This window comes from Somniosus microcephalus, chromosome 5, assembly GCF_052327205.1.
Source record: "Somniosus microcephalus isolate GS21.2 chromosome 5, FLI_Smic_1.0, whole genome shotgun sequence".
NCBI lineage: Eukaryota > Metazoa > Chordata > Chondrichthyes > Squaliformes > Somniosidae > Somniosus > Somniosus microcephalus.
In genome coordinates, this window is record NC_140991.1 from 313,461,391 (window position 1) to 314,038,106 (window position 576,716).

The 576,716-nt window shown below is 47.6% G+C and overlaps 3 protein-coding genes across 5 annotated transcripts in view; 2 read left to right on the forward strand and 1 right to left on the reverse strand.

Moving 5' to 3' along the window:
• Positions 1-178,216, forward strand: part of LOC147117873 (cadherin-6-like) — a 280,439-nt gene extending 102,223 nt beyond the window's left edge. For both annotated transcript variants that reach the window (XM_085989254.1, XM_085989255.1), the window contains 10 exons: positions 19,733-20,027; positions 51,867-51,986; positions 76,783-76,950; positions 80,131-80,318; positions 80,428-80,681; positions 119,224-119,360; positions 136,332-136,459; positions 142,917-143,034; positions 152,076-152,327; positions 169,311-178,216. In XM_085989254.1, coding sequence (XP_085845380.1) covers positions 19,733-20,027; positions 51,867-51,986; positions 76,783-76,950; positions 80,131-80,318; positions 80,428-80,681; positions 119,224-119,360; positions 136,332-136,459; positions 142,917-143,034; positions 152,076-152,327; positions 169,311-169,801 — 2,151 coding nt within the window. In that variant the 3' untranslated portion in view covers positions 169,802-178,216. The remainder of the gene's footprint in view (positions 1-19,732; positions 20,028-51,866; positions 51,987-76,782; positions 76,951-80,130; positions 80,319-80,427; positions 80,682-119,223; positions 119,361-136,331; positions 136,460-142,916; positions 143,035-152,075; positions 152,328-169,310) is intronic.
• Positions 178,217-215,175: 36,959 nt separating this feature from the next.
• Positions 215,176-429,137, reverse strand: drosha (drosha ribonuclease III). 2 transcript variants are annotated; one of them, XM_085989256.1, is made up of 32 exons: positions 428,993-429,137; positions 424,657-425,642; positions 420,927-421,007; positions 411,157-411,403; positions 409,106-409,247; positions 403,565-403,728; positions 398,627-398,707; positions 397,587-397,673; positions 397,387-397,473; positions 396,469-396,540; positions 395,482-395,563; positions 391,062-391,136; positions 389,740-389,909; positions 380,785-380,909; positions 364,437-364,536; positions 359,025-359,132; positions 349,143-349,250; positions 336,983-337,121; positions 333,825-333,885; positions 326,744-326,803; positions 325,263-325,362; positions 323,640-323,742; positions 319,100-319,170; positions 315,776-315,859; positions 308,106-308,263; positions 280,779-280,884; positions 274,181-274,322; positions 269,595-269,677; positions 267,252-267,355; positions 259,119-259,211; positions 239,223-239,269; positions 215,176-215,762 (listed from the first exon to the last, which is right to left on the reverse strand). In XM_085989256.1, the coding sequence occupies exons 2-32, from the start codon at positions 425,634-425,636 to the stop codon at positions 215,632-215,634; spliced, it is 4,191 nt and encodes a 1,396-aa protein (XP_085845382.1). In that variant the 5' UTR covers positions 425,637-425,642; positions 428,993-429,137; the 3' UTR covers positions 215,176-215,631. The 2 variants fall into 2 exon arrangements, with proteins under 2 accessions (XP_085845382.1, XP_085845383.1); XM_085989257.1 differs by having other exon boundaries at positions 315,776-315,820; positions 428,993-429,136.
• A 398-nt stretch (positions 429,138-429,535) lies between these two features.
• On the forward strand, positions 429,536-461,620 carry c5h5orf22 (chromosome 5 C5orf22 homolog). The gene is made up of 9 exons (XM_085989258.1): positions 429,536-429,824; positions 434,240-434,385; positions 439,694-439,843; positions 441,621-442,101; positions 444,373-444,438; positions 447,403-447,524; positions 455,373-455,439; positions 457,851-457,990; positions 461,392-461,620. Exons 1-9 carry the CDS (start codon positions 429,741-429,743, stop codon positions 461,501-461,503), a joined length of 1,368 nt encoding a protein of 455 aa, XP_085845384.1. The 5' UTR covers positions 429,536-429,740; the 3' UTR covers positions 461,504-461,620.
• The last annotated feature ends 115,096 nt before the right edge of the window (positions 461,621-576,716 follow it).

The window sequence follows — 576,716 nt, forward strand, 5'->3', positions numbered from 1 at the left end:
ATTCGACTGGAATGTATCAACGCATTTATTAAAAATAGAATGCAATTTGAATCCCCAGTTGTTAATTTAGCGCCCACGCACTGTCAGGCTCTTAGCCAGGTCGCTTGATGATGGTGCCATCACCATTCTCCACTTAAATAAAAATATTAAAACAGTTAACTGGTATAATCGGTGGGGTGGGGGGGAGGGTGCGGAACAAAAGCATGTCAGTTAATGCTATCTTCTTTGTAACTAATTGGCCCAGTAATTCGGGTCCAAATGTGTGAGTACGGTCTGGGTACTCACGCATCTGGCCGGAGGAAATGCCGGCGTTCAGGAAGCACCGCGCATGCGGGGAACGCCGGCATTTCCAGGCCTCTGAACGAAGGGGTTCAGAGGCTGAACGCATGCGCGGCATCGGGCAGCGCGTGCGCCTTGGGATTCCTGTATTTTGAGAGAGATGCGCGTGTGTAAAGGCCTCCGATATTTACACACAGAAAAACCACACGTAAGTACTTAGTTTTTCAGGTAAGTGGTCTATTAATACAATTTAGAATTTTTTTTCCCCACAGGTTTGTTATTTTTAAAGAATTTACAGTAAGGTAAGTTTAGTTTTAGCCCCGGTTTTTTATAAAAAAAATTTTTTCAAATTTTAAAATTATTGTTTAAAATAGTTTTTCATAGTTATTTATGGTTCATTTAAGTAGTGCAATGTTTTTTTAAATTTTCCTTCAGGTTTAAGTAGTGTTTTGGGGCCAGGAGTTTTCATGAGTTTGACAGCTCTCACTGTCAAACTTATGAATGAACTTTTGCAACCTCCCATTGGTTGCCCTGTGCTCACGTGATCCCAGCTGGCTCATCGCACTAAGTACGCCGCTGGGTCACGCACGCACAGTGCGGCAGGACCTCAAGCTGGCCAGTCACAGGAATGGCATTGCGGGCTAGATTTCAGATGTTGGCGCGCCGGGTAAGTTCACCTTGGGGCCTTGCACGCGCGGCAATCACCCGAGCCGAATTACTGCCCCATTGTGTCGGAAGGCACTGTATGTAAGTATGGGAGCTGATTGCTGCAAGGACATGAGACACAATTACTATTACAACAACAATAACTTGCATTGATGTCGCACCTTTAACATGAGAAACGTCCCGGGGTGCTTTCAAACAAAGGCAAGTAAGGGAAGTGGACATGGAGCCAGGAAGGGAGGGATCGGGAGGGGTGCCCTGAACGTTTGGTCAAGTTTTGAACAAGTTGGAGGTTATGGAGGCCAGGAAGGAGACCCAGGCAGTCTGACAGCACGGAGGTTGACAGTCAAGGGGGCCAAGTGGAGAAGTGGGGCCGTACAGAAAGCTGTCATCGCAGAAGCTGAGCCCGCGCCGACGGATAATGTCACTGAGGGGCCGCTCTTAGCTAAGGAATAGGAAAGGGAATCAGGATAAATGCTTGATGGACTCCAGAGGTGAGCGTGCTAGGGAGGGAAGACAAGCCATTGCTGGAGGTGCATTAGTTTCACTGGGACAGGTAGGGGTGGAACCGTGTGAGTACAAACCCACGGAGCTGGAAAGTAGAGGAAAGGCCAAATAAAAACAGAAACACGCAGCAGGTTCAGGCAGCCTCTGTGGAGAGAGAAACAAGAGTTAACGTTTCAGGTCGATGGTCTTTTATCCAGGTCTGACGAAGGGTCACCGACCTGAACCATTGACTCTGTTTCTCTCTCCACAGAGGCTGCCTGAACCTGCTGCGTGTTTCCAGCATTTTCTGTTTTTATTTCAGATTTCCAGCATCCGCAGTATTTGGCTTTGGTAGCAGAGGAAAGGCTTTGAAGGAGGATGGCAATGTCAACTGTGTCAAATGAGGAGGAGAAGGAGCGACAATGCACTATGGCCAGAATGTCGGGGCTTTGGTAAACATTACCGATCGCCATGTTGGTCCAGTGGAATGTTGGAAACCAAGCTGGTTATTGGAGAAATGCACATTGTGCAGGGAGGCGATATGTTTGAGGGTTTTGTCTTTACTACGAGCTTTAGAAGAAAGTCTCCCCTTGGGAATCTTCTTGGTTGTTGCTTTCTATGTACAGGAAACTCTTTTCTATCCGGCACCAACGGGACCGGCGTGGTGCCGGTTGATCACAAAGTCCGGATTACAGAGAGGTATACTTACTAAGGGACGAGAGCCCCGTACATGGCCACAAGATCCAGGCGTCCCTGTTGCATGGCAACCAGTGCAGGAACCCCGGTTACACAGCCACTAATATGAATTAAAACTTACCTGAACCTACTCCTGAATTTTGCCGGTTAAAAGAGATTTCCGGTTATTTAGGTGCCGGTAAATCGAGAGTTTCCTGTATGTCTCTTTCTCTCAGCTGTGTGAGCTGTGGCTCAGTGGGCAGCACCGTCGCCTCTGAGTCAGAACGGTTGTGGGTTGAAGTCCCACTCCAGGGACTTGAGCACATAATGCTAGGCTGACACTCCAGTGCAGTGCTGAGGGAGTGCTGCACCTCCCCTTTACAAAGGGGTCACCTGCTGGTCAGTGTGGATCTGTCGATATCTGCTGGTCAGTGGCCTTGTGAACAAGGGTATTCCACTTGGTCTCAATTAGACCAAGTCAAAATAGCAATTTTTAAAAATTCATGCTTCGTAAAGTTTGTGGGTTCAAGTCCCACTCCAGAGACTTGAGCACATAAAGCTAGGCTGACGCTCCCAGTGCAGTGCTGAGGGAGTGCTGCACTGTCGGAGGGGCCGTCTTTCAGATGAGACGTTAAACCGAGGCCCCGCCTGCTCTCTCAGGTGGACGCAAAAGATCCCATGGCACTATTTCGAAGAAGAGCAGGGGAGTTCTCCCCGGTGTCCTGGGGCCAATATTTATCCCTCAATCAACATAACAAAAACAGATTATCTGGTCATTATCACATTGCTGTTTGTGGGAGCTTGCTGTGCGCAAATTGGCTGCCGCGTTTCCCACGTTACAACAGTGACTACACTTCAAAAAGTACTTCATTGGCTGTAAAGCGCTTTGGGACGTCCGGTGGTCGTGAAAGACGCTATAGAAATGCAAGTCTTTCTTTCTTTCTCTCACTCTCAGCTCCCTCGCTCAATACTGTCCATATCGAGGCAGATTTCTGCTAATATCCATGCAGTTTTGTCACTAAGATTTCATCAAAGAAAAAAGAAAGACTTGCATTTTTTTACAGCACCTTTCACAACCTCAAGACGTCCCAAAGCGCTTTACAGCCAATGAAGTACTTTTTGAAGTGTAGTCGCTGTTTTAATGTGGGATACACGGCAGTGTGGGAGACTACAGTCTCCCGCGTAAAGAAATAGGCAACACAGCGAGCTACAAGAAATAGGTCTTTACTCCAACTCTCACAATACAGTACTGAATTCGTGAAGCCCGCGAACCTGTGATGACTCACGGATTGGTCACCTGCTGGAACCTGATTGGTTTTCCTTCTCTCAGCAGCAGGCAAGTCTGAACATGCCTTATTCCTCTCAGCTTGCAACTGTCTTGCGGGGGGAGGGGAATACAGCAGTTAAAAGGGGATTATACAGGTTTATCTACATACACACAGTGTTTCCCCAATGTGGCAACGCCACAGCAGCCAATTTGCGCACAGCAAGCTCCCACAAACAGCAATGTGATAATGACCAGATAATCTGTTTTAGTGATGTTGATTGAGGGATAAATATTGGCCCCAGGACAACTCCCCCTGCTCTGCTTCGAAATAGTGCCCTGGGATCTTTTACGTCCACCTGAGAGAGCAGACGTGGCCTCGGTTTAACATCTCATCCGAAAGACGGCACCTCCGACAGTGCAGCACTCCCTCAGCACTGTACTGGGAGCATCAGCCTAGATTTTTCTGCTCTGATTCAGAGGCGAGGGTGCTACCCACTGAGCTGCGGCTGGCACTAAGTAGTTAGCGATGTAACCGGTTTTAAGCAAGTGTAGCGGCAGGGAAAGGGGCGGAGGGGAGGAAAGAGCGAAAGGGAAGGTCTGTGATAGGGTGGAAGGCAGGAGAGATTAAATGACAAAGGGATGATGGTGCGAAGCAAAAAGGGGGTTGGTAATGGGACAAGTAAAGAAACAAAAGATGGGTCCAGAGGAGATGTAAATGGCAACAGCAGAACCATTACCAGCGCCTGCTGTCCGGAAAAATAAGAGGAACAGTTAGGATCTGAAGTTATTGAACTCAATGCTGAGTCTGGAAGGTTGTAAATTGCCTAATCGAAAGATGAGGTGCTGTTCCTCTGGAATCTTGCTTTAAGTTGAATTGCAAGAGTAGGACAAGGGGACACACGGACAAACTAGCTAAAGGTAAATTCGGACTAATGTCACAAAGAGTGATTAAATCTTGGAATAGACTTTCAGGTAGAAGAGTGGAAGTGAAAATCCTGCAACTATTCAGGAAACGATTGGTTGCTGTAATGGAGAAGCCTTAGGATATTTCTGGATAGATAAATTAAGATGGGCCAAATGACTTGTTGATATATAACGATCTTGTGATTTGTCGCTCCAGTCTTGGCTTGTCTGACGAGAACCTTTGCAATGGAAGTAACAATCAGGTGCTCACTATAATGGGCAGTTGATCCACAATAGCAGTTTAATGCACTTGCGGCAAATTGGAAATCTACCCACTTTGATTTTTTCATTAACACTGAGGTGATGTTCTGAAGATTACAGCTTTATCATTATGGGCAATTTACAGTGCTTAATTAAAAGTATCTCGCACAAAGCACAATCTTGAGAATACTTGCCCTGCTGTATTGCTATGAGAAATAAGCCTGCCTTGCCTCTCTTTCTAACTCTTTTTAATAAGAACATAAGAATTAGGAACAGTAGTAGGACACATGACCCCTTGAGCCTGCTCCACCATTCAATAAGATCATGGCTTATCTTCGACCTCAACTCCACTTTCCTGCTCGATCTCCATATCCCTTGATTCCCCTAGAGTCCAAAAATCTATCGATCTCAGCCTTGAATATACTCGAAGACTCAGCATCCACAGCCCTCTGGGGCAGAGAATTCCAAAGATTCACAACCCTCTGAGTGAAGAAATTCCTCCTCATCTCAGTGGCTCAGTGTGTAGCACCCTCGCCTATGAGTCAGAAGGCTGTGGGTTCAGAGTCCCACGCCAGGGACTTGAGCACATAAAGTTGGGCTGACCCTCCAGGGCAGTGTGGAGGGAGTGCTGCACTGTCGGAGGTGCCGTCTTTCGGATGAGACGTTAAACCGAGGCCTCGTCTGCTCTCTCGGGTGGATGTAAAAGATCCCATGGCACTATTTTGAAGAAGAGCGGGGAGGAGTTCTCCCCGGTGTCCTGGGCCCAATATTTACCCCTCAACCACCATCACTAAAACAGATTATCCGATCATTATCACATTGCTGTTTGTGGGAGCTTGCTGTGCGCGAATTGACTGCCGCGTTTCCTACATTACAACAGTGACTCCACTTCAAAAAAGTACTTCATTGGCTGTAAAGCGCTTTGAACGTCCGGTGGTCGTGAAAGGCGCTATAGAAATGTAAGTCTTTCTTTTTCTAAATGGCCAACCCTATTTCTTTCCTTCTCTGTTCCTCATTTTCACCCTCAGCTTTCTTCTTTTTTCTCCCCACATTGCCTCAGCTGTGTTCCGCTACACTTTCTTTCCGTTAGCGGATCCTCTCTATAACACTGTTTCTGGATGGCGTGCAATGCATATGCTGTGTTCTTAAGCGGTTTGATGGTATCCATCAGTGGGAGATCTGTAAACACTTTGAAAATGTCAGTGCGTGCTCTCCTTAAGAGATTGTTTTAGATATATACTACAATGAAGTGTCATTACGTTCTTTCAAGTCAGATAATTGTACTTGCTGAAAATTCTTCCTCACTTCTACAAATACTTGATACATAACCCTTGACACAGTTTAAATATATGGGGGATAATAAATGCTAAATTCAATGAGACAGCATTATATTTGGTTGGGGCAGTCTTTTTAGTGATGTATAGATATGTACAATCATTTATTTTTTGCAATAATTTCTAAGTTTTTTTCATTTACCACGCCAGCTCTTCAAAATATGTCCATGCCCTGCTCGCTGGTTTTGAGAGCGGATAAATATAACTTGCGTGTAGATATTCGTGCATCCTGTTCTGCGGCCAGAAGGCAAGTTAGAGCAAGAAGGGATGACTATTCTGATTTCCCTTCCCTCCCACTCCCTTTGGAGAAGGACATGGCCACCCTTACAGTGCCTCCCCCCCCACGCATTGGCTTGCTGGCAGTCTGGCACATCGCATTGATTCAGTATTCAATGTTCAAGTACACTGAACAGGGAGGAGGAGAGTGATAGACTTCAAGAGGACATAGACAGGCTGGTGGAATGGGCGGACACGTGGCAGATGAAATGTAACGCAGAAACGTGCAAAGTGATACATTTTGGTAGGAAGAACAAGGAGAGGCAAAATAAACTAAAGGGTACAATTCTAAAGGCGGTGCATGAACAGAGAGACCTGGGGGTATATGTGCACAAATCGTTGAAGGTGGCAGGGCAGGTTGAGAAAGCGGTTAAAAAAGCATGCGGAATCCTGGGCTTCATGAATAGAGGTATAGAGTACAAGAGCAAGGAAGTTATGATGAACCTTTATAAAACACTGGTTCGGCCTCAACTGGAGTATTGTGTCCAATTCTGGGCACCGCACTTTAGTAAGGATGTGAAGGCCTTAGAGAGGGTGCAGAAAAGATTTAGAAGAATGACTCCAGGGATGAGGGACTTCAGTTACGTGGATGGACTGGAGAATCTGGGGTTGTTCTCCTTGGAGCAGAGAAGGTTGAGAGGAGATTTGATAGAGGTGTTCAAAATCATGAGGGGTCCAGACAGAGTAGGTAGAGAGAAACTGTTCCCATTGGCGGAAGGGTCGAGAACCAGAGGACACAGATTTAAGGTGATTGGCAGAAGAACCAAAGGCGACACGAGGAAAAACTTTTTAATGCAGCGAGTGGTTAGGATCTGGAATGCACTGCCTGAGAGGGTGCTGGAGGCAGACTCAATCACGGCTTTCAAAAGGGAATTGGATAAGTACCTGATGGAAAAACAATTGCAGGGTTACGGAGAAAGGGCGGGGGAGTGGGACTGGCGGAAGTGCTTTTGCAGAGAGCCGGCACGGGCTCGACGGGCTGAATGGCCTCCTTCTGTGCTGTAACCATTCTATGATTCTATGATTCACCAACAAACTAGGGTTTCCTGGATGAATAGTTACTCTTTCATCCTCACTTTAAATCAAATGTGCCACTTTGATGCAGACCCATTATACAATTCATGCTAGGTCTTGCCACTGTTCATATATTTTTGATCTGTTAAGCTTCATCAGTATAATTCCTCTTGTGGTTATTTTCCAGCTTATCACTCAATATGAACTCTCCTTCCTCTGCTTTTAATCTCTACCTTTATATTCCTTTAGTATTTTTTTTCCAGTTGATGTATTTTTACTCTATGCATATGTTTTTTTACACTTTCCTGCTAAGCTGCATGACTCACCCAGCACTTTGTGATGTGCTTGTTTAATTTATTTAGTACTACTCTTATGAAACACTTCTCAGTTATACTAGATTAATAACTGGTGGAAAAAGATACGAAAACAAATCTATCCCTCAAGTAGAGTTTGAGAAATGGTGCCCATACTCTAGGTGTGTGAACATAAGAACATAAGAATTAGGAGCAGGAGCCGGCCGTACGGCCCCTCGAGCCTGCTCCACCATTCAATATGATCGTGGCTGATCTTCGACCTCAACTCCACTTTCCTGCCTGATCCCATGTCCCTTGATTCCCCTAAATTCCAAAAACCTATTGATTTCAGCCTTGAATATACTCAACGATTCAGCATCCACAGCCCTCTGGGGTAGAGAATTGCAAAGATTCACAACCCTCCGAGTGAAGAAATTCCTCCTCATCTCAGTCTAAAATGGCCGACCTCTTATCCTGAGACTGTGCCCCCTGGTTCTAGACTCTGCAGCCAGGGGGAAACAACCTCTCAGCATCGACCCTGTCAATCCTCCTCAGAAACTTTTATGTTTCAATGCGATCACCTCCCATTCTTCTAAACACCAGAGAGTATAGGCCCAATCTACTCAATCTCTCCTCATAGGACAATCCTCTTATCCCAGGACTTGTGCATTGCAGGTTCCTGTGAAATGGGTTCTGCCAATAACTTAAGCAGTGATCAGCAGCAATCTGCTCTGCCCCTGGCTTTTCCTGTACATTACATAATGCAATGGTGCAGTTAGTTTAATGTCCCTGTGTGCATGGTACATCTATCTCGCGTCAGTATTGTTAGTTTCAAGTGGAAATCAAGACAACCTGCATTCTTACAAGCTAATTTCCTATTTATTTACGACAGAATAAGAAAGAAAGACTTGCATTTTATACAGCATCTTCCACAACCACCGGACCTTACAGCCAATGAGATATTTTTGTAGTGTAGACACTGTTGTAATATAGGAAACATTTGTTTTTAGTGATGTTGATTGAGGGATAAATATTGGCCCCAGGACACCGGGGAGAACTCCCCCTGCTCTTCTATCGAAATAGTGCCCTGCAATCTTTTATGTCCACCTGAGAGAGCAGACGGGGCCTCGGTTTAATGTCTCATCCGAAAGACGGCACCTCCGACAGTGTAGCACTCACTTGGTACTACATAGGATTACACAGAATATACGGCACAGAAACAGGCCATTCGGCCCAACCAGTCCATGCCGGCGGCTATGCTCCACTCGAGCTTCCTCCCGTCTTTCCTCATCTAACTCTTATCAGCGTAACCCTCTATTCCCTTCTCCCTCATATGCTTGTCCAGCCTCCCCTTAAATGCATCGATACTATTCGCTTCAACCACTCCCTGTGGCAGCGAGTTCCACATTCTCACCACTCTCTGGGTAAAGAAGTTTCTTCTGAATTCCCTATTGGATTTCTTGGTGACTATCTTATATTGATGGCCTCCAGTTATGCTCTTCCCCACAAGTGGAAACATTCTCTCTGTATCCACTCTATCAAAACCCTTCATAATTTTAAAGACCTCTATTCGGTCACCCCTCAGCCTTCTCTTTTCAAGAGAAAAGAGACCCTTTCTTGATATGTATACCCTCGCATTTCTGGTATCATCCTTGCAAATCCTCTCTGCACCTTCTCCAGTGCCTCTATATCCTTTTTATTTAAGCCCTGAATTTCCGATCGGAGGATTCCTGCTGGGCGGTTGCCTCTGATCGAAAAAAAAATCTACGAACCTACCTGCTGGTTCCGTAGATCCCGAGGCTTGCGATCCTGGGGCTTCTCCGGGTCCGCGCGCGCCGAGGCCCAGGTAGCACAGGGGGTGCAGGTGGCTCGCAAGCGCCCCTGGGATCACGTGGGCCATGGGGAACAAATCAAAGAAGGGAATCCCCCTTCGCACTTTTGACAGGTCTGTACGCACAGAACTGAATGGGGATTGACGTAAGAAAACTTGGTCTAAGTATTAAACAAGGCTTTAATCAACTGGTTTTCAACATGGAGGTCTAGTTGTGTCCTTCACTAGTTCCTGTTAAAGAATGTCCTGAGCAAGCTGGGCCCGTGCCCGAGTATTTATACTCTCCCTGGACAGCGCCACCAGCAGGCCGCCCAGTATCATTTCATAAGTCATTCCACGTGAATGACAAGATTCATGTCAGGGATCACTCAAAAAACACAGCTAAACATTAAATAATTTTTTTTTAAATCACTTATTTAAAATGAGTTAAAATTACATTAAATTAAATATTCTAAACAAAAATGTAATTTTTTGAAAAAAATAATTAAAGTTTTTTACGGGGCTAAAAATAAACTTACCTGTTTAAAAAGTATTTCAAAATTATAAATGAGTGAAAAAATTTTACTTTAAAATTTTTTTTTAAACTTATGCTGGTAAAAGCAGGCCTTACGCAGGCTTTTACCAGGTGTAAGATTTTTAAGGGTTTTCAGCGGGCGGAGGTTGTGCAGAAAGCGGAACTCTCCCCCCGCGGAGGCCCGTCTCCAGGGCAGGCGGAGGATCTGTCAAGACTTGACAGATCGCAAGTGTGTTGGGTTTCAGCGCATGGGCTTTGCGCGCCTGAAACCGGCTCTTGCGAGTCCCCAACGTGTGCGTACGGAAAATACGGCCCAATATGCACTGCACTGGGAGCGTCAGCCTGGTTCTTTGTGCTCAGGTCTCTGGAGTGGGGACTTCAACCCACAACCTTCTGACTAAGAGGCGAGAGTGCCGCCCACTGAGCCACGGCCGACACTAGCTGCAACTAACATAGAAATTATGAATCAGTAAACAAATATTGTTTTTAACAAAGAGCATCTGGTTCATCATTTCTTTTCGAAACTTCAGCTCCCCCGACAGCTGATGGATGTTGAGCAGAGACAAAAACAATTCCAGTTAATTCCACTCTTTAGATGAGGAAAAACTCCAGTCGCATTTTAAAGCCTGATCCATCAAGCATCTGACATTTTAAAGAAGTAGATTTGTCCAGATAAATACATGATTCGTTATTAGATTTAATAAAGATAAATGGATGTAATGAGTCAGACTATTCCTTTTAAGGCGTACTGTTCGCAGAACGATCAGCTTTGAATATTAACTAATACGGTAGGGGACAGATAGAAACACATTAACTTTTGTGCAGCATCTGAAATTTGGGTTTCCAATGGCTTAAGTGCCCATAATGAAGCAGAAATTAGTCAAAAATGGAACCTGTTTTCACATTTTCTGATTTGCTGGCTCTCTGTAATATAATAGCATATCTAATATCACTGACTATTTCTTTACCCTATGAGTTACACAGCTCTTTCCTGAAAGTAATGGACGGTGGTGATTGGCCTGTAAATATTCCCAGCGGCTTCAAGTGTATACACTGTATTTTGTTCAAGAGGAGAGTTTCATGGTTGCTCTTACTGTGCCTGTGTTTTTTTTAATGTATTCACATTGGGGATGAGCATGGACCTTGATTTCACACTGTGATCCGGAGAGGGGATTGGGATCTCTGGCACGGGCATGTTGAATAACAAGAGTGGGGCATCTTTGCAGGAATGAACCTTGGCGTTTGGGACTTTCACTGAGAAGTGAGGTTAGAGATGATGTGAGGATGAGGAGGAATTTCTTCACTCTGAGGGTTGTGAATCTTTGGAGTCCTCTACCCCAAGGGGCTGTGGATGCTGAATCGTTGAGTATATTTAAGGCTGAAATAGCTTGCCATGATCTTACTGAATGGCGGAGTGGACTCGAGGGGCTGAATGCCGTACTCCTGCTCCTAATTCTTATGTTCTTACATGAGCATATATTAGAACTTAAAATTATCATAGGCTGGAACATAGGAACATCGGAACAGGAGGAAGCCATTGAACCCCTCGCGCCTGTTCTACCATTCAATGAGATCATGGCTGATCTGTGACCTAACTCCATGTACAGAGGCAGACAGTTCTTTCACCACTGGTACATAGATTTCAATCCAGCCCAGACTGAGGGGATCCAGTCTTCATTATTTTCTGAAAATACCATACATGAAAATTGGGGCAACTTCAGCCAAGTTCCCAGTCGACACGAATTGAAAGCGCTAAGATGTACACGCGTGACACATGTTGGTGCAACCAACCAGTTTTATAAATAAAGTTTACACTGATGCAGCAGGCGGAGCTGATCTGAGATTGAGGTTTACGCTGAGGTTAAGGGTTACTGTTCAGGCAGAATAAAGGGGGCTTTCCTCATCTTTTGACCCAAGACCTGGGAAGTGCTTTATAGCTGCCAGTGGGTGCCAATGGTGCAGAAGAATGAAAGAAAGACTTGCATTTCTATAGCGCCTTTCACGACCTCAGGACGTCCCAAAGAGCTTTACAGCCAATGAAGTACTTTTTGAAGTGTAGTCACTGTTGTGATGTAGGAAACGTGGCAGCCAATTTGCGCACAGCAAGCTCCCACAAACAGCAATGTGATAATGACCAGATAGATAATACATAGATACATAGAAGATAGGAGCAGGAGTAGGCCATTCGGCCCTTCGTGCCTGCTCCGCCATTCGATGAGATCATGGCTGATCCTTTAATTCAGTATCCGTCCCCGCCTTCTCTCCGTAACCCTTAACCCCTTTTGCCCGTAGAAATATATCTAATTCCCTCTTAAATATATTTAATGAGCTGGCGTACACTGCCCTCTGTGGCAATGAGTTCCACAGGTTCACCACTCTCTGAGTGAAGAAATTCCCCCTCATCTCTGTCCTAAATGGTTTAGCCCTTATCCTTAAATTATGTCCTCTAGTTCTGTTCTCACCCGCCAAGGGAAACATTCCTTCTGCATCCAGTCTGTCTAGACCTGTCAGAATTTTATACACTTCTATGAGGTCCCCTCTCAATCTTCTAAACTCCAGTGTGTACATCCCTAAACTACATAGTCTCTCCTCATAGGTCATTCCCGCCATTCCTGGTATCAGCCTGGTGAATCGCCGCTGCACCCCCTCCATGGCAAGAACATCCTTCCTCAGATGAGGCGACCAAAACTGTACACAGTACTCGAGGTGTGGTCTCACCAGTGCCCTGTACAGCTGCAGCAAGGTATCCCTGTTCCTGTATTCTAACCCTTTTGCTATGAAGGCCAGCATACCGTTTGCCTTCTTGACCGCCTGTTGCACCTGCATGCTCGCCTTCAGTGACTGGTGTACAAGAACACCCAGGTCTCTCTGTACTTCCCCCTCTCCCAATCTATTGCCATTTAAATAATAATTTGCCCTCCCGTTCCTGCACCCAAGGTGGATAACTTCGCACTTGTCCACATTATAGTGCATCTGCCATTTATCCGCCCAATCGCCCAGTCTGTCCAAATCGCTCTGGAGCTTCCTGGTCTCTTCCTCTGAGCCCACCCCCCCTCCTAGTTTAGTGTCGTCTGCAAATTTGGAAATGCTGCATCCGACTCCCTGATCCAGGTCATTAATGTAAATTGTGAACAGCTGGGGGCCCAGGACAGATCCCTGTGGTACCCCACTTGTTACTGCCTGCCATTCAGAAAATGAGCCGTTTATTCCAACTCTCTGTTTTCTATCTGACAGCCAGTTCCCTATCCACGCCAAAACTTTCCCCTTTATCCCATGAGCCTCAATTTTCCATGCTAATCTTTTATGTGGGACCTTATCGAAGGCCTTTTGGAAGTCCAGGTACACCACATCTACTGGCTCTCCCCCATCTATTCTACCAGTTACTCCCTCAAAAAATTCCAATAGATTAGTCAAGCACGATTTACCCTTTGTAAATCCATGTTGACTCTGTCCTATCCTGTCCCCATTTGCTAAGTGCTCCGCTATTTCATCCTTAATGATGGACTCCAGCATTTTGCCCACAACTGATGTAAGGCTTACAGGTCTGTAATTACCTGCTTTTTCTGTTGACTGAGGGGTCAATATTGGCCCCAGGACACCGGGGATCGCTCCCCTGCTCTTCTTTGAAATAGTGGCCGTGGGATCTTTTACCTGAGAGAGCAGACGGGGCCTCGGTTTAACGTCTCATCCAAAAGACGGCACCTCCGACAGTGCAGTGCTCCCTCAGCACCGCACTGCGAGTGTCAGCCTAGATTTTTGTGCTCAAGTCTCTGCAATTCTCCTACACTTGTCGGTCCTTGACATGAATAAGCGCAAAATTTCGTCCATAAACAAGCTGAGGTGAATATTTCCCATCTGTTGGATTGTGAAATGTCAGCGCTTGTTCACTTAACATGTAGCCCACAGCCCTCCCATCAAAGTACAGTCAAGTGAGCTAATTCAGGCCCCACTCTACACAGACCAAGCACTGCATTCTGAAACCCACCCACACACGTTCATTTTAAGTTAGTGCTCACCTGCAGTGCTGACAGACATCATTTTTACCATGACCTCAACCTGATTAGTGCTCTGCTGTAATGTTCTCCTTATTGGGGACACTTAAGTAGGACTATTTCTAGAAAGGTTTAGTCATCCTTTTAAAGATCCAACTTTTCACTGCATGAAGTTGGATCTGAAATGCAAATTACTGTCTGCAATTTGCCTTCCAGCTCGAGTAGAAATGTTCCAACTCGTCAATTGTTTCCTCCATCTCTAAGCAGCATTGATCAGCTCTGTTCGAAAAAAAAAATCCGTGAACTGGTTCCAAGTTGATTGTTTGTTGAGTCTCACTATAGATTACCTGATCCATTTTGTAACTGTAAATTACTCTCCCCTCCCCCCTGTCCCCGGAAGATAGCTCAGCACAACCAGGGCGCTGGCAAATCATACAGGAGGCTGCCCCTGGGATTCAAGTTCTCAACTCTGGAGTTGTGAAACGAGAACTGTTATTGATAAAACACACCAGCGCAGCGTGTGTACACTACAGATCTTTTCGCTGACAACGGGAAAGGGGAAGAAAGAACGTTTCCACCACATTGTGAGGGAAGATTGGTTCTGCATAAGTTATATTCAAATAGGGAAGAATACCCACCGAATGTTGGGGAGCAAGATTTTTAAGTTTACAACTCAGCTGAATAAATTCTTATGTCAATGCAAAACGCGGGGATAATAGTGTCGGCCATGGCTCAGTGGGCAGCACTCTTGCCTGTGAGTCAGAAAGTTGTGGGTTCAAAGTCCCACTCCACAGACTTTGAGCACAGGAAATCTAGGCTGATACTCCAGCGCAGTACTGAGACCACGTGGCAATGAATAAAACAAAAAATTAATCCAAGGGCACTTGAAGCCACTGACTTAACACAGACTCTGGGATCGAACTTGGGAATCTTCCTGGCTTCTACAATTCAGCTACTTATTTGGAGGAAATAACAACACAAAATGCTGGAAAAACTCAGCAGGCCAGGCAACGTCCGTGGAGAGAAAAATAGAGTCAACGTTTCAGGTCGAAACCCTTCGTCAGGACTGAAGAAGGGTTTCGACCTGAAACGTTGACTTTGTTTCTCTCTCCACGGATGTTGCCTGGCCTGCTGAGTTTTTCCAGCATTTTCTGTTGTTATTTCGGATTTCCAGCATCCGCAGTATTTTGCTATCGTACTTATTTGGAGGAGTTTGCTAAGCCATCAGAGGAGCACTTTATTTACAGTTTGGGGTTAGAAGAATTATCAGAACAATAATTCAGATAGCGATGCCGAACAGTCCACCAGCCTTGGCTCAGAGAATCACTGGAGATATGCATTAGATACCTGCAATTGGAAATTTAAACTAGAGGGTTCTTACTTTGGATCATCAGCCGTGGCTCAGTGGGCGGCACCCTCGCCTCTGAGTCAGAAGGTTGTGGGTTCAAGTCCCACTCCAGAGACTTGAGCACAACAATCTAGGCTGACACTCCAGTGCAGTGCTGAGGAAGTGCTGCCCTGTCGGAGGTGCCGTCTTTCGGATGCGATGCTAAACCGAGGCCTTGTCTGCCCTCTCTGGTGGATGTAAAAGATCCTATGGCACTATATCGAAGAAGAACAGGGGAGCTACCTCTGGTGTCCTGGCCAATATTTATCCCTCAATCAACATCTAAAACAGATTATCTGGTCATTATCACATTGCTGTTTGTGGGAGCTTACTGTGCGCAAATTGGCTGCCACGTTTCCCACATTACAACAGTGACTACACTTCAAAAAGCACTTTATTGGCTGTAAAGGGCTTTGGGACGTCCTGAGGTCGTGAAATGTGCGATTTAAATGCAAGTTCTTTTTAAGATTTGTTGTGTATAAGTTATACTCAAACAGTGAAGAATATCATCTAATGTCCAGGAACAAGTTTTAAGTTTAGAACTCAGCCGAAGAAATTGTTACGTTAATGCAAATCACAGAAATAATGCAGAAAAGCCTCAGACCTACAGAACTATTGAAGTCGACACACAGAACCAGACTGATACCTGGGATGGCAGGAATGACGTATGAGGAGAGATTGTGTCGATTAGGCTTATACTCGCTGGGGTTTAGAAGAATGAGGGGATCTCATTGAAACTTATAAAATTCTAACAGGACTAGACAGACTGGATGCAGGAAGGATGTTCCCGATGGCGGGGAGTCCAGAACCAGGGGTCACAGTCTAAAGATAAGGGGTAAGCCATTTAGGACAGAGATGAGGAGGAATTTCTTCACCCAGAGAGTGGTGAACCTGTGGAATTCTCTACCACAGAAGGCAGTTGAAGCCAATTCATTAAATATATTCAAGAAGGAGTTGGATATATTTCTTAAGGCTAAAGGGATCAAGGGATAGGGGGAGAAAGCAGGGACAGGGTACTGAATTTGGATGATCAGCCATGATCTCATTAAATGGCGGAGCAGGCTCGAGGGGCCGAATGGCCTACTCCTGCTCCTATCTTCTATGTTTCTATGAAAGAGGCCATTTCACCCATCGTTCTATGACAAAGTGTCCTGGTGTCTCCCCCAAAATTTGGTAGGATAACTAGTTTGCTTTGGACCAAGACTGTACAAGGTGACTGGCTAGACTATTATTTCTCTACCCCTGGGAACCGGATTCAATTGGAAAACCATCTCACTCTCTCTCTGCTGGATGCAAGGATTGTACATGAGTTTGGACATTCACAAACCAAGTCCTGCTGGGCGGACGTCTTCTAAGAACATAAGAACATAAGACGTAGGAGCAGGAGTCGGCCATTTGGCCCCTCGAGCCTGCTCCGCCATTCAATAAGATCATGGCTGATCTGATCTTGGCCTCAACTCCACTTCCCTGCCCGCTCCCCACAACCCTTGACTCATTTATCATTTAAAAATCTGTCTATCTCCAGCTTAAATATATTCAATGACCCAGCCTCCACAGCTCTCTGAGGAAAATAATTCCAAAGATTCACGACCCTCTGAGACAAGAAATTCCTCCTCATTTCCGATTTAAATGGGTGCCCCCTTATTCTGAAATTATGCCCCCTAGCTCTAGATTCCCCCATGAGTGGAAACATCATCTCTGCATCTACCCTGTCCAGCCCCCTCAGTATCTTATATGTTTCAATAAGATCCCCTCTCATTCTTCTAAACTCCAATGAGTACAGGCCCAACCTGCTCAACCTTTCTTCATAAGACAACCCCTTCATCTCTGGAATCAACCTCGTGAACCTTCTCTGAACTGCCTCCAATGCAAGTATATCTCTCCTTAAATAAGGAGACCAAAACTGTACGCAGTACTCCAGGTGTGGTCTCTCCAACACCCTGTACAGTTGTGACAGGACTTCCCTACTTTTATACTCCATTCCCTTTGCAATAAAGGCCAACATTCCATTTGCCTTACTAATTACTTGCTGTACCTGCATGCTATCTGTCAACGCTGCTCCCAGTTCAACAAAAGCTTAAGCTGTCTGGAGCGCTTAATGTGGAATAATGTAGACCGGTGAAGTGGGCAATTCTGAAGTTGAAATTAAACTACATTTTAGGGATAAGGTTCGAGGGAGCTTTTGCTTTCCATGTGACTCGGCTGCATCTGACCTGAGGTTATTTTGATGCTAACACTGAATAACCCCCAAAATGAAAAGCGTTTCACTTTCCAGCCATGAGATTCTCCATCTTGATGAATAAAAGTTGGAACCCTAAAAAATAATTAAATGTAGATTTGACCATTTTACAAGCCGGTAGTATTATCCTTCACTTTGTTGAGTATCTAATAAATATCTCCAGCTCAGTGAAAGAAATAAAGAGAGCCAAAGGAAAGTTGAGGAGAATGTTTAACACAGTGAGTCGCTGTGCTCTGGAATGCGCTGCCCGAAAGGGTGTTGGAAGCAAATTCAACATCAACCTTCAAAGGGGAATTGGATAGATGTATGAAAAGAAACATTTTGCAGGGCTGTGGGGAACGGGCAGGAGGGGGAGTGGGACTAATTGGATAGCTCTACCAAAGAGCCGGCAGAGACACGATGGGCCGAATGGCCTCCGTCTGTGATATTTGATCCCGTGATTAAGAACATAAGGACGTAAGAAATAGGAGCAGGAGTAGGCCATTAGGCCCTTCGAGCCTGCTCCGCCATTCAATGAGATCATGGCTGATCTTCTGCCTCAACTCCATTCACTGGCCCTATCGCCATATCCCTTGATGCCCTTACTAGTCAGAAATCTATCGACTTCTGTTTTGAATGTACCCAATGGCTGAGCCTCCACAGCTCTCTGGGGTAGAGAATTCCAAAGATTCGCCACCCTCTGTGTGAAGAAATTTCTTCTCATCTCAGTCCTGAATGGCCTACCCTTTATCCTGAGGCTGAGGACCCTGGTTCTAGACTCCCCAGCCAAGGGAAACATTCTCCCGGCATCCACCCTATCAAAGAAATTCCTCCTCATTTCCAATTTTGTATGCTTCAATGAGATCCCCTCTCATTCTTCTGAATTCAAGAGAATACAGGCCTAGTTTACTCAATCTCTTCTCATACGACAGTCCCGCCATCCCAGGAATCAATCTCGTGAACCTTCGTTGCACTCCCTCTATGGCAAGTATATCCTTCCTTAGGTAAGGAGACCAAAATTGTACACAGAATCTGTGAAAGGTTGTTGGAGAATTGTATAGTCACTGCCAGTGTTTCCGTTAAGCTGCGGTCCTGGAGGTCCCACGCGGGCCGCTCAGCAGCTTTTTAATGGAAATACCGCCCATTAAAGGGGCCCTGCGCGGCCAAAAAAATATTGGCCCAGAAATTTGGGCCGGAGGCTTCCCGCGGGTGCAAGCCCCCGACCTGCACTTACCTAGCGCACCGGCCGTTGAGCTGTGGGCCCGCGTGGGATTCCAATCCTGGGCCTGCTCCAACTGCCGGCGGGCAGTGCTTGCGTATCCCAGGGGCGCAGTTAGTTCGAAGCGTCCCCTGGGATCACGTGGGCCATGGGGAGCCAATGGTAGCAGGGAATCTGTATTCATAGATTTGACAGGAAGACCTGTCAAATCCATGAATACAATTCAGCCCCAAAACCTAGCTAAAACTTCAAATAATTTTTTTTTTAAATCACATTTTTAAAATAACTATAAATTACATAAAATAACTATTTTAAATGATAATTTAAATTTTTGAAAAAATTAATTACATTTTCTAACGGGGCTAAAAATAAACTTACCTTTCTTTAAAGTATTTAAAAATAATAAACCTGTGGAAAAAATGTTTTAATTTAACTTAATTCACCACTTACCTTGTTAAAAGCAGGCCTTGCGACTGCTTTTTAGAAGCGCAGCTCCTGGAGACTTACCCTCCTGGAGAAACCTGGAAAAACACCGGAAGTTCCAGGCGTACGCGCTGCCTCTCCGGCGCACGCGTTCGACCTGTGAACCCCTTCCTTCAACGGAACGGAAGTTCCGGTTTCCCGCGCATGCGCAGTGCATGCACGAAACCGGCACTTTCGATGGGCCTACGCATGAGTACCCAGCGCGTACTCACCCGTGGAGACCCGAAGTTCTGGCCCATTAGCGGGAACATTGGTAACTGCTCACAATTTAAATCTGAAATCCTCTTTCATTTGGATATCTCATCAGCAGAACGAAATGTGAATTAGGGCAGCAGCTAACATCGATGCATTTAAGGGGAAGCTCGATAAGCACATGAGGGAGAAAGGAATAGAGGGATATGTTGATGGCGTTAGATGAAGAGGGATGGGAGGTGGCCCGTGTGGAGCATAAACACCGGTGTATAGACCTGTTGGACCGAATGGTCTGTTTCTGTGCTGTCAATACTGTGCAATAAGATCTGTAGAGTTTCACTGTATGATGTCTGTCACCTGCTGAGTTGTACCCACCTACCTGCGGGGCAACCATCCCTTCTGCGTGCAAGGCTTATAAATCCTCTTCTCTCTTTTACTTTCACAGCTTCACTCTGATGTCGACAAGGGAGATGGCACTCTTAAGTACATTTTGTCCGGGGATGGGGCTGGTACAGTTTTCACGATTGACGAGAACACTGGGGACATTCACGCCTTGAAGAAAATGGACCGGGAGGAAAAATCCTTTTACACACTGCGTGCCCAAGCCATTGAACGGCGGACCGGCAGACCTGTGGAACCGGAGTCCGAGTTTATTATCAAGATCCATGATATTAACGACAATGAGCCAAAGTTTTCAAGGGAAACATACCTGGCGAATGTTCCTGAAATGTCTGATGTTGGTAAGTTTAAGGATGGACAATCAACCTACATATGGGATAAATAAACTGAAACCACAGATATTTATAAAGTAATCCTAATCAGCATAGAACTTTGTTGAGTGTGACTTTTTAAGCTTTACCACCGAGCCACTTTTCCCAACAGTTATTTCTTTTCTCCTCGGTGTGAGGGATATCAGTGCTGACAAATGGAGCATGTTCTGAAATCCATGATTAGCATCTAGCATTCCCAGATCAGATATAGCCTGGGTACAGCAAAGCTCCCTATACTCTGCCTTGACGCTTCACACTAACACCAGGGGAGCATCCCGCTGTCTCATTCTGACATTTCGGTTTCCCACAACAGTTAGCTTCTAATTAGTAGCAATTTGTGATCAATATTCCTGGAACTTCCCAACTGCATTTCACTTTAGAAAGAAAAAAAGAAAGACTTGCATTTCTATAGCGCCTTTCATGACCACAGGTTGTCCCAAAGTGCTTTACAGCCAATGAAGTACTTTTTGAAGTGTAGTCACTGTTGTAATGTAGGAATCGCGGCAACCAATGTACAAAACACAGCAGCCAATTTGCGCACAGCAAGCTCCCACAGACAGCAATATGATAATGACCAGATAATCTGTTTTTAGTGATGTTGATTGAGGGATAGATATTGGCCCCAGGACACCGGGGAGAACTCCCCTGCTCTTCTTCGAAATAGTGGCCGCGGGATCTTTTACGTCCACCTGAGAGAGCGGACGGGACCTCGGTTTAATGTCTCACCTGAAAGACGTCACCTCCGACAGTGCTGCGCTCCCTCAGTACCGCACTGGAGTGTCAGCTGAGATTTTTGTGCTCAAGATTCTGGAATGGGACGTGAACCCACAACCTTGTTGACTCAGAGGCAAGAGTGCTGCCCACTGAGCCACGGCTGACACGAGAGAGTGGACTTTCCTCACATCAATCTGAGGTGAATCGAAAACAGTCTCCGGAGATGGGAGGACAGTTTGCTAACTTATTGCATTGCCTCATCCTCCTGGTCAAATATATCTAATCAATAGAATCTAGCTCTTCTTGTTATATCCGTGTATCTTAATGTTGTATCCTTCAATAATTAGACAACAGACTGCAGGGAACGATCAACAGGTGTTTACTGAATGAGGGTTCAAACTGCAACTGACTGTACAGATCACTACTCAGGGTTTATATACAGGTGTGGTCACTGCTGGTACTACAGGATACAGGAGCTGTAAAAAGTAGTTCTCCCCCTTAAAGGTACATACATTACAATTCCGCCCCTTTTAGATTAACAGTACCATAACACTCATTCATTTAACAATTAAATATCAAACTAATTACAATTAACACTTTTAACATGCAACATTAACTGAAAATAGTCTATTTATAAATTCAGTCTTTGGGGAGGCTTCCTGATTCTTTCTGGATAACGCCTTTCCTGAGTGTCTCGCTCTTGGTGCGGAGGCGATTCTAACACCCTGTCGTCAGTTGATTCATCAGCTTCCAATGCTATTGTTTCTGAGGTAGATGCGACCTGTACGTCGGGTTCCTCACCAGGCACGTATGGCCGAGACATGGGGTTGACTTGTTCCTGTGACTCTAGGATCTGGTCAGCATGGCATCTCACAATGTTCTCCCCAACATCCACTGTGTACATTAGTGGCCCCTGCCGTGTGCATATCGTTCCTGGTTGCCATTTCTCTGTTCGGTAGTCGCGGGCCAAGACTGGTTGCCCTACATTGAAGCACCTTGTCGGCCTCTCATTGATGTGCTGCGCCCTGTGCGCTCTGCCCTCTCTCTCTCTCCCCTGTCGACGCTGCTCGGCCTTTTTCTGTGCCGCTTGGTCGGCTCTAGCCGCCGCTGTCCGGGAAGGGTCTGCTCAGTACCTGTTGCCAGCCCGTTTCGCTGGACCACCGTGACTGGAAAGCCAAGCCTGGCTTTCGACAGCCTCCCCTGCGATGCTCAAACCTCCGCTGGATGACTGGGCGGTTGCCCGTGGTCGACGCCCGTGCTTCTGGACTCGACTTCCTCCCACTGTTCTCCAGGAGCGAATCCCTGGGAGGTGATGCAGAGTTGCAGGTAGGTTCGAATCTGCGTCGTCGCCAATGTTATATCCGTGTATCTTAATGTTGTGTCCTTCAATAATTAGACAACAGACTGCAGGGAACGATCAACAGGTGTTCACTGAATGAGGGTTCAAACTGCAACTGACTGTGCAGATCACTACTCAGGGTTTATATACAGGTGTGGTCACTGCCGGTACTACAGGATACAGGAGCTGTAAAAAGTAGTTCTCCCCCTTAAAGGTACATACATTACACTTCTTAACTATATTATATTTAGAAGGAGTTGTTTTCCAACTTTGTGCTCCTGGAAGAGAGTCTCGCCTGCTAGAAGTGCATGTTGGACATCCAGGTACAGCTGTTTTCCAACCATTCATTTCAGTGGCTGGGGAAAATCACAAGCACCACATGGCTAAGTATCCGATCTGTACTGCAGCAGGCGAGACTTCCTGCTAAATGTGCAAAGTCAAAAACATCATCCCTATAAAGAACTTGCAAGAACTCTACAAGCCCGCAGTTTCCCGGACACACTACCCATGAGCACCAGATTATAGGATCATCCCTGAAAAATCAACCAGCCTCCAACAAAGGGCCTGGAGTTACACAGTCTCTGCGGATGTTATCACCAAATGATACCAAAAAAATACACCGGGATGCACGAGTTAAAAATAAATGTGTTCCTCACATCAAACGTGCCCACTGCTCTGGGATAAAGTCATTTCTATTGCATTGAGTAAAATGGGACTGTATTCTCTGGATTTAGAAGAATGAGAGGTGATCTCATAGCAAAGTATAAAATTCTGAGAGAGCTCGACAGGGTAGATGTTGAGAGGTTGTTTCCCCGTGGCTGGAGAATCTAGAACTAAGGGTCATATCATCTCAGGATAAGGGGTCGGCCATTTAGGAGTAAGGTGAGGAGCACTTTCTTCACTCAGAGGGTTGTGAATCTTTGGAATTCTCTACCTCAGAGGGCTGTGGATGCTGAATCGTTGATTATATTCAAGGCTGAGATCGATAGATTTTTGGACACTGAGGGAATCGAGGGATATGGGGATCGGGCGGGAAAGTGGAGTTTCATAGATTTCATAGAGTAATACAGCACGGATAGAGGCCCTTCGGCCCATCGTGTCCGCGCCGGCCATCAAGCCCTGTCTAATCCCATATTCCAGCATTTGGCCCGTAGCCTTGTATGCTATGGCATTTCAAGTGCACATCCAAATGCTTCTTAAATGTTGTGAGGGTTTCTGCCTCCACAACCCTTTCAGGCAGTGAGTTCCAGACTCCAACCACCCTCTGGGTGAAAAAGTTCTTTCTCAAATCCCCTCTAAACTTCCCGCCCTTTACCTTGAATCTATGCCCCCCAGTTATTGACCCCTCTACTAAGGGAAAAAGCTCCTCAGCATCCATCCTATCTATGCCCCTCATAATTTTGTACACCTCAATCATGTCCCCCCTCAGCCTCCTCTGCTCCAAGGAAAACAAACCCAATCTGCCCAGTCTCTCTTCATAGCTGAAGCGCTCCAGCCCTGGTAACATCCTGGTGAACCTCCTCTGCACCCTCTCTAACGCGATCACATCCTTCCTGTAGTGTGGCGACCAGAACTGCACACAGTATTCCAGCTGTGGCCTAACCAGTGTTTTATACAGCTCCATCATAACCTCCTTGCTCTTATATTCAATGCCTCGGCTAATGAAGGCAAGTATCCCATATGCCTTTTTTACCACCTTATCCACCTGTTCCGCCGCCTTCAGGGATCTGTGTACTTGCACACCCAGATCCCTCTGACCCTCCGTCTTGCCTAGGGTCTTTCCATTCATTGTGTATTCCTTTGCCTTGTTAGTCCCCCCAAAGTGCATCACCTCGCACTTTTCCGGGTTAAATTCCATTTGCCACTGTTCCGCTCATCTGACCAACCCATCTATATCGTCCTGCAGACTGAGGCTACCCTCCTCGCTATTTACCACCCTACCAATTTTTGTATCATCTGCGAACTTACTGATCATACCTTTTACATTCATATCCAAGTCATTAATGTAGACCACAAACAGCAAGGGACCCAGCACCGATCCCTGTGGTACCCCACTGGCCACAGGCTTCCAGTCACAAAAACAACCTTCGACCATCACCCTCTGCCTTCTGCCACTAAGCCAGTTTTGTATCCAATGTGCCAAGGCACCCTGGATTCCATGGGCTCTTACCTTCTTGACCAGTCTCCTGTGCGGGACTTTATCGAAGGCCTTACTGAAATCCATGTATACCACATCCACTGCTTTACCCTCATCCACACACCTAGTCACCCCCTCAAAAAATTCAATCAAATTAGTCAGACATGATCTTCCCTTGACAAAGCCATGTTGACTATCCCTGATTAATCCTTGCCTCTCCAAGTGGAGCCAAATTTTGTCCCTCAGGATTTTTTCCAATAATTTTCCTACCACTGATGTTAGGCTCACTGGCCTGTAGTTCCCCGGTTTTTCCCTACTACCCTTCTTGAATAATGGTACTACATTAGCGGTTCTCCAGTCCTCTGGCACATCCCCTGTGGCCAGAGAGGTCCTGAATATATGTGTTAGAGCCCCCGCAATCTCCTCCTTTGCCTCACACAGCAGCCTGGGATACATTTCATCCGGGCCTGGGGATTTATCCATTTTTAGACCAGCTAAAACTGCCAATACCTCCTCCCTCTCGATGTTAATATGTTCGAGCATATCACAGTCCCCCCGCCCTATTTCTATGTCTACATCGTCCTTCTCCATAGTGAAAACAGATGCAAAAAATTCATTTAGAACCCCTCCTACATCTTCCGGCTCCACACACAGATTGCCACTTTTGTCCCTAATGGGCCCTATTTTTTCCCTAGTTATCCTCTTACCCTTAATGTACTTATAAAACATCTTCGGATTTTCCTTTATTTTGCTCGCCAGTGCTATTTCATGGCCCCTCCTTGATCTCCTAATTTCTTTTTTAAGTATCCCCCTGCACCTTTTGTACTCCTCCAGGGCTTCCTCCGTCTTTAGCCTTTTGTATCTACCAAAAGCCCTCCTTTTTTTCCTAATCCATTCTCCTATATCCCCTGACATCCACGGTTCCCTGTGGTTTTTGGAACCACCCTTGACCTTTACGGGAACATGTTGCCATTGTATGATCTCAATCTCCCTTCTGAAAGCCTCCCATTGCGCCGATGCGGATTTTCCTACAAGTAGCTGATCCCAGTCCATTTTGGCCAGATCCTGCCTTATCCTATTAAAATCGGCCTTCCCCCAATTTAGAACCTTTATTTCCGGCCCATCCCTGTCCTTTTCCATGACCACCTTAAATCTTACCATATTATGGTCACTATCACCAAAGTGCTCACTTACTAGCACTTTTTCCACTTGGCTGGCCACATTCCCTAGAATTAGGTCCAGTACCGCCCCCTCTCTTGTAGGACTTTCTACATGCTGGCTCAAAAAGCTCTCCTGGATGCACTTTAAGAATTCTACACCCTCTGAGCCTTTCACACTCTGACTATCCCAGTTAATATTGGGGAAGTTGAAATCCCCCATTATTATTACCCTATTATTTGCACATTTCTCTGAGATTTGCCTACATATCTGTTCCTCTATCTCCCCCTGACTGTTTGGAGGCCTATAGTACACTCCCAGCAAAGTGCTTGCCCCCTTTTTGTTTTTAAGCTCCACCCATATGGCCTTGAGGTAGAAGGTAACGTAAGAAAACTACTAGGCACTTGATCTGAGTATTAAACAAGGCTTTAATCAACTGTTTTTCAACATGGAGATCTAGTTGTGTCCTTCACTAGTTCCTGTTAAAGAATGTCCTGAGCAAGCTGGGCCCACGCCCGAGTATTTATACTCTCCCTGGACAGCGCCACCCGCAGGCCGCCCAGTATCATTTCATAAGTCATTTCCACATGAATGACAAGGTTCATGTCAGAAGGATCAGCCATGATCTTATTGAATGGCGGAGCAGGCTCGAGGGGACCTATGGCCGACTCCTGCTCCTTTTTATTTGCTCTTATTAACTTACGAATCTCATTGAGCAATAGAACATGCAACTTGCACACGTATAGCCCTTCTCATGGAAAAGCAACATCTAAGAGTACCACGAGTTAGAAAGGGGTGGAGCATTTGGGAGGGAGGCAAAGGCACAATCAAAGAAGAGACAAGCAGAGAGACAGTGAGGTGAAGTGGTTTTAAGAGCAAATTCCAAATAGCAGGTGTGTATAAACTGAAGGTCAGCCTACAGTAATGGAGTGGAGAGAGCGGGGGACAAGCAGGAATCCACCATCAGAAGCACAGAGGATGCAGACGAGGAACTTTGGCTGCCGAAGATGGCTCAAGCATGGTGGGGTGAGGCCGTTGAGGGATTATCATGTCAGCCATGGCTCAGTGTGTAGCACTCTCACTTCTGAGTTAGAAGGTTGTGGGTTCAAGTCCCACTCCAGGGACTTGAGCACAACAATCTAGTCTGACACTCAAGTGCAGTAGTAAGGGAGTGCTGCACTATTGGAGGTGCCACCTTTCAGATGAGACGTTAAACTGCTCTCTCAGGTAGACGTAAAAGATCCCATGGCACTATTTCAAAGGGGAGCAGGGAGCTAACATAAAAGGTAATCCAAAAGTCTTATTTAGGCATATAAATAGTAAACTGGTAGTAAGAGGAGGGGTGGGGCTGATTAGGGACCAAATAGGAGACCTACGCATGGAGGCAGAGGGCATGGCTGAGGTACTAAATGAGAACTTTGCATCTCCTTTCACCAAGAAGGAAGATGCTGCCATAGACAAAGTAAAGGAGGAGGTAGAGGAGATACTGGATGGGGTAAAAATTGATAAAGAGGAGGTACTAGAAAGGCTGGCTGTACTTAAAGTTGATAAGTCACCAGGACCGGATGGGATGCATCCTCGGATGCTGAGGGAATTGAGGGAGGAAATCGCAGAGGTACTGGCCATAATATTCCAATCCTCCGCAGATACGGGGGTGGTGCCAGAGGACTGGAGAATTGCAAATGTTACACCCTTGTTCAACAAATGGTGTAAAGATAAACCCAGCAACTACAGGCCAGTCAGTTTAACCTCGATAGTGGGGAAGCTTTTAGAAACAATAATGAAAGACAAAATTAACAGTCACTTGGACAAGTGTGGATTAATTAAGGAAAGTCAGCACAGATTTGTTAAAGGCAAATCGTGTTTAACCAACTTGATCGAGATTTTTGATGAGGTAACAGAAAGCGTTGATGAGGGCAATGCGGTTGACAATGGCGTACATGGGACTAGCTGAGGTGCTCTTGCAGAGAGCTAGCACGGGCTTGACAGGCCGAATGGCCTTCTTCCATGCTGTAACCATTCTATGAGTTATCCCCGGTGTCCTGGGGCCAATATTTATCCCTCAATCAACATCACTAAAACAGATTGGGGGAGAAATTGGGTGAGTAGCGCCACCTGTTAGCGCCTAAAGAGGCAGTCAGTGGCTGTAGCGCCACTGGCTGCGTCTCCCGCGATATTCAGTAGGGGCGCTAATGGTGGCGTTAGGCTTTTGCGCTGTGCCGCCACCGATGATGTCATTGGTGTGTGCAGCGCCCCATTTGTGCCCCGTTCACAATGTTTGGTAGCAAACGCCGCAGTTGCGCCGCTCGCTACCCGCGCCCGGTTCACGGGGCCTTACTGTGCCGGCAGCGGCGCAAGTTAAGGTGGAGGTGCGGGGCGGCCTCTGTCCCCGGCCTCCTAACCACCCCCCCCCGTGGCATTGCCGGCTGCTCCCCGAGAGCCCTGCACTTCTCCTTGGTGCCGGGCTCATTTGCCGGCACTCACGATCGCGGATCGCGCTGTTGCAGGCACCTCCCCCTTAACAATGGGAGGAAGGCCTGCAGTACCGCAGCGTGCCGTGCCGCAGCGTGTGGCGCTGCGGCACGTTGCGCTGCAATAATCAGTTTCAGCGCCCTAAGAGGGACGCTGAGCGCCTCGAGCCTCGCTCCGTGTCCCTCGAGCGGCACTGAAACTGAATTTCTGGCGATCGGTATCACTCCGATCGCTGCGCTAAATCCTGCGCTCAGGCGACTTTTGCGCCACTTTGGCGCCCCAACCCAATTTCTAGGCCATTATCTGGTAATTGCCACATTGCTGTTTGTGGGCGCTTGTTGTGTGCAGATTGGCTGCTGTAGATTCCTACATTACAACAATGACAACACTTCAAAAAAAAAAAAAGCACTTCATTGCCTGTGAAGCGCTTTGGCACGTCCGGAGGTCGTGAAAGGCGCTATATAAATTCAAGTCCTTTTTATTGTCCTGTGATTTCCCAACCAGCTTTAGCAGGCAGTGTCGTTCCTACCTGGAGCACCCAACCATGGAATCCACCATGGAGAGGGAGAGGTAAACAGTGCACAAGGTGACGAGAGGCATTGAGGACTAGGTGGAAGGGCAGGTAATCACAGTTGCCGTTGGACAGATTATTTGGTGACTTTTACCAGAATGGTCTTTGTGCTGTTGGCAGGGCAACAGCCAGATTGCAAAGATTTATACACGGGTATGATAAGAGAAGTGAGCTTGGACAGAAAATGTAAATTGGGGATGGGACTGCAGTGAGGGAAAATAGCGAGATCAAGGGTAGGCTTCTTGAATAGGAGCTTTGAAGGAATAGGGACAATACCAGATGATACAGAGGGGCTGAGGATGTCAGCAAACATAATGCTGTGAAAGGGGTAAGCCATTTAGGACAGAGATGAGGAGGAATTTCTTCACCCAGAGAGTGGTGAACCTGTGGAATTCTCTACCACAGAAGGCAGTTGAGGCCAATTCATTAAATATATTCAAGAAGGAGTTAGATATATTTCTTAAGGCTGAAGGGATCAAGGAATATGGGGAGAAGGCAGGGACAGGGTACTAAATTTGGATGATCAGCCATGATCTCATTGAATGGCGGAGCAGGCTCGAGGGGCCGAATGGCCTACTCCTGCTCCTATCTTCTATGTTTCTATGAAAGAGACATTTTAATTCAGGAAGTTGAGTTGCGAGGAGGTCCAAGGAGCAGGTGATGGATTTCACGAAGAAGATGACTTTGTTGAAAGCAGTGGGCTAGATGGAGAAGTTGCAAAGTACAGGGAGGGATTTTGGACAGTCGGAAGTCCATGAGCATCTTTACATTTAATATCAGATGTGAAACTGGATTGCAACATGACAGTTTCTGCGTACTTAAGTAATTAAAAAAAAAATTAATTCCTGGGATGTGGGCATCATTGGCAAGGCCAGCATTTATTGCCCATCCCCTAATTGCCCACGAGAAGGTGGTGGTGAGCCGCCTTCTTGAACCGCTGTAGTCCGTGTGGTGAAGGTGCTCCCACAGTGCTGTTAGGGAGGGAGTTCCAGGATTTTGACCCAGCGACGATGAAGGAACAGCCGATATATTTCCCAGTCAGGATGGTGTGTGACTTGGAGGGGAACTTGGAGGTGGTGGTGTTCCCACGCGCCTGCTGCCCTTGTCCTTCTAGGTGGAAGAGGTCGCGGGTTTGGGAGGTGCTGCCGAAGAAGCCTTGGCGAGTTGCTGCAGCGAATTCCTTATTGTTACTTTACTGAGGACTTTCCAATACATTTCCACCATTAACCTTTCAGTGGTGATTTATAATTTCTCATTGTACACCATTTCTCAGTCCAGAGGGTGGGTGGTTGACAGTCTGCAGTATCACCTTACTATTGCATGATGACAGGTACATGAGAGTGACGCAGAGTGAAACATCCTCCAACTTCCTTCCCTCCCTCCCGTCTGGGTAAGCACCTTAACTTCCCGCAGCAACCCTTTCCTTGATGACGTAATCGAGATTGGGTGTTTCCATCTGAGAAACCAACTCCCTGTCTGCTTTGATCATAGAATGATGAAGCACAGAAGGAGGCCATTCGGCCCATCATGCCTGTGCCGGATTCAATATTGTCAGTACAGTCCCTACCAGGTAGCGTCAGGCGTGGCTCAGTTGGTAACACTCTTCGCCTCTGAGTCAGAAGGTTGTGGGTTCATAGTCCCCACTCCAGAGACTTAAACACAAAAAAATCTAGGCTGACGCTCCAATGCAGTGCTGAGGGAGTGCTGCACTGTCGGAGGTGCCGTCTCTCAGGTGAAACGTTAAACCGAGGCCCCGTCTGCTCTCTCAGGTGGCTGTAAAAGATCCCAGGGTAGTGTTTCGAAGAAGAGTAGGGGAGTTCTCCTTGGTGTCCTGGTCAATATTTATCCCTCAATCAACATCACTAAAAACAGATTATCTGGCCATTATCACATTGAATGGTGGAGCAGGGCTGAATGGCCTACTCCTGCTCCTATTTCTTATGCTGTTTGTGGGAGCTTGCTGTGCGCAAATTGGCTGCCACGTTTCCTACATTACAACAGTGACTACACTTCAAAAAGTACTTCATTAGCTGTAAAGCACTTTGGAACATCTTGAGGTCGTGAAAGGCGCTATATCAATGCAAGTCTTTCTAAATTAAATTTATCAAATAAAAGCAGAATAAATACCGGAAGCACTCGGCAGGTCAGGCAGCGTCTGTGGAGAAAGAAACAGAGTTAATGTTTCAGGTCGATGACCCTTCGCCATGGGTTAAACCCCATAACACCTTAACCACTCAACTTTCAATCATTTAATGTCAGAAATGAAGTTGTGCGATCAGGAGATGACAGTAAGAAAACTTAAGAGTGGATAAATAGCCACATACACGTATAATCCAATGGCACTAATTGGTACAAAGCTACTCTACCAATCTGCCGGGTAAAAAGACAGACTTGCATTTCTACAGCGCCTTTCACGACCACCGGACGTCCCAAAGCGTTTTACAGCCAATGAAGTACTTTTGAAGTGTAGTCACTGTTGTAATGCAGCAGCCAATTTGCGCACAGCAAGCTCCCACAAACAGCAATGTGATAATGACCAGATAATCTGTTTTTAGTGATATAATACGATAGCAAAATACTGCAGATGCTGGAAATCCGAAATAACAACAGAAAACGCTGGAAAAACTCAGCAGGCCAGGCAACATCCGTGGAGAGAGAAATAGAGTCAACGTTTCAGGTCGAAACCCTTTGTCAAGACTGCAGAAGCACAGGAAATGAAATAGATTAAAAGGCCAGTATGGGGGCTGGGAGAGAACAAAAGAGAAGTGAAGAGACATTAAGAGGTATTCAAAACGAGACGAGATGGTGATAGGACTAGTGGAGACAAAAGACGGCTCTAGATGAGGTGTGAAATGCGCTGGCAGAATGGGAGACAGCTGTGTTAAGTCTGTGTGTTCCAGTTGTATTAAGATTAATTACTGACACAGACTACAAGAATAAAGTTCAACAGGTCTTTACTAGTTGGAGGTCAGGACTATACTAAATACAATATCACTACACAGTACTTATATACCGGTGGTCACCACCGGTATTACGTATACAGCAGCCAGAGAAAGTAGTACATCTCTTAAGGTGGAACAGGCTTAAGTTCTCTTAAGGTGGAACAGGTTACATACACCACAATGCTCCCTTTTTAGCTTAACAGTCATATCCCCATTTAACATAACATAATAACATATATACATATATAACTTCAGGTATAAACAGTTCAAAGGTTCAGTCTCTCAGGAGGCCTTCTGATTCGGTTTGGATAACGCCTTTCAGTGGTCTCTGATTCTTGTTGCTGAGGTGACTCTTCTTGTTGGTTTCCTATGTATTGGACGTCATCATCAGGTACATTCCCTGCCGAGGTAGATGCTTCAGGTTCATTAACGTCTTCCACAGTTGTCTCTGTCGCAACCATGGGTTCGACCCTTGCTCTCGATTCTACCAGTTGATCCGCATGACGCCTTATCACATTGTTACCAATATCTACTGTGTACATCAGAGGTCCTTGTCTGGCCCGAATTGTTCCGGACTGCCATTTTTCGTTTCCATAGCCCCTTGCCAACACTGGTTGTCCTACGTCGAAACTTCGAGTGGACTTGTTATTAATATGCCGGAACTGTTTGTTTTCCACTTCCCTCCGCACATTTGGTTTTAACAAGCCCAACCTGGACCGCAACCTCCTGTTATAAAACATCATGGCAGGACTTTGGTTAGTCACTGCATGAGCGGCGTTTCGATATGCCATTAGGAAATTGTCCACCTTGTGTTGTAACGGAATCTGATCATCGTTCATGGCCTTTATTGCCTTTTTGAATGTTTGGACAAATCTCTCGGCCAACCCGTTTGTCGCCGGATGATATGGGGCAGAGGTATAATGTTTCACCCCATTCTTCTTTAAGAATTTTTGGAATTCTTCCAACACGAACTGTGGTCCGTTGTCCGAACATATCTGTTCTGGCAATCCGTTCCTTGCGAATATTGTTCTTAACACCGCAATTGTCTTTTCTGAAGTAGTGGTATTCATCTTGATCACTTCTGGCCATTTGGAATGTGCGTCCACCGCAATTAGGAACATGGAGTCCATGAATGGACCAACAAAGTCAATATGTACGCGTTGCCATGGGGCTGAAGGCCATTCCCATGGGTGTAGCGGTGCGATCGGAGGTGCATTTTGCACTTTTTGGCACCCAGCGCTGCTTTTTGTCAACTCCTCTATCTGTTGGTCAATGCCCGGCCACCATACATAAGCCCTAGCAAGACTTTTCATCTTAACTCCCCCCAGATGACCTTCATGCAGTTCCTTTAGAACTCTTTCCCGTAACTTGGGAGGAATAATCACTCTTGTCCCGTACATCAAAGTACCATGGCAGACGGACAGCTGGTCTCGCCTTGCCGAGAATGCCGGTAACAGAGGATCACCATGTGTTGGCCATCCCTTCACTGCACCTCGTAAACTCGGGACAGTGTCGGGTCGTTCCTGGTTTCTCTTTCAATACTTGCATTGGTGACTGGTAAACACTCGATGATGGTCGAATGAAATAACTCAACAGGGTCAACTTTCATCGTCTCTTCTGCTTCAGGTAGTGGCAGGCGCGACAGCCCATCAGCATTGCCATGCTGCTTCGTACCTTTGAATTCTATTTGATATTGATGTGCCCCTCGGAAAAGTGACCATCTCTGGAGTCGCTGTGCTGTCATCACCGAAACACCCTTCTTAGGGTTAAAAATGGATACCAACGGCTGATGGTCTGTCAGAAGTGTGAATTTTTGGCCCTGCAGGTAATGATTAAACTTCTTCACTCCCCATACAAGGCTGAGAGCCTCCCTATCGATCTGCGCATAGTTGCGCTCAGCGGAGGTCAATGATCTGGATGCAAACGCGACTGGCCTTTCCGTGCCATTTGGCAACTTGTGTGAGAGTACTGCCCCAATACCATATGGAGAAGCATCACAAGCCAACCGAATAGGCAGTGTCGGGTTGAAGTGAGCCAACACTTCCTCTGAGGTGATCAATTCTTTGCTTTTGCGAAATGCCTTCTTACAGTTTTCGCTCCATTCCCATGGTACCCCCTTCTGTAAAAGAGCGTTCAGCGGGTGCAGTACCGTGGATAGATTCGGTAGAAACTTATGGTAATAGTTAATCAATCCCAGAAACGACCTCAACTGAGAGACATTATCCGGAGCGGGAGCCTTTACAACTGCCTCTATCTTGTCAGGAGACTTATGAAGCCCCTCCCGGTCAATGACATGACCACAGTACGAGATCCGCTTCTGAAAGAACTCACATTTCTGCCGATTAACTCTAAGTCCATACTCTTTCAGTCTGTTGAGCACCAGTTCCAAGTTTGCGAGGTGTTCTTCATCACCATCACCTGTAATCAGAATATCGTCCAGGTAACATTGTGTGCCTGGAATTCCCTGTAATACCTGCTCCATGGCCCTCTGCCAAATTGCCGGAGCCGATGCCACTCCAAAAACCAGCCTATTATACCGGTACAAACCTCTATGCGTGTTGATCGTGAGGTACTGGCGTGACTCTTCTTCAACCTCCATCTGCAAGTACGCCTGCGCCAGGTCTATCTTGGTGAAGTGTTTCCCGCCAGACAACGAAGCAAAAATATCCTCAATCCGCGGAAGCGGATACTGCTTAACGATTTGGAGGAGGGGACCGAGTGTAACACGTCAAAGTTTGCAGATGATACTAAGATGGGAGGGAAAGTAGTGAGTGAGGAGGACATAAAAAACCTGCAAGGGGACATAGACAGGCTAAGTAAGTGGGCAGAGACTTGGCAGATGGAATACAATACTGGAAAGTGTGAGGTTATGCACTTTGGCAGGAAAAATCGTAGAGCAAGTTATTATCTTAATGGCAAGAAACTTGAAAGTACTGAAGTACAAAGGGATCTCGGGGTCCTGGTGCACGAAACTCAAAAGGTTAGTATGCAGGTGCAGCAAGTGATTAAGAAGGCCAATGGAATGTTGGCTTTCATTGCTAGGGGGATAGAATATAAAAATAGGGAGGTATTGCTTCAGTTGTACAAGGTATTGGTGAGACCGCACCTGGAATACTGCATACAGTTTTGGTGTCCATACTTAAGAAAGGACATACTTGCTCTCGAGTCAGTACAAAGAAGGTTCACTCGATTAATCCCGGGGATGAGGGGATGGACATATGAGGAGAGGTTGAGTAGATTGGGACTCTACTCATTGGAGTTCAGAAGAATGAGAGGCGATCTTATTGAAACATATAAGATTATGAAGGGGTTGGATCGGGTGGATGCAGGGAGGATGTTCCAGATGATGGGTGAAACTAGAACTAGGGGGCATAGTCTTAGAATAAGGGGCTGCTCTTTCAAAACTGAGATGAGGAGGAACTACTTCACTCAGAGGGTGGTAGGTCCATGGAATATGCTGCCCCAAAAAGCTGTCGAAGCTACATCATTACATAAATTTAAAACAGAAATAGACAGTTTCCTAGTAGAAAAGGGAATTAAGGGTTACGGGGAGTGGGCAGGAATTTGGACATGAGTCTAGGTTCGGATAGGTCATGGCCCTGTGGGTAGCGGAGCGGGCCCTGGGGCCGTGTAGCCTGATCCTGCTCCTGTTTTCGTGTGTCTAATGCTGTTAGATTCAGGAGATGGTTCTGTGATAGTGGATTGGCGGTTAGGATCAGATCAGCCATGATCTTATTGAATGGCGGAGCAGGCTCGAGGGGCCGATTGGCCTACTCCTGCTCCTATTTCTTATGTTCTTATGTTCTATGCACCGTGTGAAGCACCGGATTAACGGTGATCTTGAAATCTCCACAGATGCGAACCTTCCCTGGTTCTCCTGGCTTGTTGCTCGAAGGACGTTTCATAACGGGAACAATGGGCGTAGCCCACTCACTCCAATCTACCTTAGACAGTACACCTGAACGTTCTAGCGCTTCCAGTTCCGCTTCTACAGTAGGTCGTATTGCATAGGGTACCGGTCTGGCTTTGAAAAATTTTGGTTGTGCATGTTCATCAATCTTGATGTTTGCCGTAATTCCTTTCAGTGTTCCCAGTCCTTGCTGGAACACCTCTTTAGCATCATCCAATATTTTGGACAATCGTTTAGGTTTGACATCTGCTTCCCCGGAATCTACCGTTAGTGCTTTTAAGGAGTGCCAGTCCATATTCATTTTCCTTATCCACTCCCGTCCCAGTAGTGGTGGACCTCCTTCAGGTAGCACATATAAGTCCATTACTTGGCTTTCTTCGCCCTTGTGGACCACTTTTACCTCTATCTTTCCGATGGGGTACACTCTTTGCCCCGTGTATGTTTTCAATATAATCTCCGTATCCCGTAGGGGAATATGTTGGAATAACCTTTTGTAATCTTTCTTATTCATGACCGTCAATGCCGATCCAGTGTCCAATTCCATCTTTACTTGGACTCCTGCTATCTGAAGAGTGACCCAAATTGTCTGGAGATCTGCATCCTTACCAACGTTGTGTACTCTTAAGCTACCCAGTTCATTACTGCTAGTGTCTGAATCTGACTTCTGTTCGTTCGAACTGGTCTTTGTCACCTTGTGCACCTTTATGTATTTTCCTTGCGGTGACTTTTTGTTGCTGGTCTTCTTTCCTGACCGGCATACTTTAGCTATGTGGCCAAGCCTGCCACACGTTCTGCATTCTTGGTTTTTAAACCAACACTGGTTCTGATCGTGTGTTGTCTTTCCACGATGATAACATTTTACAGTACTCAAACCCAATTTATTTGTACTGAGTTCCGGTGACCGTAGCTGCATTACTGCCGTGCCTCTCGCTGCGGCTTCGTGTGCTGCTGCCATAGTGACCGCTTTCTCAAGCGTCAGCTCATTCTCCTCGAGCAGTCGCTTTTGTGTATCTTCTTTTAATAATCCACACACAAATTTATCTCCTAGCGCGTCTGCCAGTCCCGTTCCAAACTGACAGCACCTTGCTAGCTTACGCAATTCCATTAAATATTCAGCATTGCTTTCATCCTTCAGCTGCCTTCTGCTGTAAAATTTAAATCGTTCCGCTAGCATCAGCGGCGTGGGGTTTAGATGATTTTTCAGGACAGTAACAATCTCCTTGAACGTCTTATCCGCCGGTTCATCTGGTGATAAAAGGTGTTTCAATTGCCCGTATGTCTTTGCACCCATTAAGTTTAATAAAGTGAGTGCTTTCTCTGCATCTGGGATTTTATTTGCTTTACAATAATTTTGTATGCGTTCTACATACATGGCCCAATCTTCGATGTCGCTATCAAAGGTATTAATGTTCCCATGTTTAGGCATCGTTGCAATTTATTTTATCCCAAGATGGCGGCTTCCCGCTCTTGTCTTCGTCCTCCGCCTACAAAATGGCGGTTTTCCCGCGCTTGGCGGTCTTCACCCACTGGCTGCAATGGCGTTTGGCGTGCCGCTGCTGCTCCCCTTTCCCAGCGGTTAGTAACTCCCCCGACGCTGTCTCCGCTTCACCGCGGCTCCCTCGGGCATTCGCGCTTCCCCGATGTCGCGCCTCGCAGCCCTTCTTGCAGCCCGGTTATTAGCACCGGCTGCGTTCGCCTTCACCGCGGCTCTCGCGCCTTCAGTCGCCCCAGACGCTGCGCCTTTTTGGCCCGAAAGCGGCCCGGCCCTTATCACCAGCCGCGATCGATGTCCCCGCGCTGCGCCTTTTGGCCCGAATGCGGCCCGGCCCTTATCTCCGGTCGTGATCGATCTCACCGCCCTTATTCCTCCGTCTTCCTCCCCCCGTCTGTACAGCCAACGCGGCCGACTTTCTGCTCGCGTCGCTGACCGGCTTACCCACCACCGAGGTAGAAAGAAGATAGCTGACTGCCGCTGATGGAGGCTTCGAGTTCAGGATGTCTTCTGCACTCCGGGTTCTCGATGCCTGCCGCGCGACGTGTCTTCCAGCAGGGTGATGAGGGTGGATGCCTCTCTTTGACGCCCGTTCTGTGGACGAAGCCGCCGTGGATATAAACTGCCGCAGGGTAAGAATCGGACTCGTCGCCACTGTTAAGTCTGTGTGTTCCAGTTGTATTAAGATTAATTACTGACACAGACTACAAGAATAAAGTTCAACAGGTCTTTACTAGTTGGAGGTCAGGACTATACTAAATACAATATCACTACACAGTACTTATATACCGGTGGTCACCACCGGTATTACGTATACAGCAGCCAGAGAAAGTAGTACATCTCTTAAGGTGGAACAGGCTTAAGTTCTCTTAAGGTGGAACAGGTTACATACACCACAAGCTGCCATGTGGGAGAGAGAAAAAAAGGGGGGGAAAGGGCCCCTCTCTGACCCCGAACGATCCGTCCTCAGCAAAGGCCTGAGCTTCATCCCCTTACGCCCCCACCTCAATGAATTTCGAGCTCGGCACGATGTTGAGCTTTTTTTCCGCTGCCTTCGACTCCGTGCCCACTTCTCTGGCCAGGAGTCTTCCTCCTACACAGCTGACCCTTTCTCCCGTTTTCAGAATTCCCGTTCTACCTGGACCCCTCCCCCTGGCCTCTTACCCTCTCTAGATCTTTTCATCGCTAACTGCCGCCGTGACATCGGCCGTCTCCATTTCTCTGCTCCCCTCACTCACTCCAACCTAACTCCCTCTGAACTTGCAGCACTCCATTCTCTTAGATCCAACCCCGACATTGTCATTAAACCTGCTGACAAGGCTGGTGCTGTTGTTGTTTTGCGCACCGACCTCTACCTAGCGGAAGCTGAACGCCAACACTCCGACACCTCCTCCTACCTCCACCTGGACCATGACCCCACTACCGAACATCAAACCACCATTTCCAAGACTGTCACTGATCTCATCTCCTCCGGAGATCTTCCCCCCGCGGCCACCAACCTCATAGTTCCCCAACCCCACACAGCCCGCTTCTACCTCCTTCCCAAGATCCACAAACAGGACTGCCCTGGCAGACCCATCGTTTCAGCCTGTTCTTGCCCCACGGAACTTATCTCTTCCTATCTCGACTCTATCTTTTCTCCCCTTGTCCAGTCTCTTCCCACCTACATCCGCGACTCTTCGGATGCCCTCCGCCACTTTAACAGTTTCCAGTTTCCTGGCCCCAACCGCTTCCTTTTCACCATGGACGTACAATCCCTCTACACCTCCATCCCCCACCAGGATGGCCTGAGGGCGCTCCGCTTCTTCCTTGAACAGAGGCCCGACCAGTCCCCATCCACCACCACCCTCCTCCGCCTGGCTGAACTTGTTCTCACATTGAACAACTTCTCCTTTAACTCCACTCATTTCCTCCAAATCAAAGGTGTTGCCATGGGTACCCGCATGGGTCCTAGCTATGCCTGCCTTTTTGTGGGATATGTGGAACACTCTTTGTTCCAGTCCTACTTGGGTCCTCTCCCTCACCTCTTTTTCCGATACATTGATGACTGTATCGGTGCCGTTCCTGCTCTCGCCCTGAACTAGACAATTTCATTCACTTTGCCTCCAATTTCCATCCTTCCCTCACCTTCACATGGTCCATCTCTGACTCTTCCCTTCCCTTCCTCGACTTCTCTGTCTCCATCTCTGGGGATAGGTTATTGACCAACATTCACTACAAGCCCACTGACTCCCACAGCTACCTGGACTACACTTCCTCCCACCCCGCCTCCTGTAAGAACTCTATTCCATTCTCCCAGTTTCTCCGTCTCCGCCGCATCTGTTCCGACGATGCCACCTTCCATACCAGTGCTTCCGACATGTCTTCCTTTTTCCTCAACCGAGGATTCCCCTCTACTGTGGTTGACACGACCCTCGACCATGTCCGTTCTATCTCCCGCACTTCTGCCCTCACCCCTGCCCCTCCTCCCTCCCAGAACCACAATAGGGTTCCCCTTGTCCTCACCTTTCACCCCACCAGCCTCCACATTCAACAGATCATCCTCCGCCATTTCCGCCACCCCCAAAGTGATCCCACCACCAAACGCATCTTCCCCTCCCCTCCCCTTTCAGCATTCTGTAGGGACCGCTCCCTCCGAGACACCCTAGTCCACTCCTCTATCACCCCCAGCACCCCTTCCCCTTCGCCTGGCACCTTCCCGTGCAAGCGCAGGAGATGTAACACCTGCCCTTATACCTCCCCCCTTCCCACTGTCCAGGGCCTCAAACACCTCTTCCAGGTGAAACAGCGATTTACTTGAACTTCTTGCAATCTAGTATACTGTATTCGCTGCTCATGATGTGGTCTGCTCTACATTGGGGAGACCAAACGCAGATTGGGTGACCGCTTTGCGGAACACCTCCGTTCAGTCCGTAAGGGGGACCCCGAGCTTCCGGTCGCCTGTCATTTTAATTCACCGCTCCATTCCCACTCGGACCTCACCGTCCTTGGCCTCTTGTATTGTTCCACGGAAGCTCACCGGAAACTCGAGGAACAGCACCTCATCTTCCGATTAGGCACTTTACAGCCTTCCGGACTCAATATCGAGTTCAACAATTTCAGACCATAACCTCAGCCCCTATTACATTTTTACTTATATTTTTTATCCACACCTTTGTTTTGGCCCTTTCTCCCCCCCTTTTTTCTCTCTCCCACATGGCAGCTGTCTCCCATTCTGCCAGCGCATTTCACACCTAATCTAGAGCAGTCTTTTGTCTCCACTAGTCCTATCATTATCTCGTCTCGTTTTGAATACCTCTTAATGTCTCTTCACTTCTCTTTTGTTCTCTCCCAGCCCCCATACTGGCCTTTTAATCAATTTCATTTCCTGTGCTTCTTCAGTCTTGACAAAGGGTTTACCCGAAACGTTGACTCTATTTTCTCTCCACGGATGTTGCCTGGCCTGCTGAGTTTTTCCAGCATTTTCTGTTGTTATTCCTGTTTTTAGTGATGTTGGTTGAGGGAATAAATATTAGCCCCAGGACACCTCCCCTGCTCTTCTTCGAAATAGTGCCATGGGATCTTCTACATCCACCTGAGAGAGCAGACAGGTTTACGGTCTCATCCGAAAGACGGCACCTCAGACAGTGCGGCACTCCCTCAGCACTGCACTGGAGTGTCAGCCTAGATTTTTATGCTCAAGTCTCAGGGAGTGGGACTTGAACCCATGAATCCTCTGTGACTTGAAGAGGCGAGAGTGCTACCCACTGGGCCACAGCTGACACAATAAGAAAGCTGCTGCCATAATAAATAGACTTCATGCCTGTTCCCTTGTTTTTTTTTGTTGACTTGCAGTCCAGTGTCTAGGAACATTAGTGCCAGAATTCAGGCTCCATTTGTTATTGATGTGACTCCGCATCAGCTTCAGCTTAGAGCCTGCTTGGTCTTGCTAGCGGTAGAGAAGATTTGCCATTGATGCTGAGAGAGAGAGCAGCAAATCTCACGCACAACCTACACTGTACTTACACGAAAGATTAACCTCCAGCGTGACAATGGTGCGCAGCAGCCCACCGTCAGTGTACATGTCCTCATTTATCAACATCAGATTGGACAAATCGATGAAGTAAGCAAAAACAGAAGTAAAACCTGCCCTAGCCCTGAACTCACATCTGCGCTCATCTTGTCCATGAGGCCCACTTCCTGCTCCCTCAAACTTATTCCCACTAAACTGCTGACCACCCAACTTCCTTTTCTGGCTCCCATGTTAACTGACATTGTTAACGGTTCTCTCTCCTCAGGTACTGTCCCCTCTCTCTCAAACCTGCTGTCATCACCCCTCTCCTCAAAAAAAACAACCCTTGACCCCTCCGCCCTTGCAAACTACCGCCCCATCTCCAACCTCCCTTTCCTCTCCAAAGTCCTTGAATGTGTTGTCGCCTCCCAAATCCGTGCCCATCTTTCCCGCAATTCCATGTTTGAATCCCTCCAATCAGGTTTCCGCCCTTGCCACAGTACCAAAACGGCTCTCATCAAAGTCACAAATGACATCCTTTGTGACTGTGACAAAGTTAAACTATCCCTCCTCGTCCTTTTTGCCTTGTCTGCAGCCTTTGACACGGTTGACCACTCCATCCTTCTCCAACTCCTCTCCACCGTCGTCCAGCTGGGTGGGACTGCACTCACCTGGTTCCATTCTTATCTATCTAATCGTAGCCAGAGAATCACCTGCATCGGCTTCTCTTCCCGCTCTTGCATCATTACCTCTGGTATCCCCCAAGGATCTATCCTTGGCACCCTCCTATTTCTCATCTACATGCTGCCCCTTGGCGACATCATCCGAAAACACAGCATCAGTTTCCACATGTACGCTGACGACACCCAGCTCGACCTCACCACCACTTCTCTCAACCCCTCCACGGTCTCTAAATTGTCAGACTGCTTGTCCAACATCCAGTTCTGGATGAGCAGAAATTGTCTCCAATTAAATATTGGGAAGACCGACGCCATTGTTTTCAGTCCCCGCCACAAACTCCGTTCCCTAGCCACTGACTCCATCCCTCTCCCTAACATCTGTCTGAGGCTGAACCGCACTGTTCACAACCTTGGTGTCATATTTGACCCTGAAATTAGCTTCTGACCACACATCCGCGACATAACAAAGACCGCCTATTTCCACATCTGTAACATCGCCCGTCTCCGCCCTTGCCTCACCTCATCTGCTGCTGAAACCCTCATCCATGCCTTTGTTACCTCTAGACTTGACTATTCCAACGCACTCCTGGCCGGCCTCCCACATTCCACCCTACGTAAACTTGAGGTCATCTAAAACGCGGCTGCCCGTGTCCTAACTCGCACCAAGTCCCGTTCACCCATCACCCCTGTGCTCGCTGACCTATATTGGCTCCCGCTTAAGCAGCACCTCAATTTCAAAATTCTCATCCTTGTTTTCAAATCCCTCCATGGCCTCGCCCCTCCCTATCTCTGTAATCTGCTCCAGCCCCGCAACCCCCCGAGATATTTGCGCTCCTCTAATTCTGGCCTCTTGAGCATCCCTGATTTTAATCGCTCCACCATTAGTGGCCGTGTCTTCAGCTGCCTGGGCCCTGAGCTCTGGAATTCCCTCCCTAAACCTCTCCGCCTCTCTCTCCTCCTTTCAGACGCTCCTTAAAACCTATCTCTTTGACCAACTTTTGGTCATCTGCCCTAATTTCTCCTTATCTGACTCAGAGTCAATTTTTTGTCTTATAATACACCTGTGAAGCATCTTGGGACGTTTTACTACTTTAAAGGCGCTATATAAATATAAGTTGTTGTTGTTGATCATCATTTTTTTTTAGTGATGTTGATTGCGGGAAGTCAGTCAGATGTAATAGCTTTTCACTTTGCATGAGAAAATGGCACAATACATTTTGGAAATTGTTTCATACTGTACGTGTTCAGACTGCACCTCCTCGCTGAAATTAGAAAGAGTTATAAAAAACAGCAAATGCTGGAAATACTCAGCGGGTCAGGCAGCATCTGTGGAGAGAGAAAGAGAAACAGAGTTAATGTTTCAGGTCGATGACCTTTCCCAGTTCTGACAAAGGGTCATCGACCTGAAACGTTAACTCTGTTTCTCTCTCCAGAGATGCTGCCCGACCCACTGAGTATTTCCAGCATTTGCTGTTTTTATTTCTGATTCCCAGCATCCGCCGTATTTCGCTTTTGTTGTTGGAAGAGTTCTAGTTGGCGGTCGCAATGTCAACTTCAAGCCCTTCCTGTAAAGACATCAATGAAGCTGCTCAAACACACAATATACAACGTTAATTGTCTTTATAGAAGTAGAAATTTACAGCGGAGAAGGAGGCCATTTGGCCCATCGTGTCTGTGCCGGCCGAAAAAGAACTCTCCAGCCTAATCCCACTTTCCAGCTCTTGGTCCGTAGCCCTGTAGGTTTCGGCACTTCAAGTGTATATCCAAGTACTTTTTAAATGTGATGAGGGTTTCTGCCTCTCCCACCCTTTCAGGCAGTGAGTTCCAGACCCCCACCACCCTCTGGGTGAAGAAAGTTCTCCTCAACTCCCCTCTAATCCTGCTACCAATTACTTTAAATCTATGCCCCCTGTTTCCAGGCTAATATTTTGACACAAGTGTTTACACCGGCTGATGTCCCAACCTTATTTAGGATATTTTGTTGGAGAAAAAAAATGATGGATAAAAGAATTTGCATTTTTTTTGCAGCGGGGGGGGGAGGGGATAGGTGGCGGGGCAAAGTGGAGGGGTGGAGGGGAGGGGGTGGCGGGGCGGGGGGAGGGGAGGGGGTGGCGGGGTGGATGGGAGGGGTTGGCGGGGTGGGGGTGGGGGGGAGGGGGTGGCGGGGCAGAGTGGGGGGAGGGGGTGGCGGGGCAGAGTGGGGGGGTGGAGGGGAGGGGGTGGCGGGGCAGAGTGGGGGGTGGAGGGGAGGGGGTGGCGGGGCAGAGTGGGGGGGTGGAGGGGAGGGGGTGGCGGGGTGAAGTGGGGGGGTGGCGGGGCAGAGTGGGGGGGTCGGGAGGGAGTGGTGGGGTGGGGTGGGGAGAGGGGAGGGGTTGGCGGGGCAGAGTGGAGGGGAGGAGGTGGGGGAGGGGAGGGGTGGTGGGGTGGGGTGGAGCGGGGGAGAGGGACAATTTGATTTGTTCACTCGGCAAGCCTAGTGCTAGTTTGCGATGATGTTGTCACAAAACAAATCAAAATCAAATCAAATCAAATCAACTTTTATTGTCATTGTTAGTGCACAAGTGCAGTACAACAAAATGTAGGCTTGCGGCTCCCGAGAGTGTACATTTAGATTAAGACATTTAAACATTCAACATACATTTGGCTTGTAATACATTAACATAAACATAACCATAATAAAGTGCATTGGCAGATGTGCAGGCTTTAGAGTTTATTTGTGGAGTTCAGTAGGATGACAGCCCTGGGAAAGAAGTTGAAAGAAACAGAGGAAGAATGAGCATTTGTATCAACAACAACTACTTGTATTTATATAGCGCCTTTAACGTAGTAAAATGTCCCAAGGCGCTTCACAGGAGTATTATAAGACAAATAATTTGACACCGAGCCACATAAGGATAAATTAGGGCAGGTGACCAAAAGCTTGGTCAAAGAGGGAGGTTTTAAGGAGCATCTTAAAGGAGGAGAGAGAGGTAGCGAGGCAGAGAGGTTTAGGGCGGGAATTCCAGAGCTTAGGGCCCAGGCAACAGAAGGCACGGCCGCCAATGGTTGTGCAATTATAATCAGGAGGGCAGAATTAGAGGAGTGCAGATATCTCGGGGGGTTGTGGGGCTGGAGAAGATTACAGAGATAGGGAGGGGCGAGGCCATGGAGGGATTTGAAAACAAGGATGAGAATTTTGAAATCGAGTCGTTGCTTAACCGGGAGCCAATGTAGGTCAGCGAGCACAGGGGGTGATGGCAAACGGCGAGTTAGGACACAGGCAGCCGAGTTTTTGATGACCTCAAGTTTACGTAGGGTGGAATGTGGGAGGCCGGCCAGGAGTGTGTTGGAATCGTCAAGACTAGAGGTAACAAAGGCACGGATATATCAGTGCAAATGAATGCATCGTGCTGTGTATAAATTTAGCAGTTGGAGCTGGGGGTAAGTCTTAACGTGGCCTCCCAGTTCTAGCATGTCTGGCTTCTGGGAGGTGGCTTTTCTCTGCTGCCTCCAGAACAGGATTAATGTGTTAATTGAGCCAGGCAGAATTCATCAGGAAGTGCGAGCAACACCCATCTGTGGATCAATCAGACTGAAAATGGGACCATGATGAGAAAAGATTCAGCTATTAATATGCATTCAAGACAGATCAAAGGCTAATGGGACATGCAGAAAGGCCCCGGCCTGAGAAACAGGGAGCGAGGTAGAGAGAGAGACCTGAATCATGAATAGCGTGGGAACCAGGGTGGTTGTGAGCGAAATCAAATTGAGAGCAAGCACTGGACCATGTTATAGACTGTTACTAAAGAGGCCCACCACATTGACTGCTCGTGGAGCGGATTACAGATTTTTAACGTTTTCTGCCCTCATTGTACATCAGCTTGTGCTGTTCGGTGTGTGTCCTACTTGTTTGATTTCTGTGTATGAATGTAGTTAGCTCATTTTTGAATCTGAGCACAGAATTTACACCCCCGCCTGATTTCTTCTCCAATGGAGACAATGGGGTGTAAAATGGGCTGCCGATTCGCTATCACGCACTGTTGCTGAAGACTGACTTCACCTCCCATACGTGTGAGAACTCTAAGATTGTGATGTGGCTTCCTCTTCACAGGTTTGCAAAAAAAAAACTGAACTAATCCAGCAACCAATGCACATTTGTCTCAGAGCTAGAAAATAAAACCATGACAACTGGACAGCAAGGGGCATTCCCAGTGTCAGCCGTGGCTCAGTGGGCGGCGCTCTCGCCTCCGAGTCAGAAGGTTGTGGGTCTCAAGTCCCCACTCCAGAGACTTGAGCTCAAAAATCTAGGCTGATATTCCCAGTGCAGTGCTGAGGGAGTGCTACACTGTCGGAGATGCCGTCTTTCAGATGGGATGTTAAACCGAGGCCCCATCTGCTCTCTCAGGTGGATGTGAAAGATCCCATGGCACTATTTCGAAGAAAAGCAGGGGAGTCATCCCTGGGTGTCCTGGGGCCAATACTTATCCCTCAATCAACATCACTGAAACTGATTATCTGGTCATTGCTGTTTGTGGGAGCTTGCTGTGTGCAAATTGGCTGCTACATTACAACAGTGACTACACTTCAGAAAGTACTTCATTGGCTGAGCTGTCCAGTGGCTGTGTAAGGTTCTATAGAAATGCTAGTCTTTCTTTCAGAAACAATCATTTAAAAACAAACTGCAACTTTCTGCTTGCCCAAAGAAGATTGGTTGCCCTTACAGGGCTGTGCGCTGTCAGGGGTGTTCTGCATGTATTGGATTCCGCAGGCTTTTAGCCCCAAATTTCCTTTGGGTTATGCCAGGACTACTGGTCAGGATGAGGTAGAAAGTTGGGCAGGGAGCTGTTTCACCAACTACCCCACTCCTCAACAGCAATTCGGGATGTTCCGCTGAAAGTGATCAGATCCTGCAGCACAGAAGGAGGCCGCTCGGCCCGTTGAGCCTGTGCCGGCTCCTTGGAAGAGCTTCGAAAGTGATGCCGCACGTATAATATGGGAGCTCCGATATCAGATGTGGTCACAGGCAAATGTGGGAAATGCAGCATATGATGTACGCCCCTTTATTTACACCCCCAGCAACCTCGCACTGTCCTGGTATGCAGCTTTGCTAAGGTTCCCCAGGGGGATTTATACTATAAAGGGCCATCTTCGACAACAGAATTGATTGATTGCGATACATAAATCGGGAGAATTGGTGACCACCAATATTTCCGTTGTGGCTCAGTGGGCGGCGCTCTCGCCTCTGAGTCAGAAGGTTGTGGGTTCACAGTCCCACTCCAGAGACTTGAGCACAAAAATCTAGGCTGACACTCCCAGTGCAGTGCTGAGGGAGTGCTGCACTGTCGGAGGTGCCGTCTTTCAGATGAGACGTTAAACCGAGGCCCCGTCTGCTCTCTCAGGTGGACGTAAATGATCCCACGGCCACTATTTCGAAGAAGAGCAGGGGGAGTTATCCCCTGTGTCCTGGGGCCAATATTTATCCCTCAATCAACATCACTAAAAACAGATTATCTGGTCATTATCACATTGCTGTTTATGGGAGCTTGCTGTACGCAAATTGGCTGCCACGTTTCCTACAATACAACAGTGACCGCACTTCATTGGCTGTAAGGCGCTTTGAGACGTCTGGTGGTCGTGAAAGGCGCTATAGAAATACAAGTTTTCTTTCTTTTCTTTCTAAGGTGAGTGGCCACCCAGCAATCGGGAGGTCCCGCGCAGGCTGCTCACCAGTGGCTGCCGCTGGAAAAGATACCACGTGTGCGCGGAAAGGGACTGCGCACCAAAAAAAAAGTTAGAGGCAACATTGGTGACCGGCAATTATTTGCTCTTCCCTTGGGGACCATGGGACCACTTAAACTGTGGCAAGGTGCAGCAGCAATCTCCTTCCCCCCCCCCCCCCCCCCCACCCAAGCACTGTAAGCGGGTCCCACGCCAGCTAAAAAAAAATTTGAATGCTCCAACAAAAAAAAAGAAAGCTCGGGTCATGAGCACGTCAAGGGCCAAAGATTAACAGAGTTCAGCTGGTTAAATACCTCTTTAACATCTGAACCTCTCCCCCCGAATAAAACAAACTATATCTTGCGGAACTTACACTGCTCAAAACAAAGGCAAAATACTGCGGATGCTGGGAAACTGAAATAAGAAGAGAAAAATGGAAAACTGGAAAAAAGTTAGAGATGTCACAGATTTTTTAAGCAAGGGCAGAGGCAGGGAAAGAGGGGGAGGGGAGGAAAGAACAAAAAGGGAAGGTCGGTGATATTGAGTAGACGAGGCCTCTGCTCTCTACCCAGCTACCGACCATAGAGCACATCTACCAGAAATGCTGTTTACGGAGGTCACGGTCCATCATCAAAGACCCTACCCACCCCAGCCACGGTCTGTTCGCCCTCCTGCCATCTGGGAGACGCTACAGATGCATTCGCACCCGTATGACCAGATTTAGGAACAGCTTCTTTCCCAGGGCTGTCATCCTACTGAACTCCACAAATAAACTCTAAAGCCTGCACATCTGCCAATGCACTTTATTAGGGTTATGTTTATGTTAATGTATTACAAGCCAAATGTATGTTGAATGTTTAAATGTCTTAATCTAAATGTACACTCTCGGGAGCCGCAAGCCTACATTTCGTTGTACTGCACTTGTGCACTAACAATGACAATAAAGTTGATTATTATTATGATTAGAGTTTAGAAGAATGAGAGGTGATCTCATTGAAACAGACAAAATTCTTACAGGGCTTGACAGGGTAGATACTGAGAGGATGTTTCCCCTGGCTGGGGAGTCTAGAACCAAGGGTCACAGTCTCAGAATAAGGGGTCGGCCATTTCGGACTGAGATGAGGAGGAATTTCTTCATTCAGAGGGCGGTGAATCTTTGGAATTCTCTCCCCCAGAGGGCTGTGGAGACTCAGTCATTGAATATTTTCAAGACTGAGATCGATAGATTTTTGAATATTAAGGGAATCAAGGGCTATGGGGATAGTGCAGGAAAGTGGAGATGAGGTAGAAGATCAGCCACGATCTTATTGAATGGTGGAGCAGGCTTGAGGGGCCAAATGGCCGACTCCTGCTCCTATTTCTTATGTTTCTTATGTTCTTATAGGGTGGAAGGCAGGAGAGATTAAATGACAAAAGGGATGATGGTGCAACACAAAAGGAGATGGTAATGGGACAAGTAAAGAAACAAAAGATGGGTCTAGAGGAGGTGTAAATGGGAATGGCAGAATCATCAACAGCTGCCGTCCGAAAAAATGGGAGCAGTGGTTATGGTCTGAAGTTGTTGAACTCGATGTTGAGTCCAGAAGGCTGTAAAGTGCCGAATCGAAATATGAGGTGCTGTTCCTCGAGCTTACGCTGAGATGTTTCAACCATGTTTCACAGATCAAGCTTAGTTCTAAAGAAGCGCTTTTTACTTTTTTGAGATTTTGAGACAATTGGTAAAGTTTGCAATTACTGTAACTATACTGGAGTAGAATTCCTGCAGGAACTCTCCTGACCTCCTGCTGTGGCTTCAGCTGGCCAGCAGAAAACCCCAGAGAAAGAGCTTAAGCTGCCATTTGCGCCATTTCGCCCGATCGGGTTTCACTGATCCTCTGCTGAAGTTACGGCGGGAGATCGGAAGGTCCCTGGTGGAAACTCTACCCCACTCTTTGTACTGTGTTCTGTTCATCTATCTGTTTAATGCTCAGTAAATCTGTCTGTTGGTTTACAGCCTATGTTGCGGTCTGATACCGTGTAAATTCTTCCATCTTCCGAAGTAGAGGTGATTAGATGGTGGCACATGATATATTCCAGTAAGGCAAAGTACAGTGACAAGTGTTCTCTGTTGAACCCCTGGGACCTGTTGCATTTACCTGGATATTGGGCAGGTAAAGTCATGTGCTGGTTCCCTCGAAGATGCAAGTTCCACTGTTGGGAGTGGCCAGATGATACCAAACTAGTGTAAAAGCACAAAGATGTCAATTCCATCCATTTGTATAACAGCGATGGACCTAGGGGAATCGAGGGATCTGGGGATCGGGCGGGAAAGTGGAGCTGAGGTCGAAGATCAGCCATGATCTTATTGAATGGCGGAGCAGGCTCGAAGGGGCCGTACGGCCTGTTCCTGCTCCTAATTCTTGTGTTCTTATGAACCTCTTGTGGCAGCCATTTAAGACCAAGATGAGGAGGAATTTCTTCACTCAGAGGGTTGTGAATCTTTGGAATTCTCTACCCCAGAGGGCTGTGAATGCTGAGTCGTTGAGTATATTCAAGGCTGAGATCGATAGATTTTTGGGCACTAAGGGAATCAAGGGATGTGGGGATCGGGTGGGAAAGTGGAGTTGAGGTCGAAGATCAGCCATGATCTTATTGAATGGCGGAGCAGGCTCGAGGGGCCGAATGGCCAACACCTGCTCCTAATTCTTATGTTCTTAAGAAGTGCATTAGTCAACCATTCAAGAGACACCCTTCCTCTTGTTAGCTTTCCATATACTTAACTGCAATGGATTGAAAGTTGCTGGCTTTGTACACATCCCCAATAAATACATGTCATTGAAAATATGGGTTACTGCAAATAAGTACTGGCTGTCCTGCCTTCAGAAGAGAAAGCCAATGCAAAAAGTATATCAGGGGCTGAATTTCCGGGTGAGGGTTCTCCTGCACAAGGCCTGTGAAAAACCCCGAGAATAGAAACATAGAAAAATTGGAGCGGGAGTCGGCCATTCAGCCCTTGGAGCCTGCTCCACCATTCAATATGATCATGGCTGATCCTCTATCTCAATACCATATTCCTGCTCTCTCCCCATACCCCTTGATGCCTTTTGTGTCTAGAAATCTATCTATCTCCTTTTTAAATATATTCAGTGACTTGGCCTCCACAGCCTTCTGTGGTAGAGAATTCCACAGGTTCACCACCCTCTGAGTGAAGAAATTTCTCCTCATCTCAGTCCTAAATGTCCTACCCCGTATCCTGAGACTGTGATCCCCTCGTTCTCGACCGCCCAGCCAGTGGAAACATCCTCCCTGCATCCAGTCTGTCTAGCCCTGTCAGAATTTTATATGTTTCAATGAGATCCCCTCTCATTCTTCTAAACTCTAGTGAATACAGGGCTAGTCGACCCAATCTCTCCTCATACGACAGTCCTGCCATCCCAGGAATCAGTCTGGTGAACCTTCGCTGAGGTCTCGGCATCTTTTCTAGTGAGGTTACAGTGAACGAGTGGGAGAACCCCAGCAGAAATTCCCCCCCCTTCCCCCCCCCCCCCCCTGCATTGTGTCAGTCGGCCTGTTTTTGCTATATTAATAAACAACAGCAACTTGCATTTATATAGCGCCTCTAATGTAGTAAAATGTTCCAAGGTGCTTTGTCAGGACTGTTAGGATTTTTACCTTCTTGCACATACTGAGATGTTAAAAGAAAATTCAGAAAATATTCACATCTAGTTAGGATATATGTCTGCCTTTCCTTAAGTTACAGCGTAAATTTGACTTCCCGACAATCTATTAGGAAAAGAAAGACTTACATTTCTATAGCGCCTTTCAGGACCACCGGACATCTCAAAACGCTTTACAGCCAATGAGGTACTTTTTGAAGTGTAGTCACTGTTGTAATGGGGGAAACGCAGCAGCCAATTTGCGCACAGCAAGCTCCCACAAACAGCAATGTGATCATGGCCAGATAATCTGTTTTAGTGATGTTAATTGAGGGATAAACATTGGCCCCAGGAAGAACTCTGCTGCTGTTCTTCAAAATAGTGCCATGGGATCTTTTACATCCACCTGAGAGAGCAGACGGGGCCTCAGTTTAACGTCTCATCCATAAGACGGCACCTCCGACAGTGCAGCACTCCCTCAGCACTGCACTGGGGTGTCAGCCTAGATTTATGTGCTTAAGTCTCTGGAGTGGGACTTGAACCCACAACCTGCTAGACTCAGAGGCGAGGGTGCTACCAACTGAGCCATAGCTGACACTGAGGAGCAGGCGTCCAATTTCTTTGGTGTTATAGTGGAGGTTGCATGTCCGGGTTCTCAGCTGGTCTAAGGCGAATTGGCTTTGCAGCGTCAATTATCTAAGCTTGAGTCAATGGGTGAAGTATGAATCATTAACTCCATTCAGGATTGGAAAATCTCATGAATTCTTATTCAAAAACACAGAAAGAGAAAATATCAACGGCGGCAATGGTCATGTTAAAAAAAAAGGATCCTTCTCTTATCAGCATACTTCAACGGTAACGCTAACCTGAAGTGACCCTCGTTGTTTCTGAAGTTAGGTCCAGATCTCTAGCAATGAACGCACCCTGCAGCACATTAATGAAAAAGCTCATAATCAGCAACAACAACAAACAAGTTTCAGCCATTGGGAAGTTTGGGAAGAGTTTGAATTGATGTGTATGACGTTTTTCGGAAGAAGACTTGCTGAACTGTTTTGTTTGGGTCTGTTACAGGTACATCTGTGATTCAAGTCATAGCGACAGACGCTGATGATCCTACCTACGGATACAGTGCCAGGGTGGTGTACAGTATCTTACAAGGGCAGCCCTACTTCTCAGTGGAGTCGGACACAGGTCAGACACTTTCCTCCTTCAGCCTGAGCATTTAGTATTTTTTAGCCCAGATTACAAAGTATTTACAGGCACAGAAACAGGCCATTCGGCCCAACAGGTTTATGCTCCACACGAGCCTCCTCAAACCTTACTTCATCGCACCCCATCAACATATCCTTCCATTCCTTTCTCCCTCGTGTGTTTATCGAGCTTCCCCTTAAATGTATCTCTGCTATTCGCCTCAACCACTCCCTGTGGTAGCGAGTTGCACATTCTCACCACTCACTGGGTAAAGAAGTTTCTCCTGAATTCCCTATTGGATTTATTAGCGACTACCTTATATTTATGGTTCTGGACTTGCCCGCAAGTGGAACAGGAATAATGTATAGGAAGGTTGGTGGTATATTTTCAACATTAATGTTCCTCTCCTCTTCATTAAACAGTCACAGCAATATTTGTACAATACACATCAGGTAAAACGTAATATAATAATGCATGAACATATGATATAGTTTAGAGATGTTTCTAATATGGTTACTGTATGGCCTCAGTATGAATACATATCTACACATAGCATTCCCATGTGCCCACTGGAGCAGAGAATCTAGTACTTAAGAATGGAGCAACTTAAGGTGGTGATGGAGAACATAAGAACATAAGAAATAGGGGCAGGAGTCGGCCATTTGGCCCCTCGAGCCTGCTCCGCCATTTAATGAGATCATGGCTGATCTGATCTTGGGCTCAGCTCCATTTCCCTGCCTGCTCCCCATAACCCTTCACTCCCTTATTGTTCAAAAATCTGTCTATCTCCACCGTAAATATATTCAATGACCCAGCCTCCACAGCTCTCTGGGGTAAAGAATTCCACAGATTTACGACCCTCTGAGAGAAGAAATTCCTCCTCATCTCAGTTTTAAATGGTTGACCCCTTATCCTGAAACTATGCCCCCTAGTTCTAGATTCCCCCATGAGGGGAAACATCCTCTCTGCATCTACCTTGTCGAGCCCCCTCAGTATCTTATATGTTTCAATAAGATCACCTCTCATTCTTCTAAACTCCAATGAGTATAGGCCCAACCTGCTCACCCTTTCTTCATAAGTCAACCCCTTCATCTCAGGAATTAACCTCGTGAACCTTCTCTGAACTGCCTCCAATGCAAGTATATCCTTCCTTAAATAAGGAGACCAAAACTGTACGCAGTACTCCAGGTGTGGTCTCACCAATACCCTGTACAGTTGTAGCAGGACTTCCCTGCTCTTATACTCCATTCCCTTTGCAATAAAGGCCAACATTCCATTTGCCTTCCTAATTACTTGCTGTACCTGCATGCTAACTTTTTTGTGTTTCATGCACAAGGACCCCCAGGTCCCTCTGTACTGCAGCATTTTGTAATCTCTCTCCATTTAAATAATAATTTGTTTTTTTATTTTTCTTACCAAAGTGGATAACCTCACACTTTTCGACATTATACACCATCTGCCAAATTTTTGCCCACTCACTTAGCCTATCTATATCCCTTTGCAGATTCGTTGTGTCCTCTTCACAACTTGCTTTCCCACCTATCTTTGTATCATCAGCAAGTTTCACTACATTACACTCGGTCCCTTCATCCAAGTCATTAATATAGATTGTAAATAGTTGAGGCCCCAGCACTGATCCCTGTGGCACCCCACTAGTTACCCTTTGCCAACCAGAAAATGACCCATTTATCCCGACTCTCTGTTTTCTGTTAGTTAGCCAATCCTCTATCCATGCTAATACATTACCCTCAACCCCGTGAGCTCTTATCTTGTGTAGTAACCTTTTATGTGGCACCTTATCGAATGCCTTCTGGCAATCCAAATACACCACATCTACTGGTTCCCCTTTATCCACCCTGCTTGTTACATCCTCAAAGAACTCCAGCAAATTTCTCAAACATGATTTTCCTTTCATAAAACCATGCTGACTCTACTTGACTGCATTATGATTTTCTAAAGGTCCTGCTACTGCTTCCTTAATAATGGACTCTGGTATTTTCTCAATGACAGATATTATGGTTAACTGGTCTATAGTTTCCTGCTTTCTGTCTCCCTCCCTTCTTAAACAGGGGCGTTACATTTGTGGTTTTCCAATCCCCTGGGACCTCTCCAGAATCCAGGGAATTTTGGTAGATCACAACCAATGCATCCACTATCTCTGCAGCCGCTTCTTTTAAGACCCTAGGATGCAGGCCATCTGGTCCAGGGGACTTGTCCACCTTTAGTCCCATTATTTTACCGAGTACTTTTCTTTAATGATAGTGATTGTCTTAAGTTCCCCCCTCCCTGTAGCCCCTTGATTATGTATTATTGGGATGGTTTTAGTGTCTTTACCGTGGAGACTGATACAAAATATTTGTTCAAAGTCTCTGTCATTTCCCTGTTCCCCATTATTAATTCCCCAGTCTCATCCTCTAAGGGACCAACATTTACTTTAGCAACTCTCTTCCTTTTTATATACCTGTAGAAGCTCTTACTATCTGTTTTTATATTTCTTGCTAGTTTACTCTCATAATCCATCTTCTGGTATCTGAAAACAGGACAGACTATTTTGATGATGGAGGAATCTGTCAAACATTTCAGATAAGATATATCAGCCATGTAAATGGCATATGGCTTCTGTACAAGTGGGCCTTGCCCTCTCCATGGATATATCACCTCCAAGAGTCACCTTTTTACACCGTGGATCCTGTATATTTGAAATGTCAGAACTCACAAAGGATTGATGATCAGTTTTTGACCAGCCTCACCTTTCAATTATTCAGAACGTTGCTCGTCCCTCAATATAACTGTGTAAAGCTCTGCAGTATGAGACCTGGACTACCATTCTTTGCTGCTCTAATCTTTTAGTAATTCAGCTGCTTAAAATATCCCAACGCTAATGGGATTTTATGCACGAAATGCATTGGATTAGTCTGAAATGAACAGAGAAATGGTACATTTACAGAGCTGTAATGTGATTGCTCGGGGTCATTTGGGTTGCATTAAGATGAGCTGTTTTGTATCTTCAGACATTGCTCACTTCATCAAGTGCTAGTCATGGAGAGATTAGGAATGTTTTACACTTGATGCTGAAGATTGCATTTCTCCACATGAGTGCGGGTGACTTTTTAAGGCCTTATTAATAAACAGTAACTGAAAAGAAAACTAGAAATCTAGAGATGGTTATTGAACATTAAATCCACATGGTAAATGGGCTGGAGAGAAAAGGGTTAATCCAATCAACCCAATTGGAGCTGATGCATGGTAAGTTGTGGCTTGTATTAAAATTGGCACATGGTGCTTTACACCTGGAAGGAAATCTCTTAAACTCAATTCAATGATTGCTTGTGATTCAGGCTCGAGCGTATTGTCCAAATGCTAGTTTATTACTCAGACACCAATAGTACAGGAAACTCTCAATTTACCGGCACCTAAATAACCGGAAATCTCTCTTAACCGGCAAAATTCAGGAGTAGGTTCAGGTAAGTTTTACTTGATATTAGTGGCCGTGTAACCGGGGTTCCTGGATCTGTGGCCGTGTAACCGGGGTTCCTGCACCTGTTGCCATGCAACAGGGACGCCTGGATCTGTGGCCGTGTAACCGGGGTTCCTGCACCTGTTGCCATTATAATAACGATTATGGTTATACAATAGACTCAAACAACCTGGCTTCCTGCAGACCCGAGGTGATCAAGCTTGGCCTCCGTAGGTGTTGGACTTCCGGCCGTCCCGTGAGCTCCAACTCAAGAAGCTGCTACCTCTTGTTTTGTCATCTGTCACATGTTTAAAAATCTTATCTTAAATCTTAAAAATCCAGGCATCCATAAAGTACCCTCCCCCTTCAATGTGAGTCATATCACATGAAGCCCAGACTGTATATTGAAGCGAGGTTCCTTCTCGCCAAACCTTCAGCCCTTGATGTAATAGTCATCTTGATGTTAATCAGTTCAACCTGAAATGCGGCCATAACATTACAAAAGGAACAGGATCGACCTAGACAATCCCAGATAGTTAATGTGACACTGCTTGGGGGCTTCCATTGTTCTGGCCAATACCTGATACTCACACCTCACATGGGATGTAGCCAACATGCCTGCTAGTTGCTACTTCCATTGCCCCGACTAATCTCCAATAATAGCAAATCCTATTCAGACAGTGGCCTAGAGATATGATGGGACACCCGACACAGAAGCAAGTTCTAACACGCCTGGAAGTGTAAACTTGATCAAAACCCCATCAAAACTTGTATCAAACCTTGGTTAGAGCACACTTGGAGTACTGTGTACAATTCTAGTCACCAATTTATAAAAAGGCACTGGAGAGGGTGCAAACAAGATTTAAAAGGATGATACCAGAAATGCAAGGGTATACCTTTTGGGAAAGGATGAACAGGCTGGGTCTCTTTTCTCTTGTAAAGAGAAGGCTGAGGGGTGACCTAATAGAGGTCTTTAAAATTATGAAAGGTTTTGATAGAGTGGATACAGAGAAAATGTTTCCACTTGTGGGGAAGAGCAAAACTGGAGGCCATCAATATAAGATTCAGAAGAAACTTCTTTACCCAGAGAGTGGTGAGAATGTGGAACTCGCTACCACAGGGACTGGTTGAAGCGAATAGTATGGATATATTTAAGGGGAGGCTGGACAAGCATATGAGGGAGAAGGGAATAGAGGGTTATGCTGATAGAAAGAAAGAGAAAGAAAGACTTGCATTTATATAGCGCCTTTCACGACCACCGGACGTCTCAAAGCGCTTCACAGCCAATGAAGTACTTTATGAAGTGTAGTCACTGTTGTAATGTAGGAAACGCGGCAGCCAATTTGCGCACAGCAAGCTCCCACAAACAGCAATGTGATAATGACCAGATAATCTGTTTTTGTTCTGTTGATTGAGGGATAAATATTGGCCCCAGGACACCGGGGATAACTCCCCTGCTCCTCTTCAAAATAATACCATGGGATCTTTTACGTCCACCTGAGAGAGCAGACGGGGCTTCGGTTTAACATCTCATCCGAAAGACGGCACCTCCGACAGTGCAGCGCTCCCTCAGCACAGCACTGGGAGTGTCAGCCTAGATTTATGTGCTCAAGTCCCTGGTTAGATGAGGAAAGACGGGAGGAGGCTCGAGTGGAGCATAAACACCGGCATGGACTGGTTGGGCCGAATGGCCTGTTTCTGTGCTGTATATCCTGTGTAATCCTGTGTAATACATTCATACTCGGATAAACTCAAAATATTCTCAAAGATCTTAATATACATATTGGTCTTTTGTTGAATGTTTCCTGGGTGAGAAGGTGAAGTTCAAACTTCAGCAAGCTCACTCGTGCGTAGACTTGGTGCCATAAAGCACGGTGGAAACTAACTTAAACAAATATTCGTTATCTGGTCTGTTTAATTATAGTGACACTTTAACCACTTTGTATTCTCCAACTTTTTATTTCAAACTGCATTGGCACGCAATACAGCACATCATGTACTAGAGCAACATGACAACAACAACAACTTGGATTTATATAGCGCCTTTAATGTAGGAAAATGTCCCAAGGCGCTTCACAGGAGTGTTTATCAAACAGAATTTGACACCGAGCCACATAAGGAGGTATTAGGGTAGGTGACCAAAAGCTTGGTCAAAGAGGTCGGTTTTAAGGAGCGTCTTAAAGGAGGAGAGAGAGAGGCGGAGAGGTTTAGGGAGGTAATTCCGGAGCTTAGGGCCCCAGGCAGCTGAAGGCACGGCCGCCAATGGTGGAGCGATTAAAATCGGGGATGCGCAAGGGTCCAGAGTTGGAGGAGCGCAGAGATCGCGGAGGGTTGTGGGGCTGGAGGAGGCTACAGATATGTGGGGACGCCAAATGACATCCAACCAGCTGGATAAATTGATTACCTAAACCCCTAGAAGTAATGTGGACAGAGTAGAGAAGCTGGGCTTGTTCTCCTTAGAGCAAAGAAGGGGAGATTTAATAGAGGTGTTCAAAATCATGTGTGGTTTTGATGGAGTAAATAATCAGAAACTGTTTCCAGTGGCAGGAGGGTCGGTTACCAGAGGACACAGATTTAAGGTAATTGCTAAAAGAACCAGTCGGGAGATGAGGGGATTTTTTTTTTATGCAGCGAGTTATGATGATCTGGAACGCGCTGCCTGAAAGGGCGGTGGAAGCAGATTCAATGGTAACTTTCAAAAGGATAAATGCTGGAAGGGGAGAACAATCACAGGGCTATGGGGAAAGAGCGAGGGGGAGTGGGACTAATTGGACAGCTCTACCAAAGAGCCGGCACAGGTACGATGGGATAGTGGTTAGCACTGTTGCCTCACAGCGCCAGGGACCCGGGTTCAAATCCGGCCTCGGGTGACTGTCTGTGTGGAGTTTGCACATTCTCCCCGTGTTTGCGTGGGTTTCCTCCGGGTGCTCCGGTTTCCTCCCACAGTCCAAAGATGTGCGGGTTAGGTTGATTGGCTATGATAAATTGACCCTTAGTGTTAGGGGGATTAAATACGTGGGGTTACGGGGATCGGGTGGGATATGTGTTGGTGTAGGGGTTACGGGGATCGGGTGGGATATGTGTCGGTGCAGGCTCGATGGGCCGAAATGGCCTCTATCTGCACTGTGGGGTTTCTGTGATTTCTGTGATGGGCTGACTGGCCTCCCCCTGCGCTGTATGATTCTATCATTAACACTTGGGCATTGAGGCTGGTAAGTAAGTCTGACCACCACCCACCCCCCGGCTCCCTCACCGGCCCCGCCACAACCCCCCTGTCCTCCATACAGCAAAGCCACTTCTGCCTGGTTGAGTAAAACGCCTCACTGGCAGTGCAGTTCTGGAGAAGTCCCACATATCACCTATCAGAGCTGCCAAATCTCTCAGCTAATGCGGACTGCATGAAAGGATAAGTACTAAGGGAGTAATGCGATCAAAAAATTGAGAGCAAAATAAAAATGACAGCTGATCTTAGTCAGATTGCAATGTTAGACCTTCTGGGTGGAAAGTAGGTCACCCTAGCTTCATTAAAGAGTGACCGAAAAAGTCGCCAGAACCGACGATAATATTTTTATTTCAAGTGTACATACCCAAAAATCTAGTCAGGGTATTAGTTTTTGCAGCTAATAGTCCATCTTCATGCTGGATAGAGCACAACTGGGAGGGAGAAAAAAAATAAAAGACCACCATCGATGCAAATTAATAATCTTCCTCCTTTGTAAAAGGAAAGACAGACTTGCATTTATATAGCGCCTTTCACGACCAGCGGACCTCTCAAAGCGCCTTACAGCCAATGAAGTACTTTTTGAAGTGGAGTCACTGTTGTAATGTGGGAAACGTGGCAGCCAATTTGTGCACAGCAAGCTCCCACAAACAGCAATGTGAAAATGATCAGATAATCTGTTTTTAGTGATGTTGGTTGAGGGATAAATATTGGCCCCAGGACACTGGGGAGAACTCCCCCTGTTCTTCTTCGAAGTATTGCTGTGGGATCTTTTACGTCCACCTGAGTGAGCAGACGGGGCCTCGGTTTAACGTCTCATCCAAAAGACAGCACCCCCGACAATGCGGCACTCCCTCAGCACTGCACTGGGAGTGTCAGCCTAGCTTTATGTGCTCAAGTCCCTGGAGTGGGACTTGAACCTACAACCATCTGACACAGAGGTGAGGGCGCTGCCCACAGAGCCACGGCTCACAGCTGTACATGTGCCATCTGGTATCGTGCGCCAGTGGAGGTCCCTCTTAAAAAGCAAAATGCTGCCTTAAAATAAGATGTGTAAATTATCACAGCGGCCTGTATGCACAGAAGGGGGCCAAAATTCCTCGGCAGTTCTGCTGGCCTTCTGCTGTGGCTCCGGGAGTTTCTGAGTCCTCTATCTAAGAGGTGGATCCACCACCTGTTCTTTATAAGGCAAAAGCTATGGGGGTGGAGCAGATACAGGGAGTTCCTACACTAGGCTGAGCAGACGTGTACCAGCCTCCAGATGTATATAAGTGGATCCCACCAGTGGTATCCAGACCAGTGAAGTCAGCGGCAAAGTAAAATCAGCTAAGGTGTAAAACGGGCTTCTGCCCAAGGCCAATTTCATCCCCAATATTCCTTGACGAGTACAAAAAAACCTGCATTTATTTTGCGCCTTTGGCATCGTGAAACATCCCAAGGCGTTTCACAGGAGCGATTATCAAACTAAATTTGACACCGAGCCTCAAAAGGAGATATGAGGGCAGATGACCAAAAGCTTGGCCAAAGAGGTAGGTTTTAAGGAGCGTCTTAAAGGAGGAGGAGAGAGGTTTAGGGAGGGAATCACACAGCTTAGGGCCCGGGCAACAGAAGGCACGGCCGTCAGTGGTTGAATGAAGAAAGTCGGGGATGCACAAGAGGTGAGAATTGGAGGAGTGCAGATATCTCGGAGGGTTGTAAGGCTGAAGGAGGTTACAGAGATAGTGGGGGCGGGGTGGGAGGGGGTGAAGTGAAGCCATGGAAGGTCACTGAAAATGACTTAAAAAATCTATACTGAACCATTTAATAATTTCATTGGTGTACACTAGTCAGTTTCTTAGTAAGTTAAAGATTTTTTCTAATGTGTAAAACCTTGTAAAACGTGCCAGCTAGCGCCCGTGCGCTGAAGAAACCGAGTTCACTGTGAAAAGCCTCACCAAACAGCCGCAGTCAGCGGAAACTCGATTTACACTTGACACAACTTCCGTTTAAAATTCTCTGGTCTTTTGCGCTGCTTTGGAAGATTTAACCCGGATTGCGCTGAATTTAACAAGCGCCGATTTAGCGGACACTCTACCTCGACCATAGAAACATAAAAGATAGGAGCAGGAGTAGGCCATTCGGCCCCTCGAGCCTGTTCCGCTATTTAATGAGATCATAGCTGATCATCCAAATTCAGTACCCTGTCCCTGCCTTCTCCCCATATCCCTTGATCCCTTTAGTCTTAAGAAATATATCTAACTCCTTCTTGAATATATTTAATAAGTTGGCCTCAACTGCCTTCTGTGGTAGAGAATTCCATAGGTTTACCACTCTCTGGGTGAAGAAATTCCTCCTCATCTCTGTCCTAAATGGCTTACCCCTTATCCTTAGACTGTGACCCCTGGTTCTGGACTCCCCGACCATCGGGAACATCCTTCCTGCATCTAGTCTGTCTAGTCCTGTTAGAATTTTAAAAATTTCACCTGGCTGATGACCCCGCTCCGTGCGCCCAGCACCCCTGCTGAAGAACGATACAATGACAGCCATCAAGCTACCAGGAACATCATTGAGCACACAATCGGCGTGCTCAAGCAACAGTTCCGCTGTCTGGACCATTTCGGAGAAGCCCTACAGTACTCGCCTGAGCGAGTCTCCCATTTCGTTGTAGTGTGCTGCATGCTGCACAACCTGGCTATCCTCAGGACTCAGCCACTGCCAGCAGACATTGGAGGACCACCAGAGGAGGAGGAGGAGGAGGATCACCAAGACGGGAGGGAGGCACAAAGTGCAAGGGCCGTCCGTCGGCGGCTTATTGCAACTCGGTTCTAGGCCCCCTCTCAGGGAATGGCTTGTGCCAATGAAAGAACATGAATGGAGCTGGTCAAGGCAACAAATAGTTCAAAGTGCAAACATGGACAATGTGATTAAAGAAAATTTTTTACTGTGCAAACTCTGTGCCCTTCCCGCATGACAAACTAATTCAGATAAACCCCCCAAAAAACAGTCAAAGACATAACTGGCTCTCACAACCTTCAGAAAATGAAAAAAACAGTGAAACAAAAATGACCATGATCCTCGGCCTTCATATAAAAAACAAACACAACAGTCTCAGCCTTCATATATAAAAAAAACATTCTCGGCCTTCATATATAAACACAACATTTGGCCACACCTTCTACTTCTTCCCGTGAGAGTGATCTGCCTCGCTTCCGTGAATGGCCCCTTCCCGCCCTGCAGCTCCTCCTCAATGGGACCCCCGTTGCTGCAGCAAGGCTGGGGGAAGGCTGCTGAGGGTCAGATGGTGAGACACCAGGTGCCCTTGGGGGATGGCCTGGACCAGCTCTGGGCCTGGAGGGCCCGGCTGCTGACTGCTCCAACTCTGCGTGGGCGGCAGCAGTCTGTCCTACGGGTGGTGGCAGCTGCAGTGGAGGAGTGACAGTGTTGGCTGCAGGAATGCTGCCAACCTGACAGAGCACAGGCACTCCCTGGTCGGCTGATACACTGGCACTCGCACGGGCCAGCATAGAAACATAGAAGGTAGGAGCAGGAGTAGGCCATTCGGCCCCTCAAGCCTGCTCCGCCATTCAATGCGATCATGGCTGATCATCCAAATTCATTACCCAGTCCCTGCTTTCGCCCCATACCCCTTGATCCCTTTAGCCTTAAGAAATATATCCAACTCCTTCTTGAATATATTTAATGTATTGGCCTCTACTGCCTTCTGTGGTCGAGAATTCCACAGGTTCACCACTCTCTGGGTGAAGAAATTCCTCCTAATTTCTGTCCTAAATGGCATACCCCTTATCCTTAGACTGTGACCCCTGGTTCTGGACTCCCCGACCATCGGGAACATCCTTCCTGCATCTAGTCTGTCCAGTCCTGTCAGAATTTTATAAGTTTCAATGAGATCCCCTCTCATTCTTCTAAACTCTAGCGAGTACAAGTCCAATCGACCCAATCTCTCCTCATACATCATTCCTGCCATCCCAGGTATCAGCCTGGTGAATCTTCGCTGAACTCCTTCCATGGCAAGAACATCCTTCCTCAGATAAGGCGACCAAAACTGCACACAATACTCAAGATGTGGTCTCACCAAGGCCCTGTACAACTGCAGCAAGACATCCTTGTTCCTGTACTCAAACCCTCTCGCTACGAAGGCCAACATGCCATTTGCCTTCTTAACCGCCTGCTGCACCTGCATGCTTACCTTCAGCGACTGGTGCACAAGGACACCCAGGTCTCATTGCACTTCCCTTTCTCCCAATCTATTGCCATTCAGATAATAATCTGCCTTCCTGTTTTTGCCACCAAAGTGGATAACCTCGCATTTATCCACATTATATTGCATCTGCCATGCTTTTGCCCAATCACCCAACCTGTCCAAATCATCTTGGAGTTTCTCGGCATCCTCCTCACAGCACACACGCCCACCCAGCTTTGAGTCGTCTGCAAACTTGGAGATATTACATCTAGTTCCCTTGTCTAGATCATTAATATATATTGTGAATAGCTGGGGTCCAAGGACCGATCCCTGCGGCACCCCACTAGTCACTGCTTGCCACTCGGAAAAAGACCCGTTTATTCCAACTCTTTGCTTTCTGTCTGCCAACCAGTTCTCTATCCAAGTCAATACCTTGCCCCCAATCCCATGTGCCTTAACTTTACACGCTAATCTCTTATGCGGGACCTTATCAAAAGCCTTCTGAAAGTCCAAATACACCACATCCACTGGTTCTCCCTTATCTATTTTATCAGTTACATCCTCAAAAAATTCCAGTAGAATAGTCAAGCACAATTTACCTTTTGTAAATCCATGTTGACTTTGTCCGATCCTGTCACTGTTTTCCAAGTGCTCTGCTATTACATCTTTTATAATGAACTCTAGCATTTTCCCCACTACTGATGTCAGGCTTATCGGTCTGTAATTCCCCGTTTTCTCTCTACCACCTTTTTTGAATAGTGGGGTAACATTAGCTACCCTCCAATCCATGGGTACTGTTCCAGATTCCATCGAATGCTGGAAGATGATTAGCAAAGCATCAACTATTTCTAGGGCCACTTCCTTAAGTAGCCTAGGATGTAGATTATCAGGCCCTGGGAATTTATCGGCCTTCAATCCCATCAATTTCCCTAACACCATTTCCCTACAAATTCTGATTTCTTTCGGTGCCTCCCTTTCATCAGACCTTATGTTCCCCGACATCTCTGGGAGGTTATTTGTGTCCTCCTTTGTGAAGACAGAACCAAAATATGTATTTAATTGGTCTGCCATTTCTTTGTTCCCCATTATAAATTCCCCTGATTCTGACTGCAAGGGACCTACGCTTGACTTCACCAATCTTTTTCTCCTCACATATCTATAAAAGCTTTTACAGTCAGTTTTTATGTTCCCTGCAAGCTTACTCTCATTCTATTTTCCCTTTCTTAATTAATCCCTTTGTCCGCCTTTGTTGAATCCTAAACTGCTCCCAATCCTCAGGTTTACTGGTTTTTCTGGCCAATTTATACGTCCTCTCCTTGGATCTTATGCTATCCCTAATTTCCCTTGTTAGCCATGGTGGAGTCACCTTTTTTGTTTTATTTTTATGCCAAACTCGGATGAACAAATTCTGTAGTTCATCCATGCGGTCTTTGAATGTTTGCCATTGCCTATCCACCGTCAACCCTTTGAGTGACATTCCCCAATCAATCCTACCCAACTCGCGCCTCAGACCATCGTAGATTCCTTTATTTAAATTTAGGACCCTAGTCTCTGAGTCGACTACTTCATTCTCCATCTTACTGAAGAATTCGATCATATTATGATCGCTCCGACCCAAGGGGCCTCGTACAACAAGATTGCTAATTAATCCTTTCTCGTTACATAATACCCAGTCTAAGATGGCCTGATCTCTGGTTGGTTCCTCAACATATTGGCCCAGGAAACCATCCCTTAAACACTCCAGGAATTCCTCCTCCACAGTATTGTTACTAATTTGGTTAGCCCAATCTATATGTAGATTAAAGTCACCCATGATGACTGCTGTGACCTTATTGCATGCTTCTCTAATTTCCCTTTTAATGTCATCCCCAACCTCCGCATTACTGTTTGGAGGTCTATATACCACACCCACTAACGTTTTCCGCCCCTTGGTATTTCTCAGTTCTACCCATACAGATTCCATATCATCAGAGCTAATATCCTTCCTTACAATTGTGTTAATCCCTTCTTTAACCAGCAATGCTACCCCACCTCCCTTTCCTTTTTGCCTATCTTTCCTGAATATTGAATACCCCTGGATGTTGAGTTCCCAGCCTTGGCCACCCTGGAGCCATGTTTCCGTAATCCCAATCAAATCATATTCGTTTACCTCTATTTGTGCAGCTAATTCATCCACCTTATTACGAATGTTCCTTGCATTAAGACACACCTTCAGGCTTGTTTTTTTAACGCTCTTACACCTATTAGAATTATTATTTACTGTGGCCATGTTTGATTTAAACCGTTGATTTCTCTGACTGCCACTTTTGTTTTTCTCCTTCCTATCTTTTGCTTTTATCCTTGTTTCCCTTTCCTCTGTCCCCTTGCTCAGGTTCCCAACTGCTGAAGCACAGACTGCTGGGCTGCTGCGGCGCCGCAAGGGCCCCGTCGATGCCTGGCCAATCCAATGAGGGTGGCAGCAGTTAGTGCCCATGTGGCCCTGGTCTGTGTCTGCATCACACCAGCCAGTGAATGCACGGCACGACTGAGCACTTGGCTGGAAGCCGCTTGTGATGCAGCGAAGTCCTGCTGACTCCTAGCCTGTGCTGCCGCGAAGTCCTGCAGACTCCTTGCCTGTGCTGCACTGAATTCTTGCAGATTCCTGGCCTGTGCTGCCCCGAATTCCTGAGCACCCCTTGCCAGTGACTCTATTTAGTCAGGCATCCTTGCCACTGCAGCCATGAGCTCAGTGTGCCTGCGCTCAGCCTGGGCGCCCATTTCACCAAGGAGCCACACCTCCTCTGTGCTCACCGTAGCAGGACTGGAGGCCGCACTCACCCTCCGGGGAGAAGGCCGCCGAGCTTCCCCACCTCTCCTGCGTTGCTGCAGCCCGCTGGGCCCCGGAGCTTCACTCTCCTCAGACCCTTCCCCCCTGCTCCCCTCCAGGGAAGACGTGTCCCCATCATGGCCATGGGCTGCCTCGGCTGAGGGTGGCACTGATGGGCCGGCTTCCTCTTCCTCCTCGCCTTCAGAATCACTCACAGTGGCAGCTTGAGGGCCCGCCTCCTCACCTGGCGAATCAGCATCTGAAAGCAGGGAGGCACAAGAGTTGCTTTAGAGTGAGGACAGGGCGGCAGCGAGGGAGGCATGAGTGCTGCTATGCACTGCATTGGTTCGATAGTGGCAAAGGATGCTGGTGTGAGGCACAAGTGGAAAGAGAGAGGTCAAAAAGGTGATGACCTTACCATTGCTGTCCAGAACAGGGTCGGCATCTCCACTAGCGACAGGGCCAATCAGCCAGCCTGCCATAATGCGCTCCACATGCTGCTCCAGGTCGCTGAGCTCTTTGAGGCCAGGACGGCCTCCCCCGGTCCGTCGCTGCTGCCTGCGATTGTGGGCCAGCTTGGCCTGCGATTGTGGGCCAGCTTGCCCTGCAAGAGAAAGGACGGCCTCTAAGTACAGTGTCAAGCCCTGATCGTGCCTGCACTGCCTCCCATGGTGGAATAGCCCTGACAGTGTGTCAAGTGGTGAATGTGCAAGTGGTTTTCATGAGAGTCCCATAGCTCTTGGATGAGGGCTGGGCATTGGGGTTTTCAGGTCCTTTGGCCAGAAACTGAGGTGCACATGCAGGGATGAACAGGATAGTGGAAAGGGTACTCACCCTGACAACCCGAGTGAGGTCGTTGAACTTTTTCCTGCATTGAAGTGGAGTCCTGGCAACCATGCTGTTGGAGGTCACCCTGTTTGCCACCTCCCTCCAGGCTTTTCGGTATTCGCTGGGAAGCGGCCTCCTCCCACTGTCAGGGAAGAGGACAGGTCGCCTGCGCTCTACTGCGCCAACCAGTAGCCTAAGGCCACCCTCGCTGAAGCGCTCCGCTCGCTCCCTAGCCTTCTGCATGGTCCTGGGCGTAGAAATGATGATCCAGCAATGATCAGGCCTTGCTTCAGGGCTGCAGTGTGCAGGGCATCACAGCCAAACAAGTCCACCCTCCCCCTTTAAGAGCTGACCGGCGCCAGCGTGTCTGCCTTCAATCAACAACTGTGCTGCGCCCGCCCTCGGTGTTAGCGCCTCGGCTCGCCGGCTTAGCGCCTTATGATAGGCGTGCACCGCCTGCTTTAGCGCAGCAGCAACCTCTTGGGGCGATGCAACTCAATTTCGGCGAAGGTGGCGCTAAGTTGCGCCGGGCGCTAAATTTAGCGAACGCCCGGCTGTAGCGCCCCAAACGTGGCGATACTGAATTTCTAGGCCTAGGTGTTCGCATACTTTTCCTCAAGCATTGGTGCGGGATGCCCCTTTGGAGGGGTTGTCCAGGTCTGATGGTCGCTTCAGGGTCACGCTAGCTATACCTATTGCCTGGTTTGTGTAATCTCTCCTCGTAATTTAACCCTTGGGCCTAGAAATTCACTTGGGCGCGGGCAGCTCGCTCGCGCCCAAAAGTTAGCGCTGGGCGGGGAGGCATTAGCGCACGCCGTATATTCGTCTGCTGCGCCCCAATTCGGAAGTGGGCGCTATACCAGGGTGTGCCCGCCTCCGTTTGGGGCGCTGCAATTGAATATCGGCGCGCTAGTTGCCGCAGCGCCACCCGATGCGGTGCGGCAGGCTGCGGTACTGCAGGCCTCCTCCTTCTCTTAAGGGGGAGGTGCCTGCAACGGCCGGAGCCCCGATCGCGAGTCCCGGCAAAAGAGCCCGGCACAACGGAGAAGTGCCGGGCTCCACGGAAACCAGCCGGCAATGCCGCGGGGGGGGGTGGAGGAGGCCGGGGAAGGAGGTGCGGGCAGGCGGCTGCCGAAAAAGCGGCCGGCCGCACCTTCCGCTTTAAAGCGCCCCACTATGGCAGCAGGACGGCCCCGTTTTCTGTTCGCTGTTTGCGCCCGCTTCGGAGGAGGCGGGCGCAAATAAATATGGGGATCGGCGCGGTTTCGGGGCGTTACGGGCCACCGCGCACACCGATGACGTCATCGGTCCCGACGCAGCGCTAATGGCTACCGCCGCCAATACCACTGCACTCAATTTCCGCGCTACCACCCCGCCGGCGCAAAAGACCTCTTTAGGCGCTAAGTGGGCGCAAGGCCCACTGAATTTCTAGGCCTTGGAGTCCGGGTATCATTCTGGTAAACCTACGCTGCACTCCCTCCAAGGTCAATATATCCTTCCTAAGGTGTGGTGCCCAGAACTGCTCACAGTGCTCCGGGTGTGATCTAACTTCGATGACTAGCAGGGGAGATATCCCCGGTGTGCTGGAGCCAATACATATCCTTCAATGAGCATCACTAAAAAAACAGATTATCTGTTCATCACGTTGCTGTTTGTGGGAGCTTGCTGTGGAACATCGGAACAGGAGGAGGCCATCAGCCCCTCGAGCCTGCTCCACCATTCAATGAGATCATGGCTGATCTGTGACCTAACTCCATAAAACCACCTTTGGCCCTTAATACCTTTAGTTAACAAAAAGCTATCAATGTTCGATTTAAAATTAACAATTGATCTAGCATTGATTGCCGTTTGTGGAAGAGAGTTCCAAACTTCAACCACCCTTTGTATGTAGAAGTGTTTCCTAATTTCACCCTGAAAGGTCTGGCTCTAATTTGTAGACTCTGCCCCCTAGTCCTAGACTCCTCAACCAGCGGAAATAGTTTCTCTCTCTCTACCCTATCTGTTCCCCTTAATATCTTGAAAACTTCGATCAGATCACCCCTTAACCTTCTAAATTCCAGGGAATACAACCCTAATTTGTGTAATCTCTCCTCGTAACTTAACCCTTGAAGTCCGGGTATCATTCTGGTAAACCTACGCTGCACTCCCTCCAAGGCCAATATATCCTTCCTAAGGTGTGGTGCCCAGAACTGCTCCCAGTGCTCCAGGTGTGGTCTAACCAGGGTTTTGTACAGCTGCAGCATAACTTCTACCCCCTTGTATTCTAGTCCTCGAGATATAAAGGCCAGCATCACATTAGCCTTTTTGATTATTTTCTGATTAATTCATTATTTTTTGATTATTTAAAAGTTGAAGCCACGCAAGATAAGAGTCTTTTTTTTTTTGCAGCATGGATATTGATTTTTGGAAATTTAAGTCTTAGATTTTTTTGATTTTAAAAAGCACGATCTAGAATGAGATTTACTTAAGTTAAAAATAATAAGTATTCAGCCCCTGTGGGGGTGGGGGGGGAGGGGGGGAATCTAAACAGGGGAAGCAGAGGCAGAAACAAATTTATTAAGAGGAGAGCGTGTAAGTGAATGCAAAGACAAAAGAGGCAGTTAAGTGTAAAAAAGAACTCCCAAAGGAAGCATTAATTAATAGGGATATCTGGCAGCAGTAAAAAGCCGAGACACGACTGATTGTAGGATAGAGGGCAGTCAACAGGTACATACAGGTACAGATACTCGGAGAGACACACAGGAACCAGGGATCAAGAATAGGCAGAGAGGCCAATTCATTAAATATATTCAAGAAGGAGCTGGATATATTTCTTAAGGCTAAAGGGATCAAGGGGTATGGGGAGAAATCAGGGACAGGGTACTGAATTTGGATGATCAGCCATGATTGCATTGAATGGTGGAACAGGCTCGAGGGGCCGAATGGCCTACTCCTGCTCCTATCTTCTATGTTTCTATGTAAGAGGAGGCAAATCTATAGTGAGATGAACATACATGAACACTGGAAGCATTAGAAATAAGATGTCGGGAACCGGAGGCTGTTGAGGCAGCGGGGAACTACAATGTGACAGGAAAATCATAAACATAGCTAAATCCAGAGAATGGAGAGGAATATAATATTCAATGGGAGAGTGATTCAAAAAGACAGAATTGACAAAGAAGTAACTGGCATCGATGTCTACATGTCAGGGACACCTGTGAGGTGAAACAAGTTCACCCTGTTGTTGGAAGTGGAAAGATGCAAAATGAATTATGCTGGCTAGACCTCTCTAATGCAAAAATACATCCAAGCTAACCCAAGGGGTTTGCGATAGACTACCAGGCCAGCATAAGAAGGAGGTCAACTTGCTCTATGAAGAGATCAGAAGGGTGTGTGAGAACCAGAAATGTATTCTATTGGGAGCCTTCAATCAACCGAATATAAACTGAGAAAACCCAAATGGTTTGTTGTCAGAATTGGTAGATACAGTGCATGAATGCTTCCTGACCCAGTGTGTGGAGGAAGCCACAAGAGATGATGCTTATTTTGATCTGATATTCGTCAAAGACCCAGAAAATGAAAGTCATAGCCCGCCTGGAGGACAGCAACCACTGAATGATAGCGTTTCACATGATCTGGGAGTCAGAAATACCTAAGACCAGGAGCCAAGTACATAGTTTTAAAAGGGCTAAATTCAATGAACTAAGGATACAGCCAATGTTCCCTTTAAATTTTTTTTGGGGTGCACAGCCCCTTTAAGGTGCTGCGCGGCCCGTTCGAAATATGGCGAAAGCGCGGGCTTTTTTCTATTCAAAAGCTGGTGAGCACGGCTTAAAGGGAACATTGGACAGAAATAAAGCAAATAGATTGGGGAAAAGCGCAGTCAATGGAAGTAAAAATGGGGCAGAGACAGAGAACGGGCCGCCGACTGGCTGTCACCTGTTTTCGCACCGACGCACAAAGACCAAGGTCTACCCCAAAGAACGAGCGACGTGGCCAATAAACGTCCAGAGAGGGTGATGGAGGCTGAAACCCGGGAACCATTTACGGAACAATAGGACACTGCAATGGCCGGGGGCGGGGGGGGTCATGAGGGTCTCTTTGGATGGATGAATTACGATGGTAATGATCTTGTGGTGGCAGTTGTAGCATGTCACAGAAGTTGACGTGTTACCTAGTAGGTGGTTAGCATGTTCCCTCAATTCTTTGTGCGTTGTAACATGAAGAAACTGTGGAAAAGCGGCTTAATAACAAAGCTGGTCTGGTGCCAGTCATAAGTGGGGCCTTCTGCCAAGCAACTTCTAATCGTACAAATTGCTATTTTTATGTACTTGGCTGCACAAGGAATGAAACGTTTGAAGATTGAATTTCACTGTTCCCATAGTCGGAACTGTTAAGTCTGTGGGTTGTATTATAAATAATCACAGACTCCACTGTTAACAAAATAAAACACGTCTTTACTATTCAGAGGCTCGGGCGATTCTGCCCTAGTTAACGTATCACAACCCTTATATACTGGTGTGGTCACTATCGGTATTACAGTATACATGAGCCAACAAATAGTGCCACACCGAAAGTAGTGCTCTTAAAGGCGAACGGTTACATTCTATAGTTCCCTTAAAGGTAAACGGTTACATACACAACACTCCTCCCTTTTTAGCTTATTACTTACAGAATCCCCTTTAAACATACAATCTTCAACTTCATATAACAGTTTACAGATATACTCTCGATGGAGTCAACGTCATATAACAGTTTACATGTTTAGTCTCTGTGGAGGTTTCCGGATCCTCTCTGGATAACGCCGAAGTGGTGTCGTCATTCCTAGCGGCCCAGTAGGGGTGCCTGGCAAAATCGATTCAGCTGGAACAACAGTGTCAGGTTCATCTGAATCCAATGTTACTAGATCAGCAGTAGGTGTTCTAGGTATTTCAGTTTCAACATTACTCGGGTCAGGTGGTGAAGTCGAGTGCTCATTTGTGGCGGACTCTATGAGCTGGTCAACATGGCGCCTTATTACATTGTCCCCAATGTTCACCGTGTACATCAACGGGCCTAGCCTTTTTTTAATAGTTCCAGGCTGCCATTTTTCTGTACGATAGTCCCGGGCCAAAACTTGTTGCCCCATCTTGAAAGACCTAGTTGCCCTGTCATTGATGTTCTGGAATTGCCGGTTCTCCACGTCCCTTCTGACATTGGGTTTAAGTAGATCCAGCCGGCATCTTAAGCGTCTGTTAAAAAACATCATTGCGGGAGTTTGATTTGTGACCGCATGTGTTGCATTTCGGTATGCCAACAAAAAACTGTCTACCTTATGTTGTAGACTTATGTCTTCATTACTCATGGCCTTTACGGCCTTCTTGAAGGTCTGGACGAACCTTTCAGCCAACCCATTGGAGGCGGGATGGTATGGGGCTGATGTGTAATGTTTAACCCCATTGCTCTTTAGGAATTTCTTGAATTCCTCGGACACAAATTGTGGTCCGTTATCGGAACAGATCTGTTCCGGCAGGCCATTCCGAGCAAACATGGTTCTTAACACCGTGATGGTTTTCTCCGTCGTGGTGGTGGTCATTTTAATTACTTCCGGCCACTTGGAGTGGGCATCTACCGCTATCAGGAACATCGAGTCCATAAATGGACCAGCAAAGTCGATGTGTACTCTTTGCCAAGGAGATGAGGGCCACTCCCATGGGTGCAGAGGAGCCGGTGGTGGTGCGTTCTGAACCCTCTGACATCCTAGGCAATTCTTGGTGATCTCCTCTATGTTCCCGTCGATGCCTGGCCACCACACAAATGCTCTCGCTAAATTCTTCATCTTTACTCCACCCAGATGTCCTTCGTGCAGCTCCTTGAGTACTTTCTTTTGGAGTTTGGGCGGAATCACCACTCTCGACCCACACATTAGGGTTCCTCGGCACACCGACAGTTGTTCTTTCCTCTGTGAGAATGCCTGCAGTGTTGGTTCGCTCTGTGCTGGCCATCCCTTCACCGTTAAGTCATAGACTCGTGAAAGAGTCGGGTCATTCCTTGTCTCCTTCTCAATCATTGAGTTTGTTATCGGCAGACATTCCACAATGGACGAGTGGAACAACTCCACTGGGTCCCCTGTACTCGCTTCTTCTACTGTCGGCAATGGTAAGCGTGATAACCCATCGGCATTTCCGTGTTTTGTTGACCTTTTGTACTCAATGTCATACTGGTGTGCCCCAAGTAAGACTGACCATCTTTGTAGCCTTTGTGCTGTCATGTTGGACACGGCCTTGTTCGGGTTAAATATGGACACCAACGGCTGGTGATCTGTCAGCAATGTGAACCTCTTACATTGCAAGTAATGGTTGAATTTCTTCACACCCCACACAAGACTGAGGGCCTCCCTGTCTATCTGGGCGTAATTTCGCTCCGCGGTTGTCAAAGATCGGGACGCGAAAGCCACTGGCCTTTCTGAGCCATTTGGAAGCCTGTGCGAAAGTACTGCTCCAATTCCGTACGGTGAAGCATCACACGCCAGCCGAAGGGGTAATGCTGGGTTGAAATGAGCCAACACTTCCTCGGAGGTAATCAACTCCTTGCTTCTGCGAAAAGCCTTTTTGCACTCCTCACTCCACTTCCATGGTGTCTCCTTTCGCAACAGCTCATTCAGTGGATGCAGCACCGTGGACAAATTTGGTAGGAACTTGTGGTAGTAATTGATCAACCCCAAGAATGATCTTAACTGTGACACGTTCCCTGGAGCGGGAGCCTTCACGACCGCTTCTATCTTCTCCGGTGATTTATGTAGTCCCTCGCGGTCAATGATATGACCGCAGTATGAGATTCGTTTTTGGAAAAACTCACACTTATTGCGGTTAACCCTAAGGCCATACTCCTTTAACCTGGTGAGTACCAGTTTCAAATTCGTGAGGTGTTCCTCTTCATCCATTCCCGTGATTAGGATATCATCCAAATAGCACTGTGTGCTTGGAATTCCTTGTAACACCTGTTCCATGGCCCTCTGCCAAATTGCTGGTGCCGAAGCCACTCCAAAGACCAGTCTGTTATAACGGTACAAACCTCTGTGGGTATTGATAGTTAGGTATTGGCGTGACTCTTCCTCAACCTCCATCTGCAAATATGCCTGAGCTAGGTCTATCTTCGTGAAGTGTTTTCCTCCAGCCAACGAAGCGAAAATATCTTCAATCCTTGGCAGCGGGTATTGCACCGAATGAAGTACTGGGTTCACTGTGATCTTGAAATCCCCGCAGATACGGACCTTCCCCGGTCCCCCTGGCTTACTACTTGGTGAGGATTTCATGACGGGTACAATGGGCGTGGCCCACTCACTGTAGTCTACTTTTGACAGAACCCCTGATCGTTCAAGTTCTTCTAGTTCTGCCTCCACTGCTGGTCGTATTGCATACGGTACCGACCTGGCCTTACAAAACTTTGGGCTTGCATGTTCTGCAATCTTAACCCTTGCTTTAATACCTCGCAGCTTACCCAGCCCTTGTTGGAATACTACTTTCGCTTCATCTAATATTCGGGACAACCGTTCAGATTTGACGTCCTCTTTCTCGTGCTCCACCGACATGGCGTTTAGCTCATGCCAATCCATCTTTATTTTTCGGATCCACTCCCGTCCTAGAAGTGGTGGACCTCCCTCAGGCAGTACATACAGATCCAGACGGCGGTAATTTTTGTCTTTGTATCGCACATTAACTCCTGCCTTCCCAATAGGGAATACTTTGTGTCCCGTGTATGTCTGTAGTACTAATTCTGTATTCCGTAGTGGAATATGTTTGAAAAACTTTTTATAGTCATGCTTATTCATGACCGTCAATGCCGATCCCGTGTCTACTTCCATTTTGACTTTGGCCTTTTCAATCCGCAGCGTCATCCAAATGGTTTGTCTGTCAGCTTCGTTGTTCACGTTGTGAATTTTTAGACTGTCCAGTCCCTTGTATTTGAAGTGTGAGTCGTACTTTTGTTCCCTTGGACTCTCCTTGTACCCTTTTTTTGCGGACTCCCTCTTGTTGTCCGTCATTCTTGACCGGCATACTTTTGCTATGTGCCCGATCCTGCCACATTTCCTACATTCTTGGTTCTTAAACCAGCACTGATTCTGGTCGTGCGTTGTCTTTCCACAACGGTAGCATTTGGAAGTGCTTGCAGTAATTTGATCCTTCAGCACTGCTACGATCTCTTCGAAGGTCTGGTCCACTGGTTTAACTGGTGCTATTAGATGTTTCAAGAGCCCGTATGTTTTTGCTCCCATCGAATTTAACAAAGTTATTGCCTTGTCGTATATGGCTACGCAATATATTCCTATGCGTTCCCCATACGTGGCCCTGTCTTCTATTTCAGCATTAAAATCATTAATATTTCCTCGCTTAGGCATCTTCTTCTCTTTCCGAGAACAGCACAAGTATTTCTTTACTTATTATTAATTTTCTTCTCTTCTTGAGAACACCACAAGTATTGCTTTACTTATTTCTTGTTTCTGAAAATTCTAATTAATTTTCTAAGATGGCGGTTTCCCGCTTCTGCCTTCTTCCCCAGCGGTTTTCCCGCGAAAAATGGCGGCTTTCCCGCGCTTCTCGCTCTCCCCGCCCACTTCAATGGCGGTTTTCCCGCGCTTGACGGTCTTCACCCGTCCCCCGACGCTGTCTTTCAGCCTGAGTGCGGCCCTTATCAGCTCTCCCGATCGGTGGCCCTGTCTTTGCAGCCAACGCTGCGGCTTACCCACGAGGTTATGGAGGCTTCAGGGTCCTAATGCCTGTCGCTTCCAGCCTGTCGGTTCCAGACTGGTGAGGATTGAAACCTCTCTTCAACGTCCTGTCTTCGGACGAAGCCGCCGTGGAACAACTGCCGCAGGGTTCGAATCCTGACTCGTCGCCAATGTTAAGTCTGTGGGTTGTATTATAAATAATCACAGACTCCACTGTTAACAAAATAAAACACGTCTTTACTATTCAGAGGCTCGGGCGATTCTGCCCTAGTTAACGTATCACAACCCTTATATACTGGTGTGGTCACTATCGGTATTACAGTATACATGAGCCAACAAATAGTGCCACACCGAAAGTAGTGCTCTTAAAGGCGAACGGTTACATTCTATAGTTCCCTTAAAGGTAAACGGTTACATACACAACAGGAACTCTTTACATTTTTGAATGTTTTTTGGGGGTTGGGGGGAGTAGGGGATAAAGGAGAGTTGTCGCTCCTGTTTTCTTCTCGCCTCTCCTGCAGGTGCTTGCTGGGGTTCGGGGTATGTTCTCACAGGCACTAGGCTGCTCTCTGGCACCTCCCCCCCCCCCCCCCCCCCCCCAAGCGGTCATTCTTCGTGTTTGAGCACAGGTAGCGGGGGCTGAGCGTCCACAGATCCCTGAAGGTAGCAGGACAGGTAGATAAGGTGGTTGAGAAGGCATACGGGATACTTGCCTTTATTAGCCGAGGCATAGAATATAAGAGCAGGGAGGTTATGCTTGAACTGTATAAAACACTGGTTAGGCCTCAGCTAGAATACTGCGTGCAGTTCTGGTCACCACATTACAGGAAAGATGTGATTGCACTAGAGAGGCTACAGAGGAGATTTACGAGGATGTTGCCAGGACTGGGGGTATTTAGCTACGAGGAAAGATTGGATCGGCTGGGGTTGTTTTCTTTGGAACAGAGGAGGCTGAGGGGAGATTTAATTGAGGTGTATAAAATTATGAGGGGCCTAGATAGAGTGGATAGGAAGGACCTAGTTCCCTTAGCAGAGAGGCCAATAATTTAGCGGGTATAGAGTTAAAGTAATTGGTAGAAGGATTAGAGGGGAGTTGAGGAGAACTTTCTTCACCCAGAGGGTGGTGGGGGTCTGGAACTCACTGCCTGAAAGGGTGGTCGAGGCAGAAACCCTCATCACATTTAAAAAGTACTTGGATATACACTTGAAGTGCCGTAACCTACAGGGCCACGGACCAAGAGCTGGAAAGTGGGATTAGGCTGGAGAGCTCTTTGTCGGCCGGCACAGACACGATGGGCCGAATGGCCTCCTTCTGTGCCATAAATTTCTATGATTCTAAGACCCTCTGGTCTGTATAGCGCAGTTTCACACTAACCAGCAAATTTATTGACTGAACTTTCTGGAAACTAGTTTTCTGCTGGTTAAACTAACATGTTACTCACACCACGAGTAAGTCATTATTACAGACGGGTTAGTAATTTCCCAGATAAAGTGAGAGGCTGACTCAGACCTCATAGATTGCACAAGAGAGGTATCTCCCAAGAACATGGTAAATATTCTTGCCTGCTGTTTTATTAATATTCTGATTGATCTGTTTTTGTCTTTGTGCATTTTTCTAGGTATTATTCGCACAGCTTTACCAAACATGGACAGAGAAGCAAAGGAACATTATCAAGTGATCATCCAGGCGAAGGATATGGGAGGGCAGATGGGGGGATTATCAGGGACAACATCTGTCAACATCACTCTCACTGATGTCAACGACAATCCTCCTAGATTCCCTCAAAGTGAGTCATATTTGATGCTTTATTGCAATATTTAAAACTATAATATATATGCATATAACGTTTATGAATAAAGGTATTAACTGATTGGATCACCATTACATTTTACTCCAAACAAGGCTGGTGTCCACATGGCCTTTTTTTAAAAATTCATTCATGGGATGTGGGCGTCACTGGCAAGGCCAGCATTTATTGCCCATCCCTAATTGCCCCTTGAGAAGGTGGTGGTGAGCCACCGCTGCAGTCCGTGTGGTGAAGGTGCTCCCACAGTGCTGTTAGGGAGGGAGTTCCAGGATTTTGACCCAGCGACGATGAAGGATCGGTCGATATATTTCCAAGTCAGGATGGTGTGTGACTTGGAGAGGAACTTGGAGGTGGTGGTGTTCCCATGCACCTGCTGCCCTTGTCCTTCTAGGTGGTAGAGGTCGCGGGTTTGGACTGTAACTGCTTAAATAATGTTCCCGTCCAGCGTAGAAATACTTTCTTTTGTAAGATTTAGATAAACCAGATTCAAACAAAGAGTAATCAAAGTATCAACTCCATAGTTTATTAACTGCCCAGACAAATCATGTCCAACCTTCATGTCAGGAAATATTGTAGACTTACTGTGTGTATTGATGTAATATTTTAAGATTATTGAAATAATTTCTAAGCGTGGGTACTTTAGATCCTCTAAAGAACTCTCTTGACTGGGGGAATGTTTAAGAGTCAAGATCATTCATTTGGTTTCAAGCCTTAGAGTAATTAGGTGCTGGGGAGGAAACAGGAGGTCCTGCCGACATGCCTAAGTTAAGATAACAAAAAAACATAGAGGGGAATTTTAACGCCCCCCGCTGCCCCCCCCCCCCCCCCCCCACCCACCATCCGTTACCTGGTGGCAACTGGGCAGGGGGGTGTTTATAATGGAGCTGGGCACTTACCCACACCGATCTGGATGCCCGTCCTAAGCCGATGACGTTACGATGAAGTTGTTGTGGTTTGGCCGCCGGACCAAACCTGCCGAGAACAGCAGCCAGCTCAAGAAGAGCCAGCTCAAGAAGAGGTCTAACCAGTTTTGGAAGAACTGTGGCATACCAAACGGATTCCTTGTAGCGGACCCTCACAGTACAACCTGAAGGATCAAACCTTCCTCGCAAACAGTGGACAACCATCAACCGCCCTCAGAACCGGTCATGGTAGATGCTGCCACCTTCTCCATAAGATGGAAGATTAAAGAAGCCCCATCATGTGACTGTGGAGCTCCTGATCAGACCCTGGAGCAGATCATTGAGCACAACCCTCAGAGGAAATTAGCAGGCAGCCTACAAGATATCCACGCTGTTACACTGGGGGCGTTGGCCTGGATATCTGACGTAGATGTTGACATTTGATTTGGGTTTTTTTGCTACTACCAGACGAAAGAAGAAGGCAAAGTAATTTTTTTAACTTTTTTTTTGTTTGTTGAACAATCCTGCTCCTCCTGGCCTACAAGGAGATCTTAGGCCTCCCCTACGCCTGGACTTCCCTCCACCAGACTCCGATCGACTCAACACCGTGCCGGGGAATGTTCCCGCGGGTCCACGACGGCAGCCTTCGAGCCGCTCAATTCTCACGGTCGGGCAGTGCTTCCCACCGACTTCCCGCCCTCCCTCCCCCATCCCCCTTTGGGTTGGGAGGTGACACTCTAACGAGGCCCGGTCGTTAAAATTGTCCGAGCCTCCCTGCCGCTCGGTGGCGGGAATGCGGGTCACTCTGCTGCGTTCCCGCCCGGGAGCAAAAATTGACCCCCATATAGAGTCAAAATGGGCAATGCTTTCACCGAATATATCTCCACGTAATCTTTTCTTTTTAAGAAATGCTAGTCTTGACCTGTTCAGCGTGAATGCTTTAGAATTTTTGGGGTGTTTGTTGAAGTGCTGGCGCATTCTCCTTTGGTGCTCCATTCTCCGTTCACTCCAAATGCCAGTTTGAGAACCAGAATTCAGTTAAAAAAGTAGAATCTGGAAATATTAGGGATGGGCAATAAGAACATAAGAACATAAGACGTAGGAGCAGGAGTCGGCCATTTGGCCCCTCGAGCCTGCTCCGCCATTCAATAAGATCATGGCTGATCTTCTACCTCATCTCCACTTTCCTGCACTATCCCCATATCCCTTGATTCCCTTAATATTCAAAAATCTATCGATCTCTGTCTTGAATATACTCAACGACTGAGCCTCCACAGCCCTATGGGGTAGAGAATTCCAAAGATTCACCACCCTCTGAGTGAAGAAATTTCTCCTCATCTCAGTCCTAAATGGCCGACCCCTTATTCTGAGACTGTGACCCCTGGTTCTAGACTCCCCAGCCAGGGGAAACATCCTCCCTGCATCTACCCTGTCAAGCCCTGTAAGAATGTTGTATGTTTCAATGAGATCACCTCTCATTCTTCTAAACTCTAGAGAATATAGGCCTAGTCTACTCAATCTCTCCTCATAGGGCAATCCCCCCCATCCCAGGAACCAGTCTGGTGAACCTTCGTTGCACTCCCTCTATGGCAAGTATATCCTTCCTTAGGTAAGGAGACCAAAACTGTACACAATACTCCAGGTGTGGTCTCACCAGGGCCCTATATAATTGCAGTAAGTCGTCTTTACTCTTATACTCAAATCCTCCTGTAATAAAGGCCAACATACCAATTGCTTTCCTAATTGCTTGCTGTACCAGCATGTTAACTTTCAGTGATTCGTGTACAAGGACACCCAGGTCCCTCTGAACACCAACATTTCCCAATCTCTCTCCATTTAAAAAATACTCTGCTTTTCTATTTTTCCTACCCAAGTGGATAACTTCACATTTCTCCACGTTATATTCCATTTGCCATGTTGTTGCTGGTGGAAAGGTAATTTTTTGCTACTGGGCATGCGTAGAGCTTCCCTGACACTTGGCTGATATTTCTCACTGAGCCAGTGGTTGTATCAATTGAAGAGTTTTCGAAATTCTCAGCTAACAGGATCAGCTTTTATGACATGCCTGTCACGGCTACACTTCCATCCTGTTCTCAAGTCACCTTTACTTTTGATTGAATGTCCGTTTCCATGCAGGTCATCCGTTTCATGCTAAGTCCTAGCTCATACAGGTCTGGCTTGAGCTTTGTTCGAGTCCAAACCCAATGAAATGTCCAACCCGGCAACACCAGCTGAGAGACTTTCCTTATCCCTGCAGGTATATACCAAATGAGTGTGCAGGAATCTTCCCAAGAAGGCGCTGCAGTCGGCAGAATCAAAGCTTATGATGCCGATATCGGGGAAAACGCAGAAGTGACTTATCGCATCATTGACGGTGATGGGATGAATATGTTTGACATCACTACTGACAAGGCCACGCAAGAAGGCATCGTTCTTGTGAGAAAGGTGCAGACGTGGTCAATGGCTTTACTTTCTTTTGGTATTTCTCCGGTTTTTTTTGTTCTTTTTTTTGCAATCAGATTAACTAACTAACGCTTTGCTTCTTCAAACTCAGAGGCTGGACTATGAGAGCAAGAAAAGCTACACCTTAAAGGTGGAGGCCGTGAACAGTCGCCTTGACCCTCGATTCATTTACCTCGGTCCATACAAAGACACGGCCACTGTGAGAATTGCGGTTGAGGATGTGGATGAGCCCCCGGTGTTCAGCAGACCCTTTTACATGCTGGAGGTGTATGAAGACACTGAGGTGGGCACTGTCATCGGTGCCATAACAGCGCAGGATCCCGACGCATCTCGCAGCTTGATTAGGTAAGCTTTACCGTCCTGGCAGAGTACAGGCTGTCCACTTTATAGCATACAAGCACCATGATCACACCTGCCAACAACCCGTGTCTCTTCCCTTTGCGTAGTGGCTGCTCAACCTACATTTCTGGCTCTAACTGACCCCTGCGCCATAAAGTTTGTAAAATGCAGACTCGAGTCACAGCTGTTATATTCATAACTTGTGCCTATCTCTCACACAAAGTCAGTCTTCAGAATCCAGGCATTGTTCCGCGTATATATATTATTTTAATTCGCTCCTGGGATGTGGGCGTCGCTGGCAAGACTAGCATTTATAGCCCATCCCTAATTGCCCTCGAGAAGGTTGGTGGTGAGCCGCCTTCTTGAACCGCTGCAGTCCGTGTGGTGAAGGTACCCCCACAGTGCTGTTAGGGAGGGAGTTCCAGGATTTTGACCCAGCGACGATGAAGGAACGGCCCGATATATTTCCAAGTTGGGATGGTGTGTGACTTGGAGGGGAACTTGGAGGTGGTGGTGTTCCCATGCGCCTGCTGCCCTTGTCCTTCTAGGTGGAAGAGGTCGTGGGTTTGGGAGGTGCTGTTCAAAACAGATTCCAAAACACACCATTTGCTGTTGGCACTTCATAATAGCTAACAGCAATTGATTTTATTTTCACTCCAGTCACTTAACCAAATCTCCTTGCAGTGAAATATTCCTTGGTTCTAACACCCATAACACATAATCGTTTTTACATTTTTATTCCATTGAAAATTGTATTATTTTCAAAAGAAACACGATGTGAAACAACATTCAAGAACAGAGGAAGCAATACATTCCAGTATGAAATCAAAAGATGTTTTCAAACACAACTTGTGCAAATAGTAATTCTAAACACAAAATATTTATAAGGAGCGATATTTACTTAATGCACAGCAGCTGAAAGTAGATCTTTTACAGGGAATCTGTTCTGACCTTCAGCTGAGTGTCTCGGTATATCTGAAATGTTTATCACTTATTTTCCTGAGGGGATGATACGTAATTGCTTTCTTTAGGGAAAATGGCCTATTTTACATTCATACGTATTAATGCTACTTTCTAAAATGATGCCAGAATTAAACAATTATAATGTATGCCGTGCATTAACGTACTGTGCAAATGTTGTGCCTATTTTTAAAGCGTTACTTACGGATTGAAAATACCACTGGGACCAACGGTCTCCGTGCTTTGATTCCTGATATGTATGCCGGCCGTATGTGGCTCCATGCCAGGAAATCTATCCCATAGTTTAGGGCAAAGCTGAAAGGCCAAAATTGAAAATAAAGAAGTCTTCCTACTGAATGATGTATGTGCATTGTGTCTGTTGAGTAATTGAAGCGAAAATAGCATAGACGCATTTAAGGGGGAAGCGAGATAAACACATGAGGAAGAAAGCAATAGAAGGTTATATTGATGGGCTGAGATGAAGAAGGGTGGGAGGAGGCTCGTGCGGAGCATAAACAGTTGGGCCGAATGGCCTGTTTCTATGATGTAAATACTGCGTTACTATATCACATCGCCTGTGCGCATGGAGTGACGTGCAGGGACATGGTTATGAATGCGACCGTTAGAGCTTTGTGCATGCAAATAGATGTTGTGGTCCAGGCATTCTCCCTACACTTTTATCTTGTGTCAAAAATTTGCAGGGCTACGGGGAAAGTGCCGGGGGGAGCGGGACTGGCTGAAGTGCTCTTGCAGGGAGCCGGCACGGGCTCGACAGGCCGAATGGCCTCCTTCTGTGCTGTAACCATTCTATGATCCTATGTCTACAGCCAAAAGGCAGTTTTCATTAGAAGACCGAGTTTGATCTCAAACGTAACTTGCACCCATACATGTGATGTGAATAAGATAGCAGGTCCAGGATTAACTATTGCCTTTATATTGCCTGAGGGGCCTAGACAGGGTGGATGTGGAGAGGATGTTTCCTCTTGTGGGAGAATCTAGAACTAGGGGTCACTGTTTAAAAATAAGGGGTCGCCCATTTAAGACAGAGATGAGGAGAATTTTTTTCTCACAGAAGGTCGTGAGTCTTTGGAACTCTCTTCCTCAGAGGGCGGTGGAAGCAGATTCTTTGAATATTTTTAAGGCAAAGGTAGATAGATTCTTGGTAAGCAAGGGGGTGAAAGGTTATCAGGGGTAGGCGGGAATGTGGAGTAATCAGATCAGCCATGATCTTATTGAATGGCGGAGCAGGCTCGAGGGGCCGAGTGGCCGACTCCTGCTCCTAATTTGTATGTTCGTATATTGTGTTATCAGGCACAACATTCTTTGAAAGGCGCACAGTACCATATTGTTAGACGAATGTTACAGGTTAACAGTATTTGTCAGATTTATTTACAGGTAGAATTATACACATTGGCAACAGAATGCAGCCATTTTACTGGAAGTACAATACTTAAAACAATAAAGATAGAGTCAGCCCACAAGGAGTTAAAATAAATGTTACTAGAACATATTTCTTACACGAGATAATAAACAGTAAAACTCTCGGATGAACTAGTTTTTTTGTAGATCTTTAAGATGTGAAGTTGCATATGAATTTGCAACCTGGGGAATTCAGATCTCCAGACAGAACTAAAGCTGAATAACCCGAGCTGTTATTTAGTGCCATGGGAATCCTTTCAGTTTACATCCATGCATTTTAAGTCAGCTCTCGCACCTTGTGAGTGGGCTTCAGTGTGTTGCTAATAAAATCCTTCTGAAAAGATCATGCTTCAATAGCTCAGCAATCAGAATAATTTAATTTCTGTATTGCAGGGTCTGCTGATCCGCTTATATTAACATTTCCAAAGCGCAGTCCTAGCCATCAAACAAATCTTAACTTGATTACTGAATGGGGGGTTTGCTGACACTAATAAAGGAGGTCCAACCAGGATAGATATTCCCATTGTCATGGTCTAATCAGTTAAGAGAATTGACCATCATTGTCGGAGGCACAGCTGGCTGAAGTCAATTTTTGCGCAGATGCTTGTGTGTGGCTTTTATATGTGGCAGGGTTACCCAAATTGAAGAAGGTGCTCCAGTACACAGTCTGACCACTACGATGTAACACCTTAGCGTAACCTTTGGAGTATCCTCTGTCCTGATCGGAAAACACCTCTCATGATTACTCCAACTTCATGTCCAGTTCCTTATTCTGGAGTCCTGTTGCTTTTAGCCATGTGTCAAAATCATTCTGCCGCACTCACTGGCCATTTTCAGTTAAGTGTAAAACCAGTGACCCGTCAACCGGGGCAACATCACTTTCAGAGACTCTTAAGAAGAGTTTGGTGAAAAGTGACTGAACGAGCTATTTCATTTATTTCGCCCATTTTTAAAAATCTTTTTGTAACGTATTTATTTCTATTTATATTGTTTGTCCCAGCTGTCCCTAAACCTTCCCGAGCCTTGAACCATTTCCCAGCTAAGAGGATGGATAGCAACCTTCTCAAGGGCCTCTACCAATGTTTGCCTTGATCGAGTGACTAGGAAGTGAGTGGGACCACGGAGGCTGGAGCGAAGCCCTCCCAGTTTACGGAGAAACACCCGATCTCTGCACAACGCCCAAAGCCATTCAGAAACTTGCCCTGTGGGAAATTAAAAGCCACAAGTGAACAATTCTAATTGTTGCCCTCCAGAATGCTCACATTAACCAAATGCAGTGAATTTCAAAATGCCTCCCGGGTAACGCCATATACATTTCAGCGTGTTCCTTGCTCAGTAATGGGATTAGAAATTCATGTTATTCCTATTGATCCCTATCAAAACACAGTAGAACAGTGCATGCACCCCAGGAAAATAAGTAATGTCTCAATTATGCGTGCTGGAAGAAAATCAATAGAGGTTAGGAAAACAGAATCCCTCTTCACGACCCCAACTGAAAAGCCCTGAATGAATAATGTTAATTATTCAAACAGAAACAGCATGTGGATTGAATTCCTATTGGGGACCACCCAGAAAATATTGTTTGGAGAATGGAGAGTTTAGCAGAAAAACTCTCTGGTGACGGGAAGTTCTTCAATGACCATTAAACACTTATACATCCTCAGGAACAGGCGAGGCATAAGTGGCACAGGAGCGAAATAACACAGAAAGTTGAGCATTATTTGATTAAATGTTATGTTTGTTTGAACAGCCCTTTCTTAGATGTGCCTCTGAATTAGTTCCAGAGATAGAACTAAGAAAGAAAGGCTTGCATTTATATAGCGCCTTTCACAACCTCAGGACATGGAAACATAGAAGATAGGACCAGGAGTAGGCCATTCGGCCCCTCGAGCCTGCTCCGCCATTCAATGAGATCATGGCTGATCATCCAAATTCAGTACCCTGTCCCTACCTTCTCCCCATATCCCTTGATCCCTTTAGCCTTAAGAAATATATCCAACTCCTTCTTGAATATATTTAATGAATTGGCCTCAACTGCCTTCTGTGGTAGAGAATTCCACAGGTTCACCACTCTCTGGGTGAAGAAATTCCTCCTCATCTCTGTCCTAAATGGCTTACCCCTTATCCTTAGACTGTGACCCCTGGTTCTGGACTCCCCGACCATCGGGAACATCCTTCCAGCATCTAGTCTGTCCAGTCCTGTCAGAATTTTATAAGTTTCAATGAGATCCCCTCTCATTCTTCTAAACTCCAGCGAGTACAAGCCCAATCGACCCAATCTCTCCTCATACGTCATTCCTGCCATCCCAGGTATTAGCCTGGTGAATCTTCGCTGAACTACCTCCATGGCAAGAACATCCTTCCTCAGATAAGGTGACCAAAACTGCACACAATACTCAAGGTGTGGTCTCACCAAGGCCCTGTACAACTGCAACAAGACATCCTTGTTCTTGTACTCAAACCCTCTCGCTACGAAGGCCAACATACCATTTGCCTTCTTAACCGCCTGCTACACCTGCATGCTTACCTTCAGCGACTGGTGCACAAGGACACCCAGGTCGTCCCGAAGAGCTTTACACCCAATGAAGTACGTTTGAAGAGTAGTCACTGTTGTATTGTAGGAAATGTGGCTGTCACTTTGTGCACAGCAAGCTCCCACAAACAGCAATGACATAAATGAGAGTTTGAGAGTGTTGTTCTGAGCAACTTGAGGGTTAGTTTTTTTTTGGCCAGGTTGGTAAGGGATTCAAGGAAGTGGCCTTGCTGGTGACATGAGAAGTAGAGAAAACACGGGACAGGAAGAGGCAGGAGGGGTGGCTGAAAACATGGTTTGGATCGTTCATATGCATGGGGAGGTGTAAAGAGAACAGGAAGACGGTCGGAGGAGAGAAGGTGTGGGGAGCTGAGTTGGAGATCAGGAGTCACTGAGGTGGCAGAGGGAAAGAGGGAGAACAGCTCAGGGAGAAACCAGGTGGGGCTTTGAGAGGGTAGGATTTTAAAGAGGCAACAGGTAGAATAGAGCGAGGAGAAGGTGCCAGAGGAGATGGGGTAGGAGGTGTGATTTGGTGATGAGAGCCATGTCACCATCGTGGCAGTTTGGGTGAGGCAGGCGGTGGAAACTATAGCCAGGTGGAGAGGCTTTGGTAAGGGCCAAGGGGGGAGAAATTCGGTATCGCCCCGTTTGGGGCACAATTATCGGCCGGGCGCAAAGTTTAGCGGCTAGCGCTAATTATCGCCTCTGACTGCAAACTTGGTTTCTATTGCCCCTGGAGGTGATTGGAGCGCTAAATCAGGCGCTACACACCTCTCTTAAGGTGCTAATGCCGAGGAGCGAGACGCTACCTCACAGCGCTGGCGAAGCTCATGTGATGTCAGTCAGCAATGGAACACAGACACACTGGCACCGGCCAATTCTTAGAGGGGAGGGTCGATCTTGCTCTCCATCCACACCCTGCTCATTGCAGCCTTGAATCTCGGCCTGGAGAGACCTGTACATCAAATCTGCTGGAAAGAACAATGGAGAGGTCCAGGGAAAGAGCTCACAGTGCAGCCCCCAAAGTTGCTTCTAAATTGATGCAAGGAAGGTCAAATCAAAATGAACCTGCAAAGTGCTGCTCAGTACCCAAAACTCCTTCACACAGCATTGAATCTCTCCAGAAGTCTCTCTCTCTCTCTCAGAATGCGTGGTGCAAAAATGTCGGCGACAAAAAAAGGCAGGAAGCGGTCGCCTTTAAATAGCGCTCCCCCAGTCCCTTCCTGACTGCAAAGCGCTCCCCTCAACCTGTCGTTACTAGCGGTAAGGCAGGGGGCGCCACTCAATATCCAGTCCGGGGCGCTACCAGGGCGTTGCACACTCGACTGACGTCACGATCTGTGGGTGCAGGAGATTGTGGCGGTAGTGTTTAGCGCTGCCTCAAAATGTCTGCCCAATTTCGCGCGCGGCGCAAACATCGCCACACCCAGGCGCTAGTTGCTTTGGGTCCCATTGAGGCGCAAAGCAAACAAATTTTTCCCCCAAGGTGTTTCCACTCGTCAGCCAAGTTTCAATCAAACCCAGGATGTCAATACAATCATCCAATAGAAAGTCCCTCGCTCCCGCATTCGCCTACGTGCTGAAGCACAAGACCCCTAGATACAGTGTATTGTCACGCCAGCACTGTTTGAAGGTGTTTCTCTTGCATCTGTAACACATGGTCCTTTTGCCAGTTTTGTAGACTTACCACAGGAACCAGACAGCACTCTGAGTGCCACAGGAACCTAGCAGCACCCCCACAGGACTCTGCGTCACTCACACCATCGGTTGCAAGAAAGACTGACTTGTATTTATTTATCCAGCGTCTTTCACGACCACCGGACGTCTCAAAGCGCTTTAACAGCCAATGAAGTACTTTTGAAGTGTAGTCACTGTTGTAATGTAGGAAACACGGCAGCCAATTTGCGCACAGCAAGCTCCCACAAACAGCAATGTGAAAATGACCAGATCATCTGTTTTAGTGATGTTGATTGTGACTGAGGGATATATATTGGCCCCAGGACACCGGGGATAACTCCCCTACTTTTCTTCAAAATAGTGCTATGGGATCTTTTACATCAACCTGAGAGAGCAGACAGTTTAATGTCTCATCCAAAAGACGGCACCTCCGACAGTGCAGCACTCCCTCAGTACTGCACTGGGAGTGTCAGCCTAGATTTTTTTTTTGGTGCTCAAGTCTCTGGAGCGGGACTTGAGACCCACAACCTTCAGGCTCAGAGGCTGAGGGTGCCGCCCACTGAGCCACAGCTGACACTACAGGCACCAGCACAGTTGCATCAACCCTCCGATGAATTAGATAGTAAGCTTGAGCGCTCGGCAGGGAAAACATCGAGGCAAGGCTTCACATGACCACATTGCGGCTCACAAACCTGATCCCACGCGGTTCAGTAGACCAGCCATACCGAGGGAAGAGTCCGTCAGTAAGCCATGCCCAGAGTGGGCAAGTGAAAGGGTTTCTGTCTCTCAAGGCAACGTCTCGCACATCCATATCCTCCCCTATCCAAATGATGATAGATGTGGCAGAAAATAAGCAGGAGCAGCCAGCCACCACATCAGATTGATCCCTGGGATGAGAGGGTTGTCCTATGAGGAGAGATCGAGTAGATTGGGCCGATACTCTCTGGAGTTTAGAAGAATGAGAGGTGATCTCATTGAAACATAAGATTCTGAGGGGCATTGACAGGGTAGATGCTGAGAAGCTGTTTCCCCTGGCTGGAGAGTCTAGAACTAGGGGACACAGACTCAGGATAAGGAGTCGGCCATTTAAGACTGAGATGAGGAGGAATTTCTTCACTCAGAGGGTGGTGAATCTTTGGAATTCTCTACCCCAGAGAGCTATGGATGCTGAGTTGTTGAGTATATTCAAGGCTGAGATCGATAGATTTTGGGACTCTAGGGGAATCAAGGGATATGGGGATCGGGCAGGAAAGTGGAGTTGAGGTCGAAGATCAGCCATGATCTTATTGAATGGCGGAGCAGGCTCGAGGGGTCATATGGCCGACTCCTGCTCTTAATTCTTATGTTCTTATGTAGCAGATGTAGTGGAAGCAGTTTAAAGGTAAAAAGATGCACACCGTACACTTTCACTTGGGGACGAACATTGGGACAAAGCAAAACAGTAAAACCACATACACAGAGCAGAAAGCAGGGAAATAAATTGGTTTTATTTTATTTGACCTTTGACCAGGGAGTTTCTTGCTGCAAATCCATTGGAAGGATAGGCGCACCAACGACAGTGTTCTTGCTCAGGCCAACATCCCCAGCATCAAAGCTTTGACCACGCTCGATCAGCTCCGATGGATGAGTCACATCGTCCGCATGCCCGATACGAGACTCCCAAAATAAGCGCTCTACTCGGAGCTCCGGCACAGCAAGAGAGCCCCAGATGGGCAGAGGAAACACTTCAAGGACACCCTCAAAGTCTCATTGAAAAAGTGCAACATCCCCACCGACACCTGGGAATCCCTGGCCCAAGACTGCACAAAGTGGAGGAGAAGCATCCAGGAAGGCGCCGAACACCTCGAGTCTCTTCGCCGGGAGCAAGCGGAGGCCAAGCGCAGGCAGCGCAAGGAGCGCACGTCAACCCAAGCACCCCACCCACCCACCCCTTCAACCACCGTCTGCCCCACCTGTGACAGAGACTGTAGGTCCCGCATTGGACTCATCAGTCACCTGAGAACTCATTTTTAATGTGGAAGCAAGTCATCCTCGGTTCCGAGGGACTGCCTAAGAAGAAGAAGATACTGTGAGTCATCCCTCACCTGTCAAGTTATCTAGAGCACTATCTCAAGATGTCAGTGGTGTGCTGTATAATGACCCTGGTAGCTGGATGTGCTTTGTTGTATCGACACTCTGGATCTGTCCCTAGCTGGTGCAAGGAAGTCATTATCTGGAGCGCTGGCTATAGGAGAGGCATCCTCACAGGCTGCTTTCAGTTCAACAGTGGTGATGTGAAACACCTTTCAACTTATGTAGGCTGTAATAATGTCTCTAGGAGCCCAGCTGGCCATGAGTGACTCCCCCAGACTTTTAGAATCCAGCGATGTGATGAGTTTGGGCAGCTGCTGTCCGACTGCTGTTAATATTCCGTGCGAGAGCAACTGCAGATACTGGCCTTGTCACATCATTAACTTGTTTCACACAACTGCGGACAGCAGCTTGGCCGATAGTTCCAGATGATCCCAACCTGGGGCCGGAAGGAGCCTCAGGTTTAACAGTTGGAGGAGGAGACGGCCTCAGTTGCCGTTGGCACTGCTATCCCTGTGGGCGAGCGATACGGGGGCAAGGCGGGAAGAGGCAATTAGAGTGGCAGGAGGCTTGTGCGGAGTACAGACACTGGCACAGACCAAATGGCCTGTTCCTGTGCTGTAGATTCTACGTCATTCTATGCACTCGGTGCCTGTAGTTGCCCGTATAGCAGATGGTAGAGGTCTCCATGCTGGCACAATCCTGCAGCGGCAGTTACCCCGGCTAATTGCTAGGTAGCTGCAGATACAATTCTTGCCATATAGCAGCTGCAAACGGTACAGTTATGGTGTCAACCGATCTCCCTGGCATTCCTGATTTAATCCCCTTCACCTTCAAACATCGAAACCTGCAGTGGGGCTGTCTCAAAAAACAAATGTCATATCTTTATTGTAAAATCGCTGTTGTAAAATAATGAAATAAAAAAGAGAGAATGCTGGAAACACTCAGCAGGTTAGGCTGTATCTGTGGAGAGAGAGAGAGAAAAACAGAATTAACATTTCAGGTCAATGAACTTTCATCAGAACACTGCCTGACCTGCTCAGTATTTCCAGCATGTTCTGTTTTTATTTCAGACTTCCAGTATTGTAACAAATGGTTCTGTCCCTTTAAGAGCAGGTTGAGAAAGCAGGTAAAAATGCTACGGGATCCTGGGCTTCATGAATAGAGGTATAGTGTAAAAAAGTGTGGAAATTATGATGTACCTTTATTAAAACACTGGTTCGGCCTTAGCTTGAGTATTGTGTCCAATTCTGGGCACCACACTTTAGGAAGGATGTGAAGGCCTTAGAGAGAGTGCAGAAAAGATTTACGAGAATGATTCCAGGGATGAGGGACTTCAGTTACGTGGATATGTGAAGTAATAAGCCATATAACCTATTCAGGAAAGTACACCATCTTATGAAATAATTCTGGTCTTATTAAAACATGACAAACTGGGTTTGGAAATTTAGAAACCTAACTATGAAATTGCTATGAAAGCATTCTGGCTATTGAGATAAGACAGTTGTTGACCCTGAATAAATAACCTTATTGAAACAGAAGGTGAAGGGCTCTGACAGGCTAAACTTTTGGGAAAGAAACAATGGTTCACCCTGGCTAAGGTGTTCTAATTTACACTTCATAAAGAAGCAGATAAGATAAGGAACTTCTTTCCTCGTGAAGATGACATGAAGTAAGGAACACCTGCCGCCACACCATTTTTATATGGTGAACTTAGAACACCTAGAGATGAGACATGATTCTGGCTGATGTGGCAGTAAGAGTTGCAGAGGTCGGTAGAAAAATGACTAGAGATAATTAGCTTGCATCAGTAGAAAACCTTAAAAGAAATACTACTGGAAAAGGGTATAAATATTGAACTCTCAAATGGGATAACAGACTCGCTTTAATCAGGCAAAGTGATACTCGGCTTCAGAGGCGGCTCTGTAGTCTCCAACTCTTTGTACCTCGGGGATCAATGGTATTTGATATTGGTGGATATCCTGTAGAAAACTTTAAGAACTGTAATACTGTAGCGAAGTTAAGATTTGAAAGTAAGATTCTCTGTTAAAAAGATTGTATGTTTTCTCTTTTTGGAACTGTTAATGTTGCAATTGACTGACTCACCAACTGTAAATTGCAAGTCGGTTCTTTAATAAATCTATATATTTTTAGAATTGTCTCACATAAGGCTTCTGTATCAAAAACTCGCAAACTCAATGTCTGTACACTTTTTGGTGAGGAGTTGCAGAATTCTGAGGGAGCTTTCCGGACCCTCATAATATCTGGAACGTTACAGTCTAGCTAAACTTATTAAAAGTGCTATCTGGACGATGGTAACATTCTCGAGTTGTTCCTTTCCTTTAGGGAGAGATAGTCCAGACCTTTAGACCCAATTAAGCGTCTTTAGGAATCGGCTACCTCAAACTTTAGTTGAAAGTGAACGTCTTGAGAAATACGCCTGATCCGGGGTAGCCCTAAAGGGGCTAGGACTAGTAATTATCCCTTCAGAAAGACTTGAGAAGCTGGGGTTGTTCTCCTTAGAGCAGATAAGATTGAGAGGAGATTTGATAGAGGTGTTCAAAAATCATGAGGGGTCTGGTCAGAGTAGATAGAGAGAAACTGTTCCCATTGGTGGAAGGGTCGAGAACCAGAGGTCACAGATTTAAGGTGATTGGCAGAAGAACCAAAGGTGACATGAGGAAAAACTTTTTTTACACAGTGAGTGGTTAGGATCTGGAATGCACTGCCTGAAAGGGTGGTGGAGACAGACTCAAATCACGGTTTTCAAAAGGGAGTTGGATAAGTACCTGAAGGAAAAAAGATTGCAAGGCTACGGGGAAAGGGACTAGCTGAGGTGCTCTTGCAGCGAGCCGGCACGGGCTCGACGGGCCGAATGGCCCTCTTCTGTGCTCTAACCATTCTATGATTCTACGTCCACCCGAGAGGACAGACGGGGCCACGGTTTAACGTCTCATCCGAAAGACGGCACCTCTGACAGTGCAGCACTCCCTCAGCACAGCACTGGGAGAGTCAGCCGAGATTTTTGTGCTCAAGTCTCAGGAGTGGGAACTTGAATCCACAACCTTCCAACTCAGAGGCGAGGGTGCCACCCACTGAGCCACGGCTGACGAAATAAATAGCAAAAATACCATTACAGTAACGGAGGTGGTAACCCGCTATGTTATAGTAACGGAGGTGGTAACCCGCTATATTCTAGTAACGGATGTGGTAACCTGTTACATTATAGTAACGGAGGTGGTAACCTGTTACATTATAGTTCGTCAGCAGTTCCATTATAAATAGCAGGCAGAGGAAGTTTGACATGAATCATTCATGAAAGAAAGACTTATGAAATAATACTGGGCGGCCTGCTGGTGGCGCTGTCCAGGGAGAGTATAAATACTCGGGCATGGGCCCAGCTTGCGCAGGACATTCTTAACAGGAACTAGTGAAGGACATAACTAGACCTCCATGTTGTAAAACAATTGATTAAAGCTTTGTTTAACGCTTAGACCAAGTGCCTAGTAGTTTTCTTACATCAAAGTTCATGCAACAAAACACAAGGGATATCGTCAGAAGGGGGCTGAGTTTTGTACAGCTATAGTAGGAGAACCTCATTTCGAAGGCATAAAGATCAAAAAGCAAAAGACATTGAGCATCTGGGGAGCAACGTCACTGCCTCCCACCAGTAACCTTTCTGAAAAATTAAACAGCCTCATACCGCCATGATTAACTTTGCATCCCCTTGTTTGTTCTTACCTTTCTACTGATCTTTCTTAAATATTGTTTAAACACTGAGTGCTGATGGCAGTGGAGAACCCTGTCTGAGAGGAGCCGCTGAGCTTGATAGTGCAAGACAGATGAATTGGCAGATACAGAGCTGAAGTTGAAGCAACCTTGTCTTTGTGATTATATCTTTATTGCCGTGAATTCGGCTTCAGCGCACACTCAGCAACCACCCTGAGCCAATTTCACAGCGACAGCATTAGTCTTCACTCTTTAAATGAACTTTGGCAATCAGAATTAAACAGACTTGCATTTATGTCACGCTTTTCACGACCACCGGACGTCTCAAAGCGCTTTACAGCTGATGAGGTATTTTTTGAAGTGCAGTCACTGTTGTAATGTGGGAAACGCGGCAGCCAATTCGCGCACAGCAAGCTCCCACAAACAGCAATGTGAGAATGACCAAATAATCTGTTTTAGTGATGTTGGTTGAGGGATAAATATTGGCCAGGACACCAGGGACAACTCCCCCTGCTCTTCTTCAAAATAGTGCCATGGGATTTTGTGTCGACCTGAGAGAGCAGACAGGGGCCTTGGTTTAACATCTCATCTGAAAGACGGCACCTCCGATAGTGCAGCGCTCCCTCAGCACTGCATTGGAGTCAGCCTAGATTTTTGTGCTCAAGTTAATGATAATTCGCCCAACTATTTCATTTTCAATAAGCATCTTGACGTAGCCCTGGCTGATACTGATATTTTAGTTTTCCTTTCCTTTAGCAATAGATTTATTGAGGAAGGCATAAAAATTCTCTTGTGTAAAGAAGGGTACCAAACTGATGCACAAATGTTCAGTGACAGCAGGACACGCCTACCAGTGGTAGGTTTGGACAGGTAAAGCCTTTCCTTGTTCATATACAAGCAAAGCAAAGAGCCACTCTTACAGTAGCCTACAAAGTCAACACCATACCGGTTGAAGAGCCACTCAGTGAATGGAATGGGCAGGGCTTGGCAAGTGTCAGCCTGTGGCTCAGTGGGTAGCACTCTCGCCTCTGAGTCAGAAGGTTGTGGGTTCAAGTCCCACTCCAGAGACTTGAGCACAAAAATCTAGGCTGACACTCCCAGTGCAATACTGAGGGAGCGCTGCAGTGTCGGAGTTGCCGTCTTTCGGATGTAGACGTTAAACTAAGGCCCCGTCTGCTCTCTCAGGTGGACGTAGAAGATCCCATGGCACTCTTTCAAAGATGAGCAGCGGAGTTTGCCCCGGTGTTCTGGCCAATATTTATCTCTCAATCAACATCACTAAAAACAGATGGTCTGGTCATTATCACATTGCTGTTTGTGGGAGCTTGCTGTGTGCAAATTGGCTGCTGTGTTTCCTACATTACAACAGTGACTACACTTCAAAAAGTACTTCATTGGCTGTAAAGCGCTTTGGGACGTCCGGTGGTCATGAAAGGTGCTATATAAATGCAAGTCTTTCTTTTTCACTCTTACCATATTATGCAAATCCCACACAACTACAAAAGCCACCTTTCAGTTGGGACAAATCTTTGGTGAGCAAGTTAAAGCCACGAAGGATAAGCACAGCCTGAGAGCTATTCCAGATATGACAATTAATCGATGAAGAACCCAAGTAGAGCAGACTTCTTTTGGGAGAAGAGGATGTAACAGGTCATTATGAGGTTAAGGATGAGGACCAAGCAAGGTTTAAGGGCAAAGGGGACAGAGGGCAGCGAGGCATTAGAAGTGAGGGTAAGGTGAAAGGGCAATGGACAGATGTGAGAGTTGTGAATCAAGGATGAAGAGAATGATTAGGGTGAAGCTTGAGGCTGTTGGCATAAATGAGAGGTGTGATGTTATGGTGTGGAGATGGCCTCAGTTCAACTGCTGCTGAACCCTATTTCACACCTTTGTTACCTTGAGACTCGACTATTCCAATGCTCTCCTGGATGGGCTCTCATCTTCCATGCTCCATAAAGTTGAGCTCATTCAAAACTCTGCAGCCCGCCTCCTAACTCGCACCAAATCACATTCACCCACCGCCCCTGTGCTCGTTGACCTACATTGGCCACCAGTCCAGCAACGCCTCGATTTTAAAATTCTCATCCTTGTTTTCAAATTACCTTGCCCCCTCCCTATCTCTGTAATCTCCGCCAGCCCCACAACACACCCCAGGATCTCACCATTGACGGCCGTGCCTTCAGCTGCCTGGACCCTAATTTCTGGAATTCCCTCCCTAAAGCTCTCCGCCTCTCCACCTCTCTTTCCTCCTTTAAGATGCTCCTCTTTGACCAAGCTTTTGGTCGCCTGTCCTAATATCTCCTTATGTGGCTCCGTGTCAAATTTTGTTTGATAATCGTTCCTGTGAAGTGCCTTGGGACGTTTTACTACGTTAAAGGCGCTTTATAAATACAAGTTGTTGTTGTTACAGTGTGGATAAGGGACCTGTAGACCAGGACCTCAAGCCCGGCACTAAGCTCATGGTCTACAGAGCAGCAGTGATACCCGCCCTGCTGTATGCCTCAGAGACATGGACCATGTACAGCAGGCACCTCAAGGCACTGGAGAGGTACCACCAACGTTGCCTCTGCAAGATCCTGCAAATCCATTGGCAGGATAGGCACACCAACGTCAGCGTTCTTGTTCAGGCCAACATCCTCAGCATCGAAGCTTTGACCACGCTCGATCAGCTCTGATGGACGGGCCACATTGTCCGCATGCCTGATACGAGACTCCCAAAACAAGCGCTCTACTCGGAGCTCCGGCACAGCAAGAGAGCCCCAGGTGGGCAGAGGAAACACTTCAAGGACACCCTCAAAGCCTCCTTGAAAAAGTGTAACATCCCCACCGACACCTGGGAATCCCTGGCCCAAGACCGCACAAAGTGGAGGAGAAGCATCCGGGAAGGCGCCGAACACCTCGAGTCTCTTCGCCGGGAGCAAGCGGAAGCCAAGCGCAAACAGCGCCGCTTCAACCACCGTCTGCCCCACCTGTGACAGAGACTGTAGGTCCCGCATTGGACTCATCAGTCACCTGAGAACTCATTTTTAATGTGGAAGCAAGTCATCCTCGGTTCCGAGGGACTGCCTAAGAAGAAGAAGAAGAAGGATAAGGGATGAATGGTGAGGCTAAAGTTAAGAATCGAGTAGAGTGAGGGTTAAGTGTTATGTGTTGAGGATAAGATGAGGGTAATGGTGAGATGACAGTGAGGTGGGATAAACATGAAGGCTACTATGGGGATAGGTGAGAGTATAGATGAGTGGTTGGGAAATAAGAACTGAGAGTTGGAGGAGGGATAAGAGTAATTTGATTCGGACTATTAGAAGCTTCATTGCGCACTGATTACAATGGTTTCTCCTAGACTGGCAGACGAGCAGCCATTTCCTGGTACTGTTTCTGACTGCTATGCAATAACGTACTGAACCAAGTAAGCTTTGGTCACCGGAGACTTTGTGGGTGAAATACAACTTTAGTGGGGCATATACCGGGCGGACAATTCAGTGCCGCCCGTTTTGAACCCCCCGCCATAAGTTGAATTTCATGTACATCAGGCCCGGCTCCTGTGGCAGATCCTGTGGCCCTCTTAAGGTTTCTGTGGGAGACACTCGCTTTATTAGTGGAATGTTGCTCCTTCATTGTCTCCGAGACCAGTGCTTGTATTGATGTGGTCTGATATTGTTGTAGCAGAAGGAAATGAGACTGTCTTTTTGGACAACCTTGATAGGCACAAATGCAAAAGGTTTATCCCAGAAGAGTTCTGCAGTTGAACTGTTAGTTCAGGTGAAATCAGGAAAGAAAATCTTGCATTTCTGCAGCACCTTTCATGACCTCAGGATGTCCCAAAGTGCTTTACAGCCAATGAAGTACTTTTTGACGTGCAGTCACTGTTGTAATGTAGGAAATGCGGCAGCCAATTTGCGCACAGCAAGCTCCCACAAGCAGCAATGTGATAATGACCAGTTCATCTGTTTTTAGTGATATTGATTGAGGGATTAATATTGGGCAGGTAACTAGGGATAACTCCCCTGCTCTTCTTCAAAATAGTGCCGTGGGATCTTTTACATCCACCTGAGAGGGCAGACGGGGCCTCGGTTTAACGTCTCATCCAAAAGACAGCACCTCTGACAATGCAGCACTCCCTCAGTACTGCACTGGAGTGTAAGCCTAGATTTTAGTGCTCAAGTCTCTGGAGTGGGGACTTGAGCCCACAATCTTCAGACTCAGAGGCGAGGGCGCCGCCCACTGAGCCACAGCTGATACCTGACACCAGTAACCTACCTGAGCTTCACTCTCAGTTTATGATGTCTCTGTAAGCTGCCCAATCTGCTCCTGCTGCGCACAACTATCAATTATCCTCAGCTTTATTTTGAGCGTGACTTGTATCACCACTCACGTGGTACAAAAAGGTCCAAGCTAGCGCTCAGCGTGGAGTGAGAGTGCGGCTGTACTCTGAAGTGATATCTAACAGGGTTTCAAACATTTTGTAATACCTCCTGTTTGCTGCAGTCTACTGAGTGTTCTTTCCCGCCATGCCATGCATATCGCCCCATTCTATTGGAAGGATAAGCCAGTCTCTGGCTCCCATTGACTGGCACAGACCTGTTCTGATGTAAAGTCATTTAGCATTGCAAATCCTTTGCTTCCCTTCATTTCAGTCCTATAGCGGTAAATCAAGCACTCTTGACTCCTCGCAGAAATGCCTAGAGCAGAGCACGTTGAATGAATGAGAACACCCCGGGCTATTGGGCCACAAAACATGGAATTTATTTTTCACTTGAGCTTGTCCTTGGTGTGGATTTTCAGTCACTGAATTCAGAGCTACTTAAGTGATACACAACCTAGAGCCAATCAAACCCCACAATAGAGTCCAAGAATGTAAGGGCTAATACATCAGATACTAGGTGCTTGGAAGCAACCAAAAATGTTCCAATGACACTCTTTCTGAGTTCTCTCTCGCTCTCACTCTCCTCAGTGTCCCTGATCGCTCTCTGAAAAGAAAGACAGACTTGCATTTCTATAGCGCCTTTCACGACCACCGGACGTCCCAAAGCGCTTTACAGCCAATGAAGTACTGTTGTAATGTAGGAAACGCAGCAGCCAATTCGCGCACAGCAAGCTCCCACAAACAGCAATGTGATAATGACCAGATAATGGCCCAGAAATGAGGTTCGGGGGCTTGCCGCGCGTGCAAGCCCCTGACGTGCACTTACCCGGCGCGCTGACAACTGAAGCCTGGGCCTGCTTGGAATTCCTGTCACTGGCCCGGTTCAGCTGTCGGCGCGCTGTGCTTGCCTGATCCAGCGGCGTAGTTAGTTCGATGTGCCAGCTGGGATCAGGTGAGCACTGTGCAGCCAATCAGGGGAGGGGAAACTTCATTCATGAGTTTGATAGTAAGAACTGTCAAACTCATGAAAAGTACGGGCGCCCAAAACACTACTTACACTTTAAATAAAATTTTAAAAAACATCCCACTAATTAAATGAACTATAAATAACTTTAAAAAACTATTTTAAACAATTATTCAAAATTTAAAAAAAAAGAATTTAAAAAAAAATCGGGTCTAAAAATAAACTTACCTTACTGTAAAGTCCTTAAAAACAATAAAGCTGTGGGAAAAATGTTATAATTTTAAATAATAGACCACTTACCTTAAAGAATCAAGTCCTTATGCCTCCTTTTTACATTTCTAAAAAGTTGAGGCCCTTGCACACGGGCAAACCTGTCAAAAAGAAGGAAGTTCAACGCGTGCGCGCAGAGTCCTGCGCGCACGCGTTGGACCTCTGAACCCCTTGGAGGAAATGCCGGTTTCCCGCGCATGCACTGTGCATGCTGAAATCCGGCACTTCCAACGGGCCCACGCGTGAGTACCCCGTCCGTACTCACGCGTTGGGACTGGAATTACTGGCCCATTGTGTTTTTGTGATGTTGTTTGAGGAATAAATGTTGGCCCCAAGACTCCCCCTGCTCTTCTTCGAAATAGTGGCCATGGGATCTTTTACGTCCACCCGATAGAGCAGACGGCGCTTTGGTTTAACGTCCCATTCAAAAGACGGCACCTCCAACAGTGCAGCACTCCCTCAGCACTGCACTGGAGTGTCAGCCTAGATTTTTGTACTCAAGTCTCTGGAGTGGGGACTTGAACCCACAACCTTCTGACTCAGGGGAGAGTGCTATGAACTCAACCACAGCTAACACTGTGGCCGCGATTTTTCCTATCGATGCGGCTTGGGGGTGGGACAGCTGCCTTCCGGGTTCCAGTCCCGCCCACAACGACATCAGACGCAAAGACGCGATTTTGCGTCAATTGGCCTTGTTAAGCCCGCCCTGCGGGCTTGCCGGCCAATTAAGAGGAAGCCGGTGTCAGGTGACATCAGTTAATGATACGTCATCTGCCGGTTTTCTTAAAGGGGCCATGCACAATATTTTTTGGTGTTTGACAGCATTGAGGTGCTGCAAACACTGACGATCACTGTACAAAGGTGAGCCCTTGCACCCAGGCTCTCCAGTGACTCCCTCCTTAGGCTAGAACAGATGGCAGCTGCAGGTGAGGTTACAGAAGCAATCTGTCATCCCAATGAGGTGGGACTACACACACAATCCAAAACTTGTCACCTATAGAAGAGTGTAAATGAATTAAAAATGATTTCCCCGACATTTTCTTACCTCTGAAATTCACCAGTGTACCATTGGATCCTTCACACCACTTCAGAAGCTGTCATCAATGCAGAAACATTACAGTAGACTCACAACACGCCACACTTACCCTGGCGTGGTGTCCGGACATCGGGAAGCCCGCAGTAGACCTGTCAAATTTGCAAAAAGCCTCTTAACAACCTGTTAACAGGCAGTTAAGTGCCTATAATCCTCTGCCCGCCACTAGGTGTCGGGTCCATGTGCGAATCGGGGTCCCGACACTTGGGAAGATTGATTGGAGGCGGGTTGACAGCGGGTTTCAGACCTGCTGTCAATCTTTGCGATTTTGTCGGATGTCCCGCCTCCAAGCCTGCCCCCTGAGCGCCGGCAAAATTCCGGCCAGAGGGTCTCCTGCTCGTCCGTGTTCCTGATCGCTCTCTCTGGCCTTCCCTCTCCTCTCTGCTTACGCCATTAGTACACAGTTGGAAAATTACCCTCTCAGAATTCCGCTTTGAGTACTCTCAGGTGAGGTGCAGAAAATGCCACTGAAGAGTGAAGCTCCCTGTGAATGTGCCTTAACCCCCAATCTCAAAATAGTATATTACTGCACCAAGGACTATTTATACTTCCTGTGCAATCCTGAGTGCCAAATAATGGGTAGTTTTGTGCTGTTAACCTTGGCAACTAGAAACTGAATGGAGATTGTCCAAAATTGTTTATTGTGGGGCCCTTACTGCTGGCAGTCAAGGTAGACTTTAATTCAATCATTGTTAGTTGGATTCAAACCCAGATTTCTGATGGGGGTTACAAGAAATAGCAAACAATCAGTGATAGAATAAGTGATAATAATTCACTGCGTGGGTTACACTTGCCTTGATGTTACAAATTTAATTATGCTATTTCAGTTTAATTAATTTACATAAAATGGTAGAATGGCGCAGGTCTTAAAATAAGTGCTTATTACTAATCAAATGTCTCTTGAATATAGATAAATTCACGCTGATAGAGTAGGGGGTTGCTGTTCGGAAGCTGGGGTCAAGGCGTATTATTGGGGTAGTTATATGGCACAATACCTGACCTAGGAGTATCGATGGGCAAAATAGGAATCTTGCATTCCCTCAATCAGCAGAAAAAAGTTACTAAAAATGTAATTACAATTGGTTTCTGGATGAAGTCAACTGATTTAAATTAATTTGAAAGCAAATGGTATGTTAGCCTTTATTACAAAGGGATAGGAGTACGTCTTACTGCAATTATATAGGGCCCTGGTGAGACCACACCTGGAGTATTGTGTACAGTTTTGGTCGCCTTATCTGAGGAAGGATGTTCTTGCCATGGAGGGAGTGCAGCGAAGATTCACCAGACTGATACCTGGGGTGGCAAGAATGACGTATGAAGAGAGATTGGGTCGATTGGGCTTATACTCGCTGGAGTTTAGAAGAATGAGAGGGGATCTCATTGAAACTTATAAAATTCTAACAGGACTAGACAGACTAGATGCAGGAAGGATGTTCCCGATGGCCGGGGAGTCCAGAACCAGGGATCATAGTCTAAGGATAAGGGGTAAGCCATTTAGGACAGAGATGAGGAGGAATTACTTCACCCAGAGAGTGGTGAACCTGTGGAATTCTCTACCACAGAAGGCAGTGGAGGCCAATTCATTAAATATATTCAAGAAGGAGTTAGGTATATTTCTTAAGGCTAAAGGGATCAAGGGATATGGGGAGAAAGCAGGGACAGGGTACTGAGTTTGGATGATCAGCCATGATCTCATTGAATGGCGGAGCAGGCTTGAGGGGCTGAATGGCCTACTCCTGCTCCTATCTTCTATGTTTCTCCTTACCTAAGGAAGGATATACTTGCCACAGAGTGAGTGCTAAATAGGTTCACCAGACTGGTTCCTGGGATGGGGGGATTGTCCTATGAGGACAGATTGAGTAGACTAGGCCTATATTCTCGAGAGTTTAGAAGAATGAGAGGTGATCTCATTGAAACATATAAAATTCTTAAGGGGCTTGACAGGGTAGATGCAGGGAGGATGTTTCCCCCTGGCTGGGGAGTCTAGAACCAGGGGTCACAGTCTCAGAATAAGGGGTCGGCCATTTAGGACTGAGATGAGGAGAAATGTCTTCACTCGGAGGGTGGTGAATCTTTGGAATTCTCTACCCCAGAGGGCTGTGGAGGCTCAGTCACTGATGCTCAAACTGAGATCGATAGATTTTTGGATATTAAAGGAACCAAGGGATATGGGGATCGGGCAGGAAAGTGTAGATGAAGAAGATCAGCCATGATCTCATTGAATGGCGGAGCAGACTCGAAGGGCCGTATGGCCGACTCCTGCTCCTATTTCTTATGTTCTTAAACTCTTTCAACACAACGCCACGTGTATCTCGCCCTTAAGAATTTCTAGGTTTGTTAAAAGAGATTGGGGCAATCCGAGACACTGATATCTAATGAAATATGTGGATTATCCGGCAGACATCCTCTGAATTAGTTAGATCAGAGATACAAGAGTAAGATTAGATACTTGGCTCAGTTACGTTCTGTTGGATTGGACGTGGATTCTGCCCACAATAATGAGCAAAGAAATAAGAAGTAATTATCTTAGGGACTGGAAAGATGGTGGGGCTCATGCCCCTAAGAAGAAAGGAAGAAAGACTTGCATTTATATAGCGCCTTTCACGACCACTGGACATCCCAAAGTGCTTTACAGCCAATGAAGTACTTTTTGGAGCGTAGTCACTTTTGTAATGTGGGAAACGCGGCAGCCAATTTGCGCACAGCAAGCTCCCACAAACAGCAATGTGATAATGGCCAGATCATCTGCTTTAGTGATGTTGATTGAGGGATAAATATTGGCCCCAGGACACCGGGGAGAACTCCCCTGCTCCCCTAAATAGAAAGGAAGACTTGCATTTCTATAGCACCGTTCACGACCACCGGACGTCCCAAAGCGCTTCCCAGCCAACGAGGAATCTCCCAAGGAACATTTCTTTGAGCTGCTTCCTTCCACATGCAGGGGATGAGAGCTGCATGTTAGCTCAGTGAGCTTTTCATCCTGACCCAGTCTCCGGTTAATTGTACCACTAAAATAATGAAAATCAGCAGCTGGTATTTCACTGCCATCTAGTGATCAAATCAGGCCCGACAACCCACAGTTACCCTTTCAATCAAACCACGGTGAATCTCAACCTTTCCCCAACCAAAATAATCAGAATTGCGCTCTTGAAGATTCTGTGTGTTGGCAGCTGCGGGTAGGAACATTTACAGAGCTGTGTTTCTGCACAAGTTGCAGCTTGAAGGAGAAACGGAAAATGTTTTCACTTGCACCCAGTTTTTGTTAAAAAGAAAGACTTGCATTTCTGTAGCGCCTTTCAGCATGTCCCAAAGCGCTTTACAGCCAATGAAGTACTTTTTGAAGTGTACTCGCTGTTGTAATGTAGGAAACGCGGCAGCCAATTTGCGCACAGCAAGCTCCCACAAACAGCAATGTGATAATGACCAGATAATCTGTTTATGTTATGTTAGTAGAAGAATAAATATTGGCCGGGACACCGGGGATAACTCCCCTGCCCATCGTCGAAATAGTGCCGTGGGATCTTTTACGTCCACCTGAGAGAGCAGACGGGGCCACGGTTTAACGTCTCATCTGAAAGACGGCATCTCCAACAGTGCAGCGCTCCCTCAGCACTGCACTGGGAGTGTCAGCCTAGATTGTTGTGCTCAAGTTAATGATAACTCGCCCAGCTGTTTCATTTTCAGAAAGCATCTTGGCGTAGCCCTCTCTAAAATGGCTGATATTGATGTTTTATTTTTCCCTTCCTTTAGCAATAGATTTAATCAGGAAGCCATAAAAATGTCCTTGGGTAAAGAAGGGTAACCAAACTGATGCACAAATGTTCAGTAACAACAGGACACACCAACCAGTGGCAGGTTTAGACAGGTAAAGCCCTTCCTTGTTCATGTACAAGCAAAGCAAAGCACCACCTTTACAGTAGCCTACAAAGCCAATATCATACTGGTTGAAGAGCCAGTCAATGAATGGAATGGACAGGGGCTGGCAAGTGTCAGCTGTGGCTCATCCGAAAAATGGCACCTCCGACAGTGCGGCATTCCCTCAGCACTGCACTGGGAGTGTCAGCCTAGATTGTTGTGCTCAAGTCTCTGGAGTGGGTCTATGAACCCACAACCTTCTGACTCAGAGGCGAGAGTGCTGCCCACTGAGCCACGGCCGACACTGAGCTAAAGCAAACAATGCGAGTCTTTAAATTGAGGCCAGTGGTGGCACCCTTACTTACAGCACATTGGCTTTCACACAGATGTGAGGACTGAGTTGAGTCTAGTTCACCTTGGCTGCTGCTACAGTAGAAACCATTCCTGATTCTTCTAACCTATTGCTTAAGCATCAGAAAAATACACAACATATGTTAAAAATCCACAATATGTCTCCGTATCACAGCCCAACCCTGAGATGGTAGAAAGAACCATAGAAATTTACAGCACAGAAGGAGGCCATTTGGCCCATCGTGTCGGTGCCGGCCAACAAAGAGCTCTCCAGCCTAACCCCACTTTCCCGCTCTTGGTCCATAGCCCTGTAGGTTCCGGCACTTCAAGTGCATATCCAAGTACTTTTTAAATGTGATGAGGGTTTCTGCCTCTACCACCCTTTCAGGCAGTGAGTCCCAGACCCCCACCACCCTCTGGGTGAAACAAGTTCTCCTCAACTCCCCTTTAATCCTTCTACCAATTACTTTAAGTCCATGCCCCCTGGTTATTGACCTCTCTGCTAAGGGAAATAGGTCCTTCCTATCCACTCTATCCAGGCCCCTCATAATTTTAGAGAACTCAATTAAATCTCCCCTCGGCCTCCTCTGTTCCAAAGAAAACAACCCCAGCCGATCCAATCTTTCCTTATTGGTGCATGGAGACCTGAAACAGGAGGCAGAGAATAGTTTGAATCATGAAATGTTTCAATATTAAAAGATATGTTACACCATCAGATCCTGTGCTGCTCTTATTCTATTATTGGGTTTAGTTCCCCTGGAGTGCTGTTTTATCGCAATGTTCCACACATTTATATTAAATTCCTTCTGTGTGGTTTCACTGTAGTGCAGAGTTCACAGAAGAGCCTGAACCAATGCGATAAAAATTTCATTCAGATTAAAAGGTAACTTTTACATTTTGTCACAGTGTAGTTTAAAAGTGTTATTTAGAATTCCTAATCTGCACTACTTCTCATTAAATGGGGTGTTGTTCAATACTCCAGTCTTCACAGATACGTTGGGGGATACGTTGTTTGCGCCTCCCGTTAGCGCCTTAAGGGGGCGCTAATGGGGCGCAAAGCAACTAGCGCCCGGGCACGGCGATGTTTGCGCCGCTCGCGAAATTAACTAGACATTTTGCGGCAGCGCTAAACACTCCCGCCACGAACTCCTACGCCAGCAGATCGTGACGTCAGTCGAGTGCGCAACGCCCCGGTAGCGCCCCGGACCGGATATTGAGTGGCGCCCCCTGCCTTTCCACCTGCCACTAGCAACGACAGGTTGAGGGGAGCGTTTTGCAGTCAGAAAGGGACTGGGGGAGCGCTATTTAAAGGTGACCGCTTCCTGCCTTTTTTTGTTGGTGACATTTTTGCACCACGCATTCTGAGAGAGAGAGAGAGAGACTTCTGGAGAGATTCAACGCTGTGTGAAGGAGTTTTGGGTACTGAGCAGCACTTTGCAGGTTTATTTTGATTTGCCCTTCCTTGCTTCGCCAGCGCTCTGAGGTAGCGCCTCGCTCCTCGGCCTTTGCGCCTTAAGACAGGTGTGAAGCGCCTGATTTAGCGCTCCAATCACCTCCAGGGGCGATAAAAGCCAAGTTTGCCGTTGGAGGCGATAATTAGCGCCAGGCACTAAACTTTGCGCACGGCCGATAATGGCGCCCCAAACAGGGCGATACTCAATTTTTCCCCCGTTGTGCTTCTAGACTTACACTCGGTCAAGCACTCAAAAAGTGTTTGGCTGCGAATTGAGCAGGCTGTCAGACAATGTTCCCTCTAAATTTGTTGGGCGCCGGGCGGCTCCCTTAAAGGGGCTGTGCGGGCCATTCAGAATGCCGTACACGCGCGTTTTTTTTGTTGTTGCATCGAACAGCCGTCCGCGCGGGCTCCCTGGAGCTAGCGTGGCTGCTCAGCTTACAGTGAACGTTGCTGTCAGTCGCTCAGTAAGTTTAATGCTCAAGAGGCAGTTTTGCTTAATTTGAAATATTGTAACAACAATACCAGAACTCGTTTCTGTTTCTCGAGATAATAATTTAAATTGGTGGAATACTCCTTGGAAAATAAGAGTCTAAATGGGGTTCATTTCTAGGGGAATAGAATTGAAAAGCGGGGGAGTTATGTTAAACTTGTATAGAACCTTGGTTAGACCATAATTACAATACTGTGTCTTGAATATACTCAACGATTCAGCATCCACAGCCCTCAGGGGCAAAGAATTCCAAAGATTTACAACCCTCTGAGTGAAGAAATTTCTCCTCATCTCAGTCTTAAAAGGCTGACTCCTTATCCTGAGACTGTGCCCCCGAGTTCTAGAATCTCGAGTCAGGGGAAACAACCTCTCAGCATCTATCATGTCAAGCCCTCTAAGAATGTTATACTTTTCAATGAACTCTTCTGAACTCCAGAGGGTATAGACCCAATCTACTCAATCTCTCCTCGTCGGACAACCCTCTGATCCCAGGGATCAATCTAGTGAACCTTCCACCTGGAGGCCGGCCGTCTGCCCTGGTTCACTCGGTTTTAAGCCACAGCCCAAGGCCCAACACAAATGAAGCTTGGTTGAAAAATTGACCGGTTAGCTGCCCCGTTTCCCCCTTTCTCTGGGGTGGGGGGGAGTGGAGTGGTGGAATCCATCCCGAGAGATTAATTTAATATTTTTAAAAAATCCATTCAAAGCCATTGAGCTCAGTGGGCGGCTCCCTCGCCTCTGAGTCAGAAGGTCGTGGGTTCAAGTCCCACTCCAGAGACATGAGCACAAAAATCTCGGCTGACACTCCAGCGCAGTACTGAGGGAGTGCAGCACTGTCGGAGGTGCCGTCTTTCAGATGAGATGTTAAACCGAGGCCCCTCCTTCTCTCTCAGATGGACATAAAAGATCCCATGGCACTAATTCAAAGACGAGCGGGGCAGTTCTCCCCGGTGTCCTGGGGCCAATATTTATCACTCAATCAACATCACTAAAACAGATTATCTGGTCATTATCACATTGCTGTTTGCGGGAGCTTGCTGTGCGCAAATTGGCTGCTGCGTTTCCTACAATAAAACGGCGACTCCACTTCAAAAAGTACCTCATTGGCTGTAAAGCGTTTTGGCATGTCCTATGGTCGTGAAAGGCGCTATAGAAATGCAAGTCTTTCTTCATTTTAGTGCCTCAGCCTGACTGTTTAGGTGAGTCAGGAATGAAAAGCAATTACAGCCTGACACTATCACTCCAGGCAACTATAAGATAATAGCAATGGTATGAATCATAATGGACTTGTACTCGTACAGCATTGATAGTGTGGCAGCAAGGCAGCACCTTCATTATAACACAGCTCTCGGGAGCCAAGTGTCATTATGAGGTGTGAACTCCACAACATATCTAGATCAGAGTAAAACAGGAGTCAAGGTCTACCTGATTAATAATAGAAAATTGCTTTGCTGCTGAAAGGATTATAATCACGGTCTTTTTTTTTTGTTTCACTCACTGACACCAGGGAAAAATCACAAAGCCAGACCTCATCTGGAGGACAATTTTCAGTATGCTTGTAAAAAAGCCATCTGGCTGCTTAACAGTCTTATACCATGTTCTCAAATATGTGGTGGGATTTCCCCACAGACTGGCAGAAGTGGAGTTACTGATGATTGCGTTATTAGTAACTTGCCACTGCCCGAGAGCCTTGGGCGGAGGTGTGAATTTCAGATGGTCACAAAGTTAATTCATGAGCTGCGGTTGTCGTCCCCTTCATGTGCTAGCCCTGACTCTTGCTTGCTAATGCAAAGGCAATCTCTCTAGGGGGTTACAGTCTCAGGATAAGGGGTCGGCCATTTAGGACTAAGATGAGGAGGAATTTCTTCACTCAGAGGGTTGTGAATCTTTGGAATTCTCTACCCCAGGGGGCTGTGGATGCTGAGTCTTTGAGTATATTCAAGGCTTGAAAAGAGAAGGCTGAGGGGTGACCTAATAGAGGTCTTTAAAATTGTGAAAAATGTTGATAGAGTGGATACAGAGAATGTTTCCACTTGTGGGGAAGAGCAGAACTAGAGGCTATCAATATAAGATAGTCACCAAGAAATCCAATAGGGAATTCAGAAGAAACTTCTTTACCCAGAGAGTGGTGAGAATGTGGAACTCGCTACCACAGGGAGTGGTTGAAGCGAATAGTATAGATGCATTTAAGGGGAGGCTGGACAAGCGTATGAGGGAGAAGGGAATAGAGGGCTATGCTGATAGATTTAGATGAGGAAAGACGGGAGGAGGCTCGAGTGGAGCATCAACGCCGGCATGGACTGGTTGGGCCGAATGGCCTGTTTCTGTGCCATATATCCGATGTAATCCTATGTAATAGATTTTTGGACTCTAGGGGAACCGAGGCATATGGGGATTGGGTGGGAAAGTGGAGTTGAGGTCGAAGATCAGCCATGATCTTATTGAATGGCGGAGCAGGCTCGAAGGGCCGTGCAGCCGACTCCTGCTCCTAATTCTTATGTTCTTATGTCCAAAATACCGCTGGATTCTGGAAATCTGAAGGAAAAACAGAAAATGCTGGAAATACTCAGCAGGTCAGGCTGTATCTGTGGAGAGAGAGAAACAGAGTTAAACATTTCAGGTCGATGACCCTTCGTCAGAACTGGAAAAAGTTGGAGATGTAGCAGGTTTTAAGCAAGTGCAGGTGCAAGGAAAGGGGGGAGGAGGGAAAAGAACAAAAGGGAAGGATAGGATGGAAGGCAGGAGAGATTAAATGACAAAAGGCTTTCCGTGCAATAAGTTTTCTGAGTGTATCTGTACGGAATTATGCCTATAGTACATTCAAAATGGCCACGCATTCCATTGAAAAACCCTATGCAAACATTGATATGGAGATTCTCGTGTTGAAATGCCCACTGTCGTCGTGACACTTTCCCTGTAGCACCTCCCCGTAATGCCAGCAGGCGGCACTTAAATCGGATTTTCAATGATAATCTGATCACAGACCTGCAATGATCCCGATAACACATGCTTTGAGACTCCAGTGGTAGCCTTCCCGCCTTGGAGTCAGAAGTTGCGCAGTTCGAACCCCACTCCAGACAGTCCCGGCAAGTGGAGTCAGAGTTCCGGCTCTGAATTCTGGGTTGACATCCACAGAGTCACAGGGATCGAATTTCCCAGGGCCATGGAGGCGGGAATGGAGGCATGTGGGGTGTTAAAATCCTGAAATCGGGGGGCACGAACCCATCCCGCCCCCATCCCGCGTCCATGCCCGTTTCCCAGGAGGCGGGTACCTGACCTGTGCTGGGAGCCGCCTCCCCGAGGTGGGAAGGGGATTAGTACCAATTAACTGCCTGTTAACAGGTAATTAACAGGCAGTTTTTAGCCAGTCCCTATTTTTTTCCCTGAAGTGTGGGCTGCCCGACGGCTCCAAACCACGCCAAGTTAGCGAGGCGGACCGTCGGGCTGAAGGACTTGGAGGGTTCGAGATGTCCGGTGTTCAGGTGAGTGATGGGTGCATGAGTTCAGAGGTAAGTGTGTTTGGTGTGTGTAAAGTGATTAAATAAGTTTTACTTACCTTTACTTACTAATGCAGGCTTCCTTCCTTCAGGTCTCGGGAGTCCCTCATCTCACCGGCACAGAAAGCAGAATGGCCCCGAGCTGTCAAAAGTTGCAGCCTCAGCTTTCTGTTCTGGAGAGATCTCTAAATCAACCTGAGAGGAAGGAATTAACTTAGAGTACAGATTGTCAGTGTTTGACAGCTTCAAAGAGCTGTCAAACACTGATATTTCATCTGTCAAAAGCTCTTGACAGATGAAATGTCAATCTGTGACGTCACCTGTTGCCGGGTGGCACTTAATTTTTTTAAATTTTTTTAAATTCATTGATGGGATGTGGGCGTCGCTGGCTAGGCCTGCATTTAGTGCCCCTCCCTAATTGCCCTTGAGAAGATGGTGGTGAGCCGCCTTCTTGAACCGCTGCAGTCCATATGGTGTAGGTACACCCACAATGCTGTTAGGAAGGGAGTTCCAGGATTTTGGCCCAGCGACAGTGAAGGAACGGCGATGCAGGTCCAAGTCAGGATGGTGTGTGGCTTGGAGGGGAACTTGTCGGTGGTGATGTTCCCATGCGTCTGCTGCCCTTGTCCTTCTAAGTGGTAGAGGTCGCGGGTTTGGAAGGTGCTGTTGAAGGAGCTTTGGCGAGTTGCTGCAGTGCATCTTGTAGATGGTACACACTGCAGCCACGGTGCGCCGGTGGTGGAGGGAGTGAATGTTGAAGGTGGATGGAGTGCCAATCAAGCGGGCTGCTTTAGCCTGAATGGTGTCGAGCTTCTTGAGTGTTGTTGGAGCTGCACTCATCCAGGCAAGTGGAGAGTATTCCATCACACTCCTGACTTGTGCCTTGTAGATGGTGGAAAGGCTTTGGGGAGTCAGGAGGTGAGACACTCGCCGCAGAATTCCCAGCCTCTGGCCTGCTCTTGTAGCCACAGTATTTATATGGCTGGTCCAGTTCAGTTTCTGATCAATGGTAACCCCCAGGATGTTGATAGTGGGGGATTCAGCGATGGTAATGCCATTGAATGTCAAGGGGAGATGGTTAGAGTCTCGCTTGTTGGAGATGGTCATTGCCTGGCACTTGTGTGGTGCGAATGTTACTTGCCACTTGTCAGCCCAAGTCTGAATGTTGTCCAGGTCTTGCTGCATATGGACACGGATTGTGTCAGTATCTGACGAGTCTCAAATGGTGCTGAACAGTGTGCAATCATCAGCGAACATCCCCACTTCTGACCTTATGATGGAGGGAAGGTCATTGATGAAACAGCTGAAGATGGTTGGGCCTAGGACACTGCCCTGAGGAACTCCTGCAGTGATGTCATTTGATTGGGATGAATGACCTCCAACAACCACAGCCAACTTCCTTTGTGTTAGGTATGATTCCAACCAATGGAGACTTTTCCCCTTGATTCCCATTGACTTCAGTTTTGCTAGGGCTCCTTGATGCCACACTCGATCAAATGCTGCCTTGATGTCAAGGGCAGTCACTCTCACCTCACCTCTTGAGTTCAGCTCTTTTGTCCATGTTTGGACCAAGGCTGTAATAACGCCAGGAGCTGAGTGGCCCTGGCCGAACCCAAACTGGGCGTCAGTTAGCAGGTTATTGCTGAGTAAGTGCCGCTTGATAGCACTGTCAACGACACCTTCCATCACTTTGCTGATGATTGAGAGTAGACTGATGGGACGGTAATTGGCCGGGTCGGATTTGTCCTGCTTTTTGTAGACAGGACATACTTGGGCAATTTTCCACATTGCCGGGTAGATGCCAGTGTTGTAGCTGTACTGGAACAGCTTGGCTAGCGGCGCAGCTAGTTCTGGAGCACAAGTCTTCAGTACTATCGCCGGAATGTTGTCAGGGCCTTTGCAGTATCCAGTGTCTTCAGCCGTTTCTTGACATCACGTGGAGTGAATTGAATGGGCTGAAGACTGGCATCTGTGATGCTGGGGACCTCAGGAGGAGGCCGAGATGGATCATCCACTCGGCACTTCTGGCTGAAGATAGTTGCAAATGCTTCAGCCTTGTCTTTTGCACTCACGTGCTGGGCTCCACCATCATTGAGGATGGGGATATTTTTGGAGCCTCCTCCTCCTGTTAACTGTTTAATTGTCCACCACCACTCACGACTGGATGTGGCAGGACTGCAGAACTTTGATTTGATCCGATGGTTGTGAGATCGCTTAGCTCTGTCTATCGCATGTTGCTTCCGTTGTTTGGCATGCAAGTAGTCCTGTGCTGTAGCCTCACCAGGTTGACACCTCATTTTTCGGTATGCCTGGTGCTGTTCCCGGCATGCTCTCCTGCACTCTTCGTTAAACCAGGGTTGATCTCCCGGCTTGATGGTAATGGTAGAGTGAGGGATATGCCGGGCCATGAGGTTACAGATTGTGGTTGAATACAATTCTGCTGCTGCTGATGGCCCACAGCGCCTCATGGATGCCCAGTTTTGAGTTGCCAGATCTGTTCGAAATCTGTCCCATTTAGCACGGTGGTAGTGCCACACAACACGGTGGAGGGTATCCTCAACATGAAGACGGGACTTCGTCTCCACAAGGACTGTGGAGACGCTGGGCGGGCTCAACAAGGTCAATCAAGGGAAAATCGAGTGGGTTGGCCACAACTCGATGGAGGCGGGACTACAACCCAAAAGTGGGAGTCCCGCCTCCTACACGTCTCCATTGATAAAATCCAGCCCATAGAGTCATAGAGTTATACAGCACAGAAAGAGGCCCTTTGGCCCATCGTGTCCGCGCCGGCCATCAAGCCCTGTCTATTCTAATCCCATTTTCCAGCACTTGGTCCGTAGCCTTGTATGCTATGGCGTTTCAAGTGCTTATCTAAATGTTTCTTGAATGTTGTGAGGGTTCCTGCCTCTACCACCCTTTCAGGCAGTGAGTTCCAGATTCCAACCAGCCTCTGGGTGAAAAAGTTTTTCCTCCAATCCCCTCTAAACCTCCTGCCCCTTATCTTGAAACTATGCCCCCTGGCTACTGACCCCTTTACTAAGGGGAAAAGTTCCTTTCTATCTACCATATCTATGCCCCTCATAATTTTGTACACCTCAATCAGGTCCCCCCTCAGCCTTCTCTGCTCCAAGGAAACCAACCCCAGCCTGTCCAGTCTCTCTTCATAGCTGAAGCGCTCCATCCTGGTGAATCTCCTCTGCACCCTCTCCAATGCATTCACATCCTTCCTATAGTGTGGCGACCAGAACTGCACACAGTATTCCAGCTGTGGCCTCACTAGCGTTTTGTACAGCTCCATCATAACCTCCCTGCTCTTATATTCTATGCCTCGGCTAATGAAGGCAAGTATCCCATATGCCTTTTTAACCACCTTATCTACCGGTCCTGCTGCCTTCAGGGATCTATGTACATGCACACCAAGGTCCCTCTGATCCTCTGTCCTTCCTAGGGTCCATCGGGACATTTACATCAATCAGGATACTCGCGTCTGGTGGGTGTGGGTGCCCCCTCCCCCCTCATCGTACGGGCGGTGGGAGCCCATAAAACCCTCTCGCCGTACTGGACTAACCACCCTATTGGCTGGAATAAAGATGGCTGCGGCTGTGGAAGGAGCCTTCACGTCTTGGCCTGCCTGTGAATCCTTCCACTGCTTCCCGCTGCTCTCTCCACAAGGGAAGAGCGAGAAGACATGGAATGATGATGACGATATTTCAGCGCGCAGTTGCAGGCCTCCTACTATTGGTGGCACGGCTTTGCTGTCTCCCCGCTGCCCCTGCTCTTCGAGACTTCCAGCACCATTCCTTGACCTGCTCCTGAGATTCTGACCAGCCTCCCAACCCCTTGTTCCTTGGCCTTCACCTCTGCCCCACTGTCTACCAACCTGGCCTGTCCTGCCACTTCTGGCTTAAAGACATTGGGCTGGAAATTCATCGCGGCCGGTGACGAAAAACGGGCGCTATCGGATCGACCTCCCATTACACGCCGCGCCTGATATTAACTTCAGTGGATTGCAATGGCGACACACCCCAAGATGAATTTCTAGGCCATATTTTTAAATTAACTTCAAGCCTCACGCCTACTTGCTCCAGTCTGCTCGCCCTGCCCCACTCCTAAAAATTCCAAACTTCCAGCTGACCGTATTTTTTTTTTTGCCGGTGATGCCATTAACCTTCCTTGCTTTGTTCCACTCCTGGAAATGGCTGAAGATGATGATTTCTTCCTCACAGAGCTCCGTTCTATTCATGCTGCTGTATTCTGCAAATAGATTACAGCTCATTAAACTTCCGACTGTCGGCAGCACCTGGGGTACGTGAGGGAGGGGGGGTGGGGGTCAGTGTCAGATAAAGTGGGGGGGGGGGAGTGTCGATAAAGAGAGGTGACGGGGGGGTCAGATAAAGAGAGGAGACGGGGGGGGTCAGATAAAGAGAGGAGACGGGGGGGGTCAGATAAAGAGAGGAGACGGGGGGTCAGATAAAGAGAGGAGACGGGGGGGAGGTGAAGTTGAGTATGAGGAAGTGGGAGGTCAACCATAATGCAGGGATCAACGGTCAGTCATGGGTTGGGGTTCAGCTGGAGTGCAGGAGAATGCAAGGGGTCAATGAACAAGGAGGGACAGGAGCATCATGCAGACAGGGTGGACGGGTTTGCGGTCTGCTTGGGAGCATGTGGGGCTTCAGCTAGAGATGGGGGCATCAAGGGCTGAAGAAGATAAGGTGGATGGGGGCATCATACAGAGATCTGGATATGATCGAAGCCGACAGGCATTCAGACACACGAAGGAGAATGGTGCAATGAAACAGAGAAAGGGAATTGTGAAGAAAGAAAGACTTGCATTTATATAGCGCCTTTCACAACCTCAGGACGACCCAAAGCGCTTTACAGCCAATGAAGTACTTTTGGAGTGTAGTCACTGTTGTAATGTAGGAAACATGGCAGCCAATTTGTGCACAGCAAGCTCCCACAAACAGCAATGTGATAATGAGCAGTTAATCTATCTTTGTTATGTTGATTGAGGGATAAATATTGGCCAGGACACCAGGGATAACTCCCCTGCTCTTCTTCGAAATAGTGCCATGGGATCGTTTACGTCCACTTGAGAGAGCAGACGGGGCCTCGGTTTAACGTCCCATTCAAAAGATGGCACCTCCAACAGTGCAGCACTCCCTCAGCACTGCACTGCAGTGTCAGCCTAGATTTTTGTGCTCAAGTCCCTGGAGTGGGACTTGAACCCCCAACCTTCTGACTCAGAGGCGAGGAGTGCCAGCCACTGAGCCACGGCTAATATCATGCCGATGGAGGGATCAGGGTGCTAAGGGGGTGAGCCAGGATGATCGGGAGTGAGAATGTACTGCAAAGTGGACACAGTGGGAGTGAGGCTGTTCTTGGAAGAGGGGGTTGTAATGAAATGAGCAGTGCAGATGATGGGAGCGATGTAGTACCAAATAAACAGGATTACACTCCTCCATCCTCGCTACCCATGACCCAAAACCTGCCTCCCGTCTTTTCTACCCACTTGGTATCTCTAATGTTCTCCTTGTTGCTTTTCCTGCTTCATCCTTCCACAAACTAGTACTCACTCAACCCTTGTCCTCACTTTCACATGGTCCTGTCCTCCCATCGCCCTGTCCATGCCAAAGTCACTGGTGTTGCTGTACTCCAGTGAACTGATTTCAGAATTCTTGTCCTGGTCTTCAAATTCCCTCCATGACACAATGACGACAGATGACGTCATCAAGGAGTAAGACGAGGAGGGGGGGTGGGAAGATGGATTCTTAGTGGACTCCAGATGCAGGAAGAGAAACCATTGGTGGAAATGCTTCGGTTGCGATGAGAGGAGAGGTATTGGAGAAGGAGGAAGGTCTGAACGAGCTTGCCCAAGACAGCAGAGAATTCAAGAAAGAAGAGAAGTCAAGGAAGAAGGAGGGAGAAGGAAGAGTAACGCATCATGGTCGCAGTCACAGAGAATGTCATTTGTGAATTTACTTAGAGCTCTTTCAGTCCTGCGGGAGGAATGTCAACCTAATTGGAGAGATTCAAAATGCAGAGCTGAGGGAGATATGGGCACAGATTTGAGAGGCGACAACACATTCAAGGACTTTGGAGAGGAAAAGGAGGTTGGAGATGGGGTGGTAGCTAGTGAAGAATGAGTGGTTGAGGGTGTTTGCCCTTGAAAACAGTGATGACGATGATTTTGAAAGGGATGGGGAACAAGCATCTTGAGGAGACGGATCCATTTACAGGAAGAGAACTTGGGCAGTCAGTTTTATTGTAAGTAGATTGAAGGAGAAGGAGGGCGGTGTCATGGAGAGGGCTTGGGAGAGATGGCGGGGTGGAAACTAGAGAAACGCGGGAGTTCAGGGCTAGTTCTAACTCCAGGATTCAAGTGTAATTCCTTTATGGACTTCAAGGGTTAAGTTACCAGGAGAGATTACACAAACTAGGGCTGTATTCCCTAGAATTTAGAAGGTTAAGGGGTGATCTGATCGAAGTTTTCAGGATATTAAGGGGAACTGACAGGGTAGATAGAGAGAAACTATTTCTGCTGGTTGGGGAGTCTAGGACTAGGGGGCAGAGTCTACAAATTAGAGCCAGACCTTTCAGGAGTGAAGTTAGGAAACACTTCTACACACAAAGGGTGGTCGAAGTTTGGAACTCTCTTCCGCAAACAGCAATTGATGCTGGGGCAATTGTTAATTTTAATTCAGAGATTTATAGATTTTTGTTAACCAAAGGTATTGAGGGATATGGGAGAAAGGTGGGTAGATGGAGTTAGGTCGCAGATCAACCATGATCTCATTGAATGGTGGAACAGGCTCGAAGGGCTGAATGGCCTCCTCCTGTTCCTATGTGCGCACAGCACAATATGAGGATAATGTACATCATTTATTGTATGCTCTTTAAATGAACGTTCTTAACTGGTCTCATTTTTAGATTGCCCATCACTCCCACTTTAACGTACTTTATTTCACCAGGCCATGTATCATTCCTTGATTCAACAGCTGGGACACCTACTCTCAGCCTGCTCCCAAGAGGCTGAGGGGAGACTTAGGAGGCTGAGGGGAGATTTAATTCAGGTGTATAAAATTATGAGGGGCCTAGATAGAGTGGATAGGAAGGACCTATTTCCCTTAGCAGAGAGGTCAATAACCAGGGGCCATAGATTTAGAGTAATGGGAAGAAGGATTAGAGGGGAGTTGAGGAGAACTTTTTTCACCCAGAGGGTGGTGGGGGTCTGGAACTCACTGCCTGAAAGGGTGGTAGAGGCAGAAACCCTCGCCGCATTTAAAAACTACTTGGATATGCTCTTGAAGTGCCGTAACCTACAGGGCCAAGGACCAAGAGCTGGAAAGTGGGATTAGGCTGGAGAGCTCTTTTTCGGCCGGCACAGACACGATGGGCCGAATGGCCGTAAGGTTCTATGATTTTATAAATTTCTATGCTTCTATGAAAACGTTGCTCTGTAAGAAAACATTAGGAAGTGTCGGAGAATGGCGTTAAACCTGACTCACTTTCCCAATTCTCTCCCTCCTTTTGGAAATGGTCTTTCCTGCATTTAGCACTTCATTACTGGCAGATGGTTTAGATCAGAGCTCACAGCATGAGGAACTTGCAGCTTCCCACTCATTGCCACTGCACACTGCACTACAGCACTTTGTAAATTTATGTTTCAACACATTTTACTTTATGTTCAAACACATTTTGTTTTATTTCTGTTGCTGGTTTTCTCCCCTCCTGTCCATTCCTGAAGGCATTGACTCCTTGCTAGGGTACAATTCCATGGAACATGCACCCCCCCACCGCCCCGGTACCACAGCCAAGTGGCCAGTTTTGCTGTATGAACCTTATTGGTGAATGTCTTCAAGGTTTGCTATCATGAGGGCATGACAACCAAGACTACACTCTCTGGCGTTTAGGAGAAGGAAAGGCGATCGCATTGAAACATATAAGATTCTGAGAAGGCTTGACAGGGTAGATGCTGATAGGCTGTTTCCCCTGGCTGGAGAGTCTAGAACTAGGGGGCATAGTCTCAGGATAAGGGGTCGGCCTTTTAGGACTGAGATGAGGAGGAATTTCTTCACTCGGAGGGTTGTGAATCTTTGGAATCCTCTGCCCCAAAGTGCTGTGAATGCTGAGTCGTTGAGTATATTCAAGGCTGAGATCGATAGATTTTTGGACTCTCGGGGAATCGAGGGATATGGGGATCGGGCGGGAAAGTGGAGTTGAGGTCGAAGATCAGCCATGATCTTATTGAATGGAGGAGCAGGCTCGAGAGGCCGAATGGCCGAGTCCTGCTTCTCTTTCTTATGCTCTTGTGAGCCTGATCTTGTCCTCACTCAACATCCACACACGTACACACCCAGCAGGACTCACTATGTAGTGATTAGGCGCAGGAACACTGACTGGTTTCCCCCTCCCTAACGCATAGGAATGGATACTAACTGTAATGTCCTAGCCGCCACCTTAGTTGAGATCAGATGACACAGCACGGAGCAGGGATTAAGATATGACCAACCTTCCCTTGTCTCAGTGGCTCAGCTTTGCAGTGGAGGATCATGTTGGGTTATCAGTGAAGCTGCATAATGCATGTTTAATCTTTTTTTAAGTGTACCCGTATACTGGAGAACATAGTGTTAAGACATTGGATCATGTCCACAGTTATTCACGTGACAAGTTCTCAATCTCGATGAAGTCACCACGGTAGCAACTACCCACGTTGGACGTTAGGTACTTCCCCGCAGGGGAGGGAGGGAGGGAAAATAGGAGGACAAGTCGCCCCAGACCATTCTGAGACACCTCCTCGGGACCATTTACAGAGCAGCACCCACAGAAGGCTACATGCCAGAGAATGCTACATAGGTATGAGGGAAAAGCATTGGCAGAAGTTGGACAGTTATCCTCAATAGGGACAAAAAATCACCGAATCCCCCACCATCAACATCCTCGGGGTCACCATTGACCAGAAACTTAACTGGACCAGTCACGTAAATACTGTGGCAACAAGAGCAGGTCAGAGGCTGGGTATTCTGCGACGAGTGTCTCACCACCTGACTCCCCAAAGCCTTTCCACCATCTACAAGGCACAAGTCAGGAGTGTGATGGAATACTCTCCACTTGCCTGGATGAGTGCAGCTCCAACAACACTCGAAGCTCGACACCATCCAGGACAAAGCAGCCCGCTTGATTGGCACCCCATCCACCACCTTAAACATTCACTCCCTCCACCACCGGCGCACCGTGGCTGCAGTTTGTACCATCTACAAGATGCATTGCAGCAACTCGCCAAGGCTCCTTCGGCAGTACCTCCCAAACCCGCGACCTCTACCACCTAGAAGGACAAGGGCAGCAGGCGCATGAGAATACCACCATCTCCAAGTTCCCCTCCAAGTCACACACCATCCTGACTTGGAAATATATCGGCCGATCCTTCATCGTCGATGGGCCAAAATCCTGGAACTCCCTCCCTAACAGCACTGTGGGAGCACCTTCACCCCACGGACTGCAGCGGTTCAAGAAGGCGGCTCACCACCACCTTCTCAAGGGCAATGAAGCAATAAATGCCGGCCTTGCCAGCGATGCCCACATCCCATGAACAAATAAATAATCAACACCATGAAATGGTACTGCAACTTACTCTAGACTGGAAGAATTGTGCAACACATTCAGTCAGGAAGCCGGTTGGTGGATGGGAGTCCTGCATAAAAGGTCTTTGCGATGCATCAGAAGTCAACCAAGAAAATGTCTCAAAAATGTCCATCTTTTGAACTTAATTGGAAACTGGCAATAAGTTTCAAAAATTGTTTTTTCTGATTTGACTTTTTCAGTTATTCAATCGATCGGCACACCGATTTGGACAGGCACTTCAACGTAAACTCTGCTAATGGGTCAATTGTGACATTAAAAACGCTTGACCGGGAAGAAATGCCGTGGCATAATATTACAGTCATAGCAACCGAGACAAGTAAGTGCCTCACTTATCTTTGGTATCGTCACTCTTTTGTTTCAGTCTTTCCGCACTGTTCCTCTACTTTACCAGAGGTTATTTAGCTTAGTCATGGGCGAGATGTAGGTTGCTTTTATGTTCAGAGGGTTATTGAGCCCCTTAGCGTGAGTGTTCTCTTGCTCAAGCATCCGCCCGCTGAGTGAAGAAATTTCTCCTCATCTCAGTCCTAAATGGCCGACCTCTTATCCTGAGACTATGACCCCCTAGTTCTAGATGCCCCAGCCAGGGGAAACATCCTCCCTGCATCTACCCGGTCAAGCTCTGTAAGAATTTTATATGTTTTAATTCTTCTAAATTCTAGAGAATATAGGCCTAGTCTACTCAATCTCTCCTCATAGGACAATCCCCCCCATCCCCGGAATCAGTCTGGTGAACCTTTGTTGCACTCCCTCTATGGCAAGTATATCCTTCCTTAGGTAAGGAGACCAAAACTTTACACAATACTCCAGGTGTGGTCTCACCAGGGCCCTATATAATTCTTTATTCTTATACTCCAATTCTTTTGCAATAAAGGCCAACATACCATTTGCTTTCCCAATGTACGGAGTTCTACCAGTTCCTGGCTTGGCCTGGGTAAAATGTTTGCCAGCAGGAGAGGGTACAGTCAAATCATGTAAGTGGGGTCTCGTTGCGTTTGAAGTGGCTGTCAGACAACACGGAGGGCGAGGGAAGCCCTGAACTAAGGTAACCCTCTGTGGCAGACGTGGTAATCCCAGACCTTGAACCACACAGGTCTGCTGTTCTCCAGGGCACTGTTGATGAGTCAACTCCTTCAGAAAAATTTCAAGAACAACTATAAAAGAAAATGTATGCATAGTAGTTTTAAAAAAATGATACTTCATAATCTCTGTATAACACCAATGTAATGCCGACGGATTATTTCTCAGTAAAGTTCTGTGAAATTTTCATGCCGCTAGATTTTAGGTGAATTTTTAGTACGATTTAAGAATATAGGAACATAAGAATTAGGAGCAGGAGTTGGCCATACGGTTGAACAGTTTCCCGTTTGTTCTGTAAATTAGCTCCACTCCAGCGGGGAGCTTACTGAGGGTAAGATTGAGCATTGCAGCAAGGAAGATCGAGAAGAGCTTTGGTGTGATGACACAGCCTTGCTTGTCCCCGGTCCGTACGTGAATCGGTTCTGTGGTGGAACCGTTGGTCAGGATCACGACTTGCATGTCGTCGTGAAGCAGTCGGAGGATAGTGACAAACTTTTGAGGGCAGCCGAGTTTGAGGACACTCCATAATCCCTCATGGTTGACAGTGTGGAAGGCCTTTGTGAGGTCAAAGAAGGCCATGTACAGCAGTTGGTGCTGTTCCCTGCATTTCTCTTGTAGTTGACGTGAGGTGAAGATCATGTCCATTGTGCCCCCCAGTGGGCGGAATCCGCATTGCAACTCTGGGAGGAGCTCTTCAGCCACTGGGAGAAGGCGATTGAGGAGGATTCTTGCGATGACTTTCCCTGTGGCAGACAGCAGGGAGACTCCTCTGTAATTACCGCAATCAGACTTGTCATCTTTCTTGAAGATGGTCACGATTACGGCGTCTCTGAGATCCCCTGGCATGCTCTCCTCCTTCCAAATAAGAGAAATGAGTCCATGTATTCGCGCCAATAGACGCATTCACAGTTATAATGGAAGCCCTCTGTAGATTTGTCACGCTGTAATTATATCCTCCCACCTGTGGTGGTGCTGCAGCTCCTCAGTTTTGTATGGCCCAGCTTTGCAGTCTGCACTGCAGAAAAACTCTAACCACCCCTATAGTTGTCTCAGAAGGTTATGGGTTCAAGTCCCACTCCAGAGACTTGAGCACAAAAATCTAGGCTGACACTCCAGTGCGGTACTGAGAGAGTGCTGCACTGTCAGAGGTGCCGTCTTTCGTTAAACCGAGGCCCCGTCTGCTCAGTTAATAATTTTAAATCTGGGATGAATAGATTTTTGCTAGCCAAGGGTATAAAGGGATATGGAGCCAAGGCGAGTGAATAGAGTTTGGCTACAGAACAGCCTTGAATGGCGGAGCAGGCTCGAGGGGCTGAATGGCCTCCTCCTGTTCCTATGTTCAGTGCAATAAAAATGAATGGGATCCATACAGATGTTAGGATTCCTTCTCTGAATCAGACTTAGACTCGCATCATAATCGTCAGTGTCAGCTGTGGCTCAGTGGGCCGCACTCTCTAGGTGGGAGGGGCTAGGAGTGAGCCAGGTGTGACTGGTTGCCTAATTGCAGCTGGGTGTTGGAGGGAGTTTTGTAAAATGTTGGTGGAGGGTTTTGGGGTGTTGTTTTCAGGTTTTAGGGCCCTTTTGGCCCACAAAAAACAGCCAGATGGCTGCTGAGGGGTCCGGAGTGCCGGGCCCCTCAGAGGACAATATTCCCGAGAGGAATTTTATTAGGGAAGAAACTGTGGTGGGAAGGGGGAAAAAAAGGCCCAAAGATTTGGGCCGGGACCTCAGGAGGTTTGGTAAAGAAAATACGGTGGTGGTGCAACGTGAAGATAAGAAGATTCGAGCCTGGGATATAATCCAGGCGGTTCATGAGGACTGTGGTGAGGGAAGCTGTTTTGCCTGCCGACCAAAACCAAATGCGGGATTTGAGGTGACGGTCAGTGGCCGTGAGGAGGTGGAAAAACTGCTGCTCAGTCTGAAAGTTGGGGAGAAATTCTTGGAGGTGACTCTGCTACATTCAGAGGAGGTGGTGGTTTCATTTTTGAACTTGCCTGTGTACATCGAGGACGAAGTGCTGAGCAAAAAGTTGGAGTCATGGGAGATTAAAATCTGTTCCGAAATAAAGAGGAGGTACTATCCGGGAACACGGGTAGCAGACGGAACCCGGTATGTAAAGGTGCAGTTCCCAGAGGGGGTGAGGTCTTTGCCGTACAGTTTGAAGTTCGAGACACTGGAAGGAGTGCAGTACTTTTGTGTGCTGCATGATAACCAAGTAAAGGTGTGTTACTATTGTCTGGGACATGACCATCTCGTAAGAAACTGTCCTGATTTGTATTGTTACAATTGCGGTGAATCGGGACATATCGCATGGAGCTGCAAGGTGGAGAGCTGTGGGGTGTGTCGTAAAGGCCCCACCCGCTGTGAGTGTGTGGCAGAAGGGAGCGAAATGAGTGATGAGAAGGAGCAGGAGAGGAGTGTGGAACGGCCGGAGGTGCGGTGCAGTCGGAGGACACAGCCGGTAAAATGAAGGAAAAAGGAGCACAGGAAGAGGCAGAGGATGGCGGAGCGGAGATCGAGATGGAGATGGCGGAAAACACGGCGAGGGCTGTGGAGGGGAACAAAGACAGCAGCGGGCAGCAAGGGTCGAGTGCAGACTCGAGCCTTAGTGCAGTTCGGCTCCCCCTGGGGAGTCTGGTGTCTGCGGGGGGAGAGGAGGCAGGAGCGGGGTGTGTGGTGGAAGTGAGTGCTCCGGGGAGACGGATATTTTGGTGAGCGGGAGGGGGCAGGGCGGGGAGAGGGTGCAAGAGGCAGGAGCCTTAAAGGGACAGCAGGATGGGATCGGCGAGATAGAGACGTCAGAAGGGAACAATTTAGGGGCGCCATTGTCCCATGGAGAGAGGGTGCAAGGGTCAGAGGTAGAGACGTGGTCGAAGGGGGCGGCACAGTGGGAGAAACTGCGATAGCAGGAAGACTCTCTATGGGAGATGAAGTATCTGACGGGGAGCAGGATTATGTATCTGACGGGGAGCAGACACAGGGGGTTGCAGAAGAGCTTGAGTGTGAGGAATTAGAGGGGGACAGAGACATGGAAGTCGGGGATGGGGTGGCATCATGTGGAAAGGGAAAGGTTAGTGAGGGGCAGAAGGAGGGAGAAAGGGCAGCTCCTGGGTCCAAACTTAAGGCAAGGAAGAGGCTGAAACAGCAGGGAGGGGTCAAACAGGAGGTGAAAAAGAGCCGGAGGCTGCAGGAAAAAGCAACAGCTGCCCGAAAAGTTGAGAAGGAGCATGAGAGGAGGGAAGAGCCAGAGATTAAATGATGGGGAGATTATTGGGCATACTTCCCTTCTTTGGAGCCACGATTACATTGGTCTCGATCAATGTGAACAGAGGGGTGAGAAGAAATTGCAGCAGTTGTTGCAGGGTTTTAAAGGCACGAACTTGTTGTGTCTGCAAGAAACCTTTTGGGATGAGGATATTCTGGAAAGAGTTCAGAAGGTTTGGAAGGGAGAGGTGTTTGCAAGTTGTGCAAACAATAACCGTAGAGGGGTGGCTGTTTTGGTGAGTCCGTCCATAGAAGAGAACGTTGCCTTGGTGGACAAGGACACTGAGGGGAGATTTTTACGGCTAAGGGTAAAATTGGAGGGATTTAATTGTGATCTCTTTAATATCTATGCACCGAACGACCATTGCAAGCTTCGTGAGTTTTTTCAGGGGTTATTCACTGAAGTGGCAGAGGTGGAAAATCCTTGTATAGTGGGGGATTTTAATGTATTTTTATCTTGGATGGACATTTCAGCCCAGATGACCTTTAAAGATGATAACTCCAGAGGGATGATTGTAAAAATGATGGCAAATTTAAATTTGAGAGACTTATGGAGGGACCGGAACCCCATAAAAAGGGAGTGCTCCAGAGCAGGTTGGGTGGGTGATGTTTTAAAACAGAGCCGAATAGATTTTGTGTTAATGCGGGAAGGGTTAAGTTTGGAGGTCATGGAGATTTATTATAAAAAAGTATTTTTTAGTGATCACTCAGCTTTGGTTCTTAGAATTAGGAACAGCAGAGTTAAGATCGGTTCAGGGGTGTGGATTTTAAACAATCAATACCTGAAAGAAAGTGCTTATAAAGAAGGGATTATAAATATAATAAAGAATGCTCGGAAGTGTTAAGTCCGTGAATGATTGAGACACGGACCAGCAGGAGTGAAAACAAACAAGTCTTTACTGGTGGAAGTCAATAGTGAAAACTAACAAACAGAGGCTCTCTAGCGCCTTTTATACAGGGGTGGTCACTGCCGGTACTGCAGTCTGAGACCAGTTATTCTCTTAAAGGTACATACACAACAATTCCTCCCCTTTTAGATAAACAGTACATAACATTCATTTAACAACTAAATGATAACTAATTACAATCACAATCACGGTTGCTAGATACATTGGTTAAGTTTAAGCAATTATAAGTTCAGTCTTTGAGGAAGCTTCCTGATTCTGTCTGGATAACGCCTCTTTGGGGTATCAGGTTCTTCTGGCAATGTTGAGTCGAGATCAATGTCGTTGTTTGGTTCATCTGCTTCCAGTATCACCGATTCTGCGGTAGCTGCAATTGGTACGTCGATTTCATTACCAGGTGTATCAGATCGTGGTGTGGAGTTGACGTTTTCCAGTGACTCTAGAATCTGGTCAGCATGGCGTCTTACAATGCTCTCTCCAACGTCCACGGTATACATGAGAGGTCCTTGCCATGTACAAATCGTTCCTGGCTGCCATTTCTCAGTGCGGTAGTCCCGGGCCAAAACTGGTTGACCTATCTTAAAACTCCTGGTCGGCCTTTCATTCATATTCTGAAACTGCCTGTTCTCCACATCTCTTCGGACGTTTGGCTTAACCAAGTCCAAGCGGCATCGTAGTCTTCGATTGAAGAACATCATGGCTGGAGTTTGGTTGGTAATCGCATGTGTCGCATTCCGGTAGGCAAACAAGAAGTTGTCCACCTTGTGTTGTAGGGGTATATCTTCATTACACATTGCCTTGATAGCCTTCTTGAATGTTTGGACAAACCTCTCGGCCAATCCATTAGTGGCTGGATGATATGGGGCAGATGTGTAATGCTTAACACCATTGTTCTTTAAGAACCTCCGGAACTCTTCAGACACAAACTGTGGTCCATTGTCAGAGCAAATCTGTTCAGGCAGCCCATTCCTGGCGAATATGGTTCGTAAAACTGCGATAGTTTTTTCCGTGGTGGTTGACGACATTTTTATTACCTCTGGCCACTTTGAATGTGCATCCACCGCAATTAAAAACATCGAGTCCATGAAGGGACCAGCAAAATCAATGTGCACCCTTTGCCATGGGGATGAGGGCCACTCCCATGGATGCAGAGGAGCTTGTGATGGGGCGTTTTGGACCTTCTGGCATCCTGCACAGCTCTTGGTCATCTCTTCGATTTCTCTATCGATTCCCGGCCACCACACAAACGCTCTGGCTAAGCTCTTCATTTTTACCCCACCCAGATGACCCTCATGAAGCTCATTGAGCACTCTATCCGTCAACTTAGGTGGAATTACTACTCTGGATCCACACATCAAGGTTCCTCTGCACACTGACAGCTGTTCTCTTCTTGACGAAAATGCTGGCAGCAGTGGTTCGCCATGTGCTGGCCATCCCTTCACCGTTAAATCATAGACCCGTGATAGTGTCAGGTCATTCCGTGTTTCCTTTTCTATGTTTGCATTCGTCACAGGGAGACATTCGACTATAGTCGAGTGGAATAACTCCATTGGATCCACTGCAAGGTCTTCTTCTTCCACCGTCGGCAACGGTAGGCGTGACAATCCATCAGCATTTCCATGCTGTTTAGTTCCTTTGTACTCGATATCATATTGGTGTGCCCCTAGGAAAAGGGACCATCTCTGCAGCCGTTGCGCCGTCATTATCGGTACGCCCTTCTGAGGGTTGAAAATGGAGACAAGAGGTTGATGATCGGTTAGTAGAGTAAATTTTTGACTGTGCAGATAGTGATTGAACTTCTTCACCCCCCACACTAGGCTGAGGGCCTCTCTGTCAATCTGGGCGTAGTTACGCTCGGCAGAAGTTAACGAGCGTGACGCAAAAGCTATCGGCCTCTCTAAACCATCAAGGAATTTATGTGACAGTACCGCCCCAATGCCGTAGGGAGACGCATCACACACCAGCCTGATTGGCAGTGCTGGGTTGTAGTGAGCCAATACTTCCCTTGAAGTGATTAAGTCCTTACTCTTCTGAAAAGCACGCTTACAATCATCGCTCCATTTCCATGCTACCCCCGTTCGTAGCAGGGCGTTCAGTGGGTGCAAAATTGTCGACAAATTCGGCAAAAACTTACGATAGTAATTCACCAACCCAAGGAATGACCTCAGTTGCGACACATTTTCAGGCGCTGGGGCCTTAACAACTGCTTCAATTTTGTCAGGGGACTTATGTAACCCCTCTTCATCAATCACGTGGCCACAATACGATATCTGTTTCTTAAAAAATTCGCACTTGGGGCGGTTGGCTCGCAGCCCATGTTCCCGTAGTCTAGTGAGCACCTGTTCTAGGTTGTTAAGGTGTTCACTGTCATCTTCACCTGTTACAAGGATGTCGTCCAAGTAACACTGAATCCCCGGAATCCCTTGCAGGACTTGTTCCATCGCTCTTTGCCATATCGCCGGAGCCGATGCTACTCCGAATACCAATCGATGATACTGGTAAAGACCTTTGTGAGTGTTTATCGTGAGATACTTCCTAGAGGACTCTTCAACCTCCATCTGCAAATATGCTTGTGCTAGGTCAATTTTTGTAAAACACTTCCCTCCAGACAGTGAGGCGAAGATGTCTTCTATCCTTGGAAGAGGATATTGTACTGTGTGAAGGACAGGGTTCACCGTCACCTTGAAATCCCCACAGATGCGAATCTTCCTTGGCTCTCCGGACTTATTGCTTAACGTTTTCTTCATGACAGGAACGATGGGTGTCGCCCACTCGCTCCAGTCGACCTTAGACAACACGCCCGCCTTCTCCAGATTCTCCAGCTCTGCCTCGACGGCTGGGCGAATTGCATATGGTACCAGTCTTGCTTTGAAAAACTTGGGAACTGCATTCTCTTCTATTTTTATCGAGGCGGTTACGCCTTTAAGCGTGCCCACTTCTTGTTGAAATACCTCTTTGGCGTTAGCTAAGATTGTTGACAATCGTCCAGGAGTGACGTCTTCATCTTTTTTATCGTCCACCGTCATTGCATGAATAGAATGCCAATCTAAGTTTATCTTCCTGATCCATTCCCGTCCCAATAACGGTGGTCCACCATTTGGCAGTATGTAGAGATACAATTTCCGTATTTTCTTGCCATTGTATTCGACAGGCACCCTTATTTTTCCTCTGGGGTATACTTTTTGCCCCGTATACGTCGTCAAGATGATGGATGTCTCTCTCAAGGGTATGTGTGAAAATAGCCGCTCGTAGTCTCGTCGATTCATGACGGTTAGCGCTGATCCTGTATCCAATTCCATTTTAACTTGGGACCCTGCTATCGTGAGGGTGACCCAAATGGTTCGGTGATCCTCTTTTGCGATTACATTGTGAAGTTTGAGACAGCTTAGTCTCCTGTTTCCGGATTCACTATCGCTCATCTGGTCTTCGGAACTACTGTCCGTCATCTTTTGTACTTTCTTGTACGGTTCCTTAGTAGCCTTTTTGTTGTCGCTGGTCTTCTTCCCAGACCTGCAAACTCGTGCAATGTGTCCAATCTTCCCGCATTGTCTGCATATTTTGTCTTTGGACCAGCAGTCCTTCTGGTCATGGTTTGTTCTGCCGCAGCGATAACATTTTGCAAATCCCCGTGTCATTTCGTGGGTGCCGTATTCCTGTGGTTTTTGTTGAATTTCTGCAGCTCCCCTGGCTGCTGCTTCATACGATACTGCCACGCTGAAAGCCTTATCTAGCGTCAGCTCTTTTTCTGAGAGTAACTTCTTCTGTGTTCCTTCACTCAGGAGTCCACAGACAAATTTGTCCCGTAGGGTATCTGCCAGTCCTGCTCCGAACTGGCAGTGCTTTGATAGCTTGCGTAGTTCTGTAAGATACTCAGCATTGCTCTCATCTTTGTGCTGAGTTCTCCTGTGGAATTTAAATCTTTCTGCTATCAACAGCGGTGCAGGGTTTAGGTGTTCCTGTAGGACAGCAACAATTTCGTTAAAACTCTTTGCCTTCGGTTTGGCTGGAGTAATCAGGTCCCGCAATAGGCCGTATGTTCTAGCGCCCATTAAGTTTAGCAATATCGATGCCTTTTTCCCCTCCGCTATTTCGTTTGCCTCGAAATATACCTCGATTCTTTCCACATACGTGGTCCAGTCCTCTAATGTATTATCAAAAGCAGTGATACAGCCAGTCTTCGGCATCTTGCAAATCTGAAATGGCGCCTCCCGTGCTTTGCCTTCTTCCCCGATTTAACAAAATGGCGCCTCCCGCGCTTTACCTTCTTCCCCACTGTTGTTAGCGCTGCTTTCCACGGTTTCTTGCGCGTTAAATATTGATTCTTTTTCTTTTATTATTTTCCCGTCGTGGAGCGGACCCTCTGGGACACTTCTCTCCCTCTTCTTAGGTCCGAACGCTGTCCGGCTTCGAAGCACCGGCCGCGCCCTGTGTGCGCCACCCTCTCTCTCTCTCTTTGCTTCCCGACTCACTGCCCGGCCCCGTTGAAAAGCCACCCGATCGAGCTTCAGCCCGCCACAGCCCAGGAAGGATCAGAGCACTACCTGCCACCAGCCCGATTAGCTGGGAAACCACAGACCGAGGAACCCAACCTGGCTCTGGACAGTCTCTCCTGCAAGTTTTCAAACCGATGATTGACGGTTGACGCCCGTTTCCCGAGTTTCTTTGCACTCTTTTTTTTTTCTTTCTTCTGGCTCCGACCTTCAACAACGTCGTCTGAGGTGCTGCCGAGTTGCAGGTAAGTTCGTTTCTTATTCGTCGCCAGTGTTAAGTCCGTGAATGATTGAGACACGGACCAGCAGGAGTGAAAACAAACAAGTCTTTACTGGTGGAAGTCAATTGTGAAAACTAACAAACAGAGGCTCTCTAGCACCTTTTATACAGGGGTGGTCACTGCCGGTACTGCAGTCTGAGACCAGTTATTCTCTTAAAGGTACATACACAACAGGAAGGAACTTTTGTTCTTGAAAGAAAGAAGAGTTTGGTGGGACAATTTCAAATATGAGGTAAAAGTTTTTTCGGTACGTTATGGGAAAAAGAGAGCGGCAGCTAACCGGCGTCGAGAAGAGAATATAAACAAAAGGTTTATGGATGTCTGTAAAGCAGTTGACGGAGGGGATAAGGGAGCTGAGACTAAGTTCCGGGTGCTAAAGGAAGAGTGGGAATTATTGCAAGCTGAAAAATGCAAGGGGGCCATTCTCCGTGCAAAGGCTAGAGATGCGTTGGAGGGCGAAAGATGCACTAGATATTTTCAGGAGCAAGAGAAGCTGCGACAGAGATTATCGTTAATTGAGGAGTTGAAGGTTGGGGAGAAGATCATTCATGAAAGTGGGGAGATTTTGGAGGCGGCTAGCAGCTTTTATCAAGAGCTATATACAAAAGAAGACATTTCCAATTTGGTGATGGAGAAGGTTACTGCTTTTATTGAAAAGGGTTTAAAGGAGGATGAGAGAAGCATGTGTGATAAAGAAGTAGGATTAGCGTAAATAAAAATAGCAATAAGTGGAATGAAGGGGGGGAAAAGCCCAGGGTCCGATGGACTAAGTGTAGAATTTTATAAAGAATTTTGCGAGATTTTAAGTCCATTGCTCTTAGAAGTTTTTAAGGAAATTAAAATTGAGGGAAGCCTGGCCCCATCTATGAGGACAGAAAGCAAAGAGTTGGAATAAATGGGTCGTTTTCCGAGTGGCAGGCAGTGACTAGTGGGGTACCGCAAGGATCGGTCCTAGGACCCCAGCTGTTCACAATATATATTAATGATCTGGACGAGGGAATTGGATGTAATATCTCCAAATTTGCAGACGACACAAAGCTGGGTGGGAGGGTAAGCTGTGAGGAGGATGTTGTGAAACTTCAGTACGATTTGGACAGGTTGGGTGATTGGGCGGAAACATGGCAAATGCACTATAATGTGGATAAATGTGAGTTTAAACAGATTATTATTTGAATGGCAATAGATTGGGAGAAGGGGAAGTGCAAAGAGACCTGGGTGTTATTGTGCACCAGTCGCTGAAGGTAAGCATGCAGGTGCAGCAGGCGGTTAAGAAGGCAAATGGTATGTTGGCCTTCGTAGCAAGAGGGTTCGAGTACAGGAACAAGGATGTCTTGCTACAGTTGTACAGGGCCTTGGTGAGACCGCACCTTGAGTAATGTGTGCAGTTTTGGTCACCTTACCTGAGGAAGGACGTTCTTGCCATGGAGGGAGTGCAGCGAAGATTCACCAGGCTGATACCTGGGATGGCAGGAATGACGTATGAGGAGAGATTGTGTCGATTGGGCTTATACTCGCTGGAGTTTAGAAGATTGAGAGGGGATCTCATCGAAACCTATAAAATTCTGTCAGGTCTGGACAGACTGGATGCAGGAAGGATGTTTCTGATGGCCGGGGAGTCCAGAACCAGGGGTCATAGTCTAAGGATAAGGGGTAAGCCATTTAGGACTGAAATGAGGAGGAATTTCTTCACCCAGAGAGTGGTGAACCTGTGGAATTCTCTGCCACAGAGGGCGGTGGAGGCCAGTTCATTAAATATATTCAAGAAAGAATTGGATATATTTCTTGAGGCTAAAGGGATCAAGGGATATGGGGAGGAGGCAGGGACAGGGTACTGAATTTGGATGATCAGCCATGATCTCATTGAATGGCGGAGCAGGCTCGAAGGGCCGAATGGCCTACTCCTGCTCCTATCTTCTATGTTTCTATGAGAGGTATCATAAGCTTAGCTTATATAAAAATAAAGGAGATAGACAGGATCTGAAGAATTGGAGGCCCATCACACTATTAAATGTGGATTATAAGATCTTGGCGAGGGTTATGGCAAATCATTTGAAAGAGGTGTTACCGGAGATAGTTTGGCCCTCTCAGTCCTATGGAGTCATAGGCCGGGACATCGCAGACTCTGTGGTCTCAATCCGAGATGCGATAGAGCTCATGGAAGAGAGTGGGAGGGAGGCTTATGTATTAAAGATAGATCAAGAGAAAGCCTTTGATAGGGGGTATCATGAGTTTTTATTGAAGGTTTTGGAAGCATTTGGTTTCAAGGAAAATTTCATTCAGTGGATAAGGATTTTTTATTCAAACATATTTAGCTGTGTTAAATGTAATGGTTTTTTATCTAAGTATTTTCTGATACAGAGATCAGTGAGACAGGGTTGTCCCCTGTCCCCACTGCTGTACACATTGGTAGCAGAACCATTAGGTTACATGATGCGAAAGAAACAAGGTGTAGTTGGGATTGTGGTACCCAGTTCTGGGCTGGTGTCGGTGATACACCAATATACAGATGACACAACCTTAACATTGAGAAATGGGGAGTCAGTGAGGAAAGCTATGGAGGTAGTGGAGGAATATTGTAGAGCTTCAGGTGCCAGAGTGAATTATAGTAAGTCCCAATGTCTGGTTGCAGGGAGGGGTAGGGGGGAATGGTTGGGGGAATGTCCCTTTAAGGTGGTGGAGGTTTTGGAAGTTCTGGGGGTGCATATGGGGTGCAAGAAAGACAGGGAAGAAATGGATCGATTAAATTGGGAACCAAAGGTTATGAAAATTAAAAAGATTTTGGGAAGATGGGAAAGAAGGTGGTTGAAAGTGCAAGGAAGAGCGACAGTGTTGTCTGCTCTCCTGCTATCTAAGCTATGGTACTTATTGACAGTGGAGGATATTCCTGAGTGGGCAGAAAAGTCCATCCGAGAGGCTTGTGTGAGGTTTTTATGGGAAGGGAAACCAGCCTTGGTGGCTTACAATACCATCATTGGACGGAGAAATCAGGGAGGACTCAACTTCCCAGATATTGATTTGAAGAAAAAATCCTTTAGAATCAAATGGGTGAAGAGATTTCTTCAGAAGTCAAATACAAGTTTTTGGAAGAGTTTTGAGCATTTTTTAAAATGAAGTGGGATAGGAGGGCAGGGGATATTGTATATGGAATACAATAATATGTTTTTGAAATCGATTAAGCTTCTCCCTAGGTTTTATAAGGGGGTTGTAGAGACTTGGGCTCAATTTTTAAAAAGTGTGCAGTTTATGCCCAAGGGGGCTGAGGAATTTTTAGAACAGCCTTTATTTTTGAACAGGTGGGTCAACATCGAAGGAGAGGTTTTATTTAATCAAGCTTTTATAAAAGCTGGGATTATATCTGTGAAAGATGTATTATACGAGGTGATTCCAGATTGGTTGCCGGAAGCGATAGTGAGGGACATGGTGTGGGAGGAGGATCAGGAGGTAGAAGGAAAAGCAACAGGAATCATGTATGAGAAGATTGTGAGGGCAATGCCACAGGATTGGATGGAAGAAATAAATGCGGAAATCTCCAAAGGAAGTAAAATGCGTCCTGCTTTTCCAAGCTTTGTACTGGAGAAAGGGGGAGAGTTGGTCCAATTTGACAATTGTAATACTCGAGATTTCTATGAGGTATTCAGAGAATGGAGATTCATGACACCTGCTGATCAGGAATTTTGGCAGAGTATATACCCACAGCTGGACTTCAACAGGATTTGGAAGGGAGTGTGGGCGAATTTTAAATGCCCAGAATGGATTGAACTGGATCTCAAATTGGCTCATAACCAGATTTTTACCATGACGGTCTTGTGCAAGATTGGGCGAGTGGAGGGGGCAACTTGCCCAATGTGTGGGACACAGGATGAGACTCTATCCCATTTACTGGTTGATATACCTATCAATTCGTCCAATGAAAAGCGACGAGTTAAGAAAGTAACTATAGGTTTTTATTGACTAAATAACAGAGCCCACCCTCGTGGGTGATCGGATCCAAGAAGGAGGAATACCAGCCAGTCGACCACCTTTATACCCGGGCAGGTAGGTGGAGCCATGGGCGGAGTCGGCAGTGGTCAGCCCAGGTATAGCAGCGTGACAAGAGGCGACCTCGTACAGTGATACAACAATGTGAACAGTGATAACTATAGGGAAACGATCTAACAGTGATAGCTATAGTGTAACGATAGTAAACGATAAAAGTGGTTTACCACACTGGTGTTATGTCTGCAGTTAAATGACTTTAAGTACTATGTTCGACAGTTGTGTGAAGCTTTTTTGCTGGGTGGGGACCAAAGAGCGAGAATGGGAATTCCGTGGGACTCAATTTTGAGATGGGGATTGCAGGAGAGTCTGCCCGAGTCTAGCGGAGCAGCAATTAATTTAATGTTCAGTTTGGCTAGATTCATGATTGTGCAAAGAAGGAATGCTCTGTTTTTTAAGGGGAGGAGAATCAATCTAAAAGAGTATTTTAAATATAAGCTAAAAGATCATTATAAGGCTCTGTGGATGTTTTATTCAGAAAGGAATTTAAGGACAGTATTTTACAACCAATTTTTAACGTACAATCGATTAAAAAAAAAAATTATTCATTCATGGGATGTGGGTGTCGCTGACTGGCTAGGCCTGCATTTAGTGCCCATCCCTAATTGCCCTTGAGAAGATGGTGGTGAGCCGCCTTCTTGAACCGCTGCAGTCCATATGGTGTAGGTACACCCACAATGCTGTTAGGAAGGGAGTTCCAGGAATTTGGCCCAGCGACAGTGAAGGAACGACGATACAGGTCCAAGTCAGGATGGTGTGTGGCTTGGAGGGGATCTTGTAGGTGGTGATGTTCCCATGCGTCTGCTGCCCTTGTCCTTCTAAGTGGTAGAAGTCGCGGGTTTGGAAGGTGCTGTTGAAGGAGCTTTGGCGAGTTGCTGCAGTGCATCTTGTAGATGGTACACACTGCAGCCACAGTGCGCCGGTGGTGGAGGGAGTGAATGTTGAAGGTGGTGGATGGAGTGCCAATCAAGTGGGCTGCTTTATCCTGAATGGTGTCGAGCTTCTTGAGTGTTGTTGGAGCTGCACTCATCCAGGCAAGTGGAGAGTATTCCATCACACTCCTGACTTGTGCCTTGTAGATGGTGGAAAGGCTTTGGGGAGTCAGGAGGTGAGACACTCGCCACAGAATTCCCAGCCTCTGGCCTGCTCTTGTAGCCACAGTATTTATATGGCTGGTCCAGTTCAGTTTCTGATCAATGGTAACCCCCAGGATGTTAATAGTGGGGGATTCAGCGATGGTAATGCCATTGAATGTGAAGGGGAGATGGTTAGAGTCTCGCTTGTTGGAGATGGTCATTGCCTGGCACTTGTGTGGTGCGAATGTTACTTGCCCCTTGTCAGCCCAAGTCTGAATGTTGTCCAGGTCTTGCTGCATATGGACACGGACTGCGTCAGTATCTGACGAGTCTCGAATGGTGCTGAACAGTGTGCAATCATCGGCGAACATCCCCACTTCTGACCTTATGATGGAGGGAAGGTCATTGATGAAACAGCTGAAGATGGTTGGGCCTAGGACACTGCCCTGAGGAACTCCTGTAGTGATGTCATGTGATTGAGATGAATGACCTCCAACAACCACAGCCAACTTCCTTTGTGCTAGGTATGATTCCAACCAATGGAGAGTTTTCCCCTCGATTCCCATTGACTTCAGTTTTGCTAGGGCTCCTTGATGCCACACTCGATCAAATGCTGCCTTGATGTCAAGGGCAGTCACTCTCACCTCACCTCTTGAGTTCAGCTCTTTTGTCCATGTTTGGACCAAGGCTGTAATGAGGTCAGGAGCTGAGTGGCCCTGGCGGAACCCAAACTGGGCGTCAGTTAGCAGGTTATTGCTGAGTAAGGGCCGCTTTATAGCACTGTCGACAACACCTTCCATCACTTTGCTAATGATTGAGAGTAGACTGATGGGACGGTAATTGGCCGGGTCGGATTTGTCCTGCATTTTTTTGTAGACAGCACATACTTGGGCAATATATGTTGCAGGTGACAAATTAAACTTCAGGTTTTGATGTTAAAAGGTGATGGCGGAATGGCTGTGCAGAGCGGTGGAATTGATTTGTTTCATACAATGTAATGATCACGATGTTGTAAATGTTCTTAATGTTCAATAAAGTATTATATTTTTTAAAAAAAAGTGGGTCACACACTTGCCTCTGAGTCAGAAGGTTGTGGGTTCAAGTCCCACTTCAGGGACTTGAGCGCAAAAATCTAGGCTGACACTCCAATGCAGTGCTGAGGGAGTGCTGCACTGTCGGAGGTGCTGTCTTCTGGATGAGACGTTAAAACTGAGGCCCCGTCTGCTCTCTTGGGTGGACGTAAAAGATCCCATGGCACTATTTCGAGAGTTCGTCCTGGGGCCAATATTTCTCCCTCAATCAACATAAGAAAAAACAGATTATCTGGTCATTATCACATTGCTGTTTGTGGGAGCTTGCTGTGCACAAATTGGCTGCTGCGTTTCCCACATTACAACAGTGACCACACTTCAAAAAGTACTTCATTGGCTGTAAAGCGCTTTGAGATGTTCGGTGGTCATGAAAGGCCTTGGTGAGACCACACCTTGAGTATTGTGTGCAGTTTTGGTCGCCTTATCTGAGGAAGGATGTTCTTGCCATGGAGGGTGTGCAGCAAAGATTCACCATACTGATACCTGGGATGGCAGGAATGACATATGAGGAGAGATTAGGTCGATTGGGCTTATATTCGCTGGAGTTTAGAAGAATGAGAGGGGATCTCATTGAAACTTATAAAATTCTAACAGGACTAGACAGACTAGATGCAGGAAGGATGTTCCCGATGGCGGGGGAGTCCAGAACCAGGGGTCACAGTCTACGGATAAGGGGTAAGCCATTTAGGACAGAGATGAGGAGGAATTTCTTCACCCAGAGAGTGGTGAACCTGTGGAATTCTCTACCACAGAAGGCAGTGGAGGCCAATTCATTAAATATATTCAAGAAGGAGTTGGATATATTTCTTAAGGCTAAAGGGATCAAGGGATACGGGGAGAAGGCAGGGACAGGGTACTGAATTTGGATGATCAGCCATGATCTCATTAAATGGCGGAGCAGGCTCGAGGGGCCGAATGGCCTACTCCTGCTCCTATCTTCTATGTTTCTATGAAAGGCGCTGTAGAAATGCAAGTCTTTCTTTTAATGCCAGGATTAAGTATGCTTGGACTCTTCGTTGTCTACATTGCGGGCCATCTAGAATTATATTTATGTTTACTTACTTACAGTTACAGAAAATTCAAGGCAAACTAGCCGTGTGCCGGTTCTAATCAAGATCTTAGACATCAATGACAACGCTCCAGAGTTTCCCTTGGTTTATGAGACCTTTGTCTGTGAAAACGCGAAGGCTGGCCAGGTAAGCAGTTTTAAATGTTGAAGCTTCACTCCACTTGTGCAACAAGCAGACAAGCAGCGAGCAGTGTAGACTGTAGCTTGACCAGCCCCATCACTCGAATCAAGCTGCCAATTCTCAGCTCCAACTCACTGTACTGTCACACAACCGGCAGGGCTATTCAATCGCGCCTTGCAGTCCACACGCCTTATCCCATATACTTTTTTAAGCCTGCTGAGCTATCTGCGCACAATTCCCCTCGATAGAATCGTAGAAATCTACGGCACAGAAGGAGGCCATTCGGCCCATCGTGTATGTGCTAGCCGACAAAGATCTCTCCAGCCTAATCCCACTTTCCAGCTCTTGGTCCGTAGCCCTGTAGGTTCCGGCACTTCAGGTGCATATCCAAGTACTTTTTAAATGCGATGAGGGTTTCTGCCTCTCCCACCCTTTCAGGCAGTGAGTTCCAGACCCCCACCACCCTCTGGGTGAAAAAAGTTCTCCTCAACTCCCCTCTAATCCTTCCACCAATTACTTTAAATCTCTGCCCCCTGGTTATTGACCTCTCTGCTAAGGGGAATAGGTCCTTCCTATCCACTTTATCTAGGCCCCTCATGATTTTATACACCTCAATTAAATCTCCCCTCAGCCTCCTCTGTTCCAACGATGGTATGGCTGAATATCATACAAGCATCTTGGCAACAATAGGACAAATTCCCCAAACCAGCTTAATTGTCCTTCACCTGAAACTAGAAGACAGCCAGAAACCGATGAGATCCGAGCTTACAAAATGAATTGGGTGCAGCTGAATAAAAAATGTCTGGTATAATATAAAATAAAAACAGAAAATGCTGGAAACACTCAGCGGGTCAGGCAGCATCTGTGGAGAGAGAAACCGAGTTAACGTTTCAGGTTGTTGACCTTGCGTCAGAACTGGAAAAAGTTAGAGGTGGAACAGGTTTTTAAGCAAGTGTAGGGGCAGGGAAAAGGGGGAGGGGAGGAAAGAACAAAAGGGAAGGTCTGTGATAGGATGGAAGGCAGGAGAGATTAAATGACAAAAGGGATGATGGTGTGAGGCAAAGTGGGGATGGTAGTGGGACAAGTAAAGAAACAAAAGATGGGTCTAGAGGATGTGGAAATGGGAATAGCAGAATCATCAACAGCTGCAGTCTGAAAAAATGGGGGCAGTGGTTATGATCTGAAATTGTTGAACTCAATGTTGAGTCCAGTATTTAGACTTCTTTCTAACTGTTGGCTTTTTTTTTAAAGAGTACGAATTAATTTCTCAGCGTTAAGCTGATGTGATGTAACTTAGAGATTTATGCTCGTTTGTTAATAGAACCCATTTCCTATTAACATAGAAACATAGAAACTAGGAGCAGGAGTAGGCCATTCGGCCCTTCAAGCCTGCTCCGCCATTCAACGAGATCATGGCTGATCATCCAAACCCTAGCACCCGGTCCCTACACCGACAGCCATCCCACCCAAGCCCTATCCCCGTAACCCCACATATTTAATCCCCCCTAACACTAAGGGCCAATTTTTATCATGGCCAATCAACCTAACCCGCACATCTTTGGACTGTGGGAGGAAACCGGAGCACCCGGAGGAAACCCACGCAAACACGGGGAGAATGTGCAAACTCCACACAGACAGTCACCCGAGGCCGGATTTGAACCCGGGCCCCTGGCACTGTGAGGCAACAGTGCTAACCACTATGCCACCGTGCTTAGAATTACGTTCATTTATTAAATGCAAGGGAATAATAATTTCACTGAGAGGAGATGTAAATGGGAATGGCAGGATCATCAACAGCTGCCATGTGATCAAATAGGGGCCGAGGTTATGGTCTGAAATTGTTGAGCTCGATATTGAGTCCAGAAGGCTGTAAAGTGCCGAATCGAAAGATGAGGTGCTGTTCCTCGAGCTTACGCTGAGCTTCATTGGAACAGTGTAAGAGGACAGAGAGACCAGAGTGGGAGTGGAGCGGGGAATTAAAGTCACAGGCGACCGGAAGCTCAGGCTCTTATGTTGTTGTCATACAAAAGAAGCAGAACTTCTGAAAAAAGTTCAGTTCACTTAATAATTTTAATTTATTTGTACGTAAATTTTTTACCAGTTATTTTTTTGAGGCTCAGGATGAGATGCACTATAATAGAGATACATTTTCTTTCTGCTTATAGTCACTGGCTGAAATTCTATATATAAGTATATGTTTCAGCCACATCAATGATGATGTATATTTGTATAGCGTACCTCAAAACTGAATCTCGGGGGGGCAACGATCACTGCACCAATCTAACATTGTCCGTATTTCCTATTCTGGGGTGTTTACAAGCAATAATGGTTAATCCTTTAAAAATTCTTTCTCGGGATGTGTAGCGTGTTGCTGATCAGGCCGGCATTTATTGTCCATCCCTAATTTTTTTGAGGTGGTGGTGGTGAGCCGCCTTCTTGAACCGCTGCAGTCCGTGTGGTGAAGGTGCTCCCACAGTGCTGTTAGGGAGGGAGTTCCAGGATTTTGACCCAGCGACGATGAAGGAACGGCCGATATATTTCCAAGTCAGGACGGTGTGTGACCTGGAGGGGAACTTGGAGGCAGTGGTGTTCCCATGCGCCTGCTGCCCCTGGCGTACAGCGACAACATTTATTGTATGAGATTCCAGGATACTTGAACGAACTTGGATTTATACAAATCTTTATCACACCCTGAAGATGTCCCAAAATGCTTCCCCATTTGGGTACGGTAGCATAGTGGTTATGTTACTGGACTAATAATCCAGAGGACTGGATTAATGATCCAGAGACATAAGTTCAAATCCCACCACGGCAGCTGGGGAATTATAATTTCAAAAAATAATTAAATAAATCTGGAGTAAAAAGCTAGTATCAGTAATGGTGACCATGAAACTATTGGATTGTCATAAAAACCCATCTGGTTCACTAATGTCCTTTAGGGAAGGAAATCTGCCGCCCTTACCCGGTCTGGCCTATATGTGACTCCAGACCCACAGCAATGTGGTTGACTTTTAACTGCCCTCTGAAACGGCCAAGCGAGACACTCGGTTGTATTCAGGAAGGCGGCTCACCACCACCTTCTCGAGAGCAATTAGGGATGGGCAATAAATGCCGGCCTTGCCAGCAACGTCCACATCCCGTGAATAAATTTAAAAAAAGGCAGACATGGCAGCCAAATATGCACACAGCAAAATCCCACAAACAATAAGTTAATTGATTGCCCAGTTAATCTGCTTTCTGGTAGTGTTGGTTGAGGGATGAATGTTTCCATGTCCCCGGGAGAACTCCCCTGCACTCCTTCGAATAGTAGGACACGCAAAGGGTGGTAGAGTTCTCTCCGTAAACAGCAGTTGATGCTGGGTCAATTGTTAATTTTAAATCGGTGATTTTTGTTAACCAAAGGTATTGCAGGATATGGGCCAAAGGCGGGTATGTGGAGTTAGGTCGCAGATCAGCCGTGATCTCATTGAATGGCGAGACAGGCTCGAAGGGCTGAATGGCCTCCTCCTGTTCCTAGTGCCTGGGGATCTTTCAGATCCACTTGAGTCACTGGAACACGCAGACAGGGACTTGGTTTAAAATATCATCGGAAAGACAGTTTCCCCGATGATGCAACACTGCCTCGGTACTACACTCAAGTGTTGGCCTAGATTATGTGCTCAAGTCCTGGTTCAAGTTTACCAGTATTTCAGGGAACACGGTCCATAATGACATCTATTCGTAATCAGGAACACTGGTTTATGGTGACTGAACAAGTCAAATCTCATGTTTATTACATGGGATTATGGGATTTTTACTGATGTTTTAGGGATCATATATTCTGTGATTTCATCCATTGTATGAGAATATCACGATTCAGCAGCTTTGCTCCTTGCGTTACCTTAAGCTTATCCTGACCCCAGCTCCTTTAGAAAACTAGACAGTGATCCGATTCAGTGCCTTACATACAGTACTGTATCTTGTAGCCATGTATTTTATTTATTGAGCCAAGAATTGAGTTAAGAATATGCGCCAAAAAGGAATGAGATTTTTTAAAATATGCCAAAGTTATTTTCATGTAAGGGCTTGTGTCGGGATAACTAACAGAAACACATGAACAAGATTTTTCCCGATATTCCCTGCGCTGTTCTTCCCTTTCGGTTCTTCTCCCAAAGGCGTTGACCCGTGGTTTATTATTACAGTGAGCCCTGCCAGCCCTCCTCCAGTCCTGCCTCCAAGTGACCATTCCTCATACCCCAATATTCAATTAATCCGTCACCAATGAGTGTCCAGACGATTCGAATACGCGGGCACAACAGCCAAGCCTAATCCACAGACTCCACACTTCAAGCAGTGGTTTCGGGACAAGGATTTACCCAAACACAATTACTGGTGGTCATATTAGCAGACGACTACTTAATGTTTGTCCAGTAATATCAATTTTGACCCATTTAAAATAACACTAAGAGTAATCATTGCTAATAATGACCCCTGTGCTCGCTGACCGACATTGGCTCCCCGGTCTGGCAACGCCTTGATTTTAAAGTTATCATCCTTGTTTTAAAATCCCTCCAGGGCCTCGCCCCCCTCCTATTCTCCATAACCTCCTCCAGCCCGACAACCAACATTCCCTTTAAGCTGCGCAGCCACACAGGGCTCTGAACCTCCCGCGCAGCGCGGTGTTTTGAATGGGACGTGCACCCCGAAAAAAAAGTACACGGGAACGTTGCCTACAATCCTCTGAGATCTCCACGCTCCTCCAATTCTGGCCTCTTGAACATCCCCCTGATTTTAATCGCTCCACCATTGGCGGCCGTGCCTTCAGCTGCCTGGGCCCTGAGCTCTGGAATTCCCTCCCTAAACCTCTCCGCTTCTCCTCCTTTAATGCGCTCCTTAAAACCGACCTCTTTGACCAAATCCCTGTCCTAATATCTCCTTATGTCAAATTACATTCAAGGAGGTATATAAATGCAAGTTGTTGTAATATAATTGAAAGAAATCATTATTTGAAAATTGTGGTGATAATTTTATTTATTTGTAAGCCGTACGACAACTCGGTTCCTGCCACAGTTTTGTGTGTACACTTCAAGTGCTTATCCAAGTACTTTTTAAATGTGATGAGGGTTTCTGCCTCTACCACCCTTTCAGGCAGTGAGTTCCAGACCCTCTGGATGAAAAAAGTTCTGATCATAGAAACATAGAAGATAGGAGCAGGAGTAGGCCATTCGGCCCCTCGAGCCTGTTCCGCCATTTAACGAGATCATAGCTGATCATCCAAATTCAGTACCCTGTCCCTGCCTTCTCCCCATATCCCTTGATCCCTTTAGCCTTAAGAAATATATCTAACTCCTTCTTGAATATATTTAATGAATTGGCCTCAACTGCCTTCTGTGGTAGAGAATTTCACAGGTTCACCACTCTCTGGGTGAAGAAATTCCTCCTCATCTCTGTCCTAAATGGCTTACCCCTTATCCTTAGACTGTGACCCCTGGCTCTGGACTCCCCCGCCATCGGGAACATCCTTCCTGCATCTAGTCTGTCTAGTCCTGTTAGAATTTTATAAGTTTCAATGAGATCCCCTCTCATTCATCTAAACTCCAGCGAGTACAAGCCTAATCGACCCAATCTCTCCTCATAAGTCATTCCTGCCATCCCAGGTATCAGTCTGGTGAATCTTCGCTGCACTCCCTCCATGGCAAGAACATCCTTCCTCAGATAAGGCGACCAAAACTGCACACAATACTCACCAAGGTCCTGTACAACTGCAGCAAGACATCCTTGCTCCTGTACTCGAACCCTTTCGCTAATCCTCAACTCCCCTCTAATCCTTCTACCAATTACTTTAAAATCTCTGCCCCTTGGTTATTGACCTCTCTGCTGAGGGAAATTCCTCGCGGGCTGCTCCCAGTCCACTGTCGTAACTTCCCCGGAAGTGCAACGGAAACCCCGAGTGAGAGCAGCCCCGACCAAATACCCCCCCCCACCCCCAGCCAAAATAATTATTCAAGCCCACAAAAGCACAACCCTGTCGAGTGACCGTCCCTTTGAGAGAAAGGAAAGCGCTAAAACCCCAATTACCAGCCGTCTCTTGGATAACACAAATACCTCACTAGTTCAAGAAGGCGGCTCACCACCACCTTTAAGGGCAATTAGGGATGGGCAATAAATGTTGGCCTTGCCAGCGACGCTCACATCCCGTGAAGGAATAAAAAAAAGTAACAGCATGCAGCAGACGCCTCAAAATAAAAGCTTTCTATTGTTTTACTTGAAATTCTGAGGGTTTTTATACACTTCCTCTCTGCTATAACAAAACTAACTTAATAACAAAACTATTAAGAAATTTGTATAAATTATCCTTATCAGGACCAGTTATTTTTAATAATGTAACATTGTACAAACATTTTAAATAATGCAATATTTGTATATGTACAGCTAGTCTGGATGGTTGCTGTAATACTGCACTTTATATTGATTTAACACACAGCTGATACAAACAGTCAGTGCTGTGGATCAGGACGCGCCAGCAAGTGGATCCAGATTCTTCTTCAGCTTGGCTCCAGAGGCCACCAACAACCCCAATTTTACAGTTCGGGATAATGAAGGTAGGGACTTAACCGACAACCCATTTCGAACCACAGTCAGTCTGTGTGGGGACGACATAGATAAGTGTTATATACGGTGTCGGCCTGTGGTTCAGTGGGCAGCACTCTCGCCTCTGTGTCAGAAGGTTGTGGATTGAGCACAAAAATCTAGGCTGACACTCCCGGTGCAGTGCTGAGGGAGTGCTGCATTGTCAGAGGTGCCGTCTTTCGGATGAGACGTTAAACCGAGGCCGCGTCTGCTCTCTCGGGTGGATGTAAAAGATCCCATGGCACTATTTTGAAGAAGAGCAGGGGAGTTCTCCCCGGCGTCCTGGCCAATATTTATTCCTCAACCAACATAACAAAAACAGATTATCCGGTCATTATCACATTGCTGTTTGTGGGAGCTTGCTGTGCGCAAATTGGCTGCCGCGTTTCCTACATTACAACAGTGGCTACACTTCAAAAAGTACTTCATTGGCTGTAAAGCTTTTTGAGACGTCCTGTGGTCGTGAAAGGCGCTATAGAAATGCAAGACTTTCTTTCTGTAAACAGGAAATGTTTGGAAACACTCAACAGACCAGGCGGCATCTGTGGATGTACATCTTCCTGGCCTACTGAGTGTCTCCAGCATTTTATATTTATATTTCAGATTTCCAGCATCCGCAGTATTTTGCCTTTCGTGTGGATAAGTGTTACATATAGTAAAATGTCCTCTACTGAGTTACCCAATAATTGGTTAAAAAAGGATAAATGTATAAGCTGTATAAATGTAAGTCTTCCTTATTGGCAAAAGCAATGTTTTAGCAAGCCCACTTTTTGGCCAAATGACGGACTGTAATGATCTTATTTGGCAGATTGCAGAAAAGAAGTCTTTTGCTCCAGTACTCTGTGCAGTCCAAAGCTGTGCAGTCCAGTGGACGTGATAAGTATATCAAACTCCGTAAGAACATAAGAATTAGGAGCAGGAGTCAACCATACGGCCCCTCGAGCCTGCTCCACCATTCAATAAGATCATGGCTGATCTTCAATCTCAACTCCACTTTCCCGCCCGATCCCCATATCGCTCGATTCCCCTAGAGTCCAAAAATCTATCGATCTCGGCCTTGAATATACTCAATGACTCAGCCTCCACAGCCCTCTGGGGTAGAGAATTCCAAAGATTCACAACCCTCTGAGTGAAGAAATTCCTCCTCATCTCAGTCTTAAATGGCCGACCCCTTATCCTGAGACTGTGACCCCTGGTTCTAGACTCTCCAGCCAGGGGTAAACAACCTCTCGGCATCAACCCTGTCAATCCCCCTCAGAATCTTATATGTTTCAATGAGATCACCTCTCATTCTTCTAAACTTCAGAGAGTATAGGCCCAATCTACTCAATCTCTCATCTCCATGTTCTTTAAACTTCTACATCAGCGAGGATCTGTCAGCTTACAACATGATTAGGACGGGAGCAGCACAGTACGACTTGCTGGCATTTAAGCCAGACCTTTAGGCATATGCCAGGAATACCAGAGCAGCAGCTGCTGCCGCACTTCAGTGTTTTTTTTTATTAGCCTGCACAGAATGCCAGTGGCAAAGCTTCACCACCCGCCCCCCCCCCCCCCCCCCCCGACCTCACGCACCCCCACTGCTCTTGTTTGTGCCCGGACCCCTGTCCTTGTAAGCAGAAGTTCAAGTGCAGATAAGAGTTAGCTGTCAATTATTGAACCAGGATTTTCAAAGCATTCACAAGGCAGCCATCGATCTTTAGCTTGTCCGTTTGTGCTCCGGCACAAAATTCTCCAGCTTTTGAACGCTTCCAGTAAATCTTCCAGGATCAAATTTATGAGACATCTGTGCTGGTTCTGGTAGCCTCCAACTCTACGCACCTGATATACAAAAACAGCAAAGGACAGAAATTCATAGAGCCGTAGAAATTTACAGCACAGAAGGAGGCCATTCGGCCCATCGTGTCTGCGCCAGCCGAAAAATATCTCTCCAGCCTAATCCCACTTTCCAGCTCTTGGTCCGTAGCCCTGTAGGTTTCGGCACTTCAAGTACATATCCAAGTACTTTTTAAATGCGATGAGGGTTTCTGCCTCTACCACCCTTTCAGGCAATGAGTTCCAGACCCCCACTACCCTCTGGGTGAAAAAAGTTCTCCTCAACTCCCCTCTAATCCTTCTACCAATCACTTTCGATCTATGCCCCCTGGTTATTGACCTCTCTGCTGAGGGAAATTCCTCGGGGGTTGCTCCCAGTCCACTGCCGGAGCTTCCCCGGAAGTGCGACGGAAACCCCGAGTGGGAGCAGCCCCGACCAAATCCCCCCCCCCACCGGCCAAAATAATTATTCAAGCCCATGAAGGCACAAGCCTGTCGATTGACCGTCCCTTTGAGAGAAGGAAGAGCGCTAAAACCCCAGTCTCTTGGATAAAACAAATATCTCACTAGTTCAAGGCGGCGGCTCACCACCACCTTTGAGGGCAATTAGGGATGGGCAATAAATGCTGGCCTTGCCAGCGACGCCCACATCCCAGGAACAGATAAAAAAAAGTAACAGCATGCAGCAGACACCTCAAAATAAAAGCTTTCTATTGTTAGATTTCTTTCACTTGAAATTCTGCAGGTTTTTATACACTTCCTCTCTGCTGTAACAAAACTAACTTAATAACAAAACTATTAAGAAATTTGTATAAATTATCCTTATCAGGACCAGTTATTTTTAGTAATGTAACATTGTACAAACATTTTAAATAATGTAACATTGTACATCGCATTTAAAAAGTACTTGGATTTTTTTTATTCGTTTATTGGATGTGGGCGTCGCCGGCAAGGCCAGCATTTATTGCCCATCCCTAATTGCCCTCGAGAAGGTGGTGGTGAGCCGCCTTCTTGAACCGCTGCAGTCCGTGTGGTGAAGGTACTCCCACAGTGCTGTTAGGGAGGGAGTTCCAGGATTTTGACCCAGCGACAATGAAGGAACGGCCCGATATATTTCCGAGTCAAGATGGTGTGTGTGACTTGGAGGTGATGGTGTTCCCATGCGCCTGCTGCCCTTGTCCTTCTAGGTGGTAGAGGTCGCGGGTTTGGGAGGTGCTGCCGAAGAAGCCTTGGCGAGTTGCTGCAGTGCATCTTGTAGATGGTACACACTGCAGCCACGGTGCGCCGGTGGTGGAGGGAGTGAATGTTTAAGGTGGTGGATGGGGTGCCAATACAGCGGGCTGCTTTGTCCTGGATGGTGTTGAGCTTCCTGAGTGTTGTTGGAGCTGCACTCATCCAGGCAAGTGGAGAGTATTCCATCACACTCCTTCCTTGTGCCTTGTAGATGGTGGAAAGGCTTTGGGGAGTCAGGAGGAGAGACACTCGCCGCAGAATACCCAGCCTCCTGACCTGCTCTTGTTGCCACAGTATTTATGTGGCTGGTCCAGTTAAGTTTCTGGTCAATGGTGAGCTCCAGGATGTTGATGGTGGGGGATTCGGCGATGGTAATACCGTTGAATGTCAAGGGGCGATGGTTAGACTCTCGCTTGTTGGAGATGGTCATTCCCTGGCACTTGTGTGGCGCGAAATGCCATAACCTACAGGGCTACGGACCAAGAGCTGGAAACTGGGATTAGGCTGAATAGCTCTTTTTGGGGCTGGCACAGACACGGTGGGAAAGTCATAAATTTCTATGAGGCAATTATAAGGCAGTAATGTGACTGGGGTGGGGTGCGGTAGGGGCATAATGCCAACTGATTTCCTAAACTATCACAGCAAAGCTTTAAATCCTAAGATTCTGTAACTGCGTTTAGCTCCATCCCACATTAATATATATTACATTGTGTCATGAATCTTATCATGACTCATGACGTAACACTAGGCGGCCAGCTGGTGGCGCCGTCCAAGGAGTATAAATACTCGGGTGTGGGCCCAGCTTGCTCGGGATGTTTTTGTAACCAGGAATTGGTGATGTAACTGGAATCTCATGGTTGTGAAACAGTTGATTAAAGCCTTGTTTTATACCCAAACCAAGTGCTCAGTAGTCTTTTTACATCACATTGTATTAATTTAATTTTACGATACACGTCAACCATTGTTCCCTGTAAGCTCCAGGGGTCCCGCGCAGTGGCTTTTCAATAGAAAGACCATGCCTGCGTTGTATTTTGAATGGGCCACGCAGCCCCTTTAAGGGACCAGCTGGCAAGAAAAAAAAATTACAGGCAACATTGACGTTAACCTAGATTTTGTTTTTACTCCGTTTACCAGTGATTTGTGTGTAAAGCATCCTTGGCCTTCGTACTATGAAGTGGATGATGTCAGTGAGTTTAAATTACAACACTGTGGCAGAAAACAAGTAGGTTCATTGATCATGTGGCTGGTAAGAAGATGCAACAAGTTTATAATTTGGAGTAAAACAATGAGTTATTGATTACCTGGGATGAGAGGGTTGTCCTATGAGGAGAGATTGTGTAGATTGGGCCGATACTCTCTGGAGTTTAGAAGAATGAGAGGTGATCTCATTGAAACATCTAAGATTCTGAGGGGGATTGACAGGGTAGATGCTGAGAGGTTGTTTCCCCTGGCTGGAGAGTCTAGAACTCGGGGGGCATAGGGCTAAAAATTCAGTTTGGGGCGCCAAGCTCGCCTGGGCGCCAGAATTACCGCTGCGCGCGGAGCCACTTGCGCCATCGGGATATTCAGTTTCTGCTCCCAAATGGAAGCGGGCCGCTAAACGAGGCTTCCCGCGCCCCGCTTGGGGCGCTCACCCTGAATATCGGCGCGCTAAGGGCCGCAGCGCCACCCGCTGCGGCACGGCACGCTGCGGTACTGCAGGCCTTCCTCCCACTGTTAAGGGGGAGGTGCCTGCAACAGCGCGATCCCCGCTCGCGAGTGCCGGCAAATGAGCCCGGCACCAAGGAGAAGTGCCGGGCTCTCGGGGAACAGCCGGCAATGCCGCGGGGTGGGGGGGGTGTAGGAGGCCGGGGACGGAGGTGCGGGCAGGCGGCCGCCGAAAAAGCGGCCGGCCGCACCTCCACCTTAACTAGCGCCACTACCGCCACAGGTTGGCCCCTGTGTACCGGTCGCTATTTGCAGCCGGCGCGGAAGAGGCGGGCGCGACCTAATATGGTGTTCGGGGCGCTGCGCACACCGATGACGTCATCGGTGGCGGCGCAGCGCTACAGGCTAATGCCGCCATTAGCGCCCCGCTAAATATCGCGGTGGTTGTGGCCAGTGGCGCTAAAGCCTCTGAGTGGCCTCTTTGGGCGCAAACTGGTGGCGCCAGCAACTGAATTTCTAGGCCATAGTCTCAGGATAAGGGGTCGGCCATTTAAGACTGAGATGAGGAGGAATTTCTTCATTCAGAGGGTTGTGAATCTTTGGAATTCTCTGCCCCAGAGGGCTGTGGATGCTGAATCATCATTGAGTATATTCAAGGCTGAGGTCGATAGAGTTTTGGATTCTAGGGGAATCAAGGGATATGGAGATCGGGCGGGAAAGTGAAGTTCGGGTCGATGATCAGCCATGATCTTATTGAATGGCGGAGCAGGCTCGAGGGGCCGAATGGCCGACTCCTGCTCCTGATTCTTATGTTCTTATCCTTGACATGTTTTATAAAAAGTATAATTCATATGGAAATGAGGCAGAGTTTATTCTTAGCCTTGGAATAATTAATTTTATCCTTTTAGGAATCTTCCAATTGTGCCCTTTGTTAATTCCCTCGACCAGTCGGAATGTCAGCTTTCACATAAAGAGCAACAGCTGGTCTGACGTGAACTCTCGCCGCTGTGACTCTCAGTTCAGCATTTTTTTAAATATAAATTTGACTCAGATGGCATCTCCAGACTGCAATCTGCAAACAATATGCCAAAAAGAGAACTTGGGAATTAAACTGGGAATATCGAGCAGCTTTCAGCAATTTTCTGCAGAGGGAAGCAGTGGCATAGATCCATCCTATTGCTCTGCGTGAGGTCCTTTATAAATCTAATACATAAAATGTAGGATGGCGTTAACAGCAGTTACACAATCTCGGGGTATAATGCACTCATGTCCTCATCAGTGCATGTAGCTCAGAAACATAGAAAAATAGGAGCGGGAGTAGGCTATTTGGCCCTTCGAGCCTGCTCCGCCATTCAATATGATCATGGCTGATCCTCTATCTCAATACCATATTCCGCTCTCTCCCCATACCCCTTGATGCCTTTTGTGTCTAGCTTTCTCATATAACATAGAAACATAGAAGATAGGAGCAGGAGTAGGCCATTCGGCCCCTCGAGCCTGCTCCCCCATTTAATGAGATCATGGCTGATCATCCAAATTCAGTACCCTGTCCCGGCCTCCTCCCCATATCCCTTGATCCCTTTAGCCTTAAGAAATATAGTGGTAGAGAATTCCATAGGTTCACCACTCTCTGGGTGAAGAAATTCCTCCTCATCTCTGTCCTAAATGGCTTACCCCTTATCCTTAGACTGTGACCCCTGGTTCTGGACTCCCCCGCCATCGGGAACATCCTTCCTGCAACTAGTCTGTCCAGTCCTGTTAGAATTTTATAAGTTTCAATGAGATCCCCTCTCATTCTTCTAAACTCCAGCAAATATAAGCCCAATCGACCCAATCTCTCCTCATACGTCCTTCCTGCCATCCCAGGTATCAGTCTGGTGAATCTTCGCTGCACTCCCTCCATGGCAAGAACATCCTTCCTCAGATAAGGCGACCAAAACTGCACACAATACTCAAGGTGTGGTCTCACCAAGGCCCTGTACAACTGCAGCAAGACATCCTTGCTCCTGTGCGCGAATCCTCTCGCTATGAAGGTCAACATACCATTTGCCTTTTTAAATGCACTGTTCAGTCAGTTTAAGAGGTCGTGCCTCCTTATTTTCATAGTGACTATGGAGAACTCTATATCCCATTAAGAGTGGAAGCCCTCTGCCAAGACACATTAAGGCCTGGAAATTCTCCGCGGGCTTTCCCGGTCTCCCACCGCCGGAGACCCAAGAGGAACCGCCGATAATGTTGTTTCTCTGGTGGTTCTGCCGATCTCCCGCATTATTTACAGTGGGACATCAGGAGAACCTCCAAAGCATTTCAGGGCCCAGCTCTCCGAGCCCATAACACAGAACATCTCACCCACCAGAAAAATACACCACCCCAACCTCTTGAACATCCCTGATTATAATCGCTCCACCATTGGCGGCCGTGCCTTCTGTTGCCTTGGCCCTAAGCTCTGGAATTCCCTCCCTAAACCTCTCCGCCTCTCTTTCCTCCTTTAAGACGCTCCTTAAAACCGACGTCTTTGACCAAGCTTTTGGTCACCTGCCCTAATTTATCCTTATGTGGTTCGGTGTCAAATTTTTTGTCTTATAATGCTCCTGTGCAGCACCTTGGGATGTTTTACTATGTTAAAGGCGCTATATGATGTGCCTTCAATAACCACAAAACTAGAAGTTATAGACTTTAACAAGTTGGCTTTTAATCACTAAGATCAGAGCTAACATCTCAACACACTGACTGGCTCGCAGGAATGAGTCATACAGGTTAGTCAGGAAAGAGGAAGTGAAACTATACACCGTGTGGGGGAGGGTAATATACATGAGTGCAAAACGAATACAGGCACAAACGAATACAGGCAAGAACAAACAGATTTCATTACACTATATAAATACAAGTTGTTGTTGTTGAAGATTCTGAGGGGGGATTGACAGGGTAGATGCTGAGAGGTTGTTTCCCCTGGCTGGAGAGTCTAGAACTAGGGGGCATAGTCTCAGGATAAGGGGTCGGCCATTTAAGTCTGAGATGAGGAGGAATTTCTTCACTCAGAGAGTTGTGAATCTTTGGAATTCTCTACCCCAGAGGGCTGTGGATGCTGAATCGTTGAGTATATTCAAGGCTGAGATCGATCGATTTTTGGACTCTCGGGGAATCAAGGGATATGGGGATCGGGCGGGAAAGTGGAGTTGAGGTCGAAGATCAGCCATGATCTTATAGAATGGCGGAGCAGGCTCGAGGGGCCGAATGGCCGACTCCTGCTCCTAATTCTTACGCTGTTACGTTCTTATCTCACCCTCCAGAAAATGCTCCAACCAGACCCTCTAAACCCTCCAGAAACGTGCATTAGCCAGACCATGTTGCCGGTCCTGAAAAATATCCCACTCACACGATCTTGCGCTCAGGAGAGTGTTGTCCATTCCCAAGGTAACTCCTCCTCAGACATTCAGTAGCTCAGTCTTTCCTGTCCTCCTAGAAAGGCGGCGGATCGTGTGCTATCACAGTTCTCGCCTGTTACACTTTTGCAATGGTCTTATTCTGTTCATTTTAACGGGAAGTCCAGCTTCTTAAAACAAAGAATTCTAAAACTTATCAGGCTTTGCGCATTGTAAAACTGTTATCCCCGACCTCAGGCCATTTATCTGACATTAGCCGGATAAAAAGGTTGAAGCGGAAAGCATGAAGAGTTGCAGATAAGAAGTCAACAGATTCCTAAGGCATAAAAACAGATAACAATCAAACAATAGAAAGAAAGACTTGCATTTATATAGCGCCTTTCACGCCCACCGGACATCTCAAAGCGCTTTACAGCCAATGAAGTACTTTTGGAGTGCAGGAAACGCGGCAGCCAATTTGCGCACAGCAAGCTCCCACAATAGGCAATGTGATAATGACCAGATAATCAGTTTTGTTATGTTGATTGAGGAATAAATATTGGCTCCAGGACACCTATCCTGCTCTTCTTCGAAATAGTGCCCACGTGATCTTTTACGTCCACCTGAGAGAGCAGGCGGGGCCTCGGTTTAACGCCTCATCCAAAAGACGGCACCTCCGACACTGCAGCACTCCCTCGGAGTGTCAGCCTAGATTTTTGTGCTCAAGTCTCTTGGAGTGGGGACTTGAACCCACAACCTTCTGACTCCGAGGATGGGCGAGCCAGATTGACACTCAATATATCGAAGTTTCATAGGAAAAGCTCGTTAGTCTTCTGACTTTTCTCTTTTCTGTCTTTCCATCATCGGTTTCTGCAGTCTTGTGAAGGGGTTTGGGGTGGGGGGGGGGGGGCGGGGAGAAGACACAATATAATTACTTGCATCTTTCATATTTCCAGATAACACAGCAGGAATTCTGACCAGAAGAGGTGGATTTAGCCGTCAGGAAATGAGCACCTACCTGCTGCCCATTCTTATTTCTGACAAGGAGTATCCTATTCAGAGCAGTACTAATACCTTGCTGATCAGAGTGTGTGCCTGTGACAGTGATGGCACTATGCAGTCCTGCAATACTGAAGCCATAATCCTTCCGCCCGGCCTCAGCACCGGAGCACTCATCGCCATTCTGCTGTGTATCATTATTCTGCTCGGTGAGTGTTTTTTTTTTAACCAATCACAGTCTCTGCACCGTCCCTTCGGACTCCAATCCCTAAACCCCACTTTCGCACCACCCCCCCGCCCCCCACTTCCCCAATTCAACTACCCCAGTGTCCTGGGGCCAATATTTATCCCTCAACCAACATAACAAAAAACACATTATCTGGTTGTGGGAGCTTGCTGTGCGCAAATTGGCTGCTGCGTTTCCCACAGTAACTCCACTTCAAAAGTTCTTCATTGGCTGTAAAGCGCTTTGAGACGTCCGGTGGTCGTGAAAGGCGCTATAGAAATTCAAGTCTTTCTTTTCTTTCATTTCAGTTGATTTTTAAAATTTGTTTATGGGATGTGGGCGTCGCTGGCGAGGCCGGCATTTATTGCCCATCCCTAATTGCCCTCGAGAAGGTGGTAGTGAGCCGCCTTCTTGAACCACTGCAGTTTGTGTGGTGAAGGTGCTCCCACAGTGCTGTTAGGGAGGGAGTTCCAGGATTTTGACCCAGCGGCGATGAAGGAACGGCCGATACATTTCCAAGTCGGGATGGTGTGTGACTCGGAGGGGAACTTGGAGGTGGTGGTGTTCCCATGCGCCTGCTGCCCTCGTCCTTCTAGGTGGTAGTTGGTTGCCTATCTCCACCTATCATCTCAAACTGGCACAGGATATTTGCGACAGAAAGACTGGATGACACCGCTCAACGTCTGAAATGACAATGTCAAGTGTCAAGGGACAGACAACTTGGCAGATGTTATTTGAACACAAGAGGAATACTGAATGCTGCTAGAGACATTAAGTAGGGATTAGAAAAAGGCTTACATATGACAAGCCACTCTTAGGCATTTTTCCATTAGCTGTGACCTAACTATGAGAAGCAGGTTTACTAAAATTAGGGGGAGGGTAACCGTGGGCCACTACGCGTGAATGACGTTGTAAATAGAGTGGCAAGATTTCTTCTGATCAGTAATTCTAATGACGTCGCTTAACCGTTTAGCTGAAAATAAGGTACAGGAAACTTTGAGTTATCCGGAGGCAAACCGTCCGGCAAGCTGGAACCACCGGCAAAAATCAGGAGCCGTTTTTTATTCTTTTCGTTTCTTTTCTTTGCCTTGTTTGAACAGTCAAGCTCTGTAAGGTCTGTAGCTAAGCAACAGCTTCAGCTAGAGATGCTACAGAGACGCTTGCCGACTGTTTAGAGGCTGTTGCTAAGCAACAGGGTTTGTTGATTCATACGGAGATGAAAATCTCTGTATGTTTCAACATTAACTCTGGAGTGTCCGGCAGTTTTGAGGGAACGGCAGCAGCTCGGTCCCGTCGGTGCCAGATAGCACAAAGTTTCCTGTACATGGGAAATCTTCCTAAAATGTTGCTGATACATAGCAACCAGGGGACATTTTGTGTTACAAAAGCAAAGAAGATGGAATGGAAGAGAGTCCTTACAGGAAGTGGGGTGGGAGGAAGTGTAGTCCAGGTAGCTGTGGGAGTCAGTGGGCTTGTAGTGAACGTTTGTCAATAGCCTATCCCCAGAGATGGAGACGGAGAAGTCGAGGAAGGGAAGGGAAGAGTCGGAGATGGACCATGTGAAGGTGAGGGGAGGGTGGAAATTGGAAGCAAAGTGAAGGAAATTATCTAGTTCCGGGCGGGAGCAGCAAACGGCACCGATACAGTCATCAATGTACCGGAAAAAGAGGTGAGAGAGGGGACCTGAGTAGGACTAGAACAAAGAATGTTCCACATATTCCATGAAAAGGCAGGCATAGCTAGGACCCATGCGGGTACCCATAGCAACACCTTTAATTTGGAGGAAGTGAGTGGAGTCAAAGGGGAGTCCAGAACCAGGGGTCACAGTCTAAGGATAAGGGGTAAGCCATTTAGGACAGAGATGAGGAGGAATTTCTTCACCCAGAGAGTGGTGAACCTGTGGAATTCTCTACCACACAAGGCAGTTGAGGCCAATTCATTAAATATATTCAAGAAGGAGTTAGATATATTTCTTAAGGCTAAAGGGATCAAGGGATATGGGGAGAAAGCAGGGACAGGGTACTGAATTTGGATGATCAGCCATGATGGAGAATAAGGAAATGGCAGACCAATTAAACTCATACTTTGGTTCTGTATTCACAAAGGAGGACACAAATAACCTCCCAGGAATATCGGCAAACATAGGGACTAATGAGAGGGAGGAGCTGACAGAAATTAGTATCTCTAGGGATATGGTGTTGGGTAAGTTGAGGGGACTGAAGGCCGACAAATCCCCGGGGCCTGATAAACTACATCCTAGGGTACTTAAGGAGGTGGCCCTGCAGATAGCAGATGCTCTAAGGATCATCTTCCGGAACTCCATTGACTCGGGAACAGTACCCGTGGATTGGAGGGTAGCTAATGTTACCCCAATATTTAAAAAGGGGGGTAGAGAGAAAGCAGGGAATTATAGACCAGTAAGCCTTACATCGGTTGTGGGCAAAATGCTAGAGTCCATTATTAAGGATAAAATAGCGGAGCACTTGACAAATGGGGAAAGGATCGGACAGAGTCAACATGGATTTACAAAGGGTAAATCGTGTTTGACTAATCTGCTGGAATTTTTTGAGGAAGTAACTGGTAAAATAGATGGGGGAGAGCCAGTGGATGTGGTGTACCTTGACTTCCAGAAAGCCTTCGATAAGGTTCCACACAAAAGATTATCATGCAAAATTAAGGCTCATGGAATTGGGGGCAAAGTATTAACGTGGATAGAGAACTGGCTGGCGGATAGAAAACAGAGAGTTGGAATAAACGGCTCGTTTTCGGAGTGGCAGGCAGTGACCAGCGGGGTGCCGCAAGGATCTGTCCTGGGACCCCAGCTGTTCACAATATATATAAATGATCTGGATCAGGGAATTGGATGCAATATTTCCAAATTCGCTGACGACACTAAACTAGGAGGAGGGGTGGGCTCTGATGAGGATGTCAGGAGGCTACAGTGCGATTTGGACAGGTTGGGGGAATGGGCGGATACGTGGCAGATGCACTATAATGTGGATAAATGCGAGGTTATCCACTTTGGGGGTAAAAACAGGAGGGTAGATTATTATCTAAATGGCAATAGATTGGGAGATGGGGAAGTGCAGAGGGACCTGGGTGTTCTTGTGCACCAGTCACTGAAGGAGAGCATGCAGGTGCAACAGGCGATTAAGAGGGCAAATGGTATGTTGGCCTTCATATCAAGGGGGTTCGAGTATAGGAATAGGGATACCTTACTACAGCTGTACAAGGTGCTGGTGAGACCGCATCTGGAGTATTGTGTACAGTTTTGGTCGCCCCATCTGCGGAAGGATGTTCTTGCCATGGAAAGAGTGCAACGGCGATTCACCAGGCTGATACCTGGAATGGCGGGAATGACCTACGAAGAGAGATTAAATAGTTTGGGCTTGTACTCACTGGAGTTTAGAAGATTGAGAGGGGATCTCATCGAAACATATAAAATTATGGCAGGCCTGGACAGGCTGAATTCAGAGAGAATGTTTCCAATGGCCGGGGAGCACAGAACCAGGGGCCACAGTCTAAAAATAGCGGGCAAATCATTTAAAACAGAGATGAGGAAGAATTTCTTCACTCAAAGAGTGGTGAGCCTGTGGAATTCCCTGCCACAGAGGGCTGTGAAGGCTAATTCAATAAATATTTTCAAGAGAGAATTGGATATATTTCTGAAGGCTAAGGGGATTAAGGGTTACGGAGAAAAGGCGGGGACGGGGTACTGAACTGGTAAGATCAGCTATGATATCAGACGAAGATCAGCCATGATCTCATTGAATGGCGGAGCAGGCTCGAAGGGCCGAATGGCCTACTCCTGTTCCTATCTCTATGTCTCTAAATGGCGGAGCAGGCTCGAGGGGCCGAATGGCCTACTCCTGCTCCTATCTTCTATGTTTCTATGTTCAATGTGAGAACAAGTTCAGCCAGGTGGAGGAGGGTGGTGGTGGATGGGGACTGGTTGAGCCTCTGTTCAAGGTGTTGTTTTATAGTGTTTTCACAGAACATTTTTTTCCCTCTTATATGAACGTACAAAACCATCATGAGAAGAAACCAAAGTATACTTCTTACCCTAAGGTCTATGCCAGCACCCAAAGACTGGATAGACTGGGGTTGTTTTCTTTGGAGCAGAGGAGGCTGAGGGGAGATTTAATTGAGGTGTATAAAATCATAAAGGGCCTGGGTAGAGTGGATAGGAAGGACCTATTTCCCTTAGCAGAGAGGTCAATAACCAGGGGACATAGATTTAAAGTAATTGGTAGACGGATTAGAGGGGATTTGAGGAGAACTTTTTTCACCCAGAGGGTGGTGGGGGTCTGGAACTCACTGCCTGAAAGGGTGGTCGAGGCAGAAACCCTCATCGCATTTAGAAAGTACTTGGATATGCCCTTGAAGTGCCGTAACCTACAGGGCTACGGACCAAGAGCTGGAAAGTGGGATTAGGCTGGAGAGCTCTTTTATGGCCGGCACAGACACGATGGGCTGAATGGCCTCCTGTGTTGTAAAGTTCTATGATCCTATGATTCTACCACCTGTGTCACTGTGGAGCACAGTACCATGGTGTTGAAGCAACGATTCTGTTGGTTGGACTGCTGGAGCTGGGTGCTCAGGCAAGGTCTCTACAACCAGCTGTTCTAGATCTGTTCCAACTGTCTGTTGCGTGCTGCAGAATTATGCCACCCAAAGAGGAGTGAGCACACAACAGGAGGAGTAGCAGGCCTTAAGAGTATGTACCGAAAGGGAGATTGGTGCAGAACTCTGATCAAAAACTACTTCTAGTAATGGACAACTCTTGCCACTGACTCATTTTGTTTATCCAAATGACCCCCATATATTATTGACTCAAGAACCTAAGAACATAAGAATTAGGAGCAGGAGTCGGCCATTTGACCCTTCAAGCCTGCTCCGCCATTCAACAAGATCATGGCTGATCTTCTACCTCAACTCCACTGTCCCCATATCCCTTGATTCCCTTCGTTCCCCAAAATTTATCGACCTCGGTCTTGAATATACTCAACGACTGAGAATCCACAGCTCTCTTACTCAAACTGAGCGGCCATGTATTAACCACAGTGTGCAACATAAAGAACCAACACCTCATCACTGACCCAACGGCAGAGGTCCCTGACTTCGACCACTGTCGAAGACGGACAGCGCTCAGCCCAATCCGCACGGGGCACGGACGATGCGGCCACCGGCTCCACCAGTGGAAGATGAGGGACGACCCGAAGTGCGACTGTGGCCAGGAGTCCCAGACCGTGGAACACATCACATCAACCTGCCCACTAAGATCTGCTGGGGGAGGCACCTCATTTCCCCACTCGGCATCTCAGGAGGCCATCGACTGGAGAGCCAAACTAGACATCCCATCATAAGCTCACACGAAACAACAACAACAAACACAGTCCAGTACATAATGTCATCCACAGTCCAACCTCACATAGATGGCCTATGCAAATAAGAAAGAAAAACGATTAATATCTATTTTGAGATTATATAGATTGCTTACGTGGTCTGAAGCCCCATGCCTATGCTTTTCCGTGGTGCTCATCGCACTTCTTAACCTAAGGCTGTGTCTATGTACTCCTCGAGTAGGAGGGAGGTTGAAGTTAAGTGGTGTAACTGTGTTGGGACAGTCCTGGCCTTGAATCTCTGGAGGCAGGGTTACGCGATGGCCCTGTCACAGTCGACGCTACATCGGACAACGTAGTGGCCACCAGTGCCTGCCTCATCTGGAGCACCCTCATCCTTTGATGCGCCTGGCGAGAGCGCGAGGACGCGTGGCCGCCGTGAGAGGAAGCCACCACGTTGGGGGCCTTTTCTTTCTGTGGCCCCCCCCCCCCCGGGTTCTGGTCACTTCAGCTGGGTGACCAGCAGGCCACATGGATGCAGTCCGTCGGAAAGCTTTGTGTGGGCAAGAGCCACCATTACTGCTCTTTCCAAATGATCTGCCAGTTGTGTCCAATCCAGCACTGGCAGACTGCTGTAAATATCAAGGTCTCAATGGTGGCAGTCATCAGAGAATATGGTCCGTGTTGTTCTGAGCTTGTTCCCTCACTGCTTTGGGGGCTCCAGCTCAGATGGCTGTAAAGACGCCACTCACTCCATCGTATTCTGCATTTGAGTAAATTCTTTACATACGGCTGCAGTGAAGTTGGAGGTGCACTGGTCCCAGGTCCCGTTCACCCCTCACCCCTGTGCTCACTGACCTACACTGGCTCCCGGTCCGGCAACACCTCAACTTTAAAATTCTCATCCTTGTTTTCAAACCCCTCCATGGCCTCATCCTTCCCTATCTCTGTAACCTCCTCCAGCCCCACAACCGCCCCCCCCCCCCCCCCCCGAGATATCTGCGCTCCTCTAATTCTGGCCTCTTCCGCATCCCTGATTATAATGGCTCCACCATTGGTGGCCGTGCCTTCAGCCGCCTGGGCCCTAAGCTTTGGAATTCCCTGCCTAAAACTGTCCGCCTCGCTACCTCTCTTTCCTCCTTTAAGCCGCTGCTTAAAACCTACCTCTTTGACCAAGTTTTTGATCACCTGTCCTAATAACTCCTTACGTGGCTCAGTGTCAAACTTTGTTTGACAACTCTCCTGTGAAGCGCCTTGGGACGTTTTACCACATTTAGGCGCTATATAAATACAGGTTGTTGTTGAGTTACATTCTAGATAATTGTATCACTGCTACGCCATCTCCGTGGATTATTGTTGTCCCAGATCACAGCTCCTTCCTTTATCTCAGTCTTTGTCCTGCAGTTCAATTGGCCATTTTAATTTTCCTTCTGTTCCCTTTATTCCTTCTACATGCTAATCTTTTTGCTAAAGTCTTTTTTTTGTATTAATCTGATCTATTTCTACCTTCTGTACTTACTTGTCTGACTGCCTTTTATCATCCCTGCTCCAGGTTCCTTCCTAACGTAAATGACTCTTCACTTCCCCATTTAGGTGTTTTGCCCATTCATTAACTCCCTCTGTTCAGATGTAGACCATCCATGCAGAATAGTTCCCACCTACCTCAGAAATGGTGCCAAAGCCCCATAAAATGTGTGACACCACCACTTCAGCCACATGTCGAGCTCCCTAATCTTCCTCCTATCCTTCCCTATTCTAGCACGCGGTTGGAGGAGTATTCCAGAGATTACGAGGTAGATTTTCCTCTGGCGGGGCAGAGCGCTCGCCCATTGTGGAACCGGCCTGGTTTTCATTCCACTGAAAGCAAAGAAATGAAGTTCTAGTGTCACCCTGTGGCTCAGTGGGCAGCACCCTCGCCTCCGAGTCAGAAGGTTGTGGGTTCGAGTCCCACTCCAGAGACCTGAGCACAAAAATCTAGGCTGACACTCTTGTGCGGTACTGAGGGAGCACCGCACTGTCGGAGGTGCCGTCTTTCGGATGAGACGTTAAACCGAAGCCCCCTCAGGTGGACGTAAAAGTGGCACTATTTCAAAGAAGAGCAGGGGAGTTCTCCCCGGTGTCTTGGGGGCCAATATTTATCCCTCAATCAACATCACTAAAACAGATTATCTGGTCATTGTCACATTGCTGTTTGTGGGAGCTTGCTGTGCGCAAATTGGCTGCCACGTTTCCTACATTACAACAGTGACTACACTTCAAAAATGACTTCATTGGCTGTAAAGGGCTTTGGGACGTCCTGAGGTGGTAAAAGGCGCTGTAGAAACGCAAGTCTATTTTGCTTTTTTCTATAACGGGCAACAATTCACTGCGCCAGGCAGTGAAGAGGCAAATCTATTGCTCCAAAAAGGCTGCTTCCCCATCTCCGAAACTCCGATTGCAGTGCTTCAGGCCTTTGCTTTTCCCATATTGTTGGTTCCCCTGTGGACCATGACGACTGGCTGCTCTCTCTCCTCTTCCATAATCTTTCCCAGTCTTTACCTCGTCACCCTAGCGCCAAAAAAAAAAGCATCCGTGACTCTTGCTCTTGACTGCAAATGACAGCGTCCAACTCTCTAACTATCCAGTCTCGTTTGCTGCTGCACTCCTAACATAGAAACATAGAAGATAGGAGCAGGAGTCGGCCATTCGGCCCCTCGAGCCTGCTCCGCCATTCAATGAGATCATGGCTGATCATCCAAATTCAGTACCCTGTCCCTGCTTTCTCCCCATACCCCTTGATCACTTTAGCCTTAAGAAAGATATCCAACTCCTTCTTGAATACATTTAATGAATTGGCCTCCACTGCCTTCTTTGGTAGAGAATTCCACAGGTTCACCACTCTCTGGGTGAAGAAATTCCTCCTCATCTCTGTCCTAAATGGCTTACCCCTTATCCTTAGACTGTGACCCCTGGTTCTGGACTCCCCCACCATCGGGAACATCCTTCCTGTATCTAGTCTGTCTAGTCCTGTTAGAATTTTATAAGTTTCAATGAGATCCCCTCTCATTCTTCTAAACTCCAGCGAGTATAAGCCCAATTGACCCAATCTCTCCTCATACGTCATTTCTGCCATCCCAGGTATCAGCCTGGTGAATCTTCGCTGCACTCCCTCCATGGCAAGAACATCCTTCCTCAGATAAGGCGACCAAAACTGCAATGTTTCAATGAGATAATTGCTAACAGAATTGCTAATCCCCCAGCCTCCCCCCTTGAGCCTTCTCACGTGCTTTTGTTCCATTTTATTAATTTATTTGATGGCCCCGCCCAGTGTCCCACAGGAGGACAGTGCTTCAGGCTTGCTGCAGAGGGCGATTTGCTCTGCACCTTTCTGCTCTAGCCTGTCACTCCTCGCTTCCCCTGACCTGTGGACAGGACAGACAGTCAGCCCTCTTTCCTTTACCACGGCCAGCTCCCCATCTCTCAGCGGAATGACTGCCCCCTGAAACCCTTGCTCCACAAATCTCCCTCCCTCCCCGACGTGTCAGATTGTCTCCAACTCCGCCCCGAGTTCCGAGATCTCGAGCTCCATTAAATCTCAGTCGGGGACCGTTCCCACAGAGGCGCTTGTCTGAGATATTGCCTACAATTCAGACACTCCCACATCCTTCAGGAACCGCACCTCGCTACGCATTCCTGAGCTGCCAGCCTGGCTCTACATGGCAGTTGTTACATTTACATTTAGATTCTCATCCAGTTAAGTTTCAGTGAAGATATTCTGCGCCTCCATCACCATCTGTTCCTGCTGTCACCAAATTCCCATTTTAGCAATCCTGTTTTCACCTTTTGTTCCCACCTCTCTCGGTCACCAGCTCACTCGGTGATGTGTCCTCTGTTCAAACTGCCTTCTCACCACTGCCTCTCTTTTTATACTCTTATCAAACTAGGCCACGAGCCAGTTTCAGCAACCAAATCAGCCCCGGCCGCATAGTAGATTAACTAACGCTAATGCCTGGATGGGGGATCTTAGCTACAAGGACAGGTTGGAGAAGCTGGATTTGTTTTCATTACAGCAAAGGAGGTTGAGGGGTGATTTGATAGAGGTGTACAAGATTATGACCGGTTTGGATAGGCTAGATGGGGAAAGGCTGTTCCCACTAGTTGATGGTACAAGGACTAGGGGACACAGATTTAAGGTTTTGGGCAAGAGATACAGGGGGGGATGTGAGGAAAAACTTTTTTAAGCAGCGAGTGATGAGGACCTGGAACTCGCTGCCGACGGAAGTGGTGGAGGCGGAGATACTCAATGTTTTCAAGGGGAGACTGGATAGGCACTTGAGGGAAATAAACTTGCAGGGCTACGGGGATAGAGCGGGGGAGTGGGACTGATCGGATTGCTCTACAGAGAGCACGGACTTGATGGGCCAAATGGCCTCCTTCTGTACCGTTATGACTCTATGCCTCCATCTCAACCCTCCCCAATGCCATCTACAGATTCATAGCCAACGAGAGGTGGGCTATGTCGTCACAGTACGACAGCTGCTTCAGCGGAGTTGGTCCACTATCTGTCCTAGTTCTCTGCCGATGGGTGTGAATGTCAACACCCTTGGTGAACACATTTATAAAGTTGTTACCAAGCTCCTTAGCACCCCCCGGCCCTCCCATGTCCACAGTAACTCCCTCCTTTTGCCAGGCCTTCCCACATTAACTTGTACGGTGCTTTTCCTGCCTATACTCTTTTTCGCTGGTGACCTTTGAAGTGCTATGTGCACAGTAGTATTGTACCCCCACTGCAAGTGCGTCACGCAGCTTTGGTTGAATGACAGAGTATTGCCAAAAATGCTCTGTACATGCTTTGCAATTTGAAACATAGAAACAGAAAAATAGGAGCAGGAATAGGCCATTCGGCCCTTCGAGCCTGCTCCGCCATTCAATATGATCATGGCTGATCCTCTATCTTAATACCATATTCCCGCTCTCTCCCCATACCCCTTGATGCCTTTTGTGTCTAGAAATCTATCTATCTCCTTCTTAAATACATTCAGTGACTTGGTCTCTACAGCCTTCTGTGGTAGAGAATTCCACAGGTTCACCACCCTCCAAGTGAAGAAATTTCTCCTCATCTCAGTCCTAAATGTCCTACCCCGTATCCTGAGACTGTGACCCCTCGTTCTCGACTTCCCAACCAGAGGAAACATCCTCCCTGCATCCAGTCTGTCTAGCCCTGTCAGAATTTCATACGTTCAATGAGATCCTCTCTCATTCTTCTAAACTCTAGTGAATACAGGCCTAGTCGACCCAATCTCTCCTCATACGACAGTCCAACCATCCCAGGAATCAGTCTGGTGAACCTTCGCTGCACTCCCTCTATGGCAAGTATATCCTTTCTTAGGTAAGGAGACCAAAAGTGCACACAGTACTCCAGGTGTGGTCTCACCAAGGCCCTGTATAACAGTAGTAAGACATCCTTGCTCCTGTACTCAAATCCTCTTGCAATGAAGGCTAACATACCATTTGCCTTCTTAACTGCTTGCTGCACCTGCATGTTTGCTTTCAGTGACTGGTGTACAAGGACACCCAGGTCCCTTTGTACATCAATATTTCCCAATCTATCACCATTTAAGTAATACTCTGCCTTTCTGTTTTTCCTACCGAAGTGGATAACTTCACATTCATACTGCATCTGCCATCTATTTGCCCACTCACTCAACGTGTCTAAATCGCCTTGAAGCCTCTTTGCATCCTCCTCACAGCTCACAATCCCACCTAGTTTCGTGTCGTCAGCAAACTTGGAAATATTTCATTTGGTTCCCTCATCCAAATCATTGATATAGATTGTGAATAGCTGGGGCCCAAGCACTGATCCCTGCGGCACCCCACGAGTCACCGCCTGCCACCTCGAAAAAGACCCATTTATTCCCACTCTCTGTTTCCTGTCTGTTAAACAATTTTCAATCCATGCCGGTATATTACCCCCAATCCCATGTGCTTTATCTCCCGGAGGGTGCAGATGAACATTTAAATAGTCCCATACCTTGTGTGAAGGAAGAGTGCTTGTAAACAGCGCTGCCTACTTACTTTGGCACTTATTCTGATGCCATTGATTCAACATTTTCCTCATTTGTTCCCATGTATCCCATGACCTGGGAAATTGTATTTGCTCAGTGAGCAAGCTCTGGACTTGCAGCTTACTTCTGGAATTTTACACCAAAACATCGCCTGTCGTTGCAGCAACATCCTCAAGATGAAGACTTTCAGTGCCACACTCTTAACACATGTAGTGCTTCCTTCGCCTGAATAATTGCAGGGGACTCCCCTTTAAGAGGAAACCGCAGCCTTTTTAAAACCTGGCAAGCACAGTCCTGCATTTGCTGCACTCTGAAAATTGGGGTTATTGTGTCAAGATTAGCACCTCCTGGTTGAAGCAGGTGTCGAATATTGCTACCGTTCAATGGGGTGTGGAGCCCATAGGAATTAGGAGCAGGAGTCGGCCATACGGCCCCTCGAGCCTGCTCCGCCATTCAATAAGATCATGGCTGATCTTCGACCTCAACTCCACTTTCCCGCCCGATCCCCATATCCCTTGATTCCCCTCGAGTCCAAAAATCTATCACTCTCAGCCTTGAATATACTCAACGACTGAGCCTCCACAGCCCTCTGGGGCAGAGAATTCCAAAGATTCACAACCCTCTGAGTGAAGAAATTCCTCCTCCTCACAGTCCTAAATGGCCGACATCTTATCCTGAGATTATGATCCATAGTTCGAGACTCTCCAGCCAGGCCAAACATCAACCCTGGCAAGTCCTCTAAGAATTTTATACATCTGCCATGGTGTCTTTGTTCTGATTTACGATTGTCTCCAGAGACAGTATAGGCTTGGAATAAGTACCACAACTGCTAGAACTTGCTTGAAGTCAGGTAACATCACCATTTATAATAACAACAGAAAATGCTGGAAAACTCAGCAGGCCAGGCAGCATCCGTGGAGAGAAAAACAGAGTCAACGTTTCAGGTCGAAACCCTTCGTCAGAACTGAGAAACACAGGAAATGAAACAGATTAAAAGGCCAGTTTGGGGGCTGGGAAATGGGGATGAGAGAACAAAAGAGAAGTGAAGAGACATTAAGAGGTATTCAAAACCAGACGAGATGGTGATAGGACTAGTGGAGACACAAAAGACGGCTCTAGATTAGGTGTGAAATGCGCTGGCAGAATGAGAGACAGCTGCCATGTGGGAGAGAGAAAAAAAAGGGGGAAGGGCACAAAACAAAGCTGTGGATAAAAAATATATGTAAAAATGTAATGGGGGCCGAGGTTATGATCTGAAATTGTTGAACTCGATATTGAGTCCGGAAGACTGTAAAGTGCCTAATCGGAAGATGAGGTGCTGTTCCTCGAGCTTACGCTGAGCTTCCGTGGAACAATGCAAGAACATCACCATTTAGCTCCATGACAGAGTGGTGAACCACAATTCCATGAACCCTGAAGCACCCATGATTAAGAACATAAGAATTAGGAGCAGGAGTCGGCCATACGGCCCCTCGAGCCTGCTCCGCCATTCAATAAGATCGTGGCTGATCTTCGACCTCAACTCCACTTTCCCGCCCGATCTCCATATCCCTCGATTCCCCTAGAGTCCAAAAATTATGTTTTAAGAATTCTGATAAAGGGACACTAAGAAACTTGAAACTAAACGCAAAAGTCAGCTTCCACTGGTAAACATACTCTTCCTATCAACCGAAACTTGAAACTAATGTGCAAAAATATCTGGGATAGTATTCCTTGGGGTTGGCGCATGCATTGGAAATAATACAGCCTAGATGCGTTCTAGATCTTTCCAGACCAACCACATTGATTGGGTGAAAAACTATGGGCTGGATTTTCATTGAGGAGGCGAGTAGGAGGTGGGACTACAACTTTCGGGGTTGCAGTCCAGCCTCCATCGAGTTGTGGCCAACCCATGCGATTTTGACTTGATTGACCTTGTTGAGCCCGCCCAGTGGGCTCAGCAGGCCAATTAAAGGCCACCCGGCAACAGGTGACGTCACAGGTTGATATTTCATCTGTCAAGACCTTTTGACAGATGATATATCAGTGTTTCACAGCTGTTTGAAGCTGTCAAACACTGACAATCTGTACTCCAGGTTAATTCCTTCCTCTCAGGATGATTTAGAGATCTCCCCGGAACAGAAAGCAGAGGCTGCAGATCTTGACCCCTTCATCCCGACGGCCCGCCTCGCTAACTTGGCGTGGTTTGGAGCCGTCGGGAATCCCACATTTCAACAATGAAAATAGGGATTAGGCTAAAAACTGCCTGTTAACTACCTGTCAACAGGCAGTTATTTGGCACCAATCCCCTTCCCACCTCGGAGGTGGGTCCCAGTGCGGGGTGGGTACCCACCTCCTTTGAAACTGGCATGGAGACGTGTTGGGGGCGGGACCCCCAATTTCGGGATTTTAAACCCCCACAGGCCTCCAATCCCATCTCCACGGCCTAATGAAAACCCTGCCCTCTGACACTGATTTATTAATGTCTGTAGACACTGTCTGATGCATTGAGCAAGGGTGAACAGTAGCAGGACGAAGGCCAAATTGTAACCACATAGCACTGGTTTCTCTAAGAACTCAAAATGATCTGATGGGAGCAAATAAAAGGATAGCGCGGGGCTTTACAACACGTTAATGTTAAATGCCTTTCAAATGGGGCTACCAAGAAAGCAACCACTTCTTAAAATGAACGGATTTCAGCGTTAACCATATAAAATATATTACCAATTTAAGGCTCAGTTGGATACTTAGGTTCACGATATAGTTGCATCTTTCGGATCAGACGTTAAACCGAGGCCCCGTCTGCACTCAGGTGGATGTAAAAGATCCCACGGCACTATTTCGAAGAAGAGCAGGGGAGTTCTCCCCAGTGTCCTGCCCAATATTTATCCCTCAATCAACATCACTAAAACAGATTATCTGGTCATTATCACGTGGCTGTTTGTGGGACCTTGCTGTGCGCAAATTGGCTGCCGCGTTTCCCACATTACAACAGTACTTCATTGGCTGTAAAGCGCTTTGAGACGTCCTGTGGTCGTGAAATGCGCTATATAAATGCAAGTCTTTCTTTTTTTCTTTCTGGGAGCTTGCTGTGCGTAAATTGGCTGCCGCGTTTCCTACATTACAACAGTGACTCCACTTCAAATAGTACTTAATTGGCTGTAATTAAGGGATTAATTAAGGGGGGAAAATAGAGTATGAGAGTAAGCTTTCAGGGAACATAAAAACTGACTGTAAAAGCTTTTATAGATATGTGAAGAGAAAAAGATTGGTGAAGTCAAGCGTAGGTCCCTTGCAGTCAGAATCAGGGGAATTTATAATGGGGAACAAAGAAATGGCAGACCAATTAAATACATATTTTGGTTCTGTCTTCACAAAGGAGGACACAAATAACCTGCCAGAGATGTCGGGGAACATAGGGTCTGATGAAAGGGAGGAACTGAAAGAAATCAGTATTTGTAGGGAAATGGTGTTAGGGAAATTGATGGGATTGAAGGCCGATAAATCCCCAGGGCCTGATAATCTACATCCTAGGGTACTTAAGGAAGTGGCCCTAGAAATAGTTGATGCTTTGCTGATCATCTTCCAGCATTCGATGGAATCTGGAACAGTACCCATGGATTGGAGGGTAGCTAATGTGACCCCACTATTCAAAAAAGGTGGTAGAGAGAAAACGGGGAATTACAGACCGGTAAGCCTGACATCGGTAGTGGGGAAAATGCTAGAGTCCATTATAAAGATGTAATAGCAGAGCACTTGGAAAACAGTGACCGGATCGGAAAAAGTCAACATGGATTTACAAAAGGTAAATCGTGCTTGGCTAATCTACTGGAATTTTTTGAGGATGTAACTGGTAAAATAGATAAGGGAGAACCAGTGGATGTGGTGTATTTGGACTTTCAAAAGGCTTTCGATAAGGTCCCACATAAGAGATTAGCGTGTAAAGTTAAGGCACATGGGATTGGGGGCAAGGTATTGACTTGGATAGCGAACTGGTTGGCAGACAGAAGGCAAAGATTTGGAATAAACGGCTCTTTTTCCGACTGGCAGGCAGTGACTAGTGGGGTACCGCAAGGATCGGTCCTTGGACCCTAGCTATTCACAATATATATTAATGATCTGGACAAGGGAACTAGATGTAATATCTCCAAGTTTGCAGACGACACAAAGCTGGGTGGTCGTATGTGCTGTGAGGAGGATGCCGAGAAACTCCAGTATGATTTGAACAGGTTGGGTGATTGGGCAGAAGCATGGCAGATGCAATATAACGTGGATAAATGCGAAGTTATCCACTTTGGTGTCAAAAACAAGAAGGCATATTATTATCTGAATGGCAATAGATTGGGAGAAGGGGAAGTGCAACGAGACCTGGGCGTCCTTGTGCACCAGTCGCTGAAGGTAAGCATGCAGGTGCAGCAGGCGGTTAAGGCGGCAAATGGTATGTTGGCATTCGTAGTGAGAGGGTTTGAGTACAGGAACAAGGATGTCTTGCTGAAATTGTACAGGGCCTTGGTGAGACCACATCTTGAGTATTGTGTGCAGTTTTGGTCGCCTTATCTGAGGAAGGATGTTCTTGCCATAGAAGGAGTACAGCGAAGATTCACCAGGCTGATACCTGGGATGGCAGGAATGACGTATGAGGAGAGATTGGGTCGATTGGGCTTGTACTCGCTGGAGTTTAGAAGAATGAGAGGGGATCTCATTGAAACTTATAAAATTCTAACAGGACTAGACAGACTAGATGCAGGAAGGATGTTCCCGATGGTTGGGGAGTCCAGAACCAGGGGTCATAGTCTAAAGATAAGGGGTAAGCCATTTAGGACAGAGATGAGGAGGAATTTCTTCACCCAGAGAGTGGTGAACCTGTGGAATTCTCTACCACAGAAGGCAGTAGAGGCCAATTCATTAAATATATTCAAGAAGGAGTTGGATATATTTCTTAAGGCTAAAGTGATCAAGGGATATGGGGAGAAAGCAGGGACAGGAATTTGGATGATCAGCCATGATCGCATTGAATGGTGGAGCAGGCTCGAGGGGCCGAATGGCCTACTCCTGCTCCTATCTTCTATGTTTCTATGTTAAGCGCTTTGAGACGTCCTGTGGTTGTGAAAGGCGCTATATAAATGCAAGTCTTTCTTTCTTCTTTCTTTGTGGGAGCTTGCTGTGTGTAAATTGGCTGCCGCGTTTCCTACATTAGAACAGACTCCACTTCAATGGCTGTAAACAACAACTTGTATTTATATAGCGCCTTTAACGTAGTAAAACATCCCAAGGCGCTTCACCGGAGCGATTATAAAAGAAAATTCAACACCAATCCACGAGGAGAAATTAGGGCAGGTGACCAAAAGCTTGGTCAAAGAGGTAGGTTTTAAGGAGCATCTTAAAGGCGGAAAGAGAGGTAGGTAATTTTTAATGGCATCAAGTCACTAAACACAAGTCAGATCGCTTGTTAAAAGTAAAGAATGCGAAAACTTGTACTATTACTATGAACAAAAAAGGAGGATTTACTTTACAGTTAGAACAAAGCACTCTGCTCTTCCCTGCAGATTTGGGGTGTAAAATGTAACAACTGAACTAAATCTGTGTTCTTATTATTTTCAGTTATTGTGGTACTCTTTGCTGCCATGAGGAAACAACGAAAGAAGGAGCCTCTTATCATTTCCAAAGAGGACATCCGAGACAACATTGTCAGCTACAATGATGAAGGAGGTGGCGAGGAGGATACCCAAGCCTTTGATATTAGCACACTGAGGAATCCTGAAGTAATAGAAGACACCCAGCTGCGCAGGGATATAAAACCAGAGAACTTCCTTCTACCTCGGCCGGTCCCGCCGGTACCAGATAACACCGACGTCAGAGATTTCATCAATCTGAGGTTAAAGGAGAATGACACGGATCCCGGTGCGCCTCCTTATGATTCTCTCGCAACGTACGCCTACGAAGGAAATGGCTCCATAGCCGAGTCTCTCAGCTCCTTAGATTCCGTTACCACAGAGACAGACCAGGATTACGATTACTTGAGTGACTGGGGACCTCGGTTCAAAAAACTGTCAGACATGTATGGCGGAGAAGACAGCGACAGGGACTCTTAGCAAGGAGAATCGCCCCTTTTAAATTCAGCTATCAAAAGAACAGAGTGTTGCTGTGTAAACACAAGGGCCATTTTTCGAAATCTATCCCACAAAACAAACATTTCTTGTGAACTGTTAGACTTTTTTTCCATATATTCATGGTCTCAGAATGGTTCCAGTTGTGAAAAGTGTGTAATTTATGCTTCGTTTACTGAGCATCCCGCACCCCCCCCCCCCCCCCACCCACCCACCCACCAAGAACCCAACTCAGTGTCTACGGGAATTTATACAGTAATTAGATACCTACACTAGCCACTGGCGCACCAGTGGAGACACAAGTTATGTTGCTCATTCTGTTTATCATCTAGAAATATTTCACAGGTAATACCGTCTACACAGAGGAATAGAAAAATGTATTAAAACAGGGATGTGCAGAGAGCAAGTTCTTAAAAATGGCCTGAGGCAAATTGTGATGGTTTGGAAGATCTATCTTGGAACCAAGCATTAGACAACAGACGCGTGGTTCTGGTTTGCGAGCTCATTTATGCTGCTCTCTTTTACATGGAAGCACGACAGAAACCCCTCGCTGTTGAAGAGGAAGAACGATCATACATTTGCAGGAACGGCATACATGTAACAAGTTATGCCCGTCGACTTGATCGAGATACATTAAAACATGCATCAAACCCCTGACGTGTGCTTTCTAAAGAGGTGAAAGGTTACGAGAGTCACGCGCGCGCCGTGGAACTGCAAGACTTGGTCTGGTCGGAAACTCGCTGGACTTATCCCAGGTTTACAGCCTTAGACCCTAAAGCCTGCTGGCCAGCACATCCCTTAGGTGAAATTTGTGAATTAGATGTTTGAGCTGAACATGTGGTCGAGTGAACTGTTTCTTTCACAATGTACTGTACTGTAATTTAGATTCAATATACACAGATGTATACATATTGTATGCAGAGCTGTATTACGTAGTGTAGATGTGAATCACTACAGGTGCATTTTGAGACAGAGTTAATCCGCTTGGGTGTTGTTAACAGTTTGGTGCTGCAGCTGTTTTTTTTTCCAAGCTGCACGCATCACCGTAATGATACAAGGTTCCCTTCCACTTTCCCGTCGGAAGCGCTCAGCTCCTGTTGCAAAGCTTAAAGTCCTTTCAGAACTTCGCCTTCCGGAGGAAGCGCCAAATAATTCTTCGCCTGCGCTGCGGACCGAGCGGAGTTACCCCCGCGGACTGGAGGCGGCAGTGTTTACAGAGGGCACCGCCCCCCCAGTGCTGCCCCGTGAAATGTTCGCCTGAACTGGCCCGTAACGCACCACTCGGCATGGCGAACAGTCCGAGTGCGATACACACTCAGAGGCAAAATCAAATCCAGTCAGCCCACAGATACTCACTTGACCTTCCCCCTTATGGCACATTCTGAGCAGAGGGGGAGGGATGAGGCATTTTTATATGGCTTCAGCATTACCAAGTGACGTAATAAAACTCACTACGCACTTGGTTTGAGTATAAAGCAAGGCTTTAATCAACTTGTTTCAGAACATGGAGGTCTAGTACTTCACTAGTTCCTTGTCTTACAAAATGTCCCTGGTCAAGCTGGGCCCACGCCCGAGTATTTATACTCCTTGGACGGCGCCACCAGCTGGCTGCCCAGTGTTATTTCATGAGTAGTTTTTTTATAATGATGAGATTTATAACACCAAGCATTGTAAAACAGAAATAAAAACAGAAAATGCTGGAAATACTCAGCAGGTCAGGCAGCATCTGCAGAGAGAGAGAAACAGAGTTAACCTATTTCCAGCATTTTCTGTTGTCAAGACTTGACAAAGGGTTTCGACCTGAAACGTTGACTCTATTTCTCTCTCCACGGATGTTGCCTGGCCTGCTGAGTTTTTCCAACATTTTCTGATGTGTTAAAGGGGTTCAGTCAATGTAATTACTTTAGATCAAAAGTATCTTTTTTTTTTAAAGAAAGGCCTTCTCAGATCTAACTTGCACCATCAGTGAGGGCTGCGGGCAGATGGTTTACTTCATTCAAGTAGATGTTTATGGAAATCACATCGTAGGCGCATGGTGCACCAGTGAGCCTGTAGGAGAAGAGGGCTGAGAGACCTTTCATTGACGTTAAGACCTGTCGATGCCACCTTGAGGAGCTAGCTCTGCATGGGGTAATTTGACAAATTTTAATTTTGGCGGGAGCTCGCATTCCCAAACTATGCTCCCGGCCGGCAAAACTCGACACCAGGAGAGCCAGTTCGTAAAATGATCTCTTATAGCTCTGAATTCTGCACTGGGGAAGGGGTTTGTACAGCAACCAGACCGGCATCTCCAGTCAGACCGGTATCCAACACGCTGACTGCCAGGTTGTCTTGTTTTAGTTAAGGTCAGCAAGCTCTCGCATTCTATGGCTTCTTTGCTAGACTAGCCATCTATTTTCTACTGAGGGACATGTTACTGAGAACTAGTACTGGGCACTTTACTTGATAGTACAGATAACAAAATGGTTCTGTTATGCCCACTTGGAAATGTAAGTGATGATCTGATAGAATTAAACAAAAAAAAGAATGATCTGCATTAACTGCTTTTCATTCGGAGTATAATGGGAGTGCAGGAAGTCAAACTCTTCCCATGGTTTCTGAATATAACCATTAATCCCGATGGCATTATCGATACTCAGCATTAATGGTTGTGCAAACATTTGGTATACTTCAATTATCATTTTAGTTTGGATCCAACTATTCCTTCGCTTATTGTCCCCATTTGATGTTTTCCACAGCAACTAAAATTTAAATGCACAAACATCCTTAATGTACTGCACTTCTGTAAAAAGATTCCAATACTTTAGCATTAACTGCCTACCCTAACCTGTACAAATCTGTAAGTAAAGATAGGGCTTCTCTTCGGCAATATCACTGCCAGCTTCTTTGACTCAATCTTACACAGGCTTGGTAGAAAGAAAGATAAATGCAAAAGAAAAAAATGTTTTTTTTACCTTGGAGTCTTCTGTAGTTCCCGTACCCTCTTCAAAGATGTTCAGCGTCAGCAAATCCTCCTTTAGGGACAATGCAGGGAATTGGATAATGGGGACTTCAGTGGCTTCTGGCGTCTACGCTGCTGCAAGGCAGTTTGTGAGTTATACCTGAGGAGAGATGTTCAAACTCCACCCAAGAGTAGAGGCTCTACCCAAAAGGAGACCCTCAACCTCCACCCAAGAGGAGACCCTCAACCTCCACCCAAGAGGAGACCCTCAACCTCCACCCAAGAGGAGACCCTCAACCTCCACCCAAGAGGAGACCCTCAACCTCCACCCAAGGGTAGACCCTCAACCTCCACCCAAGGGTAGACCCTCAACCTCCACCCAAGGGTAGACCCTCAACCTCCACCCAAGGGTAGACCCTCAACCTCCACCCAAGGGTAGACCCTCAACCTCCACCCAAGGGTAGACCCTCAACCGCCACCCAAGGGTAGACCCTCAACCGCCACCCAAGGGTAGACCCTCAACCTCCACCCAAGGGTAGACCCTCAACCTCCACCCAAGGGTAGACCCTCAACCTCCACCCAAGGGTAGACCCTCAACCTCCACCCAAGGGTAGACCCTCAACCTCCACCCAAGGGTAGACCCTCAACCTCCACCCAAGGGTAGACCCTCAACCTCCACCCAAGGGTAGACCCTCAACCTCCACCCAAGGGTAGACTCTCAACCTCTACCTGAGGAGAGATGCTCAACCTGATAATAAAAAAAAAATCTCCATTACCTTGATATTTCTTACTTCCCTCCTTCATTCTGCATTCTTAGCTCCAGCTCCTCTCTTGGGAAAACAAGTTACGGAGTTTTCCCGGAATCTCTATTTACCTTGCGTGTTGCTAATAGGAAACAGACTCGACTTCGGCGAGCAAAATCCTCTTCTCTTTACAGTGAAGGAACCATGCGAGTTGGGAGAGCCGAGCTCCTTTCAGTGTCTTTTGAGCTGAGGAAACAAAGTCACTCGGTGGTTTTCAGGTAGTGTGGCTATGAATATAGATGGAGTAAATGCTCATTAGATTTTTCTCTGCTTTTATTGCATTTGATACCTGTGGTCTTGTAGCAGCTCTTCACTACTCGATTGACCAGTCTGCCTACACCAAAGGTGCATTTCTTGCCTCCTTAGGATTTATGTCCTCGCTTTAAATTTTAACAAATCATTTGTGGCAAGTGAAAAACTAAAACAAGGTGAGCTCAAAAGTAATGCTACTCAGCAAGTCGAAAGTTTATAAAAAGTCGACCAACTTAAATCCATAATTGCAATAGGGTGCAACAGACAGCAATGCGATTGGAACACTGTACTGAGTGACTGTTTCTGGATTAAAAACAGAGAATGCTGGAAATACTCAGCGGGTTCAGGCAGCATCTGTGGAGAGAGAAACCGAGTTAACGTTTCAGGTCGATGACCCTTTGTCAGAACTGGAAAAAGTTGGAGATGGAACAGGTTTTTATGCAAGTGTAGGGGCAGGGAAAGGGGGGAGGGGAGGAGAGAACAAAAGGGAAGGTCTGTGATAGGATGGAAGGCGGGAGAGATTAAGAGGCAAAAGGGATGATGGTGCGAGGCAAAAGGAGATGGTAATGGGACAAGTTAAGAGACAACAGATGACTAGGTGAAGTGTAAATGGCACTGGCAGAATGAAAGACAGCTGCCATGTGAGAGAGAGAGAAAAACAAAATGGACAAAAAAGGACAGGGGCCGAGGTTATGGTCTGAAATTGTTGAACTCGATGTTGAGCCCAGAAGGCTGTAAAGTGCCTAATCGAAAGATGAGGTGCTGCTCCTCGAACTCCTTGGGTCATCGACCTGAAACGTTAACTCTGTGTTTCTCTCTCCACAGATGCTGCCTGAACCGGCTGACTATTCCCAGGATTTTTCTGTTTCTATTTCAGATTTCCAGTATCCGCAGTATTTTGCTTTTGTATGACTGGTTTTTGGATAGTTGCTTAGCAATTGTGTACCGCGAGGTGGGACCCTGGGGGCATATTAAATAAGATCTGTTAAATACTGTTGGCACGGAGGCTCCTTCAAGCTGGGCAATGCTCTGAGGCAACGGTGTTGCTCTTAGCTGCAACGCCCTATGTTAATAGGTAGCTAACGCTTCTGAGAAAGCTCAGTACCAAGGCTGATGCAAAAATGAATGAAATTGTGGACATGATCCCATGGACTATGACTTATTCAGTCACCGTAAGACAGTGGCCCCGATAGGTAGCCACATGGAAGTTAATTAAAAAATAATAATTAGGGTACTAAGTCTGGCACTCATCGAGAGTATTGTTGTTTATTCAACAATGGCGAGGGTTAGCAATAGTAGAACGTGCCCATCAGCAGCTGCACTTTTTCCATTCCATCTCCTACCACACCACATTTCCTTGAATAGAAATAAAAAAGAGAAAATGCTGGAAATCCTCAGCAGGTTCAGAGCAGCAGCTGCGGAGAGAGAAACACAGAGTTAACGTTTCAGGTCGATGACCCTTCGTCAGAATAGAACATTGGCTTCAATGAAAAGACTTGCTTGCGGCACCTTTCAGCAGATCCCGCACTGCAATCTTCCTCCTCATCCGCCACTCTCGTGCGAAGCAGCCCAAAAATGCCATGAAGCCACTCGGGTGGCCGAGAGCTACAGCAGGGCGAAAGCTTCGCGTTTGCCGTAAATGTCCCGCCGTCACACGAGAAAGTTGGCAATCGCTGTGGATGGAACAAGGGACAGCAGCAAAAACCTGGCCGACATGCCAGCACACGCACTGTTTACATTTTTTTCCGCCAAAATATGTTCCATTAATATTTGAATTTGCATTATGGTTTGATGACACTTCTTGCACATCTTTGGGGGGGGGAGAAACCCACTGAGTTAATTGAAGAAAAAAATGTATTCTGTATCCATTTGCTCTGTTTCAATCATGTATAGAAAAACACTTCTGTAAGGTTAGTGTTACTTCAGAATCCATAACTGTGCTCATTGTCCAGTTAGGATTAGCCTAGACAATCTTGACACTAATTAATGTTTTGTGTAGTGAACTTAGGAGAGACTTGTTTGAGTTACTTGGGCACTGAATGTTTTAAATTTGTTCAGTCGAAATCACAACCTAATCCAGTGATAAGAGTAAATGTTATAAGCAGTATTTTAAATCCTCTTCTGACGTGAGAAGGAATAATCAATTTGTTTACTTGTCCATTAGCAGTAGGTTGTATGTTTTTGGATGGCTGGTTCACAGGAGGAGTGCACTTATAGAACTGATCTACAGCAGATACAGAAGTCTATGTGACGGGTGAATGCTGGCGAAATGGTTTCATTCTTATAGGCTCTTGGTGCCATAAAATCCAGTTATTGCTTTCACCTACGTAAAGGTTTACCAGTAATAACATAGGAATTAGGAGCAGGAGTCGGCCACACGGCCCCTCGAGCCCGCTCTGCCATTCAATAAGATCACGGCTGATCTTCGACCTCAACTCCACTTTCCCGCCCGACCGCCATATCCCTTGATTCCCCTAGATTCCAAAAATCTATCGATCTCAGCCTTTGATATACATCTTGCTTGGTAACCTGAAGAGGAAAAAAGTATCGGAAACTGCGAAGAGTTCCACATAGCTCCCCCAGTGGATTGGTGGCTCAGTGGACTAGCCCGTGTGAGCTCCCCCAGTGGATTGGTGGCTCAGTGGACTAGCCCGTGTGAGCTCCCCCAGTGGGTTGGTGGCTCAGTGGACTAGCCCGTGTGAGCTCCCCCAGTGGATTGGCGGCTCAGTGGACTAGCCCGTGTGAGCTCCCCCAGTGGGTTGGTGGCTCAGTGGACTAGCCCGTGTGAGCTCCCCCAGTGGATTGGCGGCTCAGTGGACTAGCCCGTGTGAGCTCCCCCAGTGGGTTGGTGGCTCAGTGGACTAGCCCGTGTGAGCTCCCCCAGTGGGTTGGTGGCTCAGTGGACTAGCCCGTGTGAGCTCCCCCAGTGGATTGGTGGCTCAGTGGACTAGCCCGTGTGAGCTCCCTCAGTGGGTTGGTGGCTCAGTGGACTAGCCCGTGTGAGCTCCCTCAGTGGGTTGGTGGCTCAGTGGACTAGCCCGTGTGAGCTCCCTCAGTGGGTTGGTGGCTCAGTGGACTAGCCCGTGTGAGCTCCCCCAGTGGATTGGCGGCTCAGTGGACTAGCCCGTGTGAGCTCCCCCAGTGGATTGGTGGCTCAGTGGACTAGCCCGTGTGAGCTCCCCCAGTGGGTTGGTGGCTCAGTGGACTAGCCCGTGTGGTACTGAGCCATAGAGACTGGGAAGGCCCAGTGTTCAGTTCCTGTGCTAAGTTAAGCTGTTCTGAGCTAAGCCAGCCATGCGGGTGATGCAATTGGCCGCAGTTGGTTAAGGGTGGGGTGTAGGAGCAATGGGCCAGGGTTTCCCACTCCTGCACTAGATGGAGTACGGTAGCGTAGTGGTTATGTTACTGGACTGGTAATCCAGAGGCCTGGACTTAATGCTCCGGAGTACACGAGTTCAAATCCCACCACGGCCTCTGGGGAATTTAAATTCAATTAATTAAATAAATCTGGAATAAAAAAAGCTAGCATCAGTAATGGCTGACTCATGAAACTACCGGATTGGCATAAAAACCCATCTGGTTCACCAATGTCCTTTAGTGGAAGGGAACCTACCGACCTTACCTGGTCTGGCCTATATGCGACTCCTAACTTGCCTCTGGCGCGGCCTAGCACGCTGTATAAGGCGGCTCACCACCACCACCGTCTCACGGCCAATAAATAATGGCTTTGCCCACGACCCCTGAATAAATTTTAAAAAAGAGAAGGATGCGTGTGGACATTCAGTGAAGGCAGGTTTGAACTGAGCTGCCCCCCATGCTCAAATAGCTTGATGCCAGAGTAACACACAATACAGTGGAGGGCCACGTGGCCGAAATACTAAAAAGCTGATGGCAACCGTGTGACCAAGCAGGAGTCGGTATCTTCAAGAGAGGAGGGGAAGAGAAATATGGTGGGGGGGGAGGGAATCATATAGACTTCGTACATGCTATATTTACATCTACTGTATGTTTGTTTTGTATGGATATACTGACGCGTGTTTTAAACTTAGGTCAAAAGCTTCCAATTTTTAATCATTAACCCAGTCAGAAGTCTTTGATGGTACGACCTGCAGTTCAAATAACTTTGTGGCTATTAACATTTATGTTTATGTGAACTATTTTAATGTGGCTGGGCCAATTTGTGAAACTGAAAATAGCTATTGCCAATGAAGGAATCTTTGCTTATGTTTCTGATCGATACTTGCTTTTTCTCATTTGAAGAACTGCAAAGAATAGTCACCGTTAGCAGCGGCAGCTGTACGCTCTGCAACTGGAGGAAAATCTGAGTCATTTTTTTTGCTAAGTAACATTTTGTACCAAGATTATTTATATGATACTATTCAATAAAATGTTTTTATGTATGGATTCGGTTTATGTATGGATTATTTTGCTGTGATTTTTTAAACTAGCATGTCATAGGGTGGAAAAATTCGGTTGCTTTGCACCTCCCGCTGAACGGGCGCAAAGCAGCTAGCGCCCGGGCGCGGTGATGTTTTGCTCCGCTCGTGAAAATTGACCAGTCGTTTTGCGGCGGCGCTAAACACGACCGTCACGATCTGCTGCGCCCGCAGACCGTGAACGTCAGTCAAGCGTGCAACGCCCCAGACCGGATATTGAGTCGCGCCCCCTGCCTTAGCGCCTGCCGCTAGCAACGACAGATAGAGGGGAACGTTTTCAAGTCGGGAAGGGGCTGGGGAAGCGATATTTAAAGGCGCGCACTTCCTGACTTTTCTTGTCGGCAAGATTTTTGGTTTTAACGCTGTCCTAAGGAGTTTTGGCCCTCAGCACCACTTTTGAGGTTCCTAAGTGCCGAGCTCTTTCCCTGGGCCTATCCATTAGTGCTTCCAGCATAATTGCTTTCGAGGTCTCTCCAGGCCGAGATTCAAGGCTGCAATGAGCAGGGTGCGGCTGGCCAGCAAGATGGCCCCTCCCCTTTAAGAACTGGACGGCGCCAGTCTGTCTGGCTTCCATGGTAACGGACATCGCCTGAGCTTCGATAGCGTTCTGAGGTAGCGCCTCACTCCCTGGCGTTAGCACCTTAAGAGAGGTGTGTAGCACCTGATTTAATGCTCCAATCACCTCCAGGGGCGTTAGAGGCGAATTTTGCAGTCGGAGGCGATAATTAGCGCTGGGCGCTAAACTTTGCGCCCGGCCGATATTAACGCCCCAAAATGGCGATACCGAATTTTTCCCCCATAGAGTCATAACGTCACAGAAGGAGGCCATTCGGCCCATCGAGTCCGTGCCGGCTCTCTGTAGAGCAATCCAGTCAGTCCCATTCCCCCGCTCTATCCCCGTAGCCCTGCAAGTTTATTTCCCTCAAGTGCCTATCCAGTCTCCCCTTGAAAACATTGAGTGTCTCCGCTTCCACCACTTCCGTTGGCAGCGAGTGCCAGGTCCTCACCACTCGCTGCGTAAAAAAGTTTTTCCGCACATCCCCCTGTATCTCTTGCCCAATATCTTAAATCTGTGTCACCTAGTCCTTGTACCATCAACTAGTGGGAACAGCCTTTCCCCGTCTAGCCTATCCAAACCCGTCATAATCTTGTACACCTCTATCAAATCACCCCTCAACCTCCTTTGCTCCAATGAAAACAAATCCAGCTTCTCCAACCTGTCCCTGTAGCTAAGATCCCCCATCCCCGGAACCATTCTGGTAAATCTCCTCTGCACCCTCTCAAGTGCCTTCACATCCTTCCTAAAGTGTGCTGACCAGAACTGGACGCAATACTCCAGTTGTGGCCTAACAAGCGCTTTATAAAGGTTCAGCAAAACTTCTCTAATTTTGTACTCAATACCTCTATTTATGAAGCCCAAGATCCCATGGCCTAGAAATTGGGTTGGGGCGCTAAAGTGGCGCAAAAGTCGCCTGAGCGCAGGATTTAGCGCAGCGTTCGAGGCTTTAGCGATCGTCAGATATTCAGTTTCATTGCTCCTCGAGGGACACGGGGCGAGGCTCGAGGCGCTCCGCGTCCCTCTTAGGGCGCTGAAACTGATTATCGCAGCGCAACGTGCCGCAGTGCCACACGCTGCGGTACTGCAGGCCTTCCTCCCACTGTTAAGGGGGAGGTGCCTGCAACAGCGCGATCCCCGCTCGCGAGTGCCGGCAAATGAGCCCGGCACCAAGGAGAAGTGCCGGGCTCTCGGGAAACAGCCGGCAATGCTGCGGGGGGGGGTGGTTAGGAGGCCGGGGACGGAGGTGCTGGCAGGCGGCCGCCGAAAAGGCGGCCACCCCGCACCTCCACCTTAACTTGCGCCGCTGCCGGCACAGTAAGGCCCCGTGAACCGGGCGCGGGTAGCGAGCAGCACAACTGCAGCGTTCGCTACCAAATATCGCGAACGGGGCACAAATGGGGCGCTGCGCACACCAATGACGTCATCGGTGGCGGCGCAGCGCAAATGCCTAACGCCACCATTAGCGCCCCTACTGAATATCGCGGGAGACGCAGCCAGTGGCGCTACAGGCACTGACTGCCTCTTTAGGCGTTAACAGGTGGCGCTACTCACCCAATTTCTCCCCGAGTGTCTCCGCTTCCACCACTTCCGTCGGCAGTGAGCTCCAGGTCCTCACCACGCGTTGCGTAAAAAAGTTTTTCCTCACGTCCCCCCTGTATCTCTTGCCCAATATCTTAAATCTCTGTCCCCTGGTCCTTGTACCATCAATTAGTGGGAACAGCCTTTCCCCGTCTAGCCTATCCAAACCCGTCATAATCTTGTACACCTCGATCAAATCACCCCTCAACCTCCTTTGCTGTAATGAAAACAAATCCAGTTTCTACAACCTGTCCTTTTAGCTAAGATCCCCCATCCCCAGAACCATTCTGGTAAATCTCCTCTGCACCCTCTCAAGTGCCTTCACATCCTTCCTAAAGTGTGGTGACCAGAACTGGACGCAATACTCCAGCTGTGACCTAACCAGCGCTTTATAAAGGTTCAGCATAACTTCTCTAATTTTGTACTCAATACCTCTATTTATGAAGCCCAAGATCCCATGGCCTAGAAATTGGGTTGGGGCGCAAAAGTCGCCTGAGCGCAGGATTTAGAGCAGCGTTCGAGGCTTTAGCGATCGTCAGATATTCAGTTTCATTGCTCCTCAAGGGACACAGCTCGAGGCGTTCCGCGTCCCTCTTAGGGCGCTGAAACTGAATATCGCAGCGCAACGTGCCGCAGCGCCACACGCTGCGGTACTGCAAGCCTTCCTCCCACTATTAAGGGGGAGGTCCCTGCAACAGCGCGATCCCCGCTCGCGAGTGCCAGCAAATGAGCCCGGCACCAAGGAGAAGTGCCGGGCTCTCAGGAAACAGCCGGCAATGCCGCGGGGGGGTGGTTAGGAGGCCGGGGACGGAGGTGCTGGCAGGCGGCCGCCTGCACCTCCACCTTAACTTGCGCCGCTGCCGGCACAGTAAGGCCCCGTGAACCGGGCGCGGGTAGCGAATGGCGCGCAACCAAATATCGCGAACGGGGCGCTGCGCACACCGATGACGTCATCGGTGGCGGCGCAGCGCAAATGCCTAACGCCACCATTAGCGCCCCTGCTGAATATCGCGGGAGACGCAGCCAGTGGCGCTACAGCCACTGACTGCCTCTTTAGGCGCTAACAGGTGGCGCTACTCGCCCAATTTCTCCCCCCATATGCTTTGTTAACCACTCTCTCAATATGTCCTGCCACCTTCAGGGACCTATGCACATTAACTCCCAGGTCCCTCTGTCCCTGCACACTCTTTACAACTGTGCCATTAAGTCCCCTGCCGCGGTGCCCAGGGCAAGTCAGAGGATAGGATAGGGTAGGAGTTTGAGATCAGTCGATTTTAACCCTACTCCCCAGCAGAAACCTAGCCGGCCTCCCACATTCAACCCTACGCAAACTTGAGGTCATCCAAAACTCGCTGCCCGTGTTCCTAACTCGCACCAAGTCCCGTTCGCCCATCTCCCCCTGTACTCGCTGACCTACATTGGCTCCCGGTTAAGTACGGCCTTGATTTTAAAATTCTCATCCTTGTTTACAAATCCCTCCGTGGCCTCGCCCCTTCCTATCTCTGTAATCTCCTCCAGCCCCACAACCCCCGAGATATCTGCGCTCCTCTAATTCTGCCCTCTTGAGCAACCCCGATTATAATTGCTCAACCATTGGCGGCCGTGCCTTCAGCTGCCTGGGCCCTAAGCTCTGGAATTCCCTCCCTAAACCTCTCCGCCTTACTCTCTGCTCCTTTAAGACGCTCCTTAAAACTACCTCTTTGACCAAGCATCTGCCCTAATTTCTCCTTATGTGGCTCGGTGTCAAATTTTGTTTTATAACACTTCTGTGAAGCGCCTTGGGACGCTTTACTACATTAAAGGCGCTATATAAATGCAAGTTGTTGTTGTTGTTAAAATCGCCCCTGGCTCTTACCCGTCCGAAAGCCGCCAAGGACGCAACATCCGCAATTTTAAACCCTGCTCTCCTGAGCAGGCGACAAGGACAGGCGCCCGGAGCCAACGGGGTCCTTCTTTACATAGGCATGTTGGGGCCCGATGACATCATTGAGACCCGACTGTGATTTTAACTCAGGTCTGAGCGGGGGAATGCACCTGGAGTTAAAATGGGGGGAGTAGTGACAGATGCTTTAAAATTATTATTGGATCCTAGCAAACTGAAGCAAATTAGAAAAGTGTGACAGATTTTATGGTGCTGTAGGCATATTTAAAATGTGTAGCGCACTACACAGTAGACTGTTAATAATACAGATAAAGTGGAACAGCATTAGTTAAACAGAATGCGGAAGTAAGGGACTGGGTGGCGTAGTGAACTAAAGCACAATCTGTTCATCTCTAGGACCTCACCAACCATAGGATGAAAAGTCTCTCTCTGGTGGTTGTGGGAATCATAAATGAAATGAGTTTGGCACTCAATCACTGCTCCCTTTAAGCTGCCTGGCCAGGCAGTGGTCTGGAGCTCCCGCGCAGTCCACCTGCCGGATTTACAACAGGAAAAACCGCGCGTGTGCGCGGGAATTAGGGGCCGCGCTCCCCCCAAAAAAACAATTAAAGGGATCACTGCAGTCAACGCAATTTCAATGAGTGTGAATTTTCATCACTAACAATTTGGGACTCGCTCAAAGAGGGTACAATGGGACCCAATTTCCTCTGGTAGTAGGCTGGCTAATGTGCTCAAATAACATTTCTTTTACTTAGGATATACGGCACAGAAACAGGCCATTCGACCCAACCATTCCATGCCGGCATTTATGCTCCACTCGAGCCTCCTCCCGTCTTTCCTCATCTAAATCTATCAGCATAACCCTCTATTCCCTTCTCCCTCATATGCTTGTCCAGCCTCCCCTTAAATGCATCTATACTCTTAGCTTCAACCACTCCCTGTGGTAGCGAGTTCCACATTCTCACCACTCTCTGGGTAAAGAAGTTTCTTCTGAATTCCCGATTGGATATCTTGGTGACTATCTTATATTGATGGCCTCTCGTTATAAGAACATAAGAACATAAGAAATAGGAGCAGGAGTAGGCCAATCGGCCCCTCGAGCCTGCTCCGCCATTCAATAAGATCATGGCTGATCTGATCCTAACCGCCAATCCACTATCACAGAACCATCTCCTGAATCTAACAGAATTAGACACACGAAATAGGAGCAGGATCAGGCTACACGGCCCCTGGGCCCACTCCGCTCCGCTACCCACAGGGCCATGACCGATCCGAACCTAGACTCATGTCCAAATTCCTGCCCGCTCCCCGTAACCCTTAATTCCCTTTACTTCTAGGAAACTGTCTATTTCTGTTTTAAATTTATGTAATGATGTACATTACATAAATTTCCCCACAAGTGGAAACACTCTCTCTGTATCCACTCTATCAAAACCTTTCATAAAGTTAAAGACCTCTATTAGGTCACCCCTCAGCCTTCTTTTTTCAAGAGAAAAGAGACCCAGCCAGTTCATCCTTTCCTGATATGTATACCCTCGCATTTCTGGTATAGAAACATAGAAGATAGGAGTAGGCCATTCAGCCCCTCGAGCCTGCTCCGCCTTGTAAATCTTCTCTGCACCCTCTCCAATGCCTCTATATCCTTTTTATAATATGGCGACCAGAACTGTACGCAATACTCTTTATTAACAGGCATTATCCATAGTCATTCAAATCAACAGGGTACCGACTTTACTAAAATACCAGAGACAGGAAATTTTACACAGGCACGTGAATCAGTGCATGGATTCAGAGGTCGCATCAAGCACTCCACCATTGGTGGCCGTGCCTTCAGCTGCCTGGGCCCTCAGTGCTGGAACTCCCTCCCTGAACCTCTCCGCCTCTCTCTGCTCCTTTAGGACGCTCCTTAGACCTGTCACCTGTGCCAATATCTCCTCATGTGGCTCGGTGTCAAATTTTGTTTGATAATCACTCCTGTGAAGTGCCTTGGGACGTTTTACGATGTTAAAGGTGCTATATAAATGTAAGTTGTTGTTGTTGCTGAGATTGCCTCTGTGCGCTTGGTACAACAGAATTGTAAATGCGTTCGGTACAAATGGATTGTAATTTTGTTGCACTACAATGCAAGTGGGAAATCTTCTCCCATTGTTGGGATAGAATGGAGGGAACATCACTCTGTATAAAGTCTGTGCTATACCGGACCTGGGAGTGCTCAACACTGGTAATGGCTCCAAAATATATAGAACATTCCCTCTTCCCACACTTGTGATAAGCACTAGATTCACTATTTCAAAAAGATAATACATAGGAACAGGAGGAGGCCATTCAGCCCCTCGAGCCTGTTCCGCCATTCAGTGAGATAATGGCTGATCTGCGACCTAACTCCATATCCCCGCCTTTGGCCCATAGCCCTTAATACCTTTTGTTAAAAGAAAGCTATCAATCTCATGGAACATGTACAGCAGGCACCTCAAAGCACTGGAGAGGTACCACCAATGCTGCCTCTGCAAGATCCTGCAAATCCATTGGCAGGATAGGCGCACCAACGTCAGTGTTCTCGCTCAGGCCAACATCCCCAGCATCGAAGCTTTGACCACGCTCGATCAGCTCCGATGAACGGGACACATCGTTCGCATGCCCGATACAAGACTCCCAAAACAAGCGCTCTACTCGGAGCGCCGACACGGCAAGAGAGCCCCAGCTGGGCAGAGGAAACACTTCAAGGACACCCTCAAAGCTTCCTTGAAAAAGTGTAACATCCCCACCGACACCTGGGAATCCCTGGCCCAAGACCGCACAAAGTGGAGGAGAAGCATCCGGGAAGGCGCCGAACACCTCGAGTCTCTTCGCCGGGAGCAAGCGGAAGCAAAGCGCAAACAGCGCACGTCAACCCAAGCACCCCACCCACCCGCCCCTTCAACCACCGTCTGCCCCACCTGTAACAGAGACTGTAGGTCCCGCATTGGACTCAGCAGTCACCTGAGAACTCATTTTTAGTGTGGAAGCAAGTCATCCTCGGTTCCGAGGGACTGCCTAAGAAGAAGAGATCAATTTCAGATTTAAAATGAACAATTGACCCAGCATCAATTGCTGTTTGTGGAAGAGAGTTCCAAACTTTTACCACCCTTTGTGTGTAGAAGTGTTTCCTAATTTCACTCCTGAAAGGTCTGGCTCTAATTTTTAGACGATGCCCCCAGTCCTAGAATCCCCAGCCAGCGGAAATAGTTTATCTCTATCTACCCTATCTGTTCCCCTTAATATCCTGAAACCTTCGATCAAATCACCCCTTAACCTTCTAAATTCCAGGGAATACAACCCTAGTTTGTGTAAAACGTTAAATATTTTCCCTTCATTTCAAGAAACACTTGACATTATGTCAATCTAAATAGTTCCATGGCCTGTTTCTAAAATTTGTTTTGATGCCTGGTAAAATGACATGCTTTCCTTTTCTAAGATGACAGTGCCTTTCCTTGTTAAAAAAAAATCTAATGACCCGTGGATTGGGTGGAAAGATATACCAGCGACATAACTGGCTCAGATTTTGCCAGCAGTGAATTATGCGGAACGGCGGAATAATTTAAATGCTCCAGTCTTTGTCCTCAGATCCACAAGCACAGCGTCTATTTCAGAAAACGACTGAAGGTTTAATTCAGGAGGCTGATGTAGGAGCTGCCAGGTCCATCCCGCAGATTTATAAAACTGCGGCTTTGGCACTTTTGCCACTCTAACCCTAATCCTTCTTCTCAGGCAGTCCCTCGGAACCGAGGATGACTTGCTTCCACATTAAAAATGAGTTCTCAGGTGACTGCTGAGTCCAATGCGGGACCTACAGTCTCTGTCACAGGTGGGGCAGACGGTGGTTGAAGGGGCGGGTGGGTGGGGTGCTTGGGTTGACGTGCGCTCCTTGCGCTGCCTGCGCTTGGCTTCCGCTTGCTCCCGGCGAAGAGACTCGAGGTGTTCGGCGCCTTCCCGGATGCTTCTCCTCCACTTTGTGCGGTCTTGGGCCAGGGATTCCCAGGTGTCGGTGGGGATGTTACAGTGTTTCAAGGAGGCTTTGAGGGTGCCCTTGAAGCTTTTCCTCTGCCCACCTGGGGCTCTCTTGCCGTGCCGGAGCTCCGAGTAGAGCGCTTGTTTTGAGAGTCTCGTATCGGGCATGCGGACAATGTGACCCGTCCATCGGAGCTGGTCGAGCGTGGTCCAACCGCGTTACATCTTACAGTATGAGCTTCCCAGCACTCTGTCACTGTACAAACGTGACCATCGCAGGGACAATTGCACCAATTCCTTGATTTTTACCTGGCTTATCAGATCATTAATTATTTAGCTACGTCTTTTAGTTTCCAACATTCAAAATCATTTTTAAACCAGAAACACTATCCGTATTAAATAAAAACGGAAATACTCAGGAGAGAGAGAAGCAGATCGTGGCGGCTTTTGGACGGGTAAGAGCCAGGGGCGATTTTAACCGCCCGCCCCACCAGGTTTCTGCTGAGTGAGTCGGGTTTAAGATCGCCCCCCATTAACTCCTTCCACAGATGCTGCCTGACCCGCTGAGAATTTCCAGCATTTTCTGTTTGTATATAAAGCAGAAGCTTTTCTGGTCCTGTAAAATAATTTGCGGCCCTCAGAGCTGAACAGCTTCTGCCGGAATAAAATAAATTGAAGTCTGACCATAACCTTGACTGTGAAGTTAAGAGATAAATCTCATCTGTAGGATCCTCAGCCAAAAAAAAATGATAATAGGCAACAAGAGCAAAGTACGGCGGATGCTGGAAATCAGAAATAAAAAAACCAGAAAATGCTGGAAACGCTCAGCGGGTCAGGCAGCACCTGTGGAGAGAGAAACAGAGTTAACGTTTCAGGTCAATGACCCTTCGTCAGAACTGGAAAAAGTTTAGAGATGAAACAGATTTTAAGCGAGTGCCGAGGCAGGGAAAGTGGGGAGGGAGGAAAGAACAAAAGGGACGGTCTGTGACAGGGTGGAAGGCAGGAGAGATTAAATGAGAAAAGGGATGATGGTGCAGGGCAAAACAATCAATATTATCAAGACTATCAATATTTCTACTAATTTCAGTAAATCACAAACTGTTGTGATCTGATTGGCGGACTTTTTGGGGTACGGCAGCATCGTGGTTATGTTACTAGTAATCCAGAGGCCTGGACTAATGATCCAGAGACGTGAGTTCAAGCTTCACCACAGCGGCTGGGGAATTTAAATTCAGTTCATTAAATAAATCTGGAATAAAAAGCTAGTATCAGTAATGGTGACCATGAAACTACCGAATTGTCGTAAAAACCCATCTGGTTCACTAATGTCCTTTAGGGAAGGAAATAAGAACATAAGAAATAGGAGCAGGAATAGGCCATTTGGCCCCTCGAGCCTGCTCCGCCATTCAATAAGATCATGGCTGATCTTGGGCTCAAAGCCACTTCCCTGCCCTGTGCCCATAACCCTTCACTCCCTTACCTTGCAAAAATCTGTCTATCTCCACCTTAAATGTATTTAATGACCCAGCCTCCACGGCTCTCTGGGGCAGAGAATTCCACAGATTTACGACCCTCAGAGAAGAAATTCCTCCTCATCTCAGTTCTAAAAGGGCGACCCTTGATTCTGAAAAACCCTTTATTCTGAAAAATCTGCGCCCTTACCGGAGGGCTCCCGGGAGGTGCACAGTTCCGCTGCTGGGCCTCTCCAAACTGCCGGTGCGCAGGGCCCACGTATCCCAGAGGCGCAGGCGGTTCGCAGCATCCCTGGGATCACGTGGGCCATGGGGAGCCAATCACAGAAGGGAATCTCCCAGGAAGATCTGTCAAATATATGAATGGAGATCACCCCCAAAACATAGTAAAACTTTAAATTAATTTTTTTTTAAAAATCATGTTTTTAAAATGACTTGAAAGTACAATAAATTAACTATTTTAAATAACATTTTTCAAAATAATAATTTAAGTTTTTTCCGGGCTAAAAATAAACTTACCTTTTTTTAAAGTATTTTTATAAGATATAAGTCAGTGGAAATTTAAAAAAAAACTTTTTTTCAACTCTTATCCTGATAAAAGCAGCCCTTACATCTGCTTTTACCAGGCGCAAGAATTGTAAGGGTTTTCTGCGGGCGGAGGGTCTCCAAAAAGCGGAACTATCCGCCCGCAGAGGCCCTTCTCTCGGACAGCCGGAGGATCTGTCGAGAGCTTTCTTGACAGATTGGAAATGCCACTTTCCAGCGCATGCGCAGTGCGTGCCTGAAACCGGCATTTCCAATGTCCCTACGGGTGGGTACACAGCGCGTACACACCCGTAGGGATCGGAATATCCGGCCCTTTATCTGCGCGATTTAAACAGAATAGCGACGCGTTAACTGGAGCTTCTTCTGATGTGCAAGCAAGAGAACAACGCAGGCATTGATTCCTCGGTGCCTTTGAGGGTAAAAATAGTCGCCTAGGAGAGCTCGGGCCTCTGAGTGACTGAGCTAACCGTGGAATGCAGAACAAGAACAACAACAACAACTTGTATTTATACAGCACCTTTAACTTAGTAGAATGTCCCAAGGCGCTGCAGAGGAGTAATTATAAGACAAAATATTTGACACCGAGCCACATAAGGAGAAATTAGGGCAGTGGTCAAAGAGGTAGGTTTTAAGGAGCGTCTTAAAGGAGAAAAAGAGGTAGAGAAGGGGAGAGGTTGAGGCAGGGAATTCCAGAGCAGCTCTGGGATGCAAAGTTTGAGCCACGTTTGAAGAGGAAAAAGTCAACTGTACTTAACTGATCAGACCAGCAGGAAGAGCTTTATCTACCTCAGTGCTCAAAAGTGAATGAAGATAAAAATCCAACAGCTTCGTGTGAAGAACACTGCCTCTCCGTTTCTTTACAGCCCGTGTACAAAAGCAGATGAACAGTTACCGTGGTATCACGAAGATCAGATCGAAAGCATTCTGTCAAAGAACATGCTTAAAAGGAAAATAATCTTATGTTTAAGGACAATAGATTTAGAAACGGTTTCTTTTGGAAAATAATATTTTGAGGCGCAGTATATGTGAGTAACTTGAGACATGATGTTGTAAAGGAAATAGCCATAATCCAAGAGATACACCATCCTATGAACAGATTTCTGATATTATTAATACATGACATACTGGGTTTAAAAGTCTGGAAAGCCTCGGCAACACAGGCTGTCAATACAGGCTTCGGAGGTAAGATCAGTTGTTAACACAAGTTGTAAACACCACACAAGCTTTTGAAATGGGAATTGATTGTTAATACTAAAACAATGGCCCTATTGAAAAAGCAAAGGCTTGCTTCTGAAAAGTCTGCAGTTTGGAACCAACACAATAGCAATGCCCAAGTAAAGTGTTAAAAACTAACACTTCGAACAGAAACATAGAACATTAAAAAACCATGTGCCTTTGTAAAAGTAACATCAAATGAAACAGGAAACATGATTAATATACAACCAATTGAGGTGGCTAAGAGATGCATGGAACACCCTGATTGAAGTGTTTTTAATTTACATGTTGTAAATATGATACCTACAGAAGTATTTGTAGATATGACTTCAATAGATACACCAAGCAATTACATTGTGATTGTATTGAAAATGGAATAGTTAGTAGACACGTCGGCTTTCAAACAGAGGTGATTTAGAAATTGAATAAAAGACCTTTGATAAGAATGGCATCAAAGAGATAAATCTGTTATAACCATTTTATGATAAGTTTTTGAAACACCTATACAGTAAACAGGTTTCTGAGAGTTGGCAGCTAAAATGACAGTAAGAATAGAAAAGAATTCAACAGAGAATGACTAGAATTAATTAGCTTACATCATCAGAAAACTTCAAAGAATAAACCACTGAGAAAAAGGTATAAAAATAGAGCTTTGCAGATGGAAAGTCAGATGTCGCTGGAAAGGGCAAGCATTTCTCAACTTCAGAGGCAGTCTTTGTAAGTTTTTAATTCTTTGAGTCTCGGGGATCGAAAAGGTACGCTTATTTGATTTTGGTGGATATTCTGGATTAAGAAATAATAAGAAATGTAAAAATGTACGAAGTTAAGATTTGAGAATAAGGATCTCTGAGAATAAGAAATATAAGCCATTTGTATTTTGAACTGTTAACAGCTTGTGAGTCAACTGCGACTTTAACAATGTCGGTTCTTTAATAAATTTATATATTTTTAGAATTGTCTCAATTAGTATTTCTGTATCAAACTCGCGAACTCAATCTCTGTGTACTCTTTTGTGAGGAGTTGCAGAATTCTGGAGTTTTTTCCGGACCCACATAATATCCGGAAGGTTACAGTCCAGTTAAATTTATTAAAAGTGCTATCTGGAGGACGGTAACATTTTCAGTCGTTCCTTTCCTTTAGAGAAAGATAGCCTGGACCTTTAGGCCCAATTAAGCATCTTATAGAATTCGGCTATCTATAATTTTAGTTGAAGGTGAACATCTGGGGAATAAGCCTGATCTGGGGTAGCCTGAAAAGGGCTAGGACAGTAATTATCCCTTCACCGTGTGGTGAGTGTAGCGTGCCCGGGAGGAACAGATGGCTTTGGATCTATAGTCTCCAAAGCTCTCCATCACTGGGGGTTTTCCTCCCCTCATGTCTGGGTCTGTTGTAGACTCATTGATCGCTGCGATTAGTCAACAACTCCATTATCGTTGGATCGTGCGGCTACCAGGAGGGTAGAGGGCGAACTAGATGGACCTTGTTGGTGGCTCTCGTGTCCCATAGTCTGAGGGAGAAAACCCAAACAATTGACTCTGGTGGGGGTAAAATTCAACGTCGGCGGGGGTGCGAAATGGTGGGGGGGGGGGGGGGGGGGGGGAGTGTTGTGGATCGGCCATTGCACATCATGCGCGATTTTCTCTTCCATTTACTGGTGTACAAGCATCGACCAATCCATTGCCGCCCACTTCACGCCCCCTGTCGAAGTTGAATTTAACGCACCTTGTTTCTGATTAAATATGAATGACCATCATGAAAAAAACATCAGGAGTTTTAGTCCCAAGTGTGGAATACCAGCAGAAAAAAATAAACATTATGCAGCCCATTGTACTTGTCTGAAACAGGAATAAAATGAGATTAACAGTAAGCTGTGGCGGTACCACCGGTTGTACCTTACATAAAGACACATAATTCCCTTTAACTTACCTTACTGTATGTTTAACTTACCTTTTGGGGCCGTTGCCCTTTTAACTTACCTGTTGGGGCCATTTCCCCTTTAAGACGCACCCTAGTGCGCTGACGTCACGTAACGTACGACGTGATGTGCGTGCGCCGGCACAGCCCGGCCTAGCGTCTTCGACCTCAACGGCCAGCCGATGGGAGCGAAGCGATCTTCCGCTCCCGCGGCAAGCACCGGCACAGCCCGGCCTCCCGACTTCGGCCTCAACGGCCAGCGACGCAACGACGCGCATCACGTGACGCCCTAAGCGCGGGAAACGCGAACGTGATGACGTCACAACACAAACGCGATGACATCATCACGCTCCCCACAGGACTGCGAACTCAGTCCTCGTGGAGTCCTCGCTGGGACAAGACCTACACCACGGTGCTCCTACAGTCAGCCATCTTACCTGCTATCTTACCTGCTGTAATTAGCCTGTTCCTGTAAATATACAACTTATTTATAGTTTGTCGAAGTCAAACTCTCTTATTTAGTGGCTATCTACACGAACCGCTACAAAGCGTCTGCCAGAATAGAAACAGCAGTGGCAGAAGAAAATAATTTTGATCATGTTATAGAAGAAAATCAGCACTGACGTGAGAAACAACATGGAAATAAATGGCAAGTGAGCAATGTGGGGCACATCCTGTAGGAAGGCACTGGAGACAGATGCAGTGACCGCCAATGCTGATGAACATCAGCTTGCCTTTGATCAGTGTTTAATCCCTGCCACAGCCAGTGAACATGTCTGTTGCTTATTCAGTGAGAGATGCAATGAGGGGGGGGGAAAATGTACTTTTTTTTTTTAGCAACACAGTATATTTTTAAAAAGAAAAGAAAGACTTGCATTTCTACAGCGCCGTTCACGACCAACGGACGTCCCAAAGCGCTTTACAACCAATGAAGTACTTTTTGAAGTGGAGTCGCTGTTGTAATGTGGGAAACGCGGCAGCCAATTTGCGCACAGCAAGCTCCCACAAACAGCAATGTGATAATGACCAGATAATCTGTTTTAGTGATGTTGATTGAAGGATCTTCTTTCTTAGGCAGTCCCTCGGAATCGAGGATGACTTGCTTCCACATTAAAAATGAGTTCTCAGGTGACTGATGAGTCCAATGTGGGATGTACAGTCTCTGTCACAGGTGGGGCAGACGGTGGTTGAAGGGGCAGGTGGGTGGGGTGCTTAGGTTGATGTACGCTCCTTGCATTGCCTGCGCTTGGCTTCCGCTTGCTCCCGGTGAAAAGACTCAAGGTATTCGGCGCCTTCTTGGATGCTTCTCCTCCACTTTGTGCGGTCTTGGGCCAGGGATTCCCAGGTGTCGGTGGAGATGTTACACTTTTTCAAGGAGGCTTTGAGGGTGTCCTTGAAGCGTTTCCTCTGCCCACTTGGGGCTCTCTTGCCGTGCCGGAGCTCCGAGTAGAGCGCTTGTTTTGGGAGTCTCGTATCGGGCATGCGGACAATGTGACCCATCCATTGGAGCTGATCGAGCATGGTCAAAGCTTCGATGCTGGCCTGAGCGAGAACACTGATGTTGGTGCGCCTATCCTGCCAATGGATTTGCAGGATCTTGCAGAGGCAGCGTTGGTGGTACCTCTCCAGTGCTTTGAGGTGCCTGCTGTACATGGTCCATGTCTCTGAGGCATACAGCAGGGCGGGTATCACTGCTGCTCTGTAGACCATGAGCTTAGTGCTGGGTTTAAGGTCCTGTCTTCAAACACTCTCTTCCGAGGCGACCGAAGGCTGCACTGGCACACTGAAGGCGGTGCTGGACTTCGTCATCGACGTCTGCCCTTGTTGACAGTAGGCTCCCAAAGTATGGAAAGTGGTCCACGTTGTCCAAGGCCTTGTCGTGGATTTTGATAATCGGGGGGCAGTACTGTGTGGCGGGGGCAGGTTGGTAGAGGACCTTTGTCTTACGGATGTTTAGTGTAAGGCCCATGCTCTCGTACGCTTTGGTGAAGGTGTTGACGATGGTTTGGAGTTCGACGTCCGAGTGAGCGCAGACGCAAGCGTCGTCTGCATACTGTAATTCGACGAGAGAGGATGGGACGACCTTGGATCTGGACTGGAGGCGACGGAGGTTGAACAGTTTCCCGTTTGTTCTGTAAATTAGCTCCACTCCAGTGGGAAGCTTACTGAGGGTGAGATGGAGCATTGCAGCAAGGAAGTTCGAGAAGAGCGTTGGTGCGATGACACAGCCTTGCTTGACCCCGGTTCGTACGTGAATTGGGTCTGTGGTCTAACCGTTGGTTCGGATCATGGCTTGCACGTCATCATGAAGCAGGCAAAGGATGGTGACAAACTTTTGAGGGCAGCCGAATTTGAGGAGGACACTCCATAATCCCTCACGGTTGACAGTGTCGAAGGCCTTTGTGAGATCAAAGGCGGCCATGTACAGCGGTTGGTGCTGTTCCCTGCATTTCTCTTGTAATTGACGTGCGGTGAAGATCATGTCCATTGTGCCCCTTAGTGGGCGGAATCTGCATTGTGACTCTGGGAGGAGCTCTTCGGCCACTGGGAGAAGGCGATTGAGGAGGATTCTTGCGATGACTTTCCCTATGGCAGACAGCAGGGAAACTCCTCTGTAATTACCGCAATCGGTCTTGTCACCTTTCTTGAAGATGGTCACAATTACGGGGTCTCTGAGATCCCCTGGCATGCTCTCCTCCTTTCAGATGAGAGAGATGAGTTCATGAATTCGCGCCAGTAGTGCTTCTCCGCTATGCTTTAGTACCTCAGCGGGGATTCCATCTGCTCCCATCTTGAGGGATAAATATTGGCCAGGACACCGGGGAGAACTCCCCTGCTCTTCTTCAAAATAGCGCTGAGGAATCTTTTGTGTCCACCCGAGAGGGCAGACGGGGCCTTGGTTTAATGTCTTATCCAAAAGGCGGCACCTCCGACAGTGCAGCACTCCCTCAGCACTGCACTGGAGTGTCAGCCTAGATTTTTGTGCTCAAGTCTCTGGAAAGTGGGGCTTAAACCCACGACCTTCTGACTCAGAGGCGAGGCTTAGACTAACTGAGCCATGGCTGACTTCACGACTTCACCGATAAAGGAATGCTTCTTTACGGCACTTCTATTTACAAGATTTTGCTTCTCGCTGTCTCTTAGATCAACCATACCGCTGCTTTGAAAAGGCAACCCATGAGACATTTCAATAAAATATGTTTTTTGTCCAAGTCCCATAAGACAATTTTATTTAATGATATAAACCCTGATATTGCTTGGATCTGTTGTGAGGTGGAGCCTCACAGGGGCCTATCCAAGTGGCTACAATTTGCAATCGTCGAGAAGGGAGCTAAAGGGAGGCAACTGTGCACAGTTCTGGTTCCATTTTATAAAAAACATATAGAGGCATTGGGGAAGGCACAAAAAAGATTCACAAATATGATATCAGAACTGAGAGGTTATAACTATCAGGAAAGTTGTTCTATGAGGAGAGATTGTGTAGATTGGGCCGATACTCTCTGGAGTTTAGAAGAATGAGAGGTGATCTCATTGAAACATAAGATTCTGAGGGGGATTGACAGGGTAGATGCTGAGAGGTTGTTTCCCCTGGCTGGAGAGTCTAGAACTAGGGGGCACCGTCTCAGGATAAGGGGTCGGCCATTTAAGACTAAGATGAGGAGGAATTTCTTCACTCAGAGGGTGGTGAATCTTTGGAATTCTCTGCCCCAGAGGGCTGTGGGTGTTAATCATTGAGTATATTCAAGACTGAGATCGATAGATTTTTGGACTCTAGGGAAATCAAGGGATATGGAGATCGGGTGGGAAAGTGGAGTTGAGGTCGAAGATCAGCCATGATCTTATTGAATGGCGGAGCAGGCTCGAAGGGCTGAATGGCCTACTCCCGCTCCTATATGGCCATAAAGGGAAATAAGGGACAAAATAAGCAAAAAAGATTCAGTATGAGAATGGCCAGGAGTATTAGGAATATAATGGAAGAACTGAGGTCTTTGCTGGAGATGGGGTGCACGATATCATGGAAACACAGAGCACTGCCTCCACACTGGCATGGGCTAGGTAAATGTACAGGTGTACAGGGAATTTGAGTATAAGAGAAGATGTGGTCCTGGTGAACATCCTGTGAAGTGGAATCAGAGACATGAGGGCAAGGAAGGCTAACGATAGACGCTTGCTATAGACTACCAAGTCAGGAGGGCGTGGACCATGAATTTTATAGTCATGTAAGTGGAGCATAACTCCCCTGCTCCTCTTCGAAATAGTGGCCGTGGGATCTTTTATGTTCACCCAAGAGCAGATGGGGCGGGGCCTCGGTTTAACGTCTCATCCGAAAGATGGTACCTCCGACACTGCGGCACTCCGACAGCGCACAATGATTTAAGCCTCCTTCCTCTCTCTTTAATTGGAACTAGCTTTGCATAGAAGGCCGGTGGTTCTCCTTGATCCTGTTGCCTCGTGAAAATAGGTAAGGGTGCGGCTACTGGCCTGAACTGGCCCGAATTAACTGGCACCTTGTTTATACTACATGGCTTCGCCCTGAATTCGCCCGCCCTTGGAAGGGGGGACTGCCTACACACGAGGGCAGCTCCCCTCCCGAGCTGGTACGTTTCGAATGTTTTGAGTGGGTGGGCAGGATTGTCTGGAGTTCGAGATACCAACTCTGGGGTTGGATGTAACCCTGGAGGTTTCATCACATGACCTCTTGCCCCGCCCCACCCCCTCTCTCCCCATCCACCGCCCGGTCGAACAGCCTTTCTTCTCCATCTCTAATGTTTTTTTTATAATAAATGAAAGCGCTCAAAGAAAATGACAAGAACACTCCTGTTGCTTTTTTTTTTAACGCCCCCTACGATTTTTCTCCCGGGTTCGCTTGCAGCAGTTGTCCTGGAGATTAACCTTCAATTCCCGGAGACTCCAAGACAGTCCCGGAAGGGTTCGCAACAAGGATTCCTTTAAGCTGCGTGGGGCGCTCTGGGGCTCTCGCGCAGCCGGCTCACCGGCTTTTAAATGGGGGGTAAAACTGCGCACGTGCGGTATTTTGAATGGGCCGCGCAACCCAAAAGGGAACATTGGTTGGCGACACTATCTGGACTCCCACAGCTACCTGGACTACACTTCCTCCCACCCCGCTTCCTGTAAGGACTCTATTCCATTCTCCCAGTTTCTCCGTCTCCGCCGTATCTGCTCTGACGATGCCACCTTCCACACCAGTGCTTCAGACATGTCTTCCTTTTTCCGCAACCGAGGATTCCCCTCTACCGTGGTTGACACTGCCCTCGACCGTGTCAGTTCTATCTCCCGCACTTCTGCCCTCACCCCTGCCCCTCCCTCCCGGAACCACGATAGGGTTCCCCTTGTCCTCACCTTTCACCCCACCAGCCTCCACATTCAACGGATCATCCTCCGGCATTTCCGCTACCTCCAAAGTGATCCCACCACCAAACATATCTTCCCCTCCCCTCCCCTTTCAGCATTCCATAGGGGCCGCTCCCTCCGAGACACCCTAGTCCACTCCTCTATCACCCCAAACAGCCCTTCCCCTTCGCCTGGCGCCTTCCCGTGTAAGCGGAGGAGATGTAACACCTGCCCCTATACCTCCCCCCTTCCCACTGTCCAGGGCCCCAAACACCCCTTCCAGGTGAAACAGCGATTTACTTGTACTTCTCGCAATCTAGTATACTGTATTCGATGCTCACGATGCGGTCTCCTCTACATTGGGGAGACCAAACGCAGATTGGGTGACCGCTTTGCGGAACACCTCCGTTCAGTCCGTAAGGGTGACCCCGAGCTTCCGGTCGCCTGTCACTTTAATTCACTGCTCCATTCCCACTCGGACCTCACCGTCCTTGGCCTATTGTATTGTTCCACGGAAGCTCAACGTAAACTCGAGGAACAGCACCTCATCTTCCGATTAGGCACTCTGCAGCCTTCTGGACTCAATATCGAGTTCAACAATTTCAGATCATAACCTTGGCCCCTATTACACATTTTTCTTGTAATTTTTCCACTCCTTTCCGCCCCCCCCCCTTTCCTTTTGTTTCGCTCTCACACCTGGCAGCTATCTCTTGCCCTGCCAGTACACTTTACACCTAATCTCAGCCTATTACCATCTCGTCTAGCTCTTTTGTTTCTTTCACTTCTTTTGTCCGATCGCAGCCCTGCCTTCAATCTATTTTCTTTTCTTTCCAGTTTTGAAGAAGGGTTCGACCCGAAACGTCAACTCAAATTTCTCTCCACGGATGTTGCCTGACCTGCTGAGTTTTTCCAGCATTTTCTGTTGTTATTTCGGGTTTCCAACACCTGCGGTATTTTGCTGTCGGACTATCTGGAGTTAGGCTCATCACAAATACAAGGGGCGAAAGGCTGTTTCCTTTAGGGGGGGGGAGGGGTGTCACACATCATCGAGTCGTACAGCACAGAGGGAGGTCATTCGACCCATCATGCCTGTGTCGGCATCGCTGGGCCCTTCGCTAACTTGAATTGTTATTGAGCGGAAAACCTTTTTAAACGACAACATTAGAATTGCAATAGAAAGGCACCCAACAAGTCCAGCATCGAAGGTTTTTCATTGCCTGGTACCATTCCCCACTCGAGCAAGATGGGACAAGGCTGCTGAGGAGGCCAGCGATGCATCAGTGCTATTTAATCTGCTGCATATGTTTGTAGTCGAGATTATAATCGCTCAACCATTGGTGGCTGTGCCTTCTGTTGCCTGGGCCCTAAGCTCTGGAATTTGTAACATTTGCATATTGATTTATCTTTGGCCCGCAGGCATCTGTAAGGAATACCTATTATATTCACATGTGATCACATGCTGAGTTGTCATTGGCCTGCAGGCATCTGTAAGGACTGCTATTGTTTAGAAGACCCAGGGGGTCCTGACTCCATCTTGTACACACGGTGCTGTATTGATTGAGAAAGCTTACAGACCTGATGCTTCATTAAAAGAGTTTAAACTATAATACTCCGTTGTCCTGCAATTTATTATTTTTGTGCAAAGTGTGCAAAACAAGACAGGAATTCCCTCCCTAAACCTCTCCGCCTCGCTACCTCTCTTTCCTCCTTTAAGACGCTCCTTAAAACCTACCTCTTTGACCAAGCTTTTGGTCACCTGCCCTAATTTATCCTTATGTGGATCGGTGTCAATTTTTTTTGTCTTACAATACTCCTGTGCAGCGCCTTGGGACGTTTTACTACGTTAGAGGCGCTATATAAATACAAGTTGTTGTTGCTGTTCAGGTAAGTTCTGTCCTGGAGCATTGTGTTCAAGAGGTGAGGTGAGAGTGACTGCCCTTGACATCAAGGCAGCATTTGATCGAGTGTGGCATCAAGGAGCCCTAGCAAAACTGAAGTCAATGGGAATCAAGGGGAAAACTCTCCATTGGTTGGAATCATACCTAGCACAAAGGAAGTTGGTTGTGGTTGTTGGAGGTCATTCATCTCAATCACATGACATCACTGCAGGAGTTCCTCAGGGCAGTGTCCTAGGCCCAACCATCTTCAGCTGTTTCATCAATGACCTTCCCTCCATCATAAGGTCAGAAGTGGGGATGTTCGCTGATGATTGCACACTGTTCAGCACCATTCGAGACTCGTCAGATACTGACCCAGTCCGTGTCCATATGCAGCAAGACCTGGACAACATTCAGACTTGGGCTGACAAGTGGCAAGTAACATTCGCACCACACAAGTGCCAGGCAATGACCATCTCCAACAAGCGAGACTCTAACCATCTCCCCTTGACATTCAATGGCATTACCATCGCTGAATCCCCCACTATCAACATCCTGGGGGTTACCATTGATCAGAAACTGAACTGGACCAGCCATATAAATACTGTGGCTACAAGAGCAGGCCAGAGGCTGGGAATTCTGCGGCGAGTGTCTCACCTCCTGACTCCCCAAAGCCTTTCCACCATCTACAAGGCACAAGTCAGGAGTGTGATGGAATACTCTCCACTTGCCTGGATGAGTGCAGCTCCAACAACACTCAAGAAGCTCGACACCATTCAGGATAAAGCAGCCCGCTTGATTGGCACTCCATCCACCACCTTCAACATTCACTCCCTCCACCACCGGCGCACTGTGGCTGCAGTGTGTACCATCTACAAGATGCACTGCAGCAACTCGCCAAAGCTCCTTCAACAGCACCTTCCAAACCCGCGACCTCTACCACTTAGAAGGACAAGGGCAGCAGACGCATGGGAACATCACCACCTACAAGTTCCCCTCCAAGCCACACACCATCCTGACTTGGACCTGTATCGCCGTTCCTTCACTGTCGCTGGGCCAAAATCCTGGAACTCCCTTCCTAACAGCATTGTGGGTGTACCTACACCATATGGACTGCAGCGGTTCAAGGCGGCGGCTCACCACCATCTTCTCGAGGGCAATTAGGGATGGGCACTAAATGCAGGCCTAGCCAGCCAGCGACGCCCACATCCCATCAATGAATAAAAAAAAAGTTCTGGTCACCACACTTTAGGAAGGATGTGAAGGCACTTGAGAGGCTGCAGAGGAGATTTACCAGAATGGTTCCGGGGATTGGGGGATCTTAGTTACAAGGACAGGTTGGAGAAGCTGGATTTGTTTTCATTAGAGCAGAGGAGGTTGAGGGGTGATTTGATAGAGGTGTACAAGATTATGACGGGTTTGGACAGGCTAGACGGGGAAAGGCTGTTCCCACTAGTTGACGACCAGCGGTCAGAGATCAACACTCTACAGAATATTTTTTCAGCATTATCTGAAAGGTAGCACTGACAGATAAAAATAAGTGATCAGAAAACACTTTGATAAGATTTAATTAGGCAACTAGCGCAATAATGAAGGACTCATTTTGACAAATATTTAAATTTGAAAGAGACTGCAGGCAGTGCAATAGGTCATCACAGTTGGGTTGTCAGCAGGGGTAATATAGAATGATCACGATGCACACCAATACCACATAGTTTGTATTTATGAATAATTATGTGGGCTTTGGTGGCTGGTAATAGCAACAGAGTCACAGGAACACCATGAAAGATCATTTACCAAACACACCAGACACAATTAGGTCCAAAGTTTATTTAAAAATGGGATGGAAATTTAAAGTTCAGGAACTAAACTGAATTTCAGCGCTTTTTTTTTTGGAAAGCCCATGAAGGAAAAGCTTTCACTGCAGCAGCAATAAAACTGCTAAATATTTTACTTTAGCAACGCACATCCCACAAAACAATGCATTCTCACTCTCAGTTATGAGTCAGCCGTGGCTTAGTGGGCCGCACTCTCGCCTCCGAGTCAGAAGGTTGTGGGTTCAAGTCCCCACTCCAGAGACTTGAGCACAACAATCTGGGCTGACGCTCCCCGTGCAGTACTGAGGGAGTGCTGCACTGTCAGAGGTGCTGTCTTTCAGATGAGACATTAAACCGAGGTCCCGTCTGCTCTCTCAGGTGGACATAAAAGATCCCATGACATTATTTCGAAGATGATTAGCGGAGTTATCCCCGGTGTCCTGGGGCCAACATTTATCCCTCAATCAACATCACTAAAAAACAGATTATTCGGTCATTATCACATTGCTGTTTGTGGGAGCTTGCTGTGCGCAAATTGGCTGCCGCGTTTCCTACATTACAACAGTGACTCCACTTCAAAAAGTACTTCATTGGCTTTGGGGCGTCCGGTGGTCGTGAAAGTGCTATATAAATGCAAGTCTTTCTTTTCTTTCATACTAGGTGTTGTAGTCTTATCACCGGCCTCTCAAAGGTTTAAGCTTGTCAGGCCAGTATCTGGCTTAAACTACACTTCAGCCTAAAAGGTAATGAAGTATTTTTTTAAAAACCCAGAAAATATAGGTTGCATACCTGGTATGATGGTCTTTGTGAACCCTTCACACGATACGAAAATAAACCTAGTTAGCACCGGGATAAAATGGCTGAACACCACCCCTTTAAGACCGCCATCATTCAGTCGGCCTATGACTCTGCCGCGCCGTATAAAGGATGTTCAGTTCTTTTCCCAGAATAAGAATACAGCCGTAATAGAAAAAACAGAGCACAGTAGTTACAAACCACACTAATAATGAACACAGGAATACATACACATATCCTTTTATCCCTGAAGGATGCCTTCTTGAGCATCCATTACATCGGATATACGGCACAGAAACAGGCCATTCGGCCCAACCAATCTATGCTGGTGTTTATCCTCCTGTCTTTCCTCATCTAAATCTATCACCATAACCCTCTATTCCCTTCTCCCTCATACGCTTGTCCAGCCTCCCCTTAAATGCATCGATACTATTCGCTTCAACCACTCCCTGTGGCAGCGAGTTCCACATTCTCACCACTCTCTGGGTAAAGAAGTTTCTTCTGAATTCCCTATTGGATTTCTTGGTGACTATCTTATATTGACGGCCTCTAGTTTTGCTCTTCCCCACAAGTGGAAACATTCTCTCTGTATCCACTCTATCAAAACCTTTCATAATTTTAAAGACCTCTATTAGGTCACCCCTCAGCCTTCCCTTTTCAAAAGAGGCCCAGCCTGTTCATCCTTTCCTGATCGGTATATGTGGTGTATGTAACCGTTCCACCTTTAAGAGAACTATTTTAAGAGTTGCACTACTTTATCTTGGCTGCTGTATACTGTAATACCGGTGGTGACCACACCGGTATATAAGTGCTGTGTAATGATTTATTGGGCAGTTCCGCCCTGACCTTCAACTAGTAAAGACCTGTTAAAGTTTACTCTTGTGGTCTGTGTAGTAATTCTCACTATAACACACAGACTTAACAGTGGCGACGAGTACGATCTTACCCTGCGGCAGAGATACATCCAAGGCAGTTTAACGGGCGTCGAGAAGGAGGCATCCGCCCTCATCATTCTGCTGAGAAAAGACTCGGGTCTGCAGAGCACAGGAAGAATTCTGACACGAAGCCTTCCATCAGCAACAGGCAGTGATCATCCCTTCTATCACGGTGGTGGGTAAGCTGATCAGCGCCGAACAGCAAGTCGGCCACGTTGACTGTGAAGTAGGGGAGGGAAAAACGGAGGATATAAGGGCGGAGAGCTCGACCACGGCCGGGGAAAAGAGCCGGACAGAAGTCGGGGCCAGAGGCGCTAAGACTGGGGCAGCGTAAGGCACGGGAGCCGCGGTGAATGCAAACACAGCTGGTGTAAAAGACCGGGCTGCAAGCGGGCTGGGAGACGCAACAGCGTCGAGAGACAGCTCGACCGCGACCGGTGAGAAAGGCCGGGCAGCTACCGAGGCCGCGAGGCGCAGCGACCGGGACATCATAAGGCGCGGGAGAAAATAAAAAATTTTTTTTTTAAAAACCGCGGAGAACTCAGCCGCAGCCGGGGGAAAGGACCGGACTGCAAGTGGGGCTGGGAGGCACGATTTGAAAACCGCTGGGGAGGGCGAACGCAGTAATACGGCAATCGCCATTACAGCCAGCGGGGGAGAAAGGCAAACGCGGGAAGCCGCCATTTTTGTAGGCGGGGAAGAAGACGAGCGCGGGAAACCGCCATTTAAAAAAAAAGTTAAAGAAAAAAAATTTCTTTTTGTTTCTCAAGAAGAGTGCGAGGATGCCTAAGCGTGGTAACATCAACAATTTCGATCCCGATGTTGAAGATTGGGCCACGTGTGTAGAACGCATAGCGATATATTGTAAGGCAAATAAAATATCAGATGAAGATAAAGCATTAACCTTACTAAACTCAATGGGTGCGAAGACATACGGGCTATTGAAGCATCTTCTATCACCAGCTAAACCGGCGGATCAGACTTTCGCTAAAATTGTTGCTACCCTGAAAAATCATTTGAACCCCACACCGCTGATGTTAGCGGAACGATTTAAATTTTATGCGAGAACGCAACTGAAAGAGGAAAGCAACGCGGAGTATCTAATTGAACTGCGTAAGCTAGCGAAATACTGTCAGCTTGGGGAAAGTCTGACAGAGGCACTGAGAGACAAATTCGTGTGTGGATTGTCGAAAGAAGGAACACAAAAGCGGCTGCTTGAAGAGAATGATCTTACACTTGATAAGGCTGTCACTATTGCAGCATCGCACGAAGCCGCAGCGAGAGGCACTGCGGAAATGCAGCTGAAGGCAGCGGTGCTCAGCGTAGATCAAATGGCTTTGGGGACAACGAAATGTTATCGTTGTGGAAAGACAACACACGATCAGAACCAATGCTGGTTTAAAAACCAGGAATGTAGAAAATGTGGCAAGCTTGGTCACATAGCTAAAGTATGCCGGTCAGGAAAGAAGACCAGCAACAAAAAGTCACCGCAGGAAAAGTGCAGAAAGGTACATAAGGTGGCTGAGAAGAGTTCAGATGAACATAATTCGGATTCAGACTCCAACAGCAAGGAACTGGGTAGTCTGAGAATTCACAATGTGAGTAAGGAAGCTGACCGACAAACTATCTGGGTCACACTTCAGATAGCAGGAGTCCAAGTGAAGATGGAATTGGACACCGGATCGGCGTTGACGGTCATGAATAAGCAAGATTACAAAAGGTTATTCACACATATTCCCCTACGGGATACGGAGATAGTATTGCAGACATACACGGGGCAAAAAGTATACCCCATCGGAAAGATAAAAGTCAAGGTGGTACACAAGGGCAAAGAACACCAAGGAATGGACATATATGTACTACCTGAGGGAGGTCCACCACTTCTGGGACGGGAGTGGATCAGGAAAATAAATATGGACTGGCACTCCCTAAATGCAATAACGGTAGATTCCGGAAAAAAAGATGTCAAACCTGAACGATTGTCCAGAATATTGGATGAGGCTAAAGAGGTGTTCCAACAGGGACTGGGAACACAGAGGAATTAAGGCAAAAATCAAGATTGCAGAACATGCAAACCCAAAATTTTTCAAAGCCAGATGCGATATGACCTGCTGTGGAAGCTGAGCTGGAAGGGCTTGAACGTTCAGGAGTACTGTCTAAGGTGGACTGGAGTGAGTGGGCCACGCCCATTGTTCCCGTCATGAAGCGTTCATCGAGTAACAAGCCAGGGGAACCGGGGATGGTCCGCATCTGTGGAGACTTCAAGATCACAGTTAATCCGGTGCTTCACACGGTGCAATATCCGCTTCCGCGGATTGAGGATATCTTTGCTTCATTGTCTGGCGGGAAACACTTCACCAAGATAGACCTGGCGCAAGCGTACTTACAGATGGAAGTTGAGGAAGAGTCGCGCCAGTATCTCACAATCAACACGCACAGAGGCTTGTATCGATATAATACTGGTTTTTGGAGTGGCTTCGGCTCCAGCAATTTGGCAGAGGGCCATGGAGCAGGTATTACAGAGAATCCCAAGCACTCAATGTTACTTGGACGATATCCTGATTACAGGAGATGACGATGAGGAACACCTTGCAAATTTGAAACTGGTGCTCACCAGGTTGAAGGAATATGGCCTTCGAGTTAATCGCCAGAAATGTGAGTTCTTTCAGAAACGGATCTCGTACTGTGGTCATGTCATTGACCAGGAGGGGCTGCACAAGTCACCTGACAAGATCGAAGCTGTTGTGAAGGCTCCCGCTCCGGAAAATGTATCCCAGTTGAGGTCGTTCCTAGAGTTGATTAACTATTACCATAAGTTTCTGCCAAATCTATCCACGGTGCTGCACCCGCTGAATGCTCTTTTGCAGAAAGAAGTACCATGGAAGTGGAGCGAGGACTGTAAGAAGGCCTTTCGCAAAAGCAAGGCATTGATCACCTCAGAGGAAGTGTTGGCTCACTTCAACTCAACGCTACCTATTCGTTTAGCTTGTGATGCTTCTCCTTATGGTATTGGAGCAGTACTCTCACACAAGTTGCCAAATGGCTCGGAAAGGCCAGTCGCATTTGCATCCAGATCATTGACCTCCGCTGAGCGCAACTATGCTCAGATAGATAGGGAGGCTCTCAGCCTGGTGTGGGGAGTAAAGAAGTTTAATCATTACCTGCAGGGCCAGAAGTTTACACTGCTGACAGACCACCAGCCGTTGGTATCCATATTCAACCCTAAAAAGGGCGTTTCCATTATGACAGCGCAAAGGCTACAGAGGTGGTCCCTTTTCTTCGGGGCACACCAATATGACATAGAATACAAAGGATCAAAACAGCATGGGAATGCTGACGGTTTATCGCGCCTACTGTTGCCAACAATAGAAGAGGCGCCTACAGTGGACCCAGTGGAGATGTTCCACTCAACCATAGTGGAATGTCTACCAGTAACAAATTCTACCATCGAAAAGGAAACGAGAAATGACCCGACTCTCTCACGAGTCTACGATTTAACGGTGAAGGGATGGCCAACACATGGCGAACCACTGTTGCCAGCATTCTCGCAAAGAAGAGAGCAGCTGTCAGTGTGCCGAGGAACTTTGATGTGTGGATCCAGAGTGGTGATTCCACCCAAACTCCAGCATAAAGTGCTAAAGGAGCTTCACGAGGGGCATCTGGGTGGAATAAAAATGAAGAACCTAGCCAGAGCGTTTGTGTGGTGGCCAGGTATCGATGGAGACATCGAAGAAATGACCAAGAGCTGTCTAGGATGCCAGAAGGTCCAAAACGCCCCACCACAAGCTCCTCTACATCCATGGGAGTGGCCCTCATCTCCATGGCAAAGGGTACATATCGATTTTGCTGGTCCATTTATGGACTCAATGTTCTTAATCACGGTGGATGCACACTCCAAGTGGCCGGAGGTAATAAAGATGTCCTCCACCACCACGGAAAAAACCATCACAGTATTAAGGACCATATTTGCCAGGAATGGGCTGCCGGAACAGATTTGTTCTGATAATGGACCGCAATTTGTGTCCGAAGAATTCAGGAAGTTCTTAAAAAACAATGGGGTTAAGCACTACACGTCCGCCCCATACCATCCCGCCACCAATGGATTGGCTGAAAGGTTTGTCCAGACCTTCAAGAAGGCCATAAAGGCCATGGGTAATGAAGACATAAATCTACAACATAAGGTAGATAACTTCTTGTTGGCGTACAGGAATGCAACACATGTGGTTACAAACCAAACTCCCGCCATGATGTTTTTCAATAGAAGACTAAGAAGCCGGCTGGATTTGATCAAGCCAAACATCAGAAGGGATGTAGAGAACTGGCAATTTCAAGGCATGAATGAAAGGCCAACTAGAACCTTCCAGATAGGTCAACAAGTTTTGGCCCGGGACTACCGTACCGAGAAATGGCAGCCTGGAACTATTTGCACACGACTAGGACCGCTGATTTATACCGTGGACATTGGTGAAAGCATAATAAAGCGCCATGTTGACCAGATCATAGAGTCATCCGAAAAGGGACAACCTACTCCACAACACTATACGCCTAATGATGAAGCAGAGATACCCATAGTATCTACCTCCGATCCGGTGATACTGGAATCAGATGAACCCGACACTGGCATTCAAGCCGAATCGACCTTGCCAAAAGAACCTACTACACCACCGAAAACTACTACACCACCGAGGCGTTATCCGGACCGAGTCAGGAAGCCTCCAGAGACTGAATTTGTGAACTGTTTTTACATGAAGTTGTGTATATTTGTTATTATGTTATGTTAATGGGGAATATATACTGTTAAGCTAAAAAGGGAGGATTGTGGTGTATGTAACCGTTCCACCTTTAAGAGAACTATTTTAAGAGTGGCACTACTTTATCTTGGCTGCTGTATACTGTAATACCGGCGGTGACCACACCGGTATATAAGTGCTGTGTAATGATTTATTGGGCAGTTCCGCCCTGACCTTCAACTAGTAAAGACCTGTTAAAGTTTACTCTTGTGGTCTGTGTAGTAATTCTCAATATAACACACAGACTTAACAGTATACCCTCGCATTTCTGGTCACCAATTCACGGTCGTGTCCTCCGCTGTCTAGGGCCCTAAGCTCTGGAATTCCCTCCCTAAACCTCTCCGCCTCTAAGATGCTCCTTATAACCTACCTCTTTGACCAAGCTTTTGGACATCTGCCCTAATTTCTCCTTATGTGGCTTGGTGTCAAATTTTTTGTCTGATAGCACTCCTGTGAAACACCTTGGGGACGTTTTACTGCGTTAAAGGTGCTATATAAATATACAGGTTGTTGTTGAAGGGTCACTTGGGCGCGATTTTAACCCTACTCGCTCAGCAGAAACCTGGTGGGGCGAGCGGTTAAAATCGCCCCTGGCTCTTACCTGTCCGAAAGCCGCCATGATCGCAACGGCTGTGATTTTAACCCTGCTCTCCTGAGCAGGCGGCAAGGAGACGCGCCCGGAGCCAACGGGGTCCTTCTTTACACAGGCACGTTGCGGCCCGATGACATCGTTGACACATAGAAGATAGGAGCAGGAGTAGGCCATTCGGCCCCTCAAGCCTGTTCCGCCATTCAATGAGATCATGGCTGATCATGCACATTCAGTACCCTGTCCCTGCTTTCTCCCCATACCCCTTGATCCCTTTAGCCTTAAGAAATATATCTAACTCCTTCTTGAATATATTTAATGTATTGGCCTCTACTGCCTTCTGTGGTAGAGAATTCCACAGGTTCACCACTCTCTGGGTGAAGAAATTCCTCCTCATCTCAGTCCTAAATGGCTTACCCCTTATCCTTAGACTGTGACCCCTGGTTCTGGACTCCCCCGCCATCAGGAACATCCTTCCTGCATCTAGTCTGTCTGGTCCTGTTAGAATTTTATAAGTTTCAATGAGATCCCCTCTCATTCTTCTAAACTCTAGTGAATATAAGCCTAATCGACGCAATCTCTCTTCATACATCATTCCTGCCATCCCAGGTATCAGTCTGGCGAATCTTCGCTGCACTCCCTCCATGGCAAGAACATCCTTTCTCAGATAAGGTGACCAAAACTGCACACAATACTCAAGGTGTGGTCTCACCAAGGCCCTGTACAACTGCAGCAAGACATCCTTGCTCCTGTACTTGAATCCTCTCGCTATGAAGGGCAACATACCATTTGCCTTCTTAACTGCCTGCTGCACCTGCATGCTTATCTTCAGCGACTGGTGCACAAGGACACCCAGGTCTCGTTGCACTTCCCCTTCTCCCAATCTATTGCCGTTCAGATAATAATCTGCCTTCCTGTTTTTGCCACCAAAGTGGATAACCTCGCATTTATCCACATTATACTGCATCTGCCATGCTTCTGCCCAATCACCCAACCTGTCCAAATCATACTGGAGTTTCTCGGCATCCTCCTCACAGCACACACGCCCACCCAGCTTTGTTCGTTTCCTCTAACTAGGATTCTGCCTGAGTATTACCACAACAAAGGAAGAGGGTGGACCATGTGTGCAATAAACGTAATGCCCGAATTGAGGATAGATTTAACCAGCATTGGAAGACAGGTCCAAGCAGGAGTGCTCGTTACAGATGCAAGTGCTCGGCTAGGCTGTGCATCCTACAGAATCCACTTCACGTCAGTCACCTTGAGGTTGGCCCAGTTCAAAGGCTTTCAGACAGCCAAGTTCCACTCGCGGAATAACAAGCTTGCAAATTACAAGTCAGCCAGGTTTGATATTAAACTGTTGTTAGGTCTTGTTGCGAGTCTCCGGTGCAAATGAATGTCTTGCGATGATCGTTTCTTTATGCTTAGCATCCCTGCCTTAGAACAGTGACTAGACTTCACTGGCTGTGAGGCGCTTGGGGAAGCTCCGAGATTGTGAAAGGCGTTTTACAAATACAAGGGGGGAAAAATTCAGTATCACTGTTTGGGGCGCCATTATCGGCGGTGCGCAAAGTTTAGCGCCTGGCGCTAATTATCGCCTCCGACGGCAAACTTGTCTTTTATCGCCCCTGGAGGTGATTGGAGCGCTAAATCAGGTGCTTCACACCTATCTTAAGGCGCAAAGACCGAGGAGCGAGGCGCTACCTCAGAGCGCTGGCGAAGCAAGGAAGGGCAAATCAAAATGAACCTGCAAAGTGCTGCTCAGTACTCAAAACTCCTTCACACAGCGTTGAATCTCTCCAGAAGTCTCTCTCTCTCTCTCAGAATGCGTGGTGCAAAAATGTCACCAACAAAAAAAGGCAGGAAGCGGCCGCCTTTAAATAGCGCTCCCCCAGTCCCTTCCCAACTGCAAAACGCTCCCCTCAACCTGTCGTTGCTAATGGCAGGCGGAAAGGCAGGGGGCGCCACTCAATATCCGGTCCGGCGCTCTACCGGGGCGTTGCACGCTCGACTGACGTCACAATCTGTGGGCGCAGGAGATCATAGCAGTAGTGTTTAGCGCCGCCACAAAATGTCTAGTTAATTTCACGAGCGGCGCGAATATCGCCGCACCCGGGCGCTAGTTGCTTAGCGCCCTCTTAAGGCGCTAACAGGAGGTGCAAACCAACTGAATTATTCCCCCAAGTTCTTTCTTTCCAGAATCAATAGAACGAAAGTTACAATCTTCAGCCACAGGATTTTTAGAGGAGAAGGTTTGAAGGAAGATGGTTGTAAGGAATGACTGACATTTCCCCAAGGCAGGTCAAAGTTTACAGTTTTGGAAAGAATTTGGACCATAAAGAAAGACTTGCATTGCTACAGCGCCTTTCATGACCACCGGACGTCCCAAAGCGCTTTACAGCCAATGAAGTACTTTTTGAAGCTGTTGTAATGCTGTGAGGCCGAGTCTGAAACCAGATCCTAGCCTTGCATCAAGGCAGATTCACCCACTGGAGCCCGGAGTTCAGTGAATCCGCTAGCAGACTACGATGGAGCTATCTTTGTGTGTAAGCAGGTTTAAGTTGTATATTTGTGACAATTTAAATAATGAACATATTTAGTTTATGCACGGCCCAATTAAGATTCCAAAGGTGAACATTGGTAGGTAGCCCATTTTCCATTGTGGTTTTCATGAACCGGTTGACAAATGGCCGCTCTCTTGGAAGCTTTCGGTTAAAGGGAGGTGGAAAAACCACAATTGCTACATGTGGACACTTGAAGAGTTGAGTCAAAAACAAGCAGGTACTTGGAAGCATTCCACAATTGGACAACCGTGGACAAGCACTCATTTCTTTCACACTGCATGTTATACTGTAAGTTTTATCCATAGAGTCATACAGTCATAACGGCACAGAAGGAGGATATTCGGCCCATCAAGTCCGTGCCGGCTCTCTGTAGAGCAATCCAGTCAGTCCCATTCCCCCGCTCTATCCCCGTAGCCCTGCAAGTTTATTTCCCTCGAGTGCCTATCCAGTCTCCCCTTGAAAACATTGAGTGTCTCCGCTTCCACCACTTCCGTCGGCAGCGAGTTCCAGGTCCTCGCCACTCGCTGCGTAAAAAAGTTTTTCCTCACATCCCCCCCTGTATCTCTTGCCCAAAACCTTAAATCTGTGACCCTAGTCCTTGTACCATCAACTAGTGGGAACAGCCTTTCCCCGTCTAGCCTATCCAAACCCGTCATAATCTTGTACACCTCTATCAAATCACCCCGCAACCTCCTTTGCTCTAATGAAAACAAATCCAGCTTCTCCAACCTGTCCGTGTAGCTAAGATCCCCCATCCCCGGAACCATTCTGGTAAATCTCCTCTGCACCCTCTCATGTCCATATCTGCATGGATACAGAAGGTCATGGTAGCGAGCCTGCTACAGGTAAATAGAAGATAGTTTGTCGGAACTACAGGTAGCGATGATGGAGGGTTGGCGGGTGAGAGCGGCATGGGCAGGGGCTGTCTGCTGGGGGAAGTTATTCTGGATCCGGACAGACCTTTTCATGGCCATCGCATTTTTCCAAAATAATGGATGACCCTTTTTCATTTCCTAGCATTTGGGCTCACTCAACATTGAGTGGAAGCCATTTGGTTCTGGGCGCCACGTGTGGCATTCCCCTCTGTGACTGGCAACCTCTTCAGCGAGGTAACGTTACAGGTTCGGCAGTGGAAAGCTGCAGGGCCCTCAAGCGCCATGTTTCCGCCAGGCACAGCGGTAGCTTCTCAACGTTTAAAGACAACCTCCTTATCCTAGACCACTCAGGCAGACAGGAAAACAAGACCCAGTCACGTGCTTAACAGCACTGTAAAACTAGAGGTTTCAGTGAACACTTTTTACACTTCATATCAGACATTCCTCGCTATCAGTAAAGCGCCGTGCAGGTGGCAGAGTAACAAGTCAGCCAGATTTTCCAGCAGCTTGATATTAAACTGCTGTTAGGTCTTGCGAGTCTCCTGTGCATATTAGATTTATGATCTTTCCTTCTTTTAAGAGCCCTACTTTAATCTGCTCCTACAAACAGCATTGGATAGCCTGTGTTGTTTTATTGAGTAAGAACAGATGGACTGGGTGTACCCTCTGGTCATTAACATGTCAGAAAAGCACATGGAGCCTACATTTCAATATTACAAGAACTGGGAGGTATACGATATCCCAAGTCAATGAAGTCACCCTACAATTAGGAAATCACCTCAAGGTTCCCTTCTAAGACAGCGATGGGGGGAGCGGAGGGGGGGGGGGGGGGGTAAATTTGACTCTGCGCTAGTGTAAAACGGGTGATAGCAAATCGACAGCCCGTTTGACATCCCGCCCCCTTTTGGGTTCCATTGTTCACTTCAATAGAAACAAAAAATGGGACGAGATGTCAAACGAGCTGCCGATTCGCTATCACCCGTTTTACACCGTCAAAATTACACCACATAGGCTCCCCAAATTCTCCGAAGCAAAGCAGAGGAGTGGGATAAGCAAATAAAAAAGTTATGCGCAATTTCTTGGGATATTAGGCTCGTTTTACAATGAATCTATTAAGCCACGAACTGTACTGTACTTACTCATTCCACAATAGCGATAAGAAAGACTTGCATTTCTATAGCGCCTTTCACAACCACCGGACATCCCAAATCGCTTTACAGCCAATGAAGTACTTTTTGAAGTGAAGTCACTGTTGTAATGTGGGAAATGCGGCAGCCAATTTGCGCACAGCAAGCTCCCACAAACAGCAATGTGATAATGACCAGATAATCTGTTTTTTTTTGTTATGTTGGTTGAGGGAGAAATATTGGCCCAGGACACCGGGGAGAACTCCCCCTGCTCTTTTTCGAAATAGTGCCATGGGAACTTTTATGTCCACCTGAGAGAGCAGACGGGGCCTCGGTTTAACGTCTCATCCGAAAGACGGCACCTCCGACAGTGCAGCACTCCCTCAACACTGCACTGGAGTGTTAGCCTAGATTTTTGTGCTCGAGTCCCTGGAGTGGGACTTGAACCCACAACCTTCTGACTCAAGAGGCAAGGGTGCTACCCACTGAGCCACGGCTGGCACAGCCATGTAGTGATACACTGGAGTACATTTTTAAAAAATCTTCACCTCCTGGGCAGTAATCCGCGGGAGCGAATCGTCTGCCTGTTGTAGAAACCGACCAATTTTCATCCCATCGATTGTGACACAGTGAAAATTGGGCAGGTTCTAGAATGGACGGGCGATCCACTCCACCAGATCACTGCCCAGGTGGTGAAGGCTGAAATTCACCCCGCTGTTTCCAAGTCACAGACCGTTAAATGGCAGAACCGATAATGTACCGACACAGACAGTTTCTAAAAAGAACAGCAACATTTGGACTCTCGGGGAATCAAAGGGATATGGGGATCGGGCGGGAAAGCGGAGTTGAGGTCGAAGATCAGCCGTGATCTTATTGAATGGCGGAGCAGGCTTGAGGGGCCGAATGGCCGACTCCTGCTCCTGATTCTTATGCTCCTAAGCCTTAATTGGCGGCTTGACTCCTCACTCGCATGGTCCTGGGTCTCTCACCGTCACAGTTGCTGCACTGAAATTGAAGAGGAGGGTGGGGGAAGTTGCTTTTAAGGGAGTAGCTTGATTCTAAATTTAGTTCTACCTGCCTCAGAGGGGGTGCAACGAAGGTTCACTAGATTGATTCCTGGGATGAGAGGGCTGTCCTATGAGGAGAGATTGTGTAGATTGGGCCGATACTCTCTGGAGTTTAGAAGAATGAGAGGTGATCCCATTGAAACATATTAGATTCTGAGGGGGATTGACAGGGTAGACGCTGAGAGTTTGTTTCCCCTGGCTGGAGAGTCTAGAACTAGGGGGCATAGTCTCAGGATAAGGGGTCGGCCATTTAAGACTGAGATGAAGAGGAACTTCTTCACTCGGAGGGTTGTGAATCTTTGGAATTCTCTACCCCAAAGGGCTGTGGATGCTGAATCGTTGAGTATATTCAAGGCTGAGATCGATAGATTTTTGAACTCTAGGAGAATCGAGGGATATGGGGATCGGGCGGGAAAGTGGAGTTGAGGTTGAAGATCAGCCATGATCTCATTGAATGGCGGAGCAGGCTCGAGGGGCCCTACGCCTGCTGCTAATTCTTATGTCCAAGACGAAAATGACCCCTTTTTGCCCGTCAGTTACCAAAACGCACCAGGCAAGTTAAAAAAAAAGACCCGATCTAGCTTCTATTCCATATCATTATCCCTCTTTTAACTTGTCATTGCTTTTGCTTGGTGGCAGGAGCAGTGCGGTATTTTACGGTGTCACGCGTGACGGGGAATATACAACTGCGCACATCCGATAACCAGACCGACGAGGCACAGCAGTAACCTGCGGCAAAGTTGCTGTGAAGTCACTGGTTGCGATGACTTTCAAAAGTAACTGGCTCCGTCTGGAGTGGGCCGGTTAACGCGCAGATCTTGTTTGTATGAAAATGCCAGGTGTGTCAAAACGTGCCCTGAAACGGCACTTGCAGTTTTGTGCTGAAATAAAAACCACGCCAGATGTCGGTTAGTATGCACAACTAATTGCCGAATTACCATATTCGGAGTCAGGAGGTCATGAGGGGTCACATGCGACACTTATCAGAATTTTGATTTTGAAAAAAAAAACCTTTCTCCTCCCTCCTCTCCACTTCCAGCTCTGAATTCAAGAGATCGAACCTTTCTAGAGCGAAAACTGCATTGTTAAAAAATTCTCCTAATCATAAAAGCTTTTTTTTTTTTAAAAAAGAAAAATTCAAATGTCCGCCTCCTTTACTCAAGACAGTTCCTTTTGCGGAAACAAATTTCACCCTCTTCCAGAATCATTTTCTTTTTGCAGAATGCAGCGAAAGCTATTGAGGCGTTGACATTCTAACAAGTTAGCGTCCCATTTTTTTGGATGTGTAAAAATACATTAATGCAACTGACTCGAGTCGGAGACACTTCACAGGCAACCTCATTAAAAGCAGCTTGTGTAAAGAAATAATGTGTGTGTTTGGAGGCCGGAGCAGTGCTTTGTGTGAAATCCTTTGCGAGAAGAAAGTCCTGAAACAAAATTGCAGGTTTGTAACACAGACCTTGCGCCCCCAACAAAACTGGGGCAAGTTAAGTAAAGGGTATCGTCTGTCTGAAGAAAGCCGCACCTCTAGTTTCTGGCAGGCACAGAATCTGTGGGTGTTCTGATCGCTCTTACAAGCATTAATTTAAATCAGAATCGAAGAACGCCGTACCCACTTCCTAATCACAATGCACTGAATGTCAGGATAAAAGATGCAAACACTTCACAAATGCTAAACCCTGATTCAAATCAGAAAATGATCGCAGTGCACATAATAAGCTCAAGTCGACAGGCAAGCAGCGCACCTTAAAAGTGTTACCGATGTGCGGGATGAGGGCTGCACTGAAACATTCTCTGCATTTACACTGAACGATGGAACTGAATGGTTTCATAGGGCGTGGTGCAACGATTCACATCCACGGTATAATTTTAATAATCCAAGGCTTGAGGAAACCCTGATCAAAAAAGCACAATCTTTCTTTGCCATCTATGGTGCACTTATCAGGGCACAATTGTGGTTCCATAAAAGGGGTGTATTTTGGTTCATAAAAAAAAAGGAGGTATTTTATTCACCTGTCATCTTAGCGAGACATTACAGAGGTCGAGCTGCACAAGCAATGCGCTCAAAAACTTTTTGCGTAAGACAAACATAAGCCACGGGTAAAAAAAAAAAATATTCGGCTGCTTTGAAAATTAAAACTACTAAATAAACCTACGAGGTTGAAACACAAATAATTAAAACTAAAATGAGACGCATTCAAATGCACAGTTAAATAACATGAATCAGATCGGCCGGCCCCAATGTAACGCCTTCTCTGCAGGGCTCCGAGTTTCATACCTCATTGCTAAGAATGGAATACTGTCTCTCTCGGTCTTGCGGCACGCATTTCATGGCTCCTCGTTCACTTTCACATTAAAAATAGGTTATGTCCCCAAAGGCAGACGTGGCTGGAATTGCAGTTGTTTAAGAAGGTAAATATGCCACAGTTTTCATGTACTCGTTTATTTTCTGCTCTCCTCGGTCTCACTGGGATCCTTCTCCTGTCGTTCTCTTTCCCGCCTCATTTCTCTCAACTCCTGTCTGTATTTCCGCTCAATGAAGCGTTTCTGATGAGCCATCTGGGGAAAGTTATCTGGTGCAAAGGAGGAAATATTTTATTAATGAACTGCACCCGGCAGCGTTTCAAGAATGTTACACAGAAGCTGGGAAAAAAAAAAAATTCGCTCAGAAATCAAAAAGAAAATTGAAGATAAATTTAGGACGGCTCATTTGCAGACGATGATGTCCTTCTGCAACTTGTGAAGCAAATCAAAAGGAGATCAAACAACAAGGCAATACAAGTCAATCAGCAAATGTGGGAACTTAGAAAGTTAAGGGGTGATTTGATCGATGTTTTCAGGATATTAAGGGGAACGGATAGGGTAGATGGAGAGAAACTAGTTCTCAGCCAACGTTGGGGAGACCAAACGCAGATTGGGTGACCGCTTTATGGACCACTTCCGTTCAGTCCGCAAGCGTGACCCCGAGCTTCTGGTCGCCTGTCACTTTAATTCTCCGCTCCACTCCCACTCTGACCTCTCTGTCCTCGGCCTCTTACACTGTTCCAACGAAGTTCAACGTAAGCTCGAGGAACAGCACCTCATCTTTCGATTAGGCACTTCTGGACTTAACATCGAGTTCAACAATTTCAGACTATAAATTGGCCCTTGTATTTCTTTATATATTGGTTTATTTTTTTCTTTTATTTTCTCACATGGCAGCTGTTGATGTTGCCATCATCATTCACACTTTATCTAGACCCATCTTTTGTTTCTTTACTTGTCCCATTACCTCTCCTTTTGCCTCGCACCATCATCCCTTTTATCAGTCAATCTCTCCTGCCTTCCATCCTATCACAGACCTTCCCTTTGTTCTTTCCCCCCCTCCTCCCTGCCCCTGCTTAAAAATCTCTCCTCCCGAACCTTTTCCAGTTCTGATGAAGGGTTCGACCCGAAACGGTGACTCTGTTTCTCTCTCCTCGACGCTGCCTGACCCGCTGAGTGTTTCCAGCATTTTCTGTTGTTATTTCAGACTTCCAGCGTCCGCAGTATTTTGCTATTGTGAGAAACTATTTGGGGATTCTAGGACTAGGGGGCATAGTCTAAAAATTAGAGCCAGGCCTTTCAGGAGTGAAATTAGGAAACACTTCTACACACAAAGGGTGGTAGAAGTTTGGAACTCTCTTCCGCAAATGGCAATTGATGCTGGGTCAATTGTTAATTTTAAATCTGAGATTGATAGATTTTTGTTAACCAAAGTTATTAAGGATAAAGCAGCCCGCTTGATTGGCACTCCATCCACCACCTTCAACATTCACTCCCTCCACCACCGGCGCACCGTGGCTGCAGTGTGTACCATCTACAAGATGCACTGCAGCAACTCGCCAAAGCTTCTTCCACAGCACCTTCCAAACCCGCGACCTCTACCACTTAGAAGGACAAGGGCAGCAGACGCATGGGAACATCACCACCTCCAAGTTCCCCTCCAAGCCACACACCATCCTGACTTGGACCTGTATCGCCGATCCTTCACTGTCGCTGGGCCAAAATCCTGGAACTCCCTTCCTAACAGCATTGTGGGTGTACCTACACCATATGGACTGCAGCGGTTCAAGAAGGCGGCTCAAGGGCAATTAGGGATGGGCACTAAATGCAGGCCTAGCCAGCAACGCCCACATCCCATCAATGAATAAAACATTTTTTTTTTTTAAATATGGGGCAAAGGCGGGTATATGGAGTTAGGTCGCAGATCAGCCATGATCTCATTGAATGGTGGAACAGGCTCGAGGGGCGGAATGGCCTCCTCCTGTTCCTATGTTAGTGGATAGATGGGGGAGGCGGAGAGGAAAATCTACTTCTGGAATAAGCTTCCCGCTCTCAGCAAACCACACTAAGACATGCACTTGAAATAAAAACAGGAACTTCAATGAGTAACACATGGACATGCTGCAATGACATTTCTACAACATTGATTGAAATCCACTATATTGTCCTCCGTATTTGTACCTTGTATTTACTGTGGTGAACTGCTAAACCATCAGCAACAGTAGATATCAAACATAGATGGGGAAAGGATATGCCTTTCTAACGAGATAAGAATATAAAAATTAGGAGCAGGAGTCGGCTATTCGGCCCCTCGAGCCTGCTCCGCCATTCAATAAGATCATGGCTGCTCTTCGACCTCACCACTTTCCCGCCTGATCTCCATATCCCTTGATTCCCCGAGTCCAAAAATCTATCGATCTCAGCCTTGAATATACTCAACAATTCAGCACCCACAGCCCTCTGGGGTAGAGAATTCCAAAGATTCACAACCCTCTGAGTGAAGAAATTCCTCCTCATCCCAGTCTTAAATGGCCGACCCCTTATCCTGAGACTGTGCCCCCTAGTTCTAGACTCTCCAGCCAGGGGAAACAACCTCTCAGCATCGACCCTGTCAATCCCCCTCAGAATCTTATATGCTTCAATGCGATCACCTCTCATTCTTCTAAACTCCAGAGAGTATAGGCCCAATCTACTCAATCTCTCCTCATAGGACAGCCCTCTCATCCCAGGAATCAATCTAGTAGATGTAAATAACCTGCAAATATTCTAAATAAACTGAAAAATATACAACTTTAAGGTTAAATACTTTCTTATTTAAATCCAGTGGGTGCACATTTACAGTGAGAGGGGTGTGCATGTAAGCATTGAAGTAATGTGGTTTTATTAGAAATTTTCTGGTTTTCAAATCTGATTCTATAATCCAAATCTTTCTCTCTAAGTATATGTAAATATATATATATATATACAGGGCGTAGGGGATGCGATTCCAGCCCACAAACCTTACTTTCTGTTGTCACAAACTTGTCTCACTGTAAATTGCTCTATCAACAGTTCCTATTGAATTTTGCCATGTCAACAGTCACGCTGTAGCTGCAGATTTCGCCCTCTAGATGACGCTGTTGGAAGTTTCTCCAAACTCCCTTCACTATTCTGTACCTTGGATGAGCAGAAATTTCCTCCAACTAAACATTGGGAAGACGGAAGCCACTGTCTTTGGGCCCCGCAACAAACCCCGTTCCCGTCCGTCTCCCTGGCAACAGCCTGAGGCGGAACCGGACTGTTCGCAACCTTGGTGAAGAACGGTCCTCCATAGGCACTGCTCCAGAAGGTTAATAAACATGAAACACTTGAAGAGATCCAGTGTGCCTATGGTCCTTTAGTCAATGTGATCCGTCTTGCAATACTCCCCCTCGACACGGTGGTACTGGATTTTAGCTGGCTCCTTAGTGTTGCACTTTATCAGGAACTTTTTAGAAATCCAACTAAGTGAAATCTGCTGGATTTCCCCGATCAACTATTTCAGTAACTTTGAAAAGCGGGGTTTGGTTTGTCAAACAGGCCCTCTGCTTTGTGAAGCCATGTTGGCTATGTCCTATCAAGCAGCAGCATTCCTGGTGCTCATTAACAGCACCCCTAATGATGCTTTCTAAGAAATTTTCCAACCATTGAGGTCAGGAAGACTATACAGGAAACTCTCGTTTAAACGGCACCCAAATATCCGGAGTTCTCTATTAACCGGCAAAATTCTCACTCCGAAAATAACACCTCAATAACCGGCAATGTTGCCGAGTCCGAGTCTCCCGCGGTGGCCGAGTTAGTCAGTGGGGGTAGTTCTCCAAACTGCCACTACTCGGCTTCTTGGCGCTGTCGGAAGTCGGAACACCTCAATACCCCTGTAACAGGAGTCTGACTCTCCCGCGCTGTCGGGAGTCGGAACACCTCAATATCCCTGTAACAGGAGTCTGACTCTCCCGCGCTGTCGGGAGTCCGAACACCTCAATATCCCTGTAACAGGAGTCTGACTCTCCCGCGCTGTCGGGAGTCCGAACACCTCAATATCCCTGTAACAGGAGTCTGACTCTCCCACGCTGCCGGTAGTCTCTTCTGATCCGCCATTTTACAGGGGTACTGTGTGTCTCCCACGCTGCTGGTAGTCATTGCATTGCATTACCCTCTACTGGCAGTACTGTACTTAATCAAGCATCTTCCACCACCCATTTAACACAACATTCTGTAGGTGAGTACCCAATTACTGTATACTGCACATTTCTTGATTTTTTAAATTTTTCTTTGTTAAAAATAGCTTCGGTAGATAACCCTCTCTGTCATCCGGAATTTTTAATCAACCGGCAGCACGCCGGTCCCGTCGGTGCCGGATACCAAAGAGTTTCCTGTAATTCAGTGTGCTGAAATCACCAATTCTTGTAATTGATACAAGGCAATCAGCGCGTAACAACCAGTCGCTGTTTAGAACACAACCATCCAAATTTCATACACCGTCTGAAAGCAAGACTTGCATTTCTATAGCGCCTTTCACGACCACCGGATGTCCCAAAGCGCTTTACAGCCAATGAAGTACTTTTTGAAGTGTAGTCACTGATTTAATGTGGGAAACGCAGCAGCCAATTTGTGCACAGCAAGATCCCACAAACAGCAGTGTGACAATGACCAGATAATCTGTTTCTGGTGATGTTGATTGAGGGGCAAATATTGGCCCCAGGAATAACTCCCCCTGCTTTTCTTTGAAATAGTGCCAGGGGATCTTTTACATCCACCTGAGAGAGCAGACGGGGACCTTGGTTTAACGTCTCATCCGAAAGACGACACCTCCGACAGTGCAGCACTCCCTCAGTACTGCACTGGGAGTGTCAGCCAAGATTTTTGTGCTCAAGTCTCTGGAGTGGGACTTGAACCCACAACCTTCTGACTCAGGGGCGAGAGGGCGACCCACTGATCCACGGCTGACACAAGGTAAACAGAAACAGGTTAGACAGACAGCATGGAAACTACACGGGGAAAGGAGCATCCCAAACTATTAAATAATGGGTATGACAGCATTTTCCAACAAGGGGTACGAGTAATTGCAAGTGAAGGCAGAGACTACGGTCGAGAAATTATCAAAGCCTGATAAATATGGAGAAGCTTTTCTTTGAAAATTCATAGCTCAAGCTCTGGAATTCAAATTAGTGCAAGACAAATGGTAAATAATTTACTCGTAGTGGGGGGGAGGGGGGAACGCCTCTGTTATTAGTTTTCTCTTCAATAAATTACCATTTGTCTAGGCAGCAAAAATGTTATTCTCTACATCTTTGGAATTCTCTACCCCAGAGGGCTGTGGTTGTTCAGTCGTTGAGTATATTCAAGGCTGAAATCGAGAGATTTCTGGACTCTCGGGGAATCGAGGGATATGGAGATCGGGCGGGAGAGTGGAGTTGAGGTCGATGATCAGCCATGATCTTCTTGAATGTCGGAGCAGGCTCGAGGGGCCGAATGGCCGACTCCTGCTCCTATTTCCTATGTTCTCATTCAGTCCCACTGAAGCAGCACAGGACTAAAAATCTAGACTGCCAAATAAGCCTTTCAATGGACATCTGAGCGTGCGTGCGAGAGAGAGAGAGAGCCACGCAGTCTGAATGTATGAGGAAACAGATTTGTTTTTGCCTATTTTTAAAAAACGTAAGGTCGGAGTAGAATGTCACCAGGAGAAACGGCAGGTAGCTAAAGGTTTCCAGGATTTTCTGCCTTCCTATCAATTTCCAGCATCTGCAGTATTTTTGCCTTTTGTTCAATTCACTGCCACCTCCCTTCCAGGAATGCCCACCTTGGAGAAGTTCTGCTCTTCTCTTCGACGTGATTTTCGTTTGTCCCTTTCACCCCGTCCACCTTTGCCGCTACCTGTGTCCCTCTGAAGAAGAAAGCTCTTCGGCCCGAAAGGTGAATCCTAACCTCCCCCCCTCCACCGAGGCTGGCTGACCCAGTGGGCTTCTCCAGCAGTTTCTGGCTTTTATTTCAGATTTCCAGCCTCCGCAGAATTTTTTTGTTTTGTTTTAGCCGTGGCGGAACATTCCGGCATGGGGTAGAAGTAGGAGTAGGATTGTGCGTGCGGGTTTTCAAAAAAAAAAATCCTGTTATGTAAATGACTAAGAAGCGAGGGTTGAAAGTTATATTTGGTTGAGCGTTAGTGCTCACAGTTTGCTTCAGTCTGTTGTACAAAGCTGTGCCAGGATTGCGAGGGGAAAGAGGCTGCTCAACCTGACAGTCAGCTGTGGCTCAGTGGGCAGCACCCTCGCCGCTGAGTCAGAAGGTTGTGGGTTCAAGTCCCACTCCAGAGACTCGAGCACAAGCAATCTAAGCCGACACTCCCAGTGCAGTGCTGAGGGAGTGCTGCACTGTCGGAGGTGCCGTCTTTCAGATGAGACATTAAAACGAGGCCCCGTCTGCTCTCTCAGGTGGATGTAAAAGATCCCACGGCATTATTTTGAAGAAGAGCAGGGGAGTTATCCCCGATGTCCTGGGCAATATTTAGCTACAGCAAGCAATTAGGAAAGCAAATGGTATGTTGGCCTTTATTACAAGAGGATTTGAGTATAAGAGTAAAGACGTCTTACTGCAATTATATAGGGCCCTGGTGAGACCACACCTGGAGTATTGTGGACAGTTTTGGTCTCCTTACCTAAGGAAGGATATACTTGCCATAGAGGGAGTGCAACGAAGGTTCACCAGACTGATTCCTGGGATGGGGGGATTGTCCTATGAGGAGAGATTGAGTAGACTGGGCCTATATTCTCTAGAGTTTAGAAGAATGAGAGGTGATCTCATTGAAACATACAAGATTCTTACAGGGCTCAACAGGGTAGATGCAGGGAGGATGTTTCCCCTGGCTGGGGAGTCCAGAACCAGGGGTCACAGTCTCAGAATAAGGGGTCGGCCATTTAGGACTGAGATGAGGAGAGATTTCTTCACTCAGAGGGTGGTGAATCTTTGGAATTCTCTACCCCAGTGGGCTGTGGAGGCTCAGTCGTTGAGTATATTCAGGACAGAGATCGATAGATTTTTGAATATTAAGGGAATAAAGCGATATGGGGATAGTGCAGGAAAGTGGAGATGAGGTAGAAGATCAGCCATGATCTTACTGAATGGCAAAATACTGCAGATACTGGAAATCTGAAATAAAAACAGAAAAATGCTGGAAATACTCAGCAGGTCAGGCGGCATCTATAGAGAGAGAAAGAGAGTCAACGTTTCAGGTCGATGGCCAGTTCTGACGAAGGGTCATCGACCTGAAAAGTGAACTCTGATTCGCTCTCTCGACAGATCCTGCCTGTACTCTTATGTTCTTTAATCTCAAATTTCTGCCTCTTTATACTCACTGAAAAGCACTTTTGATAGCAACATGCTCCAGCTGTGAAGGGATTTACTCGATGCTCGCTTCAGTTTAATTATTTGCCTTAATTTGTTTTTTGTACTGCAAAATAGCTTTGATAAAAGAACTGAATCCACTCGTGTGTACACTATTCACAACACCGCACGGCTGTAAAATTGTATTCATCATTTGAATATAATTTCTTACAGTACGGTGGGTTTGATTGAGGGCCTCTGCTTTACTTCCATTTCCCTTTTGTTTTAAAAGCCCCAATTGTTTCCATCAGGCACTCATTAATATTTTACGATTGTAATTTGATTATCAATGCACTCAATTTCCACCGATTGTCATTTAACTCTCCGTACGCCGCAATGTGTTTGCGCGCAGACACCACTTTCCCGTCACAGCAGTCAGCTGGCAATGTCCAATCTCGCGCTAAATGGACAACCTAATTGAATTCTTCACAAGATCACAGCGGCAGTCACTGAACAAGGAGCGATTAATTTGCCCAATTGTGATTTTCCTGCAAAGTGGCTCATTGTGAATGATGTGTGGGGGCTGGGGGTGCGAGAGGGGAAAGTGCCGAATACATCATATGGAAGTGAAACAATTATTGGCAGCTGATGCACATTGTCTCTTTCAATTTGTCAGGCACACACACACACACACAAAAATAGACAATAAATATGCAGAGAGAAGACTGTGAATACAACAAATCCTTACCAATTGCTCAATCTCACGAGTGCAAAAGTCAAGTGAGTCATTGACAAGCCGTAGGTTGGAATATAAATGGCATTCAAAGCTGCCTTTCACTACATTACAACGGTGACTACACTTCAAAAGGTACTTCATTGGCTGTTAACTCTTTGGGACGTCCCGAGGTCGTGGAAGGCGCTATAGAAATGCAAGTCTTTCTTTTTTACTTTTCATTTAAAGGAAACTTTCTCTGCCTCATTTTGGGCTGCCTACACCTCATGTGTCTTACGCCAGTTGAGAGGCAGGCAGACGACTTACTTGGTAACTGGTTGCTATGGGATGTGTGAGAGTGGCCTTGAAGAGGTCACTAACCGGGGGGGCATAGATTTAAAGTAATTGGTCGGAGGTTTAGAGGGGAGTTGAGGAGAACCTTTTTACACCCAGAGGGTGGTGGGGGCCTTGCACCACTTTGGAACATCCCAAAGCGTCTTACAGCCAATGAAGTACTTTTTGGAGTGTAGTCGCTGTTGTAATGTAGGAAACGGGTTGCGTGAAAGGGTGTTAGAAGCAGAAACCCTCATCACATTTAAAAAGTACTTGGATATGCACTTGAAGTGCCGTAACCTGCAGGGCTACGGACCAAGAGCTGGAAAGTGGGATTAGGCTGGATCGCTATTTTTCGGCCGGCACAGACACGATGGGCCGAATGGCCTCCTTCTGTGCCATAAATTTCTATGATTTTATGAAATCTCCGTACGATTTTGCCTTCTCACTGTGACGGGGTCTCTGCTCAGCACCTGCCTCGGAGATTGGGTGAGCACTTTGTTGTGGAAGCAGGAACAGAATCTACAACCTGTGACTCCATCAAACCAACCATTTGGGCTTCAACTTGCTGTTCTCGGTACACAATATAATTACACCTACATTTCAACAGTGACTGCACTTCAAAAAGTACTTCATTGGCTCTAAAGCACTTTGGGACATCCGGTGGTCATGAAAGGCGCTATAGAAATGCAAGTCTGTCTTTCTTTTACGCCTCTTCGGTACTTCAAAGAAATACCATGGTTACTTGAGGGCCTGGAAGGAGTATCAGTATTTAACTCCAGCAATGCACTCCGGCCCCAGGCAACAGTTATGATCCGGTGCTGGTTTTCTTAGTGGCCTTAAAACTTGAAGCTCAATTTTACTCTCCTAATTTGGCGGGAATTCCTCCATGTCATCTGATGATCAATAGTTGTAAAGAAGGCGCCTTGCACCACTTTGGAACGTCCCAAAGCGTCTTACAGCCAACAAAGTACTTTTTTGGAGTGTAGTCACTGTTGTGATGTAGGAAACGGGTGGCCCAATCTGCGCACAGCAAGCTCCCACAAACAGCAATGTGGTAACAACCAGATAATCTGTGGGGTTTTTTTTTTAAATGATGTTGGTTGAGGGATAAATATTGGCCCCAGGACACCGGGGATAACTCCCCCTGCTCTTCTTCGAAATAGTGGCCGTGGGATCTTTTACGTCCACCTGAGAGAGCAGACGGGGCCTCGGTTTAACGTCTCATCCGAAAGACGGCACCTCCGACAGTGCAGCACTCCCTCAGCACTGCACTGGGAGCGTCAGCCTAGATTTATGTGCTCAAGTCTCTGGAGTGGGACTTGAACCCACAACCTTCTGACTCAGAGGCGAGAGAGAGAGAGAGCTACCAAGTGTGCCACGGATGACTTTCAGAGGGGTAGATTTTCACCAGTGCCTTTGGGTGGAAATAGGGCGGTATCTTAAAAATGGTCGGGAAAAGCTCACCAGTGTTGGAATCAATTCGGCAGCAATACACGAGTGGTAAAAAAAAAACTATTTTATTTGGCTTGGCACTATAAATGTTGATGAAAGCTCAACAGTCGGAGGACAAGCTATTTCAGGTAAAGCCTGTTAAATTTCAGGAAGAACATGTAGGCAGAGAAAAACGGTACAAGAAGAAATTGTTTCGAACGACATCACGTGTCTTTTATAAAGGGATTTCCAAAAAGAAAAATAATCCACCTGCTGTTGTGAGCTACATTACAGAGGCAGACTACATAACTCACTGGTTCCTGCCAGGATTAAAAGCAGGTTGCATAATGTTCAGCCATTTCAGGGAAAAAAAAGGCACAGAAAAAATGTGGCTTAAATGGCATCGAATATTACCACCACAGTTCGTAATGCTGCATTCAACAAGAACTTTACGGTAGCATGGTGGTTATGTTACTGGGCATAAGAATTAGGAGCAGGAGTCGGCCATTTGACCCCTCGAGCCTGCTCTACCATTCAATAAGATCATGGCTGATCTTCGACCTCAGCTCCACTTTCCCGCCCGGTCCCCATAGCCCTCGATTCCCCGAGAGTCCAAAAGTCTATCGCTCTCAGCCGCGGATACACTCAACGATTCAGCATCCACAGCTCTCTGGGGTAGAGAATTCCAAAGATTCACCACCCTCTGAGTGAAGAAATTCCTCCTCATCTCAGTCTTAAATGGCCGACCCCTTATCCTGAGACTGTGACCCCCTGGTTCTAGACTCTCCAGCCAGGGGGAAACAACCTCTCAGCATCTACCCTGTCAATCACCCTCAGAATCTTGCATGTTTGGACCAGTAATCCAGTTCACCGGACTAGTAATCCCGAGAATGAGTTCAAACCCTACCCTGGCATTTTGAGAATTGTAATTGTTTTAAAAAGAAAATCTGGATGCAAAACTCTGGTCTCAGTAAAAGTGAGCATGAAACTGTGGGGTTGTTGGAAAAACACAACGACCTTTAGGGTACAAAACCTTGCCTGTATGTGACTCCAGTCCCACACCAACGGGGTTAACTCTCAGCTTCCCTCTGGCCTAGTCATCCACTCGGTTGTTTCAGAAAATCAGTGCAGCATTCTCACTTGATGCATAACACGTCACAAATTTCTACACTTACAACATGCAGGGCGAGATGTGGCACTGGGACTGGAACTTACGCATAAAAGGCCCTGCAGGCTGTTTTCGGCGAGCATCTGGAGTGATAACAGAGCACTTACTCTGCCTCAATCATAGATTGATACAGCACCGTAGGAGGCCATTCGCCCCATCATGCCTGTGCCGGCTCTTTGAAAGAGCTCTCCGATTAGTCCCACTCCCCCCTACCTTTTCTCCACAGACCTGGCATCTAGACTCCAAGGGTTAAATGGTGAGGAGAGATTACACAAACTAGGGTTGTATTCCCTGGAATTTAGAAGGTTAAGGGGTGATCTGTTCGAAGTTTTCAATAATATTAAAGGGGAACAGATAGGGTAGATAGAGAGAAACTATTTCCGCTTGTTGGGGATTCTAGGACTGGGGGGCATAGTCTACAAATTAGAGCCAGACCTTTCAGGAGTGAAATTAGGAAACACTTCTACACACAAAGGGTGGTAGAAGTTTGGAACTCTCTTCCACAAACAGCAACTGATGCTAGATCAATTGTTAATATTAGGTCACAGGTCAGCCACGATCTCATTGAATGACGGAACAGGCTCGATGGCCTCCTCCTGTTCCTATTTTTCAGCAAATTTTTCCCCTTCAAGTATTTATCCAATTCCCTTTTTGAAAGTTACTATTGAATCTGCTTCCACCGCACTTTCAAGCAGTGCATTCCGGATCACAACAAGACGCTGCGTAAAAAAGAAAATGTTTCCTGCGGTTCCTTTGCCAACTCCCTTAAATCTTCAAAAGGAATTCACCTTCTGTATAAAAGTTGCTTCGTCCACCGGGAAAAGCAAGGAAATCCGCCCAAGTGACCAGATTCTGCTGTAGAGAAGACTCACTGCCCTAGTTTCCAGCACGGATAATCCAGCCACAGCGAGGCGACGTTTTTTTTTTATTTATTTGTTCACGGGATGTGGGCGTTGCTGGCAAGGCAGCATTTATTGCCCATCCCTAGTTGCCCTTTAGAAGGTGGTGGCGGTGAGCCGCCGCCTTGAACCGCTGCAGTTTTTTTTTATATGACAGAGTGGCCATTTCTGAGGGCAGTTAAGAGTCAACCACATTGCTGTGTGTCTGGAGTCACGTATAGGCCAGACCGGGTAAGGACGGTAGATTTCCTTCCCTAAAGCACATTAGTGAACCAGATGGGTTTTTACGACAATGGTCATGGTCACCGTTACTGACACTAGTTTTTAATTCCAGATTTATTTAATTGAGTTTAAATTCCCCAGCTGCCGTGGTGGGATCTGAACTCATGTCTCCGGATCATTAGTCCAGGCCTCTGGATTACAAGTCCAGTAACGCAACCACTGTGCTACTGTTCCCATTAAGAGTGTGTTGAAATCGTCAATTCTAGGAGGTAATAAAGGCATGGATGAGGGTTTCAGCAGCAGATGAGCCGAGGCAGGGGCGGAGTCATTGAAACATAGAAGATAGGAGCAGGAGTTGGCCATTCGGCCCCTCGATCCTATTCCGCCATTCAATGAGATCATGGCTGATCATCCAAACTCAGTACCCTGTCCCTGCCTTCTCCCCATATCCCTTGATCCCTTTAGCCTTAAGAAATATATCTAACTCCTTCTTGAATATATTTAATGAATTGGCCTCAACTGCCTTCTGTGGTAGAGAATTCCACAGGTTCACCACTCTCTGGGTGAAGAAATTCCTCCTCATCTCAGTCCTAAATGGCTTACCCCTTATCCTTAGACTGTGACCCTGGTTCTGGACGCCCCCGCCATTGGGAACATCCTTCCTGCATCTAGTCTGTCTAGTCCTGTTAGAATTTTATAAGTTTCAATGAGATCCCCTCTCATTCTTCTAAACTTCAGCGAGTATAAGCCCAATCGACCCAATCTCTCCTCATACGTCATTCCTGCCATCCCAGGTATCAGTCTGGTGAATCTTCGCTGCACTCCCTCCATGGCAAGAACATCCTTCCTCAGATAAGATGACCAAAACTGCACACAATACTCACCAAGGTCCTGTACAACTGCAGCAAGACATCCTTGCTCCTGTACTCGAATCCTCTCACTATGAAGGCCAACATACCATTTGCCTTCTTAACCGCCTGCTGCACCTGCATGCTTACCTTCAGCGACTGGTGCACAAGGACACCCAGGTCTCGTTGCACTTCCCCTTCTCCCAATCTATTGCCATTCAAATAATAATCTGCCTTCCTGTTTTTGACACCAAAATGGATAACCTTGCATTTATCCACATTATACTTCATCTGCCCAATCACCCAACCTGTCCAAATCATACTGGAGTTTCTCAGCATCCTCCTCACAGCACACACGCCCACCCAGCTTTGTGTCATCTGCAAACTTGGAGATATTACATCTAGTTCCCTTGTCTAGATCATTAATATATATTGTGAATAGCTGGGGTCCTAGGACTGATCCCTGCGCTACCCCACTAGTCACTGCCTGCCACTCGGAAAAAGACCCATTTATTCCAACTCTTTGCTTCCTGTCTGCCAACCAGTTCTCTATCCAAGTCAGTACCTTACCCCCAATCCCATGTGCCGGGCAGCGCTAGGGAGCTGGAAGTAGGCGGTCTTGGTGATGGAGCGGGGATGTGGTCGGAAGCTCATCTCGGGGTCAAATACAACACCCAGGTTGCGAACGGCCTGGTTCAGCCTCAGACAGTTGCCAGGGAGGGGGATGGAGTTGGTGGCGGGGACCGAAGACAATGGCTTCACTCTTCCCAATGTTTAACCGGAGGAAACTTCTGCTCACCCAGTACTGCAGACGGAAGAAGCTTTCACATTTCTCAAAACTGAATCTTGATGGAAGGTATTAAACACATTTCTGACACTTGTGCAACAAACTAGGACACAAAACTTGAAGCCTGACGTACCTGGGTGTCTTTAAATTTGTAAAACCCAGGTAACCTTTTTGAAAATAAAATCAATGAAGTGCTCCATAAAAGCATAAGAATTAGGAGCAAGAGCAGGAGTCGGCCATTCGGCCCCTCGAGCCTGCTCCGCCATTCAATAGGATCATGGCCGATCTTCAACCTCAACTCCGCCCTCCTGCACTGTGATATCCGAGTGGTAAGGTCCGAAACTGAGATAAGCGAGTTCTTAGGCAGAAAACCCAACTGTTTATTACACGGTGTAGCAGAGAGACATAGCTCTTACAGGCTGCAAGCAAAACACAGTGGCCTAGAAATTGGGTTGGGGCGCCAAAGTCGGCGGAGCGCAGGATTTAGCGCAGCGATCGGAGTGATACCGATCGCCAGAAATTCAGTTTCAGTGCCCCTCGAGGGACACGGGGCGAGGCTCGAGGCGCTCCGCGTCCCTCTTAGGGCGCTGAAACTGATTTATCGCAGCGCAACGTGCCGCAGCGCCACACGCTGCGGCACGGCACGCTGCGGTACTGCAGGCCTTCCTCCCACTGTTAAGGGGGAGGTGCCTGCAACAGCGCGATCCCCGATCGCGAGTGCCGGCAAATGAGCCCGGCACCAAGGAGAAGTGCCAGGCTCTCGGGAAACAGCCGGCAATGCTGCGGAGGGAGGGGGGGGTGGTTAGGAGGCTGGGGATGGAGGTGCTGGCAGGCGGCCGGCGAAAAAGCGGCCGCCCCGCACCTCCACCTTAACTTGCGCCGCTGCCGGCACAGTAAGGCCCCGTGAACCGGGCGCGGGTAGCGAGCGGCGCAACTGCGGCGTTCGCTACCAAATATCGCGAACGGGGCACGAATGGGGCGCTGCGCACACCGATGACGTCATCGGTGGCGGCGCAGCGCAAATGCCTAACGCCGCCATTAGCGCCCCACTGAATATCGCCGCAGACGCAGCCAGTGGCGCTACAGCCACTGACTGCCTCTTTAGGCGCTAACAGCTGGCGCTACTCACCCAATTTCTCCCCCTGTATTTCTAACTGCACGATGCAAGATGGAGGATTCACCTCTGAGTCATACCCATAATGCAATGCCACATTACCATACTAACTGGTGTACCAGGACATTATCTTAAACACTGGTGAATATGATAGCTTAATCTTTGGCTCCATCTGGTGGATAACTTAAACATTACATCCCAGATTACTATATGCACTATCCCCATATCCCTTGATTCCCTTACTATCCAAAACTCTAACAATCTCTGTCTTGAATATACTCAACAACTCAGCATCCACTGCCCTCTGGGGTAGAGAATTCCAAAGATTCATCACCCTCAGAGTGAAGAAATTCCTCCTCGCCTCAGTCCTAAATGGCCGACCCCTTTATCCTGAGGCTATGCCCTGTGGCGAAACTCTGAACAGCGATGCTCCCATGAACGAGTTTTGAAGAAGGGGATGTCATAGCTAGCGTTAAAATTTGTCGACAGATTCCAAATCAAAAAAAGAGCCAGAACCTTTTCTACAGGGAAAGTCTGGAGCCAGGCTCTTAGTGCGAGTGTGAGTGGGAGGAAGATCACGTGACTGCAGTAAGCTGATTAGGCTTCAGCAAGCAAAGCTCTTAAAAAGGTACAGAGATTCATCGGGATCGGTTCTGTTACGTGATCAGTAATCCAGAGGCTTGGACTAATAATCCGGAGACATGAGTTCAAATCCCACCACGGCAGCTGGAGAATTTAAATAGAGTTAATTTTTTTTTTTTTATTCGTTCATGGGCTGTGGGCGTCACTGGCAAGGCTGGCATTTATTGCCCTCGAGAAGGTGGTGGTGAACCGTTTTCTTGAACTGCAGAGGGGCAGTTAAGAGTTAACCACACTGCTGTGGGTCTGGATCACATATCGGCCAGATCGGGTAAGGATGGCAGATTTCCCTCTCTAAAGGACATTCGTGAACCAGATGGGTTTTTACAGCAATCTGGTAGTTTCATGGTTACCATTAATGGTACAGGAAACTTTGCGCTATCCGGCACCCACGGGACCGAGCTGCTGCCGTTGCCTCAAAACTGCTGTACTCTCCAGAGTTAATGTTGAGAGATACGGAGATTCTTATCGCCGTATTTGACAACAAACACTGTTGCTTAGCAACAGCTTCTAAACACTCGGGTGTGGCCTGCAAGCTCTGTAGCTGAAGCTGTTGCTATAGCTACAGACCTTGCACAGCTTGACTGTTCAAACAAAGCAAAAAAAACAAACAAAAAGAATAAAAAACGGCTGCTGATTTTTGCCGGTGGCTCCAGATTGCCGGATAGCTCACCTCCGGATAGCACAAAGTTTCCTGTACTAGCTTTTAATTCCAGATTTATTTAATTATTTTAAATATAAATTCCCCAGCTGCCTGTGGTGGGATTTGAACTCACGTCTCTGGATCATTAGTCCAGGCCTCTGGATTACTAGCCCAGTAACATAACCACTATGCTACCGTACCCGCTAAATTAAATAATTCTGGAACTAAAAAAAAAAGCTGGTACCAGTAATGGTGACCATGTAACTAACAGAATGTCGTAAAAACCCATCTGGTTCACTAATGGGAAGGAAATCTGCCGTCCTTTCCCGGTCTGGCCGATATGTGACTCCAGACCCACAACAATGTGGTTGACTCTTAGCTGCCCCTCTGAAATGGTGCAGCAAGACACTCAGTTGTCACCACCACCACCACCACAAGGGCAATTAGGGATGGGTAATAAATGCTGGCTTTCCCAGTGACGCCCACATTCCCGTGAATGAATGAAAAAAAAAAAATCCCCTCATTGACGGGGAGGACAAAAAATGCATACCGCAGCAAGAAGCGTATACAATGCAACCAATAGCAAGTCTTGCACATTCGTGGGACAAAGAAAAAGAAAAATAACTTCAAACTATATTAGATTACTGCGCTGTTATTATTTCATATGGCCGATGTTATAGTTGTTGACTCCTACTTTACACTTAAGCCAGGTAATTGCGTCAGGAATAGCAGAGCAACGTTCCCTGCGGTCTCGATGTCCTGCGCAGCTGGCTCACCGGCTTTTCAATGGGGAAAAACCGCGCCTGCGCGGAGTTTTTGAATGGGCCCGGCGGCTCCGAAAATAAATTAGAGGGAACACTGTCGTGGAAGTGTATCGCTGTGGTGCCGCCTTCGTATCTGTGAATCGGGCATTGAGTCGTTTAGATGTTCCAAGGTGACATGAATCAGTCATTCACGAAAGAAAGACTTATGAAATAATACTGAGCGGCCTGCGGGTGGCGCTGTCCAGGGAGAGTATAAATACTCGGGCACAGGCCCAGCTTGCGCAGGACATTCTTAACAGGAACTAGTGAAGGACACAACTAGACCTCCATGTTGTAAAACAGTTGATTAAAGCTTTGTTTAATGCTTAGACCAAGTGCCTAGTAGTTTTCTTACGTCACACGGTCTCTGTTCTGGGTGATCACAGTCGCACACTGGAGAGTTTTCGATTTTCCAGTTGTGCATCAGGTATCCACATCTGCTGCTGATTCGTGCGGATGTGGTTTAGGGTGGCCCATCAGGTTTACATAAGAACATAGGAAATAGGAGCAGGAATAGGCCACTTGGCCCCTCGAGCCTGCTCCGCCATTCAATGAGATCATGGCTGATTTTGGGCTCAAAGCCACTTCCCTGCCCGCTCCCCATAACCCTTCACTCCCTTATCTTGCAAAAATCTGTCTATCTCCACCTTAATGTATTTAATGACCCAGCCTCCACAGCTCTCTGGGGCAGAGAATTCCACAGATTTACGACCCTCAGAGAAGAAATTCCTCCTCATCTCAGTTCTAAAAGGGCGACCCTTTATTCTGAAACTATGCCCCCGAGTTCTAGATTTCCCCACAAGGGGAAACATCCTCTCTGCATCTACCTTGTCAAGCCCCCTCAGTATCTTACATGTTTCAATAAGATCACCTCTCATTCTTCTAAATTCCAATGAGTATAGGCCCAACCTGCTCAACCTTTCCTCATAAGTCAACCCCCTCATCTCTGGAATTAACGGAGTGAATCATCTCTGAATTGCCTCAGAAGATCAGGACAGCACTGATGGGTACACAAATGTGGCTCTCAAGTATTGGTATTTGTTAAAAGGAACTCATTTATGACCTTTCAATAAAATCTAATAAAAGTATTGACATGAATCAGTCATTCATGAAAGAAAGAATTATGAAATAATACTGAGCGGCCTGCGGGTGGCGCTGTCCAGGGAGAGTATAAATACTCGGGCACGGGCCCAGCTTGCGCAGGACATTCTTAACAGGAACTAGTGAAGGACACAACTAGACCTCCATGTTGTAAAACAGTTGATTAAAGCTTTGTTTCACGCTTAGACCAAGTGCCTAGTAGTTTTCTTACATCACACGGTCTGTTCTGGGTGACCATTTTTTCTGAAAATTAGATGGTAGGTCAGGTCACATGGATAAGCATACAGCAAGAATAAATAGACACATATATCAGGGTAAACAGCGCGAAGTCCCACACTGTTGATAGGGCCTTGCATGGAGCTGGGCCTTGCATGGAGCTGGGTCAAAGTGGAAAATCTCAGACACACTGGCCCAACATTTCCTGACATGCGCTGGCTGGGTGCTAAATTTACCATCTGGTGCGCCACACGTCCGTTTTCAGATCAATCCCACTGTCCGGTAAGCGGTCACTGACTGAACTGGTTGAAATCTGATCTGCTCGCAACTTATTCTTACGGTAAAAGCCAAATACCGCGGAGTTGACATTTCAGGTTCTGACGAAAGGCCGTCGGAGCTGAAACGTCAACTCTGTTTCTCTCTCTCTCTCTCGCTCCACGGACGCTGCTTAACCCGCTGAGTGTTTCCAGCATGTGCTGTTTTTTAATTTCAGATTTCCAGCACCCACCCGCAGTGTATTTGCCCTTTGCCTTAGCGAGCACTATTCGGGGCTAGCACAGGGAGAGAACCACAACCCCAGCACACGAATTGCCTTCACAGAAAACAGACAGAGTCGGAACACAAATTCCCCACTCCTTTGAAATGGAACAAAATAACCAAATTATTTTGTGCTGTGGTAACATAAAACGTCAATAAAAAAACCTGACTGAATTACTGAAAGATTACTGACTAGCTAGCAGATCAGTTGACTAATAATGATGAGCAAACCAACATGGGCATAGATATTTATTATGATTGAATTCAAAAACTACCCAAAATTAATCAGATATGAGGCTAGGAACAAGGCAATTATCTCTTACCCACCCATCCCCAACTTAACACTGATGTTCCTTCAGCAGCCCTATAATTACATGTTCTACTTTGCTACATCAAATCTTCCAATCTTAAGCTCAGGCACCAACCTCCAACAGCTTTACTATTTTCAGGACATCCATTTGCCAACTCCAGGATTTAATGGAAGGGTTAGATTTTTGACGGTCTATAAGCTAGAAACATGCCGATTACTTCTTCTAAGCAACCTGCCAGGTGCCGGTGTTTGCTATCTCCTCCTACGCGTGTGGACCATCTACAAGATGTACTGCAGCAACTCGCCAAGGCTTCTTCGGCAGCACCTCCCAAAACCCGCCACCTCTACCACCTAGAAGGACAAGGGCAGCAGGCGCATGGGAACACCACCACCTCCAAGGTCCCCTGCAAGTCACACACCGTCCTGACTTGGAAATATATCGGCCGTTCCTTCATCGTCGCTGGGTCAAAATCCTGGAACTCCCTCCTTAACAGCACTGCGGGAGCACCTTCACCACACGGACTGGAGCGGTTCAAGAAGGCGGCTCACCACCACCTTCTCAAGGGCGATTAGGGATGGGCAATAAATGCTGGCCTTGCCAGCGATGCCCACATCCCAGGAACGAATAAAAAACTAACTGGCATTGCCAACTTCAGCCAATGACAGCTGGTCATTTGATGGTTGATAATAGCCAGACTCAAGTGTACTCTTCATACACGGATATCTAGCCACGATAAAGAAAGACTGCTCTTACAGATGAATGTGTTGTGTTATTGTTAAAGGATGTTGCTTCCCCTAACGCAAGATAGTCCAACACTGACAGCTCCTCTCACATGGACACTCCAAGCTCTTAACTCACACTTGGGAGTACCGTGAACAGTTCTGGTCTCCATATTATAAAAAGGATATAGATGCAGGGGACAAGATGCAAAAAAGATTCACCAGGATGATACCAGAACTGAGAGGGTATACTTATCAGGAAATGGCAGGAATGACGTATGAGGAGAGATTGGGTCGATTGGGCTTGTACTCGTTGGAGTTTAGAAGAATGAGAGGGGATCTCATTGAAACTTATAAAATTCTAACAGGACTAGACAGACTAGATGTCAGAAGGATGTTCCCGATGGCGGGGGAGTCCAGAACTAGGGGTCACAGTCTAAGGATAAGGGGTAAGCCATTTAGGACTGAGATGAGGAGGAATTTCTTCACCCAGAGAGTGGTGAACCTGTGGAATTCTCTACCACACAAGGCAGTTGAGGCCAATTCATTAAACATATTCAAGAAGGAGTTAGATATATTTCTTAAGGCTAAAGGGATCAAGGAGTATGGGGAGAAGGCAGGGACAGGGTACTGAGTTTGGATGATCAGCCATGATCTCATTAAATGGCGGAGCAGGCTCGAGGGGCCGAATGGCAGGCTGGGGCTCTTTTCTCTAGAAAAGAGAAGGTTGAGGGAATACCCGATAGAGGTCTTTAAGATAATGAAAGGGTTTGATAGGGTAGACGTAGAGAAGATGCTCCACTTGTGGGTGAGTCCAAAACTAAGGGCCATAAATATAAGATGCAAAAGCGAAATACTGCGGATGCTGGAAATCTGAATTAAATGTAAGATAGTCACTAATAAATGCAGGAAAAACTTCTTTACCCAGAGAGTGGAACTCGCTACCACAGGGAGTGGTTGAGGCAAATGGCATCGATGCATTTAAGGGGAAGATAGATAAGCACATGAGGGAGAAGGGAATAGAAGGATATGTTGATGGGGTGGGATGAAGTCAGGTTTCAGGAGGCTCGCGAGGAGCATAAACCAGTTGGGCCGAAAAGCCTGCTTCTGTGCTGTACACGTGATGTAACTCAATGTAACTAATGTGCAGGTCTTCCTCACGTGAATCCGAGGACTGATCGGTCGCGGTGGGCTGCTTGCCTGAAGTGAAAACCGCCGCGAGGAACAAACGCTGAATTTTTAACCTCGTTAACCCCAAACACAGTAGAATGCAAGGACTGCTCCTCAAACGTCAATATTCCTCACAACCTCCAGTCGTTGACATGAATTGCCCAGGGATCTAAAATGGCACCAAGCTTTCTTGTTTTCAGTTTTTTGTTTTTCGTATCTTCCCTCTGAGAAGGGTGTGCAGTCGTGGGAAGATCCGCGGGCTGATTAACAGTCTGACGGGCTGTTTCCATGGCTGCAACCATCTGTATCCCAGCCGATAAAGGTGATTAGTCCTAAACAGCAGGAGGGTTTCATTGACTCCCACAACCCAAACAAGGTGGTCGGGGGTGGGGAGGGAAGCGGGAGAGAGTGGGGGGGTGCGGGGCAGGGAGAAGGCGAGGTCATACATACAAATTTACGGTACAGAAGGAGGCCATTCGGCCCATCGTGTCTGTGCCGGCTGAAAAAGAGCTCTCCAGCCTAATCCCACTTTCCAGCTCTTGGTCCGTAGCCCTGCAGGTTCCGGCACTTCAAGGGCATATCCAAGTACTTTTTAAATGTGATGAGGGTTTCTGCCTCGACCACCCTTTCAGGCAGTGAGTTCCAGACCCCCACCACCCTCTGGGTGAAGAAAGTTCTCCTCAACTCCCCTCTAATCCTGCTACCCATTGATTTAAATCTATACCTCCTGGTTATTGACCTCTCTGCTTAGGGAAATACAGGAAACTCTCGATTTACCGGCACCTAAATAACCGGAAATCTGTTAACCGGCAAAATTGAGGAGTAGGTTCAGGTAAGTTTTACTTCATATTAGTGGCCGTTCCTGGATCTGTGGCTGTGTAACCGGGGTTCCTGCACCTGTTGCTAAGCAACAGGGACGCCTGGATCTTGTGGCCTGGGTTCCTGCACCTGTTGTTAAGCAACAGGGAAGCCTGGATTTGTTGCTGTGTACGGGGCTCTCGTACCTTTCACTATACCTCTCTGTAATCCGGACTTTTTGATAAACCGGCACCACGCCGGTCCCGTTGGTGCCGGATAAAAAAAAGTTTCCTGTAGGTCCTTCCTATCCACTCTATCTAGGCCCCATATCATTTTTTGAACACCTTTTATGTACAGCGCATGCCACGGCCATGCTTGGTGGAGACCGACAAACCAAACTGGAAGGGAGATCCTGCACCAGTCAACGAACCCATGTTCAGCTGCATTCCATTTCACGTTGAATTTGCGTTTGCCGGGTCAGACGGCTGCTCAGCAGATGGCGCATTAGCAAGACTCCTGCTCAAATGGCCATCAAAGTAATGCCTGGGCATTCATACAGACAGTCGTACCTTGGACCCGTACCACAGCCAATCCTCTCTCCTTTGAAATACACAGCCACGGTGTACGTCCTGGCATGGGATGGCCCCACTGTCTGAAGAATCTTGTACATGGATGCAGGGAGGATGTTTCCCCTGGCTGGGGGGTCTAGAACGAGGGGTCACAGTCTCAGGATACAGGGTAGGACATTTAGGACTGAGATGAGGAAAAATGTCTTCACTCAGAGGGTGGTGAACCTGTGGAATTCTCTACCACAGAAGGCTGTGGAGGCCAAGTCACTGAATATATTTAAGAAGGAGATAGATAGATTTCTTGATACAAAAGGCATCAAGGGGTATGGGGAGAGAGCGGGAATATGGTATTGAGATAGAGGATCAGCCATGATCATACTGAATGGTGGAGCAGGTGCGAAGGGCCGAATGGCCGACTCCTGCTCCTATTTTTCGCTGTTTCTAACGTTCCCTTTAAGCTGCACGACGTTGTGGAGCTCCCGCCCAGCCGGTGAGCCGGCTTTTGAAATGGTAAAAAAAAAAAATCGCGCGGGCACGGAATTTTGAGTGGGCCGCACAGCCCCGCAGTAGGAGCTGCCAGCCCCCAAAATTAGGGGGAGCGTTGGCGCGCGCCCACCGGATCGAGCATCCCGCTGGATGTCAACCCGGAACTCAAAGCCGGAGCTCCGGTCAGGGCTCACTGCCGCCGTTCGGAGTGGGGTTGGAGCCCTGCACTTTCTGACTCAGAGGTGGCAATGCCGCCGCTCAGTCAAAGGTTCCTGCTTTCAGGAATAAATGGGATTAACCTTGCTATCAAGGATCCAGCCTGGTCTCTCTAAAGCATCTTTCATTGGACGCAGTTAGTTTTCGGGCCTGGATTTCTGTCCATCCCTGATATAGAACATAGAAAACATAGAAAAATAGGAGCAGGAGTCGGCCATTCGAGCCTGCTCCGCCATTCAACACAATCATAGCTGATCCTCTATCTCAATACCATATTCCCGCTCTCTCCCCACACCCCTTGATGTCTTTTGTGTCTAGAAATCTATCTATCTCCTTCTTAAATATATTCAGTGACTTGGCCTCCACAGCCTTCTGTGGTAGAGGATTCCATACGTTCACCACCCTCTGAGTGAAGAAATTTCTCCTCATCTCAGTCCTAAATGTCCTACCCCGTATTCTGAGACTGTGACCCCTGGTTCTAGACCCCCCCAGACAGGGGAAACATCCATATGTGTGATACGAGCCGTCAACGTGTATCTACTGAAATACCTTGGTCATTTCCTTATTCATCAGTTCCAATATAAAATTATGCCACTTTTACGAATTTTCTAAAAGTTAAAAAAAGACAAAGATAGTGAACTTATTAAATAAAATAAATCCTCTTACATTTTTCCAAGGCGTCCATGGCAGCTCCCATTTCAGCTTGTTGAATGCTGTTTGAAAGAGAAAACAAGTCTTAGAATGACAAACTGAAGCACCAATCAGGTCCAGGTAGAGTAGTGTTATAAAACAGCTAGTTTCACTAATACAGCAAACTCAATGGGGCAGTAATTCCTCCCCAAACGCGTGAGTGCGGAAGGGGTACTCACGTGTCTGGCCTGAGGAAATGCCGGTTTTCAGCATGCACAGCGCATGCGCTGAAAACCGGCATTTCCTCTCCTCTAACCCAAGAGGTGAAGAGGCTAGCGCGTGCGCTGTAGGGGGCAGCGCGTGCGTCTTGGATTTCCTCTGTTTTGGGGGATTTGCGCATGTGTAAAGGCCTCCGGTCTTTATGCTTGTAAAAAGCACACGTAAGTATTTATTTTTACAGGTAAGTGGTGTTTTAGTGCAATTTAGAATTTTTTTTCCCCACAGGTTTATTATTTTAAAGAATCTACAATAAGGTAAGTTTAGTTTTAGACCCTTTTTATTAAAAATTTATTTTTTCAAAAAAAAAAAAATTGTTTAAATTATTTTTATAAAACTTATTTATACTTAATTTAAGGATTGGGATGTTTTTTAAAATTTTATTTAAAGTTTAAGTAGTGTTTTGGGGTGCAGTACTTCTCATGAGTTTGACAGTTCTTACTCTCAAACTTATGAATGAAGTTTCCCCTCCCCTGATTGGCTGAACAGTGCTCACCTGATCCCAGCCGGCACATCGCACTAACGACGCCGCTGGGTCAGGTTAGCACAGCGCGCCGACATCAGAACCAGGCCACTGACAGGAAATCCACTGCGGGCCAGGTTTCAGATGTCGGCGCGCCGGGTAAGTGCACATCGGGGGCTTGCACGCGCGGCAAGCCCCCGACACCAAGTTCTGGGCCAATGTTTCCCCCAAGAGAACGTGGAGGTTAGGGAGTGGGTGAATGGTGTACGAAGAAAAAGACTTGCATTTCTACAGCGCCTTTCACAACCACCGGACGTCCCAAAGCGCTTTACAGCCAATGAAGTACTTTTTTGAAGTGTGGTCACTGTTGTAATGTAGGAAACTCGGCAGCCAATTTGCGCACAGCAAGCTCCCACAAACAGCAATGTGATAATGACCGGATAATCTGTTTTTAGTGGTGTTGATTGAGAGATTAATGAGAGAGTAACATTGTTCAGGACACTGGGAATAACTCCCCTGCTGTTCTTCGAAATAGTGGCTATGGGATCTTTTATGTCCACCTGAGAGAGCAGACAGGGCCTCAGTTTTAACGTCTCATCCGAAAGATGGCACCTCCGGCAGTGCGGCACTCCCTCAGCACTGCACTGGAGCGTCAGCCTAGATTGTTTATGCTCAAGTCTCCGGAGTGAGTTGCGAACCCACAACCTTCTGACTCAGAGGCGATAGAGAGCTGCCCACCGATCTACGGGTGACATCTAACGGTGTAGGAGATTTTACCATTGTCTGGTTGTGGGGCAGGGTTGAGGGGGTGGGCGGAATAAACTTGATGGCCTTTCTTGCCCTTTTTTCATACGTAGCCACTGCTCAGATGGAAACTGCTGAATGTCTCTTTACTCTAAAAGCCGTAGCATCTCACGTGAAACAAGCTGCAATTACTTCAGCCAAGCTGCCAGTGGAAGGCAATTGCTGTTGCTGGTTTCATCAGCTCACTCTGACTGCACAAAATGAAATAGCACAATCATAAATGGTGCAGAATGGGTGCTTCTACTACTTGGTTACAAGATTACACAGATGGGACACCTAGCCCCCAATATAACTCGTTAAAGATCGTGCAAGAAACATAGGGCTGGATTTTTGGCAATGGGGAGCTTTTGGAGGCGGAGCTCCCACTTGTCGGGTTTCAGTCCCGCCTCCATCAACTTCTGGCCAACCCAGGCTATTTTCCCCCGATTGACCTTGTTAAGCCCCGCCCAGTAGGCTCAGCAGGCCAATTAAGGGGAAGCCAGTTACAGAGAACGTCAACGTATGACATTTCATCTGTCAAAAATTTTTGACAGATGAATTGTCATCGTTTGACAACTCTGTGAAGCTGTCAAACACTGACATTCTCTGTAGTTTGATGAGTTCTTGAATACAAGACCTCATCAAACAATTTTGTAGAAATGAGATGGTTGCTGCATTGGAGAATGCAACGGTCATCTATCATCTCTACCGTGGAGGTGCGAGACTCTACGCATCCCCACCGATTGAAGCCTGCAGGAAGAAACAAAAGGTAAGTAAACATTTTCTAACACTTGCCACTCACCTCAGATACTCACCGCTCCACACTTGCCCCCATCACTTAGCTTCACAGAGCACTTTTGGACCCCTCCGACCCCCTGCTCACCTCGGTGACCCTGGCGGGGTTCGCAGCCTTCAGGAAGCCCACACTTGTGTGGGTAAAATGGGGATAATCCTCTTTTCTGCCTGTTAACAGGCAGTTAAGTGGCTGTAATCCCATTCCCACCTCCAAGGAGACGAGACCCGGCGCGGGACAGCTACCCACCTCCTGGCAAGATGGCATGAAGGTGGGTTGGACACCCGCCCCCAAATTCTGCCATTTTCCCGGCAGTCCCGCCTCCCCAGGGCTGGCAAAATCCAGCCCATTGACTTCATTGCAACGCTTTAAAAAAAAAAAATGCTCGTTGATCTCAATGACAAAAATAAAAAGCCTTTTTGATCAACAACAATTTTCATTTCTACAGCGCCTTTAACGTAGTAAAGCGTCCCAAGGAGCTGCACAGGAGCGATTGTCCAAAAAAGTTTGACACCGAGCCACATAAGGAGATATTAGGACAGATGACGAGGTAGGTTTTACGGAGCGTCTTAGAGTCATAGAGTTATACAGCACAGAAAGAGGCCCTTCAGCCAATCGTGTCTGCGCCGCCCATCCATCCCTGTCCAATCTAATCCCATTTTCCAGCATTTGGTCCATAGCCTTGTATGCAATGGCATTTCAAGTGCTCATCCAAATGCTTCTTGATTGTTGTGAGGGTTCCCGCCTCTACCACCCTTTCAGGCAGTGAGTTCCAGACTCCAACCACCCTCTGGGTGAAAAAGTTCCTCCTCAAATCCCCTCTAAACCTCCTGCCCCTTACCCTGAATCTGTGCCCCCTTGTTATTGACCCCCCTACTAAGGGGAAAAGTTCCTCTTTATCTACCCTATCTATGCCCCTCATCATTTTGTACACCTCAATCAGGTCCCCCCTCAGCCTTCTTTGCTCCAAGGAAAACAACCCCAGCCTGTTTAGTCTTTCTTAAAGGAGGAGAGGCGGAGAGGTTTAGGGAGGGAATTCCAGAGCGCAGGGCCCAGGCGGCTGAAGGCACGGCCAGTCTGTCTCACCAGCCGATGCCTCAGACTCGACCTGCTCGGAATATTGAAGCCCAGGGTTGGCCGGAGGTTCGGTGCTTGGCCAGTCTCGGTTCTTCGGCTCTGAACCCCCACGGGGCCCTCCGCGTCTCCCCCTGTAACAGGACGTCAGCCAAAACTCCAGAACACAGAATCATAGAAATTAACGGCACAAGAGGCGGCAATTCAGCCCAACGTGACTGGCCGCTCTTTAGCGTGCTGTGCCATTTCTCTCGGACTTCTGTTGACCTCCCACCGGACAGAGATCCCCTCGGATTCTCCGGGCACTGAAATTTAGTTTAAATTTCAGTTCAAACGCGATTTTTTTTTTTTTTTTAATATAAATGTTTCCAATTAGTTCAATCTTGCAGTTACAGCTTTTAGGTAGAGCTAATTTCACTTGCTTACTTAAGTTTTCAGGTTGGTGTGTAACACCAGTTCAAGGCAACTTGGGGCAGGAGGAGAGCCGCGTCCCTCGGACATTATCCGAAAGCGTGCCGTAACCCCAATCTCAGCAAATCAGTTCCTAATGCACCAGTGTGAATTTTCCTACTTTCCACACCGGTCATAGTTGAGTTTGTTTAAGTGCCAAGTTATTATACAGGATTACGTCGGATATACGGCACAGAAACAGGCCATTCGGCCCAACCAGTCCATGCCGGTGTTTATGCTCCACTCGAGCCTCCTCCCCGTCTTTCCTCATCTAAATCTATCAGCATAACCCTCTATTCCCTTCTCCCTCATGTGCTTCTCCAGCCTCCCCTTAAATGCATCTATACTATTCGCTTCAACCACTCCCTGTGGTAGCGAGATCCACATTCTCACCACTCTCTGGGTAAAGAAGTTTCTCCTGAATTCCCTATTTGATTTCTTGGTGACTATCTTATATTGATGGCCTCTAGTTTTGCTCTTCCCCACAAGTGGAAACATTCTCTCTCTATCCACTCTATCAAAACCTTTCACAATTTTATAGACCTCTATTAGGTCACCCCTCAGCCTTCATTTTACAAAGTGAAAAGAGACCCAGCCTGTTCATCCTTTCCTGATATGTATACCCTCGCATTTCTGGTATCATCCTTGTAAATCTTCTCTGCACCCTCTCCAGTGCCTCTATATCCTTTTTATAATATGGCGACCAGAACTGTACGCAGTGCTCCAAGTGTGGTCTAACCAAGGTTCAATACAGGTTTAGCATAACTTCCCTACTTTTCAATTCTATCCCTCTAGAAATAAACCCTAGTGCTTGGTTTGCATTTTTTTATGGTCTTGCTAACCTGTGTCGCAACTTTTAGTGATTTGTGTATTTGTACTCCGAGATCCCTTTGTTCCTCTACCCCACCTAGACTCGCACCCTCCAAGTGATAATTGACCTCCCTATTCTTCCTACCAGAATGTAATACAGTACCTCACGTTTGTCTGTGTTGAACTTCATCATGGTTGGCTTTTTGTGCTGTGAACATGGATTTAATAGGATTTTACTTTTGACTGACGGTCCTCCCTCAATGCCCGCAGGATGAGTACACCTGACAGAAAGAGAATTCTTTCATCCCGAGACGAGACTGGATTCAAACCTCGATCTTGAGAGGTGAAAGGACAAAGTTCTAACCGACGGGATCACCCAGCCGCTACAAACGATAATCAGCACCGCTGCCGAGCGGCAGGGTTTCCTCGACACTAAGCAGATCGACTCTCGAGAAAGCCTGATCCGAGACCTTTGACCTATACTGGCTGAAAACGCCTTTTATTTACAATACAAAAAAAACCCAGCTCTTTCGCTTGGTAACTTCAACCGACACAACAGCAAAATACTGCGGATGCTGGAAATCCGAAATAACAACAGAAAATGCTGGAAACACTCAGCTGGCCAGGGTAGCATCCGTGGAGAGAGAAACAGAGTTAACGTTTCAGGTCAAAGACCTTTCGTCAGAACTGGTAGTTTCTTTTTTTTATCCACACTTTTTGTTTGGCCTTTTTTTCTTCTCTCCCACAGGGCAGCTGTCTTCCATTCTGCCAGCGCAATTTACACTTCATCTAGAGCCATCCTTTGTTTCTTAACCTGACCCATTACCACCTCCTCTTGCCTTGAATATCTCTTAATGTCTCTCAATGTCTCTTAATCTCTCCTGCTTTCTATCCTATCACAGACCTTCCCTTTCTGTTCTTTCATCCCCTCCCCCTTTTCCCAGCCCCTAAACTTGCTTTAAAATCTGTTCCATTTCCTGCTTTTTTCCAGTTCTGACGAAATTCTGTTTCCATTCTGTTTATGGAGGTCACGGTCCATCATCAAAGACCCTACCCACCCCAGCCACAGTCTGTTCGCCCCCCTGCCATCTGGGAGACGCTACAGATGCATTCGCACCCGTACGACCAGATTTAGGAACAGCTTCTTTCCCAGGGCTGTCATCCTACTGAACTCCACAAATAAACTCTAAAGCCTGCACATCTGCCAATGCACTTTATTATGTTTATGTTTATGTATTACAAGCCAAATGTATGTTGAATGTTTAAATGTCTTAATCCAAATGTACACTCTCGGGAGCCGCAAGCCTACATTTCGTTGTACTGCACTGGTGCACTAACAATGACAATAAAAGTTGATTTGATTTGATTTGGTCATCGACCTGAAACGTTGACTCGGTTTCTCTCTCCACGGATGCTGCCCTGGCCTAACTTCAACTGACGTTTGGAGCCGAAACAAAGCGTGAAGAAGGGGGGGTGGGGGGTGTCGGGTGTCAAAATTTGTTGGCTAACAACAACAACAACTATTAGTCATCCATGAGCAGTTAGTTACCTTGCTCCGCCTGACATTTCTCAAGATTCGAGCAGTTCAGGGCTTGTTGGATGGCTTCTATTTCTCTTCATAGCCCACACAGTCATGTTCCTGCTAAATTCATCTCTCTTAAATCGAGTTAGTCAACATTAACTGTATTTACTAGAAGTCAACCACATATCCAAAGCCAAATTTGAGGTAAAAACCCTTCAAGGGTCTTCGACCTGAAACGTTGACTCTATTTCTCTCTACGGATGTTGTCTGGCCTACTGAGTTTTTCCAGCGTTTTCTGTTGTTACTTCCAATCTTGGTCCTTGATTGAGACCTTGTTTGTTTTAGACAAGTTCTCTAGTTTTCGACACACCTTCCAAGGTAATCTATCTGCATCTGCATTACAGGTACATAGAAGCAGGAGGAGCCTGTTCCGCCATTCAATGACATCAACAACAACTTGTATTTATATAGCGCCTTTAACGTAGTAAAACGTCCCAAGGCGCTGCACAGGAGAAGACAAAAAAAATTTTTGACACCGAGGCACACAAGGAGAAATTAGGACAGGCGACCAAACGCTTGGTCAAAGAGGTGGGTTTTAAGGAGTGTCTTAAAGGAGGAAAGAAAGGTAGAGAGGTGGAGAGGTTTAGGGAGGGAATTCCAGAGGTTAGGGCCCAGCCAATGGTTGAGCGATTATAATCAGGGGTGCTCAAGAGGGCAGAATTAGAGGAGCGCAGATATCTCGGGGGGTTGTGGGGCTGGAGGAGATTACAGAGATAGGGAGGGGGCGAGGCCGTGGAGGGATTTGAAAACAAGGATGAGAATTTTAAAAATTGAGGCGCTGCTTAACTGGGAGCCAATGTAGGTCAGCGAGCACAGGGGTGGGTGATGGGTGAACGGGACTTGGTGCGAGTTAAGACACGGGCAGCTGAGTTTTGGATGACCTCAAGTTTACGGAGGGTGGAATGTGGGAGGCCGGCCAGGAGTGCGTTGGAATAGTCAAGTCTAGAGGTAACAAACGCCCCAGTGAAGCGCCCTGGGACATTTCACTACGTTAAAGGCGCTATATAAATGCAAGTTCTTGTTGCTGAAGGCGGGACAATCTGGTAGAAGATTGGGAGTTGGGACACTTTGGTGTTCTACAAAAGCTGCACCCAATCCAGTAACGGGAGACTGGAGTTTTGCTTGGATGATAGAAGACAAAACCTCTCTCTTGCTCATCGACTCAGTACAGCCCAAAAGACTCGATGACAAGAAGAGTTTACCCCACTACAGAATCCATTCTCTGCGACACTGGCGAGATGTGGCCAGGCTGTTTTATTTAGATTATGACTGGGGCGGAACCACAGCACAGTACGGAGGACAGACATTCATGCTGGTGTCAGAAACACAAGAGTGTGGGTACACCTCAAATTCTGCATCAATTCGATATGGTCCGTTTTTTTAATTCACTCTAGAGGATGTGGGTGTCTCTGGCAAGGCCGGCATTTATTGCCCATCCCTAATTGCCCTCGAGAAGGTGGTGGTGGTGGTGAGCCGCCTTCTTGAACCGCTGCAGTCCGTGCGGTGAAGGTGCTCCCGCAGTGCTGTTAGGGAGGGAGTTCCAGGATTTTGACCCAGCGACAATAAATTTCCAAGTCAGGATCAACGTTCCCTCTAAGCTGCCCGGGAGCGGCTTTTCCAACGTTAAACTTTGCACGTGCGCGAAACTGTGAATGGGCCGTGCAGTCCGTTAAAGGGGCCGCGCATCCACCCCCAAAATTAGGGGGAACGTTGGTCAGGGTGAATTGGAGGAGAACTTGGAGATGTACACAATACCAGCACCAAAATTTAATCACACACCCTGACATGAATCTTGTCATTCATGTGGAGTGACTTATGAAATAATACTGGGCGGCCTGCTGGTGGCACTGTCCAGGGAGAGTATAAATACTCGGGCACGGGCCCAGCTTGCTCAGGACATTCTTTAACAGGAACTAGTGAAGGACACAACTAGATCTCCATGTTGAAAAACAGTTGATTAAAGCCTTGTTTAATACTCAGACCAAGTGCCTAGTAGTTTTCTTACGTCACCCCCCACCTCCTACCATCCAAAAAAACTATCACTTGAAACGTTGCCCCTTGTACCTAGAAATATAAAGAGGCGGAGTTGAGCAGCATTTGCTGAAACAGGGTTGCAGGAGCACCTACCAGGGACTGGAGTTCTGTGATCCACCCCAGCGGTCTCCAGCACAATTTTACCAAGTCCTCCGAGGCTCAACGCACCCACTGCTGTTTTCAGCAGCGCACTGTTATTGTGCAACCTATTAAAACCAAAAAATAACGCGGTGCTGGATCTGTCCCTCCCCCCTCCCACCGCCGAGGCGCGCAGTGATTAATATCCCAAAGTTGCGTGGCAGCAACCTCAAATGGTTCTGAGCTTCTTTAATTATATTCTTCACAGAATAAGCTAACCCACCAAGATCTTAATTTACCTGCGGAAATGAGCAGTTGCCAGTGAGAGACGGCTTTTATTGCTTTTACACGGAGAAGATTTGAATCATGGTTCCCGAATGTAAGCAGCAAAAGATTGCAACTAATCTTTCAAGCTTGCTCTGCCTCCTACTACTCTCCCCTCGCCCATCCATTCCTCCTGTGATGTGAGCAATATCCGTTTTACGATCGTATAAGGATCACACGGCACTGCGGGCAATTTCACTGTAGACTGCCGAACCTCTGTGGCTGGCGGTATTAGTGAAGGTGAAACATAACTGCAATTCAAATTCCGGTCATTAATATTTTCTGGCAACGATCTTGCAGGTAGAAGTGGTTGCAACTTAATTTAATCATTCCCTTATTATTGAATACAACACCCCAAATATTACAGGAATTACGGGAAGGTTGCAAAAAATACATTCAGACTTTTCTTTAAAAGCACCCTGCGTGAGGAACTATGGCGGACTTCATTTATAACATCTCGTTTTAATCTCCCCAGTCCATGTACTCTATCTAAACCCTTCCTCATTTTAAACGCCTCCATCAAACCTTCTCTTAGCCTTCTCTGCTCGAAGGCGAACAACCCCAGCTTCTCCAGTCTATCCACGTTAACTCTAATCCCATGTTCCCAGAACCATTCTAGTAAATCTCTTCTGTACCCTCGCCAAAGCCGCCACGCCCTTTCCTAAAGCAGCGATAACCAGAGGGCACAGATTTAAGGTGATTGGCCAAAGAACCAGAGGCGACTTGAGGAAAAACTGTTTTACGCAACGAGTGGTTAGGATTTGGAATGCGCTGCCTGATAGGGCGGGGGAAATAGATTCAATACAGGAAACTCTCAATTTACCGGTACCTAAATAACCGGAAATCTCTGTTAACCGGCAAAATTCAGGAGTAGGTTCAGGTAAGTTTTAATTCATATTAGTGGCCGTTCCTGGATCTTGTGGCCGGGTTCCTGCACCTGTTGCTAAGCAACAGGGACGCTTGGATCTTGTGGCCGGTTCCTGCTCCTGTTGCTAAGCAACAGGGACGCTTGGATCTTGTAGTCGGGTTCCTGCACCTGTTGCTAAGCAACAGGGACGCTTGGATCTTGTAGTCGGGTTCCTGCACCTGTTGCTAAGCAACAGGGACGCTTGGATCTTGTGGCCGGTTCATGCACCTGTTGCTAAGCAACAGGGACGCTTGGATCTTGTGGCCGGTTCCTGCCCCTGATGCTAAGCAACAGGGAAGCCTGGATTTGTTGCTGTGTACGGAGCTCTCGTACCTTTCCCTATACCTCTCTGTAATCCAGACTTTTTGATAAACCGGCACCACGCCGGTCCCGTCGGTGCCGGATAAAAAAAAGTTTCCTGTAGTAGACTTCAAAAGGGAATTAGATAAATTCCCCACCATCAACATCCTGGGGGGTCACCATTATCCAGAAACTTAACTGGACCAGCCACGTAAATACTGTGGCAACAAGAGCAGGTCAGAGGCTGGGTATTCTGTGGCGAGTGTCTCACCTCCTGACTCCCCAAAGCTTTTCCACCATCTACAAGGCACAAGTAAGGAGTGTGATGGAATACTCTCCACTTGCCTGGATGAGTGCAGCTCCAACAACACTAAGGAAGCTCAACACCATCCAGGACAAAGTAGCCCGCTTGATTGGCACCCCATCCACCACCTTAACATTCACTCCCTCCACCACCAGCACACTGTGGCTGCAGTGTATACCATCTACAAGATGCACTGCAGCAACTCGCCAAGGCTTCTTCGGCAGCACCTCCCAAACCCGTGACCTCCACCACCTAGAAGGACAAGGGCAGCAGGTGCATGGGAACACCACCACCTCCAAGTTCCCCTCCAAGTCACACACCATCCTGACTTGGAAATATATCGGCCGTTCCTTCATCGTCGCTGGGTCAAAATCCTGGAACTCCCTCCCTAACAGCACTGTGGGAGCACCTTCACCTCACGGACTGCAGCGGTTCAAGAAGGCGGCTCGCCACCACCTTCTCAAGGGCAATTAGGGATGGGCAGTAAATGCTGGCTTTGCCAACGATGCCCAGATCCCATAAACAAATAAAAAAAAATATGTGAAGGAGAAAAATTTGCAGGGATGTGGGGAAAGAGCGGGGGAGTGGGACTGACTGGATTGCTCTTCGAAAGAGCCGGCGCAGACTCGATGGGCTGAATGGCCTCCTTCTGTGCTGTATGACTTTCTTCTGTATGACTTCCCCCTCCAAAACAAAACATATATTCATCAGTGATACTCATCAGTGTGATTATTCGAATCCCCTCCCCCTTCCCGAGTGCTGACCATTTACTGAAACATAGAAACATAGAAACATAGAGATAGGAACAGGAGTAGGCCATTCGGCCCTTCGAGCCTGCTCCGCTATTCAATGAGATCATGGCTGATCTTCGTCTGAGATCATAGCTGATCTTACCAGTTCAGTACCCCGTCCCCGCCTTTTCTCCGTAACCCTTAATCCCCTTAGCCTTCAGAAATATATCCAATTCTCTCTTGAAAATATTTATTGAATTAGCCTTCACAGCCCTCTGTGGCAGGGAATTCCACAGGCTCACCACTCTTTGAGTGAAGAAATTCTTCCTCATCTCTGTTTTAAATGATTTGCCCGCTATTTTTAGACTGTGGCCCCTGGTTCTGTGCTCCCCGGCCATTGGAAACATTCTCTCTGAATTCAGCCTGTCCAGGCCTGCCATAATTTTATATGTTTCGATGAGATCCCCTCTCAATCTTCTAAACTCCAGTGAGTACAAGCCCAAACTATTTAATTTCTCTTCGTAGGTCATTCCCGCCATTCCAGGTATCAGCCTGGTGAATCGCCGTTGCACTCCCTCCATGGCAAGAACATCCTTCCGCAGATGTGGCGACCAAAACTGTACACAATACTCCAGATGCGGTCTCACCAGCACCTTGTACAGCTGTAGTAAGGTATCCCTATTCCTATACTCGAACCCCCTTGATATGAAGGCCAACATACCATTTGCCTTCTTGATCGCCTGTTGCACCTGCATGCTCTCCTTCAGTGACTGGTGCACAAGAACACCCAGGTCCCTCTGCACTTCCCCATCTCCCAATCTATTGCCATTTAGATAATAATCTACCCTCCTGTTTTTACCCCCAAAGTGGATAACCTCGCATTTATCCACATTATAGTGCATCTGCCACGTATCCGCCCATTCCCCCAACCTGTCCAAATCGCACTGTAGCCTCCTGACATCCTCATCAGAGCCCACCCCTCCTCCTAGTTTAGTGTCGTCAGCGAATTTGGAAATATTGCATCCAATTCCCTGATCCAGATCATTTATATATATTGTGAACAGCTGGGGTCCCAGGACAGATCCTTGCGGCACCCCGCTGGTCACTGCCTGCCACTCCGAAAACGAGCCGTTTATTCCAACTCTCTGTTTTCTATCCGCCAGCCAGTTCTCTATCCACGTTAATACTTTGCCCCCAATCCCATGAGCCTTAATTTTGCATGATAATCTTTTGTGTGGAACCTTATCGAAGGCTTTCTGGAAGTCAAGGTACACCACATCCACTGGCTCTCCCCCATCTATTTTACCAGTTACTTCCTCAAAAAATTCCAGCAGATTAGTCAAACACGATTTACCCTTTGTAAATCCATGTTGACTCTGTCCGATCCTTTCCCCATTTGTCAAGTGCTCCGCTATTTTATCCTTAATAATGGACTCTAGCATTTTGCCCACAACCGATGTAAGGCTTACTGGTCTATAATTCCCTGCTTTCTCTCTACCCCCCTTTTTAAATATTGGGGTAACATTAGCTACCCTCCAATCCACGGGTACTGTTCCCGAGTCAATGGAGTTCCGGAAGATGATCCTTAGAGCATCTGCTATCTCCAGGGCCACCTCCTTAAGTACCCTAGGATGTAGTTTATCAGGCCCCGGGGATTTGTCGGCCTTCAGTCCCCTCAACTTACCCAACACCATATCCCTAGAGATACTAATTTCTGTCAGCTCCTCCCTCTCATTAGTCCCTATGTTTGCCGATATTCCTGGGAGGTTATTTGTGTCCTCCTTTGTGAATACAGAACCAAAGTATGAGTTTAATTGGTCTGCCATTTCCTTATTCTCCATTATATATTCTCCCGAATCGGACTGCAAGGGACCGACTTGGGATTTTACCAGTCTTTTCCTCCTGATATACCGATAAAAGCTTTTGCAGTCTGTCTTTATGTTTGCTGCAAGTTTACTTTCGTATTCTATTTTCCCCTTCCTGATTAATCCCTTTGTCCTCTTTTGCTGTATCCTGTACTGCCCCCAATCTTCCGGTCTGGTGCTTTTTTTTGCCAGTTGATATGCCCTTTTTTTTAATTTTATGCTGTCCCTAATTTCCCTCGTTATCCACGGTTGAGTCACCTTTTTAGGTTTATTTTTATGCCAAACCGGTATAAACATGTTCTGGAATTCTTCCATTCTATCTTTGAATGCTTGCCATTGTCTCTCCACTGTCAATCCCCCCAGAAACACCACCCAATCAATCTTACCCAATTCCCGTCTCATACCCTCGTAATTCCCTTTATTTAAGTTCTGGACCTTAGTCTCTGATTCAATTTCCTCACTCTCCATCTCGACTGAGAGCTCGATCATATTATGATCGCTCTGACCCAAGGGGCCTCGTACAAGAAGATTGCTGATAAGTCCCTTCTCATTGCACAATACCCAGTCTAAAATGGCCTGATCTCGAGTCGGCTCCTCGACATATTGGTCCAGATAACCGTCCCGAAAACATTCCAGGAATTCCTCCTCCTCAGAATTTTTACTAATTTGGGTAGTCCAATCAATATGTAAATTAAAGTCACCCATGATGACAGCTGTGCTCTTATCGCACGCTTCTCTAATTTCCCTTTTTATGCCTTCCCTCACCTCCATATTACTATTTGGAGGCCTATATATCACACCCACTAACGTTTTCCTCCCCTTGCTATTTCTCAATTCTACCCATACAGATTCCGTTTCATCCGAGTTAATATCCTTCCTTTCCATTGCATTAATCCCCTCCTTTACCAGCAATGCTACCCCACCTCCCCTACCTTTTTGCCGATCCTTCCTAAATATTGTATATCCCTGGATGTTAAGTTCCCAGCCTTGCCCACCCTGCAGCCACGTTTCTGTAATCCCAATCAAATCATACTTGTTTACCTCTATTTCCACAACTAATTCATCCACCTTGTTCCTAATGCTTCTAGCATTAAGATACAAAGCCTTCAGGCTTGCTTTTTTCACACTCTCATTATGAAACAAATCCCAACACATTTTATTTTACCTAAATTCTTATAAAAATTTCCTGAAGCATATTTGGTCATATATAAATGTACCATAGCGACAGGTTAACAAAGGGTTAACTTTGAAACGTACAGCCCCCGATTTTAACTCTAGCTGGATTCCTCCGCTCAGGCCCGAGTTAAAATTACAGTCGGGTCTCGATGATGTCATCGGGGCCGCAACGCGCAACGCAAAGAAGGACCCCGTTGACCCCGGGCGTCTGTCCTCGCCGCCTGCTCAGGAGAGCAGGGTTAAAATCGCAGACGTTGCGATCGTGGCGGCTTTCGGACGGGTAAGAGCTGGGGGCGATTTTAACCGCCCGCCCCGCCAGGTTTCTGCTGAGCGAGTCGGGTTTAAGATCGCCCCCCCCATTAACTCTCTCCACAGATGCTGCCTGACCCGCTGAGAATTTCCAGCATTTTCTGTTTGTATATAAAGCAGAAGCTTTTCTGCTCCTGTAAAATAATTTGCGGCCCTCAGAGCTGAACAGCTTCTGCCGGAATAAAATAAATTGAAGTCTGACCATAACCTTGACTGTGAAGTTAAGAGATAAATCTCATCTGTAGGATCCTCAGCCAAAAAAAAATGGTAATAGGCAACAAGAGCAAAGTACGGCGGATGCTGGAAATCAGAAATAAAAAAACAGAAAATGCTGGAAAACACTCAGTGGGTCAGGCAGCATCTGTGGAGAGAGAAACAACAGTTAACGTTTCAGGTCAATGACCCTTCGTCAGAACTGGAAAAAGTTAAGAGGTGTAACAGGTTTTAAGCAAGTGTAGTGGCCGGGGAAGGGGGAAGGGGAGGAAAGAACAAAAGGGACGGTCTGTGATAGGGTGGAAGGCAGGAGAGGTTAAATGACAAAAGGGATGATGGTGCGAGGCAAAAGGAGATGGCAACGGGATAAAGAGAATAGGCTGTTGTTTAACACAGCAACGCTCCAAGGATCAATAACTTGTGGCCAAGTCAAGGTTAACTCACACAGGAAGCTGTGTACACCCATAAAGGTTGATTATTTCAGGTTATTGCTGCACAGTGCCTCGGCGTTGTTCCTGCCATAGTGGTGATTATAGTCATTAGCTTTCAAATGGGATATAATAAAGGATAATTAAACATTCAAATTTTTCCATTTAGGACGTTTAATGCAGCTTACGCACATTTTGTACTGAACAGATCTGTAGAAAACAAATGCCGATATTTGTCAGCACCGTTCCCAGTAATTACTTTTTTGGGTGCGCGGGCCCTTTAACCGGCTGCGCGGACCATTCCATTTTTCGCCTGCGCGCACAGTTATTTCCGTTGCAAAGCCGGTGAGCGGCCTGCGCGGGACCTCCAGACCATTGCGCTGCGCAGCTTAGCGGGATCGTTGCTCGTCAGGATGTCTGGGCAGTTTAATACTACTAAAGTCAGACTAATTTGTACGGGTGCTGTCTTATTATGGCTGCAGATTCGGGGAGCGGTACCCGTTCAGCGCAAAGTGGGGCCAGCGGACGATGACGACGACAACTTGTATTGATACAGCGTCTTTAACGTAGTAAAACGTTCCCAGGTGATTCACAGGAGCGTTACCAAACAAAATGACACCGAGCCACATAAGGCGATATCAGGGCAGGTGACCAAAAGCTTGGTCAAAGAGGTAGGTGACATGAATCAGTCATTAATGAAAGAAAGACTTATGAAATAATACTGAGCGGCCTGCGGGTGGCGCTGTCCAGGGAGAGTATAAATACTCGGGCATGGGCCCAGCTGGCGCAGGACATTCTTAACAGGAACTAGTGAAGGACACAACTAGACCTCCATGTTGTAAAACAGTTGATTAATGCTTTGTTTAATGCTTAGACCAAGCGCCTAGTAGTTTTCTTACATCAGTAGGTTTAAAGGGGCGTCTTAACTGAGGAGAGAGAGAGGTAGCGAGGCGGAGAGGTTTAGGGAGGGAATTCCAGAGCTTAGGGCCCAGGTAGCTGAAGGCACGGCCGCCAATGGTGGAGCAATTAAAATCGGGGATGTTCAAGAGGCCGGAATTAGAGGAGCGCAGATATCTCGGGGTGGGGGGGTGGTTGTGGGGCTGGAGGGGATTAGAGAGAGAGGGAGGGGCGAGGCCATGGAGGGATTTGAAAACAAGGATAAGAATTACAGCTGACTCCTGTCAGGGAAATTAAATGGTAAAAACACACCGAGGGGAGAGTTAATGCTATAACAAGTAAAAAAAAAGTGAAAATGAAGTTTACAACATCCCCATCGAGTCCAGTGAACCACTTGGGAATTTTGAAGCTTGACAGCTATGTTTGTTAAACCCAATCACGTGTGTAAAGTGGCAGCTGTGCCAGACTTCTACCTTGAGGTGGTCTCATAATTCTTGGCTAAATTTCATTTGACGGACTTAATTCCGAACACAGCTCACATCAACAGGAACGGGGCAATGCAACACGTGTGGCATAACTGGCTTGTAGGTGCTGAAGATTTTAAAAGCAGTTAAAAAAAAAAAAAAAAAATTCATTCACAGGATTCATCCCTAATTGCCCTTCGATACAACAGAGGGGCAGCTAAGAGTCAACCACATTGCTGTGGGTCTGGAGTCACATATCGGCCAGACCGGGTAAGGGCGGTAGATTTCCTGCCCTAAAGGACATTAGTGAATCAGATGGGTTTTTACAGCAATCCAATAGTTTCACGGGCACCATTACTGATGCTAGTCTTTTATTCCGGATTTAGTTAATTAATCAATTAATTAAAGTTCCCCAGCTACCGTGATGGGATTTGAACTCGTGTCTCCGGATCATTATTCCAGGCCTCTGGATTGCTCGTCCAGTGTCGCATCCCATTCTGTTACTGCACTGCAATTGTGTGTTTCTCCACCCTAGGTAAATCTATAACACCCACAGTCAGTAAAAGATAAATGTACATCACAGAACAATGTCGTCATTAATAATAATAAACAATTTGCTTCAATGTTAAGGTCATCATAGAATGGTTACAAGCACAGAAGGAGGCCATTCGGCCCGTTGAGCCCGTGCCGGCTCTCTGCAAGAGCACTTCAGCTAGTCCCACTCCGCCGCCCTTTCCCCGTAGCCCTGCAAATTTTATTCCTTCAGGTACTTATCCAATTCCCTTTTGAAGGCCACGATTGAATCTACCTCCACCACCCTTTCAGGCAGTGCATTCCAGATCCTAACCACTCGCTGTGTAAAAGTTTTTCCTCGTGTCACCTTTGGTTCTTTTGCCAATCCCCTTAAATCTGTGTCCTCTGGTTCTCGACCCTTCCGCCAATGGGAACAGTTTCTCTCTCTATCTACTCTGTCCAGACCCCTCATGATTTTGAACACCTCTATCAAATCTCCTCTCATTCTTCTCTGCTCTAGGGAGAACAACCCCAGCTTCTCCAGTCTATCCACGTAACTGAAGTCCCTCATCCCTGGAGTCATTCTTCTAAATCTTTTCTGCACCCTCTCTAAGGCCTTCACATCTTTCCTAAAGTGCGGTGCCCAGAATTGGACACAATACTCCAGTTGAGGCCGAACCAGTGTTTTATAATACACTTCCTGGCCTTTGTACTCTATACCTCTATTTATGAAGCCCAGGATCCCGTATGCTTTTTTAACTGCTTTCTCAACCTGCCCTGCCACCTTCAACAATTTGTGCACCCCATTTAGAATTGTATCCTGTAGTTTATGTTGCCTCTCCTCATTCCTCCTACCAAAATGCATCACTTTGCACTTTTCTGCGTTAAACTTCATCTGCCACGTGCCCGCCCATTCCACCAGCCTGCCTATGTCTTCTTGAAGTCTATCACTCTCCTCCTCAATGTTCATTATACTTCCAAGTTTTGTGTCATCTGCAAATTTTGAAATTGTGCCCTGTACACCCAAGTCATTGATATACACCAAGAAAAGCAGGGGTCCTCGAACCGACCGATCGTAGAGCTAAATTAAAACAGTTTGCAAAAGGTACCGCACTGCTTCCCTATCTCCCCGACAACCAACCGGTCACGAATAAAACCTTCTTCAAAGTTCTTGTTTTCGCTTGCCAATTCCTCCTTTCTTTCTCCGGATAGCACTGACTCTATCCTGCTCATCCGAAAACACTTCATCCAAGTGGCCATTACTCGAATGTGAGCTTTGACTATGAGTGCTGACAGGGCAAGATACCTCCAACATCATCATCAAACTACAACAACAACATAATACCACCAACAACAACAACTTGTATTTGTATAGCACCTTTAACCTAGTAAAATGTCCCAAGGCGCTTCATAGGAGTATTTTAAGACAAAAAATTTGACACTGAGCCACATAAGGATAAACTAGGGCAGGTGACCAAAAGCTTGGTCAAAGAGGTAGGTTTTAAGGGGCGTCTTAAAGGAGGAGAGGTGGAGAGGTTTAGGCAGGGAATTCCAGAGCTTAGGGCCCAGGCAACAGAAGGCATGGCCACCAATGGTGGAGCAATTATAATTGGGGATGCTCAAGAGGGCAGAATTAGAGGAGAGGAGCGCAGATATCTCGGGGGGAGGGTTGCGGGGCTGAAGGAGATTACAGAGATAGGGAGGGGGACGAGGCCATGGAGGGATTTGAAAACAAGGATGAGAATTTTGAAATTGAGGTGCTGCTTAACCAGGAGCCAATGTAGGTCAGTGAGCCCAGGGGGTGATGGGTGAACGGGACTTGATGCGAGTTAGGACACGGGCAGCCGAGTTTTGGATGACCTCAGGTTTACGTAGGGTGGAATGTGGGACATCACAGCTCAGCCCATGCTACCCTCATGTAAACTCCACCCCCCCCCAGGCACTTCCAGCAGTGGTAGCTGGAAAGAGGATGTTGGATAGCCATCGAACCTGCCCAGATTAGCCTCCCTTCAATCCAAGGGCGTTTTGAGTCCATTGTAATGCGCTGACCATCATCCAGTTTTCTTTTCATAAATGATTTTGACCTAGAATTTCAACGGAATGTTTGCAAAATCAAAAGGAACAAGCCTGAGCTGCTCTGATGGCCGAGGGGGGGTTGGGGAAGGTGATGAAGGGCAATATGTAGAGACTTATAAGGCATTTTTTCATACTTTACTGCTGTACGTGGAATCATAGAAATTTACAGCACAGAAGGGGACCATTTGGCCCATCGTGTCTGTGCCGGCCGAAAAAGAGCTCTCCAGCCCAATCCCACTTTCCAGCTCTTGGTCCGTAGCCTTGTAGGTTACGGCACTTCAAGAGCATATCCAAGTACTTTTTAAATGTGATGAGGGTTTCTGCCTCTACCACCCTTTCAGGCAGTGAGTTCCAGACCCCCACCACCCTCTGGGTGAAAAAAGTTCTCCTCAACTCCCCTCTAATCCTGCTACCAATTACTTTAAATCTATACCTCCTGGTTATTGACCTCTCTGCTCAGGGAAATACAGGAAACTCTCGATTTACCGGCACCTAAATAACCAGAAATCTCTGTTAACCGGCAAAATTCAGGAGTAGGTTCAGGTAAGTTTTACTTCATATTAGTGGCCGTTCCTGGATCTGTGGCTGTGTAACCGGGGTTCCTGCACCTGTTGCTAAGCAACAGGGACGCCTGGATCTTGTGGCCTGGGTTCCTGCACCTGTTGCTAAGCAACAGGGAAGCCTGGATTTGTTGCTGTGTATGGGGCTCTCGTACCTTTTACTATACCTCTCTGTAATCCGGACTTTTTGATAAACTGGCACCACGCCGGTCCCATCGGTGCCGGATAAAAAAAAGAGTTTCCTGTAGGTCCTTCCTATCCACTCTATCTAGGCCCCTGATCATTTTTTTTGAACACCTTTTATGTACAGCGCATGCCACGGCCATCCTTGGTGGAGACCGACAAACCAAACTGGAAGGGAGGTCCCGCACCAGTCAACGAACCCATGTTCAGCTGCATTCCATTTCACGTTGAATTTGCGTTTGCCGGGTCAGGCGGCTCCTCAGCAGATGGCGCATTAGCAAGACTCCTGCTCAAATGGCCATCAAAGTAATGCCTGAGCATTCATATAGACAGTCGTACCTTGGACCCGTACCACAGCCAATCCTCTCTCCTTTGAAATACACAGCCACGGTGTACGTCCTGGCATGGGATGGCCCCACTGTCTGAAGAATCCTGATGGAATAAAAAATGGTCGAATTTCTATTAGTTACAGTCTACAACAACAACTTGCATTCACACAAAAATCGTCGCTCGCGCCTATTGGCGCAATTGTTTTAAAATAACTTTGTTGTGAAGTCCTCCCTTTCAGAGCACGGGCACACCCCGGCTTCTCACTCAGTGCACAGCTGTGGAGGCACTTTCTCAAGTCGGCAAGCAGTTGCAATTAAATCCTTTTGCACGCAAATCTAACCTCGACAAATTCTGGAAAAAAAGAAAGACGCGCATTTATAGCGTCTTTCATGACCTCAGGACGTCCCAAAGCGCTTTACATCCAATGAAGTACTTTTTGAAGTGCAGTCACTGCTGTAATGTAGGAAACGCGGCAGCCAATTTGCGCACAGCAAGCTCCCACAAACAGCAATGTGATGATGACCGGATCATCTGTTTTAGTGATGTTGGTTGAGGGATAAATGTTGGCCCCGGGACACCGGGGATAACTCCCCCTGCTCTTCTTCAAAATAGTGGCCGTGGGATCATTTACGTCCACCTGAGAGAGCAGACGGGGCCTCGGTTTAACGTCTCATCCGAAAGACGGCACCTCCGACAGTGCAGCGCTCCCTCAGCACTGCACTGGGAGTGTCAGCCTAGATTTTTGTCCTCAAGTCTCTGGAGTGGGACTTGAACCCACAACCTTCTGACTCAGAGGCGAGGGTGCCGCCCACTGAGCCACAGGCTGACACCTGATCAAATATTACAACGTCTGCGGAAAAATTGTTATAAGCTGGAATTGCAACCCGAAAATTCTACACATCGTCTGACTTCCAATAATAATCTGAGCGAGCTTTAATGCTGCAAAATATTCTAAAAATCTCTAAGTGGGATGCGAAAAATTTTCAAATTTGTTTAAGCGCTTGAATTAAACAACCCACTCCCGTAAGGCAAAAGGGCAAATGGAGAGTCAGAGACAGAGAACAAAAGCGCACATTGATGCAGAGCCAGAGATAGTTACTTAAAAATTAAGACCGACAGAAACACACACACACGCACGCATGAGAAACACGCCAACAGCAGAGATGAAAGGGTTGGATTTTCTGCTATCAATGGACAAAATGCCCATCTTCATGCAATCTACAAATGAACAGAATCACAGAAAGACAGATTTAAAATGGGATATTCCTGAGAAAAGGTTTTTTCATCAGTAAAGAAAAAAACAGCAGCCAACCATGTGCAATATTGATCCTTTAATGTTTCTCAAGCAGCTAATCAACTACGTACTGGTGGAAATGTTCAAACGTTTCTTAGTTCAGCCGGGGATCATGTAAATTTGGGGCAAAATGGCTTAAGCCCAGTTGGTAATATTAGAACACACGAAATAGGAGTCGTCGGCCATTCAGCTCTTCGAGCCTGCTCCGCCATTCAATGAGATCATGGCTGATCTTCTACCTCAACTCCGCCCTCCTGCACTATCCCCATATCCCTCGATTCCCTTAATATTCAAAAATGAGGAGAGATTGGGTCAATTAGGTTTATATTCACTGGAGTTTAGAAGAATGAGAGGGGATCTCATTAAAACGTATAAAATTCTAACAGGACTAGACAGACTAGATGCAGGAAGGATGTTCCCGATGGCGGGGGAGTCCAGAACCAGGGGTCACAGTCTACGGATAAGGGGTAAGCCATTTAGGACAGAGATGAGGAGGAATTTCTTCACCCAGAGTGTGGTGAACCTGTGGAATTCTCTACCACAGAAGGCAGTTGAGGCCAATTCATTAAATATATTTAAGAAGGAGTTAGATATATTTCTTAAGGCTAAAGGGATCAAGGGATATGGGGAGAAAGCAGGGACAGGGTACTGAGTTTGGATGATCAGCCATGATCTCATTAAATGGCGGAGCAGGCTCGAGGGGCCGAATGGCCTACTCCTGCTCCTATCTTCTATGTTTCTATGTTTAATCGATCGATCACTGTCTTGAATATACTCAACGACTGAGCCTCCACAGCCCTCTGGCGTAGAGAATTCCAAAGATTCACAACCCTGAGTGAGGGCCGACCCCTTATCCTGAGACAATGATCCCCTAGTTCTAGACTCTCCAGCCAGGGGGAAACAACCTCTCAGCATCTACCCTGTCAAGCCCTTTAAGAATTTTGTATGTTTCAATGAGATCGCCTCTCATTCTTCTAAACTCTAGAGAATATAGGCCTAGTCTACTCAATCTCTCCTCGTGGGACACTCCCCTTATCCCAGGAATTCTCAACTCTTGAGTCAGAAGCTTGTGGATTCAAGATCTGCTCCAGGATTTCAACACTTCCACACTTCAGGACAGTAATCAGCTTTTTGCATGGGAAGTTAAACAGAGGCCTCCATCTGCCTATACAGGTGGATGCAAAAAAAAGTCCTATGGCAATCTTCAAAGCAGAGCAGGAAGCTCTCCTGGTATCCTGGCAACATTCCTCCCTCAACCAACAACACCAACATTTATTCATCTCGTTTGTTGTTTGCAGAACTTTGCTATGCCCTAATTGGCTGCTGAATTAGCCTACATAGCAACAATGGCTGCCCTTCAACAACAACAACAACTTGTATTTATATAGCGCCTTTAACGCAGTAAAATTGCCCAAGGTGTTTCACAGGAGCGATCATCAGACAAAATGTGACACCGAATCACATAAGGAGATATCAGGATAGGTGACCTAAAGTTTGGTCAAAGAGGTAGGTTTTAAAGAGCGTCTTAAAAGGAGAGAGAGAGAGAGGCGGAGAGGTTTAGGGAGGGAATTCCAGAGCTTAGGGCCCAGGCAGCTGAAGGCACGGCCACCAATGGTGGAGCGATTAAAATCGTGGATGCGCAAGAGGCCAGAATCAGAGGAGCGCAGAGATCATAAGAACATAAGAAATAGGAGCAGGAGTCGGCCATTCGGCCCTTTGAGCCTGCTCTGCCATTCAATGAGATCATGGCTGATCTTCTGCCTCAACTCCATTCACCGGCCCTATCGCCATATCCCTTGATGCCCTTACTAGTCAGAAATCTATCGACTTCTGTTTTGAATACACCCAATGACTGAGCCTCCACAGCCCTCTGGGGTAGAGAATTCCAAAGATTCACCACCCTCTGTGTGAAGAAATTTCTTCTCATCTCAGTCCTGAATGGCCTACCCTTTATCCTGAGGCTGTGGCCCCTGGTTCTAGACTCCCCAGCCAAGGGAAACATTCTCCCAGCATCCACCCTATCAAGCCCTGTAATAATTTTGTGTGCTTCAATGAGATCCCCTCTCATTCTTCTGAATTCAAGAGAATACAGGCCTAGTTTACTCAACCTCTTCTCATATGACAGTCCTGCCATCCCAGGAATCAATCTCGTGAACCTTCGTTGCACTCCCTCTATGGCAAGTATATCCTTCCTTAGGTAACAACAAAATTGTACACAGTACTCCAGGTGTGGTCTCACCAAGGCCCTGTATAATTGGAGTAAGACTTCTTTACTCCTGTACTCAAATCCTCTTGTAATGAAGGCCAGCATACAATTTGCCTTCCTAATGGCTTGCTGCATCTGCACATTCACTTTCAGTGTCTCATGTACAAGGACATCCAGGTCCCTTTGAGCATCTGCATTCCCCAATCTTTCACCATTTAGGAAATACTCTGCCTTCCTGTTTTTTCTACCAAAGTGGATAACTTCACATTTATCCACATTATAAGCCATCTGCCATGTTCTCGCCCACTCACTGAGCCTGTCGAGATCCCCTTGAAGCCCTTCACATCCTCTTCACAACTGACACTGCCACCTAGCTTTGTGTCATCAGCAAATTTGGAAATGTTACATTTAGTCCCCTCATCCAAATCATTGATATAGATTGTGAATAGCTGGGGACCAAGCACCGATCCTTGTGGTACCCCACTAGTCACAGCCTGCCATCCTGAAAAAGGCCCGTTTATCCCTACTCTTTGTTTTCTGTCTGTTAACCAATTCTCAATCCATGCTAGTATATTACCCCCAATTCCATGTGCCCTAATTTTGTTCACCAGCCTCTTGTGTGGGACCTTATCGAAGGCCTTCTGAAAATCCAAATACACCACATCTACCGGTTCCCCTTTGTCTACTCCACTAGTTATATCTTCAAAGAACTCCAATAGATTTGTCAAACAGGATTTCCCTTTCATAAATCCATGTTGACTCTGCCCAATCTTACTATTAGTTTCTAAGTGCCCAGTTATTGCATCCTTTATAATAAATTCCAGCATTTTCCCAACTACTGATGTGAGGTTAACAGGTCTGTAGTTCCCCGTTTTCTTTCTCCCTCCTTTCTTAAATAGTGGGGTTACATTTGCTATCCTCCAATCTGCAGGAACTGTTCCAGAATCTATCGAATTTTGGAAGATGACAACCAATGCGTCCATTATCCCAATGGCCACATCTTTCAAAACCCTAGGATGTAGGTCATCCGGTCCTTGAGATTTATTGACTTTTAGTCCCAATTTTACTAGTACTGTTTTTTTACTAATAATACATTTTTTAAGTTCCTCATTCTCGCCACACCCTTGGTTTTCTCGTATTTCTGGGAGGCTTTTTGTGTCTTCCTCCGTGAAGACAGAAACAAAGTATTTATTTAATTTCTCAGCCATTTCCTCATTCCCCATTATAAATTCTCCCGTCTCTGACTGTAAAGGACCTACATTTACCTTCGCCAGTCTTTTCCTTTTCACATACCTATAGAAGCTTGTACAATCCGTTTTTATATTTTTCGCTAGTTTGTGCTCATATTTCATTTTCCCTTTCTTTATCAATTTCTTGATCCCCCTTTGCTGATTTCTAACAAGATCCCAATCCTCAGGCTGACCGCTTTTTCTGGCAACTTTAGAAGTTTCCTCCTTTGACTTAATACTAGCTTTAATTTCTTTTGTTAGCCATGGTTGGATCACATTTCCTTTTGGGTTTTTATGCCCTAGAGGAATATATGTTTGTTGCAAATTATGTATTATTTCCTTGAATATTAGCCATTGTATGTCCACCTTCATACCTTTTAGTGTAGTCTCCCAGTCTACCATGGCCAACTTGTCCCTCATACCCTTGTAGTTTCCTCTATTTAGATTGAAGACCTTCGTTTCAGATTGGACTACATCACTCTCAAACTTAATGTAAAATTCAATCATATTATGGTCACTTGTCCCTAAAGGCCCCTTTACCACAAGATTATTGATTAGCCCTTTCTCATTACACAGTACCAGATCCAGAATAGATCATGGTGGGTTGTGGGTCTGGAGGAGGTTACAGAGATAGGGAGGGGCGAGGAGGCCATGGAGGGATTTGAAAACAAAGGATGAGAATTTTGAAATCGAGGCGTTGCTTAACTGGGAGCCAATGTAGGTCAGCGAGCACAGGGGTGGTGGGTGAACGGGACTTGGTGCGAGTTAGGACACGGGCAGCAGCGTTTTGGACGACCTCAAGTTTCTGAAGGGTGGAAAATGTGAGGCCGGCCAGGAGTGCGTTGGAATAGTTGAGCCTAGAGGTAACAAAGGCACGGATGAAAGTTTCAGCAGCGGATGAGCTGAGACAGGGTCGGAGACGGGCGATGTTACGGAGGTGGAAGTGGGCAGTTTTGGTGATGGATCGAACGTGTGGTCAGAAGCTCGTTGTTATAAATCTCATCATCATGAAGAAATGACTCATGAAATAACACTGGGTGGCCAGCTGGTGGCGCCGTCCAAGGAGTATAAATACTCGGGCGTGGGCTCAGCTTGCCCAGGGAATTTTGTAAGACAGGAACTAGTGAAGGACAACTAGACCTCCATGTTTTGAAACAAGTTGATTAAAGCCTTGCTTTATACTCGAACCAAGTGCATAGTGAGTTTTATTACATCACTCGTCACAGGGTCAAAAAGAACGGCAAAACAATAATGATAAGCACTTTTGTACATCCTGATGTGAGGAAACGGCTAATTCTTTACATTAAATTTAACTTTTTAGTGAGTTTCCTTGAGCAATGTTCAGTTAGTGAAAGGGATTCCAGTCAGACAGTGTTTTAGCTGATGACGAGAGGCCACAAACAACATTGCCGTTAAGCTGTGTGGCCGCGCAGCGGTCTGGCGGTCCTGCGCAGGCTGCTCACCGGCTTTTAAATGGAAAAAAAAACAGCGCGTGCACAAAAATTTGCATGAGCCGCGCAGCCCGTTAAAGGGACTGTGCACCCAAAAAAAAAAGAATTAGAGGGAACATTGATTACAAGTGTACAGTGACTCCCCCGAGGACAAAAAACAACAGACTGATACCTGGGATGGCAGGAATGACGTATGAGGAGAGATTGGGTCGATTGGGCTTATACTCGCTGGAGTTTAGAAGAATGAGAGGGGATCTCATTGAAACTTATACATTTCTAACAGGACTAGACAGCCTAGATGCAGTAAGAATGTTCCCGATGGTCGGGGAGTCCAGAACCAGGGGTCACAGTCTAAGGATAAGGGGTAAGCCATTTAGGACAGAGATGCGGAGAAATTTCTTCACCCAGAGAGTGGTGAACCTGTGGAATTCTCTACCACAGAAGGCAGTTGAGGCCAATTCATTAAATATATTCAAGAAGGAGTTAGATATATTTCTTAAGGCTAAAGGGATCAAGGGACATGGGGAGAAGGCAGGGACAGGGTACTGAATTTGGATGATCAGCCATGATCTCATTGAATGGCGGAGTAGGCTCGAGGGGCCCGAATGGCCTACTCCTGCTCCTATCTTCTATGTTTCTATGTGATGTACCTGAAGGGGGCCTTTATCCCCTGTAACTGTCTCCAGTTGAATGACTTAATTGACAGTTCGATTTAGGTGAAGGCTTGGGGGGTGAATCTCATTAAAACTGAAGTTATTGCAGTTAACTGCCTGAGGAAATGTGGAAAGATGAGGATCCTCGTGTAGCCAGAGAGTGAAAGAAAGGCATTAAAAAAAAGCAGGGTGTTGGAACAGATGCTTCAGAATTCGACAAGGCTTGGCCGACCGTTAACCCTTCGAGCTCGAAGCCCGGCTGTGACGTGGTAAATTCTCTGGTCCTGCACCGCAAGGATTTCAAAATCTTGCCTTTTGCCAACCTGCAACGCCAGACTTGGCTTGGAGTATTTCACCTCTGGTCTGACTGCACAGCTGTGGAACACTGTCTCGGTTTTCCATTAATGACCCCAGTGAGGCCTTAATAAGGAAAACACATACCGTCAAATCATTTTTAACAAACTGGTTGTTAATTCATTTTTTTTTTTTTTTTTTTAAAAAGAGGGTAGGAATTCTCAAAATTGCAGTTATAAGAGGCGAATAGCTTGTTCGTGCTTTCTACTGACATCGCAATACTTTTAACTCATATCTTTTTTTCTACTAAAATTGACGAGAGGAATCGAGGCTACCTATTTCAATATTACATGCCTAAATGTTACAGTATAATCACTGCATAAGGAGCACCAGTTAAAAATAATTGAGTATCAATGCAAGCATTCCTCAACATCACATAATCCTTTTGAACCTATTAAATTACATAAGAATGTAAGAATTAGGAGGAGTAGGCCATTCGGCCCCTCGAGCCTGCTCTGCCATTCAATGAGATCATGGCTGATCTTCGACCTCAACTCCACTTTCCTGCCTGATCTCCATATCCCTCGATTCCCCTAGAGTCCAAAAATCATCGATCTCTGTCTCGAATATACAAAATGATTCAGCATCCGCAGCCCTCGGGGGTAGAGAATTCCAAAGGTTCACAACCCTCTGAGTGAAGAAATTCCTCCTCATCTCAGTCCTAAATGGCCGACCTCTTATCCTGAGACTGTGACCCCTGGTTCTAGACTCTCCAGCCAGGGGAAACAGCCTCTCAGCATCTACCCTGTCAATCCCCCTCAGAATCTTATATGTTTCAATGAGATCACCTCTCATTCTTTTAAGCTCCAGAGAGTATATTAGACCAGCGAGAAATGTAACAGTTTGTGTTCCGCAGATGTGCAATGTGCAGATAGAAAATATACTTTCTCGACTCGCAGTCAACGAGTATCCTATAACAAAAGATAATTTCATTCACACCACATGTAAAACTCACTTGTACAAAGGAATGTCTGGCTCTTTGCCCTCTGTTCGCAGGGTCAGACAACACTGCTGCAGTTGCGACTTGGGGTCATTCCAATCCTGGTTCAGGATAAACTCCTGCACCGACATAAAGGAAAGGTCGTTAGAGGTTAAAGCCTGTGCATGTCACTGGAGTTTGACTACAGACTTTGTACATTTAATTACTTCAGCTAACTGTAACCTTTGAGCTTTTGTATTCTGATAAAGTCACCGAAGGCACGGAGACAATGCAATAACTCCTAATCAGTCCACAACCGATTTCGTACAATTTTTACGTACATCTGTCTGGGAACGCAGACCCAAAGAACACTATAGGGAAATAAAAAGCTTGACTACATTGAGAAAAGTGCTGGTTTACAAGTATTATAGTTATATTCTGCTTGTTTAAAATAGCATCAATAGATGTATCTCCCTATCTCTGTAATCTCCACAACCCGCCACCCCCCCCCGACCCCGAGATATCTGCGCTCCTCTAATTCAGGCCTCTTGAGCATCGCTGATTTTAATCGCTCCACCATTGGTGGCCGTGCCTTCAGCTGCCTGGGCCCTAAGCTCTGGAATTCCCTCCCTAAACCTCTCCGCCTCTCTACCTCTCTTTCCTCCTTTAAGACGCTCCTTAAAACCTACCTCTTTGACCAAGCTTTTGGTCACTGGCCCCAATTTCTCCTTATGTGGCTCGGTGTCAATTTTTTTGTCTTAAAGTACTCCTGTTAAAGGCGCTATATAAATACAAGTTGTTGTATATCGGACAGAAGACATCAGTGGTTGGTATTAAAGAGGACAATTCCCAGGTTTACAACAGGTGAGAGAAGCATGAGTTTACTTCAATTAATTATAGTTTTGCTTAAGGATGCACGGGACAGAAAATGCTCCATAGTATTATGAGGAGCAAAAATTTCCACCACTGTAAATGGGGACACATGGCACGGGGCTGAACAGGCAGGAGCTTCCGCTCGGTTGCGCTGGACTTTTCAAAGGTAATTCGCCCGAAATCAGCCAAACCGGCACAAAAGGTCGCGGCATTTTAAGCACAAATTACGTCCAGCGCAACTCGAGTTTCCGCCATCTTTGGAGCCAGTTGTTAAAAAATCCCACTGGAAGATGGCCCTGCCTACAAACTGGCCTCGCCCCCAGTTCAAATTTATCACCATCGGGAGTTTCCGCTAACTGCACTCGTTCGCAGCCCTTCGAGAAGCTCCAAAAATTAAGCGCTTTTTTTTTTTTTTTTAGGCGTCAGGACACCAATAAGAACAATTTCAAAGCTTTTAAATATTTAATTTACTCAGGAACTGACTACTGTACACCAAGAGCAGGTCAGAGGCTAGGTATTCTGTGGTGAGTGTCTCACCTCCTGACTCCCCAAAGCCTTTCCACCATCTACAAGGCACAAGTCAGGAGTGTGATGGAATACTCTCCACTTGCCTGGATGAGTGCAGCTCCAACAACACTCAAGAAGCTCGACACCATCCAGGACAAAGCAGCCCGCTTGATTGGCACCCCATCCACCACCTTAAACATTCATTCCCTCCACCACCAGCGCACCGTGGCTGCAGTGTGTACCATCTATAAGATGCACTGCAGCAACTCACCAAGGCTTCTTCGGCAGCACCTCCTAAACCCGCGACCTCTTCCACCTTGAAGGACAAGGGCAGCAGGCGCATGGGAACACCGCCACCTCCAAGTTCCCCTCCAAGTCACACACCATCCTGACTTGGAAATATATCGGCCGATCCTTCATCGCCGCTGGGTCAAAATCCTGGAACTCCCTCCCTAACAGCAGTGTGAGTATCTTCACCACACGGACTGCAGCGGTTCAAGAAGGCGACTCACTACCACCTTCTTGAGGGCAATTAGGGATGGCCAATAAATGCTGGCCTTGCCAGCGATGCCCACATCCCAGGAAGGAATAAAATATATGTAACTAGCAAATGGTTCTGTATAGTTTTTTTTACATTCATTTAAAAATCAGGTTACTCACAGGTGCTAGACTTATTAAAAATGTTCATTTGTTTGTCAAACCCATTTTCAGCTGCACCAGGTTACCACTCTTAAATACATCAAGGAGCATTTCTTAATGCAAACATTTTTTTTTTTTTAAATGATGTTGTGAAACGCTGCTCAATCGCGCTGGTCCACGGCAGATTTTACATTCACCGATATGCAAATGAGCTTGAGCGGAAACTTGAGCAAAATTTAAAAGAAAAACAATTCTGAAAACTGGCGCAATTTTGAGCGCCAATTTGCGCCCGGATCGCCAACTGCGCCAAAAGACTTGGCCAATAAATTTACACTGAAGCGAGGTTGAACATATACTGACCTTCAATCGCGGGAAGAAACACACGTTCATGAAAGTGCGGACATAGTCCAAATCCTGGTCGATATAAAGTGCAGCTATGAATGCTAGATTAAAAAAAAATAAAATGAAACTTTAACAAAGGTACACTTTTAACATTTATTCTCTGTAGCCCATATTGAATTTGATCCCATCCATTTGAAAGAAAGACAGACTTGCATTTCTATAGCGCCTTTCACGTCCACCGGACGTCCCAAAGCGCTTTACAGCCAATGAAGTACTTTTTGAAGTGTAGTCACTGTTGTAATGTAGGAAACGTGGCAGGCAATTTGCGCACAGCAAGCTCCCACAACAGCAATGTGATCATCTGTTTTAGTGATACTGATTGAGGGAGAAATATTGGCCAGGACAATTATTTTAGAGTGGGGAGTATCGTTCTCTCTCTATCCTTTTACGACCTCAGGACGTCCCAACACGCTTTACAGCCAATGAAGCACTTTTTGAAGTGTGGTCACTGTTGTAATGTAGGAAATGCGGCAGCCAATTTGCGCACAGCAAGCTCCCACAAACAGCAATGTGATAATGACCAGATAATCTGTATTAGTGATGCTCAATAAGCGATAAATATTGGCCCCAGGACACCGGGGATAACTCCCCTGCTCTTCTAAGAAATAGTGCCATGGGATCTTTTACGTCCACCCGAGAGAGCAGACGGGACCTCGGTTTAATGTCTCATCCGAAAGACGGCACCTCCGACAGTGCAGCACTCGCTCAGCATTGCACTGGGAGTGTCAGCCTAGATCAAGTCTCTGGAGTGGGACTTGAACCCACAACCTTCTGACTCAGAGGAGAGAGCGCTGCCCACTGAGCCACAGCTGACACTTGACTTTGGTACATTACAGGAAACTTTGTGCTATCCGGCACCCACGGGACCGAGCTGCTGCCGTTGCCTCAAAACTGCCATACTCTCCAGAGTTAATGTTGAGAGATACGGAGATTCTTATCTCCGTATTTGACAACAAACACTGTTGCTTAGCAACAGCTTCTAAACATTCGGGTGTGGCCCTAAAGCTCTGTAGCTGAAGCTGTTGCTATAGCTACAGACCTTGCAGAGCTTGACTGTTCAAACAAAGCAAAAAAAACAAACAAAAAGAATAAAAAACGGCTGCTGATTTTTGCCGGTGGCTCCAGATTGCTGGATAGCTCACCTCCGGATAGCACAAAGTTTCCTGTACATTTTTAAAAAAAAAGATTGAGCAGATCTATTCAAAAGAAAAACACAAATTTTGGCCCAAGGCGATGAGTTTGAGGATTCTATGCCTTTATAAAAATGACCATGCTCAAGTACAATCTGTCATTTTACGCCTATACTCAGCGTATGCAATGCCACGCTAACAGCAGCAATAGCTTTCGGGCCTCCTGCGACAGATAAGCAACTTTTCTATTTGTTGTGAATATTTCCACTGTGCCTGTAGCTCCACAGTCTCAGGATAAGGGGTCGGTCATTTAGGACTGAGCTGAGGAGGAATTTCTTCAATCAGGGGGTTGTGAATCTTTGGAATTCTCTACCCCAAAGGGCTGTGGATGCTGAATCGTTGAGTATATTCAAGGCTGCGATAGATGGATTTCTGGACTCGATGGTAATCAAGGGATAGGGAGATACATAGAAACATAGAAACTAGGAGCAGGAGTAGGCCATTCGGCCCTTCGAGCCTGCTCCGCCATTCAACGAGATCATGGCTGATCATCCAATCCCTAGCACCCGGTCCCTACACCGACAGCCATCCCACCCAAGCCCTATCCCCGTAACCCCGTAACCCCACGTATTTAATCCCCCCTAACACTAAGGGCCAATTTTTTATCATGGCCAATCAACCTAACCCGCACATCTTTGGATCGGGTGGGAAAATGGAGTTGAGGTCGAAGATCAGCCATGATCTTACTGAATGGCGGAGCAGGCTCGAGGGGCCGCATGGCCGACTCCTGCTCCTAATTCTTATGCTTTTATGTCCAGCACATCATGTCTTCAGTAGCTTGTGTGTCAAGCATGCATTTGCCTGGTGTTCTGAAAACACCCATTCACTTCCTTGCAGTCCTTGGAAAAGGATGTGTTACCATCCAACATCTGGCAACCCAGGAATTCTTCTCCTGCCTGACTTTCTTTACTAACCCCCAGCCCCAACCATTGGCTTTCTGTTCCATCTGGTGTCAGGACATCCACTGGGGGCAGGGATGGGAAGGGGGACTCTGTCGAATTGCATTGTAAAGGGGGAAAAAAGTAGATTGTTTTCCATAATTTTCATGTAAAGCTGACAGAGCTTGGTAAAATAAATATGTCAATGTGGGAACAGCCAGCCTAGTCTTCAAATTTATCTCAATCACCATCTCAAGGGCAATTCGGGATGGGCAATAAATATTAATTTAAACATTCACTCCCTCCACCACCGGCGCAGTGTGTACCATCTACAAGATGCACTGCAGCAACTCGCCAAGGCTTCTTCGGCAGCACCTCCCAAACCCACGACCTCTGCCACCTAGAAGGACAAGGGCAGCAGGTGCCTGGGAACACCACCACCTCCAAGTTCCCCTCCAAGTCACACACCATCCTGACTTGGAAATATATCAGCCGATCCTTCATCGTCCCTGGGTCAAAATCCTGGAACTCCCTCCCGAACAGCACTGTGGGGGCACCTTCACCATATGGACTGCAACGGCTCAAGAAGGCGGCTCACCACCACCTTCTCAAGGGCAACTAGGGATGGGCAATAAATGCTGGCCTTGCCAGCGACGCCCACATCCCATAAAATACTTTTTTTTTTTTAAATGCTCCCTTCAGATCAAACTCCATGTTGGGAGTGTGAATTCATAAATTTTATCTTGCATCCTGTAGTACCTTTCCTGTTGCGAGGATCGTAAAATGAAACCGCACAGAAGGAGGCCATTCGACCCGTCGAGCCTGTGCCCGCTCTTTGAAAGAGCTATCCAAATAGCCCCACTTCCCCAGCTCTCTCCCCATAGCCGTCCAATTTATTTTCCTTTTCAATTGTTTATCCGATTCTCTTTTGAAAGCTGCTATTGACTCTGCATCCACCGCCTTTTCAGGCAGCGCATTCCAGATCACAACTGCGTAAAAACAAATTCTGCTCATCTTCCCCCGGGATCAGGTATAGCACTTTTCTTTGAAATTGGAATCGGCAGTTATTTAACAACAACTTGTATTTATATATCACCTTTAAAGTAGTAAAACATCCCAAGGCACTTCACAGGAGTGTTTTCAGACAAAATTTGACTTTTTCTAAATCCACATCCATGGGGCTGTGGTGGAAAGGGGGACAGCTTTAAGTTCCTCGGAGTCCACATCACGGAAGACCTCTCCTGGTCCCTCAATACCTCCTCTCTGGTGAAGAAGGCCCAGCAGCGCCTATATTTCCTAAGGAGGCTGAAGGGATGTAACCTGTCACCCCTGATCCTCTCTAACTTTTACCGCTGCACTATAGAGAGCATCCTGACAAACTGTATCACAGTATGGTATGGCAGCCGTAGTTCCTATGACCGGAAAGCCCTGCAGCGGGTAGTCAAAACTGCCCAACGCATTACCGGCACCCGGCTACCGACCATAGAGAACATCTACCAGAAACGCTGTTTACGGAGGTCACTGACCATCATCAAAGACCCTACCCACCCCAGCCACAGTCTGTTCGCCCCCCTGCCATCTGGGAGACGCTACAGATGCATTCGCACCCGAACGACCAGATTTAGGAACAGCTTCTTTCCCAGGGCTGTCATCCTACTGAACTCCACAAATAAACTCTAAAGCCTGCACATCTGCCAATGCACTTTATTATGTTTATGTTAATGTTAATGTATTACAAGCCAAATGTATGTTGAATGTTTAAATGTCTTAATCAAAATGTACACTCTCGGGAGCCGCAAGCCTACATTTCGTTGTACTGCACTTGTGCACTAACAATGACAATAAAGTTGATTATTATTATTATGTATTGTAAAGGGGAAGAAAAGTAGATTTCTTTTCCCCTAATTTTCATGTACAGCACAGAGGTTGGTAAAATAAATGCGTTATCCTGGGAGGAGCCAGCCCAGTCTTCATAAAGATTTACGGCACAGAAGGAGGCCATTCGGCCCATCGTGTCTGATCCGGCTGACAAAGAGCTCTCCAGCCTAATCCCAGTTTCCAGCTCTTGGTCCGTAGCCCTGTAGGTTCCGGCACTTCAAGTGTATATCCAAGTACCTTTTAAATGTGATGAGGGTTTCTGCCTCTACCACCCTTTCAGGCAGTGAGTTCCAGACCCCCACCACCCTCTGGGTGAAAAAAGTTCTCCTCAACTCCCCTCTAATCCTTCTACCAATTACTTTAAATCTCTGCCCCCTTGGTTATTGACCTATTTTGCAAAAAATTCTCTCAATCGACTGTATTTGTAATTCCACAAGCTGGGACAAGAATTGAGCCATGAATTTATTAGTTGAAAGGGGCGTTAAAGAAATGAAAATGAAGCTTTGACGTGGAATAGATTAATTAAAAAAAAAAAAGCCCTTATAGCATCAGCACGTGGCGGTCACATTATTTAACAGATAAGTATACGTGCACTCACATTCTAAAAGATCAGCAAGGGTCTTGGTTCGTAGTGCGACCGGTCTTTTGGTTTTGTCATTGGTGATGGCAAAGTCCTGCATGCCCAGTTCTTCCGCCACTTTGGCCTGAGTCCGGTTATTGACCAGGGAGCTCCGTAACAGCTGCAAAAAAAAGCCATCGCAGCAAAACATTGTTACCGTCCCTTCATTCCTGCCATTCATTCGATTCTGTTAACTGATACCCAGGACACTATCCAGGCAAAGCAGCCCGCATGATTGTCACCCCGTCCAGCACCTTAAACATTCACTCCCTCCACCACCGGCGCACCGTGGCTGCACTGTGTACCATCTACAAGATGCACTGCAGCAACTCGCCAAGGCTTCTTCGGCAGCACCTCACAAACCCGCGACCTCTTCCACCTAGAAGGACAAGGGCAGCAGGCGCATGGGAACACCACCACCTCCAAGTTCCCCTCCAAGTCACACACCACCCTGACTTGGAAATATATCACCGATCCTTCATCGTCGCTGGGTCAAAATCCTAGAACTCCCTCCCTAACAGCTCTGTGGGAGCACCTTCACCACACGGACTGCAGCGGTTCAAGAAGGCGCTCCACCACCACCTTCTCAAGGGCAATTAGGGATGGGCAATAAATGCTGGCCTTGCCAGCGACGCCCACATCCCATGAACGAATAAAAAATATATTGAATTTTCTAAACCGCATCAGATTTTCTTTACTCAACACATAATTTTGGTTTAAGAATCAGAAAATGCTGGAAATACTCAGCAGGTCAGGCAGCATCTGTGGGGAGTTAACGTTTCAGTTCGATGACCTTTAGTCAAAACAGATGCTGCCTGACCTGCTGAGTATTTCCAGCATTTTCTGTTCCAGCATCCACAGTAATTTGCTTTTACATATCATTTTTGGACATTACTTTAAAGGGATTTGAATCTCCAACAACAACAACTTGTATTTATATAGCGCCTTTAACGTAGTAAAACATCCCAAGGCGCTTCACAGGAGTGTCATAAAACAAAATTTGACACCGAGCCGCATATGGAGAAATGAGGGCAAGGCTTGGTCAGAGAGGGAGGTTTTAAGCAGCATCTTAAAAGGAGAAAAAGAGAGGTAGCAAGGCGGAGAGGTTTAGGGAGGGAATTCCAGAGCTTAGGGCCTTGGCAACAGAAGGCACGGCCACCACTGGTGGAGCGATTATAACCAGGGATGCTCAAGAGGGCAGAATTAGAGGAGCGCAGATATCTCGGGGGGGTTGTGGGGCTGGAGGAGATTACAGAGGTAGGGAGGGGCGAGGCCATGGAGGGATTTGAAAACAAGGATGAGCTGTCATTAGGATTCCAGAATTATCTGGCAATATGTTAGAAGGATGAGGAATTTAGTAGCCATGGGGATTTTATTCTGTTGTTGATGTGGTTGATAAAAATGGTATAAAACTAGCGAGTCTCCCGTGGCCTTGAATTTTGTTCCAGTCGGACTTGTTCCACCTGACTGAGGTTACAGCACCACCTCTGGTAAAGCAAGTGCAACAGCCTTTCTATTCCAGGGTTAGATGGTTCTTATCCGAAACTGTTGAGAGAGACGAGCGAGCAGATTGGCGAGACACTGTCCTTCAACACGAGGGAGTCACTAGAACTGGGCAAGTAGCGGAAGATTGGGAAACAGGCCAACCATGGTGCCCGTGTTCAAAAAGGGCAACAAAGCAGACGCGGGTAACTCCAGACCGGTTAGCGCAACTCCAATTCCGTGTAAATAAATGGGATTATCAGGAGTAAATCTGAGGGTTAGCTGTACAACAACAACCTGGTAAACAACAGTCAACAAGGCTGGAGACTGGGACGGTTCAGCCTGACCAACCTCCGTGATTCCTTTGAGGAAGTGACAACACGGGTTGACCTTACGGTGCCGTGTTCTTAGACTTCCGAAAGACATAGAAAGACTTGCATTTCTATAGCGCCTTTCACGACCACCGGACGTCTCAAAGCCCTTTACGGCCAATGAAGTACTTTTTGAAGTGGGGTCACTGTTGTAATGTGGGAAACGCAGCGGCCAATTTGAGCACAGCATGATCACACAAACAGCACTGTGATAATGACCAGTTAATCTGTTTTTGTTATGTTGGTTGAGGGATAAATATTGGCCCCAGGACACCAGGGAGAACTCCCCGGCTCTTCTTCGAAACAGTGCCATGGGATCTTTTACGTCCACCCGAGAGGGCAGACGGGGCCTCGGCTTAACGTCTCATCCGAAAGACGGCACACCTCCGACAGTGCGGTGCTCCCTCAGCACTGCCCCTCTGACAGTGCGGCGCTCCCTCAGCACTGCACTGGGAGTGTCAGCCTAGCTTTATGTGCTCAAGTCTCTGGAGTGGGACTAGAACCCACAACCTTCTGACTCAGAGGCGAGAGTGCTGCCCACTGAGCCACAGCTGACACTTGATGAAGATCCACCAAAAAGATTATTAATTAAGCGCAAAAGCTGTGAGCATTTAAGGTGATACTTGTGTATGGATTACTAGCTGAAGTGCCCGGCGGTGCCGGAGGCTTTTTCGAGGGCATGTTGTTGTTGGAAGAGAGAGAGAGAGAGAGCGACTGGGGGGAAGAGAGAGAGCGACTGGGGGGAAGAGAAGGAGGGGAAGGGAGGGCGGGGGGGAGGGGAAGGGAGGGCGGGGGGGAGGGGAGGGGGAGGGGGAGGGCGGGGAAGGGAGGGAGGGGGAGGGCGGGGAAGGGAGGGCGGGGGGAAGGAAGGAAGGGAGGGCAGGGGAGGGGAAGGGAGGGCGGGGAAGGGAGGGCGGGGGGGGGAGGGGAGGGAGGGCGGGGAAGGGAGGGCGGGGAAGGGAGGGCGGGGAAGGGAGGGCGGGGGAAGGGAGGGCGGGGAAGGGAGGGCGGGGAAGGGAGGGCGGGGAAGGGAGGGCGGGGAAGGGAGGGCGGGGAAGGGAGGGCGGGGGGGGGGAGGGCGGGGGGGGGGAGGGCGGGGGGGGGGAGGGGGAAGGGAGGGCAGGGGGGGCGGGGGGGGTTGGAGGGAGGGGGAGGGAGGGCGGCGGGCGCCCCCCCCCCGAGGGTCGTGCCCCCCCCCCGGAGGTGAAGACCGCCGATTGCGCGCGCAGCAGGAGCTGAGACGCGGCGTCTCTCTCGGCCGGCGGGCCCGGTTGCCAGGGCAACCGTGACGCTGACCAAGCCAGAGAGAGAGACGCCGCGTCTCAGCTGCTCCTGCTGCGCGCGCGCCCCCCCCCCCCCCCCCCCCGAGGGTCGCGCCCCCCCCCCCCGAGGGTCGCGGGCCCCCCCCCCGAGGGTCGCGGCCGCCCCCCCCTCCCCCCCGAGGTGAAGACCGCCGATTGCGCCCGTTGCCAGGGTAACGCTGGACGCTCAGCAAGCCCCGGCAGAGAGAGGCGTCTCAGCTCCTGCTGCGCGCGCACCCTAGCGGCGCTGGGCTGAGGCTCGGCCCTCCAGCCTTCGAGTGGGGCCGGGAGGTGCCTAGCTCGGGCGTGGGTGCGGAGGAGACGCCGAGGCTTCTAGGCCTACCTGGAAAAAGGGGAAAGGTAGGAAAATTAATGAGATTAGATAAGTTAATTACTTTCTAAATCATTTTTTTTTAAAACAATATGTGTTTTAAAAGCAACGTTTTTTTTTTAAGACGCAGAAAGCGGGAAAAAGAAAGGAAAAGTTTGGAATCAAGATGGCGGCGACTCACCTCGGTTCAGAACGATAAAGCCCGGCCACACGTGCACCGATTGGCCCGGCGGCACACGCCAGCAACCCGGCGTACGATTGGTCGAGCTCGAGGTCACTCTGTCGCTAATGAGCGGATAATGAGATGCTAATGAGCGGAACGTTGAAGGTTTTTGGGATACCGCGGGCGGGATTTTAGCCCGGCCGAAACGTAAATACGCTTAAAACCGTCTCGGAAGCGTAAGCTTTCTTTGGAGGTAACGCGCGCGTAGGTACGCCCTGTAACTTTCGAGTGCATACCCATAAGCACACGCGATGACAGACAGATAGATAGACAGACAGACAGATAGACAGAATGACAGAAGTACCGATTTATATATATAGATAAACTGGCTGAAGGGTAGAAAATAATGGGTACAGGTTAGAGGGGCCCTGTCAGGTCGAAGGAGGGGCTGATGAGAGTAGGAAGGCCGACAGCTCAGCATTGGGGACACTTCTGTCACCAACTTACATCAATGACTTGGATTCTAAAACTCAATGCAAATTGATTAAAATTGCAGATGATACCAAACTAGGAAGGGCCAGCGCAATCATAGAATGGGTACAGCACAGGAGGAGGCCATTCGGCCCATCGAGCCCGTGCCGGCTCTCTGCAAGATCACTTCAGCTAGTCCCGCTCCCCCCCGCCCTTTCCCCGTAGCCCTGCAATTTTTTTTTTTTCCTTCGGGTACTTATCCAATTCCCCTTTTGAAAGCCACAAGGCAATCGAAGGAGGCAGCCCTAGATACTACAGAACGAGCTAAAAAAAAAGATACGCGAGTAGGTTGAACACAAATTGAATGCAGACAAGTGATGAAGCATTGGACACGGCGAGGAAAGGCGGGCATGAATGGTGTCGAGATAGCCAAGGATGAAGTCAAAAGAGACCCGAGAACCTTATGTCGACTCGATGCTCAAGGCAGGGCGGCATACGTCTGGTCCTTTATTTTTATGCAGCACTTTCATTTTATATTACTAGCGAGAATTGAACAACAAAACTTAGGACAATTTCGGAAGTACAACTGGTCGGAGCTAGCGAGCTTCTGTGTGGTACAGGGTGAGGGGGCTGGGACACGCAGGACTTGGATATTCTAGAATTGAAATGTAGGGAAGTTATGCTAAACCTGTGTCGAACCTTGGTTAGACCACACTTGGAGCACTGCATACAGTTCTGGTCGCCATATTATAAAAAGGATATAGAGGCACTGGAGAGGGTGCAGAGAAGATTTACAAGGATGATACCAGAAATGTGAGGGTATACATATCAGGAAAGGATGACCAGGCTGGGTCTCTTTTCTCTTGAAAAGAGAAGGCTGAGGGGTGACCTAATAGAGGTCGTTAAAATTATGAAAGGTTTTGATAGAGTGGATACAGAGAGAGTGTTTCCACTTGTGGGGAAGAGCAAAACTAGAGGCCATCAATATAAGATAGTCACCAAGAAATCAAATAGGGAATTTGGTAGAAACTTCTTTACCCAGAGAGTGGTGAGAATGTGGAACTCGCTACCACAGGGAGTGGTTGAAGCGAATAGTATAGATGCATTTAAGGGGAGGCTGGATAAGCACATGAGGGAGAAGGGAATAGAGGGTTACGCTGATAGAGTTAGATGAGGAAAGACGGGAGGAGGCTCGAGTGGAGCATAAACACCGGCACGGACTGGCTGGGCCGAATGGCCTGTTTCTGTGCTGTATATTCTATGCAATCCTATGTAATGTAATGATATGCTACAGCACCATCACTGGCGGGAGGGCGCAATTACAGCGTGACAAGTTGAAATAGGAAGTTTCCATTAAAAATGTTGACATGCGAATTAATAATGGAAAAAGTTGATCCTAAAAGTGCGACAAAAACACTGCAACAGGAAGTAAGGTTTTGTTGACAGGAAGTGCGCACAGGTGTAAGATTTTTAAGAACATACTTTATATTGAGATTTTACAATAAAGTTTTTTTATTGACCTATCACTGAAGAATATTTATGGGCCGGATATTCCGATCCCTACGGGAGTGTACGCTCTGTGTACCCACCCGTAGGGACATTGGAAATGCCGGTTTCAGGCATGCACAGCGCACGCGCTGAAAACCGGCATTTCTGATCTGTCAAGAAAGCTCTCGACAGATCGTCTGGCTGTCCGAGAGAAGGGCCTCTGCAGGCGGATAGTTCCATTTTTTGGAGACCCTCCGCCCGCAGAAAACATTTACAATCCTCGCGCCTGGTAAAAGCGCGCGCAAGACCAGGATAAGAGTTGAAAAAAAGTTAAAAGAAACTTTTTTCCACTGATTTATCATTTAAAAATACTTTAAAGAAAAGTAAATTTATTTTTAGCCCCGTTAAAAACTTTAATTATTTTTATCAAAAATTAAAAATTTTGTTTAAAATAGCTAATTTATGTAATTTCAAGTCATTTTAGAAATGTGATGTTTTTAAAAAAACATTATTTGAAGTTTTACTATGTTTTGGGGGTGATCGCCATTCCTGTATTTGACAGTCAAGTGTATGAAGGGAGATTCCCTTCCGTGATTGGCCCCCCCATGGCCCACGTGATCCCAGGGACGCTGCGAACTACCTGCGCCTCTGGGATACGTGGGCCCTGCGCACCAGCAGTTTGGAGAGGCCCAGCATCGGAACTGTGCGCCTCCCGGGAGCCCTCCGGTAAGGGCGCAGACTTTTCCAGATCGCAGCTCTTCGCCCGCAGGAGGCCTGCGATCGGAATATCTGGGCCTATATTTACATACTGTAGAAGGTGCCATCCTCTTTAATAGCACGGAAGCTGCCATGCATAAAAATGAGTGTATTTTCTGTCGAGTACATTAACAACAGTCCTTTACAGGTGCTTGCCATATTGCTCAGCTCTTAAATAAGATATTAATTTAACAATGACTTGTGCGCGTCTCACCGTTAAGTGACCTTCGTGGTGATCTGGGAAGTGTATGAACAAGTACTCTGTGGCGACCAGCTGCATTATAGAATCACCAAGGAATTCCATCCTCTGATTGTGACCCCTGCAAAAGCAGATCAACGTTGTTAAAATCAATGAGTGCTAAGCAAACAGCAAATTAAATTGAAAAGCACTCAAATTGTGTTCGGTCTCTGTAATTACACGGACTAAAGAGCTTTTGGGTCAATATTAAAACTGCTTATTGTGCACTAACTTCACAGGCACTGGACGTCTGTTCTGTACCTCCCTGATCATGTCCATAAAGCACACTTTTTAAAAATTGCACAGCTCTGTTCTGTAATGCTCAGTTTACTTTACTTAACCCAACAGCGTCAGCCAGTGGCTCAGTGGGTGGCACCCTCGCCTCGGAGTCAGAAGGTTGTGGGTTCAAGTCCCACTCCAGAGACTTGAGCACAACAATCCAGACGGACACTTCCAGTGCACCTTTCAGATGAGATGTTAAACCGAGGCCCCGTCTGCTCTCTCAGGTGGACGTAAAAGATCCCACGGCCACTATTTCGAAGAAGAGCAGGGGAGTTATCCCCGGTGTCCTGGCCAATACTTATCCCTCAACCTTAAATAACCCTCAACATGACTAAAACAGATCATCTTTAACATTCCTGGCAAGTGGAGAGAGCACACAAGTGCAGAGATTAGCAAGCAGCTCCAACGGTTTTATTGCGGACATTTAGATTTACTGGGCTGGATTTTCATTGAAGTCGGGTAGGAGGTGGGACTACAACTTTCGGGTTGTAGTCCCGCCTCATAGAAACAGAGAAGATAGGAGCATGAGTAGGCCATTCGGCCCCTCGAGCCTGTTCCACCATTTAATGAGATCATGGCTGATCATCCAAACTCAGTACCCTGTCCCTGCCTTCTCCCCATATCCCTTGAACCCTTTAGCCTTAAGAAATATATCTAACTCCTTCTTGAATATATTTATAGAAACATAGAGACATCGAGCCTCCGTCAAGTTCTAGCCAACCCACACGATTTTGACTTGATTGACCTTGTTGAGCCCGCCCAGCAGGCTCAACAGGCCAATTAAGGGCCACCCGGCAACAGGTGACGTCACAGATTGACATTTCACCTGTCAAGACCTTTTGACAGATGAAATATTGCGTTTCACAGCTGTTTGAAGCTGTCAAACACTGACAATCTGTATTCTAAGTTAATTCCTTCCTCTCAGGATGATTTCGAGATCTCCCCGGAACAGAAAGCTGAATGCTGCAATTTTGACAGTTCGCAGCCATTCTGCTTTCTGTGCCGGAGAGATGAGGGACTCCCGAGACCTGAAGGAAGGAAGGCTGTAATGGTATGTAAAACTTCTTTAAACACTTTACACACACCAAACACACTTACCTTTGCACTCATGCACCCATCACTCACCTGAACACCGGACATCTCGAACCCTCCAAGCCCTTCATCCCGACGGCCCGCCTCCTCTAACTTGGCGTGGTTTGGAGCCGTCGGGAATCCCACACTTCAAAATTAAAAATAGGGATTAGGCTAAAAACTGCCTGTTAACTACCTGTTAACAGGCAGTTAATTGGCACTAATCCCCTTCCCGCCTCGGGGAGGCGGGTCCCAGTGCGGGGCGGGTACCCGCCTCCTTTGAAACTGGCATGGAGGCGGGTTGGGTGCGGGATGGGGTCATGACCCCCGATTTCGGGATTTTAACCCCCCCCACACGTCTCCAATCCCGCCTCCACGGCCCAATGAAAATCCTGCCCACTGTTTTTGAAGGGATTACGCAGTAGTACTAACTTCAAAATCTCTGTAAAGAACAAATTATGCGGGAGCATCTAAAAAAATGTTATACTGCAGATTGGTATCAAAGGGCCACAGAAAGCCTACTGGAACTCACTGGCTTTGCCTGTAGATTCTTCCAAATATGCAGCAAGAGGAATAACATTTTAACAGAATCCTTCAAAAGGCTCGGCAACAACAGGAACTAAACTCCGCAGCTTGAATAACAATTGTCTGCATCAGTATCTGTAGAGGGAGAATCAGGGCCAGTTGACTGCTTATAACAAGCATGAGCGCATCGATCCATGAATACAACATACTGACCACAAACAAAGCACAGAAGCTGGACACACGACTGCCATTACAGAAAGCATCAACACAGCATGTACAGGTTGCAACATAAGAAATAGGAGCAGGAGTCGGCCATTTGGCCCCTCGAGCCTGCTCCGCCATTCAATAAGATCACGGCTGATCTTCTACCTCAAATCCGCTTTCCTGCCCGATCACCATATCCCTTGATTCCCCTAGAGTCCAAAAATCTATCGACCTCAGCCTTGAATATACTCAACGATTCAGCATCCACAGCCCTCTGGGGTAGAGAATTCCAAAGATTCACCAACCCTCCGAGTGAAGAAATTCCTCCTCATCTTCGTCTTAAAGGCCGACCCCTTATCCTGAGACTGTGGCCATTAGTTCGAGTCTGCCCAGCCAGGGGGAAACAGCCTCACAGAATCTACCCTGTCAAGCCCCTTAAGAATTCTAGGTTGAGTTGCTTCTAAGTCGATGGTTAGGGTCAATGTTGGGAGCCAGAGTAGATGTTCCCAGAGTGTCACATTACAAGCTAAGTTGGGCTTTATAAAGTAAAGGCACATTGCCAGTTCAGTATTGGAGAGCCACTTTGTTTTTTGGACATGACAGATGGGTTTATAGAACCATAGAAATTTACGGCACAGAAGGAGGCCATTCGGCCCATCGTGTCTGTGCCGGCTGAAAAAGAGCTCTCCAGCCTAATCCCACTTTCCAGCTCTTGGTCCGTAGCCCTGTAGGTTTCGGCACTTCAAGTGTATATCCAAGTACTTTTTCAATGTGATGAGGGTTTCTGCCTCTACCACCCTTTCAGGCAGTGAGTTCCAGACCCCCACCACCCTCTGGGTGAAAAAAGTTCTCCTCAACTCCCCTCTAATCCTTCTACCAATTACTTTAACTCTATACCCCCTGGTTATTGACCTCTCTGCTAAGGGAAATAGGTCCTTCCTAGCCACTCTATCGAGGCCCCTCATAATTTTATACACCTCAATTAAGTTTCCCCTCAACATCCTCTGCTCTAAAAAAAAACAAAACAACCCCAGCCTATCCAATCTTAGCATAGAAGATAGGAGCAGGAGTCGGCCATTCGGCCCCACGAGCCTGCTCCACCATTCAATGAGATCATGGCTGATCATCCACACTCAGTACCCTGTCCCTGCCTTAAGAAATATATCCAACTCCTTCTTGAATACATTTAATGAATTGGCCTCCACTGCCTTCTGTGGCAGAGAATTCCACAGGTTCACCACTCTCTGGGTGAAGAAATTCCTCCTCATCTCTGTCCTAAATGGCTTACCCCTTATCCTTAGACTGTGACCCCTGGTTCTGGACTCTTCCCTCATAACTAAAATTCTCCAGCCCAGGCAACATCCTGGTAAATCTCCTCTGCACCCTCTCCAGTGCAATCACATCCTTCCTGTAATGTGGTGGCCAGAACTGTACGCAGTACTCTAGCTGTGGCCTAACGAGTGTTTTATACAGTTTTTCTCTCCCCCTCCAAATTCTCCTTCCCCCTCAACTCTCTTCTTTCAAATCCGACTTTCAGTGTTTGCACTGGGAGGACGGGCCAGCTCACTGCACACACTTCTGCCCAAACTACTTCGCATTTGTCAGATACGAGGTGGGCTTTGAGGGAGACGGGTGGACACCTTCCTCTAATGAGACAGCTCGACCTTGTCGGTTTTTTTTTGGGTTGGGAACAAGTGCAAGTTACCGAGGTCAAATGTCGGCCGAGGCTGGCCATCTAACTCGGGGCCCTTCAAACCAGAAGGCGGGACTTTTTCCCCTAACTCTCTCTCGTTGATTGTACCAAACCATAATTCCCACGGAAACTTTTTTTTTTACGTTGTGTACAACGCCACAGACAGAAATCAGTGAAGGTTTGGAATTTATTTTGACACTACAGTATTAAGACAATTTGGCAGCAGAATAAACAATCAGCATTCGCCGTCAGTGTTACACGTGGTAGCTCAGGATGATTTATTACTTATTTCAATAGAATTACTGAAATATGGAAAACATACTTTCTGATGGATCCAAACCGTAAACTAAATCGATTTTCCCCAAATAAATATGCCTATAGCAGCTCTTGTGTTTACTTCTTGCCTAATGCCCCGGGACCGAGCTTTGGAAGCAAGGCCGGAGTTGCCACTGCCCGAATCCAAGGCTCAAATCACAGCTGGGGGCAGGGGAAAGAATTTTGCTTTCTCTTTGGGTCATTAAATACATTTAAGGTGGAGATAGACAGATTTTTGCACGATAAGGGAGTGAAGGGTTATGGGGAGCGGGCGGGGAAGTGGCTTTGAGCCCAAGATCAGCCATGATCTTATTGAATGGCGGAGCAGGCTCGAGGGGCTGAGTGGCCTATTCCCGCTCCTATTTCTTGTTATGTCTCTACTCAGTAAAGTGCTGCAAATGCGCAGTTATCACAGATGTAGCAGATTTAAATCTTCTGCTTGCAAAACCCGAGATTTTGGGGGTTTTTTTCTTTTAAAGCACTACGTGCATCCTAGTGTTCCAGGCACCATTTCCCCAATGGCGTGTGACCTTCCCTCCCGCTGCCGAGACTGCCCATTTATATTGTGGGAAGGGTTTCTGCAGCAATCGGCTCCCCGCCACCCCAACCCCCCACACCTTCCGCACCCCCCACCCCCGCCAGCAGCAGCATTGGGAAATGAGATGTTGCTGAAATACAGCCAGAACTGAAACGTGGCTGCAACCTGGAACAGGGTCAGGAGCGGCAATTAAATACTCTGGGCTAGAAATTCGGCCTCCGGCGCTAAACGGGAACCAAGGTGTCTCGTGTGGCGCGCGCACAATCGGAGCCGAAAGTGCACCGCCCGCCATACAGGCATCACATGAGGCGTCCGGGGCTCATGCCTGAAACAGGTGTCCGGCTCTTGGCCCGTGTTCCATGCCTCCTTCACTGCATTGGTTTGCCAGGTCTACCTGCGGCCTAAACCGCTGTCCTTAAAGCGCCCGCTGAGGCCACCCAAAAAAGGTAAGTTCTTTAAGAAAAAAGTGACCTGAATGTGGAGCTGGGTCGAGCAGGATCCTCCACCCAGCTCGACGATAAACCACGGGCAGCTGCCGTCCACCGCCTGGCCCCACCGCCCCTCCGATCGCAGCCTCGAACTGTTTCCCCATCACCCCCTGGACTACCTCCCGATCTCACTCCCTCCCTCTCACGATCGTTCCCCTCCCCCTCGCCCCCAACCCCTCGCTCTCACACCCCTTCCCCTCGCCCGCTACTCTCCCTCCTCCCTCTCACGATCGTTCCCCTCCCCTCCCTCTCACTCCCTCCCCCTCGGCCCCTCCCCCTCCTGCTCGGCCCCTTCTGCTCCCGTTCGACCCCTCCCCCTCCCGCTCGACCCCTCCCCCTCCCGCTCGCCCCCTCCCTCTCGGCCCTTCCCCCTCCCGCTCGGCCCCGCTCAGCCCCTCCCCCTCCCGTTCGCTCTCGACAGACTGACTCAGATGCTCGAAGTACGAATAGCGAGCTGGTGTAAATGAGGCCCGGGGCCCAATATCAGGTGGGTCCTGGGCCCAGCAATCATTCCCCGGAGCTGGTCTAGAACCAATTTTTATTTGGCTGTGTGATCAGGACTATTTTGTCGGTCAATACGCTGCTTGCTCCTCGACAATGGAAGGATGCATGACTTGACCCAGTTCCGCTCAACCAAGTGGAGCAAGCAATCAGCCTAAAAGTGAGGCAACACTTGGGAAACGGTGCCCACAATATTGAGGGCCAGTAATGCCTGATCCTCAGAATAAGACAACTGATGGGCCAAATGCTGGAACATCCTATGATTGTAGGAGAGGGAGCTCTTAACAACCCACATGGCAACTTACAAACACTATCAATCAGAACCTGACTTAAAATATTTCCAGAATCATAGGATGACACTGCACAGAAGGAGGCCGTTTGGCCCATCGTGCCTGTGCCGGCTCTTTGGTAGAGCTAGCCAATTAGTCCCACTCCCCCCGCTCTTTCCCCACAGCCCTGTAAATTTTTCCCCTTCAAGTATTTATCCAATTCCCTTTTGAAAGTTCCTGTTGAATCTGCTTCCACCGCCCTTTCAGGCAGCGCATTCCAGATCACAACAACTCGCTGCATAAAAAACATGTTTCCTCCTGTCGCCTCTGGTTCTTTTGCCAATCACCTTAAATCTGTGCCCTCTGGTTACCGACCCTCCTGCCACTGGAAACAGTTTCTCCTTATTTACTCCATCAAAACCGTTCATGATTTTGAACAGCTCTATCAAATCTCCTCTTAACCTTCTCTGCTCCAAGGAGAACGACCCCAGCTTCTCCAGTCTCTCCACATCACTGAAGACCCTCCATCCCTGGTACCATTCTAGTAAATCTCTTCTGCACCCTCTCCAAAGACTTGACATCTTTCCTAAAGTACGGTGCCCAGAATTGGACCCAATACTCCAGCTGGGGCCTAACCAGAGTTTTATAAAGGTTTAGCATATATAAAGAATGCAAATGGTGAACAGCAGAATGACCTTTAACCTGTCGCCTCAGTCTCTTCCTCACAAGACGATAAGGACCTATTTCCCTTAGCAGAGAGGTCGATAACCAAGGGGCATAGATTTAAAGTAATTGGTAGAAGGATTAGAGGGGAGTTGAGGAGAACGTTTTTCACCCAGAGGGTGGTGGGGGTCTGGAACTCACTGCCTGAAAGGGTGGTCGAGGCAGAAACCCTCATCACATTTAAAAAGTACTTGGAGATGCTCTTGAAGTGCCGTAACCTACAGGGCTACGGACCAAGAGCTGGAAAGTGGGATTAGGCTGGAGAGCTCTTTGTCGGCCGGCACAGACATGATGGGCCGAATGGCCTCCTTCTGTGCCGCAAATTTCTATGATTCGATAACAATACAGGTGGCACTCATTCACCCAAGCTATGCACCAGCTTGCTGTGGGTTTTTGTAATATAGGGAACAAATAACTACAGGAAACTCTTTTTTATCCGGGACCGGCGTGGTGCCGGTTTATCAAAAAGTCCGGATTAGAGGAGGTATAGTAAAAGGTACGAGAGCCCCGTACACAGCAACAGATCCAGGCTTCCCCGTTGCTTAGCAACAGGTGCAGGAACCCCGGCCACAAGATCCAGGCATCCCTGTTGCTTAGCAACAGGTGCAGGAACCCCGGTTACACAGCCACAGATCCAGGAACGGCCACTAATATGAAGTAAAACCTACTCCTGAATTTTGCCGGTTAACAGAGATTTCCGGTTATTTAAGTGCCGATAAATCGAGTTTCCTGTATTGAGATTTCCAACGTTTTTTTTTATGTGACAGACACATTAACCCAGGGCCCTAAACACCCCTTCCAGGTGAAACAGCGATTTACTTGTACTTCTTGCAATCTAGTATACTGTATTCGCTGCTCACGATGCGGTCTCCTCTACATTGGGGAGACCAAACGCAGATTGGGCGACCGCTTTGTGGAACACCTCCGTTCAGCCCGTAAGGGTGACCCCGAGCTTCCGGTCACCTGTCACTTTAATTCACCGCTCCACTCCCACTCCGTCCTCTTACACTGTTCTAATGAAGCTCAGCGTAAGCTCGAGGAACAGCACCTCATCTTTCGATTAGGCACTTTACAGCCTTCAGAACTCAACATCGAGTTCAACAATTTCAGATCTGCTTCTGTTTTTGTCATTGACACCTCCTCTAGACCCATCTTTTGTTTCTTTACTTGCCCCTCACCATCTCCTTTTGCCGCGCACCATCCTCCCTTTTGTCATTTAATCTCTCCTGCCTTCCACCCTATCACAGACCTTCCCTTTTGTTCATTCTCCCCTCCCCCCTTTCCCCGCCCCTACACTTGCTTAAAACCTGTCACATCTCTAACTATTTCCAGTTCTGATGAGAAGCCATCGAGCTGAAACGTTAACTCTGTTTCTCTCTTCACAGATGCTGCCTGACCCGCTGAGTGTGTCCAGCACTTTCTGTTTGCATTACAGTAACCTCGGGCTTGTATCCTTCATATTACACACAGGATCAGGGAGAACAGAAGAAAGATATGTAGAAGCCTTCATGCTCAGGGAAAAGGTGAGTGGGTCCACTTTCTCTGTTGACATGGTCCCGCCTCTGCCTACAGGAGCTGTGATTATTCAAGGTGAACAGGTCGACCTGATGACAACTCCAAGTCCTGAATATTTCTTGACCCATCTCCAGCCAGATCATGTACTCATAAGGGTAAACGACAAGGCAACTGAGAACATCTATAGACGGACTAACTGTACCAATCTGAATTAACTTCATAGAATGATACAGCACAGAAAGAGGCCATTCGGCCCATCGTGCCTGTGCCCGCTCTTTGGTAGAGCTATCCAATTAATCCCGCTCCCCAGTTCTTCCCACATTGCCCCCTGCAAAATGTTGTTTCTGGTTTTATTCCCAGTAAGAACGATACCGATTCAGTTGTTGATTGTTGTTGCGTTGTGTCAGCCAATGCTGATTGGTGCCAACATTCAGATTTCTGGGAAGAAACTTGAAGACGACGGACTGGTCAGTTTGGAAACCCAATACACTTGTGAAATCAATAACGGCATTCTAATCTAACCAGCTCTTGCAGCTTGATCTGTGGATAGACAGCGTGAGGAGGAAAACAAATGCATTCTTCTCAGATTAGGATAAACTGACTGGTGCAGCTCTTTTTGGAAAGAGCAGTCAAGAGAACATCAGAACCAGGTGTGTGCGTCTGGGTGGGGGTGGTGTGAGCGTGTGGGGGGAGGTGTGCGCGGGTGGGGGTGTGTGTGTGTGGGGGGTGGCGTGTGTGCGGGTGGGTGGGGGGCAGTGTGTGTGTGTGCGTGCGTGCGTGTGTGGGGGAGTGCGCGCGGGTGGAGGTGTGTGGGTGGGGGTGTGTGTGTGTGGGGGGAGGTGTGTGTGGGTGGGGGTTGTGTGTGTGCGGGTGGGTGGGGGGCAGTGTGCGTGTGTGTGGGTGTGTGTGTGTGTGAGGGGTGTGTGTGTGAGGGGTGTGTGTGAGGGGTGTGTGTGAGGGGTGTGTGTGTGAGGGGTGTGTGTGTGAGGGGTGTGTGTGTGAGGGGTGTGTGTGAGGGGTGTGTGTGAGGGGTGTGTGTGAGGGGTGTGTGTGAGGGGTGTGTGTGTGAGGGGTGTGTGTGTGAGGGGTGTGTGTGTGAGGGGTGTGTGTGTGAGGGGTGTGTGTGTGAGGGGTGTGTGTGTGAGGGGTGTGTGTGTGAGGGGTGTGTGTGTGAGGGGTGTGTGTGTGAGGGGTGTGTGTGTGAGGGGTGTGTGTGTGAGGTGTGTGTGTGTGTGAGGTGTGTGTGTGAGGGGTGTGTGTGTGAGGGGTGTGTGTGTGAGGGGTGTGTGTGTGAGGGGTGTGTGTGTGTGAGGTGTGTGTGTGTGTGAGGGGTGTGTGTGTGTGAGGGGTGTGTGTGTGAGGGGTGTGTGTGAGGGGTGTGTGTGTGAGGGGTGTGTGTGTGTGAGGGGTGTGTGTGTGTGAGGGGTGTGTGTGTGAGGGGTGTGTGTGTGAGGGGTGTGTGTGTGAGGGGTGTGTGTGTGAGGGGTGTGTGTGTGAGGGGTGTGTGTGTGTGAGGGGTGTGTGTGTGAGGGGTGTGTGTGTGAGGGGTGTGTGTGTGTGAGGGGTGTGTGTGTGAGGGGTGTGTGTGTGTGAGGGGTGTGTGTGTGAGGGGTGTGTGTGTGTGAGGGGTGTGTGTGTGAGGGGTGTGTGTGTGAGGGGTGTGTGTGTGTGAGGGGTGTGTGTGTGAGGGGTGTGTGTGTGAGGGGTGTGTGTGTGAGGGGTGTGTGTGTGTGAGGGGTGTGTGTGAGGGGTGTGTGTGTGTGAGGGGTGTGTGTGAGGGGTGTGTGTGAGGGGTGTGTGTGAGGGGTGTGTGTGAGGGGTGTGTGTGTGAGGGGTGTGTGTCTGAGGGGTGTGTGTGTGAGGGGTGTGTGTGAGGGGTGTGTGTGAGGGGTGTGTGTGAGGGGTGTGTGTGAGGGGTGTGTGTCAGGGGTGTGTGTGTGTGAGGGGTGTGTGTGAGGGGTGTGTGTGAGGGGTGTGTGTGAGGGGTGTGTGTGAGGGGTGTGTGTGAGGGGTGTGTGTGTGAGGGGTGTGTGTGTGAGGGGTGTGTGTGTCTGAGGGGTGTGTCTGAGGGGTGTGTGTGTGAGGGGTGTGTCTGAGGGGTGTGTGTGTGAGGGGTGTGTGTGAGGGGTGTGTGTGAGGGGTGTGTGTGTGAGGGGTGTGTCTGAGGGGTGTGTGTGTGAGGGGTGTGTCTGAGGGGTGTGTGTGTGAGGGGTGTGTGTGTGAGGGGTGTGTGTGTGAGGGGTGTGTGTGTGAGGGGTGTGTGTGTGAGGGGTGTGTGTGTGAGGGGTGTGTGTGTGAGGGGGGTGTGTGTGAGGGGTGTGTGTGTGAGGGGTGTGTGTGTGTGAGGGGTGTGTGTGTGTGAGGGGTGTGTGTGTGTGAGGGGTGTGTGTGTGTGAGGGGTGTGTGTGTGTGAGGGGTGTGTGTGTGAGGGGTGTGTGTGTGTGAGGGGTGTGTGTGTGTGAGGGGTGTGTGTGTGTGAGGGGTGTGTGTGAGGGGTGTGTGTGAGGGGTGTGTGTGTGAGGGGTGTGTGTGAGGGGTGTGTGTGTGAGGGGTGTGTGTGAGGGGTGTGTGTGAGGGGTGTGTACTTCAAACTGGCTGTGAATGAACTGAAAGAGAAAGCAAGAAGGGCTTTCTATGCCATCAAAAAATCAATCCAAATAGAAATCCCAATTAGCATTTGGCTCAAAATTTTCAAATCAGTAATTGAACCAATTGCACTCTATGGCAGTGAGGTCTGGGGACCACTAACACAACAAGATTTTGCAAAATGGGACAAACACCCAATTGAGATCCTACATGCGGAATTCTGTAAAAGTATCCTCCGGACTCAAAGGAAAACAGTAAACAACGCATGCAGGGCGGAACTAGGCCAATACCCATTAATAATCACTATCCAAAAAAGAGCCACCAAATTTTGGAATCACCTACAAATGAGCAACCCCCAATGCTATCACTACGACGCCCTGAAATGCCAAGAGCTGACCATAAAGAAGAATACCCTCAGTCAACTAGTCCTGGGACTCAATAAAGTAACTAATAACAATACTAACAATAACCAGCCCCAGGACAGTGACAGGGTAACACAAAGAATTCGACCCAACACAATCGTCGCTAAGCAAAAGGAAAAATATCTGTCATATTGGGCAGAAACAACAAAAACCCAAAGCAAACTCAATTGCTACTTGGCCCTAAACAGACAATACAACATAGCTGATTACCTGACCATGGTAAAGGATAACAAACTGAGAAGAACCTTGACAAGGTACAGACTTAGCGAACATAGCCTAGCGATCGAAAAAGGCAGACACAGGCAGACCAGGCTGCCAAGAGAAGACAGGATATGCTCTCACTGCAGTCAGGGAGTAGTTGAGACAGAGATGCACTTCCTCACAGCCTGTGGAAAATATCAGGGCATCAGAGAGAATTTCTATCAAAAATTCTCACAAATATGCCCTGAATTCAGAAATCTGACTGACAACCAAAAACTCCCATTCCTACTGGGGGAGGAGAGAAGCTGTGTAACACTGGCGGCACACTATGTTACAGCTTGCCATGAACAGAGGGACAACCAGTAAACTAAGACAAGAGTATATATAAACAAGGCGAAAATATATTTATAAACTCAGGGATATACCTGTTTATACACTGTATGAATGGAACCGCGTTTATGTGTTCAACCATAAATGTATTTTGATGCTTTGGCAACATAAGATGTACCTTATCATGCCAATAAAGCGATTTGTATTGTATTGTATTGTATTGTGTGTGTGAGGGGTGTGTGGGTGAGGGGTGTGTGGGTGAGGGGTGTGTGGGTGAGGGGTGTGTGTGTGAGGGGTGTGTGTGTGTGAGGGGTGTGTGTGTGAGGGGTGTGTGTGTGAGGGGTGTGTGTGTGTGAGGGGTGTGTGTGTGTGAGGGGTGTGTGTGTGTGAGGGGTGTGTGTGAGGGGTGTGTGTGTGAGGGGTGTGTGTGTGTGAGGGGTGTGTGTGTGTGAGGGGTGTGTGTGTGAGGGGTGTGTGTGTGAGGGGTGTGTGTGTGAGGGGTGTGTGTGTGAGGGGTGTGTGTGTGTGAGGGGTGTGTGTGTGTGAGGGGTGTGTGTGTGAGGGGTGTGTGTGTGAGGGGTGTGTGTGAGGGGGGTGTGTGTGAGGGGTGTGTGTGAGGGGGGTGTGTGTGAGGGGTGTGTGTGTGAGGGGTGTGTGTGAGGGGTGTGTGGGTGAGGGGTGTGTGGGTGAGGGGTGTGTGGGTGAGGGGTGTGTGGGTGAGGGGTGTGTGTGTGAGGGGTGTGTGTGTGAGGGGTGTGTGTGTGAGGGGTGTGTGTGTGTGAGGGGTGTGTGTGTGAGGGGTGTGTGTGTGAGGGGTGTGTGTGTGAGGGGTGTGTGTGTGAGGGGTGTGTGTGTGAGGGGTGTGTGTGTGAGGGGTGTGTGTGTGTGAGGGGTGTGTGTGTGAGGGGTGTGTGTGTGAGGGGTGTGTGTGTGAGGGGTGTGTGTGTGTGAGGGGTGTGTGTGTGAGGGGTGTGTGTGCCATAAAAGATAACCAAAACCCGCTAGACGCCATAATAACAGAAAAAGAACTTCTTGAAAAACTCAAGGACCTGCGACCAGGAAAAGCTTGCGGGACAGACGGCATACTAAACGAGATGATTAAACACGCAGACGACAAACTGAAACTGGCTATCCTAAAACTCTTCAACTTGGTTCTGAGTGTCGGTTATTTCCCTGACATCTGGAACAAAGGACTCATAACACCCATATACAAAAGTGGGGACAAAATCGACCCAAACAACTATCGAGGCATCTGTGTAAACAGTAACCTGGGGAAGGTATTCTGTAGCATCATAAACAAAAGACTTATAAACTTCCTTGAAGAGCACAATGTCTTGAGTAAAAGCCAAATTGGATTCCTGCCAAACTATAGAACATCCGATCATATCTTCACCCTACAGACCCTAATTGACAAACACGTTCACCATAACAAAAGCAAAATCTACGCATGCTTTGTAGATTTCCAGAAGGCTTTCGACTCCATCTGGCATGACGGTTTATTCCTGAAACTTATCGAAAGCGGGGTAGGAGGTAAAACATATGATGTAATTAAATCAATGTATACAAACAATAAATGTGCAGTTAAAATTGGAGACAAACAAACAAAATACTTCCCACAGGGGCGGGGGGTGACGCAGGGCTCGCCAATCTCACCGACACTCTTTAATATTTACATTAATGGATTGGCAAAACTACTTGAACAATCTACAGCACCCGGCCTCACCCTATATGAATCCAAGGTTAAATTCCTCCTCTATGCCGACGACCTGGTTCTGCTGTCACCAACTAAGGAGGGTCTACAGCAGAACCTGGACCTGCTGGAGTCGTACTGCCAGACTTGGGCCCTGACAATAAATCCCCAAAAAACCAAAGTCCTTGTGTTCCAGCAAAGATCCAAACAACATGGACCCACAATAAATTTCACAGTAGGAACAACCAAAATTGAACAAACCACTCACTACACATACTTGGGCTTAAAAATCAGTTCTACGGGAAACTTCAAACTGGCTGTGAATGAACTGAAAGAGAAAGCAAGAAGGGCTTTCTATGCCATCAAAAAATCAATCCAAATAGAAATCCCAATTAGCATTTGGCTCAAAATTTTCAAATCAGTAATTGAACCAATTGCACTCTATGGCAGTGAGGTCTGGGGACCACTAACACAACAAGATTTTGCAAAATGGGACAAACACCCAATTGAGATCCTACATGCGGAATTCTGTAAAAGTATCCTCCGGACTCAAAGGAAAACAGTAAACAACGCATGCAGGGCGGAACTAGGCCAATACCCATTAATAATCACTATCCAAAAAAGAGCCACCAAATTTTGGAATCATCTACAAATGAGCAACCCCCAATGCTATCACTACGACGCCCTGAAATGCCAAGAGCTGACCATAAAGAAGAATACCCTCAGTCAACTAGTCCTGGGACTCAATAAAGTAACTAATAACAATACTAACAATAACCAGCCCCAGGACAGTGACAGGGTAACACAAAGAATTCGACCCAACACAATCGTCGCTAAGCAAAAGGAAAAATATCTGTCATATTGGGCAGAAACAACAAAAACCCAAAGCAAACTCAATTGCTACTTGGCCCTAAACAGACAATACAACATAGCTGATTACCTGACCATGGTAAAGGATAACAAACTGAGAAGAACCTTGACAAGGTACAGACTTAGCGAACATAGCCTAGCGATCGAAAAAGGCAGACACAGGCAGACCAGGCTGCCAAGAGAAGACAGGATATGCTCTCACTGCAGTCAGGGAGTAGTTGAGACAGAGATGCACTTCCTCACAGCCTGTGGAAAATATCAGGGCATCAGAGAGAATTTCTATCAAAAATTCTCACAAATATGCCCTGAATTCAGAAATCTGACTGACAACCAAAAACTCCCATTCCTACTGGGGGAGGAGAGAAGCTGTGTAACACTGGCGGCACACTATGTTACAGCTTGCCATGAACAGAGGGACAACCAGTAAACTAAGACAAGAGTATATATAAACAAGGCGAAAATATATTTATAAACTCAGGGATATACCTGTTTATACACTGTATCAATGGAACCGCGTTTATGTGTTCAACCATAAATGTATTTTGATGCTTTGGCAACATAAGATGTACCTTATCATGCCAATAAAGCGATTTGTATTGTATTGTATTGTATTGTGTGTGAGGGGTGTGTGTGTGAGGGGTGTGTGTGTGAGGGGTGTGTGTGTGTGAGGGGTGTGTGTGTGTGAGGGGTGTGTGTGTGTGAGGGGTGTGTGTGTGTGAGGTGTGTGTGTGTGTGTGAGGGGTGTGTGTGTGTGTGAGGGGTGTGTGTGTGTGAGGGGTGTGTGTGTGTGAGGGGTGTGTGTGTGTGAGGGGGGTGTGTGTGAGGGGTGTGTGTGTGTGTGAGGGGTGTGTGTGTGAGGGGTGTGTGTGTGTGAGGGGTGTGTGTGTGTGAGGGGTGTGTGTGTGTGAGGGGTGTGTGTGTGTGAGGGGTGTGTGTGTGTGAGGGGTGTGTGTGTGTGAGGGGTGTGTGTGTGAGGGGGGTGTGTGTGTGTGAGGGGTGTGTGTGTGAGGGGTGTGTGTGTGAGGGGTGTGTGTGTGTGAGGGGTGTGTGTGTGTGAGGGGTGTGTGTGTGTGAGGGGTGTGTGTGTGTGAGGGGTGTGTGTGTGTGAGGGGTGTGTGTGTGAGGGGTGTGTGTGTGAGGGGTGTGTGTGTGTGAGGGGTGTGTGTGTGTGAGGGGTGTGTGTGTGTGAGGGGTGTGTGTGTGTGAGGGGTGTGTGTGTGTGAGGGGTGTGTGTGAGGGGTGTGTGTGTGTGAGGGGTGTGTGTGTGTGAGGGGTGTGTGTGTGTGAGGGGTGTGTGTGTGTGAGGGGTGTGTGTGTGAGGGGTGTGTGTGTGAGGGGTGTGTGTGTGTGAGGGGTGTGTGTGTGTGAGGGGTGTGTGTGTGAGGGGTGTGTGTGTGTGAGGGGTGTGTGTGTGAGGGGTGTGTGTGTGTGAGGGGTGTGTGTGTGTGAGGGGTGTGTGTGTGAGGGGTGTGTGTGTGAGGGGTGTGTGTGTGAGGGGTGTGTGTGTGAGGGGTGTGTGTGTGAGGGGTGTGTGTGTGTGAGGGGTGTGTGTGTGAGGGGTGTGTGTGTGAGGGGTGTGTGTGTGAGTGTGTGTGTGTGTGAGGGGTGTGTGTGTGAGGGGTGTGTGTGTGAGGGGTGTGTGTGTGAGGGGTGTGTGTGTGTGAGGGGTGTGTGTGTGTGTGAGGGGTGTGTGTGTGTGAGGGGTGTGTGTGTGTGAGGGGTGTGTGTGTGTGAGGGGTGTGTGTGTGAGGGGTGTGTGTGTGTGAGGGGTGTGTGTGTGTGTGAGGGGTGTGTGTGTGAGGGGTGTGTGTGTGAGGTGTGTGTGTGTGAGGGGTGTGTGTGTGTGAGGGGTGTGTGTGTGTGAGGGGTGTGTGTGTGAGGGGTGTGTGTGTGTGAGGGGTGTGTGTGTGTGTGAGGGGTGTGTGTGTGTGAGGGGTGTGTGTGTGTGAGGGGTGTGTGTGTGTGAGGGGTGTGTGTGTGAGGGGTGTGTGTGTGAGGGGTGTGTGTGTGTGAGGGGTGTGTGTGTGTGAGGGGTGTGTGTGTGAGGGGTGTGTGTGTGAGGGGTGTGTGTGTGTGAGGGGTGTGTGTGTGTGAGGGGTGTGTGTGTGAGGGGTGTGTGTGTGAGGGGTGTGTGTGTGTGAGGGGTGTGTGTGTGTAAGGGGTGTGTGTGTGTGAGGGGTGTGTGTGTGTGAGGGGTGTGTGTGTGAGGGGTGTGTGTGTGAGGGGTGTGTGTGTGAGGGGTGTGTGTGTGAGGGGTGTGTGTGTGTGAGGGGTGTGTGTGTGAGGGGTGTGTGTGTGAGGGGTGTGAAACTAAAGACCTAGATATTATCATTTTACAGGAAACTTGGTATAAAGGAAAAGGACACACTGGCTGTCCCCAAGGGTACACTGAGCTGGTGGTCCCCTCCAATAAATTACCAAGTGTAACCCAAGGCAGAGACTCCGGAGGCATACTGATCTGGTTTAAAACAGAACTTAAGAATTACATCAAATTTATAAAAAAGGGCGAAAACCATATGTGGCTCAAACTTGAGAGGGAGATTATCTCAAACACCCAAGATGTTTACATTTGCGCACTTTATATCCCTCCAATCGATTCCCCGTACTACAAAGAGGACACCTTCTCCAACATGGAGGGGGAAATTATCCAATACCAGGCCCAGGGGAACGTGTTGATCTGTGGGGACCTCAATTCAAGAACGGGCGAAGAACCAGACTTCACCAATAATCAGGGAAACAATTACGTTTTCGGGAATAACCACTTTGACATCCCTTCCCTTCCATACAGGCATAACTGTGACAAGCAGTCAAATACCAATGGAAAACAGCTACTACAGCTCTGTCGAAACCTGGGTCTGTACATTGTCAATGGTAGGTTCATAGGAGACCTCCTCGGAAGATCGACCTATTGCTCACCTCTTGGCTGCAGCACAGTAGACTATATGATTACAGACTTAGACCCATCCTCTTTCAGAGCATTCACAGTCAAACCACAAACAACACAGTCAGATCACAGTCAAATTACTATGTTCCTCAAAAAGACAGAAACAAACAACATAGAAACACAACCCAGTAAACTGTACAACACCAAAAAATCGTACAGATGGGCCAAAAACGACACGGAAAAATACCAGAAAACAATTAGCAATGCATCAACTCAAGCTCTCTTAGACACCTTTCTGGATAACATATACACTCACAATAAAGAAGGCGTAAACCGGGCAGTTAGTAAACTAAACAATATTTTTGATAATTTGGCAACAAATGCAAACTTGAAAGCTCGCAAGAACAAACCCAAAACAAAAAACTATGAAAAATGGTTTGACCGAGATTGCCATAACATGAGGAAAAAACTTAGAAAAATATCAAACCAAAAACACAGACATCCAGAAAACGAGGAACTACGCCTTACTTATTGTCAGACACTAACACAATACAGAAACACACTCAGAACCAAAAAAGAGCAATATATTAAGAATACACTCAGCTCCATGGAGGAATCCATAGATTCCAATTGTTTCTGGGAAAACTTGAAAACACTACACAAAAAACAACACGACGATTTGGCCATTCAAAATGGGGACACATGGGTAAACCACTTTGAAAAATTATACCAGAAAAACACACTAAGACCAGAGCAACACCAAATATGCAAAAAACTGGAAAAGCTAGAAATGGCCATAAAAGATAACCAAAACCCGCTGGACGCCATAATAACAGAAAAAGAACTTCTTGAAAAACTCAAGGACCTGCGACCAGGAAAAGCCTGCGGGACAGACGGCATACTAAACGAGATGATTAAACACACAGACAACAAAATGAAACTGGCTATCCTAAAACTCTTCAACTTGGTTCTGAGTGTCGGTTATTTCCCTGATATCTGGAACAAAGGACTCATAACGCCCATATACAAAAGTGGGGACAAAATCGACCCAAACAACTATCGAGGCATCTGTGTAAACAGTAACCTGGGGAAGGTATTCTGTAGCATCATAAACAAAAGACTTATAAACTTCCTTGAGGAGCACAATGTCTTGAGTAAAAGCCAAATTGGATTCCTGCCAAACTATAGAACATCCGATCATATCTTCACCCTACAGACCCTAATTGACAAACACGTTCACCATAACAAAAGCAAAATCTACACATGCTTTGTAGATTTCCAGAAGGCTTTCGACTCCATCTGGCATGACGGTTTATTCCTGAAACTTATCGAAAGTGGGGTAGGAGGGAAAACATATGATGTAATTAAATCAATGTATACAAACAACAAATGTGCAGTTAAAATTGGAGACAAACAAACAAAATACTTCCCACAGGGGCGGGGGGTGACGCAGGGCTCGCCAATCTCACCGACACTCTTTAATATTTACATAAATGGATTGGCAAAACTACTTGAACAATCTACAGCACCCGGCCTCACCCTATATGAATCCAAGGTTAAATTCCTCCTCTATGCAGACGACCTGGTTCTGCTGTCACCTACTAAAGAGGGGCTACAGCAAAACCTGGACCTGCTGGAGTCGTACTGCCAGACTTGGGCCCTGACAATAAATCCCCAAAAAACCAAAGTCCTTGTGTTCCAGCAAAGATCCAAACATCAGGGACCCAAAATAAATTTCACAGTAGGAACAACCAAAATTGAACAAACCACTAACTACACATACTTGGGTTTAAAAATCAGTTCTACGGGAAACTTCAAACTGGCTGTGAATGAACTGAAAGAGAAAGCAAGAAGGGCTTTCTATGCCATCAAAAAATCAATCCAAATAGAAATCCCAATTAGCATTTGGCTCAAAATTTTCAAATCAGTAATTGAACCAATTGCACTCTATGGCAGTGAGGTATGGGGACCGCTAACTCAACAAGAATTTGCAAAATGGGACAAACACCCAATTGAGATCCTACATGCAGAATTCTGTAAAAGTATCCTCCGGACTCAAAGGAAAACAGTAAACAATGCATGCAGGGCGGAACTAGGCCAATATCCATTAATAATCACTATCCAAAAAAGAGCCACCAAATTTTGGAATCACCTACAAATGAGCAACCCCCAATGCTATCACTACGACGCCCTGAAATGCCAAGAGCTGACCATAAAGAAGAATACCCTCAGTCAACTAGTCCTGGGACTCAGTGAAGTAACTACTAACAATACTAACAATAACCAGCCCCAGGACAGTGACAGGGTAACACAAAGAATTCGACCCAACACAATCGTCGCTAAGCAAAAGGAAAAATATCTGACATATTGGGCAGAAACAACAAAAACCCAAAGCAAACTCAATTGCTACTTGGCCCTAAACAGACAATACAACATAGCTGATTACCTGACCATGGTAAAGGATAACAAACTGAGAAGAACCTTGACAAGGTACAGACTTAGCGAACATAGCCTAGCGATCGAAAAAGGCAGACACAGGCAGACCAGGCTGCCAAGAGAGGACAGGATATGCTCGCACTGCAGTCAGGGAGTGGTGGAGACAGAGATGCACTTCCTCACAGCTTGTGGAAAATATCAGGGCATCAGGGAGAATTTCTACCAAAAATTCTCACAAATATGCCCTGATTTCAGAAATCTGAATGACAACCAAAAACTCCCATTCCTACTGGGAGAGGAGAGAAGCTGTATAACACTGGCGGCACGCTATGTTACAGCTTGCCATGAACAGAGAGCCAACCAGTAAACTAGGAAAAGAATATATATAAACAATGCGAGTGTATGTTTATACACTCAGGGATATACCTGTTTGTGCACTGTATGAATAGAACTGCGTTTATGTGGTAAACCATAAATGTATTTTGATGCTTTGGCAACATAAGATGTAACTTATCATGCCAATAAAGCGATTTGAATTGTGAATTGTGAATTGTGTGTGAGGGGTGTGTGTGTGAGGGAGAGAATTGCAGACGGAGTGAATACACATGCTGAAGATGGGCTGCTGAGATTTTAGTGTTTTTAGTGTCTAAAGTGGGGAAAAAAAAGTTTCATTTCATTTCAATTTTTAAAAAGGTTTTAAAATTAAATTTAGTTCTAGTTAAGTTAGTTTAGTTTAGGTTAGTTTAAGTTTAGATTAGTCTAGACAAAGTAGAGAAGGAAAAGACCGCCAGAAAGACTACCAAAGAAAAAAAAACCCCAGAGGAAAATAGAGGAAAAAAAAAGCCAAAGCAAAAAAAAAAAAAGAAACAAGAGAAGAACTACACAAACCAGTGAACGGCAGCCACACGGGGCTTCAGCAGCGGTGGTTGAGTCGGCGGCATCGGGACCGAGTTCGAGGAGGCGAGGTGACTCGGGCCGCAGCCCAGCGGTCCAGCAACCGGCACAGCCGAGGGGACTCGGGCCGCATCCCAGAAATCGGAACGCAGCCCGGCAACGGGCACAGCGGAGAGGACTCGGGCCGCATCCCAGAAATCGGCACAGCCGAGGAGATGCGGAACGCAGCCCGGCAATCGGCACAGCGGAGAGGACTCGGGCCGCATCGCAGAAATCGGCACAGCCGAGGAGATTCGGAACGTAGCCCGGAAATCCAGCAATCAGCACAGCCGAGGGGACTCGGGCCACAGCCCAACAATCCAGCACGGGAAAGGCCCGAGGAGCCAGGCCAGCAGGCACAGAGACCTCTGAGGAGAAGGAGAGCAACCAGAAGGCTCGCAACCAAGACCGTGAGTACAGGGCCCAGGGAGGGAGGCCCAGGGAAAGGCCCGAGGAGCCAGGCCGAAACAGAGGCCCAGAGACCTCTGAGGGGGAGGGGAACAGCCCGAAGGCACCGGGAAACAGTGGCTCACAGACTCAGACCTGAGAAGGGTGAACCCAGGAGCCGAGGCCCAGGGACCACGGGGTCGGAGAGGGGGACCGGGAAAGTTCGCGAACAGGGAGAGGGTAACACCAAACCCGGGGCCCCAGAAAAGCTTATTCTAAGATCAACAATACTTTACCAAAAATGAGCGAATCAGAAGATCCACAACAGCCCCGCTTCCAGATTCCCCCCAACACCACAAAAAAAGCTATAAAAACGATCAAGCATGCTCAGATGAGAGAAAAACCAGAAACTCTCTTTACTGACTGTTACAACAATGGGACAAAAAGTAACCTCATATTCTACTCAGATCAGCCAGCGGCTTGGATCAGAGCAATAAAATCACACTATACCAGTGTTAAGCTAAAAAATACCGCAAATGGGTCCATAATGAAAATTAACACACCAGGAGACAGTTCAATCACGACTGTCAACGCGTACAATACCGGAACAATATTAGTGCAAGGCAACCTCGACAAATTTGCAACGGCCTTCAGGACACTGAAAAGATCAACTACGAGGGGAATGAACAGCCCCAGAGTGGCCCGCACTCCCCCCAACATTGACAACTTACCAGGAGAAAATCTGCATGGTCAAGGGATGAACGAGCCACACAGTTCAAACCAGACACTAACCCCGGGGAACCACAGCCACACGATACAACTGACAAACCCCAGCATAACTACCACGGAGGAAGCCACACATAGTTCCCCTACCATTCCCAGCCCACCAAGAGAAGAGCAGCATAGCCAGGAAGTGAGTGAGCCTTCCAGGGCCGACCAGCTTAGCCAGGAAGTGAGTGAGCCTTCCAGGGCCGACCAGACACATACCCCGGGATCACACAGCCAGATGGAACCAAAAGATAAATTTTATCAATTAGAGATAGAGATGGTTAAACTTAGAGAGGAGGTCCTCAAATTGAATGACAAACAAAAGCAGGAGAGGGAGAGACACAAGAGAGAGCTGAATAGACTTGATAACCAGGTGAATCTACTTAAGAATCAGGTGAAAGAGCTGCAGGAAAAAGAAGAGAGCCATAGAGGAGAGAAAACACCATTAGACCAGCAACCAGAGACTAGAGATAAGACAAGACAGAGCCGGACGGAACGGCTGCACTCCCACACGGAACAAAAGCAACAGACACACAATACAAGGGGTGCCACACAGACCGACCAGCATGCTGACTCGCAATCTTCCCCCACCACCATGGAACCACAAGCGAGCCGCTCACAAGAGGTACGCACACACCAGACACCCCAGCCCAGCACACACACTATGAGTCCAGGCGAAAGCCACCAGACAGTAAACACAAACAAGGCTGACGTCGTAATACTCATAGACTCAAATGGGAAATTTCTATGGGAGAAAAAGCTCTTCCCTAGAAGTAAAGTAGAAAAGATTTGGTGCCCAACAACAGACAGAGCCATGGGATGGCTGACCAAAGCCAGATTAGGCTCCCCCCAACACATAATAATACACACGGGCACAAATGACCTAAAGGCCAAACAGAAAGAGGTAGCAACATCGCTCAGAGCAATGATTAGGAAGGCAAGCAGTACATTTCCAAACACTAGAATCACTGTTTCCACAATATTGCCGAGAACAGACTTCAACAACAACACAATTCATGAGATAAATGCCAGCATAGCAACAGAATGCGAATCAAACCACAACGTACACCTGGCCCAACACCCCACCCTCGATGAAGAATGTCTTTACGACCACGTCCACATCCAAAGGCAAAAAATATCGATCTTTGCTAAAGCCCTGAAGGACGTCGCTTTTAACCGGGTCCATACCCAGACTCCAAGAGGAGCCCCCCCCGACCACCAGAGATCAGCGGGGTACATATCAGGAACACTACAAAGACCACCACCACACCAACCGAGACCGGAGAGGATCCCCATGCAAAACAACATTATCAGACCTGCACCACTCCTGTCCCACAGGGGAATAGGACCGCTACCAGCCAGACAGAGGGAGAGATGCACAGGACGTACGCAATAGCTCAGACAGAAACAATCCATTAAGAGACAATAAGCAGATGTGCAGCAGCATCTACTTCCGCCTTATGGATCAAGGACTAATTAATAGAAAGAACTGTAACCAAATTGTATTAACTTTTGTAGACAACTGGGGTGATCTTTTTTTTCCCCACACTTAGACACGACAAACACGTACCACTCTTTAACCTATCATAGAAAAAGATAAAACTTAACATGAAATCCTTATATATTTCGACCTGGAATATCCAAGGTCTACGCTCTTCACTGCGAGAAGTGAAGAGTAGGACCCCAGAGTTCATAGAGGAAACTAAAGATCTAGATATTATCATTTTACAGGAAACTTGGTATAAAGGAAAAGGACACACCGGCTGTCCCCAAGGGTACACTGAGCTAGTGGTCCCCTCCAATAAATTACCAAGTGTAACCCAAGGCAGAGACTCCGGAGGCATACTGATCTGGTTTAAAACAGAACTTAAGAATTACATCAAATTTATAAAAAAGGGCGAAAACCATATGTGGCTCAAACTTGAGAGGGAGATTATCTCAAACACCCAAGATGTTTACATTTGCGCACTTTATATCCCTCCAATCGATTCCCCGTACTACAAAGAGGACACCTTCTCCAACATGGAGGGGGAAATTATCCAATACCAGGCCCAGGGGAACGTGTTGATCTGTGGGGACCTCAATTCAAGAACGGGCGAAGAACCAGACTTCACCAATAATCAGGGAAACAATTACGTATTCGGGAATAACCACTTTGACATCCCTTCCCTTCCATACAGGCATAACTGCGACAAGCAGTCAAATACCAACGGTAAACAGCTACTACAGCTCTGTCGAAACCTGGGTCTGTACATTGTCAATGGTAGGTTCATAGGAGACCTCCTAGGAAGATCGACCTACTGCTCACCTCTTGGCTGCAGCACAGTAGACTACATGATTACAGACTTGGACCCATCCTCTTTCAGAGCATTCACAGTCAAACCACAAACAACACTGTCAGATCACAGTCAAATTACTATGTTTCTCAAAAAGACAGAAACAAACAACATAGAAACACAACCCAGTAAACTGTACAACACCAAAAAATCATACAGATGGGCCAAAAACGACACGGAAAAATACCAGAAAACAATTAGCAATGCATCAACTCAAGCTCTCTTAGACACCTTTCTGGATAACATATACACTCACAATAAAGAAGGCGTAAACCGGGCAGTTAGTAAACTAAACAATATTTTTGATAATTTGGCAACAAATGCAAACTTGAAAGCTCGCAAGAACAAACCCAAAACAAAAAACTATGAAAAATGGTTTGACCATGATTGCCATAACATGAGGAAAAAACTTAGAAAACTATCAAACCAAAAACACAGACATCCAGAAAACGAGGAATTACGCCTTACTTATTGTCAGACGCTAACACAATACAGAAACACACTCAGGACCAAAAAAGAGCAATTTATTAAGAATACACTCAGCTCCATGGAGGAATCCATTGAGTCGAATTGTTTCTGGGACAACTTGAAAACACTACACGACGATTTGTCCATTCAAAATGGGGACACATGGGTAAACCACTTTGAAAAATTATACCAGAAAAACACACTAGGACCAGAGCAACACCAAATACGCAAAAAACTTGAAAAGCTTGAAATGGCCATAAAAGATAACCAAAACCCGCTAGACGCCATAATAACAGAAAAAGAACTTCTTGAAAAACTCAAGGACCTGCGACCAGGAAAAGCTTGCGGGACAGACGGCATACTAAACGAGATGATTAAACACGCAGACGACAAACTGAAACTGGCTATCCTAAAACTCTTCAACTTGGTTCTGAGTGTCGGTTATTTCCCTGACATCTGGAACAAAGGACTCATAACACCCATATACAAAAGTGGGGACAAAATCGACCCAAACAACTATCGAGGCATCTGTGTAAACAGTAACCTGGGGAAGGTATTCTGTAGCATCATAAACAAAAGACTTATAAACTTCCTTGAAGAGCACAATGTCTTGAGTAAAAGCCAAATTGGATTCCTGCCAAACTATAGAACATCCGATCATATCTTCACCCTACAGACCCTAATTGACAAACACGTTCACCATAACAAAAGCAAAATCTACGCATGCTTTGTAGATTTCCAGAAGGCTTTCGACTCCATCTGGCATGACGGTTTATTCCTGAAACTTATCGAAAGCGGGGTAGGAGGTAAAACATATGATGTAATTAAATCAATGTATACAAACAATAAATGTGCAGTTAAAATTGGAGACAAACAAACAAAATACTTCCCACAGGGGCGGGGGGTGACGCAGGGCTCGCCAATCTCACCGACACTCTTTAATATTTACATTAATGGATTGGCAAAACTACTTGAACAATCTACAGCACCCGGCCTCACCCTATATGAATCCAAGGTTAAATTCCTCCTCTATGCCGACGACCTGGTTCTGCTGTCACCAACTAAGGAGGGTCTACAGCAGAACCTGGACCTGCTGGAGTCGTACTGCCAGACTTGGGCCCTGACAATAAATCCCCAAAAAACCAAAGTCCTTGTGTTCCAGCAAAGATCCAAACAACATGGACCCACAATAAATTTCACAGTAGGAACAACCAAAATTGAACAAACCACTCACTACACATACTTGGGCTTAAAAATCAGTTCTACGGGAAACTTCAAACTGGCTGTGAATGAACTGAAAGAGAAAGCAAGAAGGGCTTTCTATGCCATCAAAAAATCAATCCAAATAGAAATCCCAATTAGCATTTGGCTCAAAATTTTCAAATCAGTAATTGAACCAATTGCACTCTATGGCAGGGAGGTCTGGGGACCACTAACACAACAAGATTTTGCAAAATGGGACAAACACCCAATTGAGATCCTACATGCGGAATTCTGTAAAAGTATCCTCCGGACTCAAAGGAAAACAGTAAACAACGCATGCAGGGCGGAACTAGGCCAATACCCATTAATAATCACTATCCAAAAAAGAGCCACCAAATTTTGGAATCACCTACAAATGAGCAACCCCCAATGCTATCACTACGACGCCCTGAAATGCCAAGAGCTGACCATAAAGAAGAATACCCTCAGTCAACTAGTCCTGGGACTCAATAAAGTAACTAATAACAATACTAACAATAACCAGCCCCAAAACAGTGACAGGGTAACACAAAGAATTCGACCCAACACAATCGTCGCTAAGCAAAAGGAAAAATATCTGTCATATTGGGCAGAAACAACAAAAACCCAAAGCAAACTCAATTGCTACTTGGCCCTAAACAGACAATACAACATAGCTGATTACCTGACCATGGTAAAGGATAACAAACTGAGAAGAACCTTGACAAGGTACAGACTTAGCGAACATAGCCTAGCGATCGAAAAAGGCAGACACAGGCAGACCAGGCTGCCAAGAGAAGACAGGATATGCTCTCACTGCAGTCAGGGAGCAGTTGAGACAGAGATGCACTTCCTCACAGCCTGTGGAAAATATCAGGGCATCAGAGAGAATTTCTATCAAAAATTCTCACAAATATGCCCTGAATTCAGAAATCTGACTGACAACCAAAAACTCCCATTCCTACTGGGGGAGGAGAGAAGCTGTGTAACACTGGCGGCACACTATGTTACAGCCTGCCATGAACAGAGGGACAACCAGTAAACTAAGACAAGAGTATATATAAACAAGGCGAAAATATATTTATAAACTCAGGGATATACCTGTTTATACACTGTATGAATGGAACCGCGTTTATGTGTTCAACCATAAATGTATTTTGATGCTTTGGCAACATAAGATGTACCTTATCATGCCAATAAAGCGATTTGTATTGTATTGTATTGTATTGTGTGAGGGGTGTGTGTGAGGGGTGTGTGTGTGAGGGGTGTGTGTGTGAGGGGTGTGTGTGTGAGGGGTGTGTGTGAGGGGTGTGTGTGTGAGGGGTGTGTGTGCCTGTGGGGTGTGTGGTGTGTGGTGTGTGTGTGTGGTCTGTCTGGGGGGGTGTGTGCGTGCTAAGTTTTCCAGAACCAAGCACACTGGTTTTCAATTGTGGAATGTGAACGGTGCTGAAATGAAGACCAATAACACCGAGCGGCTATTTTTTGGCAGGAAGCGGAGCCGAGACCAGCCACAATGGCAAAAACTTCACTTCGGTTCAAAACAACAATACAGGGCCCGGAAATACAGCAGCTTAAGTCGAATTAAGAGACCTCACTTAATATATATTGCACTTAAGGTGGAGAATGACCAGAATTCACTCGACTCACAGAGTTAGATGATTAAATCCAACAGTACGTAGGGTGAAAGCTCGAGCCAGGAGACGGATATGGATAAAATTCACTCCAATTGTTTCTTCAAAATCAGTCAGCTTCTTGAGAACAGGAGACGTGTCAATCAGAGGCCGGTCTGTATTCGATTCCTGGAGCTGATTACAAGGGCCAAGAAATTAGTTCTTTCAATTGCAGTTTTGTTTCACAATCCCACAAAACTGATCCGATTCCACATCTATTTATAAAGACAGACTTGCATTTCTATAGCGCCTTTCACAACCACCGGACATCCCAAAGTGCTTTACAGCCAATGAAGTACTTTTTTGAAGTGTGGTCACTGTTGTAATGTAGGAAACGTGGCAGCCAATTTGCGCACAGCAAGCTCCCACAAACAGCAATGTGATAATGACCCAGATAATCTATTTTAGTGATGTTGATTGAGGGATAAATATTAGCCCCAGGACACCGGGGATAACTCCCCCTGCTCTTCTTCGAAGTAGTGCCACGGGATCTTTAACGTCCACCTGAGAGAGCAGACGGGGCCTCGGGTTAACGATATAGAGGCACTGGAGAGGGTGCAGAGAAGATTTACAAGGATGATACCAGGAATGCGAGGGTATACATATCAGGAAAGGATGAACAGGCCGGGTCTCTTTTCTCTTGAAAAAAGAAGGCTGAGGGGTGACCTAATAGAGGTCTTTAAAATTATGAAAAATTTTGATAGAGTGGATACAGAGAGAATGATTCCACTTGTGGGGAAGAGTAAAACTAGAGGCCATCAATATAAGATAGTCAACAAGAAATCCAATAGGAAATTCAGAAGAAACTTCTTTACTCAGAGAGTGGCGAGAATGTGGAACTCGCTGCCACAGCGAGTGGTTGAAGCGAATAGTATTGATGGATTTAAGGGGAGGCTGGACAAGCATATGAGGGAGAAGGGAATAGAGGGTTACACTGATAGAGTTTGATGAGGAAAGACGGGAGGAGGCTCGAGTGGAGCATAAACACTGGCATGGACTGGTTGGGCCGAAGTGGAAACACTCTCGGTGTCTACTCAATCAAAGTAGAATTTTAAAGACCTCTATTAGGTCACCCCTCAGCCTTCTCTTTTCAAATGAAAAGAGACCCAGCCTGTTCGGTCTTTCCTGATAGGTATACCCTCGCATTTCTGGTATCATCCTTGTAAATCTTTTTTGCACCCTCTCCAGTGCCTCTATAATCCTTTTATATTATGGCGACTAGAACTGCACGCAGTGCTCCAAGTGTGGTCTAACCAAGGTTCGACACAAGGTTAAGCATAACTTCACTATTTTTCAATTCTATAAATTGAATTAGCAAATTTTAAAAACTTTTTGAAATCCGCAAAGCCTTGGTTGTTCAAAATAGCCGCTGACGAAAAGCAGTGGCTCTCGACGCTCACAATCAAAAACAGCACGAAGATCTGAGGGCACGATTCACCGCCGTTCAGGGGCTCTGCATATCCTTCCGTCGGTCAGGTGGCAGTCTTCTCAACTCCCTCTAAAATGGGCAGCGCAATCAAAGGTTCCGCCAAACTGCGGCCGCAGTCTCCACTGCAAGCGCCGCGCTAACCCGACAATTTACGGCGTCGTTAGTCACGGACGCTGCTCTGAAGATCACTGCGCCACGTCGGGGGCGGGGGGGGGGGGGGGGTTGGAGTCCATTTCACTCTTTCTGACGGGGACGTGAAAGGGACGGCACTGTGGAAGGAGATTGCATTTCCAATTGCAGCTCGCCCTGGAGAAACCGCAACAAGTGACAGAGCTTTTAGTGAGCGGAGCAGAGCCAAATAAACAGCACGTCGGCCAAGTGTAAACATTTCCCCAAATGGTGGCATTTAATCAGGCAGTTACTGTCCGAGCGATCATTCAGAACTCTATGATTATGTTCCAAGTTATTTGGAGTGAGCCGGGCAGGTACTTGAAATACGAATTCAAAATGCAATCTATATGCAAACCTTATACATTAATAAAAATCAGCACAAGTATCCTTGCAAATGATCAATCACCTACTGTAAATGGGCAAACAGAGCCAATGATTCTCATCATCATGAGGAACAACAAAATAAAGGACAAAGAAAATGTCCGTCCTTATTTTCAAAGCGGGATTTGAGTCAAGAATCATAGTCCCACTCCAGAGACTCGAGTACAAAAATCTAGGCTGACACTCCCAGTGCGGTGCTGAGCGAGTGCTGCACTGTCGGAGGAGCCGTCTTTCGAATGAGACGTTAAACTGAGGCCCCCGTCTGCTCTCCAAGGTGGACGTGAAAGATCCCATGGTCACTATTTCAAAGAACAGGTGAGTTGATCCCTGGCCAATATTTGTCCCTCAATCGATATCATAGAACAGATGATCTGGTCATTATTGCATTTGCTGTTTGTGGGAGCTTGCTGTGCGCAAATTGTCTGCCGCGATTCCCACATTACAACAGTGACTACACTTCAAAAAGTACTTCATTGGCTGTAAAGCGCTTTGAGATGTGATCATTGTAGCAGGAGTCGGCCATATGGCCCCTCGAGCCTGCTCCGCCATTCTATAAGATCATGGCTGATCTTCGACCTCAACTCCACTTTCCCCCCCCGATCCCCATATCCCTCGATTCCCCCCAGAGTCCAAAAATCTATCGATCTCAGCCTTGAATATACTCAACGACTGAGCCTCCACAGCCCTCTGGGGCAGAGAATTCCAAAGATTCACCACCCTCTGAGTGAAGAAATTCCTCCTCATCTCAGTCTTAAATGGCCGACCCCTTATCCTGATACTATGCCCCCTGATTCTAGACTCTCCAGCCAGGGGGAAACAACCTCTCAGCATATAAATATGAAAGGCGCTATATAAATGCAAGTTTTTCCTAGAGGTGTACTGTGAAACCTCGCTTGCCATTATGTCCTCGATCAAAAATTAAACGGTTAAAAAATAAAAATTGCAATCAGCTTTGAAACCTTTTACGACCGTTTGGGTCTAATTGCAATCGATTTGTCGTCTTATTATTTGGAGTGTCGATAAGGCTGGAAAGTCATTTGCAGGGGTGACTGTGCACTAGAGCATGGGTGTGTGTGTGCGTGGGAGCTGAATTAACATCGCTGGGTGTAGTCATTAACCCCAGATGCTTCACTGATCTTGTCGTTTGAATGGCCTATGCTAATGCACGCTGGTCAGCTCAGAAACGCCTCCCGGATTCTGTCCTGAAAATTCATGATGTAAGCAGAGTGTCCAAAGAGAAAAGGAAGACTTGCATTTCTATAGCACCTTACACGACCTCAGGATGTCCCAAAGCACTTTACAGCCAATGAAGTACTTTGTGGAGTGTAATCACTGTTGTACAGGAAACTTTGGTTTATCCGGAGGTTGTATGGCCGGAAACTTTGCTCTAACGGCAGAAATCAGCCGCCGTTTTGGTTAGTTTTTTTTTTCCTTCTCCTAGCATTCTTTTAACAGGCAGGCTCTGGAAAGTGTCTTTGTAGCTTAGCAACAGCTTCAGAGACGCTTCCAAGGTACGGGCCGAGTGTTTACGAGCTGTTGCTGAGCAACAGTGTTTGTTGTCAAATACGGAGATTTTCATCTCCGTATGCTTCAATGTTGACTTTGCATGTCCGGTAATTTTGATATATCGGCAACATGCCGGTCCCGTCGGTGCCGGATATCAGAACTTTTCCTGTAATGTAGGAAATGCGGCAGCCAATTTGCGCACAGCAAGCTCCCACAAACAGCAATGTGATAATGACCAGGTCATCCGTTATAGTGATGTTGATTGAGGGATAAACCTAGGCTAGGACAAGAGGCGTGTGATTTGCTGGAAACAGAATATTCATAGAATTATTGAAAATTACTGCACAGAAAGAGGCCATTCGGCCCGTCGTGCCTTTGCTGGCTCTTTGAAAGAGCAGTCATGCTCAGACCCACACCCCCCGCTGTTTGTCCTGTAACCCTGTAAGTTCCTCATCCTCAAGAACCCATCAAACTCCCTTTTAATAGAATATTAAAGGGTCGTACATTTGGGGTATTTGATTTTTCTTTTAATTAAATCTGGCTCGAATAATACTCAATCCTTAGTGGCCAAGGTGCAGATTTTAACTCCAGTAATGGAACAGGCGGGCAGAACGGCTGCCCATTCCTGCCGGCAGGAGTCCTGGTATATTTCGACGGCCACGCCTCATTGCCATGCTGCTGGTGAGCTGGCACACCCCAATCCAGCCTATTGAGTAGATTGGGCCGATACTCTCTGGAGTTTAGAAGAATGAGAGGTGATCTCATTAAAACATGTAAGATTCTGAGGGGGGGATTGACAGGGTAGATGCTGAGTGGTTGTTTCCCCCTGGCTGGAGAGTCTAGAACTAGGGGGCAGAGTCTCAGGATAAGGGGTCGGCCATTCAGGACTGAGGTGAGGAGGAATTTCTTCACTCAGAGGGTAGTGAATCTTTGGAATTCTCTACCCCGGAGGGCTGTGGATGCTGAGTGGTTGAGTATATTAAAATTCTGGAGCAACGACGATTAGCGGTCTGTTCAGAAGTCACTGCATGCTCCAAAAGAGGAACAGACGTTAAAAATAATCCTCATCCACGCGTAAGAAACGGAAAATATATTCAAGAGCCCCTTTCGTTGCCGACCTATGCAATGAAAGTATAAATTGCAATCTTAAGCCTATACGATACTGATCGCTAACAGTGGCTCCGGGATGTACTTAAAGTAGGGGCTGTTTTCCCTTTTCATCAACTGAGTAGCTCCAGAGTCTTTTGTTGTCCAGGGAATCAGAAAAAAATCTCATTAGTTCAAGAGCCTCTTTTTGGTCGTGACCTGCAGAAAAGCTCTCCTTTGAAGCCCAAGAGAGGGACACCTTTCATGATGTGAGTGGATTATCCGGCAGGGCCTCGCGCGCTGTGTGCAAAAAAAGCGAGAGGCCACGGTGCATTTTCTCTGCTGCTGCACGGCACCACTTAGTGGCTCGCGGCCGCTACTGCAGGCTGCAGAGTCGCAGCCGAGGAGAGCCTCGTGCTTGTTCGGCGACTGCCAAGAATCAGGTGCGCGCGCGCGTACAGCAGGAAATGTCGCCTCCCAAAAAGGGAAGATCCTGCACCGGTCAAAAAAAAACAGAACGAGAGGGGAGATTTAGGCAGCAAAAGAAAAGGGGAAATGGAAAACGTAAAAGTTAAAAAAGGGAGAAGGTCAAAAGAAATTTAATAGAAAATGTTACGGTACAAAATAGAAGGAAATAAAAAGAAAGACTTGCATTTCTATCGCGCCTTTCACGACCTCAGGACGTCCCAAAGCGTTTTACAGCCAATGAAGTACTTTTTGAAGTGCGGTCACGGTTGTAATGTAGGAAACGCGGCAGCCAATTTGTGCACAGCAAGCTCCCACAAACAGCACTGTGATAATGACCAGATCATCTGTTTTAGTGATGGTGATTGAGGGATAAATATTGGCCCCAGGACACCGGGGAGAACTCCCCTGCTCTTCTTCAAAATAGTGCCGTGGGATCTCTTACGTCCACCTGAGAGAGCAGACGGGGCCTCGGTTTAACATCTCATCTGAAAGACGGCACCTCCGACAGTGCAGCACTCCCTCAGCACTGGCACTGGGAGTGTCAGCCTAGGTTTTTGTGCTCAAGTTTCTGGAGGGGGCCTTAAACCCACAAGGTTTGACAAACCTATTGGAGTTCTTTGAGGATGTAACTAGTGGAGTAGACAAAGGGGAACTGGTAGATGTGGTGTATCTGTATTTTCAGAAGGTCTTCGATAGGGTCCCACACAAGAGGTTGGTGAACAAAATTAGGGCACATGGAATTGGGGGTAATATACTAGCATGGATTGAGAATTGGTTAACAGACAGAAAACAAAGTAGGAATAAACGGGTCTTTTTCAGGATGGCAGGCTGTGACTAGTGGGGTACCGCAAGGATCGGTGCTTGGGCCCCAGCTATTCACAATCTATATCAATGATTTGGATGAGGGGACTAAATGTAACATTTCCAAATATGCTGATGATACAAAGCTAGGTGGCAGTGTCAGTTGCGAAGAGGATGTGAAGAGGTTTCAAGGGCTTCAAGGGGATCTCGACAGGCTCAGTGAGTGGGCGAGAACATGGCAGATGGAATATAATGTGGATAAATGTGAAGTTATCCACTTTGGTAGAAAAAACAGAAAGGCAGAGTATTTCCTAAATGGTGAAAGATTGGGGAATGCAGATGCTCAAAGGGACCTGGGTGTCCTTGTACATGAGTCACTGAAAGTGAATGTGCAGGTGCAGCAAGCCATTAGGAAGGCAAATGGTACGCTGGCCTTCATTACAAGAGGATTTGAGTACAGGAGTAAAGAAGTCTTACTCCAATTATATAGGGCCTTGGTGAGACCACACCTGGAGTACTGTGTACAATTTTGGTCTCCTTACCTAAGGAAGGATATACTTGCCATAGAGGGAGTGCAACGAAGGGTCACGAGATTGATTCCTGGGATGGCGGGACTGTCGTATGAGAAGAGATTGAGTAAACTAGGCCTGTATTCTCTTGAATTCAGAAGAATGAGAGGGGATCTCATTGAAGCATACAAAATTATTGCAGGACTTGATAGGGTGGATGCTGGGAGAATGTTTCCCTTGGCTGGGGAATCTAGAACCAGTGGCCACAGCCTCAGGATAAAGGGTAGGCCATTCAGGACTGAGATGAGGAGGAATTTCTTCACTCAGAGGGTTGTGAATCTTTGGAATTCTCTGCCCCAGAGGGCTGTGGAGGCTCAGTCGTTGAGGTATATTCAAAACAGAAGTCGATAGATTTCTGACTAGTAAGGGCATCAAGGGATATGGCGATAGGGCCGGTGAATGGAGTTGAGGCAGAAGATCAGCCATGATCTCATTGAATGGCGGAGCAGGCTCGAAGAGCCGAATGGCCGACTCCTGCTCCTATTTCTTATGTTCTTAACCATTCACGACTCAGAGGCGAGGGTGCTCCCCACTGAGCCACGACTGATACCATGCCAATGGAGGGATCAGGGTGAGGCAGGGGTGATAAGGGGGTGAACCAGGATGATCGGCAGTGAGAATGTACTGCAAAGCGGACACAGTGTCAGCCTAGATTTTGGCGCTCGAGTCTCTGGAGTGGGGACTTGAACCCACAACCTTCTGACTCCGAGGCGATGAGTGCTACCCACTGAGTCTCTGGCTGAAATAAAACAAATTTCAAGAAGAATGTCTGTACTTTTCTTCTAAAAATGTGAACCAAAAACGTTCCCGTCACGATCAGTAACTTTCACTGTACGCTGGCCTTGAACTGACAGCATCATCCCCCCCCCCACCCCCACCCAGCACCACCCCCCCACCCAGCACCACCCCCCCCACCCAGCACCACCCCCCCCACACCCACCCCCACCCCCCATCCCCACAACACCCACCCCACCCCCCCACACCCCACCCCCCCACACCCACCCCACACCCACCCCACCCCCCACACCCACCCCCACACCAGCTCTGAATCAGGAGTGAACTGTTTGTGTGTTTTATGGAAATTCACTCAAATCTACAGAATAAGAAACGAAGTGCGAGCCATGCACAATACTACGCACCAGAACTTACATCAAACACAGGTTAGTGGCAAAATATAAACGAGGCAGACATAATGAGCAGGTTGCAAAGCAAAGAACAATCGGAACAGGCTCTTACTTGCAAAGGATGCAGTGGATAATTAAGCCACACTTCTCGGAGATCCTGCGACAGACAGTAGACAGACAAGGTATTGTCAGTACTCTGGGGGATGGATGACAAGAGGTTACATTACTAAATGAACACAGTGCCTTGCAGGAGGTTACTCCACCATTTCTAATGTCGACACTCCATTGAAAATCCGCTGGCGCTGCAAGAAAAGGCATCGTGAAATGTGAAATAAAACCAGAACCAATTAACCTACAGTACATTTATTATCAGGGAAGTCAATAAACCAGTTAAAAGCGATGGGGACGGAGAAACCAAGCAAATTGCACCTCAATGAAAAATAACAGCAACTTACTCAATGCTTTAACCATGATCAGAGGTTTCAGGGAATTTCATAGAATCATAGAACAGCACAGCACACAAGAGACCATTCGGCCCATCGACTCTTTCGAAGAGCAATCCAGTTAGTCCCACCCCCCCCCCGCTCTTTTCCCATATTCCTGCAACCTTTTTTCCTTCAAGTATTTATCCGATTCCCCTTTTTGAAGGCTGCTATTGAATCTGTATCCACCGCCCGATCAGGCAGGCGATTGGCAAAAGAACCAGAGGCGACATGAGGGGGGGGGGGGGGGGAAAAGAGCAGCGAGATCTGGAATGCGCTGCCTGAACGGGCGGTGGAAGCAGGTTCAACAATAACTTTCGAAAGGGATATCGGAAGGGGAAATTTTTTGCAGGGCTGTGGGGAAAGAGCAGGGGGTAGGAGAGCTCTCTCAAGGAGCCGGCACAGGCACTGACGTAAGAAAACTACTGGGCACCTGGTCAGAGTATTAAACAAGGCTTTAATCGACTGTTTCACAACATGGAGGTCTAGTTATCCTTCACTAGTTCCTGTTTACAAAATGTCCCTGAGCAAGCTGGGCCCGTGCCCGAGTATTTATACTCTCCCTGGACAGCGCCACCAGCAGGCCGCCCAGTGTTATTCCATAGGTCATTTCTACATAAATGGCATAGAAACATAGAAGATAGTAGCAGGAGTAGGCCATTCGGCCCTTCGAGCCTGCTCCGCCATTCAACGAGATCATGGCTGATCATCCAAACCCTAGCACCCGGTCCCTACACCGACAGCCATCCCACCCAAGCCCTATCCCCGCGTATTTAATCCCCCCTGACACTAAGGGCCAATTTTTTTTTATCATGGCCAATCAACCTAACCCGCACATCTTTGGACTTATGTCAGGCACAATGGGCCAAACGGCCTCCTTCTGTGCTGTATCCTTCTATGAATTGACACAATAGTGGGAGAGAGAAGTAGTAGGAAGAAAGAAGCAAAGATTAAGTTTGGTGTGAGTGAGGGAAGTACACAAAGTTGCAACCCGACTCTCTTACAATAGCCAAGCATCCCAGTTGGACAGATGAACTGCCTAAGGTGCATGGAGTACACGGCTTCAACAAAGACAAAGAACTGGTCTGGCAATTTTTTTTTCCGCCAATAAATAAGACCTTCCTTTTATATAATGTGTTATTGCTTCCTTCAGACAAGTTCCAATATGCTCTATAATCAATGGATAAACAATAGCCAATAATATCAAACACCTACTCTTGCTTTATCTAATTCGATTCTTCTATCATCTAGTCACCCGTTAAAAAGTAAGCGCGCTGATTAAATACAAAATAGGACAGGAAGAAAGCAGAATTAATGATGGCAGGCTCAATCAAAATGTAGTCAGGTGGGTTGCACCAACTCGATAGCAGCTTCCAAACCCGCACCTAGAAGGACGAGGGCAGCGGGCGCAGGGGAACACCACCACCTCCAAGTTCCCCTCCGAGTCACACACCATCCTGACTTGGAAATATATTGGGCCGTTCCTTCATCGTCGCTGGGTCAGAATCCTGGAACTCCCTCCCTAACAGCACTGTGGGAGCACCTTCACCACACGGACTGCAGCGGTTCAAGGCGGCTCACCACCACCTTCTCGAGGGCGATGAGGGACGGGCAATAAATGCTGGCCTTGCCAGCGACGCCCACATCCCGTGAATGAACAAAAAGACAGGGTTAAACAGACTGAACAGAGCATCAGAGTAGACGCTCCAAGAGTTCAGCTGACATTTACGTAAGCCCCTTTCTACAACTGGATTAGTGTATTCCATAGATAGCCTCTGCCAGCTAAAGCATTGGCTCTCTCTTTAACCTCAGTCCCGATTTGCCAGCCCCGTGTAGGGGATTAAAGGCGGGGGCCATTTGCAGCACTAATTTCAGGGATTGTACTGCTTTAAAACACAATTTACTTGTTAATTTCGCTATGAACAGTAACAAACTATCCAGAAAGTAATAGCTAGAGTCATAAAGTCATAAGAGTTATACAGCACAGAAAGAGGCCCTTCGGCCCATCGCGTCCGCGCCGGCCAACAAGTCCTGTCTATTCTTATCCCATTTTCCAGCACTTGGTCCGTAGCCTTGTATGCTATGGCATTTCAAGTGCTCATCTAAATGCTTCTTGAATGTTGTGAGGGTTCCTGCCTCTACCACCCTTTCAGGCAGTGAGTTCCAGATTCCAACCACCCTCTGGGTGAAAAAGTTTTTCCTCAAATCCACTCTAAACCTCCTGCCCCTTATCTTGAAACTATGCCCCCTGGTTATTGACCCCTCTACTAAGGGGAAAAGTTCCTTTCTATCTACCCTATCTATGCCCCTCATAATTTTGTACACCTCAATCAGATTCCCCCTCAGCCTTCTCTGCTATAAGGAAAACAACTCTAGCCTGTCCAGTCTCTCTTCATAGCTGAAGCGCTCCAGCCCAAGTAACATCCTGGTGAATCTCCTCTGCACCCTCTCCAATGCAATCACATCCTTCCTATAGTGTGGTGACCAGAACTGCACACAGTACTCCAGCTGTGGCCTAACTAGCATTTTGTACAGCTCCATCATAACCTCCCTGCTCTTATATTCTATGCCTCGGCTAATGAAGGCAAGTATCCCATATGCCTTTTTAACCACCTTAGCTACCTGTCCTGCTGCCTTCAGGGATCTATGTAAATGCACACCAAGGTCCCTCTGATCCACTGTCCTTCCTAGGGTCCTACCATTCACTGTGTATTCCCTTGCCTTGTTAGTCCTCCCAAAATGCATCACCTCACACTTTTCAGGGTTAAATTCCATTTGCCACTGTTCTGTTCCAAGTTTTCTCTTGGAGCGGAAAGAAAAGCCTCAAAAATTAAAAAACGTCCACACCAATTAAACTGTATACAATAGACTCTAATTTTGCAAAAAGATTCTAGGAAAATAGGCTATAAAAAGTAAGTTGAGTACAGGGTGGATAAGGGCATTCCAGATGTTACCGTGCCATTGAACAGCAGTCGACCAAACAAGTGCTTGCCTTCTTCAAGACCACCCTCCAGGTAGACGGCGCCTGCAAAATAAATATCCACATTAAACACAAAAAAGGACACCCAACTACCTCACCACCTCAGGACGTCCCAAAGCGCTTTACAACCAGTGAAGTACTTTTTTGAAGTGTAGTCACTGTTGTAATGTAGGAAACGCGGCAGATAATCTGCGCACAGCAAGCTCCCACGAACAGCAATGTGATAATGACCAGATTATCTGTTTTTAATGATGTTGGTTGAGGGATAAATAATGGCCCCAGGACACCGGGGATAACTCCCCCCCCCCGCCCTGCTCTTTTTTGAAATAGTGGCCGTGGGATCTTTTACGTCCACCTGAGGGAGCAGACCAGGCCTCGGTTTAATGTCTCATCCGAAAGCCGGCACCTCCGACAGTGCAGCGCTCCCTCAGTATTGCACTGGAGTACACTGAAGCAGTGTTCCAGATTCTACACTGTTTACTGTGTCACATTTCCCTTTGTGAAGTTCCCTTTCAGCAAGGACGCACCAAAAGAAAAATGCCACCAACAAACGAGAAAGCTCCGAGAATGACCTCTCCCTTCCAGGTTCCTGCACTGATTAGAAGGCTTGCAAATGACGGCAATCTTTCTGCTTCCACTTAGAGAGGGGTGAAGGGACCCATCAGGCAAAGGGGTCAGAAGCTACGCCCTTTGACCAGCCCGACTCGAGACATGCGGGAGACGGGGAGGGTCCCGAGGTCTGGTGTCTGTGCAGAGCGGCTTCGATCAGCCGCACGGACATCACAGCGCGCCGTCGCCCAATGTAGGTTAGCCCGGTTCACCAAACCGGGGCAGCACTCTCCTTAATCTGATGATTGCGCCAGCTCGGCTAAGGCCGTCACTAATCAAATGTCCCTGAAGTCTTCTGACAATCAGGGTTGCAATAATTGCTGGGAGCAGCCTCCTGTGCTACTTCAGCTGATGAGAATTTGATCCCAAAGTCCATCTCTACGGAGCACGTGCCTCACAGGCTGCGAGTTTCAAACTGTCGTTTGTTTTCTTATACAAAGACCAGGAGCACTGAAGATGGCCACTAATGTTTTAATTTTTTCTAAATAAAGTAAAAATATTGTTTTTACTTTTTACAACTTCTCCTCCCCCTGAAGACGTTGGTCTGAATTTTAACGGCAGGGCCTGATTTAGGAACGTGAGAATCAGGAGCAGGAGTCGGCCGCACGGCCCTTCGAGCCTGCTCCGCCATTCAATAAGATCATGGCTGATCTTCGACCTCAACTCCACTTTCCCGCCCGATCTCCATATCCCTCGATTCCCCTAGAGTCCAAAAATCTATCAATCTCAACCTTGAATATACTCAACGACTCAGCATCCACAGCCCTCTGGGGTAGAGAATTCCAAAGATTCACAACCCTCTGAGTGAAGAAATTCCTCCTCATCTCAGTCCTAAATGGCCGACCCCTTATCCTGAGACTGTGACCCCTCATTCTAGACTCTCCAGCCAGGGGAAACAGCCTCTCAGGGTAAGCCTGTTTCCCACCCAGATGGAGAGGCTGGCTGGCTGCGGGCGGGCAGGCCTGCGGCACTAGGCCGCAGGGAGGGAGGGATCGCGTGGGGGCCGGCTGGAGAAGCACGGAGAGGGGGCTACTATGACCGGAAAGCCCTGCAGCGGGTCGTCAAAACTGCCCAACGCATTACCGGCACCTGGCTACCGACCATAGAGCACATATACCAGAAACGCTGTTTACGGAGGTCACGGACCATCATCAAAGACCCTACCCACCCCAGCCACAGTCTGTTCGCCCCCCTGCCATCTGGGAGACGCTACAGATGCATTCGCACCCGAACGACCAGATTTAGAAACAGCTTCTTTCCCAGGGCTGTCATCCTACTGAACTCCACAAATAAACTCTAAAGCCTGCACATCTGCCAATGCACTTTATTATGGTTATGTTTATGTTAATGTATTACAAGCCAAATGTATGTTGAATGTTTAAATGTCTTAATCTAAATGTACACTCTCGGGAGCCGCAAGCCTACATTTCATTGTACTGCACTTGTGCACTAACAATGACAATAAAAGTTGATTTGATTTTGAATTTTTTTTTTTTTTTTGGAAACAGTCTGCCGGCATTACTTCGCCAGAAGTACGGTGGAAACCTCGCTTTTTTTTAAACGTTCGTACGCGCTTCCAGCCAAGTAACCCTTGCGGAGCTGGAGGTGGCCCGAAGAATTTCCCCGAACTCATTTCCCCAGCCTCTAGTGTCCAACCAACTCCGCTTTCCCGCTCCCCAAATTTCCTGAAGTTTAAATTTAAATCAAGCAATTATCATGTAACAGCGAGGACAGTATGTACAAGCTTAAAGTGGAAATTGAATTGTGTCTGCCCGCCTGGTCCAATTATCTAACATGCTTTACGACTCCACAGTGCCTTGTTCCCTGTGCACAGCACTATCGGAGATCAATTAGTACACGTTAATCATTGGAACCAGTTCGTAAAAGTCCAATATTTGCTCACAAACCCGAAACAGTTATTGTATCATCGTCAACGATAAAGGGTTGCCGCTGTACTGCGAAGCACAGCAGTTTCATAGGTGGCAGAACAAATGACATGAATCAGTCATTCATGAAAGAAAGACTTATGAAACGATACTGGGTGGCCTGCGGGTGGTTCTGTCCAGGGAGAGTATAAATACTCGGGCACGGGCCCAGCTTGCGCAGGACATTCTTAACAGGAACTAGTGAAGGACACAACCAGACCTCCATGTTGTAAAACAGTTGATTAAAGCTTTGTTTAACGCTTAGACCAAGTGCCTAGTAGTTTTCTTACGTCAGCATATATTTGTGCTTTAGCCATTTCTCTCGTGGAGAGGCCCTTTTATTGCATTCAACGTGCCAAGCAACACGTGCAACACTGGGCGTTTGATTTATTTCGGTCAGGATCATTAATGCTGATTTATCTTCTGCGCGCTAACGCGTCACACCTGTGATTACTAAACAGTTTTAAAAATTACAAAATGCCAAAATTTAGTTTCACCTCAAAAAGAATAATTCGCCTTCAAGTACCGAACGTGCAGAGTTATAACCGCAGGATAATTCCACCAACTGACTTTGCTGGAAAAGTGATTCATGAGCAATGTTCCCTCTAGTTATTTTTTTGGGCTGCACGGTTTTTGCATTTAAAAGCCGGTGAGCCGGCTGCGCGAGAGCTCCAGAGCGCTGCGCAACCGCGCGGCTTAAAGGGAACATCGTTCACTTGAGCAAAATCGGAAATGTGCGAAATAGTAATTTTTCGCCGCGGCCAAATATCACCGTTTTGCTGAATGCTTTATGATTACGATAGACTGTTACGGGTAGCTTGTTTCAAAAGTCCTTTGCCCGTGGCCCACGATTGGGAAATGATGAGCACGCTGCCTGCGACTGTCTGACCCCACACTCGCCCGTTACCATGTCACCTGAAATTAAAAATTCACCAATCCTGGGCCCCTGGAGGGTGGGAGTGTTGGTTGGAGGTAGGGCTACAACCAACGGTCCCTCCAATTTTTTTTTGGGTGCGCGGCCCCTTTAACAGGCTGCGCGGTTTAATGGGAACATTAGCAATAGCATTATATTTTCTGACTTCTGCTCCCCTGGGGCACGGCTCACTGCTGGGAGTGCAAGGCTGGTGAATTTGCGCTCTGTTGCATTTTAAGCAGCAAGTACTAAACTGAGCAAAGCCTTGTAGTGATCATCTGAAATAAATAAGCCTCCCAAACGCGCAACCTCTTCCATCTAGAAGGACGAGGGCAGCAGGCGCATGGGAACACCACCACCTCCAGGTTCCCCTCCGAGTCACACACACCATCCTGACTTGGAAATACATCGGCCGATCCCTCATCGTCTCTGGGTCAAAATCCTGGAACTCCCTCCCTAACAGCACTGTGGGAGTGTGGTAAACCACTTTTGTCGTTGTTATATTGTTATATCGTTATCACTGTTCACACTGTTGTATCACTATACGAGGTCGCCTCTTGTCACACTGTTATACCTGGGCTGAACACTGCTGACTCCGCCCATGGCTCCACCTACCTGCCCAGGTATAAAGGTGGTCGACTGGCTGGTATTCCTCCTTGTTGGATCCGATCACCCACGAGGGTGGGCTCTGTTATTTAGCCAATAAAAACCTATAGTTACTTTCTTAACTCGTCGCTTTTCATTGGATGAATTGATAGGTATATCAGGGAGCACCTTCACCACACGGACTGCAGCGGTTCAAGAAGGCGGCTCACCACCACCTTCTCGAGGGCAACTAGGGATGGGCAATAAATGCTGGCCTTGCCAGCGATGCCCACATCCCATGAACGAATAAAAAAGAAATCTCAGAATTCTGGTTCACAAGAAAATGCCAACAACACGGCGATTCTGAAAGTGATGTCTGTGTGGACTGACTCCTCCTCACTATTCTGCCTGCTCTAACCTGAACGGTCAAGCATTGCTCCTCTGAACCATAACCTAAACCGGTGCAACCCGTTTGAAATTACCTATCAGGGCTTCAAAACAATTAGCCATGGCGTGGCGGAGATCTGATTCTCTGCAGAGGTCAGGTCCATGGGCGTACAGCATGAAACGATCCAATTCCAGCTTCTATAGGAAGAAACAAAAATCAAAATTGATATAAATGACATGAATCTTGTCATTCATGTGAAAATGACTTATGTAATAATACTGGACGGCCTGCTGGTGGCGCTGTCCAGGGAGAGTATAAATACTCGGGCATGGGCCCAGCTTGCTCAGGACATTCTTTAACAGGAACTAGTGAAGGACACAACTAGATCTCCATGTTGAAAAACAGTTGATTAAAGCCTTGTTTAATACTCAGACCACGTGCCTAATATATTCTGAAAGCACGACCATTAAAAGATAGAACCGTGTTTATGGTGCTGGACTAGCAACCCAAGAGGACGTGAGGGCAAATCCCACCATGAAGTAAATATGTAAAAGATTTGCATTTATATAGCTCCATTCACGACCTTTACAGCCAATGAAGTACTTTTTGAAGTGTGGTCACTGTTGTAATGTGGGAAACGCGGCAGCCATTTTGCGCACAGGAAGCTCCCACAAACAGCAATGTGATAATGACCAGATAATCTGTTTTAGTGATGTTGATTGAGGGATAAATATTGGCCCAGGACACCGGGGAGAACTCCCCTGCTCTTCTTCAAAACAGTGCCATGGGATCTTTTATGCCTCGGTTTAGTGTCTCATCCGAAAGACGGCACCTCCGACAGTGCAGCACTCCCTCAGTACACCGCTGGAGTGTCAGCTTAGAAGTTTGTGCTCAAGTCTCTGGAGTGGAACTTGAACCCACAACCTTGTGACGAGAGATCTACCAAGTGAGCCACAGCTGTTAGCAAGAGAAATAAAAACTTACAGGGACATTGACTGGAGTACTGTGCACAGTTTTGGTTTCCTTACCCAAGGAAAGATATAATTGCCTTAGAGGCGGTGTAATGAAGGTTCACCAGACTGATTCCTGGGATGGGAGGGCTGTCCTATGGGGACAGATTGAGTAGAATGGGCCGATACTCTCTGAAGTTTAGAAGAATGAGAGGTGATCTCATTGAAACATATAAAATTCTTAGAGGGCTTGACAGGGTAGATGCTGAGAGGTTGTTTCCCCCTGGCTGGAGAGTCTAGAACCAGGGGGCACAGTCTCAGGGTAAGGGGTCGGCCATTTAAGACTGAGATGAGGAGGGATTTCTTCACTCAGAGGGTGGTGAATCTTTGGAATTCTCTACCCCAGAGGGCTGTGGATGCTGAGTCGTTGAGTATATTCAAGGCTGAGATCAATAGGTTTTTGGGCTCTCGGGGAATCGAGGGGTATGGAGATCGGGCAGGAAAGTGGAGTTGAGGTCGAAGATCAGCCGTGATCTTATTGAATGGCGGAGCAGGCTCGAGGGGCCGTGTGGCCGACACCTGCTCCTAGTTCTTATGTTATGATTTTATTTGAATTGTTAAAATGGACCATCCGGCTTTAAATGAACTGCGGGCTCGACATTTCTCTTACACATTTCAACGCTAGCCAAAAAAAAAAAGTCCAAATGTCCCAGGGCGAAATGACTGTGCGCCAATACAATGGACCTCCTGTAACTCCGAATACTAACCTTGGCCAGCATAGCAAGGTGCTGGTTCTGCACAATTGCAGTGCGGTAGGTCGCTAACCCACCTTCCTCCAGATTGGGGAACAGAAAGTACAAGTGTACGCTGAAAGCAGAAAGAGGCAAAATTCAACAGGGGTGCAATTAACAAGACGTGTAACGAACCTGCAGCTCCCTGGATCATGTGACGGCATTCTCTTTGGTGCACTTGGAATCCGGTGCAGGCAATTTGGCAAAGTTATAATTCTTCCAAATTACTCCACTGTTGATTGAAATGTCTGATGCCCGCTCAAGCATCTCTCCGAAATGGCGGGGATCATTTTTACATATCATATAATTGTGAATATTTCTCATTAAATTGGAGACAATGCCCAACGACTGCTTGCATTCATCCAGCACTTTCAACGCAGTAAAAGGCCCCAAAAGTGCTTCACAGGAGCGTTAACAAACAAGATTTGACACCGAGCCACATAATAGGACAGGCGACCAAAATCTTGGACAAAGAGGTAGACAAGGAGCGTCTTAAAGGAGGAAAGAGAGGTGGCGAGGCGGAGAGGTTTAGGGAGGGAATTCCAGAGCTCAGGGCCCAGGCAGCTGAAGGCACGGCCACCAATGGTGGAGCGATTATAATCAGGGATGCTCAAGAGACCAGAACTGGAGGAGCGCAGAGATCTCGGGGGGTTGTGGAACTGGAGGAGATTACAGAGATAGGGAGGGGCGAGGCCATGGAGGGATTTGAAAACAAGGATGAGAATTTCACAACTGAGGCGTAGCCGGACTGGCAGCCGATGTAGGTTAAATACAAAATGTATATTAAAAAGCACAAATGCTAACAATTCCAAACGTTAGTATCTTCTTTGCCTCGTCTCCCCACACTGACCCTGGCTGAGGAGCCAGTGCAATCATTGCTAACTCATCCACAAGAGTCCTTGGATTGACTTACTCTTCCTTTCTGTGGAAGATGTCCCGTGTCCCTTGTGTGCCCCCCGCTGGCACTGCGGCAGAGACTGGCGAGCCTTAGGGCAGGATCACGTGTGCAGCAGCCGGAACCTATCATTCCACGGCATTATGTTTCCACTTGTGGGGAAGAGCATAACTGGAGGCCGTCAATATAAGATAGTCACCAAGAAATCCAACAGGAAATTCAGGAGAAACATCTTCACCCAGAGAGTGGTGAGAATGTGGAACTCGCTACCACAGGGAGTGGTTGAAGCGAATAGTATAGATGCATTTAAGGGGAGGCTAGACAAGCGTATGAGGGAGAAGGGAATAGAGGGTTATGCTGATAGATTTAGATGAGGAAAGACAGGAGGAGGCTCGAGTGGAGCATAAACGCCGGGCATGGACTTGGTTGGGCCGAATGGCCTGTTTCTGTGCTGTGTATCCTGTGTAATCCTGAGCTAAGCTCCAGACACTCTGTGCCACATACATTCATTAAAAATACATACCGCAATGAAAGACTAAATGTACGAACATCAAATTCCCACCTTGTTAAAAATTCAACCACTGCGTCTCCCAAGAACTCCAGCCGTTCATTGTGGTTAATCCTTCATAAAGAAAAAAAACCGATGTTTATAGCGTAGCTATTAATTTAAAACTTAATATAATCAACAATTAACTAGCTAGCGAGTGTGGCATTTTTTTTGTTTAAAAAAAATATATGAATCCTAATCCCAACTGCATTTTACTGTGGCTACAAGAGCAGGTCAGAGGCTGGGAATTCTGCGGCGAGTGTCTCACCTCCTGACTCCCCAAAGCCTTTTCACCATCTACAAGGCACAAGTCAGGAGTGTGATGGAATACTCTCCACTTGCCTGGATGAGTGCAGCTGCAACAGCGCTCAAGAAGCTTAACACCATTCAGGACAAAGCAGCCCACTTGATTGGCACCCCATCCACCACCGTAAACGTTCACTCCCTCCACCACCGGCGCACCGTGGCTGCAGTGTGGACCATCTACAAGATGCACTGCAGCAACTCGCCAAGGCTTCTTCGAGAGCACTTCCCAAACCCGTGACCTCTACCACCTAGGAGGACAAGGGCAGCAGGCGCATGGGGACACCACCACCTCCAAGTTCCCCTCCAAGTCACACACCACCCTGACTTGGAAATATATCGGCCGTTCCTTCAACGTCACTGGGTCAAAATCCTGGAACTCTCTCCCGAACAGCACTGTGGGAGCACCTTCACCACACGGACTGCAGCGGTTCAAGAAGGCGACTCACCACCACCTTCTCGAGGGCAACTAGGGATGGGCAATAAATGCTGGCCTTGCCAGCGACGCCCACATTTCAAACGAATTTTTTAAAAATTGCTGGAATATGCAGATAAGCTGAAGAAATGGTTGCCTTACTATTGTTCAGGGTAATCACGCTTATTTTAGGAAACTGTATCCCAATGCAACCGCTGACAGTGTCACAAGCCACCTTTATCCTACAGACACCTTTTAAAAGCAGCATCGGCTGAGAGAAGTGCAAGCTGACAGAACAAAGTCATACTGCCAGTTCCGCACTGCTCTCAATTCAGGGAAAAGCAGAGTGCTGCACGTGCACATCTCGACGTACACACGGAACCCAGATTAACTGGCATCATAGGGGCAGAAAATTCCAGAGCAGGAGTGGACTTGTTAAGCTAGCAAATCTGGCTAACTTTAGCGACATAAAGGCCGTCCGTTTTGGGAGCTTCGCAAACGTTCATTGTTAAAATATTATCGCACTGATTTTAAGTTATACGGCAGTAGTGGTTCACTTTCTCGAAGTGAATGCGAACCCTAAGCTGAAATCCAAACTCCGTCGTGGCTGCGACTGGATCGCACGGTTCACCTTCTTGCAGTGAAGCCCGAACGCTCGCCAATTCACTTTGTCGAGCAGTGAAAGAAACGTGCGGGACAAAACACCCGGAGACTACCTTCAAACTCGGGGAGGGGTGGGGGGATCATGTTCAACATCGCCAGCGCGGGCAGGCGACCGACTGTCCCTTCCATTGACGTCAATAGAAAGGAAAATCAGGCGGGGCCTTTAACAGCTGGCTGTTCCATGCCTGCCCGCTTTCCACTTCCGCCAAAGTTGAAAATGACCCCCACAGTAAAAAACAGAAAGACTCGCATTTCTATGTCATTGTCATTGTCATTAAACCCGCTGACAAGGGTGGTGCTGTTGTTGTTTGGCGTACTGACCTCGCCAGGGACCCGGGTTCGAATCCGGCCTCGGGCGACTGTCTGTGTGGAGTTTGCACATTCTCCCCGTGTTTGCCTGGGTTTACTCCGGGTGCTCCGGTTTCCTCCCACAGTCCAAAGATGTGCAGGTTAGGTTGATTGGCTATGATAAATTGACCCTTAGTGTTAGGGAGATTAAATACGTGGGGTTACGGGGATAGGGTGGGATATGTGTTGGTGTAGGGGTTACGGGGATCGGGTGGGATATGTGTCGGTGCAGGCTCGATGGGCTGAAATGGCCTCTATCCGCACTGTGGGGTTTCTGTGATTCTGTGATTCTCCGACACCTCCTCCTACCTCCACCTGGACCATGACCCCACTACCGAACATCAAACCACCGTTTCCAAGACTGTCACTGACCTCATCTCCTCTGGAGATCTTCCCCCTGCTGCCACCAACCTCATAGTTCCCCAACCCCGCACAGCCCGCTTCTACCTCCTTCCCAAGATCCACAAACAGGACTGCCCTGGTAGACCCATCGTTTCAGCCTGTTCTTGCCCTACAGAACTTATCTCTTCCTATCTTGACTCTATCTTTTCTCCCCTTGTCCAGTCTCTTCCCACCTACATCCGCGACTCTTCGGACGCCCTCCGCCACTTTAACAGTTTCCAGTTTCCTGGCCCCAACCGCTTCCTTTCCACCATGGACGTACAATCCCTCTACACCTCCATCCCCCACCCAGATGGCCTGAGGGCGCTCCGCTTCTTCCTTGAACAGAGGCCCGACCAGTCCCCATCCACCACGACCCTCCTCCGCCTGGCTGAACTTGTTCTCACATTGAACAACTTCTCCTTTAACTCCACTCATTTCCTCCAAATCAAAGGTGTTGCCATGGGTACCCGCATGGGCCCTAGCTATGCCTGCCTTTTCGTGGGCTATGTGGAACAATCTTTGTTCCAGTCCTACTCGGGTCCCCTCCCTCACCTCTTTTTCCGATACATTGATGACTGTATTGGTGCTGTTTCCTGCTCTCGCCCCGAACTTGACAATTTCATTCACTTTGCCTCCAATTTCCACCCTTCCCTCACCTTCACATGGTCCATCTCGGACTCTTCCCTTCCTCGACTTCTCCGTCTCCATCTCTGGGGATAGGTTATCGACCAATATTTACTACAAGCCCACTGACTCCCACAGCTACCTGGACTACACTTCCTCCCACCCCGCTTCCTGTAAGGACTCTATTCCATTCTCCCAGTTTCTCCGCCTCCGCCGTATCTGCTCCGACGACGCCACCTTCCACACCAGTGCTTCAGACATGTCTTCCTTTTTCCGCAACCGAGGATTCCCCTCTACTGTGGTTGACACTGCCCTCGACCGTGTCAGTTCTATCTCCCGCACTTCTGCCCTCACCCCTGCCCCTCCCTCCCGGAACCACGATAGGGTTCCCCTTGTCCTCACCTTTCACCCCACCAGCCTCCACATTCAACGGATCATCCTCCGGCATTTCCGCTACCTCCAAAGTGATCCCACCACCAAACGTATCTTCCCCTCCCCTCTCAGCATTCCGCAGGGACCGCTCCCTCCGAGACACCCTAGTCCACTCCTCTATCACCCCAAACAGCCCTTCCTCTTCGCCCGGCACCTTCCCGTGCAAGCGGAGGAGATGTAACACCTGCCCCTATACCTCCCCCCTTCCCACTGTCCAGGGCCCCAAACACCCCTTCCAGGTGAAACAGCGATTTACTTGTACTTCTCGCAATCTAGTATACTGTATTCGCTGCTCACGATGCGGTCTCCTCTACATTGGGGAGACCAAACGCAGATTGGGTGACCGCTTTGCGGAACACCTCCGTTCAGTCCGTAAGGGTGACCCCGAGCTTCCGGTCGCCTGTCATTTTAATTCACCGCTCCATTCCCACTCGGACCTCACCGTCCTCGGCCTCTTGTATTGTTCCACGGAAGCTCAACGTAAACTCGAGGAACAGCACCTCATCTTCCGATTAGGCAGTCTGCAGCCTTCCGGACTCAATATCGAGTTCAACAATTTCAGATCATAAGCTCGGCCCCCATTTCATTTTCTCTTGTAATTGTTCCACTCCTTTCCCCCCCCCCCTTTCCTTTTGTTTCTCTCTCACACCTGGCAGCTATCTTTTGCCCTGCCAGTACACTTTACACCTAATCCCAGCCTATTACCATCTCGTCTAGCTTCTAATCTCTTTTACTTCTTTTGTTTCTTTTATTCTTTTGTCCGATCGCAGCCCCGCCTCCGATCTAGTTTCTTTTCTTTCCAGTTTTGAAGAAGGGTCCAACCCGAAACGTCAACTCAAATTTCTCTCCACGGATGTTGCCTGACCTGCTGAGTTTTTCCAGCATTTTCTGTTGTTATTTCGCATTTCTATAGCGTCTTTCACGACCACCGGACGTCCCAAAGCGCTTTACAGCCAATGAAGTACCTTTTGAAGTGTAGTCACTGTTGTAATGTAGGAAACGCAGCAGCCAATTTGCGCACAGCAAGCTCCCACAAACCACAATGTGATAATGACCCGATAATCTGTTTCAGTGATGTTGATTGAGGAATAAATATTGGCCCCAGGACACCGGGGAGAACTCCCCCTGCCGAAATATTGCCAGGGGATCTTTTACATCCACCTGAGAGAGCAGACGGGGCCTCGGTTTAACGTCTCATCCGAAAGACGGCACCTCCGACAGTGCGGCGCTCCCTCAGCACTGCATTGGGAGTGTCAGCCTAGATTGTTGTGCTCAAGTCTCTGGAGTGGGATTTGAACCCGCAACCTCCTGACTCGGAGGCGAGAGTGCCGCCCACTGAGCCACGGCTGACACAAGGCTAGACGGATAGTAGAGTGAAGACTAGACCACACTCAAATACTTGGTAAATATAATTAAAACAAACACACTGGAAAATTTTTTTTAAACCATGAAACGAGAAAACTGTTTGTGGGAGCTTGCTGTGCGCAAACTGGCTGCCACGTTTCCCACATTACAACAGTGACTCCACTTCAAAAAGTACTTCATTGGCTGTAAAGCGCTTTGGGACATCCGGTGATCGTGAAAGACGCTACAGAAATGCAAGTCTTTCTTTTCAGATCTTGTCTAGGATGGGAGATATCGTTTTAAAACACACCCGTTCGCAAGTTGGTTTAATTAAAGCAGCAAGAGCTGTCACACCTAACACCCAACTACAGCTTCTGTTCCCGGCGCAGATCTGGGCGGGGGGGGGGTCCAGTACTGGCTCAAGTCCTCGGCCAATTCCGCTAACTTCGCGGGTTCGGGAAATCTTTTTCAATCTCCGCAGTCCGCAAAAGCCGTGGAGTATTACAGCCCGCGGCTGCCATTTTCAGCTTCTGTCTGCAGCTCGAGTTTCACCGCCCGGTTCATTTTTAATGGGCAGAACACCGCGCACTGGGAAGCAAAGAAACACAGGCTGCAAAAATCACAGGCCAGGAGTCTATTTAGAACACGCAGAACACTCCGGTTTTTGAACTAAGCCAGATGGTGTGGAAACGCTATTGCTATATTTAAAGGGTTCAGTTCTGCAGTGGGTCCCATCGGCCTAACAGGTTTGGCAAAGGCGATGCCTCATGAGTGGAGAAGCAACAGATGCGGTGCAGCAACAAAACAGTTCAGACGAGAGAGCTGCCAGTGTGTGTACGTAAGGAGAGCTGAAATGTTTGTCCACTGCCAACCCATAATAAAAACAGAGTGAAAACATTTTGAAATATAGTAGGATAGCAAAATACTGCAGATGCTGGAAATCCGAAATAACAACAGAAAATGCTGGAAAAACTCAGCAGGCCAGGCAACATCCGTGGAGAGAAATCAGAGCTGACGTTTCGGGTCAAAGCCCTTTTTCAAAACTGGAAAGAAAATAAAATAGATCGAAGGCAGGGCTGCGATAGAACAAAAGAACTAAAAAAGACATTAAGAGGTGTTCAAAACCAAACGAGATGGTAATAGGACAAGTGGAGACAAAAGACGGCTGAGATGAGGTGTGAAGTGTACTGGCAGAATGAGAGACAGCTGCCATGTGGGAGAGAGAAAAAAGGAAAGGGGGGGGGGGGGAGGGAAGGCCCAAAACAAAGGGGTGGAAAGAAATATAAGTAAAAAAGTAATAGGGGCCGAGGTTATGATCTGAAATTGTTGAACTCGATATTGAGTCCGGAAGGCTGTAAAGTGCCTAATCGGAAGATGAGGTGCTGTTCCTCGAGTTTACGTTGAGCTTCCGTGGAACAATGCAAGAGGCCGAGGACGGTGAGGTCCGAGTGGTTTGTTATCCATCACTGCAACTGATCAGTGACTGGTTTTACCTTGAGTAGCATAGTGCAAACTATTATACAGATATCTGCAAAACCCCTGTTCATATAGGTACAAGTTCAAATGTACACTTTACAACATAAAAGGGCAAGCTTAAACTAAGCTTCTAATTCCAGTTACTCGAAAATGCGTACACAGGAAGCAAAGAAAATTATCGAAAGAAAGATTTGCATTTATATAGCAACTTTCACAACCTCAGGACGTCCCAAAGCGCTTCACAGCCAATACTTTTGAAGTGTAGTCACTGTTGTAATGTGGGAAACACGGCAGCCAATTTGCGCACAGCAAGCTCCCACAAACAGCAATGTGGTAATGACCAGATCATCTGTTTTTAGTGATGTTGTTTGAGGGATAAATATTGGCCCCAGGGCAGCGGGGAGAACTCCCCTGCTCTTCAAAACAGTGCTATGGGATCTTTTATGTCCACCCAAGAGGACAGACGGGGCCTCGGTTTAACGTCTCATCCGAAAGACGGCACCTCCGACAGTGCGGCACTCCCTCAGCACTGCACTGCACTAGATGCAAGAAGGATGTTCCCGATGGCGGGGGAGTCCAGAACCAGGGGTCACAGTCTAAAGATAAGGGGTAAGCCATTTAGGACTGAGATGAGGAGGAATTTCTTCACCCAGAGAGTGGTGAACCTGTGGAATTCTCTACCACAGAAGGCAGTTGAGGCCAATTCATTAAATATATTCAAGAAGGAGTTGGATATATTTCTTAAGGCTAAAGGGATCAAGGGATATGGGGAGAAGGCAGGGACAGGGTACTGAGTTTGGATGATCAGCCATGATCTCATTGAATGGCGGAGCAGGCTCGAGGGGCCGAATGGCCTACTCCTGCTCCTATCTTCTATGTTTCTATGTCAGCCTGGAATTTTTGTGCTCAAGTCTCTGGAGTGGGACTTGAACCCACAACCTTCTGACTCAGAAGGAGAGGGAGTTACCCACTGAGCGACGGCTGACAGTGAAGGCTCCCGGTTTATCGAGTCTTCATGCAGGACTTTCTCTCTCAATACTGAAGTAGCAACTGAAGCAAAGGTAAACTGCAAGCTTTTAAAAAGAAATAAATAAACCAAGCACATACCTTGAAGGAGTTGGGTCATCTTGACCAAGGCGTGACATAATGTTTATTAAGGTGTTTATGCCTGTTAAAAAGGAACACAGGAACAGGAAGTGTGGAGGTGATTCACTCTCAAAGACAAGCTATTGAAATATTGGATAAAAGATGCAGTAACCGCTGAATATTGTGGACAACAACAACACCTTGTATTTATCTAGTGCCTTCAACGTAGTAAAACGTCCCAAGGAGCTTCACAGGGAGCGATTATCAAACACAATTTGACACTGAGCCACATAAGGAGACATCAGGGCAGATGACCAAAAAACTTGGTCAAAGAGGTAGGTTTTACGGAGCATCTTAAAGGAGGAAAGAGAGGCGGAGAGGTTTAGGGAGGGAATTCCAGAGTTTAGGGCCCAGGCAGCTGAAGGCACAGCCACCAATGGTGGAGCGATTAAAATCGGGCATGCTCAGGAGGGCAGAATTAGAAGAGCGCAGAGATCTCGGAGAGTTGTAGGGCTGGAGGAGGCTACAGAGATAGGGAGGGGCGAGGCTGTGGAGGGATTTGAAAACAAGGATGAGAATTTTGAAAATCGAGGTGTTGCTTAACCGGGAGCCAATATAGGTCAGCGAGCACAGGGGGTGATGGGTGAACGGGACTTGGTGCGAGTTTGGATGACTTCAAGTTTACGTAGGGTAGAATGTGGGAGGCCGGCCAGGAGTGCGTTGGAATAGTCAAGTCTAGAGGTAACAAAGGCAATGATGAGGGTTTCAGCAGCGGATGAGCTGGGGCAGGGGCGGAGACGGGCAATGTTACGGAGGTGGAAATAGGCGGTCTTTGTTATGGTGCGGACATGTGATCGGAAGCTCATTTCAGGGTCAAATATGACACTAAGATTGCCAACAGTGTGGTTCAGCCTTAGACAGATGCGAGGGAGAGGGATGGAGTCAGTGGCTCGGGAACGGAGTTTCTGGCGGGGACCGAAGACAATGGCTTCGGTCTTCCCAATATTTAATTGGAGAAAATTCCTGCTCATCCAGAACTGGATGTCAGACAAGCAGTCTGACAATTTAGGGATGGTGGAGGGGTTGAGAGAAGAGGTAGTGAGGTAGAGCTGGGTGTCATCAGCGTACATGTGGAAACTGACACTGTGTTTTCGGATGATGTCATCAAGGGGCAACAGGAGGGGGCCAAGGATAGATCCTTGGGGGACGCCAGAGGTAACGATGTGGGAGCAGGAAGAGAAGCCGTTGCAGGTTACGATTAGATAGATAATATATAAACGATAAGAGAACGGAGCGCACAGCGGTTTAGACACCCGTGATCTAACGTTGCAGAATACGAAAGCAGGACGTGTGAAATTTACCATGCGACATTAATGTCGTGGCATCGCCCTGTCCAGTTTCAAAGCAAACTTTCAATGACCAACTTCACAGCACTGTGAGCCTTACCACAGTGAGCCTTACCACAGTGAGCCTTACCACAGTGAGCTTTACCACAGTGAGCTTTACCACAGTGTGCTTTACCAGTGAGCCTTACCACAATGCGCTTTACCACAGTGAGCCTTACCACAGTGAGCCTTACCACAGTGAACTTTACCAGTGAGCTTTACCACAGTGAGCTTTACCACAGTGAGCTTTACCACAGTGAGCTTTACCACAGTGTGCTTTACCACAGTGAACTTTACCAGTGAGCCTTACCACAGTGCGCTTTACCACAGTGAGCCTTACCACAGTGCGCTTTACCACAGTGCGCTTTACCAGTGAGCATTACCACAGTGAGCTTTACCACAGTGAGCTTTACCACAGTGAGCCTTACCACAGTGAGCCTTACCACAGTGAGCCTTACCACAGTGCGCTTTACCACAGTGAGCTTTACCACAGTGAGCTTTACCACAGTGAGCTTTACCACAGTGAGCTTTACCACAGTGTGCTTTACCACAGTGAACTTTACCAGTGAGCCTTACCACAGTGCGCTTTACCAGTGAGCCTTACCACAGTGCGCTTTACCACAGTGCGCTTTACCAGTGAGCATTACCACAGTGAGCTTTACCACAGTGAGCTTTACCACAGTGAGCTTTACCACAGTGAGCCTTACCACAGTGAGCTTTACCACAGTGAGCCTTACCACAGTGAGCTTTACCACAGTGAGCCTTACCACAGTGTGCTTTACCACAGTGTGCTTTACCACAGTGAACTTTACCAGTGAGCCTTACCACAGTGCGCTTTACCACAGTGAGCCTTACCACAGTGCGCTTTACCACAGTGCGCTTTACCAGTGAGCATTACCACAGTGAGCTTTACCACAGTGAGCTTTACCACAGTGAGCTTTACCACAGTGAGCCTTACCACAGTGAGCTTTACCACAGTGAGCCTTACCACAGTGAGCTTTACCACAGTGAGCCTTACCACAGTGAGCTTTACCACAGTGAGCTTTACCACAGTGAGCCTTACCACAGTGAGCCTTACCACAGTGAGCCTTACCACAGTGAGCCTTACCACAGTGAGCCTTACCACAGTGAGCTTTACCACAGTGAGCCTTACCACAGTGAGCAGGGCCACTGGTTTATTGGAACAGAGTAGGTCCAGTTCTATTTTTATAGCACGAGATTCCGAATCTTCACTCCTAATTCCCCGATTTCGTCGGTTTTTCCATGATAATGAGAAACCATGACCTTCCTTACCAGGGTAGATTTCAAGGGGAATTTGCAACCCCCAGTGCAGTGGTTTGTTCACTTGGAGGGCGTGGCGGGAGAGTTCCAGAGTGCGACACTTTCTCTATGACAGGTGCGTATTGAGGAGGACCTTTTCTTCCTGACCACTTGCTGGGTTGGACATCACCTCTTACAGAAAGTCGGCACTGCAGGGAATTCAGGGCCAGCGTGATCTCCTGGACTAGTTTCGATCGCCTCAATGGGTTGGAGAGGAATTTCCCAGATTTTTTTTCTCTCCCTAATTGGCCCGGGGATTTTTTTTTAGCCTCTCCCAGGAGATCGCGTGGCTTCGGGTGGGGTGGGGAGTGTAGCTATTGCGAGACACGAGGTATCGCAATTGTGTGGGAAAGGCTGGATGGTCCAGAGATCCTTTACCTGTCCGTCATTGTTTGTATGCTCGTCCGAACGTTCGTAAACTTCTTCAACAAATGACAAAGCCCAATGGCTGTTGTGATTCAGTTTCCCATTTACCTTTCTTCCTCATGTACATGTGATGAACCTTCCTGTCTCCGTACTTGGGTTGCCGGATCCCGCAGTTTGACAAAGAGTTTCTTGCATGATCTGGGTTCATTCCGAAATTCAGATGGTGGCTTGGGTGGGTCATTGCAAGCTAAAGGCAAGGACATGGGCATTGAGAATTAACCATTCACAAACATTACTGAACAGAAAGTCAAAGATGCAATAATATCTTACCGACAAGTAATATCTCTACCACTGAGTTGCCCAAGATAACTTGTGTTAACTACGTAAGCTCAGTGTAAACTCGAGGAACAGCACCTCATCTTCTGATTAGGCACTTTACACCTTCCGGACTCAATATCGAGTTCAACAATTTCAGATCATAACCTCGGCCCCGATTATATTTTTTATCCACACTTTTGGTTTGTGCCTTTTCCTTTTCGCTCTCTCCCACATGGCAGCTGTCTTTCACTCTGCCAGCGCATTTCACACTTCATCTAGAGCCATTGTTTGTCTCTTTACCTGTCCTATTACCATCTCGTCTCACCTTGAATATCTCTCAATGTCTCTTCTTTCATCCCCTCCCCCATTTCCCAGCCCCCAACGGCCTTTTAATCTGTTTCATTTCCTGCCTTTTTTCCTCAGTTCTGAAGAAGGGTTTCGACCTGAAACGTTGACTCTATTTCTCTCTCCACGGATGTTATCTGGCCTGCTGAGTTTTTCCAGTGTCTTCTGTGGTGTTAACTACTATTTGATGTGGGGTTTAGCATATACCAAGTTATAAAGAACACCGCTTTAATATTATGAGTGTCAGCCGGTGGCTCAGTGGGCAACACCCTTGCCTCTGAGTCAGAAGGTTGTGGGGGTCAAGTCCCACTCCAGAGACTCGAGCACAAAAATCTAGGCTGACGCACCCAGTGCAGTGCTGAGGGAGTGCTGCACTGTCGGAGGTGCCGTCTTTCGGATTTGATGTTAAACCGAGGCCCCGTCTGCCCTCTCAGGTGGACATAAAGGATCCCCTGGCCACTATATCAAAGAGGAGCAGTGGAGTTATTCCCCGGTGTCCCGGCCAATATTAACCCCTCAATCAACATCACTAAAAACAGATTATCTGATCATTATCACATTGCTGTCTGTGGGAGCTTGCTGTGCGCAAATTGGCTTCCTACATCACAACAGTAACTACACTTCAAAAAAGTACTTCATTGGGTGTAAAGCGCTTTGGGACGTCCTGCACGATAAAATGCTTGCCTTTCTTTCTAATCTGGCCCAGGCACAGCTATCTGCAAATGAGACAAAAACAATAAAAAAAAACATACTTTGCAGGCGAGACAGCAGCAGAGAAATAGTTACAGACACATTCCTTCAGCTATAAGTCGACAGGCAGCCGCCCCGCCACCACAGGGATGATGCTGCTCGTCGCAGTCAAGGTCACTGCTGCCCTCAATCTTCAGCATCCTTCCAGGCTAACATATGGGACGCTTACAATGTAAGCCAATTTGCAGCAAGCAGATGCATCAAGCAGATGACCGATATGTTGCGCTCAACAGAGCAAACATGTTCATTATTTTCCCACTGGGAAGCAACTTCAGCCTGACAGGCCAGCGCACATTTGCCATATTGCTAGCTTCCCCTCAAAGCACAGGTATTCTTTGGTACCGTCCATGTCACTATCTTGGAGCAAATGCACGGTCTACCTGACCGGAGGCGAGCGACTTTCATGGGCAACAGGTCAGTGACCAGGAAAACCGCATCAGTCAGGTCTCAGGCGGAAATCACAATGTTTTTTATTTTTTGGCAATCCTCTGCGCCTAAAGCTTATTTGATGAGGGGAAAAAAAATCGATTACACAGATGACCCCTTGGAGACCAAGGCCGGCCTCTTCAGCCAGCCATGGCAAATTACACTCTTGTGCCAGCCCTGGTCGCAAACAGAGTTGGTAGCACTCTTTACCCATCTGATCGTAGCCAGAGCACTAGAGCATTTCTAGCAAGGACTTCTCTTCTGGCCCCAACACCAAGGATCCATTCCTAACCCGCTGCTCTTTCTCATCAATGCACTACCCCTTGGCGACATCATAAGAACATAAGAAATAGGAGGAGTAGGCCAATCGGCCCCTCGAGCCTGCTCCGCCATTTAATAAGATCATGGCTGATCTGATCCTAACCGCCAATCCACTATCACAGAACCATCTCCTAAATCTAACAGAATTAGACACACAAAATAGGAGCAGGATCAGGCTACACGGCCCCTGGGCCCGCTCCGCTACCCACAGGGCCATGACCGATCCGAACCTAGACTCCTGTCCAAATTCCTGCCCGATCCCCGTAACCCTTAATTCCCTTTACTTCTAGGAAACTGTCTATTTCTGTTTTAAATTTATGTAATGATGTAGCTTCTACAGCTTTTTGGGGCAGCATATTCCATGGACCTACCACCCTCTGAGTGAAGTAGTTCCTCCTCATCTCAGTTTTGAAAGAGCAGCCCCTTATTCTAAGACTATGCCCCCTAGTTCTAGTTTCACCCATCATCGGGAACATCTTCCCCGCATCCACCCGATCCAACCCCTTCACAATCTTGTATGTTTCAATAAGATCGCCTCTCATTCTTCTGAACTCCAATGGGTAGAGTCCCAATCTATTCAACCTCTCCTCATATGTCCATCCCCTCATCCCCGGGATTAACCGAGTGAACCTTCTTTGTACTGACTCGAGAGCAAGTATGTCCTTTCTTAAGTATGGACACCAAAACTGTACGCAGTATTCCAGGTGCGGTCTCACCAATACCTTGTACAACTGAAGCAATACCTCCCTATTTTTATATTCTACCCCCCTAGCAATGAAAGCCAACATTCCATTGGCCTTCTTAATCACTTGCTGCACCTGCATACTAACCTTTTGAGTTTCGTGCACCAGGACCCCTAGATCCCTTTGTACTTCAGTACTTTCCAGTTTCTTGCCATTAAGATAATAGCTTGCTCTACGATTTTTCCTGCCAAAGTGCATAACCTCACACTTTCCAGTATTGTATTCCATCTGCCAAATCTCTGCCCACTTACTTAGCCTGTCTATGTCCCTTTGCAGGTTTTTTATGTCCTCCTCACTCACTGCTTTCCCTCCCATCTTAGTATCATCTGCAAACTTTGATATGTTACATTCGGTCCCCTCCTCCAAATCGTTAATATAGATTGTAAAGAGTTGGGGACCCAGCACCGACCCCTGCGGAACACCACTAGTTACTGATTGCCATTCTGAGAATGAACCATTTATCCCAACTCTCTGCCTTCTGTTAGATAGCCAATCCTCTATCCATGCCAGAATATTACCCCCAATCCCGTGATTTTTTATCTTAAGCAATAATCTTTTGTGTGGCACCTTGTCAAATGCCTTTTGGAAGTCTAAATACACTACGTCCACTGGTTCCCCTTTATTCACCCTATATGTTACTTCCTCAAAGAACTCCAGCAAATTTGTCAAACATGACTTCCCCTTCATAAAACCATGCTGACTTTGTCCTATTAAATGATGATTATCCAAATGTCCTGTTACTGTCTCCTTAATAATGGACTCCAAAATTTTACCTACCACAGATGTTAGTCTAACCGGTCTATAGTTTCCAGCCTTCTGTCTACTGCCCTTTTTAAATAAGGGTGTTACATTAGCAGTTTTCCAGTCTGCCAGGACCTTTGCTGAGTCCAGGGAGTTTTGGAAAATTATTACCAATGCATCAACAATCCCTACCGCCACTTCCCTCAGGACCCTAGGATGTAAGCCATCAGGTCCAGGTGATTTATCCGCCTCGAGTCCCATTATTTTACCGAGTACCACTTCCTTAGTGATTTTGATCGTGTTTAGCTCCTCCCCCCCTATAGCCCCCTGTTTGTCCAGTGTTGGGATATTCTTAGTGTCTTCTACTGTAAAGACTGATACAAAATATTCATTCAGTATTTTTGCCATCTCCATATTTCCCACCATTAATTTCCCGGTCTCATCCTCTAAGGGGCCAACATTTACTTTAGCCACCCTTTTTCTTTTTATATAACTATAAAAACTCTTACTATCTGTTTTTATATTTTTTGCTAATTGACTTTCATAATCTATCTTCCCTTTCTTAATCAATCTTTTTGTTATTTTTTGCTGTCTTTTAAAGTTTTCCCAATCCTCTATCCTCCCACTAGATTTGGCTACCTTATATGCCCTTGTTTTTAGTCGAATACTATCCTTAAATTCTTTACTTAGCCACGGATGGCTGTCTTTTCTTTTACACCCTTTTCTTCTCAGTGGAATATATTTTTTTTGGAAGTTGTAAAATAACTCCTTAAATGTACACCACTGATCATGTATCGTCTTACCCTTTAATCTATTTTCCCAATCCACTCTACTCAATTCCGCTCTCATACCTTCATAGTCTCCTTTATTCAAGCTTAGCACGCTTGTTTGAGATCCAACCTTCTCACCCTCTAATTGAATATGGAATTCAACCATGTTATGGTCACTCATTCCAAGGGGATCCTTTACTAGGACATTTTTAATTAATCCTGTCTCGTTACACAGGACCAGATCTAAGGTTGCTTGCCCCCTGGTCGGTTCAGTTACATACTGCTCAAGAAACCCATCCCTAATACACTCAATGAACTCATCCTCAAGGCAGCCCTGCCCAATTTGATTTGTCCAATTAATATGATAGTTAAAATCCCCCATAATTATAGATGTTCCCTTATTACAAGCCTCAACTATTTCCTGATTGATACTCCGTCCAACATAGTTGCAACTGTTCGGAGGCCGATAGACTACGCCCACTAGTGTTTTTTTCCCCTTATTATTCCTTACCTTCACCCAAACTGTTTCATTATCCTGATCTTTTGACCCAATATCATTTCTCTGTATTACAGTGATTCCTTCCTTTATTAACATAGCCACCCCACCTCCCCTTCCTTCCTGCCTGTCTTTCCTGATCGTTAACTAACCTGGTATGTTTAATTCCCAGGCATTGTCACCCTGCAGCCATGTTTCTGTAATGGCCACAAGATCATACCCATATGTAGTTATTTGTGCCATTAACTCGTCTATTTTGTTACGAATGCTACGTGCATTCAGATAGAGAACTTTCAAATATGTTTTGTGACACTTAGTTCCTGCTTTTGCCCTTTTTATTACTTTACCTTTTACTCCATACCTTCTGCCCCTTCCTGACACGCTCTGGTTTTTAATTTCCCCACTGCTACCTAAGTCTATGACCTTCTCTGTTGTCATTTTTGTTATTTGCTCTCTAGGAACCTCCCCCCAACTAGTTAGTTTAAAGCCCTCTCTGCAGCCCTAGTTATATGATCTGCCAGGACTCTGGTCCCAGCACTGGCCAAGTGAAGCCCGTCCCAACGGAACAGCTCCCTCCTGCCCCAGTACTGGTGCCAGTGTCCCAGGAAGCAAAACCCATTTCTCCCACACCAGTCTTTGAGCCACGCATTTAACTCTCTAATTTTATTTGTCCTAGCCAAATTCGCTCGTGGCTCAGACCCTTGAGGTTCTGTTTTTTAATTTGACCCCTAGCTGCTCATACTCCTTTAGCAGAACCGGCTTCCTAGTCCTATCTACGTCGTTTGTACCAACATGGACCACGACAACTGGATCCACCCCCTCCCACTGCAAGTTTCTTTCCAGCCCAGAGGAGATGTCCTTAACCCTGGCACCGGGTAGGCAACACAGCCTTCGGGACTCTCGCTCTTGGCTGCAGAGAACTCTATCTATCCCCCTAATAATACTATCCCCTACCGCTACAACATTTCTAGTTACTCCCCCCTTTTGACTGGCCCCCCGTTCCACGGTGCTGTGGCCAGGTTGCTCATCCTCCCTGCAGTCCCTGTTCCCGTCCCCACAGGGAGTAAGAACCTCGAACCTGCTGGACAAGAGCAAGGGCTGCGGCTCCTCCAGCTCTACCTCCTGGATCCCTGTACCTGCCTCACTTGTAGTCACACCGTCCTGTCCCTGACCATGGGCTACATCTGAATTAATTAACTTCATAGGTGTGATCACCTCCTGATACACAGAGTCCAGGTACTTCTCCCCCTCCCTGATGTGTCGCAGTGTCTGAAGCTCAGACTCCAGCTCATCAACACGGAGCTGGTGTTCCTGTAGCAGCAGACACTTGTCACAGACGTAATCACCGTGAGCCTCAATGGGGTTCACCGGCTCCCACATCTCGCAACAGTAACACATCACCTGCTCCATTCTATGTAATTAAATTTTTTATTGTTAGTTATGTACACCCTCTGCCCGATTATAGATGCTAGTATCCCCTTTAATTAATTGGATTTAATTTAAATCAATCCCTCTAATTACACCAGTTAACTGGTTTACCAACAGTCACTCTGCACCAGAAAGGCCTTATTAACTACAACCCACAGAGTTAAAGTTTGAAAAGAGCACCTAACACCCCACTTACCCTAACTCACACACTTACCCAAACTCACAGCACTCTGCTGACTCGCACTCAGTGCTTGCTCGCACTAGCCTGGTCTTTTTATACTGTTTGTTTGTTTACAGCCAAATGAGTCACCCCTGCTGATTGGTTAGAAAACTGGTTTCCACTGCCTGCTGTGCCAATTTACTCCTACTGCAGTGTAACCTTGTTTTACTCTTCTTAAACCAACAGAATCCCAAATATTTAAGTTTTCCCCTTTACTTAAACTGCTTAAGTAATCTTATCAAGAATGATTTAAAGAGAAATAACAATTAAAGAACTCACACACTTACCCAAACTCACAGCACTCTCTGCTGACTCGCACTAGCCTGGTCTTTTTATACTGTTTGTTTGTTTACAGCCATGGGGTCAGTTTCCGTATGTACAGGAATGGCACCCAGCTCTACCTCTGCATCATCTCTCTTGACCCCCTCCACTGCCTCTGTGCTGTCAGACTGCTTGTTCGACAGCCACACCTGGATGACCGGCGATTCCTCCATGTAAGCACTATGAAGCCCAAGACCATTGTCTTTAGCCCCCACCAGAAACACATATCCTCACCAACCCAACCCAAGCCCCCCATCTTGTCTACTGTCTCGGACTGAACTAGACTGCTCGCAACTTCGAAACCTTGTTCAACCCGGAGTGCGAGTTTCCGACCTCATAGCCTCTCCATCATAAAGTTTGCCCAATTCCACTTACGTAGCATTGTCCGCCTCCATCGCTTCCTCAGCCCATCTGCCGCTGAAACCCTCGTCAATGCCTTGGTCATCTCCAGACTCGATTACTGTATTGTTCTCCTGGACATCTTCCCACCCTCCACCATCCGTAAGCTCGAGCTCATCCAAACTTATGCTGCTCATATCCTGTCCTGCTCACCAATCACATGCGTCCTCACTGACCTCCATGTTGGCTCCAGGTCCCAAAGCGTCGCAAATTTAAAATTCCCGCGCTCATCGTGAAATCCTTCCATGGTCTCACTCCTCCCCATCTCTGTAACCTCTCCCAGCATCCTCTGTTCCTCCAACTCCGGCCTCTTGTGTAGCCTGCATTCCACTAGCGGCCATGCCTTCATCCACCCAGGTGCCACTCTCCGGAATTCTCTCTCTAAACCCCCCGGCCTCTCCCTCGCTCTCTTTCCTTTGAGACCCTCCTTAAAACTCACCTCTTTGACCAAGCTTTTAGTTTCCCCGCCACCGCCCCCCCCCCCCCCCGATCTAATTTCTCCTTCTTTGGCTCAGCGCCCATTTCCCATGCACTCCTGTGAAGCACCTTGGATTAGTGCTGTATAACTGCAGGTTGCTGTGGTTGAGTAAGTGAATGGCGGTCAGTACTGGCCCACTCTGCACTCAGTGCCGGTAATGTCCAGCATGCTTTCCTGTCAGAGGCCCAACACTGCGTTTGCTCTGTCCCTCTACAAGCCGACTTACTTTCAGGCAAAGACGCCGTGTTGAAAAATTGAAAGTCACCCCATCCCACGTCTTCAAAAAGCACCTACATGATTCCCAACCTGCACCCCAGTGTGTGCGCGCACGCCCGAGTACATAAAGCAGCAATTAGGAAAGAAAGACTCGCAATTTCTACAGCACCGTTCATGACCTCAGGACGTCCCAAAGCGCTTTACGGCGAAGCGTGAATGAATAATCAAAAAGAATGATATATGGCTCAAGGCAACCCTTAAAGTACAGGGCTGAAAGTTTTCTTTGTGGGAACTGTCGATTCGTAAGCTTGGTTCAGTGAAAATATTTTTTAAAGTTATACCATCAGATCACACTGCCAGTGTATCAAATAAGAAAAAAAATGACAAAACAAGTGCTGTACCGTTACAATAACAAACTCCAAACCAGAGGAACTTGACAGTAAAAAAAGAAAGACCTCGAACTGATACAGAGACATAGGAAGACATGGCATTCACTGCTTCAACATTACCATCGACAATAAAACGTGATAAACATTCTCTCTCTTAACCTAGTCCCTTCGCAGAGGTCAAGGGTACACTGAAAGGAACAGTAAAGCTGTAGAAATCAGTGAATTGTAGCATTCAAGCAAGTACTGGGATGAAAAAGTGGAAGGCTTCAAACAAGTATCTTACATATATTTTGCAACTTTGAGCTTGTAACAGGAACGACAGACTTGCATTTCTATAGCGCCTTTCACGACCACCGGGCGTCCCAAAGTGCTTTACAGCCAATTAAGTACTTTTTGAAGTGTAGTCACTGTTGTAATGTAGGAAATGCGGCAGCCAATTTGCGCACAGCAAGCTCCCACAAACAGCAATGTGATAATGACCAGATAATCTGTTTTTAGTGATGTTGATTGAGGGATAAATATTGGCCCCAGGACGCCGGGGAGAACTCCCCCTGCTCTTCTTCAAAATAGTGCCGTGGGATCTTTTACGTCCACCTGAGAGAGCAGACGGGGCCTCGGTTTAACGTCTCATCCACATAAAAGGCGGATATCGTTAACCATAATCAACATCCAATTGTTTCCATATTCACGGGCCTTAAGATTTGAAATGCAGAGAAAGGGCATTGGAGAACAGATTTTCTTTTTACTTGCTACCTCTGCTTTCAGTGGCATTGTTAAAACAAAAACACTCAGGAATAAGAGTGATCAAAAGACACTGGTACATGAAAAGATACCTCAGCTTGAGCACAAAAAGTCGAGGCTGACACTCCAGTGCAGGAAGATGGTTGTGGTGGTTGGTGGTCAATCATCACAGCCCCAGGACATCGCTGCAGGAGTTCCTCAGGGCAGTGTCCTAGGCCCAACCATCTTAAGCTGCTTCATCAATGACCTTCCCTCCAACATAAGGTCAGGAATGGGGATGCTCGCTGATGACTGCACAGTGTTCAGTGCCATTCACAACTCCTCAGATAATGAAGCAGTCCATGCCCGCATGCAGCAAGACCTGGACGATGTTCAGGCTTGGGCTGATAAGTGGCAGGTAACATTCGCGCCGCAGAAGTGGCAGGCAATGACTATCTCCAACAAGCGAGAGTCTAATCACCTCCCCTTGACATTCAACGGCATTGCCATCACCAAATCCCCCACCACCAACATCCTGGGGGGGGTCACCATTAACCAGAAACTTAACAGGACCAGCCACATTAATACTGTGGCAACAAGAGCAGGTCAGAGGCTGGGTATTCTGAGGCGGGTGTCTCACCTCCTGACTCCTCAAAGCCTTTCCACCATCTATAAGGCAGTCAGGAGTGTGATGGAATACTCTCCACTTGCCTGGATGAGTGCAGCTCCAACAACACTCAAGAAGCTCGACACCATCCAGGACAAAGCAGCCCACTTGATTGGCACCCCATCCACCGCCTTAAACATTCACTCCCTCCACCACCGGCGTACCGTGGCTGCAGTGTGTACCATCTACAAGATGCACTGCAGCAACTCGCCAAGGCTTCTTCGGCAGCACCTCCCAAACCCGCGACCTCTTCCACCTAGGACAAGGGCAGCAGGTGCATGGGAACACCACCACCTCCAAGTTCCCCTCCAAGTCACACACCATCCTGACTTAGAAGTATATCGCCGATCCTTCATCGTCGCTGGGTCAAAATCCTGGAACTCCCTCCCTAACAGCACTGTGGGAGCACCTTCACCACACGGACTGCAGCGGTTCAAGGCGGCGGCTCACCACCACCTTCTCGAGGATAATTAGGGATGGGCAATAAATGCTGGCCTTGCCAACGATGCCCAGATCCCATAAGCAAATTTTTTTTTAAAGTACTGAGGGAGCGCTGCACTGTCGGAGGTGCCGCCTTTCGGACAAGACGTTAAACCGAGGCCCTGTTTGCTCTCTCAGGTGGACGTAAAAGATCCCACAGCACTATTTTGAAGAAGAGCAGGGGAGTTTCCCCTGGTGTCCTGGGGCCAATATTTATCCCTCAATCAACATCACTAAAACTGATTATCTGGTCATTATCACATTGCTGTTTGTGGGAGCTTGCTGTGCGCAAATTGGTTGCCGCGTTTCCTACATTACAACAGTGACCACACTTCAAAAAGTACTTCATTGGCTGCAAATCGCTTTGGGACGTCCGGAGGTCATGAAAGGCGCTATAGAAATGCAAGTCTTTTTTTTTTTTTCTTTTCAACGGTTCCCACCAGTTCCTGACTTGAAGGTCAAACCTTTTGAATAAGTGTTAAGGACAGAGTGTTGCCATTAATGACCGGCAGAGAGAAAAATAACACAGCTTCATAGCAACATTAAAACAAGCCTACAGTTTGTTCTCAGCCCTCAGTATATCCACAGGGAAAACAAGGGTCAGCGGATGAATAAAAGCAGCAGCGAGTTAAAATCCCTGCAGTTTTTCAGTGGATATTTGAGTCTCTATTGCGATAGAGAGCAGAGTCAGCCTGCTTCTTTTTCCAATAATTGGAAAACTTTCAAATAGTTAGAAACTGCGTAGAGTCTTATACCAGGTCCATGCAAACTTTGAAGAGTTTTAACTCTGAGCAAGAAAGAAAGGTCACTGCATTCATTCCAAAACAGTCAGTCACGCTGCCATAGAGGGAGTGCAGCGAAGGTTCACCAGGCTGATTCCTGGGATGGCAGGACTGTCGTATGAGGAGAGATTGGGTCGACTAGGCCTGTATTCACAGAAATCACAGAAACCCCACAGTGCAGATAGAGGCCATTTCGGCCCATCGAGCCTGCACCGACACATATCCCACCCGATCCCCGTAACCCCACGTATTTAATCCCCCTAACACTAAGGTTCAATTTATCATAGCCAATCAACCTAACCCGCACATCTTTGGACTGTGGGAGGAAACCCACGCAAACACGGGGAGAATGTGCAAACTCCACACAGACAGTCGCCCGAGGCCGGATTCGAACCCGGGTCCCTGGCGCTGTGAGGCAACAGTGCTAACCACTATGCCACCGTGCTAAGAGTTCACTAGAGTTTAGAAGAATGAGAGGGGATCTCATTGAAAGGTATAAAATTCTGACAGGGCTAGACAGACTGGATGCAGGGAGGATGTTTCCCCTGGCTGGGGGGGACTAGAACGAGGGGTCACAGTCTCAGGATACGGGGTAGGACATTTAGGACTGAGATGAGGAGAAATTTCTTCACTCAGAGGGTGGTGAACCGGTGGAATTCTCTACCACAGGAGGCTGTGGAGGCCAAGTCACTGAATATATTTAAGAAGGAGATAGATAGATTTTGAGACACAAAAGGCATCAAGGGGTATGGGGAGAGAGCGGGAATATGGTATTGAGATAGAGGATCAGCCATGATCATATTGAATGGTGGAGCAGGCTCCAAGGGCTGAATGGCCGACTCCTGCTCCTATTTTCCTATGTTTCTATGTTTGCAAAGCACATCGAGACATTCTGTGCACAGCACGATCCCGCAAACAGCAAAGAGAGAAAACAAAACAGTGAAATCTGGGTTTCTTTTGGTGGTGTTGATTGAAGTAGGAATTTTGGATAGGACACCAAGAGACAGTTCCCGCCAATGTCCCATTTAAAAGCCGGTGGAGCTGGCTGTGTGGCCGCTCGGCTTACAGGGGAACATTGGTCTCCTCCCCCCCAATTCCCCCCTCCCAAACAAAACAGGACCGCAGGAGATTGTCCTTGAATCCCACCACGTCCTCCCCCTTCCCAAACAAAACCGCAAATCACGGACTTAAGGAACGTGAACATGGGGTGGTTACCGAAGCTTTACAGCGGAAACAAGTCAAGTTGAGGAATGTTTACCTGGAGGAGACAGCGCTCTTTAAACTTGTAGCCGATCAGCTTATCCAGGTGCATAAGACACTGATGGTATCGGATGTGGTGGGTCAATACGGGCAACATCATGGCGTGCTGCAAGAAACAGAATAAACATTCAGGAAGAATTGCTGGAGCGACGAAAGTCTCCCCCACCCCTCCATAAAACACCAGAGAGCTAATTCGACTAACTTGTGCTCCCGGAGCGGAGCTTCAGACAGCGAGGAGAACATATCGAGAATTCAGGCAGCGGGGCCACCAGACCCGCAGGACTTTCCTTCCATCGATTTCACCAAGTCCTTGTTCCGGGTGTGAGAAGCCGTGTTTCAGGAGCGCCGATCTGTTCAAAAATCTACCACTGTGCTCCTTCGGTCCGATTCTCACCGCTGCCGTCTCCCACCCCCCTGCATGCAACACTCAAAGCCACGGGCTGCCCGATTAACTCTCAATGCCAGTTTATTGAGATCATGGAAACTTACCGCACAGGAGGAGGCCATTCGGCCCGTCGTGCCTGTGCCGGCTCTTTGAAAGAGCTGTCGAGACCACCCCTCCCCACCCCCCACCCACCCAAGGCTTTTTTGTACATCATCCTGTAAGTTCCTCGTCCTCGGGGTACCTGCCCAACTCCCTTTTACAATTATTGATGGAATCAGCTTCCGACACATTTTCAGGTCGAGCGTTCCCGACCCCGGCAACTCCGTGAAACGTTTCTCCTCCTCTCCCCTCGAGATCTTTGGCCAATGATTTTGAATCGATGACCTCTGGTTATTGACCCACTCGCCAAAGGGAATAGTTTTTTTTTCTCTCCACTCTATCGAAACCGCTCACAGAATCATAGAAAGTTACAGCACAGAAGGAGGCCATTCGGCCCATCGTGTCCGTGCTGGCCGACAAATATCTCTCCAGCCTAATCCCACTTTCCAGCTCTTGGTCCGTAGCCCTGCAGGTTCCGGCACTTCAAGAGCATATCCAAGTACTTTTTAAATGCAATGAGGGTTTCTGCCTCTACCACCCTTTCAGGCAGTGAGTTCCAGACCCCCACCACCCTCTGGGTGAAAAAAGTTCTCCTCAACTCCCCTCTAATCCTTCTACCAATTACTTTAAATCTCTGCCCCCTGGTTATTGACCTCTCTGCTAAGGGAAATAGGTCCTTCCTATCCACTCTATCCAGGCCCCTCATAATTTTATACACCTCAATTAAATCTCCCCTCAGCCTCCTCTGTTCCAAAGAAAACAACCCCAGCCGACCCAATCTCTCCTCATAGCTAAAATTCTCCAGTCCCGGCAACATCCTCGTAAATCTCCTCTGTACCCTCTCTAGTGCAATCACATCTTTCCTGTAATGTGGTGACCAGAACTGCACGCAGTACTCTAGCTGTGGCCTAACTAGTGTTTTATACAGTTCAAGTATAACCTCCCTGCTCTTATATTCTATGGCCTAGAAATTCAGTGGCCTGCGCCACCAGTTAGCGCCCAAAGAGGGCACTCAGTGGCTTTAGCGCCACTGGCCACACCTCCCGCGATATTTAGCGGGTCGCTAATGGCGGCGTTAGCCTGTAGCGCTGTCCCGCCACCGATGACGTCATCGGTGTGCGCAGCGCCCCGCTGACCATATTTGGTCGCGCCCACCTCTTTAACGCCGGTCGCAAATAGCGACCGGTTCACAGGGCCTACCTGTGGCGGTAGTGGCGCTAGTTAAGGTGGAGGTGCGGGCGCCCGCCTGCCAGCACCTCCGTCCCCGGCCTCCTAACCCCCCCCCCCCCCCGCGGCATTGCCGGCTGTTTCCCCGAGAGCCCGGCACTTCTCCTTGGTGCCGGGCTCATTTGCCGGCACTCGCGAGCGGGGATCGCGCTGTTGCAGGCACCTCCCCCTTAACAGTGGGAGGAAGGCCTGCAGTACCGCTGCGGCCCTTAGCGCGCCGATATTCAGGGCGAGCGCCCCAAGTGGGGCGCGGGGAGCCTCGAGTAGCGGCCCGCTTCCGTTTGGGGCGCAGAAACTGAATATCCCGATGGCGCAAGTGGCTCCGCTCGCAGCGGTAATTCCGGTGCCCAGGCGAGCTTGGCGCCCCAAACGGCGCCCAACTGAATTTTTAGCCCAATGTCTCGACTAATAAAGGAAAGTATCCCGTATGCCTTCTTGGCCACCTTATCTACCTGTCCTGCTACCTTCAGGGATCTGTGGACCTGTACTCCAAGGTCCCTTTGTTCCTCTACACTACTCAGTGTCCTACCATTTAATGTGTATTCCCTTGCCTTGTGAGCCCTTCCCAAATGCATCATCTTGAAAACCTCTATTAGTTTACCTCTCTTAGCCTTCTCTGTTCCAAGGAGAACAGTCCTAACTTTCCCAACCTCTCCTCATAACTGAAGTCCCTCATCCCTGGTAACATCCTGTTAATCTCCTCTGTATCCTTTCTAAGGCCTTTATGTCTTTCCTGAAGTGCGGTGCCCAGAATTGTCCACAATGCTCTAGCTGAGGCCTAACCAGTGATTTATAAGCATGACCTCTTTGCTTTTAAATTCGACGCCTCTATTCATAAACCAAAGGAAACCCATATGAATTGATGCATTTCTGTTTGTTAGGCCCCCGACATATTCCAAGGTGCCTTCATCCAGCAAGCAATGCTTAACTAGGGTGGGGTAGCGAAATCAAATCCAAACAGCAGGTTGACAGTTGCAAGTCTCCTAACTGGAGTCAGGAGCTCGCCACCCCTGGTCTCGTCAGGCCATCCAAATACAGGAAACTCTCGATTTACCGGCACTTAAATAACCGGAAATCTCTCTTAACCGGCAAAATTCAGGAGTAGGTTCAGGTAAGTTTTACTTCACATTAGTGGCCGTTCCTGGATCTGTGGCCGTGTAACTGGGGTTCCTGCACCTGTTGCCATGCAACAGGGATGCCTGGATCTGTGGCCGTGTACGGGGCTCTCGTACCTTTTACTATACCTCTCTGTAATCCGGACTTTTTGATAAACCGGCACCACGCCGGTCCCGTCGGTGCCGGATAAAAAAGAGTTTCCTGTACCTGTTTTGAGGCAGAAGTTAGCCCGAGAAAAATGCTTCTGATTGTCTTAGAATTACTGCAGAACCCGCAGCAGTTGCGTGGTTTCACCCAACTTCGCCAAGGCTTCTTCGGCAGCACCTCCCAAACCCGCGACCTCTTCCACCTAGAAGGACAAGGGCAGCAGGCGCATGGGAACACCACCACCTCCAAGTTCCCCTCCAAGTCACACACCATCCTGACTTGGAAATATATCGGGCCATTCCTTCATCGTTGCTAGGTCAAAATCCTGGAACTCCCTCCCTGACAGCACTGTGGGAGTACCTTCACCCCACGGACTGCAGGGGTTCAAGGCGACGGCTCACCACCACCTTCTCGAGGGCAACTAGGGATGGGCAATAAATGCTGGCCTTGCCAGCGATGCCAACATCCCAGGAACAAATTTAAAAAAGACTCAAGAACTTTCTTAGCCTTAAATAAAAATAATTTCTATGAAAGCCGCCTTGATGGTTCAGTGGATGCAGTGTGGCTGCAACATAGGAACAGGAGGAGGCCATTCAGCCCCTCGAGCCTGTTCTGCCATTCAATGAGATCGTGGCTGATCTGTATCTCAACTCCATCCACCTGCCTTGGCTCCACATCCTTTTACTTATACCCTTTTGCCCGGCAAAAATATAAGACCCTAGATTCAATGCCTGAGGCGTGCTGTGACTGTACCCCAGTAAGCATCAATAGCAGGAGCGGGGGGGGGGGGGGGGGGGGGGGGAAAGAGGGCAAAGGGAGGAAACCGGGACAAGTTGAATAAAAGCTGCCTCCTCCAACGGATCTGTGGGTGAAAACACCTCAGGGAGTAAGAGAGACCTTGAAGACTCCACGGTCAGTTCGTGCTTGGCGCTGTTCGTTGTCTCAGCCGGGATGATGATAATGATAAGCACAAGAACTACAATTAGTCTCCCCGGGCTAGAGAGCGCAAAATTAACCAGGGCACTTCAAAATCGTCGACAACCGCAAACGAGGGATCTATCAGCAATAACGAACTGAAAAGCTAGTGTGAATTGCAAGTGTTGGCATGACGATTACTCGCACTCAGCTTTTTGTAAGGGTCATAATAGGGAGCCTTTGATCGAACCATTTAAGAGATGCACACCTTCCTGTGTGCTATTGCTCCAATAAAATTATGTTGATTGACTTCTGGCTAAATTCACTGCAGCAAAAGCAGACCTTTAACTTCCTGTTGTAATTCAGACAGTTCCAAGTGGTTTTATCAATATCTCATTAATGTTAAGTCTTTGTATAACGACGTGCGTGCATACTTATTCTTTTAACCTTCAAACGCTTCCATAACCAGACATAATTCAGCTCATGATTCAGCGATTGATACAGCGCTGAACAGCTTTTGGTGGAAAGTTTTTCTGGAAACGTACTATTCCATGGTGGGAATAAACCACTTCTAGCAACCCTCAAGCCAGAGCAAAGATACATTTCTTACTTCTTTCTGTATTCCTTTTTATTTATTCATTCATGGGATGTGCGCTGGCAAGGCCCAGCATTTATTGCCCATCCCTAATTGCCCCTTGAGAACATAAGAACATAAGAAATAGGAGCAGGAGTCGGCCATTCGGCCCTTCAAGCCTGCTCCGCCATTCAATCAGATCATGGCTGATCTTCTGCCTCAATTCCATTCACCGGCCCAATCGCCATAGCCCTTGATGTCCTTACTAGTCAGAAATCTATCGACTTCTGTTTTGAATATATCCAATGACTGAGTCTGCACAGCCCTCTGGGGTAGAGAATTCCAAAGATTCGCCACCCTCTGTGTGAAGAAATTTCTTCTCATCTCAGTCCTGAATGGCCGACCCTTTATCCTGAGGCTGTGGCCCCCTGGTTCTAGACTTGAGAAGGTGGTGGTGAGCCGCCTTCATAGAAACATAGAAGATAGGAGCAGGAGTAGGCCATTCAGCCCTTCGAGCCTGCTCCGCCATTCAATGAGATCATGGCTGATCGTCCAAATTCAGTACCCTGTCCCTGCCTTCTCCCCATATCCCTTGATCCCTTTAGCCTCAAGAAATATATCCAACTCTTTCTTGAATATATTTAATGAACTGGCCTCCACCGCCCTCTGTGGCAGAGAATTCCACAGGTTCACCACTCTCTGGGTGAAGAAATTCCTCCTCATTTCAGTCCTAAATGGCTTACCCCTTATCCTTAGACTATGACCCCTGGTTCTGGACTCCCTGGCCATCAGAAACATCCTTCCTGCATCTAGTCTGTCCAGGCCTGACAGAATTTTATAGGTTTCGATGAGATCCCCTCTCAATCTTCTAAACTCCAGTGAGTATAAGCCCAATCGACACAATCTCTCCTCATGCGTCATTCCTGCCATCCCAGGTATCAGCCTAGTGAATCTTCGCTGCACTCCCTCCATGGCAAGAACGTCCTTCCTCAGGTATGGTGACCAAAACTGCACACAATACTCAAGGTGCGGTCTCACCAAGGCCCTGTACAACTGTAGCAAGACATCCTTGTTCCTGTACTCGAACCCTCTTGCTACGAAGGCCAACATACCATTTGCCTTCTTAACCGCCTTCTTGAACCATTGCAGTCCGTGTGGTGAAGGGAGTTCCAGGATTTTGACCCAGCGACGATGAAGGAACGGCCGATATATTTCCAAGTCAGAGGTAGGTGGGTGGGCAGCCGGTCAGTAAGGAAGGGAAAGAAAGGACTTGCATTTATACAGCGCCTTTCACGGCCACCGGACATCCCAAAGCGCTTTACAGCCATTTGAGGGATAAATATTGGCCCCAGGACACCGGGGATAACTCCCCCAGCTCTTCTTCGAAATAGTGCCATGGGATCTTTTACGTTCACTTGAGAGAGAGCAGACGGGGCCTGGGTTTAACGTTTCATCTAAAGTTGGCACCTCTGACAGTTCAGCACTCCCTCAGTACCGCACTGGGAGTGTCAGCCTAGATGGACATATGAGGAGACGTTGAGTAGATTGGGACTCTACTCATTGGAGTTCAGAAGAATGAGAGGCGATCTTATTGAAACATATAAGATTGTGAAGGGGTTGGATCGGGTGGATGCGGGGAGGATGTTCCCGATGATGAGTGAAACTAGAACTGGGGGCATAGTCTTAGAATAAGGGGCTGCTCTTTCAAAACTGAGATGAGGAGGAACGACTTCACTCAGAGGGTGGTAGGTCCATGGAATATGCTGCCCCAAAACGCTGTAGAAGCTACATCATTACATAAATTTAAAACAGAAATAGACAGTTTCCTAGAAGTAAAGGGAATAAAGGGTTATGGGGAGCGGGCAGGAATTTGGACATGAGTCTAGGTTCGGATCGGACATGGCCCTGTGGGTAGCGGAGCGGGCCCAGGGGCCGTGTAGCCTGATCCTGCTCCTATTTCGTGTGTCTAATTCTGTTCGATTCAGGAGATGGTTCTGTGATAGTAGATTGGCGGTTAGGATCAGATCAGCCATGATCTTATCGAATGGCGGAGCAGGCTCGAGGGGCCGATTGGCCTACTCCTGCTCCTATTTCTTATGTTCTTATTTTTGTGCTCAAGTCTCTGGAGCGGGGACTTGAACCCACAGCCTTCTGACTCCAAGGCAAGGGCGCTGCCCACTGAGCCACAGTGAGGTGTGATGAATTGAAAATCAGCACTAGGAGCGTGACGCCAGAGGTTAGGAGACATTTCTTGATGCAGGGAGTTTACGGAGCAAGGAATGCTTCGTCACACAGTGAGCAGCCGAGGCAGAAACTATCGCATTTTTTTTTAAGGGAAAAGTGGAAAAATATTTGAAGCAGAGGAGGATACATGGTCACGAGGGTGTCTGGGACCCGAGGAGGGTGTGTGAGGACCAACAGTTATAAGGACGATGCCCGAGGGCGTGGGGTTCTAAATAGGCTGTAGAGATTCTAAGGATGGCTGGCTAGTGTGTACAGGGTCTAACCAGGGAGTGCGATGGCTAACAGGGTCTCAAGTGGGTGCGCAAGGGCGTATGGAGTCGAAGGAGGATTCCTGAGGGTGCAGGAGTCTAAGGAGAGTGCACGAGCGTAAAGGGAGTAGAAGTGGGGTGTCCAATGGTGTCTGGGCTCTAAGAAGGGCTCCCGAGGGCGTAGGGGCTATCAGGCGGGTGTGCGAGGATTAACAGTCAATAGAAAAACATTGTTCATCATAGAATCAGAGAAATTCACGGCGCGGAAGGAGGCCATTTCGACCCATCGTGTGTGTACCAGCCAAAAATGAGCTCTCCAGCCTAATCGCACTTTCCAGCTCTTGGTCCGTAGCCCTGTAGGTTCCGGGACTTCAAGAGCATATCCAAGTACTGTACCTTTTAAATGCGATAAGGGTTTCTCATAGCTAAAATTCTCTACTCCTGGCAACATCCTCGTAAATCTCCTCTGCACCCTCTCTAGTGCAATCACATCTTTCCTGTAATGTGGTGACCAGAACTGTACGCAGCATTCTAGCTGCGGCCTAACTAGAGTTTTATACAGTTCCAGCATAACCCCCCTGCTCTTATATTCGATGCCTCGGCTAATAAAGGCAAGTATCCTGCCTTCTTAACCACTTTAATCTACCTGTCCTGCTACCTTCAGGGATCAGTGGACATGCACTCCAAGGTCCCTCTGTTCCTCTACACTTCTCAGTATCCTACCATTTATTGTGTATTCCCTTGCCTTGTTAGCCCTCCCCAAATGCATTACCTCACACTTGGATCTCATTAAATGGCAGAGCAGGCTCGAGGGGCCGAATGGCCTACTCCTGCTCCTATCTTCTATGTTTCTCCGGATTGAATTCCATTTGCCACTTTTCTGCCCACCTGACCAGTCCATTGATATCTTCCTGCAGTCTACAGCTTCCTTCTTCACTATCAACCACACGGCCATCAGTGATTACTTAGTTATCAGTTTTTAGTTTGCGACACGTCTCAGTGAAAAACAATGGGAGATCACATTGGAACGTAACAGAACACAGTAACTGATTCCCTTCTTTTATTTGAAAATATTAAAATAGCGACTCCCAAATATTTGTGCAGGTGCAGAAGGGAGGGTTTCCGATTTCTGGGATACTGGGAGCACCCTTGGGGGCCAGGGAAGGCTACAGATTTAAACTCGCTAAGGGGTGGGAGGAGAAAATCCACACCGTGAGCCAAAGAGTGTGCGAAAGGACCAGTTGGACATATGGGCAGGGTGGGGGACAGTTACCCGGATAAGGGTTCAGCGTGTGAACGCACGCAGCATCAGAACAGAAACCCGCGAGTTAGAAGCACGACTCCAGCGTGAAGGGGTGCGATGCAGTCGGCATTACAGAGACCTGGCCGCAAGCTGGGCATGGCCGCAAGCTAAATATTCCAGACTGCAGGATCCTTAGGAAAAGGAAAGGAAATCGGAAAAGGAGAGGGAGGATCAATATTGATAGAAGACACAGTTACAGCAGTAGAAAGAAGGGATTTCAGGAAGTGTGATCAGGCAGTGGAACCACCACGGATAGATTTAAGGAACAGCAAAGAATGTAAAGTAGGAGTTGTCTACAGATCTCCTCATCGCAGTGACCTAGTGGGAGATGTACGAATAAGGAAGCAAAGGGATTGAGGCGTACATGTGTCCCGATCGCTAAAGGAAAAAAGACTTGCATTTCTATAGCGCCTTTCACGACCACCGGACGTCTCAAAGCGCTTTACAGCCAATGAAATACTTTTGGAAGTGTAGTCACTGTTGTAATGTGGGAAACGCAGCAGCCAATTCACGCACAGCAAGCTCCCACAAACAGCAATGTGATAATGACCAGATAATCTGGTTTTTTTTTTAGTGATGTTGATTGAGGGAATAAATATTGGCCCCAGGACACCGGGGAGAACTCCCCACCCTGCTCTTCTTCAAAATAGTGGCCAGGGGATCTTTTACATCCACCCGAGAGAGCAGACGGGGCCTCGGTTTAACGTCTCATCCGACACTGCAGCACTGCACTGGGAGTGTCAGCCTAGCTTTATGTGCTCAAGTTCCTGGAGGGGGAACTTGAACCCACGACCTTCTGACTCAGTTGGTGAGTGCGCTGCCCACTGAGCCACGGCTGACACTAGGAGCTTGTGCATTAGATACAAGACGTTGTCAAAAAGGTCAATGGAATGTTGGCTGTTATCGTCAGGGGACTGAAATACAAAAGTGAGGAGGTGATGCTTCAGTTGTACAGAGCCTTGGTCAGACCCCATCTGGAGTACGGAGATCAGTTTGGGCCCCGAACCTCAGGAAAGAGAAACTGGCCTTGGAGAGGGTGCAGCACAGATTCAGCAGAATGATACCAGGGATTAAAAAGTAAAATTATGAAGAGAGATTGCATCAGCCTGGTTTGAATTCCCTTGGCTTTAGAAGATTGAGGGATGATCTAATCGAGGTCTTCAAACTGATAAAGGGATTCAATAGAAACTGAAGGGGGAATCCAGAAGAAGGGGTCATAATCTTAAAATTAGGCGTGAAATCAGGAAGCACTTCTCCGCACATAAATGGTAGCGGAAACCTGGAACTCTCTGTCTCAAATGGCTGGGGGGGTCAACTGAAATGTTTAAGACCGAGATCGATAGATTTTTGATAGGTAAGGGCATCAAGGAATATGGAGCAAAGGTGGGTCAATGGGGTTGAGGTACAGATCAGCTGTGAGCTAACAGAACGGTGGAACAGGCTCGAGGGGCTGAATGGCCTCCTCCTGTTCCTACATTTGTTGAAAATTTTCAAGACTTCTGGTAGGACTCTTCATTATTTAAAGGCCTGGACCTATAAAACAGACAGTTAAAAGGAGTGCACTGCCCCCTCCATGCTACTAAGGAAATCAATGCATTCAGTATTACTGGGCCAATGCGTACCTGGCAGACATCAGAGCGCACTCCAGTCTTCCAGAAACCTTGACTGCTCAATTCGACTGTTACCTCACGTCGCATGGTATTCTTCTGTCGGATCTTCTGCAAAGCTTCCTGAAATTAATGCAAATACAGAATTCTTTGACGCGCGATAATGGGATGTACCAATGCCAACACCACTTGAAATAATATTGGCCCAGAAATTCGGGTCGGGGGCTTCCCGCGGATGTAAGCCTCCGACCTACACTTACCTTACGCGCCGGCCGTTGTGCTGTGGGCCCCCGTGGAATTCCGATCCTGGGCCTGCTCCAACTGCCGGCGCGCAGTACTTGCGTATCCGAGGGGCGCAGTTAGTTCGATGCGTCCCCTGGGATCACGTGGGCCACGGAGAGCCAATCGGAGCAGGGAATGCCCATTCATAAGTTTCTATGGGCCCCAACACATCACTAAATCTTCAAATAAATGTTTAAAAACCATCACATTTTTTAAATAAACTATAAATTACATGAAATAACTATTTTAAATAATAATTTAAATCTTTGAAAAAAATAATTTTATTTTCTAACGGGGCTAAAAATAAACTTACCTTTCTTTAAAGTATTTAAAAATAATAAACCTGTGGAAAAAATGTTTTAATTTTAATTAATTCACCACTTACCTTGTAAAAAGCCGGCCTTGCTGGAGACTTACCCTCCCGGAGAAACCTGCAAAAAAAATGTAAGTTCGATGCGCACGCGCAGCCTCTCCCGCGCACGCGTTCAACCTCTTAACCCCTGCTTTCAGGGAACGGAAGTGCCGGTTTCCCGCGCATGCGCAGTGCATGCAGGAAACCGGCACTTCCATTGGGCCTACGGGCGAGTACCCCGTGCGGACTCACCCGTGGAGACCCGACGTTCTGGGCCAATGTGCCTCCAAGAACCTTGAATTCTGTTTGCCTGTAGACGCACTAACTCGCACCAATCCTGTTCTCCCATCACCCCGGTGCTCTGTAGGCATACACAGACCCTTAATTTTAGTCTATATTGAAATGCTTTACCAGGCCAAAAGGTTTTTTTCAAAGCGAAATAAAGTTGTAACAGACAGTCTTTCACTGATAAGTGGACATGGAAGGTGCTTTACTAAAAGGCAGCAAACATGGCTGTGACTGCAGGGAGTAGTCATAGACTACTAGTTAGATTTGCAGACATCGGGCTCAAATTTCATCGGGCCGTTGAGGCGGGATTGGAGGCGTGTGGGGGGTTAAAATCGCGAAATCGGGGGGAACGAACCCATCCCGTTTCACAGGAGGCGGGTACCCGACCTTTGCTGGGACCCGCCTCCCCGAGGCGGGAAGGGGATTAGTGCCAATTAACTGCCTGTTAACAGGTGGTTAACAGGTAGTTTTTAGCCTAATCCCTATTTTTAGCCCTGAAGTGTGGGCTTCCCGACGGCTCCAAACCACGCCAAGTTAGCGAGGTAGACCGTCGGGCTGAAGGGTTCGAGATGTCCGGTGTTCAGGTGAGCGATGGGTGCATGAGTGCAGAGGTAAGTGTGTTTGGCGTGTGTAAAGTGTTTAAATAAGTTTTACTTACCTTTGCAGCCTTCCTTCCTTCAGGTCTCGGGAGTCCCTCATCTCACCGGCACAGAAAGCAGAATGGCCGCGAGCTGTCAAAATCTCCAGCAGTCTGCTTTCTGTTCCAGAGAGATCTCTAAATCAGCCTGAGAGGAAGGAATTAACTTAGTGTACAGATTGTCAGTGTTTGACAGCTTCAAAGAGCGGTCAAACGCTGATATTTCATCTGTCAAAAGCTCTTGACAGATGAAATGTCAATCTGTGACGTCACCTGTTGCCAGGTGTCCCTTAATTGGCCTGCTGAGCCCACTGGGCGGGGTCAACAAGGTCAATCAAGTGAAAATCGCGTGGGTTGGCCACAACTCGATGGAGGCGGGACTACAACCCCGAAAGTTGTAGTCCCACTTCCTACACACCTCCATTGATAAAATCCAGCCAATCGTGTCTACAACAAAGTAGGCTACAAGATTGTAGAATATCTCTGTGATCTCCTCCAGCCCGACAACCCTCCAAGACCTCCGCGCTCCTCCAATTCTGGCCGCTTGAGCATCCCCGGTTTTAATCGCTCCACCAATGGCGGCCGTACCTTCAGCTACCTAAGCCCCAAGCTCTGGCTTTCCCTCCCTAAACCTCTCCGCCTCTCTCTCCTCTTTTTAAGATGCTCCTTAAAAATATACCTCTTCATCTGCCCTAACATCTCCTTACGTGGCTCGGTGTCATATTTTGTTTGAAAACGCTCCTGTGAAGCGCCTTGGGACGTTGTACTACGTTAAAGGCGCTACATAAATACAAGTTGTTGTCGCAAGAGGATGGTAGATGCAAAAGGTACATTTCGGAAGCGTCGATGGTAATTAGCAGCCTAAGGCGCCTTTTAAACATTGCCCTGTCCAGGTGGTGCACAGCTCAGACTGTAAAAGAAATGCAGAGCTTGGAATCTTCAACAGCACTTGACGTTCGAAGTTGAAAGGAATCTCTTTTTTTCTTGCACTGCTCTCCGTTCTCCTCAGCTCTAAATGCTCTAATCTTGTTCCCCCAGAATTAGCTGAAGTAGCGAACGGCACGGAACTTCAAAGCACCAGCATAGAAATTCACTCATCTACTTAAATACACACAAGCGCTGAAGTGGCCACAGCACTGAGCTGAAAGATGGATGGAAAATGTCAGACAAAGCAAAATTGCATTTTCGGCAGAAGCATAAAGCATCGACTCCTAAACCAGTTTCTGTTCTGTAAGGTTAAGGATACTCTTTAGAAATGATCCAATACACCTCTCGCAGTACGGCTGAAGACTAAAGGAATGTCAAAACTAATATGACATGCCCCTGAAATTAACTTGCATGAAAAATCACTTGAATCGTACATTTTGAGCTCCCCAGCGTCCAGCAACAGCATTTGGGCTTTGTGCGCATTATTTTGCAGGTGCAATTAGATGCAATTGCTTTTCTGTCAACTCCTACAATTCAATTATTTGCTCAGAAGGAGAAGTATCCCTTTCATTCTCTTGGTAAGCAGGCTGCTCATCATTTCCTGTCTAACAAGGTCTATCATTTCCAGGATGGACAGCATATTTCCCACAGCTCATCACGGATGAATATGACAAAGTAGAATTGGATTAACACAGAACCATTGATTACGGTCACAAAGGGTTAATATATTAATTGTTTATAGGGTCGCAATCACTGGCAAGGCCAGCTCGGACCATTTCCTCGTGTCCCTTGACGCTCACACATCCTCCTCCTATCGCCCAATCCCACTTCCCTCTCCGTCACTGGAAAACACTGTCTGGATTTTCCCGGGTCCCGCCTGCATGAGCAGGTTGGCTGCCCGCCCCTTGTCCCCGCCTCCATCTTTAGGGCGAAAAATTCGGTCACGTCCCCTTTGGGGCGCTAACTTCGCCGGGACACTAAAAGTAGCGCCCTCGTGCTGTACATTGAGTGGCAGCAGCCCAAGCAGGAGGCGGGGCAATACTGGAAGTGCTCCCCCGCCCTCCTAGGGCGCTACCCCTCAACACCGCGGCGCTATGCACAGCAGCGCCGCGCGCATCGGCACGTAGCGCCGCGTCATTGCAGGCCTTCCTCCCCTGATTAAAGGGGGGAGGGGCCAAGCGCAGCGCACACCGGGGCCCGGCCGGACCACCGGGGAGCGGGGTGTTGGCAAAAGAGCCCGGCGCTCAACAGGAGTGACTGAAGGCGGCCAACACCCCGCATGAAGAAGTGGGAGGGGGCAAGTGCTGGCAAGCGGCCCCAAAAAAATGGCCGCCCGGCACCTGCCCTTTAATTATCGCGGCCGCAAACACGGCACCCTGACCCCGTTAGACATGGCGTCCGGCGGTAGGTCAGGGGGCGTGACTGAAGTTTGCGGCCGGGGCGCTGCGCACGGTGATGACGTCATCGCCAGACGTGCTCCCCCCACGGGCGCTAACGGGAGGCGCAAAGCAACCCAATTTGCCCCTTAAAGTTTTAAAATCTCACCCGACCCCCAACCCACCCGTTTTTGGGGGGCTTAAAATTCACCCCACGGAGTCAGCGTACATTCTCCATCCTTTGGAAACTTCAGCTCAAACAAAACTCTGCTGCCCGTACTCCCATCCCACACCAAAGCCCACTCACTGGTGTTTAAATCCCATCATAGACTCAGCCATATCGCTGTAAACTCCTGCAGCCGTGCAACCACCCTAGCCCCCCGCCCCCCCCCCCCCAGGATATATTCTTACCTCGGACTCTGGCCTTTCATGCACCGCCCCCCCACCCCTGTCCCCATTCACCCCCGCCGCCCCCCCCATCCACCACCTTAAACATTCACTCCCTCCACCACCGGCGCACCGTGGCTGCAGTGTGTACCATCTACAAGATGCACTGCAGCAACTCGCCAAGGCTTCTTCAACAGCACCTCCCAAACCCACGACCCCTTCCACCTAGAAGGACAAAGGCAGCAGGCGCATGGGGAACACCACCACCTCCAAGTTCCCCTCCAAGTCACACACCATCCTGACTTGGAAATATATCGGCCGTTCCTTCATCGTCGCTGGGTCAAAATCCTGGAACTCCCTCCCTAATAGCACTGTGGGAGTACCTTCACCACACGGACTGCAGCGGTTCAAGAAGGTGGCTCACCACCACCTTAGAGAAGATAGGAGCAGGAGTAGGCCATTCAGCCCCTCGAGCCTGTTCCGCCATTTAATGAGATCATGGCTGATCATCCAAACTCAGTACCCTGTCCCTGCTATCTCCCCATATCCCTTGATCCCTTTAGCCTTAAGAAATCTATCTAACTCCTTCTTGAATATATTTAATGAATTGACCTCAACTGCCTTCTGTGGTAGAGAATTCCACAGGTTCACCACTCTCTGGGTGAAGAAATTCCTCCTCATCTCTGTCCTAAATGGCTTACCCCTTATCCTTAGACTGTGACCCCTGGTTCCGGATTTCCCCCGCCATCGGGAACATCCTTCCTGCAATCTCTCTTCATACGTCATTCCTGCCATCCCAGGTATCAGCCTGGTGAATCTTCGCTGCACTCCCTCCATGGCAAGAACATCCTTCCTCAGATAAGGCGACCAAAACTGCACACAATACTCAAGATGTGGTCTCACCAAGGCCCTGTACAACTGCAGCAAGACATCCTTGTTCCTGTACTTGAACCCTCTCACTATGAAGGCCAATATACCATTTGCCTTCTTAACCGCCTGCTGCACCTGCATGCTTACCTTCAGCGACTGGTGCACAAGGACACCCAGGTCTCGTTGCACTTCTCCTTCTCCCAATCTATTGCCGTTCAGATAATAATCTGCCTTCCTGTTTTTGTCACCGAAGTGGTGCAACTTTAAATGAAAACATAACCCGCGTTACAAGAACCAGGACAGCTTACCTCTCGCTGAGCCAGTTTCTGCTTGTCTCCTTGTTTGACCTTCGGGCTGTTTGCGAGCAGATGACGCAGTTTAACGTAGCTCTTCCACAGCTTCTGATACCTTAAAAAAAAACCACAAGTTTCAGCTTAATTTCGAATCGTACAAATCATCTCCCCTCTGCCGAACACCACCGACTTCAAGTTGAGTCAACCAAGTGATGGCTTGCATCTAATTTTCACCCATTTGGATTTGATCAGACGCATCAGGCTAGAAATTCGCTGGCAGCACGCGTGTTTTAAAGCAACGACTTACAGGAAAACGTCCCTTCTTCTTCTTCTCAAGGCGCTTAACAAAAGCGATATCAATAAAAATTATTTTTCGACTCCAATCCACAGGATCAGGACAGGACATATCAGGACAGGTGACCAAAAGCTTGGTCAAAGTTTTAAGGAGCATCTTAAAGGAGGTGGGAAAGGTAGAGAGATTCAGGGAGGGAATTCCAGATTTAAGGGCCTTGGCAGCCAATGGTGGGCCGATGAAAATCAGGGGGAGGGGGTGCAAGAGGCCAGAACTACTGAAATTGGATGATCAGCCATGATCGCATTGAATGGCGGAGCAGGCTCGAGGGGCCGAATGGCCGACTCCTGCTCCTAACTTCTATGTTTCTATGGAGGAGTGCAGAGATCTCGGAGGGTTGTGGGGCTGGAGGAGGTTACAGAGATACAAGCGCAAAGCGGGCGCCTGTGCATCCAATACGGCGGACGGGGCATGCGCGCTCACTATGTGCCGGAAGTGTGACACCCGCCATATTGGTAAAGTCAGAAAAAGAGGCATCCGGGGCCCAGGCTTGAAACAGGCCTTAGGCTCTTTGCATGCGCTAATACGGGCCCGATGCCGGCTTGAAGCCCCCGTTGTAGAACTGGGCTGCCTTGGACACAGCCGGGGGCAAGCTGGCTGCATTCAGAAAAACGTGGTCCACATGCAGCCTAACCAGCGGTCCTGAAAGAGTAATGGGACCGCTGGAGCCTGCCACAGGAAAGGTAAATAAAGGTTATACCCAACAGGAAAGGATGAACAGGCTGGGTCACTTTTCTCTTGAGAAGAGAAGGCTGAGGCGTGACCTAATAGAAGTCTTTAACATCGTTATAAATCTCATCATTCATCAAGAAACTACTCGTGAAATAACGCTGAACGGCCAGCTGGTGGCGCCGTCCAAGGAGTATAAATCCTCGGGCATCGGCCCCAGCTTTTCAGGGACATTTTGTAAGACAAGGAACTAGTGAAGTACAACTAGGCTTCCATGTTCTGAAACAAGTTGATTAAAGCCTTGCTTTATACTCGAACCAAGTGCGTAGTGAGTTTTATTACGTCAAACATTATGAAAGGTTTTGATAGAGTAGACATAGAGAGTTTCCACTTGTGGGGAAGAGCAAAACTAGAGGCCATCAATATAAGATAGTGACCAGGAAATCAAATAGGGAATTCAGAAGAAACTTCTTCACCCAGAGTGGTGAGAATGTGGAACTCGCTACCACAGGGACTGGTTGAGGCGGATAGTATAGATGCATTTAAGGGGAAGCTAGATAAGCATATGAGGGAGAAAGGAACATCGTCCGATTCCACTCCTGCCTCAGCAACACTCGTCCATGCCTTTGTTACCTCCAGACTTGACTATTCCAACACACTCCTGGCCGGCCTCCCACATTCCACCCTCCATAAACTCAAGGTTTTCCAAAATGCTGCCCGTGTCCTAACCCGCACCAAGTCCCGTTCACCCATCACCCCCCTGGGCTCACTGACCTACATTGGCTCCCGGTTGAGCAACGCCTCGATTTTAAAATTCTCATCCTTGATTTCAAATCCTTCCATGGCCTCACCCCCCTCCCCTATCTCTAATATCCTCCAGCACTATAATCGTCCGAGATCTCTGCGCTCCTCCAATTCTGGCCCTCCTTAGCATCCCCGATTATAATCGCTCCGCCATTGGCGGCCATGCCTTCAGCTGCCTGGGCCCTGAGCTCTGGAATTCCCTCCCTAAACCTCTCCGCCTCTCTCCTCCTTTAAGACGCTCCTTAAAACTTACCTCTCATCTGCCCTACTATCTCCTTATGCGGCTCGGTGTCAAATTTTGTTTGATGACACTCCTGTGCCTTTGTTACCTCCAGACTTGACTATTCCAATGCACTCCTGGCCGGCCTATTTACAGAACAAACGGGAAACTGTTCAACCTCCGTCACCTCCAGTCCAGATCCAAGGTCGTCCCATCCTCTGTCGTCGAATTACAGTATGCAGACGACGCTTGCGTCTGCGCTCACTCGGAGGTCGAACTCCAAACCATCGTCAACACCTTCACCGAAGCGTACGAGAGCATTGGCTTTACACTAAACATCCATAAGACAAAGGTCCTCTACCAACCTGCCCCCGCCACACAGTACTGCCCCCCCGATTATCAAAATCCACGACAAGGTCTTGGACAATGTGGACCACTTTCCATACCTCGGGAGCCCACTGTCAACAGGGCAGACGTCGACGACGAAGTCCAACACTGCCTTCAGCGTGCCAGTGCAGCCTTCGGTTGCCTGAGGAAGAGTGTGTTTGAAGACCAGGACCTCAAATCCGGCACTAAGCTCATGGTCTACAGGGCAGCAGTGATACCCGCCCTGCTGTATGCCTCAGAGACATGGACCATGTACAGCAGGCACCTCAAAGCACTGGAGAGGTACCACCAACGCTGCCTCCGCAAGATCCTGCAAATCCATTGGCAGGATAGGCGCACCAACGTCAGTGTTCTTGCTCAGGCCAACATCCCCAGCATCGAAGCTTTGACCACGCTCGATCAGCTCCGATGGACGGGTCACATTGTCCGCATGCCCGATACGAGACTCCCAAAACAAGCGCTCTACTCGGAGCTCCGACACGGCAAGAGAGCCCCAGGTGGGCAGAGGAAACGCTTCAAGGACACCCTCAAAGCCTCCTTGAAAAAGTGTAACATCCCCACCGACACCTGGGAATCCCTGGCCCAAGACCGCACAAAGTGGAGGAGAAGCATCCGGGAAGGCGCCGAACACCTCGAGTCTCTTCGCCGGGAGCAAGCGGAAGCCAAGCGCAAACAGCGCAAGGAGCGCACGTCAACCCGAGCACCCCACCCACGCGCCCCTTCAACCACCGTCTGCCCCACCTGTGACAGAGACTGCAGGTCCCGCATTGGACTCATCAGTCACCTGAGAACTCATTTTTAATGTGGAAGCAAGTCATCCTCGGTTCCGAGGGACTGTCTAAGAAGAAGGAAGCGCCTTGGGATGTTTTACTACGTTAAAGGCGCTATGTTGTAGTAGAGAGTTACCTGGATAGATTTAGATGAGGAAGGATGGGAGGAGGCTCAATTGGAGCATAAACATCGACTGGTTGGGCCAAATGGCCAGTTTCTGTGCTGTATATTCTATGTTAAAAAATATATAGTGACCTGACTGTGGGGCCGGGGGGAGTGCTCCCCCCCGAGTCCACTGCAGTGCTGAAGACCGTTCCCGGCCAGCATTTAATCGCCCCCCACTCCCGATCGCCCCTTTTCAATCCCAATCCCTCCCCCGGGACCAACCCGAGGGCCGTTGCCCAACGTTCCCGCCGAGCTGCCCAGCGGTCTGGATGTCCCGCGCAGGCCGCTCACCGGCTTTTCAGCGGGAATAACCGGGCAGGCGCGAAAGTCTGAACGGGCCGCGTGGCCAGTTAAAGGGCCCGCGCTCGGACTTAAAAAAACAGGGAACATTGTCGCCGCCGGCGGCACGTCACCCCGGAATGGAAATCCCCTTTGGTCATCGAGCTGCCTGGGGACACCCAGCAGGCGCCTGCAGCTCACCGGACTCACGTGAATGAGGGCCCAGGTTCCAATATTGGGTGGGCCCGGGGCCGACCTGTTCCAGTGCGGAGATTGATCCCTGCGCCCAACACCCAACCGGCATGATCCAATTTCTAAGCCAGCATAACCTCTTCGTTCAGAATTGACTGACAGGAGTAAGTTGCAAATGTAGGTATCATTATGAAATGTCCATCAAGATGATGATGTTGATGTTTGCGGCGCAGGTGCGCTGGAAGCATCTCCTGAATTATCACAGGAATGACTTAGGACTAGAATCATAGAGCGGTCACAGCACGGAAAGAGGCCATTCGGCCCGTCGAGCCCGTGCCGGCTCTCTGCAAGAGCACTTCAGCTAGTCCCACTCCCCCGGCCTTTCCCCGTAGTCCTGCAAATTCTTTTTCCTTCAGGTACTTACCCAATTCCCTTTTGAAAGCCGTGATTGAGTCTGCCTCTACCACCCTCTCAGGCGCGCATTCCAGATCCTAACCACTCGCTGTGTAAAAAAAAGTTTTCCCTCATGTCGCCTTTGGTTCTTTTGCCAATCACCTTAAATCTGTGTCCTCTGGTTCTCGACCCTTCCGCCAATGGGAACATGTTCTCTCTTTGTCCGGACCTCTCATGATTTTGACGAGCATATCCTTATCTCTCAACAGTTAATGCGCTGCCCACTCTTGCTGGTAGAGATGGAATTGTGAACACCAGGAATGTTCCTTTAATATTCCAGAATTCAATTTTCAGTCTTTATATCATAGTTTTTTTTCCAGTTATTTGCCATCGTGTACCAAAGCGTGGCGCGGTTATAAATGAGCAATTTGCATTTTACTGCATAAAATAAATTTTTTATCCGGCAACGACGGGACCGGCGTGGTGCCGGTTTAGCAAAAAGTCCAGATTACAGAGAGGTATAGTAAAAGGTATGAGAGCCCCGTACACAGCAACAAATCCAGGCGTCCCTGTTGCATGGCAACAGGTGCAGGAACCCCGGTTACACAGCCACAGATTCAGGAACGGCCACTAATATGAAGTAAAACTTACCCGAACCTACTCCTGAATTTTGCCGGTTAACAGAGATTTCCGGTTATTTAGGTGCCGGTAAATCGAGAGTTTCCTGTACAAGCACTGCTAGCGAGGGCTTGAAAATCCATTTGCTTACATACATCTCCAATAGCATGCTGGTAAACTATAATAAAAATGCGCAAACTCTGGTGGCAATCTGCCGAGGGAGCCAACAAGTTTGCAAAGGCCCAGCAATATAGCATGGTAGCACGGTGGCATAGTGGTTAGCACTGTTGCCTCACAGCGCCAGGGACCCGGGTTCGAATCCGGCCTTGGGCGACTGTCTGTGTGGAGTTTGCACATTCTCCCCGTGTTTGCGTGGGTTTACTCCGGGTGCTCCGGTTTCCTCCCACAGTCCAAAGATGTGCAGGTTAGGTTGATTGGCTATGATAAATTGACCCTTAGTGTTAGGGGGATTAAATACGTGGGGTTACGGGGATAGGGTGGGATATGTGTTGGTGTAGGGGTTACGGGGATCGGGTGGGATATGTGTCGGTGCAGGCTCGATGGGCCGAAATGGCCTCTATCTGCACTGTGGGGTTTCTGTGATTCTGTGAATATTTTCATAGGAAGCATTTGGCAGAAGGAATGGAGAAATACTGGGAGTGCACTTTCTAAAACTACTTATAGAATGGCTTGTGCAAAACCTTTCAGCAGAAAGGCTCCACTGACATAAATCAAAGGCACCATATGATGTGTTATTGGAGTCAAGCACAGAGGAGATTTCACTGCATCCGATTCTGATTGCACCTGACCTGGAAGTTGCTTGGTGCAAACACTGACTGGGTACTAAACATGGACAAGTGTTTTGATACCCAGCTGTGAAATCCTTCAGAGTGTCCAGCCAGTGGCTCAGAAGGTTGTGGGTTCAAGCCCCCACTCCAGAGATTTGAGTACAGAAATCTAGGCTGATGCTCCCAGTGCAGTGCTGAGGGAGCGCTGCACTGTCGGAGGTGCCATCTTTCAGATGAGACATTAAACCGAGGACCCCATCTGCCTTCTCGGGTTGGTGTAAAAGATCCCACGGCCACTATTTCGAAGAAGAGCAGGGGCGTTATCCCCGGTGTCCTGGTCAATATTTATCCTTCAATCGACATCACTAAAAGAGAGTTTATCTGCTCATTATCACGTCGCTGTTTGTGGGAGCTTGCTGTGCGCAAATTGGCTGCCACGTTACCTACGTTACAACAGTGACTACAGTTTACAAGTATGATTTGCAATGCACTGCCTGATCGGGCGGTGGAAACAGATTCAATAGTCGCCTTCAAAAGGGAATTGGATAAATACTTGAAGGAGAAAAAATTGCAGGGATATGGGGAAAGAGCGGGGGAGTGGGACTGACTGGATTGCTCTTCGAAAGAGCCGGCGCAGACCCGATGGGCCGAACGGCCTCCTTCTGTGCTGTGCTATTCTATCATTCTCTACTTAATTGGCTGTAAAGCGTTTCGGGATGTCCTGAGGTCATGCAAAGGTGCGATACAACACCAAATCTTTTCTTCTATCCTTCACCTTCACAAACAGGTAAAAAAATTGACACTCCTGTTTAAAAGTATAAAATCATACTCGTGCACTTTAAACAAGCTTTTCTTAGAGCAAAGTGGTCAGAGTGTTTTTGTTTCGAGTCGGGTTAAAAATTAATAAAGGCAAATTAAAAAGCGGGCTTCGAACTTGGTTGCTGGCTGGGCACTTTTATTTACAATCTGTCAGCAACTGTTATATCAACAAGGAGCAACTTTTTGGAATGCCCTCCCTTGTCGGTACATTATATGCTGTGCCTTTTACAGCGGTGTTTCTCGCCATTTTGACAACTGCAGTGCCCTGAAGCTGCAATCAGCCCCCATCCTCCAAATTCAAGGCACCCTTTTCACCTCCAACTGTGTTCCCAGGCAACCTTCGAGTAGGTTCCACAGAAGCATTCCCCAAAAGACATTTAGCCATTTCCATTATAGCACAGTGGCTGCAGGAGGACTGCATTCACAAGAACGTTAATGCCACTCATGACCTACTAATCCTGTTTCTCCTCCAGGTCTGGTTCCCATTCTAAAAGCAACCGCTGAAATAAAAAACCTAGAGGGAATTGAAGGCGAGTTTCGTTTTTTTGTAGGACACATTCAGCAGTGGGGAGAGAGCGCTCCACTGATGCATTACTTTGATCTCATTCCAACTGTTGGGCCTGTGTATATATTATATACAAGTGGCAATATGTGAGCGAGTCAGCACCTAAATCCACTAGTACATCCACCTCCTTAAACACTCCCTCCCTCCACCACCGGCGCACCGTGGCTGCAGCGTGTACCATCTACAAGATGCACTGCAGCAACTCGCCAAGGCTTCTTCGGCAGCACCTCCCAAACCTGCGACCTCTTCCACCTATATAATTGCAAAATACTGCGGATGCTGGAAATCTGAAATAACAACAGAAAATGCTGGAAATACTCAGCAGGCCAGGCAGCATCCGTGGAGGGTCCCAGACCTGAAACGTTAACTCTGTTTCTCTCTCCACGGATGCTGCCTGGCCTGCTGAGTATTTCCAGCATTTTCTGTTGTTACCTCTTCCACCTAGAAGGACAAGGGCAGTGGGCGCATGGGAACACCACCACCTCCAAGTTCCCCTCCAAGTCGCACACCATCCTGACTTGGAAATATATCGGCCGATCTTTCATCGTCGCTGGGTCAAAATCCTGGAACTCCCTCCCTGACAGCACTGTGGGAGTACCTTCACCACACGGACTGCAGCGGTTCAAGAAGGCGGCTCACCACCACCTTCTCAAGGGCAATTAGGGATGGGCAATAAATGCTGGCCTTGCCAGCGACGCCCACATCCCAGGAACAAAGAAAAAAAGGTCATTGTATTAACTAATTTAATGTTCAAAGCGCAAGAATTATCCCAACTTTTAAATACAGTGCACACCACTGCACTTCATTGCAAAGGGGTTGCAGTGTAAGAGTAAGGAAGTCTTGCTGTAATTGTATGCGGTTTTGGTGAGACCACACCTGCAGTACTGGGCACAGTTTTGGTCTCCTTACTTAAGGAAGGATATACTTGCCTTAGAGGGGGTGCAATGAATGTTCACTAGATTGATCCCTGGGATGAGAGGGCAGTCCTATGAGGAGAGATTGTGTAGAATGGGCCGATACTCTCTGGAGTTTAGAAGAATGAGAGGTGATCTCATTGAAACATAAGATTCTGAGGGTGATTGACAGGGTCGATGCCGAGAGGTTGTTTCCCCTGACTGGAGTGTCTCGAACTAGGGGGCACAGTCTCAGGATAAGGGGTCGGCCATTTAAGACTGAGATGAGGAGGAATTTCTTCACCCAGAGGGTTGTGAATGTTTGGGATTCTCTACCCCAGAGGGCTGTGGATGCTGAATCGTTGAGTATATTCAAGGCTGAGATCGATAGATATTTGGGCTCAAAGGGAATCAAGGGATATGGGGATCGGGCGGGAAAGTGGAGTTGAGGTCGATGATCAGCCATGATCTTATTGAATGGCGGAGCAGGCTCGAGGGGCCGAATGGTCCACTCCTGCTCCCAATTTTTATATTCTTATGGTTCGTCACGATGACAGGATAAACTGAACAGTTTTCTCCAACTAAATACATTACAGGTAATGCGTATTTTGGTAGTTATAGTGAACCGGAATATTGGCTTTGTCTGGACAATTGTTTCCTTAAATTAACAATCTAACTCGACCCAGGAATAATTCTTCCCTTTATGTTCCCAAGGAATTGGCCCGCTTACCTATTCCAGAGTCTGTAGCCAGTAGTCTATCAATTCGGCTGAAAAGTTAACCTTTAGTTGCGTGCATTTAGTTTTATCAGAACAGGATCATGGTTGTAAGGGCTGCGAGTTTATTTATAGTCTGCTGGTAAAGGCAGGCATTAGAAAGGCATTGGTAACATTTTAAATGGCCCTTGGCAATGCTCCCTGACGTAAGAAAACTACTAGGCACTTGGTCTAAGTGTTAAACAAAGCTTTAATCAACTGTTTTACAACATGGAGGTCTAGTTGTGTCCTTCACTAGTTCCTGTTAAGAATGTCCTGCGCAAGCTGGGCCCGTGCCTGAGTATTTATACTCTCCCTGGACAGCGCCCCCCCGCAGGCCGCTCAGTATTATTTCATAAGTCTTTCTTTCATGAATGGCTGATTCATGTCACTCCCTGTGATTTATTTTTGGGCGGCGCGGCCCCTTTAACCGTCTGCACGGCCCTTTCAAAATTGGGCGCCGCGCGGCTTCTCCATTTAAAAGCCGGCTCACCAGCTGCGCGGGGCCACCCAGGGCGCAGCGCAGCCGCGCGGCTCAAAGGGAACATTGGTCCTTGGGTAAGCTGGACAAAGCCAGGGCAGCACGGCGCAGACCGTTGGACGAGGGCCAAGTTGTACAATTTCTCAAATTCGGCCCCTCTCCTTCCTCTCACCTTTGCAAACTCGGCAAAAAAAAAAGAAAATGAGACAGAGGAGTAGCCACAGCGGGGAATTTTATGCGGAATGCCCACTAGTCAGGGGGGTGAAACCAGCTCGCTCACTTAATCAATCGGAGTTTATGATAGATCAGTGTTCTGTTGAAAATTGTACGCTTATTCACTGTGAAATCCTCACATCACCAGCTATCTTACTTTCCAACTTTCAGAAGTGATACTGTTGAGAGGCATTGGCTCCTTTGCCAGGTACAGCCTTGCATATAAACTGGGAAGCGTATTTACTCCAGGGAGTCCATCTACACTGCACATTGGGATGCCATTCCAATCGGAGAACGGCAACACTCATCAGAACTCGTTAAGTTGCGAAATGAGGTAACCTGTGCATAAATTGGCTTCAACGTCTGATGGCTAAGGTTTACATCGAGCAACTGAGAGGTGAAGTCACCGAGGGCTCAAGAATCAAAGATTTCAAGGGGTCTCGGGACAAAGCATTTACAGAAAGAAAAGAAAGACTTGCATTTACCAGGCTGAATATAGAAAGTTCAGAGGGGGAAGTGAGAAAGGAAATAAGAGGGGCAAAGAGAGAGAGTACGAAAATAGATTGGCAGCCAACATAAAAGGGAATTCAGAAGTCTTCTATAGGCATAGAAATAGTAAACGGGTAGTAAGGAGTGGGGCGGATTAGGGACCAAAATGGAGACCTACGCATGGCGGCAGAGGGCATGGCTGAGGTACTAAATGAATACTTTGCATCGGTCTTCACTAAGGAAGAAGATGCTGCCAAAGTCATAGTGAAAGAGGAGGTAGTTGAGATACTGGATGAGATCAAAATTGATAAAGAGGAGGTACGAGAAAGGCTGTCTGTCCTTAAAGTAGATAAGTCACCAGGACTGGATGGGATGCATCCTAGCAGGCTGAGGGAAGTAAAGGTGGAAATTGCGGAGGTACTGGCCATAATCTTCCAATCCTCCTTGGATATAGGGGTGGTGCCAGAGGACTGGAGAATTGCAAATGTTACATCATTGTTCAAAAAAGGGTGTAAGGATAAACCCAGCAACTACAAGTCAGTTTAACCTCATTAGCAGGGAAGCTTTTAGAAATAATAATACAGGACAAAATTACCAGTCACTTGGACAATTAAGGAGAGCCAGCGTGGATTTGAAAAGGCAGATCATGTTTAACTAACTTGATGAGTTTTTTGATGAGGTAACAGAGAGGGTTGATGAGGGCAATGCGGTTGACGTAGTGTACATGGATTTCCAAAAGGCGTTCGACAAAGTGCCACATAATAGGCTTGCCAGCAAAATTGAAGCCCATGGAATAAAAGGGACAGTGGCAGCATGGATACAAAATTGGCTTAGTGACAGGAAACAGAGAGTAGTGGTGAACAGTTGTTTTTCGGACTGGAGGAAGGTATACAGTGGTGTTCGACAGGGGTTGGCACCAGGACCACTGCTTTTCTTGATATGTATTAATGACTTGGACTTGGGTGTACCGGGTACAATTTCAAAATTTGCAGATGGCAAAAAACTTGGAAGTATAGTGAACAGTGAGGAGGAGAGTGATAGACTTCAAGAGGACATAGACAGGCTGGTGAAATGGGCGGACACGTGGCAGATGAAATTTAACGCAGAAAAGTGCGAAGTGATACATTTTGGTAGGAAGAACGAGCAGAGGCAATATAAACTAAAGGGTACAATCCTAAAGGGGGTGTATGAAGAGAGAGACCTGGGGGTATATGTGCACCGACCGTTGAAGGTGGCAGGGCAGGTTGAGAAAGCAGTTAAAAAAGCATCTTTGTAAGCAGCGAGCTCTTGTGTTGGAACCTGTAGTCCGTTTACCTTCAACTCTGCATGGGCAACATTACAACAACCACAGCTTGCATTTACTATAGCACCTTTAACATAGAAAAACGTCCCAAGGCGCTTCGCAGGAGCGTTATCCGACAAAATTCTAGGCTGACACTCCCAGTGCAGTGCTGAGGGGGCGCTGCACTGTCGGAGGTACCGTCTTTCAGATGAGACGTTAAACCGAGGCCCCGTCTGCTCTCTCAGGTGGACGTAAAAGATCCCATGGCACTATTTTGAAGACGAGCAGGGGAGTTATCCCCGGTGTCCTGGGGCCAATATTTATCCCTCAATCAACATCACTAAAAACAGATTATCTGGTCATTATCACATGGCTGTTTGTGGGAGCTTGCTGTGCGCAAATTGGCTGCTGCGTTTCCCACATTACAACAGTGACTAAACTTCAAAATAGTCCTTCATTGGCTGTAAAGCGTTTTGGGACGTCTGGTGGTCGTGAAAGGTGCTATATAAATGCAAGTCTTTTTTTTCTTTTCTAAAACTTAACGCTGTGTGCTTTCTGTAATTCACTGTCAATGTGTCAGCTTCCTGTGACACTACTGCCACCACTTGGTGATGTTAGAAACTGTTACGAGGCCGCACTGAATATAGACTTTTTTTTTTGAAAGTGCACTACAAAAAAAGAATATCTCGTGCCCTTCTAACTTCTTCAAATTTGTGTATTTTCTCTCTTTAAACTCAATTTTCCATCTGTTATTTAGGCCACAACAGAAACTTAGCAATTGTGAATCACTGTTTAGAGATTTGCAATTTGTTTCACCTACCCTGGTTAACAGGATTTAAAAAATAAAAAAATAGGTATGAGATTCCTTCCAAATCCAACAAGTTGAAAATTAAAAACAAATTGTGCAGGCATTTGATTCGTTAAACTCTTGTTACTGGTGCTTTTTTTAAATAATAGGACCATGTTTTGCTCTATTTTCTACGGGCAGTAAAGCAGTACCTGGTGTGTTCCCACACAGACAGCAGACGGCAATGTGGAGAGATCATCTGCAGCAGGAATTGCTGTTGTGTGCATGGGATGCTTCATTATTCAAAAAGAATGAAAGACTTGCATTTCTATAGCGCCTTTCACGACCACCAGACGTCCCAAAGCGCTTTACAGCCAATGAAGTACTTTTTCAAGTGGAGTCACTGTTGTAATGTGGGAAACAAGGCAACCAATTTGCGCACAGCAAGCTCCCACAAACTGCAATGTGATAATGGCCAGATCATCTGTTTTGTTATGAGGATTTAAGGATAAATATTGGCCCCAGGACACCGGGGATAACTCCCCTGCTCTTCTTCCAAATAGTGCCTTGGAACCTGAGAGAGCAGACGGGGCCTCGGTTTAACGTCTCATCCGAAAGACGGCACCTCCGGCAGTGCAGCACTCCCTCAGCACTACACTGGGCGTGTCAGCCTAGCTTTATGCACACAAGTCCCTGGAGTGGGGACTTGAACCCACAACCTTCTGACTTAGAGGCGAGGGTGCTGCCCACTGAGCCACAGCTGACATAAGCATCCTAATTTTTAGTAAGAATCACAAAAAGTGATGGTTCGATGACTTAAAGGGGAAATCCAGACTCACTCCCCCTCGAAATTTATACCTTTCCCTTGGCCAGTAACATCTTCTCTCCCGGCAGACCAACAGACGTAGAGTCATCGCCGGGCATGCTAAGGCATCATCCTACCTCAGAACAACAACAACAGCTTGCCTTTACACAGCGCCTTTAACCGGATTTCCACATTGAATTTTACTCATTGCTTTGGATGGGAGCTTAAACTGACTGACCCAGACTCAACAGAAATTGAAGCCAGACCACCAATCAAGCGTAGCCAATTTCCACCTAATTTTCTACTCTGTTATACCCTGTCTACACCCATTTTTACAAGCGACAATCAGCCGCAGTACATTAGCCAGGCCACTGAATTACAGCGATGGCTAAGTCTAATTGTAGCTTTCTCGGGTTGGAAGTGCGTGATCTTAGAGTCATAACGGCACAGGAGGAGGCCATTCGGCCCATTGAGTCCGTGCCGGCTCTCTGTAGAGCAATCCAGTCAGTCCCATTCCCCCGCTCTATCCCCGTAGCCCTGCAAGTTTATTTCCCTCAAGTGCCTATCCAGTCTCCCCTTGAAAACACTGAGTGTCTCCGCTTCCACCACTTCCGTTGGCAGCGAGTTCCAGGTCCTCACCACTCGCAGCGAAAAAAAGTTTTTCCTCACGTCCCTCCTGTATCTCTTGTCCAAAACCTTAAATCTATGTCCCCTAGTCCTTGTACCATCAACTAGTGGGAACAGCCTTTCCCCGTCTAGCCTATCCAAATCCGTCATAATCTTGTACACCTCTATCAAATCACCCCTCAACCTCCTTTGCTCTAATGAAAACAAATCCAGCTTCTCCAACCTGTCCTTGTAGCTAAGATCCCCCATCCCCGGAACCATTCTGGTAAATCTCCTCTGCACCCTCTCATGTCCATATCTGCATGGATACAGAAGGTTATGTTAGCGAACCTGCTACAGGTAAATAGAAGATACTTTTTCGGAACTACAGGTAGCGATGGTGGAGGGTTGGCGGGTGAGAGCTGCATGGGTTCAGGGGCTGTCTGCTGGGGAAGTTATCCTGGTAATTTCAGTGATTCGTGTACAAGTAAGCAGAGGCAATGGAGGTGTGGGAACATCGGTGTGGGGGCGGTGGGAGAGAGAAAATGCCAGTTTTTGGGAAAACCAGGACAGGTGTTGTGGACTGAGAGCTGGAAGCAGCGGTTGTGGTATTTTGGAACACTGGGAACAACAACAATCTGTATTTATATAGCGCCTTTAACATAGTAAAACGTCCCAAGGTGCTTGACAGGAGTGTTAACAAACAAAATGTGATGGTGAGCCACATAAAGAGATATTAGAGCTTGGTCAAAGAGGTAGGTTTTAAGGAGCGTCTTAAAGGAGGAAAGAGAGGCGGAGAGGTTTAGGGAGGGAATTCCAGAGCTTAGGGCCCAGGCAGCAGAAGGCACGGCCACCAATGGTTGAGCAATTATAATCAGGGATACTCAAGAGGGCAGAATTAGAGTACAGAGATCTCGGGGGGTTGTGGGGCTGAAGGAGTTTACAGAGATAGGGAGGGGGCGAGGCCATGGAGGGATTTGAAAACAAGGATGAGAATTTAAAATCGAGGCGCTGCTTAACTGGGAGCCAATGTCGGTCAGCGAGCACAGGGGGGGATGGGTGAACGGGACTTGGTGCGAGTTAGGGCACGGGAAGGGTGCACCTGCAGCATGTTTTGGTAGAGCTGGGTGTGACAGCGGTGGAAGGACGGACTTGGAGTTTGGCAGAACTAAGATGGCAGTAACAAGGCATTGTTGAGTATGGGAGTACTGGGAGGGGAATCGAGGGGGCAATTTGAGAGTGGGGAGGAGTGAAAATCATAGAATCATAGAATAGTACAGCACAGAAGGAGGCCATTCGGCCCATCGAGTCTGCGCTGGCTCTTTCGAGGAGCAATCCAGTCAGTCCCACTCCCCCGCTCTTTCCCCATATCCCTGCAATTGTTTCTCCTTCGAATATTTATCCAATTCCCTTTTGAAGGTTCCTATTGATTCTGTGTCCACCGCCCTATCAGGCAGCGCATTCCAAATCATAACCACTCGTTGCGTAAAACAGTTTTTCCTCATGTCGCCTCTGGTTCTTCTGTCAATCACCTTCAATCTGTGCCCTCTGGTTATCGACCCTTCTGCCACTGGAAAGACTTGGAAGAAAAATTCAGTTGTTTGCGCCTCCCGTTAGCGCTGCTCACGAAATTAACTAGACATTTTGCGGCGGCGCTAAACACTACCGCCACGATCTCCTGCGCCGGCAGATTGTGACGTCAGTCGAGTGCGCAACGCCCCAGTAGCGCCCCAGACCGGATATTGAGTGGCACCCCCTGCCTTGCCGCCTGCCGCTAGCAACGACAGGTTGAGGGGAGTGTTTTGCAGTCAGAAAGGGACTAGGGGAGCGCTATTTAAAGGCGGCCGCTTCCTGCCTTTTTTTGTTGGTGACATTTTTGCACCACGCATTCTGAGAGAGAGAGAGAGAGAGAGACTTCTGGAAGATTCAACGCTGTGTGAAGGAGTTTTGGGTACTGAACAGCACTTTGCAGGTTCATTTTGATTTGCCCTTCCTTGCTTCGCCAGCGCTCTGAGGTAGCGCCTCGCTCCTCGGCCTTTGCGCCTTAAGACAGGTGTGCAGCGCCTGATTTAGCGCTCCAATCACCTCCAGGAGCGATAAAAGCCAAGTTTGCCGTTGGAGGCGATAATTAGCGCCAGGCGCTAAACTTTGCACACGGCCGATAATGGCGCTCCAAACAGGGTGATACTGAATTTTTCCCCCTTTCTCTTTATTTACTCCATCAAAACCCTTCATGATTTTGAACACCTCTATCAAATCTCCTCTTAACCTTCTCTGCTCCAAGGAGAACAACCCCAGCTTTTCCAGTCTACCCACATAACTGAATTCCCTTATCCCTGGAACCATTCTAGTAAATCTCTTCTGTAATTTCTCCAATGCATTCATGTCCTTCCTAAAGTGGCGGTGCCCAGAATTGGACACAATACTCCAGCTGGGGCCAAACTAGTGTTTTATAAAGGTTTAGTGTAACTTCCTGGCTTCTGTACTCTCGGCCTTTATCAGTAATAAGTTTCAGAGGAAGCAACAGGTACTGTGATTTCCAGCATGTGCAGTACAGGAAACTCTTTTTTATCCGGCACCAACGGGACCGGCGTGGTGCCGGTTTATCAAAAAGTCCGGATTACAGAGAGGTATAGGGAAAGGTACGAGAGCTCCGTACACAGCAACAAATCCAGGCTTCCCTGTTGCTTAGCAACAGGTGCAGGAACCGGCCACAAGATCCAAGCGTCCCTGTTGCTCAGCAACAGGTACAAGAACTCCGACCACAAGATCCAAGCGTCCCTGTTGCTTAGCAACAGGTGCAAGAACTCCGACCACAAGATCCAAGCATCCCTGTTGCTTAGCAACAGGTGCAGGAACCCGACCACAAGATCCAGGAACAGGCCACTAATATGAAGTAAAACTTAGCTGAACCTACTCCTGAATTATGCCAGTTAACAGAGATTTCCGGTTATTTAGGTGCCGGATAAAAAAAAAGAGTTTCCTGTAGTTTGCTTTTGTGTGTTGAGGTAGTGCGAAGAGGTCAACTTACTGTGGGTCCCCGGCATAACTTAGCTGAGCAGGCCGGATACCGAAATGAACTATAATCGGAAAGGTGATGACCTCAGGGTTAAACTGCTCCCGGTCCAACTGGTCAATACGAACAGAGCTGGGCTTCTGTAAAGACATCAGAGGAATCTTGGTTAAACAGCTGTCCGGTAAATAACAACAACACAATAACACAAACATCAGAAACATAGAAGATAGGAGCAGGAGTCGGCCATTCGGCCCCTCGAGCCTGCTCCGCCATTCAATGAGCTCATGGCTGATCATCCAAATGGTCAAGTGGAGTGATCTTACAGCGGACAGACTCTGGAGTGAGTGAACAGGCTTCTGTGCAAAAGATTTACCTCAGAAATTAATTCGAACTGTGAACTCAATAATCCTATATACCAGGCAGCAAAATAGAAACTTTCAAGTTCCTTTTCTTTTATAATGTTTGTAATATGTCTTTTACATAGGATTACAGAGGATACTCGGCACAGAAACAGGCCATAGGCTGGGGATAGGCTATTGACAAACATTCACGACAAGCCCACCGACTCCCACAGCTACCTGGACTACACTTCCTCCCACCCCGCTTCCTGTAAGGACTCTATTCCATTCTCTCAGTTTCTCCGTCTCCGCCGCATCTGTTCCGACGATGCCACCTTCCATACCAGTGCTTCCGACATGTCTTCCTTTTTCCTCAACCGAGGATTCCCCTCTACCGTGGTTGACACGGCCCTTGACCGTGTCCGTTCTATTTCCCGCACTTCTGCCCTCACCCCTGCCCCTTCCTCCCGGAACCACGATAGGGTTCCCCTTGTGCTCACCTTTCACCCCACCAGCCTCCACATTCAACGGATCATCCTCCGGCATTTCCGCTACCTCCAAAGTGATCCCACCACCAAACACATCTTCCCCTCACCTCCCCTTTCAGCATTCCGAAGGGAGCGCTCCCTCCGCGACACCCTGGTCCACTCCTCTATTACCTCCAGCACCCCTTCCCCTTCGCCCGGCACCTTCCCATGCAAGCGCAGGAGATGCAACACCTGCCCTTTTACCTCCTCCCTTCCCACTGTCCAGGGTCGCAAACACTCCTTCCAGGTGAAACAGCGATTTACTTGTACTTCTTGCAATTTAGTATACTGTATTCACTGCTCACGATGCGGTCTCCTCTACATTGGGAAGACCAAACGCAGATTGGGTGACCGCTTTGCAGAACACCTCCGTTCAGTCCGTAAGCTTGACCCCGAGCTTCCGGTCACCTGTCACTTTAATTCTCCGCTTCACTCCCACTCTGACCTCACTGTCCTCGGCCTCTTACACTGTTCCAATGAAGCTCAACGTAAGCTCGAGGAACAGCACCTCATCTTTCGATTAGGCACTTTACAGCCTTCTGGACTCAACATCGAGTTCAACAATTTCAGATCATAACCTCGGCCCCATCCTCTTTTTTTTCCATTTTTTTGTCTCTCTCTCATGGTAGCTGTTGATCATCCTGCCATTTACACTTCATCTGGAACCAGCTTTTGTTTCTTAACTTGTCCCAGTACCATCTCCTTTTGCCTCGCACCATCATCCCTTTTGTCTCTCAACCTCTCCTGCCTTCCATCCTATCACAGACCTTCCCTTTTGTTCTTTCCTCCCCTCCCCCCTTTCCCTGTCCCTACACTTCCTTAAAAACCTGTTCCATCTCCAGCTTTTTCCAGTTCTGACGAAGGGTCATCGACCTGAAACGTTAACTCTTGTTTCTCTCTCCACAGATGCTGCCTGACCCGCTGAGCTTTTCCAGCATTTTCTGTTTTTATTACAGAAACAGGCCATTCGGCCCAACCAGTCCATGCCGGCATTTATGCTCCACTCGAGCCTCCTCCCGTCTTTCCTCATCTAAATCTATCACCATAACCCTCTATTCCCTTCTCCCTCATACGCTTGTCCAGCCTCCCCTTAAATACATCGATACTATTCGCTTCAACCACTCCCTGTGGCAGCGAGTTCCATTCTCACCACTCTCTGGGTGAGAATTTTCTTCCGAATTCCCTATTGGATTTCTTGGTGACTATCTTATATTGATGGCCTCTAGTTTTGCTCTTCCCCACAAGTGGAAACATTCTCTCTGTATCCACTCTATCAAAACCTTTCATAATTTTAAAGACTTCTATTAGGTCACCCCTCAGCCATTTTTCAAGAGAAAAGAGACCCAGCCTGTTCATCCTTTCCTGATAGGTATACCCTCGCATTTCTGGTATCATTCTTGTAAATCTTCTCTGCACCTTCTCCAGTGCCTCTATATCCTTTATATATAATATGGCGACCAGAACTGTACGCAGTGCTCCAAGTGTGGTCTAACCAAGGTTCGATACAGGTTTAGTATAACTTCCCTACTTTTCAATTCTATCCCTCTAGAAATAAACCCTAGCGCCTGCTATTAGCAGGTTTGATATATAAATCTATGGATATTTCTGTATTAATGTAATTTAATTTGGATTACAGCATCCAGAAAATAGAAAGGTAAAGCAATGGCAATATTTGTTAAAATTTCATATGAAACAGGAACAGTGAGTAGGCCATTCAGCCCCTCGAATCTGTTTGGCCATTCAACGAGATCTGTATCTTAACTATCCACCCGCATTGGCTCCATATCCCTTCATACCCTTAGATAGCAAAAATCTATTGATCTGAGATTTTAAATTATTGATTGAACGAGCGTCTACTGCTTTTTGTGGGAGGGTTCGCCACACTTCTACCACCCTTTGCATAAAGAAGTGTTTCCTAACTTCTCTCCTGAATGGCCTGGCTCTGATTTTAAAGTTATGTCCCCTTGTCCTAGATTCCCCCACCAGTGGAAAGATTCTCGCTATCTACCCCATCAGAGGCTGGGTATTCTGCGGCAAGTGTCTCACCTCCTGACTCCCCAAAGCCTTTCCACCATCTACAAGGCCCAAGTCAGGAGTGTGATGGAATACTCTCCACTTGCCTGGATGATTGCAGCTCCAACAACACTCAAGAAGCTCGCCACCATCCAGGACAAAGCAGCCCGCTTGATTGGCACCCCATCCACCACGTTAAACATTCACTCCCTCCACCAGCGGCGCACCGTGGCTGCAGTGTGTACCATCTACAAGATGCACTGCAGCAACTCGCCAAGGCTTCTTCGGCAGCACCTCCCAAACCCGCGACCTCTACCACCTAGAAGGACAAGGGCAGCAGGCGCATGGGAACGCCACCACCTCCAAGTTCCCCTCCAAGTCACACACCATCCTGACTTGGAAATATATCGGCCGTTCCTTCATCGTCGCTGGGTCAAAATCCTGGAACTCCCTCCCTAACAGCACTGTGGGAGCACCTCCACCACACGGACTGCAGCGGTTCAAGAAGAAGGCTCACCACCACCTTCTCAAGGGCATGTAGGGATAGGCAATAAATGCTGGCATTGCCAGCGACGCCCACATCCCATAAACCAATAAAAAAAACTTTCAAAATTCTAAAAAAACTCAATCAAATGACTCATTAACCTTCTATACTCCAGAGAATCCGAGCCTAGTTTCTGTAATCTCTCCTCATAATCTAACCCTTGGAGCCCTGGTAACATTCTGGTGAATTGGCGCTGCACTCCTTCCAAGGCCAATATATCCTTTCCACGGTGCGCTATCCAGAACTGTACACAGTGCTCCAGATGTGGTCGAAACTTCCTCCCCTCTAGTTATAAAGACTAACATTCCATTAGCCTTTGTGACTATTGAACAAATAGACAAAATATTTGTCAATCATGTATCTGCCTTGCCCACACTGCTCGTAAAAGAAAATATACACAGGTATTTTTGGAAACAAAAAACATAAAATAATCAAGGCAGAAAGCTAACCAAAAAGAAAGACTTGTATTTCTACAGCACCTTTCACAATCTCAGGACGTCCCAAAGCACTTTACAGCCAATGAAGTACTTTTTGAAGTGGAGTCTTTTGGCCTCCTAACAGTTGCAACTCTGTTGGTCGGAGTATAAATCAGGAAATAGTTGGGGCTTGTAATAAGGGAACAGCTATAATCATGGGGGATTTTAACTTTCATATTGACTGGACTAATCAAATTGGGCATGGCAGCCTTGAGGAAGAGTTCATAGAGTGTATTAGGGACGGGTTCCTTGAGCAGTATGTAACTGAACCAACCAGGGGGCAGGCAATCTTAGATCTGGTCCTGTGTAATGAAACAGGATTAATAAAAAATGTCGTAGTAAAGGATCCCCTTGGAATGAGTGACCATAATATGGTTGAATTCCAAATTCAGTTTGAGGATGAGAGAGTTGGATCTCAAACCAGCGTACTGAGCTTAAATAAAGGAGACTATGAAGGTATGAGAGTAGAATTGACTAAAGTGGACTGGGAAAAGAGATTAAAGTGTAAGACGGTACAAGAGCAGTGGTCTACATTCAAGGAGATATTTCACATCTTTCAAGATAAATATATTCCACTGAGGAAAAAGGGGAGTAAAACAAAAGACAGCCATCCGTGGCTTAGTAAAGTAATAAAGGATAGTATCCGACTGAAAACAAGGGCATATAAAGTAGCCAAATCTAGTGGGAGGATAGAAGATTGGGAAGCATTTAAAAGCCAGCAAAGAATAACTAAAAGATTAATTAAGAAAGGGAAGATAGATTATGAAAGTAAACTAGCAAAAAATATAAAAACAGATAGCAAGAGTTTCTACAGCTATATAAAAAGAAAAAGGGTGGCTAAAGTGAACGTTGGTCCCTTAGAGGATGGGACCGGGAAACTAATGGTGGGGAACATGGAGATGGCAAAGACGCTGAACAAATATTTTGTATCAGTCTTTACAGTAGAGGACACTAAAAATATCCCAACACTGGACAAACAGGGGGCAATGGGGGGGGGGGGGGGGGGGGGGAGGAGCTAAACACGATTAAAATCACTAAGGAGATGGTACTCAGTAAAATAATGGGACTTAAGGTGGATAAATCCCCCGGACCCGATGGCCTACATCCTAGGGTCTTGAGAGAAGTGGCGGTAGGGATTGTGGATGCATTGGTGATTATTTTCCAGAACTCCCTGGACTCAGGAAAGGTCCCAGCAGATTGGAAAACTGCTAATGTAACACCCTTATTTAAGAAGGGAAGTAGACAAAAAGCTGGAAACTATAGACCAGTTAGCCTAACATCTGTGGTTGGCAAAGTGTTGGAGTCCATTATTAAGGAAACAGTAACAGAGCATTTGGATAAACATAATTTAATAGGACAGTGTCAGCATGGTTTTATGAAGGGGAAGTCATGTTTGACAATTTTGCTCGAATTCTTTGAGGATGTAACATACAGGGTGGATAAAGGGGAACCAGTGGATGTAGTGTATTTGGACTTCCAAAAGGCATTTGACAAGGTTCCACACAAAAGATTACTGATCAAGATAAGAAATCACAGGATTGGGGGTAATATACTGGCATGGATGGAAGATTGGCTATCTAACAGAAAACAAAGAGTTGGGATAAATGGTTCAGTCTCGGGCTGGCAATCAGTAACTAGTGGTGTTCCGCAGGGGTCAGTGCTGGGACCCCAACTCTTTACAATGTATATTAACGATTTGGAGGAAGGGACCGAGTGCAACATATCCAAGTTTGCCGATGATACAAAGATGGGAGGGAAAGCAATGAGTGATGACATAAAAAACCTGCAAAAGGACATAGACAGGCTAAGTGAGTGGGCAGAGATTTGGTAGATGCAATATAATGTTGGAAAGTGTGAGGTTATGCACTTTGGCAGAAAAAAATCAAAGAGCAAGTTATTATCTAAATGGAGAGGAACTGCAAAGTGCTACAGTACAAAGGGATCTGGGGGTCCTGGTGCATGAAACACAAAAAGTTAGTATGCAGGTGCAGCAGGTGATCAGGAAGGCCAATGGAATCTTGGCATTTATTGCAAGGGGGATGGAGTATAAAAACAGGGAAGTCTTGCTGCAGTTATACAGGGTATTGGTGAGGCCACACCTGGAATACTGCGTGCAGTTTTGGTTTCCATATTTAAGAAAAGATATACTTGCTCTCGAGGCGGTTCAGAGAAGGTTCACTCGGTTGATTCCGGAGATGAGGGGGTTGACGCATGAGGAAAGGTTGAGTAGGTTGGGACCCTACTCATTAGAGTTCAGAAGAATGAGAGGCGATCTTATCGAAACATATAAGATTGTGAGGGGGCTTGATCGGGTGGATGCAGGGAGGATGTTTCCACTGATGGGTGAGACTAGAACTAGGGGGCATAATCTTAGAATAAGGGGCTGCCCTTTCAAAACTGAGATGAGGAGAAACTTCTTCACTCAGAGGGTAGTAAATCTATGGAATTTGCTACCCCAGAGAGCTGTGGAAGCTGCAACATTAAATAAATTTAAAATGGAGATAGACAGTTTCCTAGCAGATAAGGGAATTAGGGGTTACGGGGAGAGGGCAGGGAACTGGACCTGAGTCTAGATTCAGATCAGCCATGATCTTATTGAATGGCGGAGCAGGCCCGAGGGGCCGTATGGCCTACTCCTGCTCCTACTTCTTATGTTCTTATGTAGTCACTGTTGTCGGAAACACGGCAGCCAATTTGTGCACAGCAAGCTCCCACAAACAGCAATGTGGTAATGACCAGATCATCTGTTTTAATTATGTTGATTGAGGGATAAATATTGGCCCCAGGACACCGGGGAGAACTCCCCTGCTCTTCTTTGAAATAGTGGCCATGGGATCTTTTACGTCCACCTGAGAGAGCAGACGGGGCCTCGGTTTAACATCTCATCCGAAAGACGGCACCTCTTACAGTTCAGCGCTCCCTCAGTACTGCACTGGGAGTGTCAGCCTAGATTTTTATGCTCGCGTCTCTGGAGTGGGATTTGAACCCACAACCTTTTGACTCAGAGGCGAGGGTGCTATCCACCGAGCCACGGCTGACACGGTTTGAAAGCCTTTTTTTTTTTTAAAACCACTGGTTCAAGGCTTTACTCTTTCCAGCACTTCCCGTAGCACAAGACCTGTGCAGTCCCCCAGATTTGAAACAAGATATCTGCGTTCAACATTTCAAAACAAAAAAGCCTTTGCAAATAGAATTTCATTATTAAACCGAAATACTAATGGTTTTGATTTAGTAAAAAATAAACTATAGTTACCCAATTGATTTGAAAACATAGAATTACATCGAGGCTACAGCAGTGTCAGGCCATTCGGCCCAACTCATCTAGGCCGGTGCTTACGCTCCACGCGAGCCTCCTCCCACCCCTCTTTATCTAATCCTATCAGCATACCTTCGATTCCTTTCTATAGTAATCTGGGATGTAATGTTTAAGTTATCCACCAGATGGAGCCAAATATTAAGGGTTCACATGCACCAGTATTTAAGGTAATGGGTCATGTATTCAATGTCCTGGTACACCAGTTAGTACGGTAATGTGGCATTGCATTATGGGTATGACACTGAGGTTGATCCTCCATCTTGGTGCTCATGCAGTAGAATTGGGTGCCTTGCCTCCAGCTGGTAAGAGATGTTTCTCTGCTACACCGTGTAAATAAACAGTTGGGTTTTGTTCTTAAACTCTCGCTTCTCTCAGTTTCTGACCTTACCACTCGGATATCACACTTTCCCCTTCGTGCGCTTATCCAGCCTCCCCTTAAATGCATCTACGCTCGTTGACTCAACCACCCCCTGTGGTAGCGAGTTCCACATTCTCACCACTCTCTGAGTAAAGAAGTTTCTCCTGAATTCGCCAATCAGAGTGTGCGCACCAAGTTGCACTTCTAGAGAGCTTTGGCCCTTGAAAGCCGTGCAACATTTCCCCCCCTCACCCCAGCAGATTGCAGACTTGCTTTCAATTCAGAAATACCACTGTTCAAGTCCCATGAGCAAATTTATTGTACTATTGTTTTCCCCTCCTACAGTGACCCAGTCTGAAAAGATTGTAATTGAAGCCAACGAGAAGCAGCGTGCTTTGGCAGCACTGTACGTGCACAGGTTCCCTAAAACAGCTGGAGCATGTTATCTGAAGAGCATGAAAAGTGCTGCCACAACGAAATGAGCACTCGAGGGACGTCTTGTAGCACACACGGCCAATTCGGATTACCCGACTGCGCGTCAAGAGCAAAACAACACCTTGCTAAGAGAGTCTATGCGAGTTGGCATTAAAACTCTTGGCTGTAACGTCATGTGACAGCACCCGCTGTTGGTACATGGAACTTGGCAAATCGCGTTCGTGTTTAGCTCATTCAATATAGAGCAAAAAAAAAGTGATTGGCATTATTGGGGAGGGAAAAAAAAAAAGAGGAAGATACGGATTTCACTTAGCAACAGTCAGTTTGTTCAAGTGGCACGTTTCAGGACCTTGGGACTGAAACTGGGATTCCTGCCAATAGGGCATTGCAACCTACGCAACGGGATGTTAACGTACATTGCCAAAAGGATGTTGTAGAGAAATGTAAACCTGTGTGCGTAAGAATCGGCTGAAGGACAGCGCGTTGACCGGAGGCTACCATATAAGGCAAGGCCACTTCCAGTTTGATAAAGAGAGCAGTGTATATATAAAAAAAAAGAAACGTTTGTGTTAAGTTTGAGAACGTTAAGTCACATTAGTTTCAATTAGCTATCTGCCCTGTAGTCTACAACAACCTGGCTTTATATAGTGCCTCTAATTGTAAGGGGGTTGGAGTGCAAGAGTAAGGAAGTCTTGCTGCAATTGTACAGTCATAGGCAATGTTCCCTGCAATTTCTTTTGGCGGCGTGCGGCCCCTTTAAAGGGCTGCATGGCCCATTCAATATGTCGCACATGCGCGGTTTTTGCACTGAAAATCCGGCTGCGCGGGGCGTATCCGTGCAGCTTAAAGGGAACATTCATCATAGGTCTATTCATTAGCAGACACTTTACTGCAATTTTACCTCTTCCTGCTCAAGAACACGTTACAGTCTACATAAATGGCCACTTCTGTCTGAGCACATACCATGCCAGGGTGGGTCACAATCATGCCTTTACACTCTTCGGCGTACTTCTGCCACTCCAACTCCTCCCACTGTAGCATGTTGGCAATCTCCTCCTCGGGAACCAGCGGCTTACTGCTGCGCAAGAGGTAAAGCAAGACCTGGTGCATTGACAGCACCTCCTTTCCACTATCTGACAAGGAGACAAAACAGTAACTTGTGAGGAGGATCAGGGACCGTGGTCAGAGTCACACATAATGAACCCAGCCGCCATTTTTGCCGATAATGCTGTACAGCATTTAGTTCCAAAGGGTTTTTGGGGTTTCACTACCGTCAGTGATTGATTTCTTCCAGTTCCTACCATCCAAATCATATTTCTCTACTTAAAGGGAGTGGTTTGCTATGTAAACGTCACGCTGTCATTACAGACGCTGGTTTCAGATGCAACTGAATGCCAGCCGTGGCTCAGTGGGCAGCACCCTCGCCTCTGAGTCAGAAGGTTGTGGGTTCAAGTCCCACTCCAGAGACTTGAGCACAACAATCTAAGCTGACGTTCCCAGTGCAGTGCTGAGGGAGTGCTGCACTGTCAGAGGTGCCGTCTTTCGGATGTGACGTTAAACCGAGGCCCAGTCTGCCCTCTCGGGTGGATGTAAAAGATCCCACGGCACTATTTTGAAGAAGAGCAGGGGAGTTCTCCCCGGTGTCCCTGGGCCAATATTTATCCCTCAATCAACATCGCTAAAAAAGCAGATGATCTGGTCATTATTACATTGCTGTTGGTGGGAGCGGTTTGGAAGTAGCATTACCAGGTGTAGGGTTAAGGACAATTCCAATTTAAGGCAGAGGATCGAATCATAGTAGCTGACGTAATAGGCTCTGTAATATTACTGAGTATTACGCTGCATAGAATGCACAGCAATAACAGGAGCATCAGCCTAGATGTTTGTGCTCAAGTCTCTGGGGTGGGACTTGAACCCACGACATTCTGACTCAGAGGCGAGGGTGCTGCCCACTGAGCCACGGGCCGACACACAATTGAGTAAATGTGAGGCACATGGCGCTCTATTGAAAGTAGCACATCACCATAGTTTTAGGCTATTTTGCTCTTTTTTTTTAAAAAAAGGGATGGAATATCAACATCACCATTTTTGTACGACATCAAGTAACACAGTGTACATTACTTGCAAACGCAGGTCCCGAGTGATATATGGCAGCAACTGGCACCGTACTATTCGCCATCTTTTATTCATGACTAACTGGATCGCTCCTCGAAAGAGCCGGCGCAGACTCGATGGGCCGAATGGCCTCTATCTGTGCTGTACTGTTCTATGATTCTGCTACTCACCGGGTATCGATCTGACAAAGCGAGGCAGAAAATGAAATCTTGGACAGGATGCAGCACCACTCTCAAATAAAGGACCTAGGAAACATCAAGATATATTCACGTCAATCTCCCACTGGACTGTGCACAGGGAATCAAGACAAAATACAGTTTTTAAAGTGAGGTGGGGTTAGAGGGCCGGGAATAATTAGCGAACGCAAGACGTAATTCAGATCTAATTTTAAAGTCATTCGCTTTGTCCTTATTTTTCTATTTCCATTATGATTTTCTGATCTCCACATTTGTAATGGAATTTTGCTATGTAAACGTCACGCTGTCATTACACCCTCCCGCCACCATGTGACCTGGCACTAATCCAGAAAGGTGCAAACTCTGAATACAAAAACCTGTCAAGTCCACGGTTGTTTCAATTTACTACTTAAGAGTCAACAACTCACGTATAAAACGAGTCTTTTAACAGAGATCATTGACTTTAAATCGAACAGTTGTACAGTGCCTTCAGTACAAGTGACTCTGCTTTAGAAACATAGAAAATTGGAGCAGGAGTGGGCCATTCGGCCCTTCGAGCCTGCTCCGCCATTCAATATGATCATGGCTGATCCTCTATCTCAATACCATATTCCCACTCTCTCCCCATGCCCCTTGATGCCTTTTGTGTCCAGAAATCTATCTATCTCCTTCTTAAATACATTCAGTGACTTGGCCTCCACAGCCTTCTGTGGTAGAGAATTCCACAGGTTCACCACCCTCTGAGTGAAGACATTTCTCCTCATCTCAGTCCTAAATGTCCTACCCCGTATCCTGAGACTGTGACCCCTCGTTCTAGACCCCCCAGCCAGGGGAAACATCCTCCCTGCATCCAGTCTGTCTAGCCCTGTCAGAATTTTATACGTTTCCACAAGATCCCCTCTCATTCTTCTAAACTCTAGTGAATACAGGCCTAGTCGACCCAATCTCTCCTCATACGACAGCCCTGCCATCCCAGGAATCAGTCTGGTGAACCTTCGCTGCACTCTCTCTATGGCAAGTATATCCACTGCATTTAAAAATAATTGCTCATTGATCTGACATTTTATTGAAAAGCTTGGTCATGGTTCTATTAACCGTGGCACCGGTGGTTTATGTTCCTAGCAAAGTTGTTGATGAACAAGTCAGTCTGCTTTTCACAAAGGTCATTAATGATAATCCCTACTCTTAAGTCTTCACTTATTTTTAACAACATAAGAATTAAGAGCAGGAGTAGGCCATTCAGCCCCTCGAGCCTGCTCCGCCATTCAATAAGGTCATGGCTGATCTTCGACCTCATCTCCACTTTCCCGCCCGATCCCCATATCCCTCGATTCCCCTAGAGTCCAAAAATCTATCGCTCTCTGTCCTGAATATGCTCAATGAATGTTTGAACATTATACATACATACTTTTAACTGGAGCATTGAAATTTTACTCAAAATGTCTGATGACTGTAAATTTGGTCCTTCTATTTCTTTCTCCCTCGTGTGCTTATCTCACTTCCCCTTAAATGCATCGATGCTATTCACCTCAACCACTCCCTGTGGTAGCGAGTTCCACATTCTCACCACTCTCTGGGTAAAGAAGTTTCTCCTGAATTCCCTATTGGATTTATTAGTGACTATCTTACATTTATGGCCCCTAGTTCTGTTCTCCCCTCACGAGTGGAAACATCGGGCAGGATTTTCATTGGGCCGTGGAGCCGGGATTGGAGGCGTGTGCGGGTTAAAATCCCAAAATCAGGGGTTCCGACCCCATCCCGCACCCAAACCCGCCTCCATGCCAGTTTCAAAGGAGGCGGGTACCCGCCCCGCACTGGGACCCGCCTCCCCGAGGCGGGAAGGAGATTAGTGCAAATTAACTGCCTGTTAACAGGTAGTTAACAGGCAGTTTTTAGCCTAATCCCTATTTTAAAGGTTGAAGTGTGGGATTCCCGACGGCTCCAAACCACGGCAAGTTAGAGGAGGCAGGCCGTTGGGTTGAAGGACTTGGAGGGGTCGAGATGTCGGTGTTCAGGTGAGTGATGTGTGCAAGAGTGCAAAGGTAAGTGTGTTTGGTGTGTCTAAAGTGATTAAAGAAGTTTAAATGACCTTTTCTTACCTTTTCAGCCTTCCTTCCTTTAGGTCTCGGGAGTCCCTCATCTCACCGGCACAGAAAGCAGAATGGCTGCGAACTGTCAAAAGTGACAGCCTGCAGCTTTCTGTGCAGGAGAGATTTCTAACTGAGTCTGTGGAGAAGGACTCAGGTTAGAAGTAAGACTGTCAGTGTTTGACAGCTTCAAATAGCTGTGAAACGTTGATATTTCATCTGTCAAAACCTCTTGACAGATGAAATTTCAGTCTGTGACGTCACCTGTTGCCGGGTGGCCCTTAATTGGCCTGCTGAGCGGGCTCAACAAGGTCAATCAAGTTAAAATCGCGTGGATTGGCCGCATCTCCATGGAGGCGGGACTACAACCCCGAAAGTTGTAGTCCCTCCTCCTACCCGACTCCTGAATGAAAATCCTGCCCATCTTCGCTACGTCTACCCTATCAAACCCTTTCATAAGCTTGAAGACCTCTAATCAGTTCACCCCTCAGCTTCTTTTTTCTAGAGAAAAAAGAAAGAGCCCCAGGTCCAGTTCAATCTTTCCTGATCGGTTCTGGTATCATCCTTGTGAATCTTTTTTTTTCTGCCCCAGTAAAATAAATGGAAAATACCAAATTTCCACCCGATATAAAAAGTCAACAAAGCTGAAGACGAACCTGATGCGCATCTCCCCCCCAAACAGATCCCTCCCAAAGTTTTCACCACGAAACTAGAAAAGATCTACTCTCAAACAGACAAACACACATTTTTCTGTTCTTTTTAAACAGTGTTTCTGTGGGAGAATAAGAATGAAGAAGTCTTGCTGCAATTATATAGGGCCTTGGGTGAGGCCACACCTAGAGTATTGTGTACAGTTTCGGTCTCCTTACCTCAGGAAGAATATATCTGGCTTAGAGGGAGTGCAACAAAGGATCACCAGACTGATTCTAGGAACGAGGGGATTGTCCTATGAGGTGAGATTGAGCAGACTAGGTCTTTATTCCCTCGAGTTTAGAAGAATGAGCAGTGATCTCATTGAAACATACAAAATTCTTAAGGGGATTGACAGGGTAGATGCAGGGAGAATGTTTCCCCTGGCTGGAGAGTCTAGAACCAGGGGTCACAGTCTCAGAATAAGGGGTCGGCCATTTAGGACTGAGATGAGGAGGAATTTCTTCACTCCGAGGGTGGTGAATCTTTGGAATTCTCTACCCCAGAGGGCTGTGGAGGCTCAGTCGTTGAGTATATTCAAGACAGAGATCGATAGATTTTGGATACTAAGGGAACCAAGGGATATGGGGATCAGGCGGGAAAGTGGAGTTGAGGTCAAAGATCAGCCATGGTCTTATTGAATGGCGGAGCAGTCTCGAAGGGCCGAATGGCCGACTCCTGCTTCTTATGTTCTTAAAAATAAGTGAAGGCGGAGCAGGCTCGACGGGCCGTATGGCCTACTCCTGCTCCTAGTTCTGATGAGCAGCAGGAAAAAGTACAGGAAACGCTCGATTTACCGGCACCTAAATAACCAGAAATCTCTGTTAACCGGCAAAATTCAGGAGTAGGTTCAGGTAAGTTTTACTTCATATTAGTGGCCTTTCCTGGATCCGTGGCCGTGTAACTGGGGTTCCTGCACTTGTTGCTAAGCAACAGGGACGCTTGGTCTGTGGCCTGAGTTCCTGCACGTGTTGCTAAGCAACAGGGAAGCCTGGCTTTGTTGCTGTGTACGGAGCTCTCGTACCTTTTAAACTATACCTCTCTGTAATCCGGACTTTTTGGTAAACCGGCACCACGCCGGTCCCGTCGGTGCCGGATAATAAAGAGTTTCCTGTACTTCATATTAATTAATTGATCGAATGAGAATGGCTTTGAACACGCACCAAAAAAAATCTTCAATTGAAAAAAATCTTTAAAACAGCATACAGGAAACTTTGTGCTATCTGGAGGTGAGCTATCCGGCAATCTGGAGCCACCGGCAAAAATCAGCAGCCGTTTTTTATTCTTTTTGTTTGTTTTTTTTTTGCTTTGTTTGAACAGTCAAGCTGTGCAAGGTCTGTAGCTATAGCAACAGCTTCAGCTACAGAGCTTTAGGGCCACACCCGAGTGTTTAGAAGCTGTTGCTAAGCAACAGTGTTTTGTTGTCAAATACGGAGATTCTCCATATCTCTCAACATTAACTCTGGAGAGTACGGCAGTTTTGAGGCAACGGCAGCAGCTCGGTCCCGTGGGTGCCGGATAGCACAAAGTTTCCTGTACCAAGTTTTGTCACTAATGAATGTAAATAGGATTTAACAATCAAAAAGGTTACACCCCATCTACTTTACTGCAAAGTTTTCAATGGTGTTTCATGTTACCAAGAATATTCCAGTCGTACAGCTCCAAAATATCCTTGAATAAGAACGAAGAGAACATTTCCAATCCTTTCACACAGAAATTCTGCAAAAAGAAAGATTTGCATTTATATAGCGCCTTTCACAACCTCAGGACGTCCCAAAGCGCTTTACAGCCAATGAAGTACTTTTTGAAGTGCAGTCACTGTTGTAATGTAGGAAACGCAGCAACCAATTTGCGCACAGCAAGCTCCCACACACAGCAATGTGATAATGACCAGATAATCTGTTTTAGTGATGTTGATTGAGGGATAAATATTGGCCAGGACACCGGGGATAACTCCCCTGCTCATCTTCGAAATAGTGCCGTGGGATCTTTTACGTCCACCCGAGAGAGCAGACGGGGCCTCGGTTTAACATCTCATCCAAAAGACGGCACCTCCGACAGTGCAGCACTCCCTCAGCGCTGCACTGGGAGTGTCCGCCTAGATTTTTGTGCACAAGTCCCTGGAGTGGGACTTGAACCCACAACCTTCTGACTCAGAGGCGAGAGGGCGCTACCCACTGAGCCACGGCTTTTGTAATCAAAATAAACACAAAATCCCAAGTCGGTGAACGGCCGACAACAAATAAAAAAACTTTAAGAAGCTATTACAAAGCGAGTGGTCTACTTTTTCTTTGTTGACTATGAAATAATTCTTTACATTAAATGCAACGTATTCAGCTCGTTTCAGCAAAGAAACTATATAAAAATCCAGGAGTTAAAAGGTTGAAGACAGTTGGTTCTGTAAAGCTCGAGAAAATACGAGCTCCGCTCCTCGATATTTTATTATGGGATGTGAAAGAGGATGAGATCACTGCCAAAGACATTGTTGCACAGACAGGTTTGGTTGACATTTGTTTAAATATAATAACTTGAGCTTTCACATCACCACTCAATGTTTGACTCTTAAAAACATGAGATAATCCACTCTTAACTATTAATTATTCTTAAAAATAATCAATACTTGCCTCAGGCATCATTTCCTCTATAAAATGGATCGTGTAGTCAATATTGAAACGTATGACCTTGCACAAAGGAATCTGCAAAAACCAGTGTATGTATTATTATTTATAGACATCTAGGGGGAAAAATTCAGTATCGCTCCATTTGGGGCGCCATTATCGGTCGTGCGCAAAGTTTAGCGCTTGCCGCTAATTATCGCCTCCGACGGCAACCTTGGATTTTATCGCCCCGGGAGGTGATTGGAGCGCTAAATCAGGCGCTTCACACCTGTCTTAAGGCGCAAAGGCCGAGGAGCGAGGCGCTACCTCAGAGCGCTGGCGAAGCAAGGAAGGGCAAATCAAAATAAACCTGCAAAGTGCTGCTCAGTACCCAAAACTCCTTCACACAGCGTTGAATCTCTCCAGAAGTCTCTCTCTCTCTCTCTCTCTCAGAATGCGTGGGGCAAAAATGTCACCGACTAAAAAAGGTAGGAAGCGGTCGCCTTTAAATAGCGCTCCCCCAGTCCCTTTCTGACTGCAAAACGCTCCCCTCAACCTGTCCTTGCTAGCGGCAGGCGGTAAGGCAGGGGGCGCTACTCAATATCCGGTCCGGGGCGCTACCGGGGTGTTGCGCACGCGACTGACGTCACAATCTGCCGGCGCAGCAGATCGTGGTGGTAGTGCTTAGCGCCGCCGCAAAATGTCTGGTTAATTTTGCGAGTGGCACAAACATCACCGCGCCTGGTCGCTAGTTGCTTTGCACCCCATTAGCGCCCTCTCACGGCGCTAACGGGAGGTGCAAACAACTGAATTTTTCCCCCATAATAATGGATATTGAGTTAAAACGACAGCATGGTTTCAAGTCAGTATTTCTGATTGGGCGCATTCACTTCCAATACGTCCTATGTAAAGTAATGGCTGATAGTTTACAACTGCGGTACTCACGTTACTAAGAGGAGCGTGAGAAAACAGGGAAAACCCTTCAAAGATATATTCGTGGTCATCGTACTCTATCACAGTAGGTCTGTCGGTCTAAAAAAACAAAACGTACCGTTTATTTCGGGGATTAAATACAAGTTCACCACAACATATAACCGGAAAAGATTTGTACCTTGTTCTTGTAGAGCTGATAACACGGCACTTACCAAAAAGTTAGTCGGTGGAGAAACGGTAATTCGATAGTGGAACAGTTTTCCTGCATTATTGGTCATTGGACGACAAGCCTCATTTGTCTAGGACGAAGCAAATCATGATTTCCAGCTTCCCCTCATCAGCAAAACACACAGCACCTTCAGCCATAGAATCATAGAAATTTACAGCACCGCTCATTAAACCACGACCGGTCTACGGCCATTCAGCCCATCGAGTCTACATAAGATCACATGGGATATACGGCACAGAAACAGCCCATTTGGCCCAACCAGTCCAAGCCGGCGTTTATGCTCCACTCGAGCCTTCTCCCGTCTTTCCTCATCTAAATCCATCAGCGTAACCCTCTATTCCCTTCTCCCTCATATTCTCGTCTAGTATAAATGCCTCTATACTATTCGCCTCAACCACTCCCTGTGGTAGCGAGTTCCACATTCTCACCACTCTCTGGGTAAAGAAGTTTCTTCTGAATTCCCTATTGGATTTCTTGGTGACTATCTTATATTGATGGCCTCTAGTTATGCTCTTCCCCACAAGTGGAAACATTCTGCGCCGGCTCTTTCGAAGAGCAATCCCAGTTAATCCCACTCCCCCGCTCTTTCCCCCATCCCGCAATTTTTTCTGTTTCAAATATTTAACGGGGTACCATAGCCCAGGATCCCGTATGTTTTATTAACTGCTTTGTTAACCTGTCCTGCCACCTTCAAAGATTTGCGCACAAACACCCCCAGGTCTCTCTGCTCTTGCACCCCCCTTAAAATTGTACCATTTAGTGTGTATTGTCTCTCCTCATTCTTCCTACCAGAATGTATCACCTCACACCACTCTGCATTGAACTGCATCTGCCATGTGTCTGTCCATTCCCCCAGCCTGTCTCTGTCTTCTTGAAGTCTATCACGCTCCTCCTCACTGTTTACTACACTCCTAAGTTTCAAGCAATGTTTCCAGACTTAGATCGAATCTTCAGTGATACGCAAAATTCACTTAAACCACGTGAGAACCAAAACCATCTTGGCAAAACAAAGTGCATTCTTACCTCTTCACCCGGGTAAATGCTGTGTCTGATCCCGGTTCGTTTTGCCTTGGTACTACATTTACAAAGTGGGCCGTCATTCATCTGTGAGTGAGGAGACGAACATTAAATTGAAGCAGAAGAGAAAACTACTGTGTAAATACGAAGGAATGTCGGGCCCAATTGTCAATAAGGCTCAGAGTCCTTATTTACACCATAATTCACAAACTGCATTCTTGTAAGTAACAACAACAACTTGTATTTATATAGCGCCTTTAACGTAGCAAAATGTCCCAAGGCGCTTCACAGGAGCGATTATCAAACATAATTTGACACCGAGCCACATAAGGAGAAATTAGGGCAGGGGAGGTAGGTTTTAAGGAGCGTCTTAAAGGAGGAGAGAGGCGGAGAGGTTTAGGGAGGGAATTCCGGCACTTAGGGCCCAGGCAACAGAAGGCACGGCCACCAATGTTGGAGCAATTAAAATCAGGGATGCTCAAGAGGCCAGAATTAGAGGAGTGCAGAGATCTTGTTGGGTTGTGGGGCTGGAAGGAGATTACAGAGATAGGGGAGGGGCAAGGACACGGAGGGATTTGAAAACAAAGGATGAGAATTTTAAAATCGAGGCGTTGCTCAACCGGGAGTCAAGGTAGGTCAGCGAGCACAGGGGTGATGGGTGAACAGAATAATACAGAAAACTGTCACTTGTTGTACTTTTGCACTTTCTGTACCTAATTTCTTAGTGTCAGCTTCCTCAAACGGAACTATCCGTCATCAATACATCCCTTATTATCTCACCCAGAGGGCAGAAGATTACAATTTCTATGATGCACCTCCCACACGCAATTATCTCAATGATTATATTTCAAACAGTGAAGATAAAATATCTCGGCATGGCCAACGAGCTTTCGAGAAGAGCAGAAATCCTGCTCATGCAGCGCAGCGCGCTGGAGTTATTGCAGTCCCACAGAAAGGGAGCAAACTACAACGTCTGACTCGCTTCTCTCACGCACAGAAGTTAACAACAGGATCTAGAGTTGCTCAGGCCAGCTGCAGGATTCTTTGCTGTCTGACTGCCGAATGATGAAACATAGAAGATAGGAGCAGGAGTAGGCCATTCGGCCCCTCGAGCCTGTTCCGCCATTTAATGAGATCATGGCTGATCATCCAAACTCAGTACCCTGTCCCTGCTTTCTCCCCATATCCCTTGATCCCTTTAGTCTTAAGAAATATATCCAACTTCTTCTTGAATATATTTAATGAATTGGCCTCAACGGCCTTCTGTGGTAGAGAATTCCACAGGTTCACCACTCTCTGGGTGAAGAAATTCCTCCTCATCTCTGTCCTAAATGGCTTACCCCTTATCCTTAGACTGTGACCCTGGTTCTGGACTCCCCGACCATCGGGAACATCCTTCCTGCATCTAGTCTGTCCAGTCCTGTTAGAATTTTATTAGTTTCAATGAGATCCCCACTCATTCTTCTAAACTCCAGCAAATATAAGCCTAATCGACCCAATCTCTCCTCATACGTCATTCCTGCCATCCCAGGTATCAGTCTGGTGAATCTTCGCTGCACTCCCTCCATGGCAAGAACATCCTTCCTCAGATAAGGCGACCAAAACTGCACACAGTACTCGAGGTGTGGTCTCACCAAGACCCTGTACAACTGCAGCAAGACATCCTTGTTCCTGTACTCGAACCCTCTCGCTATGAAGGCCAACATACCATTTGCCTTCTTAACCGCCTGCTGCACCTGCATGCTTACCTTCAGCGATTGGTGCACAAGGACACCCAGGTCTCGTTGCACTTCCCCTTCTCCCAATCTATTGCTGTTCAGATAATAATCCGCCTTCCTGTTTTTGCCACCAAGTGGATAACCTCGCATTTATCCACATTATACTGCATCTGCCATGCATCGGCCCAATCACCCAACCTGTCCAAATCATACTGGAGTTTGTGATGAGGGCGGGGGGATTGTTCTATGAGGAGAGATTGAGTAGACTAGGCCTATATTCTCTAGTGTTTAGAAGAATGAGAGGTGATCTCATTGAAACATACAAAATTCTTACAGGGCTTGACAGGGTAGATGCAGGGAGGATGTTTCCCCTGGCTGGGGAGTCTAGAACCAGGGGTCACAGTCTCAGGATAAGGGGTCAGCCATTCAGGACTGAGATGAGGAGAAATTTCTTCACTCTGAGGGTGGTGAATAGAATTCTCTACCCCAGAGGGCTGTGGAGGCTGAGTCGTTGAGTATATTCAAGACAGAGATCGATAGATTTTTGGATATTAAAGGTGTCAAGGGATATGGGGATAGTGCAGGAATGTGGGGATGAGGTAGAAGATCAGCCATGATCTTATTGAATGGCGGAGCAGGCTCGAAGGGCCAAATGGCCGACTCCTGCTCCTATTTCTCATGTTCTTATGTGATGCAATCTGGGCATTGTGGGTCCACAGAGGAGGGTTGAAAGCAGCGGCTATGCTGCATCTCTTTCACGCATGCATGAGCTAGGAACCGAGAGGTGAGCAGAGAGATCGAGGGGTCCAAGCACAGAAATCACTAAAAGCTCGTGGACAGGTGCAAAAAATAATGTAAAAAGGCTGACAGAATGTTGGGCCGTATCTCAAGGGGGCTGGAATACAGAGGGGTGGAAGTTATGTTCCAGCTGTACCGAGCCCTGGTTAGACCCGCTCTGGAGTCACTGTGTTCAGTTCTGGGCCCCGCCCCTCAGGAAGGGTATATTGGCCTCGGAGGGGGAGCAGCGCAGATTCACCAGAATGATGCCGGGGCTCAGAGGGTTAAATTACGAGGACAGCTTTCACAGACTGGGCTCGTGTTCCCTTGAATATAGAAGATTAAGGGGTGATCTAATGGAGGCGTTTAAGATGATTAAAGGATTCGATAGGGTCGATAGAGGGAAACTATTTCCTCTGGTGGGGGGAGTCCAGAACAAGGGGGCAGAACCTTAAAATTAGAGCCAGGCCGTTCAGGGGCGATGTCAGGAAGCATTTCTTCACACAAAGGGTGGTGGAAATCTGGAACTCTCTCCCCCAAAAAGCTGTCGAGGCTGGGGGGGTCAATTGAAAATGTCAAAACTGCGATTGCTAGATTTTTGTTAGGCAAGGTTATAGAACCAGTTGAGTGGAATGTGTCTTTATTCTCTGGAGTTTACAAGAGTGAGAGTTCATCTATATATTAAAGACAGAGATAGATAGACTTTTAGACAGGAAGGGAATCGAGGATATGGGGAGAGGGCGGGAAAGTGGGGTTGAGGTCGAAGATCAGTCATGATCTTATTGGCCCAGTAATTCCGGGCACAACGTGTGAGTAAGGACGGGGTACTCACGCGTGTGCCCGGAGGAATTGCCGGTTTTCAGCATGCACAGCGCATGCGCTGAAAACCGGCATTTCCTGTCCTCTGACCCAAGGGGTTAAGAGGCAGAACGTGTGCGACTGCACGGGCAGCGCGTGCGCAGTGAAATTCCTTTTTTTTTTTCCCCCCCACAGTTGCCCGAGTGTAAAGGCCTCCGGTTTTTACGTGTGGAAAAACCAGATGTAAGTATTTAGTGTTTCATGTAAGTGGGCTTTTAGTACAATGTAGAAATTTTTTTTCCACAGGTTTGTTATTTTTAAAGAATTTACAGTAAGGTAAGTTTAGTTTTAGACCCTATTTTTAAATTTTTTTATTTTTTTCAAAAAATTGATTAATTGTTTAAAACATTTTTTAAAACTTATTTATAGTTAAATTTATAGTTAATATAATCAGTGGGATGTTTTTTAAAATTTTATTTAAAGTTAAAGTAGTGTTTTGGCAGCCCATACTTTTCATGAGTTTGACAGTTCTTACTGTCAAACTCATAAATGAGTTTCCCCTCCCCTGATTGGCTGCACAGTGCTCACCTGGTCCCAGCCGGCACATCGCACTAACTACGCCGCTGGATCAGGTAAGCACAGCGCGCCGACATCTGAACCGGGCCAGTGACAGGAAATGCGAGCAGGCCCAGGCTTCAGATGTCGGTGCGCAGGGTGAGTGCACATCGGGGGCTTGCACGCGCGGCAAGCTCCCGATCCTAATTTCAGGGCCATTGATTCTACTCCTGCTCTTATGTTATGTACTGGCGATGGTAATTACAAAACAGGTGATTAGCTACACCAATTCTACATTACAGTCTTTTTAAACAAATTCCTCATCAATCGGTTTCTTTAAAATAAATTCATGTGTCACTATATTTTATCATTCTTTTATTAAGCGCCATACAGGGAAATTACTGAGAAAGGAACTAATAGGATTGTGGAAATAGCAAAAATCAATCAATTCAATACATTGACAATTTAGGAGGACTATTTCATCTTTCCTACAACCTCATGAGTGCTTTCCAAAAAAAAACTTTCCCACTGACAAAGAAACTCTAACTGTGTCATTGAGAGAAGGGCCGAATGGCCTCCTTCAGTCAGCCAGTGGCTCAGTGGGCGGCACCCTCGCCTCTGGAATCAGGAGGTCGTGGGTTCAAGTCCCACTCCAGAGACTTGAGCACGACAATCTAAGCTGACACTCCCAGTGCAGTGCTGAGGGAGTGCTGCTCTGTCGGAGGTGCCGTCTTTCGGATGAGATGTTAAACCGAGGCCCCGTCTGTTCTCTCGGGTGGACGTAAAAGATCCCACGGCCACTATTTCGAAGAGCAGGGGAGTTCTCCCCGGTGTCCTGGCCAATATTTACCCCTCAATCAACAAAACTAAAACAGATTATCTGGTCATTATCACATTGCTGTTTGTGGGAGCTTGCTGTGCGCAAATTGGCTGCCACGTTTCCCACATTGCAACAGTGACCACACTTCAAAAAGTACTTCATTGGCTGTGAAGCGCTTTGGGACATCCGGTGGTGGTGAAAGACGCTATAGAAATGCAAGTCTGTCTTTTCTTTCTTTCTGCGCTGTGTCATTGTGCGACAGAAGGGACGACACACCTGGCCTGGATCATTGTACCAGAGTTCCTCGTGCAGCCGATCAGGGTGCGCTTTCTTCCGCTTGATTTCTTCGATGACGTCGATAATTTCAGAGTCCGAGCTGCAGGTACTGCTCCCACTGCTGTTATCATCCGAGTCGCAGCCCGAGTCACTGGAGCTGGCGTCTGAGCGGAGAGAGAAAGCGCAGTCAAACAGCGATGACAATGAACGACCAATCGCTAGGGGAAGTGGAGAAATATTAAATGCTTCAAATGTTCACAGAACTGTAGCAATCCAATAGATCGAACTGATTGATCGGCTGCTTTTGCTTTTATTTTCAGCAAGGATCTAAAATTACAACACGATACTATCGGGGGTGTTGAAGAGGTACAGGTGGTGACCAATGTTCCCTTTAAGCTGCGCGGCTGCCCATCGCTCTGCAGCTCCCGCGCAGCCGGCTCACCGGCTTTTACATAGGGGGGAAAAAACTGCGCACGCGCGGCATTATAAACAGGCCACACGCCCCAAAAGAGAATTAAAGGCAACATTGGTGGGGACAAAAAGTAAGCATTTTTTACCTATGGTGGATCGCTTAGTGGATTATTTCTTGCTGATCACAGCACATACAGGGTTAAAAGTGGATTACTGCAGGCTGTGGAGAATGCACGTCCCAGACTGGCTGACACAGACCGCGCAAGATAAGGCAGCGACATAGCCGAGTTCAGGAAGGTCTTGATATACGTGGGTAGGTTGCCGCCATTCTCACCGAGTGGGTCATTCGAAACGTTTGAAACAGATAGGAATTGCTAGACAAGAAAAGACCAGGGTCCATCGAGCTCGTCTTCTACCATCCTGGTAGTCACCTCATAACAACATAAGAATTAGGAGCAGGAGTCGGCCATACGGCCCCTCGAGCCTGCTCCGCCATTCAATAAGATCATGGCTGATCTTCGACCTCAACTCCACTTTCCCGCCCCCAATCCCCATATCCCTCGATTCCACTAGAGTCCAAAAATTTATCGATCTCAGTCTTGAATATACTCAACGATTCAGCATCCGCAGCCATCTGCGGTAAATAATACCAAAAATTCACAACCCTCAGTGAAAAAATTCCTCCTCATCTCAGTCTTAAATGGCTGCCACAAGAGGTTCATAAGAACACAAGAATTAGGAGCAGGAGTCGGCCATTCGGCCCCTCGAGCCTGCTCCACCATTCAATAAGATCATGGCTGATCTTCGACCTCAACTCCACTTTCCTGCCCGATCTCCATACACAACTTTAACAGAGTTGTTGATTAATCGCAGCGATCGATCTCTATCAATGAGTCTACAACAGACTCAGACACGAGGCGAGGAAAACCCCCAGTGGTGGAGAGCTTTGGGAACCAGAGGTCCAAAGTCACCTGTTCCTCCCGAGCACACTGTACTCACCACACGCCAAGGCTTCTTCGGCAGCACTTCCCAAACCCGCGACCTCTTCCACCTAGAAGGGCAAGGGCAGCAGGCGCATGGGAACACCACCACCTCCAAGTTCCCCTCCAAGTCACACACACCATCCTGACTTGGAAATATATCGGCCGTTCCTTCATCGTCGCTGGGTCAAAATCCTGGAACTCCCTCCCTAACAGCACTGTGGGAGCACCTTCACCACACGGACTGCAGTGGTTCAAGAAGGCGGCTCACCACCACCTTCTCAAGGGCAACTAGGGATGGGCAATAAATGCCGGTCTTGCCAGTGACGCCCACATCCCAAGAACGAATATAAAAAGAAAATTACTCCTATACTCCCTGACGTAATAACACTCACTACACACTTGGTTTGAGTATAAAGCAAGGCTTTAATCAACTTGTACAACTGGACCTCCATGTTCTGAAACTTCACTAGTTCCTTGTCTTACAAAATGTCCCTGGCAAGCTGGGCCCACGCCCGAGTATTTATACTCCTTGGACGGCGCCACCAGCTGGCCGCCCAGTGTTATTTCATGAGTAGTTCCTTGATGATGATGAGGTTTATAACACTCCATCTCAGAATATCAACGGTTCAAGCCATTTATTTCAAAGACAAGCACCCTGTGGAGCTTTTCAGTGCACACGCTTGCTTGTATTTGTGTGGGTAAAAGTCATTGAAATGCTGCAAGTGGCTGAACATCTAATCTAGTCATGGCGATACAGGCTTAGAAACTTGGTATGGCCTGAAAACGGGCATGGGCAGCGCGAAGTGCCATGTGCCCGCACGCGTTCAAAGTGGTGCAGGCAGCATGCAAAATTCGTGCTGCCTGTTCGTTATGGTGATTGCAGCGCTGATCTCAATGCTAAACGCGCTGCTGATTGGCTTAGCGCTGAACATGGGCGGGGGGCCAATATCGGGGTGCAGTATACCGGCCAATAAGGTTGGGCCCAGGCGCTCAGCGCTAGTTAAAGGGGAGGGGCTTTGTTGCAGAAACACCTCATTGTCATTGTGGAGAAAGCCATGGCCCAACAGTCAAGGGAAAGGGCGAGGAGATTTTCGGATGTGGCACTGGAGGCCTCGGTCCTGGGGGTTCACAGACGCCGTAAGGTCCTCTACCCACAGGGGGGCAGGAGGCCTTCAAGGCAGAGCAGCAGAAGGCTGTGGGAGGAGATCGCTGAAGCCGTCAGCGCGACGGGTGTTGTCCCCAGGACCTGGAGCCAGTGCCGCAAAAAGTTTAATGGCCTCACACAAGTGGTCAATGTGAGTGAATGCCTCATCAAATGCTATATCTGCACCACTAGCCTCACCCACTGCTCAGTGCACCGCACCCCCATCACTCACCTACCCAACAATCGCTAGCAATCACCACTCGTACTTCACAATCGTGGCTTCTCTTCAGCCTCTTACCACTGTGCAAGACTCGCACCTTGCACACGCTGCCAGCTGTTCAACCATGGCAGGCACATCACCCAAACACGCTGCACCATACTCACCGACGCACTTCCCCTTCTCTTGCAGGCAAAGGTCGCTCATAACCGCCGGGAGCAGCAGCAGACGGGTGACGGGGAAACCCGTCTACAGAACCAGACGGAGCTGGAGGAAGCAGTGCTGGAGATCACGGGAGGGGCCTTCACAGAGTCCGTGGCGAGCGGGGAAGTTGAAAGCGTTGCTGACGATGACGGTATGCTCATACCTAATCCTTCTTCTCGCGTCCCACTTCCCCTCATCCCACAATCTCTTTTCACTTACAAGCTGCTGATGGTGTGTGCATGGATATCTTGCTTTCCCTCCAATCCCCTCACCACAACTCGACACTTGTGCATTTCTCCTCTCAGATACCCGAGAACTCCAACCTGGCCGGCCAGTCCCCGAAGTGATGGAGGACAGCGAAGGAGGAGGAGCTGACGATACCATCACCGCATCTGACACTCGCAGGCACCAGCTCAGGAAATGGCACAGCGCGGAGTTTGGTGGGTAGTGCGGCGGTGGGATCGGCACTTAGTGATTCACCGGGCACGAGTGGGCTGCAGCTAAACCAGGGGGAGAGGATAGCTCGGGTGCCAGCTCCCCGGAGGGTGAGTTCTGCTCCACAGGACTCGGGGGATGACCTCGGTGGGGCGGCCTTCAGAAGACGGGTGATGGGCATGCACACAGAAATGTTGTTAGGTGCAATGGCAAGCCTGCCGGAGAAGAAAGAAAGTGCTTCATTGGCTGTAAAGCGCATTGGGACATCCTGAGGTTGTGAACGGCGCTATAGAAATGCAAGTCTTTTCTTCTTTTCCTTTTTACTCGGGCGAGAGCGTGAAGGAGCTGCTACTACCCACGTGACTGTGCCCTGCCCTGCCCATGAATGGAAGAAGTAAGCCACTCTCTTTTCCCGAAGGCATTGCACCCTTGCCCTTTACCTTCAAGTGACGAGCCCAAGCTGCTATTTTTGCCGTGAAGCCGGACAGATGGTGTTGGCGGGCTATCCAACCAAAGACGGCACCACATCCAAACCCTACCCTGTTCTCAGCTAACGCCCATCCACCAGAGGGCACTGGATAGCAGTGGAGCCCTGCCTGATAATTCCCCTCTCTCGCCAGAGACAGAGAGGCCAATGACATCGATGCGGAGAGGTTGTTTCCACCTGGCTGGAGAATCTAGAACCAGGGGTCACAGTCTCAGGATAAGGGGTCGGCCATTTAAGACTGAGATGAGGAGGAATTTCTTCACTCAGAGGGTTGTCAATCTTTGGAATTCTCTGCCCCAGAGGGCTGCGGATACTGAATCATTGAGTATATTGAAGACTGAGGTAGATAGATTTTTGGACTCTAGGGGAATCGAGGGATATGGAGATCGGACGGGAAAGTGGAGATGAGGTCGAAGGTCATTGAATGGCGGAGCAGGCTCGAGGGGCCATGTGGCCGACTCCTGCTCCTAATTCTGATGTTGTTGCGGCAGCACTCCCGTCACTGCCCTAGCTGAGATCTGCTGTGTCGGGGCAGATCAGGGATTGACCCTGGGTGTCTATGCCTCTGCTACTTACTGGGAAAAAACTTTGCTGAATCACCAGGGGGGGGAGCGCTTGGCTATATATACAGGAAACTCTTTGGTATCCGGCACCGACGGGACTGGCGTGTTGCCGGTTGATCAAAAATTCCGGATGACGGAGAGGGTTATCTACCGAGGCTATTTTTAACAAAGAAAAATAAAAAAATCAAGAAATGTGCAGTATACAGTAATTGGGTACTCACCTACAGAATGTTGTGTTAAATGGATGGCGGAAGATGCTTGATTAAGTACAGTACTGCCAGTTGAGGGTAATGCAATGCAATGACTACCAGCAGCGTGGGAGACACACAGTACCCCTGTAAAATGGCGGATCAGAAGAGACTACCGGCAGCGCGGGAGAGTCAGACTCCTGTTACAGGAGTATTGAGGTGTTCCGACTCCCGACAGCGCGGGAGAGTCAGACTCCTGTTACAGGGGTATTGAGGTGTTCCGACTCCCGACAGCGCGGGAGAGTCAGACTCCTGTTACAGGGGTATTGAGGTGTTCCGACTCCCGACAGCGCGGGAGAGTCAGACTCCTGTTACAGGGTTATTGAGGTGTTCCGACTCCCGACAGCGCGGGAGAGTCAGACTCCTGTTACAGGGGTATTGAGGTGTTCTGACTCCCGGCAGCGCGGGAGAGTCAGACTCCTGTTACAGGGTTATTGAGGTGTTCCGACTCCCGACAGCGCGGGAGAGTCAGACTCCTGTTACAGGGGTATTGAGGTGTTCTGACTCCCGGCAGCGCGGGAGAGTCAGACTCCTGTTACAGGGGTATTGAGGTGTTCCGACTCCCGACAGCGCGGGAGAGTCAGACTCCTGTTACAGGGGTATTGAGGTGTTCTGACTCCCGACAGCGCCAAGAAGCCGAGTAGTGGCAGTTTGGAGAACTACCCCCACTGACTAACTCGGCCACCGCGGGAGACTCGGACTCGGCAACATTGCCGGTTATTGAGGTGTTGTTTTCGGAGTGAGAATTTTGCCGGTTAATAGAGAATTCCGGATATTTAGGTGCCGTTTAAACGAGAGTTTCCTGTATGTATAATACATATTTTTTTTTTAAATCATAATTTTTCATACCTGGTTCTTCATCCAGTTTGGTTCTTGGCGGCTCCCAGGCAGGTCTGATCGCTTTCGCCTTTGCTTGTCTGTGCCCGAGCTCCTCATCAAACTTTGTGTAAAGGTTTCGTAGTTTACTCGTGCCAACAACAGTGGAGTCTCCCTGAAATTTGAAGTCAATTTTTTTTTTTGTTAACGTAAATGCGCCTTTCTTTCAGAGCAGCTGCCTACAAGAAGAACGCTTGCGAAACTCTCCAAGTCTGGATTTTTCGCAATTTCAGGAGCGCCGAAAGGGTGCTTCACTTGATAGGAGTACGGTCCGCAATAGAAGATCATTTAGAGAAATATCGTGGAATCTCACAGCGCAGAAGGAGGGCGTTCGGCCCATCGTGGCTGTGCCGGCTCTTTGAAAGAGCGAGCCAATTTAGTCTCACACCCCCTGCCTTTTCCCCAGAACCCTGCAAATTAGCTCGCTTCAACTACATGTCCAATTGCCTTTTCAAAGTTCGTACGGAATCGGATTCCACTGCCCTTTCAGGTAGCGCGTTCCAGATCTTAGCAACCCTCCTGTGTGTGAAAACAATTCTCCTCATTTCCGCTCTAGGGGGGAGAAATTGGGTGAGTAGCGCCACCTGTTTGTCAGTGGCTGTAGCGCCACTGGCTGCGTCTCCGGCGATATTCAGTAGGGGCGCTAATGGTGGCGTTAGGCATTTGCGCTGCGCCGCCACCGATGATGTCATCGGTGTGCGCAGCGCCCCATTCGTGTCCCATTCGCGATATTTGGTAGCGAACGCCGCAGTTGCGCCGCTCGCTACCCGCGCCCGGTTCACGGGGCCTTACTGTGCCGGCAGCGGCGCAAGTTAAGGTGGAGGTGCGGGGCGGCCGCTTTTTTGGCGGCTGCCTGCCGGCACCTCCGTCCCCGGCCTCCTAACCACCCCCCCGCAGCATTGCCGGCTGTTTCCCCGAGAGCCCGGCACTTCTCCTTGGTGCTGGGCTCATTTGCCGGCACTCGCGAGCGGGGATCGCACTGTTGCAGGCACCTCCCCCTTAACAGTGGGAGGAAGGCCTGCAGTACCGCAGCGTGTGGCGCTGCGGCACGGTGCGCTGCGATAATCAGTTTCAGCGCCCTAAGAGGGACGCGGAGCGCCTCGAGCCTCGCCCCGTGTCCCTCGAGGGGCGCTGAAACTGAATTTCTGGCGATCGGTATCACTCCGATCGCTGCGCTAAAACCTGCGCTCAGGCGACTTTTGCGCCCCAACCCAATTTCTAGGCCTAGATCTTTTGCCAATGGTTTCAAAATTTGTCAGATAGAAACACAAGGGGCTGGATTTTACCATCCCTGGGGAGGCGGGACTGCCGGAAAAATGGCAGAAACTGGGAAGCGGACACCGACCCCGCTCCCAACCCGCCTCCGTACCATCTTCCCGGGAGGCGGGTCCCCAAGTCACGCAGGGACCCGTCTCCTCGAGGCAGGAAAGGGATTAGAGCCAATCAGCTGCCTGTTAACAAGTAGTTAACTTCTTTATCCAGAGAGGGGTGAGAATGTGGAACTCGCTGCCATAGGGAGTGGTTGAGGTGAATAGCAGAGATGCATTTAAGGGGAGGCTGGATAAACACATAAGGGAGAACAGAATAGAAGGATATCTAAGGATAAGGGGTAAGCCACTTAGGACAGAAATGAGGAGGAATTTCTTCGCCCAGAGATTGGTGAACTTGTGGAATTCTCTACCACAGAAGGCAGTTGAGGCCAATTCATTAAATATATTCAAGAAGGAGTTAGATATATTTCTTAAGGCTAAAGGGATCAAGGGATATGGGGAGAAGGCAGGGACAGGGTACTGAATTTGGACGATCAGCCATGATCGCATTGAATGGCGGAACAGGCTCGAGGGGCCGAATGGCCTACTCCTGCTCCTATCTTCTATGTTTTTATGTTTCTATGTTGATGGGGTGAGATGAAGAAGGGTGGGAGGAGGCTTGTGTGGAGCATAAACACCGGCATGGACCAGTTGGGCCGAATGGCCTGTTTCTGTGCTGTAGACTCTGATGTAATCTGACCACGCTGTCCTTACCACCTGATCCATGGGATCACTAGAATAGTAATTCTCAGAATGGGTACACCGAATCCACACTGGCTTCATGATGAACAGCTCGTCCTCCTCTTTCTCCTCTTCAATCCTCGCGGTGGAGACGCTCTCGTCCGTCTCCTTGCTTCGAGGGGCAGAATGAGATTTCTCCTTACTGTAACTGTGGCCCATTGATCTTCGGTCTCGCTCATCCTCCCAGCGAGGTCGCTTCCACTCCCTGCTGCTTGACCGGCTTGAAGAAAAAGCACGGGAAACATCTGAATCACCTTCAAGCCCTTGCGAAAAAAAATACAAACCTGCCCTTTCCAAACAAATATTTGCTGCACTCAGATTAAGGTCAGTAAAAACAAAAGCAATTTTCAAACACAACACTTTCGTGAACTTGCACCACTTATCGTCAATGGCCCGTATTTTCCGATCAGAGGCTTCCTGCGTGCGGAGGCCTCCGATCTGGAAAAAAATCTACGGACTTACCCGAGGGCTCCCCAGGTGCGGACACTTCTGCTCCTGGGCCTCTCCAAACTCGAAATGCGCAGGGTCCACGTATCCCAGGGGGCGCAGGCGGTTCGCAAGCGTCCCTGGGATCACGTGGGCCATGGGGAGCCAATAGGAGAAGGGAATCTCCCTTCATACACTTGACATAAGAACATAAGAAATAGGAGCAGGAGTAGGCCAATCGGCCCCTCGAGCCTGCTCCACCATTCAATAAGATCATGGCTGATCTGATCCTAACCTCAAATCTTCTATCACTGTGCATCCACCCGAACCCATGTGATCTCCCGGGAGAGGCGAAAAACCAGATAAAGACCCAATGGCCAATTTGGGAGAAAAAAATCTGGGAAATTCCTCTCCGACCCATCTAGGCGATCGAAATTCTTCCAGGAGATCACGCTGTCCCTATATTTTCTACAGTACTTACCTTCTGTAAAGGCGATCTCCACCCCAGCCAGGAACAGGAATAAAACCATCTCCTGAAATCTAACACAGAATTAGAACACAGTAGGAGCAGAACCAGGCTACACGGCCCCTGGGCCCACTCCACTACCCACAGGGCCATGACCATTCCGAACCTAAACTCATGTCCAATTTCCTGCCCGCTCCCCGTAACCCTTAATTCCCTTTACTTCTAGGAAACTATCTATTTCTGTTTTAAATTTATTTAATGATGTAGCTTCCACAGCTTTCTGGGGCAGCAAATTCCACAAACCTATCACCCTCTTGAGTGAAGAAGTTTCTCCTCATCTCAGTTTTGAAAGAGCAGCCCCTTATTCTAAGACTATGCCCCCTAGTTCTAGTTTCACCCATCATCAGGAACATCCTCCCCGCATCCACCCGATCCAACCCCTTCACAATCTTGTATGTTTCAATAAGATCGCCTCTCATTCTTCTGAACTCCAATGAGTAGAGTCCCAATCTACTCAACCTCTCCTCATATGACCACCCCCTCATCCCCGGGATTAACCGAGTGAACCTTCTTTGTACTGACTCGAGAGCAAGTATGTCTTTTCTTAAGTATGGACACCAAAACTGTATGCAGTATTCCAGGTGCGGTCTCACCAATACCTTGTACAACTGCAGCAATACCTCCCTGTTTTTATATTCTATCCCCCTAGCAATAAAAGCCAACATTCCATTGGCCTTCTTGATCACTTGCTGCACCTGCATACTAACTTTTTGTTGACAGATCGACCTGTCAAATATATGGATGGAGATCACCCCAAAAACACTAAAACATTATATAATATATTTTTTTAATCCATTTTTAAAATGAGTTCAAATTACAATAAATTAAATATATTAAACAAAAATTTAATTTTTTGAAAAAAACAATTAAAGTTTTTTATGGGGCTAAAAACAAACTTATCTTTTTTAAAAAGTATTTTTAAATGATAAATGAGTGAAAAAATATTTTTTTGAACTCTTATGCTGGTAAAAGCAGGCCTTACGCGTGCTTTTACCAGGCGTAAGATTTCTAGGGGTTTTCTGCGGGCGGAGGTTCTGCAGAAAGCGGAACTCTCCCCCCCGCAGAGACCCTTCTCCACGGCAGGCGTCCGATCTGTCAAGAGCATTCTTGACAGATCGGAAATGTCGGTTTCCAGCGCAATTAGCAAATTGGCTGAGCGGCAGGAGACATAGAAGATAGGAGCAGGAGTAGGCCCTTTGGCCCCTCGAGCCTGTTCTGCCATTTAATGAGATCGTGGCTGATCATCCAAACTCAGTACCCTGTCCCTGCTTTCTCCCCATATCCCTTGATCCCTTTAGCCTCAAGAAATATATCCAACTCCTTCTTGAATATATTTAATGAATTGGCCTCCACTGCCTTCTGTGGTAGAGAATTCCACAGGTTCACCACTCTCTGGGTGAAGAAATTCCTCCTCATCTCAGTCCTAAATGGCTTACCCCTTTATCCTTAGACTGTGACCCCTGGTTCTGGACTCCCCCCGCCATCGGGAACATCCTTCCTGCATCCAGTCTGTCTAGTCCTGTTAGAATTGTATAAGACAGTAGGGATGATGGGCAGGTATTCTAATTGATGGGATGTGACCAGTGGTTACCCTAGGATGTAGGCCCTCAGGTCCAGCGAATTTGTTGGCTTTTAGTTCCCATTAATTTCTCCAGTACTATTTCTTTACTAATACCAATTTCTTTATGTTGCTCATTCTCACTTGGTCCCCCCACTATTTCCAGAATGTTTTTTTTTTGTGTGTCTTCTTCCATGAAGACAGATACAAGGGCTGGAATATTTACCTGGCGACGGACTGGCAATGGCGACGACCAGCAGCGCGCGGGAAACCCGGAAGTTGCTGCAGTGCCTCAGTCAGTGGCTCTTTAACCCAGCCACTGCATTTGGATCAAATACGGCCCAATATTCCCTTCAGCTTTGTGTAAATGGGTGTAAAGTTAAACGCCTTAATCTTGAAATGCTGTAAAGTGTTGTTTTTTCCTATTCAGAAGCCGAGGAGCCGGCTGCGCGGGAGCTGCAGAGCGCGGTGTGGCCACGCAGCCGTGCAGCTTAAAGGGGAACATTATTTATGGTCTGATTTGTAAGAATGACGCCGGGGCCGAGAGGGTTAAATTGGGCGGACAGGTTGCATGAACGTGGCTGGTATTCCCTTGCGTCCAATAGATTGAAGGGCTGATCCAATTGAGGTGTTTAAAATGTTAAAAGGATTTGATAGGGTAGAGAGAGAGAGAGAGAGCGAGAGAGCGAAACTATTTCCTCTGATGGGGAAATCAAGATCAAGGGGACGCAATCATAAAATTAGAGCTAGGCCGATCAGGAGTGAAATCAGGAAGTACTTTTCCCACTGTTCCCTCATTTTTTCCCCCGGCCCCACGCGGCCCCTTTAAGGGCTGCACGGCCCGTTCAATATTCCGCGCCTGCGCCTTTTTTCTATTTAAAAGCCGGCTCACCAGCTGTGTGGGACCTGCACAGCTTAAAGGGAACACTGACATTTCCCCCCACCCCCACACAAAGGGGGCGAAATTCGGCCCCCTTTGCGCCTGCCGTTAGCACGACCCCTGCCCCGCCCTGGAGGCGCTAACGGGGCGCAAATGGCTTATCGCCCAGGGGGAGGCGGTAATAGCGCCTCCCGAGAAATTTGGCTAGACGGTAGCGCCGCCGCCAATTATGTCATCAGCGAGTGACACAACCACTCACCGCCACCGCCCACCGACCCCCCCCCCCCCCCCGCGCTGCACAGATTCAGCTGCAACACGCGAGGCTGCCGCGGGAGATGTCAGCTCCGGCCTCGCGGGGCCACGAACGGGGTGCCAACCTCCACTCGCGGGGCGGCATTGAAAGGGCTCGAGCGTTTGCGGCCCCCCGCCCCCCCCCCCCCCCCCGTCGACAGGAAATGGAGCGCCCGAGATAGCGGCTCCACTTCCTCTCCGAGACGGTAAGCCGAATTCAGCGGCCGGGGGCGGTACTTCCGTGCCGGGCGCCAAATGTCCGGCGCTAATTCGGTTAGCGCCCCCCACACGGCGTGACAGAATCTCGCGCCCAAAGGGTGGTAGAAATCTGGAACAGTCTTCAACCAGAAGGCGGTGGTTGCTGGGGGTCCTCTGGACCTTTCAAGAGAGATTTCTGTCGGGTAAGGATATCGGGGGACATGGAGCAAAGGCGGGAATATGGAGACGAGGTGCGGATCAGCCGTGCTCTAATTAAATGGCAGCGCAGGCTCCAGGGCCTGAGTTGGCCTCCTCCTGCTCCTATATCTGCATTCATTGGAAAATTTTCACACGCCAATTTTATCAGTTAGACTGTCAATGATGCAAATTGCTTAAGTTTGAAATCAGAATTTGAAAGGGATTTGATTTACTCCCTCACCATTGATTTTTCTTTAAATTATTTAATCTTATGTCACCTACAAGAGCTATTTTTAATGAATTGCAATGTTTTTTCGGTGGGGCAAAATATATAGGAGAACATACGAATTAGGAGCAGTAGTAGGCCACACGGCCCCTCGAGCCTGCTCCACCATTCAATAAGATCATGGCTGATCTTCGACCTCAACTCCACTTTCGCCGCCCGATCCCCATATCCCTCGATTCCCCTAGAGTCCAAAAATCTATCGCTCTCAGCCTTGAATATACTCAACGATTCAGCATTCACAGCCCTCTGGGGTAGAGAATTCCGAAGATTCACAAACCTCCGAGTGAAGAAATTCCTCCTCATCTCAGTCTTAAATGGCCGACCCCTTATCCGGAGACTGTGACCCCTAGTTCTAGACTCTCCAGCCAGGGGAAACATCCTCTCAGCATCTACCCTGTCAATCCCCCTCAGAATCTTGTATGTTTCAATGAGATCACCTCTCATTCTTCTAAACTCCGGAGAGTATAGGCCCAATCTACTCAGTATGCTCATCAGCTGCAGACTACAGCAGGCTGGATGATGTTGGGCTGGGGACGTCAGTTTGAAGCATTTCTGTTATGTTCATTAATAAATAGACATTCTTATTATGAACACAGCTAGCTTCTAGCTAGTCATTTATTCAGTACACGTTCTCTAGTTACAGTATCTGTAGAGATGCAGCACGTGTGCTCCTGTGTGCAGGCTGCCATCTTGACTGTTGCCTTGTGGGTAGCCTCGTGCCTCATGGGTAATGTAGTCTTAATATCTATACAGCTGGGTAGTGTAGTCTTGTATACATACAGCTATATACAGCTCTACGGCTCCACCTAGTGTCCACTATAGAATGACATGTTATTGATCATTACATCCCCCTTTCTTTGAGGTTTAACAAAATCAATATCCATCAACTTTCAAGAAAACAATAAAGATAATATCAGTAACACTTTTGTTCGTGCTCTATAAACATAAACATTTTCAAAACAGTCAACACATTTTCAAAGCTTTACATAGACTTAATTTTTGAGTACAATCAGGCTTTTTTTTACTTCACGTGTGGATCTTCTCAAAACGGGTAAGTCTGATGTGTCTTCATGAGATTGTTCTGGCGGTGAATGACAAGATGCAGTTGCGGCATTGTCATCAATCTGCTCTTGTATAGATCGAGGTCTCCTTGCGATCTTTGCTTGGAGAGGGTTTCAGTGTTTCCTTCACTCTTCATGCCATAACTCTCAATGTAGTCAATGCACTCTCGAAAAACTGCTGGCAGCTGGATCCCATCATACAGCATAGTCCTCTCAGCAGCCTCGGCTAATGGAACACCAAAGATTGGCCTGAGGGAAGAAGGAGTATCCACTGGAACTGCTTCCTGCTCTGGTGCAGGCTTCTTCTTTTTCTTTTTCTCTTTCCACTGCTTAACAACATCTGCTGCGGTTATATCTTTGGACTTTTTCTCCTTGTGTTTTTCCTCTTTGTGCTTTTCTTCCTTTGGATTCTCTTTGACCTTAAAGTCTTTTTCTTTCTTCTTGGAGAAACTAGGCTTTTTGAAGACATGGATACCCTTTGGCCTTTTCATCCTTGATGGGCTCTCTGCTTCATCACCCGAGTCATCTGGTCTGCTTATGGCACAGTTTATACGGTAGACTCTCTTGACCAGTTCTAAGTCTTCACAAGCTTTGTCACCTAGTATCGAATCAAGTCTTTCAGCCACAACAGAAAACATGAGATGATGCACTTTGTCTTTGACTGTCACTTTAAGTCTGCATACACCTAAGCTATCTATTTTCTGTCCATTATAGTCCTTCAGTAGTACTGACTTTTTCTGTATTTTGGGCTTTTCTTTCATATTGTTAATGTCACTCATACTGATTAAGTTTGCTTTTGCCACAGTGTCTAGTTTCAATGTAACTAATGCTCCATTTACCTGCAGTGGGATCATCCATTTGTCCACTTTTACTGCATTGACTTTATGTTCAGCATTGTCCATTTCTGAGGGCTGCACATTTTCTGTATCTTTTTTGATATCGTCACATGACACCATTCCGACAAAAAATGTCTCACTTAAATCAGTGTCCTCAATTACATTAACTCGTCGCCCTTTCTTAGTTTGTACTTTTGAAAAGCATTGTTTGGCAAAGTGATTCTTTCCATTACACTTTGTGCACATTTTTCCAAACGCTGGGCATTGTCTTAACTGGTGTTTGTAACCACAGCGTTTACAATTAAAAATTTCATCCTCCGATTGCTTTTCATTTCTGTTCTGCCCACGTTTCTTCCCCTTGTAGGACACAGCACCGACAGCAGCATTATCACTCATTACAATCGCATCATTATTGATTTCACTGAGTCTTCGCGTGCTTTCGAGCTAGCTCGCTGGCTTGGCATATTTTCACTGCATTTTCCAAATTTAGTTCGGTTTCCTCTCAACAGACGTTCCCTGACTTTTTTATCATGAATACCAAACACAATCTGGTCACGAATCATGGATGCTTTGAGCTCAGAGAAATTACATGTCTGTGCTTTCAGTTTCAGATCAGTTATAAAGCTATCAAAAGTCTCATTTTGTTGCTGTGTCCGAGAACGGAAGATGCATCTTTCATACGTCTCATTCTTTTGGGAGAGCAATGTGCATCAAATTTTTTTAACACATCTTCTAATTTTTCTCTGTTCTCCGCTGGATTAAATACAAATGTATTAAATACCTCTATCGCCTGTGGGCCTGCAACCGTAAGCAGCAACGCTATCTTCCTTGCGTCTGGCTTCGTACCGAATCCGATGGCTGCAATGTAGAGTTGGAATTGTTGTTTAAAAATCCACCAATTGTAGTCGACATTTCCCTCGAGATTCAAATGCTCTGGTGGCTTCAAATTCTCCATGTCGCTTTTCACAATTTTCAGCAGGTCTTCACCACCCTGGTACCATGTTATGTTCATTAATAAATAGACATTCTTATTATGAACACAGCTAGCTTCTAGCTAGTCATTTATTCAGTACACGTTCTCTAGTTACAGTATCTGTAGAGATGCAGCATGTGTGCTCCTGTGTGCAGGCTGCCATCTTGACTGTTGCCTTGTGGGTAGCCTTGTGCCTCATGGGTAATGTAGTCTTAATATCTATACAGCTGGGTAGTGTAGTCTTGTATACATACAGCTATATACAGCGCTACGGCTCCACCTAGTGTCCACTATAGAATGACATGCTATTGATCACTACAGTTTCCACTCAGAACCACGGTCGACAGCGTCTTTCGCACTTCACTCAAGAATAAAACTAAAGGAAACATAGCCAGGCTGAAAGGACATCGCTGCCTGCTGAGTTACCCTCCCTCGTTAACAGCTACGTGTCTAAATATTTGTTTTCAAGGAGAAACTTATTCTGAAGTCATTGGATGGGCTGGATTTTCATTGAGGAGTCGGGAAAGAGGCGGGACTACAACTTTTGGGGTTGTAGTCCCGCCTCCATCGAGTTCTAGCAAACCCACACAATTTAGACTTGATTGATCTTGTTGAGCCCGCCCAGCGGGCTCAGCAGGCCAATTAAGGGCCACCCAGCAACAGGTGACGTCACAGATTGATATTTCATCTGTCAAGACCAGGTTAATTCCTTCCTTTCAGGATGATTTAGAGATCTCCCCGGAACAGAAAGCTGAATGCTGCAGATTTTGACAGATCGCGGCCATTCTGCTTTCTGTGCCAGTGAGACGAGGGACTCCCGAGACCTGAAGGAAGAAAGGCTGTAAAGGTAAGTAAAGGTTAGTAGAACTTCGTTAAACACTTTACACAGACCAAACACACTTACCTCTGCACTCATGCACCCATCACTCACCTGAACACCGAACATCTTGACCCCTCCAAGCCCTTCATCTTGACGGCCCACCTCGCTAACTTGCCGTGGTTTGGAGCCGTCGGGAATCCCACATTTCAACAATGAAAATAGGGATTAGGCTAAAAACTGCCTGTTAACTATCTGTCGGGGAGGCGGGTCCCAGTGCGGGGCGGGTACCCACCTCCTTTGAAACGGGCATGGAGGCGGGTTGGGGGCGGGATGGGGTCAGAACCCCCGATTTTGGGATTTTAAACCCCCACACGCCTCCAATCCCGACTCCACGGCCCAATAAAAATCCAGCCCATTGTCTTTGTGCTATGGCACTTTCCAATACACATAAAACTCAAAGGAAAGCACAAGACTATTTTGACATTAAGTTAAATATACAAATCGAATGGAAGGATTCATCGCCGATCCCAGTGTCGTCCAAAACTCGGCTGCCCGTGTCCGGATTCGCACCAAGTCCCGTTCACCCCTCACCCCCTGTGCTCGCTGACCTACATTGCTCCCGGTCCAGCAACGCCTCGATTTTAAAATTCTCATCCTTGTTTTCAAATCCTTCCATGGCCTCGCCCCTCCCTATCTCTGTAACCTCCTCCAGCCCTACAACCCTTTGAGCTATCACTCAACCACTGGCGGCCGTGCCTTCAGCAGCTGAGGCTCGAAGCTCTGGAATTCCCTCCCTAAAACTCTCCGCCTCTCTTCCTCTCTCTCCTCCTTTAAGACACTCCTTCAAATCTACCTCTTTGACCAAGCTTTTGGCCATCTGCCCCAATATCTCATGTGCCTCGGTGCCAAATTTTGTTTTATTACTCTCCTGTGAAGCGCACTGGGAGGCTTTACTATGTTAAGGACACTATATAAATACAAGTTGTTGTTGTTGTCCACATCCTGGTATCTCTCAGCCGCTCACACAGTAGCAGGTCTCCAACCATAGGCCCAGAGTTCTCAGCCGTGGCTCAGTGGGCAGCACGCTCGCCTCGGAGTCAGAAGGTTGTAGGACATGAGCATAAAAATCTAGGCTGACACTCCCACTGCAGTGCTGAGGGAGCGCTGCACTGTCGGGGGTGCCGTCTTTCGGATGAGATGTTAAACCGAGGCCCCGTCTGCGCTCTCAGGTGGACGTAAAAGATCCCGTGGGCACTATTTTGAAGAAGAGCAGGGGAGTTCTCCCCAGTGTACTGGCCATTATTTATCCCTCAATCAACATCATTAAAACAGATTAACTGGTCATTATCACATTGCTGTTTGTGGGAGCTTGCTGTGCACAAATTGGCTGCCGCGTTTCCTACATTACAACAGTGACCACACTTCAAAAAGTACTTCATTGGCTGTAAAGCGCTTTGAGACGTCCGGTGGTCGTGAAAGGCGCTGGAGCAATGCAAGTCTTTCTTTCAGAGATACAACGGCAAACGGCAAACCTTAGCACACAAGACTAGTCGCCAGCCTTGAAATGCAAGAGGCCAACGCCAGTTTTTTGAAGATATTTTACAGGAGTTAGAAGGAATAAGCAAAATCAAAAGAAGTGGTGGCTTTGGCAAGTGAAGGAATGAGAAAGAAGGGGCCCAGTAAATCTCACCTGTGCGTCCTTTTCCGCTCTCTTCTGTGCTGCCTGTCGTAGGACGGTGATCTGTAGCTGTCACGATGCTTATGTCTATCCCTGGGGGGAGGGGGGATAAACAAAATTATTATATATTTCAGAGTTAATGCTGTGGAGAATTTCCCCTTCATAAGGCAGCATGGTAGGGAAAAAAACACAATCAATCAATTACTTTGATTCCCCTAAGTTACAGCTTTTCTTAGTTGCGAAAGTCTGCTGCCTTATCGGAATTCCCAGTGGAAGGTCCGTATGTAGCAGACCAGGAACCACCCCAAGTCCAGTCCCACATCTGTGCTGAGTTACTTAACCTCAGTTAAGACATCGAGAGTTGCACTTTAATTAGCTTTTTTTTAAAAATTCATTCACGGGATGTGGGCGTCGCTGGCGAGGCCGGCATTTATCGCCCATCCCTACTTGCCCCTCGAGAAGGTGGTGGTGAGCCGCCTTCTTGAACCGCTGCAGTCCGTGTGGTGAAGGTGCTCCCACAGTGCGGTTAGAGAGGGAGTTCCAGGATTTTGACCCAGCGACGATGAGGGAACGGCCGATACAGTAAACTCTTGTTTAAACGGCACTTAATCATCCGGAATTCTTTAATAACCGTCAAAATAGATAACCGGTAATCTTGCCGAATCCATCCAGCACTTGTTTTCCGAGTCAGAGTTTCCCGCGGGTGGCCGAGTTAGTCAGTGGTTTTAATTTTTTTTGTGTTGAAAATTTGCCTACCTCTGTTAGCCAGAATTTTTCATCAACCAGCACCATCCCGGTCCCGCAGGTGCCGGATACGAAAGAGTTTACTGTATATTTCGAAGTCAGGATGGTGTGTGTGACTTGGAGGGGAACTTGGAGGTGGTGGTGTTCCCATGCGCCTGCTGCCCTTGTCCTTCTAGGCAGTAGAGGTCGCGGGATCGGGAGGTGCTGCCGAAGGAGCCTTCAACCCACTGAAACTACGTGTTTGCTTAAAGTACTGAACGATTTAGAAACATAGAAGATAGGAGCAGGAGTAGGCCATTCGGCCTCTCGAGCCTATTCCGCCATTCAATGAGATCATGGCTGATCATCCAAATTCAGTACCCTGTCCCTGCTTTCTCCCCATATCCCTTGATCCCTTTAGCCTCAAGAAATATATCCAACTCCTTCTTGAATATATTTAATGAATTGGCCTCCACTGCCTTCTGTGGTAGAGAATTCCACAGGTTCACCACTCTCTGGGTGAAGAAATTCCTCCTCATCTCTGTCCTAAATGGCTTATCCCTTATCCTTAGACTGTGACCCCTGGTTCTGGACTACCCTGCCATTGGGAACATCCTTCCTGCATCCAGTCTGTCCAGTCCTGTTAGAATTTTATAAGTTGCAATGAGATCCCCTCTCATTCTTCTAAACTCCAGCAAGTACAAGCCCAATCGACCCAATCTCTCCTCATACGTCATTCCTGCCATCCCAGGTATTAGTCTGGTGAATCTTCGTTGCACTCCCTCCATGGCAAGTACATCCTTCCTCAGAAAAGGCAACCAAAACTGCACACAATACTCAAGGTGTGGTCTCACCAAGGCCCTGTACAACTACAGCAAGACATCCTTGTTCCTGTACTCGAACCCTCTCACTACGAAGGCCAACATACCATTTGCCTTCTTAACCGCCTGCTGCACCTGCATGCTTACCTTCAGCGACTGGTGCACAAGGACACCCAGGTCTCGTTGCACTTCCCCTTCTCCCAATCTCAGGTCGGATTTCAATGCTGACAGTCCCATTCTAGGTGCTGCTCCTGCTTCCACAATTCCCGCACTTCAAACGGACTGGCCTCTGGGCCGCCAGTGAGCATGTTGCACAGACTGCAACCCACTGCCCTGTCTGCTCACCATCCAATGCCACAGCCTTCAACGTCCCACTCAATGGCCCAGATAATAGGCTTCAAGAAAGCACCTTGAAGCCTCATAGGTAACGCACAATTCTGTAACTAAAGTCACATAGAAACATAGAAGATAGGAGCAGGAGTAGGCCATTCGGCCCCTCGAGCCTGCTCCGCCATTCAATGCGATCATGGCTGATCATCCAAATTCAGTACCCTGTCCCTGCCTTCTCCCCATATCCCTTGATCCCTTTAGCCTCAAGAAATATATCCAACTCCTTCTTGAATATATTTAATGAATTGGCCTCAACTGCCTTCTGTGGTAGAGAATTCCACAGGTTCACCACTCTCTGGGTGTAGAAATTCCTCCTCATTTCTGTCCTAAATGGCCTACCCCTTATCTTTAGACTGTGACCCCTGGTTCTGGACTCCCCAACCATCAGGAACATCCTTCCTGCATCTAGTCTGTCCAGTCCTGTCAGAATTTTATACGTTTCAATGAGTCACAGCACAGTGGGATTGTATCTCCCCCCGCCCCCCTTTGTTACTCCTGATCCTAATTCATATGTATGTATGTACGTTTCTCTTTTTTTTAATAATAAACCACCTTTCAATAATCTTACATAAACCACTGATTCGACCCCAGCTGGAGTATTGTGTCCCGAATTTCCGATCGGAGGCTTCCTGCAGGGCGGATGCCTCTGATTGGAAAAAAAAATCTACGGACCTACCTGCTGGCTCTGTAGATCTCGAGGCTCGCGATCCTGGGGCCTCTCCTGGTCTGCGCGGGCAGAGGCCCAGGTATCCCAGGGGGCGCAGGCGGTTCGCAAGCGTCCCTGGGATCACGTGGGCCATGGGCAACCAATCAAAGAAGGGAATCCCCCTTCATACATTTGACAGGTCCGTACGCACAGAACTGTCAAAAGTATGAATGGGGGATCACATTTAAAAACACACTAAAACATTAAATATATGTATTTTTAATTACATCATTAAAATTAATCAAAATTCCATTAATTAAAAAAAATTAATGTTTTTACGGGGCTAAAAATAAACTTACCTTTTTGAAGAGTATTTTTAAATGAGTTATCAAATTTAATTTTTCTATTTTTCGACACACTTAAGCTGGTAATAGAAGGCCCTCCGGCCCATTTGTGTCCAATTCTGGGAACCGCACTTTAGGAAGGATGTGAAGGCCTTAGAGAGGGTTCAGAAAAGATTTAGAAGAATGACTCCAGGGATGAGGGAATTCAGTTACATGGAGAGACTGGAGAAGCTGGGGTTGTTCTCCTTGGAGCAGAGAAGGTTGAGAGGAGATTTGATAGAGGTGTTCAAAATCAGGAAGGGTTTAGATAGAGTAAATAAAGAGAAACTGTTACCAGTGGCTGAAGGGTCGATAACCAGAGGGCACAGATTTAAGGTGATTGGCAAAAGAACCAGAGGCGACATGGAGGAAAAACTTGTTTACGCAACGAGTGGTTAGCATTTGGAACGCGCTGCCTGATAGGGCGGTGGACACAGATTCAATAGTAGCCTTCAAAAGGGAATTGGATAAATACTTGCAGGAGAAAAAATTGCAGGGATATGGGGAAAGAGCGGGGGAGTGGGACTAACTGGATTGCTCTTCGAAAGAGCCGGCGCAGACTCAATGGGCCAAATGGCCTCCTTCTGTGCTGCACTATTCTATGATTCTACATTTATCAATTTTTGCTTCTTAAACTATTTCCTTCATTTGTAGGGACACTGCTACAAGATAGAAAAACTCAAAAGTTCTGCTGTAATATCACAGCTGTAACATTAGCCTCACGCTCGCTCAGAAGCTTCTAATACTGCTGTGACTCTTTTTAAAAAAAAATTCCTTACCTGCTGTGATCGGGGTTTCGGTGTCGAGGCGGAGATCTCCCCCGGTCGTGGCTAGACCTGCGGCGATTGCTGTCTGACCTCCTCCGCTCCGGACTCCTGCCCCTCTCCCTGCGCTCGCCGCGGGACGGCGACCGGCGCCGCTCGCCGCGGCTCCTGTAGCTGTGCCCCTTGTGGTGGTGGTGGTGGTGGTGCTCGTGGTGCTCGTGGCGGCGGCTGGCGCGTTCGTCGGGGGGCGAGCGGCGTCCGCTCGCCGGCTTCTCGGCCGGGTAGTGCGGCTCGCGCCGGAAGCGGTCGGGCGGGCGGGAGGCGGGGCTCGGCAGGTAGCCGGGGGGCGCGGCGCCCGGCGGGAACCCGGCGGATGCGGCGGCCGGCTGATACCCGCTGCCGAAGGGCTGGGGCGGGTAGTGCTGCGAGTAGCTCATCGGGTAGGGGGCCGGATAGTTTACCGGCTGGGGCGGGATCAGTGGGGGAGGGGGCGCCGACGGCAGCAGGTGATGGAATCCAGCTGGCCTGCCGTCAGGGGCGCCCGGGATGGTGGTGCCCGCGCTCGGCACGGGAGGGGCCGGAGTAAAGCAAGGCAGGCCGGGAAAGGATGGACGCACTGGGGGGCTGGGAAAGGGCGGCCTGGACCGGACGGGACACGGCGGGACTGCGCTGTGCCTGATGTCCATGTCGCCGGCCTGGGGAACGTGGGGCTGGTAGGGCATGAAGTTGGGAGGAACATAACCTGCGTTCTGCGGGCTCGAAAACCTGGGGGGAGGGGGAGGAGGAGGTGGGGGAGGGGGAGGAGGGACAACCTGCTGCTCGTAGGGAAATAACGGCGGCGGCTGTTGTGGGTGAACAGGTCGAAAACCTGCAGGCGGAAAGTTCTGTTGGGGCATTCGGTTGCCTGGGGCACCCCTGCCTCGAGGTCCTCCGACTTTCGGGATCGTGCTGTGGTCACTGTGTGTGGCTCCCCCTCGTCCTGGATGAAAAGACATGGTGCCCTTGCCAAAAAAAAAATACATTTTTTTATTAGAAACGGTTTGACTACGTTATTGTAAATGATGTAAAGCATCAAGTCTAAACACAACTGAATCGCATTCTACAGGAAACTCTCGGTTAAACGGCACCTAATTATCCGGAATTCTCTAATAACCGGCAAAATTCAGGAGTAGGTTTTGAGGCTTCCGTATACTGTATAATTGCGGCTGTGTAACTGGGGATCTCGTACCTTTTGCCGTGTAACCACGGCTCCTGCACCCCTGGTTGTGTAACCGGTTTCCCTGTACCTGCATTATGGGGCTCCAGCACTTCCGGCTGTGTGATCGGGGCTCCAGCACTTCTGGCTATGTGATCGGGGCTCTCGTACCTTGGGCCATTGTCACTCCATGTCCCTTCTTCCTTATCCAGAATTTTTAATCAACCGGCACCATCCTGGTCCCGTCGGTGCCGGATACCAAAGAGTTTCCTGTATTTTCAAGTGTCGGCCAGTGGCTCAGTGGGCGGCACTCTTTGCCTCTGAGTCAGAAGGGTTGTGGGTTCAAGTCCCCCTCCATAGACTCGAGCCCGAAAATCTAGGCTGACACTCCCACTGCAGTGCTGAGGGAGTGCTGCACTGTCGGAGGTGCCGTCTTTCATATGAGGCGTTAAATCGAGGTCCCGTCTGCCCCCTCAGGTGGATGTAGAAGATCACATGGACACTATTTCGAAGAACAGCAGGGGGAGTTCTCCCCGGTGTCCTGGGGCCAATATTTATCCCTCAATCAACATCACTAAACACAGATTATCTGGTCATTATCACATTGCTGTTTGTGGGAGCTTGCTGTCTGCAAATTGGCTGCCGTGTTTCCTGCAAGTCACTTGAAAGTATAATGCGATTCAGTTGTGTTTAGACTTAATGGGCCAGTAATTCCGGTCCCAACGCGTGAGTACGGACGGGGTGCTCACGCGTGGGCCCGTTGGAAGTGCCGGATTTCAGCATGCGCAGGAAACCGGCATTTCCTCCAAGGGGTTCAGAGGTCCAACGCGTGCGCGCAGGACTCTGCGCGCACGTGTTGAACTTCCTTCTTTTTGACAGGTTTGCCCGTGTGTGAGGGCCTGAACTTTTTAGACATATAAAAAGGAGACATAAGGACTTGATTCTTTAAGGTAAGTGGTCTATTATTTAAAATTATAACATTTTTTCCACAGCTTTATTGTTTTTAAGGACTTTACAGTAAGGTAAGTTTATTTTTAGACCCGATTTCTTAAAAAATTTGATTAATTGTTTAAAATAGTTTTTTAAAGTTAGTTATAGTTCATTTAATTAGTGGGATGTTTTTTAAAATTTTATTTAAAGTTTAAGTGGTGTTTTGGGCGCCCGTAGTTTTCATGAGTTTGACAGTTCTTAATATCAAACTCATGAATGAAGTTTTCCCTCCCCTGATTGGCTGCCCAGTGCTCACCTGATCCCAGCCGGCACATCGCACTAACTACGCCGCTGGATCAGGCAAGCACAGCGCGCCGACAGCTGAACCGGGCCACTGACAGGAATTCCAAGCAGTCCCAGGCTTCAGCTGTCGGCGCGCCGGGTAAGTGCACATCGGGGGCTTGCACACGCGGCAAGCACCCGATCCTAATTTCTGTGCCAATGTTTTACATCATAACGTATTCGAAAAGTACTTCATTGGCTGTAAAGCGCTTTGGGACGTCCGGTGGTCGTGAACAGTGCTGTATAGATGCAAGTCTCTTTCTTTCTTCCATGTTCGTTATCCCACAGCTCCTTATCACACATCCTTTAATTTAAAAATGGTATTTCTGAGCACCTTTCTGACTGCGAACCCACATGGAAAAATGTTTATACGATAGCAAAATACCGCGGATGCTGGAAATCCAAAATAACAACAGAAAACGCTGGAAAAACTCAGCAGGCCTGGGCAACATCCGTGGAGAGAGAAATAGAGTCAACGTTTCAGGTCGAAACCCTTCGTCAGGACTGAGAAAAAAGCAGGAAATGGAAAGCAGGTTTAGGGGCTGGGAAAAGGAGGAGGGGATGAAAGAACAAGGGGGAAGGTCAGTGGTAGGATAGAAAGCAGGAGAAATTAAGAGACATTAAGAGATATTCAAGGCGAGAGGAGGTGGTAATGGGACAGGTAAAGGAACAAAGGATGGCTCTAGATGGGGTGTGAATTGCGCTGGCAGAATGAAGGACCGCTGCCATGTCCCTAAAATAACTCAGATACAACCAGGTTGCACTATGAAGTTATTTTAGGTAAATTCTGCATTGCTATAGTGCAGCGCTCGTGTGACCATTATAGAATCTGGTGTGGGATGTGCTGCTTTTACATTCTAAAGTAGGTTTTGAAAATTAAATACTATTTTCCAATTTTAAAAAAGTACCCAGCTGTAAACAACTGACACTAAGCCACGTTTTACTTCAACACCCACTAAATATGTTTACCACGGCAACTCTTGGAACACATAGAATCATAGAAATTTACAGCACAGAAGGAGGCCATTCGGCCCATCGTGTCTGTGCCGGCCGACAAAGAGCTCTCCAGCCTAATCCCACTTTCCAGCTCTTGGTCCTTGGCCCTGTAGGTTACGGCACTTCAAGTGCATATCCAAGTACTTTTTAAATGCGATGAGGGTTTCTGCCTTGACCACCCTTTCAGGCAGTGAGTTCCAGACCCCCACCACCCTCTGGGTGAAGAAAGTTCTCCTCAACTCCCCTCTAATCCTTCGACCCATAGTTGCACAACAAGATAACAGGTATCAGCGTGGGGTGGGGCGGGGGGATAATTAATCCTAAAGGGCCGAATGGAAAAGAATTAACTTAAAAACATAGAAGATAGGAGCAGGAGTAGGCCATTCGGACCCTCGAGCCTGCTCCACCATTCAATGAGATCATGGCTGATCATCTAAATTCAGTACCCTGTCCCTGCCTTGCATTTATATTGTGCCTTTCAGGATATCCCAAAGCGCTTTACAGCCAATGAAGTACTATTTGAAGTGTAGTCATAATGTAGGAAACGCAGCAGTGAATTTGCACACAGCAAGATCCCACAAACAGCAATGTGATAATGACCAGATAATCTGTTTTTAGTGATGTTTATTGAGGGATAAATATTGGCCCAGGACACTGGGGAGCTCTCCCCGCGTTCTTCTAATAATTTCACTGCCTAAATCTGCCCTGTTCACAGCACTCTGCCCCCTTATCCTTGCAACAATTCCTTCCCTTTCTTCTACAAGCAGCATTGCATGAGCTGGCGGTATTATAATTGGGAGAGGGGGCGGTGACAATATAATAACTGCACAAAGCGCTACAAATACATTCTCATTCAAAATGAGCATTTAGCAATTGCTGGACACTTACAGATCAGCAGCTCCGGCGCTTCTGAAAGAGACAGGAAACTGACACAGAAACACCTGGAGTGCTCGGAAGTGCCGCCCATGGCATTTCCCCCCATTGGCCCTGGAAACCGACAAAAGGCGGTGCTTCAATGCAGAACAAAATAATGCCAAATTGTGTTTGGAGGGGTGGAATTATCAATCATCTTGTTTCCAGGCAACCTGGACGCTCAGTCAGCAGTGGGGAGGTTTATAAAATCTCAATTTGCAAATGTGCTGTTCCCGACACATGCGTGGAACATCTTATTTGCAATTTCTTAACCTGCATGGTTATATAAAAAAAAAGGGAAACCCTTTTATTCATTGTCTGGGCGAGAGGGCAATGTTTTAGATTTGCTGTTCCTCGCCCAGATAAGTGCAAATTACCCAAACATTAAAAGGAGCAGTAATTGCTGGCTAAAGAACAAATTCTGTAGGAAGTGCATGTATTTGGGTTTTTTTTTAAATGTTTTTGCAAATCCTTCACGCAAACTATTAAAACACGATGCAGGAACGGTTCGTCCTTCCTGCTGGCTTCGGGACATTTTGCAGAGCAGGACGCTGTTCCTCGCCAATCAGAGATGGAGAAGGGGGAAAAGGTCCGTCGCAAGTTTTGTTCCCTCCTGCACTCACTCTGCAGTCTGTGTGTGTAAAGCAGTGGAGGAGAGAGTGGGTGCCTGGTGTTTTACACACACCCCAACCCCCCGACAGTTTATGGGCAAGCGGCCGGAGTTATGAGCAGCGCTGCCTCCTCTTCCTCCTCCTGTTTGCGGTGTTACAAAGAGCTGCCGGTGTGGATCGTGGAGGATCATCACGATGTAAGTGCAGCCCGTCTGCAGCTTGCACCTTGTCTCCCCGGGGATTGGAACGTTGCCCTAGGGGATTAGAATGTTGCCTTGGGGGTTTCGAACGTTGCCCTAGGGGATTAGAATGTTGCGCCGGTGTTCCATACCAGTGCTTCCGACATGCTTTACTTTCCCTTCATTAAATATATTCAAGAGAAAGTTGGATATATTTCTTAAGGCTAAAGGGATCAAGGGATATGGGGAGAAAGCAGGGACAGGGTACTGAATTTGGATGATCAGCCATGATCTCGTTGAATGGCGGAGCAGGCTCGAGGGGCCGAATGGCCTACTCCTGCTCCTATCTTCTATGTTTCTTCTACCTTGGTTGACCGTGTCCGTTCCATTTCCCGCACTTCTGCTCTCACCCCCTTCCCCCCTCTCCCCGGAACCACGTTGGGGTTCCCCTTGTCCTCGCCTTCCACCCCACCAGCCTCCACATTCAACAGATCATCCTCCGCCACCTTTGGCGTGATCCCACCACCGAACGCATCTTCCGCTCACCTCCCCTTGCAGCATTCCGAAGGGAGCGCTCCCTCCACAACACCCTGGTCCACTCCTCTATCATCTCCCAACACCCACTTTCCTTCCCACGGCACCTTCCCATGCAAGCACAGGAGATGCAACACCTGCCCTTTTACCTCCTCCCTTCACTCAGCGACTCCGCACCCACAGCCTTCTGGGGTAGAGAATTCCAAAGATTCACAACAGTCTGAGTGAAGAAATTTCTCCTCAACTCAGTCTGAAATGGCCGACCCCTTATTCTGAGACTGTGGCCCCTGGTTCTAGATACTCCCGCCAGGGGAAACATCCTCTCAGCATCTACCCTGTCAATATCCCCTCAGAATCTTGTATGTTTCAATGAGATCGCCGCTCATCCTTCTAAACTCCAGAGAGAATAGGCCCATTCTACTCAATCTCTTCTGATAGGACAACCCCCTCATCCCAGAGATCAATCTAGTGAACCTTTATTGCACCGCCTCTAAGGCAAGTATGTGCTTCCCCCGTCCCAACCAATGCCACCACGCACCAGCTTCGCACACCCCTTTCCCTGACCCTGTATAATGAAGGCACTACTACTAGTGAATGATAGACGCTCTGTCCAAACTAATAAATGTGCGTCTGTAAATAAATCTTTTGCGTAACAATTGTTAAGTTTAGATCAACAAAACCATCGATGCATTGTGGTCCAGGAAAGTTCATGTCGTGTCACTGTGTGTTTTGCTTCTCTCTCTCTTTTTCGGACTTACCTGAGATTGACTCCAACAAAATGGCTTCCAGGAGCAAATAACTCGTTTGGGTGTGACCTGATTCTGGGTGGAATTTCTTTTTTTATTTTTATTCATTGCCGTCGTTGGCAACGCCAGCATTTATTGCCCATCCCTAATTGCCCTCAAGAAGGTGGTGGTGAGCCGCCTTACAACTGTGTGGTTTGCTGAGCCATTTCAGAGCGCACTTCGGAGTCAAGTCACATTGCTGTGGGTCTGGAGTCGCATATCGGCCAGACCGGGTAAGGGCGGCAGATTTCCTTCCCTAAAGGACATTAGTGAACCAGATGGGTTTTTATGACAATCCAGTAGTTTCATGGTCACCATTACTGGTACTAGCTTTTTTTATTCCAGATTTATTTAATTAACTGAATTTAAATTCACCATTTGAACTTGTGTCTCTGGATCATTAGTCCAGGCCTCTGGATTGCTAGTTCAGTAACTTCAGTAACGTCGACCTCCGACGTAAGGGGTGTTCTACGCGGAGTGAACACACGAAAGGCTGCTGGACCGGATAGCATCCCTGGACGGGTACTCAAGGAATGTGCTGATCAGCTGGCTGATGTCCTCACCGCCATCTTCAATCTGTCATTGGCCCAGGCAGTAGTCCCTACATGCTTCAAGACAGCTACCATTATTCCTGTGCCAAAACAAACGGCTGTGACGTGCCTGAACGACTATCGACCTGTCGCACTCACACCCATCATAATGAAGTGTTTCGAGAGACTGGTCTTAGCCCACATCAAAGCCAGTGTTCCCGCCTCTCTTGACCAACACCAGTTTGCCTATCGTGCAAACAGATCAACGGAGGATGCAATCACAACTGCTCTACACTGAATCACTTAGATGGTAAAGAGACCTACATCAGAATGCTGTTCATAGACTACAGCTCAGCATTCAACACTATCGTCCCCAACAAGCTGGCCACCAAACTCTTGGCCTGAACACTTCCCTCTGCAACTGGACCCTGGACTTCCTAACAAACAGACCCCAGTCTGTCAAATTAGGTAACCACACCTCCACCCCCCCACCCCCCCGACCCTGAACACGGGGGCCCCACAAGGATGTGTGCTGAGCCCCCTCCTCTACTCCCTCTTCACCCACGACTGTGTGGCTGTTCATGGTTCCAACACCATCATCAAGTTTGCGGATGATACCACGGTAGTAGGCCAGATCACCAACAACGATGAGTCAGCCTACAGGGAGGAGGTCCAGCATCTCGTGAAGTGGTGCGCCGATAACAACCTGGCCCTTAACATCAAGAAAACCAAAGAAATCATTGTGGACTTCAGGAAGTCTAAAGGCGGAAGTCACACCCCCATCCACATCAATGGGGCTGTGGTGGAAAGGGTGGACAGCTTTAAGTTCCTCGGAGTCCACATCACGGAAGACCTCTCCTTTTTTTTTTCAAATCAAATCAACTTTTATTGTCATTGTTAGTGCACAAGTGCAGTACAACGAAATGTAGGCTTGCGGCTCCCGAGAGTGTACAATTTGGATTAGGACACTTAAACATTTCAACATACATTTGTACATATATATTAGCATAAATATGACCATAATAAAGTGCATCGGCAGATGTGCAGGCTTTAGTGTTTATTTGTGGAGTTCAGTAGGATGACAGCCCTGGGAAAGAAGCTGTTCCTAAATCTGGTCGTATGGGTGCGAATGCATCTGTAGCGTCTTCCAGATGGTAGGAGGGCGAACAGACTGTGGCTGGGGTGGGTAGGGTCTTTGATGATGGACCGTGCCCTCCGTAGGCAGCGTTTCTGATATATATGTTCTATGGTCGGTAGCCGGGTGCCGGTGATGCGTTGGGCAGTTTTGACTACCCGCTGCAGGGCTTTCCGGTCATGGGAGCTACAGCTGCCGTACCATACCGTGATACAGTTTGTCAGGATGCTCTCTATAGTGCAGCGGTAGAAGTTAGAGAGGATCGGGGGTGACAGATTACATCCCTTCAGCCTCCTCAAGAAATATAGGCGCTGCTGGGCCTTCTTCACCAGAGAGGAGGTGTTGAGGGACCAGGAGAGGTCTTCCGTGATGTCTTCCTGGTCCCTCAATACCTCCTCTCTGGTGAAGAAGGCCCAGCAGCGCCTATATTTCCTAAGGAGGCTGAAGGGATGTAACCTGTCACCCCTGATCCTCTCTAACTTTTACCGCTGCACAATAGAGAGCATCCTGACGAACTGTATCACATTATGGTATGGCAGCTGTAGCTACTATGACCGGAAAGCCCTGCAGCGGGTAGTGAAAACTGCCCAACGCATTACCGGCACCCGGCTACCGACCATAGAGCACATATACCAGAAACGCAGTCTACGGAGGTCACGGACCATCATCAAAGACCCTACCCACCCCAGCCACAGTCTGTTCGCCCCCCTGCCATCTGGGAGACGCTACAGCTGCATTCGCACCCGAACGACCAGATTTAGGAACAGCTTCTTTCCCAGGGCTGTCATCCTACTGAACTCCACAAATAAACTCTAAAGCCTGCACATCTGCCAATGCACTTTATTATGGTCATATTTATGTTAATGTATTACAAGCCAAATGTATGTTGAATGTTTAAATGTCTTAATCTAAATGTACACTCTCGGGAGCCGCAAGCCTACATTTCGTTGTACTGCACTTGTGCACTAACAATGACAATAAAAATTGATTTGATTTGATTAATCAGTATAATAACAGAAAATGCTGGAAACACTCAGCGGGCCAGGCAGCATCTGTGGAGAGAGAAACCGAGTCAACGTTTCAGGTCGATGACCCTTCGTCAGAACTGGAAAAAGTTAGGGATGTAACAGGTTTTAAGCAGGGGCAGGGAAAGGGGGAGGAGGCAGGAAGGAAGGAACGGTCTGTACTAGGGAGGAAGGCAGGAGAGATTGAATGTTGCAAATGGGGATGGCAGGATCATCAACAGCTGCCGCCTGAAAAAATGGGGGCAGGGGTTATAGTCTGAAATTGTTGAACTTAATGTTGAGTCCAGAAGGCTGTAAAGTGCCGAATCGAAAGATGATCAGTGTGCTACCATTCCCTGTGATGTAATCTGCAGTATTTAAAAATGTCTCTTCCTCCCCAAATTTCTACCCTTTTCAAGCCCATCTTTACGTTAATGTTTTGCAGGTGGTTCCATACATCTATCGAGCGATTGGTTCAAAGCATTTGCCAATCGACAATATTGCCCTGGTTCACCTGGATTCTCATCCAGACCTCCTAATCCCGCTCGACATGCCAGCTGACAGCGTGTTTGACAAAGAGTTGCTTTTTGGGTAATGCAAGTGGACTATTTTTTGCATTTATTTAACTCTTTATATAATTTGTATTTATATCATTGTTGAAATAACATAAGAGCATGTACTGTATATATTTTTTAAATAATTACTTTGGCCCGGAATTTGAGGGTCGGGATGACTGTGAGCGGGCAGCGCTCGCCGTCATTCCGCCTTTGAAACTGACCCGCAACCGCGGGAGTTGGCGCAGGCGTACAGAGAACTGTACAGAGGAAGACTCCAGAGAGCGTGGGCCCGTTCTGTTCGGTTTCTCCTCGTGGGACGGCCCTCTCTTCCCAGGAATCAATCTGGTGAACATCAGAAATAGGAGCAGGAATAGGCCACTTGGCCCCTCGAGCCTGCTCCGCCATTCAATAAGATCATGGTTGATCTTGGGCTCAAAGCCACTTCCCTGCCCTCTGCCCATAACCCTTCATTCCCCTATCTTGTAAAAATCTGTCTATCTCCACCTTAAATGTATTTGATGACCCAGCCTCCACGGCTCTCTGGGGCAGAGAATTCCACAGATTTACGACCCTCTGAGAGAAGAAATTCCTCCTCATCTCAGTTCTAAAAGGGCGACCCTTTATTCTGAAACTGTGCCCCCGAGTTCTAGATTTCCCCACGAGGGGAAACATCCTCTCTGCATCTACCCTGTCGAGCCCCCTCAGTATCTTATATGTTTCAATAAGATGACCTTCGTTGCACCGCCTCTTAAGACAAGTATAAGGTCCCCCCACAGGGCAAGTTTGTGATTTCAGTCACAGCTATCCTGAAGTTGCGGTCTGTCGTTCACAGCTCCGACACTGGCTGCGATGTGCCCCCACACACACACACAGCCGACAATCAGTGAAATCTCTCAAATCAGGGAAACTGATGAAACCTTCGGCTCTTGCACAGTAATTACGTTGTTAAATTCCCCAGTAAAAGTCAGACCCAAAGGGATTAGGTGACATGAATCAACTGAGCGGCCTGCGGGTGGCGCTGTCCAGGGAGAGTATAAATACTCGGGCATGGGCCCAGCTTGCGCAGGACATTCTTAACAGGAACTAGTGAAGGACACAACGAGACCTCCATGTTGTAAAACAGTTGATTAAAGCTTTGTTTAACGCTTAGACCAAGTGCCTAGTAGTTTTCTTACGTCAAGGTGTAACTGGAGTTTTAAAAGCATATTAACTGCTATATGACCCTGAAAAACTAATTTTAATTTTGTGCAGTGTGAAATTTGTCCATTTTAATTTTTCAACTTTATTAAAAAAAAATTACATTTTTTTCCCAAAGTTTGCCCATCTTTATTTCAGGTTTGCCTTTTCCCCCCCGTGTGAGAGTCCCAATCTTTGTTTTGCTCTCACTAACATTTTTTTAAAAGTTAGAATTTCAAGAGCTTACTCACTTCCTGGTTCGCTGCCTGTTAGAATTCTGCGTTTTGATTGGCTGTTCAGACAGCCTGTTGAGGTCACAGCAGCTCGCGCAAGGGGATCCCCACTACAGTCCGGTGATTTGAATTGAAGGTCGGAAAACCCAAAGTTCTCGACACAGGGATCTCGCCGCTGACCGCACATTACGGGCCATCGTGTTTGGTAACATTACGGCTAATGTCCAGTAGGTTTTACTGTTGGCGGGGGGGGGGAGGAATTAATTCTGACTGTTTACGCACACCTATCCAAACCTTTAGATTCCAATTCAGCAACAAGTTGCCAGAGCCTCGTAAAGTTTGGGTCCCCTGTAGTCGAGTGACGCTGCTCGTCGTTTCCTTGCCTGCAGTCGTCGCACGAGAGGTTCGGAGAGCCAGAAGCCCCCCTCCGAGCAGGCGAAGGTGGAGCCCGGGCACAAACCACAGACGGGAAGCTGGAACGTAATGGGGAGCTGGGAGAGAATTAGTTAGGGTGGGAGATGTGGGGAGAGGCTTACTTTCAGCAGGAGGGAAGGGGAGGTGCGAGCATGAGCAAGAGCTCGAGATGTATCTGGAAATCGGGAGGAACGAGAAAGTTGACAGGACCATTTCAGTAATTGATGCAATTGGACGACAGGAGAGGATGTGATGGAGAATGGGAGGTCAGAGGTGAGACAGAGAACTTTTTGTTGGATCCAGTCTGAGAGTGTGTCAGAGGCATTGGTTATGGTAGATTCGAGAACTGATGAGAACATTCAATAAAGATCATGGCTGATCTTCGACCTCAACTCCACTTTCCCGCCCAACCCCATATCCCTCGATTCCCCTAGAGTCCAAAAATCTGTCGATCTCAGCCTTGAATATACTCAACGATTCAGCATCCACAGCCCTCTGGGGGAGAGAATTCCCAAGATTCACAACCCTTTGAGTGAAGAGACATAGAAGATAGGAGCAGGAGTAGGCCATTCGGCCCCTCGAGCCTGCTCCGCCATTCAATGCGATCATGGCTGATCATCCAAACTCAGTACCCTGTCCCTGCCTTCTCCCCATATCCCTTTAGCCTTAAGAAATATATCTAACTCCTTGAATATATTCCTCCTCATCTCAGTCTTAAATGGCCGACCCCTTATCCTAAGACTGTGACCCCTGGTTCTAGACTCTCCAGCCAGGGGAAACAGCCTCTCAGCATCTACCCTGTCAATCCCCCTCAGAATCTTGTATGTTTGAATGAGATCACCTCTCATTCTTCTAAACTTCAGAGAGTATCGGCCCAATCTACTCAACCTCTCCTCATAGGACAACCCACCCATCCCAGGGATCAATCTAGTGAACCTTCATTGCACCGCCTCTAAGGCAAGTATGTGCTTCCCTCGCCCCAACCAATGCCACCACGCACCCCTTTCCCTAAGGCACTGCTACATCCCAGGAATCAACTGTTGAGGGGAAAAGAATGGTTTGGTAGGAAGGGAGATGACGAGTAACAAGGGAACATAGGAACAGGAGTGAGCCATTCTGGTGAATGTGCACTGCACTCCCTCCAAGGCCAGTATCTCTTTCCTGAGGTTCGGGGCCCAACACAGCGCAGTTCGTAAGTCCGTAAGGGTGACACCGAGCTTCCGGTCGCCTGTCATTTTAATTCACCGCTCCATTCCCACTCGGACCTCACCATCCTCGGCCTCTTGCATTGTTCCACGGAAGCTCAACGTAAACTCGAGGAACAGCACCTCATCTTCCGATTAGGCACTTTACAGCCTTCTGGACTCAACATCGAGTTCAACAATTTCAGATCATAACCTCGGCCCCTATTACTTTTTTACTTATATTTTTTTCCACCCCTTTGTTTTGGCTCTTCCTTTCCCCCCCGCCCCCCCCCCCCAAAAAAACCTGGCAGCTGTCTCTTATCCTGCCAGTACACGTCACACCTAATCTCAGCTGTCTTTTGTCTCCGCCGGCCTATTACCATCTCGTCTGGTTTTGAATACCTTTTAATGTCTCTTTTACTTCTTTTGTTCGATCGCAGCCCTGCCTTCGATCTATTTTATTTCCTTTCCAGTTTTGAAAAAGTGTTTCGACCCGAAACATCAACTCAGATTTCTCTCCACGGATGTTGCCTGACCTCCTGAGTTTTTCCAGCATTTTCTGTTGTTAGTTCGGATTTCCAGCATCTGCAGTGTTTTGCTATCGTACTGAGTGCAGTTACCCCAGACGGGGGTCTGACCAAGGCTCAGTACAACTGGAAGCATCACAACCTCACTTTTGAATTCAATGAGATAAAGGTCAACATTCCATTGGCCTTTTTGATTCCACTTTTTGCAGGAGGGGCAGCTTCAACAATGCAGGTGACTCCAGTGATGTGCGAGGGAGGTTTTGAGAGTCTTGGGCCATTCTCCCTGGTTTTCAGTCAGAGGGAAAGTTTGCTCCAGATCTCCCTCCCTGTCGCTGGAGCGCTTTCCAATACCAAAAGCAGAGGGGCCACAACAGTGATGTTGGATACCCACGCTGCCTCGCGCCGCTGAAACCGCTCTATTGTGTGAGCCGCGCGAGCGCAGTCGCTCTCCGCGGAGGCCGGCCGGCTGTGTAGAGCGGCGACACTGAGCCGGGAGCGAGCAAACTGCGCCATTTCAGCTACATCAGCAGGGGGTCCCCAGGTGAGCTTTTTTATTTATTCGTTCACGGGGTGTGGGCGTCGCTGGCAAGGCCCATCATTTATTGCCCTTGAACCGCTGCAGTCCATGTGGTGAAGGTGCTCCCACAGTGCTGTTAGGGAGGGAGTTCCAGGATTTTGACCCAGCGACGATGAAGGAACGGTCCAAGCCATGTCCCCCGTAAGCTGCACTACCTCCTGCGTGGCCCACCCGCCCCAGTGCGCGGCCCATTCAAATTTTTGCGCATGCGCGGCATCTACGGTGTAAAAGCCGGTGAGCGGCCTGCGCGGGACCTCTCCAACCACTGCGCAGCCACGCACCTTCAGTGTCAGTCGTGACTCAGTGGGCAGCACTCTCGCCTCTGAGTCAGAAGGTTGTGGGTTCAAGTCCCGCTCCAGAGACTTGAGCACAAAAAGCTAGGCTGACACTCCAGTGCAGTACTGAGGGAGTGCCGCATTGACGGAGGTGCCGTTTTTCAGATGAGACGTTAAAACTGAGGCCCTGTCTGCTCTCGGGTGGATGTAAAAGATCCCATGGCACTGTTTCGAAGAGGAGCAGGGCAATTATCCCCAGTGTCCTGGTCAATATTTATCCCTCAATCAACATAATAAAAACAGATTATCTGGTCATTATCACATTGCTGTTTGTGGGAGCTTGCTGTGCAGAAATTGGCTGCCGCGTTTCCCACATTACAACAGTGACTCCACTTCAGAAAGTACTTCATTGGCTGTAAAGCACTTTGAGACGTCCAGTGGTCGTGAAAGGCGCTATAGAAATGCAAGTCTTTCTTTCTTTTCACGGGAGCTCTGTTTCCAAGTCAGGATGGTGTGTGTGATTTGATGGGGAACTTGGAGGTGGTGGTGTTCCCATGCGCCTGCTGCCCTCGTCCTTCCAGGCGGTCGAGGTCGCGGGTTTGGGAGGTGCTGCCGAAGAAGCCTCGGCTGGTTGCTGCAGTGCTTGCCAATTTCCTTCCAGGTCTTGCTGACGGCAGTGCCTGGGAACATCAACCCTAAATTCCAGGAGACTCCCGGACACTCGGGGAGCCTGATCTCCTACAGTCCGGGAAGTCTGCCGCTCGTGGGATCTGACTGCACTTCAGAGTATTTCGGCAATAATGAAGCACTTTGAGACATCCTGAGACCATAGACCGTGCTCTATATAAACACACCTTCTTTCTTCGAATGCTCGTCTTTCAGGTTCTTGCTGATTCGTGCATCAATGCAGACAAGTAATGGAACCTCCTTTTCTCCCCACCCTTCCCTACCTCCAGAGACCTGAGCATTGAGAATTGGATCATGCCTGTGGTTTACGCTGGCCATTTCTCGCATGTATTTTGGCTCCACCCATTCTGGGCCCAGCAGATCACCGATGGGAAACACAGCTTCTTTGTGGGTCGAGACTCCTCAACTAAAACCATCAGGTATTTGCAAAAAGAAGCGTTCTAACCGGCCTAAAGTAGCAAGAGGTCAAGTGAGCGATTGCGATGAGCTCGGAGGATAGTTGGAAATTGCCTGTACTGTGTGGGCAGATTGATCTCAATTGGGAAAGTTTACTGGAGCAACAAGACCATTGTTGCAATTTACTTCAGTTGAGCTTCCCCTTGCTTTATTAGTCCGAATAGAAAATCCAGCGCACTGTTTCATTAAAGCTGATTTATCAATCTGATTTTGTTTTTGTTTTGGTACATAAGGATTAGGAGCAGGAGTCGGCCATTCGGCCCCGCTCCGCCATTCAATAAGATCATGGCTGATCTTCGACCTCAACTCCACCTTCCCGCCCGATCTCCATATCCCTCGATTCCAAAAATCTGTCGATCTCAGCCTTGAATATACTCAACGACTGAGCCTCCACAGCACTCTGGGGCAGAGAATTACAAAGATTCACAACCCTCTGAGTGAAGAAATTCCTCCTCATCTCAGTCTTAAATGGCCGACCCCTTATCCTGAGACTATGCCCCCTAGTTCTAGACACTCCAGCCAGAGGGAACAACTTCTCGGCATCTAACCTGTCAATCCCCTTCAGAATCTTGTATGTTTCAATGCAATCGCCTCTCATTCTTCTAAACTCCAGAGAGTATCGGCCCATTATACACGATACAGACCCTAGTGTTGAAAAACTCTCTGATAATAATAATTCAACTTTATTGTCATTGTACAATGAACAACGAAATGTGATCTTGCAAGCTCCCATGAGTCCAGTACAAATAACATTAACATTAACATTAAACGTAAATAGCACCGTTCTGGGAGAAGCAAAGCCGCTGCGTCTGTGCGTGCCGCCATTCCATTGCCGCCATTCCACTTCCACCATTCCGACAATCTTCAGCCCAACGCCCGGGCCTGCTCACCAGCCGCCCCTCGCAGGGCTCCTTCCGTGACCTTCTCACCAACCGCCCCTTCTCGGGGCTCCTTCTGTGACCTTCTGCACTTGGTCTTCCCTGATGGTTACTCCTCCAGGTACTAACCAGGCCTGGCTCTGCTTAGCTTCCAAGCCTTGCCAGTGACCCTGTCCCTAGTCCCAGGAACAGGGCTGATGTTCTTTAGTGAGATTGTACACCTGAATGTTGAACCTGCTGCCCAGTCAGTTGTGTGCAATGTTTTCCATGAGAAGCGAGTGGTAATCACTGGCCCAATGCATTGACCTGCTATTTTACGTTCTTGTGCCAGCTGTGGCTCAGTGGGCGGCACCCTCGCCTCTGAGTCAGGAGGTTGTGGGTTCAAATCCCACTCCAGAGGCTTGGGCACAGAAATCCAGGCTGACGCTCCAGGGCAGCACTGAGGGAGTGCTGCACTGTCGGAGGTGCCGTCTTTCGGATGAGACGTTAAACCGAGGCCCCGTCTGCTCTTTCAGGTGGATGTAAAAGATCCCATGGCACTATTTTGAAGAAGAGCAGGGGGAGTTCTCCCCGGTGTCCTGGGCCAATATTTATCACTCAATCAACATCACTAAAAACCGATTATCTGGTCATTATCACATTGCTGTCTGTGGGACCTTGCTGTGTGCAAATTGGCTGCTGCGTTTCCTACATTACAACAGTGACTCCACTTCAAAAAGTACTTCATTGGCTGTAAAGCGCTTTGGGTGGTCGTGAAAGGCGCTATAGAAATGCGAGTTCTTTCTTCCTCTTTATTTCAGTGCACGAATGTTGTCTTTTTCTAACCGGTGTTTCCTGCGGTCACACCGCATTATCTCCTCAGGGTTACGAGTACGGAGAGCTACTTCCTCAGCGATGGTCTCTACGTCTCGGAGAAGCTGCTGGAGAACAGGAAGCCGCTGGGACTGCAGGTGATCAAGGTCGAGCCGGCGGAGCGGAGCCGCCAAACCAGCCAGGAGGGAAACGGGGACTCGGCGGCCAAGAAACCCAAACTGGAGCGTTCGGCCAACGGGGAAGGTTCGTCTGTGGGCGCTGCCCCGTCAACCAACGCCAACAATCGGACGTCTGAATGCACACTCGGTGACGCCGGCACGCCTACAGATCTCTCCACCACCAGAGAGAGAAGTGGGCAGGAAACCACTCGACCGGGCCAAGGAGCAGCATCTCCTGACAGCAAGCAGCTCCAGCACGGTGAAACTGTTGAGGATCTCCTTCATATCCTGGACAGAAGAGGTGCCTACATCCTTGATATTGACTTGGACTTCTTTTCAGTTAAAAATCCTTTTAAAGAAATGTATACCAAGGTACTGTACATTGCATTATTCCAATTGATGACTTGGATGTCTTTTTTTTAAGGAAAAAGATATATAATGTTAACTGTGCATTTATCGATTTGAGTTTAAATGGTTTCCCTTGGCCATGGAGGGAGTGCAGCGTAGATTTCCTAGAATGATACCTGACATGAATCAGTCATTTCATGAAAGAAAGACTTATGAAATAATACTGAGTGGCCTACGGGTGGCGCTGTCCAGGGAGAGTATAAATACTCGGGCACGGGCCCAGCTTGCTCAGGACATTCTTAACAGGAACTAGTGAAGGACACAACTAGACCTCCATGTTGTAAAACAGTTGATTAAAGCTTTGTTTAACGCTTAGACCAAGTGCCTAGTAGTTTTCTTACGTCAATACCCAGACTCCAAGGGTTAAATTACGAGGAGAGATTACACAAATTAGGGTTTTATTCCCTGGAATTTAGAAGGTTAAGGGGTGATCTGATCGAAGTTTTCAAGATATTAAGGGGAACCGTTGGGCAATGTTCCCTCTAATTTTATTCTTTGGGGCTGCGCGGCCCATTCAAAATTCCTCGCGTACGCGGTTTTTGCATTTAAAAGGCGGTGAGTCGGCTGCACGGGAGCTCCAGGGCGCTGCGTGACTGCACAGCTTAAAGGGATCGTTGCTGATAGGGTCGATAGAGAGAAACTATTTCCGCTGGTTGGGGAGTCTAGGACTGGGGGGCAGAGTCTAAAAATTAGAGCCAGACCTTTCAGGAGTGAAGTTAGGAAACACTTCTCCACACAAAGGGTGGTAGAAGTTTGGAACCCTCTTCCGCAAACGGCAATTGATGCTGGGTCAATTGTTAATTTTAAATCTGAGATTGATAGATTTTTGTTAACCAAAGGTATTAAGGGATATGGGGCAAAGGCGGGTATATGGAGTTAGGTCACAGATCAGCCATTGAATGGCGGAACAGGCTCGAGCGACTAAATGGCCTCCTGTTCCTATGTCTTGTGTGCACGCAATCTTTCATATCTTGCACATGTGGGTTGAGTGTTGGTAGGGGTCCATCTGGTTTGGATAGTGTTGTACATGGAGGGATATGGTTTCCTGGGATGGGAGGGAGGTCCTATGAGGAGAGATCGAGTAGATTGGGCCTCTACTCTCTGGAGTTTAGAAGAATGAGAGGTGATCGCATTGAAACATACAAGATTCTGAGGGGGATTGACAGGGTAGATGCTGAGAGGCTGTTTCCCCCTGGCTGGAGAGTCTAGAACTTGGGGGTCACAGTCTCAGGATAAGGGGTCGGCCATTTAAGACTGAGATGAGGAGGAATTTCTTCACTCAGAGGGTGGTGAATCTTTGGAATTCTCTACCTCAGAGGGCTGTGGATGCTGAGTCGTTGAGTATATTCAAGACAGAGATCGATAGATTTTTGCACACTATGGGAATCGAGGGATATGGGGATCGGGCGGGAAAGTGGAGTTGAGGTCGAAGATCAGCCATGATCTTATTGAATGGCGGAGCAGGCTCGAGGGGCCGAATGGCCGACTCCTGCTCCTAATTCTTATTTTCTTATGTTCTTTTGTTCTTAAAAGATTGGAATAGATTGTTGACCCGAGCTGAATTGGGAGCAAGCAGGCAGATGTCCTATACCTCTTAATGTCTCTTCTCTTTTGTTCTCTCCCAGCCCGGCCTTTTAATCTATTTCATTCCCGGTACCTCTTTAGTCTTGACAAAGGGTTTTGACCCGAAACGTTGACTCTAATTTCTCTCCACGGATGTTGCCTGGCCTGCTGAGTTTTTCCAGCATTTTCTGTTGTTATTTCAGATGTCCTGGCCTGGGTTGTTTATCTCTCCCGATATGGGTGTCTAGCGATCCTCATTTTCGCTGTTGTAGCTGTATTGGCTCTGTATTTTGGAGGTGATCACAGAGAAGTCTTTAGGCCGAGATGGGACGTTAAACCTGCTCTCTCGGGTGGGGGTGTAAAAGATCCCACGGCCACTATTTTGAAGAAGAGCAGGGGGAGTTCTCCCCAGTTGTCCTGGGCCATTACAAAAGTACTTCATTGGCTGTAGAGCGCTTTGGGACATCTCGAGATTGTGAAAGAGGCTGTAGAAAAGCAAGTTCTTTTCTTTATGGGTACAAATGTGATACAAGTAATGATGCTGTGTGCAGGGTCGTTCTCACACTGCGTACTTCAGTAAGGCAGTGAATGTTGACCGAGACCAAACATCGTTTCCAGCTTGAGCCCTCGGCGGTGTAACGCTTCCATAATCGCATTTGTCTTGTTCCGCAGGAAGAGTATGAAATTCTCAAGCAGTTGTACGGTTTTACAAAACCTGATTGGGAAGAGGCTGATGAGGTAGGTGAAAATCAAACCTTCGATGCTGTCAATGCAACACGAGATTATGTTCTTGGGACCGGTTTAGGAGATGATAAATTGTTCATGCAAGTTCTTCAACTGTTTGGATTGCTATTGGTTGTCAGCTACTTGCTGTTTACTCATACATTAAATGGAGGTGTTTGCAGGAAAATGGCCATTTGGCCTTGAATCCCGGTGCATTAAGGCTCTTGCCGTTGTCTCGTTCATTGATTCTGGGCACTAATATTTCTAACACGATGTTCAAATCGAAGATGCTGAGCCATAACTCCATACCTGAATCAGTTTCTGTGTCCTATTCCAAGCCAATTCACCATAACCGTGACAACAACAACGACTTATATTTACAGGAAACTCTTTTTACCGGCACCTAAATAACCGGAAATCTCTCTTAACCGGCAAAATTCAGGAGTAGGTTCAGGTAAGTTTTACTTCATATTAGTGGCCGTGTAACCAGGGTTCCTGGATCTGTGGCCGTGTAACCGGGGTTCCTGCACCTGTTGCCATGCAACGGGGACTCCTGGATCTGTGGCCATGTACGGGGCTCTCGTACCTTTTACTATACCTCTCTGTAATCCGGACTTTTTGATCAACCGGCACCACGCCGGTCCCGTCGGTGCTGGATAAAAAAGAGTTTCCTGTACATAGCGCCTTTAACGTAATAAAACTTCCCAAGGCACTGAGCCACATAAGGATAAATTAGGGCAGGTGACCAAATGCTTGGTCAAAGAGGTAGGTTTTACAGAGCATCTTAAAGGAGGAGAGAGAGGCGGAGAGGTTTAGGGAGGTAATTCCAGAGCCTTGGGCCCAGGCAGCTGAAGGCACGGCCGCCAATGGTGGAGCGATTAGGATTGGGGATCTTTAAAAGGCCAGAATAGGCGGAGCACAGAGGTCCAGGGGATTATAGGACTGGAGGAGATTACAGAGATAGGGAGGGGGGGGGCATGGAGGGATTTGAAAACAAGGATGAGAATTTTAAAATCGAGGCGTTGCTTAACCGGGAGCCAATGTAGGTCAGCGAGCACAGGGGAGATGTAGTTGTATTGTAATCGAGTTTGAAAAATGCGTCCATAGCCTAGCCCGAGAATTGAAATGGTATTTAGTTCGTCTTGCTGTCTTACCTTGGGTAGCGGGTGGGGGAGGGGGGGGGGGGCGCAGGCATCTTTGTATTAGTTTATCCCAAACTAGTAATATATTGAGTTTTATTACTGTCTTTAGCTTGGGAGGTAGTAAAAAGATGGCTTTCTATGTACAAGCTAAATTTAAGTTAAAATCTTGCACATCAGATCTTTTTTACTAAATATCGCTACAGTAACTAAAGTAGATTTATAAGCAATAGCCTTTCAATAGGATCGTGGCTGATCCTTCGACCTCAACTCCTCCACTTTCCCAGCCAGATCCCCATGACGATTGAATGTCCACAGCCCTTTGTAGAGAATTTTTACAACAATAATTGTCTGAATTTTTTTTTTCTGTTGTTTGATTCTTCTATCCCCAACAACTTCTTGTCCGTGAGATGCTTCACCTTTAATGGGGAAGTCTGCCATAGTTGTGAGGTTAGCGAAGGGAGGAGGTGATGGTGTCAGTGTGGTGGCTGCCAATGGTATCACGGTGCGCGTCGATCACGCAGGTTAAAGGACACCTTTGGGGCATGATGCAGCTATCGGGCAGGGTATGTTGTCTGTTGAACTCCTCGCACATCACAGGGAAGCTCTGCTGTACAAAGGTGATAGCTGTAGCTAAGATGGAGTCATAACGGCACAGAAGGAGGCCATTCGGCCCATCGAGTCAGTGCCAGCTCTCTGTAGAGCAATCCAGTTAGTCCCATTCCCCCGCTCTATCCCCGTAGCCCTGCAAGTTTATTTCCCTCAAGTGCCTATCCAGTCTCCCCTTGAAAACATTGAGTGTCTCCGCTTCCACCACTTCCGTCGGCAGCGAGTTCCAGGTCATCACCACTCGCTGCGTAAAAACGTTTATCCTCCCGTTCCCCTGTATCCCTTGCCCAAAACCTTAAATCTGTGTCCCCTAGTCCTTGTACCATCAACTAGTGGGAACAGCCTTTCCCCGTCTAGCCTATCCAAACCCGTCATAATCTTGTACACCTCTATGTTTGATTTAAAAAGATAAAATAAAACCCTTCGTGGGCATACTATTTATCACCCTCTGTAAATAAAAGAATATGGAAGTGAATTCTGTATTTCCACTTGGAAATGTGTTAATGTCACCTAACTCCAACCAGTCACCCACACAATTTAACCCAATGAGGCTTAGGAATATTTTTCTTCAGAGAAAAATAAAAGAAAGGGGAAAATGCTGGATTGTCAGGATGACTTTCGGACCTGAATAGATACTTCAGGAGTGTACATAGCAAGCAATGTCACTCGAAGCAACTTAACATCCGCCTCACCTGACTTCCAGTACAAGCTGTGCAGCTGTATGTGTGCACCCAAGATTGGACTCTTCCTAATGTATCAAATCTACTTTACATTTGTTTAGGTCAGTAGCACCCTCGCCTCTTAGTCAGAAGGTTGTCCCACACCAGAGACTCGAGCACAAACATCTAGGCTGACACTCCCAGTGCAGTGCTGAGGGAGCGCCGCACTGTCGGAGGTGCCGTCTTTCGGATGAGACGTTAAACCGAGGCCCCGTCTGCTCTCTCAGGTGGACGTAAAAGATCCCACGGCCACTATTTCGAAGAAGAGCAGGGGGGTGTTCTCCCCAGTCTCCTGGGGCCAATATTTATCCCTCAATCAACATGACTAAAGAAACAGATGATCTGGTCATTATCACATTGCTGTTTGTGGGCGCTTGCTGTGCGCAAATTGGCTGCCACGTTTCCTACATTACAACTTCACAAAGTACTTCCTTGGCTGTAAAGAGCTTTGCGACGTCCGGTGCTCGTAAAAGGCGCGATAGAAATGCAAGTCTGTCTTTCTTTATACCTAGGAGGCCTTGATCGATTGTGTGGATGCTCGTACAAGACAACTAGAAGATATGGAAGCTGCATTTGCAGACCTGTGCGAAGATGACAGTGAAGAGAACGTACATAAATGGGCCGCAATCCCTGGGTAAGTGCAACAATTGCTGAGCTTTGCCACATTGCAGCGTTGTTTCCCTGGCGGTAGATAGGTTTAGCTGCATGTGATTCTGTTGCTTTTTTTTCTTGTTAAATTCTCTTCCGTACATCCCTTCTCCTCTTTTCCCCCCGCCCCCCCCCCTTTATCCCTCTCGCTCTTCCAGGTTTGATCCTCCAGTTAGGGCAGTAGGCCACTGCATCGTGACCAGCTCCATGCGACTTGATGTCCAGCCGCTGGGACCGGTCCCGCTGGCTGCCCGACCCCACCTCCGAATCGGAGCAGTCTTCGGCCGCAGTGTTCCAAAGAACAGCAGCCCATCCAAGGACTGATTTAAATGTCCCCCTTCTTCGAAGGTTTTTACATAGAATTACGCAGCACGGTGGCATAGTGGTTAGCACTGTTGCCTCACAGCGCCAGGGACCCGGGTTCAAATCCGGCCTCGGGTGACTGTCTGTGTGGAGTTTGCACATTCTCCCCGTGTTTGCGTGGGTTTTCTCCGGGTGCTCCGGTTTCCTCCCACAGTCCAAAGATGTGCGGGTTAAGTTGATTGACCATGATTTAAAAAAAAAAAAAAAAAAAATTTGACCCTTAGTGTTAGGGGGGATTAAATATGTGGGGTTACGGGGATAGGGCTTGGGTGGGATGGCTGTCGGTGTAGGGACCGGGTGCTAGGGTTTGGATGATCAGCCATGATCTCGTTGAATGGCGGAGCAGGCTCGAAGGGCCGAATGGCCTTCTCCTGCTCCTATCTTCTATGTTTCTATGTATATCCAGCACAGAAACAGGCCAGTCGGCTCAACTAGTCTGTGCTGGTGTTTATACTTCACACCAGTCTCCTCTCATCCCATCTACCACATCTCAGCCTTTCAGCATCGACTTCTAGTCCCTTTTCTCTCATGTACACGTCTAGTTTCCTTTTGAAAGCATCTAAACTATTCGCCTCAACCACTTCCTGTGGTAGCGAGATCCACATACAGGAAACTTTGGTTTATCCGGAGGTTAACTGTCCGGAATGCTCAAGCCACCGGCAAAAATCAGGAGCCGTTTCGTTAGGTTTTTTTTTCTTTTCGTTGCTTTTTTTTCACCAGTCAGGCTCTGCAAGGTCTCGCTGAAGCTGTTGCTAAGCTACAGAGACGCTTGCAAGGTACGGCCGACTGTTTAGAAGCTGTTGCTAACAGGGTTTGTTGCCAGATACGGAGCTCAAAATCTCCGTATGTTTCAACATTAGCGCTGGAGTGTCCGGCAGTTTTGATGGGACGGCAACAGCTCGGTCCCGTCGGTGCCGGATCGCACAAAGTTTCTTTATTATCCGGCACCAATGGGACCGCCATGGTGCCAGTTTATCAAAAAGTCCGGATTACAGAGAGGTATAGTTAAAAGGTACGAGAGCTCCGTACACAGCAACAAACCCAGGCTTCCCTGTTGCTTAGCAACATGTTTTTTTTTATTCATTGATGGGATGTGGGTGTCGCTGGCTGGCTAGGCCTGCATTTAGTGCCCATCCCTAATTGCCCTTGAGAAGATGGTGGTGAGCCGCCGCCTTGAACCGCTGCAGTCCATATGGTGTAGGTACACCCACAATGCTGTTAGGAAGGGAGTTCCAGGATTTTGGCCCAGCGACAGTGAAGGAACTCAGGCCACAGACCAATCGTCCCTGTTGCTTGGCAACAAGTGCACGAACCCCAGTTACATAGCCACAGATCCAGGAACTGCCACTAATATGAAGTAAAACTTACCTGAACCTACTCCTGAATTTTGCCGGTTAACAGAGATTTCCGGTTATTTAGGTGCCGGTTAAAAGAGAATTTCCTGTACTAACCACTCTGAGTGAAGAAATTTCTCCTTACTTCCCTATTGGATTTATTAGTAGCTATCTTGTATTTATGGCCCCTATTTTTGGATTCTCCCACAAGTGAAAACATTCATAGAAAACTACAGCAGAGAAGGAGGCCATTCTGCCCACCGTGTCCGTGCCGGCCGAAAAAGAGCTCTCCAGCCTAATCCCACTTTCCAGCTCTTGGTCCGTAGCCCTGTAGGTTCCGGCACTTCAAGTGTATATCCAAGTACTTTTTAAATGTGATGAGGGTCTCTGCCTCTACCACCCTTTCAGGCAGTGAGTTCCAGACCCCCACCACCCTCTGGGTGAAAAAAGTTCTCCTCAACTCCCCTCTAATCCTTCTACCAATTACTTTAAATCTCTGCCCCCTGGTTATTGACCTCTCTAAGGGAAATAGGTCCTTCCTATCCACTCTATCTAGACCCCTCATAATTTTATACACCTCAATTAAATCTCCCCTCAGCCTCCTCTGTTCCAAAGGAAACAACCCCAGCCGATCCAATCTTTCCTCATAGCTAAAATTCTCCAGTCCCGGCAACATCTTCGTAAATCTCCTCTGTACCCTCTCTAGTGCAATCACAATTAACTCCACATCTACCCTGTCCAACCCAGTCATAATTTTAAAGATCTCTACCAGGCCGTCTACAAAATTCTGTTGAAACTTGACAATTGGTTGGAATTCCAAAGCATTATCAGTAGAACTGCATACAGGGCCGCATCACTTTTTAAATATTTATTAATTCTAATTACAGATAAAATTGCCGTTTTTAATTTTTTTTAATGGTACAGTTTTAAAGGGGGTGCAAGAACAGAGAGACCTGGGGGGGTTTGTGCACAAATCTCTGAAGGTGGCAGGACAGGTTAACAAAGCAGTTAATAAAACACATGGGGTCCTGGGCTTTATAAATAGAGGCAGAGAGTACAAAAGCCAGGAAATTATGCTAAACCTTTTATAAAACACTAGTTCGGCCCCAGCTGGAGTATTGGGTCCAATTCTGGGCACCGCCACTTCAGGACGGACGTGAAGGCTTTGGAGAGGGTAGAGAGGAGATTTACTGGAATGGTTCCGGGGATGAGGGATCACAGTTACGTGGATAGACTGGAGAAGCTGGGGGTTGTTCTCCTTAGGGCAGAGAAGTCTTAAGAGGAGATTTGATCGAGTTGTTCAAATTTTAAGAAATAAAAACTTAGAAAATGCTGGAAATGATCAGCAGGTCAGGCAGCATCTGTGGAGGAAGAAACCGAGTTAACGTTTCAGGTCATTGACCTTTTGTCAGAATTTAGGAACTTGTGCCTATAAAAGGTGGGTTCATCCAAACAAATTTATTGGAATTCTTTGAAGGTGTATCCGAGTTCGGTGACGAGAGCACGGAGGTGAAAGTTATAGGGCAGCTTTTCCCTGGGCCCATGGTGGGGACCACCACGCTATCATTATCACCTCTTTTTGCCTCGCTTCAGTCATTCAATCACTCCTGCCCTCCACCCTATCACGGAAACTTCCCTTTAGTTCTTTCCCTGCCCCTTTTGCCCTGGCTCTGTACTTGCTTAAAAGCTGTTAATTTCTAACGCCTTCCAGTTCTGACGAAAGGTCATTGGCCTGAAACGTTAACTCGGTTTCTCTCTCCACAGATGCTGCCTGAATATTTCCAGCATTTTCTGTTTTTGCATCGGATATACGGCACAGAAACGGGCCATTCGGCCCAACCAGTCCATGCCGGTGTTTATGCTCCACTCGAGCCTCCTCCCGTCTTTCCTCATCTAACTCTATCAGCGTAACCCTCTATTCCCTTCTCCCTCATGTGCTTGTCCAGCCTCCCCTTAAATGCATCTATACTATTTGCCTCAACCACTCCCTGTGGTAGCGAGTTCCACATTCTCACCACTCTCTGGGTAAAGAAATTTCTTCTGAATTCCCTATTGGATTTCTTGGTGACTATCTTATATTGATGGTCACTAGTTTTGCTCTTCCCCACAAGTGGCCCGGCATATTCCTCACTCTACCATTACCATCAAGCCAGGGGACCAACCCTGGTTCAATGAGGAGTGTAGAAGAGCATGCCAGGAGCAGCACCAGGCATACCTAAAACTGAGGTGCCAACCTGGGGAAGCTGCAACACAGGACTACGTGCGAAATAGTGGAAGCAGCATGCTATAGACAGGGCTAAGCAATCCCACAATCAACGGATCAGATCAAAGCTCTGCAGTCCTGTCACATCCAGTCGTGAATGGTGGTGGATCATTAAACAACTAACAGGAGGAGGAGGCTCCATGAATATCCCCATCCTCAATGATGGTGGAGCCCAGCACGTGAGTGCATAAGACAAGGCTGAAGTGTTTGCAGCCATCTTTAGCCAGAAGTGCCGAGTGGATGATGCATATCGGCCTACTCCTGAGGTCCCCACTATCACAGAAGCCAGTCTTCAGCCAATTCAATTCACTCCTCGTGATATCAAGAAACGGCTGAGTGCACTGGATACAGCAAAGGCTATGGGACCCGACAACATCCCAGCTGTCATGCTGAAGACTTGAGCTCCACAACTAGCCGCGCCTCTAGCCAAGCTGTTCCAGTACAGCTACTACACTGGCATCTATCCGACAATGTAGAAAACTGCCCTGGTATGTCCTGTCCACAAAAAGCAGGACAAATCCAACCCGGCCAATTACCGCCCCATCAGTCTACTCTCAATCATCAGCAAAGTGATGGAAGGTGTCATCACCAGTGCTATCAAGCAGCACTTACTCACCAATAACCTGCTCACTGATGCCCAGTTTGGGTTCCGCCAGGACCACTCCGCTCCAGACTTCATTACAGCCTTGGTCCAAACATGGACAAAGTAACTGAATTTCAGAGGAGAGGTGAGAGTGACTGCCCTTGACATTAAGGCAGCATTTGACCGAGTGTGGCATCAAGGAGCCCTAGTAATACTGAAGTCAATGGGAATCGGGGAAAACTCCACTGGCTGGAGTCATACCTAGCACAAAGGAAGATGGTTGTGGTGGTTGAAGATCAATCATCACAGCCCCAGGACATCGCTGCAGGAGTTCCTCAGGGCAGTGTCCTAGGCCCAATTATCTTCAGCTGCTTCATCAATGACCTTCCCTCCAACATAAGGTGAGAAATGGGGATGTTCGCTGATGACTGCACAGTGTTCAGTGCCATTCACAACTCCACAGATAATGAAGCAGTCCATGCCCGCATGCAACAAGACCTGGACGACATTCAGGCTTGGGCTGATAAGTGGCAGGTAACATTCGCGCCACAGAAGTGCCAGGCGATGACCATCTCCAACAAGCGAGAGCCTAACCACCGCCACTTGACATTCAACGGCATTACCATCGCCAAACCCCCCACCATCAACATCCTGGGGGTCACCATTGACCCCCTGACTCCCCAAAGCCTTTCCACCATCTACAAGGCACAAGTCAGGAGTGTGATGGAATACTCTCCACTTGCCTGGATGAGTGCAGCTCCAACAACACTCAAGAAGCTCGATACCATCCAGGACAAAGCAGCCCGCTTGATTGGCACCCCATCCACCACCTTAAACATTCACTCCCTCCACCAGCGGCGTACCGTGGCTGCAGTGTGTACCATCTACAAGATGCACTGCAGCAACTCACCAAGGCTTCTTCGGCAGCACCTCCCAAACCCGCGACCTCTTCCACCTAGAAGGACAAGGGCAGCAGGTGCATGGGAACACCACCACCTCCAAGTTCCCCTCCAAGTCACACACCATCCTGACTTGGAAGTATATTATGGCCGATCCTTCATCATCGCTGGGTCAAAGTCCTGGAACTCCCTCCCTAACAGCACTGTGGGAGCACCTTCACCACACGGACTGCGGCAGTTCAAGAATGCAGCTCACCACCACCTTCTCAAGGGCGATTAGGGACGGGCAATAAATGCTGGCCTTGCCAGCGACGCCCACATCCCATAAAGGAATAATAAAAAAAGTGGAAACATTCTCTCTGTGTCCACTCTATCAAAAGCTTTCGTAATTTTAAAGACCTCTATTAGGTCACCCCTCAGCCTTTTTTGAAGAGAAAAGAGACCCAGCCTGTTCATCCTTTCCTGATATGTATACCCTCGCATTTCTGGTATCATCCTTGTAAATCTTCTCTGCACCCCCTCCAGTGCCTCTATATATCCTTTTTATAATAGGGCGACCAGAACTGTACACCTGGCTCCAAGTGTGGTCTAACCAAGCTTCGACACAAGTTTAGCATAACTTCCCTATTTATCTTTTCTATCCCTCTAGAAAGAAACCCTCGTGCTTGGTTTCCAGACTCCGCAGTTTTATTTGGCGTTCCCAGGGCAGAGTGAATGGGGGATTTGGCTGCGAAGCCCCACGGGAATTTTCCCCGCATTCATTGAAGTGCGCCGATAATCCGGCAGGGGCTGCCGATCTCTGCACATGTTGTCGAGCCGAGCTCCCTGCTGAGGAAGCTCTGTGCTTGGGGGGGATTTAAGAGGTTAAAGTTCATAAAATTACCCCCCAAAGAAATGTTTAAAACTTTTTTTTAATGCAGTAGCTTTTATATAAAGAAATCGATCTTTTTAGGTGATCAAAATGAAACAACAACAACAACAACTTGTATTTATATAACGTCTTTAACATAGCAAAATATCCCAAGGCGCTTCACACAAGCGTAAATCTGACACATTTTGACACCGAGCCACGTAAGCTATTGGGACAGGGTCAAAGAGGTGGGTTTTAAAGAGCATCTTAAAGGAGGAGAGAGCGGTAGAGAGGCGGAGAGGTTTAGGCAGGGAATTCCAGAGCTTAGGGCCCAGGCAACAGAAGGCACGGCCGCCAAAGGTTGAGCGATTATAACCAGGGATGAAAAGAGGCCAGAATTAGAGGAGCGCAGATATCTCGGGGGGCGGGTAGGGTTGTGGGGCTGAAGATTGCAGAGATAGGGAGGGGCGAGGCCATGGAGGGATTTGAAAACAAGGATGAGAATTTTAAAATGGAGGCGTTGCCGGGCCGAGAGCCAGTGTAGGTCAGCGAGTGCAGGGGTGATGGGTGAATGGGACTTGGTGCGAGTTAGGACACGGGGCAGCCGAGTTTTGGATGAGTTCATGTTTCTGGAAGGTGGGAGATGGGAGGCCGGCCAGGAGTGCGTTGGAACAGTCGAATCTACAGATTGCACATTGACTTTAAAAATTGGATCGCACTGAATTTCAGTTTTTGTTGATCCAGTGAAACCTTACTTTTAGCCGGAGAAAACATTTTGAAGATGAATGCAGTCGGTAAAGGTCAAAATACGCCGCCTACGTAAATATTGTGGTTCGCCTGTCACTTCAATTCTCCGCTCCACTCGCACTCTGACCTCGACCTCTTACACTGTTCCATGGAAGCTCAGCGTAAGCTCGAGGAACAGCACCTCATCTTTCCATTAGGCACTTTACAGCCTTCCGGACTCGACACTGAGTTCAATAATTTCAGATCATAACCACTGCCCCCATTTTTTTCAGACGGCAGCTGTTGATCATTCTGCTATTCCCATTTACACCTCTTCTAGACCCATCTTTTGTTTCTTAACTTGTCCCATTGCCATCTCCTTTTGCCTCGCACCATCATCCCTTTTGTCATTTAATCTCTCCTGCCTTCTACCCTATCACAGACCTTCCCTTTTGTTCTTGCCCCCCTCCCCCCTTTCCCTGTCCCTACACTTGCTTAAACACCTGTTCCATCTCTAACTTTTTCCAGTTCTGACGATAGATCATCGACCTGAAACGATAACTCTGTTTCTCTCTCCACAGATGCTGCCCTGATCCGCTGAGTGTTTCCAGCATTTTCTGTTTTTATTTCAGATTTCCAGCATCCGCCGTACTTCTGCTCTTGTGTTGGCAATTTCTTTTTCAATTTGTCGGGTCATTTGCACATCCGTGAATACATCTCCGGACATCGCACTGTGATTTTATTTTTGATTGCGTTCCAAAACGCTCTCCTACGTTACAGTAATTGTCTCACTGGATTTTTAAAATCTATTTGCAGCATGGAAATGCTCGCTCAGCTTGTGGTTAGCCTGAAGGAGAGGCTGGGGTCGCCCGACTATGAAATGGTAGGTACGGCAGCACCCACCTGTGTTGTTGGACAATTCCTAAATAGCTGCTGGATTAGACCAGCGAGACTCCTAGCCAGACTAAATCGTCCTCATTCAATAAAGAGCGATACCTATCAACCATGTATTACAATTTTTTTAAACTGGTGGCTATATCCTAGTTTTTAGAGGAGTAAATTTTGAAATCTTAATTTAAATGAACTGAACTCTTGAGGGTACAGGGTATGGTGGTGTCCAATGTTCCCTTTATTTTTTTTGGGTGCGCGGCCCCTTTAAGGGGCTGTGTGGCCCATATAACCACGCATGCGCGGTTTCCCATTTAAAAGCCGGACAGCTTAAAGGGAACATTGATGGTGAATCATGCGTCATTCGGAAAGTACTAATAGTAAAGGAGCGTTTCATGTGATTCTTCAGTGTATTGGAGTTAGTTGATTTCTGAATCAGAATGACAAAGCACATAGATTCATAACACAACGTTATGTTATGTTATGAATCTATCATAAAGCACAAGGAGGAGGCCATTCGGCCCATCGTCCCTGTGCCGGCTCGTTGGTAGTCCCACTCCCCCTGCTCTTTCCCCAATAGCCCTGCAAAAAAAATTTCCCTTCAAGTATTTACCCAATTCCCTTTTGAAAGTTCCTATTGAATCTGCTTCCACAGCCCTTTCAGGGAGCGCGTTCCCCATCACAACAACTCGCGGTGTAAAAAAAAAATGTTTTTTTTTGTATTTGTTCATGGGATGTGGGCGTCGCTGACAAGGCCAGCATTTATTGCCCATCCCTAATTGCCCGCGAGAAGGTGGTGGTGAGCCGCAGCCTTGAACCGCTGCAGTCCCTGTGGTGAAAGTGCTCCCACAGGCCTTTTTCGCCCCCCCCCCCCCCCCCCAAATAAAATGTCGCCTCTGGTTCTTTTGCCAAACACCTTCAATCTGTGTCCTCTGGTCACTGAACCTTCTGCCACGGGAAACAGTTTCACCTTATTTACTCCATCAAAACCATAAATATCGTGGAGTGGACTGTAGCAAACATACTATCCTGTGTAGCTACTTCTTGTTTCTCTAACTAGCTTCTGCCAACCCTCCAGACTGAAGTGGATTTCAAGACCCCCTCCAATATCTTGGCCAAGTGAGAATTTGTCATGTGTGAAACTAAGCAGTGAGTGCCAGCTGGCTGTTCAGCCATGAACAGCATCACAACTGAGGCTGATTCTGTCCTCAGCTACATCCATACATTAACGCCGCCACCCCCCCCCCCATCCCGCCCAAAGAGCCCAGGAGAGATGAGGCCGATCATAGTGCCTCTAATTCTCACACATGGACTGTGCATTGTGCTTGGGCCTTTCCTGATCTGTATGCGCCACTTGCCTGAATGTTGTCAGAGCTGCACTCACTCAGGAAGCTCGACACCATCCAGGACCAAGCAGCCCGCGTGATTGGCACCCCATCCCTAATTGCAACAAGACCTGGACGACATTCAGGCTTCGGCTGATAAGTGGCAGGTAACTTTTGCGCCACACAAGTGCCAGGCAATGACTATCTCCAACAAGCGAGAGTCTAACCACCGCCCCTTGACATTCAACGGCATTACCATCGCCGAATCCCCCACTAGCAACATCCTGGGGGTCACCTTTGGCCAGAAACTTAACTGAACCAGCCACATAAATACTGTGGCAACAAGAGCAGGTCAGAGGCTGGGTATTCTGCGGCGAGTGTTTCACCACCTGACTCCGGAAAGCCTTTCCACCATCTACAAGGCACAAGTAAGGAGTGTGATGGAATAATCTTCACTTGCCTGGAAGCTCGACACCATCCAGGAAAAAGCAGCTGGCTTGATTGGCACCTCATCCACCACCTTAAACATTCACTCCCTCCCCACCGGCGTACCGTGGCTGCAGTGTGTACCATCTATAAGATGCACTGCAGCAAGTCACCAAGGCTTCTTCAACAGCACCTCTCAAACCCGCGACCTCTTCCACCTAGATGGACAAGGGCAGCAGGCGCATGGGAACACCACCACCTCCAAGTTCCCCTCCAAGTCACAAACCATCCTGACTTGGAAATATATCGGCCGTTCCTTCATCGTCGCTGGGTCAAAATCCTGGAACTCCCTCCCTAACAGCACTGTGGGAGCACCTTCACCACACGGACTGCAGCGGTTCAAGAAGGCGGCTCACCACCACCTTCTCAAGGGCAACTAGGGATGGGCAATAAATGCTGGCCTTGCCAGCGACACCCACAAAGCATAAACGAATAAAAAAAATTCAGCATCTCACCGAACCATCCAAGTGGTGGTTGGGTGGGCGCAAGCGCGTGTATGAATTTTAATTTTAAACTAAAGCATATACCAGTGAAATTATAAACAATTTGTTAACACCGCCCCACTGTTTTGACCTGGGCTCGTTTTCATTTCCAGGTTCACCAGGCTGGTTTAACTTGCGATTACTCGGAACTGCCACACCACGTTAGCACTGAGGAAGAGATCGACAACCTGATGTCGTCTGTAAAACGGTTACTTACTGATTTGCCCAGACCAACTCTCATAACTATAGCGAGGTATGAAATAGGTTACTTCAGTACAGGAAACTTTGTGATATCCGGGACCGAGCTGTTGCCGATCTATCAAAACTGCCGGACAAACCAGCGCTAATGTTGAAGCATATGGAGATTTGCAGCTCCGTATCTGGCAACAAACACTGTTGCTTAGCAACAGCTTCTAAACAGTCGGCCCTACCTTGGCAGCGTCTCTGTAGCTTAGCAACAGCTTCAGAGAGACTTTGCAGAGCCTGACTGTTGGAAAAAAAAGCCACGAGAAGAAAAAGGTTCGGCTCCTGATTTCTGCCGGTGGATCAAGGTTTCCGGCCATACAACCTCCGGATAAACCAAAGTTTCCTGTACAGTGCATATAGTTCTGTGCACAGCTTGAAGCAAAGGGATTTATGCTGCGATCTGGTCTCGCGTCCTATCTGTGAGCACTCGTCTCAACTTGAAGCCAGAGGTGATTGTCAAATCAAATCAAAATCAAATCAAATCAACTTTTATTGTCATTGTTAGTGCACAAGTGCAGTACAACGAAATGTAGGCTTGCGGCTCCTGAGAATGTACATTTGGATTAAGACATTTAAACATTCAACATACATTTGGCTTGTAATACATTAACATAAACATAACCATAATAAAGTGCATCGGCAGATGTGCAGGCTTTAGAGTTTTTGTGGAGTTCAGTAGGATGACAACCCTAGGAAAGAAGCTGTTCCTAAATCTGGTCGTACGGGTGCGAATGCATCTGTAGCGTCTCCCAGATGGCAGGAGGGCGAACAGACTGTGGCTGGGGTGGGTAGGGTCTTTGATGATGGACCGTGACCTCCGTAGACAGCGTTTCTGGTATATGTGCTCTATGGTCGGTAGCCGGGTGCCGGTAATGCGTTGGGCAGTTTTGACTACCCGCTGCAGGGCTTTCCGGTCATAGTAGCTACAGCTGCCATACCATACTGTGATACAGTTTGTTAGGATGCTCTCTATAGTGCAGCGGTAAAAGTTAGAGAGGATCAGGGGTGACAGATTACATCCCTTCAGCCTCCTTAGGAAATATAGGCGCTGCTGGGCCTTCTTCACCAGAGAGGTGTTGTTGAGGGACCAGGAGAGGTCTTCCGTGATGTGGACTCCGAGGAACTTAAAGCTGTCCACCCTTTCCACCACAGCCCCATTGATGTGGATGGGGGTGTGACTTCCGCCTTTGGACTTCCTGAAGTCCACAATGATTTCTTTTGTTTTCTTGGTGTTAAGGGCCAGGTTGTTATCGGCGCACCACTTCACGAGATGCTGGACCTCCTCCCTGTAGGCTGACTCATCGTTGTTGGTGATCTGGCCTACTACCGTGGTGTCATCCGCAAACTTGATGATGGTGTTGGAACCATTAACAGCCACACAGTCGTGGGTGAAGAGGGAGTAGAGGAGGGGGCTCAGCACACATCCTTGTGGGGCCCCCCGTGTTCAGGGTCAGGGGGGGGGCGGGAGGTGTGGTTACCTAATTTGACAGACTGGGGTCTGTTTGTTAGGAAGTCCAGGGTCCAGTTGCAGAGGAAAGTGTTCAGGCCAAGAGTTTGGAGTTTGGTGGCCAGCTTGTTGGGGACGATACTGTTGAATGCTGAGCTGTAGTCTATGAACAGCATTCTGATGTAGGTCTCCTTACCATCTAGGTGATTCAGTGCCGAGTGTAGAGCAGTTGTGATTGCATCCTCCGTTGATCTGTTTGCACGATAGGCAAACTGGTGTTGGTCAAGAGAGGCAGGAACACTGGCTTTGATGTGGGCTAAGACCAGTCTCTCGAAACACTTCATTATGATGGGTGTGAGTGCGACAGGTCGATAGTCGTTCAGGCACGTCACAGCCGTTTGTTTTGGCACAGGAATAATGGTAGCGGTCTTGAAGCATGTAGGGACTACTGCCTGGGCCAATGACAGATTGAAGATGGCGGTGAAGACATCAGCCAGCTGATCAGCACATTCCTTGAGTACCCGTCCAGGGATGCTATCCGGTCCAGCAGCCTTTCGTGTGTTCACTCTGCGTAGAACACCCCTTACGTCGGAGGTCGACAGAGTGAGCACCTGGTCTTCCGGGGGTGGCAAGGCTTTGATAGCCGGCTCCCTGTTGTCCCTGTCGAAGCGAGCGTAGAAGTTGTTAAGCTCCTCCGGAAGGGAGGCATCGCTAACTGGGGGACTGGTGTTTTTGCCCTTGTAGTCAGCGATGGACTGGATGCCTTGCCACATGCGCCGGGGGTCCGAGTTGCGGAAGTGATCCTCTGTTGGGTTGGGTGCAGGATAGTTTTTTTCACACAAAACATGCGCCGGTTCTTTTTCTCTTCCTCCGCCGAACAACATACGTGGCATGGGAAAATACGCTCCATATTTTCCATCCCTGGGAAATGAGCTGAACTCCAGTCTTGAGAGGCAAAGTAAACCTCGTTCTTGCTCTATGGCTCCTCAGTAAGATGTGTTTGTGCCGTGTCAACCATCGCGGTTCCCAGCGGGTGCAAGCAGACTCCTACGTGCCCTGAATTTTGGCTCTAAATTAACAATCTCACTGCTCGAAAGTGTTTGTTCCCTCGTACTGTCAAAATGTTTGAAGTTTTGTTTGTTTTCTTGGTGGCACCCTCGCCTCTGAGTCAGAAGGTTGTGGGTTCAAGTCCCACTCCAGAGACTTGAGCACAAAAATCTGGGCTGACACTCCCAGTGCAGTACTGAGGGAGTGCTGCACTGCCGGAGGTGCCGTCTTTCGGATGAGACATTAAACTGAGGACCCGTTTGCTCTCTCAGGTGGACGTAAAAGTTCCCATGGCACTATTTTGAAGAAGAGCAGGGGAGTTATCCCCGGTGTCCTGGCCAATATTTATCCCTCAATCAACATCACTAAAAACAGATTATCTGGTCATTATCACATTGCTATTTGTGGGAGCTTGCTGTGCGCAAATTGGCTGCTGCGTTTCCTACATTACAACAGTGACCACACTTCAAAAAGTACTTCATTGGCTGTAAAGTGCATTTGGGACAGCCTGAGTTTGTGAAAGGCGCTATAGAAATGCAAGTCTTTTTCTTTGCTCTGCATAGACTGCTAGTTTGGGTCTCCACACACAGCATGAAGTCAATCAGCTGATATCTATGGTATCAACCACAGGCAGTTTAATCAATTGGCACTCTGTGCCAATCGGGAGACATCAATCAGCCTCAATATGCTGTTAGCTGTGCAACCCTGTATTAACCCTAATGCTTTAGGTGATGTTTAGCGGAAGTGGCCAAGCAATAATTTGTATTACTGTTAATACATTTTCGCTTAATTTCCGCGGCAGCTTTTGTGCAAGCTACAGTTTACTTGGCGCGGATCTTGTCAATTAATTCCCCGGTTCGGTGTGGCACTGCTCGTTGAGCGGATAGCTAACGGGTGCTTTGCTCATGTTTCAGGTCCAGCCTGGATGATTATTGTCCTTCCGAGCAAGTGGACTCTATTCAGGAGAGGATGTTGAAGGTGCTCCGCTCCTGCTACCGGTCTTTAGATATCCACTTGGAATACTGAACCTGTCAAACGTCACCTCACGTCCTCATATCCGGGCCGGAATGCGTACCCGGGCGATTGTTTAATTTGTGGAACAGAATGTTATTTAATGAATAAATTATACTTTTAACAACAGTACTATTGTGATGTTGTTCTCGATCTTTTATTTCAACAATCTTCTTTGGCACTTTTAGTTAGCAAGGAAATCTGCTCAATGCATGATTTTGGTTTTTAAGCTAATGTAAATCGTAGAAGCTTACAGCGCAGAAGGAGGCCATTCGGCCCGTCGTGCCTGTGCCAGCTCTTTGAAAGATCAGTCGTGTTTAGTCCCACACCCCCACTTTTTGTCTGTAACCCTGTACGTTCCTCTTCCTCAAGAACCCGTCCAACTCCCTTTTAAAATTATTGAAACCGCGTTTCCTACATTACAACAGTGACTACACGTCAAAAAGTACTTCGTTGGCTGTAAAGCGCTTTGGGATGTCCTGAGGTCGTGACAGGTGCTATAGAAATGCAAGTCTTTCTTTTGATAACTTTCAAGTAAAGTTGATTTTCTGAGTGTTGCTGTAAAGGATACTTGCCACTAGAGGGAACTGTGCTTTGTTTTTTGATTTATATTTTTAAAATCTTTCCTTTCGAGTTGCTGTCTAATTGTCCATTGTTCACCAGTGTTTGACCTTTTCTGCTGTTCCATGTCTTGCCAGCATTGACATTACTAGCTACTTAACTCTGTTACTTTGGCACTTGTTACATAATAGACCAATCCGCATCAAGTCTGTGTTCCTGACACGCTGCCTGGGAGAATTTTTTTTTCATATATTCACTCGAGTCGCTGGCAAGGCCATCATTTATTGCCCATCCCTAGTTGCCCCTTGAGAAGGTTGGTGCTGAGCCGCCTTCTTGAACCGCTGCAGTCCGTGTGGTGAAGGTGCTCCCACAGTGCTGTCAGGGAGGGAGTTCCAGGATTTTGACCCAGCGACGATGAAGGAACAACCGATATATTTCCAAGTCAGGATGGTGTGTGACTTGGAGGGGAACTTGGAGGTGGTGGTGTTCCCTTGCGCCTGCTGCCCTCGTCCTAGGCGGTGGAGGCCGCAGGTTTGGGAGGTGCTGTCGAAGAAGTCTTGGCGAGTTGATGCAGTGCATCTTGTGAATGGTGCACACTGCAGCCACGGTGCGCCGGTGGTGGAGAGAGTGAATGTTTAGATTAGGGGATGGGGTGCCAATCAAGCACTGGTGGAAAATTCTTAACAGTCCTGAATTTCTGCAGCGGTTGTGCCAATCTCCTGCCGTAACTTGAGTGGGAAAACCCCAGAGAAATAAAATCATAGAATGGTCACAGCACAGAAGGAGGCTATTCAGTCCATCCAGCCCGTGCCGGCTCTCTGCAAGAGCACCTCAGCCAGTCCCACTCCGCCGCCCTTTCGCTGTAACCGGCAATTTTGTTTCCTTCAGGTACTTATCCAATTCCCTTTTAAAAGCCACGATTGAGTCTGCCTCCATCACCCTCTCAGGCAGCGCATTCCAGATCCTAACCACTTGCTGTGTAAAAAAAGTGTTTCCTCATGTCGCCTTTGGTTCTTCTGCCAATCACCTTAAATCTGTGTCCTCTGTAACCGTGCTGTTTTCTCCATTTAAGCCATTTTCTCCAGGGATTCTGCAAATATACAAAACGTGATAAGCATTTGTACGCTAATACCTGTACTACAAATAGCAATATCTAGGCTATAGCAAAGAAAGACAAAACCAATTTTTGGATATATCCACAATATACTAATGGCCCAGATTGTCAGCGTTCACAGTCATTGTGCCTCTAAAAGTGACGGCAACTTCTGGAGTCAGCGCTTGCGCAGATAAACGAGGAAATCTAGAAGCCGCGGTCAGTCACTCCCTGCTCCGCCACAGGTTGCGCTGTGGAGCTCCCCAGAGCCGGCAATCAATTCATAATCACACTGATGGACGAAAACTTCCCCTATTACGCTGGAATATCACTGTTCAACTCACCCTCCAACACCCCACCCTGAAAAAGTTAAGCTTTGTTGAAAGAAGTGCAACTGGGTTTTTAATGGCATATTGACTGCCGAACAACAGTTCTGGCCCTGAAAAACTAATTTTATATTTGTGGAATGTCAAATTTTTGCCATTAGTATGATAACTACATGGCTTTTAATATAATTTTTTTTTTTAAGTTTGTTTATGATATTTTAACTTGTACCTTACTCCTATGTGTATGTCCCAATCTTTATTTTGCTCTCTGTAAAATTTATAAAAAGTGAATGCTGAAAGCTGCTTTTTATTTCCTGGTTTGCTGTCTGTGAGAATTTTTCAATGTGATTGGCAGCTTAGCCTGCTTGATGACATCATTGTTGCTGAACACTGGCGATTTGCTTGATTTGGTGCCAGATTCAAATCAACGTCGGGAGAGGTGAAATTCATGCCACAGTGATCGGTAGATCTTCATGGGCAGCTTTCTTCGAGGTTAGCGGTGAGCGCCGTCGCTTCGCCGCTGACCACAAATTTCAGACCCAATGGGGGGAATATTCCCAGCCCTGGGGAGGCAGAAACTGGGAGCGGGTGCCATCTTCCCAGGAGGCGGGTCCCCGAGTTGCGCAGGGACCCGTCTCCTCGAGGCGGGAAGGGGATTAGAGCCAATTAACTGCCTGTTAACAGGTAGTTAGCAGGCAGTTTTGAGGCTTTTCCCCATTTTACCCCTGCAATTGTGGGCTTCCCGACAGCTGCGAACCTCGCCAGGGTCAGCGAGGCGAGCAGTGGGTCTGCGGGGGTGAGAGGGGTTGAAATGTCAGCTGTAGAGGTGAGTGATGGGTGCAAGTGTGGACAGGTAATTATGAGAGGTGAGTGTAAAGTGTTGGATAAAGTTTCCTTACCTTTGCTTCTGTCTGCAGGCTTCAACCTTTGAGGATCCGGTGGTGCCTCATCTCAACGGCAGAGAGAATGGCTGCTGCATTCTCAGATGCAGCAGCCATCTGCTTTCTGCTGAGGAGAGAGGTCTTGGTGAGCCTTTGTGCAAGGGCTCACCGTAGAACAGAGATTGTCAGTGCTTGACAGATTCTCAAAGCTCAAGCATTGACAATCCATCTGTCAAAAGTTTTTCGACAGATGAAGCATCATACGCTGACATCATCTGTCACCGGCTTTCCCTTAATTGGCCGGTAAGCCCGCAAGGTGTGCTTAATAAGGCCATTCAAGGGAAAATAGCGAGGGTTCGTCAGATGTCGCTGGGGGCGGGACTGACACCCGGAATCCAGAAGTCCCGCCTCCAGCACGTCTCCATTGAGAAAATCCAGCCCATTATGTGCGTCATGTAATCTGAATGTCGGAATCAGTCAGTCTTGAAGCTATATACCTCTACCACTAGATGGAGCTTCACAAGCACAGAAGCTGCAGATTCTCACAGTACTGGTCAGTCGCACAGCTCCTGGACACCGTCAGCATTCCTGCTGGAATATTTTATTAATATGGTTAAAACCTAAATAGTCATTGCTTAGCTCCAGACACCTTAGCATGTGGCGGGAAGGTGGAGCTGAGTCTCTGTGTGCGGACAAAGAAAGTGAAAGAAAGACAGACTTGCATTTCTATAGCGCCTTTCACGACCACCGGACGGCCCAAAGCGCTTTACAGCCAATGAAGCACTTTTTGAAGTGTAGTCACTGTCGTAATGTAGGAAACGCGGCAGCCAATTTGCGCACAGCAAGCTCCCACAAAGAGGAATGTGATAATGACCAGATAATCTGTTTTTTAGTGATGTTGATTGAGGGATAAATATTGGCCCCAGGACACCGGGGATAACTCCCCTGCTCTTCTTCGAAATAGTGGCTGTGGGATCTTTTACGTCCACCTGAGAGAGCAGACGGGGCCTCGGTTTAACGTCTCATCCGAAAGACGGCACCTCCGACAGTGCAGCACTCCCTCAGTACTGCACTGGGAGTGTCAGCTTAGCTTTATGTGCTCAAGTCCCTGGAGTGGAGAAATTACAGTGCAGATTCACCGAGGCTTAGAGGGTTAAATAATGAGGGCATGTTGCATAAAAACGGCTTGTATTCCTTTGAGTTTAGAAGATTGAGGAGTTGTAAGAATATTGACCATTTACTGGTTGACCATCAGACCCGGCCCTGCGTAGGGCAAGTTAAAATGTCCTTAGGGTGTATTGGCTGGGCTTACCGATAACAGGTCTTGTTTTAGGAACAAGCTGTAAGAACCAGACACTTCCAGACAGAGCCTGCACCTTCCAAAGGACAGTAACGAGCCTGGAAGACAGAGATGGAGGCCGAGGCGATCCGGGCGCTGCTGAAACAGCTCAGCGTGCTGACGTCAGCTTGGCGGGAAAATTTACAACTAGAAGATAAGAACAGAGAGCTGTACGTGCAGCCCGAGGCAGCTGAATAGTATAAAGATAGAGCTTTCCCCCTTTAGAAAGTTAGAATTCACGGGGCGGTCGAAATTCCGTAGGCGAGGAGGCAGCCTAGAGAGCCGGAACTGATCACTCCGGGCCTGGGAGCCAGGTTGTATCACTTGCTTAGAATTGAATGTAATCTTAAGACTGTTGTATTATAGCACTTTCGAGTCAATATTACAAAGTATTACAGGAAACTCTCGATTTACCGGCAACTAAATAACCAGAAATCTCTGTTAACCGGCAAAATTCAGGAGTAGGTTCAGGTAAGTTTTACTTCATATTAGTGGCCGTTCCTGGATCTGTGGCTGTGTAACCGGAGTTCCTGCACCTGTTGCTAAGCAACAGAGAAGCCTGGATCTGTTGCTGTGTACGGGGCTCTCGTACCTTTTATACCTCTCTGTAATCCGGACTTTTTGATAAACTGGCACCACGCCGGTCCCGTCGGTGCCAGATAAAAAAGAGTTTACTGTACAAAGTGTTTACAGTCACAGAAACAGGCCATTCGGCCCAACCGGTCCATGCCGGTGTTTCTGCTCCACTCGAGCCTCCTCCCACCCCTCTTCATCTCACCCTATCAGCGTATCCTTCTATTGTCAGCTGTGGCTAATTGTTAGCACCTTCGCCTCTGAGTCAGAAGGTTGTGGGAGTTTGCTGTGCACAGATTGACTGCCCCGTTTCCTACATTATGACATTAACTACACTTCAAATAGTACTTCATTGGCTGTAAAGTGCTTTGGGATGTCCTGAGGTTGTGAAAGGCGCTATAGAAATGCAAATTCTTTCTTTCTTATTCCTTTCTCCCTCATGTGCTTATCTAACTTCCCTTTGAAAGCATCTGTGTTATTCACCTCAACCACTCCTTGTGATAAAAAGTTCCCCATTCTCAACACTCTCTGGGTAAAGAAGTTTCTCCTGAATTCCCTTATGGCTTAATTGGTGACTATCTTATGTATATATTAAAATTCTTGTTGAATAAACCACTTGGTCCTGAATCACGCGGAAGTTATTGTTGAAGGACTAAGAACCCTTTGTTGCGATAGTAACTGAGGTATGTTATCGGCATTCACTCCTAACCTGGATAACAGTAAGTTTGGAATAGCTACTCTCTGTTTTCTTAATTCATTGCTTCAGTTGTACCAGGGTTTTTTTGTGTCCCTTCAGAGATTGGTTTTGTCCTCACCTGCCCTCACACCTGCAATGTGTACACGTCTACTGGTAGCTGCAGCTATATAAACTCCAGAGGTTGCTGACCTCCACACCATATTGAGAGCATCCCCAACACGCTGAGGGAAATTCATTTTCTGTGGCCAATGTCAAAGGATATCCACTAGGAGAATAATACTTTTTCCAAGCAGAGATGAATACTATGGGGGGGGGGGATTTTAACCCTACTCGCTCAGCAGAAACCTGGTGGGTGGACAGTTAAAATCACCCTGGCTCTTACCCAAAACAAGCGCTCTACTCGGAGCTCTGACATGGCATGAGAGCCTCAGGTGGGCAGAGAAAATGCTTCAAGGACACCCTCAAAGCTTCCTTGCAAAAGTGCAACATCCCCCACCGACACCTGGGAATCCTTGGCCCAAGACTGCACAAAGTGGAGGAGAAGCATCCGGGAAGGCGCCGAACACCTCGAGTCTCTTCGCCGGGAGCAAGCGGGAAGCCGAGTGCAAACAGCGAAAGGAACGCACGTCAACCCAAGCACCCCACCCACCTGCCCCTTCAACCACCGTCTGCCCCACCTGTGACAGAGACTGTAGGTCCCGCATTGGACTCATCAGTCACCTGAGAACTCATTTTTAATGTGGAAGCAAGTCATCCTCGGTTCCGAGGGACTGCCTAAGAAGAAGACGAAGAAGGCGGCTCTTACCTGTCTGAAATATTTTTAATTTCCCCGCTGTCTAGTACATCATCGTGCCTGAGTACTAATCTTTTCACTGCTTTACTGGAATGGTCAGTCACTTTCGTTTCCTTTTACTCTGTTGCATTTCCCAGACTGTCCACGTTCTCCACCGTCTCGTCTTTCCTGAACCTCAGCTGCATTTCCTGGACCCTGACCCTAGCCATACTACCGCCGGTGCCATTCAGCACCAATTCCATCTATTTCGATGCTAGTCCTATCGAGACTGCCTGGGTTTGAATCCCTGCTCTGTAGCAGTAAAGTTTTTTCTAATTTTGTAAATATGATCTCAAATCACTTAGAAAAAAAGTGTTAAACTGTATAAAGGGTGAGATCAATTTTTTTGTCTTTTTTTTTGTAACATTGAATTTTCCCCCTGTTTTCTTTAACCAAGAAATGTAAGTGTCTAAATAAAAACAGAAAATTGCTGGAAACACTCGGTGGGTCAGGCAGCGCCTGTGGAGCGAGAAACAAGAGTTAACGTTTCAGGTCGATGACCCGTCAGAATTGGTAAAAAGTGAGGGATTAAATGACCAAAGGGATGACGGCGCGAGGCAAAAGGTGGGGTGGGAATGGGGCGAAAGGTGGGGAGACCCCAGGGGTGTGGACCACCCCACCGACAGTGTACCGATAGGGGATTAGCTCGTTCTGCGATGCGTTTGATGGGCAATTAATGTGCAAATGCAGCCAGTTCCTGAAACTCACAGGGAGGTTGAGGGCGAGACACCAGCGGCGGAGTAAATCGGCCAGCAACTTGTGGCGATTCGCAATTCACAGGGTATCTCTCCCTCGCTACAAGTTGCTGGGCGACTTGCGCATTAATCACGGCGTGCATCGTGCGCACACCCTTATTTTTTCGGTGTGTTTTGAGCAGTCACTGTGTCTGTGTGTGTATCTGTGTAATATCCACCAGGTGGAACTTGTGAGCAAGACATTCTCATTTTCTAAAAAATATCTCCTAATATTAACGGATGAAACAATTCGTTTTATAGCATGAAAATCATCCTCAGAAATCACCAGAATACAACAGAACTTGGGGAAACTTGGCCAGCAGTTATTTCATAAGGAAAAGAATGAATGCTGGAAATCTGAAATAAAAATTGAAAATGCGTAAATGTCAGTCGGTATCGATAAGAGAAAGATAGCTTTTAATTTCCGGAGCCACCCATCATCATTTATGGATACTGATTGGGATTGTAGTACCTTTTTTTTATTAGTCCTTGGGATGTGGGCATCACTGGCAAGGCCGGCATTTATTGCCCATCCCTAATTGCCCTCGAGAAGGTGGTGGTGAGTCACCTTCTTGAACCGCTGCAGTCCGTGTGGTGAAGGTGCTCCCACAGTGCTGTTAGGGAGGGAGTTCCAGGATCTTGACCCAGCGACGATGAAGGAACGGCCGATATATTTCCAAGTCAGGATGGTGTGTGTGACTTGGAGGGGAACTTGGAGGTGGTGGTGTTCCCATGCGCCTGCTGCCCTTGTCCTTCGAGGTGGAAGAGGTTGCGGGTTTGGGAGGTGCTGCCGAAGAATGTCGAAAGATTGGGAAGCTCACGTGGGGGTGCATGCGAGTTTATGGCATCCAGCGCATATGCGCGCGTTAATGCATCCCCTGCGTTACTCTACATAGATATGCGGCAATGTGAGTCCGCTCTGAAGTATGAGGGATATGGGATCCACTCGCTTGAGTGGCCAACACCACTGAGAAGGTATTTACAGCAAACCCTAATAGGGGGAATAATTCAGTTGGTTTGCACCTCCCGTTAGCGCCTTAAGAGGGCACTAATTGGGGCGCAAAGCAACTAGCGCCTGGGCACGGCGATGTTTGCGTCTCTCGCGAAATTAACTAGACATTTTGCGGTGGCGCTAAACACTACCGCCACGATCTCCTGCGCCGGCAGATCGTGACGTCAGTTGAGTGCGCAACGCCCCGGTAGCGCCCCGGACCGGATATTGAGTGGCGCCACCTGCCTTACTGCCTGCCGCTAGCAACAGGTTGAGGGGAGCGTTTTGCGGTCAGAAAGGGACGAGGGGAATGCTATTAAAGGCGACCGCTTCCTGCCTTTTTTTGTTGGTGACATTTTTGCACCACGCATTCTGAGAGAGAGAGACTTCTGGAGAGATTCAACGCTGTGTGAAGGAGTTTTGGGTACTGAGCAGCACTTTGCAGGTTCATTTTAATTTGCCCTTCCTTGCTTCGCCAGCGCTCTGAGGTAGCGCCTCGCTCCTCGGCCTTTGCGCCTTAAGACAGGTGTGAAGTGCCTGATTTAGCGCTCCAATCACCTCCAGGGGCGATAAAAGCCAAGTTTGCCGTCGGAGGCGATAATTAGCGCCAGGCGCTAAACTTTGCGTACGGCCGATAATGGCGCCCCAAACAGGGCGATACTGCATTTTTCCCCCTAAATCTATTTTTAAAAATCATTCTAACGTCTTTCAACCATGGAAATTGGGAAATCATTGAGTTTAATGTTAAACTCCAATAAACAACAACTACTTGTATTTATACAGCGCCTTTATCATAGTAAAACATCCCAAGGCGCTTCACAGGAGTGATTATCAAACAAAATTTGACACCGAGCCACATGAGATATTAGGGCAGATGACCAAACAGAGGTTGGTTTTAAGGAGCGTCTTAAAGGAGGAGAGAGAAGCAGAAAGGGGGAGAGGTTTAGGGAGGGAATTCCAGAGCTTAGGGCCCAGGCAGCTGAAGGCACGGCCGCCAATGGTGGAGCGATTAAAATCAGGGATGCTCAAGAGGGCAGAATTAGAGGAGCGCAGATATCTCGGGGTTGTTGTGGGGCTGGAGGAGATTACAGAGATAGGGAGGGGCGAGGCCATGGAGGGATTTGAAAACAAGGATGAGAATGTTGCCGGACTGGGAGCCAATGTAGGTCAGCGAGCACAGGGGTGATGGGTGAACGGGACTTGGTGCGAGTTAGGATAAAGGCACCTGCCCTAATATCTCCTTAAGTGGCTCAGTGTCAAATTTTGTTTGATAACGGTCCTGTAAAGCGTCCTGGGATTGTTTTCTACGTTAAAGGCACTATATAAATGTAGGAATAATAGAGCAAAAACAAAATACTGCGGGTGATTCACGTTACAAATATAATCGTTCATTACATAAAAAATGCTAAGCTTTGGGAAATTTGAGGCTAACCAGTAACAGGGAATGAAGTCTCAACGTGAATATGCCCTGGGCATGACTGGAAAGATCAAAATGAATGTTTGAGCAGTGAGAAATGAAAGCCCACTTCTAAAATCTCAGTGTAAATGACAGACTTTTACAAATTCAGTACTGAGTGCAAGGCCAGGAACTCGTTGGAAAAGACTTGCAATGAAATGATTGATCATATAACATCCACTTACACCTGGCTATTTCATCATTAAAGGGGGAAATATGTCAGTTCTAGGACTGGGATTCGAACTCATGCGAAGAATAAAATAATGCCCAGAGTTGTAACCAGCTTCAAGGGAATCAGACGTTTAAGTTGATCTGAAATTGGCAGGTAAGCTGCAGAAAAACAATAGGTTAATGTTTCCATTACAATGACGGCCCACTGAAAGTGCTAAGTGTTCTGTACAATTCTCTTCCCTGCTGTAGTTTCGAGGATCTGGTCGCCTACGGTGGCTCATGTTCTGTAAGTACATTGTCCTCGTGTAGAACTGACACATGGGGGTTGGGGTGGGGAGATTGGTCCCTGTCGCACCGGTCTTTTGGGGGGGGGGTGTGAAATGCATTTTGGGGGGAACCAATTCACGTGACATCTCACGCACCATCCCCCCTGCGAGCACGCCTGCTGCCAAGTTGACTACCGGGTGCCTGGGGTGCCCACCTAAAACAGGCACCAGGCCCCTTGAATATGCACTGTGTGCGCGCTGGGCTCAGTTTATCCGGGTCTACTATGGCCTAACCTATGATTCTTAAAGGAAAGGCTGGATGCCGCAGATGGTTAGGTACTTTTTAAAATTCGTTTTTTAACTCAGCTTCGTCGAGTATATTCAAGGCGGAGATCGATAGATTTTTGGACTCTAGGGGAATCGAGGCATATGGAGATCGGGCGGGAAAGTGGAGTTGAGGTCGAAGATCAGCCAGATGTACAGGGCTTTGGTGAGACCACACCTTGAGTATTGTGTGCAGTTTTGGTCGCCTTATCTGAGGAAGGATGTTCTTGCCATGGAGGGAGTGCAGCGAAGATTCACCAGACTGATACCTGGGATGGCAGGAATGACGTAAGAGGAGAGATTGGGTCGATTAGGCTTATATTTGCTGGAGTTTAGAAGAATGAGAGGGGATCTCATTGAAACTTATAAAATTCTAACAGGACTGGACAGACTAGATGCAGGAAGGATGTTCCCAATGGTGGGGGAGTCCAGAACCAGGGGTCACAGTCTAAGGATAAGGGGTAAGCCATTTGGGACAGAGATGAGGAGGAATTTCTTCACCCAGAGAGTGGTGAACCTGTGGAATTCTCTACCACAGAAGGCAGTGGAGGCCAATTCATTAAATATATTCAAGAAGGAGTTAGATATATTTCTTAAGGCTAAAGGGTTCACGGGATATGGGGAGAAAGCAGGGACAGGGTACTGAATTTGGATGATCAGCCATGATCTCATTAAATGTCGGAGCAGGCTCGAGGGGCCGAATGGCCTACTCCTGCTCCTAATTCTTACGTTTTTATTAATATAGATGCAGGAGGAGTGAGAGTGCTCCTTCTGGTTGCACAGGAATACTGCAAGTCACAGCCAGCCCCGCGCTCGCCCCACTCCCGTTCTTCCCCCCCCCTGCCATGGTCTTATCCGCGGGCCGGATCGGAATCCGAGCCTGCTGATTTTGGGAAAGCCCCAAACATAGAAACATAGAAGATAGGAGCAGGAGTAGGCCATTCGGCCCCTCAAGCCTGCTCTGCCATTCAATGAGATCATGGCTGATCATCCAAACTCAGTACCCTGTCCCTGCCTTCTCCCCATATCCCTTGATCCCTTTAGCCTTAAGAAATATATCTAACTCCATCTTGAATACATTTAATGATTTGGCCTCTACTGCCTTCTGTGGTAGAGAATTCCACAGGTTCACCAGTCTCTGGGTGAAGACATTCCTCCTCATCTCAGTCCTAAATGGCTTACCCCTTATCTTTAGACTGTGACCCCTGGTTCTGGACTCCCCCGCCATCGGGAACATCCTTCCTGCATCTAGTCTGTCTAGTCCTGTTAGAATTTTATAAGTTTCAATGAGATCCCCTCTCATTCTTCTAAACTCCAGCGAATATAAGCCCAATCGACCCAATCTCTCCTCATACGTCATTCCTGCCATCCCAGGTATCAGTCTGGTGAATCTTCGCTGCACTCCCTCCATGGCAAGAACATCCTTCCTCAGATAAGGCGACCAAAACTGCACACAATACTCAAGATGTGGTCGCACCAAGCTCATCAGTTGCCCTCCCCCCCACCTTGGAGTTTCCCATATTATGAAGATGAGGCCTGAAACTGCGCGAGGTTAAGACAGGGCGTTAGCTCCAGCGTTGAGGACAGCAATAGCCGCCCTGGCGTCAAACCAGCGTTGCCCGCTGATTGACGTCACGATCTGTCCGCTCAACATACTTCCGGCGAAACGCTCCTAACGCCCACCCTACCACCCTCACCAAGATGGCGCCTGGCGTGGCGTGGCGTGCGCCAGATGTGCGCGCACGCTGCACGGATGCCATTTTTGTCACACCGTAAAATCGGGTGTTTTTTTAAAACTCATTCTTGGGATGTGGGCGTCGTTGGCAAGGCCGGCATTTATTGCCCCATCCCTAATTGCCCTTAACGGAGTGGCTTGCCGGGCCATTTCAGACGGCTTTTGGGAGTCAACCACCTTGCTGTGGGTCACATATCGGCCAGACCGGGTAAGGACAGCAGATTTCCTTCCCTGAAGGACATCAGTGAACCAGATGGGTTTTTACGACAATACGGTAGTTTCATGGTCACCATTACTAGCTTTCTATTCCAGATTTATTTATTAACTGAATTTAATTTCCCCAGCTGCACGGGGTGGAATATCTTTGGATCATGAGCCCAGGCCTCTGGATTACTAGTACGCTGCTCACGATGCAGTCTCCTCTACATTGGGGAGACCAAACGCAGATTGGGTGACCGCTTTGCAGAACACCCCCGTTCAGTCCGTAAGGGTGACCCCGAGCTTCCGGTCGCCTGTCATTTTAATTCACCGCTCCATTCCCACTCGGACCTCACTGTCCTTGGCCTCTTGCATTGTTCCACGGAAGCTCAACGTAAACTCGAGGAACAGCACCTCATCTTCCGATTAGGCACTTTGCAGCCTTCCGGACTCAATATCGAGTTCAACAATTTCAGATCATAAGCTCGGCCCCTATTACATTTTTACTTATATTTTTTTTCCACCCCTTTGTTTTGGATCTTCCCTTCCCCCCCTTTCCCTTTTTTTTCCTCTCTCCCACACGGCAGCTGTCTCCCATCCTGCTGGTACACTTCACACCTAATCTTGCCGTCTTTTGTCTCCACTGTCCTATTACCATCTCGTCTGGTTTTGAATACCTCTTAATGTCTCTTTTACTTCTTTTGTTCTATCGCAGCCCTGACTTCGATCTATTTTATTTCCTTTCCAGTTTGAAAAAGGGTTTCGACCCGAAACATCGACTCTAATTTCTCTCCACGGATGTTGCCTGGCCTGCTGAGTTTTTCCAGCATTTTCTGTTGTTACCTCTGGATTACTAGTCCCGTAATTTAACTACCGTGCTACCATGCCCGTGTGGAGCTGGGCCTTGCCGATCCATGTTGCAATGGATTTGATACAGTTGTGGCCATCTACAGTAAACTCTTGTTTAAACGGCACTTAATCATCCGGAATTCTTTAATAACCAGCAAAAATAGATAGCCGGTAATCTCGCCGAATCCATCCATTTTACGTCTTTCCGAGTCCGGGTTTCCTGCGGTGGCCGGGTTAGTCCGCGGTTTTTTACTTTTTTTTGTTTTAAAAATTGCCTACCTCTCTGTTATCTGGAATTTTTCATCAACTGGCACCATCCCGGTCCCGTCGGCGCCGGATACCAAAGAGTTTACTGTATTTGGGGCCATGAGAAGAGGCAGAAGGCAACAGCCTCAAACATGCCTCGAAAAAATTGGACTCACATTCCCCGCCCAAAAAAAACCCACCAATCCCCTTTGAGACCTGCCGCAGAGTGCCTCCCGCCCGCTGTAAAGGAGGTCAAGGGGGGGCCCCTCCATTCCATTCCCTCCGACTTCAGCCTCAAATCCGTTCCAAGTAATTAATGTCGCTACACAGGCGGTTCTAGAAGTTGCAGGAAATATATCTGAGGCGTAGACGAGGCCTGGAATTTCCGACAGCGGCTGCCTTCTGCGCTCGCCTGGCGCCCCCCACCCGCAACCCTCGGCGGGTTAAAATTCATTTTATTTCTGCTCTGCAAAAACAGCTTGCTTTTGAAGATCCGTTGATGTCTCATTATCTGTTTCCAATTGAAAGTCTGCGTCTGTAACACTCATCGTGATTTGCCCTTTTACCATTTGAGACGCTGCAAGTCCTAAAGAACACAAATAAGGATAACCTTTTAGCTTCTGTACCCTCAGGACGGATCTGCAAGCTTTTGAAATCCAACTGATTAAATTTTGCACTCGCCGATGAGTCATCACTGGGGCAGGTAATGAGGACATTGTGGTTCCAATATGAGGACTTCTGTCGGATAGGATTAACATCGTGACTCAGAAGGGGCACTTATGCCTCTTTCTTGGACTGCACAGTTCACCGCTAGATTTATTGAATATTCCTTTTTATTATCATGAAAAGGACACCGAAAGCTGTACTGTATATGCATTTCATCTGAAAGCAATACAGGTGAATTTTAAACAAGTAAACTCTATAGGAGATAAAATAACATTGAGGTGACCTTGTGCTGAATTCCACAAGCTTGAACTCACTTTAATTGTTTCGGTGATCAATTATGGTCAATAGCACCCAACTCTGAGTAAGGTTTTGTTTAAAAGAATGTGCTTACCGCTTTGGACATGGTTAGTTTAGAAATTAGGGTCTGGTGTTTCTAGAATATAACGCAATGAAATGTAACCAATATTGATTTTCCGCTGTGGTCACACAAGATTCTGAGGGGATTGACAGGGTAGATGCTGAGAGGCTGTTTCCCCCTGACTGGATAGTCTACAACTAGGGGGCACAGTCTCAGGATAAGGGGTCGGCCATTTAGGACTGAGATGAGGAGGAATTTCTTCACTCAGAGGGTGGTGAATCTTTGGAATTCTCTACGCAGAGGCCAGCTTCAATGCATATCATCGGTTCTGCTGAGGGGAATGGCTGCTGTTGCTACAGATGAGGCTGCTGTCTCTCAGGTCAAGACCATCAGAACACCCCACACCCCTCTCAAGTAAAGAAAGAAAGACTTGCATTTATATAGCGCCTTTCACAACATCCCAAAGCACTTGACAGCCAGTGAAGTACTTTTTGAAGTGTAGCCACTGTCGTAATGTAGGAAACGCGGCAGCCAATTTGCGCACAGCAAACTCCCACAAACAGCAATGTGGTAATGACCAGATAATCTGTTTTTTTTACTGATGTTATTTGAGGGATAAATATTGGCCAGAACACCCTGCTCTTCTTCAAAATAGTGGCCATGGGATCTTATGTATCCACCTGAGAGAGCAGACGGGGCTTCGGTTTAACGTCTCATCTGAAAGGCAGCACCTCCGACAGTGCAGCACTCCCTCAGCGCTGGACTGGAGTGTCAGCCTAGATTTTTGTGCTCAAGTCTCTGGACGGGGATTATGAACCCGCAACCTTCTGACTCAGAGGCAAGGGTGCTGCCCACTGAGCCACAGCTGATAATCAGTTTGGGTGATGTTGACTGAGGAATAAATATTGGCCGGGGCTAACTCCCCTGCTCTTCTTCTAAATGTGGGGTACGGTAGCATAGTAATTATGTTACTAGACTAGTAATCCAGAGACCTGGACTAATGGTCCAGAGACGTGAGTTCAAATCCCACCACGGCAGCTGGGGAATTTAAATTCAGTTAATTAAATAAATCTGGAATAAAAAGCTAGTGACAATAATGGTGAAACTACTGGATTGTTGTTAAAACCCATCTGGTTCACTAATGTCCTTTAGGGAAGGAAATCTGCCGCCCTTACCCGGGTCTGGCCGAGATGTGACTCCAGACTCACAGCAATGTGGTTGATTCTTTACAGCCCTTAACCGGCCTAGCGAGACACTCAGTTGTAACAAACCGCTGTGACAATGTCACCACTGTGGGAGTACCTTCACCACACGGACTGCAGCGGTTCAAGAAGGCAGCTTGCCACCATCTTCTCAAGGGCAATTAGGGATGGGCAATAAATGCTGGTCTTGCCAGCGACGCCCACATCCCATGAACGAATGATTTTTTTTGTAAATGGGATTTTTTTTTACGTCCACCTGAGAGAGCAGACGGGGCCTCGGTTTATATAATAATAATATTAATAGACGTGTCGGAAAGTGAGCAAGACCTGCAGCAATTGGAAATGGCAGAACCAGTAGCAGGGCCACCTCAGTTCCAAGAGATTCCCATGGAAACCCAGCAGCCTCAATTATTCCTTCCACTGCGGAGACACTAGGGGGAAAAATTCAGTTGTTTGCACCTCCCGTTAGCGCCTTAAGAGGGCGCAAAGCAACTAGCGCCCGGGCGCGGCGATGTTTGCGCCGCTCGCGAAATTAACGAGACATTTTGCGGCGGCGCTAAACACTACCGCCACGATCTCCTGCGCCGGCAGATCGTGAGGTCAGTCGAGTGCGCAACGCCCCGGTAGCGCCCCGGACCGGATATTGAGTGGCGCCCCCTGCCTTACCGCCTGCCGCGAGCAACGACAGGTTGAGGGGAGCATTTTGCTGTCAGAAAGGGACTGGGGGAGCGCTATTTAAAGGCGACCGCTTCCTGCCTTTTTTTGTTGGTGACATTTTTGCACCACGCATTCTGAGAGAGAGAGAGAGACTTCTGGAGAGATTCAACGCTGTGTGAAGGAGTTTTGGGTACTGAGCAGCACTTTGCAGGTTTATTTTGATTTGCCCTTCCTTGTATCGATTTAGAAGAGACTGTGGGGGCTGCACTCTGAGCTCTTTCCCTGGGCCTCTCCATTGTTTTTTCCAGCAGATTTGATGTACAGGTCTCTCCAGGCCGAGATTCAAGGCTGCAGTGAACAGGGTGTGGATGGAGAGCAAGATCGACCCTCCCCTTTAAGAACTGGCCGGCGCCAGTGTGTCTGTGTTCCATTGCTGACTGACATCACATGAGCTTCGCCAGCGCTCTGAGGTAGCGCCTCGCTCCTCGACCTTTGCACCTTAAGACAGGTGTGAAGCGTCTGATTTAGCGCTCCAATCACCTCCAGGGGCGATAAAAGCCAAGTTTGCCGTCGGAGGCGATAATTAGCGGCAGGCGCTAAACTTTGCGCACGGCCAATAATGGCGCCCCAAACGGGGCGATACTGAACTTTTCCCCCTTAGAATAGGTACTTGAGGACACACACACACCGCACACCGTGTACAATGGAGAAGCGCCGGAATAAAGTAAAAACACTGCCGCGGATGCAGGGGAATGAAATGGTTGCAACTTACTGGAACTTTTCCAGAGTTTATTTTTTTCTGATGCAGAATTAAGTGGCAGGCGTTGTAAGTACGGGCTTCTTTGGGAGTTTCGATCCTGCAGAGCACACTGTTGGGAATGGCCTTTTGGCCCTCTGCAGTCTGCAGATGCCGGCAGGCCTGTTTGTGAGTGGACTGTCTCAGTCACTTCGTTAGATTGCAATTCGACGCCAGCCTGGCATACTGCCCTTGTTGACTGCAAAACCGCTTCTACGCCGAGATCCTCATGATAGAGGTCAGTGTTTATTCTGCAGCTCGCTGCAGGTGGCGCTTCTCCGCCACCTCCAGACTGCGATGGTAGAACTGTAGGGCACGTGGCAAACGATGATCTTGGAGACAAAAGCGAAAACACTGCGGATGCTGGAAATCTTAAATAAAAAGCAGAAAGTGCTGGAAACCGCTCAGCAGGTCAGGCAGCTTCTGTGGAGAGAGAAACAAATTTAAGGTTTCAGGTCGATGGTCTTTCATAGAAACATAGAAAAATAGGAGCAGGAGTCGGCCATTCGGCCCTTCGAGCCTGCTCCGCCATTCAGTATGATCATGGCTGATCCTCTATCTCAATACCATATTCCCACTCTCTCCCCATACCCCTTGATGCAGACCTTGGAGAACCTGGCATAGTCTGCAGTGCAAAACCCGCCTCTCCCTGACCTGTCCTGAATCCCTGTTTGAAGATGCGAGTAGTCTGTCCATGATCACCCTTGGCCAGGGAGAACTCCCCCTGCTCTTCTTCCTGAGCGAGCAGATGGGGCCTCGGTTTAACGTCTCATCCGAAAGGCGGCACCTCTGACAGTGCAGCACTCCCTTACCCTGGTAGCTAGGGAGAACCTACTTCCGCTGGTTGGGGATTCTAGGATTGATGCGCCATCAATTACTCAAAAGACTGAGGTTAAGCGAGTAACAACCAGGCTTTTATTAACTAAAGAATGAAGGTCTTGTCTCGAGTGGTCGACCCGTCCAGAATACTAAGGGACTGGGAGGTAGTCACTTATATACCTGGAATAGTGGGAGGAGTCAGCCGAGGCATGTCCAGACCTGTACCTAGTGGAATACACATACAGACACAGACAGGTATGACAGTGGTTTACCACATGGACTAGGGGACATAGTCTAAAAATTAGAGCCAGACCTTTCAGGAGTGAAGTTAGGAAACACTTCTGCACACAAAGGGTGGTAGAAGTTTGGAACTCTCTTCCGCAAACGGCAATTGATACTAGATGAATTGTTAACTTTAAATCTGAGATTGATAGATTTTTGTTAACCAAAGGTATTAAGGGCTATGGGCCAAAGGCGGGTGGATGGAGGTAGGGTGCAGATCAGCCATGATCTCATTGAATGGCGGAACAGGCTCAAGGGGCTGAATGGCCTCCTCCTGTTCCTATGTTCCTATGCATGAGTGTTGATGTGCCTCAATAACTCCAAGACTCGAAGTTAGCAGAATAAAACAAGGCTTTTATTAGCAAAGAAAAGAAGCCGGTGTCTGCACCTAGCTTCACCTAGCATGCTGCTGTACTACTGCAAGACAAGCCTGAACTTGTCTTAAGTAGGGCCAGGTATGGGTGGAGCCGACACACAAAGGGGGCGGTGCCCTATACGCAGTACAATGTACAAACACCGGAAGAGGCAATTCAATATATACAGTTAACTACAGAGTCTGATGAATGGCATATTTCATCACATTCACCCCTTCTACACATTTAGTCTGTCCGGGGGTGTGATAGTCCACTGTGACCGACGTAACGGTTGCGGTGCCGGCTGGGTGTCCCGGGTGGTCTCCTGGGTCTCTGCCGGGGGCGCCACCGGGGTTGTTGAAGGAGTAGGTGGTGGGGGTACCGTTGGCTGGTGTTCTTCTGGGGGTGATGAAAGAATAGTGGGTGGCGTGGGTGGGTAATAGTTGTTGTGGTTGTTGTCGTTGTTGCTGTTGTTACCGGCTGGGGCGAGGTCTTTTATGGACACAGTGTCCTCCCTTCCGTCGGTGTGCCGGACATACGCATATTGTGGGTTGGCGTGGAGCAGGTGCACTGGCTCCACGAGGGGGTCCGTCTTGTGGCCCCTCACATGCTTCCGCAGAAGTACCGGGCCTGGGGTGGAGAGCCATGACGGTATGGATACGCCTGAGGTGGATTTCGGGGGAAACACAAACATTAACTCGTGAGGCGTGGCATTAGTGGCGGTACATAATAGTGACCGTATTGAGTGGAGCACATCTGGGAGGACTTCCTGCCAGCGGGAGATAGGGAGGCCCTTGGTCCTTAGAGTTAGGGTGACTGCCCTCCATACTGTCCCGTTCTCTCGCTCCACCTGACCGTTACCCCGGGGGTTGTAGCTGGTGGCACGGCTCGTGGCAATCCCCTTGGACAGCATGTACTGGCGTAGCTCTTCACTCATGAAGGCCGCCCCCCTATCCGTGTGGATATAGCTTGGCATACCGAACAGGCAGAACAGGCTGTTGAGGCATTTAATGACCGTGGCGCTGGTCATGTCTGGGCAGGGGAAGGCGAATGGGAAACGGGAGTATTCGTCCACAATGTTCAGGAAGTAAACATTGCGGTCGACGGACGGGAGGGGGCCCTTGAAATCTAAGCTAAGCCGCTCAAAGGGCCGTGTAGCTTTGATTAGGTGGGCTCTATCAGGGCGGTAGAACCGAGGCTTGCACTCAGCGCAAGTGCGGCAGTTCCTGGTCAGGGACCGAACTTCCTCAATCGAGTAGGGTAAGTTGCGGGACTTTATGAAGTGGAACAGCCGTGTGACCCCTGGGTGGCAGAGGTCGTTGTGGAGGGTCTGTAGCCGATCCCCGGTGGCGTTGGCACACATCCCTCGTGAGAGGGCGTCGGGGGATTCGTTAAGGGCCCCCGGCCGGTATATGATGTCGTACTCGAAGGTGGAGAGCTCGATCCGCCACCTAAGAATCTTATCATTTTTAATCTTCCCCCTCTATTATTGAACATAAACGCTACCGACCGCTGGTCGGTAAGTAGGGTGAAGCGTTTGCCGGCTAGGTAGTGCCGCCAGTGGCGCACTGCCTCCACGATGGCTTGGGCCTCCTTTTCCACGGAGGAGTGCCTGATCTCGGGCTCCTGGAGGGCCCTCGAGAAGAAAGCTACGGGCCGCCCTGCCTGGTTGAGGGTGGCCGCCAAGGCAAAGTCAGACGCATCACTTTCCACTTGAAAGGGAGTGTTCTCGTCCACTGCCTGTAGCATGGCCCGCTCAATATCCTGCTTAATGCTTTTGAAGGCAGCATGGGCCTCAGCAGAGAGCGGGAAAGAGGATGCTTTCAAGAGGGGACGGGCTTTATCGGAGTAGTTAGGGACCCATTGGGCGTAATACGAGAATAACCCCAGGCACCTTTCCAGGGCTTTGGGAGTGTTGGGCAGGGGCAGCTCCCGTAGGGGTCGCAATCGGTCGGGGTCTGGTCCGATTTCCCCATTCTCCACCACGCTGCCTAGTATGCAGAGGCGCGTGGTGTTGAAAACGCACTTGTCCTCGTTGTAGGTGAGGTTGAGTTTTTGTGCGGTTTTCAGAAACCTCGCGAGGTTTGAGTCGTGGTCCTGTTGGTTGTGGCCGCAGATGGTGACGTTGTCGAGATAGGGGAAGGTTGCCTGCAAGTGGTGGTCATCGACCATGCAGTCCATCTCCCTCTGAAAGAACGAGACCCCATTCGTCACCCCAAAGGGGACTCTGAGGGACTGGTAGAGGCGTCCGTTTGCCTCGAAGGCGGTGTGCGAACGGTCCTCTGGTCTGATAGGGAGCTGGTGGTACGCTGACTTGAGGTCGATGGAGAACACCCGGTATTGGGCGATTTGGTTCACCATCTCGGATATGCGGGGTAGCGGGTAGGCGTCTAGTTGGGTATAGATGTTGACTGTTTGACTATAGTCAATCACCATCCGCTTCTTCTCGCTACCCCTCACCACCACCACTTGGGCGCGCCACGGGCTGTTGCTGCGTTCAATAATGCGCTCCTTCAGGAGCCTGTCTACCTCGGTCGCGATAAACCGCCTGTCCTCCCAGCTGTACCTCCTGCTTTTGGTCGCTATTGGCCGGCAGTTAGGGGTAAGGTTCGCGAATAGCGAAGGCGGCTTTACCTTCAGGGTAGCCAGGCCGCACACTGTGAGGGGCGGCTGGGTCCCACCGAAGTTGAGCGTGATGCTTTGGTGGTGGCACTGGAAATCCAGGCCCAAGATCACGTTCACGCATAAATCTTTCATAATTAACAGTTTGAAATTATTATATACAGTGTCTTTAACGGACAATCGTACCGCGCAGTAACCCGCAATAGTCGATATCTGGGTTTTGTCGGCCATAGAGATCCTGCCCTGGGTAGGGACTATAGTTAGAGAGAGTCGTTGTACCAGATCAGGGTGAATGAAGCTCTCTGTGCTCCCACTGTCAATTAAACATTTAACCTTGCACCCGTTTACCTCAATGTCCGCCATTGATTTGGATAGTGGGTGCGGTCTGGACTGGTCCACTGTGATCGATGCCACTGTAGGGCCCTGATCGGGACAAGATGGTGGGCCACACGAGGCCGGGTAAGATGGCGTCCACGCTGTCTGCTCGCGAGATGGCGGACCCCACGAGGTCGGACAAGATGGCGTCCAAGATGGCCGCTCCCACGGCGCGCACGCGGCGGTGGCGGTTTTGCCTGCAGGGTTCCCTCTGCACACCTTCCCAAAATGCCCCTTCTTACCGCACTTAAAGCAGGTGGTGCCTTTCGCCGGGCACAGGTTCCTGGTGTGCTTCGGCTGCCCGCAGACGTAGCATTTGGGGCCCCGATGCGTCGCGGCGGTCGTAGGGCTTCTGGGGGGAGAGCAGGGCCCCGACGGTGTTGGGCTACCGGGCGGGGAAACAGAGGCGGCGTGGGCCGCGCGGCCTGCCGAGTAGGAGTCATAGTTCTTCTGAGCCACATCCAGCGATCGCGCTGTGTCCACAGCCTGTGTTAGATCTAGGCCCGTTTTCTCTAGCAGTCTCTGCTGGATGTAATTAGAGCTAAGGCCTGCGATAAAGGCATCCCGAATCAGCTCGTCTGTGTACACTGCGGCTTTCACGTCTTTGCATTTGCAGTCTTTGCCAAGCACTTTTAGGGTGACTAGGAAGTCCTCTAGCGACTCTCCGGGTCGCTGTGTGCAGGTAGCAAGCAGGTGCCTGGCGTACACTTCGTTGGTAGGCCGCTGATAGTGGGCCTTTAGCATGTTGCAGGCATCCAGGTAGGTGGCGGCGTCTTGTATGAGTGGAAAAACCCGGTGGCTTACCCGATTCTGCAGGATCCCGAGTTTCACATCTCCGGTGGCTGTAGAGGCTGTGACGGCTACGGAGTTGGCCATGAAGAATTCCAAGCACTGGAACCAGTGTCCAAACCGTGCCGATGCATCCGAAGCATGCGGGTCCAAATCCAGGCGTTCCGGTTTCAAAAGTTGATCCATCGTTAAAAGTTTGCTAATAAAATTGATGTGCCTCAATAACTCCAAGACTCGAAGTTAGCAGAATAAAACAAGGCTTTTATTAGCAAAGAAAAGAAGCCGGTGTCTGCACCTAGCTTCACCTAGCATGCTGCTGTACTACTGCAAGACAAGCCTGAACTTGTCTTAAGTAGGGCCAGGTATGGGTGGAGCCGACACACAAAGGGGGCGGTGCCCTATACGCAATACAAGGTACAAACACCGGAACAGGCAATACAATATATACAGTTAACTACAGAGTCTGATGAATGGCATATTTCATCACAAGTGTCACTATGTGTATTCACTTTCAGACTGTAGTTTGGGCAAGGGTGCCAAATCGGGAGGATTTAAACTAATTTGGCAGGGGGATGGGAACCTAGGTAGTGGAAAAGAGGGAAGTCATATGAAGTCAGAAATAGATGGTAGAAAGGTGAGAAGCAATAAGCAAAGGAGAGAAACACAAAGGGCCAAACTAATTCATAATGAGAGTGTGAAAAAAGCAAGCCTGAAGGCTTTGTATCTTAATGCTAGAAGCATTAGGAACAAGGTGGATGAATTAGTTGTGGAAATAGAGGTAAACAAGTATGATTTGATTGGGATTACAGAAACGTGGCTGCAGGGTGGGCAAGGCTGGGAACTTAACATCCAGGGATATACAATATTTAGGAAGGATCGGCAAAAAGGTAGGGGAGGTGGGGTAGCATTGCTGGTAAAGGAGGGGATTAATGCAATGGAAAGGAAGGATATTAACTCGGATGAAACGGAATCTGTATGGGTAGAAATGAGAAATAGCAAGGGGAGGAAAACGTTAGTGGGTGTGATATATAGGCCTCCAAATAGTAATATGGAGGTGAGGGAAGGCATAAAAAGGGAAATTAGAGAAGCGTGCGATAAGAGCACAGCTGTCATCATGGGTGACTTTAATTTACATATTGATTGGACTACCCAAATTAGTAAAAATTCTGAGGAGGAGGAATTCCTGGAATGTTTTCGGGACGGTTATCTGGACCAATATGTCGAGGAGCCGACTCGAGATCAGGCCATTTTAGACTGGGTATTGTGCAATGAGAAGGGACTTATCAGCAATCTTCTTGTACGAGGCCCCTTGGGTCAGAGCGATCATAATATGATCGAGCTCTCAGTCGAGATGGAGAGTGAGGAAATTGAATCAGAGACTAAGGTCCAGAACTTAAATAAAGGGAATTACGAGGGTATGAGACGGGAATTGGGTAAGATTGATTGGGTGGTGTTTCTGGGGGGATTGACAGTGGATAGACAATGGCAAGCATTCAAAGATAGAATGGAAGAATTCCAGAACATGTTTATACCGGTTTGGCATAAAAATAAACCTAAAAAGGTGACTCAACCGTGGATAACGAGGGAAATTAGGGACAGCATAAAATCAAAAAAAAGGGCATATCAACTGGCAAAAAAAAGCACCAGACCGGAAGATTGGGGGCAGTACAGGATACAGCAAAAGAGGACAAAGGGATTAATCAGGAAGGGGAAAATAGAATACGAAAGTAAACTTGCAGCAAACATAAAGACAGACTGCAAAAGCTTTTATCGGTATATCAGGAGGAAAAGACTGGTAAAATCCCAAGTCGGTCCCTTGCAGTCCGATTCGGGAGAATATATAATGGAGAATAAGGAAATGGCAGACCAATTAAACTCATACTTTGGTTCTGTATTCACAAAGGAGGACACAAATAACCTCCCAGGAATATCGACAAACATAGGGACTAATGAGAGGGAGGAGCTGACAGAAATTAGTATCTCTAGGGATATGGTGTTGGGTAAGTTGAGGGGACTGAAGGCCGACAAATCCCCGGGGCCTGATAAACTACATCCTAGGGTACTTAAGGAGGTGGCCCTGGAGATAGCAGATGCTCTAAGGATCATCTTCTGGAACTCCATTGACTCGGGAACAGTACCCGTGGATTGGAGGGTAGCTAATGTTACCCCAATATTTAAAAAGGGGGGTAGAGAGAAAGCAGGGAATTATAGACCAGTAAACCTTACATCGGTTGTGGGCAAAATGCTAGAGTCCATTATTAAGGATAAAATAGCGGAGCACTTGACAAATGGGGAAAGGATCGGACAGAGTCAACATGGATTTACAAAGGGTAAATCGTGTTTGACTAATCTGCTGGAATTTTTTGAGGAAGTAACTGGTAAAATAGATGGGGGAGAGCCAGTGGATGTGGTGTACCTTGACTTCCAGAAAGCCTTCGATAAGGTTCCACACAAAAGATTATCATGCAAAATTAAGGCTCATGGGATTGGGGGCAAAGTATTAACGTGGATAGAGAACTGGCTGGCGGATAGAAAACAGAGAGTTGGAATAAACGGCTCGTTTTCGGAGTGGCAGGCAGTGACCAGCGGGGTGCCGCAAGGATCTGTCCTGGGACCCCAGCTGTTCACAATATATATAAATGATCTGGATCAGGGAATTGGATGCAATATTTCCAAATTCGCTGACGACACTAAACTAGGAGGAGGGGTGGGCTCTGATGAGGATGTCAGGAGGCTACAGTGCGATTTGGACAGGTTGGGGGAATGGGCGGATACGTGGCAGATGCACTATAATGTGGATAAATGCGAGGTTATCCACTGGGGGTAAAAACAGGAGGGTGGATTATTATCTAAATGGCAATAGATTGGGAGATGGGGAAGTGCAGAGGGACCTGGGTGTTCTTGTGCACCAGTCACTGAAGGAGAGCATGCAGGTGCAACAGGCGATTAAGAAGGCAAATGGTATGTTGGCCTTCATATCAAGGGGGTTCGAGTATAGGAATAGGGATACCTTACTACAGCTGTACAAGGTGCTGGTGAGACCGCATCTGGAGTATTGTGTACAGTTTTGGTCGCCCCATCTGCGGAAGGATGTTCTTGCCATGGAAAGAGTGCAGCGGCGATTCACCAGGCTGATACCTGGAATGGTGGGAATGACCTACGAGGAGAGATTGAATAGTTTGGGCTTGTACTCACTGGAGTTTAGAAGATTGAGAGGGGATCTCATCGAAACATATAAAATTATGGCAGGCCTGGACAGGCTGAATTCAGAGAGAATGTTTCCAATGGCAGGGGAGCACAGAACCAGGGGCCACAGTCTAAAAATAGCGGGCAAATCATTTAAAACAGAGATGAGGAAGAATTTCTTCACTCAAAGAGTGGTGAGCCTGTGGAATTCCCTGCCACAGAGGGCTGTGAAGGCTAATTCAATAAATATTTTCAAGAGAGAATTGGATATATTTCTGAAGGCTAAGGGGATTAAGGGTTACGGAGAAAAGGCGGGGACGGGGTACTGAACTGGTAAGATCAGCTATGATCTCAGACGAAGATCAGCCATGATCTCATTGAATGGCGGAGCAGGCTCGAAGGGCCGAATGGCCTACTCCTGTTCCTATCTCTATGTAACTCTATGTAACTATGTATTATGCAGGAGCACAGAGGACAGCCTTCATCTCCCAGGAGTCATTCCTTTGAGTCTGTCTTAACTTTAATAAACCCAACCACAAAGGATTGCCTTAACATTAAAGAATTATGACTGCTGCCTGCAAAGCGGGCTTTGGCCGACACAATCTCATACCGCTGGTCACCGATCACAATACATCTTTCGACTCTTCGGGCTGGGTTTTCCAAGCCCCGTGGAGGCGTGGAGGCGGGAGTGGGGGGAAAATTGCAGAATCGGGGGGCACGAACCTTTCCCGCCCCCAACCTGTCTCCGTGCCAATGTCCCAGGAGGCGGGGACCCGACCTGTGCTGGGAGCCGCCTCCCCGAGGCGGGAAGGGGATTAGTGCCAATTAACTGCCTGTTAACAGGTTGTTAACAGGCAGTTTTTGGCCTAATCCCTATTTTTAGCCCTGAAGTGTGGGCTTCCTGACGGCTCCAAACCACGCCAAGTTAGCGAGGCGGACCGTCGGGCTGAAGGGCTTGGAGGGCTCGAGATGTCCGGTGTTCAGGTGAGTGATGGGTGCATGAGTGCAGAGGTAAGTGTGTTTGGTGTGTGTAAAGTGTTTAAATAAGTTTTACTTACCTTTACTTACTAATGCAGGCTTCCTTCCTTCAGGTCTCGGGAGTCCCTCATCTCACCGGCACAGAAAGCAGAATGGCCGCGAGCTGTCAAAAATTGCAGCATTCAGCTTTCTGTTCTGGAGAGATTTCTAACTGAGTCTGTGGAGAAGGACTCAAGTTAGAAGTCAGATTGTCAGGGCTGGATTTTAATACTGGCGGCGTGTAGGAGGCGGGACTACAACTTTTGGGTTTGTAGTCCCGCCTCCATCGAGTTGTGGCCAACCCACGTGATTTTCACTTGATTGACCTTGTTGAGTCCGCCCAGTGGGCTCAGCAGGCCAATTAAGGGCCACCCAGCAACAGGTGACGTCACAGATTGACATTTCATCTGTCAAGAGCTTTTGACAGATGAAATATCAGCGTTTCACAGCTGTTTGAAGCTGTCAAACACTGACAATCTGTACTCCAAGTTAATTCCTTACTCTCAGGCTGATTTAGAGATCTCTCCGGAACAGAAAGCTGAATGCTGCAACATTTGACAGCTTGCGGCCATTCTGCTTTCTGTGCCGGTGAGATGAGGGACTTTTAGTTTTTTAGTGATGTTGATTGAGGGATAAATATTGGCCCAGGACACCAGGGAGAACTTCCCCTGCTCTTCTTCTTGAGCGAGCAGATGGGGCCTCAGTTTAACATCTCATCCGAAAGACGGCAGTGCGGTACTTCCTCAGCACTGCACTGGGAGCGTCAGCCTAGATTTTTGTGCTCAAGTCCCTGGAGCGGGACTTAAACCAACAACCTTCTGACTCAGAGGCGAGGGTGGTAACCAACTGAAGCCACTAATGCTTTTCGCTCTGCATTGGTGGAAATCCTACATAAAAGGACACGCCCATCCATTGCATTCTACCCTGGGCAGGTCCTAATTCTAGTTCCACGCCTGATTCCTGAGCCTCTTACTAGGGAAGAGTAGCTGAGGTGGTTTCCCATTTCCTTACTCACAGCTTTTAATCTTTGGATTACCTTTGCAATGGGCCATGGGCACCTGCACCCATCAAACACAAGTACCCTTTGACGTAAGAAAACTACTAGACACTTGGTCTGAGTATTAAACAAGACTTTAATCAGCTGTTTTTCAACATGGAGATCTAGTTGTGTCCTTCACTAGTTCCTGTTAAAGAATGTCCTCAGCAAGCTGGGCCCATGCCCGAGTATTTATACTCTCCCTGGACAGCGCCACCAGCAGGCCACCCAATATTATTTCATAAGTCATTTCCCATGAATAACACGGGCAGCACGGTGGCATAGTGGTTAGCACTGTTACCTCACAGCGCCAGGGACCCGGGTTCAAATCCGGCCTCGGGTGACTGTCTGTGTGGAGTTTGCACATTCTCCCCGTGTTTGCGTGGGTTTCCTCCGGGTGCTCCGGTTTCCTCCCACAGTCCAAAGATGTGCGGGTTAGGTTGATTGGCCCTGATAAAAAATTGGCCCTTAGTGTTAGGGGGGATTAAATACGTGGGGTTACGGGGATAGGGCTTGGGTGGGATGGCTGTCGGTGTAGGGACTGGGTGCTAGGGTTTGGATGATCAGCCATGATCTCGTTGAATGGCGGAGCAGGCTCGAAGGGCCGAATGGCCTGCTCCTGCTCCTATCTTCTATGTTTCTATGTCACCCTTGTTGGACATCAACCCAGTATTCAGAGCTGGCACACACCAGTCTTTGCTTGCCTGTGGCTGTTTGGAGAAGAGTCCAAACCCAATACTACCTATTGTGGTAGTGGCCACTCCCTCTGAACATTAACACCGTCTTCTTCCTGAGAGAGCAGATGGGGCCTCGGTTTAACGTCTCATCTGAAAGATGGCACCTCCGACAGGGCAGCACACCCTCAGCACTGCACTGGGAGTGTCAGCCTAGATTTTTGTGCTCAAGTCAATTCAATTCAATTCAATTCAATTCAATTCAAATCGCTTTATTGGCATGATGACAAGGTACATCTTATGTTGCCAAAGCATTGAAAAACATTTATGGTTGAACACATAAATGCAGATCTATCCATACAGTGTATAAACAGATATATCCCTGAGTGTATAAATATACATTCATATAATTTGTATATATTCTTTTCTTAGATTTAATGGTTGTCCCTCTGTTTATGGCAAGCTATAACATAGCGTGCCGCTAAGGTTACACAATTTCTCTGTTCCCCTAGTAGGTATGGGAGTTTTTGGTCGTCATTCAAATTTCTGAATTCAGGGCATATTTTTGTGAATTTTGGGTAGAAATTCTCCCTGATGCCCTGATATTTTCCACAAGCTGTGAGGAAGTGCATCTCTGTCTCCACCACTCCCTGACTGCAGTGAGAGCATATCCTGTTCTCTCTTGTCAGCCAGGTCTGTCTGTGTCTGCCTTTTTCGATAGCCAGGCTATGCTCACTAAGTCTGTACATAGTCAAGGTTTTTCTCAATTTGCTATCTTTTACCGTGATCAGGTATTCAGCCATGTTGTATTGTCTGTTTAGGGCCAAGTAGCAATTGAGTTTGTTTTGGGTTTTTGTTGTTTCTGCCCAATATGACAGATATTTTTCCTTTTGCTTAGTGACAATTGTGTTGGGTTGAATTCTCTGTGCTACGATGTCACTGTCCTGGGGCTGGTTATTGTTAGTAGTGTTAGTACAGGTAGACTATCCTTTATCCGAAAACCTTGGGACCAGCCGTGTTTCGGTTTTCGGAAAATTTCGGATTTCAGAAGGTGGGTCGGCGGGGTCCGCGGGGGGGTCGGCGGGGGTCGGGGTCGGCGGGGGTCCGCGGGGGGGTCGGCGGGGGTCGGGGTCGGCGGGGTTCCGCGGGGGGGTCGGCGGGAGTCGGGGTCGGCGGGGGCCCGCGGGGGGGTCGGCGTCGGCGGGGGTCCGCGGGGGGGTCCGCAGTCATGGCTTGTCCGTCGCTGCTAGCCTGGAATGCAATGAAGTTCCGCATTTCCACCAACAGGTCGTCGTGCTCGGTCGGAACAGGGGCCGGCACCGCTGCGAGCTCAGAGCTCTCGTTGCTTTCGAGCCTTTGGAAGAGAGTCAGGTGGTTCCGCGGGGGGGTCGGCGGGGGGTCGTGCGCACGACTTACGCTGACCCTCTGCTCAGCGTAAGTCGGCGGGGGTCAGGGTCGGGGGGGGTCGGCGGGGGTCGGGCTCGGCGGGGGTCCATGGGGGGGGTCCGCGGGGTGGTCGGGGTCGGCGGGGGGGGTCGGCGGGGTTCTGCGGGGGGTCCGCAGGCTTACGCTGACCCTCTGCTCAGCGTAAGTCGTGCGCCACTCTGGTCATGTCGTGCGCACGACTTACGCTGACCGAAAAAACCTTCGGTTTTTAGAGGGTTTCGGTTTTCGGAAGTTCGGATAAAGGGTAGTCTACCTATAGTTACTTCACTGAGTCCCAGGACTAGTTGACTGAGGGTATTCTTCTTTATGATCCTCTCTTGGCATTTCAGGGCTTCGTAATGATAGCAGTGGGGGTTGCTCATTTTTAGGTGTTTCCAAAATTTGGTGGCTCTTTTTTGGATAGTAATTATTAATGGATATTGGCCTAGTTCTGCCCTGCATGCATTGTTTACGGTTTTCCTTTGAGTCCGGAGGATACTTTTACAGAATTCTACATGTAGGATCTCAATTGGGTGTTTGTCCCATTTTGCAAATTCTTGTTGTGTTAGCGGTCCCCACACCTCACTGCCATAGAGTGCAATTGGTTCAATTACTGATTTGAAAATTTTGAGCCAAATGCTAATTGGGATTTCTATTTGGATTGATTTTTTAATGGCATAGAAAGCCCTTCTTGCTTTCTCTTTCAGTTCATTCACAGCCAGATGAAAATTTCCCGTAGAACTGATTTTTAAGCCCAAGTATGTGTAGTTAGTGGTTTGTTCAATTTTAGTTGTTCCTAGTGTGAAATTTATTCTGGGTCCCTGATGTCTGGATCTTTGCTGGAACACAAGGACTTTGGTTTTTTGGGGGTTTATTGTCAGGGCCCAGGTCTGACAGTATGACTCTAGCAGATCCAGGTTCTGCTGTAGACCCTCCTTAGTTGGTGACAGCAGAACCAGGTCATCTGCATAGAGGAAGAATTTAACCTTGGATTCATATAGGGTGAGGTCGGGTGCTGTAGATTGTTCAAGTAGTTTTGCCAATTCATTTATGTAAATATTAAAGAGTGTCGGTGAGATGGGCAAGCCTTGCGTCACACCACGCCCCTGTGGGAAGTATTTTGTTTGTTTGTCTCCAATTTTAACTGCACATTTATTGTTTGTATACATTGATTTAATTACATCATATGTTTTTCACCCTACTCCACTTTCAATAAGTTTCAAGAATAGACCGTCGTGCCAGATGGAATCGAAAGCCTTCTGGAAATCTATAAAGCAGGCAAAAATGTTGCTTTTGTTTTGATGAACATGTTTGTCAATTAGGGTCTGTAGGGTGAAGATATGATCTGATGTTCTATAGTTTGGTAGGAATCCAATTTGGCTTTTACTCAAGACATTGTGCTCCTCAAGGAAGTTTATAAGTCTTTTGTTTATGATACTACAGAATACCTTCCCCAGGTTTACACAGATGCCTTGATAGTTATTTGGGTCAACTTTGTCTCCACTTTTGCATATGGGCATTATGAGTCCTTTGTTCCAGATATCAGGGAAGTGACCGACACTCAGAACCAAGTTGAAGAGTTTTAGGATAGCCAATTTCATTTTATCGTCCGTGTGTTTAATCATCTCGCTTAGGATGCCATCTGCACCGCAAGCTTTTCCTGGTCTCAGGTCCTTGAGTTTTTCAAATAGCTCTTTTTCAGTTATTATGGGGTCTAGCGGGTTTTGGTTATCTTTTATGACCAATTCGAGCTTTTCCAGTTTTTTGCATATTTGGTATTGCTCTGGGCTTAGTGTGTTTTTCTGGTATAATTTTTCAAAATGGTTTTCCCATGTGTCTCCGTTTTGAATGGCCAATTCGTCGTGTTGTTTTTTGTGTAATGTATTCCAGTTGTCCCAGAAACAATTGGAATCAATGGATTCCTCAATGGAGCTAAGTGTATTCTTAATATATTGCTCTTTTTTGGTTCTGAGTGTGTTTTTGTATTGTGTTAGTCCCTGACAATAAGTAAGGCGTAATTCCTCGTTTTCTGGAGTGGGATTGAACCAACAACCTTCTGACTCAGAGGCGAGGAGTGCCAGCCACTGAGCCACTAATACGGACACCGCATAGCCTCCGCTCACCGGGGCTGTCTAAAGTGGGGTTTGAAACCCTTCACCTTCTGTCTCAGAGCTGGGAATGCTACCGCTATACCAAAGGTTCACTCCGCAAAGATGTGTACCTGATCACGAGTTGTCCAGATGAAAGCAGATTTGTTAATCCAGTGAATCAACTTGCCTGGATGAGTGCAGCTCCAACAACACTCAAGAAGCTCAACACCATCCAGGACAAAACAGCCCGCTTGATTGGCACCCCATCCACCACCTTAAACATTCACTCCCTCCACCACCGGCGCACCGTGGCTGCAGTGTGTACCATCTACAAGATGCACTGCAGCAACTCGCCAAGGCTTCTTCGACAGCACCTCCCAAACCCGCGACCTCTTCCACCTAGAAGGACAAGGGCAGCAGGTGCATGGGAACACCACCACCTCCAAGTTCCCCTCCAAGTCACACACACCATCCTGACTTGGAAACATATCGGGCCGTTCCTTCATCGTCGCTGGGTCAAAATCCTGGAACTCCCTCCCTAACAGCACTGTGGGAGCACCTTCACCACACGGACTGCAGCATTTCAAGAAGGCGGCTCACCACCACCTTCTCAAGGGGCAATTAGGGATGGGCAATAAATGCCGGCCTCGCCAGCGACGCCCACATCCCAGGAACGAATGAAAAAAAACGAAAGCTCTTTTCATCACTTGTCCCTAATGGATAGGGAGGCACAAGTACTGAAGCCATTGTTTTTGGGGACGCAAAGCTATTGGGGTTGAAATCTCTGCCTTTAGGGGATAAGTTAAGCATAAGTAATTGTCTCTGTGAGCACAAATTGCACTGTATGAGTTGTACTGAAAGTAAAATCTAACAGGATGACCTCCGTACCACCTGCATCGTCTGTTTCCTGGAACATCAATGATTTAGCAGTTAGTGTTTCGGGAAAGCTTAATGAAGGAGAGCAGGAGGTTTGAGGGAACGTCTTTGATTCTACAATTCCAGTCTGCAGGATAATTTCAATTACATCGTTCCATTTCAAGATGTAGTTATTTTCAAACATATTTATCACAAAGCCCCGACCCTAATTTGTGTTCAGAACATTTTCGCTGCGACTCGCTGGGCACAATCAGGAGGGAATGCTATTTATTGTTGCTAGACACAACTATTTGTTGAGGCGGTGGTGAATAATTAAAGCCCTGCATTATTAAAGCACTCAGATTTTATTTAAGATTGCATAAGGTGTTATCCCCGGTGTCCAGGGGGCTAATATTTATCCCTCAGATAACATCAACAAAAACAGACGATCTGGTCATTATCACATTGCTGTTTGTGGGAGCTTGCTGTGTGCAAATTGGCTGCCGCGTTTCCTACATTACAACAGTGACTACACTTCAAGAAAGTACTTCATTGGCTGTAAAGCGCTTTTGGGCATATTGAGGTCGTGAAAAGCGCTATAGAAATGCAAGTCTTTTTTTTAATCAGAAAAACCGGTACAGGCACGACGAGCCGAATGGCCTCCTTTGGTGCTGCATCATTTGACGATTCTAACCGGCCACAAATCGACCCCCTTGGCCTCAGTTTTGGGATGATCCTGGAAGCTCCCCTCGATATAATCATGCATCAGCTAGGGCATGCTCTTTCAGAGGGGAGCTAGGGTCAATCTTAGTGTCACTGCTCATGACTGGATTGGTTGAGTACAGGTATTTCTGCACACCTTTTAAAAAAGAGTTCAGCATATCACGCACTGGAGTTAGCTATCAACATTCAGTCAACGATTGACAGCGTGTGAACGGAATTTAATGTCTAATATTTAGTAATAACCGTACCCTTTACGCTATTCTTTATAGTTAGCTGGAGAAAACTAAATTTCATAAATCAAACCCAAGACAGATTCTGATCACAGAGGACACGAGTAGATATTGTATTTGGATCTGACGAATGGGACTAGTTGAACGTATTGTAAATAAACTAGAATAATTACACCGCAGCCTCAGCTCTGTGCACTGCCGTGCTTAGCAGGACAGAATACTGATTCCGTGGATCACATCCCCTGAACAATAGTTTTTGAAAGGTAATATATACACAAAACTGCTCATGAAATTAACTGAATTTTCTTTCAGAAGTTCTTAAAATTGTGAGGTATATTTATGAGTTAAGTGAATGTAAAAAGTGCTGAAATGTATCTCTGTTCAATTTCTGCACAAATAATAAATATGTGCGTATGTTTAATTCATGAGCAGGGGGAGTGCCCGTCGAGGCTGCCTTCAGAAGCTGGATACGACACATAACGAGCAGCCCAGTTTGAAACAGTCTGCGTACAGTGCCGCGTTTCAGCTGTGAACGCACGAAAAGAAAGACTTGCATTTATATAGCGCCTTTCACGACCACCGGGCGTCTCAAAGCGCTTTACAGCCAATGAAGCACAGTTGCTGCTGTAATGTGGGAAACGCAACAGCCAATTTGCGCACAGCAAGCTCCCACAAACGGCAACATGATAATGACCGGATCATCTGTTTTTGTTACGTTGGTTGAGGGATAAATATTGGCCCCAGGACACCGGGGAGAACTCCCCCCTGCTCTTCTTCGGAATAGCGGCCATGGGATCTTTAACGTCCACCTGAGAGAGCAGACGGGGCCTCGGTTTAACATCTCACCCGAAAGACGGCACCTCTGACAGTGCAGCACTCCCTCAGCACTGCACTGGATAGTGTCAGCCTAGCTTTATGTGGTCAAGTCCCTGGAGTGGGATTTGAACCCACAACCTTCTGACTCAGAGGCGAGGAGTGCCGCCCACTGAGCCATGGCGGACACAGCACGCGAGGGCTATTGCCGGCCATCTCAGAAGTCACCGGTCATTTTATAATGCTGGCAGCAGGAACCTCACAGCTCACTGCAGAGAAGAGGGTGGGCGATTCCGAAAGGAACAGATGGGGTACTTGCAATGAGTCCAGCACTTTTCCTGCAGAACAGCCATGGCCTTTGAACTCTCCTTGCAACTCCATGCAAGCGTCTCAGCTTCTGCGCTGCCCCCCTCACCAGTTCTGTCTGACTCAGTCTACTGTGCACCCTCTGTCCCTCACACAGCTGTAATGCCAGCGCTGAGACCATGGCTTTTTCCCTACAGTCTTAGGAACAACGTAGGGAGAAAACATTCAATTACTCTTTAACAAGTATTAATAAGCAAAAAAAAACCACCTGTGTATTAATAGGCGTTACGATTGTTTACTCCCGGGAACAATTCTAGGCGTATGTGGAAGGAAAAAAGTTAGCGGCAACTTCACTTTAACGTTAACACACCGAATTCAGGACCGTAACGCAGAATTAGGGGCCTAAATCCGTCAGCGCGGCAAAGCGAGCGCGATTCCAGCTCGCCAGAGGAGGCCCGAGCACCGCCTAAATTTATCCTCAGGCCCCCAATCGCGATAATTCAGGCAAGGGGCTGCCGCCTCGACACAGCTCGCCTGTCGGGGCCCTGTCGATATTGGCTGGTGCCGAGGCCCATGTGCAGTGGAGATTGGGCCAGGAGCGAGGACGGGCTGTCAGCAGCCCGCAGTTGTTTGGTGGAGCCTGGAGGATTACTCCTGCTCCTTCCGACTCTGCAAGATACCACATTCCCATAGGCTTTGGGGCCTTTTTTTTTTGAGCGACCTTCAGAGGTCCCTTTCAATTTGGTATACGGTACTCGCTGCTCACTGTTGGGAGATCAAACGCAGATTGGGCGACCGCTTTGCGGAACACCTCCGTTCAGTCCGTAAGGGTGACCCCGAACTTCCGGTCGCCTGTCACTTTAATTCACCGCTCCACTCCCACTCTGACCTCTCTGTCCTCGGCCTCTTACACTGTTCCAATGAAGCTCAACGTAAGCTCGAGGAACAGCACCTCATCTTTCGATTGGGCACTTTACAGCCTTCTGGACTCAACATCAAGTTCAACAATTTCAGACCATAACCACTGCTCCCATTTTTTCAGACAGCAGTTGCTGGTAATGATTCTGTTTTTTGTCATTTACACCTCCTCTAGACCCATCTTTTGTTTCTTAACTTGTCCCATTACCATCTCCTTTTGCCTCGCACCATCATCCCTTTTGTCATTTAATCTCTCCTGCCTTCCACCCTATCACAGACCTTCCCTTTTGTTCTTTCCTCCCCTCCCCCCTTTCCCCGCCCCTGCACTTGCTTAAAACCTGTTCCATCTCCAGCTTTTTCCAGTTCTGACAAAAGGCCATCGAGCTGCAACGTTGACTCCGTTTCTCTCTCCACAGATGCTGCCTGACCCACTGAGTGTTTTCAGCAGTTTCTGCTTTTGTCTCTTTTAAGGACTGTTGGTCAGGCTGTTCAAAAACCTGGAAATAACAGTCGTTCACAAGCTCCGGCCAGCCCCAATGAATTTAACAATCTGGGCCTGACAAGGGATTCACAGCCTCATTTCAATATTGCGCTCATTTCAGGCAACCACCGGGGCCACCTAAAAATAGGCCCCAACCAAGTTAGCAGTGATCCAAAGACCCATTGGGCACAGGCCTCTGCCCTGCTAAATTGGTTATCGTTACACCTGCTTCAGGCCCATAAAATGGGCGTATCAATATTGAAGTTAGAGCCTTTAGTGAGTGCGTTAGTTCTAACACCGTGATCTAATTCAACCCTAAGATGTAAACTCAAAGGAAAACTATATGCTGACCTCCGTAACATCGCCCGTCTCCGCCCCTGCCTCAGCTCATCCGCTGCTGAAACCCTCATCCATGCCTTTGTTACCTCTAAACTTGACTATTCCAATGCACTCCTGGCTGGCCTCCCACTTTCTACCCTCCGTAAACTTGAGGTCATCCAAAATCTGCTGCCAGTTTCCTAATTCGCACCAAGTCCCGCTCACCCATCTCCCCTGTGCCCGCTGACCCGTGTCCTAACTCACACCCAGTCCCGTTCACCCATCACCCCCTGTGCTCACTGCCCCGTGTCCTAATTCGCACCAAGTCCCGTTCACCCATCTCCCCTGTGCCCGCTGACCTACATTGGCTCCAAGTTAAGCAATGCCTCAGTTTCAGATTCTCTTCCTTGTTTTCAAATCCTGCCATGGCCCGCCCTATCTCTGTAATCTCCTCCAGCCCTACAACCATCTCAAACATCTACGCTTCTCCAATTATGGCTTCTTGAGCATCCCTGATTTTAATCAGTTCACCATTGGTGGCCGTGCCTTCAGCTGCCAAGGCCCTAAGCTCTGGAATTCCCTCCCTAAACCTCTCCGCCTCTCTACCTCTCTCTCCTCCTTTAAGACGCTCCTTAAAACTACCTCTTTGACCAAGCTTTTGGTCACCTGCCCTAATTTATCCTTATGTGGCTCGGTGTCAAATTTTGTTTGATAACGCTCCTGTGAAGCGCCTTGGGACGTTTTACTACGTTAAAGGCGCTATATAAATACATGTTGTTGTTGAGTCCAATATGGTGAACTTCATGTACTGACCCAGATGGACATTTACAGGAATATTTGATTATACTCGTCTCTCCAGCAGGTAGTATCTTTACACTGTTCATCTCTTGACAGAGTCCTCTTCGGTCCTGCTCCTTGTGCTGGCACAGATTAACCAGAGATATGGGGTGGTTATTATTTATTTCTCACTCCCATTTGGGAGAGGAGAAAGTTTATCAAGTCTGACAGGGCAGGGGTGGCGAGATAAGAAGATGCCAGAATAGGATTTGACGCTGAGTTTCTGGGTGGGGTTACAGTGGTTGGAGCAGATCTGTGGGCCACTGTGAGAAAGTATATTGGCCTGGATTTTGCAGTCAGCAACAAAGGGACAGCACTTACCGCTAACCTCTAAGAAAGCTGCCCACAAAGATCTAGCGGGCTCTGTGGTGTTGATTACCCCTATTCCGACGTAACTTTCAATCTGGCGCCATCTGTAGGGGATCTGTGGTGTCCAGCAAAAGTGATGTCATCAAGCAGGCTAAGCAGCCAATCACATTGAAGAACTCTCACAGACAGCAAACCAAGAAGTAAAAGGCACAGATTATCATTCACTTTTTAATCATTTCACGGAATGCGAAATAAAGATTGGGACATACACATAAGGTAGAAGCTGAAATATCATAAGCAAACTTTAAAAAATATATATTTTTTATGATTTTAAATATCTATGGAATTTTTTTATCATGGAATGAAAGGAATGACACCACACTTATAACATTCGTTTTTCAGGACCAGAGGGGTTGTTCAGTAGTAATTATGACTTAGTATGCCAGTAAAAACTGAGTTGCACCTCATTCAACAAGATTTAACTTTTTCAATGGTTTTTACAGCGAGAATAGTGTGCAAAAAGTTGAAGTTCACGTCAAATCACTGATTCTGTGTTGATTGCCTCTGTGAGGAGAGCAGCAGCGCACCCTGTTGCATAGGAGGATATTGACATAATAAAGACTCACTACGCACTTGGTTGAACATAAAGCAAGGCTTTAATCGAAGTGTAACAAAACATGGAGGTCTAGTTAGTAGTCACTAGCTTCCTGTTTCCAGATTGTCTCTGGCCAAGTTGGGCCCACGTCCGAGTATTTATACTCCCCGGACGGCGCCCTCAGCTGGCCGTCCAGTAGTACTTCCTGAGTTACTTCTTGTAGAAGTTGCGATTTATAACAGATATCACTGACAGCAACTTCCGGATTCCCGCGTTTAACTGCGCACGTGCAGATGCCAGAAGCTGCGGTCAGTTTTTACAGAATAATGATGGCACGCGCTGACAGTATCGCCGTCATTACAACTGCGAATTCCGGGCCATTGAATGGGGTATGTTTCCAAGCGCCCTGCAGTACCTGGTAAAATGATGCACCAGAGAAATTAAAAAATATATATACTTTGTCCCCTTAAACAAATAAATCAGAAACTAAGGTAAAAAATAAGAAGATCCAAATGATCAGGCTGGAAGTAACTTGGAGATAGAAGCGAGGAAATAGTACAAAATCCAAGGGGTTTAATATACTCCATGGGTTATAATTAACACTTTATTAGTATTGTGCTAAGGGCACTAATTTTGCATTTATTGCCATTAGTATTAACTTTGTCCATACTAATATATTTTCTCCTGGGAGTGAATTATTCCAGCGCGTGTGGCCATGGAGATTTGGTATTAACACTCTTTTTTGCTGCTAGTTGTTTGTTGCATAGCAACGGAAGTGGAATGTGCCTCAGATTAATTTTATTCCCACGTTGTGTTAATTGCTCCCTTTGAAAGCTGGTTGTAGAACACCATAGTGGGTGTCAGAACCCCGGTGGTGAGCTGTGCCCAAAAAAAGGGGAGTCGATCAGCGGACTTCGTTGTATGTACCACACCTGTCAGTGCTGGAAGCGTTGAAGGAGCATCAGCAACATAGGAACAGGAGCAGGCCATTCAGCCCCTTTGCGCCTGTGCTGCCCATCCATTAGATCATGGCTGATCTGTACCCCAACTCCATTCATCCACCTTAGCCCCTTATCCCTTGATCACCTTACCGAACAAAAATCTACCAATCTCAGTACTGAAACCTCCAGCATCCACAGGCTTTAGGGGGAGAGCGTTCCAAAATTCCACTACCCTTTGTGTGAAAAAGTGCTTCCTGATTTCACTCCTAAATGGCCTGTCTCTAATTTTAAGATTATGTCACCTTGTTCAGGATGCACATACCAACAACAACAACAACTTGTATTTATATAGCGTCTTTAACATAGTAAAAGTCGATGCACAAAAGTGTTATAAGACAAAAAATTTGACATCAAGCCACATAAGGAGAAATTAGGGCAGGTGACCAAAAGCTTGGTCAAAGAGGTAGGTTTTAAGGAGCGTCTTCAAGGAGGAAAGAGAGGTAGAGAGGCTTAGAAACACAGACATAGAAGATAGGAGCAGGAGTAGGCCATTCGGCCCCTCGAGCCTGTTCTGCCGTTTAATGAGATCATGGCTGATCATCCAAACTCAGTACCCTGTCCCTGCTTTCTCCCCATATCCCTTGATCTCTTTAGCCTTAAGAAATATATCTAACTCCTTCTTGAATATATTTAATGAATTGGCCTCAACTGCCTTGTGTGGTAGGGAATTCCACAGATCCACCACTCTCTGGGTGAAGAAATTCCTCCTCATCTCAGTCCTAAATGGCTTACCCCTTATCTTTAGACTGTGACCCCTGGGTCTGGACTCCCCCGCCATCGGGAACATCCTTCCTGCATCTAGTCTGTCTACTCCTGTTAGAATTTTATAAGTTTCAATGAGATCCCCTCTCATTCTTCTAAACTCCAGCGAATATTAGCCTAATCGACCCAATCTCTCCTCATACGTCATTCCTGCCATCTCAGGTATCAGTCTGGTGAATCTTCGCTGCACCCTCTCCATTGCAAGAACATCCTTCCTCAGATAAGGCGACCAAAACTGCACACAATACTCAAGGTGTGGTCTCACCAAGGCCCTGTACAACTGCAGCAAGACATATTTGCTCCTGTACTCGAATCCTCTCGCTATGAAGACCAACATACCATTTGCCTTCTTAACCGCCTGCTGCACCTGCATGCTTACCTTCAGCGACTGGCGCACAAGGACACCCAGGTCTCGTCGCACTTCCCCTTTTCCTAATCTATTGCCATTCAGATAATAATCTGTCTTCCTGTTTTTGCCACCGAAGCGGATAACCTCGCATTTATCCACATTGGGCAGATGCATGGCAAATGCAGTATAATCATCCAACCTGTCCAAATCATACTGGAGTTTCTCTGCATCCTCCTCACAGCACACACGCCCACCCAGCTTTGTGTCATCTGCAAACTTGGAGATATTACATCTAGTTCCCTCGTCTAGGTCATTTATATAAATTGTGACTAGCAGGGAATTCCAGGCAACAGAAGGCACGGCCACCAATGGTTGAGCGATTATAATCAGGGATGCTCAAGAGGGCAGAATTAGAGGAGCGCAGATATCTCGGGTGGTTGTGGGGCTGGAAGAGGTTACAGAGATAGGGAGGGGGCGAGGCCATGGAGGGATTTGAAAACAAGGATGAGAATTTTGAAATCGAGGCGCTGCTTAGCCGGGAGACAATGTAGGTCAGCGAGCACAGGGGAGATGGGCGAATAGGACTTGGTGTGAGTTAGGACACGGGTAGCCGTGTTTTGGATGACCTCAAGTTTACGTAGGGTACCAGAGGAAATAGTTTCTTTATTCCACCCTATCGAACACCTTTATCATTTTAAAGACCTCAATTAGTTTACCCCTCAACCTTCTAAACACAAGAGAATACAAACCAAGTCTTGTTTTTAAATTCATTTACGAGATGCGGGCATCACTGGCAAAGCCGACATTTATTGTCCATCCCAAATTGCCCTTGAGGTGGTGGTGAGCCGCCTTCTTGAACCGCTGCGGTCCGTGTGATGATGGTACTCCCACAGTGCTGTTAGGGAGGGAGTTCCAGGATTTTGACCCGGCGACGATGAAGGAACGGCCGATATATTTCCAAGTCAGGATGGTGTGTGACCTGGAGGGGAACTTGGAGGGATAAATATTGGCCAGGACACCAGGGATAACTCCCCAGCTCTTCTTCAAAATAGTGGCCGTGGGATCTTTTACATCCACCCAAGAGAGCAGACGGGGCCTCGGTTTAACGTCTCATCTGAAAGCCGGCACCTCCGACAGTACAGCACTCCCTCAGCACTGCACTGGAGTGTCAGCCTAGATTTTTGTGCTCAAGTCTTTGGAGTGGGGACTTTGAACCCACAACCATCTTACTCAGTGCCGCGGCTGAAACCCAGCAGTTAGCAAATTCTAGTACAGCCATTGAACAGCTACAGGTTCTTGAATTCTGCTTGCTTCCTCTGCACTAGATGCGTGGTTTTAAATTAAAAGATCTAATAGACACTCCTGGCCCCGAGATTCCTGGGTTGTGGGGAGAGGGTAATACGCCAATTACACCATTGCAAGGTTTCTGTTGAGGTCGATGCATTCCTTGGTCCAGTTTCACTTCAGGACACATTGAAGGATTGTCCGCCCTCCCAGTGGCTGTCACATGCAAATGATGGAGTTAGATGGCGTACTAAGTTGTGTGACCCTTGCCTACCCATCCGCCCTCAAGAATGCCACTATTTAAAAAGGTGCAATTTTTCAGGATCCATTCTTCAACGCGGAAGCACTTGGTTAAAGGGACACTGCTCACTTGCATTAATATAGCGCCTTTAATGCAGTAAATCATCCCAAGGCACTTCATAGGAGCGTTATCAAACAAAATTTGACACCGAGCCACATGAGGAGATATTAGGACAGATGACCAAAAGCTTGGTCAAAAAGGTAGGTTTTATAGATAACCATAAAGGAAGAGAGAGAGGTAGAGAGGTGGAGATGTTTAGGGAGGGAATTCCAGAGCTTAGGATCTCAGCAGCTGAAGGCACGGCCACCAATGGTGGAGCGATTAAAATCAGGGATGCGGAAGAGACCAGAATTAGAGGAGCGCAGAGATCTCGGAGGGTTGTGGGGCTGGAGGAAGTTGCAGAGATAGGGAGGGTGTGAGGCCATGGAGGGATTTGAAAACAAGGATGGGAATTTCAAAATCGAGGTGTTGCCGGACCGGGAGCCAATGTAAGTCAGCGAGCACAGGGGGTGATGGGTGAACGGGACTCGGTGCGAGTTAGGATAACTGTGATACAGTGTGATGCTGGTTCCTGGAGGTGTGGATCCAGGGAGGATCATGTGTAGATGCAGCATGGCTGAGTGAGTGTGTAGTTTGTGGTTGAGTAGATCCCAGAATGAGTTGGAGTGCACAAGGTATCTCAGCTGCTCCTGAATCCCAGTAAAGCTCTCACTCAGCTGATTGGATGTAGAACAGCTGAATGTAAATCCCTTGGATGATGTATCCCCTCAGGTACAGGCGGTCCTGAACCCGGTCGTGCAATAGCTGCAGCAACATCTTCATGTACAGTTGATCCTCCTGGTGGGACACAGCTGATCTCTTGTGAAAATAGTTTTCCACTATATGGAAGGAAGTCCCAAGATATGGCCAAAAGTCTACAAACTCGAAGCATGGAGTGCTCCTCCTGTGCTATGTGGGAAGTCAGGGACACTTTCGGTGTCCAGGGCGAACACATGTGCAGGAAGTGTCTCCAGTTACAGCTACTCGAAATCCGCGTTTCGGATCTGGAGCTGTGGCCGGAGTCACCGTGGAGCATCCACAAGGCTGAGATCTATGAGGATAGCACGTTTAATGAGGTGGTCACTGTAGTGTATGTACCTCCTGTATACTGTAGTACCGGCAGTGACCACACCGGTATATAAACCCTGAGTAGGGATCTGTACTTTAGTTTTTGAGTAACCTGCATCCAGTAAACACCTGTTAATTGTTCCTCTGCAGTCTCTGTTGATTTATTGAAGAATACCATACATTAACATTCACGGATTCAACAGTCACACCGCAGGTAAAGAGGGCACAGGCAGAAAGGGAATTGGTGACCGCCAGACAGAATAAAAGAACTAGGAAGGTAGTGCAGGAGTCCCCTGGGTCCATCTCTCTGTCCAACAGATTTTCCGTTTTGGATAATGCTGGGGGAGATGGTTTCTCGGGAATGCAGCAAGAGCCAAGTATGTGGCACTACGAGTGGCACAGTTGCACAGGAGGGGAGAAAAAAGAGTGGGAGAGCAATAGTGATAGGGGATTTTATCGTAAGGGGAACAGATAGACATTTATGTGGCCACAGACGTGACTCCAGGATGGTATGTTGCCTCCGTAGTGCCAGGGTCAAGGATGTCACTGAGCGGCTGCAGGACATTCAGAAGGGGGAGGGTGAACAGCCAGAGGTCATGGTCCATATTGGTACCAATGACATAGGTAGAAAGAGGGATGAGGTCCTGCAAGCAGAATATAGGGAGCTAGGACATAAATTAAAAAGCAGGACCTCAAAGGTAGTAATCTCAGGGTTACTCCCAGTGCCACGTGCTAGCGAGAGCAGAAATAGGAGAATAGACCAGATGAATGCATGGCTGGAGAGATGGTGTAGGAGGGAGGGATTTAAATTCCTGAGGCATTGGGACCGATTCTGGGGAAGGTGGGGCCTGTACAAGCTGGACTGATTACACCTCAGCAGAACCGGGACCAACATCCTCGCAGGGGGGTAATGCTAGTGCTGTTCGGAAGGATTTAAACTAGTTTGTCAGGGGGCTGGGAACCTAAGTGTGGGACCAGAACGGAGAGAAACAAATCTGGAAGTGCAAGTTAGAAAAGTAGTCAGCAAAACTAGTAGGGAGCAGAAACAAAGACCAACAGTAAAGAGGGTCAAAGTGCAGAAAAATATTAAACAGGCAAAGTTGAAGGCACTTTATCTAAATGCACGTAGCATTCGCAACAAGGTGGATGAATTAATGGCAGAAATAGAAGTAAATGGGTATGATGGAATTGCCATTACAGAGACATGGTTGCAGGGTAACCAAAGCTGGGAACTGAATGTTCCAGGGTACTCAACATTTAGGAAGGACAGACAAAAAGGAAAAGGAGGTGGCATAGTGCTGTTAATAAAGGATGAGATCGGTACGGTAGAGATAAAAGGTCTTGGCTCGGCAGATCGTGATGTGGAACTGGAATAAGTTTGGGTGGAGCTAAGAAACAGCAAAGGGCGGAAAACATTGGTGGGAGTTGTGTATAGGCCACCAAACAGTAGTGGTAATGTAGGGCACAATATCAATCAAGAAATTAGAAGTGCATGTAACAAGGGCAATACGGTAATCATGGAGGACTTTAATCTACATATTGACTGGGCAAATCAAATTACCACTAATGGTGTGGAGGACGAATTCTTGGAATGCATGCGAGATGCTTTCCTGGATCAGTATGTGGAGGAACCAACCAGGGAACAGGCGATTCTGGATTTGGTACTGTGTAATGAGAAAGGGCTAATCAATAATTTTGTGGTAAAGGGGCCTTTAGGGACAAGTGGCCATAATATGATTGAATTTTACATTAAGTTTGAGAGTGATGTAGTCAAATCTGAAACTAAGGACTTCAATCTAAACAGAGGAAACTGCAAGGGTATGAGGGACAAGTTGGCCATGGTAGATTGGGAGACTACACTAAAAGGTATGAAGGTGGACATACAATGGCTAACATTCAAGGAAATAATGCATAATTTGCAACAAATATATATTCCTCTAGGGCATAAAAACCCAAAAGGAAAAGTGATCCAGCTATGGCTAACAAAAGAAATTAAAGCAAGTATTAAGTCAAAGGAGGACGCTTATAAAGTTGCCAGAAAAAGCAGTCAGCCTGAGGATTGGGATCTTTTTAGAAATCAGCAAAGGGGGACCAAGAAATTGATAAAGAAAGGGAAAATGGAATATGAGCACAAACTAGCGAGAAATAGAAAAACGGATTGTAAAAGCTTCTATAGGTATGTGAAAAGGAAAAGACTGGCGAAGGTAAATGTAGGTCCTTTACAGTCAGAGACGGGAGAATTTATAATGGGGAATGAGGAAATGGCAGAGAAATTAAATAAATACTTTGTTTCTGTCTTCACGGAGGAAGACACAAAAAACTTCCCAGAAATACGAGAAAACCAAGGGTGTGACGAGAATGAGGAACTTAAAGAAATTATTATTCGTAAAAAAACAGTACTAGCAAAATTAATGGGACTAAAAGTCAATAAATCCCAAGGACCGGATGACCTACATCCTAGGGTTTTGAAAGAGGTGGCCATTGGAATAGTGGACGCATTGGTTGTCATCTTCCAAAATTCTATAGATTCTGGAACGGTTCCTGCAGATTGGAGGATAGCAAATGTAACCCCGCTATTTAAGAAAGGAGGGAGAGAAAACGGGGAACTACAGACCTGTTAGCCTCACATCAGTAGTTGGGAAAATGCTGGAATCTATTATAAAGGATGCAATAACTGGGCACTTAGAAACTAATAGTCAGATTGGGCAGAGTCAACATGGATTTATGAAAGGGAAGTCCTGTTTGACAAACCTATTGGAGTTCTTTGAGGATGTAACTAGTGGAGTAGACAAAGGGGAACTGGTAGATGTGGTGTGTTTGGAATTTCAGAAGGCCTTTGATAAGGTCCCACACAAGAGGTTGGTGAACAAAATTAGGGCACATGGAATTGGGGGTAATACACTCGCATGGATTGAGAATTGGTTAACAGACAGAAAACAAAGAGTAGGGATAAACGGGTCTTTTTCAGGATGGCAGGCTGTGACTAGTGGGGTACCACAAGGATCGGTGCTTGGGCCCCAGCTATTCACAATCTAGATCAATGATTTGGATGAGGGGACTAAATGTAACATTTCCAAATTTGCTGATGATACAAAGCTAGGTGGCAGTGTCAGTTGCAAAGAGAATGTGAAGAGGCTTCAGGGGGATCTCGACAGGCTCAGTGAGTGGGCGAGAACATGGCAGATGGAATATAATGTGGATAAATGTGAAGTTATCCACTTTGGTAGAAAAAACAGGAAGGCAGAGTATTTCCTAAATGGTGAAAGATTGGGGAATGCAGATGCTCAAAGGGACCTGGGTGTCCTTGTACATGAGTCACTGAAAGTGAATGTGCAGGTGCAGCAAGCCATTAGGAGGGCAAATGGTATGCTGGCCTTCATTACAAGAGGATTTGAGTACAGGAGTAAAGAAGTATTACTCCAATTATATAGGGCCTTGGTGAGACCACACCTGGAGTATTGTGTACAATTTTGGTCTCCTTACCTAAGGAAGGATATACTTGCCATAGAGGGAGTGCAATGAAGGTTCACGAGATTGATTCCTGGGATGGTGGGACTGTCGTATGAGAAGAGATTGAGTAAACTAGGCCTGTATTCTCTTGAATTCAGAAGAATGAGTGGGGATCTCACTGAAGCATACATAATTGTTACAAGGCTTGATAGGGTTAATGCTGGGAGAATGTTTCCCTTGGCTGGGGAGTCTAGAATCAGGGGCCAGAGCCTCAGGATAAAGGGTAGGCCATTCAGGACTGAGATGAGAAGAAATTTCTTCACACAGAGGGTGGTGAATCTTTGGAATTCTCTACCCCAGAGGGTGGTGGAGGCCCAGTCATTGGGTATATTCAAAACAGAAGTCGATAGATTTCTGACTAGTAAGGGCACCAGGGGATATGGCGATAAGGCCAGTGAATGGAGTTGAGGCAGAAGATCAGCCATGATCTCATTGAATGGTGGAGCAGGCTCGAAGGGCCGAATGGCCTACTCCTGCGCCTATTTCTTATGTTCTTAACTCGCACCAAGTTTAAGCAAGCCTCGATTTAAATATTCTCCTCCTTGTTTTCATATCCTCATTTCCACCTCCATAAGGCACAGGTAAGGTGTGTGATGGAATACTCTCCACTTGCCTGGATGAGTGCAGCTCCAACAACACTCAAGAAACTCGACACCATCCAGGACAAAGCAGCCCGCTTGATTGGCACCCCATCCATCACCTTAAACATTCACTCCCTCCACCACTGGCGTACCGTGGCTGCAGTGTGTACCATCTACAAGATGCACTGCAGCAACTCACCAAGGCTTCTTCGGCAGCGCCTCTCAAACCCGCGACCTCTACCACCTAGAAGGACAAGGGCAGCAGGCGCATGGGAACACCATCACCTCCAAGTTCCCCTCCAAGTCACACACCATCCTGACTTGGAAATATATCGGCCGTTCCTTCATCGTCGCTGGGTCAAAATCCTGGAACTCCCTCCCTAACAGCACTGTGGGAGCACCTTCACCTCACGGACTGCAGCGGTTCAAGAAGGCAGCTCACCACCACCTTCTCAAGGGCAATGCCCACATCCCATAAACGAATATAAAAGAAACATCGCCCCTGTCGACACCCTGCCTCAACCCACCTGCTGCTGAAAGCCTCAGCCATGCCCTTTGCTACCTCTAGACTCGACTATTCCAACGTTCTCCTGGCCGGCCTCCCTCTTGCGCCCTTCGTAAAATCTCATCCAAAACGCTGCTGCCCATATCCAAGTTAGGTTGACAATTTACAAGTGAGGTCATAGAAACATAGAAGATAGGAGCAGGAGTAGGCCATTCGGCCCCTCGAGCCTGCTCTGCCATTCAATGCGATCATGGCTGATCATCCAAATTTAGTACCCTGTCCCTGCCTTCTCCCCATATCCCTTGATCCCTTTAGCCTTAAGAAATATATCCAACTCCTTCTTGAATATATTTAATGAATTGGCCTCAACTGCCTTCTGTGGTAGAGAATTCCACAGGTTCACCACTCTCTGGGTGAAGAAATTCCTCCTCATCTCAGTCCTAAATGGCTTACCCCTTATCCTTAGACTGTGACCCCTGGTTCTGGACTCCCCAATGATCGGGAACATCCTTCCTGCATCTAGTCTGTCTAGTACTGTTAGAATTTTATAAGTTTCAATGAGATCCCTCTAAACTCTAGCGAATATAAGCCCAATCGACCCAATCTCTCCTCATACGTCATTCCTGCCACCCCAGTTATCAGTCTGGTGAATCTTCACTGCACTCCCTCCATGGCAAGAACATCCTTCCTCAGATAAGGTGACCAAAACTGCACACAATACTCAAGGTGCGTGTTACGTCCGTGTATAATAAGATACAGACTGCAGCAGAAACGGTACAACAGGTGTTTACTCAACGTGGCTCACAGTTGAACTGACTGTACAGATTACTACTCAGTGCTATATACAGGTGTGGTCACTGCCGGTACTACAGTATACATGAGCTGTAAAAAGTAGTTCGCCCCCTTAAAGGTATATACATTACAGTGCGGTCTCACCAAGGCCCTGTACAACTGCAGAAAGACATCCTTGCTCCGCTTCGAATCAACAGATTTAGCCTCGCTCTCTGGTGCGGTATTTAACAGCGCAACATGACATCAGAGTGGCTGCAGAAAAATAAATTGCCAGTAATGGCATTGGCATTTTGCAGAGACACGACTATAATTCGCCCTGATTGTGAAGCTCAATTTTAGCAAAACCACTGCACCCTGCAGCTTCAGTGATGGTTTCATCAGCTATTTCACCCTCTGTTGTTCTGACTCCAAGGATTGCAGTTGTCATATTTACCTCGAATTACATAGAATGTAACGCACAGAAACTGGCCATTCGGCCCAACATTTTTTTCAGTCGTTCACGGGCTGCGCTCAGCCCCTCCCCTTTAATCGGGGGAGGAAGGCCTGCAATACCGCGGCGCTACGGGTCGATGTGCATGGCGCTGTTGCATGTAGTGCCGCGATATTGAGTGGTAGCACCCCAGGAAGGAGGGGGAGCGATTCCAGTAGCGCCCCAGGAAGGAGGGGGCGCTACCACTCAATTTACGGCGCACCGGCGCTAACTTTTTTAGGGCGCTCAAAGTAGCGCCCCGGCAAAGTTAGCGCCCCAAAGGGGGTGCGACCAAATTTTTCCCCCTTAGCAAATGCACGTTCTTTCTTTGTCAGTGCCTGAATGAATACAGTATAGTTCTAGTACGTCCTATGCGTCTTTGCCAATGCTATGCAAGAATAGGAGCGTAGTGTTTGTGGCAGATTCTGGCAAGCCTTATCTTGGCACTCTTCTTCAAGCCGGAATACTGTTTTATCATCTACTCCCCTGACCCAGGGACATGACACCTTCTCCAGGAGAACCTCCAGTCTGTTGCTGTCAAAAGGAGCAGTTCGGCCAGCGTATCCTGGGCCCACCTTCCATTCCTGTTCTTACTGCAGCCACTAAAGGTAGAGTGGCTTGAAGTGGGAGTAGCAGCCCTTTAAGAGCTGCTGTTCTCCAAGTCTCAAGCCCTCTGTGGGAACAAGGGTTCGCACTACTTGGGCACCTCGCTGTGAGATCAGCACGCGATGAGTTAAAAGTTAAAACGGCTTCCTGCTGGGCATGGGTTGTAAATTGGCTAAGGGGATTTTAAAGTAAGGCTATCTTTACAGGAAAGAACATAGTAGAATGGTGCGAGAGTCAGTCGGCCGTCTCTGTAATGATCTGGAATATGTCAGCTTGGTCACTTGTAATAATGGTTATAAAACAATTAGTACTGTTGAGTGCCTGGTTGTTTAGTTTATGTTGTTACTCTGCTGGCATTTGCATGTATCTTTTATGGACCACAGTGTATTGGTAGTATGCATAGAATGTTGTGATCAAAGGTAAAATTTAGTATAAGATTCTGTGTTTAGCAGCTCACACTGGAACCACGGATAGTGTGATGTCTCAACAGCTCTCATCCTGGTCTTGTGTAATATGAAAAGACGTGTGCGCTCATACTGGCTGTGGATAGTATGAGGTTTCAACAGAGACCAGATCCTGCATTACTGAGTGTGTATGTGTGTGTGTGTGTAATCTGACGTTTAATGTAACGAGACGAAAAACAACAAGAAAGCAGGCCCACACCCGCCTGTCAATCACAGAGCTTCTTGTGACAAAGGTACTGAGAGGCTTTTTTGATAATCCAGGAAACTCTCTGGTATCCGGCACCGACGGGACCGGGATGTTGCCGGTTGATCAAAAATTCCGGATGACGGAGAGGGTTATCTACCGAGGCTATTTTGAACAAACAAAAATAAAAAAATCAAGAAATGTGCAGTGTACAGTAATTGGGTACTCACCTACAGAATGTTGTGTTAAATGGATGGTGGAAGATGCTTGATTAAGTACAGTACTGCCAGTTGAGGGTAATCCATAACTCTTTAATTACTTAACAGTAAAACAAAACTTACACAGTAAACCACTGTATACAGCGCAGGAGAGTCAGACTCCTGTTACAGGGTTATTGAGGTGTTCAGACTTCCGACAGCGCGGGAGAGTCAGACTCCTGTTACAGGGGTATTGAGGTGTTCGGACTACCGGCAGCGCGGGAGAGTCAGACTCCTGTTACAGGGTTATTGAGGTGTTCGGACTACCGGCAGTGCGGGAGAGTCAGACTCCTGTTACAGGGATATTGAGGTGTTCCGACTACCGGCAGTGCGGGAGAGTCAGACTCCTGTTACAGGGGTATTGAGGTGTTCCGACTCCCGGCAGTGCGGGAGAGTCAGACTCCTGTTACAGGGGTATTGAGGTGTTCCGACTCCCGACAGCGCGGGAGAGTCAGACTCCTGTTACAGGGGTATTGAGGTGTTCCGACTCCCGGCAGCGCGGGAGAGTCAGACTCCTGTTACAGGGGTATTGAGGTGTTCGGACTACCGGCAGTGCGGGAGAGTCAGACTCCTGTTACAGGGATATTGAGGTGTTCCGACTACCGGCAGTGCGGGAGAGTCAGACTCCTGTTACAGGGGTATTGAGGTGTTCCGACTCCCGGCAGTGCGGGAGAGTCAGACTCCTGTTACAGGGGTATTGAGGTGTTCCGACTCCCGACAGCGCGGGAGAGTCAGACTCCTGTTACAGGGTTATTGAGGTGTTCCGACTACCGGCAGCGCGGGAGAGTCAGACTCCTGTTACAGGGTTATTGAGGTGTTCCGACTCCCGGCAGCGCGGGAGAGTCAGACTCCTGTTACAGGGGTATTGAGGTGTTCAGACTCCCGGCAGCGCGGGAGAGTCAGACTCCTGTTACAGGGTTATTGAGGTGTTCGGACTACCGGCAGTGCGGGAGAGTCAGACTCCTGTTACAGGGATATTGAGGTGTTCCGACTACCGGCAGTGCGGGAGAGTCAGACTCCTGTTACAGGGGTATTGAGGTGTTCCGACTCCCGGCAGCGCGGGAGAGTCAGACTCCTGTTACAGGGGTATTGAGGTGTTCCGACTCCCGGCAGTGCGGGAGAGTCAGACTCCTGTTACAGGAGTATTGAGGTGTTCCGACTCCCGACAGTGCGGGAGAGTCAGACTCCTGTTACAGGGGTATTGAGGTGTTCGGACTACCGGCAGCGCCAAGAAGCCGAATAGTGGCAGTTTGGAGAACTACCCCCACTGACTAACTCGGCCACCGCGGGAGACTCGGACTTGGACTCGGCAACATTGCCGGTTATTGAGGTGTTGTTTTCGGAGTGAGAATTTTGCCGGTTATTAGAGAATTCCGGATATTTAGGTGCCGTTTAAACGAGAGTTTCCTGTATTCAGAAGTTCAATTAGGCAAAAGTTAGCGGTGGCTCTAGTTATACAAAGCACAGCAATCCCGTCATCATTTCAGCTGAGGTTGTTGAACCAACTCTATAAAATATAGAGTATAAAGTATTTGAAGGTGTCTTTGGGTACAAAGGTTATGGAAGTTATAAGTGGATTCACAATGTCATAACGACTCAATGAATACTACAAGAGTTAACGTGCAAGAAACTAGGCGGCTGCAATAAACGTTACCCTTGGGCACAGGATGCCATTACTATTATCTGACCACCTTCAAATATTGGAGTGGAATTGTTCATGTGTGCAAATATTATTTTGTTATTAAAATTAGCCATGCACTTGCGTTCTGGCTGTTAAATCACATTTGGGAACTGTTACAGTTAATATGCACTTAGCACCATGAATTAATTAAATAAAGGCATTAAATATTTCCATCCTAATGCTCAGCAATTCAACCTATAATTAAGGGATGTGCTATTGAAGGAAGTCAACTGGCTATTCTGTTTCACATTTTGAGTAGGGACATCTATTAAATCTGATTTGAAATAATGTTTATAAGTGCCCCACTGTGCAAGTTGGAACAAATCTATCTGCTACTCATGAAAGTGCCATTGTTCACAGAATAGTTGGATACATCAAAGACTTGCATTTGTATGAAAGAAAGACAGACTTGCATTTATGTAGTGCCTTTCATGACCACCAGACGTCTCAAAGCCCTTTACAGCCAATTAAGTATTTTGAAGTGGAGTCACTGTTGTAATGTAGGAAACGCAGCAACGAATTTGTGCACAGCAAGCTCCCACAAACAGCAATGTGATAATGACTAGATAATCTGTTTTAGTAATGTTGATTGAGGGATAAATATTGGCCCCAGGACACCGGGGAGAACTCCCCCTGCTCTTCTTCCAAATAGTGTCATACGATCTTTTACGTCCACCTGAGAGAGCAGACTGGGCCTCGGTTTAACGTCTCATCCGAAAGACGGCACCTCCGACAGTGCAGCACTCCCTCAGCACTGCACTGGAGTGTCAGCCTAGATTGTTGTGCTCAAGTCTCTGGAGTGGGACTTGAACCCACAACCTTCTGACTCCGAGGCGAGAGTGCTACACACATTTTTTTCATATATATTATTTATTGAACATTAAAAACATTTGCAACATTGTGATCATTCCATTGTATCATACAAATCCATTCCGGCACTCTGCACAGCCATTCCTCCACCACATATTAACATCAAAACCTGAAGTTTAATTTGTCTCCCGTAACATATACTAATCGATTGCACTTTAAAAATTGATCACAAAATACTATCTTTAAATTCCTTTCTGAATAAAATATCCGCAGAGCCTTATAATGATCTTTTAGCTTATATTTAAAATACTCTTTTAGATTTATTCTCCTCCCCTTAAAAAACAGAGCATTCCTTCTTTGCATAATCACGAATCTAGCCAAACTGAACATTGCTCTTGCCTTGAATATCTCTTAATATCTCCTCACCCCTCCCAGACCTTCCCTTTTGTTCTTTCATCCCCTCCCCCATGTCCCAGCCCCCTAACTTGCTTCTTAACCTGTTATATTTCCTGCTTTTTTTTCTTAGTCCTGACGAAGGGTCTTCGACCTGAAACGTTGAATGTGTTTCACTCTCCACGGATGATGCCTGGCGTGCTGAGTTTTTCCAGCGTTTTCTGTTGAACATTAAATTAATTGCCACTCTGCTAGACTCACCTACAATCCCCATCTCAAAATTGAGTCCCACGGGATTCCCATTCTCGCTCTTCGGTCCCCATCCTTTTCTAAGATGGCATTGTCTCGCATGATTTCACTCCACGTGTTCTTATCACAGAATCATAGAAATTTATGATGCAGAAGGAGGCCATTCGGCCCGCCGTGTCTGTGTCGGCCGACAAAGAGCTCTCCAGCCTAATCCCACTTTCCAGCTCTTGGTCCGTAGCCCTGTAGGTTCCGGCACTTCAAGAGCATATTCAAGTACTTTTTAAATGCGACGAGGGTTTCTGCCTCGACCACCCTTTCAGGCAGTGAGTTCCAGACCCCCACCACCCTCTGGGTGAAAAAAGTTCTCCTCAACTCCCCTCTAATCCTTCTACCAATTACTTTAAATCTCTGCCCCCCTGGTTATTGACCTCTCTGCTCAGGGAAATAGGTCCTTCCTATCCACTCTATTCAGGCCCCTCATTATTTTATCATAATTAAATCAGGATATGTCACAATATGATTTACATTTCCACTACTGAGGGCAGGTGATGTCAAATTCACAAGTGGAAATATATATCATATTACATGGCTGAAAATAACATTAGATTCACTCCAAAAGAGCTATATTAAAAATAACAGAAAATGCTGGAAAAACTCAGCAGGCCAGGCAACATCCGTGGAGAGAAATTAGAGTCAACGTTTCGGGTCAAAACCCTTCTTCAAAACTGGAAAGAAAAGAAAATAGATCGAAGTCAGGGCTGCGATAGAACAAAAGAAGTAAAAGAGACATTAAGAGGTATTCAAAACCAGACGAGATGGTAATAGGACAGTGGAGACAAAAGACGGCAAGATTTTCTTCTTTACTTCTTTTGTTCTATCACAGCCCTGCCTTCGATCTATTTTATTTTATTTCCAGTTTGAAAAAGGGTTTCGACCCGAAACGTCGACTCTAATTTCTCTCCACGGATGTTGCCTGGCCTGCTGAGTTTTTCCAGCATTTTCTGTTGTTATTTCGGATTTCCAGCATCTGCAGTATTTTGCTATCGAACTATCGAAGCACGGTGGCATAGTGGTTAGCACTGTTGCCTCACAGCGCCAGGGACCCGGGTTCGAATCCGGCCTCGGGCGACTGTCTGTGTGGAGTTTGCACATTCTCCCCGTGTTTGCGTGGGTTTACTCCGGGTGCTCCGGTTTCCTTCCACAATCCAAAGATGTGCGGGTTAGGTTGATTGGCTATGATAAATTGACCCTTAGTGTTAGGGGGATTAAATACGTGGGGTTACGGGGATAGGGTGGGATATGTGTTGGTGTAGGGGTTACGGGGATCGGGTGGGATATGTGTCGGTGCAGGCTCGATGGGCCGAAATGGCCTCTATCTGCACTGTGTGGTTTCTGTGATTTCTGTGATATATTAAAACGTTAGAGGGGCCATTAAAAATGAAAACTGAAATGAAGAAATCAGCACAACACAACATGTAACCATTCTATGATTCTGACAGCATTTACCTACTGTATGGATGCTAATCAGACAGACGTACTCGGAACCATGAGTTCCTCAATAAAGAAAGTGCATTAGTTTATTTGGGAGTGTGGGGAGGCAGCTCTGACTCTCAGCCAATGTCAAAATATTGAAAAGCTAAAAACAGTGGCGGTCCAAAGAGACTTGGGGATCCAGGTACATCGATCATTAGAATGTCATGAACAGGTACAGAAAATAATCAAAAAGGCTAAGGGAATGCTGGCCTTTATATCTAGAGGACTAGAATATAAGGGGGTAGAAGTTATGCTGCAGCTGTACAAAACCCTGGTTAGACCACACCTGGAGCACTGGGAGCAGTTCTGGGCACCACACCTTAGGAAGGATATATTGGCCTTGGAGGGAGTGCAGCGTAGGTTTACCAGAATGATACCTGGACTCCAGGGGTTAAATTACGAGGAGAGATTACACAAACTAGGGTTGTATTCCCTGGAATTTAAAAGGTTAAGGGGTGATCTGATCGAAGTTTTCAAGATACTAAGATTATCTATCCATTGTACTATTCACTCTGAAAGGCGTATTAAACATTCATGGTGATTGAGTTAGAGAGGCAGTTGCATGGTGTGGGAGTAACGATACACAAAGGAAGGATATTTACTGCAGAGCCGGAAGCAAAGGTAAAATCCACTGAGTAAACCTGCACTACGAATGTGTCAGTAATTTCATGCGCTCTGCTACTGTAACAAAGATGTTTGCATCCTTTTCTAAGATGGCATTGTCTCGCACGATTTCACTCCATGTGTTCTTATCAAAGAATCATAGAAATTTACGGCACCAAAGGAGGCCATTCGGCCCATCGTGTCCGTGCCGGCCGACAAAGAGCTCTCCAGCCTAATCCCACTTTCCAGCTCTTGGTCCGTAGCCCTGTAGGTTTCGGCACTTCAAGTGTATATCCAAGTACTTTTTAAATGTGATGAGGGTTTCTGCCTCTACCACCCTTTCAGGCAGTGAGTTCCAGACCCCCACCACCCTCTGGGTGAAAAAAGTTCTCCTCAACTCCCCTCTAATCCTTCCACCAATTACTTTAAATCTCTGCCCCCTGGTTATTGACCTCTCTGCTGGGGGAAATAGGTCCTTCCTATCCACCCTATCCAGACCCCTCATAATTTTATACACCTCAATTAAATCTCCCCTCAGCCTCCTCTGTCCCAGCTGTGATGGAGGGGTGGATGGAAATCTTGCCTCATTGGAATTTCTTCACCCAGAGAGTGGTGAACCTGTGGAATTCTCTACCACAAAAGGCAGTTGAAGCCAATTCATTAAATATATTCAAGAAGGAGTTAGATATATTTCTTAAGGCCAAAGGGATCAAGGGGTATGGGGAGAAAGCAGGGATAGGGTACTGAGTTTGGATGATCAGCCATGATCTCATTGAATGGCGGAGCAGGCTCGAGGGGCTGAATAGCCTACTCCTGCTCCTATCTTCTATGTTTCTATGTTTGCTGCTGGGAGGACCATCTCAGCCAAGCTCTCGGACACCTCGAAAGTACAATTCAACTTCGGCGAGGGTGCGAAACGGGTGGTAGAGGATTGGCTGCCTGTTAAACACCCGACCCGATTGCCCTTCAATGGGAACAAAAACCCGGCGTGGGGTGTAATAAGTGACCGAGTTGCCGCCGCCCCCGCTGAAGTTGAATTTAACTCCCCTCCTTTCTGGCTGGAAAGTCCGTGGGGCGATTTCCGTCTTTAGGTGTAAGATACAGTTTTATTATAGTTTTCACTGCTCTAAGATCCGCCACAATCCCAAGCAATCAGCACGCCAATCGTTGTGTCAAGCCATATTTCCATAGTGATCACCATTCCAGAGGCAAACTCTGCTGGTTCGCGAGGAATGAAAATTGCACGCAAGTCAAATTTAAAAGGAATGGGTCTGCAGAAATAAACAGTGGCTTCTTGAAAGGTGCCACCGAACAGGCAGTGCTGGCTTCTGGTCACTCTGGCAGCCCTTCTTTCATGCAATACCTTAATTTTAAAGACCTCTATCAGGTGACCTCTTAGCCCTATCTTTTCTTGAGAAAAGTGCTCCAGCATGTTCAGTCTTTCCTGATAGTTATAACGAGAGGTGCAGATTAAATTTGCGAAACCGCTCCTGCATCTTTACCTCTGGTGTCCCCCAAGGATCTATCCTTGGCCCCCTCCTATTTCTCATCTACATGCTGCCCCTTGGCGACATCATCCGAAAACACAGCGTCAGTTTCCACATGTACGCTGATGACACCCAGCTCCAACTCGCCACCACTTCTCTCGACCCCTCCACCGTCTCTAAATTGTCAGACTGCTTGTCCGACATCCAGTCTGGATGAGCAGAAATTTTCTCCAATTAAATATTGGGAAGAGCGAAGCCATTGTTTTCGGTCCCCGCCACAAACTCCGTTCCCTAGCAACTGACTCCATCCCTCTCCCTAACATCTGTCTGAGGCTGAACCACACTGTTCGCAACCTTGGTGTAATTTTTGACCCTGAAATGAGCTTCCGACCACATATCCGCAGCATAACTAAGATCGCCTAATTCCACCTCCGTAACATCGCCCGTCTCCGCCCCGCCTCAGCTCATCTGCTGCTGAAACCTTCATCCATGCCTTTGTTACCTCTAGACTTGACTATTCCAATGCGCTCCCGGCTGGCCTCCTACGTTGTACCCTATGTAAACTTGAGGTCATCCAAAACTCGGCTGCCCGTGTCTGTTATGTATTGTGTGTTCTCCTCCCACCTGTGGTGGCGCTGTTACAGCAGATAAATGGTTGGGTGTTCTCTTGGTTAAGTTTAGCTCTCTCTGTTTGGAACTTTCCAGAACTTCCCTTTCCCTTCGAATAAAGCACTTCATGTTTGAATCTCTGAGTTCTGAGTTCTAATTGTGTCTAGGTAAAAAAGGTACCGACACAACAAAGTGGCGACGAGGAGCGGATGAATCTGCGTACGTTACGGGTGCAGTGAGTAAACAGAAATTTAAATTTGAAACGTGAGATGGCTACTATATTAGGAAACATCGGTGATTTTGATGAAAATGTGGAGCAATGGAGCGCTTATACGGAACGTTTTGACAATTTTGTCTTGGCGAATGCGGTGGCAAACGAAAAGGTCGTGCCTACCTTTTTGAGTGTAATGGGACGGAAGACATTCAATTGACTTCGCAGCCTTGTGCAGCCAGATAAGCCAGGAACTAAAACATATAAGCAACTAGTGGAAATTCTTGGAGCACATTTTTCACCAAAACTTCTGGTTATTGCTGAGCGATTTAGATTTCACAAACGGAATCAAGAGGAGGGGGAATCAGTGACGATGTTTATTGCTGTTTTAAAAAGGTTGTTGGAACACTGCCAGTTCAAGGAGGTGCTGAATGACACCATTAGAGACAGACTTGTGTGTGGTCTGCAAAATGCAGCCACACAGAAGCGCCTTCTTACTGAGGACAACCTTACTCTTGAAAAGGCCATTGAAGTTAGTGTCTCCATGAAGATGGCGGAAAAGGAGGCTCGCCAGTTGAGTTCAACAGGGAGAGTTCACAAGGTGTCATCTGAGCCTAAAGGTGCACGGAACGGCACATGTTACCGTTGTGGGAAAATGGGCCATCACGCTAATGACTGCTGGTGTACGGAGCTGGAATGCCAAAATTGTGGCAAAAAGGGTCACATTGAACGCGCCTGTAGAGGTAAAAAAAGAACAGACAGAGCTGGGAAGCATGGAAGCAAAATGTCTGTATTTGGACAAGAGAGGAAAAAGAGTGTTCATTCAGTGCAGTATGATGGAACAAGCAAAACAGAGGGGAGCGACACCTCTGAGGAGGAAGAGGTGCACATACTGACGGTTGCAGGTGGTTCAAATGGCTACTGGGTGTCATCACTGGTGGAGGGACAATCAGTGCGGATGGAGGTGGACACAGGCGTGGCTGTGTCCCTTGTTTCAGACACTGTCTACAACAAAATGCTAAAGCATCTTACCCTTCAGCCAACAAACATTGTGCTAAAGACGTATACCGGCGAACCTGTGGCCATGAGAGGCGCCATTGAGGTGACAGTTAAATTGAACGGACAGACTGCAAAACTGCCACTATATGTGCTAAAGGGAAATTACCCATTGCTACTGGGATGTGCGTGGCTAGAGAAAATCACACTGGACTGGCCTGCAGTCCACATGATGTCAAAAGGGGAGTCAGGTCTGACTGCAGTGTTAAACAAATATGCAGAACTCTTCAATGGGGAACTTGGGAGCATGAAAAAGATTAGCGTGAGACTGGACATTAAACCTGACAGCAAGCCGAAGTTTCACAAAGCCCGACCTGTACCCTATGCAATTAGGCCAAAAGTTGAGGCTAACTTGGAGGCCTTAGTTGAGAATGGAGTCCTGGAGCCTGTGAGCGTGAGCAAATGGGCCACACCCATTGTTCCTGTCCTGAAAAAGGATGGATCTGTTCGAATCTGCGGGGATTTTAAGGTGACTATTAACCCGGTGCTGTCTGCGGAACAGTACCCTCTTCCCCTCATTGATGATGTTTTTACGGGCCTGGCCGGAGGGCAAAAGTTCAGCAAAATAGACTTATGCCAGGCTTATCTACAAATGCATGTCAATGACAAATCAAAGGAGCTGCTGACAATTGTGACACACAAGGGGCTCATACAGGCCACAGTGGGATGGTTCGGATGAAGGAAATGGCAAGAAGCTACTTCTGGTGGCCAGGCCTCGATGGGAATATTGAGGAGAAAGCCAAAACATGTTCCCCATGTCAAAGGGTCCGGAATGTTCCACAGCTGGCAACCCTACACCCCTGGGATTGGCCTGCAGAAGTGTGGCAGCGAGTACATGTGGACTTCGCCGGTCCTTTCGAAGAGAAGATGTTTATGGTGGTTGTGGACGCTCGTAGCAAGTGGCCGGAGGTCGCTGTGATGAGGTCTACCACGGCAGAGAAAACAATTGAGAAACTTGTTGAGATGTTCAGCCAGAACAACTCGTAAGTGACAACGGTCCACAATTTGTATCACAGGAGTTTGCAACCTTCCTGCATGTGAATGGTGTCCAACACATCAGGTCTGCGCCCTATCATCTCTCTACTAACGGCCAGGCAGAAAGGTTCGTGCAAACTTTGAAGCATGCCTTGAAGGCATCGCAAGGTCAGGGCTCAATCCACCAATGTCTGAACAGCTTCCTGTTGTCCTACAGGAACGAGCCGCATGCCACAACCAAAACTTCCCCCGCTTCGCTCATGATGAAGAGGCAGTTGCGGACAAGTTTTGACTTACTCAAACCTCCAAGGGCAGAGCAGGTTGTCCATCATCAACAACAAGCTCAAGTTGAAAAGAGAGAGAAAAGAGCCAAGGAGAGATGGTTTCATCCGGGAGAGCACGTCCTAGCTCGAAACTACAACACTGGACCGAAATGGGTTCCTGCTACGGTGATCGCGCAGACGGGCCCTGTGTCTTACACGGTTGAGACTGCTGAGGACATCGTCTGGAGAAGACACACAGATCAACTGTTGCTAGGAGCAGAGCCAGTCACAGAGGCTCCAATGGCTGGTTGGCCTGAACTGTTTCCGGATGATACCGCAAACCAGCATCCTTTGCCACGGTGCTCTTCTCCAACACAGGAAGTCAAAGAGACTGTTCCACCTGTGCAAACTCCTGACTTTCGACTGATGCAGGCACCTTCTCCATCTAGGCCTGTGTCAATGCCTACTGCTGTGGGAGCCAGCGATGACCGCCAGTATCCTATCAGGGAGCGGCGGCCTCCAAGACGCTTGGATCTGTAGGCTTAGCGACTTACCCACAAGACTGGGGCAGAATAAACCCCAGGGTAAAGTCAGGGGTTGAGGCAGTCTACCTCTACCCTAGGTTAGTTGAGTGCATTGATAGTAACTTACCTGTTGAGGAATAATGTTGACCTTCCATTTAAGAGGGGAGGAATATGTTATGTATTGTGTGTTCTCCTCCCACCTGTGGTGGCGCTGTCACAGCAGATAAATGGTTGGGTGTTCTCTTGGTCAAGTTTAGCTCTCTTTGTTCGGAATTCTCCAGAACTTCCCTTTCCCTTCGAATAAAGCACTTCATGTTTGAATCTCTGAGTTCTGAATTCTAATTGTGTCTAGGTAAAAAAGGTACCGACACAACAGTGTCCTAACTCACATCAAGTCCCGTTCACCCTTCACCCCTGTGCTCGTTGACCTGCATTGGCTCCCGGTTAAGCAATGCCTCGATTTCAAAATTCTCATCCTTGTTTTCAAATCCCTCCATGACCTCGCCCCTCCCTATGATCTCTTTCAGCCCCACAACCCCCCCCAAGATATCTGCACTCCTCTAATTCTGGCCTCTTGAGCATCCCTGATTATAATCGCACAACCATTGTTGGCCGTGCCTTCTGTTGCCTAGGCCCTAAGCTCTAGAATTCCCTGCCTAAACCTCTCCACCTCGCTACCTCTTTTTCCTCCTTTAAGGCACTCCTTAAAACCCACCTCTTTGACCAACCTTGTGGTCATCTGCCCTAATGGCTCAGTGTCAATTGTATTTGCCTTATAATACTCCGGTGAAGCGCCTTAGGACGTTTTACTACCTTAAAGGCGCTATATAAATACAAGTTGTTGTTGTTGTTGAAATATTTTGGTGAGATTTTTTTTGGAACATTCTGTGATATCTCCTGTAAGGCTCCCAGGTTCAGTGAAGCAGTGATGGAAGTCCTGGTGGAGCAGGTGAGGTCCTGGCGACAGGTCCTCTTCCCTATCAAGTCAGAAACGTGGCTCAGCTGGGCACTGTGGCAGTCTTGGAAGGAGGTGGTTGAGAACGTCAATGCCAGAAGCATCTTCTACAGGACACGTGGACAGTTCCTGAAGATCAGTGACCTTACACTGACAGCAAAGGTGTGAATTATGTTTTTTTTTATTCGTTTATGGGATCAGGGCATCGCTGGCAAGGCCAGCATTTATTGCCCATCCCTAATTGCCCTTGAGAAGGTGGTGGTGTGCCACCTTCTTGAACCACTGCAGTCCGTGTGGTGAAGGTGCTCCCACAGTGCCGTTAGGGAGGGAGTTCCACAATTTTGACCCAGCGACGATGAAGGAGCGGCAATATATTTCCAAGTCGGGATGGTGTGTGACTTGGAGGGGAACTTGGAGGTGGTGGTGTTCCCATGCACCTGCTGCCCTTGTCCTTCTAGGTGGAAGAGGTCGCGGTTTTGGGAGGTGCTGCCAAAGAAGCCTTGGCGAGTTGCTGCAGTGCATCTTGTAGATGGTACACACTGCAGCCCCGGTGCGCCAGTGGTGGAGGGAGTAAATGTTTAAGGTGGTGGATGGGGTGCCAATCAAGCGGGCTGCTTTGTCCTGGATGGTGTCGAGCTTCTTGAGTGTTGTTGGAGCTGCACTCATCCAGGCAAGTGGAGAGTATTCCATCACACTCCTAACTTGTGCCTTGTAGATGGTGGAAAGGCTTTGGGGAGTCAGGAGGTGAGACACTCACCGCAGAATACCTAGCTTCTGACCTGCTCTTGTTGCCACAGTATTTATGTGGCTGGTCCAGTTAAGTTTCTGGTCAATGGTGACCCCCAGGATGTTGATGGTGGGGGATTCGGCGATGGTAATGCTATTGAATGTCACGGGGAGGTGGTTAGATGATCGCTTGTTGGAGATAGTCATTGCCTGGCATTTCTGTGGGAAAAATGTTACCTGACACTTATCAGCCCAAGCCTGAATGTTGTCCAGGTCTTTCTGCATGCGGGCATGGACTGCTTCATTATCTGAGGAGTTGTTAATGGCGCTGAACACTGTGCAGTCATCAGCGAAGATCCCCATTTCTTACCTTATGTTGGAGGGAAGGTCATTGATGAAGCAGCTGAAGATGGTTGGGCCTAGGACACTGCCCTGAGGAACTCCTGCAGCAATGTCCTGGGGCTATGATGATTGATCTTCAACCACCACAACCATCTTCCTTTGTGTTTGGTATGACTCAGGATATCTCATGATGAGACCTCATCACAGCCCTCCAGCCCCGCCTCCCCCCACAGCGCTCCAAACACACCTGACCGTTCCAGTGCTCCTCACATCACGGTCAGGTGTGGCACCAAACTTCTCATTATAATCACACGTTCACCTGCTGCTGCCCTCGCATAAGAAAATAAGAAATAGGAACAGGAGTTGGCCATATGGCCCCTCAAGCCTGCTCCGTCATTCAATAAGGTCATGGCTGATCTTCGGCCTCAACTCCACTTTCCCACCTAGCTTTGTATCATCAGCAAACTTGGATTCATTACACTCAGTCTCTTCATCTAAGTCATTGATGTAGATTGTAAACAGCTGAGGCCCAAGCACTGATCCTTGCGGCATCCCATTAGTTACAGCCTGCCAACCCGAAAATGACTCATTTATCCCTACTCCCTGTTTTCTGTCCATTAACCAACCCTTTATCCATGCTAATACATTACCCCCAACCCCATGAGCCCTTACCTTGCTTAACAACCTTTTACCAAATGCCTTTTGGAAATTAATATACTACATCCACTGTTTCCCCTTTATCTACCCTGCTAGATACATCCTCAAAAAGCTCTAATAAATTTGTCAAACAAATAATTGTGATTTTTTGGATAATTTTGTTAGGATTATTATAAGGTGCGGACAAAACTTTCGGAACAATATAGCAAGTATTCACTTGTTGAAGGATCTATGTGGCTCTAGAAAACAATATCTATAGTTTATAATCGAATATTGATCATAAATATTCCTACCTCAAGAGCATCTCCAAATATATATTACGTTACTGGGTTTGGGAAGATATGATGTGTGCAGACTATGCAGTCATAGCTTCTATCTACCTTCTCTGTTTTCCCTAAGCTGCGTGTCATAAATCTCATCATCGAGAAACTACCTATGAAATAACACTGGATGGCCAGCTGGTGGCGCTGTCCAAGGAGTATAAACACTCGGGCGTTGGCCCCAGCTTTCCAGGGACAGTTTGTAAAGACAAGGAGCTAGTGGATACAACTAGACTTCCATGTTCAGAAACAAGTTGATTAAAGCCTTGCTTTACGCTCAAACCAAGTGCGTAGTGAGTTTTATTACGTCACTGTGCTTACCAATTCTCTATCCATGCTAATATACGCTCACAACAGGCACAGACAGCATTCTGCTATTACCTGGTAGAAAATGGAAAGTGTTTCACCCTTCCGTTAATTGCTTTGACATTTCACATGAGAGCCACTTTCTTGCAGATTGCCACCTTTCCATCCTGCTCCCCGCATGCTGCTTCTCCCGCTCAGCACACACACTGCATGAGGCTGCCTCACACAACTACGCAACCACTTACAAGAACCCCACATACTAACTCTACCCCCACCCCCCCCCACACACTCTTCCAGCCGGAGCAGCTGGCCCATAACACCAGGGGGAGAGGACCAGAACCGTAGGAGGCCAGCGACAATACAAGCCCGGACTCACTCAGATGGAAGAGGAAGCTGTTGGACATCTTGGGGAGCTAAATGTTAACAGTCGAACTTCCTTGTATCTGAGAGCAGCTGACTTTCCAAGATAATCAGATTGGTTTTTACAAGGATGATACTAGAAGTGCAAAGGTATACATATCAGGAAAGGATGAACAGGCTGGGTCTCTTTTCTCTTGTAAAGAGAAGGCTGAGGGGTGACCTAATAGAGGTCTTTAAAATGATGAAAGGTTTTGATAGAATGGATAGAGAGAGAATGTTTCCACTTGTGGGGAAGAGCATAACTAGAGGCCATCAATATAAGATAGTCACCAAGAAATCCAATCGGGAATTCAGAAGAAACTTCTTTACCCAGAGAGTGGTGAGAATGTGGAACTCGCTACCACAGGGAGTGGTTGAAGTGAATAGTGTAGATACATTTAAGGGGAGGCTGGACAAGCATATGAGGGAGAAGGGAATAGAGGGTTACACTGATAGAGTTAGATGAGGAAAGACGGGAGGAGGCTCGAGTGGAGCATAAACGCCGGCATGGACTGGTTGGGCCGTATATCCTATGTAATCCTGTGTAATGTTGTGAGAGGAAAGCGTGGTCTTCTACTTTTAGTGTTTGAGTGTTCTATACGAGGTGTGAAAAGAAATACGTGATAGTAATGACGTCAGCCGTGAGCGATTAAGGTTTAACTTTAGTGGCTAGGGTAATAAACATTGGTAGAGCGATCCATTAACTATAGAATAGAAAGATAATGGTGAATAAACCCTATTCTTCAAAGGGTTTAATAACAGTTAGGTCAGGAAGTTTTGTTTGAGGGAGGTAGCTTTGGAGTAAACAGTTACAACTGGTTACATGAATAGAGTGTTTTCAAAAGATTCCGGAATAGAAATGTCATGAGGTCTTTTTTTTTTATTTGTTCGCAGGATGTGGCCATCACTGGCAAGGCCAGCATTTATTGCCCATCCCTAATTGCCCAAGAGAAGGTGGTAGTGTGCTGCCTTGAACCACTGTAGTCCACGATACTTCTTTGTAGCAGTTTTGGTACAAATGAATGGATTGCTCGGCCATTCCAGAGGGCAGGTAAGAGTCACAACCACATTGCCGTGGGTCTGGAGTCACATATCGGCCAGACCAGGTAAAGACGGCAGATTTCCTTCCCTAAAGGACATTAGTGAACCAGATAGGTTTTTACAACAATCTGATTTATTTAATTAACTGAATTTAAATTCCCCAGCTGCCGTGCGTAGGATTTAAACTCATCTACTTTGGGAGAATTAGTCCAGATTTCTGGATTACTAGTCTAGCATCATAACCACTGTGCTACCTTGCCCTCTGTGCCATGTACCTTTGATGTAGGCAAAATATGATGTATAAATCTTCGGCGGGCTCGAAAGATAGAACTCGAAAGCGAAAGCCACTCTTTGTGTCTGGTTGGGCCGATCACCTATACTAGACATCAATAAAGTCTGTTCCATATACCCCACCATCAAAGGTCTCGTGCTCACTCGAAGCGTGTTGTTGTGAATCAGAGGAGGAAGGAGGTTGGCTGCTAACAGAAGCCATGGAGAGCATGGGGTGGGGGTGGAGGGTAGGCAGCAGGAGAAGCATTGGGGATGGTGAGGCTGTAGGCCAAGTAAAGCGAAGTGTCTGACTATCCCTCTTACCCCTTCTCGTCCTTCAAGTGATCATAAAAACAGGCAGCCTGGCGCTGCCACCCATCTGCTGCTGCGTCACCTCCGCAGTGCTTGCCAGCCAGTGTCCCTCTGCCCCCTTTTCCAGCCGATCCAGGTGGCAATGATGTGGAGGGAGTAGCACATGTTGCCTTTTTGTCTTCTCCACCCCACCACCCCCCCCTTTAACCTCTGCCCTCCCGTTGGTGCCAGGAAGCCAGCTATGCCAGCAACCCACCCCGCCCCCCGGCAACAGCTGAGCTGCCGCAATCTGCGGCCTGGGCTCTCTCCGGCCCCCTCCCCCAGCTCCTGGGGGGCGTTGACCGCGAGAAGCTCAGAAGCTCTCGTCTGAGCATCAGCAGCCGGCCACCTTCCAGACAGCGAAAGTGTTGTTTCAGCGCCCCAGTGGACTGTTCGATGACTGACCCGTCACTGCTGCTATATCTGACCTCAATGGTATCCATAGATTTCAGAGCTGGCTTGTCAGCCAACAACAACAACTTGTATTTATCTAGCGCATTTAACGTTGTAAAACATCCCAAGGCGCGGCACAGGAAGGTTAGCAAACAAAATTTGATGCCGAGCCACAAAAGGAGATATGAGGGCAGGTGACCAAAAGCCTGGTCAAAGAGGTCAGTTTTCAGGAGCGTCTTAAAGGAAGAAAGAGAGGTAGAGAGGTGGAGAGAATTAAGCAGGGAAATTCGCAAGCTTAGGAAATTTAGGCAGCTGAAGGCACGGCCCACAAGGGTGGAGCGATTATAATCGGGGATGCGCAAGAAGCCAGAATTGGAGGAGGACATAGATCTCGAAGGGTTATAGGGCTGGAGATGTTTACAGAGATAAGGAGGGGTGAGGCCATGGAAGGATTTGAAAGTTAGAATGAGAATTTTAAAATCGAGGCACTGCTAGACTGGTAGCCAATGTAGATCAGCGAGCACAGGGGTGATGGGTGAACGAGCTTTGGTTTATGTAGGGTGGTAGATGGGAGGCTGCCCAGGAAAGCATTGGAATAGTCAGAGTCTAGAGGGTACAAAGGCATGGATGAGTGTTTCAGCAGCAGAGGCAGAGACGGGCGGCGCTATGCCAAATCCGCAGAGGACATCTCTCGTCTCCTAGCAGCCAGCCTGGGATGTGCTGCTCCTCATCAAAGAGAGGGTGACTACTGCACTTCTGTAGGATGTAGCCATCCTTGGGAGGTTCATAGAAACATAGAAGATAGGAGCAGGAGTAGGCCATTCGGCCCCTCGAGCCTGTTCCTCCATTTAATGAGATCATGGCTGATCATCCAAATTCATTACCCTGTCCCTGTTTTCTCCCCATATCTCTTGATCCCTTTAGCCTTAAGAAATATATCTAACTCCTTCTTGAATATATTTAATGAATTGGCCTCAACTGCCTTTTGTGGTAGAGAATTCCACAGGTTCACCACTCTCTGGGTGAAGAAATTCCTCCTCATCTCAGTCCTAAATGGCTTACCCCTTATCCTTAGACTGTGACCCCTCGTTCTGGACTCCCCCGCCATCGGGAACATCCTTCCTGCATCTAGTCTGTCTAGTCCTGTTAGAATTTTATAAGTTTCAATGAGATCCCCTCTCATTCTTCTAAACTCTAGTGAATATAAGCCTAATCGACCCAATCGCTCCTCATACGTCATTCCTGCCATCCCAGGTATCCTGGAAAGCTCGTGTACATTTGCGTGAACTGCTGGCGGTGACCACAGACCAGCTGGACATCGAGTGGTTGAGGCACTTCGCGGTTCATTAAGGGGCCCGGCTCGTTGGCCGGAGCCCCCGATGGCCACAGTCGGGCAGTCGGTGACACCCTGGCTCCACAGCAATACTACAGTCCTCTGTCAGCCACATTCAGCCATCTTGTGTTCACCTCCCCCACCCCCCCCCCACCTTCCTGCCCCCCAAACACCCACACCCACCACCCCAGGAGTTGCCTCTGCATCGGAGTGGGATATTTTGTCCAGTGTGTTGACCAGCTCCTCGGTTTTTTGTACCTGAGGCCTGACGTCCCATTTGGAGTGAGCCTTGGGCCAATGTCTCGGTGGGCACATGCCAGGTGTGCCGCCCACTTTGCACCGGTTTCCAGAGTGAGACTCATTTCTCGGCCTGTGTTTGTAATTCTCCCCATATACTGCATGGAAAGGAACACAGTTGTGTTGTGGTTACGGTATCGAAAATATTACTCTGACTTTCCCAGTGGGTGGGTTGGAGGCCTTGAGATTAGATTTTGAATGAGTCGTGTTCAAACACTGCAATCTCCAATTAGGGATTATGAAGTGAAGCAGCTTACGAAATGGGACTGTAGCAGCTGTCACTCACTGCTGGAGATACAGGGACAGCTACCGTACAGTCAGTAGCTCACAGAAATACATTCAATGGGCTAGAAATTCATTATAGTCCAGGAATGGGCGGTATCATTAGAAAAGTTGGAGAATTAGCGCCAGGCACCAATGCTTCAGGATGCACGCAAAATTCATGCTCACTGCTCAAAGAAATGATTGGAGCGCTAATTCAAGTCTTAAAGCCCAAGCTCATTGGCGTTACACTCAAAGGGCGGACCAATATTGCGTGCAGTCTAATCGCAAGTCATCATTGCCACAGGCTTTTTTCAGTTCTTAAAGGGGAGGTTCATTGATGCTGCAGAACCTCTTCTCAGCATTGCTGGCTGTGCAGCTGCCTCAGCAAGCAGCAGCAGGTCAAGCAGAAGGAGCCAGAGGACTGAAGCAGCTGTACTCATGGCAGATCCACACCCCAAGGAGAGAGCCCGCAGATTCAGCGATCAAGCACTGGAGACGTTGATGTTCGCTGTGGAGAGACGGAGGGCGGTGCTCTACCCGACAAGTGGCAGGAGGCCCTCGCCGCAAGTCTTCCGCTCCATGTGGAGGGAGGTAGCACAGCACGTCTCGGGCAGCACTCTGGTCCCCACGACCCACACACAGTGCCGGAAGAAATTTAATGATCTCACTCGGGTGGTCAGGGTGAGTCAATGCTTCAACAAATGCTACATACCACTGTCTGAACCACAGCCTTCACACACTGACCAAAGCACCACACCCCCAGCACTCACCCACCAACTTTCTCTACCTACCAACACTCACGCCCACATCTCACACCTTGCACACAATGACAGTTATTCAACTCTGGCAGGCGCATCTCCCAAACACATTGCTCCACACTCACTCACACACTTTCCTTTCTCTTGCAGGCCAAGGTGGCACACAACAGGAGGGAGCAGGAGTGCACAGGTGGGGGATAAGCCGACACCCAACCACTGTCTGTGCTGGAGAATCGAGTGCTGCAAATTACTGGGCGCCAGGTGGTGGGCGCCGTGGCCATCAGCGATGTTGACCCCCTGTATGCATGCATTTCTCCCTTCCTGCCCCCCTCCCCTCACCTTAACCTGACTCTTGTGCCTTTATGCTTTCAGATAATCAGCAAGGACCTGAGCCGCCTGTCCCTGAGGGCACCGTAGAGAGCGAGGCGGGAGAAGAGGAGGAGGAAGAACACACCGCGTCACTGCATGTCTCACCCGCAGGCACCACCTCAGATATTGGCATTAGGTGTTCTTTAGAGGCTAGTATAGTAGCGGGATCTGCACAGGGTGAGGCACCTGGGACAAGTAATCTGCAGTAAGGCCAGGGGGAAAGGGTAGCTTGGGGGCCAGCTCCCCGGAGGGTGAGTTTGCACGCAAGTTTTGCTGCACAGGACACAGATGAGGACCTCGAAGGGGAGGCATTTAGAAGAAGGGTGATGGATATGCACACGGAGATCAAAGGTGCAATGGCAAGGGTGCCTGAGAGCCTGTCGGCAATGGTAAGGAATGTGGAGGAGTCCGCCTTCAACATTGCACAAAGCTCTGCTCACACATGGGGCCCATCATTTCCAGTCTGGAAAGGATTAGGGTTAGGGTTAGAGCGGTTAGAGAAGGATTAGGATTAGGGGTAGAGAGACTGTGACGATCCAGACCTGATGCCGTGTGTGATGGGTGATCTGGCAGCTTCCATTGCAGCACAGGCGGAAGCGACGCAACATCTTAGTGCTGCAATGCAGTCTCTGCTTGGTGGCATCCAATCTCAGACTGCTCTCAGGCAGTCGCAGCTTGGTGCCCCACAAGCTCTGACTGCTGTGTCTACCACCGTCGACCGGGGCTTTCACAGTGTCGCAGCACGCCAGCAATCTGTGCTCCAACAGATTGCTAGGGATGCTGAGTTGCTGCCCCGGGGGGGACTGGCAGTGGGTCAGTGGAGCAGGAACCTGCTGTCCTCTCTCAGGATGACAGCATTCCTGCTCCCACCGCTGCCACTGCGCCATTGTCTTTGTCGCTGCCTGTCATCCAGCCAGCCCAGTCTGCTGCTGCCCATCCTGAGGTGGTGCAGTCTACAGCCGGGCCTTCCAGGTCCAGAGCTGGTCAAGGGCGTCCTGCAAGGCCATCTGAAGTCTCCCGCACGGACACTCAGCAGCCTTCCACCAACCTTGCTGCAGCCACAGGGCCAACACTTTGTAGGAGCACTAGAGTAGGCAAAGGCACAGTAACAAGGGGCACTAAGGGATGGCACAAGGGGGAACAGTTAATATTTTTGGTGTTCACTAATTATTGATAATTTATTAATTCAGTTTGGATTCTTTTGCGGTGTGTCTCATTTCAGCTGTGTGCTGTGATATGGCTTGTGACAGGGCTGGAATGATGGGGATGTGGTGAGCAATGGGGATCTGGGGTTTAATTTATTGGAACCGCAGTCTGATGAGGCGATCGCGGAAGGCCGATTGAGTGGCTGCCTCCTCCCTCACTCCTGTTCCTCTTCCTCCTTGTACTCCTCCTCCTCTCCCTCTTCCTCCTCCTGAGGTGGTTCCGCAATCCCTGGTGGCATGGACTGGGCCCTCATGATGACCAAGTTGTGGAGCGTGCACCACGAAATGGGACACCCGCTCCGCCGAGTACTGGAGGGCTCCTCCCGAGTGGTCAAGGCAGCAGAATCATTGCTTCAGCAGGCCGATGGTCTGCTCGACGATGTTCCTGGTTTCCTCTGGCCACATGTTAAATTTAAAATTTTTAATTTGTTTCCTTACTTTTTTTTCTCGCTCTCTGAATCCAATCTTTCTTTCCCTCTCTTTCTCTTTCTCTACCTGATTTGTATCTAATTCACACTATTTCCTTCTCCATCTGTTTCTTTCTCAGTCCTTAAACCTCACTGGTTAAGGAGATAGACTCTTGGTCCCGCTGTTCACTGAGGACCCAGATGGCCCGTCGCCTTCGCTGCGCCGTCAGCAGCTCGCACTTCCAGCAAGTTACAGGGCGAACATTTTGGATGAGCTGAAGGGTGCAGGAAAAAGTCTAACGCTGCACGTCGCAAGGTGCTCCACTCCAGCGAGAAAGAATCATAGCATGATACCGCACAGGAGGAGGCCATTCGGCCCATCGTGCCTGTGGCGGCTCTTTGAAAGAGCAGCTCAATTCGTTGCACTCCTCTGTTCCTTCCCCGTAGTATTGCAAATTTTTCCTTTTCAAGTATTTATCAAATTCCCTTTTGAAAGTTAGGGTTGAATCTGCTTCAAACCATCCTTTCAGGCAGCGCATTCCAGATCTGCGCCAATATCCACTAATAAGTGAGGCGGACGATGCCTTCAAAAGTGCCTTTCATTTATTGATATGATGGTTATTTTTGCACTGGATGACAGAAGAAAAACGCGTAATGAATAATGAATTTTCTGTCCTCAGAGGAGAAAGCACAGCTTCCTTTACACTCCATTCCAACTGAGCTATGTGTAATCTCAAGGCGCTTAAATCAAACATTTGATTATGGTTTTGCGTGTTATAAATGCTGTCAGATATTCGATTGATCTACATGAACCCATTGTAGCGGCAGCACTCTTTTTTCTAGTACATTTATCAGGACTGACAGCACATGCATTATTAAAATGCACTGAAGACTGGCTGTAGATTAAGACAACACAGCTTCTAAATTACACTTCATATTGATCAGACTGAAAATGGCTGGTGTTTGTTCAGCAAGACCCAGCAAATCTCTTATAATAAAAACAGACAATGCTGGAAATACTCAGCGGGTCAGGCAGCATCTGTGGAGGGAGCAAAAGAGTCAGCGTTTCAGGTCGATGACCCTTCGTCAGAACTGGAACAAAGCTGGAGATGCAGCAAATCTCTTTACTGGTCATTAGGTTCTGAATTGAAGCCATTGAAAGAAAGACAGACTTGCATTTCTACAGCGCCTTTTCCCGACCGCCGGATGTCCCAAAGCGCTTTGCAGTCAATGAAGTCCTTTCTTGAAGTGGAGTCGCTGAATGCGTCTACAATCCCACGGCAGCGTCACGGTGAAGAAGCTTCCGCTTCCACTGCACTGTTCAAAGATGGAGTGTGAAGGTGGCGAGGCAGCTCAGTCACCTGACTCCACAACACACTCAGACATGAAACCTCCAGCAGCTGCGGATTTCACAGCAGGAGCGCAAATTCACGTGTCCAGTGTGCATCTTCTACATTCAGTCTTCAGGAGGCCAGATCCCCAGCTGATATATCTTTAAACGCACATTGTTGGGACGTCATGATGCTGCCAATGGCAATACGTGGAGTGGAGATGAAAACCAGCTTCAGAATCGTAGACTGAGAGAGCTCCCCTGCTCTTCTTCGAAATAGTGCCCATGGGATCTTTTATATCCACCTGAGAGACCTAGACGGGGCCTCGGTTTAACATCTCACCTGAAAGTCAGCACGTCTGGCAGTGCGGCACTCCCTCAGCACTGCACTGGAGTGTCAACCTAGATTTTTGTGCTCGAGTCTCTGGATTGGGGACTCTGAACCCACAACCTTCTGACTCAGAGGAGGGGTGCTACCCACTGAGCTGACACATGTAGGACCTTGTAACATTACAAATTAGCATCATAGGGATGTTTCATGTGAAATTGTGCAGCTGCTTTAACCTACACACTGAAATTAATTTTGTGCAATTGTTATCCAGGTTAGATGACAGGAAATGCCAATTCTGAGGCTGAAAAACACCCACTTATGGCGGCTGTTCTTTGAGTTATCTGATCACCTTTGTTTTAAGGATACAAGGGCTGGCGATGGCACACACCACTGCATGCTGACGAGTTCCATTTTTTTTTGCTACCCCATTTGGCCAACTCATAATTGGCATGAATTCCACTAAACCTTCACCCCCTGTTGCTGCAGATATTAATTATGTGAAAAGCAAGCTTTTTGTTAACCAAAGGTATTAAGGGATATGGGGAAAAGGCGGCTAGATGGAGTTGGGTCACGGGTCAGCCGTGATCTCATTGAATGGCGGAACAGGCTCGAGGGGTTAAAAGGCCTCCTCCTGTTCCTATGTTCCATATTGCTTTCAATCAAGACACTGCACATGTCCGTAACTGCAAAAACAGATCCAAAATGAATAATGTTATTTCATTCAAACTATATTATGAAAAGGACATCAAAGGTTCACACCATGACTTGCTTTGATAATCTAGACTGACACACCAGTGTGGTACTGAGGGAAGTACTGCATGATTTGACATTCCTGTGGTAGGTTATAAATCTGTCCTAATTAATGACACGAAATGGTATCATAAAATGATGCAGCACAGAAGGAGGCCATTCTTTGACAGCTCTTTGGTCGAGCTATCTAATTAGCCCCACACCTCTGCCCTTTCTCCATGGGCCTTCAAGTATTTATCCAATTCCCTTTTGACAGTTATTATTGAATCTACTTCTACTGCCCTTTCAGGCAGTGTGTTACAGAACGCTCTGTGCGTGCGTGTGGGGGGACGGGGAGAATTTACCTCACGCTCTGTTTAGGCCACTTTGATATGTTTACTGCAAGCCAAGTGTATTCTTACCCCAGCTGAAATATCGGCCCAGAAATTCGGGTCGGGTGCTTCCCACGGGTGCAAGTCCCCGACCTGCACTTACCTAGCGCGCCGGCCGTTGAGCAGTGGACCCGCGTGGGATTCCGATCCTGGGCCTGCTCCAGCTGCTGGCGCGCAGTGCTTGCGTATCCCAGGGGCACAGTTAGTTCGAAGCGTCCCCTGGGATCACGTGGGCCATGGAGAGCCAATCGGAGCAGGGAATGCCCATTCATAAGTCTGACAGGAAGTGCTGTCAAAACTTATAAATACTACGGCCCCAAAACATCACTAAATCTTCAAATAATTTTTTTTTTAAATCACATTTTTAAAATAAACTATAAATTACATGAAATAACTATTTTAAACAATAATTTAATTTTTTGAAAAAAATAATTTTATTTTCTAACGGGGCTAAAAATAAACTTACCTTTCTTTAAAGTATTTAAAAATAATAAACCTGTGGAAAAAATGTTTTAATTTTAATTAATTCACCACTTACCTTGTAAAAAGCAGGCCTTGCGACTGCTTTTTAAAAGTGTAACTCCTGGAGACTTACCCTCCCAGGAAAACCTGCAAAAAAAACGTAAGTTCGATGCACACGCGCTGCCTCTCCGGCGCATGCATTCGTCCTCTGAACCCCTGCTTTCAGGGGAACGGACGAGCCAGTTTCCCGCGCAGGCGCCAGTGCATGCAGGAAACTGGCACTTCCATTGGGCCTATGGGTGAGTACCCCGTGTGTACTCACCCGTGGAGACCTGAATTTCTGGGCCATCATCATATTAACCCTCCGAAGGAACAAGAATTTTGATATGCTAATTTCCTACATTACAACAGTGACTCCACTTCAAAAAGCACTTCATTGGCTGTAAAGCGCTTTGTGATGTCCGGTGGTCATGAAAGGCGCTATAGAAACACAAGTCTTTCTTTCTTTCTTTAATTGCTTGGAGTTGGCATATTCCCTATAGATCTGTGGGAGCCTGCCTTGTCCTGAAAATAATCATTGGTGCCTGCAACCAGATGTGATTGGATTTGTGTCGAATATCTATTATAAGTCCAGAAAAGTAGCACTTTAACTTAGAAACAGAAAATGCTGGAAACGCTCAGCGCCCCATCCACCACCTTAAACATTCACTCCCTCCACCACTGGCGCACCATGGCTGCAGTGTGTACCATCTACAAGATGCACTGCAGCAACTCGCCAAGGCTTCTTCGGCAGCACCTCCTAAACCCGTGACCTCTTCCACCTAGAAGGACAAGGGCAGCAGGCGCAGGGGAACAACACCACCTCCAAGTTCCCCTGTAAAGGAATAGCAATATTTCAGAAAAATACACCATCCTATGAACAGAATTCTGACTTTATTAAAACATGATAAACTGGGTTTGAAAATCTAAAAAGCCTCAACAACACAAGCTGTGAATACAGGCTTCTGAGATAAGATGGTTTGTTGACACAAAGCTGTAAACACCATACAAGCTTTTGAAATGGGAATCGGTTGTTAATAGTAAGACAATAGCCCTGCTAAACAGCAGATTGGAGGTTCCTTTATGTCTAAACCAACACTTCAGGAAGCATCACATAAATTTAAAAAAAACATATGCCTTTGAAAAAATGACATCAAGTAAAAGAAATACCTGCCGTAAAATAGTTTTATGTTAAACTTAGAACAAGGAGACAGGAGTCTGTAATACAACCAGTTAAGGTGTTCTAAATGTAAAAGGATACAAACAGACTTTGATAAAAATGGCATCAAATAGATAAATCTGTTATAACCATTTTTATGATAAGTTTTGAAACACCTACACAGCAGACATAATTATGCATGCAGCAGCTGAACTGACAGTAAGGTTAGGAAGAAGTCAACAGAAAGAATGACCAGAGATAATTAGCTTAAATCAGCAGAAAACTTCAAAGAATATACAACTGTAAAAAGAGTATAAAATATGGAACTTTCAGATAGGAAGTCAGAAGTCACTGGAAGGGGCAAGTGATTCTCAACTTCAGAGGCAGGCTCTGTAAGTTTTTAACTCTTTGTCTCGGGGATCAAAAGTTACTCTTATTTGATTTTGGTGGATATCCTGGATTAGAAATAATAAGACGTAGAAATGTAAAAATGTAACGAAGTTAAGATTTGAGAATAAGGATCTCTGAGAAGAATTGTAAGCTATTTGTATTTTGAACTGTTAAAGTTACGATTGATTCACCAGCTGTTAACTGCATGTCGATTCTTTAATAAATCTATATATTTTTAGAATTGTCTCAAATAGTATTTCTGTATAAAACTCAGCAACTCAATCTCTGTACACTCTTTTGTGAGGAGTTGCAGAATTCTGGGGGGGGGGTGTTTCCGGACCCTCATAGTATCCGGAAGGTTACAGTCTAGTTAAACTTATTAAAAGTGCTATCTGGAAGACGGTAACATCTTCAAGTCGTTCCTTTCCTTTAGGGAGAGATAGTCTGGACCTTTAGACCCAATTAAGTGTCTTATAGAATTCGGCTATCTCTAACTTTAGTTGACGGTGAACGTCTGGGGAATACGCCTGATCTGGGGTAGCCCGAAAACAGCTAGGACTAGTAATTATCCCTTCACTCCTCCAAGTCACACACCATCCTGACTTGGAAATATATCAGCCGTTCCTTCATCGTCGCTGGGTCAAAATCCTGGAACTCCCTCCCTAACAGCACTGTGGGAGTATTTTCACCACACGGACTGCAGCGGTTCAAGAAGGTGGCTCACCACCACCTTCTCGAGGGCAATTAGGGATGGGCAATAAATGCTGGCCTTGCCAGCGACGCCCACATCCCATAAAAGATGAATTAAAAAGGTCAGGCAGCATCTGCGGAGAGAGAAACAGAGTTAACGTTTCAGGTCGATGAACATTCGTCAGAACTACACGGGCAAAGCTGCACCTCCTTAACTCACATATAAATGCAAAGCTATTGATGTTATTAGGGCGTTCAAATGGACATAAAATCAATTTTTGCCGAAAGGTTATTGACCTGAAGCGTTAACTCTGCTTCTCTCTCTACAGACGCTTAGCGTTTCCAGTATATTTTCTGTTTGTATTTCAGATTTCCAGCATCCGCGGATTTTTGATGGTGTGCTGCTTTAACTTGCTATGTTCAATTGTTTCTGATATCTGTCTGTCAATTATGCTTTGGTCCACTGAGATATAAGCAGCGGCAGAGTTATAATCCTGACAGGAATCTCTGTTTGCCAGTTCTCTCTTTGTTTGCCAATTCTCTCTTTGCTGTAATATACTGCACCCGGTTTAGAGATAAGCCTGTTAAAGCTCCATGAAAGGTCCATCCTCACATATAACACTTTGTTTGACAGGAACTGATCCATGCGCAGTGTTATTAGAAGTTATTAAAGCATTGCATCTTTCACTAGTGTTGAACTGAGGAGTTGAATCTAGTGGAACTTGTATTGAACTTTAGCTACTGTTTAATGTTTACTTTTAGTAAACCTGATTTGTAGCCAACGGCCTATGCCATATGAGAGGCAATCTTCTCCTCTTGATGTTCACCACTGTACATAGGCACAGAGGGGGTGAAATCCGCTAACACAAAATGGGTGAAAAGGGCCCTGGTGAGACCACACCTGGAGTACTGTGTACAGTTTTGGTCTCCTTACCTAAGGAAGGATATACTTGTCATAGAGGGAGTGCAGCGAAGGTTCACCAGACTGGTTCCTGGGATGGGGGGGATTGTCCTATGAGGAGAGATTGAGTAGACTGGGCCTATATTCTCTAGAGTTTAGAAGAATGAGAGGTGATCTCATTGAAACATACAACATTTTTACAAGGCTTGGCAGGGTAGATGCAGGGAGGATGTTTCCCCTGGCTGGGGAGTCTAGAACCAGAGGTCACAGTCCCAGAATAAAGAGTCGGCCATTTAGGACTGAGATGAGGAGAATTTCTTCACACAGAGGGTGGCGAATCTTTGGAATTCTCTACCCCAGGGGGCTGTGGAGGCTCAGTCATTGAGTATATTCAAGTCAGAGATCAATAGATTTTTGAATATTAAGGGAATCAAGCGATATGGGGATAGTGCGGGAAAGTGAAGTTGAGATCAAAGATCAGCCATGATCTTATTGAATGGCGGAGCAGGCTCGAGGGGCTGAATAGCCGACTCCTGCTCTTAATTCTTATGTTCTTATGTTCTAAAATGAACCAGCAACCTGTTTCACACTCTGCCCAATCTTTTGTTCCATGTCAAATTTTTTGTCTGGTAATACTCCTGTCAAATGCCTTGGGATGTTTTACTACATTAAAGGCACTATATAAATACACATTGTTGTTGTTGTTGACTGCTGATTCGCTATCGCCTGTTTCTTGTGCTACCACGCGACAGATTTCACGGCCAGGTTATTTCCGCTGTGTTGCGCCTGCGGTGGAACCAAAATGCTCGAAATTCCTGTCGGGCATCATTTAAATGAGTCACGTGCCCCAGGCGCAAGTGGGGACACACTACCGACCGCAGGCCAAAGAGAAGGGTTACGGTAGCATAGTTACTGGACTGGTAATCCAGAGAACCTGGACTAATGATCCGGTAGACGTGAGTTCAAATCCCACGACGGCAGCTGGGGAATTTAAATTCCGTTAATTAAATAAATCTGGAATTAAAAGCTAGCGTCAGTAACGGTGACCATGAAACTATCAGATTGTTGTAAAAACGCATCTGGTTCACTAATGCCCTTTTAGGGAAGGAAATCTGTCGTCTTTTCCCGGTCTGGCCGCTATGTGACTCCAGACCCACAGCAATGTGGTTGACTCTTAACGGCCCTCTGAAACAGCCCAGTGAGACACTCCGCTACAACAAGGTCAGCACTTGTGGGAGCACCTTTTACCACCAGGACTGCAGCGATTCAGCAAGGTGGCTCACCACCGCCTCCTCAAGGGCCATTATGGATGGGTGATAAATGCCAGCGTCGTCCGCATCCCACAAACAAATAAATTTAAAAAAAAGAAGAGACAGTCTGGGCTGCTGTTGGGATCTTGCATAGAATTACAGGAAGCTCTCTCTTAACCGGCAAAATTCAGGAGTAGGTTCAGGTAAGTTTTACTATATATTAGTGGCCGTGTAACCGGGGTTCCTGGATCTGTGGCTGTGCAACAGGGACTCCTGGATCTGTGGCCATGTACGGGGCTTTCGTACCTTGGTAACTATACCTCTCTGTAATCCGGACTTTTTGATCAACCGGCACCACGCCGGTCCCGTCAGTGCCGGATAAAAAAGAGTTTCCTGTACATAGAAATAACCCCGAACAGGCCGTTCAGCCCAACCAGTCCACGTGGGCAGTGGTTCTGCACATGAGCAATAGTCCTAACTCCCCCCCGTGTGCCTGCCTCCTTCCCATATCCCTTTTTTCCCCCTTTCGCTCAACCTCCTATCTAACCTCTGTTTCAGTCGCTAACTCTGGAAAGTGCATTCCACAGCCCCATCACCCTCGATACAGTGTCGTGGTTTTGTTACTGCGCGAGTAATTCAGGAGAGATGTGAGATCAAATCCCACCATGGCGGTTTCGAGAATTTGTATCACAATGTAAAACAAAATCTGGTCTCAGTAAAAGTGACCATGAAGCTGTCAGATTGCGTTACAAACCCAACTAGGTCACTAATGTCTTTCTGGGGAAGGAAACTTGCTGTCCTTACCCGGTCTTATCTATACGTGACTCCAGTCCCCAGTAGTGTGGTTGACGGTGATTAGAACGTGGAACTCGGGAAGTGGCTGAGGCAAGTAGCTTAGATGCTTTCAGAAGAAAACTAGATGAGTACATGAGAGAAAAGGGAATAGAAAGTTATGCTGGAAGGCTGAGATAAGGCAGATGGGAATGGGAGGAGACTGGAGTGGGGTCTTCTTAGGCAGTCCCTCGGAACCGAGGATGACTTGCTTCCACATTAAAAATGAGTTCTCAGGTGACTGATGAGTCCAATGCGGGACCTACAGTCTCTGTCACAGGTGGGGCAGACGGTGGTTGAAGGGGCGGGTGGGTGGGGTGCTTCGGTTGACGTGCGCTCCTTCCGCTGCCTGCGCTTGGTTTCCACTTGCTCCCGGCGAAGAGACTCGAGGTGTTCGGCGCCTTCCCGGATGCTTCTCCTCCACTTTGTGCGGTCCTGGGCCAGGGATTCCCAGGTGTCGATGGGGATGTTACACTTTTTCAAGGAGGCTTTGAGGGTGTCCTTGAAGCATTTCCTCTGCCCACCTGGGGCTCTCTTGCCGTGCCGGAGCTCCGAGTAGAGCGCTTGTTTTGGGAGTCTCGTATCGGGCATGCGGACAATGTGACCCGTCCATCGGAGCTGATCGAGCGTGGTCAGAGCGTCGATGCTGGGGATGTTGGCCTGAGCGAGAACACTGACGTTGGTGCGTCTATCCTGCCAATGGATTTGCAGGATCTTGCAGAGGCAGCGTTGGTGGTACCTTTCCAGTGCTTTGAGGTGCCTGCTGTACATGGTCCATGTCTCTGAGGCATACAGCAGGGCAGGTATCACTGCTGCCCTGTAGACCTTGAGCTTAGTGCCGGGTTTGAGGTCCTGGGGTGTGGGGTATAAACACTGGCACAGACTTGTTGGGCCAAATGGTCTGTTTCTGTGCTGTATGTTCTGTGTAATTAACTGCCCTCCGAACTGGATCAGGAAGCCACTCAGTTGGGCATAAAAAGTCAGCTAAGCCAGTGACGTCCACATCCTGGGAGTGAAGTTTGAAAAATGATTGAGCGGTGAGTTTTCTTTTGACTCTCAATAAGACTAATGTCGGAAGTCCTGTGGAAATAGCTATAAAGAAAGACTTGCATTCATATAGCGCCTTTCACAACCACCAGACGCACCAAAGTGCTTCACAGCCAATTTTCATTGCTGACCCGCCTCCATACCCGTCCTCTGAGGTCCATTAAAATCGAGCCCTTGATGCCATCTCCTATTTTTAATCTTCCCAGAAGTTCCAGCATGGCAGCACGATAGTATGCCAGGAGCTCACACAACAGTAAAATGACACATGTGTGGCGGAGCAACCAAAGGACTCAGAGCGGTTGTACATAATTCCTTTAACAGCAATGTAGTTACAGCCTGTGTCTGTACCTTTAATTACACTGCCATGGTGTGGAGATGCCGGAGTTAGACTGGGGTGTTGTGTGATTTCTTACATTTAATTACACTGTTTAACTGTACTATGTCTAGTTACCTTTACAGCGCGGTTTCAACGTGATGACGTCATGCCGTTCGTCACGTGATCCCCCAATGGCGGGAAGAACGTGATGACGTCATGACGTCAGCCTTCGGACCAGAGGATCAGTCCTCGTGGAGCCTTCAAGGAGAGCAGACCTGTATTCGATGTATTCCAGCAGTTTCTAGTTAAAACCTGTTTTGTTCCATTAAAGTTCGTTGTTTTGATTGCCTGAGTCGAACTCAGTCTTTTCGCTCGGAACCTCCGTTCCTACATTGGTGACCCCGACTTCTACGAACAGTTTTCGTGGAAGATATTCATCATGGACACGAACGCCGTGACCCTGAAACTGCCACAATTCTGGGAGCAACAACCAACCGCGTGGTTTATCCAGGCTGAAGCTCAATTTGCCATCCGGAACATCGTCGTGGATTCGACCCGTTACTACTACGTGGTCTCCACCCTCGACAGCGCCACAGCCTCGCGGATCGTCAGCCTCCTCGGTAGCCCACCGGATGACAGCAAGTACGATACTTTAAAGTCGCGGTTGCTCCAGGTCTTCAGCCTCTCGAAGTCGGAGTGCGCTCGCTGACTTCTCACTGTGCCCGGCCTCGGGGACTCCAAACTGTCCGAGCTCATGAACCAAATGCTCACGCTCTTAGGTGCCGAACCGGAATGCTTCCTTTTTAGGGAGTTATTCCTCTGCCAGCTTCCAGAACCAGTGCAAGCTGCCTTAGCCAGTTCTGCAATCACAGACTGTGCTGAACTCGCGGTAGAAGCGGATAAGATATTCACAGTAACCCAGCAGTGCTGCGTGGCCACGAGGCGCCCAGCCCCCACAGACGCGACTCCAGCTCCTCAGGCGGCGGGCTGGTGCTTCTACCACGCCCATTTTGGCGTGAAAGCCAGATGCTGCCGTCCTCCCTGCAGTTTTTCGCCCAAAAAAAGAACACAGCTCCCGCAGCGTTTTTTGCGAAGGAGGACCGGGTCTAAAGGGCGCACCGCGACTGCGATGTCCATCGGATCTTCAGGGAAGCTTCTTTACATCACAGACTCCATATCGGGTCGCTGTTTCCTTTGTGACACCGGTTCGCAGTGTTGTATATTGCCTGCGTCGAGGCTTGATCTCCAAGCTGGGGGCCACGGCCATTCCCTCAAGGCAGCTAATGGCGCGGCTATTCGTACCTTCGGGAAGCGGCGGGTCCAACTGTGCTTCGGTGGTCAGCGCTTCTGCTGGGAGTTCGTCATGGCCAAGGTCTCGCAGGCCATCCTAGGGGTGGATTTTCTGTGTGCAAACGGGTTCCTCGTCGATGTCCGGCACTGCCGGTTGATCAACGTGGCCACTTTCCACTCGATCCCCTGCCACCGCAGCACCGCCGTGTCGTGGTCTGTTGCCTGCGCGTACCCATCGCCGGATGAATTCACTCGTCTCCTCGGGGAGTTCCCGGAGCTGACCAGGCCCACTTTCTCTTCCTTGGTCACGAAGCATGGTGTGGAGCACCATATCACCACGACGGGCTCCCCGGTTTATGCACGGGCTCAAAGGCTGGAACCCGGCAAGCTCACGGCTGCGAAGGCGGAGTTTGATGCAATGGAGCGGCTGGGAATTATTCGACGATCAAATAGTCCCTGGTCTTCGCCTCTCCACATCGTGCCAAAACCTGGTGGCGGCTGGCGGCCATGCGGCGACTACCGACGCCTGAACGACGCCACTACACCTGATCGGTACCCGACCCTACATATCCAAGATTTTTCGGCCCATTTGGCAGGAAATTCCATCTTCTCTAAAGTCGACCTCGTCCGCGAGTATCACCAGGTGCCCATTCATCCGCAGGACGTTCCAAAAACCGCTGTTATCACACCGTTCGGGCTTTTTGAGTTCCTACGAATGCCGTTCAGTCTAAAGAACGCAGCACAGGCTTTCCAGCGACTAATGGACTCTGTACTCCGAGACCTGCCTTTCATTTTCGTTTATCTCGATGACATCCTCATCGCCAGTGCTAGCAAGGAAGAGCACATCGGTCATTTGCGTACTCTTTTTACATGCCTTAGCCAGCATGGGTTAATCATCAACCCGGCCAAGTGCCAGTTTGGCCTGCAAAGCATCGATTTTTTGGGACACCGCATCACCTCGGATGGTGCCGTCTCCCTGGCGACGAAGGTGGAGGCTGTTACTTCTTTCCCACGCCCGCAGACTGTCAGGGCCCTCCAAGAGTTCCTTGGGATGGTGAATTTTTACCACCGATTCGTCCCTAAGGCGGCTCTGCTTATGCAGCCTTTGTACGAGGCCCTCAAGGTCAAGTCCGGCAAAGACCCAATCGGCTGGACGGCCGAGATGGACCAGGCATTCGGGAACACCAAGAGTGCCTTGGCTGCTGCAACCATGTTGGCACACCCTCTTCCAGGCGCCACCATCACCCTTACTACAGACGCGTCCGACTACCCCATAGGTGCAGTACAGGAGCAATGGGTCAATGGCACGTGGCAACCGCTGGCGTTTTTCAGCCGGCAGCTGAGAAAAAATGAAAGAAAATACAGCACCTTCGATCGGGAGTTGCTAGCCCTTTTTCTGGCCATCCGCCATTTCAGGTTTTTGTTAGAAGGATGTCCCTTCACGGCTTTTGTCGACCACAAGCCGTTGACTTTCGCCATGTCAAAGACCACCGAACCGTGGTCAGCTCGTCAGCAACGTCACCTGATGTTCATTTCGGAATTCACTACGGACTTTCAACATGTGTCTGGTAAAGACAACCTGGTGGCAGATTGCCTCTCCCGCGCGACGGTCCATGTGGTCCATCTTGGAATTGACTACGCTCGCATGGCTGAGGATCAGATTTCGGACCCAGAGGTTCAATCATACAGAACCGTCCCGTCGAGTTTCCAACCGGCCGACGTCAGCTTCCAGGCCGCGGGCACCCCGCTCCTTTGCGATGTCTCCATGGGCGTTCCCCGACCTATTGTGCCAGCCGCGTGGCGCCAGAAGGTTTTCGACGCAATACACGGATTGTCGCACCCTGGTATGCGGGCTTCACAACGTCTAATGTCGGCAAAATTCGTCTGGAAGGGTATGCACCTGGATGTCCGCGACTGGGCCAACACCTGTGTGGTCTGCCAGAAGGCCAAGGTCCAACGGCATGTCAAAGCACCAGTGGCTCCGTTCGTTGTTCCGGAGCGTCATTTTGACCACGTACATGTGGACCTTGTGGGACCACTACCACCTTCCCATGGTTTTACTCATCTCCTCACTGTGGTGGACCGCACCACCAGGTGGCCAGAGGCAATTCCTTAGGTTTCCACCACTTCGGCGGACGTCGCTAGAGCCTTCATCTCCTGTTGGGTGGCTCATTTCGGAGTGCCGGCCGACATCTCCTCCGATCGGGGGCCACAATTTACCTCGGAGCTTTGGAACGCTGTAGCTCAGGGGCTCGGCGCCAAACTTCATCACACCACCGCCTATCATCCACAGGCGAACGGCCTGTGCAAGTGATTCCACAGGTCGCTTAAAGCCTCCTTATGGGCCAGTCTTCAAGATGCGGGATGGGTGGACAGGCTCCCTTGGGTCCTGTTGGGTCTTCACACGGCGCCCAAGGATGACCTGCAATCTTCTTCAGCAGAGCTTGTTTACGGCCAGCCACTCCGAGTTCCTGGTGATTTCCTCCCTTCTCCCACGGAGCCATGGTCTGCCTCCCAGCAGCTCGTCAGCCACCAGGAAGCGGCCAAGTGTTTCGTCCCGGTGCCTACATCCAACCACAGCCTACAGAGCTCCCACATGCCGGTTGAGCTGAAGAGCGCCGAGTACGTCTTCATCCGTCATGACGCTCACCGGGACCCGCTCAAGCCTCCTTACACTGGTCCCTTCCGTGTCATCGAACCAGGAGACAAGTCCTTTGCGGTCGACGTCGGAGGGAAGCCGGATCACATTTCGGTGGACCGCTTGAAGCCAGCTCATCTAGACTTGGATAGCCCAGTCGTCATCGCTCAGCCACTGAAATGTGGCCGTCTGCCCGCAGCCGCCGTGCCGGTTCAACCACAGCCGCTCGCCAGTTCGACTACATCCGCCGCACCAGCTCAGCCACAGTCGCCTGCCAGCTCGACCACTGGTCATCAACTTCCTCTGCCAGGTTATTGAAGTCGATCAGACAGACTTGTCAGACCTCCTCCTCGTCTCACCTTTTCTGTTAAAGACAATTCTGGGGGGGCGCATGTGGCGGAGCCACCAAAGGACTCAGAGTGGTTGTACATAATTCCTTTAACAGCAATGTAGTTACAGCCTGTGTCTGTACCTTTAATTACACTGTTTAACTGTACTATGTCTAGTTACATTTACAGCGCGGTTTCAACGTGATGACGTCATGCCGTTCGTCACGTGATCCCCCAATGGCGGGAAGAACGTGATGACATCATGACGTTAGCCTTCGGACCAGAGGAGCAGTCCTCGTGGAGCCTTCAAAGAGAACAGACCTGTATTCGATGTATTCCAGCAGTTTCCAGTTAAAACCTGTTTTGTTCCATTAAAGTTCGTTGTTTTAATTGCCTGAGTCGAACTCAGTTTTTTCGTTAGGAACCTCCGTTCCCACACATGCACACTAATAGCACATTAATTTGCGCTATTGAATAACATGGCAAGTTGATACGATGACCCATGGAAATAGACCATCTGTCAAAGCAATGGGATTCTGCCAAGAGAGTCTGAGAGAGCATCCCTGTGAGGAGGGCGCAGAGACTCGGCAACAGAGCCTCTATGGCTGTCACTCAAGTAATAACTAGCTGTTAAGGTCATAATGTGAAATGTTCGCCAGCGTAAAAGTGGTGACTGCAAAATGCAAGACCGCAGGATTATCCTGGGCAATACGGCTTGAAATTGTAATGTCTGCTATTTTAGTCCGGGCCATAGCCAGTTTTATTTTAACAGGTTAAAGCCGTCACTAAAATGGTGGCGAAGGACACTTCAGACAACAGCATTTAGGGATACATTTTCCCCTGGGCTTTGGCCGGACCAGAGGAGTGTGCCCAGTGGACCAGCGCCAGTGGGAATGGGGCGCTACCTCAATCCCCGCCAATTTTGGGATGCCCCCAACCGTTCCTGGGGAGGGCTTCAAAATCTCCCCCCAGTGTTTGTACGCTGGCATAAGAAAACTACTAGGCACTTGGTCTAAGCATTAAACAAAGCTTTAATCAACTGTTTTACAACATGGAGGTCTAGTTGTGTCCTTCACTAGTTCCTGTTAAGAATGTCATGCGCAAGCTGGGCCCGTGCCCGAGTATTTATACTCTCCCAGGACAGCGCCACCCGTAGGCCGCTCAGTTGATTCATGTCATACGCAATTATCATGCAGCATAGTTTTAAAGCTTAAACTACCTTGTTCCAATTTTGCTGAGATTTAATCAGACGTGCAAGCTTTCTTAATCCATTAAGTTAGTTTGGACAATAATATTTTTCTACATGGTGGAATGAAATCATGCTGTGCCATACTGGCGTCCGGATACTTAACACATTTGTATGAAATTCCTTTTGTCTGCTATTTTAAGAGATGTCAACCCGTATAAAATAAATGGGTCAACGTCGCCATTCAAATAGTGGATGAAAGATTGCTGTTTAGTTTGAATGCTGTTGAAGGTTACTCTTGACAGAAAATATACTCCAGAACCAATTATCAAAAATAGACAAACACTACAGGGTAGAACTAGGGGACATAGTCTCTGGAGGTTAGAAGAATGAGAAGTGATCTCATTGTAGATATAAGATTCTGAGGGGGATTGACAGGGTAGATGCTGAAAGGTTGTTTCCCCTGGCTGGAGAGTCTAGAACCAGGGGGCACAGTCTCAGGATAAGGGATCGGCCATTTAATACTGAGATGAGGAGGAATTTCTTCACTCAGAGGGTTGTGAATCTTTGGAATTCTCTGCCCCAGAGGGCTGTGGATGCTGAATCATTGAGTATATTCAAGGCTGAGATCGATAGATTTTTGGGTCGTGAAATTTGGTATGTTAGCGCCTTCCGTTAGCGCCTGGCGGGAGCTCTAACGGGGCGCTAAGGGGTTAGCGCCCAGGCATGGCGAATGCAGCGGCACCCACGAGCGACGCCCGTGTACTTCAGTGCCGCTTCTTAGCGCCTGGGCCTCTAGTGCCTCGCAGATCATGATGTCATAAAGTGCGCAGCGCCCCGTTATCACCCCGGATGGAAAATTGACTCGCGCCTCCCCCTGCTTTATCGCCTCGCGCCGACAGCGCCAGCGAGAGGAGGCGCTGTGAACTCAGCTGGGCTGCTTCGGGGAGCAGTAATTAAAGGGTGACGTAATAAAACTCACTACACACTTGGTTTGAGTATAAAGCAAGGCTTTAATCAACTTGTTTCAGAACATGGAGGTCTAGTTATACTTCACTAGTTCCTTGTCTTACAAAATGTCCCTGGAAAGCTGGGCCCACGCCCGAGTATTTATACTCCTTGGACGGCGCCACCAGCTGGCTGTCCAGCATTATTTCATAAGTAGTTTCTTGATGAGATTTATAACAAAGGGAATGCTTTGCAGCTGGCGCAGCCTTTATTCTTTGCAGCAGCCTGGTGCCTGCGCAAAGTTTTTAACGTTTCATTGGTGCTGGATGTCCGAGCCCTCCAACTTTGTGAGAGTGTTTGGGGCCGTAATGGCAGTCGCCCAGGTCACCTTTGCAAAACAGAACTGACGACAACTCGCTTGCGCTGCATCATTGGCCCGTCCCTTTAAGTAAGGGAAGCAGCCTCTGTGATGAAAGAGTGCCGTTCACAATGCGCTCGAAATTGTTTAGCGCGTTGCTGCTGCCGACCCCGCCCTCGGACTTTAGCGACCTAAGAGAAGTGGTTAGCACTTGATTTAGCGGGAGGGCGAGAACGATTTCAACTTTTAAAGTTTCAGCGTCCCCAAATAGGGCTGCACCGAATTTCTCCTCCTTGGACTGTCGGGGAATTGAGGGATATGGGGACCGGGCAGGAAAGTGGAGCTGTGGTCGAAGATCAGCCATGATCTTATTGAATGGCGGAGCAGGCTCGAGGGGCCATGTGGCCGACTCCCGCTCCTAATGTAGAATCTCTGAGCCCTAGCCCGTGGTGAAATATCTCATCTGCTGCCAGTATGTATAGGAAAGCCACAGCTGTGTTGGCTGTGATTGAATGTGCGCTGGTCATGGGCAAGGACGCAGAATATTTACTCTTAGAAGTTGCAACTCCTGATCGCCCCGCTGCCCCTTCAATAAAGAATTCACTGTTCATTGTCCTGGCTATTGGATCGCCTGAGTTAATATCCAACTGCATACTATCGTGCGGCCTAAAAAGAAGAAAGAAGTTATAGGCTTCGTAAGTTTGCTCCGAGCAACAACAACAACTTGCATTTATATAGCGCCGTTCACGTAGTAAAACGTCCCAGGGCGCTTCACAGGAGCGATTATCAAACAAAATTTGACACCGAGCCACATAAGGAGATATTAGGGCAGATGACCAAAAACTTGGTCAAAGAGGTAGGTTTTAAGGAGCGTCTTAAAGGAGGAGGGAGAGGGGGAGAGGTTTAGCGAGGGAATTCCAGAGCTTAGGGCCCAGGCAGCTGAAAGTGCGGCCGCCGATGGTGGAGCAACTAAAATCAGGGGGACGCCAGAATTGGAGGAGCGCAAAGATCTCAGAGGGTTTTAGGGCTGGAGGAGGTGACAGAGATGAGGAGGAGGGGGGCGAGGCCATGGAGGGATTGGAAACCAAGGATGAGATCTTTAAAATTGAGCCAATGTAGGTCACGTAGGGCATGCTTGCTCGTGAGGAACAGGCAGCTGGAGATAACCTGATTCCACTTGCACAGCGAGGGCAGCAGCATCCCTCCTTGCACAGAGGCAGATGTCTTCTGAAAGCCTCTTGAACAACTGTACATTTTTAAAATGAAACCAGTTCAATCAAATCTAGGTTCTGAAGTCTTAAAAGGAAAATGAAAAATGAACTAACTCCATTGTCTGGCTTTTGAGATAGAAATTGTTTTATTTGACAAAATTGGGTTCTCGGCAGAGCATAAATTCAATTATTTTCATAGAATTAGAAGAGGTATAGCAAGTAATTTAGAAACAAGTTGTCAGATTACATTTGAGCACATTGCTTCCTCTGTATATCTTGAAAGTTGCTGGTAGTTAGTAAGAACACAGTCAATTACCTGAAAATGCTCAAAGGACTATCCAGAGAGAACCAGATGAAAAAGTCAGCTGGCGACTACTTGTGTTTATTAATATTATTTACTTTATTGAATTATATTCCATTCCACCTCAGTGGCCAGCGCTCAGCCTGCTTGTTGTATTCTGCTTACATTGAGGTCATGTTAAACTCCGTGGGTGTGGGGTTTCTGCTAGGGGGCTCAATCGATGAAACGTACAGAAACACCAAGCCATGAGGTTCAACTTGGCGGCCATGTTGGGGTTAATCTTTGTAAAATCAACTTACAAAAATCAATTTTTAAAGGGTCGGATTTTGCGCTCAGCTCTTGCCGTTCACCAGACAGACGGCTACCCCACAAACTTTTCTTGGGCTTCTCAGTGTAGACTTGCTTTGATCCAGCGCCTGATCCAGCATGGCGCACTCTACGGGGGGGAAACCTGTGGCACGTGTGAGCAGGCAAAGAAACAGTGAGGCTCTTCAACCAATCACATTGAAGAATCCTCACTGAGACACGCAGAGTCCAAATCAGGAAATGTAAAGCAGGAAGTATAAATTAGATTTAACTCATGTACAGTAAACAGAATAAAGATTGGGAAAGACAGATGGGATTAAGAGTTAAAATTTTATTATTTTATTAAGTCTCTAACACTTCGTTGTGAAGGGATGAGACTCCACACTTGTAAAATTACATTTTCAGGGTCAGAGAGGTTGTTTGGCAGTAATTATCACTTATCACACCGTTAAAAATGCGCGTACTCCTGAATACACCTGCCCTAACTTTTCTTCTGGTGTCTTTAGTGGGGAACTAGTGGGCAAGTACCGCAACATCACGCCTTTACATTGATTTCAGTGTCGAGTCTATCGGCGAGGACTGCTGCAGCGCTCCTTGTGGAGGAGCAGGGTATCTCTGACAGCAACTTCCAGATTCCCCGCGTTTAACTGCGCATGTGCGGACGCCAGAAGATGCTGTCCAATTTACTCTGTAATAACGGTAAGCGCTGATAGCCTCGCTGTTATTATCTGCACAAAATCCGGTCCATTGTTTTCTACAAACCATTGTGATAGTCATCAACATTTTGAGATGATGGCCCATATTTTCCGATCGGAGGCTTTGTAAGGGGTTTTCGATCGACGAGGTCTCTCTCTCTCTCTCTCGCGCTCTCTTTTGCACAGTAATTTACCGAGTGGTTCGACCCACTCACCCCTTAGGTTCTATACACTGGACTTTGAGGCAGGAACTACAATGCAGAGAATACTCTATAGACCAAGTTTAATGAAACGAAATGAAATTTTATTGCATAGAGGAAAAATTGAATGTAAACCAATAAGGTACATGGGAGGGAAAAACAAATCACAATACAGTACTAACCAACATATCTACAGGCATATTACGCTTTACAAGGTTCATCATGAAATAGGGAAACACACGGAACATCGAGGGACAACAACTCATTGTTAATTATCCCCTAAATGCCCACCCCCTAAACCTAGCTAGATTAGATTATGAGGGGCCAGAAACATGCTCACCAATCCCAGTTAGAAACATAGAGGTTTTGAAGTCTGCATTTTGGTCCTCTGAGGTGTCCTGTCTCCACGTGGTCGTTGGGCTGTAGGCGCAGCGGGCTGCCCAGGCTAATGGCGTCTCGGCCACCTTAATTCAGCAGGACTCGCCGTCCATCGTTTCACCCACCGGCTGTCTTCTCGGTGCTCCTGCATACAACGATGGTGGTCACAGTCTCAATTTCTCCGTGCTCCTGCACACGACGCTGGTGGCTACCCGTTCTGTAAGGCGTTTCATTTTCTTCCTCTTCGCCAACTGTCTTCTCGTCTTGTCAACGGCCCGGGGTTTTGTCGATGAACTCCCGATAACTACCCCGGGTCTCGTCTTCTTCTCCTGAATCCGAAAAGGGCCTTCTTCGGACCCCCGAGCAATCTCTCGAAACGACTGGCTCTTCACAAAGCGACCAAGCTAAAAGCTGCCCAAAAAGCTCTCGATGGCTACCCCGGGACTCCAGTTCACAGAATCACAGAAACCCCACAGTGCAGATAGAGGCCATTTCGGCCCATTGAGCCTGCACCGACCCATATCCCACCCGATCCCCATAACCCCTACACCAACACATATCCCACCCTATCCCCGTAACCCCACGTATTTAATCCCCCTAACACGAAGGGTCAATTTATCATAGCCAATCAACCTAACCTGCACATCTTTGGACTTATCACCCGCCAAATAAAGGTTATTCTTTGTTTAACTTTTGGCGGGCTTGTAGCACAGCGGGGTAGTCTTTATTTTTAAAGTATCTTCGGGATGGCCGGTAACTGCCATCTCTGGTCTGGAATGACCTTGTATTGTCTTTAATGTCCCTCTTGGAACTTGAATCTGTTCCCCTTTGTCTGGGTAAACATTTAGATGGCGTTTATCTACAGGCCGATCTGATCGGATCTGCATCCAATCTATATGTATGGGGCTCTGTCTGGTTTCGTTTTCCCTGAAACTGCCTTCCAGAACCTACTGTGGGCTGAATCCACAAAAGCTGTCTGGGGACTGCAGGAACCATTTTAAAGTGTCCCAAAAGCTGGTCACGGGGTCTGGTGGCCATTTTGTGTGCCCCTTTTCCTGGGCTTCTTTTAAAACAATCTTTTAAAACAAGGCCTTTTCTGCCAATAGACCCTTATAGGACAATGTTCAATTTTGCGAATTCTACAGCTTCCTGCGTGCGGAGGCCTCCTATCGGGAAAAATCTATGTCCTTACCTGAGGGCTCCAGAGGTCCGGCCATTTCCGCTCCTGGGCCTCTGCTCTACGAAATGCGCAGAGGCCCAGGTATCCCAGGGGCACGGGTGGTTCGCAAGCGTCCCTGGGATCACGTGGGCCATGGGGAACCAATGAAAGAAGGGAATCCCCCTTCATACTTTTGAGAGCTTAGACCTGTCAAAAGTATAAACGGGGATCACTGAAAAAAACACACCAAAACAATAAATACATTTTTTTTAAATCACATTTTTAAAATTAGTTAAAACAAAATTTAAATTATTTGAAAACAAAATTAAAGTTTTTTACAGGGCTAAAAATAAACAACTTTTTAAAAAGTATTTTTAAATTATAAATGAGTGAATTTAAAAAAAATTTTTTTTTTTACACTCTTTATGCTGGTAAAAGCAGGCCTTACACGTGCTTTTATCAGGCGTAAGATTTCTAAGGATTTTCAGCGGGCGGAGGTTCTGCAGAAAGCGGAACTCTCCCCCCGCCCCCGCAGAGGCCCTTCTCCAGGAGCATTCTTGACAGATTGGAAATGCCGATTTTCAGCGCAAGCGCTTGGCGCACCTGAAACCGGCACTTGCGAGGTCCCTTCGGGTGTGTACACAGCGCGTACGCACCCGTGGGGGTCGGAAAAAAAGGGCCGTTATTGGGTCGTACATACTTTAAAGGAGCATTATTATCGATTAAATTAACTCACTGGGTTAGTAAAGAGCGGAGAGTGTAATGGCTTGATGCAATTCATGGCATGGAGCCGATCCGCCATTTAACAGAATAAAAATGATAAACCAGTACTGCAAAGAGTGATGAGTGGGTAACATGGTATATGCCCCAGGGAGATCAAGAAGTCTCGTTAGGGCCAGCTGAATTATCACTGGCACCCTATTGAGCTTCATTGATGGAGCTCCCAGCATGGTATTAGAATGGAAGCAGGAGAGAGGTACACATTGTTGGTGTTGAACCAGAATAGATGGCTAAGACTTATAAATTTAAATATTTAGGGGGAAAAATTTAGTATCGCCCCGTTTGGGGCAGCATTATCGGCCGTACGCAAAGTTTAGCGCCTGGCGCTAATTATCGCCTCCGACAGCAAACTTGGCTTTAATCGCCCCTGGAGGTGATTGGAGCACTAAATCAGGTGCTTCACACCTGTCTTAAGGTGCAAAGGCCGAGGAGCGAGGTGTTACCTCAGAGCGCTGGCGAAGCAAGGAAGGGCAAATCAAAATAAACCCACAAAGTGCTGTTCAGTACCCAAAACTCCTTCACACAGCGTTGAATCTCTCCAGAAGTCTCTCTCTCTCTCTCAGAATGCGTGGTGCAAAAATGTCACCGACTAAAAAAGGCAGGAAGCGGTCGCCTTTAAATAGCGCTCCCCTAGTCCCTTCCCGACTGCAAAACGCTCCCCTCAACCTGTCGTTGCTAGCGGCAGGCGGTAAGGCAGGGGGCGCCACTCAATATCCGGTCTGGGGCGTTAACAGGGCGTTGAGCACTCAACTGACGTCACAATCTGCCGGCGCAGGAGATCGTGGCGAGAGTGTTTAGCGCCGCCGCAAAATGTCGAGTTAATTTCGCGAGCGGTGCAAACATCACCGCGCCCGGGCGCTTGTTGCTTTGCGCCCCATTAGCGCCCTCTTAAGGCGCTAACGGGAGGCGCAAACAACTGAATTTTTCCCCCTTAGGGACTAAAAATTAAATTCTTCCAAGATACCAAGGGCTAGATTTTCAGTTGCTAGCGCCAGCAGTTAGCGCCTTAAGAGAAGTGATTTTCGGGCGCTATGCGTGTAGCGCCCATGCGCAGCGCAGTTTGCGCCCCGCCCCAAATTAAGTTGCCCGTTAGCGCCGGCGCAAAGTTTAGCGCCCGCCCGGATGCGCGCGCAGAAAATGACGTCACATCCTCGTGCAACGCCCTTTGGCCGCCCCGATTCCAAACTTCAGTCGGACCGCCCCATTGTGCGGCTGGCGGCCGGAGCGTTTGGAAAAAGGAACGCAACACAACCAGCGCGGGCCCCGGGGGGCGCAAATTAAAGGGGACGTGCTCTCCAGTATAAAGGCCAGCCTTTTTTCAGAAAACACTCTTGTGCAACGCATTTCTGGAGACACAACAAGGAGGATAGCTAACTGGTTTCAAGCAGCAAGAGCTCAGGTATTTTTGGACTCAGGCCAGAGCGCTGCAAGTGGCCTTTTGGAAATTTGAGTGTTTGCCAGGATTTGATGGGGGTTGCATGGGGTGCCAACGCGGAGCTGCAGCTCCATGTCCGTAGGGCTCGCAGACGCATTGTGAGAGGGGCAGCCCTGGCTAGAGGCAGAGGGGGCTACAGGCGTCGGCCACGTAGGCCTTACCCAGTCAGGCTATACCGCCAGCAGCGTTCCTACCTAAACATGAGTGCCGCGCGATGTGTTAAAAGGCTCCGATTCCGAAAGGAGGTGATTGCAGAGATCTGCCACCTGCTTCGCCGAGATCTGCAGCCAAAGCTCAGGTGCAGGACGTCTCTGTCGGTGGAAGTGAAGGTGACGGTGGCATTGAACTTCTATGCCACCGGCTCCTTCCAATACGCTGCTGGGGACATAGCAAACATCTCCCAGTACGGCGCGCATCGCTGCATCCGCCAGGTGACCGAAGCACTGTTCGGAAGGAGAAGCCAATTCATCTCCTTCCCCATGGCCCTGGAGAGCCAGCATCAGCGCGCATTGGGATTTTCCAGACTCGGGGAATTCCCCTTGGTGCAGGGCGCCATTGACTGTACGCATGTGGCTTTGCGGGCCCCTCTGGAGCATGGCGAGCAGTATCGCAACAGGAAGGGCTACCATTCTCTGAATGTGCAGCTGGTGTGTGACCACAAGCAGCGCATCATGGCAGTCAATGCCAGCTTCCCAGGCAGCAGCCACGATGCCTTTATCCTGCGGCAGAGTACTGTGCATGACATGTTCCAGGCACAGCCTCCCCCAAGAGGATGGCTACTCGGGGACAAAGGCTATCCTTTGTGCACCTGGCTCATGACCCCGCTCCGCGCGCCCAGGACTGCTGCTGAAGAGGCCTACAACGAGAGCCATCAAACCACCCGCAACATCATCGAGCTAACTATTGGGGTCCTCAAGCAGCGGTTCCGCTGCCTTGATCGCTCCGGAGGTGCTCTCCAGTATTCTCCGGACCGGGTCTCCCAATTTGTGGTGGTTTGCTGCATGCTACACAACCTGGCTATCCGCAGGACTCAGGCACTGCCACCTGACGTTGGACCAGCACCTCAGGAGGAGGAGCAGGAGGAGCATGAGGAGAAGGAGGAGGAGGAGCAGGAGTACGTTCCCAGGAGGGAGCGACCAGGGCCAAGGGCCGCACGACGCCACCTTATTACACGGTACTTCTAAGCCCCCTGTCAGGGAATGGCCAAGGGCCATGAGGGAAGATGAATGCAGCCGCTCCGCAAGCCCTCAGCCGGCGAAGCCAACAAACACTAAGAAGAACAACCATGGAGACTGCATGAATAAAGATAATTATTTATTACACAAAAATGAAAAGCCCTTCCCACATGAATCCCCAAAAACAATAAACGGGCCCCACAAAAAGCCCAACAAATGACTCACTCCCACAAACTGGGGAGGAGTCACTCCACATTTCTTCAAACCGGGCCTCAACGTCGGCCTAACGCAAAACATAAGCCCTCCAACAACACAACCATGGGCAAAATAAAGATGGCCACCGCCATATAAAAGGAAAGCTGGCCACACCCTCTACTGAGTGGCCCGCGAGGGCGAGACCTTGCCCAGCCTTTTGCCTCCCCTGCCCGGCCTGCTGCTCCTTCGCAAGCTCTGCCCAGTGGCTGCTGCGAGGCTGGGGGAAGGCGCCTGAGGCTCAGATGCCCTTCCGCCAGATGCCGCTGGGGGGTGGCCTACACGGCGTTTGGGCCTCGAGGGGCCGTCTGCTGAGTGGCGCACCTGAGCCTGGCCACCATCAGCTGCAGCCGCTTGCCCTTGACGCCCCAGTGGGGGAATGGCGGCGACGGATGGCGCAATGTGGGCCAGCTGGCGTCTGGGATGCGCTGGCTGGTGCTGTGGCGCGGTGGCACTCGGCCGGGCCCGCACTGCAGGATCCGCAACAATCAGCCGAGGGGCGGCTTGCTGGGATGGTCCAGCGCGGCGGCTGCCCTGGCGATGCCTGCCTGAGACAGCGCGTGTGGCAGCAGTGAGTGCCCCTGTTGTCCTGGTGTGCGCCCGCATCACATCCGCCAGGGTCTTGACGGCATCAGTCAGCATGCGGCCACTCGCGGCAGTTGCTGCCCCGAACTCGCGCACACTGGTCGCCAGCGACTCGATGGCCTCAGGCATGCGCCCCACCACGCTCATGAGCTCCGTGTGGCGCCGATCCGAATCCTCGGCCATCTTATCCAGTTTCCGCACCTCCTCCGAGGTGAAGGTGTCCGGACTGGAGTCGCGACTCTCCCGCTGGGGAGGAGGGGGCCGAACTAGGGGACCCTTGCCACGTTGGTGGCGGCGAGTGTGCCGATCAGCAGCACTCCCCTCTGATCCTTCCCCCCTTTGGGGGGAAGGCCGCGGGCCACGCGCACGGCTCCTGGGTGGCTGGACGCCACTGGTCCCAGAAGCTGCATTGCCCTGCGACAGTTCCTCCAGGCACTCGTCCAGTGAGGAGGTGTCAAGCATTTCTTCCTCTCCTGCGGGACGTGACTGTTCCCCCGATGGACCGGCTTGCTCCTCCTCCTCCTCCTGCTCGGAGGTGCTGTCACTGGCAGCTTCAGGGTCCTGGTCGTCACCAGCTGAAAGCAGGAATGCACAAGAGTAGCTTCAGAGTGAGGAGACGGCGTCAGCGAGGGAGTTAGGACTGGTGGCATTCAGCGCATTGGTGGGACATTGGCAAAGGAGGTAGCTCGGATGGGCCAGTGCGACGCGAGAGGGCCAAAAGGCGAGGTCCTTACCATTGCCGGGCAGTGGAGGGTCGGCTACTCCGCATGCTGTGGGGACGATCACACGGGCTCCCATGAGCACACACACGCGCTCCTCCAGCCGAGTGAGCTTCTGCAGCTTGGCGCGGCCACCCCTGGCACGGGCCTGGCGATTAAAGGCTACTTTAGCCTGCAAGAGAAAGGACGGGCTGTAAGTGCGCAGTGTAGCCCTGATGTAGTGTGCACTGCCTCCCATGGTGGAATAGCTTGGCCAGAGTGAAGCCCTGATGTAGTGTGCACTGCCTCCCATGGTGGAATAGCTTGGCCAGAGTGAAGCCCTGATGTAGTGTGCACTGCCTCCCATGGTGGAATAGCTTGGCCAGAGTGAAGCCCTGATGTAGTGTGCACTGCCTCCCATGGTGGAATAGCTTGGCCAGAGTGAAGCCCTGATGTAGTGTGCACTGCCTCCCATGGTGGAATAGCTTGGCCAGAGTGTAGATTGCCGAATGGCCAATTGATGCTCATGACTGTCCCAATGCTGCTGGCTGAGGGCTGGCCAATAGGACTTTCAGCTCCCTTTGCCCATCATGTCAGGTGTACATGCAAGAATGAGGAGGAGACTGGAAAGGGTACTCACCCTGACAATCCTGGTCAGGTCGTTGTATTTTTTACGACATTGTTTGTGGGTCCTGGAGGCATCGCCGGTGAACGTCACCCTCTGGGCGATCTGCTTCCAGGCTTTGGTGTAGTCGTGGTGGGTTGGATTCCTCCCACTCTCTGGGAACAAGATCTTGCGCCTCACCTCCAGAGCTGTGACCATTATGTCCAGATCACCCTCTGAGAAGCGCAGGGCACGCTGACGGGCCTTCTCTGGCGTTGCCATGACTCCCTGGAGCTGAGCAGCAGTGTTGAGGCCTCTTTGCAAGGCTGCAGTGTGCAGGGCGTGGCAGCAGACCAATTCGTCCCTTCCCCCTTTAAGAGCTGGTCGGCGCCAGGGGGTCTGCTGTCAGTCCAAAAATGACCGCACCCGCGCTGCGCCCCACCTGGGCGCTATCCCTCTGGACCGCCGGCTTAGTGCCTAAAGATAGTAGTGGAACGCCTCTTTAACGCTCCACCAACCTCTTAGGGCGAAGCCACTGAATTTCCGGCAATGGGGCGCTACTTTGGGGCGGGTGCTAACTTCGGGCGGGCGCTAAGGTTAGCACCCCAAAACTGCCTATACTGAAAATCTAGCCCCAAGAATTGGAACTGAATTATAATCGGAATAGCCCGTAGACTATGAAGGTGTCAATCTTGGCTCAGTGGTAGCACTCTGATTCAATAGGTTGTGGGTTCAAGTCCCACTCCAGAAAGTTGAGTACATAATCTAGGCTGACACTCCGAGTGCAGTGCTGAGGGGGTGCTGCACTGTCGGAGGTGGGCTCTCGGATGAAACGTTAAACCGAGGCCCCGTCTGCCCTCAGCTGGATGTGAAAGATTACATGGCACTATTCGAAGAAACTCAGGAGAGTTCTCCTGGTGCATTGGCCAACATCTATCCCTCAACCAACATCAATTAAAAAAAAACACCAGAGTATCCGGTCATTATCTTGTTGCTGTTTGTGGGAGCTTGCTGTGCAGGAATTGGTTGCCACGTTTCCCTACATTACAACAGTGACTACACTCCAAAAAGGACTTCATTGGCTGGGCCATGCTTTGCAATGTCTTGAGACCGTGTAGGACGCTGTATAAATGCAAGTCTTTCTTTCTTCTGCCTAGGTGTCTTTGTTTCTGTTTCTGTTTAAAATTACTTCCTCAAAATATTCACAAGGGACGACACGAACAACATGCTCCCCAAAAGATGAATATCAAGACAAAATTCAGGACTTCAGTATGGCTTAAACGGAAGTCAAATGGAAGACAAGGGTTGAAAACAAATAACTCCCCAGCATTAGATGGTATCTATCGCAGAGTGTTGAGAGAGACTTTAAGAAAATGGGCAAAACTGTGGCGAATGGATTTTAATGTCGGCAAATGTGAGGTCATCCACTTTGGACCTAAAAAGGATACAATAGGGTACTTTCTAAATGGTGCAAACCTAGAAACTGTGGCAGTCCAAAGAGACTTGGGGGTCCAGGTACATCGATCATTAAAATGTCATGGGCAGGTACAGAAAATATTCAAAAAGTCTAATGGAATGCTGGCCTTTATATCTCGAGGACTAGAGTACAAGGGGGTAGAAGTTATGCTGCAGCTGTACAAAGCCCTGGTTAGACCACACCTGGAGCACTGTGAGCAGTTCTGGGCCCCACACCTTAGGAAGGATATATTGGCCTTGGCGGGAGTGCAGCGTAGGTTGAACAGAATGATACCCGGACTCCAAGGGTTATGTTACGAGGAGAGATTACACAAACTAGGGTTGTATTCCCTGGAATATAGAAGGTTAAGGGGTGATTTGATTGAATTTTTTAAGATATTAAGGGGAACAGACAGGGTAGATAGAGAGAAACTATTTCCGCTGGTTGGGGAGTCTAGGACTAGGGGGCATAGTTTAAAAATTAGAGCCAGACCTTTCAGGAGTGAAATTAGGAAACACTTCTACACACAAAGGGTGGTAGAAGTTTGGAACTCTCTTCCGCAAACGACAATTGATGCTGGATCGATTGTTAATTTTAAATCTGAGATGGATAGATTTCCGTTAACCAAAGGTATTAAGGGATATGGGGAAAAGGCGGGTACATGGAGTTAGGTCACAGATTAGCCATGACCTTACTGAATGGCGGAACAGGCTTGGGCTAGTTGGCATGTTCCTCCTATGTTCCTCCCAAATTGGGTCTCGGGTTTGGTCTCCATAATACCAGCGAGTGGCCAATGCCAACCATGAGCTAGAGCCACAGGAACAAGCTGGTGACTCTCAATTCAGCACCAGTCACTTGCGTGCAGTGAATTTTGAACAGGTGACAAGAGCCACCCCTGAAAGCTGTTAGCAGCCAACCTCCTTTCTCCTCTGGGTCACAACAACACGTTTCGAGGGAGCACGAGACTTCGTAGTGGAGTAAACAAAACAAGACTTTATTGATACACAGTACATAGAAACATAGAAACATAGAAGATAGGAGCAGGAGTAGGCCATTCGGCCCCTCGAGCCTGCTCCACCATTCAGTGAGATCATGGCTGATCATCCAAACTCAGTACCCTGTCCCTGCTTTCTCCCCATACCCCTTGATCCCTTTAGCCTTAAGAAATATATCCAACTCCTTCTTGAATATATTTAATGAATTGGCCTCCACTGCCTTGTGTGGTAGAGAATTCCACAGGTTCACCACTTTCTGGGTGAAGAAATTCCTCCTCATCTCTGTCCTAAATGGCTTACCTCTTATCCTTAGACTGTGACCCCTGGTTCTGGACTCCCCGACCATCGGGAACATACTTCCTGCATCTAGTCTGCCTAGTCCTGTTAGAATTTTATAGGTTTCAATGAGATCCCCTCTCATTCTTCTAAACTCCAGCGAGTACAAGCCCAATCGACCCAATCTCTCCTCATACGTCATTCCTGCCATCCCAGGTATCAGCCTGGTGAATCTTCGCTGCACTCCTTCCATGGCAAGAACATCCTTCCTCAGGTAAGGCGACCAAAACTGCACACAATATTCAAGGTGTGGTCTCACCAAGGCCCTGTACAACTGCAACAAGACATCCTTGTCCCTGTACTCAAACCCTCTCGCTACGAAGGCCAACATACCATTTGCCTTCTTAACTGCCTGCTGCACCTGCATGCTTACCTTCAGCGACTGGTGCACAAGGACACCCAGGTCTCGTTGCACTTCCCCTTCTCCCAATCTATTGCCATTCAGATAATAATCTGCCTTCCTGTTTTTGATACCAAAGTGGATAACCTCGCATTTATCCACGTTATATTGCATCTGCCATGCTTCTGCCCAAGCATAAGGTGGTCGGCATTTAACTGTATACAGAGCGTGACTATTTCACGGTTTCAGTATCTTTCGAGCATGCTCTGAGATACTGTTGAAAACCATGATCCTTTATACACCATATGTTGACTACATCAAAGGAAAATGTCATAGATAAGACTGTAGGACGTATCTATTACCAAACTCTTTGAAAACAGGCTATTCATGTAAACAGTTTGTAGTTTGTTTACTTCAGAACAACTTCCCTTAAACAAGACCTCCTTAAATGAGTTGTTTCCCTGGTTTATTACCCTAAAACTAAAGCTACATTTTATTACCTGCAGTTATTTACTTACACAAATGCTTTACACATCAGAAGACAAGCAATGCGTTCCTTTTACGACACTTCAAAGTCATCCTGTTTATATTGGAAAGCCTGTTACATTAAGATACAAAGAAGTTTGATTGTTAATCCTTAACTCCCCAAGATGTCCCAACATAAATCTCTTCAGAAATAACAACAGAAGACGCGGGAAAATCTCAGCAGGCCAGGCAACATCCGTGGAGAGAGAAATAGAGTCAACGTTTCAGGTCGAAACCCTTCTTCAGAAGAAGGGTTTCGACCTGAAATGTTGACTCTATTTCTCTCTCCACGGATGTTGCCTGGCCTGCTGAGATTTCCCCGCGTCTTCTGTTGTTATTTTGGATTTCCAGCATCCGCAGTATTTTGCTATCGTATAAATCTCTTCAGGATGTCCATCAAAAGCAAGAGAGACCATACAGCTAGAACAGGATGGGTTAATCCTGGTGCATGGGCAGCAATGTTTGGGGTCTGCTGCACATTGAAGTGGGTGGCGAAACCCAGGAATCCTCCCACCAAACCCATTCTTTCCCATCGTACATCAAGTAGTAGTAGAGTTGCCATGGCAACTGTGTGCTTCAAAATGTGCCACCTATTATTTACACAGCAGGTTGCTGCAAGGCAGGTAGGACTTGGCACATCACAGTCACTGCCTCACACCTTCTGAAACACATTGCACAGAGGTGTCAGCTTATAATTATACAAACCCACAGTGCCCATCAGCTTGTTCATCATTCGTGCATAGTTTGCAAGGAGGAAAGATAACGGCATGTGCTAAATGCTTTATGCTTTTGGTATTATTTTCAGCAAAGACAAAACACATTAGTTTGAGCTTTACAGTCATTGCTTACTTTAGAAACAAATTGTTTCCACATAAACAGCACTACTGAAGAATGATTGTTCATACATTGAAAAAATTTAATTGGAAACATCAAGACATTCCTTAAGGGGAGAGGGAAAAACCTGCACTTTCATAGCCCGGTGAGCCTGGCTGCGTCTTACAGTCCCATATTACAACAGTGAATCCACTTCAAAAGTACTTAATTGGCTGTAAAGCGCTTTGAGACGTCCAGTGGTCGTGAAAGGTGCTATATAAATGCAAGACTTCTTCTTCTTCTACTTTCAATGCTGAGCTTCTGCTGAAGACTCCATAGGAACAGGAGGAGGCCATTCAGCCCCTCCAGCCTGTTGCGCCATTCAATGAGATCACGGCTGATCTGTATCTTGACTCCATCCACCCACCTTGGCTCCATATCCATTTATACCCTTGGCTGGCAAAAAAATCTATCGATCAGCGATTATTAATTGAGCTAGCACCTACTGCTTTCTTGTGGGCGAGAGTGCCACACTTCTAGCACCTTCAGTGTCCTTCTCTGTTTCCTCCTGTTATGCAGTAGTTTGATGCCACCATCTTCAAAATACACAGATGTGCCTCTTCATCAATTATGTTGGACAACATGCGACTCGTCAATATTGTCCAGCCAATCCTCTCAAAGAAAGAAAGACAGACTTGCATTTCTACAGCGCCTTTCACGACCACCGGACGTCCCAAAGCGTTTTACAGTCAATGAAGTATTCTTGAAGTGGAGTCGCTGTTGTAATGTGGGAAACGCAGCAGCCAATTTGCACACAGCAAGCTCCCAGCAACAGTAAATTACCATATAATCTGTTTTTTAGCAATGTTGGTTGAGGGATAAATATTGACCAGGACACCAGGGAGATCTCCCCTGCTCATCTTCGAAATAGTGCCATGAGATCTTTTACGTCCACCTGAGAGGGCAGACGGGGGCCTCGGTTTAACGTCTCATCTGAAAGATGGCAACTCCAGTACTGCACTGGAGTGTCAGCTTCGATTTCTGTGCTCATGTCTCTGGAGTGGGACTATGAAGCCACAACCTTCAGGACTCAGAGACGAGTATGCTACCCACTGAGCCATGGCTGACACTAAGGAATATTTTAGGGCACCCTCAATACGGTCTAAACATTGGAATTATTCTTGATCATACCAAATCTCTACTTGATAATGTTCCTGCCCCTTGACTCTGGGTCAACTCATGCTTTTTGTTATGAATCACAGGGGTTGCCTAGCAATGATGTGAGGCAGGTTTCGAGCAGATAAGACATTGTCTAGTTCAGATAAGAACTAGCCACCCAACTTGTTATCACCCTGCTACGAGTGGGGACCCCATGATCTCCTTAAGAATCGTCATTATAGGAACACCTGGAAACCGTCAAATCATTATGCATTCAGACACATTTATTTGCCCTTTCATCTCCCAGTATGGTTTGCTACTTAGAATAGCAGACATTGTTAGAATTCTTCAGTCCTCAAAAAAATTTAGCACTGAGTTTTTAAAGTAAGTACATGGTGACGTAAGAAAACTACTAGGCACTTGGTCTAAGCGTTAAACAAAGCTTTAATCAACTGTTTTACAACATGGAGGTCTAGTTGTGCCCTTCACTAGTTCCTGTTAAGAATGTCCTGCACAAGCTGGGCCCATGCCCGAGTATTTATACTCTCCCTGGACAGCGTCACCCGCAGGCCGCTCAGTATTATTTCATAAGTCTTTCTTTCATGAATGACTGATTTATGTCACATGGTGTTGCCCCTCTGCTGCTTATCTTCCCTCTTCTCTGACCTTTCCACAAAAGTGAGACATGCTGAGGGGTCCATGATACAATGTGCATTGAAATAGCTGAGTTAATAGGGAGTGCAGCGTAGATTTACCAGAATGATACCTGGACTCCAAAGGTTTAATTATGAGGCGAGATTACACAAACTAGGGGTGTATTCCCTGGAATTTAGAAGGTTAAGGGGTGATCTGATCTAAGTTTTCAGGATATTAAGGGGAACAGATAGGGTAGATAGAGATAAACTATTTCCGCTGGTTGGGGATTCTAGGACTGGGGGCATAGCCTAAAAATTAGAGCCAGACCTTTCAGGAGTGAAATTAGGAAACACTTCTACACACAAAGGGTGGTAGAAGTTTGGAACTCTCTTCCGCAAACGGCAATTGAAGCTAGATCGATTGTTAATTTTAAATCTGAGATTGATCGATTTTTGTTAACCAAAGGCATTGAGAGATATGGGGCAAAGGCAGGTATATAGAGTTAGCCATGATCTCATTGAATGGCAGAACAGGCTCGAGGGACTGAATGGCCTCCTCCTGTTCCTATGTTCAAACTTTTAAGATCTCCACTCTGTGCCAATCTGGACCTTTTTATAGAGGGCGTTGTTACATTATCATTATGTGGGTTGGAAGGCAAATATGGACTCTAGCAGAATCAAAGGATATGGGGATCGGGCGGGAAAGTGGAGTTGAGGTTGAAGATCAGCCATGATCTTACTGAATGGCGGAGCAGGCTCGAGGGGTCGAATGGCTGACTCTTGCTCCTAATTCTTATGTTCATATATTCTGAAATCCACAGGTTTGCCTTTAACTGCAGTTGAAGAATTCAAAAACACAGATATGCCTCTTTCAACAATGACACAAGCCAAATAAAAAACCATCAAAAGATAAGGGGTAGGCCTTTTAGGACAGAGATGAGGAGGAATTTCTTCACCCAGAGAGTGGTGAACCTGTGGAATTCTCTACCACAGAAGGCAGTTGAGGCCAATTCATTAAATATATTCAAGAAGGAGTTAGATATATTTCTTAAGGCTGAAGGGATCAAGGGATATGGGGAGAAAGCAGGGACAGGGTACTGAATTTGGATGATCAGCCATGATCTCATTGAATGGCGGAGCAGGCTCGAGGGGCCGAATGGCCTACTCCTGCTCCTATCTTCTATGTTTCTATGTTTCTAAAACTGGGTGTAAATGTCATTGGAACTGACTTGGTCCCAGGAGCAATTCTTGGGGACTTTGACAAAGAGGCACTAATGCTCTGCTAATGCTAATGTAGCCAAATTACTGCACATTTAACACACTTAGCACATGCATTCGCTCTAATGCAGAGAGTAGTGGCACCTCCCATTATGATGTGCTACCTAGAATAGAAAACAACATTAGATGTGGCCTTTTAAACAAAAAGAAGAAAATTAGCGGTGAATTTTTAAAGTAAATGCGTGATGTTGCCCAAGTCTATCCAAAGTAATGCTTGTTGGTCGAGCTCTGTGTTGAATTCATGGTCGTACACTGGGGGGGCTGCATCTAAATCTAAAAAGCCTGTCCGGAGATTCCGCACTCTAATGCCCCTTGTACTGACACAAAAACAAAACACTGTGGCTGCTGCCATTGATATACAGCAGAGGACTCGGTAAAGGAAGGTGGCATTTTAATGTGAATGAAATAAATTAGTTATGGTTCATTGCAGCTTCCAGATGAAACAGGGCAAACTGACTGGAATATTCCCTGACTGAACGTTGACATGTTGTTAACTTCCACTTACTGAAACTGTTGCTTCTTTTTACATACACAGGATCACACAGGATGTACGGCACAGAAACAGGCCATTCGGCCCAACCAATCCACTCGAGCCTCCTCCCGTCTTTCCGCATCTAAATTTGCTCCAATTAAATATTGGGAAGACCGAAGCCATTGTTTTCGGTCCCCGCCACAAACTCCGTTCCCTGGCCACTGACTCCATCCCTCTCCCTAACATCTGTCTGAGGCTGAACCACACTGTTCGCAACCTTGGAGTCATATTTGACCCTGAAATGAGCTTCCGGCCACATATCCACAGCATAACAAAGACCACCTATTTCCATCTCCGTAACATCACCCGTCTCCGCCCTTGCCTCAGCTCATCCGCTGCTGAAACCCTCATCCATGCCTTTGTTACCTCGAGACTTGACTATTCCAATGCACTCCTGGCTGGCCTCCCAACATTCCACCCTACGTAAACTTGAGGTCATCCAAAACTCAGCTGCCCGTGTCCTAACTCGTACCTTGCCCCGTTCGCCCATCACCCCTGTGCTCGCTGACCTACATTGGCTCCCAGTTAAGCAGCACCTCGATTTCAAAATTATCATCCTTGTTTTCAAATCCCTCCATGGCCTTCTCGCCCCTTCCTATCTCTGTAATCTCCTTCAGCCCCACAAACCCCCCCCCCAGAGATATCTGCGCTCCTCTAATTCTGCCCTCTTGAGCATCCCTGATTATAATCGCTCAACCATTGGTGGCAGTGCCTTCTGCTGCCTGGGCCCTAAGCACTGGAATTCCCTGCCTCCCTACCTCTCCTTCCTCCTTTAAGACGCTGTAGGGGGTGGCGTGTGGCACGTGCGCCCAGTCAGTTATGCCTCTGACTGCCTGTGAGCGGTTCAAATCACTCCCACACCCCTGGGTTCTAGACACCGGACTTAGGTATAGGCGGCGATACAGAAAATCGAGTAGACAAGTGGTTTGGTGTAAGAAAACCAAGATTTTAGTAAAACAGAAATAAAACACAGTCTTACGAGAAATTACTGATAAAAATTACAGTCATGAACCATAATTATACTTATACAGGGACTGGGGAACACACGGCGCATCGAGGGAAAAACAACTACTTTAACAATCCCCTTTATCCTTATCCCACCCCTATACCTAAATAGATTAAGCTATGAGGGGCCAGGAATTCATGCTCACCAATCCAAAGCCTGTTGCTTTAACAGCTGCGAGTTTTGAGGTTTGGTCTCCTGTCCTTTGGGGTACCCCGTCGCCACGTGGTCTCAGGGTGCGGAGCTGTTGCTGCGACACACCTTTCCTCTCCTCAGCTACCATCATCGTCTCGTCGCGATGGGTTCTCTTCTTCTTCTCCCTTGGGCAGTCGTCGGCGGTAACGTTGCATTAGTGGGACGGTTGGCAGTCTTCACTGCTTAGATTTTACTACCCAAGCATCAAATGCCGGTATATTCGTTATGGCGTGGACACCTGCGTTTAACACCAGCTTAATCGCAGTGTTTAACTAGCCAACTTATTCTCACTGTCCATATATTTTCTTCCCCCAAGCGCCAGCTTATAACTAGGCACTCAGTCTTTAATCAATGCGTCTTCTGCTGCTCTTCTCTGCTCTTGTCAGGTCTTTACCTTTTTCTTCGTCTCGCCTTGTTTCGCCTCATTTCGTCTGCCCCTTTTTTGGTGGCCCGGGTGTTTTGTATAACTTTGGACTCGGGTCTCGTTCCCCTCTCCCGCGTTTGGTATGGATGCCCTTGGTAGCTTACACAATGCGGGGAGCGAGAAGAGAACCCGCCACGAGGCCAGGGCACGAGTATGGGTGGCAGCAGCCCAAGACCAGACAAGAGCAGGACCTCAAGGGTTGTAATCTCTGGATTACTCCCGGTGCCACGTGCTAGTAAGTATAGAAATAGGAAGATAGAACAGATGAATGCGTGGCTAAAGGGATGGTGCAGGGGGGAGGGCTTTAGTTTCCTGGATCACTGGGTCTGCTTCTGGGAAAGGTGGGACTTGTACAAGTCGGACGGTTTACACCTGAACCAGAGGGGAACCAATATCCTTGCGGGGAGGTTTGCTAGCACTGCTGGGGGGGGTTTAAACTAACTTGGCAGGGGGATGGGGTACAGAGTGGAGCTATAGTAGGGGGTGATTTACAGCCAAATACAGAGGGAAAAACAAGTCAGCTGGGAAGGCAAAGCAAATATGTGAAGGCAAAAGAGAATATGGCAGGGCTGGAAGGCATTTATTTTAATGCAAGGAGTCTTGCAAATAAGGTGGATGAACTGAAGTTGTTGTTGAACACATGGGAGTACGATATTGTTGCTATCACGGAGACATGGTTGAGGGAGGGTCAGGACTGGCAGCTCAATATTCCGGGGTATAGAATCTTCAGGCGAGACAGAGGGGGGTGTAAAAGGGGAGGGGGTGTTGCAATATTAATTAAGGAGTCAATTACTGCTGTAAGGAGGGATGATATATTAGCGGGTTCCTCTAATGAGGCCATATGGGTAGAACTTAAAAACAAAAAGGGGGCAAGCACTTTGCTGGGAGTGTACTATAGGCCCCCAAACAGTCAGGGGGAGATAGAGGAACAGATATGTAGGCAAATCTCAGAAAAGTGCGAAAATAATAGGGTAATAATAGTGGGGGATTTCAACTTCCCCAATATAAATTGGGATAGTCAGAGTGTGAAAGGCTTAGAGGGTGCAGAATTCTTAAAGTGCATCCAGGAGAGCTTTTTGAGCCAACATGTAGAAAGTCCTACAAGAGAGGGGGCGGTACTGGACCTAATTCTGGGGAATGTAGCCGGGCAAGTGGTGGAAGTGTCAGTAGGAGAGCATTTTGGCGACAGTGACCACAATTCGGTGAGATTTAAGGTGGTCATGGAAAAAGACAAAGACGGCCCGGAAATAAGGGTTCTAAATTGGGGGAAGGCCGATTTTAATATGATAAGGCAGGATCTGGCCAAATTGGACTGGGAGCAGCTACTTATAGGAAAATCCGCATCAAAACAGTGGGAGACTTTCAGAAGGGAAATAGAGAGAGTACAACGCCAACATGTTCCTGTAAAGGTCAAGGGTGGGACCAACAAGCAAAGGGAACCTTGGATGACAAGGGATATACAAAAATGCATTAGAAATAAAAGGGGGGCTTTTGGCAGTTACAAAAGACTAAAGACGGAAGAAGCCCTAGAGGAGTATAAAAAATGCAGGGGCATACTTAAAAAAGAAATTAGGAGGGCGAGGAGGGGCCATGAAATAACACTGGCGAGCAAAATAAAGGAAAATCCTAAGATGTTTTATAAGTATATTAAGGGCAAGAGGATAACCAGGGAAAGGGTAGGGCCCATTAGGGACCAAAGTGGCAATCTGTGTGTAGAGCCAGATGATGTAGGCGGGGTTTTAAATGAATTTTTTGCATCTGTGTTCACTATGGAGAAAGACGATGCAGACATAGAAATCGGGCAAGGGGGCTGTGACATACTTGAACATATTAGCATCGAGAGGGAGGAGGTGCTAGCGGTTTTAGCAGGCCAAAAAGTGGATAAATCCCCAGGCCCAGACGAGATGTATCCCAGGCTGCTGTGGGAGGCAAAGGAGGAGATTGCAGGGGCTCTGACACAAATTTTCAGAACCTCTCTGGCCACAGGGGATGTACCAGAGGACTGGAGAACAGCTAACGTAGTACCATTATTCAAGAAGGGTAGCAGGGATAAACCAGGGAATTACAGGCCAGTGAGCCTAACATCTGTGGTAGGGAAATTATTGGAAAAAATTCTGAGGGACAAAATTAGTCTCCACTTGGAGAGGCAAGGATTAATCGGGGATAGTCAGCATGGCTTTGTCAAGGGTAAATCATGTCTGACAAATCTGATTGAATTTTTCGAGGGGGTGACTAGGGGGGTGGATGAGGGAAATGCTGTGGATGTGGTTTACATGGACTTCAGTAAAGCTTTTGACAAAGTCCCGCATAGGAGACTGGTCAAGAAGGTAAGAGCCCATGGGATCCAGGGTGCCTTGGCGCGTTGGATCCTAAACTGGCTGAGTGGCAGGAGGCAGAGGGTGATGGTCGAAGGTTGCTTTTGTGACTGGAAGCCTGTGTCCAGTGGGGTACCTCAGGGATCGGTGCTGGGTCCCTTGTTGTTTGTGATCTACATAAATGATTTGGATGAGAATGTAAAAGGTATGATCAGTAAGTTCGCAGATGACACGAAAATTGGTGGGGTGGTAAATTGTGAGGAGGAAAGCCTCAGGCTACAGGACGATATAAACGGGTTGGTCAGATGGGCGGAAAAGTGGCAAATGGAATTTAACCCTGAAAAGTGCGAGGTGATGCATTTTGGACGGACAAATAAGGCAAGGGAATACACAATGAGTGGTAGGACCCTAGGAAGTACAGAGGGTCAGAGGGACCTTGGTGTACATGTACATAGATCCCTGAAGGCAGCGGAACAGGTAGATAAGGTGGTTAAAAAGGCATATGGGATACTTGCCTTCATTAGCCGAGGCATAGAATATAAGAGCAGGGAGGTTATGATGGAACTGTACAAAACGCTGGTGAGGCCACAGCTGGAGTACTGTGTGCAGTTCTGGTCGCCTCACTATAGGAAGGATGTGATTGCTTTGGAGAGGGTGCAGAGAAGATTCACCAGGATGTTACCTGGGATGGAGCGCCTCAGCTATGAAGAGAGGCTGGACAGGCTGGGGTTGTTTTCCTTGGAGCAAAGAAGGCTGAGGGGGGACCTGATTGAGGTGTACAAAATGATGAGGGGCATAGATAGGGTAGACAAAGAGGAACTTTTCCCCTTAGTAGGGGGGTCAATAACAAGGGGGCATAGATTCAGGGTAAGGGGCAGGAGATTTAGAGGGGATTTGAGGAGGAACTTTTTCACCCAGAGGGTGGTTGGAATGTGGAACTCAATGCCTGAAAGGGTGGTAGAGGCAGGAACCCTCACAACATTCAAGAAGCATTTGGATGAGCACTTGAAATGCCATTGCATACAAGGCTATGGACCAAATGCTGGAAAATGGGATTAGACTGGACAGGGATGGATGGGCGGCGCAGACACGATGGGCCGAAGGGCCTCTTTCTGTGCTGTAAAACTCTATGACTCTATGACTCTAAGAGGTCAGAGTCAAGAGAGAGCAGGCCGATTGCTACTGAGGGCCTACAATTATACCCTTTCTGATGGCCCTTATCTGCGCGCCAAATCAGGTCAGTCCATTGTTTAACTTTTTGGCGGGCTGTTTTTAATGATTATACCAATCTAAAATAACTGGCTTTAGATGGCCGTTTATCGTACCTGATGGCCCGATGTCCGGGCTGTATTGTCATTAATGCATTTTAATCGGCTTGTGCAGCCTTGATGGCTTCCATAAGCTGTTTCCGATTATTTATGCGGAAAAACTAAAGGCCTTAGGCTTAGGCCTAACTGGGTTGATCTGTTTTGATCTGACGTAATGCATATCCAATGTTTGCCTAGCTGTCTGGCTCTTCAAACACAAAAGTCCTTTTCACTGAAATGCATTTTAATTTTCAATTTCCCAAAGCTGCCTGTTGTGTGCTGCAGAGTCCAAGCTTGTAAAATCTTACAGGCTTTTGGTCACGAGGTGCGGACGCCATCTTTTGGGTACCCTTTTTAAATTGTCCATACAGGGTCCCTTTTATTAATAACCTTGGGGGAATGTGGGAATTTTGAGAAATTTACAACGCTCCTTAAAATCTACCTCTTTGACCAAGCTTTTGGTCACCTGCCCTACTTTATCCTTATGAGGATCGGTGTCAAATTTTTTGTCTTAAAATACTCCTGTGCAGCGCCTTGGGGCATTTTATTACATTAGAGGCGCTATATAAATAAAAGTTGTTGTTGTTAACTGTAAGGTTCGCAAAAATTTCGGAGGATTCCTGCAGCCCCCGAAGATTATTTTTGATTAAAGAAAACCTGGGTGGAATATACCTTAAAAACCCAGAGCATCAAAATGGCTGTCAGGCCTCGTGGCAGAAGACAAAGACAGCCTGCCTGTATATCTTCCATCGCTGGCTGACAAAGGATTTGAAAAAAAAACACCAGCCTGTGTGAATTTGTTGAAGTACTTGAAACTGTCAATCAACTGCAGTTTAGGAAGTTTCACTCACAGGACAAAGGGTTGTTTGTTTATAAGCCCTCTACAATGTTGACTCAAGGGCTTAAGTACTTAAAGCTGTCAATCAGTTGCGGTTGGGCGGTGACCGCAGGACAATGGATTGTTTACAAACCACTTGCGTGCTGTTGACTGAACACTTAAGGATTCAGTGAGACATTTCAAACTGGTCGCAAACCAGTTAAAATGAATGGGTAACACATTCAAACCCATTACAGTCAATGGGGACAGTTCGGCCCCTTTTGTATAGCCCAGATACATCCAGATTTGGGCGCGAAGACAACGGCTCCCAATGGGGTATAAAGATAGCCCCTCAGGAAGCCATTCTCTCTCTCTGCTGCCTCACCTCCGTGCCCTGCCTACAAGGGGAACAGCTCAACAGCCCGCCCAAAGAAGTGGAATAACAGCAGTTACTTTTGAATTACTGGGGTATCTCTACTTCGGGGCACGGAGCAGGTGTTCACTGGTGAGCATAAAACTTTCTGGCCCATTACAAGGCAACCTAGATAGATATTAGGGGTAGGAATTAAAGGGGGATTTTGTTAAATTGTAATTTTAGTCAATTTTCCCTCGATGTGTCTGTTTCTCCTCCCGTTAAGCAAAGGTGTGCTGTATTAAGCAAAGGTGTGCTGTATTAAGCAAAAGTGTGCTGTATTAAGTAAAAGAGTACTGTAGTCATCATTATTTTCAATTTATTCTTATTTTCAATAAGTACTGGTCTTCTTTGCACCCAACCACGAGTCTCGTTTTGTCTACATCGCTACTGAAATAAGTCCGGCGGTCAGAACCAGAAAAGGGGAGCGATTCGAAACCACACGGGGCTCTGGAGCAGCTCAGATACTTCTGACTGGCCAGAGACAATAACCCCAGTACCCCCCCGTTTCTACAAAATGACGACCGTGGCAGGACCATCGGCAAAAGTATGCGATGTAGCAGACAGTGGTTTGGGTCTGGAGAGAGCAGCAGTTATTGGGTTTCTTTTTATCGCACTGATCTGTTTGTGGTTAGGTTCCCGCAGGCTTAGGGAAGTTAAAGCAGAGAGTTGGGATAAGGAAAGGGAGATTGAAGAATACCAGGCCAAGATAGAGCGCCTGGTGGTCCAGTTTAGTGAGGGCAAAAGCCACACGAGGTACGAATTAGAGTACCTGAAGTGCCTAGTTGCAGAGGCCAAGAGCAATGAGATGAGGGTGCGGGAGGAGAATGTCTGCCTCATACAAGAAGTAAAAGAGCAGGAGGAAAAGGTTAGGGAGGTAAAGGCAGCGTATAAGCTGGTCTGCGACCAAGGGTTTGAGGAAGCAGATCATGGCCCCTGTAGGGAAGAGATAGAAAGCTTGAATATGGCTTTAAAGAGGGCAAAGAGGATAATATGTCTTATCAGCCCGAAGGCAGGTCAGTCGGACTTTACTGGCAACCCAAATAGAACCGTCCCACAGGCAACACCCAGAACAAGGTTGGTCAGGGAATCAGAGGTCCCACGACCGCCACCCACAGCTCCGAGAAACATGAGGGGTACCGAGACACCCCAACCCAAGGGGAAAGTCCATGAGGTTAAACCTGGGAGCCAGAGTAAGAAAGAGTGGCACCAGGAGGGGAACCGTCCCTCCCAGGCTAGGTTAAATTGTTATGGGTGCGGGAAAGATGGTCACTGGAGAAAAGACTGTAAGAATCCCTGGAAGGATAACAAGGGAAAGGATCCCACATCCCCAGCCCAAAAGGCAGGGCCAGATATCCCTCCTGCGGCGATCGAGTCATTTTTACAGTCCCTACGGTCTCTTCTGACTGGCCAGGGGAGAATAGCAGCCACCACCGGTGCTTTGACTCCATCTGCCCCATCCCACTCCCAGCAATGACTAGAGCCAGCGCAGCCTGTTGACCTGTGTCCCCGCGAAAATGCTGAGGGGAGCAGGCCCTATGATAAGATGGGGGTGAAGATGGTGCAGGGGAGATATTCGGTGGACACTGGAGCTTCCAGCATGGTGGTCCACTCGGAAGACCTGACCAATTCACCCCGGTCTAACAAGGTCCCATTTAGCTTAATGGGACCCACAGGGAAATGGGCAGCTGGGATTGAACCTGAGGTCAGAAATCCTCAGCCCGCAGCGGGTACAAGCTCACAGGCTGCACAGGCAGGTGCTGTGGCTTGTGTTACGGCAGGAGCCATTCATGACCAGTGTAAGTTGTTTAAGCAGGGGGACAGGGAAGGAGAGTTCTGGGACCCCTGTAGAGCAGGCCCGGTAGCAGCAATCCGGGACAAGGGAGGCACACAGGGGATAGCTTTGGCCCCGGACCAAAAGCGGGTCCAAGCCCAAGATTCCGCCTTTAAGGCTGCCCTGGTAAGGGAAAAGGATTTAGAACAGGGTTACTAGCAGTCTGCCAGTTATATTAAACAATGCAGGTTGTTTAAGCCGGAGGCAGGGAAATGGGTAGCTGGGATTGAACCTGAGAATAGAAATCCTCAGCCTGCAGCGCGTACACTCACACAGACTGCACACGCAGGCGCAGTCGCGTGCGTGAGAGGAGAATTTCCCCAGCACTTGGCCCCAGCGATTCCCCCTCTCTTATGGGACTCCGGGGAGGAGCCTGAACTAGGTTTTAGACCTGAAGGGGAAGACTCTCAGCCACTGGCAGCCGGTGGTGAGGGATTGCCTGTCCCCAGCCCAGGTTTGGGAAGTGAGGGACCCAAGGGAGAAGGTCCCCAGCCAGCAAGGACTGTGACCCGAGCTAAGGGTCCACTCGCCAGCGTAGCCCCACCAGCGACACTCCCTAGGAGGTCTCTTTGGGTACCCCAGCCCAAGAAGGTATGGTCACCCACTTTCCAGTGGAATAGGGCGGTCTCCCGAGTCAGGGAGAAGCCAAAAGACAGAAGTCCCCAACCAGCAGCCTTAAGCTGCGAGGGACCTGAAGTTGGGATCAGTCCAGCCACGCCACAGGGAGCAGCCTGTGGCAGCCCAAACAGGGATTAGGCTGGCCACCCGGAGATGGGCGGCACTTGTATATAGCTTTGTTCAAGTAATGTGTATAGAGGATTAAGTTAGAATGTTTTAATTTTAATTTTATATTGCAATTCGGTAGTGTTAATTATTAGAGTATAAGTTTTAAATATGGTACCGTTCCAGAGTGTTGTCTATGTGAGCCAAGGTCGCGGGACCTGATCACATTCCCCCGAGCCAGGGGACCTGGCTAGATGTTTTTTTCCTTTTTAAGTCTTTGTCAGAGTTTCGGAAGGTGCAGAGGACCATCGTGTCTTTGGATGCTCAGGGAAAGGAGCACCCCTAGCCCACGAAGAGAGGGGTCTGCAGGAGGCAGATGCCCACAGCATTTAAACTGTTATTGGAAATCCAGATTAAGACTTAGAGTTTACCAAAAGCTTGTTAATCATTTTATATTTTGTATTATGCACTGGTCCCAACTCCAAAGGAAATAATGTGTGAATTTAGTTCCTAACTGTGAGATTGTACTACTTGTTTGGAGTCAATTGAACAAACTGCATATGCCTATGAATTGTTGTGTCCGTAGATTGTGAAAGTTTGAAATACATTTATGGCTGAAGAATGGTGCCATTTATTAAAGTGTCAGGCAATTGCATTATCACAAAAAAGGAAGCTCGCTTTCTTCCAATTGTATTTTTATCAGATATGTTTTGGCTTGGTGTAATCTCATTAAATATGTTGCATTGTGTTAAATCTATGTCACAAGTGGTGC

What these genes read in the sequence shown, in the direction of transcription:
- c5h5orf22 (XM_085989258.1), top strand. Translation starts at nt 429,741, where the DNA reads ATGAGCAGCGCTGCCTCCTCTTCCTCCTCCTGTTTGCGGTGTTACAAA. An exon ending in GACAAAGAGTTGCTTTTTGG is followed by an intron (nt 434,386 to 439,693) that starts GTAATGCAAGTG and finishes CCCTACCTCCAG; the next exon opens with AGACCTGAGCATTGAGAATT. An exon ending in TTAAAGAAATGTATACCAAG is followed by an intron (nt 442,102 to 444,372) that starts GTACTGTACATT and finishes CTTGTTCCGCAG; the next exon opens with GAAGAGTATGAAATTCTCAA.
- drosha (XM_085989256.1), bottom strand. Translation starts at nt 425,636, where the DNA reads ATGTCTTTTCATCCAGGACGAGGGGGAGCCACACACAGTGACCACAGC. An exon ending in AGAAACTGGCTCAGCGAGAG is followed by an intron (nt 359,133 to 364,436) that starts GTAAGCTGTCCT and finishes CATTAATTTCAG; the next exon opens with GAAGCTTTGCAGAAGATCCG. An exon ending in CCTTGCTGATCTTTTAGAAT is followed by an intron (nt 269,678 to 274,180) that starts GTGAGTGCACGT and finishes TTTTTAATCTAG; the next exon opens with CATTCATAGCTGCACTTTAT.